We start from the raw sequence: 420,449 nt of genomic DNA, 5'->3' as shown, positions 1-420,449 counted from the left end.
GTTCTGGATATGAAACTTCATAGATAAATCAAACTCTGGTGAGATGTAGTAGCTAAAGTCACAAGCTACATGGCATTGTGAGAACTGAACTGCCAATAGTATGGTTGGGAGAAGTTGACTCGTTTAAGCAGAAGCAAAGATTCCTTGTCATGATGGTTAAGAATACAAAGTTTTTGGAAAGCAAGGGGATCAAAGGTGTACTTGCAGCAGATGTTACCAGCGTGGGCAGTGGAGTAATGTGATGATATGCTAGCTGACAAGAGTTTTGCTGGCCACTGATATTTGATGAGCGTGGTACGTTGACTCCTGCTGTCACTGAAAGTGAACAAAGTAAATTACCACAACTCAAATCCCTAGTCAGTACCTCAATATCCTCTATTACCTGACTGAGGGTAGCACTATCTTTTACAGTACTTATGATCTGATACCTCAATCATAGTTTTTCTTACTGCTGTTCACCTAAATCCCACTCATGGCAGCTACTTTATGGCATGACCTCCCTTTTTCTACACAGCTCAGCTTGTGACACATCTCTTAAATTCTTATTAAATGTCTACTGTGCCATACTTCAATGTACAGCTGAATGTGGCTTCTCCTCTTCAACAAGTTAGAAGCTAGATCTGTTCTGGAGCTCCCATTTCACCTTATACTGTTACCTTTCCCCACATCCCTCCCTCCTCCCCCCCTTCCCCAACAATTTAACAATTTCTGTAATTCAGTTTAAATGTACTCAGTTTATGGCTGAAGGACACAAAACTTAATTTTCTGTTCTTTAATCTTCATATCTTTTAAATATACTATGCATATTGATGAGGGAGCCTCAGTTAGAATCCTGTTTTCTGTTCCACTCAAGTTAAACTGCAGTTCACAATCTGTGCACATCAGTGTCAACCTATTAACTAACCTTCTGCAACATGCACATTTGTCGCACATGCTCATACTGTTACATAAGGGGCAATTGAAAAGTTTGTATTCGCAATTGTTGCTGTAGCATACATGCAACCCAGCATGACTCTGATGCTGGTATGTAAGAACTGATATGTAGGCAAGGGCTAAGTGTGGCCTTAGAATGGAAACTTCCTGATCACCCGTTATAAATAATTACAAATCTCTATGCATTTCCAGATATTAGTGGCCTGTTACACTTAAGTTTATACAACAGGTAAGCATAAATAAATCAGGTCCACCAACTTCATAAACTGAATGTCCACACATAAGCTTAATCAAAATCAAACCTGGAGTAACTCCTGTGGGTTAACACAAAATTCTTGACAACTTAGCCTTTTAAATGAAATACAAATGCAAACAAATAAAGCCACATGGAGTTTATCCTGTTTCATCATAAGCAAATTTAAATCTGGGTGTATGACTTTCTTTCTTAAAAACTTTTCACTTGCAATAATTAATATGATTGGAAAAGTGAAACTTTCATTATTTGAACTAGAATATGCACTAATACACTTATTTACTATGTAATACAGAACAAAGCAACTAATAATAATTAACTAATAACTTAACATTATGGTAGCAAATAACAGGGTCTCATATGGCAGAGGCATTAACATATACAATATGTCCTGGGTGGAATGGTCAGTTTCACAAATGCAGTCATTTAAAGCAAACAAGTTTCAAAAGGACATGTGCCCTATTTCAAATGGTTTCTAAGATAGAACACATTTACTGTCATTGTGTCAACATATTGTAATAATGTAGAAGAAGTCAGGATGAACAATTTGATATATTACCACTTGTGGTCTATCAAGTTGAGAAACTACCTAAGCTATAGCATATGTATGTCATATATTTTCAGTATTTTCTTGTTCTCTTCATGCAGACGATTAGTCCTAGAGAAAAGATGAATAGGACCTTTTGTGCTGGAAATTTAATGTAGCTCAATTTCATACTGAGATACATTTTTGCTACAGGTCACAGTTTTTGATTTACGCAAGAAAAGCATGCCAAAGTAACATAAAATGTGTTACATCTCGGAAACCATTTGTATTAGAGTATATGTCCATAAGTAGTCTTTTGTTACAAATGAGTGTTCTTGTCATATTGATCATTTCTCCTGGGTCACCCTGTGTAGAAAGATATCTTTCCCTTTCTTTCCAGTGTATGTGAAGCATGGCTCTGAGCACTATGCGACTTAACTTCTGAGATCATCAGTCATGTGAAGCATGTTACAAATTTCTTTGCCATCACTGATGCAGCTTAGCCATTTAAGAATATTTTCTGACATGTACGACTTTTGCTTTCTATTGTCAACAGAGACAGGGCCCTGTTCAGGTGACAGTGGAGGTGGTCTCTTCCTTCCCTCTGATGGAGAAAGTGGAAGACAGTGGTTTCTGCGTGGAATTGTAAGCCTCTCTCTGCGTGATCCTGAAACGGGAAGCTGTGACTTGAGGCAATACATTGTCTTCACAGATGTTGCACAGTTTCGGGACTGGATTTTGAAAATAATGCAGAAACAGGTATACTGACAGTAACGGAAGTGTGATTTACTTCTTATGTTCAGGTGATTCTGAAAACAAAGAGACAATAGTGACTGTTGATCAAAACTTCAATGCACTTACAATATTATGAAGAAGACAAAAACCATGATAGTGGTTACATGCTGTGCTGTGACGTGACAACTGATAAAATATATTAGTAACTGTGGGTGATGTGTTTAGTACTGTCTATGTTGCAGGAAGAATCTGATGGCAGTTGCAGTTTCAAAGAAAGTACATGTGCCATACAAAGTACAAAAGTTGATGGAACCTATGGATAGTGCTTTACCATACATGTTAATAAACTGAAACCACCCATAATTCTATAATAATTACTTAGTGTGCACATCTGCATTTGATTTACTATAGAAAAAAACCTTATTTTGTGGTCATCTAGTTACTAAACCTTACTAAACCTTACTACAGAATATAAAGACGTTGCAGAAGATTGAATTCAGGATGTATTCTGCAAATTTTTAAAACATTAAAACCTCATAATAATTACATTACTTAAATTTTACTGTTGGCTGGCTGCAGGTCATAATTTTAATGGACAAAAATTTGACAATTTTACTACAAGCAAATATATTTTTGTAAACTATTTTTTACTGAGATTCATTTTCTACTTGCTACCAGAAATCAAATAAAAATACTGATATTTGTGCGCAGAGATGCAGAAAATAGAATGAAAAGACTGTAGTGAATCCAGTCATGATATCATAAAGCAGAACATTTTTCATATGTCATAGCATAACTGCTAAACCTGATTAATTTTGTTTTAGAATCTATAATTAGTTACAAATATGACAACACAAACTGTAATTAAGTGGTTTTCCAAAAAAACTTGATATTAAGGAAACCAACCACTTTAAAGGGTAGGTGTTCAGCACAGAGGATGGGTGCCAAACAAGAGGTTGGCGATTCTACCTAAGCTCAAGTATGTCAGATGTGGTGGACAGATGGATATAAAATTGGTGAGTGCTAAACAGTGTGGTCTTCAGTCCTCTGTTTCAAGATTGTGGTACTGTTATGAGTAGCCATTCTTGTTTAAACAGAAAACAAAGGTCATGTAGCTACAGTAAAATAATAAAAAAATTCACTACATTCTCCAATACATCCATTCATACCACTGTCCTGTTAATAGTATTAAAAAGACAGTTGATAGAAGAAAAATGGTTGGTTGATCACAATACTAATGGGGTGCACCAGCCACCCAAAAAACACATTAAAATCTTTGTCAAGTGGAATTGGGCCTTGCTACCACACAAACTGTCATCAGTTTTCTTTCTATGTGGACATGGGAGTGGCCAGGATATGGAGAAATAAAGCATAGGAACACAAACTGAATGAGAGACAACAACATGTAGGAAACAAGTGCAAAGAGGGCTTGGAATTGGAGAAAAGCAATAATAGTGATAGGCATGGGACAAAAGGTAGATACAGATGAAAGAATGATGCATGTGAAGACTGAAGCTCAAAAAGCTGTGGAGCAGACAGATATGTTTGAGAGCCTATGCCAGGTTATATAATTCTGAGAGGTGCAGAGGTAGTGATCCACACAGCACTAGCTACAAAGTCAACATTAAAAATGGATACTTTGTGCTTAACAATAGTATCCTCAGCAATTGGGTATAAGCAGATTCACCTTTGGCCACATCTTGACAGTAACAGTTGGCATGGGCAGATGGTCAGTTCATGTACAGAGGTGTGAAAATTATTAGATTCAAGGTTGTTTTTTTTTTTTTTTTTTTTTTTTAAAAAAAGTACATATTTTAGAGTTCAGAAGCATTTATTCACCAAATGGGAATGCATTAGTGTTTGTGTGTATGCCTTTATTCTTAATGAGCAATTTAACATGTCTTGGCATTGTTTCTATGGGTTTTGAGCATGAATTTCTGACATCTTCATAATGAAGTCATATTTTGATCAGCTTCTCAATGAGTTGCAACCTTGTTGTAATGTTGATCTTCCTCAACTTCTGCTTAACAGTTGCCCACAAATTCTGTATAGGGCTCATGTCTGGACTATTTCCAGGACAAGGCAAAGTTTTTACAATGTTTTCAGCTAAGAATTGTGCAATTGACTTAGCTTTCTAACAAGGCTTAACATCGTGCATGAACACAGTCACCATCGGGAAACCATTCCTTTCCCTGATGTAAAAGCCTGTTTTCCAGAACTTTCCTATACTGATTTCGATTCATAGTGCCTTCCACAATGTAGAGGCAGCCAGTACCCTTTGCTGACATAGCCTTCCACACTATTAACAATCATGAGATATTTCACGGTCTGTTTTGTACAAAACTCAGAAAAAACTTCAACTGTTCTTCAGAAATACTGGCTACTTTCTTCAGATAGGAGAATATAGACTCCTCAGGAAAGCAGACAAAAAAGCAGTTTAATCATAAAAAAATCTATGAATTCATATGTTATATTCTCATATGAACAGAAGAAAAAAATTCTCCATGTCTCTTTCAATATTTTGCTGAAAACAAATATTCATCTTACAAAGGAATTTTTCACATAGAGATTCTCAGCCGGTTTATATAAAGTTTATTACCTTGCTCCGGTCCTCTCCAAACTGATTTCTAGCTTCATGAGCCCCTTTAAGTCCCTTTGCACTCATTGCAGGGGTAAGTTTTGCTTTTTAGCATGTTCATCAAGTTAGAAGCCTTGCACTAATAAGTTTTTTGCGGACTGTGAAGGTACAAACATTGACTCCAAAGTTCTCCATGGCCTTCTTCAAATCTTGGCTGGTAGCTTTTCTGTCATTTTCGCTGTCTAGACAAGTTTGCACTGAGTTCTAGGGGACAGTTTGCACTTGCATCTACAGTTACCTTGACGTGCAGGACTGAAATTATGGCCATCTTTAGTTGCCTGTCAAATGCGGCTTGCAGATTTTTGTGAAATTTGTAACCTGTTTACTGTTTCTCACTGTGAATACTGGGTTTCTTTGAGTAACAGTTTTATAGAAGCAACTTTTCTTGGTGACAGATGATTTTCCAACCCATAAACAACAAATATTTGACAAACATAAGAATTGTTGATAATAATGAAAATGCAAGTAGAAACACTCATAAATTATTGTTTGATGGTACATTAAATGTAAAACATACCTTAGGTATGAGCCAGCCGAATTAAACTGCAACCACCATAGCTGCAACCATGCCATCTCTGCCCCAACAACAACAATTGACAGCTTAGGAAGTGCTGCCAACATTGTTACTGGCACAGTTCTGCCAATAGCAAAGGTAAATATCACCACGCAGATGTAATTGAGTCAATTCCAGTATCACATGACTGAATAATTCCAGAATGAGAGAAACTAGAAAATATCAAACTTCTCATTTTGAGTCTAAATTTTCACACCTCTGTATACAGAGAAAGCTGTACATGGCCTACACAAAACTGAATATTGTTGTAACGGCGACCGGAACAGTCGCAAGGTTGAAGTAGCGGAAAAACGCGGCGGGACCCGCAGAGCGGCCCGCGAACAACAACACAACGGAGAGGACGGACACGACCAACGAAGGACCTTACGACAACAACAAGAAAGAGACAACAGAGTCAAGAAAACCTAACTAGACAACTATGTCCACTCATAAACAAAACACGAAAGTAAGTACACTGTCTAAAGCGAGGCGATATGTCAAGAGACGTACGCAATGTTAGACTGACTGGCTGAGCGAGAGGCAGGCACTTCAGTACTCTGTCAGGGATGCCGCTATTGGCCGCTGCAACCAAGTGTTCCACTGTGGCGCCCTCACGCTAAATGTGGGCCAGGAGGCACACGTCACCACAGCTTATGGCGCGATGGTGCAGAGACCTCTAGGGGTCTTTGACAACCATGACATCTGGCGGGTATTCAAATTCCACAGCACGCGGTACCAGAAATATATTACCCGACTGCTTTCACAAGTATGGCTACATTTAAAGGAGATGATGTTATGACTGAAACAATTAGTGGATTCCTAGAACAAGGTTTCAGAAATGGTTTTAGACAAGTGTGTGATGTGTGGCAATGGACTGTGAATGATGACAGTATAATGATGAACAAGAATATTTAATAATTTGGATGGTTGCTGAAATAGCATCATTGAAAAAGTAGATATTTAGTCAGAGACTTTCACAGTTACTATCCCTTCACAACCAGAATTCTGCTAGGCACAGTGTGTGTGACCTTCTTACACACTCACACTAACAATCCCTGCCCCCAACGAGGGCTTCTGTCATTAAACACTACCTCCCCCAGCATCGAGCTAAATAAAACCTGCTACCTCCTCTTATATAAAATTAACCATTTGTCTAGGACCACAAGTTGTGGGTTGCTCAGTACTAAAAGTTTTCTGTTTCTATAAATTTTGCACAAACTTCATTGACCACTCCTGGGATTGACAAAAGAATGTGGAAAGTATCTGATCTCTGTTTAACTGCCTGGTTTGTGAGGTGTATGAATGATATAAATTGTTATGGAAAAGTATTTGAAGGATTCATAAAGACCCAACAAACAATTACTGACCAGAGGCCAGCATGCAATAATAAGCCTAGTATAACAAACATTTGGTACAGTGATCAACTGCTCTGGCTCGACATCCATCCACCTCATCAGTGCACAGCATACTTGTGGATGACAGAGTAAGGAGGCACTGAATTTTCACTCAGGAATGCAGTTCAGATCCCTGATCTGCAATACAAACTTAAGTTTTACATAGTTTCCATGACTATTTCTCCCAGATGTGACTCAAGACTCCTGTAATATTTGTGGCTATCCTGCTAATACAGGGCTTCCGTTTGGTTGTTTAAAGCTGGTTGGGAGCTTAAAGTAACCTTCTTCTATATGCTGGACTTTTTTGGAGCATGTAGTACCAAATACAACAATTAAAGAGCAGTTTGAAAAACTTTGTGCAGTCTGCAAGTGCTTCTACAAGGCGGTGACAATTTGTTATTTTTCAAGGTGTTTTACAACAGACAATGTGAACAACAGTAATATTTCAAAGTTTTAAACTGCTTCCTGCAGCTTACTCATACGTTGTATGGCTTCTTTTACTGTGGGTGTACACCTTTTTTTTTCACAATAACTACCAATTCTCAATTGATCTGCTTACAATTAATTTGTTCTTCCATATCAGACAATGTTTGGCATTTCTAACTACTGAATGCAGAAGTCAAAGCAGTTCTTGTACAAAATTTTGGATGTATTAACACAACTGAAAAATTAAGCTTGTACAGCATATGAGTTGCTATAACTGATACGAGACTGAGGACAGCATGGTCTCTGCCACATCATTTAAATGCAATCACAATAATGCCTTTACATATCATGCCATTATTACAAAAATGTTTTTACTGAAATTACAGTTAAAACTTCAAAGGTTTACAGAAACTCACTTTGGCACAAACAATGCCATGTCATGAAGTATGTATTCTAATAAGTATGTTACAAAATATACTAACAATATTATATGAAATTACTTCAAACAAAAACTGTTACCAATTTTTTATTTGATTTTTAAATTATGGTAAACTGCATGATGCTAATATAATTTTTAAATTGTTACATAACAGCAGTTTTCCACAATCAGCTGCTTTGCAGTGGAAATCTGTTTTGCTTCAATACTGGAAATAGTTACATGTTGACAATACTAGGCTTATTTTGTAATCAGATATTTATATAAATACACTAACTGTAATATTATAAACTATTTAAATCTGAGATCTGAAACAAAATTGAAATAAATTTAATTAGTGTTCACAAAATATAAGTGCTACATGTGATATTGGTATTGTAATCTGCATTAGATGTTGTATGTGACCTTTGTATCAAGATCTACAATTGATGAGTTATTGCATAGTTCTGTTTGTGTTATATCCCACTCTGATTACGTACACCCATTCACCCCCTCCCCCTTCCTTCTCCAGAGAATTGTGCATAAAATTTATGCATTAGACTCTGTCAGGACATGCCTGGAGCAGAATAGGAAGTGTATTACAAAGCTGTAAATAGCCATTTGTTTGTTATTATTTACCTGAAAATATTTAACAACATATAAATTTCTGTATGAACATTATTGATAAAGTGACTTAAATTCATAAACTACACTTGACAATATAAAAATTTTGTTACATACTGGGCAGAAAAAATTAAACTGTGTATATATGTTTATGATTGCAAGTTAACTTTAGTTTCTTCAAACTACATTTAACAAGTTAAGTCTTGATGTCATAAATACAAATTTGTTTTCATTCTGTGTATAAGTTATCCTGTATTGCTTTTTTTAATTGCTTCTTGGAAGTCATTTTTCTCACATTCCCAAAATTTTGATCACAGTACAGATAAAAAAGTGTCATCTCAGTGTGTCACACGTCCTATAGCCTAGTTCAGGTTAATTTTGCGTCACAGCGTCAGAATATACCCAAAATGACACACATGTCACATTACAAGATTGTGCAGTCAGAGCTCATACACAACTGCCGGACATTTATGGAGCAGCTGATGCACAGGTGCAAAAATGTCAATTATCATTAGCCAAACACAGGGTTAATCTAAATTCCTCAACACTAGTTGTGTTTGTCTTGTGCGATATACTGATGTTTAATATTCATATATTCTTTCTCACTATTGTGATCCTTCTGTTCACACATTAGTGCAGTTGAATATTTAACTAGTTTATAACAATGCAAATAATCAGTTTTCAACAATTTAATGTAATTGGAAAGATAAAAAATCCACTTACCAAGTGGTAGTAGGGATAACACAGATATAAACAAGGTTTTACATATGCAAGCTTGCAGAACCAGTGGTTCCTTCTTCTGGCAGAAGGGTTGTGAAGGGGAAGGAAGAGGAGTGAAGGAAAAGACTGAAGAGATTTAGGGGAAGGGGTGGAGTTTGGAAAAGCCAACCAGAATCCCGGATCAGGGGAGACGACTTGCTGGACAGTCAGTCTCCCCTGACCCAGGGCTCTGGGTGACTTTCCTGAACTCTGGCCATTTTCCTAAACTTCTCCAGGCCTTTTACTTCACCCATCTTCTTCCCCTTCAACCCTTTTGCCAGAAGGAGCCACTGGCTCCAAAAGCTTGCACATATAAAACTTTTTTTTATATCTGTGTTCTCCTGCTGCCACTCAGTGAGTAGAATTTTTATCTAACCAATTACATTATATTTACCAAGTTTATATGAGTTGTCCAGGTAACACAAGATATATGTGACAAGTTAATGAAAAATAGAAAACTAGTGTTTTTTAAGATAATTACAATATACACAAGGCTTTGAAACATCATTGATTGATACAGTGAAACTTACATAAAAGTCCGCCCGCATCTCGTGGTCGTGCGGTAGCATTCTCGCTTCCCACGCCCGGGTCCCCGGGTTCGATTCCCGGCGGGGTCAGGGATTTTCTCTGCCTCGTGATGGCTGGGTGTTGTGTGCTGTCCTTAGGTTAGTTAGGTTTAAGTAGTTCTAAGTTCTAGGGACTGATGACCGTAGATGTTAAGTCCCATAGTGCTCAGAGCCACATAAAAGTCCACCGAGCGAGGTGGTGCAGTGGTTAGACACTGGACTCGCATTCGGGAGGACGACGGTTCAATCCCGCGTCCGGCCATCCAGATTTAGGTTTTCCGTGATTTCCCTAAATCACTCCAGGCAAATGCCGGGATGGTTCCTCTGAAAGGGCACGGCCGACTTCCTTCCCCGTCCTTCCCGAATCCGATGAGACCGATGACCACGCTGTCTGGTCTCCTTCCCCTAACCAACCAACCAACCAACCAACCACATAAAAGTCCAAATAATCTTCTGTTCTGAATGTAATAACTGACTGCTACTATTAATTCAGCCCAAACATCCATGGCAGCAGAAAACTGCTATAGTTATTGAATGTGGCTATTGCATGCTTGATAATTATGCACTTGTCTAACAGGGTGCACTAAAAAGGCAATCTGGCAATAATTTAAGAAAAAACCAATAACATTCATTAAGAGAGTGTTACAAATAGTACTTAACTTTGGTACAGTTTGATGCATAGCACTTGATATCCTAAACCTAATATGATGACATCTAATAACTTTGATGTCTCTTTGTAGTCTATGAGATGATAAATATCAATGAAAGTAGACACTCTTCATAGATCAATTACTCTGTAAACAGCAACAGCTCCATCTGAAGATAGGCTTCAGAGTACTGTAGTAAGTGGGCTGCAGGCATTGATTGTACTGTGTAACTGCTAGTCTGTAATTGTCCAAATTCTGGTGCAGAACTATCAAAGCATTGGCAGCATGTTGTGTTTTGGTGCAATTTGTCACGAGGCTTTTCCTGTCCCTCAGTATGAGATGGAAGCAAAATAGTCCATGGTTGGCAGCATTTCCTATTGGCTGCTGTTCATCTGTCAGCAAATGAGTAAGATGTGCTGGCGCAAGTGGCAGGGAAGCAGGAAGAGGTCTGAGTTTTGTGAGGGCCATCTGGAGGGAACAAAACAGGGAGAGAACAGGTGAGTGGTTCTGCTTGTGTGATCTCTTGTGTATCTCTTGCTCGATATGTGACATCCCTGGTGGGCAGAGAGGGAATCTGATTGATCCAGATGGCTTCCTAAGCATCCTGCTTCCCTGCTCGCTAGCATACATATTTGTGGGTGCATGTATGTTGCTTCCCCTGGCATTTGCCTGTGGCATCATGGAAGACCCAAGCAAAACCTGTGGTGTCACCGCCAGACCCCACACTTGCTAGGTGGTAGCCTTTAAATCGGCCGCGGTCCACTAGTATACGTCGGACCCGCGTATCGCCACTGTCAGTGATTGCAGACCGAGCGCCGCCACACGGCAGGTCTAGAGAGACTTCCTAGCACTCGCCCCAGTTGTACAGCCGACTTTGCTAGGAAGGGTTCACTGACAAATACGCTCTCATTTGCCGAGACGATAGTTAGCATAGCCTTCAGCTATGTCATTTGCTACAACCTAGCAAGGCACCATTACCAGTTTATATTGAGATTATCATTCATGTATCAACAAGAGCCATGTTCTCCAAGTATGGATTAAAGTTAAGTATTACATCAACTGCGTACTTTATTTGCTACTATTAATTCCCTTAACTGTTCCAGACCTCACGCCAGTTTGCGTGAGCTTAAACGCGTGCCTTTCGGCTACCCGTCACTGTGGATTGGCTGTCTTGCCAGTCCACAACAAAACCATGGTGAGAGGGTGGCCAGCCAAGTCAACTATTCACTATTTTGTTGTTTGTAGGCTGGTTTGAAGTGGGAGACATAAGTCCACTTCTCTCAGTTCATCACAGGCTTGATACAGTGAGGGACCACTGCTGGAGTTGATGGAAATGGCTGTCGACTGCATCAGGAGGTCCCTTAGACAGCTGGCTGCATACAGGTCTTCACATTTTGTAAAATAAAACACCTTAGGCATTCTGTCTACAAGGTGCGTTCCATAAGTAATGCAACCAAATTCGTAAAAAATCATTTATTGAATATATTTGTACAAATAATCAAAAATTTTCAAAATAGCACCCTCTTGCATCGATACACTTCTGGAGGTGGTGTTTCCATGCCTGGAAGGCATCCTGGAATGCCTTTTCCAGAATGCCCTTTACAGCTGATGTAACATGCGCCTGGATGTTTTCAATCATGTCCCAATGTTTTCCTTTCATGACTTCTTTTAACCGAGGAAACAAAAAAAAGAAAAAAAAATTGTAGGAGCCAGGTCAGGACTCTAGGGAGGTTGGGGAACCAATGGGGTCTTGGTCCTGGCCAGGAAGTCGTTGACAATGAAGGCTCTGTGACTCAGCGTGTTGTCGTGGTGAACTTTCCACGTGTCCTTGATGTCGCTTCATCAGCACGACACCCTCCTTTTCAGTCTTTTGAGCACCTCCAAGTAGAAAGCTGAGTTCACTGTAGTCCCGGTAAGTATGAATTCCTGGTGGACAATGCCTCTGACGTCAAAGAAGACAATGACCATGGGTTTGATCCTGGACTTGCTCATGCGTGCCTTCTTGGGACGGGGCAACGATGGGGTGTGCCACTCTGAACTCTGCCTTTTCGTCTCAGGGTCATACTCAGAAATCCACGACTGAGTTATTTTCACACATTTCCAACATTTCTCGGCATCGAAGCACTCGCATGTGTTTGTGTTCGTCAGTCAACACTTTTGGGACGAGTTTGGTGCACACCCTTCTCATGTTCAAATCTTTGGTCACAATGTGGAAAACGGTTCTTTTTGATATGTTTAGAGTTTGTGCTATCAATTGAAGGCTCAGCCATCTGTCAGAGTTCAAACAATTGTGCACACACGTCACATTTTCGTCGACTCGTGCAGTTGATGGCCGTCCACTGCGAGGTTCGACGGTGATGTCCTCTCAGCCCTCCATGAATGACTTGTGCCATTGGAAAACTTGTAATTTGGACAAGCAATCAGTCCCAAAGGCATGTGGAAGTAATGGAAACATTTCGGTGGTGGACTTCCCAAGTTTAACGCAAAATTTGATAGCGTACCATTGCTACAGAATGATCCATTGTGCTGTGTTACATAAACTCAAAACGGGGTTGACGGAAACGCACGTCCTGACTCTCCGGCAGCTCACAGCCGAATGAGACAAAGAGCATTTTGAAGCTAACACCCCCTCTTCACTTAGCCCAGCCGGTTACAACACAATGTGGTGTACTGTTGTGTCAGAAAAACATTGGTCGCATTACTTATGGAACACACTCTGTATATGAATGTGAGTGCAGTGTAGCCTGATGTGAGTTTTTTGGCACATTGTGATTTCATGCCAATCTTCGTAATAGCATTGCTGAGCTGCTCTGACTAGACCTGCTACATGTGTCTTTTTACCATACTGGTACATTGAAGAAATTTTAAAAAAAATTTGTTTCAATTGTTGTCAAGGCTCTGCATGTGGACACATGCAGAAATTGACATTAATGTTTCATGCATTCATCTATGTAGGTTTACTGCTGGAGATTATACAATGTATGGAGTGGTTCTGTATGGAGATAGGAAGATCAGTAAAGCATTGCCTGTATTGTACTGTTGAAACTGTTGCGTCACATGTGACTAGAAAGTTTTGTAACGTCTCCGCTCGGGCGTACGTTAACTCTTTAAAGCCTGTACTATGATAAGTTGATGGGCTTCACCTTATAAGAAAGGATTTTAGTAAATATGTTGACCGTGTGTACCTGAATGGAGGCAAAATCAGACTTACGCCCACTCATTAACAACAATGATACATCAAGCAAGTCTAAAGTGCAACTACACGTTAGGACGGGCAAGAAACATACACAGCAGATGCTACCAATTGTTAATAATACGGTCGCCAGCCTAATTAGGCATTAAGTGAGTTTTTTCCTTGTACAAGTGGATGTACGTACAAACATAACAACACGTAGTAATATTGCATTATATGGTAAATTTTAGAACCAGAAAAATCTACTGAACTAATATTTTCCCTTTCTGTACTAATTTGGACAAGCTATAAATACACAACATTACACTATAATGTTTACTACAAACTGCTTTTTGTCTATTGATCTGACTGAAATCGGGCATAGGTTACCCTAGAAATAGCACTTTTGAAACACACAAACAATGTCAATTTTAATAAGGGTAAAACACTCATAAATTTAGGTTTTATATTGACTTTAACTTTGCAAGTCAAATCAGTTCAGTACACTCCAGAATTTAAATGAATAGAAAAGAAAAGAGTGGAGGAGGGGGGGGGGGGGGTGGGACCCTGAAACTGTTATGATCACTGTGTTGCAACTATTAACTATTGGAAACATTAATCACTCAAGATTTACAAAATATGAGTTACTACTCTTTTTGTCTTATTACTTCCTCATTTAACTACCATTATTTTTGTTTCAAATTAATTAAGCTTCATTACTAAACCAGTTCCAAAATTAACTTCCAACTCTGTCAGACCTTTGTTCTTTGCTTATATTTTCATTAACAATAAAGCTCCTTAAAATTCATTCTAGCATAAAAAGGTCTGCAGGAAATTCTTATTAACATAAACTTTAAATCTTCATTTCAGGGCACTCGGATTGCACAACAAGTGGAAAGGACCCTGTCTAGGTTAGTGATAAGGATAATTAATTGATAAGACAATTCTGGTAAAAGTTAAGTTGTTATTGAGCAGTCAGGAACAAAATTAACACTGGTCCACACGAATACAATTCTAAAGATTCAACCTGTTCGTGTCGATGCGGCGGTTGGCGGGCAGCGAGATGGCGAGGCGCACAGCACACATACAATCACAGCTATGGCTTCTTCTTAGCGTTGCAATCCTTTTCAATTCAGTGCCTATAGAATATAGCCATGCTGAATAGTCGTCAGAAACGGCACATCCGAGGCTCAATGAAGCCACTTTTTCCAGGATAGCCTCCTCGATCCGGAACGTGTTTATCAGACCGATGCCCAACTCCGACTGTTACTGCTGAGCCTGTTATGCCGTGCCCGTGTGCATTTTCCCGCGCTCGCCTGCCATCCACCTTTTACCTCTCCCCTACAGACAGGGTATTCACCAAAGGTTTTACATTCCACATATCCTAATACATTGCCTACGTATGGACCAGGTGCACAATTACAATTTTAAACATGTTACAATAAATTCAACATGGGTTACACTTCAGTTTTGTTATAGCATTGCTTGAGATTTGACAAATATTAGTATTCACATAAAAAGTTGCTTACAGTCTCTTTAACATAATGACACGAAAAGAAAAAGGAATGAAATCAAAACATTGCTTATCCTAATTTATCGAAAATCAGAAGAAAAAATTATTATATGTACAGTTGTTGTTGTTACAGTTTGTACAAATCTTTCTGTGAGTGTATTGGCATCAGAATCTAACAGTGCAATCCTGAAGTGTGAAATGCCATTTGCTTCACTGATTTTTTAAAAAAAAAAAAACTCTGAGAGGAAAATTCTATACCATTGCCAGCGACAATAGTGTTAGGTGATCCTTCAATAGAGAGGACCTTTGACAAAGCCTGAATAGTCTTTGTCAAAGATATCGGTGATGTCTGTGTCACAAATGGAAATTGCAGAAATTCTCAATGAGGACGAGACAGTAGGTTCTGCGAAACACTCCTGCAAAATAAAAATGCAGACACCAGCAGTGCTCTGCTGCCTGTGGCCACAGAAAATATTGTCAAGGAGGAGTTTCAATACAAGTGGTATTTAGCCAACATCATTTCAGTGTATTTGTCAATATTTTTCCAATATCGATGCTTTCTGGCTGTGTGTATGGTACAAACTATGCCCCAGTGGCAATGATGTAGCATATGTAGTGCTCTAGATCTAAGCACCTAAGTGATTATCACTTGTGTTGTGTCTGATTCTGAATGTACCAGAATGACACCTTTGCACATTGTAAAAGAATGCATCGTATCCCAACAAGGTTTAAATTCTGGTTGGTTAAGTAACTTCTCATTATTAGGCCACTCTGTTCGAATATCCTTAGCCACAAGGTCGGCAATTAAATTCAAGTTTACTGGGAAATTTTCCACAGTGTCTTGACTACTGACATCAGCTTGTAAGTCAAAATAGGTTTTGTCCCATTTGCTGACATAAAACTAAATCTTTGTTCACTTGTGCTGTGGACTCGAATATAATTTCATAGTTGTAAAATTCAAGAGAAAATGCACCCAATGCTGCAAACGTTGAGTTCTCTGTGTACAAATAGTACAGTTTGGGCCAAATATAGCCACTAAAGGTATGTGGTCAGTGAAGAGGATTAATTTACCTCCTTAAATATAATCATGAAATTTGTTGAGTGCAAATAATTGTGAGAGCCTCCTTCTTGATCTGACTATAATTTCTCTGTACCACTGTTAAAGTCTTTGAAGTAAACACAACTGGTCACTGAAAACTATGATGCTGATGTGACAGAATGTTACCGAAACCATTATCTGAAGCAACTGCGAGCATTTTACTTAGATTATATGTTGTAAGATATTTGGCATTCTAAAACTTCTATTCCGAAAAAAGCTGTTACAAAATTGTTGATAATGTATTTGCTTTCTTAATCAGAACAAACAGCCATGTGAGTCGACATAAAAGTTTTCTGGGTTTAGTGCCGTGTTTTTCTCCAGCAGCAGTAGTTTTTACATTATGACATGGTACCAAACCCAGAAAACTTTTATGTTGACTGACTCTGGCCGTGGAAGCCTACGCAATTATATTAGACGTGTGAGTGTTGTTGAATAGAATGGGAAACAGCAGTACAGAAAATCAGTTGTAAAATTGTTGTCACAATGAGTAGAATGATTATAATAGAGGGAAACATTCCACGTGGGAAAAATATATCTAAAAAGAAAGATGATGAAACTTACCAAACAAAAGCGCTGGCAGGTCGATAGACACACAAACAAACACAAACATACACACAAAATTCTAGCTTTCGCAACCAATGGTTGCCTCGTCAGGAAAGAGGGAAGGAGAAGGAAAGACAAAAGGATATGGGTTTTAAGGGAGAGGGTAAGGAGTCATTCCAATCCCGGGAGCGGAAAGACTTACCTTAGGGGGAAAAAAGGACAGGTATACACTCGCACACACACACATATCCATCCACACATACACAGACACAAGCAGACATGTCTGCTTGTGTCTGTGTATGTGTGGATGGATATGTGTGTGTGTGCGAGTGTATACCTGTCCTTTTTTCCCCCTAAGGTAAGTCTTTCCGCTCCCGGGATTGGAATGACTCCTTACCCTCTCCCTTAAAACCCATATCCTTTTGTCTTTCCTTCTCCTTCCCTCTTTCCTGACGAGGCAACCATTGGTTGCGAAAGCTAGAATTTTGTGTGTATGTTTGTGTTTGTTTGTGTGTCTATCGACCTGCCAGCGCTTTTGTTTGGTAAGTTTCATCATCTTTCTTTTTAGATATATGAGTAGAATGATTATTTGATACTCATCTTGTTTTGTCACTATAACTGCAACTCTGGTCATTGTCCCAATAATGTCTAGGATATGATTTTCAGGTCCTGTGCTTTGAAAGTTAGTAAAGATACTTATTCATGGTTTTAAGACATTTTGGTACAGCTCCAGTACACACATGACAAACAATCAATTTCATGTTTCAGTGATTTGCTCTTTGCTAAAGAGTCTTGCACATGGACAGGTTATAAAAAATTTCAGATATGTATTCAATTAAAAGCAACAGTTTTAAATTTTTAAAAATGTATGAGGCACACATTTAATTAACAGTACCAAGACTAAACATGCTAGTCAACTCTAAAAACATTAACTGTTCTGCCCCAGTTCCCAACAAATACTATCTCACTCCAGTTTGAAACTGGACTGTCTAACTCTTTTGGCAAAGTGCTAACAATGTATTTTATAGCCTCAAATTTCAGCTGTCTCTAGAACCAACAATTAAGCAAATTAAATCCTGTCCATGTTTTTCCTGCATGCTTGAGTTAACATTTACCAAGAAGACATGGCTCTAAGTATAAACAAAACTTACAGAAATCAAATAATTATATATTATTAAACATAATTTTGAATTGGAATGCCTGTGAAGTTTATGGAGCATCTCACATTGCTAAAATAACAAATACCTTATACTTTCTTGTACAGAGTTTCAGGGACAGTATAAGGAACAATTGACAGGAATGGGGGAAAGAAATACAGTAGAAGACGAATGGGTAGCTCTGAGGGGTGAAGTAGTGAAGGCAGTAGAGGATCAAGTAGGTAAAAAGATGAGGGCTTGTAGAAATCCTTGGGTAACAGAAGAAATATTGAATTTAATTGATGAAAGGAGAAAATATAAAAATGCAGTAAATGAAGCAGGCAAAAAGGAATACAAATGTCTCAAAAATGAGATCGACAGGAAGTGCAAAATGGCTAAGCAGGCATGGCTAGAGAACAAATGTAAGGATGTAGGGGCTTATCTCACTAGGGATAAGATAGATACTGCCTACATGAAAATTAAAGAGACCTTTGGAGAAAAGAGAGCCACTTGTATGAAAATCAGGAGCTCAGATGGAAACCCAGTTCTAAGCAAAGAGGGGAAAGCAGAAAGGTGGAAGGAGTATATAGAGGGTCTATACAAGGGCGATGTACTTGAGGACAATATTATGGAAATGGAAGAGGATGCAGATGAAGATGAAATGGGAGATATAATACTGCGTGAAGAGTTTGACAGAGCACTGAAAGACCTGAGTCGAAACAAGGCCCCGGGAGTAGACAACATTCCATTAGAACTACTGACGGCCTTGGGAGAGCCAGTCCTGACGAAACTCTACCATCTGGTGAGCAAGATGTACGAGACAGGCAAAATACCCTCAGACTTCATGAAGAATATAATTCCAATCCCAAAGAAAGCAAGTGTTGACAGATGTGAAAATTACTGAACTATCAGTTTAATAAGTCACAGCTGCAAAATACTAACGCGAATTATTTACAGACGAATGGAAAAGCTGGTAGAAGCCGACCTCGGTGAAGATCAGTTTGGATTCCGTAGAAATGTTGGAACACGTGAGGCAAAACTGACCTTACGACTTATCTTAGAAAAAAGATTAAGGAAAGGCAAACCTACATTTCTAGCATTTGTAGACTTAGAGAAAGCTTTTGACAACATTGACTGGAATAATCTATTTCAAATTCTAAAGGTGGCAGGGGTAAAATACAGGGAGCAAAAGGCTATTTACAATTTGTACAGAAACCAGATAGCAGTTATAAGAGTCAAGGGACATGAAAGGGAAGCAGTGGTTGGGAAGGGAGTGAGACAGGGTTGTAGCCTCTCCTCGATGTTATTCAATCTGTATATTGAGCAAGAAGTAAAGTAAACAAAAGAAAAATTCGGAGTAGGTATTAAAATCCAGGGAGAAGAAATAAAAACTTTGAGGTTCGCCGATGACATTGTAATTCTGTCACACACAGCAAAGGACTTGGAAGAGCAGTTGAATGGAATGGATAGTGTCTTGAAAGTAGGGTATAAGATGAATATCAACAAAAGCAAAACGAGGATACTGGAATGTAGTCGAATTAAGTCAGCTGATGCTGAGGGAATTAGATTAGGAAATGAGGCACTTAAAGTAGTAAAGGAGTTTTGCTATTTGTGGAGCAAAATAACTGATGATGGTCGAAGTAGAGAGGATATAAAATGTAGACTGGCAATGGCAAGGAAAGTGTTTCTGAAGAAGAGAAACTTGTTAACGTCGAGTATAGATTTAAGTGTCGGGAAGTCTTTTCTGAAAGTATTTGTATGGAGTGTAGCCATGTATGGATGTGAAACATCGGCAATAAATAGTTTGGACAAGAAGAGAATAGAAGCTTTTGAAATGTGGTGCTACAGAAGAATGTTGAAGATTGGGTGGGTAGATCACGTAACTAATTAGAAGGTATTGAATAGGATTGGGGAGAAGTTAATACACAACTTGACTAGAAGAAGGAATCGGTTGGTAGGACATGTCCTGAGGCATCAAGAGATCACAAATTTAGCATTGGAGGGCAGTGTGGAGGGTAAAAATCATAGAGGGAGACCAAGAGATGAATACACTAAGCAGATTCAGAAGGATGTGGGTTGCAGTAGGTACTGGGAGATGAAGGAGCTTGCACAGGATAGATTAGCATGGAGAGCTGCATCAGATCAGTCTCAGGACTGAAGACCACAACAACAACAACAACAACCTACTTTCTTGAGACTCCTTCTTATGGAAAATTATAACAGTTCTTTATTTAATGGATAGTGGAGTGTTATGAGGGATTTTCATAATTAAATATTTCAAAATATGAAATCTGTGGCAATTGTGGTCAAATGCAACAAATGGAAGTCATAGGACAATTAATTTCTAGAAATTCAGAGAGAAAAGTGGAATTTCAAAATATTACAGAAAACACAAAACAAAAGAAATTTTCCCATATCATACATCAATCCCACAGGCTCCCTTTCGGAATGTCGGAGTACCAATTTTAGTTAAAACATTGCTCAAAAAAGAATGGAATCATAAATTTCATCAATCAGTATAGGTATTATAATCTACTATTGAACAAACATCCCTGTAAAACAGATCTGCTATAATAATCCCTCCCCTCCCTTCCCTCCCACTACACATGTACACACATGCATGTGAGCACATGCACTCTATCGCAAATTTAAGATGCATTGGATTGTGTGTCCATATGGAACCTATGGTATTTATCAGAAAATTAACTGTCCCATATATTTAAATTTTTGCTATTGTCAAATTTCTGAATTTTAATTGCACTTTTGCTTAATATTTAATTGCTTTAATTCCAAAACATTTTGAACAAACAACACTGAGCTCCCATGTATTTTTAACAGTGTAATGTTTAGCATAATTTTCTCACAGTTCTGAGAGTAACATAATGAGGTAAATATCAGAGCAGAATTTTTGGCAATGGTGGCTGTAATGTATGTTGACTACTTTTAGAATGAACAAAAACTTAGTTATATTCAAAAGATGTAACTTGTGGATTGACAGAAAACCTAATTAAGACTCTCTTTAGGTCAAATAAAAGATAACGAACATTCTAGAAACCATTATCATATTTACACCAATTTTGATGTAACTGTTACACAATTGCTTTCATACGAGAAAATACAGAAAGAATAAGTAATTACAAAATTTAAAATAAGTCTGTTTCTCCTCCACCCCCCTCCTTCCCCCCAACCCCTCCTGCAGCCAGGCGATTAGCACGAGTTTTGGTGTTCTCGTAAAGATAAGTCATTTTAGATTATAAATCATATAGATTAGTACTGATTACATGGTAAATAGGTGTATTAGTGTGCCTTTTAAGTCTACCATTAAAGGTTTCATTTTTCTTTATGTAATATAGCAGAAAACATGAAAAGACCGTACAGTCGTATTTTCTGTATACGTTACGCTGCAGCAAATCTATAGAATTTCGTTTAGTTGTTCCTTGCTCTCTCCAGCAATTGAACTTAGCGTACCTCTTCATTATTTAACTAGCATTTCCGGAAAAAAGCGTAAAGTTTAAGTTGTTTCAGAAACTTTGCACTTTTGTTTTTGTTTGCACACAGTTGCATATAGGCCAAATTTGTGTAACCATATTTTCGTGTTTATCAGTACTTTAACTGACTTATTCTTAATAAACTATTACGTTTATCATGCGTGAAAAGTGCTTGACTTGCCGTAGAATTGTTAGGTCGGGGTTTTTGTGTGATGGGTGCTGTAGTTTTTTCCATGTGGGTGGCTGTAGTGGCGTGGGAATAGGGGAAGTAAATGAGACTCATCAGTGGTTTTGTAGGATTTGTAGTAGAGATAGGAAGATAGTAGAACAGGAGGGGACAATTGCCACCCTTCAGGCTGAGTTAGACAAGGCCAGGGGAGATCTTGACAGGTTAAGGAGGGAGAAGGGTAAAGAGAGGTGGGAAGTGGCAACAGGGAACAGGAGGAACAGGCCTAGAACTTTGTCTGACAGCTTCATGGTGAATGTGGAAAATAGATTTGACCTGTTGCTTCAGTTAGAAGCTGGTGAGCCTCAAGCAGTTGCAGGTGTAGACAGGGCACAATAAACTTTCAGCAGCAAATTGAAAAGTAAGAATGTAGGGAAATCAGTAAAGAGAAAGAAAGTGTTGTTGTTAGGTAGTTCCCATGGAAGAGGTGTTGGCCAACTTTTGCAGGATGAACTAGGGTCAGAATACCGGATCACCAATTTTTTTAAACCTAGTGCTGATCTGGAGCAGGTGACAGAGGATTTAGGATCACTTTGCAAAGATTTCACTAAGGAAGACACCGTGGTTATAGTGGGTGGGGCAGGTAACAGTATTGACAGAGATCCCGGGTACAGTATAGAGTGTGACCTGGCGAAGATTGCATCAGCATCGAAGCATACTAGTGTTGAGTTTGTATCTGTTCTTGGGCGCCATGACTGACCTCATTTGAACTCTTCTGTCAAGAGAGTTAATTTGGAGCTGGAACGGCTGCTCATGTCGGGTGCGGGGTCACACATTGGTGTGGTTCCTGTTGATTCTCTCAGTAGGTGGGACTATACTAGGCATGGCCTTCACCTCAACAGGAAGGGGAAGGGTAAATTGGCTGGGGAAATAGCAGGAAAGTTAAAGGGGGGAGGCACTGCCATGAGTGGTAAAATACCAGTGGTTATAGGGTTCAGAAAAGACCCTTTTTAGGGTAGGGGGGACAAAAAGAAAGCAAATTTTAAGAGAGGTTAGATCTGAGACAAATCTTCAGTTTGAGAAAGAAATCAAAAAACATCATTCCAGCTTATTACATCAGCATAAACAGCCATTGGTTAAGAACTTTCAACAGTCAGCAGATATTTTAACTCTACCCAATTTTAACTCAGTCAATGTGAAATGTCAGCTATCTTTATTGCATCAAAATATTCGAGGACTGAGAAATAAAAGTAATGAATTAACTATCTGCATAGATGAATTAGTCTTCAAACCCAGCTGACATAATCTGCCTCTCTGAACATCATGTGACCACTGGTATAGAAATTTTAAGTGTTACAGGGTTTAGGTCAGCATCTCACTTTTGTAGATCATAAATTTAAGAACATAGACATTCATAAATTTTGCTGAGAACAGCATATGGAAGCATGTGCAACAGAATTAGAATTTCACAAAAAATCTTTCATAATATTAAGTGTATATCGAGCACCTGCAAGTAACTTTAATCTGTTTGTAAACCACATTGAAGCTGTACTGGCCCATTTAACAACCAAAAACAAAGAAATAGTGGTTGCTGGTGATTTCAATGTAGATTTCCTTAAAGACTCTCCCAATAAGAACTTATTTGAGTTAGTAACACTATCATTCAACTTAATTCCCACTGTAAAGTTCCCCACTAGGATAATGCAGTTCCTTCTGTTAAATGTTAATACTGAACAGGATATAAAATCTGTTAAATCTGAGCTCAAGAGGGTAAGCAGTAAGCCAAAAATTGATTATTTTAGGACACTCCTCAGAGACATTCACTGGACTGATGTTTACAGTGCTCGTGGCATGAATGAAAAATATAACATTTTTGCTAACAAAGTGCTTACCTTATTTGAACACTGCTTTCCCCCAAAACTTACCAAGGTTAAAGCAAAGTCTACAAAGAAGCCATGGATTACTCGAGGAATAGGGGTATCTTGTAAAACAAAAAGAAAACTGTATCTGTCAATCCGAAATATTTCCAATGTTGATGCTATAGCACATTATAAGAAATACTGCAAAATATTAGACTGTAATACGGATGTCAAAGCAAATATATCACAAGGAAAAGATAGTCATATCAGATAACAAAATAAAGACAATATGGGATATAGTGAAGGAGGAGACCAGTAGAACCAGACATGAAGAGCATTAAGAGTAAATGATACATTGGTGACAGATGTGTATAGTGTTGCAGAACTTTTAACAAACATTTTATAACTGTTACTGAAAAGATGGGGTTGTCAGGTTCAGTAGATGCTGCTATGGAATACCTCAGACCAGACATTTCAAGTAACTTCCATAATATGAATTCGACCCTCACTACCCCAACAGAAATAATGTCCATCATAAAATCTTTAAAATCAAAAACATCTAGTGGGTATGATGAAATATCAACAAAATTAATTAAAGAATGTGATTCTGAGCTAAGTAACATACACTCCTGGAAATTGAAATAAGAACACCGTGAATTCATTGTCCCAGGAAGGGGAAACTTTATTGACACATTCCTGGGGTCAGATACATCACATGATCACCCTGACAGAACCACAGGCACATAGACACAGGCAACAGAGCATGCACAATGTCGGCACTAGTACAGTGTATATCCACCTTTTGCAGCAATGCAGGCTGCTATTCTCCCATGGAGACGATCGTAGAGATGCTGGATGTAGTCCTGTGGAACGGCTTGCCATGCCATTTCCACCTGGCGCCTCAGTTGGACCAGCGTTCGTGCCGGACGTGCAGACCGCATGAGACGACGCTTCATCCAGTCCCAAACATGCTCAATGGGGGACAGATCCGGAGATCTTGCTGGCCAGGGTAGTTGACTTACACCTTCTAGAGCACGTTGGGTGGCACAGGATACATGCGGACGTGCATTGTCCTGTTGGAACAGCAAGTTCCCTTGCCGGTCTAGGAATGGTAGAACGATGGGTTCGATGACGGTTTGGATGTACCGCGCACTATTCAGTGTCCCCTCGACGATCACCAGTGGTGTACGGCCAGTGTAGGAGATCGCTCCTCACACCATGATGCCGGGTGTTGGCCCTGTGTGCCTCGGTCGTATGCAGTCCTGATTGTGGCGCTCACCTGCACGGCGCCAAACACGCATACGACTATCATTGGCACCAAGGCAGAAGCGACTCTCATCGCTGAAGACGACACGTCTCCATTCGTCCCTCCATTCACGCCTGTCGCGACACCACTGGAGGCGGGCTGCACGATGTTGGGGCGTGAGCGGAAGATGGCCTAACGGTGTGCGGGACCGTAGCCCAGCTTCATGGAGACGGTTGCGAATGGTCCTCGCCAATACCCCAGGAGCAACAGTGTCCCTAATTTGCTGGGAAGTGGCAGTGCGGTCCCCTACGGCACTGCGTAGGATCCTACGGTCTTGGCGTGCATCCGTGCATCGCTGCGGTCTGGTCCCAGGTCGACGGGCACGTGCACCTTCCGCCGACCACTGGCGACAACATCGATGTACTGTGGAGACCTCACGCCCCACGTGTTGAGCAATTCGGCGGTACGTCCACCCGGCCTCCCGCATGCCCACTATACGCCCCCGCTCAAAGTCCATCAACTGCACAAACGGTTCACGTCCACGCTGTCGCGGCATGCTACCAGTGTTAAAGACTGCGATGGAGCTCCGTATGCCACGGCAAACTGGCTGACACTGACGGCGGCGGTGCACAAATGCTGCGCAGCTAGCGCCATTCGACGCCCAACACCGCGGTTCCTGGTATGTCCGCTGTGCCGTGCGTGTGATCATTGCTTGTACAGCCCTCTCGCAGTGTCCGGAGCAAGTATGGTGGGTCTGACACACCGGTGTCAATGTGTTCTTTTTTCCATTTCCAGGAGTGTATTAAGCTATCTGTGTAACCAGTCGTTTATCAGTGGCATATATCCTGAATGGCTGAAATATGCTGAAGTTAAGCCATTGTTTAAGAAGGGAGATAAAGAAATAGCATCAAATTTCTGTCCAATTTCACTGTTGCCAGCATTCTCAAAAATTTTCGAAAAAGTAATGTACAGTCGGCTTTATAACCATCTTATCTCAAATAACATACTGTCAAAGTCACAGTTTGGATTTCTAAAAGGTTCTGATATTGAGAAGGCTATCTACACTTACAGTGAAAATATGCTTAATCCATTAGACAAAAAATTGCAGGCAACTGGTACATTTAGTGATCTGTCAAAGGAATTTGACTGTGTAAATCACAATATCCTTTTAAGTAAATTAGAATATTATAGTGTAACAGGAAATGCTGCAGAATGGTTCAAATCTTATATCTCTGGCAGGAAACAAAGGGTGTAATTAGGAAAGAGACATGTATCAAGCTATCAGGCATCATCCAACTGGGAACTAATTACATGTGGGGTCCCACAAGGTTCCATTTTAGGGCCCTTACTTTTCCTTGTGTATATCAATGACCTTTCATCAGTAACATTACCAGATGCCAAATTCATTTTGTTTGCCGATGATACAAACATTGCAATAAATAGCAAATCAAGTGTAGTCTTAGAAAGATCAGCCAATAGAATATTTGTGGACATTAATCACTGGTTCCTAGCCAATTCTTTGTCACTAAACTTTGAAAAAACACACTACATGCAGTTCAGAACTTGTAAAGAGTGTCCCACGAGTATATGTCTAACATATGATGACAAGAAGATAGAAGAAGTGGACAGTGTTAAATTCTTGGGATTACAGCTTGATAATAAATTCAACTGCGAGGAGCACACCACAGAACTGCTGAAGCATCTTAACAAATCTCTGTTTGCAATATGAATTTTGTCAGACATAAGGGATATAAAAATGAAAAAGCTGGTGTACTATGCTTACTTTCATTCCATAATGTCATATGGGATTATTTTTTGGGGTAATTCATCAAGCCAAGCTAAAGTTTTTCAGGCACAAAAACATGCAGTAAGAGTTATATGTGGTGTGAACTCAAGAACATCTTGCAGAAGCCTGTTTAGGGAACTAGCAATACTAACTACTGCTTCCCAATATATTTATTCCTTAATGAAATTTGTCATTAAAAATATATCACTTTTTCAAACCCACAGCTCAATTCATGGAATCAATACTAGAAATAAGAATAATCTTCACAAGGATTTAAAGTCACTTAGTCTTGTACAAAAAGGTGTGCATTATTCAAGAACACACATTTTCAATAACTTGCCAGCAGCCATAAAAAGTTTAACAACCAATGAAATTCAGTTTAAGAGAAGCCTAAAGGATTTATCGGTGGCCAACTCCTACTCCGTTGATGAATTTCTCAGTAAAACCAACTGATTTGTATATAAGTACAATATAACCCATTTCAGTGCAGTAATGTGTTCATTGTAAATAAGTATTATAGTAGTTGTATTACATGTTTATTACCTTATAAATAAATAAAAAACTTTTTTTAATTTAAATTCAGTGCATTAGTATTTGTAAAAAGACTCTTTCATATAGTGTTCATTAAAAAATGACAATAATTCCACTTGGAACCTGTGAAATGGTACATTAGCTTATTTGTTTTAGTTGTAAATATTTGTCATGTATTGTTGTTCTTCTGAGATGTTCCACATCCTGGAGGACCTCCTCACTACGGATCAATTGGAATGAAAGTAAATCTAATCTAATCTAATCTAACCCCTTCTTCCCTTTATCATCCTTCCACAAGCAAACAATATTTTAAATTTTGTACAATTCACAAATATCTACAAAAATGTTTAAGTTTTTACCCAAATCCAATCACTTTAGTCATGTCCATTTCTTTGCCCTTTTTTTTTCAAGAATGTGGAGGACTGTCCTTCAATAAGACACAAGAACACTGCTCAAAAAAATACAAGGAAACAAAAACAGTAGGAACCTTAAAGATCCTCCTGTGGAATACAGAATGTCTAAAGTGTGCAGTGAACATAGCTCCAAGGAATTTCTACAGAGGTACGACATAGCAATTCTAGCAGAAACACATTTAACCAAAAACTGGCAACACTCAGAATTTTACTGCATTTGTCTTCAAGCAGGACAAAGTGATAGAGGAAGACCCATGAGGGGGGAATAACTACATGCATAAAACCCAGATTAACACTAATAATCACAACATTCAAACAGGAACATACACTCCTGACAGAAAACACATTACAGTAGTACCACCATATTTCCAACCAAACAAAACAGCTTTTGATATAGTAGATAAAATAGGCCACATGATCACTCAGAGTAAACATGATAAATCAGCATGTGATAACCGTGGTAGGAAAGGCGAATTGTCGACTTCGGTTTATTAGGAGAATTTTAGGAAGGAGTGGTTCACCTGTAAAGGAGACTGCATGTAGGACTCTGGTGCAACGTATTCTTGAGTACTGCTCGAGTGTGTGGGATCCATACCAGGTCAGATTGAAGGATGACATTGAAGCAATTCACAGGCGGGCTGCTAGATTTGTTACCAGTAGGTTCAAACAACACCCAAGTGTTACGGAGAAGCTTTGGGAGCTAAAATGGGAATCCCTGGAGGGAAGGTGATGTTCTTTTCGAGAAACACTGTTGAGAAAATTTAAAGAAGTGACATTTGAGGCTGACTGTCGAATGATTCTACTGGTGCCAACATACAATGCGCGTAATGACCACGAAGATAAGATACAAGAAATTAGTGCCCATGGAGGCATATGAAAGTAATTTTTCCCTTGTTCTATTTGTGAGTGGAACAGGAAGGGAAATGACAAGTAGCACCATACGGTGGCTTGCAGATTACTAATGTAGATGTAGAACCACTAATTACTGCGGGAGACTTAAAATGCAGAATGAATATACAAAACTACAGAGTGAAAATAATAGTGCAAAAGTTGCAGGAAAAAGGTTTTATGCTACTAAACTATTGGAACATACCTATATATATCTCCCACAATGGCAAAAGCACAATAGACATTGCATTCATTAGGGGACTAATATACCTCTACCCTGGACTACAAATTACACACAAATTCAGAAACATATCCCTCCAAAAACAAGCATCCAAAGAGAATGGGTGAAAAGAAGAAGAAGAAGAGGAGGAGGAGGAACAAGCACTCTTGAGAAAAATAGACATTGGGAAGGTGGAAGCAAAATCAGATGAAACAAATCAAAATGCTAATAGATAATGTGAGAGTAGAAGAAGCAACAGAAGCTGTAAGAGAATCCTAAAACAAGCCGTCAATCCCAGGACAAAAGAAGAGCGAGAAAATTGTTCAACATGTAGTGTAACACGCTAAGAAAAGACGTAACTAAAATGGTGCACACTAAACACTAAACTCCTCAGGACTTATACCAAGGAAATAAACTAGTGGAAGAAGCCACAAGAGTCCCATTGATTGTGCTCAACCTCAAAAAATGATCAAAATACGTTACATCAATAGGAAAGAATGGGAGATGCACTTCGACAATGTATTGAAAAAGAAAGGACTAAAGGGCAGACCATAGGGCAAACAGGAGAGATTGCCATGAACAACTAACTATGGAATGGGTCCCAATCGCTGTAGAGGAGGACAAAGATGCCATTAACAGCACCAAGAACAAAACAGATGCAGGCCCTGACAGACTGTATAATGAATAATTTAAGTCACAGTCTAAATACTAATGCCAATGTGGACAAAACTCTACAATAAGTGCATGGAAACAGCTTCCACTCCAGAACAGTGGACACAATCAATAATATAAGTTATATAAAGAGAAAGAAGGCCCCAAGCACCCTAGCAAATACAGGGACATAGCAATAGAAAACTAGCCTTTCAAAATATTCACGAAAATAATAGCAGAAAGAATAAATCAAACAACTGACGAACATCTCCCCAAAAGTCAAATGACTTTTAAGAAAGAAAGATAACTCGGACTGCAACAGAAATACAGCTAAAGAACATATGGGAAGACCATGAAGAGAACAAAAAATTATGTAAAATTTACAGACTTCACACAACTCTCTGACTATATAAATTGAAAGCTAGTGACAAAAAACTAGAGGAAGCCCTAAGTGAAAACAAATACAGAGACAAATCATAAGCGCAATACTGTGATGGAACAAAATAAGGGTCTCTGACAACCTTTCCCTATCAGGGCCAGTGCTCCAATCAAACAGAGTACTTCCACATAAAACTCTGTACCAGAAGGACATGATCAATAAGTGACTACGCAAACCACAATATGCAAAATTTCAAATTTTATGTATTATTATAATTGTACATTAAACTTAAATGGCTGTTTGGCTGTAATAAAAGTATTATTATTTTGCACTTTTTATATTTGGAAATCCTTACCAATGAAATTAAATATAAATTTTTACACATAGCATAGGTCATTCAATATTTAAATGCAACACTTTTTTCTGAAAGCAGTTTGGTTTTATTCAATATTCCTATACATAATATTATTTCCCACTCTTTTGGTTACATAACCATATTTTTCAATGTAATGTCCATTCAGTGGGATGAACTTATGCGACCTTAATGGAAAAGCCTGTTTGCCCACATAGTACCACTACATATATCAGAGCCAATGTCTTACTGCATCAGCAACCTCCCCATCATCCACATGCTGCTTCCCGTGGAGTGCATCCTTTCTTTGGGCCAAACAGATGGAATTCAGAAGGTATGAGATATGGGCTGTATAGTGGATGAGGAAGAACCATATTATGAAGTTCTGTGAGCTCCTCCCATGGCCACAGACCTGTGTGAGGCCTTGCCGTGTCATGGAGAAGGAAAAGTTTGTCTGCATTTTTCTGGCAACAAAAACATCGAAGTTGCTTCTTCAATTTCCTGAGGGTAGCACAACATACTTCAGAGATGATTGTTGCACCATGAGAGAGGACATCAAACAGAATAACCCATTCAGAGTTCCAGAAGCCCGTCACCATGACTTTGCGAGCTGAGGGCACAGCTTGGAACTTTTTCTTCGGGGGAGAGGTGGTGTGGTGCTACTCCAAGGATTGCAGTTTTTTTTTTTTTTTCAGTTCAAAGTTATGAACTCATTTTTCATTACCTATGATGATGATGATAGACAAAAAATTATCATGATCAGCCTCTTAATGTGCAAACAATTTTGCACAGATTGTCCTTCATTGCTCTTTATGGTCTCCTTACCCAGTGAGGAATCCAGCAGCCACACGCATTTGAGTATCTCAACTGGTGGATGGGTGTGTCAAAGCTGTCAGTTAACCAGTGAGGTGTTTGATTGCGATCCATCGATCACCTTAAATTAGTGTGATCATGCATTTGAATATTGAAAGAGTCACAGCTGTGTGCAGTCAACCAGCATATGGGAGACTGGACAGGTTTTGTGCGACCTTTTTGTGATGATCACAGACGCCTTGCCCAATGGCTCACCACACTTTGCTCACTACCAGGTCACCGTAGACATTATACAAGTGCCTATGAATATCTGTGATATGCTGGTTTTCCGTCAAAAGAAACTCGATGTCAGGTTTCTGCTTGGAATGGGCCTCCATTACAGATGCCATTTTGAATGCTACATATAGCATGACCACTTATCAGAATTTGATGAAACAATGGGGGCTGAACAAGGAATATTCCACCATTTCCCACAACAGATTCCAAATTTTTCACCCAAAATTGGCTGAGAAAATAATGTGTTGCATTACTTATTGAATGCCCCTCATATTTAATTTTCCTATGATAAAAATTTGTACCGAGTCTGAGACAAGTAACATAATTGATAAAAGTTAATTTGTTTCAACTAAACAAAATCATCAAATCAGCATCTCTTTCTCAGAATCAAAACAGTTTATTATTAGGTATACATCTCTCACTTACTTCTTTCTTCATTTTCTCCCATCAATTCGGGTATGTAGTGATAGTGATTACCGTCTGTTGCATCTGTGTTGTGTTGTGTGTTTGTCTTTACTGTAGCTGTTAAAGTGTTAATTCACCAGCCACGAGAGGCAATACTTTTCAGCTTTGGCAATTCCATTTATTCTCTGACTTGATTCTACTACATTCACTGACATCAATGACTCACTTAGCTATGGATTCATTACTCTTCAAACCAGATGGCTGGACTTGCATGCAAAACTTCTCTCAACTGTGTTCTCCTATTGAGATATTTTCCATCTGTGCCATTCTGAATACAGATATTTTCCATAGTGTGTGGAAATTTTATTTCATGTAGCAGCTGGGCCAAACATTACGACACATGTATCATAACAATGTTTGGATGGCCCTTAAATTAGCCTTTGCAAAACTTGTGACCATGACATGATTATCCTGCATAAACAGCACAGAAAATGCAAGAACTTCCATAAAATCAGTTTGAAAATGACAGACAATTCAACTGTGACCAGTTTCTTTAGTGTCCAGACTTGCTGTCTTTCTGATTGCACAAACCCAACTTATAGTTTGCACAAGCTGAGGCAAGTTTCCATTGTGCTGGAATATCTGCAGATTCCAATATGTTTGCTGTGGTGGTCAGCTAATTGGATCATTATTTTGCTGCAGATGTTAAGGGCCCTCCTGCAACTAACTCCTATGAAAAATTCAAGGCTGAATTGATCCATAGAGCCTGTGCCTGACAGGGACAATGCATATGCCAAGTTTGGATACAGTACAACATCAGCGACCAGAAACCATTGCAGTGCCTCCATACTTGAGACTTTTGAGAAGACAGTTGACAGCGGCACTGTACCAGACAGCCTACTAAACACCTTATGGAGTAGCCACCTACCACCGGAAATCAAAAGTATTATAGTGTTGCAGGCTGAGACTCCTTTAGATGCAATCACAGACCTGGCTGACAAATTACAAGATGCCATAACAGCCATTTGTATTGGTAAACTGACAGCAATGTGTAACAGTATCAGCAGTTACAAGTCAGGACTACGATTCTCTTGCAGACAAGGTCGACATGTTAATGTTGTGACTCGCCGATCTTTCAAAGTGCCGCCGCACAGTTACATGCGGCGCTGTCTGCCAGCCATGCAGCAGCCGCGCCACATAAGCGGCCAGCCAGCCAGCGGGCGCTAGACTTGGACTCAGTGCTGATTTGACTGTTACAGTGTACACACATCTTACTTTGTTTACTTGATCTGTGACTTACATGTCCTTGAAATATATTTGTTAAACTTGACGTTATAACAATTGGCGACAAGGTAGTGAATTTTTCTTTTTCATCGTTGACCCACAGGTTTCCATGGCTACTTTAGAGAAACTATTGCAACGTCTCATTGAACAGCAAACACTTCTCACATCTGCAATTCATGATTTCGTCGTGGCATCCAGTGTCTCTCGTCATTGTCTCTCCCTCCTTTTCCTCCTTACGACGAGATGGCGGAAGAATGATCTGATTACGAAAAACATCTTCGACAGCACTTCTTGGCATTTCATGTCGCGGATGACCAAACATGTAAATCTCTGTTCCTTTCATGGATTTCACCTCAAATGTATTGGTTGTTGTCACAATTGGCTCCTTTGAGAGATCCTGCATCTTTGTCCTTTGCTTAAATTTGCTCACTTCTGTCCATACATTTTCAAAAGCATACACATGTGGTAGCTTCTCGTGTTGCCTTTTATCATTGTCAAAAACAACCACATCAATCCTGTCATGCTTGGGCTGCTGAACTTCATGGCCTCAGTCGAAAGTGTCAATTTGTTACTGACGTTCACAAAGAATTCTATGCCGATTCCATGGTACGGGATGCTATTATCCGGTCGGCGCCCGACAAAGAAGTTAGGCAACATGCCCTTCAGCTGGCAAATCTGACTCTAGATGAAGTCCTATCCATCGCTCAGTCTTTTGAAATTTCTGGCGCCACTGGAGCGCAAATAGAGGCAGGGGGTGACAACGGGGACGTACAACCTGTGTGCGCAGTTAACGAAGCGTGCAGTGTGTGCCCGCCGGCCGACGTGGCCGCAGTACGCTCCCAAGCACAGCCTCAGCCTAACCATAAACAAACCTCTAAGAAACTGCAGCAAAACCCAAGACAACTTCCTTCATGTCCGCGGTGTTTTACGAAACATTCACGGGAGGATTGTCCCCAACGTTGGGCCGTGTGTTGCAAATGCAAAAAGAAGGGTCATGTGTCATCCATTTGCAAATCTGACCGCATACCTGAAGTTCATGAACGTGATGCAGATTCTGCTGCTGTGTTGTCTGTCAATGGTACTTCTTCCCTTTCAGGGAAGTTATTCCTCACTGTCCAAATCTTTGGTCAGGATGTTTGCATGCGGGTGGATACTGGTTCTGCTGCCACTATCGTCAATTCTCAGACGTAGCTTCAGTTGGGTTCTCCAACCCTATCACCTGTCACTAGGCAATTACGGACATACAATAAATAGAAGATATCTCTCTTGGGACAATTTAATGCTGAGGTATCTTACAAATCTGTCGTTCGCACTGTTCCCATATTTGTGGTTGACCATAGTAACACAGAGAATCTTTTTGGTTTCGATGCCTTTCACGTTTTTGGGTTCTCCATAGATGACTCTGTCAATATCGTCTCTGATGCTATTCCTTATGCTCAATTGGATTCCTTGCTGACAACATTTTCGTCCCTTTTTTTCCTGGTTTAGGCAGTGCAAACGACTTTGAAGCTCATATTATGCTCAAACCCACTGCTCGGCCTAAGTTTTTTCAGGCTCGGCCCATTCTTGTGGCCCTTCATGATTGGATCAAACGGGAGCTGGATCGTCTCACTGCTTCAGGGGTCTTGCTTCCTGTCACTTCCAGTGAGAGGTCATCTCCTGTCGTTGTCATAGCTAAGCCCAATGGTGATGGCGATTTCAAAGCCACTGTAAATGCTCAATGCCTCATCGACACTTACCCTATGCCCTGACCTGAAGAATTGTTCACTAAACTTGCTGGAGGCCAGTATTTTTCTAAACTTGACCTGTCAGAAGCTTATCATCAACTTCCTCTCAACAGTGCTTCCCAGTAGTTCCTGGTCCTTAACACACCTTTTGGTCTCTATCAATACCAACGTTTGCCATTCAGGGTTGCCAGTGCCCCTGCTCTCTTTCAGCGATTCTTGGAACAATTATTGCTCCCTGTCCTTGGGTGTATAAATTACATGGACGACATTGTTGTCACTGGCTCCACCACTGAAGAACATCTTCAGAATCTCTGCACACTTTTTCGTGTCTTACAAACTGCCAGTCTTAAGTGTAATCTTCAGAAATCAAAATTCTTTCAGGCATCTATCACGTACTTGGTGTTCCAAGTCTCTCGGGATGGTATTCGTCCACTTCAGCAAACTGTCGCTGTGATCGATGCCCTTCCTCGCCCTACATCTGTTAAGGAACTGCAGGCCTTCTTGGGGAAAATAGCATACTATCACAGGTCTTTACTGTCTGCGGCTTCGGTGGCTCAGCCGTTGCATCGCCTGTTGCATAAAAACGTGCCCTTTCACTGGTCCACATCATGCGATGTGGCTTTCCAGAAATTGAAGACTGTGCTGAAACAGACCCCGTGCCTGGCTACTTATCAACCTGGCCAAAATCTTGTTCTTGCCATGGACGCCTCTCAGTATGGGGTTGGTGCAGTCCTTGCGCACCGTTTTTCTGACGGCTCTGAACAACTCATTGTTTATGCCTCCAAAACGCTCACGGATGCCCAACTAAAATATTCTCAAATTGAAAAATAAGTTTTGGCCATTACTTATGCTCTTCATAAGTTTGGTGTTTTTCTCTATGGATCCAAATTTCATCTTGTTACTTATCACAAACCACTTGTTTCCTTGTTTCATCCTTCAACGTCACTTCCCGACAAGGCGGCACACCGCCTCCAGCGTTGGGCTCTTTACTTGTCTCTTTTCAATTGTTGTTGTTGTTGTTGTTGTCTTCAGCCCTGAGACTGGTTTGATGCAGCTCTCCATGCTACTCTATCCTGTGCAAGTTTCTTCATCTCCCAGTACTTACTGCAACCTACATCCTTCTGAATCTGCTTAGTGTATTCATCTCTTGGTCTCCCTCTACAATTTTTACCCTCCACGCTGCCCTCCAGGGCTAAATTTGTGATCCCTTGATGCCTCGGAACATGTCCTACCAACCGATCCCTTCTTCTTGTCGAGTTTAGCCACAAACTCCTCTTCTCCCCAATTCTATTCAATACCTCCTCATTAGTTATATGATCTACTCATCTAATCTTCAGCATTCTTCTGTAGCACCACATTTTGAAAGCTTCCATTCTCTTCTTGTCCAAACTATTTATTGTCCATGTTTCACTTCCATACATGGCTACACTCCATACAAATACTTTCAGAAACGACTTCCTGACACTTAAATCTATACTCGATGTTAACAAATTTCTCTTCTTCAGAAACGCTTTCCTTGCCATTGCCAGTCTACATTTTATATCCTCTCTACTTTGACCATCATCAGTTATTTTGATCCCCAAATAGCAAAACTCCTTTACTACTTTAAGTGTCTCATATCCTAATCTAATTGCCTCAGCATCACCCGACTTAATTTGACTACATTCCATTATCCTCGTTTTGCTTTTGTTGATGTTCATCTTACATCCTCCTTTCAAGACACTGTCCATTCCGTTCAACTGCTCTTCCAAATCCTTTGCTGTCTCTGACAGAATTACAATGTCATCGGCGAACCTCAAAGTTTTTATTTCTTCTCCATGGATTTTAATACCTACTCCAAATTTTTCTTTTGTTTCCATTACTGCTTGCTCAATATACAGATTGAATAACATCATGCTACAACCCTGTCTCACTCCCTTCCCAACCACTGCTTCCTTTTCATGCCCCTCGACTCTTAAAACTGCTATCTGGTTTCTGTACAAATTGTAAATAGCCTTTTGCTCCCTGTATTTTACCCCTGCCACCTTTAGAATTTGAAAGAGAGTATTCCAGTCAACATTGTCAAAAGATTTCTCTAAGTCTACAAACGCTAGAAATGTAGGTTTGCCTTTTCTTAATCTATTTTCTAAGATAAGTGGAGGAGGAGGATATTGGTGTTTAACGTCCCGTCGACAACGAGGTCATTAGAGATGGAGCACAAGCTCGGATTAGGGAAGGATGGGGAAGGAAGTCAGCCGTGCCCTTTCAAAGGAACCATCCCGGCATTTGCCTGGAGTGACCTAGGGAAATCACGGAAAACCTAAATCAGGATGGCCGGACGCGGGATTGAACCGTCGTCCTCTCGAATGCGAGTCCAGTGTCCTACCACTGCGCCACCTCGCTCGGTTCTAAGATAAGTCGTAGGGTCAGTATTGCCTCACTTGTTCCAACATTTCTATGGAATCCAAACTGATCTTTGCCGAGGTCGACTTATACCAGTTTTTCCATTCGTCTGTAAAGAATTCGTGTTAGTATTTTGCAGCTGTGACTTATTAAACTGATAGTTCAGAATTTTCACATCTGTCAACACCTGTTTTCTTTGGGATTGGAATTATTATATTCTTCATGAAGTCTGAAGGTATTTCGCCTGTCTCGTACATATTGCTCACCAGATGGTAGAGTTTTGTCAGTACTGGCTCTCCCAAGGCCGTCAGTAGTTCCAATGGAATGTTGTCTACTCCCGGGGCCTTTTTTTGACTCATGTCTTTCAGTGCTCTGTCAAACTCTTCACGCAGTATCGTATCTCCCATTTCATATTCATCTACATCCTCTTCCATTTCCATAATATTGTCCTCAAGTACATCGCCCTTGTATAGACCCTCTATATACTCCTTCCACCTTTCTGCTTTCCCTTCTTTGCTTAGAACTGGGTTTCCACCTAAGCTCTTGACATTCAGACAAGTGGCTCTTTTTTCTCCAAAGGTCTCTTTAATTTTCCTGTAGGCAGTATCTATCTTACCCCTAGTGAGATAAGCCTCTACATCCTTACATTTGTCCTCTAGCCATCCCTGCTTAGCCATTTTGCACTTCCTGTCGATCTCATTTTTGAGACATTTGTATTCCCTATTCCCTGCTTCATTTACTGTATTTTTATATTTTCTCCTTTCATCAATTAAATTCAATATTTCTTCTGTTACTCAAGGATTTCTACTAGCCCTCGTCTTTCTACCTACTTCATCCTCTGCTGCCTTCACTATTTCATTCCTCAAAGCTACCCATTCTTCTTCTACTGTATTTCTTTCCCCCATTCCTGTCAATTGTTCCCTTATGCTCTCCCTGAAACTCTGTACAACCTCTGGTTTAGTCAGTTTATCCAGGTCCCATCTCCTTAAATTCCCACCTTTTTGTAGTTTCTTCAGTTTTAATCTACAGCTCATAACCAATAGATTTTGGTCAGAGTCCACATCTGCCCCTGGAAATGTCTTACAATTTAAAACCTGGTTCCTAAATCTCTGTCTTACCATTATATGATCTATCTGATACCTTCTAGTATCTCCAGGATTCTTCCATGTATACAACCTTCTTTCATGATTCTTGAACCAAGTGTTAGCTATGATTAAGTTATGCTCTGTGCAAAATTCTACCAGATGGCTTCCTCTTTCATTTCTCTCCCCCAATCCATATTCACCCACTATGTTTCCTTCTCTCCCTTTTCCTACTCTCGAATTCCAGTCATCCATGACTATTAAATTTTCGTCTCCCTTCATTTTCTGAATAATTTCTTTTATCTCATCATACATTTCATCAATTTCTTCATTATCTGCAGAGCTAGTTGGCATATAAACTTGTGCTACTGTAGTAGGCATGGGCTTCATGTCTATCTTGACCACAATAATGTGTTCACTATGCTGTTGGTAGTAGCTTACCCTCACTCCTATTTTTATATTCATTATTAAACCTACTCCTGCACTACCCCTATTTGATTTTGTATTTATAATCCTGTATTCACCTGACCAAAAGTCTTGTTCCTTCTGCCACCGAACTTCACTAATTCCCACTATATCTAACTTCAACCTATCCATTTCCCTTTTTAAATTTTCTAACCTACCTGCCCGATTAAGGGATCTGACATTCCATGCTCCGATCCGTAGAATGTCAGTTTTCTTTCTCCTGATAACGACATCCTCTTGAGTAGTCCCCGCCCAGAGATCCGAATGGGGGACTATTTTACTTCCGGAATATTTTACCCAAGAGAACGCCATCCTCATTTAACCATACAGTAAAGCTGCATGCCCTCGGGAAAAAATACGGCTGTAGTTTCCCCTTGCTTTCAGCCATTCGCAGTACCAGCACAGCAATGCCATTTTGGTTAGTGTTGCAAGGCCAGATCAGTCAATCATCCAGACTGTTGCCCCTGCAACTACTGAAAAGGCTGCTGCCCCTCTTAAGGAACCACACGTTTGTCTGGTCTCTCAACAGATACCCCTCCGTTGTGGTTGCACCTACGGTATGGGCATCTGTATCGCTGAGGCACTCAAGCCTCCCCACTAACGGCAAGGTCCATGGTTCATAGTGGTAGTCAATTATGAGATTCATTTCCGGCCAACAGCTCAACATGCGAATGCCGATGCATTGTCTCGCCTTCCCATGGGTCCTAATATGGCATTCGATAGGGATGAACTTTTGTGTTTCCACCTGGATGTTGCCGAGCAGCGGGTTATGGATGGACTCCCCATCACCAGGGACCACCTGGCGGCTGCTACGGGTTCTGATCCTACCTTCTCCCGGGTTTTACACTGTATTCAGAAGTGTTGGCCAGATTGTCTGTCCACTAAGACTTCTGATCCGTTGCAGAACTACTAAGCTTTGCGTTACTGCCTCACGGCTAGGGATGGCGTTATCCTCCTTTCCACCGGCAATGCTTCGCCGCATGTTGTGGTACCTGTGTCTTTGCATAGTTCGTTCTTGCGCCGCCTTCACCAAGGGCACTGGGGTGTCTCTCGCACAAAATCTCTGGCGCGTCATATGTACTGGCCCGACATTGACTCTGAAATCGCACACGTGGACGCTGCCTGCGGCCCTTGTGCGTCACTAGCTGCCGCCCCAAAGTCATCTTTGTCATCGTGGCCTTTGCCTGAGAAGCCCTGGGAGCATATTGAGCTGACTTGGTGGGACCTTTTTAGGTACTTATTGGCTTCTCGTTATTGACACCTACTCTAACTTCCCTTTCATTGTCCGTTGCACGTCGCCTACCACCGTGGCGGCCACAAATGCTCTAGCTCGCATTTTCTCTTTGGAAGGCCTTCCCTCTACTCTTGTTACTGATAATGGTCTGCAATTTGCCTCTTCCGATTTTGCGGATTTTTGTGCCTGTCACAGCGTCATGCACGTCACGGCCCCTCTGTTCCATCCACAGTCAAGCGGTGAGGCTGAACGACTGATCCCCACATTTAAGGCTCAGATGAGGAAACTCCTGGCTTCTTCTGCTGCTGATGATGCACTTCTCCCATTTCTGGCTCCTTACCATTTCACCCCCATGTGCGACCACAGCCCGGCTGAGCTCTTACATGGCCGACAGCCCCGCATGCTTCTTCATCTTCTGCGGCCTTCCGCCTCATGGGTACGGGGATATGGCAGGCGGCCAAAATGGAGTCCTGGCCACATCTTACAACACCGTGGCCGATGCCTGTATGAAATCCAGATGGACACGGGTGTTGCAGTGCGTCATTCAGACCAGCTTCGGCCTCGTGTGGCGGCATCGCCTGTTCAGAATGCCGCTACACCACCTTCGGCTCCACATGACACTCAGGATCTTGGAATCTCTCATTACTCACAGTGCAGTCCTCTCACCATCATCTCGGTGCCAGCACAAGAACTGATGCCACCAGGAGACGTGCCCATGCAGGAACCAGATGACCATCATCTGTCAGAGCAACTCTACTCGCCTCCTTCTCCTACGGACGCCGACACATCGCCCATATCTCCTTTTATAACAACTGGACTTGCCGCAATGGGCAGATTGGGGCACGGGGCCCCAGCAGGTTCGACACCCACGTCTCCTGTCATCTCAACCCATTATCATCAGGGACACTTCTGTCCATACGGGAAGCCTCCCTCTCGAGACTTTACGGCCAGTCAAACAACACCTATGGACGTAAGCAATCTACAGGCCACCTCCATCAAGACCAGTGCAAAAAATTCAAAAGGGGGGAAAAGTGTTGTGACTCGCTGATCTTTCAAACTGCCACCGTGCAGTTACGCGCGTCCTCTACATGTGGTGCTGTCTGCCAGCCATGCAGCAGCCACGCCACCTGAGTGGCCAGCCAGCCAGGGCCACTAGACTTGGACTCAGTGCTGATTTGACTGTTACAGTGTACACACGTCTTACTTTGTTTACTTGATCTGTGACTTACATGTATTGTGTCGTCCTTGAAATATATTTGTTAAACTTGACCTTATAACAGTTAATGAAACAAATCAGCAGATTCTCAGTTCATCATGACCCTACCAATGACAGGGGACACTACTGCAAGAGGTGATGTAGCTGGTCCTCAACAAACTCTTAGACTCTCGGTGCAGAACAGCAGTCCATTTGTTGGTATCACAGATGATGTGGGATGTGGGAACCACGCGCACAAGTGCACCATGCCTTGCATGTGGCCATTGCATGTAATTGCACCCACAATAGATTGCCAAGCATAATCACAGCATCCATTCATCAGTGATTGAAGATCAGGTCAGGTATTCTTGGTGGACACTGGATAAAGCTCATATATATTTTCGTGTACCTTGTTATATGGCACTCCACCACTGACTTTTTTTCTGCTTATATATGGCAAATAATTCATTAATATAATTGTATAGTATGCATTAGTTGGTTGGTTTAAAAGGGGGGAAAGGGGCCAAACTGTGAGGTCATTGGTCCCTTGCCCCCCAGTAGAACAAGTTACCCAAAGGAAAGAAGAAAACAAAGAAGATGTACGGCACAATAGCAGGAAAAAGGAAGAACCAGTAGAATGACAAAAGGACAATAAACACTACAATGGACAAAACACAACAAGAAAACCACAGAGGGACTCAAGAAACAGGGAGAGGGGATTAAAAACAAGAAAGCAGATTACCATGGCTGGCTGAAAAAGAGAATAAAAAAGGAGAAGCCAGCCATTCTGCAACACATTAAAACCTCCACCCTAAAAGACCTAGGGTGGAGGACACAGAGAGACAAAGGACATGCACTAAAACTCAGATCAAATGATAAAACCCACCCTCACAAATAAAACGTAAAACTAAATCTGCTGCTGGGGCATTGTCTCCCAACACTGGAGGTAGGGTGCTGGGAAAGTTAAAAGTCCGCCACAGAGTGGCTAAAAGCGGACAGTCCAGCAAGAGGTGGACGATTGTCACTTGGGAGCCACAGTGACACTGGAGTGGGTCCTCACGATGGAGGAGGTAACCATGTGTGAGCCATTTATGGCCAATGCAGAGTCAACAAAGGAAAGTCATTTACAGTATCCTTAATGACATGCAGTTTGTTGTGCATACTGATATTCCACTCTGTCTTCCAAAGCCAAAAAACCTTGCGGCGTAAGACAGAATGCAGGTCAGTTTCAAAGATGCCATAATCTGATTTCATAATGTTCATTACACACTTTAGCCACAGTTTTCAGATTTATGGCTTACGATCGTGGTGTGGCACTGTTTACATTATGCCTGTCTGAATTATGAATGTAAATAAAGTCAATTTTACTGTAAACCATTAGTCCATGGTTTAAACTGAACAATAAATGCCAAATGCAACTGTCTACACAATCACTCCAATCACGCAGTGATCAACACACACAGTTAAAGTTCTTCATATCAGTGTATGACATGAAACTGTGCTACAATATTTTCTGTTTCATTCCACAGTCCATGGTATGCACTAAACAGTTTATGCTGTCTACAATTGAAAACAGCATGTACACAGCTTACCAGTCTTTCTGTTTCATTCCACAGTCCATGGTATGCACTAAACAGTTTATGCTGTCTACAATTGAAAACAGCATGTACACAGCTTACCAGTCTGCAAATCAAAATTTTATGCTAAGTGAATGAAAATGTAGTTCCATCAAATGAGCAATGTGACAAGTGAAGTCACTAGTTCTTTAATAGTGGTACACACGTAGATCATAAATGTAGCTCTGTTCAAACATTGACACGCATGGCACGACAATCGCCTCTCCACTCTCTCCTTCCCATTCCCGATTATTTGTTAATGCCTTCTCTATTGACCTCTTGATATGATTCTACATTGCTCAGACACCTTGCTTCAAATAACAATTTCAAAGATTCTGATTACATCAATTTACAGTTTTATACATATTCACAATTTCATATTACTCAGTTCATACAAAATGAATTCAAATGACTTGTTGACAAATAAGAAAGTACACAATATTATAATAATTGAAAATAGCAGACATTCATAACAAATACATTATATAAACAGAAACATAATTATATGAAGAATTAAATTTACAGAACTCATTCTGAAATAACCCTTTCCATGTATGATGAAAATAAAGCAGGAAAGAAGTAAAAAAGAAAAAAAATTAGTAGTGTTATCTTCACAGGGCAGAGTGGGTGCCACCCACCATGGTGGATGCAGCAACTGAAGCAAGGTGCAGTGGTGCCATCCATATCATATAACAACTCCACCAGCGATGTTCCATCGCATGACTGGGAGTGGTAGGGAGGCAACAATAGCGACAGAGCTTGGTCGCCTGTGTGGAAGGCATGGGCATTTAAGAACAGATGGACAAATGTTCAGCTTCACCATTGGATTGTGGATGGAACGGTGCACTCATTACGTGTTTGATGCTGGAGGTGGTACAAAACTGTTCAAAGTCAGTGGCAAAAAATTGAGGTCCACTGTCTGTCACAATCAGTTCGGTCAATCCTTAGAGGTAAAATATCGACACAAGGCCTGTATTGTGGAACAAGCCATAGTAGAATGTGTAGGAACCATGTAGGGAAATTTGTTGAAAGCATCAATGACGAAGAGCCAATATGTATTCCAATAAGGATCTGCAAAATTCAAATGGAAATGTTACCAAGGTGCTTGGGGGTTTGGGCCATGCCAAGGACTGCTGAGGCTGAGCTGACTGATGTTCAGTGCAGTCCTGGCACTGACAGGTCAACTATTCAGTTTATGCATTCAGACTATGCCAAATACATTGACGTCGCACCAACTGCTTGGTCCGAACAATGCCCTAGCGACCTTGATGTAACAAACAAAGCACTGTAGGCTGGAGAGCCTGGGGAACACAACGTATGAGTGGTCAGTATCAGTGCAAAGCAGAATGCAAGCTTGGTGAACTGCATAAACCTACAAATCTGTGTGGCTGAATGCAGGCAACCAGTGCAGATGTAGTCTACAGAATCTGCAAATCAGAATCTGCTGCTGTGGCTGGGGCAATTTTCCTATAATTAAGCAGGCATCTGCGTCATGTGCATTACTGTAGCAACAAGAAATAGAAAACTCATTGAATGTTAAATCTGTGCCGCCAGTGAGGTGAAAAGAGCTTCTGCCGTGGCATGCTTAAAAGTAGGTCGATACACAATCTCATATTGGTAAATTACAAAAGAAGAGCTCATCATTGTTGCTTCTGTGCTTTTGAGACAGAATGAGAAGGTCTAAACAAATATTGTAGAGTTTTATGGTCAGTCACTCACAAAAATTTTCTGCCAAAAAGATACTGGTGAAACTTAGTGACACCACAGACAATGGTGAGAGACTCCTTTTCAATTTTCAAATAATTACATTGAGCTTTGTTCGACAACGTCAAAGCAAAGGCAATTGGTCTGGCAACAGCACCAATTTTATGCAACAAAACTGCACTGATGATATAAGAAGAATCACTCACAGTCAAGATTGCAGGTTTGGCTGGATCAAAATGAACAAGGCATCGCTCACTAAGCAAAACATCTTTTAGCTTCTGGAAAGCAGACCAACAGACTGACACTCTTTGTGACCAAACAAAAGGAACATTCTTCCTGTGCAAGTGGTGCAGGGGAGCTGTGATTTGAGTGACATTAGGAACACATTGGATTTAATATGTGAGCTTCCCTAACACAGATTGCGGTTTCCACGCACTGCATGGTGGTGAAAGGTAATGGATAGCAAGCAAGTGTGATTGCAATGGATGAACACCCTGGCTATTAATGATATGTCCTAAGTGCTCAAGTTCAGTCTGAAAAGACACATTTGTCTCAGGTCAAACTGAGATGAGCTACAGACAGCAGTTGAAGATAGTTAATGTGCTCTTCAGGAGTGCGACCTGACCTTATCTAAATAAATTGAGCGAAAAGGAACTTTACAAACTGCTCCAGAAAGCCCTGAAATATGGTGGGTGTGGAAGCACTGCCAAATAGCAATCTCAGAAATTTGAAGAGACCCAAATCAGTGTTAATGACAAAGACTTGTTGCAACTGCTTATCCAAAAATATTTGCAAGTAAATGTCATGTAAATCAGTTTTGGAAAAGTAATGACCAGCACCCAATTTATCCATTAATTTTTCTGAATAGAACAATTGGATGGTGTGATGAATGGCAGTTTTCTCTAAATGGAGAAAGATGTAAGTTACTGCAGATGAGAAGAAAAACAATCCTGTAGTGCCTGAATACAGCATTAGTAGTGTGCTGTTTGAAACAGTCACAGTGATTAAATACCTAGGCATAACATTGTAAGTGGCATGAAATGGAATGAGCGTTATCACGTTGATAGTAGGGAAGGCAGATGCTTGATTCTGTTTCATAGGGAGAATTTTAGGCGCATCTACAAAGGAGTCACCATATAAAACACTAGTGTGGTCCACTCTCAAATACTGCTAGAGTATTTGGAATTCCCCCCCAGGACAGATTAAAGGAAGACATCAAAATAGTTCAAAAGCATGCTGCTAGATTTGTTACATGTAAGTTTGATCAGCATGTAAGTATTGTAGAGATACTTCATGAACTCAAATGGGACTCCCTGTAAGAAAGGGAATGCTCTTTTCGCGAGGCATTACTGCAGAAATTTAGAAAATCACCGTTTGGGGCCAACTGCAGATCAATTCTACTGCCGCCAAAGTACATTTTGCGTAAGGACTACAAACACAAGATGAGAGAAATTAGAGTTCATACTGAGGCTTACAGATGGTCGTTTTTTCTCTCGCTCTGTATGCGAGTGGAACACAAAAAGAAATGACTAGCAGTGGTATATGGCACCCTTCGCCATGCACCAAGTGGTGGCTTGCAGAGTATGTAGATATATGTAGAGCCATTTTCAGGTAAGATCAGTATGGGTTCGGGTGAAAAATAGAAACATGTAAGGCAATACTGACCCAGCACATCATCTTCGAACACAGAGTAAAAAAGGTGCAAATCTATGTTTATAGCATCTATAGATTCCGAGAAAGCTTTTGGCAATGTTCACTGGAATACACTCTTAGCAATTTTGAAGTTACCAGGGGTAAAATATAAAGAGCAAATTCTTGTATGGAAACTAAATTGCAGCTATAAGCATTGAAGGACCTGAAAGAGAAGAAGTATTTCAGAAGGGAGTGAAACAGGATTGTAGCCTATCCCTGATGTTATTCAGTGTGACCATTGAGCAAACAGTAAAGGAAAAATTTGGAAACAAAATCGAGATACACAAAGAAAAAAACAAGCTTCGAGCTTTGCCAGCGGCATTGAGAACCTATCACAGTCGGAAAAGATTTGGAAGAGCAAATGAACGGAATTGATAGTGTCTTGAAAAAAGCTTGTTGTTGTTGTTGTGATCTTCAGTCCTGAGACTGGTTTGATGCAGCTCTCCATGCTACTCTAGAAAAGCTTATAACATGAATATCAATAAAACAGGAGTAATGGAATGTATTCAAATTAAATCACGCAATGCCATAGCAATTACATAAGGAAATGAAACACTAATAGTAGTACATAATTTTTGCTATTGGGGCAGCAAAATAACTAATGGTGGTTGAAGTGGAGAGATTGCAAAACGCAGTATAGCAATAGGAAGAAAAGTGTTTCTTAAAAAGAGAAACTTGCTACCATCGAATATCAATCTAAGAGTCCTGAGTATTTGATGAAGGTATGTATCTTTGCAGTGTAGCCTTGGATGGAGGTGAAATGTCTGTAAACAGTTCACACAACAAGAGCACAGATGCTTTTGAAGTGTGGTGTAACCGAAGAATGTTGATAATTAGAAAGGTGAATCCACTACTGATGAGGTTCTAAATCAAAGTGAGAAGAGGAATTTATGGTACAACAAGACCATGACTTGTCTACAGTAATCAGGTTCAAATTTATATACAGGGTGACAATTATTGAACAGTATGAAATAAAATCATCTTAACTCCTGAATGGTTTGCATCAGTTGGTTGCGGGCCATTATGGGAATTAGTATGTGCATTGTTGGTTGGTTTATTGATGAAGCCCACTTTCATTTGGATGGGTTCGTCAATAACCAAAATTGGTGCATTTGGGGGACTGAGAATCCGCATTTAGTAATCAAGGTGTCCCTGCACCCTCAATGAGTGACTCTATGGTGTGCAATGTCCAGTGACGGAATAATCGGTGCAATATTCCTTGACGGCGCGGTGGCTACCGAATGATACGTGCAGGTTTTGGAAGATGATATAATTCCCATTATTCCAAGTAACCCTGATTTCCACAAGATGTGGTTCATGCAAGATGGAGCTCGATCCCATCAAAGCAGGAGAGTGTTTGATATCCTGGAGGAGCGCTTTGGGGACCACTTCCTGGCATGGGCCTCGATTGATCGCCATATTCTCCATATCAGAACACAAGCGACTCCTTTTTATGGGGCTGTATTAAAGACAAGGTCTACATCAATAACCCAAAAACTATTGCTGAGTGCTGAGCTGAAAACAGCCATTCAGAAGGTCATTGACAACATAGGTGTTCCGACACTTCAGTGGATCAGGCAGAATTTCGCTACTTATCTGTGCCACATTCTAACTAATTTATGTTTTTTTTCATCTAGTTCAATAATTGTCATCTTGTTGGTTGCAGTAGCTGAGCAGGGATGAAGAGAGTTGCATTGCATCAAACCATTCTTCGGACTGAAGACTACAACAACAATAACAGTTAATTTTTTTTTTAAATTTTATTTGGTATGCATATTCCATGGATCCGTACATGCGAGAGATTCACCTGGATGTGGAACATGTCAATACAATTGTACAAATATAGTTACTGCTACAGAATAGTAATATAATACAATGATATAAATATTAATAAGTATCACTTTTTCTCATTTACAAGCTGTCATTTAACTAGCATAGAAATTCACACTATAACATTATAATGATAACATTAACATAATATTGTACTGTCCATCTAATAACTAAGAGACTAAATACATCTATTATTAGGGGACTGCATTATTTCTGGAAAAGAATTGATCTAAGGAGTACGGTGGATGGTCAAGCAGGTATTTTTTTAACGTACCTTTGAACAGCGTTTCATTTTCTCTTGTACATTTAATATAATCAGGGAATGCATTAAAAGTCTTTCTCCCGGCGGGGTCAGGGATTTTCTCTGCCTCGTGATGACTGGGTGTTGTGTGATGTCCTTAGGTTAGTTAGGTTTAAGTAGTTCTACGTTCTAGGGGACTGATGACCATAGATGTTAAGTCCCATAGTGCTCAGAGCCATTGGAACCATTAGAAAAAGTCTTTCTGTACAAGTGATAATTTTTTTAGTCCGACATGTAGATCATCTTTACCTCTAGTATTGTAGTTATGGTATGAACAATTTGTTTCATACTGAGCATAGTCTTTATTAACTACATTCATCAGAGAGTATATGTACTGACATGCTGTGGTCAGTATACCTAAGTGTGTGAAAAGTTTTCTACATGAGATTCGTGGGGGAAACCCACACATGATTCTGACTGCTCTCTTCTGAGCAGTTAAGGTTTTTTGAGGCTGGTGAATTACCCCAGAAGATTATTCCGTAACTCATTAATGAGTGAAAGTATCCATTGTAAGCTGATCTTAAAATGTTGATGTCCCCAAAATGAGTAATGATTCTTAGAGCAAAAGCTGCTGATGAAAGCCTTTTTAGAGTACCTTTCCCATTCTTTTCTCAGCACGTATTTCACTGCCCATGCAGAGGGACGTGAAAGCAGCTGTGTGGCCATTCTCATATTTTGGCGCGCGTCTGAAATTTGGCACGCAACGGAAATATCTCCCTTCTGGTGGGTTCAGTAGATCCTGTACCATCTTCTTTGCCGCATAAGAAATACTGCAAAATATTAAAGACTGTAATACGGATGTCAAAGCAAATATATTACAAGGAAAAGATAGTCATATCAGATAACAAAATAAAGACAATATGGGATATAGTGAAGGAGGAGACCGGTAGAACCAGACATGAAGAGGAACAAATAGCATTAAGAGTAAATGATGCATTGGTGACAGATGTGTATAGTGTTGCAGAACTTTTTAACAAACATTTTATAACTGTTACTGAAAAGATGGGGTTGTCAGGTTCGGTAGATGCTGCTATGGATTACCTTAGACCAGACATTTCAAGTAACTTCCATAATATGAATTTGACCCTCACTACCCCAACAGAAATAACGTCCATCATAAAATCTTTAAAATCAAAAACATCTAGTGGGTATGATGAAATATCAACAAAGTTAATTAAAGAATGTGATTCTGAGCTAAGTAACATATTAAGCTATCTGTGTAACCAGTCGTTTATCAGTGGAATATTTCCCGAATGGCTGAAATATGCTGAAGTTAAGCCACTGTTTAAGAAGGGAGATAAAGAAATAGCATCAAATTTCCGTCCAATTTCACTGTTGCCAGCATTCTCAAAAATTTTCGAAAAAGTAATGTACAGTCGTCTTTATAACCATCTTATCTCAAATAACATACTGTCAAAGTCACAGTTTGGATTTCTAAAAGGTTCTGATATTGAGAAGGCTATCTACACTTACAGTGAAAATGTACTTAATTCATTAGACAAAAAATTGCAGGCAACTGGTATATTTTGTGATCTGTCAAAGGCATTTGACTGTGTAAATCACAATATCCTTTTAAGTAAACTAGAATATTATAGTGTAACAGGAAATGCTGCAAAATGGTTCAAATCTTATATCTCTGGCAGGAAACAAAGGGTGTTATTAGGAAAGAGACATGTATCAAGCTATCAGGCATCATCCAACTGGGAACTAATTACATGTGGGGTCCCACAAGGTTCCATTTTGGGGCACTTACTTTTTCTTGTGTATATCAATGACCTTTCATCAGTAACATTACCAGATGCCAAGTTTGTTTTGTTTGCTGATGATACAAACATTGCAATAAATAGCAAATCAAGTGAAGTCTTAGAAAGATCAGCCAATAAAATATTTGTGGACATTAATCACTGGTTCCTAGCCAATTCTTTGTCACTAAACTTTGAAAAAACACACTACATGCAGTTCAGAACTTGTAAGGGGTGTCCCAAGAGTATATGTCTAACATATGATGACAAGAAGATAGAAGAAGTGGACGGTGTTAAATTCTTGGGATTACAGCTTGATAATAAATTCAACTGGGAGGAGCACACCACAGAACTGCTGAAGCGTCTTAACAAATCTCTGTTTGCAATGCGAATTTTGTCAGACATAGGGGATATAAAAATGAAAAAGCTGGCATACTATGCTTACTTTCATTCCATAATGTCATATGGGATTATTTTCTGGGGTAATTCATCAAGCCAAGCTAAAGTTTTCCGGGCACAAAAACGTGCAGTAAGAATTATATGTGGTGTGAACTCAAGAACATCCTGCAGAAGCCTGTTTAGGGAACTAGGGATACTAACTACAGCTTCCCAATATATTTATTCCTTAATGAAATTTGTCATTAAAAATATATCACTTTTTCAAACCAACAGCTCAATTCATGGAATCAATACTAGAAATAAGAATAATCTTCACAAGGATTTAAAGTCACTTAGTCTTGTACAAAAAGGTGTGCATTATTCAGGAACACACATTTTCAATAACTTGCCAGCAGCCATAAAAAGCTTAACAACCAATGAAATTCAGTTTAAGAGAAGCCTAAAGGATTTATTGGTGGCCAACTCCTTCTACTCCATTGATGAATTTCTTAGGAAAACCAACTGATTTGTATATAAGTACAACATAACTTCTGCACAATTTCAGTGCAGTAATGTGTTCACTGAAAATTTGTGTGTGTGTGTGTGTGTGTGTGTGTGTGTGTGTGTGTGTGTGTGTGTAAGTATAATCTAACTTCTGCACCATTTCAGTGCAGTAATGTGTTCATTGTAAATAAGTATTACAGTAGTTGTATTACATGTTTCTTACCTTATAAATAAATAAAAAACTTTTTTATTTTAAATTCAGTGCAATAGTTTTTGTAAAATGACTCTTAGTGTTCATTAAAAAATGACGATCATTCCACTTGGGACCTGTGGAATGGTACATTAGCTTATTTGTTTTAGTTGTAAATATTTGTCATGTATTGTTGTTTTTCTGACATGTTCCACATCCTGGAGGACCTCCTCACTACGGATCAATTGGAATGAAAGTAAATCTAATCTAATCTAATCTAGTCATTCCATCAGACAAAATGACTGGTTGTCCTGCAAGTGGTTTCTTAGGAGTTTCAGCAAGTATTGTACAGTGTCACTGAATCAACACGCTATCTTATCGCCACCTGCAATCTTTGGTAAAAGAAGTTTCGTTTGTACTGTACTATATCGTCAGGAATATATCGTGCACCCGGCGCGCCATAGATAACATGGTTCATGAATTATTCCAGACAGTGCATTGTGCTCAGCATTCCTTGCTTGACTTTCCTTACTCTCTGATTGTTAAGGAACGAACAGATTATTCTTGATTTTGTGATCGGAGAGAAAAGCGGAGCGCTATTAACTCGAATATAGAATCTATAACAGTTTCAGTACTGGACAACAACATCTTGTCATACGTATTTGCTTGCTAGATAATTAAAGCATCTCGAGTGGCCTGGATAATTTCATCGCGTTAAAGAGGATGGATAACTGACAGGGAGGACAAAGTGTTGGAACGTGGTCGAACGACTAAGGACCTGCATCCAGATCTGATTTTTCTTACAATACCTACGGTGTAGCAGTTGCCAACTATTAGCCAATAACGAAGTACATTGCAGTGTGTACGACCTTTTCGATCCGTGATTATTGAGTCTATGCCTTCAATTGTTATGAAAACATTCCGAAGATCGAACGAATTTATTTCAGATACAGAGGACCTCTCTACTACAGCAAAGTTTTCGCAAAGCAGAGATACTCTTATTAACTGTATTTCTCCAAAGCTAATTAATCTTTATGTTACTCACATATAACGGATATTGCATTGTTAGTATAGGATGTTCATATTTGAAGTTTCTGTTTCAAAGCGCTGTAGAAAGAGAACCACTGTTCAGAATGACGTCAAATTTGAACAGCATAATATTAACGCAGGACGAAAATTTCACCAATAGATGTCGCTGTAAGCGTCGGTATATGCACACGAACAGGAGCGAGGCACGCGGCTGTTGCTCAGTTTGCCTCGGAGGTACCTAACATGACTGTCTCTATGAAGGATCGCGCACTGCTGGCAAAGCTCTTTTACAAGAACGGTGACTGGGCCAGTAGCCCTGCAGAAGTTCCGAACATTCATGGGTATGCAAAAAGGCATTGGTACGATTTCTGCTAAAGGTATGGAGAGAAAGATTACAAAATTCGAAAAGACGAGGCACTGCGTGGTGATGTGCAAACATGCAGTGCATCGAGAATTGCCCGAACGCTGGACATGCCTGCGTGCACGGTGCCTAAAATCACCCATTTCAGGAGTTGCTTCCTGCTGACCTGCCAACAAGACAAACGTTCCTCTGGAATTTCTTGCTATTGTGGAACTAGACAATGAATGGCCATGGAATAGTCTGTGGACGGATGAAGCCTGTTTCCATCTCCAAGGACATACACGTCGGTACGCAGAATTGTAGAACATGTGGAACGGAAAATCCGCACGCACATCAACCAGTACCACTTCACTCTGCAAAAGTGACTGTATGACGCAGGCTGACGCCATCTTTTATCGTAGGGCCAAATTTTTTCGAGAAGATGAGTCTTGCGGGTCCTGTTACCTGTTTTGCGCACCGACGTCATTCCATCCCTTCAACAGCATGTATGTATAGGATCATCATTATGCAAGATGGCGCTGCCCTGCACATTGCGCAGTCAGTGAAGCGGCTGCTGCGGAAGTATTTTGGAAATGCTGGAGTTGTCATCCGTCATGTCCCTACAATCTTAATCCGTGTGACTTCTGGCTGTGGGCTTCAGATGTGTTCAGTGCTAATGTTACGAACTTAGCTTAACTGAAGGCACGCACTGCGCAATGAATTCAGAAAGTGTTCCACGAGACTCTCCATTCTGTTGTGGAATATGCTGTTTCTCGATTTCAACTTGTGGCAGGAAACGGTGAACACCGTATTAAATATGTCTTGTGCTAGTCTCACGACAATTATAAGCCGATGTCATTTTGCTTTTTATGCGGATCTTGGCCCCAGGACAACTAAAGATCGATTTTTGACGTGCGATGTGGCACGACCATGCTGTGATTATGGACATACCTGTATCAGTTCCGGCTGCAGTAGTAGTAGTAGTAGTAGTAGTAGTAGCTTTATTCATTCATAGATCCCTTTTTACAAGGATGTAGGACATGTCAATGCCGAATTTAGCAGCCATGCACACTGAACACGACATAAGGTGTAATATACAACACATACCATAGATGTTGTACTGTGATTATGTAATTATCTGTAATTTGTAGCCGACCTCATATACGTTAGGACTCTTACAGCGCCATATATTGTTTTTTTTTTTCCACGACGTTCCTCCTGCTTCAATACTGAGCCGTTCAAATCTGATGTCATTCTGGAGCAACTGATCTCTTTCTGCAGCGTTTAGAAACCGGAACTTTAATTACGGACATCTTGCACTTTATTGTATTTTAATTCTTGTAATTTTTTGTTTCATGTGAGTATTTATGGTGAATGGCTGCCACCTTCGTGCAGAACTCCGCCCCTCACATAAAAAGTTCTCACAGCAGCAGAAACGCAAGTACGCACACTCACTCCAGTCAAGAATTTACTTGTGCATTGATTACCAGTGGCGCTACTTAGCAACAAATTTCTGATAATGATGTATATACGCAGACTGATTGGATTGTTTGAGGGAAGAGACCAAACTGCGAGGTCATCGGTCTCATCGGATTAGGGAAGGAAGTCGGACGTGCCCTTTCAAAGGAACCATCCCGGCATTTGCCTGGAGCGATTTAGGGAAATCACGGATAACCAAAATCAGGATGGCCGGATGTGGGATTGAAACGTCGTCCTCCCGAATGCGAGTCCAGTGTGCTAGCCACTGCGCCACCTCGCTCGGTACGCAGACTGAAGTTTGATTAAACTTAAACTTCAGATACTTACATGAATACACACTACAGTTTTTAGTGTAGTATAATAGTAGCGTGTTGCATAGCTGTAACACGAGTGGAATATAATTGTTTATTCTTCACGAGCTTAAACATTTATTTGCGCGATTGTGTTTGTGTGTTAGAATTTGAAGTGTCTGTGCAATTGACAGAGGATTAAGGTTTTCATCCGACTGTAATACAGTTCTATGGTAAAGACTCGATGACAATATGAAACCGAACAACAAAATGTACAGATTGTTCGAACAGTTGAGTAGATAGTAGCACGCACTGTGTTCTAATGGCACAGGTTGTGTCAGCTTCACTGGGCCGTTTGCTGAGATCCTATGGCAAATAGAAAAGAGAGGTAATGATATAATAAGGGAGATTTCTGAGCTGAGTATGCCTCACGAGATGATCCCTGCGGCTATTTAAACTCTTACAAAGTGAATCAGGAAGCATTAAACGAGACTTTATCAAAACTGGCGGGACGTGTCACAAATTTATCTTTAGTGCAGGACCAAAACATAAAAGAGCAGTTTTCTGTGCAGGAAGAGAAGTTCTCTGTCAAGTTAGATGTTTGGACTAATGCAACATCTGAAGAGATTGAACAGTGCACAACCGAACATGTGCAACTGTGGTTAGTAACTCGATTAGAGAACCACACCCAAATACGAATGCCCTTAAACAGAAACTTTCCATTGAAGGAAAGGTTCGAACTGGTTAACCAAGAGTTGACTGATGTGCAGAGGGCAGTGAAGAACACTCAAAATGAATTCGTGTTTCTGCGAGGATATTTATATCTAGTCACGTTTCGGAATGGCAACAGCAGGAAGCATGATAGCCGGAAAAGAGGTTGTCGCAGTTTGCACGTGGCACGCTGCCAACTGTCTGTGCAGCAATGCTTATTTCATCCGGCAGTATTCATAAGAGGTTCTACATCTACATGGATACTCCGCAAATCACATTTAAGTGCCTGGCAGAGGGTTCATCGCACAACCTTCACAATTCTCTATTATTCCAATCCCGTATAGCGCGCGGAAAGAATGAACACCTATATCTTTCCGTGCGAAAAACGCCTTTCTTTTAATGATTTCCAGCCCAAATCCTGTATCATTTCTGTGACACTCTCTCTCATATTTCTCGATAATACAAAACGTGCTACTCTTCTTTGAACTTTTTCGATGTACTCCGTCAGTCCTCTCTGGTAAGGATCCCACACCACGCAGCAGTATTCTAAAAGAGGACGGACAAGTGTAGGGTAGGCAGTATCCTTAGTAGGTCTGTTACATTTTCTAAGTGTCCTGCCAATAAAACACAGTCTTTGGTTAGCCTTCCCCACAACATTTTCAATGTGTTCCTTCCAACTTAAATTGTTCGTAATTGTAATACCTAGGTATTTAGTTGAATTTACGGCTTTTAGATTAGATTGGTTTATCGTGTAACCGAAGTTTAACGAGTTCCTTTTAGCAATCATGTGGATGATCTCACACTTCCCGTTGTTTAGGGTCAACTGCCACTTTTCGGACTATTCCGATATTTTTTCTAAATCGTTTTGCAATTTGCTTTGATCTTCTGATGCCTTTATTAGTCGATAAACGACAGCGTCATCTGCAAACAACCAAAGACGGCTGCTCAGATTGTCTCCCAAATCGTTTATATAGATAAGGAACAGCAAAGGGCCTATAACACTACCTTGGGGAACACTAGAAATCACTTCTGTTTTACTCGATGGCTCTCCGTCAATTACTACGAACTGTGACCTCTTTGACAGGACGTCACAAATCCAGTCACATGACTGAGACGATATTCTATAAGCACGCAATTTCACTATAAGCCGCTTGTGTGGTACAGTGTCAAAAGCCTTCTGGAAATCCAGAAATACGGAATCGATCTGAAATCCCTTGTCTATAGCACTCAACACTTCATGCGAATAAAGAGCTAGTTGTGTTTCACAGGAACGATGTTTTCTACACACATGTTGACTGCGTGGCAATAGACCGTTATCTTCGAGGTAATCGATCACAATATATGTTCCATAATCCTGCTGCATATCGCCGTTAATGATATGGGCCGGTAATTAAGTGAATTACTCCTACTACCTTTCTTGAATATTGATGTGACCTGTGAAACTTTGCCGGGCCGTGGGGGACGAGCAGTTCTAGGCGCTTCAGTCCGGAACCGCGCGACTGCTACGGTCGCAGGTTCGTATCCTGCCTCGGGCATGGATGTGTGTGATGTCCTTAGGTTAGTTAGGTTTAAGTAGTTCTAGGTTCTAGGGGACTGATGACCTCAGATGTTAAGTCCCATAGTGCTCATAACCACTTGTGAAACTTTCCAGTCTTTGGGTACGGATCTTTCGCCGAGCGAATCAATGTGGTAATTTATTTTTAAATTCATAATTCTGATGTGAATGACATTTTCTGATTAAGTCTGGATTTTGATTTAGAATTTTTTCCGATGCTCACATGGTATTGATCAGCGAAAATACTCGTCCGGTATGTGCGTTCGTCCCTGGTAAACAGAGTAGGTACTGCACGATGGTCAAACAGTTTTTACGTGGTATTTGCGTTTATAAAGCTTTACGAACACCTCGAACCACCGTTGCTCCGTAGTGCTCTGAACCTCTTGGTCAACATAATTTGAGACGCAACTTACTTCGTCGAATAAGTTACCTTTGGCTATTTTCTTTGCCGTCGTAAGTGTCTGCAGCATTAACTGTTGGTAACCAGAATGAGATTTTCACTCTGCAGCGAAGAGTGCGCTGATATGAAACTTCCCAACGGGTTAAAACTGTGTGCCAGACCGAGACTTGAACTCGGGACCTTTGCCTTTCGTGGGAAAGTGCTCTACCAACTGAGCTACGCAAGCACGACTCAGGCCCCGTCCTCACAGCTTTACTTCCGCCAGTACCTCGTCTCCAGCTTTCCAAACTTCACAGAAGCTCTCCTGCGAACCTTGCAGAACTAGCACTCCTGGAAGAAAGAATATAGCGGAGACATGGCTTAGCCACAGCCTGGGGGATGTTTCCAGAATTCATTCTGGAAAACGGTTTTTAAATCGTTCTCTGTCACAGTTGGTCATGGTTTTGGTATGGTGGTTTCAAAAAATGGTTCAAATGGCTCTGAGCACTATGGGACTTAACTTCTGAGGTCATTAGTCCCCTAGAACTTAGAACTAGTTAAACCTAACCAACCTTAGGACATCACACACATCCATGCCCGAGGCAGGATTCGAACCTGCGACCGTAGCGGTCTCGCGGTTCCAGACCGCAGCGCCTAGAACCGAACGGCCACCGCGGCCGGCTGTATGGTGGTTTCCATTTCCACATAAGACAATCGCTAAACAGTAAAGGGATGAATTATTATGTTACTTGAGGCGCTGAAATGTTGAATAGTGACAAAAAAATACGTTGCAATCATGTGTAAACAGAACACGTGTGAATTTTAATAACCGTGTTTTATGCAAGATCTTACAGCTATGAATTCTGGCCATTGTCGTTGTTATCTCTGTTTAATGTAATAAATGTGTGTAAACCATGGTTGGCTGGTTTCTCTCGGAGTTTCCATGTTTTCACCGTGAGGCTTGCCCGAATGGGAAAGCTTAAAGTAACCTACATAAAATCCTCAACAGCCCTAGTAGCGTAAGTAAAAGACAAAGCACTAGTTGCAGTTTCCAGCCAATCTTCGTGCAATCAAGGTAGAAAGTCAGAATCAGCTTACAATAGTCGGATTTGCAGTATTAACCAGCTGCAATTACGAGTATAATGTTGAGCAGCAATTATTAAGGGATGAGCCCGAAACTTTTAAATTTATTCGACGGGTCAGTATTGTTAGTAATTTTGTTCAACGTCGCATATATCTAACTAGTTTCAGACACACAATGCTTTATGAAGATTTCTGCACAGAATACAAGGAAATAACACCATTTTTTAGCTCACAAGACAAACAATTAGCTTGTTATAGTAAATTTTAATGCAAAGTGGGTTGATACGTTTTCCCCATTTGTAACTCTGAAAAACCTAAGAGTCATTGAATAGGAACATAAGCAAAATAATTAATGTTTTTTATGATTTCCGCCTCCATTGAGGGCATTGTACTATATCGTTAAGGAAATATCGTGCGCACATTACGCCAGAATTAATACGCATAACCAATTATTCCGGAGAGAGCATTGTACTAAGCGTTTCTTGCTTGCCATTCCCTATTCAGTGACTCTTAAGGGAGAAAGGAACAGATTCTTCTATGATTTTGTGATCGCAAAGAAAATTTGGAGAACTATTGACTCGCAATACTGGACTCACCACAGTTTCTCTTTCCGTCAACAACATTTTCATCTTGTCATAGATATTTACTTGCAAGATCAAGCATGTAATGTATGAATTAACGAGTGATTTTCCTAAATGGTTTCATGGAATTAAAGAGGATGGATAACTCACTAGGAGGACAAGTTGCTGGGAAGCAAACGAGTGCCTAAGAACCTGCACCCAAGTCCGATTTTTCTTACTTTACAGTAGTTACCAGCCATTAGCCAATAAGAAATACACTGAACTCTGTACGACGATTATCGAGTCTATGCATTCATTTATTGCGGAAACAGTCTAAGGATCGAAGGAGTTTATTTCAGGTGCGAAGGACCACCAGACCTCCACTGCAGAGAAGTTTTCGCAAAAGTTAATATATATATATATAAACTTACGCTTTACAGGGGAAGGTATAATTATGGCTTGTTCTGCTTCCATATTTTCAAATTTTTAGTTCTCGTGTCACAAATAACAGCTACAGTGCACAGCCCAGCTCCTTCCATTTCTCTTATTATTCCTACGACTAATCACTGTGTCCGTCGATGTCATAATACGCTAGCAGCTTCCATGTCGTAGACAATGAAGGCCTTAATCCGAAAATTTTCGTGCGGCCCGGGTATCACATCAGCATATGCACAGTAAGTTATTCAACTTATTTAATTATCAGTCGTTATTTCATAGAAGGTATGACCAGATGCCTTGGCGACGGTTTTAGGCTATTTTCCTATGTCTAAAATATGGTCCGGATTGTTGTTATTCTGACTGATTATAACACTTAAGTAGCATTTATGGTAAATGTACAAAATATTTGTTATTTTCATCTGATTAATGCTTAAAAATCATTAAACAGCAAGATCTGGTCACGTGATCGAAAACAGTTACTGGCTGATGCTCTGGTGACGTCACATCTAGGCTTAAGACGAAGCTATATGTGTGTTATAGCAACGTTAGCGGAAGTTACGACGTCTTTACGTACTTTTTCTGCAAACACTTTGGCTATTTAATGATGCAAAATGCAATTACAACTTTTAAGTAACAAGAGAAAGGAATTTTGTGAACGCTGATAGTGGCATCCTTGCGAAAGTTGATGTGTTTGTGCTCCACCCCTTCAGAGTGGCGACTGTGCAATGACGGACATTCTTTACCCTGCTCTCTGCAACATTAAACTCGCCCAGAACTAATGAATTGTAGAACTTTCGCAAATGGTCCGTATATTATAACTAGACTATGAACTATCACAATCATGAGCTACGATCCAAAACACAAGAAAATCATTCTTGGCAATACTTAATTTCCTCTGTAGAAGACACTCAACAGAGCCACTATTTCTAGGGCGTTCTGTGGCGCAACAGATAACATATCTGACTGCAGATAAAGAAATCACATGCTAGATTCAAAGAAGGGTCCTATATTTTGCAAGTTTCACTTTAAATACGAAAATAGCATTAGGAAGAATTTATTGTTTCGATTGTGGGATGTATTATATATAGCTTCACGTTAGTCTTAGTCTGAGAAATGGACAACAGAGGATAAACACATTTACTTTGCAAACAAGCAATTCACTTTTTTTGAAAGCATTGCTAGTAGTGAAGATATTACCACACGCCCACAGGGTAACGAGGTGTAAGACGATGAGGTTATGCGTAGAGATATAAACCGTGTGCAATAAGCAGGTGACACAAATGTAAGGCCTGTGATGTTTGTGAGTGTAAACTAACGTTGGCGTCTGAAGCAGACTTACTTGATCTTTATGTAAGATTACGAAACTTCAAAAGGTTAAACAATAATGATCCTAGCTAGACAGTAAGAAGATAAAAAAATTGTTTCTAATAAAGTAAAAAGCGTGTGGTCACATTAATTAGAAAATACCTTTTTTAACGTAAAGTGTGTGAATAGCGATTGCAAATGCAAGCGCATGTAAACAGCAAGGAAAACACAATAATATTCTATTTCTGATCAATGTGGTGAAGTATTGTGATTTGGTTTTCATATGAGAGGACTTTCGAGTCGTTTTACAAATAAGTTAAAATGTTCTTTCGTGTTAGATTCGAACCATCAACTCGCAGAATTCGGCGGTTTACCGCTCTAACAACGGAGCTATCGAACAGTTGAGGAGTTTAATTCGGTTGAATGACGCAATCGTTCTTTGTATCAATTGTTCAACGTACTTCGAAGGTAAGTTAATGTTAACTTTACAGTGTAAAAAATGGTTCAAATGGCTCTGAGCACTATAGGACTTAACTTCTGAGGTCATCAGTCCCATAGAACTTAGAACTACTTAAACCTAACTAACCTAAGGACATCACACACATCTATGCCCGAGGCAGGATTCGAACCTGCGACCGAAGCGGTCGCGCGGTTCCAGACTGTAGCGCCTAGAACCGCTCGGCCACCCCGGCCGGCTTTACAGTGTAACACAATTTTAATGAAGTTAGTGAACTTGTGCGTCGACGTGGTGGCAGTTTGCTGGTACTGTGCAACCTCATTCTCTGGAATACTCAAGAAACCACTTTTCAGGAGTTTTATAGATGTATTTGTACAGTATGGTAGTACACACAATTTGTAACCCACTTTCCGAAACGTAAATTCAAAAACAAGACATCACTGTGAATTAGCACTATGTCAGTAGGAGCAGCGAGCTAGCCAGTGACGTCACAGGCATCACATGACCCGAATGGAGCGTTTTAGTGGGCTTTTAAATTATTTGGATTTCAATTCCGTTTTTACAGAAAAATACTAAAATTCAAGAAGGAAAAACGCATGTTGGGAGCATAAAATGACATAATCAATCATTTAATACAATTTCCAGAAAACAGTCAGATACCATGTTCGTCCCTAGCGCTAATTAAGTTTGTTCATCATCACAAGTCGTACTCACTGCGGAGCGTCGTGACCCTATGAACCAAGTACCTCCGTCCTAGACGGTTACCAACTCTTCTTTCTTTCTCTCTCTCTCTTATGTGTCATTAGTCTTCTGACTGGTTTGATGCAGCCAGCCACGAGTTTCTCTCCTGTGCCAACCTTTTTATCTCAAAGTAGCACTTGCAGCCTTCGTCCTCAGTTATTTGCTGTATTTTTCCAATATCTGTCTTCGTGTACAGTTTTTATCCTCTAAATCTCCCTCTAGTACACGTAAATTATTCCCTGATGTCTTAAAACGCGTCCCATCATCCATATTCTTCTTGTTGTCAGTGTCTTCTGTATGTTCCTTTACCTGCCAATTCTGCGAAGAACCGTCTCGTTCCTTACCTTACAAGTCCACATCATTTACAACATTCCTAGATAACACCACATCTCAAATGTTACTATTCTCTTTTGTTCTGGTTTTCCCACAGTCCATGTTTCACTACTATAAGATGCTGTGCTCCAAACGTACATTGTCAGAGCTTTCTTCCTCAAATTAAAGCCTATGTTTGATACCAGTTGCCTTCGCTTGGCTAGGAATGCCTTTGTGGTCTCCGACCATCTTTTTTTTTTTTTTTTTGCTTCGATCGTCATGGGTTATTTTAGTTCCAGTGGAGTAGAATTTCTTAAATTCATCCATTTTGCGATCACCAGTTTCTATGTTAAATTCGTCGCTATTCTCATTCCTGCTATTTCTCATTACTTTCGTCTTTCTTCGGGTTACTCTCAATCCACAGTCTGTACTCATTCCACTACTCATTCAACAGATCCTTTAATTCTTCTTCCCTTTCACTGAGGATAGCAATGTCATCAACTAACCTTATCACTGATATTCTTTCGCCTAAATTTTAATCTCACTCTTGAACCTTTCTTTTATTGTCGTCATTGCTTCTTCGATGTATGGATCGAACAGTAAGGGCGAAAGACTGCACCCCCTTCTGACACCATTTTTAATGCGAGCACTTCGTTTTGGTCTTCCAGTCTGGTTGTTCCTTCTTGGTTCCTGTACATACAGTATACAGCCCGTCTTTCGCTATAGCTTACTCCTATTTTTTCCATAATTTCGAACATCTTGCACCATTTTCCAGGTCGACGAATCGTACGAGTGTGCTTTGATTTTTCTTGTCTTGCTTCCGTTGTCAATCACGATGCCAAAAAAAAATGGTTCAAATGGCTCTGAGCACTATGGGACTTAACATCGATGGTCATCAGTCCCCCAGAACTTAGAACTACTTAAACCTAACTAACCTAAGGACAGCACACAACACCCAGCCATCACGAGGCAGAGAAAATCCCTGACCCCGCCGGGAATCGAACCCGGGCGTGGGAAGCGAGAACGCTACCGCACGACCACGAGATGCGGGCTCACGATGCCAGTTCTGTCTCCTACAGCCAAACGTATCGCCACCCGACGGATCGTCAATTTTCTTTTCTATTCTCCTGTATACAGATGATAAATCTCTCGGGGTTGTAGATGGGATTTAGTAGACGACGTTTTGATAAGGAACTCATGTCCGGAAATGTACTTCTCCTCGGGTTCTCTTCTATGTGACGGACGCCGTCTTCAAAGTCGAGAATGCAGCACTTTCTTGGGGCACCGCAGCCAACCCTCCTAGTTTCGAACGTACCAGTTTCTAGATGTTGTCGTAGACGGACAAAGGTGCTACGTGATGCCTTAATTACAACAGTAACTGACGGCGGTGCCCTCTTCTCAGCTTGTGTGCGTACCGTGAAGTAGGCGATCTGAAAGTGATCCGATCTTAAAACCTATATCCAAACGGTACATTTCCGCACGTGGATTCCCTACCAAAACGCTCCCTACTAAATCTCTTGTCAGTAACTTGGACCCATGAGCTGCCAAATTGATTGTGTGATAGTTCTCGTGTTTACCGGCTCTTTCTATCTTCGGAATTGTGTAGACGATATTTTTCCGAAAGTCTGATGGTATGTTACCAGTCTCATAGATTTTACACACCAGTTTGAACAGTCGTTTAGTCGCCACTTCCTCCGTTGATTTTAGAAATTCCGATGGCATGTTAACTATCCCTCCTGCCTGATGCCAGGTCTTCCAAAGCTCTTTCAAATTCTGACTCCAATAGCGGATCCCATACCTCTTCCATGTAGACTCGAATTTCTTCCTCTGTCACTTCATCAGACAAATACTACCGTCTGATAAGGGGCCTTCAATGCACCCTTTCCACCCATCTGCTACCTTCTCTTCGTTTAACAGTGGAATTCCCTATGCATTCTCTATGTTTCCACCCTTGCTTTGAACTTCACCGAATGTTGTTTTGACTTTTCTACATGTTGAGACAGTCTCTCGATTTTCTCACATTTTTCTTGCAGCCATTTCGCCTTGGCTTCTTTATACTTCCCTTTTATTTCGTTCCTGAGTGTGATTGCTCTTTTTAGTGATGTCCATTGCTCTTCGACTGAACTGCCTTATTCCTTATCGCAGTATGCACATCCTTAGCGAAATTCAAACGCCTCTTGTCATTCCTCAGTACTATCCCACTTCCTACCATATTGATTTTTCCACGCGGTTCTCTTAAACTTCGGTCTACTCTTTATCGTTATGTAATATCCACGACTATATTTTATTCAGAACAGTATTCACGACAGCATTGTGTGTGGAAATTGAGCGAACATTTTCGTCATATTAATAAAAAAGGACTTAATTGATACTAAAATAATAATAAATAATTATTGTCAGTGACAATTTAATTTCCTGTGAAAATAACACCTCAGACAATAGTCATGGAAAAAGATAATGGAAATCTTCATCTTTTGTTATCTGCGATTCTTCTAGAATAATCCTTCTTCTTGTTGGAACTGTTGTAGTGATCGGACGTGACTGATGTCTCGCAACACAGAGATCTGTAAAAAATTGTATTATGTTGTTAATTAATATTTGAAAAATAGAGTTTCTGTGTCACTGAAATGAATTTTCTTTGTTTAAAGTTTTATTTTATTGTAATTCTCCTCCTACATAAATGTTAAGTTTTCTTCTCAGCTACAAAAGGAGCGCAGCCATTAGCGCTATTGATCTACAGCATGGTTTATATATAATTTGTTATTAGTAAAACAGGGCCTCAAGCAGGATCGATAAGTGAGTGTCTTATGTTAGCCGACATCTTAGTGAAATAATGCAGCGGCAGTTTTAAATTGATTTTCTATGCGGACATAAATGTTGTTGGTCATAATGGCGATGGTAATGAGCGTACGGCATTGTGGGCCCGGAGTCCCCCATTCGGGAAAGTTCGGCCGCCGAGGGCAAGTACTTATTGCATTCGACGCCACATTGGGCGGCTTGCGCGTCGGAGAGGGGATGAAATGATGACGAGGACAACACCCAGTCTCTTAGCGGAGAAAATCTCTTGCCCCAGTCGGGAATCGAACCCGGGCCCCTTGGAGTGGCAATCCGCCGCGCTGACCACTCAGCTAACGGGGGCGGACATAATTGCGATAATAATAGTGTATTGGTGGCCAAGAACACACTTTGACGAAATAAATTCGACGTAGATTGTGAACAATCTTTAAATATAGTGCAAATAGCGTCTTACGTGATATAAATTCTTATCTGCTGATGTATGAAGCCTGGTTATTTCGTAACAACTTTTATGAAATACACTCCTGGAAATGGAAAAAAGAACACATTGTCACCGGTGTGTCAGACCCACCATACTTGCTCCGGACACTGCGAGAGGGCTGTACAAGCAATGATCACACGCACGGCACAGCGGACACACCAGGAACCGCGGTGTTGGCCGTCGAATGGCGCTAGCTGCGCACCATTTGTGCACCGCCGCCGTCAGTGTCAGCCAGTTTGCCGTGGCATACGGAGCTCCATCGCAGTCTGTAACACTGGTAGCATGCCGCGACAGCGTGGACGTGAACCGTATGTGCAGTTGACGGACTTTGAGCGAGGGCGTATAGTGGGCATGCGGGAGGCCGGGTGGACGTACCGCCGAATTGCTCAACACGTGGGGCGTGAGGTCTCCACAGTACATCGATGTTGTCGCCAGTGGTCGGCGGAAGGTGCACGTGCCCGGCGACCTGGGACCGGACCGCAGCGACGCACGGATGCACGCCAAGACCGTAGGATCCTACGCAGTGCCGTAGGGGACCGCACCGCCACTTCCCAGCAAATTAGGGACACTGTTGCTCCTGGGGTATCGGCGAGGACCATTCGCAACCGTCTCCATGAAGCTGGGCTACGGTCCCGCACACCGTTAGGCCGTCTTCCGCTCACGCCCCAACATCGTAAAGCCCGCCTCCAGTGGTGTCGCGACAGGCGTGAATGGAGGGACGAATGGAGACGTGTCGTCTTCAGCGATGAGAGTCGCTTCTGCCTTGGTGCCAATGATGGTCGTATGCGTGTTTGGCGCCGTGCAGGTGAGCGCCACAATCAGGACTGCATACGACCGAGGCACACAGGGCCAACACCCGGCATCATGGTGTGGGGAGCGATCTCCTACACTGGCCGTACACCACTGGTGATCGTCGAGGGGACACTGAATAGTGCACGGTACATCCAAACCGTCATCGAACCCATCGTTCTACCATTCCTAGACCGGCAAGGGAACTTGCTGTTCCAACAGGACAATGCACGTCCGCATGTATCCCGTGCCACCCAACGTGCTCTAGAAGGTGTAAGTCAACTACCCTGGCCAGCAAGATCTCCGGATCTGTCCCCCATTGAGCATGTTTGGGACTGGATGAAGCGTCGTCTCACGCGGTCTGCACGTCCAGCACGAACGCTGGTCCAACTGAGGCGCCAGGTGGAAATGGCATGGCAAGCCGTTCCACAGGACTACATCCAGCATCTCTACGATCGTCTCCATGGGAGAATAGCAGCCTGCATTGCTGCGAAAGGTGGATATACACTGTACTAGTGCCGACATTGTGCATGCTCTGTTGCCTGTGTCTATGTGCCTGTGGTTCTGTCAGTGTGATCATGTGATGTATCTGACCCCAGGAATGTGTCAATAAAGTTTCCCCTTCCTGGGACAATGAATTCACGGTGTTCTTATTTCAATTTCCAGGAGTGTATTTTGACAGGAGAAATACATTAGTGTTGTGCGCGTGTAGTATTGTGTGACAAAACTGTTCGTTTTGCTTAAAGAAAAGTGCTGCCACCTCGAATAACAGTAGCGTTAAATTCGATAAAAGATCTGCGACTAAGTGCCATTTACACTGCTTGACAGACAACATTGCTACACGTTCCTACGTGGAGATTTCTTTAACAAAATAACGATCATTAACCGGGAAAAGCAATGCTTAAATAAAACATCATGTTACATTGATAACAAGTAACTAGTTTTATTGTAACCCTGCCGAAATTGTACAAGACTCAATCAAACCACAATACTCGCACGCCACAGTTACTAAATTGTATTTGCGTCTATATCTGCTCCTGTGTCCGTCTTAGATTCCGACATCTGGTTTCGGAACTCCTGTAAGACCATGTTGTAACCCAGCTGTAATCTACCTGTGTCACTGGACATTTTCCACTTACACCTCCTCCTCTTGTGATTTTTGAACAGAATATTCGCTATTGCGAGCTGAGGCTTATTGCACAATTCAATTAGCCTTTCTCCTCTGTCATTCCTACTACCAAGCCCATATTCTCCCGTAAACCTCATTTCTCTCCTTCCCCTACAACTCCATCCCAGTCCCCCGTGATTGAGATTTTTTCCATCTCTCTTTACGATCTGAATTACCCGCTCAATATCCTCGTATACTTTCTCTATCCCCTCATCTTCTGCTTGCAGACCTGGACTGTTGTTCTCGGTGTTGATTTGCTGTCGATTCCGATGAAAACAAATCTATCACTGGACTGTTCACAGTAACACTCTCTGACCTACCTTCTTATTCATAAAGAACCCTACTCCAGTTATATCATTTTCTGCTGCTGTTGATATTAACCTGTAATCATCTGACCAGAAAACGTTGTCTTCTCTCCGGTTCACTTCACTGATCCCAAGTGTATCTAGACTGAACCTTGGCACTTTCCTTTTAAGATTTTCTAACTTCCCTCCAACGTTCAAACTTCTGACATCCCAAGCTCCGACCTGTAGAATATTATCATTTGCAGCTCCTCCTGGAGATCCGAAGGGGAACTATTCGAGAACCTTTTGGCGCTAGAAAAGTCATCAAGACACTTTTTCCTTAGAGGCTGCTGAAGGGGTAGGATAGAAATGTTCTTGATTTGATCCAGCCACTTGCTCGCGGCTTACCTGAGCGGCTCATGCCCTCAATCTTTCCTTCCATGATAATTTTCTTTAGATATTCTCCCTTTCTGCTCGCAATATGGCTAAAGAACAGGAGAATTTTTTGATTGACATGATTAGAAATGCACCTGGATATACTGACTTGCTTAATAATACACTACTGGCCATTAAAATTGCTACACCACCAAGACGACGTGCTACAGACGCGAAATTTAACCTATAGGAAGAAGATGCTGTGATATGCAAATGATTAGCTTTTCAGAGCATTCACACAAGGTTGGCGCCGGTGACGACACCTACAACGTGCTGATACGTTTAGATATCATTCTTAGCGCACTGCCCTGTGAACTGTAGCTTCTGTTTCAAACGATTTAGATTCCGAAGAAACTGGTCACTTCCAACATTATTACTATCATAGCACTCTGTCTGCAGGCCACGAGTGGCCTGCCGGGACATCCGACCACCGTGTCATCCTCAAGGTCACCACACCGCTCTCCCGGTCCTTATGATGGAATTCTTGACCGAAGCCGCTACTATTCGGTCGAGTAGCTCCTCAATTGGCATCACGAGGCTGAGTGCACCCCGAAAAATGGCAACAGCGCATGGCAGCTGGATGGTCATCCATCCAAGTGCCGGCCACGCCCAACAGCGCTTAACTTCGGTGATCTCACGGGAACCGGTGTATCCACTGCGGCAAGGCCGTTGCCTTTTATTACCATCATATAACATGAAAACATCGTCAACATATATATTCCATAAAATTAATCTTCTAGCACGTTGAGGAAATTTTGTAATAAATCCTTGCTCAAAGTTGGTCATAAAAGTATTTGCTATGCAATCGGCAAGTGGAGAGCCCATGGCTAAGCCTTCTTATTTTGAACAAAAATCATTTCCGAATTTGAACTAATTAAAAGATATAACAATTTTTAGTAAAGCCAGCATTTCTTCCTCTCCTTAGATGGTGTCTCCAGGAAGGTACTCGGATTCTCCGCGATAATACTTTACGCCTGAACAATAGACATTTAGCATAAACTTTATTGACGTCACATGTTATCATACGTGTGGCTGACGGTATGATTATATCCTGCAAAATTGTTTATAAGTTGTTCCCTATTTTTATACTGGAATTAGTAGAATGTCGGAAATGTTTCTTCACATACTCTGCGAGCAGCTTCTCTACATCATAACCTGCGCCCCCTATCATTCACAATCAGTCGTAACGGTTTACCTGTTTTGTGAAACTTTACATTACCACGTAATTTTGGTGCAGCTGGGTGCATTCGTAAGACTTCAGGGACATCTTAAATAACCCGTGATCTGCAGTAACAGCGCACCAATACAATGAGCTCTTCAAAAAATTTAAAAATACCTCACAAAAAATAAGAAAAGCCATATTTTGAATACATTATAGGAAGTGGAAATTTTTAGACATAAAAAAGAATAACCAATTCGAGTTAAATTAAATAGCATTCTGGCTAATTTTGATTGTTTGTAGGATTAGATGTTAGTATGTGATAAAATTCTGTAGTATTCTTGCTTGTAAACATAGCGATCCAGAGCTCCTATCTTAACCGAGGCCTACGAGAAGTATAGGCCGCTGCGCGCACGTCACTCTTTCTTGTGAGCATCGGTCATAAGTATATGACGTCACACTATCCGCCGGCCGCGGTGGCCGAGCGGTTCTAGGCGGTTCAGTCCGGAATCACGTGGCTGCTACGGTCGCAGGTTCGAATCCTGCCTCGGGCATGGATGTGTGTCATGTCCTTATGTTAGTTAGGTTTAAGTAGTTCTAAGTCTAGGGGACTGATGACCTCAGGTGTTAAGTCCCATAGTGCTCAGAGCCATATGAACCACACTATCCATGGATAGCTTCCGTTCCGCTAGACAGCTAGCTGGTCTCTCTTTGTCAATCGTGCGGACCGCTTTTGCCTTGCGCTGCACTGAGCTGCCCTGTTGCCACACTGGTTCGACACTGCCACCTGATTCTTAAAAATTGTGTCCGCTCACTATAAATTTTTTTCTTTTTTCTTTTTAGATGCAGACGAAGTTTAACTAATGGGCCACGTCTTCTCTACCTTTCGCTCGCCATAGTATTGACGATATTCTCTGAATAGTCAAAGCTTTCGAAATGTGGTGCTACAGAAGAATGCTGAAGAGAAGGTGGGTAGATCACGTAACTAATGAGGAGGTATTGAATAGGATTGGGGAGAAGAGAAGTTTGTGGCACAACTTGACTAGAAGAAGGGATCGGTTGGTAGGACATGTTTTGAGGCATCAAGGGATCACAAATTTAGCATTGGAGGGCAGCGTGGAGGGTAAAAATCGTAGAGGGAGACCAAGAGATGAATACACTAAGCAGATTCAGAAGGATGTAGGTTGCAGTAGGTACTGGGAGATGATGAAGCTTGTACAGGATAGAGTAGCATGGAGAGCTGCATCAAACCAGTCTCAGGACTGAAGACCACAACAACAACAACAGTCAATTTTGAATAGGAGCGATGGGTATACCTGTGATCTTTTGACGCTGTGAGTATATTTTAGACATTCCTCTACTAATTTTAATATCCACAAAATGTGGTGACACTGTACTTTGCTTTTTACCACGTAGGTTCACTTGATGGTGCGGCTTAAGGTCGCGAAACCGGTCGTGTTTTATTAAACAACTATTTTGCCTGCTGTAAGCGGAGTTATTACCAATATCAGAATGAAAATGTTATAAATCAGAGGATGACCGTTTACCAGTATTCGTAACTCATTAACTGAATACTGAAGTCCGCATCTCGTGGTCGTGCGGTAGCGTTCTCGCTTCCCACGCCCGGGTTCCCGGGTTCGATTCCCGGCGGGGTCAGGGAGTTTCTCTGCCTCGTGATGGCTGGGTGTTGTGTGATGTCCTTAGGTTAGTTAGGTTTAAGTAGTTCTAAGTTCTAGGAGACTGATGACCATAGCTGTTAAGTCCCATAGTGCTCAGAGCCTGAATACTGAAACTGCGTTTTGCCTTCTTTTACCACAAGGCTGAGGTTCATGCATAATTTTTAAAATGACTTCGTTTCGCACATATACAACTGTGATGTGACTTCGGTAAATATCACCGAATTTGTCAATAAATACATCGAAATTGGCAAAGAACAATAGCGAAATTGGCAAAAAACACCAAATTTGGCAAAAATTTACACCCAATATAGCAGAGAAGAAAGACCGCATCTCAGAAAGTTTATTTTCGTTGTTGGCTAAAATCGTGGTTGTTAATAGTTCTACAGCCAGTCGAGGTGCCTTTAGTGCAACCATCAAAAGCTTTTCTAATTACACGTTCGGCGTAGACGATGTACAGCCGCCGGGGGGCGGGGTGAGGGGGGGGGGGGGGGATAGGATAGGACACAACCCGATCTGAAACCTATTACGCATTGTAAAAAATCAGACGCGCCAGCACCTCTCTTCACAGCTGCCAGTTATTACTGTATAAGACTTTTGATCAATGATATGTGGTGGCACGCCGAACTCTGCGTATACCTGCTACAACTTTTCCCAAACAACGCAAACTTTTCCTACAACCAAGGAAGCAGATGGAAATAGAAATACATAAATCCCACGATTTCTCAAGTTTTTTTTTTTTTTTTTTTTTTTTTTTTTTTTGAGGATCTGTTCACGAGTTCTGTAATTGGAGCAGTTCGTGATACACCTTTTCTTGTGCGATGAAGAGTTGTTTGACAAGTCTTCTGACCACTCCCCACTTTACCGTTTCTTAAGTTTATCATCACTTTCAAAACCCTCCATTTCAGGAGTGTTGAACGTGAGGGCTAAAGATATTTCTGTCTCCTCAAGTAACTATGCTTTCGGATATAGCGCTTTTTCCACGTAGCACGCTTTCCCTTCCATATCACCTATAGTATCTGCCCTCGTGCAAAACACTATGAAAAATTATCTCCACTCATTATTGGTAGTCTTATGTTTCATTTTGTGATGTGCTTATGGATTCTTAATAATACAGTACAATAACAATGCTAAAACCTCAGATTTAAGAGGAAGTACATAGGCGTAAACACAAAAATGATTTACCTTAGAAAATTATTTGTTAGATCTTGTTTAACATAGGAAATTAACTGTACAACATCTCTGTATCACAGCTACAGCATTCGGAGTTTTACATCCGTGCCAGTTCGATAGTTTCTGCGACGAAAGAGCATCCGGTTTCAGTCTCTTATTTACACACCGACCTAACTGCTCATTTCTCCAGAAAATCGTGAGACTTAACGTCCTGAGTTGCCTAGGCAATTCTAATAGTCATACACAATGTTCTCTGTAAGTCTGACCGAGCAGGTAGCACAATCGTTAGTACATTGGGCTCGCATTCTGGAGGATAACGGTTCAAACCTGCATCCAGCCATCCTGATTCACGTTTTCCGTGATTTCACTGATTCACTTAAGCCAAACAACGGTGAAACGCCTGGTTAAATCCGCAGGACAGAACAGGTAGTTGGAATTGTGGAAAGGGGCCAAAAATGAGCGGCTGTCAGTTACACTCGAACACATATAACTTTATTTAGTTGCCCAAACATTACAGCGCAAATTTCCGAGCTTAACTATCGACTGAATATGTCACACAATCTTATGGCTTAAGGGCACAACCTCTTTAATTTTTAAAACGGCTGAAGGCCCATGATTTAAAACACAACTACAATAAATTTTCAAAAGGCAGGAAGCACAAGATTTTATCCTTAAATAACATTTCAAATGAGGCTGAAGGCCCAAACAGTCCAAGACTTGACAAGTAAGGAACTTTCAATTTTAAAGTGGCTGAAGGCCCACGATTCAAATCCAACTAAAAGAACACAATTTCAAACCATCGGCTATGAGCCATTAAAATACACAATCAAACACCAATAAGAAAAGGCAGTACAGCCAGCGGCGCTCAGGAGTTTCCGGGGGTGTGTCTGCACTTGAAATATTACCGTTCGCTTAGGGGAGACAGGTAGTCGGCCCAACTGTATCCGATCCGCCGGCAACCCAACGAAGAGACAGTCAACGGACCCACCGACAAGATGACTTGCTTTCCACCCAACCAGTACACAAGGAACTCAAAAGCCAAAACATAAAAGGCGTAGCCACCCACAACCAAGTATGCATAAGCTGTCAAAACTACACACACGTTCTCTGCCTCGTGATGACTGGGTGTTGTGTGATGTCCTTAGGTTAGTTAGGTTTAAGTAGTTCTAATTTCTAGGGGACTGATGACCATAGATGTTAAGTCCCATAGTGCCCAGAGCCATTTGAACCACTACACACACGTGTTGGACTGCGACAACACGGTGAGGAAAGGACACTGCCTGAATTTTACGTCAACAGCCAGGACAGGTAACCGGAACGCTGAAGGCCACAAGGCAAAAAATTTCGCTGGTGCACTTGGTCTTCAAATAACCAAAATGCAGTTAAACTCCCCCGGATGGTGGCCAAACTTTCGCCAACTCGAACACTCGCTCACAGGAATACCCACCCAACAGCCAACCAATGGCACAACATGAACAGACTGGCTTCGGTAAATAAATCACCACTCAACTTTGATGTCCTGGGTCGATGAGCCACGAACCTCGTAGCAACCGGAACAACTCCCACACACTCTGACACTGCGTAGAGACCGCCAGTAGGCCCGGACCACTGTGCCGCGCGGAGATTTCCTGGCTGATCCACACCAACGGACCGACTGCCGCAAACCGGTTAGCAGGAAACTGAGCACCAGAACAAAGATAGTACAAGGTTCGAATATCGATACACACTGCTGCTGCCACAGGTAGAAAGTGGAAGAACCACGGCTTAATCGCAATAACGGCGGGAAACCAAACGCAGAGTAAGTCAAGGTTTAAACCAACACATAAGCCGGGGCCAGCACGGCTCAATCGGGAGCGTTCCTTCGAAAGGGCACAGACACTTCCTTCATACTTCCCTAATCCGAGCTTGTGCGCCGTCTCTAATGACCTCGTTGTCGACGGGACGTAAAACATTAATCTCCTCCTCCTCCTCCTCGAAAGCCCGTGGTTGTGTCAATAATAATATAAACAGTAAAACGCTTCATCATTTACGTTTTTTCGTGCATAACATGTTGTGTTTCAGGAATTTATTGATGTCTGCTTGCTTGTTATTCCGCTTCTCTTGCCCTGTAGTCGTCTTTTATGCGATTTCAAGGAGCCGCTTCCATCATTACGAAGCTATTCAAACAGAGGCAAATCATGACACATTGTTTACGTAAATGATGGTTTGCGCGTGTTTGAATTCCTGCATAGTGTTGGAGACAGAATATCTTCATACAACGTAGAAGACAATCCGAGGGGAAGAGAAACAGAACAACTTGCAGGAGGATCTGCAGCGAATAGGCACTTGGTGCAGGGAGTGGCAACTGACCCTTAACATAGACAAATGTAATGTATTGCGAATACATAGAAAGAAGGATCCTTTATTGTTAGATTATATGGTATCAGAACAAGCACTGGTAGCAGTTACTTCTGTAAAATATCTAGGAGAGTGCGTGCAGAATGATTTGAAGTGGAATGATCATATAAAATTAATTATTGGTAAGGCGGGTACCAGGTTGAGATTCATTGGGAGAGTCCTTAGAAAATGTAGTCCATCAACAAAGGAGGTGGCTTACAAAACACTTGTTCGACCTATACTTGAGTATTGCTCTTCAATGTGGGATCCGTACCAGGTCGGGTTGACGGAGGAGATAGAGAAGATCCAAAGAAGAGCGGCTCGTTTCGTCACAGGGTTATTTGGTAAGCGTGATAGCGTTACGGAGATGTTTAGCAAACTCAAGTGGCAGACTCTGCAAGAGAGGCGCTCTGCATCGTGGTGTAGCTTGCTGTCCAGGTTTCGACAGGGTGCGTTTCTGGATGAGGTATCGAATATATTGCTTCCCCCTACTTATACCTCCCGAGGAGATCACGAATGTAAAATTAGAGAGATTCGAGCGCGCACGGAGGCTTTCCGGCAGTCGTTCTTCCCGCGAACCATACTGGACTGGAACAGGAAAGGGAGGTAATGAGAGTGGCACGTAAAGTGCCCTCCGCCACACACCGCTGGGTGGCTTGCGGAGTATAAATGTAGATGTAGAACATACAGAGATCACATACAACGCTGGTGTGAATAGTACCACTTGAAAATGGGAATAAATTCCTGAACCGCGTCGCGCTGCGCATTAAAAAACGGAACTGGTACGGTGATTTATTGTTAAAATCATTTGTTGGCAACGAATAACGGCATACTTATGCCTGCTCTTATTCATTTTACCGGTAATGAGATACTTATCTTCACTAGATGAGTGGCAAACACAACGTAGACAACAGCAGTTACTTTGGCAGCACGTTAACTGGCAATATCCGATCTGTCGCAGTGTCTCCCCAGTGACGTCACAGCAGATAGCACGAATGTGCGATTTTAACGCCAGAAGCCAGAATATACCCCCTTCCTGCTCGTCCCCTTCCTGACTGCATGAATCAGGTGGGGACCGGAATGTAGCCTACAGTGGCGGGGAATCTTCGCGGTAGCCGCAAAACAAAATTAGTTTCCGGTAAAGCCGCAGCGCGGCTCTGTGTAGCGGCTGGAGTGCAGGTAGCATCACCAGCAGGTGTTAGCAGCTCAGAAGCTCAGTAGGGCAGCCGACGCGCGGAAGGGAGCACGTGCCTCTTCCCGCCACAAGCAACATGCGGTTCACGGACGACGCGTTCTGGTAAGTCTCGCTCATGTCAATAAGTAAACACCGTGACCTATGTTCGTCTCTACCAACGGTAGAAAAGCAATAGGCTCATATAAATTCACTTGCTATTTCTTCGCACCTTCCAATTTCGAGATTTGGCTGTGTCTTGCGATATGGCTTAGTTTTTCGAATTATAGTGACGCCTCCTCAAATTTCCCGTTCTAAGCCTCTAATTGCAACATCGATTTATGATTCTTAACGCGTACGATCAATGTACTTGTTTTGTTTCGTCGGTTTCTCAAACATTTCTGCGCCTCACTTTAAACATTACATGTAAACTCTGCAATTTCAACCGTTATTAGCGACAGTAATTTTTGTTAAGACACTATCATTTGCCTGCTCACGCAGTTGCATGTTATCGGCTGTATACCTTAGACAATCGAAGCATTATCTATAAAGAAATACGGTAGGATTGTTGTCGTTAAGCATATCGCGCTGTTAGAGATGTTAGTTTACACATCAACAGGATTAGCATTTCCTTAAGAAATACTACTAAACTTGTATCAAATGATGGCATAACCGGAGAGAGAGTATTTTATCTTAAACCTAGAAAGCCAAAAGAAGAAAATGCAAAATTTCAAGACTGGCAAAATACACAGCAAACTTAGAACTTAGTCTGCGGAAGTTGGAAGTGGACGAATATAACTGTAAGCAGTATGTTTATCCTCTAAGTTGTCTTGAAAGCGTAAATACTGTAATTATATCAGCGTATTCAGTTTTGGCACACATGGAAATTATGCCCAGTGCAACTGCTGGAGATAGTTAAGGTCACGTTTCGGTCACTGACAATAGGTAAATGATTAAGAACACGCCTGTGATTTATTCATATCCAGTACGGACACTGTAAGAACATCCTGTGTCAGGTCTTTCTTAAAGTACGAACACAAGTTAGACCATACTGACAAACATTGCACTTATCGAAAAATGACCTACCTCGTAGTACAGGAAAGTAAATGAACACTAATGGCTCCACCTACCGCAGATTTTCGTTCTGTTTCCATTGGTCACGAGGCTTTTGCCTTTGCAAATATTTTTCTGGGCACACGGTGATTGGAACCACTGTTTTTACCCATTAATCCTCACCACCAAATACTGCACATCTCAAAACAGTTACACGGCAGCGAATATGGAGTTCAAATAATTAAACCTTTTTAATATTTTTATCGTGTGTGTGTGTGTGTGTGTGTGTGTGTGTGTGTGTGTGTGTGTGTACGTACGTACTAAATGATAGTTCAAATACGGTAACGAGATAATTTGCAAGGCTCTTAACAAAAAAAAAAAAAAAAAAAAAAAACACTGAAACGAACGGAAGTGTCAAGTAAAGGGTTAAAATTCCGTTCTAGGTTACTGTATGGTTCGTCGTACATCGGAGAGGGATGTCTCACTACTGATGTTGGTGCGAGAAGCCTATAGGTTAATCAGGAGCTATACAAAGCCACAATGTGGCATTGTATGGTTCATTCTACCACGAAGTACTGCAAAGAAATCAAATGATGCATGTTTTGGAACACTTAATCGATTTTAGTGTTGCTCACTGACCTGGCAGGTAGCGTTGATTGTGCAGTCAGACAATTTATATTGTCTCAAAAGTTAAAATCAAAGGACTCCAGACTAAGTATTTTGAGATGAGACACCATTGTTCGTTAATTCCATTTGTTTATTATTATTTTGAATTTACAGAAAGCAGTATGATACATATTGTTCATAGATGAGGCATGACGCTATGATAGTGTTCGTAACTGCCAAAATAACCGTATGTGCAGTATTTTATTTATCGTGTCAGAAGCAAACTAAAAACAATATTAGATACATTACTACATACATACATTATGGTTTATAAATTAAACTAGTCAAGAATGAAATAAATGATTAGACACAGATTGTGTTGTCAAACATAAGGTAATTTTAATCTATACAGTGGATGCCCAAAAATTTGTAACGTCCAGTGCACTTTGTGTAGCGTTTACGAGGTCCTCCATGGTGCATACAGTTGGAGGTAATGTGCATTGTAGTAGATGTGTTGTCTGCACGGCAGCTCCGCAGTCACACTGGAGAGAGTCCACCTGGAAGCCCCACCTCTTCAGATTACTCTTGGATCTTGTGACAGAAGAACGCAGGCGGTTGAGTGATTTCCATGTGGACCATTTCTCTGTGTGCCCTGGGGGAAGAACTTCTTGCGGGATAAGCCACTCCTCCAGATGCTGGCATCTGACCTGCCATCTCTTCTCCCAGTGTTGATGTGGAGTGTCAGCGAGTGGTTCTGTACTGTGAAGGAAGCTCTTTCTAGACACAAGTCTTCGCTGTGCCGGTTGGTGGCCATGTAGTGGGTGGGCTTCGGATGTTAGTGCCTTCTTCATTTCACTCCGTGCTGCTGTATCTCTTCGGATGTCCGGGGGGGGGGGGGGGGGGCTATGCCGGATAAGCAGTACAGTTTTTCCACAGGTGTGGCTCTTAGACAACCCGTAGTGATACGACATGTCTCATTCAGAGCAACATCAACTTTCTTTGTATGTGTAGATCTGCACCATACTGGACAAGCGTACTCAGCTGCAGAGTAGCAGAGGGCTAATGCGGATGTGCGCACTGTGTCTGTGCAGTGATGGATATAGATTCGTCACTTAACGTGTGGGGTCGCTAGCCACGTTTCTCATGAACTTGGCCGACATTGTGGAAAGAACACCTAATAGGACCTTATCTCACGTCGTTCATTATAGATTGGTTACCACACTGTTATACACTGAAGCTGTTATCCGCGAGAGGTGTGGTCTTAGATGAGACAGCACATTCCAGTGTAAATGTCTGTGATCTTGACGAGATACCTTAATCGTTTGTTGGGAAGCAGAGGCCCTGCACCATTGTGCGCGAGATTGTTCGCTATGTACTGGTTTTTTCTTTCCCCCTACGGGATTACAGGAAGACGGTAGTGTCACATGAGTATCTGTGTGCAACAGATTTCAAGGACATGCGTCCGTGTGTCAATTTGAGGACGAGCGGTCGTCACTTTTCAAGTGTTTCCTGTCATTCCGTAGCTCAAAATAGGCTACCTGCTGTTCAGACTAGTGTACAACCTACCAAGTTGGTTGCTGTGACACTATTCCGCAGCAAGTATATAAATGCTCTTGACATTGTCTCCACAGCTGAGTTATGTAAACATCGATACAAATCACTAAAGCTATATTCCAGATTCGTTCGGTACGTCACAATCAGTATGGTTCTCAAGGAACTTAAAGTGATATCGTGAGCTCGCCAACAGTCCTCGTAATTACTTCTCACAAAATGTCAGAAATGTGGCGATTAGGTATTCAATCATGACATCGGCACATTTCTGCCCCTTTGTGAGTAGTAGTTACGAAGACTGTTGGCAAAACTTTGGTGTCACCTGAAGATTTCATTTCGAACGAAACCGGCTCTGCGTAATAAAAGTACCTTAAATACAGCTGCTGTCAGTTTTATTAATAATTATATAAATATTTGTTTTATGAACTGAAACGCCTTATAGTTGCTGCAATTTATATTTGTTCATGATGCGTTTTACCTTTTATGAGACATGTGCGGTGGATTTAACCCTAGAAAACTAAAGGAAAAAATGTTACAGGGCTACTAACAAATCGCCAATTGTAGTACTCCATATTTATTCGAAGGAAGTCATAATTTATAGGTTTTCTGTCGTTTGTCCAACAGAAAACTGCGTTTCCTCTCATCTGGTCATGTTTGAAGTCGCAGTGTCATTTCACTTATAAAACATACATGTTTTGACATCGCGATGTGCTTGTTTTCGTATCTCGTCATATAACCGCTGCGGAATGTCACTACTGGTAGGGCAACTACTACAGATTGTTCTTGCAAGAAAGGTTCGGTGTTCCGACGGAAATCGCTTGAGATTCTCGTCAGAAAAATCTGCAATTCTTGCCACATACCTACTGGTGTTCCACAGCAGCTAGCCACGAATACCAACAAAACAAAGAAAGCGTGACGTGACAATGTGTCGCCGTTTTATAGGTGAAGTGACAGTGAGACCTCTCACCTACAACCAATTGAGAGGGAACACAATTCGATCGGACAAACATAATGACTTAAAGTAATTTATGTAAAAATCATAGCGTTGTTTCTTAATCGCTTATAAAACTACTGTTCGTGATTGAAGCCACTTTAGGTCTCAATGTAAAAGATGCAACGCCTCTGAAACAAAAATATAGATAGTAGCGCAAAAAGAGTAAAGGAGTTATAGTTTAAAAGACTAACATCTGCACACCTGTGATATTAAGTTATTAGATATTTGTGTATTTAAACCGCAATCGTCAGCCACTGCAGCATAAAAGCTCTGCAGCTTTCCTCATGAATCACGGTTTTCAGCTATACACGTCCATGGATACGCATCTCCGCTTATCCATAGATACTCGGCCGTTTTTGAGAAAATAACGGTAAAAGTTTTAGAGATATTTAAAGTGCATTTTAACGAGTAAGTTGTTTAACCGAAGCGGCAGCTCAAATGCTAGCGTCGTAGTGTCACCCTTGCGCACCCGTGTTCCAAACCCCATTATTATTTTTTGTTTCCACTTACCTAACCATGTTAGTAGAGGGTTACTGCACGAATGTTGAAATAACGCTGCCCTTGTCGGTTTACTAATCGTAAGTCTGCTGAAGGAATTTCGGTGAAATTCCTGTATTATATGTTAATTCACAATCAATTCCGAGCACCAATTTACGGTAAAGTGATTAATCATGGGTGGTTAGCCGCGAAGGTATCACCAACTTTTGGAATCTGCATCAATATGAACGACGTTTCTTTGGTTGGGTGATTGATGTGGGAGAGGGGGTCAAAATGCAAGGTCATCTGTTACCCCGGATGAAGGAAGGGACGATCCCGGCATTTGCCTAAAGCGACTTAGGGAAATCATGAGAAACGTAAATCTGGATGCGGGTTCGAACCGTCGCGCTCCCAAATGAGAGTCCAGTGTGCTAACCGCTGCGCCACTTCGCTCGGTGACATTGCTTTCCAGAGTGAGATTCATACGAAGAAATGTCACTGGGGCAAACCTGTCCTCGCGCAATGCTGGCAGGGTTCGGAATTTCCATGTTTCTGCGATGGTATCAAGGGCGTGCGGCAAATCTTCCTGAAGAATAAACACAACAAAAAATAAAAAGAAAACAGAAAAAAATGATATAAGAATGAAATAAAAAGGTATGAGAATGTAAAAAGATTGTAACCCTGAAAGATTCTGAAATCCAGTGGTAGTTTCTCAACGAATGTAACGCCCGTAGCCTCCTTAATAAGAAACATTCGTGTAACAACCTTCTACGGACTTAGATAACTGAAAAATAAAATAAAGACGATAATCGGGTTTTGAACGCCAGGTGCATTAGCGACAGGCCGCGACGCTAGCCACTGTGCCATTGTTTCGTCTGAGGTACTGCGTTGAAAACTTTGACTGCCGTTTTTCAGAAACGATAGAGTATCTACAGATTATATATGTAATAAACATGGCTCGTTTCCACGAGGTGCTTTACGTTTTTAAATTTTTTAGTTATGACAAACATTTTATGTGCTTTTCTTCATCCACATGACAACTTGGCGTGAGGTCCAACTTAAAATGAACAAGATTCAGAACAAATAGATTTTGTAAGTCCTGAAGATGACAGCAAAGTCTGTCGAAACCGGTTGTTTCAAATAAATATTTATGCGATCTTGGGTGCTGAATGTTTTTAGAAAATCTGCAGATGAACTGGGACATGGATTCGCTTATTTTGATTCCTCTTCCGCTGAGCGAAGTTTCTGGGGAAATCGGATTATGGCACTTTGCGTGTTCTCATCAGCCTCGTGATTCCAGTTAAGAAGCTACTTGACAGTATTAACGGATCCAGGTCACGACAGCTGACAACGGTGTGCTGAGACGCCACTCTCCTCCATAATGCATCCAACGACGCCACTGACGGAGGACAACGTGGCGATCGGTCGGTACCGATGGAGCGCGAGGGCCTGTTGACGGAGTTTATCTTTACGTCCGTGCTGCTCTAACGTATTTTGTAATGGCATCTGACCCATTAGTTCCCGCTTCCATCTTTCTGTATCTCTTCCAACCCAACCAACCAACTTCCACCTACAAACCTACAGCAAAATTTCCCGTGCACCTTCATTTCCTTCACGATACAACCATAACTAAGTTTCGTACTGATATCTGTTCTACGACATCTTGCCCTCCTACCAATGTCCGTCATACATAGCATTTCTCCGTTGCTCACAGGACAACGTTCCATTTTTGGATGCACATCTCTATAGTTCGTTTGACTGCCATAAATCAAAACTGGTAAAACGTACTGATTGAAAACTTTTTAGTTTCAGATATGGCATAAGCTTAGTTTTGAAAACTTTGGATTATTGAAACCGTAGTAATTAAGATAATCAGGTGCACGGAATCATTTTTGAGCAGTGTTACGCCCGCCGTTGTTGAGTCTTTGTCGGCTGCAATATAGAGAATCATTCGTCACCTCCGGCAGGCGCCGGTGGTGTGTTTCAACCTGTGACAAAATGTGTTTTTCAAGCATAACAATGAAATGTTAATATGTACTCTTGGGCGATAGTAATGAATAAACTTCAATTTATTATGTATTTCTAAGTCTACCATAAGTTATGGGGTCCTACATATTTACGCCCGTGAATTAGGTGCAAAAAAACTTAGATAAAATTAGTTATATGTAAGTTACACAAACGAGGGACTTTTATCTGAAAATAGGTTTCAGTTATTCGCGATTTCAGTACACCGTATTATTCCCCTTCTTTTGACTAAAATACCCTGTACACGGTGTAACGATCTTATGCCATCTTACTGGGAGGGCTGGTATGCCCACGTGGTACCACTCCTCGGATAGACGTCGGAGCTAGTGTTTTGATGCATCAGCGACTCCGCCATCCACGTACGGCTTCCCGCGGAATGCTTCCTTCATTGCGCCAAACAGATGTAAGTCGGAAGTTGCGAGCTCCGACTGCGGAGTGGATGAGAAAAAGCAGTCCGATGTTGTTACCTAAACTGCTCTCGGGTGCGCACATTTAGGTGAGGTCTTGCATTGTCCTTGAGAAGTTTGTGTGCATTCCTGTAGCGACGAACAGGCTCAAGTCGTTCCTTCAGTTTCCTGCCGTTAGCATAGTATATTTCGGAGTTTAACGTTGCACACCGCGGAAAGACATCAAGCAGAATAAATCCTTCAGTCCAGAAGACCGTCGCCATGAGTTCATCGGATGAGCGTGCGGCTTTGAACTTCCTGGAGAGGTGGTGTGGCAACACTCCATGGATGGCCGTTTTGTTTCCGGTTCGAAGTCACGAACTCATGTTTCATAGCTTGTGACGATACTCGACAATAATTGTCACGACCAGCCTCGCCTAACGCGCTAGCAAATACATCTGCATGGCTACTCTGCAAATCACATTTAAGTGCCTGGCAGAGGGTTCATCGAACCTCCTACACAATTCTCTATTATTCCTATCTCGTATAGCGCGCGGAAATAGACAGTCTCCTTAGAAGGTCTGTTACATTTTCTAAGTGTCTTGCCAATAAAACGCAGTCTTTGGGTAGCCTTCCACACAACATTTTCTCTGTGTTCCTTCCAGCTCAAGTTGTTCGTAGTTGTAATACCTAGGTATTTAGCTGAATTTACGGCTTTTAGATTAAACTGAGTTATCGTGTAACCGAAGTTTAACGGATTAATTTTAGCACTCATGTGGATGAACTCACACTTTTCGTTATTTACGGTCAACTGCCACTTTTCGCACCATTCAGATATCTTTCCTAAATCATTTTGCAGTTTGTTTTGGTCTTCTGGTGACTTTATTAGTCGATAAAGGACAGCGTCATCTGCAAACAACTGAAGACGGTTGCTCATATTGTCTCCAAAATCGTTAATATAGATAACGAACAGCAAAGGGCATATAACACTACACTGGGGAACGCCAGAAATCACTTCTGTTTTACTCTAAGACTTTCCGTCAATTATTACAAACTGTGACATCTCTGACAGGAAATCACAAATCCAGTCACATAACTGAGACGGTATTCCATAAGCACGCAATTTCACTAAGAGCCGCTTGTGTGGTACAGTGTCAAAAGCCTTCCGAAAACCCAGAAATACGGAATCGATCTGAAATCCCTTGTCAATAGCACTCACCACTTCATGTGAATAAAGAGATATTTGTTTCACAGGAACTGTGTTTTTTAAACCCATGTTGACTGTGTGTCAATAGACCGTTAGAATGTTCGAACACAATATATGTTGTAGAATCATGCTGCATATCGATGTTAACGATATGGGCCTGTAATTTAGTGGATTACTCCTACGCGCATACGGTCCTTCGTTGCTCTGTATACAGGGAGAAAAGTATTTAAACCGACAAGCTCTGGGAAGTTGTAGGGGACATCAAAACAAATACTTTTCCCTAGTGTCATTTTTTCCTTTGAGGATTATTTAAACCATTGGAGGCCGTATTACGCTCTTCAGTTGTAAGCAACTTCTCTTGTAGTGCATTGTCTCTGTTTACTAATGGAGCGATACACCTTGAACGAGTACACTGATATGGATGATGCGTGCTACGTAATGCACCACAACGGACGAGCTGCACAGCGGGTTTATCAACAATAATATCCTAATCGCCCTATCCCGCATCATGCGACCTTTGCTGCTGTGTACCAACCAACGTCTGCGTGAAACCGGGTCATTTAGCAGATTACCTGGACAGGGACGCCGTCGCACGGTAAGAACGCTGCAATTCGAGGAAGTTGTCTTGCAGCATGTGGAGCGGGATCCTTCAATCAGCACTCGTGCAACTGCACGTAACATGGGGACGAATCAGACGAATGTAAGAACAGTTCTTAGAGAGCAATTGTTACGTCCATTTCACTTACGTTGTGTCCACAACCTGGAACCAGTTGATTATCCACCCAGAGCACAGTTTCGCAGTGGTACCTGGAACAGTGTGAAATGCATCCTACATTTCCATCCTCTGTGTTTACCGATGAAGCAAGGTGATGGAGTCTTCAACATGCACAATTCGCATGTTTGGAGTGAGGATAACCCACATGCCACAGTTACTAGCGCCCATAAAGTGCGTTTCTTCGTTAATGTGTGGGTCGGTGTTGTTGGGTACGGTTTAATTGAGCCGTATCTACTACCTAGGCCATTAAATGGCAGGCACTATTAAAATTTTCTCGCCAGAGCAATGCCAGAATTGCTGGAAGACGTCCCGCTCCCTACAAGACAACGCATGTGGTTCCAACATGACGGGGCGTCGGCACATTTCAGTCGTCGTGTGCGTCGATTCCTGGACCGACGTTTCCCAGAAACGTGGATCGGCAGAGGTGGTCCTGTACCATGGCCTGCTCGAAACCCAGATACGTCCCCTCTGGACTTTTTTTGTTTGGAGAGACGCGCAACCTTGTTTACGAAACTCCTGTTGCATCAGAAGAGGATCTGGTTGCCCGGATAATAGCAGCAGTAGGATAAATTCAGGATGCTCCTGGTATTTTTGCCCGTGGCAGACGGAACATGATCCGACGGTGTAACCTTTGTTTACGTGTCAATGGAGGCATTTTTGAAAATCTACTGTAATTGAAATGGGGTTGTGTTATTGTGTTGTCTCTTTGTCGTAAAAAATGGAAAAGTGTTTGTTGGTTTAATTTGCAGCCAGAGAAATCTTCCTCTACCGGTTTAAATAAACCTCATAGGAAAAAATGACATTAGGGAAAAATATTTGTTTTTACGAAGTTTCTCCGGAAAATACGTATAAAAGTTGAATAATAACTTTATTTTACAATTATTCAGGTATTACAATATGATATCCTTCAAAGTACTCGCTCTGAGACGCGATACACTTCTGCCAACGCCGTTTCCACTGTTGGTAACATTGCTGAAAGTCTTCAGTTGTGATGTTCAGTTGTCGTGTAGTTTCCGCCTAGATGGCTTCCACATGTCCCAAGTGCCGCCCCCGAAGCACCATTTTGCATTTCGGGAACATGAAGTCACACAGGGCTAAATAGGGTGAAAATTCGAGTGGTCTGTCACGGTGACTGAGCTTCGGGCCAAAAACTCGCGCACAACGGGCGACGTGTGAGCGGGCGCATTGTCGTGATGAAGGCTCCACCTGCCCCCTTTTGCCAACTCCGGTCGAACTCTGGCCACACGAGCTGTGAGACGTGTCAGAACTTCAACGTAAAAATTTCCGTTCACTCTCTGGCCGGGAGGGACAAATTACTTGTGAACAACGCCCCTAGAATCAAAGAAAACAATCAACATTGTCTTCACATTGGACCTTGATTTTCGCGACTTTTTTGTTCTCGGTTCTCCTGCTAGTTTCCATTCCTTGCTTTGAGACTTTAGCTCCACATCGAATTCGTAAAACCAGGACTCGTCTCCAGTGATGATTCGGTTGAGAAAGTCCCCTCGTTCCTCTGCTTCCAACCAATCCTCACAGCATTCAACCCTCTTTGCTCTCTGTTCTGGCGTCAAGAGCTTCGGTACGATTTTCGCACACAATTTCTTCATTTCAAGTTTTTGTCTCAGGATTTCGTGAACGATTCTTTTGGGGATTGACAGCTCGTCAGCAATCATTCTGTCAATCTACGGTCTTCAAGAACACAAGCCCTAATTCGTTCAACATTGCATCGAAACTCGATGTCGACGGGCGTCCTGGGCGAGGGTCATCGTTCACTTCTTCTCGGCCATCCCGGAACCTTTTTAACTTGTTCACGGTTGGTTCCTTCAGAGAATTGTCTCCGTAAACCTGTTTCAAACACTCAGAAATCTTACGGCCATTCTTGCCTAGCTTTGCAAGAAACTTGATGCTGACGCGCTGTTCCTCAATCAGAGAGAGCTCCATGCCGACGGCAGGTGAAAAAGGGTAACTGTCAACAAGCTGCCGCACACTCCCACCTTCACGCACAGTGCTCTGACTTGAACTGAGCGTTGATGGGATTGATTACGGCAGTAGTCCCACCTGGTAGTGACTGCAACCTGTAACGTAAAGACATTATTCAACTTTTATACGTAGTTTCCGGACAAACCTCGTATGTCCCCTACAACCTCCTCGAGTCTGTCGGTTTAAATAATTTTCATCCTCTAGTCTTTGTTAGGCGGCGAGATGCACATGGGGGGGGGGGGGGGGGCACAGCTATGAGTACCCCTACTGATAGACGTGTCAGTACTACCAACAGAGACGTCTAGTTGAGCCGCGAGGTGTTGGTGATCCCTTGACCACCTCGATTGTCCGCACGTTGCAACAGTGCAAGAGTCCCAGCTTTGTGCGGCCGGCCGGCACGCGGAATATCGGAAAGGTTTGTGCGGCCTTGTTGCGATGATGAACGACGCCTCGTCCACACATCTTTTTTTATTTTTTTACGACGTTTCACAACAAATTCCGCGTTTTTTTACCCGAAATTCGCCGAGAAACTAAATTCGCTGCGTTAATTACTGAACGCCCCTCATAATAACCTATTTGCTGTGGACACGTCTGGATGTAGCTGCCTTTGGAGACAAGTAGTGCTAGAGGTCGGCACGTATAATGAGCGGACGCTACCTGCTGTTAACACCAGCCAACAAGTCCATTAGACGTGACAACGGTCAGACCCTACATCCGTTTGGCAACACAGCTCTTTCTCGAAGCTCGGCGGGAAGAAAACATGTAGCACTAAATGTTTTCGGCCATCCACCCAGAAAAGACCTCAGCGGTTTCCACAACCGCTCTTAAAGCTAGATACTGCTCGTGTGTGCTTACCGAAATATTTCACATTTAAAGTTGCAGTAATGATTTAAAAACCGTCGAAGGTAAGTAATGGTAGCGTCTGTTCAGGTCGAGGACACTACGAGAATAATTTGACGTCGGCGGGACAGTGATGTACGTGGCAGTATGCTCCAGCACAAGCTGTTATTCTGACAAGATCTGATCTCAATGTTCGCGCCAGTGGCAAGTTGATGTCTAAAAATAAGACTTCACGCGCGATGTGAATCGACCTTAAAGCAGGAAACCTCCCTTAACAGTAAGAGATGCAAAGGTATTCACTAATTTTTCTCTCCTAGCGTAACCTGGAAATCCTATCACCCTGCATCTAGCGACATTGTCGTGGCCAGCTGCTCTTCGTGTCGTCGCATCACTGAATGGATGAAAAGTCTAAACTCTTGGAATAACTATAAAATGCATTTCAGAGAGAATTTTTGCGTCGTATACTAAGGTTTTCTTTTCTGTACCAGTCGCATCGTGGCAAGGACCGTTGCTTACTACATTTGCATTGTAACTTAGCTAGGGGACTGTTCGGAGCAAATATAAGGAATTCTACATAATCCGCATTTCAACTCGACAGTAAACAAAGCTGCTTGTCGCCACTGGAAGTTTTAGTGGCACGTATGCCGACATTATAAGAGCGGTCACCTGGCGATAAGATCTGATGGTAGGGTTAAAGTGGCGCGTATCCCACGGGTCACGGACCAAAGTTGTCAAAAGGATCGATTTCAAATTTGACTAACTGGAAACAATGTAAAGAATTGGAAAGGTAATGTTCACAGGCTCATTTGCTGTCAAGAGTAGCAAATATTGACATACACTGCTCCATGGCTGTGGGCTGTTTTATGCATGGAATGGACTGGGTCCACTGAAGCGATCAATGTCTTGGAAATGGTTGTGTTAGGCTACTTGGAGACCAGTTGCAGCAAACAACGATGGAATTTTTGTGGATGATGCTCCATGTCACTGGGCCACAATTGTTCACGATTGGTTTGTAGAATATTCCAGACAGTTTGAGAGAATTGCTTCGCCACTAGACCGCCCGACATAATCCCATCAAACATTTCTAGTACATAATGGAGAGGTCAGTTCGTGCACAAAATCCTGCACCAGTAACACTTAAGCAATTTTGGTCGGCTACAGAGGCAGCATTAACACTATTTCTGCAGGGTACTTCCAACGAGTTCAGTCTGTGCCACCAGTTGCTGCACTACGCCGGGCAAAAGGTTTGATACGATATTAAGAGGTGTCCCATGAATTTCGTCATCGCAATGTATGTTAATATTTGTTACTCTTCGGACAGCAAATGAGCCTGTGAACATTAGCTCTCCAATTCTTTACACTGTTTCCAGTTAGTCAAATTTGAAATTGATCCCATACCCTCGATCATTATTCCATTATAGCCATTCACGTGTTCCTTTATAGGAAAACTGCACTTTCTCGTAACTTCACCAATAAATCGAAGTCAGTCGTTTTCTGTGCTATACAACTGAGAATGTGTGGTCGTCCCAGTTCAAACTTCTATTCTTAGTTATTTGTACAACCTGAGTCCAGTTGACTTAACGAAGCAGTCAAAGCCCTCAGTTTCGTGAACTACATAACGTTACACTTTTGTATTAGTACGTTTACGTATGTTTATAAATTCAATTTTTCGTAAATTGATTTTCCAATACCGCTTCTAATTCTTTATTGAAATTGTTGTGGTCTTCAGTCAAGAGACTGGTTTGATGCAGCTCTCCATTCTACTCTATCCTGTGCAAGCTTCTTAATCTCCCAGTACCTACTGCAACCTACATCCTTCTGAATCTGCTTAGTGTATTCATCTCTTGGTCTACCTCAACGATTTTTCACCCTCCACGCTGCCTTTCAATACTAAATTGGTGATTCCTTCATGCCTCAGAACATCTGCTACCAATCGATCCCTTCTTCTAGTCAGGTTGTGCCGCAAATTTCATTTCTCTCCAATTCTATTCAGTACCACCTCATTTATGTGATCTATCCATCTAAAATGGTGGAAATGTTGGTTTGAGTCTCGGATTTCAGCTCTTGCAATTCTTCACTCCCCTTTATTGATCTTCCACATTTAGTTGTAATTGGATTGTCAGATAGCTTGTAACCTCCCAACAGTTAAAATATGTATAGCATTCATATTCAGTGTAACCTCCCAACTGTTTATTACTCCGTAACCTCGCAATAATAACGTGACTAACCTCCCAATAAAAAATGTGACTCACATGTAACCTTTCAATAATTACCTGACTGTGAATCTAAACTGGTAAATTTGGGCGTCAGATCATTCTGAAAGATCATTCTGAATAAATTGAAAATTCTTCCTTCAGTGAAGTCGCCGGATAACGCATATATACCTGCTCCTATAAGAAAATTTTCTGGCACAGCCCAGTGCAAAGCTGGCCACTAGATTTTTCATGTATAAAAAGAAACAACTGATTTTTCTTTACGATAATCGGGATGGCCATGGACTCGAGAAATTAGTAAATTCGTAATTCAGATGAATGATTGTCAAAAGTTAATTTTTATAAGAAAGATTAAGATTTTTAAAAACATTTACATGGGACTTGATATAACAATAGTACAAATTTAGTTGTAACCAACTACATATGCGCGAGGCTGCTTTTACCTTATGCTACATCGCTCAGGCACCGCCATCGCTCCCCACGACCGGCCCAGCCAACTCCATACACACGACTGCTAGCCACTACTTACTCCTACTCACACTGCTCTCTGGTCTGAGATTCTCTTATAGCTTACATATCGGAGGCAGCGCGTGAGGAGTCCATCGAAATTACATTTGCTCGAGTGCGCTGGCAATAAATTCTTTAGTCATGGACCTCTTACAAGCTACTAGGTTTTTAAATGTGGGCGGAATGATACTGTGTGGAACTGGACCAGGAAATTAATAAATATCTTTATTCCATTAAAAAGAAGGAAATTTAATATTAGACAAAAAGAGAGAAATTATGGAAATTTTCTGAGTTAGGAACTTACAGCTGCTGATTAACAGCACTTTATGCTGCAAAGCTAGGTAATTCCTAAACTGCTATACGTGTTACGTATTTAAACCGTGATGGTTATCGTGCATAATCAATGGGTGGTGACAAAACATTCGCTATTTCTGTGTACAGGAACAGAAAAGTATCTTCCCATTTGTTGGACGGTGTTGCTTTGTAACATTTTTCAAGTGTGGTCGGGTGGGCAGTGATGCTTGCAAGCAACATTTAAGCTCTCTGATTCAGTGATTTTTCTGTTCTCTCGGGTGCAAAGTTTCTGAAAAGTGCGCATCTCTCGCAGACGCCGTGCAAGGTTATGAGAGCCGATGTAGCAGTTTATTTCCCTTTTGTAACGCCGTTTTCTCATATGCAAGGAAAACTGCTTATCAAAGTAAAGACAATGTCTTAAAGGTTAATTATACAACTGTCAGCGAATTATTACATGAAGCACTGAAAACGGAGCTTTGCAAATGGACCAATCTTTTCTGGGAACTGCAAACCCGGCAGATCATTAGACGGACAATCAGTCAAGAAGAAGAAGAAGAAGAAGAAGAAGAAGAAGAAGAATTTAAGACTATTTCACACGAAATAGTGCAAAAAGCAAGCTTTCCTTTTAATCACACAAGGGACACTATAGTATTCATATTCTAGCATTGAAGCGCCTTACACAGGCAATGATGCTTGCAGGCAACATACTGGTAAAAAAAAAAAAAAAAAAAAAAAAAAAATTGCACCTAATACTGTTCGCACGACCGTAAACATCTCATTTTGGTAACTTAGTATTTTTTCTTAACGGTATTTCGATGTGCGCCCAGCGTTAAATGAAAGATAAGTAGTTTCAGAAATTTTGCTGAATTACGAACATAAAACTGCCTGTGTAAGAGTCGTATATCCTGCACAGCTAGATTATTTTCAAGCTGCTATACCCAATTTGTTGTAAGGCTCTTGTACAGTATCAGTGCTTGGTGACAAAACATTGCCAATTCTGTGCACAGAAATAGGAATGTTTCTTCATTCATTAAGAAGTTTTCTAGGCATTCTATGTCTCCTATACGTAGGCGTTGCAATGGTGTATGTACCTAGTGATCACTTTGCACTTTTTTCAATCATGCTTCTCATCTAGGGGAGTTCAATAAAAAAATTTCACGAACATTAATTGGCATAGATTTCAAAAATATTTCCTTGCGCAATCTTCTCCTTACCCTACTTAACCCGTAACAAAACCTAAGAAGATAGTTACTACCTGAATCGTGCTGACGACATCTAAACAGATTTACAGGCGCCAGTCATATAAGAAAACTGACTGCCACAGAACCAATATCTGATTGTGAAACAAAAGATTCAGGCCTAAAATGTAAACACGACAGCAAAAATCGTAATTCCGAAATTCGATTCACATCTTTCGCCCGTTGCGGCACATGTTAACGTGGCTTAGACTAACAATGACTAGATGCCAGTCTTATCACCAAGCTGATATACTGTCCAGATCAGAATGGATATAACGCAATCACCGGCAACACTGCAGTCTGCCAAAACTGATACTTATCATTTGTATACAGGGTGTCCGAGCTAGAGATAGACTAAAACATTTGTTTATATCTCACTAGAGGAATGCCTCAGACACGGCCAACCGATTCGGCTCAAATTTGGCAGGTCGCTTGTGTACAACCTAAAACGAAGGACTCTAAGATATTTTGGGTAAACACCCCTGCGATTTTGTGAAAATCACCCCTAAAGATTATGACGAGCAATCGGCTCAAAATTGGAGGGATCGATAGATAATTGTAACTAGAGCAATTTTCATCATCAGGTATGGGGTCCGAAAAACGCAAACTTTTGCAGAAATCGAGAAAAGAAACTTTTACAACTGGCGCTTCTGTACCTACATGGTAAACGCTTTTCGCCGACAGCGCCGGTAGCGCAACGGCCAAGGCGGGCTGGGAATCAGAAAACCAGGATTCGAATCTCGAAGGAACCTAGCGGGTGTTATTCTTTTCGTTTCAATTTTTCCATATCTCAATAGAAGGATTAATAAGGTAAGTAAATCAATAAGGAATGATAATAAGGTATGCAAACTAATTTCCCAAACGCCGTGAGTTAGTAAAGTATTAAACTTTGAAGCCTTGTCACATGAAAAAACTCTTGAGTATGAGTGCTGCGAATTCCTTACGAGGGATCAGATAGCCAACCGCGCAACGCTTGTCTACAGCGAGGCACGGGACAGAATGCACGCGGGGAGAGTTACTTTGTCTCGGTTGCCTCTTCGTCACATCATAGTTGTGAGCCTGTAAGAGCGGAGGTGTCCAGCACGAGCCTTATAGAAGTCAATCGGAAGGAGTTGTTTTCCGTCATTAGGCTACCGCGAACCTCGCGGATACATGTAGTGATTTTTCCAGCGTTAATGCGCCGAATGAAATACGTTTTGTGAATTAATACAGTGTTTTTCCGAAAGTAACATATGACGAGTACTGTATGTAGTTTGTAGTAATTATCTCGTCTGTTTATGCCGTAGTAACTAGTTATTGTTTGTTGTCATATCTTTCAGGTGCATAATCTGAATAATGGAGCATGTACACCCTTCGACTAGAACCCTAATATATAGCTGGGAGCCTGTCAGACGATGGCAAGCGGAAAGTTACCGACGCTGTGTTTTGGTTTGTAAAAGTGTTGCAAGGCAGATGCATTATCAATGCACTACCGGAAGCAGGCAGTTCTGTTTCTCGGCGTTCCAGGAGCGGCTATCGTCGAGCTGTTTTTGGAGCTGACGAACAAAATGACTTTCGTTGATACTGAAATACTGTACCATGAAGACGAAGCAGAAGGTGATTCAGTGGAAGATATCCTGACTAGTGAATCCCAAAATGGTCATAACACTTTGAAAATCTCCACGTCACTGGGAATATGTGCTTCATCTGTTCCCGATGAGTATTACGAGCCGGTTGCTAAAAGATTGAACTACGGCGCTATACCTTTTGTAGTAAACGTAAAGGCGGTAGCGTTAGCCAGGAATCATCCAAATTGGAACTTAAAAACACTGCAAAAGAATGGAGCTGAAAAGGAAGGACGACTCGAAATTGTGGGAAAGTGATATCGTTAAATGAGGGAAAGGATACGACAAATACCAGACGATAAATAAGTGGACATACGACCGATTTGACGAATCTCGTTGTCGTAACGAGAATGTAACAACGAGAATACTTCAGGAGTGGGCTGCAGGTGCAGCGCTTCAACATACGGCCAACAAGGATTTTAAGTTTGCTGCATCATAATCTTTGGCAAGAAATTTCAAATCGGAGTATAAAATTCGTCAACGGCACGTCACTAAATACGTCTCTCATAAGGAGGTACAAAATATAAAAGATATACAGAAAGTGGCGGCTCTTTTCAGCACGCAGACGGCGTCACTATGACCGGTTTTAACAGTGATTATGTGATCAGCACCGATCAAACAGGAAGCGAGTATCGGGTGAACATTCGTCGCACGTTATCGCATAAGGGAGAAAAACGAACCCTTGTCTCAGTTGGTAGTAAAAGCAAACTAACACATTCGTACACGGGGCAATATGCCATCACAGCCCCTGGAAAAGTGTTGCCTAAGGTTTTCCTGTGTTTACAAGAAACGAATGTTACATTTGGTCCTCGGGTTACAGAAGGGGTCAATCGTTCAACCGAATCTTTGAAAAATGTTTGCATTACCTGCTCCAAATCCGGGAAACTGACGAATGCAATTTACAGAACATTTCTTGAGAATGTTTTAAAACCATAGGTTTCTAATAAGTTTTGACTAGTACTGGATTCCTGGAGTGGACAAATTAATACTACAATATGACAAAATGTTTATAGATGGCGACGGTCAGCCGACGTGCACAGTAAAAGTAATACCGCCAAACTGCACACCTGTGTGCCAGCCGTGTGATGTTTATTTCTGTCGCCAGGTTAAAAACTTTATTTCCAGGCTTAAGAATTGCAGTGTGCTTCTGGAAACCCAGCGGGAATTGCACCAGCGCACGTATGCAATAACTATTCACTGCATAATTCATAACCAACTTTCAGCACCGGTTTTTCAGGCAATGATACGTATGCGTGGTACCCATCAAAATTAATTCCCGAAAAAGACATTTTTAAATATAAACCAAGTTTGTTTTCCACTGACTCTTCTGAAGGAACAGTGTAGCTGTCGAAAGATTGCATTCATTAGATGTTCTTGGTACCGTGAGTATATTTGTTTCGAATATTTGTATGACAAGTACCATCCATCTAATTGTTCGAAGAAAAGTGAGGACACGTAACAGTGACTGGAAGAGCCATTGTAAAGTGACCTGGAGAACATTTCAGTTTTTACTATCCCAAGAGGTATGAGAAATTTACTTGCCTACGTTATCATTCCTTATCGATTTACCTACCTTATTAACCCTCCTATCCCTATCAATTGAGACATGGAAAAATACAAACGAAAACAACATTCGCAAGGTTTCTTAGATATTCGAACCCGAGTTCTCCGATTCCCAGTCAGTTAACTTGGCCGTTGCGCCATTTTATATATATATATATAATCTCCGGTGCTGTCAGCGAAAAGCGTTAACCATGTGAGTACAGAAGCGGCAGTTGTAAAAGTTTCTTACCTCGATTTGATGATGAAAAATGTTCCTATTTACGATTATCTATAGATTCCGCCAATTTTGAGTCGATTGCTCGTTATAACCTTGAGGGGTGATTTTCTCAAAAAAGCAGTGGTGTTGACCCAACATATATTAGTTTCCTTCGTTTTAGGTTTACACAAGCGACGTGCCAAATTTGAGCCTATTCGGTTGGCCGTGTCTGAGGCCTTCCCCTTGTCAGTAGCTGTTAAGATTTATAACTCTGTCAAGCACTGTAAACAAGAACTCTCATGTTTATGCATGTTGGTAAAATTCAATATGGGCACCGTTTGTAGTTAGACAGATTTCCAAACGGTATTAAATTTCTCCCCACATGTTCATAAGCATGACAGGCGTTATGCACTCTATTGCAGCGTAGATCCGTTGTCTATCTATCACATCTCGAACACGTATTCTATAAACAGTGTCCTTGATAAAACCTCACCCACTGAAATCCAGCGGACTCGGGTCAGACGACCAAGGTGGACAGACAACGGGGTCCTCCTTCCCGGTCCAACGTTTAGAAATGTTGCAATCCAAATAATAATAATAATAATAATAATAATCACAGTGACTGCATAGATGCGATGGAAAAACAGATTCCTATAAATATCTAGGATACAGGCAAAAAATAGGAATAGGTAATACAAATATTAAAGAAGAACTAAAAGAAAAATATAGACAGACTAACAAAAATACTGAAAACAGAATTGACAGCAAGAAACAAGACAAAAGCTATAAATACTTATGCTATACCAATATTGACCTACTCATTTGGAGTAGTGAAATGGAGTAACACAGACCTAGAAGCACTCAATACACTTACACGATCACAATGCCACAAATATAGAATACATCACATACATTCAGCAACAGAAAGATTCACATTAAGCAGAAAGGAAGGAGGAAGGGGATTTATCGACATAAAAAACCTACATTATGGACAGGTAGACAATTTAAGAAAATTCTTTCTAGAACGAGCAGAAACTAGCAAAATACACAAAGCGATCACTCATATAAATACATCGGCTACACCACTGCAATTTCATAACCACTTCTACAACCCTTTAGATCACATAACATCAACAGATACGAAGAAAGTAAATTGGAAAAAGAAAACACTTCATGGCAAGCACCCGTATCACCTAACACAGCCACACATCGATCAAGACGCATCCCACACATGGCTAAGAAAAGGCAATATATACAGTGAGCCAGAAGGATTCATGATTGCAATACAGGATCAAACAATAAACACCAGGTATTACAGCAAGCATATTATTAAAGATCCCAATACCACAACGGATAAATGCAGACTTTGTAAACAACAAATAGAAACAGTAGATCACATCACAAGCGGATGTACAATACTAGCAAATACAGAATACCCCAGAAGACATGACAATGTAGCAAAAAAAATACATTAACAACTTGCCTTACAACACAAACTCATAAAACAACACGTTCCCACATACAAGTATGCACCACAAAATGTACTGGAGAATGATGAATACAAATTATACTGGAACAGAACCATTATGACAGTTAAAACAACACCACATAACAAACCTGGCATCATACTCACCAATAAAAAGAAGAAATTAACACAACTAATCGAAATACCCATACAACAAATATACAGAAGAAAACGGGAGAAAAAATTGAAAAATACATCCAACTGGCTGAGGAAGTCAAGGACATGTGGCATCAGGATAAAGTTGACATTATATCAATTATACTATCAACTACAGGAGTCATACTACACAATATCCACCAGTACGTCAACGCAATACAGCTACATCCAAACATATATAACAACTACAGAAATCCGTAATTATTGATACATGTTCAATTACCCGAAAGTTCCTAAATGCAATGTAACATATACCGTACAGTTAAAAGGAAGTCACGCTTGATCAAGGTCCGCGTCACTTTCGATTTTTAACCAGACATAACGTCTGAGAAAGGAAAGAAAGATGATAATGATAGTAGGATCAATCTACTGGAAAATGACACCGGGAGACATCTATGAAACTGCATAGGTCTCCAACATGTAGTTATTCCCTGTCACTGGCGCGCATGCGCCCTGAGACAGCAGTGTTCATGAAATGAGGACGAGGATCACATTTTGCAGTGTGTCTCAGTCGATTGCATTTTACCCAACGACATAAAATGTCGATTTCTTTGGTTATAAGGATTTATTTACGCATACCTATGGCCCCGACACCTTACACAAATTTGACGGCACTTTCCACATTTCCCTTTAGCACAATCGAAATAGTGTGAATCATTCGGCTGTGAACAATTTCTTTGTGGCTTCATGTTTTAGTTCTAACGCAGAAGCGGGACACCAACCAGACATTCGGCTTACGAATTATTTCCGAAAGAATCAACCTATTTCACAAGACTATATCGTCTACATAATGAAGAAAAAGCTAATTTAGATCTTAATTTAGACACAAGACCACAAAATTTTTGTTTAAAAAGATAAGATTTTGCAAGGGTATATCTTGTTTCATAACTAACTTCTCCATGGTCAAGAACGACTACGTGGGATCATTTTGATCACTGCTTTTCTTTTTTAAAGCTGATTTTCTACTGCTACACAACTTTCTGATCCATTTCATTTGGAGTGTCGAAATCCTCAGTGTATTGTAACTGCTCCACGTCGGTGATAGGTTATTTAATACAGTGTGTATTGCGTTGATGATTAGGGAGGACGAGAACCACGCAGCTGACGGATCACCAGTTGTCTCGTGCCTTCGCTCTGTAACATTCTAGGGACGTATTCTCAGTCATAACTCTTGACCAGCGCCAGACTGCACATCCAAAGGACTCCTCGCGTTTGATAACAGGTCAATAACGAAATTTTATCTATGACTTATCACTTCTTTCACATCTGTTAATGGTTCTTAATGTCAAAAGTGCCGAGCTTCACCGCGATTCTGGATCTACGTTAAACTGTAGGTCGTAAAGTAGTACTCAAACCTACCTTGGGGTTGCTAAAAGCTTGACCTTTTTGATTTTATACAATGACGTGTCAATCACTTAATGATGAAACTGAATAATCTTAACAAGTTCATCATAGCTAGCAACCACCTGTTTGCAAATGAAAACTACTACTCCTCACTAAAGAATTAGACCAGATAGTCCGTTGCGACATCTTGATCCACCCATCTTCTCTTTGGTCTCCTAATGCTCCTTCTTCCTTTGTACCGTAGCAGTTGTTTTGAAATCCGTTCAACGCCCAGCCTTCTACATGTTCTTTTCCACTCTTTTTTTTTATTCATTTATCTTTTAATTTATATTGTATGTTCCTAAATTCTTTCAAATGGTCTGGTTTTTTAGCCTCGCTCTTCTTGTTACTCCATGAACTGTTGTCAAAAATCTCATTTCGGCTGCTTGGAATTACTGTCTTATAGAGTTCGTAGTCAAGTTTTCACTTTCGTTCTTTCGCTAGTGCCATACTTTATATTGAACACCTCAGCTTCTTTTTTTACAGCTTTATATGTCCACAGACAGTGTCTGAAGGTGTTTACTTGTTCAAAAGTTCAGTTTTCTAACCTTTTCGATGCCAGTGGTTTCTTCTTGGAACTACCATTTTGTTATTTTTTTCAAGTACCTATGCTTTTCGCATGAATCACCGATACATTGCAAAATAGACATTTAGTGTTACCCTGAGGCACTTCTATGAACGTAATGCATTGGAGCCAAGGCGTTCAGAGCAACAGTCGGCATGGAGATTGAACTACGTGGTTGTGGGAGGTTGTGACAAGTCTTTTTTTCATGCGATTCTTTACGTTTTCTCGGCGTACTGAATATTCGGTGAGGTTTCTGGATTGCAGCCGGATTATGTTGCTTCTTGCCACAATATTTCGGCTGGCAACCGTCCAGCCATCTTCAGGTGCATGGCGGACACTCGCCTGAAAATGGCTGGACGGTTGCCAGCCGAAATATTTTGGCAATAAGTAAATATAATCCGGCTGCAATCCAGAAACGTCATCGAATAAGTCCTTCTTTAATAGTGGTCATATTGAGATCACAAGACAGTAAAAGTAATGGTATCTAAAGTTATAGTAACGTAAACTTGTGTTTTTACTACTCCTTTTATCGTTGGTTTAGAAATGGCTCCAATTGGGCAGTATTTACTTCTGAATTACATCTACATGATTACTCTGCAATTCCCAATTAAGTACCTGGCAGAGGGTTCGTCGAAACTCCTGAAACCTATTTCCCCACCATTCCACTCTCGAACGGCGCGCGAGCTTTTATTTCTCTTTTTTTATCATTGCCGACAATACAAGATTTTCGCAATCGGAGGAGGAAGTTCGCGACAGAAATTTCACGAGGAGATCCCTTAGTATTTAGCTGAACTGATAGCCTTTAGATTTGAGTGATTTATCGTGTAACTGAGATTTAACGGATTCCTTTTAGTAATCATGTGGATCACTTCACACTTCTCTTTATTTAAACTGCCACTTCAGCTCCATTAAGACAGCTTGTCTAAATCGTCTGATGACTTTGCTGGAAATCTAAAAGTATGGAATAAATCTGACGTCCATGTCGATAGCATTCATTACTTCGTGAGAATAAAGAGATAGCTGTGTTTCAAAAGAACGGTATTCTCTAATTTAAATAAACCATTTTCTTACAGAAAATTCATCATGTTAGAACACAGCATAGGTTCTGAAACCCTACTGCGAATCGACGTTAGTGATACGGGTCTGTAATTCAGCGGATTACTCATTTCTTTCTTGGGTATTGGTGGGGCTTGGGGAGCTTTCCAGTCTTTCGGTACGGAACTTTCGATGCGAGCGGTTGCATACGATTAAGCATAGATCTATTGTATCAGCACACTCTGAAAGGAATCTAACTGGTGTACGCTGGAGGCCTTGCCTTTATTAAGCGATTTAAGCTGTTTCGATATACCGGGGGGGGGGGGGGATCTCTATTGCTAAGTTGCACATGTTGGCAGTTCTAAATTCGAATTCTGGAATATTTATTGTGAAGGAATTTCGGGAAACTGTGTTCAGTAACTTTGCATTAGTGGTGCTGTCGTATCACTACTTCTGTAGCACAATGAAGGTATTGACTGCGTCCTGCCACTGGTGTAGTTCACGTACGACCAGAATCTGAGTTTTCTGCCAGATTTGGAGACAGAATTTTGTTGTGGAAATCATGAAAAGCATCTCAAATTGAAGTGCGCGCTAAATTTCCAGCTTCTGTATAACTTTGGATTTTCCGTTATTTGACTTCGGCGTGCTTTTTTCGTTACTTCTGCAACCATGTTCTGACTCATTTTACAAACTCTTATTAATTTATTTGGTGTTCTCTGAATTTAAACCGCAGATGGCCTACACTTTCGTAGTGAGATTGGGAGGAGTGGAGACTGTCTCTTAGAAAGGAGTCAAGCGAGCTTTGTTTTATTAAATAGACGTACATGCGTTTATTTTTCGTGAATTAAAATCTTCTGGTTTAACATGAAAGACAGCGGTCACGAAAGCCTGCAGGTTTTACGTATATTTGTGGGTTTGGATGTTACACAGTTAGTAAATTTGACTACTTTCGCTTGTTGTTTAGGGCTATAATTTGTTTCAGTTCATGGAAGTTTCGCGATGCGGGAATGTGTTTCGGAAAAATGCGAAATTGTTTTCAAGTATAGCTCATGAAATGAGTACTTAAAAATTGTATGTCCCAGTGGTTCCAACACGAAACTATCCCCTTAAAACTATTCACTGTGACCTTTTTGCCTATTTCTACTGATATTCGTTATTTGCCATTATGATAAAGTTTAGTTTTGTGAAAAATTTTAAAATTGTTTTATATTATTGGGACTGAACGGGTTAAAGGTTGTGACTTGGAATGTCACGGACTTGATTTCATTTGTCAACATGCTTAAAGTTTCTCTGTTTTATGTATTATAGTGAATGCAGCCCCCTCTGAGTTATCTTTGTTACCCGCGAGTAGACTGGTCATCAGCCGCCATGAGAGTTTATCAGAACTTCATTCATTTGAAGCTAGCCACTACATTAAATATCACAACACGCTGTTTCCATTCGTTCACAATGTTGTCTGAATATAAACACTATCGGGGAAGTAATCACTCTTGTCTGACCGCTTTACTAATATTTACTTGTGTGATATTTCCTGATTCTCACAACTTAAATTTGATTTCAGCACTTTCCGCCGAATTAGGCCTTACACGAACATTTACACACAACAGTTATACCTAACGGCAACATCAAGTCTTACAGAAAATTTCTGCAAGTGCGTTGCTTGTACTTGCTGTCCTCTGCCAACAGTCTGAAATGACGAGCCTTCGTTCGTTTTGGCGAGTTCTGTGCGTAGAAAAGTTTGCACGCCTCTCCGTCTTGTCGGTAGCTGCCGCTAATGCAATGGGCGGGCGGTGTTTACTGCGTGTGTACACAGAAGTAGACTCCGCGAGGCTCCCCGTGTCGTTCGCTTGCCCTCCGCAAGCGCAAAGAAAACTGGCAGCACGGTATCTGGAAAATGACTAATTACTTCTCGTAACTCCTACCACTCTGCCGCTCACTGTATTTAATTAACACTCAACTATTCAGCAAAGCATATCTATGCTATCAAAAGTATACGGACATTTCCGAGTAACGCTCAGTTGCTCGTTAGAGGTCAAGAGAGACACGCGCGAGCATAAAAGAGGGCGTGCAGTATTATATTAAGCTGCCAAAGTCGACTGCTGGTGGCATCATTATGCAATGGAACCACGATTAAACCAAGACAAGGCAGATCTCGTGTAGCGACCGGACCGACAAGGACCGTTAAACATTGCGGAGGGTGGTTGTAAAAAATCACACGGACGCTGCGGAAGGAATCATTCGTGAGTTCTAAAGTGCTACCAGCAAAACTAGCACCATGACTGTGCGCAAGTAGTGCAAGATAACGGGCTAAAACGGTCGAGCAGCTGCTCATAAGCCACACATTTCTGTAATAAATGTGGAGCTATACTGGAGGAGTTATTGGAAACGAGTGATTTGAAGCAATGGATCACGCTATTATCCTGTAGTGCATCGTCATATTGATATAAACAGTTAATTTCTCTGAACACTGCCTCTGTCGGCAATACACGATGCTGTAAAATATGTTCATATCCTTCTGCATTTGTCTTCTAAACCTAATAAGACGACACACTAACCACAAAAGACACCCATCTCTGAATTTCACTGCTGGCAAGAAACACGACGACGCGTAACATTTTACAGGCATTCGGAAAACCCAAACCCATATGATTTACGACAGGATGCAGCGTCATCCATCTCTCCAAATCAGTAATTTCCGGTCATCGTGCAGTCATTTTGCTAGCTGGATTGATGGTAGCATTTAACAGCTAAAGGGCGATAGCATGTGATTCTTTAACAGTTCCTGCAATGTTAGACTGTCCCTGTCAATTAGTACACAAGGTCTGCCAGATCATGGCTCTGTCGTGGGTTTTCCATTCGCGTTTCTACTGCGCAATCACAACAGCAACAATCGACTCGGGCAGATATGTAATGTCCGTGTTTGGTTTCTTCATCAAGCGACATCCGATGACTAGACAACGTTCCAAGGCAGCGAGCTTTCCTGACATCCATTCTGCTGTTGCTGCTTCTGTACTAACAACGGGCCCGCGTCTTGTGATATCTAGTGGTCAATGCCGCATTACTTCGGGATGACCGGAAAATTTTGTTCAGAAAAAGACAAGTGGATTTAAAGTATAATGGTACCCTCAGCTTAAGTATATGAAATGTATTTGCATTTGCGAATATGGACAACCATCAACTGTATAGTGGAATGACGACAGTTAAATTTTGCGCCAGACCGGGACTCGAACCCGGATTTCCCCCTTATTGCGAGCGATCGCTTTATCATTGGGCTATCAGAGCACAATTCTCTGCCACACCCAAACTTCCCTATGTCGTCAGCCATATGTCTACAATCTGCACTCGTAATTCATTATGTATATTCTCGTACAGGGGAGATGTTTTGAGTCTCTCATCGGCATGTATGTCCTAAGAAACTTTACATCGTACTTGCGATGATGATGATGATGATGATGATGAGTGTTTTAGGGCGCACAACAACGAGGTTATCAGCGCCCGTCGTACTTCCGAACAACACTGACACAACAATAGCGTATTTATCCGCAGACACCGGGCAAGCAACTTTAAATTAAAACGTCTCCCCGTATGGTAGTGTATATTATTAATGTAAGAGTGCACGTTGTAGACAAATGGTTGAAGACATATGGTAGTTGGCGCTGGACTTGAGTCGTGGTCGGATAGCCCAGCGGTAAGGCGACTGCTCACATAAGCGTTTATTAGAGTTCGAATCCCGGTTCAGCAAAAATTTGGTCTTTCCATTATACAGCTGACGGTTGTCTGTATTCAAAAATGCAAATACATTTCATATATAACGGCTGTAGTCGCTGCAGGGCCAGTTCGGACAATCATACTCGTATCTCTGGACGTCACAGGCATTGGAATATCTCAGTTTAAAAGCTGTTGCGAGTACACTGGTCTCAGTTAACCGCATCCACTGATCATCTCTAGCACATAGACCGGGTTCTGGCCACAAACTCTGTTGGAGGAGGAAAATAAGGGAAGGGCATGCGGCGATAGAGAAACGAGTTGCACAAGTCCGGGACGGTTGTGACTGACCTGAAGACTGACGGAGGGCTGACCTACTTTCCGCGTCTTTGCGCACCCTGGTTTTCGTCGACCGTGGATGACTGTCAGACACACACAAAGGTGTTTGTGCGGCGTCCTTGTCATCCAGGTAGCCGGCCGGCAGATAACATCAGCAGCGACGGGCACCATTAGCTCGACCGGAAACACACTGTCCTGCTCACACCATTGAACAGGGGATTATGAGCATAGGAGAGCCGCCGTGTTGACACGCAGAAATGCAGCTAGCCCCTAGTCTCTGGTAGCTTGTACTTAACGTCAGGATCGAGGAGGAGACGGAACCGTGATTCGCTTCGACAATATGCGTCATAATTACTAGCGAAATTGACATGGACACGAGATAAAGTATAAGATTATAGCTACTATACATGTCTGAATGTTCAAAGTTTAGTGTAGCGTCCGCATAAATTTTTACCATTGCTGCTAGTGCCTGAATTTCATGATAAAATTCAGCAAGACGAGCGTCATATCTAAAACCTCGCATAATCATGCGCGCATGTACGGAGAGGCTATCGCGATAGATAAACACCGTAATAACTTTAATAACAAGAAAGATGACGGTGTTACTGGATAAAACTTTGTCAGCGTTGCACCGGAAGCGTGACGTTAGATTACTTTCAAGCGAGAATATTGGCGTGATGGACAGTGGCGCCCTCTGTACTGTCTATATAATCAGTACTTCCTCGTTCTTTTTGCGGTTCGCCGCTTTACCTCGGAGGATGTCTCCCCCAGTCGGAGACGAAACGTTAGGGGAGTTATATACATAAACCTCGGCCTATCAGCCCGGAAGTTTTAAGTGGAGACATCCAGATTTAGGTTTTCTGTGATGTACTTAAATTATTTAGTGTGATCGCCGGGATTTTCATGAGAGCACGACAGATTTCCTTCCCCAGTTCGAGCTTGTGTTTTAGTAATCTTCCTTCCAATACGACCATATCTTATTAGGCTCTTTTGCGCCTTCGGTTTAGGGACATGTTCATCGTTTACTGTGCAACGGTGATCGTAGCGTCCTTTAGGTTAGCCTCACAAATTTCACTGTTTCATAATATAATGTTATGTTATTTAATTGCATTCTGATACTTAACATACCGGTAGAGTTGACCACCCACCTCAGTGCCCCGTCTGAGTTTCACTGTGTCATGTTCCGCTATGCGGTCGTATGTTTGTCATTGAGGTACGCGTGCGTCCGAGTGTGTGCGCAACAAACCAAGCTGAAAAACAGAACATGTTCCGTGCAAACTAGACACATGGAAACGTAAAACAAAACGTGCTCAAGTCTTGTAGAAGTTCACTAGAGTAAAGCTCGTAGAAAAACGTAATGCAGCACAGATGTGGTGAGGTAGAAAAAAGAAAAGAAAAATTAACATCCAGAATGAGATTTTCACTTTGCAGCGGAGTGTGCGCTGATAAGAAACTTCCTGGCAGATTAAAACTGTGAGCCGGACCGAGACTCGAACTCGGAACCTATGCCTTTCGCGGGCAAGTGCTCTACCAACTGAGCTACCCGTAAGGACGGGGCGTGAGTCGTGCTTGGGTAGCTCAGTTGGTAGAGCACTTGCCCGCGAAAGTCAAAGGTCCCGAGTTCGAGTCTCGGTCCGGCTCACAGTTTTAATCTGCCACGAAGTTTCATGAAATTAACATGATTAAAAGCGTGTCACTTTTAATTTCGTCCTGTTTTTATAGCAGTGTTTAGTTCGTAATCTTAGAGAACATTACTTCACTTTCACTCATTTGTTTCCAGCTCATGTACATAACGTTTCACTCCTCCAATGGCTCACGGTCCTTCCGTCCTTAGCAACTAGATACTTCGTCTGAAGTTCCTTAGATCTACAATAGTTGCAACAGAGAAGATAAAATTAGGAACAGCTGCAAAAGGGGAGAATAAGGTACGAGATCCATACAGAAAACTTGCTCAGAACAAAAATTAATGGAAGGAATATATGCTGTGAGCTTTATACTATAGACCGTTCAGTGGGAAGACAAACCTAAAACTGAAATCCGAAGACGAACAAACTACTACTACTACTACTACTACTACGTCTTTCGATATTATGTTCATATAACACGTACTATTGTACACACAGCATACTGTTGCTGCGCAGAATTCACCATGTGCCGCGTTTGTCGTAAATTAGGTCTAAGCTCAAATTGCAGTTCTTACGTATCTAGAACAACTACTCCAGGAATCGGGTGCGTTATTGCACTTAATATTGACGACTTGTAAAGTCAAGTCCCTCTGGATGAAGAAAATTGCGCTACCCAAAAGCCATTACTCCACTAATTAGTAAACGTCTGCCCTTAAAGAAAGTCACTCTTGTCATCAGTCTTCTGACTGGTTTGTTGGGTCCCGCCACGAATTCCTCTCCTGTGCCAACCTCTTCATCTCAGATCAGCACTTGCAACCTACATCCTCAATTATTTGCTGGATGTATTCGAATCTCTGATTCCCTTCACAGGCTTTTATTCTCTACAGTTCCTTCTAGTACCATGAAAGTTATTCCCTGATGCCTTAACAGATATCCTGACATCTTGTACCTTCTCCCTGTCTGTGTTTTCTGTTCGACATATCCTATGAACGTGTCTTGAGTTTTCTTTAATCCTCTTTCCATTGTCACCCGCATCGTCAGAACGGCTTCTGTGACTCCTTTAGCTTTCTTAAAGCCGAACTCGTCATCTAACACCACGTCAATTTTCTTTTCCATTCTTTTGTACATTATTTTTGTCAGTAAATTGAATGCATGTACAGTTAAGCTGATGGTTCGATTATTTTCGCACTTGTCAACTGAAGACTTTCAAACTGTAAGGATGACCATTTCCCGAAGGTCAGGCGGTCTACCGCTAGATACGCACATCCTGCATATCAACGTTAATAGTTGTTTCATTGCCACTTCCTCCAGCGATTTCAGAAATTCTGAATTCATTTCAGAATGTTACCTACTCCGTCTGCATTACTCGATTGTAAGCCTTTCAGAGCTCTTTCAGATTCTGATTCTAATACTGGATCTCCTATCTCTTCTATATCGACTCCTGTTTTTTCTCCTAACGCATCAGACAAATCTTGCGTCTCATAGAGGGCTTCAGTTTACTCTTTCCACCTACACTATATGATCAAAAGTATCCGGACACCTGGCTGAAAATGACGTAAAAGTACGTGGCGCCTTCCATCGGTAATGCTGGAATTCGATATGGTGTTGGCCCATCCTTAGCCTTCATGACAGCTCCCACTCGAGCAGGCGTACGTTCAATCAGGTGTTGGAAGGTTTCTTTCGGAATGGCAGCCCATTCTCAAGAGTGCTGCACTTAGGAGAGGTATCGATGTTGGTCGGTGAGGTCCAGCGTTCGAAAAGATTCCAAAGGTGTTCGATAGTATTCAGGACTCTGTGCAGGCCAGTCCATTACAGGGATGTTATTGTCGTGTAACTACTCCGCCACAGGTCGTGCATTGGGAACAATTGCTCTATCGTGTTGAAAGATGCAGTCACCTCCCCGAATTGCTAAAGCAAGAAGATGCTTAAAACATCAATGTAGGCCTGTGCTGTGATAGTGCACGCAAAACAAGGGGGTGCAAGACCCCTCCATGAAAACACGACGGCGCCGTAACACCACCGCCTCCGAATTTTGTTGGCACTACACACGCTGGCAGATGACGTTCACTGGGCATTCAGCATACCCACACCCTGCCATCGGATCGCCATTGTGTACTGTGATTCGTCACTCAACACAACGTTTTTCCACTGTTCAACCGTCCAATGTTTACACTTTTTACAACAAGCGAGGCGTAGTTTGGCATTTACCGCCAGCCGCTCGACCATGAAATCAGTTTTCTTACCTCCCGCCTAACTGTCCTAGTACTTGCAGTGGGTCCTGATGCAGTTTGGAGTACCTGTGATGGTCTGCATACATGCCTGCCTATTACACATTTCGATCCTCTTCCACTGCCGGCGGTCTGTCAGTCAACAGACGAGGTCAGCCTGTACGCTTTTGTGCTGTACGTGTCCCTTCACGTTTCCACTTCACTATCAAATCGTAATCAGTGGACCTAGGGATGTTTGAGTATGGAAATCTCACGTGCAACCGTATGACACAAGTGAGGCCCAATCACCTGACCACATTCGAAGTCCGTGAGTTCCGCGGAGTGCCCCATTGTGCTCTCACAAGACGTCTAGTGACTACTGAGGTCGCTGATATGGAGTACCTGGCAGCAGGTGGCAGCACAATGCACCTGATATAAAAAAGTATGTTTTTGGGGTGTCCGGATACTTTCGATCACATTGTGTATCTGCTCTCCTCTTAATTTGAACGGATTTCCCATTGCAAGCTTAATTTTACGACCCTTGCTTTTAGTTTCACTGAATTTTGTTTTGACTTTGCTGTTATGTTGTCAGTCCTTACGAAAATCATTTATTTCTATTTCTTTACGTTTTTCGTGCAGCTTCCCTCCACTTTCTATTTATTTCATTCCTAAATGAGTTTTATTTCTGTGTTATTGAATTTCGCTGACCTTTTTTAAATCTTCTTTCATAGATCAACTAAAGCATTTCCTGTTTTACCCATAGCTTCTTCGCTATTACCTTCTTTCTACATTTGTTTTTCTTTCCAACTTTTGTGATTGCTCTCTTTAGATAGGTCCATTCCTCTAAAATAGAACTACCCACTGAGCCATTTCTTCCCGCAGTATCTATAGTTTGAGAGAACTTAAAGCGGATCTCCACATTCCTTCATGCTTCCGTATGCCTCTTCTTTGTGCATGGATTTTTCCTTAGTAGTCTTCTAAACTTCAGCCTGCTATTCATGACTACTAAATTCTGATCTGAGTCCATATTTGCTCCTGGATATGCCTTACAACACCGTATCTGATTTCGGAATGACTGACCACGATGTAATCTAACTGGAATTTTCCTCTGCCTTTTCTAAGTATACCTACTCCTCTTGTTGTTCAACAATCGCATTCCAATCCCTCATGTCTTTGATTTTCATCTATCTTTACGTACTGAATTACCCCGTCAATATCCTCATATGCTTTCTCTCATCTTAAACTTGCGACGTCGACATGGATATCTGAACTATTATTGTCGGTGTCGATTTGCTGTCTATACTGATAACAACCCTATCACTGTGAACGGTTCAGTAAATCACTCTCTGCCTTACCTTCCAATTCATAACGAATCCTATTCCCGTTATACCATTTGTTACTGCTGTTCAGATTACCCTATACTCGTCTGAACAGAAATCCTAGTCTTCTTTCCATTTCACTTCACTGATCCCCACTATATCTAGACTGAGCCTTGGCATTTCCATTTTCAGATTTTCTAGCTCCCTACCATGTTCATACTTCTAACGTTCCACGCTCCGAAGCATAGAATGTTATCATGTTGCTAGTTATTTCATTTTTTTCTCGTGTTCGCACCCCCTCCTCTTTTCGCAATGCCCCTCCCCCAAAAATCCGAATAGGGACTAACAGAATCTTTTCCCAATTGAGAGATCATGTCACTTTTTCAGTTACAGGCCACATGACCGAGCGAGGTGGCGCAGTGGTTAGCACACTGGACTCGCATTCGGCAGGACGGCGGTTGAATCCCGCGTCCGGCCATCCTGATTTAGGTTTTCCATGATTCCCTAAATCCCTCCAGGCAAATGCCGAGATGGTTCCTTTGAAAGGGCACGGCCGGCTTCTTCCCTGTCCTTCCCTAATCCGATGAGACCCATGACTTCGCTCTTTGGTCTACTCCCCCAAACAATCCAAGAACAATCCAACAACAGGCCACATGTCCTACGGATACACATTGTGTGTGTCTTTAATGCTGTGGCTCCAATGTCTCCTGCATCTCCATTCCATTGGTCATTGCTGTTACTTCCACCTTTATGGACAGTTTCCCACCCCAAGGGCAAATGTGTGCCCTGAACCTCTGTCCGTTCCTGTGCCCTCTTTATGGCAAGGATTTTGGCAGAATGAGGGTGATTCCTTGTCCTGGAAGTCTTCGGCCGGGTTCGGACCCGGGACTGAGTTTTTGAGTAATAACCATAGACGCTTACAACAACTTTGAACGAATGTTGTCAATGTTAAATCAGATACAGCTCCCAAAAGCAGTATCCCAACGTACGGTTCGAGAAAATTGTAATTTATATTTAGGTCTAATTTCCGACGCAGACAAACGTATAAACCGGTCACATGGTGAATACTTCCTGTAACAATATACCAGCATGCACAAGTGACATGTACACAGACATTGCCTACAGGGGCGCAGAGGCCGTTGTAGTTAATATACATGTAATCCGTCAGAGGTAGCATGTTAACCGATTCACTTTCGGGCGTCCCTTCACGGCAATAAGCTTAGGCTTATTAAGCCTCTGCCAGCGCCTTGGACGACCTCCTCTTCGGCCCTCCCGCTGGGAGGAGATTAACTCGGCTGTGTATTGGGCACTGCCTTTTTAGCCTCGTCATTTGCTAAGTGGCGCTACCCCACCACTTTGTACACATTGCGCCCAAATTTTAACTGTCCGCCACTTCCTCCCGGACTTCTTTCTTAACAATTACGTTCCAGCTTGGGTTTGCCGTCTGCTTTATCAGCCGTTTTAGCGAATGACGCGTGGGCTGTCGACTGCGTTTTGCTTTTTATCCGCCAAAGCAATATGGCGAAGGCCATTTAATTTTTAGTTTTGGACCTCCATTTCTGTATGGTGTTTTTAGCCCGTTTCCAGGTGCCTGTTTTTAGCTGTCTCCTGTTCTGTCCATAGGGGCTGACGGGTAGTCGTTTAACTCCTCTGTTTTCGTGTTCTATAGTTTTGACTTCGGCGCGTATGACCGCAGTTGTTTTTACGCCCTAAAACAAAACACTTTCGGGCGTGATAGTCTAGTTGTGAAGTACTGTCTGGAAACAGTGTCGGGGATAGACTCCCGGCTGGACCACAAATTTTCAGTCTGCCATTAACCTAGCCCTCACCTCTCAACGCTGTGAGAAGCCACCAAGAAAGATACGCGATTTCGGGATAAACTGTCTTTCCGTTGAGTAGCTGGTGTAGATTAGGGATACGAAATCTTCGAAGTGGCGGCCAATTGGAAGACTTGCACAAGACCACTGAATCACACGAAATTACTCTGACTTACCTGACTAGTTTCGGTCAACGTACCAAGTACCTTCAGATGCTCCTGCTGGTAACACTTCAGAGGTTTACACAGAGGTGGCAAGTCACTGGACATACTCATACAGATGGCAGTGGTGGCGCGTTAACAAGGTACAATAGGGTAGTACACTGATGACGCTGTCTTCTGTTCTCAGGTGATTCATGTGAAAAGGTTTGCGGCGTGATTGACCGTATGAGCCGGCCGGAGTGGCTGGGCGCTACAGTCTGGAGCCGAGCGACCGCTACGGTCGCAGGTTCGAATCCTGCCTCGGGCATGGATGTGTGTGATGTCCCTATGTTAGTTAGGTTTAATTAGTTGTAAGTTCTAGGCGACTGATGACCTCAGAAGTGAAGTCGCATAGTGCTCAGAGCCATTTGAGCCATTTGACCGTATGACGGGAATTAAATTACTTTGAACGCGGAATAGCAGCTGGAGCTAGACGCGCCGGACATTCCATTTCGGAAATCATTAGGGAACTCAATCCACAGTGTAACGAGTGCGCCGAGAATGCCAAATCTCAGGCATTCTCTCTCACCACAGACAACGCAGTGGGCTACGGTCTTCACTTAACGATAGAGAGCAGCTGCATTTGCGTAGAGGTGTTAGTGCTGACAGACAAGCAATGCTGCGTGAAATAAGCGCAGAAATCAATGTGGAACGTACGACGAACGTATCCGTTCGGACAGTCCGGCGAAATTTTGGGTTAATCGGCTATAGCAGATGACCGCGCTAGAGGCTCTGCTAACAGCGCATCATCGCTGGTAGCGTCTCGCCTGTGACAATATAATTGACCCTAGACTGGAAAACAGGCCGTGGTCAGATGAGTCCCGATATCTGTTGGTAAGAGCTGATGTTGTGATTAGTGTGTGGCGCAGACACCACGAAACCGTGGATTCAAGTTGTCACCAAGATGCTGTGCAAGCTGGTGGTGGCTCATTGATAGTGTGGGCCGTATTTACATGGAATGGACTTGTTCAGCTCCTTGAAGTCCATGAATGGCAGTAAATGGTCTCCATGTCTCCAAACAACAATGGAATTTGTGTGGATGACAATGCATGATGTCACCAGGCCACATTTGCTCGCAGCTGATTTGAAGAACACTCTGGACAATTAGTGAACGATTTAGCCACCTAGGCAGCCAGACATGAATCTCATCCATTATTTATGGGATACAATCGAGAGGTCTGTTCTTGCCCAAAATCCTGCACGGGTAAAACTTTCGCAATTGTAGGTGGTTGTAAACGAATCAAGGCTCTGTATTTCTGCAGGGGACTTCCAATGACTTAAATACATGCCACGTCGAGTTGCTGCAGTACTGCTCGACACCATCATCAACACAAAACACAGGTGGCTGCAGCATTCAGTATGCATAACATAAATGTAATTACCTTATTAACAAAGGAAACAAATTTCGTGAATGAATCTGCGCTCATTGTGGATATTTTATGAATCAAACCGCCTGGAGCCGGCCGTTGTGGCCGTGCGACTCTAGGCGCTACAGTTTGGAACCGCGTGATCGCTACGGTCGCAGGTTCGAATCCTGCCTCGGGCATGGATGTATGTGATGTCCTTAGGTTAGTTAGGTTTAAGTAGTTCTAAGTTCTAGGGGACTGATGACCACAGCAGTTAAGTCCCATAGTGCTCAAAGCCATTTGAATCGAACCGTCTAGATAGCTCGGTGTACAGGGTGGTTATAAAGAAATACCATGTATTCTTGCAGCAGTTGGTCAAAACCAGGATAAAAGTGCCTATAACTATGTCTGGAAACCAATATCTATTGCTGTCTGGGCCAATCTGCGCTTGACGTAGAAGACACTGTAGGCAGAGCTGCATATGGTTACGACACATCCTGAACATCTTTCAGCCCTTCATTGCAATACTCTTTCAGGTAGACTCAGCTCTATTTGGATTGTGTTACATGCATTGGTCAAACACTCCTGTCACCTCTGTGCATTGCCGATGGGCGGGGCATACACCAGTGCCTCTGGATGTACCCATAGCCAGAAATCCAACGGATTCAGGTCCTGTGAACAGAAAAGCCCTCTTACCGGACCACCTCGGCCAGTCCATTGCCAAAAAACTTTACAGTGAGTTCCTATCGCACGATACATAGGCGACAATCGTTGTCTTCCTGCAATGATACGGCTGTCCATTAATGCTGGTAATCCATCGTGCAGAAATCGCTGATAAAGTGTATAGTCCTGTGATTCTGTCACGAACAGTTCTTGCCCGTACACTGATACTGAAACTATACTCCTGATCATCTTCATATTTGCTCTAAGATTTGTAACTGCCCACATATGCGCATTGTGTTAGCTTACAAGGCCATGTTTTACCGATCGTACCTAATCCGTAAGTAAAATTTAGGATGTGAACTGTGGATTTTAACGGCCTGTATCTCAAGAGGTATTCGTTTCTGGTCACATAATTATAGGAACTTTCCTCCTAGTTTCGACCAGTACTACTCCTTGCAGGAATACGTGAATTTTTAAATGCCCTGTGTTGCTGTACTTACAACGCCGTTTCGGCTGCTGCTACCAACAAGTCAAAACTTCGAACTTGTAAAGAAAAAAAGTTAGTTGTCGATCAATATTATGTTTTACAATTTGTAAGTTTTGATCCGGTGATATATATTAAGCGGTCTAGATTGTTTTATTCAAAAAATGATAGTAAACATATACACAAAGCTTACAAAACTCATGGGATACTTCTTAATATTCCATTGGTGATTTTGCTGGCTGCAGTGCAGCAAATCGACGTGGCATGGACTCAACAAGTCATTGGAAGTCCACGGCAGAAAGACTGAGCCATGCTGGCGCGGTAGCCATCCACAATTAGCAAAGGGTTGCCGGTGCAGGATTTTGTGCGCAAGCTGACCTCTCGATTGTGTCCCATAAATGTTAGATTGTAGGCTTGGAGAAAGATTTTGACAATGTTGACTGGAATACTCTTTCAAATTCTAAAGGTGGCAGGCGTAAAATACAGGGAGTGAAAGGCTATTTACAATTTGTACAGAAACCAGATGGCAGTCGAGGGACATGAAAGGAAAGCAGTGGTTGGGAAGGGAGTGAGACAGGATTGTAGCCTCTCCCCGATGTTATTCAATCTGTATATTGAGCAAGCAGTGAAGGAAACAAAAGAAAAATTTGGATTAGGTATTAAAGTCCATGGAGAAGAAATAAAAACGTCGAGGTTCGCCGATGACATTGTAATTCTGTCAGAGACAGCAAAGGACTGGAAGAGCTGTTGAACGGAATGGACAGTCTCTTGAAAGGAGGGTATAAGATGAACATCAATAAAAGCAAAACGAGGATAATGGAATGTAGTCGAGTTAAGTCGGGTGATGCTGAGGGAATTAGATTAGGAAATGAGACACTTAAAGTAGTAAAGGAGTTTTGCTATTTGGGGAGCAAAATAACTGATGATGTCGAAGTACAGAGGATATAAAATGTAGACTGGCAATGGCAAGGAAAGCGTTTCTGAAGAAGAGAAATTTGTTAACATAGAGTTTAGATTTAAATGTCAGGAAGTAGTTTCTGAAATTATTTGTATGGAGTGTAGCCATGTATGGAACTGAAACATGGACGATAAATAGTTTGGACAAGAGAATAGAAGCTTTCGAAATGTGGTGCTACAGAATAATGCTGAAGATTAGATGGGCAGATCATATAACTAATGAGGAGATATTGAATGGAATTGGGGAGAAGAGGAATTTGCGGCACAACTTGACTAGAAGAAGGGACCGGTTGGTAGGACATGTTCTGAGGCATCAAGGGATCACCAATTCAGCATTGGAGGGCAGCGTGGAGGGTAAAAATCGTAGAGGGAGACAAAGAGATGAATACACTAAGCCGATTCAGAAGGATGTAGGTTGCAGTAGGTACTGGGAGATATAGCAGCTTGCACAGGATAGGGTAACATGGAGAGCTGCATCAAACCAGTCTCAGGACTGAAAACAACAACAACAAATGTTAGATGAGATGGAATTTACGTCGGGAGATAAGGGTGGCCAAATCATTCGCTCGAATTGTCCAGAATGTTCTTCAATCGCGAACAACTGTGGCCGGTGATATGGCGCGTGGTCGTCCACGAAAATTCCGTCGTTGTTTAGGAACATCCATGAATGGCTGCAAATAGTCTCAAAGTAGCCGAACATAACAAAGTTGGACTATAGGATCCAGTCCATTCCATGTAATCACACCCCACACCATTATGGAGTCATCTCAAGCCTGTACAGCACCTTGTTGACAATTTGGGCCCCTGGCTTCCTGGGGTCTGCGCCACACTCGAAACCTATCATCCGCTCTTATCAACTAAAATAGGAACAACTGACCAGGCCACAGTTAGTGTAGGATCCAGTCTAAATCGTCACGAGCCCAGGGGACGCGTTGCAGGCGATGTCGTGCTGTTAGCAAAGATAGACGCGTCGGTCGATTGCTGCCATACAAGGTAACGCCGTAGTTGGCCGCACTGTCCTAACGGACCCGTTAGTCTTCCGTCCTAAACTGATTTCTGCGGTTACTTCACGCAGTGTTGCTTGACCATTGACACTGACAACTCTATGAAAACGCTGCTGCTCTGTCTTCTAACTAAAGGTCGTCGGCCACTACGTTGTCTGTGGTGGAAGGTAATAACTGAAGTGTGGAATTCTCGATACACTCTTGTGACGCAGTGGACGCTGGAATCCTGAATTTCCTAACGATTTCCGAAATTGAATGTCCCATGCGTCTATCTCCACCTACCATTCCGCTTTCAGCGGCCATAATCACGTCTGAAACCTTTCCACTTGTATTACCAGAGTACAAATGACAGCTCCGCCAATACACTACCCTTTCATGACTCGTGTACACGATACTACTGTCATCTGTAGGTGTGCATATTGCTGCCACTTACTTTTGTCGCATGTATTGCATGGGGGCTTAATTAAATATAATGCAAATAATTTTTTTAATTTTTAGTAGCTGACTGTCCCGTTACGAAGTCTCGTAAACGGTTGGCCCTGACTAGTTTTAGTACGCAATCTGACTGCATAGAATAACAACAAAGAATGGAATGAAATTTTCCGTTAACACAATTAATTAAATCCCCAGCAGCTATAAAACCAACGCAACAACAAAACACAAATGTAACTGTTCTGTGTGTGGAAGTGTGATTCAACGTACACATCTGGCACGGTTCTTCTTCAATAAGACAAGAAATTTTAAATATCATTTATACTGAAGTAATTAAAAAAAATATAAATACTATAATTGCGTAAGGAAACCAGAATTACACTTTAATACAAGAACACGAGCCAGATGCTTTGTTGACTGAACCTGTAATGACGCATTATTTAAGACACTGAAATAATGAAAAAACAGGGAATATTTTACCTTCATATATATTGACGAAAAGCACTCTGATCATTACAATATTTCCATTCGAACATCATCTGCTGTCTAGCCCATCAAACAACTGCATAAAACATGGAACAAGCACTCCTTACTACAACATCTCAACACCGACTCACTACCACCTCTCAACAAGCACTCTCCACTACCACTTCTCGACAAGAACTTTTCACTACGCCATCTCAGCAAGCACTCCTACTACGAGTTCTCGACAAGCACTGCCAGTGGAGACGGCGGAATAATACTCTTTGGCGCAATCTCTGGCGCTGTGGCTCAGTGTAGCCACCTTTCAGTATTACACTAATTGGTGATGGGCGGAAGCTCTAAATGTATCTTGGCGTAAATGAAATAAGCGGCACGTCGCTATAATATTTTTTTTTCCCAGTTAGCTTCATTTCGATACAAAATCATGGTGTGATGAGCGATAATCGTAATTGATACTACCTTGTCATGTGAAAAAACTGAATAAATCGTGCAGCAGAGTAGTTAGTTTTCTGTTCATAATGCCTCGCTCACAATCCCAAGAACGCGAGCGCCATTCTGTGGTAGCAATGTTCCGGTCGCGCTCCGCAACTGAAGGAACAGTTGCGTCCGAACATCCGCATCACAATCGCGTCTTGAAATGTCTCTGGAAACGGGCAGCAGGTGGACACTGCTGTTCGTGGTGCTTCGGGGAATCTATCGTTCGACGCGACTGTATCAGGTACCAGTGACGATGGGCTGTACTCCCGAATACCGCTTTGACTAATAAACATTTGAAGTGCAGCTTATGGTGTCCAGATCATGTGCTTCAACAATTATCTTAAAGCTGTCCGCCCCCGGTAGCTGACTGGTCAGCGCGACAGTCAATCCCAAGGGCCCGGGTTCGATTCCCGGCTGGGTCGGAGATTTTCTCCGCTCAGGGACTGAGTGTTGCGTTGTCCTAACCATCATTCATCCCCATCGACGCGCAAGTCGCCGAAGTGGCGTCAAATCGAAAGACTTGCACCAGGCGGGCGGTCTACCCACATAAACAGAACGGCGCCAGGAAGCATCACAGTGGAAGCAATCACCGCCCCAGACTGCAACCCATTTCCACGGCCCAAGCGACTGGCGACTCTCTGGATCCTCGCCATGACGGCACACGCCATCGTAGCGCGGAGGCAGACCGACCAGCTGGCCTTCCTGATGGACCTCGGGGAGGAGAACAAGACGGCCCAGCAGCACAGGCGATACCGCGAGAACTTCAGAAACTTCCTGCAGATTCCACTGCAGACAGCGATCGCCAGTCCTCCCCAGCCTGTGGCCCTCAGCACCGCCACCAGCCACCTCACACACTCATAACGTGTGCAGTGATAGTGAACAAGTGCAACAAAAGATAAAGTGCTTTTTCTTCTCGCATCAAATAGTGAAGTATAGTAGTATAAAGTGAAATCAGTGATACAAAGTGTTTCTCACCAAATATCTGTCATGCTCGCAGCCAAACGGTGTCGAAAGTATGCACAGTAGTACTACCAGTTTTTTAAATTAACGTTTCTTCCATTATTTGTACTATACTGAATAGGAAACAAGCATTACTTGGTGGAAAGTGCCAACTACTCATTATTATTATTATTATTAGATATATTTTTTTAATTTCCTTTACCTTGTGCCTATAAAATTCTATTGATTACTCACACTATCCTTTCTGCTTCTCTTATGTAATATGACAAAATTTTCTCTCTTCTTCAATTTAGGTATATTCTGTAGTATATGTAAAAAAAAAGTTTCTTCCACTTTTGCCCCACCTATCATGGTGACGTTTCCCTCATACTGTCCCACTTAACAGTGTAACTAGAGGAAGAGATCAAACCAGAATACACAGTGTGCCTGTAGCATCAAAAGTGCATCACATACAGAAACATAAACTCAAAATCAATGCATCGATGCCAAATATAAACTGTTATGCCTGTCCTGCAGTGTCTACCCCCTCAAAAAAAGACGAAAAATGGCCATGTAAAAGGGTTTAAGGAACAACAATAAGAGAAAAACGAAAAAGGAAAATATAAAAACGAAAACATACAAAATGACAGTAATATTAACCAACACTAGGAATATAATAAATTAATAGAATAAAATGTTTTTTTAAATGTATCGTTGTTAATATATTTAAATAAATATATATGGTTACAAAAAAAAGACAGGAGGCCCTCGTCAAACGCCATTATTATTATTATTATTATTATTATTATTATTATTATTATTATTATTATTATTATTATTATTATTATTATTATCTAAAAGCTGCAGAGCACCAAGCATTGAACATTTTTATCGCAGGTCGTGTGAATAAGAACGGTGAGAGGGCGGCCGTACAGATTTACAGACCAATAAGGTTGGTGCTAGGCAGGATCTCGGGGTATGTTTAAGCTAGCAGAGCCAACTATGTGAAACGACGCATTGGCCACGTTATGCCTTCAGATGGACGCAAACGTTCAAATACGACTTAACTCACTCTTCCTTACAATCATCAGTGCGCCAGAATTCTGAAGGAAACGAAGCCTCTCTGAATATTAGCACAGATTGAGAACACATTACTCCTCTGAAACAGTGCTCATATTCATTATTTTTCTTCACACACAATTTGCCAATAGTGGAAAAGGATGAGTCACTCGACAGGAAATGGACAATGTTTTTTTAAATATCTAGTTTTTCCCATACCACTTGTAATGGTACTTGAATTACGTAACCATTACGGTACCTCACCTGAACCTATCGATACCAGTAATATTCTACTGTATTTCTGTTAACTAGTTAACATATTTCTCAGACAACATTCGATTTGATTTCACTTTTGATACATCGATATGTTTATGTTGCAATGATATTTTTTTTATTCCGATTTTGGCCGTCTAGGGACCGCGTTAAACAACTATTTTTCAATGTACATTTCTCCTATTGCGCTCCTCCTCTTTTCTCTTCTGCCAATATGTCTTCATCCTCTCTCTGTGCTGCTCCCTTCGGTCTTCTGTCCACACTGTTCCTCCAGTTCTTCTCTTCTTCACTTCAAATCCTTCAAAATGTTGAATTTTGTCTCTCATTAAGTCTGTTGGTTATATCATCTTCTCCTATACCCATCTCCTCTAAGTCTGCTTTGACTTCTTTGAACCAGGTAATTTGTGTTCTGGGGTTCTTGTCAAAAAAAATGAATATTTTCTTTGTTAGCCTTTCATCATTCATTCTTTTCAAATGGGCGTAAAAGCTTACTCTTCTCTTCCTCATAGTATCTCCCACTTCCTCAATTTTGTCATACACTTCTCTATTACTTCTAAGCTTCCAAGTCCCATTCTCAAACCTCGGCCCAAGTACTCTTCTAATGATTGTTCGCTCCTTTTTTGCTATAGCTTCCATTTCCTTGTTAGTGTTCATTGCTAAACATTCAGATGCATACAGACACTCTGGCTTAGTCACAGTGTTGTAGTGCCTTATTTTTGCGTTAATTGATACTGACTTCTTGTTGTACACATTCTTTGTTAGCTGGAATGCCATTTCCGTTGTTCTTGTTTTATTTCCTTCTTTATCTGAAGCATTGGGCTGGATGATTTCCCCTAAATATTTGAAATTAGAAACCTTCTTTATCTGGCCATACTTTGTAATCATATTGTTCGGTGCCTCTTTTACATTGGTTAGGTACTCTATCTTTTCAAAGGAGATTTTCAGTCCTGCTTTTTCTGCTGTTTCATTCAGAATATTGATCTGTTTGACTGCTTCTTCCGAACTTCCTGCTAGAATCGCTAAGTCATCAGCAAAAGCGAGGCAATCTACTTCTAATCCATCCTTTATTCTTCCTAATCTGATTTTTTGTTTTCCTTCTTCAGTCGTTTTCTTCCTCCACGCTCTAATAACTTTTTCTAACACACAGTTGAATAGGGTAGGTGACAACCCATCTCCTTGACTTAATCCTGTTCTGATTTTGAATGGTCTGCATACCTCACCACGGAACTTTACTTTTGCATAGGTATCCGTGTTTCTTTGACGATTGCGACTGTTTTCTTGTCTGCTCCAAACTCACTAAGGATGTTAACCAAGGTTGTTCTGTCAACGGAGTCGTACGCCTTCTTGAAGTCAACAAACGTGATAAGATGTCTTTTCCTCTTAATCGTCTATATTTAATAATTAACTTCAAGTTTAAAATTTGCTCCACACAAGATCTTCCCTTCCTAAAGCCTGCTTGGTATTCACCAATTTCTTGATCAAGTTGTTTCTCCAATCTGTTTTGTAGGGCCTTAGATAGAATTTTATACGTTACCGGAAGTAAAGATATCCCTCTGTAGTTATTTGCATCGGTTTTATCCCCTTTCTTGAAGATGGGGTGGATTAATGCAGTTTTCCATTCTTCCGGTATACGTTCCGTTCTCCAAATCTCATTGATTATTCCCAGTAGTTTTTCTTGAGTTGTATTATCCACACTTTTCCACATTTCTGCAATTATCATGTCTTCCCCTGGTGCTTTATTGTTCTTCAGGTTTTTAATGATTTCTCTGATTTCTATGAGGCATGGGGGTTCAGAATTATTGTTTACTGTGTTTGGGGTGTTGGCTGACAGTTGAGGAGTTGTTCAAAAAAATTTTGCTAATATTTCACAATTTTCTTCATTATTCATTGCCAGTTTTCCACTGGAATCTTTAAAACACAGATTTGGTGCTACATATTTTTTGTAGTTTCTGTCTGAATGTGCTGTAAAAGGATCTGTTATTGTTTCTCTTAAAATCTTTATCCATTAGTGTAAGTTGGTTCTTTTCAAATAGTCTTTTTACTGATCTAATGAGTTTTGCTGTAGAAGATCTTTGCTTTTTGAACTCCAGATAGTCCTTATCACTTTTGGTTGAGTGCCATTTCTTCCATGCCTTCATCGTTTGTTCTATTGCTTCCTCACATCTCATCCCACCATTCGTGTTTCTTTCTCTTTTTCATTTTCGCGACTTCTTGAGCAAATCTTATCATTCCTTCTTTTATATCTTCCCATTTATCCGAACATATAACTATGTTTTGACAGAATTCTTCTCTTTTCTCTTTCAAGATGTTTGCGTCTATCTTTTGAGTTTTCCTGTTTTGTATTTGTTTCTTTCTTTGTGGTATGAAATTTAACTTGATTGTCGATAAGTAGTGGTCAGTTATAATGTTTGCCCCTTTCCGAACTCTCACATTCATTATTTCTTTTTGATTATAGTGTGTGATGGCTATGTGATCTACCTGGAACTCTCCAATACTTGTGTTTGGTGATTTCCATGTTTTCTGTTTCCTAGGAGGTTTTTTGAAATTTGTAGACATTAATTTTAAGTTATGACCCTTGCATAGTTCTATTAATCTTTCTCCATTTCTGTTTGTCCTTTTGTGAGCCGGGTAGTTTCCTACCGTTTTTTTGTATTTTTTTTCTTGGCCTATTTGTGCATTGAAGTCCCCAAACAGTATTTTCACATTTGATGGTGGGATTTTAGAAAGTTCGTGGTCTAGAGATTCCCAATATGTATCTACTTTCTGAGGGGTTTTCTTTTTGTCATTGTTGATGGGTGCGTGGCAATTAATAAGTGTATAGGTTTTATTTAGGGCGCGGAATGTGAGAAAAGACAAGCGTTCATTAGGTGACTGGAAGTCGGTTATTGAGTTTACCCAGTTACATTTCACGATGAAGCCTGTTCCAAGGTGGGGGAGGCCTCTTCCACATGGGTTCCAGCCTTTCTTTCCTTTAAATATCCTGTATCCTTCATAACCAATTAAATCTTCATCTGTAAATCTGGTTTCCTGCAGCGCACATATTTGGATTTTATATACCTTCAAGACTTTGGTGAGCTGCTTCAGTTTCCCCGGCTTCAAGAGCGAGTTAATATTCAGGGTTCCAAAGAAATGTACGTTGTTTTTCTTCAGTTTAGAGGATTTTGAATTTCTTGAACGACATGGTGCTTCAGGCTCTCCAGAATCCTTAGGCCTGATTGCGCTGCTGTTAGCGGCGGAGGATTGGTTACCTCCTGGAGTAGTTCTATCTAGAGAAATTGACATCATGCATAGTTGTTTGAAATTCAGGGGGGAGATGGCTTTTTGGGCCATTCCGAGGTTAAAACTGGGATTGTAAGTTCCAGAGTGTGTGTTCAGCCGCTCCTAACATGGAGAACAGACGCTGTTTGTAGCCGCTCCTCTAGCAGTTCAGACGCTACATTTCGTTAGTTTTTGGTCCGCCCTGGGTATTTGGTTTCCCCAGTACCACCTATATCTAGGAGGCATTCCCCTATCCGCCACCTGGGGAGGCGCCCGATGGGGGTACTAACAACCCCACACGGGTGCAATGATATTATTCTTATGTGTATTCTTTCTTTTTGTCACTATGATCTTTGACGTACTTGTAACTCTGATTTTTGGGCCCTAAGCGATTGTTAATTGTTAACTTGTAAGTGTCGGACCTTGAGAAAGTCAAGTGTTGGAATTAATGTTGGAAAGACGCATAACGTAGTCCGCTTATAAAATGTGAACTTTAACAGTGACTGTGAGAGAGATGTTTTCAAGTATGTTTTGTATTGTGATATTTCGTGTTCACGTGATATTGCAATAAAGGCAATTAAAAGGAAGTGTAAATTTCGGAGTGCTGATTATTTTTTACCTCACCATTGTCCAGCAAAAGTGTACTCTTCAAGAACGGTTTGTGAAGCGCATCTACAAAACTTTTGAATATAGCAGAATAAAACCTAGGCCTCTTTGCATCCGAGCTTGGAATCATAACCACCTAGATTTTCAACGATTGAGCCATGATTTTACGACGAGACCGGCGTGGGAAACACAAAATGAGTGCCTAGTTTTTTGATTATTACATGAAATGACTTTATAGCTGTGCTCTAATGACACCTTCTACATGATGACTGTTGTTGCCCGAAACTGCAGTATTTAGCAGCGTGAGCAACACCACAATCGTTATTAAATTCTGACCTTTGTTGTGGTAGGGTTGTTACACACTGATACTTTTACAGTATGTTGATATATTCGTGATACAAAATGTTATTTTTGTGCACAATCTCCGTCCCTTTCATCTGCATAATTCCACTGTGGAACTAGGGCCTGTATATTTGCGTAATACGTCACAATCAGCTCATTTGAGCAACTTTCTAGCAACCTTCACAAGAAGTCATCAACCTCTTTCACCGAAGAAGTGGTAAACCTCCCAGTGCCATATCAGGGCTGTAGGGTGGGTGATTGTGTTGTCCATCTAAGCTCTGCGCACCCACGCAGTTCTCCCACTCCCACTCGGATTGATAGAACTTTCGCTGTTAACAAGTTTGTCAGCCAAAATCAGATAGTAAACACGCTGCGTGTTGTCAGGAGTCTGTGCAGCGCTCGGTCCGCTGCTGCAGAAAAGGCCCCGAGTATTGGTGTCCTCACTTTCACCAGATAACATGTCCGCCCAACGACTGACAGTGCTGCTGCGATCTGCGAAGCCATCTTCATACCACTTCAATTTCTTGTGAATCTTTGTCAGCGTTCAGTTCTCAACACGCAACTCTATATCAGTACCTTGCTTCAGATGAGCTTAAAGTACAGCAGTCATATTGACAAACTGCTAAGACAGCGTGACGTGCGAAAACTGGTTGAATTTGAATACACGCGGGAAGAATGTTTCTAGGGCCTGCGTGAATAGTAGAGATACAGAAGTTGGATTTAAGAAGAAAAGGAAGTGGATTTCTTTTGGAGTGATCCTCATAGTTCTAATCTTCAGAGATTAGATGCTGTAGTACACTAGCGACTCTGCAATGATATTGGGAACATCTGAGATACGTGACTGATTGAATTTTTTTTTGGTTGATGTATCCCAGTACACTATAGTGGCGGTTAATTTTTGAACATCGTGCTAATTTTATTTAGGACCAGCAGCACATCAGTGTTAGATGACGATGGATTTGTCTTTAGGTAAGTATTGTCACTGGACGTTAGGAAAAAGGGGTATCTTGTGCAACTGTTGTGACACAGCGGGTTATATCTTCAGCTGTAGGAGGGAAGCGGACGAAATTGTTGGGGTGGATAGGGCTTTAGAATGGTAGCATGGGGACAGTGAGTTCATGTTCTGTTGGAGGGTACATTTCCTTACCAGTCCTGTGTACATTGTCTTGTCAAATGAGTCCCGACATCTATTAGCGGACATTAATATGGACTCTCTCTACCCTCAGAGCTCATGACGGCTTGAACTGAACTGTGCTGACAACACTGTCAATCAGCGGACTATCTGAGGTTTGGCAGTCCATTCTTCAAGAGCCGAAACCAGACACAGGACTGATGAATGGACGCTGGGGTCAGGAGTGAATTCGACGTTCTAATTGCATCACAAAGGTGTTTCATTGGGCTCAAGTCAGGACTCTGGGCATACCAGTACATTTAAAGTGTTACTGTCAACACACCAGTGCCTGACAGATCCTGCTTTGACAGAGCGAAATGTAGTGCTGATACAGTCAACGTCTCTGAACTGTTTCTATACCGTACACAATGCTGTAAAATAAGGGCACATCCTTCCGCATTTAGCGTTTTTTTTTTCCTTTTTAAGCGGTGAGGTACCACGAAAAACCATCATACTGCCACCTCCACAAGTCATTGTTGGCACTACACATGGTGCCAGGTAAAATTCCCCAGGCATTCGCCAACAAAACCCTGCCATCTGCTTACCACTGGGTATAATGTGGGTCATCATTCCAAATTGCTTGTTTCCAGTCGTCCACTCTCCAGTGACATTGCTCTTTACCCTACCCTAATATGAGGCTTATCACTCACAAATGTGTGGCTTATGAGGAACTTCTGGAATGAAACTTCCTGGCAGATTAAAACTGTGTGCCCGACCGAGACTCGAACTCGGGACCTTTGCCTTTCGCGGGCAAGTGCTCTACCATCTGAGCTACCGAAGCACGACTCACGCCCGGTACTCACAGCTTTACTTCTGCCAGTTGGAGTCTCGGTCGGGCACACAGTTTTAATCTGCCAGGAAGTTTCATATCAGCGCACATTCCGCTGCAGAGTGAAAATCTCATTCTGGAAACTTCTGGAATATTATACATGATTCCTTTTCATTATCTACGCACAACGCACAGTCAATGTGATAGTTGGACTGTTGGCGGCACTTTCGAACTCGAAAATGATTCCTTCCGCTGATTTCATGCGATTCTTCAAACCACACTCTGCATTGCTTGATGGTTCCCGTCCGACAGTACATGAGGTCTTGGTTTAGCTGTAGTTGTTTGTTCGCGTTCCCATTTCACAACCACAGCAGTCGAGTGGGGCAACCTGAAAAGGGCTGGAATGTCTGTGAAGAACTTGTCAGTCCGGTGATACCCAGTGACTATCCCACGTTCGAAGTCGCTGAACTCTTGACCATCTCATTTTGTTCATTCCTATTACTGCTTCTCTAATAACAGTACACCCGTCCACTTCTGTAGTGGCGGGTCCGCTTCTCATGACGTACAATGATAAATTCTTCATTACGCAGGGTTTTCTGACACTTTCGATCAGATATATATTAGCGACCCATCACTTTGGATGTGAACCAGACTATGTTGTCACTGCCCAACTTTAATTTATGCGACAGTCAAACACACAATTGATTATGTCGTGTAACATCCACACCACATTTCCCAAATAAATTTAGAAAGTTTGATTGGTAAACATTGTAGGAAAACAAACGGGAGCAGTCGCGTTCTGTCACAGTATCGCAGTGAAATAGCAGACACGATAGATTGACTTTCTTCAGTGCCTTGCGTCACTGCCTCAATTTTTGCGTAGTGACCTTGGTGCAAATTCATCTATGTGGATTCTTTCCTCCAGGGAGTGTTTGTCAAGTCATATAATTTTTGCTTCCAAGAAATTCCAGCAAATTAGAAACACAGCGGCAATTAGTATTTCAGGAAGAAGATGAGTGTAGATTTTTCTGTGCAAGCGTTTCCTTATTACCTGTTACCTGGTTATCAATGTCATTTCCTTCATTTAGTTCCAGCGAAATGATTTTTCCAGCATATCTAAAAGTCTTACAGTTGATTTAAAACTACCATTACGATGATTGCCAAGTCCATGAAGAAACGCATTATTATTAGTAATCGGACAATATAACTGGAACAAATTTTTCCATGTGAGTAGAGCTTCAGATACTCTTACTATCTACAGCTACATTAAGGGGTGTTTGAAAAAGAATGAGTAGTGCTTATAGTTCAGAGAAGTTCAACGAAAGGTAACACTACTGAATATCGTACAAAGGAATGCATGCCCTCGTTGCAGGTTACTGCCCAAAAAAGCCCATGTTAGCGTTTTCAAATCAAAAGGATTTTTTGAAAAGCTTTTTGTCGGTAAGAAATGACAAATGTGAAATACAAACTATCAGTCTGAATTGAGTTCGGATACAGGTGAGATTTGCAATAAATTCTCGCGACGGATTATTTCTTCATTGTAGCACATTTGGACTGATGCAACATGAATTGTACTTTTGTTCACATACAATACAAACAAAACTTCCGGGATACATATGCACATACAAGAAAACTGATTAGGTTTGTTCGGTATACATACTGTATGACAGTGGATCACTGTCTCCATCGGTACTAAGAACCTCAAGCAAAAATACACGGTTGCCCATGTGTGTGCTATGAATTTGGCAACTGATGCCAAAAATATATTTAAAAACTGAGGATACAATGCAACTAAAAATAAAAAAGCAATTTGTTTCTTCACCTGTAACAGGGCTTCCATCACTTTCTGAAGCATGCTGTTAAAAAGTAGCTGCACACTTTTAAAATAGTGATGGATTTCAACTACGGACAGAGAAACACGTAGCATTTTAATTCAAATAAATTCCTATTTGGCTAAAGTGTCATTATTTCATTAGTCTTCGCGCAGACACCCCAAAAGAAATTGCTCTATCAAAATATATGTGGCAATATTTCAGCAATTATTCCCTTAAAATTTCTGTTCAGCTAACCAAATAGTTATCATTCTGAAAGCGTATCAAACGATCGTACACGTCTAGCGCCTTGGTTGTACCTGTTCATAATTCTAATGTATTCTCGATTTCCTCATTTTTTAGTTATAAGCCAGTATAACAAATTACCTAATAACCCGTGTACTCCAAAACGAAGCTGTACTCAGGAGTAAAGGGAAGATACTACTGTAATCATTGTCAGCATATCCCTATCAAGCATTGGCAATCTTCGTCTCGTTGTCAGTGGGCTTCCAGCTTCCTTTCACACTTTCTATTTCTCTATCGAGCGAGCCGGCGTAGTCATTTGCACGTTGGAGTAGTATTTCGGAGGACAGATGATCACATTACCACTCGCCAATTTAAATTTCGGTTTTCTCTAATTTTCCAGAATCGCGTGACGGAAATGCCGCGATGGTTTTTCTGAAAATGACACAGCCGATTTCTTTCCTCGGCCTTTATGTTCAGAGCTACTGTTGCGTCTCGAATGAATTATCTACTCGTCGGCGGAACCTTAAACGCCAATTGAAGGCCTCTGCTATAAACAGAGGAAATAGTCGTGGTACAAGGTACCCCGGCAACGTACCATAAGGTGGCTTGCGGAGTATGCATGTAGATGTAAGGGAACGCTGCTCACCTTACCCAAATCCATGTTGACCGTCTCCGGCTATAATGGACATCGACGGTTGTTTCAACCCTAGGTCGTCGTGCCAGTGCCGGTGCGTAATGGCAAGTGATGACATTCTACATCTACATATATACTCCGCTAGACACCAAGCGGTGTATGGAGGAGGGCGGGCACAATTCGCGCCAAATCTTGTCTCCCCCCCCCCCCCCCCCCCGTTTAACTCGCTGCGGATCACACAAGGGAAAAAAGACTGTCTGAACGCCTCAGTACGAGCTCTAATTTCTGTTATCTTTGAATGGTGATCATTATGCGATTTGAAAGTTGGTGGTAATAATATATGCTTTACGTCCTCAGCGAAGATCGGATTTTGGAATTCAGTGAGCAGCCCCTTCCGTTTAGCGCGACGTCTGTCTGCAAGTGTGTCCCACTTCAAACTTTCTATGAGATTTGTAACGCTCTCACGATGGCTAAATGTATGTCACGAATCTTGCCGCTCTTCTTTGGACCTTCCCAATCTCTTGAATGAGACCCAACTGGTAAGGGTCCCACGAGCAACATTGTAAGAGCGGACGAACTGAAGTATTGTAAGCAATTTCATCTGTTGAAGGACTGCATCGCTTCAGGATTCTACCAATAAACCGCAATCTAGAGTTCGCCTTAGCCGTTGCTTGTGTAATCTGATCGTCCCATTTGAGATGATTTCGACTAGTCACACCCAGATGATTGACGGATGTTACAGCTTCCAAAGACGAGTCATTTATTTTGTACTCGTACATTAATGGGGATTTTCGCCTTTTTATATGCAGTAGGTTACACTTATTAATATTGAGAGATAACTGCCAGTCATTACACCACGAATTTATTTTCTGCAAATGCTCATTGATTTGTTCACAACTTTCGTGTGATGCTACTATCCTGTAGACTACAGCATCATCGACAAACAGTGTAATGCCGCTGTCAATACCATCAACCAGGTTGTTTATGTAAATCGTAAAAAGCAGCGGACCTATTTCGCTGCCCTGGGGCGCACCTGAAGTTATTCTTGTCTGTTGAAGTCACCTCATTTAGGACGACATTCTGCTCCGTCAGAAAACTTTTTATCCAACCGCTTATGTCATCGGATAGACCGTAAGCACGCACTTTTTGGAGCAAGCGACAGTGCGGAACTGAGTTGAGCGCCTTTCGAAAGTCGAGAAATGTCATCAACCTGGGAGCCGGTATCTAGAGCCTGTTGTATATCATGCACAAAGAGGGCCAGCTGTGGCTCGCATGACCGCTGTTTCCTAAAACTGTTTCTGTAGATGAGCTTCTCAGTCTAGAAATCATTATGTCTGAACACGAAATATGTTCCATGATTCTACAACAAATAGATGTCGGTGAAATTGGCTGGTAATTATATGCGTCAGATTTTCTACCCTTTTTATAGATTGCTATGATCTGAGCCTTCTTCCAGTCCCGTGGAACTTTCCGCTGTTCCAGTGATGATGGATAAGAGTGGTGCTATATTTGTAGCTACTCTATCCTGTACAAGCTTCATCTCCCAGTACCTACTGCAACTTACATCCTTCTGAATCTGTATAGTATATTCATCTCTTGGTCTCCCTCTACGATTTTTACCCTTCACGCTGCCCTCCAGTACTAAATTGGTGATTCCTTGATGCCTCAGAACATGCCCTACCAACCTATCCCTTCTAATCACGTTGTGCCACCAACTTCTCTCCAATTCTATTAAATACCTCCTCATTAGTTATGTGATTTACCCATCTAATCTTCAACATTCTTCTGTATCACCACATTTCGAAAGCTTCTATTCTCTCCTTGTATAATATATTTATCGTCCACGTTTCACTTCCATACATTGCTACACTCCATACAAATACTTTCAAAACGACGTCCTGACATTTAAATCTATACTCGATGTTAACAAATTTCTCTTCTTCAGAAACGCTTTCCTTGCCATTGTCAGTCTACATTTTATATCCTCTACTTCGACCATCATCATAGCATAGTCAACATATAATCTTACGGGGATACCGTCTGGGCCAGATGCCTTCCTGGCGTCTAAGGATCTTAACTGTTTTACAATCCCAGATACACTAAACACTGTCATTCATCCTTGCGTTTGTTAGATAATTGAAAGGGGGAATGGTGCTGCAGTCCTCTATCTTAGTTTTTATGAGCTAGGTTTAGAATTTCGGCCTTTTGTTTATCATCCCTTACATTACCCGTACTGTCAGCAAGAGAAGGTATTGAATTATTTGTAGCGTTCATAAATTTTACGCACATTAAGACCATTAACAACGCAAATCCTGCAGTGCAGTCTGAACACCGTTACTATAACTTTGGGTACCCACGCGGAAAATAGTTAACCGTCTACATTGGTTCAAGTAGCCAAAGGTTAATTGTAACCGCCCTGTACCTCGTCAGAAACACTGTCTTGTCACATTGTTTCCACATGTCAAAAGCCCGAACAATCACCGTTAGCAGCGCGGATCGCTGCGGGACGTGCAGGAATAGTCAGATTCTGGAAGGCAGGGTCAGGGATGTCGAGCTATGCTGACTCCAGGGCCGTTCTCAGCTGGGCTAGGTTTCTCGGCTGAGGATCCGTGGCGCGAACAGCCCGATCGAGGTGGTCCCACAGATTTTCGACTGGGAGTTCGGTGAACAGAGGAGTATGGTAAACACATCATGTTCCTCTTCGAACCACGCACATACACCGCGAGCTGAGTGACAAACTGCGTGTAGGGGTGGACATGGCCCCCGACGACAGATGCATCCTCTTGTTGATATATTGTGCCTTGCGTTGATCTATGGTCTTCAAGGGTAGAGGCATACTTGCACTGATGTATTGCGCCTTCCACGACATCATCTAGGGAAGGCTATGAAAACGTTCCCCAGATCATAAGGCTGTTGTCTGCTTTGACATTACACGCCGTATACGCAAACCGCCACGTGTCCGGAGGGACACGAAACGTAATTCATCTGAAAAGGTCACCTGTCGCCAGTCAGTGGACGTCCAGCTGCGACACTGGAATTAACATTCCAGGCTTCGGCGCCGATGAAGAGCAGCCAGTATGGGTGCAAGAACCAATCGAAATTTGGTAGAAAATCCGAAGAAATTCTGGTCGTATGCAAAGTACACAAGCGGCAAGACGCAGTCAATACCTTCGCTGCGCAGTGCCGATGGTACTGTTACGAACGACTGTGCCGCTAAAGCGGAGTTATTGAACGAAATTTTCCGAAGTTCCTTCACCAGGGAAGACGAATGGAATATTCCAGAATATGAAACACGAATAGCTGCTAGCATGAGTTTCTTAGTAGATACCTTAGGGGTTGCGAAGCAACTCAAATCGCTTGATAAGGGCAAGTCTTCAGGTCCAGATTTATACCGATTAGGTTCCTTTCAGATTACGCTGATACAATAGGTCCCTACTTAGCAATCTTATACAACCGCTCGCTCACCGATAGATCTGTACCTACAGATTGGAAAATTGCGCAGGTCGCACCAGTGTTTAAGAAGGGTAGTAGGAGTAATCCATCGAACTACAGACCTATATCATTGACGTCGGTTTGCAGTAGGGTTTTGGAGCATATACTGTATTCAAACATTATGAATCACCTAGAAGGGAACGATCTATTGATACGTAATCAGCATGGTTTCAGAAAACATCGTTCTTGTGCAACGCAGCTAGCTCTTTATTCGCACGAAGTAATGGCCGCTATCGACAGGGGATCTCAAGTTGATTCCGTATTTCTAGATTTCCGGAAAGCTTTTTGACACCGTTCCTCACAAGCGACCTCTAATCAAGCTGCGGGCCTATGGGGTATCGTCTCAGTTGTGCGACTGGATTAGTGATTTCCTGTCAGGAAGGTCGCAGTTCATAGTAATAGATGGCAAATCATCGAGTAAAACTGAAGTGATATCAGGTGTTCCCCAGGGAAGCGTCCTGGTACCTCTGCTGTTCCTGATCTATATAAATGGCCTGGGTGACAATCTGAGCAGTTCTCTTAGGTTGTTAGCAGATGATGCTGTAATTTACCGTCTAGTAAGGTCATCCGAAGACCAGTAGCAGATGCAAAGCGATTTAGAAAAGATTGCTGTATGGTGTGGCAGGTGGCAGTTGACGCTAAATAACGAAAAGTGTGAGGTGATCCACATGAGTTGCAAAAGAAATCCGTTGGAATTCGATTACTCGATAAATAGTACAATTCTCAAGGCTGTCAGTTCAACTAAGTACCTGGGTGTTAAAATTACGAACAACTTTAATTGGAAAGACCACATACACTCCTGGAAATGGAAAAAAGAACACATTGACACCGGTGTGTCAGACCCACCATACTTGCTCCGGACACTGCGAGAGGGCTGTACAAGCAATGATCACACGCACGGCACAGCGGACACACCAGGAACCGCGGTGTTGGCCGTCGAATGGCGCTAGCTGCGCAGCATTTGTGCACCGCCGCCGTCAGTGTCAGCCAGTTTGCCGTGGCATACGGAGCTCCATCGCAGTCTTTAACACTGGTAGCATGCCGCGACAGCGTGGACGTGAACCGTATGTGCAGTTGACGGACTTTGAGCGAGGGCGTATAGTGGGCATGCGGGAGGCCGGGTGGACGTACCGCCGAATTGTTCAACACGTGGGGCGTGAGGTCTCCACAGTACATCGATGTTGTCGCCAGTGGTCGGCGGAAGGTGCACGTGCCCGTCGACCTGGGACCGGACCGCAGCGACGCACGGATGCACGCCAAGACCGTAGGATCCTACGCAGTGCCGTAGGGGACCGCACCGCCACTTCCCAGCAAATTAGGGACACTGTTGCTCCTGGGGTATCGGCGAGGACCATTCGCAACCGTCTCCATGAAGCTGGGCTATGGTCCCGCACACCGTTAGGCTGTCTTCCGCTCACGCCCCAACATCGTGCAGCCCGCCTCCAGTGGTGTCGCGACAGGCGTGAATGGAGGGACGAATGGAGACGTGTCGTCTTCAGCGATGAGAGTCGCTTCTGCCTTGGTGCCAATGATGGTCGTATGCGTGTTTGGCGCCGTGCAGGTGAGCGCCACAATCAGGACTGCATACGACCGAGGCACACAGGGCCAACACCCGGCGTCATGGTGTGGGGAGCGATCTCCTACACTGGCCGTACACCACTGGTGATCGTCGAGGGGACACTGAATAGTGCACGGTACATCCAAACCGTCATCGAACCCATCGTTCTACCATTCCTAGACCGGCAAGGGAACTTGCTGTTCCAACAGGACAATGCACGTCCGCATGTATCCCGTGCCACCCAACGTGCTCTAGAAGGTGTAAGTCAACTACCCTGGCCAGCAAGATCTCCGGATCTGTCCCCCATTGAGCATGTTTGGGACTGGATGAAGCGTCGTCTCACGCGGTCTGCACGTCCAGCACGAAAGCTGGTCCAACTGAGGCGCCAGGTGGAAATGGCATGGCAAGCCGTTCCACAGGACTACATCCAGCATCTCTACGATCGTCTCCATGGGAGAATAGCAGCCTGCATTGCTGCGAAAGGTGGATATACACTGTACTAGTGCCGACATTGTGCATGCTCTGTTGCCTGTGTCTATGTGCCTGTGGTTCTGTCAGTGTGATCATGTGATGTATCTGACCCCAGGAATGTGTCAATAAAGTTTCCCCTTCCTGGGACAATGAATTCACGGTGTTCTTATTTCAATTTCCAGGAGTGTAGATAATATTGTGGGGAAGGCGAGCCAAAGGTTGCGTTTCATTGGCAGGACACTTAGAAGATGCAACAAGTCCACTAAAGAGACAGCTTACACTACACTACACTCGTTCGTCCTCTGTTAGAATATTGCTGCGCGGTGTGGGATCCTTACCAGGTGGGATTGACGGAGAACATCGAAAGGGTGCAGAAAAGGCAGCTCGTTTTGTATTATCACAAAATAGGGGAGAGAGTGTGGCAGATATGATACGCGAGTTGGGATGGAAGTCATTAAAGCAAAGACGTTTTTCGTCGCGACGAGATCTATTTACGAAATTTGTCACCAACTTTCTCTTCCGAATGCGAAAATATTTTGTTGATCCCAACCTACATAGGTAGGAATGATCATCAAAATAAAAAGAGAAATCAGAGCTCGAACAGAAAGGTTTAGGTGTTCGTTTTTCCCGCGCGCTGTTCGGGAGTGGAATGGTAGAGAGATAGTATGATTGTGGTTCGACGAACCCTCTGCCAAGCACTTAAATGTGAATTGGAGTAATGATGTAGATGTAGAACCAGACGCCCGCTGCGGAGGCTCGTACGCAGCAACGTTTGATGAAATGTCATTGAGGAGAGACTGTTAGTAGCTCCTTGGTTCATTAGGGCGGTCAGCTGCTCAACACTTGCACGTCTATTCGCCCGAACACATCTCTGCAGCTGTCGTTAACCCCCATTATCTGTGGCCTGTGGTGTGCCACAGTTGCTTGGCGCAGGTCTTGGATAGCGCCATTTTGAATTGCGCGGTGTACTTCAACCATGGCGGCACGCGGTTTACAACCAGTGCCCGAAAGCCAATGATCATACCCTCTCGGACGTCAGATAAACCGTTTCAGTTCCGCACTACTACAACGATTGCATTGTTTCCTGTAACCCCCGACACAAACGATTTATATTCTCTCCAATGCTAGTGCTAACATCTGCCATCTGTTAGTGGTTATTTCACGTTGATATCTACGTAGGCAGTGGTCACATTGATAGGACTAGATCGTCTGTTAGGAAAAGGATAACGGACTGCACAATGATGTGGCTAAGTCTGCTGTTATGTATTGTAGTGAACAGAGAATCGAAGCAGATGAGCTTTCTGAGATCACTTCCTGGATTAAAGTTAACAGTGTGAGGTGCAGATATGACAGCAAAAAAACGTGAAAACAGAGGTGTGAGGATCAGTCACTACGAAGGAAATTGTATGACCACATCACAAGAATGCCGCATAAGCACCTGCCATTGCATGCATTACATTTTAAAGATGGTGGACAACAAGGTGGAGGACCGCCAGTAAAGAGATGGACACAACACTTCTGTTAAACTCCTTCGATTTCAGAACAGGCAGAACTCTCCCCTTGAAATGGAGGATGAGAAAATTTTAATTGGGGCAGTGATTTTATGTTCATATAAATTTGAACCATTTGATGGTAGTATCCTGGGAACGCGATATAAACTGCTACTGAAGCGAACCAGCCTCTACTTCAGTGTTAACCAGCCCTTGGGCCCGGGGTGCTCGTCTTTGTCTGATTGGTTGGTCTTCCCCAAACGAAGTTGTTTGTCGGGGAGATCCACAATACGTGGGAAATGTTGCGGTCTAAGCCAGAGTGGCCCACTTAAGTAACAGGGACGTCAGCGGTCCTCCCAGTAACATTAGGTGACACGCACACTGCGGGCCATTAAAACAGCAGCTCTTTGAAGGCTGCATGCGGCGAACATCGGACTGACGTGAAGTGCACTCCATGCTTCGATATGGAAATCAGCATTTTACCGGAACTGCTACATTCTGATTCTGTATACAAGGTGAATCGCCTAAAACTTGCACTGCAAATATTGTGGAAATGGTAAGAGCTACTGATGAGCAGTTTCCGCAGAACGGATTGGTAGTCTGGGAGCTACTACTGTTAGCCAATCAAAGGATTGTAATAATTATTCCAAAATGTATGTTTTATGCAAACACTTTTTAAATTGAACAGTGTCAATTCATATTAAACTAAAAACAGGGTAAATTAGTGTGTCTGTGACGTTTGTTGCAAGATTCTAGTGAGTCGTTTACGAAATATGGTTGGTTGATTGGTTAGGGACCAAATAGTTCTCTTTGGTCCCATCGGATTAGGGAAAGATGGGGAAGGAAATAGGCCGTGCTCTTTCAAAGGAACCAGCCCGCCTGGAGAGATTTAGGGGAATCACGGAAAATCTAAATCAGGATGGCCGGACGCGGGTTTGAACCGTAGTCCTCCCGAATGAGAGTCCGGTGTGCTAACCAATGTACCACCCCGCTCGGTCGAAATATCGTACTTTAGAAAGTTCCTACACCTCACTTGCACAATACCTGTAGCAGCACACACTAAAAAAAGTGCCTACACTAGTTGCGCGGATTCTGACAAGTGAAGAGACAACTCACTATCACAGTTGTGTTCAAAATGGCTACAGACAGCAGCAATACAAGCTTCCAGTCTGTTATGGAACGACTGCGGCACACGTGTTAGCATTTCAGCGGAGATGTCCGAGCAGGCTACAGTAAGAGGACGTTGCATATCATCGGATGTAATTGGTATGTCCTTGGATCCGGCGTCTTTGTCTTCTCCGCAAAAAGTTTACAGGCGTCAAATCCGGTGAACGGGCCGGCCAAGATACAGATCCTCCGTGTCGAATCCAACGATTTGAAAAAAATTTGTGAAGACATGCTATAGTACTTCGTGCACTATGCGCTGGGGAGCCATCATGTTGGTACCACAGGTTCCTCCTAGTCTGCAGAGTAGTCTTCTAACATCCGTGAGATGGTACGTGTGCGCATGCAGTGTTCAGTCTATGAAAAGTGGGCCTATAGCTGATGCACTATCCCACACCGCACGTTTACCCTCCATGGACGCTTCAATTCGATCTGACGAAGCCAACGGGGACTGTCAACAGACTAATACTGAATGTTCCGGCGGTTTGATCGGTAAATGTGGCTCCATCACTACACAAGATACATGATACGTCTGGAGCATCCTGTCCTGCTCAGAAGTTAACACGATTCTCATAATCGTTTCCATGCAGCTGTTGATGGAGAGACGTGATAGGGATAGAACCTATGTCGATGGAGAATGCACAGGACACTTTCCTGACTCATACCATTCCATCATGTGATTGCTCGGAAGCTAACGTGCAGATAAACTGCAACAAAAATAATTTTGATTTACCCTATTTTGCTATCTGTTTACTTCTGTTGAGGTTTCTAATTGTTACTCTTAACTGATTGAATGGGATGATAATTGCCTAGATGGTTGACACCTATTTGGGTATCTTCCCGCAAACACCGTTAAAGAACGAACTGCATTACTATTATACTCAACATACACCAAGAGTATGTGTTCTTATTCTGTATTCGTAAATCCGATCTTCCGTTCACTGCCTGCTTCTTGGACTCTGACACATTGAGTAGCAAGTCGTAATGCAATCAAGGAACACACAAGCACATTGTAAGCAAAGATAACCACATCGTACCTAGCAGCTACGCAGGATGGACACGAACGAATGTCGGCGTGGAAACTTCTCGAAATACGTTCTAAACTACATGCATTAGAATCTTGAAACAACCATCAGGCATTATAATTTACCCTACTTTTAGTTCGTTCATAAAGATAGGCATCGCTCCATTTAAAAAGCTTATGTTTGCACGAAAAATATTTTCTGAGTATTACTACAATCTGTTTATTGGCTAACATTACGAGCCCCTGACTACCGATCCGTTCCGTATTGTGGTGTTCTCAACTAGGCTGGTTTCCCATTCTTAACTTTCGTGTATGTCTGTACTGTATGTGAACCTGGACAATGCAAGTAGTTCAATTACGTAAACGCTGACAGACTTCATATGTCTGAAATTGTGTAACTGTCCTGTGAAATTCGGTATTGTGCAGTGAACAGTGCTGTAACTCGTGACGTCAGTGCTTGACTTGCAACTCCAACATACAAAACTAACGATTAAATTCTACATATCATCACAAATCGAATTTTGAAAACTTAAATATCCAAAATGGTTTTATAAAAATGCCCTATAAATTTGCGTACCAAACTGATATTCAATGACACAATTGCAAATGTAACAATGCATTGTAAGAATAAGAACGTCTAACAAAGAAATAAAGTTTGGACTAAACTTTAAGTAAACAGAACGTGATATAATTTTTAAATGTAAAGGTCAACTGTAAATGATCTTACGTCCTGACTTATTAAATTGGCCCTAACGGATTTTCATTAGCTACGACATCGGAAACTCGGTACTGCTCGAAAGAACCTTGATAAGTGCAGTGCAAAGGAAAACCAGCTGTTCCAAGTCCATGTTTTTACTTTTGAGCAGCTGCGTTCCGCTTTGTGCAATGTGGTGACACACAATTCGAAAATGAAACTTACGTCAGGAGACGGTGATGGAACTAGAATTGCTCAAGGGCTGAAAGAGGATAGCGTTCAAAAACTGAATTGCGTAATTCAGTTTACTCATCGATTACAACCATCTTTACAAAAATTACCTCTTATTAAAAAATGTTACTCTGCCATGAATTAGTTAATAAAATGGTAAAGGAGTGGTGCATTTAACTTTGTGTGCAATCCATTCGAGCAGATAATTTTAACTGACTTCGTCTCACCAATCAAACACTAACCAATAAAGAGGAAATTGCAAAGTATTTGTCTATCTCAAACTCACAATAAATTAACGCGTGAGCAAGCAGTGCAACGTAATTATTACCTGAAAATTTTCACACTCCTCAAATCAATTTAAAAAAAATTACATTTCCAAAACAAAGCATCCTCTGTATATGTATCTCTGTGGCATTTCCAGACCACTCAGGAACGTAACCAACCAATAACCTCACTTTTCACTGAATGCTATTGAAAACGAGAATGCTGCTGACAACCAAAGATTACATTGTTTGTATTCCGGGTTTCTGTGGTATAGACTATTGGAGACTTCTGTTTGAAAAATATCCAGTGTACAGTTATAAAGTATGGCACATCGAATGAAACCAATTGACATCACTTTGACTAAATGCCAAAAATAAGATGGAGGACACTTTAATTTCTCATTCAGAAGTCGCAGACACATTTACGGTACTTGTTTGTGTGAAGACCTTGTTATGGATTTAAGGAAGAGAAACATCAAAGAGCACGTGTCGAAATTCGACATTGGTAGAATCGCTCCGCGATGTTGTCGCTCGCAATCGACAGAGTTCCACCCCCTCCGCGAATGTGGATTCGATGGGTTCAGAAGAGCCGTCCTCAATACCATCCATCACATCTGCAGCGGACAGCTCGGCGCAGCCCAGTCATACTTATGATGAGCATAAATCACAGCACCGGCAGGGTAATTAAATTTGATTTCACACTTTCGGAATCCACGACGATAGCTTGTCTATTTTGCACTGGTAATGAATGTGTGGACTTCTGAGTTTGTCACTATCTTCCAGTTACTGTTCCGATCAAGAATTACAGGCTTAAATAGTTGTCAGTTGTCGATGTAACCGATAGGAGACTGATAAAGCCCTCCATTTAACCTTCATGCACATTTGGATAGATAGAACTGACATAGGTTTTTGATTATACATTTTACATGTTGATTCTGTAAATTTGTGAATTTAATCACTGTTTCTATTCGTCCCTTTCACTTACTTTGTTGCAGGCTTTTAATATGTCGAAGATTATGATAGCAATCAGCTCAGAATCATAACCAACACGCTACTCCAGTCAAATAGCGGTAGTCAGGGTGGAATTATTTGTCAATTTCACACTTTACGACCTATGCCTGGGGCTAAAATTTTCGCGTTATCCATTAAACTTCGCACGCAAAAAATTTAGAGGATAGTTCTTAAAGAGGATGCCTGCCCGCAGCTACTTCTGGAGTATGAAGGGGAATTCTACAGTGAGGGGTTTTGCAAGATTATCACAAAACTGGATGTGCGGCTCATTTCCAGAAGAGGGCAGGCATCAGGCTGAGGTACAGGAACCGAAGTTTGAGAAACAAAATTTCTTATTATAAAACCATAGAACTGCAAAAACAAGCAGACAGAGTAGACTACAAATATCGTTTGAAAAAACAGTTCATGACAAACATCTGTGATGCTTCTCAAAATATTGCAGTCAACAATACAATACACAAAAGATTCCTTTAAATACCTAGGAGAGTGAACTACACATAATGCAAAAGACGACGGCTATAGAAACTAGAGTGCACAAAACGGAAAGAGTGTTTCACATGACCCAAAACGATAACAACATGAAATTCTCGTTCTGGGACACGAAATTAAGACACTATCAAACAGTGGCCAGACCTGAATCTCTGTAAGCGGCAGAAATAGAAATATTGAAAAATTAGAGAAGGTCGAAAGAAGAATTTTAAGGAAAATACTGGGAGCTAGAAGAAACGATAATGCTGAATACAGGTTAAGACCAGAGAGCTCTACTTCAAAAATGAAAAACTGATGTAATGAGGAAGAGACTACAGTTCTTTTGGACATATATTCAGAATGGATAAGACTAACCAAGCGAATATTCACATTACTCAATACTACAAATGCAAGTCCGCATGGTTCATAGAGACTGAAAAGGACATGGAAAACGCTGGAATTACAATAGACATAATAGAAAACAGAATACATTTCACACAGTTCAAAAGACAGAATTTCAGGAGGGAAAGAAAACAATTGGAAGAAAGTGGACTCAAGAAGAAATGAACAACACTCTATAAGGATGAAGGAAATTTGGAAACTACGGAAATCTAATACAATGAAGAATAGCCAAAGTTGATTAATCGTACCCTCCAACTGGGTTATTCGAAAGAAGAAGAAAACCATAAAGGGAAGGATGGCAGACAACATTATTGATCAATCACAATACGAGGTGCATTCAAGTTCTAAGGCCTCAGATTTTTTTTTCTAATTAACTATTCACCCGAAATCGATGAAACTGGCGTTACTTCTCGACGTAATCGCCCTGCAGACGTACACATTTTTCACAACGCTGACGCCATGATTCCATGGCAGCGGCAAAGGCTTCTTTAGGAGTCTGTTTTGACCACTGGAAAATCGCTGAGGCAATAGCAGCAGCACGGCTGGTGAATGTGCGGCCACGGAGAGTGTCTTTCATTGTTGGAAAAAGCCAAAAATCACTAGGAGCCAGGTCAGGTGAGTAGGGAGCATGAGGAATCACTTCAAAGTTGTTATCACGAAGAAACTGTTGCGTAACGTTAGCTCGATGTGCGGGTGCGTTGTCTTGGTGAACAGCACACGCGCAGCCCTTCCCGGACGTTTTTGTTGCAGTGCAGGAAGGAATTTGTTCTTCAAAACATTTTCGTAGGATGCACCTGTTACCGTGGTGCCCTTTGGAACGCAATGGGTAAGGATTACGCCCTTGCTGTCCCAGAACATGGACACCATTTTTTCAGCACTGGCGGTTACCCGAAATTTTCTTGGTGGCGGTGAATCTGTGTGCTTCCATTGAGCTGACTGGTGCTTTGTTTCTGGATTGAAAAATGGCATCCACGTCTCATCCATTGTCACAACCGATGAAAAGAAAGTCCCATTCATGCCGTCGTTGCGCGTCAACATTGCTTGGCAACATGCCACACGGGCAGCCGTGTGGTCGTCCGTCAGCATTCGTGGCACCCACCTGGATGACACTTTTCGCATTTTCAGGTCGTCATGCAGGATTGCGTGCACAGAACTGCCAACTCTGGAGGCGACCTGTTCAACAGTCATTCGGCGATCCCCCAAAACAATTCTCTCCACTTCCTCGATCATGTCGTCAGACCGGCTTGTGCGAGCCCGAGGTTGTTTCGGTTTGTTGTCACACGATGTTCTGCCTTCATTAAACTGTCACACCCACGAACACACTTTCGACACATCCATAACTCCATCACCACATGTCTCCTTCAACTGTCGATGAATTTCAATTGGTTTTACACCACGCAAATTCAGAAAACGAATGATTGCACACTGTTCAAGTAAGGAAAACGTCGCCATTTTAAGTATTTAAAACAGTTCTCATTCTCGCCGCTGGCGGTAAAATTCCATCTGCCGTACGGTGCTGCCATCTCTGAGACGTATTGACAATGAATGCGGCCTCATTTTAAAGCAATGCGCATGTTTCTCTCTCTCTTCCCAGTCCAGATAAAAAAAATCGCAGGCCTTAGAACTTGAATGCACCTCGTATTATCGTTAGCCATTGGGAATAACACTGAAGACTTGGTCAGAATGAGCCAGATAGCATGTTCCAGCTTTTTCCACACATTGTCTACAGATGACAAATCAGTACGTCAATTTTGCTCTCCCAGACCTTTCATGGCGCGAGTATCGCAACGCTCAGAATTCACACTCCATACAACTGTGAATGTACCATCCCAACAGCAGTCTTGGAAGTCGTAAGGCCCATTTAGTGAGACCTGGCACTTCGTGACTTGTGGGCAGACTCAGTCCAAATAAATATTTCCACAATTTCATGTGTACTCGCATAACAAAAATGGTTTTACTATGAGGAAGGAACTAAAATGGGTGTTACGTGATGTTATTGCTCTTAATAACAACATTGGTAGAGTGGAAGCGGTACAGCATATAAGTAAACTGTAACAGAGACCTTGAGCGGATGGACAAGGTTCGCGTCGATAAAGCACAGTATCCAGCAGTACTAAGTAGGCCACTAAGTAGTCCAGAAAGGAGTGACGTCCATGGGAAAATTAGCAATGATAGGGTAGCGCTTCTGAGTGTGTAAAAATAATACACTGGTGTCCAGAAGTAAAGCAACAAACGGAAATTTTGAAGGGTTTCGTTTTTTATGCCACAAAACAGTATAAACAGGTGATAGCAAAGTAGAAACAACGTAAAGAATACAGAACGTAACCAACTGCTACATACATAACAGTAGAAGAAAATATTCTTCGTTTCTTCAACGTAACATATTCGCACGCACACTGCGACAACTGGTTGATGTGCTCACTGAGGCTATACACTCAGGCAGCAATACAGCCCTGACAACGACGGAGCAGGCTCTGAATAACGTCACCAATGTCATGTTGAGGCAATAACGCCCATTCTTCCTGCGGAGCTGATCGCAAGTCTTGGAGAGTGTTTGGTGATGCAACTAGTCTCCCCAGTGCGTCCCAGACGTGTTCTATGGGATTAATATCGGGAGAGCGATTAGGCCACGCCATGCGTGCAATATCTTCATTTTCCATAAAAGTCAACCGCTCGTACTCTGAAGTCCAGCATTATCCGTCAGTAAGACGACTGGCCGCGCAGCACCTCGCAACGATAATTTTGAACACAGGTAAACACCAAACAGAGCTCTACTTGCAAACTGAAAAACTGATGTAATGAGGAAGAGAATACTACAGTTTTTTGGACATGTATTCAGAATGGGTAACAGACTAACAAAGAGGTCTCAAGACCTCGTCACGATATCTGACAGCAGTTAAAGCTATCAGATTCACCTGAACAGTTTCATAAAGAGGTGTTTGACTGATAAACATAATCCTTGCCCACACCATTAGCGCTCCTCCTAGATTTCGGTCTCTCCATAATGTTCAGCTCTCGAAATAGTGTTCCACGTTCCCTTCAGATGCGATTGCGCCGAGATCCACTCCCCAGACAAAATCAGGATTCACGAGTGAAAAGAACTTTGGCCCACTGCTGGATTGTCCAGGTGACATGTTGACTCCACTCTAGACGTTAGCTTCTGTAAAGACGCAACAGAGGCACCAATGTAGCAGGTCTCCGACAATAACGGCCTCTCTGTCGAAGCCGCCTCTACACCCTTTGCTTCGATACAACACGTCGAATGGATGGCAGTTGTTGCGCAGTACTAAGGTGGCACAGTCGTGTCCTTACAGCCAAATAACGGTCCTCTTTCTGTAGTCATACGTGGTCGGCTCTGTCCTGGTCTTCGTGATAGTCTCCCTAAAATGTCGCCACATCCGAGAAACAGAACGATTTGAGTTATACCATGGAGCGACTGTCCTGCCATTCTTCCTATGGCCTTCCACCGCAATGTGCCTGATAAGCGTCATATCTGTGCCATACTACTGACTGTGACTGTGTACACAGCGGTTGTGGGTGTGGGACTACCTGGAAAACACCTCTCCGTTTGAAAGGTGTCCTGATGTCATCGTTGGCATGGTTTTCCGTTGACCGAAATGCCATCGTCCTTGCAGAATACGATCGTATGGACATCTGACAGTTTGTGTAATTGTCTAGTGAATTACACAGTACGGGGAAGTGGCGGTTTGTTGCTTTAATTTTGGACACCAGTATATATATATATATATATATGTTTTATTTTTTAAGTTAGTCATTCCAAGCCTTAAAAGCTGTTTCTGAAAATATATATTTTCAACTGCATTTTCGCCTAAAACCCAAGAACCTCTTGAGAGTAGAGTATTCACATTTTTGGGGAGCTGCAACATAAATGTAATGTTTTCTGAAATAACATAAATATATAATGTTAAGTACAAATAATTTATTTCTGGGGAAAGTACAAAATTATAAAAAAAATCAACTGTATAGTTAAAAAATTGTGTTTTCCAAACCAGTTGCTTAAAATTAATCCTTTTAGTTCAGTACACTAGTAACATGAGATGTGACGTCTTGTAAAAATTGTCTGTTGCTGTAGTAGTTTGCGAAATACAGGGAAGCCAAGGAATAAAATGTAACATTGTTAATATAGAGTATTGCACCTCCCATTAGGTGGTGACTCGTGTTTTGTACAGTGGCTGTATCATTCGTGTAGTAGTAGTAGTAGTAGTAGTAGTAGTAGTAGAAGTAGAAGTAGAAGTAGAAGAAGAAGAAATTCGTTGTGGCATATCGTGAAATATTCCTGCTTCACCCCCTACAAAAAAAAAGGCTCAAATGGCTGTGGGCCCTATGGGACTTAACATCTGTCATCAGTCCCCTAGAACTTAGAACTACTTAAACCTAACTAACCTAAGGACGTCACACACATCCACGTCCGAGGCAGGATTCGAACCTGCAACCGTAGCAGTTGCGCGGTTCCAGACTGAAGCGCCTAGAACCGCTCGGCCACCGCGGTCGGCTCACCCCCTACAGTTTCATGAAGCTCAGATAAGTGGCGGCGCTATCGTAGCATCCAAATGGCGTCTGTAACGGAGGTTCGTTCCAAGGACAGAGCTGTCACTTTCTTGGCGGAAAAACCAGAAGATCGCAGATATTCATAGGCTCTTGCAGAATGTCTACGGGGACCTGGCAGTGTACAAAAAGCACGGTGAGGCGTCTGTTATCATCGCAACAACGTCGTGCAAACTTGATCTCCCGCGTGCTGGCCGCTCGCAAGCAACCTGATGTGGCTTCTGCAATGTTTGGAACGTGCTGACACTCTCGTTAGAGGTGATGACCGATCAGAAGCACCTCGCTGCGGGACTGGACGTCTCTGTACGTAGTGCTGACAAACTCGCCCACCAGTTGGAACTCTCAAAGGTGTGCCCCACTGGATTCTTCGCCGCCCGACCATAAAAAACATCTTTTCGATCCAATGGAGGCTGCAATAATGTACGGGAAACAGTACGTGAATGATGGGAAGGTTATTGACGCAATAAGACTGGCTCCGATCTCGACCAGTAGAGTGGTACAGGCCCTCCTCATGGGGTGGCGTAAGGCCGTCGCACTGAACAGAAATCATGTTTATGATTCTGTAGCCACGACTGTTGAGTAATGTAGTGTGTAGGAATCCTGAATAAACTAAGCTGCCTTCAGAAAAAAGTGTAGCATTGCTTACTGAAGCGCCCCTCGTATCTTAACGGTGTCTTGAGGGTCAATGCGGAGATGGCGAGCGTTCTCAGAACTAATTTACAATTTCAACAGCGCCAATAACTGATGTGGATATAAAGGCACCTTAACTAATCTGTTCTGCAGTACATCGCATGATTTTTGGACAACATGGTTGTGGAGATGAAGCAGCGATTAGTATGATTAATCAGTTATTAAAAAACAGTCCTAATCGCATTTATTATTATACCGCCAACCGGTCCCAACCCGACGTAGGGGTCATCTTCTGGGTATTTACACCATTGGTCGACTGCTGGTGGTGTCACTCCTGTCTACATAACGGCAGGAAACTATGCGACGGCCTAATGCCAATTTCTTAGGAGGGTCTGTACCAATCTACTGTTAGAGATCGGAGCCAAAGTCTTATTGCGTCAATAACCGTCCCATCATTCACGTACTGCTTCCCGTGTATTGTATCCTTCATTGGGCGTAACATTGCAGAGCGATATGAAGTGGGAAAAGCATGTAATGGCAGTTGTTGGGAAGGCGGATAGTCGTCTTCGGTTCATTGGTAGAATTTTGGGAAGATGTGGTTCATCTGTAAATGAGACCGCTTATAAAGCACTAATACGACCTATTCCTGAGTACTGCTCGAGCGTTTGGGATCCCTATCAGGTCGGATTGAGGGAGGACATAGAAGCAATTCCGAGGCGGGCTGCTAGATTTGTTACTGGTAGGTTTTTATCATCACGCGAGTGTTACGGAAATGCTTCAGGAACTCGGGTGGGAGTCTCTAGAGGAAAGGCGCTCTTTTCGTGAATCGCTACTGAGGAAATTTAGAGAACCAGCATTTGAGGCCGACGGCAGTACAATTTTACTGCCGCCAACTTGTGGGAAGACCACAAAGATAAGAGATTAGGGCTCGTACAGAGGCACATAGGCAGTCATTTTTCCCTCGTTCTGTTTGGGAGTGGAACAGAGAAAGAATATGGTAGTTGTGGTACGAGGTACCCTCCGCCACGCACCGTGTGGTGGATTGCGGAGTATGGATGTAGATGTAGACAGGAGTAACACCACCAGCAGTCGACCAATGGTGTAAACGCCCAGAAGATGACCCCTACGTCGGGTTGAAACCGGTTGGCGGTATAATAATAATAAATGCAATTAAGACTGTTTTTGTATAATTGATCGCATGAATTGACTAGCACACCACGCAACGGCTGGAAACGCCTAGCGTCCGTGAAAGGCCGCGCGAGATGCTTCGCGCGGGGCCACGTCATCACGGACGACAGAAGTAACGCCTCACTTTCAATGACCGCTTAGGTACGACATGAGGACCGAAGAAGAAATAGTGAACATCTACATCTACATCTACATTGATACTCCGCAAGCCACCCAACGGTGTGTGGCGGAGGGCACTTTACGTGCCACTGTCATTACCTCCCTTTCCTGTTCCAGTCGCGTATGGTTCGCGGGAAGAACGACTGTCTGAAAGCCTCCGTGCGCGCTCTAATCTCTCTAATTTTACATTCGTGATCTCCTCGGGAAGTATAAGTAGGGGGAAGCAATATATTCGATACCTCATCCAGAAACGCACCCTCTCGAAACCTGGCGAGCAAGCTACACCGCGATGCAGAGCGCCTCTCTTGCAGAGTCTGCCACTTGAGTTTATTAAACATCTCCGTAACGCTATCACGGTTACCAAATAACCCAGTGACGAAACGCGCCGCTCTTCTTTTGATCTTCTCTATCTCCTCCGTCAACCCGACCTGGTACGGATCCCACACTGATGAGCAATACTCAAGTATAGGTCGAACGAGTGTTTTGTAAGCCACCTCCTTTGTTGATGGACTACATTTTCTAAGCACTCTCCCAATGAATCTCAACCTGGTACCCGCCTTACCAACAATTAATTTTATATGATCATTCCACTTCAAATCGTTCCGCACGCATACTCCCAGATATTTTACAGAAGTAACTGCTACCAGTGTTTGTTCAGCTATCATATAATCATACAATAAAGGATCCTTCTTTCTATGTATTCGCAATACATTACATTTGTCTGTGTTAAGGGTCAGTTGCCACTCCCTGCACCAAGTGCCTATCCGCTGCAGATCTTCCTGTATTTCGCTACAATTTTCTAATGCAGCAACTTCTCTGTATACTACAGCATCATCCGCGAAAAGCCGCATGGAACTTCCGACACTATCTACTAAGTCATTTATATATATTGTGAAAAGCAATGGTCCCATAACACTCCCCTGTGGGACGCCAGAGGTTACTTTAACGTCTGTAGACGTCTCTCCATTGATAACAACATGCTGTGTTCTGTTTGCTAAAAACTCTTCAATCCAGCCACACAGCTGGTCTGATATTCCGTAGGCTCTTACTTTGTTTATCAGGCGACAGTGCGGAACTGTATCGAACGCCTTCCGGAAGTCAAGAAAAATAGCATCTACCTGGGAGCCTGTATCTAATATTTTCTGGGTCTCATGAACAAATAAGGCGAGTTGGGTCTCACACGATCGCTGTTTCCGGAATCCATGTTGATTCCTACATAGTAGATTCTGGGTTTCCAGAAATGACATGATACGCGAGCAAAAAACATGTTCTAAAATTCTACATCACTGGGGTTACGCATTTTCAGCGAGTAGAAACTGGTGTGTCTAATCAACTGACTCCCATCAGCTGATTTACAGGTACGTCATTGCAGGAAGTGTTCATTTGCCGTTATCTTCAACACTCTACATCAGAAAGACGCAGCATTCGAGGTTGTCCTTCTCTACCTAGTCGCACACACTCTCCACTAAAAAACAATGCAGAGGTACCCAGTGTTCGTTGTCTCCGTGAATGGCATGGTCAATTATTTCCGATGACTTAAAAGCCAAGTCAGCACTTCGTGCTACATGCAAATTACGCGGAAAACCCAAGTTCCGTCTCGTCTCGATCCGGATCCGGCTGCGACCTTTGCCACCTATTTTGACTTTTCTTTGAGGATGCTTTGTCAAGGGCACCGTTCTACAGTTTGGAAAGCTTAGGACGCCAGTGCTTTAGCTACAGTTGGTCAGGTATTTTGATGTCGTCGGAATAACCGTGAGGCGCTGCTTTTATATAAGTACTCGTCAAGGACCACGTGTGGGGTAAATTAGTCACTGTGATGTATTTGTGGAGCGAGAAACTTCCCTGTCCAGTCTTTCAAGTAAAACTCGTCGGCCGATCGCTCACAAAGGTGTCTTCCACAGAGCCCATGGGATGGTCTCACACTTCACTTCCTGTGAACTCTAATTTCACCAGCTAAACTAAGGGATAGTCTGCAGTTTGATGTACCATCGTTATGGAAAAGAAAGCGAAGCGAGTATAAAAACCAGGGTAACGTCCCGAAATAAGCGAAGAATCAAAGCTTTGTATTAATTCCTGAGGCTATTTTCGTTTAGGCGTTGCAACTACAAAGAAATGAGTTATCACCAGGCGCGTTTCGCTTTGTTGAGGTAAACCATCGTCGTTGGTCTGTAATTATCTACATTTAGGTTCGCTTTAAGATAGAAAAACAGTTCGTTAACAACAGGTTGATTTTTGCTTACGGTGATTTCCGCTTGACGTCTCTTCTACATCGGGAAATGCCATCTATCACATCGTTGTTTTTTTTTTTTTTTTTCCTTCTTCAGACACTCGTAGTCTAAATTTTAGTTGCTCTGCAGACATACGCATTGTTACAGCACACTTTTTCGCGCACAACCTTATCTTCATTTTAATTTTTTACACTGAAACAAATGTCACATGACTCTGGTCAGGACTGAGGACGCAGAGTTCCTGCTATTACGCATTTTATGGAGGTGACAATTTGTTTTTTCTCATTTATAGCTGATATGAAGCATTGATTTTAACACGAGAACAATTTGCCTTACTGATATTACACATGCAGTAGTGCAATTCGTAATATTAATCCGATGATTATCGTTTTTATGTGTGGTCAGGTGAAACCTGTTCTGACGGTACTGTTTACAAGCAACGAAGTTACAGTTCAGTGAATACTGGTTTTTGTTGCACTGAGGATCTTTTAGTACGCAGTTTTCACAAGTGGAACACGAAATACCAGTTTGGAGGCAACATTACTTTTCTGAAGATTTCTCGTCAAAACTTGTGAAATGTTTATTTACGTTTTTATAACAAATGAAACCCATTTATAACAAAAAGGTCTGGTTTTTAGGCAAAATAAGCGTTTATATTTTGACTTTTGGCGCTTAATAATGCCGGCATGTAAAGCAAGTAAGATTGCCTGTTTACGTTAAAAGAATTTCCTGAGTGAACTAAAGTGGTTCGCTCAACGAGAACACATGTTATAGGTAAACTAAGTCTACATTCATCTTCAGTTGTGTGTGACGCTGTCAGAAGCGTATCTGCACCATGAAGGCCTTCCGAACTGGCATATAAACTCATTCGAGACTTGGTGGAAGTCATTTTTTAATGCTTTGATAAGTCGTGGAGGACCAGACCATTAATCTAGCAGTCTCAAACTGCTTCCAAGAGATTCTTGGTAAACATTCAGATTGGTAAATCTATTATTGCTGATTGCTCTGCCATTTTAATGTCTATGTTTACATATATCTCATAAAATTTCTTACGATTTGTATTAGGCTAAGAAACTGAACAAAGAACTGGAGTGTTACACATCTGGCAAATTTCATGAGGTTCTAAAATTTGCAGTACCGGTATCTTGAACAGAAAAACAGGTGGCTAATCTATTACATGCGAGCAGCAAATTGTGTGAAGTAGATAACCACACATTGTGCAGAATGCTTTTTAAGGCTCTTGGAATTCTTCCCAACGCCTCTACTCTTTAATGGTTTTACTTACTGACATAAAGAAAGTTTCAGCTGAACTGTAATGTACGTAACACAATAAAGAGCAATCAAAATCATTTTCATGTGCACTTTGCATTGTTGCCCAGTGTTCTGAGAGGAGTAATGGATTCTGCTGCAAAAGTATGAAATTCAGCAAGCTCCCATCTAATATAAAGGAAGAAATTGTGAATTTGTACTAATTCAAGAGAAAACTGTACTTAAATTAGCCACTCTTCTTATGTGAAGATCTGGAGTAATGGTTAAAGTTCCTTTGATTGCTTGTTACGTACTAATGTGTGTTGTAAATCTGTATTTTAAATAATGTACAAACAAGAATCAGTTTTTGCAGTTGTAACTAACCATTTTGTTTGAAAAATTAAAGTCTAATTAAAGTGTAATAAAATTAGTATTAAGCTACGAGTGGGAAGCAAACAGTAAGCATCTAGTGTAATTGCGTATGCAGCAGCTTTTTCAAAGTAGCAACGTCTTTTTTTACTTTAATTAGCTACTGTAGGTATGAATATAACTATGCAGTATAGAGATACGAACATTGTTAATGCAGGTAGTGTACAATTTGCTTGTTGTTACTGTAGATCTTGATTAATTGCACATCCCTGAGTGTTCATTACAGCGCAATTTTATTACAGATCAAATTTTGTGCGTTGTATCAGCAACATTATTAATGACCTTTATATGGCCAGAAAAATCTTATTTTGACCCTACACACTTCGCAAACGGATGAAAGTCTCAACTGTGAAAGGGAACTGCTTGAAAATCATTGCGTAGGTACTTCCATGAGTTGTAAGTTAGGATGGATATCGGTCCTTGGCTGTAAAACTTGATAAATGACATAAGATTGTGAGGCGACATGTTAATATCTAGCTCACCACACAAGTAAATCAATATATTACCCTTCGTATCTTGATACCGTTTCGGTATCTCTGCTTATTAAGCGAAAGTCAGAAAAAAGGCGCTTGTTTTTTTAATACCTGACATTATGCACACGAACAAATTTCCTTTCTTATAAAAACACACTAACATGTTTCAAATTCTTGTGGAATGTTTAAAAAATTAATACTGCACGCGAAAGTGTCTTCCACTCCTGTAGAAGCGATGCACTAAAGGAATTCTCAGTGGAAAAAAAGTTCACTACAGAACAGTGATTCAGTAATTTGGTAAAAAGAACGATCAATGCGTTTCAACTTTACCACATGCAAAAAAATAACCACTGCTTTGTCAGGAATTTCGGAGAAACTATATTAAATGCACTACTACATGTGTAACAGTAGTACTTCTAAAATTAGTTGAATTGTTAAAATCAGTTCCTGATTTCAGTCATAAATAAGAAAAACTGTTAATGTCAGCTCTACACAGCGCCAAGTGACAGGAAGTCTTCCTGCCCCGAGTCACGTGACTTAGACGTTGGTTTCAAGTCTTAAAACGGTAGACATGCGCGGTCTACATTATATATGGGCTATGATTCTATGTACGTATTGTGGTTTGTGTTTTGTAGTGTTGACAACATATCCTTCTCACTAGTTTGACGTATACTTTTTTGTGTGTGTAATTTTGTCTGTGTTTTTATAAAATGTGTAAGACTAAAAACAAATATATTGTTAACAAAATCTTTTTCGATCTTAGAGCAAATAAATATGTAAATAACTTACATACCACTGATGATGCTTTTCCTCAATAAAGCAAAACGCGTCTGGTGAAAAAGCACGCATTCATTTGTAGTTGCAACGACAGGGCGAACATATTCTCAAGAACTGTAAAGCAACTACGGACAATATGGCCACACAAATGAAAAATTTATATTTATTATGGCCGCGAACTATATGCTCCTCTCTTCTGTCAGTGCAATTCCTTAAGAATTATTGGACCTAAGAATCTTCCCAGCTTACTGCGTTAATTCATTAGTTTTTATTGTGCCCATCCCCCACATAGTTGTTTGCATAATACTGGTTCTCCGTCTTACGGTTTCTTTCATTTTTTTCATTAGTATCTATGTTGAAGCATTACTTTGTCTACACTCTTGTGTCTTTTTCTCCCTCTGCTTATTTTTCCTTTTAGCATCCCTTACAGAACATAAGTTCTCCTTATCTGCTGCAAAGTCTATTTTCACCTACCCTTTTAGTACTTCCTCCGTCTTAAGCGTTTCTCCACACCCACACCTTGGAAGTATCTAATCTATTTCCATTTTCATTCCTTATTTTCCTAATCTTTGCAGCGTACTCCATACAAAGAGCATGACCAGCCTTTGTCTTACATTAAAGTCTTCGCGAGGTAGCTTTTTCTTCCGGTTAAATAAATATTGGGTATTGCAATACTATTTCTTGAATTCATTTGACGTCCTCGTTGACTTCAGACGCTATCACAATTGTTTAACTTGTCAATTTCGTCTCCTCCCCTGAGTCGATGCGGGAAGGGGGCGAGGGAGAGAAGGGGGAGTAAGTAAAATATTATCGATGAACTATTTACATTACCAACGTATTATCGGAGACAGTAAAACTGGGTGTTTAAAAAAGAAATATATGGATTAAAAACACCATATTTCTTTATAAAAACATAAACATCGGATGGTTTTCAAAATATTGAAAAAGTTTGAGCTATTCTATTATAAATGCTTTGTGTTCACCACTACCACAGCAGCAGCACGATCATCATCTAGACAATAACTAAATTCGTCATAAACTTAACACATCCGTTTTTACAGAAGTGAGGGGACCTGTTGTTCAGTTATTCACATCATCTATGCCACAAGATAAGGGGAGACCAGCAGTCTCCTTCACATATCCCCACCAAAAAATCGCATGTGGGACATATCTGGAGTCTTGGAGCCCAAGAATGCAGGGCAATGTCCCGGTATCCCGTGCGCGCTGTGCAGCGTTGACGCAGAGTATCATTGAGAAACTGCAGAATTGGCTTTTTCCACGACTTCAGGATGATTACAATGAGTTCATTTTCCAACAGGATGCAGCTCCACCACACTGGCACAACAAAATTTCTCAATGACACTGTCCCTACGCTGGATAGGGCGCACTGAACCCCGAGACACTGCCCAGCATTCTTGATTTATAAAAAAAATCTTCAAATGTGTGTGAAATCTTATGGGACTTAACTGCTAAGGTCATCTGTCCCTAAGCTTACACACTATTTAACGTAAATTATCCTAAGGACACACGCGCGCGCGCGCGCGCGCGCGCGCGCACGCGCACGCGCACGCGCACACACACACACACACACACACACACACACACACACACACACACAAGCCCGCGCGGCTCTTTATCTTAAAGATCGTCAAATGTGACCCTACGCGATTTTTTCTAGTGGAGATAAGTGAAGGAAAGTGTGTCCATCTCCCTATTACCCCGTGACATACTGAAGAACAGAATAACAGCCGCCACAACTGCTGTAAAAACAGACATATTGTGTACAGTTTGACTAACAATATAGGGATTAAGAGTCCGCCTTGCAAAACACTTCGTCGTCTACTTACTTATTCCGCAAAATGGTTTCAGCGACGAATATCGCCATCAGTGGGTTCATTGATGATAGCGATATTTGTGGCTGACACTAGTTTGGGGAATAAATAAGTAAAAAAAGTGTTTTGCATCAAGACGGACTCAAAATTCCCATATTGTTGTTGTTTCGCTTCAAACAGGGATAAAAGGGAAGAGTTCAAAGATAGTTATTGTTTGACGAATTTAGCAATCATCTACGCGTTGTTCGTGCTGACAGTGATTTACGCATAGAGCATTGTAACAGCAAAGCTAAAACTTCAAGATTTTGTGAGTATTTTGCAATTCATCTGATGTTGGTAGTATGTTTATCAGTAAAAATTGAGTTTTGAAATCAGGTCATTCTTTTTGCAAACACCCTGTACTATTAGGAAAGTGGGTAAAGAGCAAAATGACATCTTCATTATCGCCTGTGTGACTACTGTATGAGATACCGACTGCAAATTTAAAGTTACTGTTTAACTCACTCTTAGAATAGAGAAAGATACTGGAAGATATTTGTCTGGTAGAATTTCACTCGGCGATATCATCACGCCACTAACGTAAGAGCATCTCAGCTGCTGTACATGACTACGAACATCATTTACAGGTGCGTGAAATGTTTCTCTGATCTGTAATATGTCTTACTTTTAGAGAAATTACTTTACAAAATGCATCATCTTTGTTAACGTTTGTTTGTCATTACCTAATGATGCGTCATGTTTTGTTGACGTAGAGTGGTTGTGAATATTAGTCGGCAGGTAACCTATCACTGAGAAGTGATAGTCGGATGATGTCACATACGCTGACTGGAGGCACTTCTATAATTTCTTCAACAAGAATGTTTCCTCTGGTCATTACACGTGTGAGATGTTTCGTAATTGTACGTAAAAACGGTTGTAATTCTCGGTAATTCTTTCCATTTTTTTCGTCACCATTTGAATTAACTTCATGACCTACATTGCTCTTATGGACACATGTTTCATACTGCTCTAAGCTGTTAAAGTCTGTCAGATGATGACAATGAAAGAAAAAGTTGTATGCAACTTTTAACGGAAGGACTCGTAGGTTCAGGCGCCTAATCTGAAAGGACTTCCGACCTCCGCGCACAATGGCCGCTTTCCAAGGGGATGTACACGTTATGCTTTAACAGTATGTGAGTTGAATGTAGGTGATTAATAGTTGTATGTGTAGTATGGTGCCAGGTTTGTGTCATTAGAGACGGGCACAAGCTCGGATTGTATCAAGGATGTGGATGGAAATTGGCCTTGCCCTTTCTAACGAACCATCCAGGCATTTGCCTGGAGCGATTTAGGGAAAGCGCGGAAAACCTACATCTGGATGGGGCGGACGCCAAGTTTGAACTGTCGTCCCTAACGGCTGCGCCACCTCGCCCGGTGAGAATTCGTTTGCTAAGTTAAATCTGTTTTATTCTGAAAGAACATTTTCACATTTACGTACTGCGTTTCACTCCTGAAAGGTGCTGTAAATTTCATGCAAAGTCACATTCAGGGCCAGCCAGTCTGTGACATCTATCACACGAGTGTATGCAGCGTCTACTCTTCCTTTTTTTGCATGACAGTGAACTTGTATTCATAAGGTCAGCTTGCGATGATGTCATGTTTAATTCACCTCAAGGGCTCTAGGTCTTAACCATTTTCCGGGAAAAAGTCATTTCTGAGAAGCAAGTACCTAATAATGCATTAAGTCTCTACATCATATTCCGCAAGCCACCTAACGGTGTGCGGCGGAGGGTACTTCTGGCACCACCACCACCTCACCCCCCCTTTCCCCTGTCCCACTCACGAATGGTACGTGGGAAGGATTATCAGTAAGTTCCAGTATTAGCTCTCATTTCTCGAATTTTCTCGTCGTGGTCATTACTCGAATTCTATGCGGGAGGAAATATGCTGTCACTTCCCGAAAACTGCTCTTTCGAAATTTGAATAGTAAACCTGTTATGCACAACGTCTTTCTTGCAACGTGTGCCACTGGAATTTTTTCAATACCTCTGTAACGCTCTCGTGTGGACTAAACGACCCCCTTAAGAAATGTGCCGCTCTTGCATTGAGCTGTCTTTCTTCCATCAGTTCTACCTGGTAAGAATCCCAGGTAAGCGAATAACTCAAGAATCAGTCGAACAAGCGCTTTGTATGCCAATTGCTTTGTGAGTTAAATTTCCTTTAAATTCATTCCTATGAATGAGGTTGGCATCTGCTTTTTGCACTATTTGATTTATGTGGTCACTGCACGTAATGTCGGTCCGGATAGTCACTCTTAACAAGGGGAGGCCGCCAATTGTGAAATTCAGATTCGATTCATACTGTGCATAATAAAAGCTCATGGCCAGAGGTGTAATGTGGCAAAGCACCAAGATGCACTTCTCAGCCGTTGTCGAGAAAATCGACAGTTAAAAGAAACCGTTGCGGTGAAACACTCTCGACGATTAATAATTCTCTACAGCGTCGTGGCGCAGCAGTGAGCGCTCGGGTTCGTAATCCGAAGGTCGCCGGATCGAATCTCGCGCCATGATATAAAGTATTAATGAATTGCTTATGCATGTTGGTGAAGGCGGATCGCTCTCCAATTGTACCGCCTCCATTTTTCCGTTTTTTTTTAACAGGGTGTACCAAAGCTCTCCCGTCCGCACTGATTTTCGACAATGTTATAAGTTGCGCTAGGGACCGCATCTACCTTCTTTCGAAGTTAGCAGGCAACTACGCTGTTATGCGGCGGCTCGTTTCGTCCCATTCAACATCTGTCATTAAAGTGTAACGAGCGAGTAACGGAGTCTATATTTCATACCTGCCACAGCAAATTTGTGTTCGTGGGGTCTCTATTCTAATTCGAACGTTTGACTTACGCTATACGTATTCGTCTCGGAATATCGTTTCTACGTCTTCCGTTAACTATACGTGGTTAACATTATGAAGACAATTAATTACATTTGTGAAATACAACTTTGTTTGCGGAAAACAATGATGTTCGAAGTCGCCAGTTTTTCCACGACAAACGACTTTCAACAACTTATTATATGCATAATTGTTGCAACTGATTGCCGGGAATTTTATATATATATATTTGAATTATAAAAAACAAATACTAAAAAACAGAGTTGCATAGCGCGAGATTCGATCCGGCGACCTTCGGATTACGAACCCGAGCGCTTACCGCTGCGCTACGACGCTGTAGAGAACTATTAATGGTAGAGTATTTCACCGCAACGGTTTCTTTTAACTGTCGATTTTCTCGACAACGGCTGAGAAGTGCATCTTGGTGCTTTGCCACATTACACCTCTGGCCATGAGCTTTTGTTATGCGCAGTATGAATCGAATCTGAATTTCACAATTGGCGGCCTCCCCTTGGTAGATATTTTACGCTAGATACGGTTTCCAGCAATTTGTCATCAATATTGTAGTTCTACAGAAGTGGAAATTTTTTCCTACGTATGCGCAATATGTTACATTTATTTACGTTCAGTCAACTGCACCATTCTTCAATCTTCTGCAGGCCATTCCGCAGAGCTATGTCTTCTGGTGTTGTTACTTTGTCGTAGACAATCGCATTATCTGCTAACTGTCTTAAAGAGCTCCCGGCGCTTTCTACTAGATCATAAACAGTAGCATTCCTGTCACATTTCATAGAGGTACTTCGTAAATTACCTTTACGTTTGTCGATTTTGTTCCGTTAAGAGCGACGTGTTGTTCTGTCTGCAAGGAATTCTTGAATCCAGTCGCAAATCTGGTCCGATACTAATTAACTTCTTATTTTTGTTTTTCGTTAAGCGGCAATTCGGGACGGTGTCAAATGCTTTCCACAAGTAAAGGGACACAGCATCGAGCTGAGCGCCGTTGTCCACTGCGCTATGTATTGGTCTCTTGGAGAAACAGAGCGAGCTGAGTTTCGCAAGATTCCTATTTGCGGAATCCGTGTTGCAGAAGAGATTTTTGTTCTCCAAAATCATAACTCTTGAACATAAAACATGTTTCATAATTCTAAAATTTATTGATGTCAACGACGTAGGCGTATAATTATGTGCATCAGTCAAACGACTCTTCATGAAAGCTGGAATGACCTAAGCTTTTTTCCAGTCGCTAGGTACGATACGTTGCTCCAGCGATCTACAACAAATTGCTGCTGGAAGGGAGCCGGTTCTTTCGCATGGTCTTTATAGAATCTTAAAGGTATGTCATGTGGTCCTGGTGCCTTTCTGCTACTAAGCGACTGTGGTTCAAATGGCTCTGAGCACTATGGGACTCAACTGCTGAGGTCATTAGTCCCCTAGAACTTAGAACTAGTTAAACCTAACTAACCTAAGGACATCACAAACATCCATGCCCGAGGCAGGATTCGAACCTGCGACCGTAGCGGTCTTGCGGTTCCAGACTGCAGCGCCTTTAACCGCACGGCCACTTCGGCCGGCAAGCGACTGTAGTTGCTTTCCTATTCCGCGATCGATTCTCAGTACCTACCATTTCGACGTTCGGACGATGATTGAAACAAGGAATCGTGAACTACGCGGTGAAAAAACTTCGAAATACCGAATTCAGTATTTCCCCGCCTGTTATTTTCCGCTTCTGTTCTGTTATGATTCCTGAGTGACTAGATGATATCGCACTGCTTACTGAGTTAAGGCCAAAACCTTTCAGGATTTTTACTCACAAGGGGAGGCCGCCAATTGTGAAATTCAGATTCGATTCATACTGTGCATAATAAAAGCTCATGGCCAGAGGTGTAATGTGGCAAAGCACCAAGATGCACTTCTCAGCCCTTGTCGAGAAAATCGACAGTTAAAAGAAACCGTTGCGGTGAAATACTCTCTAGGATTAATAATTTTAGTTTCCCAACAGATAATTTAAAAAACAATTGTTCTTGTAAAAACGCATCGTTTATCAGATGTGCTCGATGTAGTGCTGTTTTCTGCTTTCCATGTTTCTATGATAACTATCACTCTGGTTCGTGCGATACTCCAGCTACTTCTGGTCACTAATTGTTAATTATGTGCGATTGTATAACGAACTTTTCAGTAAATTGTATCCATTTGAATACTATTTGTGATATTGCGTTTTATTTCAAGTTTTATTTTTCCACGACAAACGACTTTCAACAACTTATTATATGCATAATTGTTGCTACTGATTGCCGGGAATTTATATATATATAATTACAAAAAACAAATAATAAAAAAATTGCGTGGCGCGAGATTCGATCCGGCGACCTTCGGATTACGAACCCGAGCGTTTACCGCTGCGCCACGACGCTGCAGAAAATTGTTAATCGCAGAGAGTATTTCACCGAAACGGTTTCTTTTAACTGTCGATTTTTCTCGACAACGGCTGAGAAGTGCATCTTGGTGCTTTGGCACATTACACCTCTGGCCATGAGCTTTTATTATGCGCAGTATGAATCGAATCTGAATTTCACAATTTGCGGCCTCCCCTTGTCAGATCGGATGAGGAAATTTTACTTTGAGTCATTGGACGCTTCCCTCATTGCTCTCCTTACGTTAAATTTCGTAGCAGGGCTTGTCTTTACAGTTGTCAATAGAAATACAGATTCCTATTTTCCCAAAAGTCTGATCAGGAAAAGTCGTAATTCACTTTGTTTATAAAAGCATAGGTACTGATTTCGAACTCACAAAAATAATTTACATCTACGTATGCATTACGTAAGCCATTGTACAGCGCATTGTCTGGGTACAACATACCAATATTACGAATTTAACTGTTTCAAATACGGGAAAGTGGAGGTGGAAACAGAGGTTGTTACAAAACTGAAGCTGCACTCTAACTTAAGACTGTAATTTATGTTTTTTCTTTGTTCTTAAACGAAACAGCATGTTAGCCGTCTGGAGATGATTTTTGTAAATTCGAAATCTGAACCAATGGCGATCGCCTTAAAAACAGTGAATCCAAACCATATAGTGAATGGTCGCTGCTATATATTACAAATATTCTGTAAGACACATCATTCGGTCCTGAATGTGATCGGAGGATAATTGAGAGAAGGGAGGAGAGGGGGTAAATATCACAGAGGCCGAAATGAATTCACTAATGGCAGTCACCGTTTCCTAGTGTCCACACGTTTAACTTCCAGCTGTGCGCAACTGTCCATGTAGAAGCGCATACTTTTAAGGAAACTATCTTGAGACAACCACACATTTGACTGAGTACCATACTCGACGCAGTCTCAGACTTTATGCAATTCCTCTGACCATGTTTGTCACGATGGCAGGGCGCTGATGCTGTCCGCATTATTAGCAGCGTGTTATGATGAGTTGCGACAGCATGTGGAAGCAACGTGACACGCTCTCTACATAAGATTACAAGCTTGTATTGTAGGTAGACGAGCTCATTCACTATTCTGATATTGAACTCTTACTAGACACATTGCCCATAGATATGTGACGCTGAATCTTGTACAGTGCAGAAACTTTGATTAAAAAAAACCTACTGTCACGTGCGAACATTAGATTCATGGTGTTTATTTTTAGTTCCCCACGGACGTAAATCAACAGGACAAGTCCCGCTACCGCTGTAATCTTTCGCGCTCGGGACAGCGCCAGGCAATTAGACAGCAAGACTGTGGCGTCAGAGATGTAAAAAAAAAACTAGTTAAAAAAAATACGCAGTTGATCAAACACATTACTACATATGTTTACTGTAAAAGTTTTACAGAAAAGTCTTGTAAGAAAGTTATATCGGAGACATGTGGAGATAAAAAAATCGGAGAGTATGAGGACTGTACAAGCTTTTTATTACGTGGATCGAGACAAAAGAGTTAGCCAAATCACAGTAAGACTCCCGTACAATAAAAATACTAGAGCATGACTTGGCCACCAAGCTGTTGTAATAAAAGCACAGAACGAAAGTCTGTGTCCCCTACAGATGTGCTGAATTTAAAATGCTGTATGATCGATACTTCTACTGTAATTAAAGTAACTAGGGTTAATTTCTTCTGTTGAAGCTCCTTCAAATTTGTGTTTTTGCCACCAGGTAGCTTTAAAATGCCCAAGGTGGCAAAATTAGCTCATAACTAAATCCTGAAATAAGGTGATTATTTCATAATAAAAACAGCGTAAGCAGGAAATGACTTCCCCAAGAAATTCACAGCAGCTTTTGACTCGGGTATACTAGACATAGACTACCCCAACGGTGAGGAATGGGAATGGTTCTGCAGCTCTCCCGAAATAGGCAGCTTCTGCCTGCTCGTGGAAAACGAAAACACTCGAATTTGACAATTCAACCCAAAGCACCTACGAACTCTCGCAGCTTCTACTTGCTCGTGGCAGACAAACTGCACAAACTCGGCAAGCTGTTCCAAATCTGAACCGAGAAAGTGCACGGGTTCCGCCACTGTTTACAGTGTTCTTAAAGAATGTGCAAATGCTGGGCCACTGAAGAAAATACAAAAGAAAACTGTACATAAACACGAGGGTTTCATTACAATTTTCAGCTACAAAAATATTTCCTGAAAACAGCAATTCTTTTATGTTCTGCTCACGGTTGCTTTATATGAAACGTGCTTTACACTTTCCAATTTGTAAATTTCACCATTTCTGAGTAAGTCTAATTTACGTTGTAGGAAAGCTTGTCCCTTTTCTGGCTTGAGTCCATTTTGGTGATGCGACAATTTTTTTGTAGTTATTTCTTATGTAGGTATGTTTCAGTGCCTGATTTTTCACAAACCTGGAGACGTTTCGGCGAGAACACTATAAACTCACTCGGGAATGAGAGCTTTAATAAGCGTTAGTTGTTCGCCATAAGGAATCGCAATCTGGTGCCCAGACGTGACCAGGAAATAGCGCATCTTCTTCGTCAATAACTTAATTTTCAGTTAGATAATTGCCAAATTTGGTGTCTCTATACTCATAAGGTCAGCAGAAACATCAGGAGGATTTAAGCAAGCAAACCCAAAGATGCACTGCAGCCAACTTCTCTGTCCTAGTATTTGTAAACCGAATTCGAATCAAGTGTTTATATTTTTTCGCCGCCTGAAATATGTAGAAAAGTGTGGAAATTAGAAAAGCATAATGTGATTTGATAGCGTGAATGATGTAAAGCTTATTTTAGTAATAACGTAGTTTTAGGAGTTCAGTGTTTTCTATAAACTTAAACTCCGCCCGGATTGTTCAAGAAGGCCTAACGGAACCGACCGGTCGCCGTGTCATCCTCATCCAAATGCGTCACTGGATGCGGATACGGGGAGACATGTGGTCAGCACACCGCTCTCCCGAGCGGGTTAGTTTACGGGACCGGAGCCGCTACGTCGCAATCAGTTGCTCATTTCAGTCTGTGACCTCCACAACCCATATTTTGTTAAACGCTTTTTTCCCCATTCTTTATGCACACGCAAACGCTCACGCGCACAAATGAATTTATTAATGAAACATATGAATTAGTAATAACTTGCTTTTTATCTTCTGCATTGTTTTTTATGTTTTATTTCAGCTTGAAAAAATGAGTTTACGACAGGTGTGAGCTGGCACCCTATGACAAAAAACGTAGCCAAACATTGAGACCAGCCACATCTCTGGGCTGCTAAATGTGTGTGTGTGTGTGTGTGTGTGTGTGTGTGTGTGTACCGTAATACTGCACGGTCGCTCGATCTAAAACAAGCAGTTCCTCTCTTGAAAGAAATTTCCACTGTTTGACTGTAGTCTTGACTTCATTTATTTCACCCACTCATGGTTTCTTCTTTATAGGCATTCTCAAGTGCAATTTGAAATCTCAAAAAAATGTCTGACATGCCTAAATGTCTGACATGCCTAAATGTCTGACATGCCTAAATGTCTGACATGCCTAAATGTCTGACATGCCTAAATGTCTGACATGCCTAAATGTCTGACATGCCTAAATGTCTGACATGCCTAAATGGCATGTAATCGTGGAAATGTTTATCTGGTATTACAAAGCAGCTGTCGTATTACGGGATAAGAGTACACATCGAAGACACACAATGTGTCCGGAATTTCGCATAGTAAATAAACATTAACGAACAGCAATGCGTATTTGGCAGCCAAAACCTAGCTGTGACCTGCAAAAATTTTACATGATTTTGTTCCCCCACGAAGGCAAAAATCATTAACAGCAGTACATTTCTGTTTTAGAGCGTATGTGAAGAATTCTGTTTGTCACCGAGTCCACAATTCTACACGTCTTCAAACCGCGCTGTGAGGATGCTCGTCGCTCCATGACACAAGCAGCTTTTACACCTCGTCTGCATACGGCTTAAAATTCGTACAGAGTTGTGCATTCAGAAAAATGAGCACTCATTTGAACACTTCACTTAAACTCCATTAGAACACCAATTTGAGCACAGCGATTTATCTACAGCATGTTGGACCAACCTGTAAAACTGAAACCGATTGATGTACACTGGTTTGTACATCGCTGGTCCGAATACATCAGCTACATGCTACAAAAAAGAACTGTTTCTGAAATTTTAGCTCGCAATTGCAACTATCTGGAACATCCACACTACGTTCATAACTCTTGCGTTCACCTATCGAAATAATCATTCCTTTCCTTCATTTTGCATGTCACGAAGGAAAAAATGCCTTAAAGACCCTGTGAATACCTATTAAAATATTTCGGACTGTCATGACGTGGTTGAATGAAATTCTTATTGAAACCAAGGGTTTCAGTCGCAGCTGCGGAGGAAGTCTTCAAGGGGTGTTACAGCTTATTCGAAGATCAGATACAAACCGTCTCGCAGGAACTCAGTAGCGAGCCAAGGCTTCGAAATATCTAGAACCTCCCTAAGAGATTTCCTCCATATGGAGACGAGAATGTTGGGTTTTAGTAAGAAATTCAGCCGACCACGGCATAAAAGCCCGCAATATTTTAATAACTTTAATTTTCCGCCAGTGACGGTTTACGTTTTACATCATCCTGCACACTACCTGCTGAAAAGTACACGGACATCCATACGAAACGTGCAAATGGCCGCTAGATGTCACGAGACGCAGAGGCGCCAGTATGAAAGTAGGTGGACAGTGTTTTGTCAGTAAGGAAGCACTAACAGAATCGGTCGTTCAGGTGAGCTCAGACTTCGAACTTGGACCAGTAACTGGATGTCATCTGAACAACAAATGAATCAGGGACATTTCAACCCTTCTAAAGCTGCACAAGTGGACTGTTCGTGATGCGGTTGTGAAGTGGAAATGCGAAGGAATGAACACTGCAAAAGAAGACAACGCAAACGTCATGTATTGACGCGCAGCAACTATCGAGCAGTGCTCTTAGGACCGCTGTAACAAAGAAGACACCAAATCAGCGGAAGGACACTCTTGAGTTAGTGCTACCAGCATGCCAAATAGCGTAGGAAATCTAAGAAAACAGAGGGTAGAATGGCCGAGCAGCCCCTCACAAGCCACTTTTTTGTCATCAATACTAAGACATTTGCGGTGGTGTTAAGAGCGACGTTATTACAGTGAATGACTGCAAACGGGAAACTTGCAGAGATGAATGACGCTATACCCTGTGGCAATCTGGGGAAGGGTTTGGGTCGGGCGAATGCATGTGCAATGTCTGCGGTGAAGTACGGGGTAGGTAGTGTTACGGTATGGGGATATTTTACAGCATTGCGCACTGTGGGCAGTATAGGATCAGTTATTCGGAGATGATGATTGAATCAGCGAGACAGTTCACCCTGTCATAATGCAGCTGCGAGGCAATAGTTCGTTGGCAATGACACTCTGAAATGGACTGGCCTGCCGAGAGTTGCGATCTAAATCCGGTGGGGCCCCTAAGGGCAACGTCGAACGTCCACTTTGCTCCAGACCCCACCATCACTACACACTCGGAGCCACCGTAAAGGCAAAGGGTGGACGCACTATATGTCAGCGTCGAGTGACAGGTGTTCGGTGCTTTTCATCAGATAGTGTAGATTTGTCAGCGACGTCGTTCTGATAATTCAGAGACGTAATAACTTCCCATTCAGCATTCCATTCCTGACGACTGACAGCAGCCCAGATTCATTCAGCAGACGAGGTTTTTGGAGGACACTCGCACCACTAGTGAATGGTGCGGACTGTCAAGAAGAGCGCTGCTGACCTTGGTGTGTCAGAGCGGCGGAAGTGGGCCGCGGTGATTCCCCGGCCACAGGCGTCCGCTTTTCTTTCCGGGGTCGCTTCCCTGGCACCTAATGGCCCGTCGTGCCGGCCCCCATACAGTCGTCCGATGCGGGAGGCAGCTTTGTTCCCACTCGGCACGGGCGTCAGGAGTGAATGGACAAGATTAGGACAGCCTGAACGTGACAGACCGCGGAAAGCCAGACTGGCAGGTCAGCTCCCGTCTCAGATTATGGGAAGGGCTGACGGCATTGCATTGTGTTCGGCGCAGCCGTCAGTTCGTATTATTCTCCAACGTACGCACCTACATCGGTGGGCAACGCAGTATTTATCTTCACAAGCTGCAATATGAAGTTGGCAGCGGCATTATCGTCCTCTAACCTTAATGGTAAAGTGACAAAAACCAAAAGTAACCGGAACTACCACGGACTCGAACTCGGCAACTTTTATTTACCACACGAAAGGAGGGAAACTAACTTGCTGATGTTGATACTAAGGAGGCTTGCTCCCTTCCTCCTCCTGCCCGCTGTTCAGTCCCTCTGCGGGCTGTCACTTTTTTGTGACCATGAAGACCATGTGTTGGAGTCTCAGTGGCTGGCAGTGAGGAACAATTAACCTGCGTTCCATCAAGACTTCAGTGCGACCATGGACCACCTCATCCCGCTAGCGACGGTGTAAGGAAGTAGCCCTTATAAATAGTCTTCACGGGTTTGCCGCCGTATCACGTTGTGCAAATTCCACAAAATTTCCTCGAGCAACTGTCAGACATTTTCAGGTGGCTCAACCTTGCTCGTGGCTAGGTACAAGACGATTTGCAACACATCCGCCGGGAAAGCTTGAAGAATCACATCAAGTAGTCCTTACTTGGCTTAGGGTGGGACATTGCCCACCGACACACACGGCTTCCTCTTACGTCGGGAGGAGCCCGCAGTATGTCAGAGATGACACAGCTGTCAGTACGACATATTTTAAGTGTGTGTTCTATATGACGACCTGAGTGTTGAACTGGGTCTCCCACAGGATCTTCCCTCTATTTTAACTGCTAACGAGGCGAGTGTTGATCATGTCTTAAAATTTTGTGCGGTGTCCGTAATTCTTCCCAAACACTTGGTGGGCAATCTTAATGTTTCAGAGTGGCTGGGTCACGTATAATTTCTAAGTCATCCAGTCACGCTTATTTGTCCTTTAAGAGCATCTTTACAGGTATTTTCTCCATGATTTCGTTTAGTTATCCCGCTGTGTTTCGCTGGGGTTTTATTACGGGTTTTTCTGAACTTCACCTTCTTGAGGTTGCTTTACGTTTCCTGTGGTGGGATCAAACGTAGTTTTCCATAGATTATGAAAACCTTCTTCGGTGTAACATTAATGCGAGGGCACTGATGACCTAGCTGTTTAGCGCACTCCGCCATACATCATCGGTACTGTGAATCGAGCAGTTAATCCCACTTTCGAATTTGGCAACTCTGTACGCAGGTAGCAGGACGGCCCGACCCCTGGTCCAGGCCCAGTCCTGTGAACGACAAACACACATCTGCACGGAATCACATGGTGTTTCATCGTGTAGTTAAAGTTAGTCACCAAAGCGAGAAACATGGCAGAAAGTCACGTTTTGTAACCAATTTAGTGATCTTGGTAATATGCATTTAACCTACTGTGGTTATATATACAAACATTACAGAAGAGTTCTAGGAATTTAAGAATGTGAATGGCTATGCTGTAGCAAAAATTCGTGATAGCCTGCTAAATTACTGGCGGTAGACAGCGAAAACTTTCTCGCGTTTGGAAGGCTCTCCTGACCACACACAAGTTCCGGAACACTTGTGAAACAGGAGAATGTTAGCGAATTTGGTTAAAACAAAATGCAGAGCATTAGATGAAAGACTGTAAAAGCTTATACACAAAGCAGATGACAAGCCGACGGCCGTGAACAGATTGAAGAGAAAGGATGTAAGGTATATTCGCAACGATGTTACCCATTCTCGTTTGAAGAGCATGCCGAAACTGCCAAAATCGGATTGCCTTATCGCAGATGGGGTTGACAATTGTAGAAGGCGAAGTTCTTTGTGCTTAATAATGACATGGAAAACTATCATTATTTCATCCGACTCCAGTATACCTTTGTCAGCGGGAAACTATGTTGATGGCCTGTACTTAAAAGTAAGCAGCGAAACACTTCCTCCAGTTACTCTAGAACCACAGTTACTCTGAAATTTCTTAAGAGAGGAGTTTGAAAAGTCCGTGCAAAAATTAAGACTATTTACGTGTTTGGGGTAAAACTTTATTTTTGCGACAGTCTCCTTTTAGACTTACACACTTCGTCCAACGCTGTTCTAATTTGTTGATCCCTTCCGAATAATAGGAATTGTCCAAGTCTGCAAAATAGCCATTAGTTGCTGCAATCACCTCATTTGAATAAAATCTTTGTTCTGTCAGCCATTTCTTCAAATTGGGGAACAAATAGTAGTCAGAGGGAGCCAAGTCTGGAGAATAGGGGGGATGTGAAACGAGTTGGAATCCTATTTCCATTAATTTTGCGACCATAACTGCTGAGGTGTGTGCTGGTGCATTGTGATGGAACAAGACTTTTCTCCGGTCTAATCACCGGCGTTTTTCTTGCACCTCAGTTTTCAAACGATCCAATAATGAGGAATAATATGCACCTGCAATAGTTTTACCCTTCTCCAGATAGTCGATGAGAATTATCCCTTGCGAATACCAAAAGACAGTCGCCATAACCTTTCCGGCGGAAGGAATGGTCTTCGTGCTTTGTGGTGCAGATTCTCCCTTGGTAACCCAGTGTTTAGATTGTTGTTTGGTCTCAGGAGTATATTAATGTATCCAGGTTTCATCCACAGTGACGAAACGACGCTGCGGGTTCTTCCTGAACAGCTGGAAACCATCCTTGCAACACTTCACACGATTCGGTTTCTGGTCAAGCGTGAGCAATGGCGGAACCCATCTTGCGGATAGCTTTGTCATGTCCAAATGTTGATGCAAAATATTATGTACCCTTTCATTCGAGATGCCCACAGCACTAGCAATCTCACGCACCTTAACTCTGTCATCCATCACCATATCATGGATTTTATCAATGATTTCTGGAGTCGTAACCTCCACAGGGCGTCCAGAACGTTCGGCATCACTTGTGCTCATACGGCCACTCCCAAAATTTTGAAAGCACTTACAAACTGTTCTAATCGAAGGTGCAGACTCACCGTAACGTTTATCAAGCTTCTCTTTAGTCTCCTGAGGCGTTTTGCCTTTCGTAAAGTAATGTTTAATCACCACACGAAATTCTTTTTCGTCCAATTTTTGGCAATCACTCGACTTCCTTGACTCTCACGAATGCCAAACACAGAGAGATAGACAAATATGACTGAAACTTGTGTGTGTGTGTTCTTTCCAAAGATGGTACTAACTAAACATGATCTCGATACGCGCCAGTTGTGCCATCTCTCGGACTTTGTACGGACTTCTCAAACGCCCATCGTAAATACTATTAGTGCTCAGAAAGATAAGCAGGAAACATTTCAAAATGATACAGCGTGTTCAGGATGACTGTAGGAAGAGGCAAGTGTCTTCATCCAAAAACGGTAGTAACTGGCTTCGATCGGCCCATCTGAGATTATCAAGGTGCCCTTCGTATCACTCAAGATTACTGGTTGTCAGTTTCACCTGGCTCTAAGTGCAATTGCAATTATCATTTTAAAAAACCCGTTTTACTATTTAACGACAGACGGCTGTGATTAGTATAGAATATTATTTGCGTTTTCTAAAAACAGCCAACGACCTTGCCGCAGTGGTAACACCGGTTCGCCGGCCGGTGTGGCCGTGCGGTTAAAGGCGCTTCAGTCTGGAACCGCGTGACCGCTACGGTCGCAGGTTCGAATCCTGCCTCGGGCATGGATGTGTGTGATGTCCTTAGGTTAGTTAGGTTTAAGTAGTTCTAAGTTCTAGGGGACTGATGACCACAGATGTTAAGTCCCATAGTGGTCAAAGCCATTTGAACATCGGTTCCCGTCAGATCACCGAAGCTAAGTAAGCGCTGTCGGGCTGAGCGGTGTCGGCTGAGCTAGCACTTGCATGATTGACCATCCGGTCTTCCGAGCGCTGTTCGCAAGCTGGGTGCACTTAGCCCTTGTGAGGCAAACTGAGCACCACGAAAATTGTTTCATTCAGTTGTAGTCAGACGGTCCAAAAAGTAAAAATTATCAATATACCGTAATGTTACAGGCAACTGAGGAAGACGAGACTACAAAAGGTGAAGACCATGCAGTATACCTCAGTACCAATGCGTCCTAGCCAGCTTCCAGAAAATGTGTTTTTTAGTTTATTTATTTATTTATTTATTTATTTAACCTGGCAAGATTAGGGCCGTCAGGCCCTCTCTTACATATAACCAGGCATTCTATTTATTTTACATTCATACGTTTTAGTAGGCATGTTAAAGTACAAAAAGTGAAATAAACAATTAGAAAGGTACACCTGGAAAAATACATAAATATAGAGTTTATATTCGTAGATCATAAGTACAGTTATAATTAGACATTATTGAAGAGACAAAGTTTAGATAGGAGTGCTGGCAGGAGGGAGTATGAGGGAGACTCATGGTGAAGGGAGGAGAAGAATAGACATGATGAAACCTAATTAAGGAAATATAAAGGAAAAGAAGATTGCCTGGCTAATAGAGATAGATGAAGGGGAAGGCATCTCAGGAGCAAGATAGGAGACGCTAGCTTTGCTATTTGACAGATAAGAGGATTGGCATGATACATAAATTTTGTGGAGAACTTTATGAGGATGATAGTAGGAAATGCTTCAACTTCTTCTTAAAAGCAGCAGGAGATTGAATTTTGCGCAAGGTAAGGGGCAGTTTGTTCCAGAGGCGGACAGCGGCAACTGAGGAGTTTGCAAAAGTTTATGTACACCATCAAGCGCAGAAGACTTACCTGTTGGTCATACTGCATTCACAGGCGGCCTCTAATGTATGTATTAAGAAACTAAATTGTCGACGATGAAATCTCAATACATCTCAGCTGCCAGAGCGCCTGCGAAAGATTCCTCACCATACATTAACGTATCACTTACCTTCTGATCATTTACTAGACGTATCCACCTAGGATTTTATTGGTACCAGGGATAGTTATTCATCACTATTCAAAAAGAAGGAACAGATTTCAAACATTTATTGCTTCCAAACTACAAAAGATAGAAGCACCATTACAACGTTCCAGGAAAGAGAAAAGTCCAAACTTTAATGCATTCATTGTGGACACCGTGTGTTACACGACGAATATCAAAATGGTGGCTCATTTCCTGCTACATATTAACCAGCTGGTCTCTTTATCAAATTGGCAGTTTCAACAATGCGCTGTCGCAGAATTTAGCAGGAATGGGGGTATAAAAACGCTCTAAGCACGTCCAACGTTACTTGAATTACAGCATTCCAGGACGGTGGATTGGTAGAGGAGGAACAGAAGATGAACTTCATCACCGGTGGCCTCCTAAGTCTCCAAACCGCACACCTTGACTTTCATCTGAAGGGTTACATAAACCACCGCTATTTTATCTTCCCTGTGCCTGACAATCTTGAAAGTCTGAGACACCGCATTGTTGAAGCTGTGAATCCGATAACGAGAGACCAGCTGCTTCGTGTGTGCAGAAAATGACCCACGGTTTTGATACTCATCGTGTAACACATGGTGCTCATAATGGACTCACCTTTCCAGGAACGTTGTAATTGTTCCTAACTTTTGTAGTTTGGAAGCAATAAAAGTTGCAAATCTGTTCTTTCTGTTTGAATAGCCATGTATTATACTTTCCAAGGTGTCAAGAGTGAAATTATTCGTGGAAGTTTCGCAGAGTGTATAAGGAAATACTAAACAGTTTCCTTTCGGGGATTGTGCAGCCCGGAATCGATATTCCAATCAGGAAAAACAGCCGTGGGCTCTGAGGCAATTATTCCAGCGACACCCGTTTAGTATAACACTGTTTCCTGCTGCGTGAAGAAGTCAGTTATTGCCTGTTGAACATCCTCGTCCGACGGGAATCGTCGACCCTTCAAGAACTTCCTTAAGGGACCGAAGGCGTGATAATCGCCTGGGAGAGATTACAAAAGGGCGGGTGCTAGAGTCTCTCCCACTTGAGTTGGCGTAACTTCTGCCTCACGACACTCGGGATATGCGGCGTGCATCTTGAAGTAGCTGCACCCCTTGTCGCGCAGCATACCACAGAGGCGATATCCAGACATCGTCACCCTTACACAGTCTTAATTTTCCATTGTATCCCTACCGGTGCTCATCCTTCGGAAACCATGAAAAAAAAAATAATCGTCTTGGTCCTATTTGGGCGCATTTGGTAATAATGCCGCCGCATTTCTTTCCCATATTTACAGTACGCACGTCAGAAAGACCCGAATGCCACATTAACCCCCTGCATGCATGTCTGTGCATATGTACCTGTATCGGAGTCGCGCTGCGTTACACATACCCTGCAGCAATGCTGTCAACTTATTGATCGCCCCCTTACAACTCCTCGATTGATGCCGTTCCCATGCAGCTCTTGTGTTAGTAACAGACGGTGCAGGTGAAACTTGTGACCGTGTACGATTCTCCACACAGATGTAAGGCTGACGCCTCTGATTCCAGCAACTTCTCGGAAGCTGACCTGAGAATCGTGATTATTGCTCCTGAAACTAACGATTCCGTATACCCCCTCTCGCTGGTCTTCGTCTGTTACCGCAGCATTTCCCAAACTACTTGTTCCTCGTAATCGTTCAGCGCGTAACGTAATGGCTGATAGTGCTCTTTGAGTAGGATACCTCGCGGCATAAGTCGTGGCTACTTCATTGTCATCGTGTCGGTATTCGCCACCCATTACCAACGTGTGAAGTACTCATTGAACGAGTATGCTATGTTTATTCCACGCCCATATCCGTGACAGACGAAGTCTTGTTTCTGTCCACTCCTACCTGCAGTGTAACGATACAAACACCTCATCATGGAAGCTAGTAGCTCTGTGACACCGGCAGCTTTACACCCCGTTTGCCGGTCGTTTAGAAGGCAAATTGACTTGTGCATCAAGGAACATAGGCACTTGTTTGAACACCTCAGTTTCAGCTGCATTCCGCCACTAGCTCACCTGTCTGAACACAGTCTATTATGTACGTTAAGTTGCATCCAAAACTAAACCTTTCATCGTTTCTGGGTCCCTGACTAAAATTTACAATTATTCAATTTAAATTTGTGCTCAGTTTAAATACATTGACTTTATGATAAAAAATTTTCTGTTTAAAAACTGATGATTCGTTCTTGTAACTCCCCAGAGAATAACAAGTTTTTTACTTCTACCTATCTAAATAAATACTCCTTTCATTTCATATGCTGTTATTTTCATAGAGAGCGCTTAATCGGTGTAATATATATGGTTTTCTGTGCTGCCATTTCACTTCAGAGATAATAAATTTGAAAAAATATAAAACAGAAATCGGGCAAGTGTGAGTAGGATTTGCGCTCGGAGAGTTCGCTACAAACTCAGTTATGTTCTGAGGAGGACTATGTTTGCGAGTCTCAAAATACGGGACATTCGAGTCCGTATCTTTTGACTTTATTGAATTAGCTCAAATATGTTAGACGCCAAGGCACCACAGACTTCAGTATCATAGATATTATAAAATGTGTATGTTCATAATATCCTCCTAAACCACTGCATCAGTTTCAGCCAAACTTGGGCCACATACCACTGGAAAGAACCACTGTGGCAATAAGAACCGTAGCCCACGACCCCCAAACAGCAATATATTCATCCACCATTTGGGAACGAGGATACTCCATAACTTGCAACAAACTTTCTTGTCATTTCAAACCTTCACGAGACTTTTTATCGTTTACACTCCCTCCCCTCCCCCCCCCCCCCCCCCCCGGTGTCCCCTATCTTGTCAACAAATGATGAAAAGTTAGTGGCTTACTAAAGTTTCGCTGTTCTTGCGCTAGAGGTGCCGTTAGAGCATGGCCTTTCAGTTTATTACTTCTTTACTAATAACTCCATTCGTAACACGTTTTGCATACAGTATTCACATATATCACTTAATGTACCTGCAAAAATATCACTAAGAAACACAGCTCAGATGTGACGTCATAAATACTGAGCTGCACGAAAACGGAATTGCAGAGCGAAATTCACCAGACACACAGGTGAAATATTGCATACACATACACACAAATGTGTGAAATACACGTGACATGTGCGTATACAGGCAAAGTGGGTGAAGAGCTCCTCGTAAGTCCCTGGATAGATTTCAACCATATCTATGTATACACATTTTTTACCGCCTGTAAAGAAATACTGTGATAAAATAAATACCCTGACAATGCGGGATACTCCGTTAGTTTGACAAACTACTTAAATTTGATCTCTCTACCCGTTCCTGTAACAAAGAGAAGGGCCGTGACGCGCAGATAGGCAAATGGACCACAAAATTATCCTGTAAGTGTACCGTGTACGTATACGTATGAAATACGTGAGTTATCATTATATATGTGTTGAATTTTTCATTTTAATTCGTAAATTAAAGCTAAAGTTTTTATAGAAGACATAGCCAATCGGCAAGGAGGAAATATTTCACGTATGATTGTCAAATAACAGTGGTTTCTGTAAGACGCCTGCAGATCTAGAAACTGATATGTGAAATCCGGCAACCATGAGAGGACCGAATATCATGTAATGTAATTTTTATAGTTGGGGAGAAACTCGCAATAAATCACTCTTAACTTGCCGACTTAATATGAAGTAAATGAAAACGTCTCGGTGAGGTTATCCCCTAATTGGTTAGTCAGAAACAAATAAAAAGCAGTTATTAATATTAAAAGCAAATGAAAGAGAAAATACAGTTACTCCACTGTTGACCAAAATCTTGCACATTTAATCGAGCTCGGAAACGTAAGCATATTTTCTGTGCAGGATACAGGGCACAGTTGATAATCCAGTAGGTGCTCCTTGATGTGGTTCTCCGCAGCCAGAATGGGTGGCATCCACAGGGAAGTATCATTTATGGAGGATACTCCTCGATCTCCCAACTCCAGAATGAAGAAGACTGAGTGAGTTTCACACGATGCAATGATTTCCGTTACAAAGTGGAAGTGTTTCCGAAGGGAGAAGCGAGGAAGAGTTATTCCCAAGTCGATAAAACCACAGTTTCTTGCTGTAGATGCTGCTGTTTGCAAGGCTGAAGTTGTCTTGCGGAAGCTGCTTCTTGACCTCAACCGTAGAGCCACAGAACGTGCCGTGTGACTAACGGGTTTACTGATGAGCATCACCCCATCTCTCTATGTTGGCAGCTAGCTCACGACAAATACGAGCGGCATTCACTAACAAGGGAACCTCCCCATCGCACCCCCCTCAGATTTAGTTATATGTTGGCACAGTGGATAGGCCTTGAAAAACTGAACACAGATCAATCGAGAAAACAGGAAGTTGTGTGGAACTATCAAAAAAATAAGCAAAATATACAAACAAGTAGTTCATGCGCAATATAGGCAACATCAAGGAAAATATGGGCTCAGGAGTGTCGTGGTCCCGTGGTTAGCGTCAGCAGCTGCAGAGCGAGAGGTCCTTGGTTCAAGCCTTCCCTCCAATGAAAAGTTTAACTTTTTTGTTTTCAGTTTATGTGACAAACTCCTATGTTTTCATCACTTTTTTGGGAGTGATTACCACATCCACAAGAAAACCTAAATCGGGCAAGGTAGAAGAATCTTTTTACCCATTCGCCAAGTGTACAAGTTAGGTGGGTCGACAACATATTCCTGTCACGTGACGCACATGCCGTCACCAGTGTCGCATAGAATATATCAGAAGTGTTTTCCTGTAGAGGAAACGGTTGACGTATGACCTTGCGATCAAATGTTTTCGGTTCCCATTGGAGAGGCACGTCCTTTCGTCTACTAATCACACGGCTTTGCGGTGCGGTCGCAAAACACAGACACTAAACTTATTACACTGAACAGTGACGTCAATGAACGAACGGACAGATCATAACTCTGCGAAAATAAAGACAATAAGTTTTTTACTCGAAGGGAGACTTCAACCGAGGACCTCTCGTTCCGCAGTTGCTCACGCTAGCCACCGGACCACGGCGTTCGGGAGTTTACACTATCCTTGATATTGCCTATCTTGCACATGGACTACTCAGTTTGTATTTTTTGCTTATTTTTTCATAGTTCCACACAACTTCATGTTTTCTCGATTGATCTGTGTTCAGTTTTCCGAGGCCTATCCACTGTGCCAACTTATAACTAAATCTGAGGGGGGTGCGATGGGGAGGTTCCCTTGTAAGTGATGCAACTCAATTTTTTCTTCTGAAAGCAGATTGGTTTTATGCAGGATTCCAATACACTTTATTACTCCCCACTCTTTTGATTGCAAAACCTTATTTTTCCACATAATCTCCGGTCAATGCCACTGCCTCACGCCACCTTACTGGGAGGGCCTGTATTCCTGAGTGGTACCATTCCATTGGTAGACATCGGAGCCAACGTCTTGTTGCATCAACCACCTTCGTCATCCACTTACTGCTTCCCGCGGAGTGCACCCTTCGTCGGGCCAAGCAGATCTGTCTTGTCGGGCGGCAGCGAACCCAAGCACACATTTCAGTACCCCAACTGATGGAAGTGTCGGAACTACCAAGAGAAATATCCAGTTGAGCAGTGAAGTGTTTGATTGTGATCCATCGGTTGCCTCGAATGAGTGTTTCCGCACTTTACAACATTGCAGGAATCGTAGCTGTGTGCGGCAGGCCGGCACGCGGAAGATATGGAGGAGGCCCTTCCGGCAGCTATTGAACGCACTGGGTGTGACCGGCTGCAGATAGTAGCACATGTCGGAACGAATGACGCCTGCCGCTTGGGTTCTGAGGCCATCCTTGGTTCCTTCCGGCGGCTGGCTGATTTGGTGAAGACAACCAGCATCGCACGCGGAGTGCAAGCTGAGCTTAATATCTGCAGCATAGTGCCCAGAGTCGATCGCGGTCCTCTGGTTTGGAGCCGTGTGGAGGGTCTAAACCAGAGGCTCAGACGACTCTGCGACTATAATGGTTGCAAATTCATCGACCTCCGTTATTGGGTGGAGAACTGTAGGGCCCCCCTAGACAGGTCAGGCGTGCACTACACACCGGAAGCAGCTACTAGGGTAGCAGAGTACGTGTGGCGTGCACACGGGGGTCTTTTTGGTTAGAGGGACCCCCCCTTGGGCGAAACGATAAAATACCTGACGGCTTACCAGACAGGACATTATCATCGTTGATAAAGAACGTCCGTCCTCAGAGACCAAAAACAGGAAAAGTTAACGTAATATTGGTAAACTGCAGGAGTATCCAGGGCAAGGTTCCTGAATTAGTATCTCTTATTGAAGGAAATAGTGCGCATATGGTATTAGGAACGGAAAGTTGGTTAAAACCGGAAGTGAACAGTAACGAAATCCTAGACACAGAATGGAATATATACCGCAAGGATAGGATAAACGCCAATGGTGGAGGAGTATTTATAGCAGTAAAGAATTCAATAATATCCAGTGAAGTTATTAGCGAATGCGAATGTGAAATAATCTGGGTTAAGTTAAGTATCAAAGGTGGGTCAGATATGATAGTCGGATGCTTCTATAGACCACCTGCATCACCAACAGTAGTAGTTGAGCGCCTCAGAGAGAACCTGCAGAACGTCGTGAAGAAGTTTCGTGATCATACTATTGTAATAGGGGGAGACTTCAATCTACCAGGTATAGAATGGGATAGTCACACAATCAGAACTGGAGCCAGGGACAGAGACTCTTGTGACATTATCCTGACTGCCTTGTCCGAGAATTACTTCGAGCAGATAGTTAGAGAACCAACTCGTGAAGCTAACGTTTTAGACCTCATAGCAACAAATAGACCGGAACTTTTCGACTCCGTGAATGTAGAAGAGGGTATCAGTGATCATAAGTCAGTGGTTGCATCAATGACTAAAAGTGTAATAAGAAATGCCAAGAAAGGAAGGAAAATATATTTGCTTAACAAGAGTGATAGGGCACAAATCGCAGAATATCTGAGTGACCACCATCAAACGTTCATTTCTGAGGAAGAGGATGTGGAACAAAAATGGAAAAAATTCAGAAACATCGTCCAGTACGCCTTAGATAAGTTCGTACCGACTAAGGTCCAAAGCGAGGGGAAAGATCCACCGTGGTATAACAATCATGTACGAAAGGTACTACGGAAACAAAGAAAGCTTCATCATAGGTTTAAGAGTAGTCGAATCATAGCTGATAAGGAAAAGCTGAACGAAGCGAAAAAGAGCGTAAAGAGAGCAATGAGAGAAGCATTCAACGAATTCGAACATAAAACATTGGCAAACAATCTAAACAAAAACCCTAAAAAGTTTTGGTCATATGTAAAATCGGTAAGCGGATCTAAATCCCCTATTCAGTCACTCGTTGACCACGATGGCACCGAAACAGAGGACGACCGAAGAAAGGCAGAAATACTGAATTCAGTGTTCCGAAACTGTTTCACTGCGGAAAATCGTAACACGGTCCCTGACTTCAGCCGTCGCACGGACGCCAAAATGGAAAATATTGAAATAAACGATATCGGAATTGAAAAACAACTGCTATCACTTAGTAGCGGAAAAGCATCCGGACCAGACGAGATACCCTTAAGATTCTACAGTGATTATGCTAAAGAACTTGCCCCCTTTCTATCAGCAATTTATCGTAGGTCGCTGGAAGAACGTAAAGTACCTAGCGACTGGAAGAAAGCGCAGGTCGTTCCCATTTTCAAGAAGGGTCATAAATCAGATGCGAATAATTATAGGCCTATTTCGCTTACGTCAATCTGTTGTAGAATAATGGAACATGTTTTGTGTTCTCGTATTATGACGTTCTTAGATAATACAAATCTCCTTCATCATAACCAACATGGATTCCGCAAACAGAGATCATGTGAAACTCAGCTCGCCCTATTTGCCCAAGAAATTCACAGTGCCGTAGACACTGGCGAGCAGATTGATGCCGTATTCCTGGACTTCAGGAAGGCATTTGATATGGTTCCGCACTTACGTTTAGTGAAAAAAATACGAGCTTACGGAATATCGGACCAGGTTTGTGATTGGATTCAGGATTTCCTAGAAGAAAGAACACAACATGTCATTCTTAACGGTTCAAAATCTGCAGATGTAGAGGTAATTTCGGGAGTACCGCAGGGAAGCGTGATAGGACCTTTATTGTTTACAATATACATAAATGACTTAGTTGACAACATCGGTAGCTCCGTGAGGCTATTTGCAGATGACACGGTTGTCTACAAGAAAGTAGCAACATCAGAAGACTCGTACGTACTCCAGGAGGACCTGCAGAGGATTAATGCATGGTGCGACAGCTGGCAGCTTTCCCTAAACGTAGATAAATGTAATATAATGCGCATACATAGGGGCAGAAATCCATTCCAGTACGATTATGCCATAGGTGGTAAATCATTGGAAGCGGTTCGTCCGATTCTTGAGTATTGCTCATCAGTATGGGGCCCTTACCAGGTTGGATTAATAGAAGAGATAGACATGATCCAGCGAAAAGCAGCGCGATTCGTCATGGGGACATTTAGTCAGCGCGAGAGCGTTACGGAGATGCTGAACAAGCTCCAGTGGCGGACACTTCAAGAAAGGCGTTACGCAATACGGAGAGGTTTATTATCGAAATTACGAGAGAGCACATTCCGGGAAGAGATGGGCAACATATTACTACCGCCCACATATATCTCGCGTAATGATCACAACGAAAAGATCCGAGAAATTAGAGCAAATACGGAGACTTACAAGCAGTCGTTCTTCCCACGCACAATTCGTGAATGGAACAGGGAAGGGGGGATCAGATAGTGGTACAATAAGTACCCTCCGCCACACACCGTAAGGTGGCTCGCGGAGTATAGATGTAGATGTAGATGTAGATGTAGATATCGAACAGGTTTGCGCGATCTTTCGCGACGATGACAGACGTCTCTCCCAGCGACTCACCGTACTTCTGTTCACTACCAGGTCTCCGCAGGCATTCTGCAAGCACCTACGAATGTCTGCGATGCTGTGGTTTTTGTGAAGGCTACATATAGCGCCGCCACAGCTGAAGTGGAAATATTCCACGATGGTTTCACAACAAATTCTGCAATTTTTCAACCGAAATTGGCCGAGAAAAATGTTGCATTACTCATTGAACACACCACGCATCAGGGGGTGCTCTGCCCGCGAACTGGTAGAATTTCACAAGTGGTGTAGGTTCCAAACAATCTGAAAGACTGAAACTTCCTGGCAGATTAAAACTGTGTGCCCGACCGAGACTCGAACTCGGGACCTTTGGCTTTCGCGGTTTGGAAGGTGGGAGACAAGGTACTGGCAGAAGTAAAGCTGTGAGTACCGGGCGTGAGTCGTGCTTAGGTAGCTCAGATGGTAGAGCACTTGCCTGCGAAAGGCAAAGGTCCCGAGTTCGAGTCTCGGTCGGGCACACAGTTTTAATTTGCCAGGAAGTTTCATATCAGCGCACACTCCGCTGCAGAGTGAAAATCTCATTCTGGAATCTGAAAGACTGTAAGATTAGGCTGCCGCGGCCTTTCTCTCAGTCACTAACACTCTTCTGGGTATGTGACAGCATTGTCCTCAAGGTTTTTCTTTAGTTAACAAAAAACACACAGTCTGAAGAGGGCCAATTACAACAGTGACCGAAACGTTGGAGAATTTTACACATTGACAATGCGGTCACATTCCCGGAAGAATTTTATCGACTGAATTTGTAACGGGTCTACACGCTTCATTTGGTGTCTAGTTAGCTATGTTTGCGTGATTAGATTTGTACCAGCCTGGGCACGCGTACTGTGCAGCACTGCAACGCATTACAGTGCCGTCGTTACCAGGGCGTGGGGTCGAAACCCCCACGTGCTACCAGTGATATTGAGGTATACATAATTTGTCCTCCACCGTAATCCTCTCATTCCAGCACTGCTACTTGTACTTCAGAGGACGAACCAGAGTGACTCCTAGACATTTCGGATGGGGCATATTAACTGTCACTTGCCATGTAATAAGTTTGCGACATGCCTACTTGTACATATGACGACCGCACGCATTTGGGTTTTAGCTCGGTTTGGACGAAGTTGTTAGGGTAAAAAGAGTAGATCCTCAATTTTCTTAATGGTTTTGTTTGGCGGGTTTAAACATCTTCAAAACATTTATCTTCGCTCGCTAATCGCAGTTCGTCGGCACAACGCAAACTCGTGTTCTCTGAAAGTGGTTGGTCATTGGTAGAGATATAAAATAACGCGGTTGAAAGAACACATCTGTCTGGTAACCATTTCTTTATCTCCATCGGATTCGCTGACACTGGAAGTTTACATAAAATTTTCTGCTTTGGAGTACTGTATGTAAGTAATATTACACTAAGATCTTGAAAGCTATGTCGTTGTGTATTAGATTCCATTTGTATTGACGGCATCTCGGAGAAACTGCTGGATCATGCAGTGTCACAGCGGGGATCTCGCGTGGCAAGAGCTCCAGGAAGCTGTAACAGTAGTTAGAATTGAGAAACCTCTGACCATACGTCACGCATATTACTTTCGACGAACGGAAGGAAAACTTTAAAAGCAACACGTAAAGGCTAATTTTGTATTGTTCCCCATTTCCATTCTCAGGGGCTCCGGCCTTAAACTATGTACTTTGCCGATTTGATTTATTCATGACAGTCGACCGATTTTCCTGCTACCTGGCTCGGGAACAGTAGATTCAAGATTGAAATGACGTCTTTGGGTCTGTATTTACGTACACACTGCTGGTAATTTACAAGGCAATGAGGACATCGAACTTGTTTCCTGCGAGAAGTCGGTTTCTACCACAGTGGAGATCCTATTGTATTACGAATAACAGTTAACCAGCGAGCTGGTAATCCCGTCGTCGTCCTCATTTGCATGTGTTTTCTGATCTAAATTAAACGTTACAGAAAAACTTACTTGGTACTCTGTGATAAGTAATGCCAGTCTGAAGCTTTCAGTGTACTCGGCAAAATATTGCTCGTGAATGACGAAGTTCCGGATAAGAGTTTCGTATAGCACACAGTTCTAATAGGCAAGAAGTTTCGGCGATACGCTCGTTAAGAGGTCTTGCTAGGGACACTATAGTATTATATTCAGGCCATGACGAGTCAGAACTACTATGGGCAACGATATACTGAAGCGCAGGGCGACAGGCGTGTCCTAACAGTGTAAGAAGTTAGGCTGAAGACCTTAATTCGATTACGGGTTAGAGACGCAATTCGGCGCTTTACAACCATACCAAGAGATGTTAGAAGCAAGTGTCTGTATCGTGTAGACCTAGATATGACTTCGACGTCAGTCACATTGTGACCACCGCCTGTGTTCGACCTCAGTATATAATAACCTCACAGACGGCAGGCGGTGATACTAGCAGTGGAGGTATACAAAGCATGTAGCTGAAAACAGTGCAGTCGTTGTTGCTAGGCAGAAACAGAGTGATTTATCTGAGTTCCAAAACGACGTGATCATTGGCTTTCGGACCAACGGTGGAAGCATTTTCGAAACGCCTAAGTTTGTAAACTGTGTGCTGCTACGGTTAAAGTATACCGTGCATGGCAAAATGGCGCTATCCACAACTGGTACCGAGGCACCATGGGCCATAGATGAAAGGTGAACAACGGTTGCGGAGATGTGTACGGGCGAACAGATGTAAAAGTGTGGAGCAACTGACTGTCCAGATGAACCGAAAGTGTCTGCTCAACCAACTGTTCAGTGAACTTTGCTGCAGGCGCCTGTTTCATGCACTCATGTTGAGAACTATTCATTGGCGACGAAGGCTGGAATTCGCGTACCAATGCCGTAACTGGACGTTCACCGAATGGTGACAGGTGGCCTTTTCAGATGAATCACGTATTATGCCCCGTGGGACAGATGGCCATTGACACGTATGGCGTGAAACAGCTGAAAGGAAACACTCCGCAACAATCGAGGGAGCGCTAAGGTTCGGGGAATATTTTTGTGGTATTCCTTGGGTGATCTCTCCATTCTGGAAGGCGCAAGTATGCATCTATCCTCAGGGACAATGTTCACGCCAATGTGCAGTTCGTTTTTCTTGGGCAAGATGGCATCTACCACCAGGAAATTCATCGTGTCAAACAGCTCGCAGTATAGCAGCGTGGTTCGAAGAGCACCAGTATGATTTTACCGTCCTCCCCTGGCCACCACACCACTCAGATCTAAACCCAATCATGTGGGAAGACCGTGATCGGCAGTTCGCACCATGAATCCTCAACCGAAAACCTATTCCAGCTGCCCGCTGTACTAGTCGGCATGGCTCCACGTCCCTGTCGAGAACGTCGAGAACTTCTAGAACTTCATTGACACTCTTGCTGCACGTCCCAAAAAGTAATGGGTGGTCACATTGACTCGACATTATATATACACTCAGTAAGTTGACTGATGGTGTGTGGCGAAGAGTACTTAGTCACTTCCGTCTTACCTGTTCAAGCAGCCAGTTGTGTGCATAGAGGTTGTTGGCAAGCATATCTGAGGGTTCCAGTCTCTCTATTTTTACCCTCTCCGTCTTTACGCCAGATACGCTTAGGAAGAAGCAATACGTTGGTTGACACTTCTGATTACATTCGCTCTCAAAATTTTAACGGTAACACCATCCCATGAGGCACAACGTCTCTCTTGCCGCATCCACTGCTGGAGTTGAATGACTGGGATTGGGTGGTTGTGTAGTACTCACCATTTCATCATTTGTGACAGTGGCTAGATTGGACTGTGTAAATGTTGGACTGTGTAAATGTTGGACTGTGTAAAAGTTGGACTGTGTAAAAGTTGGACTGTGTAAAAGTTGGACTGTGTAAAAGTTGGACTGTGTAAAAGTTGGACTGTGTAAAAGTTGGACTGTGTAAAAGTTGGACTGTGTAAAAGTTGGACTGTGTAAAAGTTGGACTGTGTAAAAGTTGGACTGTGTAAAAGTTGGACTGTGTAAAAGTTGGACTGTGTAAAAGTTTGACTGTGTAAAAGTTGGTGTGTGTAAAAGTTGGTGTGTGTAAAAGTTGGTGTGTGTAAAAGTTGGTGTGTGTAAAAGTTGGTGTGTGTGTGTGTGTGTGTGTGTGTGTGTGTGTGTGTGTGTGGTGTGTGTGTGTGTGTGTGGTGTGTGTGTGTGTGTGGTGTGTGTGTGTGTGTGGTGTGTGTGTGTGTGTGGTGTGTGTGTGTGTGTGGTGTGTGTGTGTGAACTGCACAGTTGAGCACCCCACAAACCAATCACTGGAGTTGGATGAGCATTTCCACAACACTTCCACCCTTCCTAACGAACCTGCGATGAAACGAGTTGGTCTTCTTTGGATCTCCCACATATACTCCACCAACCCCATCTGCTACTGTTCCCAGAATGACAGGCAATGTTACAAAGAATCTTTCTGGCACCTTTTTCTTCTCACCGAAGAATGACGTGCTACGTTCTATTTGAGAGGAACTTTTTGATTCGAATATAAAGCTTGCCTGCTGTTCCTTAAGCTAATATTCTGTTCGTGAGGTGACTGTGGAACTGTATCGAACATTTTCCATAAGTTTAGGAACATGGCATCAAACTGGGTGCCGCCATCTATCTGGGTGCTGTGTCTTTTGGACGAATGGAGACAGCGTGGATCAGTATTGTATCGTACAGAGATTACTTGCGTGCTCCAAAACTTGAATACGCGAGCACGAACACTTCCAAAATCTTAAAACAGATTGACGTAAACGATATATGCCAGTTGTGCGCGCATGTTCGACGAGCCTTTTTGAAAAAAATGGCAAATCGCTAGGAACGTTTAGGTCCTCCAGTGACCTACGGTAGATTGCTAAAAAAAAAGAAGCAAATTCTTTCTCATATTCAGTGCAAAATCTTACAGCGATTCGATCGGGCGCAGTCTCTTTTCCTCTGCTGGAGGAATGCAGTTTTTCTATATTGCTGTCACTTACTTCCTCATTAAATCGACGTAAACGACGGCAGCAGAGTTTGATGTGTAATGTTGTGTGTGCCTCACTGCTTTTCTTTTTTAACTAATTTGTGCCTGATTTTATCTGAGAAGCTCAGTAATGTATGTAAATACCGTACACGTAAATATGATTCAAAAAGTACTAGAAGTGAAGCGCAGCTGGACAGCAAGAAACTCTTTAGCGCCCAATCCCCGCAACGATAGTAGTTGTGAATCTTTGAGTATGGACTGAAAAAAAAGACAATTGATTCTTTAAAAAAAGAGGACTGTTAATCTGTATCTTGGGGGGGAAAGAGGACGTGTTGTTAAGCTGTCGCTCAGACTGTGTTGTTACATTTAATGAAAGTTGATATTTTAGTGGTAAAACCGTGTAAAGTATGTGTAAGAGTTGCCAAACTGCGAACTGTGAACGAAAGCAAACAAATTCCCTATTTCTCGATTCCCGGAAAGCATTTCATACGGTGCCGCACTGCCAACTTCGAACAAAGGCACAAGCATGTAGGATAGATTCCCAGGCATGTGAGTGGGTCGAAGACTACACGAATAATGGAACCCAGTATGTTGACCTCGACGGCGAGTGTTCATCAGAGACAAGGGTTACAGTCAGCAGTGTCCCAGGACGTGTTATAAGACAGTTTTTATACATTTTCTACATACATAAATGATCTGGCGGACAGGGTGGGCTGCAATCTGCGGTTGTTTGCTAATGATGCTGTGGTGAATGTAAATGTGTCGAAGTTCAATGACTGTAAGAGGATACAGTATGACTTACACAAAATTTCTTATTGCTCTCAAGAGCGGTAGGTAGCCTATTTGTAGAAAAATGTAAGCTAATGCGGATGAGTGGGAAAAACAAACCAGTAGTGTTCGGATACAGCATTAGTAGTGCCCTGCTTGAAACAGTTAAGTCGTTTAAACATCTGGGTGTAACGCTGCAAAGCGATATGAAATGAAAGGAACATGTGAAGATTGTGGTACGGAAGACGAATGGTCGACTTCGGTTTATTGGGAGAATTCTAGGAGAGTGTGGTTCATCCATAAAGGCGATAGCATGTAGGACGCTAATGAAACCTATTCTTGAGTACTGCTAGTGTGTTGGGCATCCGTACCAGAACGGAGTAAAGGAAGACATCGAAGCAGTTCAAAGGCGGGCTGGTAGATTTGTTACCAGTGGATTCGAAGAACACTCAAGTGTTACGGAGATCTTTCATAAACTCATAAAGGAATCCCTTGAGGGAAGGCGAAGTTCTTTTCCAGGAATTCTACTGAGAAGAAAATTTAGTGACACGGTACATGATGCTGACTGCATAAAGATTCTACTACCGGCAACGTACACTACTGACCATTAAAATTGCTACACCACGAAGATGACGTGCTACAGACGCCAAATTTAACCGACAGGAAGAAGATGCTGTGATATGCAAATGATTAGCTTTCAGAGCATTCACACAATCTTGGCGCCGATGGCGACATCTACAACGTGCTGACACCAGGAACGTTTCCAACCGATTTCTCGTACACAAACAGCAGTTGACCGGCGTTACCTGGTGAAACGTTGTGAAGCCTCGTGTAAGGAGGAGAATTGCGTACCATCACGTTTCCGACTTTGATAAAGGTCGGATTGTAGCCTATCGCGATTGCGGTTTATCGTAGCGTGACATTGCTGCTAGCGTTGGTCGAGATCCAATGACTGTTAGCAGAATACGGAATCGGTGGGTTCACAATGACTGTTAGCAGAAAACGGAATCGGTGGGTTCAGGAGGGTAATACGGAACGCCGTGCTGGATCCCAACGGCCTCATATCACTAGCAATCGAGATGACAGGCATCTTATCCGCATGGCTGTAACGGATCGTGGCTGCGATGATGTACTCATCGACGAATCTGGGTTGACGAATGGCAAAACTTCATTTTTTCGGATGAATCCAGGTTCTGTTTACAGCATCATGATGGTCGCATCCGTGTTTGGCGACATCGCAGTGAAAGCACATTGGAAGCGTGTATTCGTCATCGCCATACTGGCGTATCACCAGGCGTGATGGTATGGGGTGCCATTGGTTCATTCGATCCCTGCGAAACCCTACATTTCAGCAGGATAATGCACGACCGCATGTTGCAGGTCCTGTACGGGCTTTTCTGGATACAGAAAATGTTCGACTGCTGCCGTGGCCAGAACATTCTCCAGATCTCTCACCAATTGAAACGTCTGGTCAATGGTGGCCGAGCAACTGGCTCGTCACAATACGCCAGTCTCTACTCTTGATGAACTGTGGTATTGTGTTGAAGCTGCACGGGCAGCTGTGCCTGTACACGCCATCAAAGCTCTTTCACTCAATGCCCAGGCGTATCAAGGCCGTTATTACGGCCAGAGGTGGTTGTTCTGGGTACTGATTGCTCAGGATCTATGCTCCCAAATTGCGTGGAAATGTAATCACATGTCAGTTCTAGTATATTTGTCCAATGAATACCCGCTTATCATCTGCATTTCTTCTTGGTGTAGCCATTTTAATGGCAAGTAGTGTATATTTCGCCTTCTTATCTTCATGGTCCGGACTCGTACGGAGGCGCATACACAGTCGCTTTTTCCTCGCTCTGTTTGCGAGTGTAACAGGAAAGGAAATGACTAGTAGCAGTACATGGTATCCACGACCACGCGCCGTGTTGTGGCTTGCTGATTATGGATGTAGATGTAGCTTTCACTCGTTGCTGAAGATCTTAACGTAACCAGAAACTGCACTTCCTAAATCAGTGTCTTGTTTGAAAATGTGAAGGGCTACTTTCATAATGAAACTTCCTGACAGATTAAAACTGTGTGGCGGACCGAGACTCAAACTCGGGACCTTTGCCTTCCGGGCGAGTGCTCTACCAACTGATCTACCCAAGCACGACTCACGCCCCGTCCTCACAGCTTTACTCCTGCCATTACTTTCATAATGCAAACTGGTGTTTGTTTGTACATTCTCAAATAAGTTTCGTAGCTCTTTATTTCCTCGCGCTATAGCTCACGAAGCAAATTGTAGCGAATACTTCGAGCTTCTCTTGTCGCTATCCTCGGTTACACCGACAGTAGTTTCTCTTTCTTTCCAAGCAATGCGCTCATCGCCAACATTAAGTTCAATACTGCTGCACAGACGAATAACAGTTCAGCCTCCTTTCTCAAACAACTATGACGAAAAATTTGTCAGTTCAGTAGCTCCAATGAATCAGTTCGGTTAAAGAAGTTCGATAAAAGAATATTTGACCAAGACGTTTGATCAGAGAGCTTGGACAGCGTAATACGGGCCTTAGCTGTGCTTGGAAGGCGCGCTGGGCCCCGAGCCGCGTCCTTGAAGCTTGGCGGACGCCACATGCGTCCCAACGCGAACAGCGGGCTGGCCTTCCTCTGCAGCTTCCTGCAACCTCACGCGACGCGGTACTCCCCATAACAGCTCTCTCACCTCCCTTATCACCGGCATGTGCAGCAGTTACTGTCGCGAGCAGATGGTGAATCGGTTGAACCACTTGACTCGCGTTCGGCAGTAGTAGGGTTCGAATCCCCGTTCGCTAATCACGATTAAGTGTTCAAGCGGCTATCCCGAACATCCAGGAATGATTGAACCTCAGGCATGTTGACTCGAGTCGCGATATGGTACACTTCCTGACGGGACATGGCACTTAGCCTACACACCTGGCACCGCTTTGCATTTAACCGTAGCCAAAGTGGAGGCGGGGAACATGGATTCCCGAACACACTCAAACAACAACAATGCGGCATGCTGACACACGTAAGACCGATCACAAAAATCGAAGACAAGGGGCAAGTTTCAAGAGACCCAGATACAAAGAGCATTCAGTACCGCACCAGTGATGGAAATATCGAGAGCGCTACACAAGAATTACAAGCAGCAACGACTATATACCAGATATTTGGAACAGGGTACTTCTGGAATCTCTATTTGTTCCCTCCTTCCCTGTTCCACACGTGAATGGCAGGCGGCAAGAATGTTTGTCGGTTAACCCCCTATAAGCTCTATTTCTCCGATTTCCTCCTTGCGATCATTTCGAGGGATGTATGAGAACGGAAGTAATATGTTGTTCGGCTCTTCTTGGAAATCTGAGTTTCAATAATAGTCCTCTGCATGATGCACAATGCCTCACTTACAGCATCTGACACTATGTTGAAGATCTCTACAACGCTATCGAGCCGTCTAAACGATTCCATATTTCTTTAGAGACATTTATCTTACTTCTCTGATCATCATCATGGCGGTACATCCACACTAGGATGCGTCAGTGAATAAACGGTGAAAAGTGCACACTCGTACAACGCTGCTTTCAATCAAAGAATCTTGTCTTCAGGACCTCACGAGCCGTCATTGATAAACTTGCACTACACTTCAGATGACGATTCTGATATCGAAATTGGTTGACAAGAAACACTTCGCGAATCTCGCTACAGTGTTTTCATCCAGCAAGCCAAATGAGTAACCCAGCAGAGCAACGCAGATGGTGGTCTGCCAAATATTACATGCAATACCGCATCAGTGATGAAATATCAAGAGCGCTACACAAGATTTACAAGCAGCAACGACCAGATACAAGAGTATATTTAAAGTTATCGATTTAATTGTGTGTGTAGAATATGTTAGATGACGATGATAGGATTTAGGAAAGGTAAAGGTGCAATAGAGACAGGTCTCAGATTTTGGTTGATATTATAAACATGACGTAAGAAATAAAAACACAATTTTCGTAGGACTTGGCAAGGTAGGAAAAGCGTTCGACAAGGTAAAATGGTAAAAGATGTTTACAGTTCTAAGCTGTAGGGTAAGCAAGGTAGTATTAAATATCTAAAACAACCAGAAGGAGAAAATATTAACGGAAGGCCAGAAACGAAGCGCTCGAATTAGTAGTAGTATAAACCAGGGATGTACTCTTTGTCCTTCTGTTCAATATATGCATTAAAGAAACAATGAAGGAGATCAAAGAAAGGTTCAGGAGTGGGATTAAACTTATCAAAATTGGGGACCACGGAGTGAAGGATTTCTGCTACCTTGGAACAAAAATTACCCAGGACAGGGATTGCAAGCAGGACCTCAGAACCAGTCTAGCATAGGCAAAGAGGACATTTGGACCAACAGAAGTCTACTGTAGCACTGATTGATCTTTGAGGAAAAAAAAATTGTAAGGATTTCCATTCCGAGCGGAGCATCGTATGGAAGTGAATCATGAACTGTGAAACAACTGGAAACGAAGATAATCGAAGTGTTTTATATTGGGTGCTATGGATGGATGTGGAAAATTAGGTAGACTTATCCAATTAAGAAATTAGCAGGTGACATGTGGGAGAGAATGATAGAAGTTAAATCAGAGAATAACTTTCACGTTACTAACTGGAGCTGTAGAGGATAAAAACTGGATGTCAAGACAATTTGAAATATAACCAACAAATAGGTAAGGACGTTGGGAGCAAATGGTACTCTCGGACGAAGAGGTTGACACAAGATAGAAATTCGTGGCGGGCCACACCAAGCCAGTCAGAAGACAAAAAAAAGCTTCACCAGGTTTCCTACCTACCCATCTAATCGTCAAACTACTTCTGTAGTACCGTATTCCGAAATCAAGGAAGATTCCCTTACACTTTATTTTTGGTGGTAGTTTTCTCTTTTTCGGAAACCATTATTTTGCTATTGTCACTCTGCATCTTATACCCTCTTTGCTTCGGTTGCAGTCAGCTATTTTGCTGTCCAGGTTTTCTACTCAACTAATAGTGTTGTCTTCATCCCCAATCTAATTCCCTCAGCATCGTCTGCTGTAACTTAACGCAATTTATAGATTTGCTTGATCATACACTGTTTAACTGCAGTACGGCCGCCCATTACAGGTTCATTCGGCGTTCTGTGATGTTTTCAGAACCTTTTATGCTTATCAGGCACTGGTCCTAGATGCTGGAATTATTCGCAAAGCCGTTCAATGTTCCAATCATTAAGTCTTATTAGATGGTACTACAAACCACGCTTCTTCTTTTCTGTTAGATATCCACCTATAAGACTAATACAACGCTACACTGTACAATAACTCATCAGCTATCTACACGAAACTGATAAGCATTTCATATACCATGCTGAGGTGAATGTATCGTACAATGCTGGGCCTGGGACAAATGGTTGCACTCGATTATATTTAGTCAGTCTGATTTTAAGTGACTCTTTTGACCACGGGACTCTGTCAGGAAAGAAGCCTTGTATTTGTACGTGGTGTGTGTTGTACAAGGCCTAGCAGCGACGAAAAGCATTCGTACAATATTGCTGCCGTGACGAATAGAAGTTGCCTGTGGCACAACAGTGACATGTCGGTGTGTTGGTCGCGACGGTGGCCGAGAGGGGAGATTATCTCATTGACACCGCGGACGAGTAGAAGGTCGGAGGAAGAGTGGTGTGGCGGCAGAGTATAGGAGTTGTCAGCGTCTCTGTATGACGTCTAGGCAGCAGATTACCACTCGCCTTACGTACACGCGCTAATGCGCCAGCGCCAGCACCTGCATGCAGAGCATATGGGTCGATCGACAGTCTGAGTCCATGTTGCGTACGAGCATGAATAAGTGCAACCACACTGATACAAAGCTTGTCATATTACGCTGGAAGGAAGGAAGGAAGGAAGGAAGGAAGGAAAGAAGGAAGGAAGGAAGATAGAAAGGGCTTAACGTCCCGTCGATATCGAGCTGATCACAGACGGAGCACGATCTCGGAATTTTCAGGGATGGGGAAGGATATCGGCCTTGCCTTTTCAAAGGGATCGTCCCGTCATTTGCCCGAAGCGATCTAGGGAAACGTTGGAAAACCTAAACCAGGATTGGTGGACGCGGATTTAAAGTGTCATTCTCTCGAATGCGCGTCCAGTGTGCTAACCACTGCCCCACCTTGCTCTGTATGTTTTGCCGCATCTTCAAGCCACAAAAGTTACTATCATTTTCCAGGCAATACCCTGTCTCATTGGAAACAGTTCGGCTCATATGCCGATGTCAAAATACAAGGTGTTTATAAATGAACATCGGAGTTTTAACATTTTATAATATTTATTATATTAAACTTACAGCTATAAATTGTATGTCAAATAAAAGAGCAACTCAGTTTTACCAAAACTCTTATAAATGTTCAATGTGAGCACACACCAAGTCTCGTCGGGGCCCAATGACAGGGCTTGCTTTGCATGGCCTCCACGTTCACCCGACCTAACGCCATGCGAATTTTTTCCTTTGGGGTTTCATCAAGGATCGTGCATACGTGCCTCCGCTACCAGCAGACCTCCCTGAATTAAGAAACCGGATTGAAGCAGCTGTTGCTGCAGTCACTGAAGACACAATTATCAACGTTTGGGAAGAACTCGGCTATAGACTTGATGTGTGCCGTGTGACAAATGGTGCTCACATTGAACATGATAAGGTTCTTGGTAAAACTGAGTTGCTCTTTCATTTGACAGATCATTTATAGCTGTAAGTTTAATATAGTAAATATTACAAAGCGTTAAAACCCCGGTATTCATTTATAAACACCTTGTATATGTAGACAGTAGCAGTAAAATATAAGCAGTATTTAGAGAAATGCCACACATTTAATTAAATTAAATGCCCTATAACTCAAAAAGGGGGAAAAACGTTACACTTCCCAATGATATGTTGCATACCAAATTAATATCAAAATGTCATTTTTTATATAGTACTACAATCGCATATTCTATGTGGGTTAATAATCAAAGGTTCATATGCCCCATCACGTTCGATATTTTGACGGAATCTCTACTGTGCAACCACCTCTGTTACACCACAGATGGAGATAGCTCACTGAGCAGCACTCGCAGCAAAACCTCATTGTTGTGACCGTTTGTGTTAATTTTTGGCGACGTAAGGAGTTTCTTCCGCCCTCCTTACATCTAGGTCCTGTCAACCTTCCGTTCTCCGACGTCGCTAAATTCTTGGGTCTTATGTTTGACAGAAAACTGTGCTGGTCCTCCCACGTTTCCTATCTTTCGGCTCGCTGTCTGCGTTCCCTTAACACCCTCCGTGTCCTGAATGGCACCTCTTGGGGAGCGGACCGAGTGGTCCTTCTCCGCCTCTATCGCGCCTTAGTGCGCTCGAAATTGGATTATGGAAGCATAGTCTACTCCTCTGCTCGGCCGTCTATTCTTCGGCGTCTCGACTCTATCCACCACCGTGGATTACGTTTAGTGTCTGGAGCTTTTTACACCAGCCCTGTGGAAAGCGTTTATGCTGAGAGTGCTGAACCTCCGCTATCCAATCGGCGGGCAGTCCTTCTGAGTCGTTATGCTAGCCATTTGTCTTCCATGCCTGCTAATCCAGCCCATGACCTTTTTTTCGACGCCTCCCTTGATGTCGGGTATGCAGGCCGCTCCTCCTCCCTACTACCCCCGGGAGTCCGCTTCCGTCAACTGCTCCATTCTCTTTCCTTCCGCTTTCCTAAAACCTTCTTGACAACTTGGGGTACAGCACCGCCTTGGCTCCGTCCCCGGATCGACTTGCTCAGAGACCTATGTCAATTTCCCAAGGATGGTACCCCTACACTTGTTTACCGTCGGGCATTTGCTGCTCTATGTGCACAAATGACGGAAGCCACATTTATTTACACCGATGGCTCGAAAACATCGTTAGGTGTAGGGAGTGCCTATATTGTTGGCGACACCCCAAATCACTTTCGGCTTCCCGACCAGTGTTCGGTTTATACTGCGGAGCTTTACGCTATTCTCCAGGCTGTCCACTACATCCGCCGCCATCAGCGGATACAGTACGTAATCTGCTCAGATTCTCTCAGCTCTCTCCTAAGTCTCCAAGCTCTTTACCCTGTGCACCCTCTGGTCCACCGGATTCAGGACTGTCTGCGCTTGCTCCGCCTGGGGGGCGTCTCAGTGGCGTTCCTCTGGCTCCCAGGACACGCTGGTATCTGTGGAAATGAGGTGGCCGATATAGCGGCCAAGGCTGCAGTCTCTCTTCCTCGGCCAGCTATTCAGTCTCTTCCGTTTACCGATCTACGGAGCGGTTTATGTCGCCAAGTTGCTCATTTATGGCATGCGCATTGGTCAACACTTCCCCATAATAAATTGCGGGAAGTGAAAGCCCTTCCTTGCGCATGGACCTCTTCCTCCCGATCGCGTCGTCGGGAGGAGGTAATTTTAGCTAGACTCCGGATAGGGCACTGTCTTTTTAGTCATCGACATCTTTTAAGCGGTGATCCTCCCCCACTCTGTCCCCACTGCTCTCAGCCGTGGACGGTCAGACACCTTTTAATTGAATGCCCCTATTTTAATCCGTTACGCTCCCGTCTACAGCTATCGCCTGATCTATCGTCGATTTTAGCAGATGACACGCGCTCAGCTGACCGCGTTCTACAGTTTATTAGTGACAGTGAAATGACGTCAGTCATTTGAAGCCTTTTTTTTGGGGGACAACCAACCCCTTTCTATAGTGGATTTTTAAGCATTCCTTCTGCCTTTAGTTTCTCAAATTTTATGACTTTGTTCCCATTGCTGCTGATTTTAAATTTCGTTTTTTTCCTGTTTTCTACGTCACGGGCTGGGCGCTAATGACCATAGAAGTTTTGCGCCCTAAAACCACAAACAAAAAAAAACCTCATTGTAGACTCATAAATGGCTATGGCTATACAAATTACTGTGTCGTTTTTGTAGTCCTCTTTCTGAAGAGTGGTTTCATGCAGTTCACCACGCCTTTTTATCATGTGAAACTCTTCTTTCACATGTGCATAATTATTACGGTCTACATCCATTCGAAGGTGCATGTTGTACTCAGTATTCGTCTTCCCCTTCAACTTTTAATCCCGTCACCCCCCCCCCCCCCCCCCCCACACACACACACACACACACACACACACACACACACACCTCCATCCCCCCCCCCCCTGCATTACCACATTATGTATTCCCAAATGCTTCAGACGTGTATCAACTTATCCTCCTTTTAGCAAAGTTGACCCACAAAACCTATTGCTCCCCAATTCGTTCTGTAGAATCACATTTCAAAAACCTACATTCTCTTCTTGACCGTTCAGTTCATCGTCCACGTTTTATGTCCCTATAAGCCTACAGTTCAAAAACTTCCGTAAAAACTTCGCAACAAATTTGTATTCAATATGAATTTATTTATCGATTTTCGGAAAGCTAAATATCCTTTTTACTTCAGACGTCTGCAATGATTCTGCTACTGAAAATTTCAGGCTTCATATCAGTCCTGTGTTAAACTATAAACTTGTCTGCAGCGACATTTTTCGTGGAGGTATGCACCGTCTATGCGACTAATTGAAGCCTGTTTGTCATACGCGATTCGTTTCTTCTATTTTGGGACATAAATGTGGCAAACGTGGGTGAAAGAATGCCAAAAATCGATACTAACGAATCCATCTCCAGGACCACACGCTTGAGTTATCAGAACTGGAAGTCGCCACTGATGCTGCTTCCCAAATAAAAAAAACCGAAACGCATATGGCAATAAATTGCCTTCAATTAGTTGCATAGATGATACATACCTCCACGAATTTAAAGCAACTAAGGGAAAGACTCAAAACAGAAAAAATGACGAGACATTGTTGGTAATTCTTTCATTGTGTAGGTAGGTAGGATGTTATGTCCACAGTCCTTAACTCTTATTATTAACAACAGCAACAAACTGCACAAATTACAAATGAATGATACATTCACTGATTAACAGAAATCGCCTATACGAGATAGCTGGAAAGTCTGCATCAGCCCGTGAGCCACATGAGAAAATTGCAGTACAGTGTGTCGTTTTTCTTTCGGCTGAGCCGAGTAAAACAGACTGGTTTGTTATAGACTCAACAAAGTGTGTCAACGCAAAGATCTCACTCTATATTGTAGTTAGATCTGGCTACCTACATGGGAGAGACTATAGAGCTTTGCAAAACTTAACTCAAACCCGTCACATGTTAGCTCTCATATATGCCTGATAGATATATTGTAGCCGGCCAGAGTGGCCGTGCGGTTCTAGGCGCTACAGTCTGGAACCGAGCGACCACTACGGTCGCAGGTTCGAATCCTGCTTCGGGCATGGATGTGTGTGCTGTCCTTGGGTTAGTTAGGTTCAATTAGTTCTAAGTTCTAGGCGACTGATGACCTCAGAAGTTAAGTCGCATAGTGCTCAGAGCCATTTGAACCATTTGATATATTGTACAAGTGTTAGGAAATAAATGAATTTGTCATTTCCTCTCGGGGCTTCCCTGTGCACAATAGCACTGCGGTAAATAAAAATCTGTTCTTCGAAGAGTGCTGCGGCTCGATGAATGGTTGTTTTCTTGTTCGGGAGTAAGGTGAGCTTGTTTTTCAAGCATTAACAATGTGATGCAGCTTTAGGCTAGCTTTGAGGATGTTTTTAATCTCCTTGTCTGATCATAAAACGTGGCGACTACCTGCTGTTAATCTGCTCTGGGAGATACTGCGGGCAATATTGTAACGGAATATGCAACATTCTGGAGTAGACATCTACTTTCCACAATTAAGGGTTCTGTTTTCATGGACTAAATGACAGGATAATTTACTGTTTTCTTTCCAAAATTCGTTAACTTAGGCTTGTATGTTATAAAACCAGCCTACTTCCCTGAACTCGTTTGATTGCTCACGACTTAGAAATTTGCAGTTGTCTTCCACGGAATGTTCGACCACATTTAGTTAAATATTCCATCTTCCTTCTGTCATATAACCATTTAATCTTCGAAATTACGCTATTTGTCCTTTAAATCATATAAAGGAACGCGCTTCGGGTACATTCGGTGTGGATAAAACTTGGTGGACGACCATGGAACTCAGATATATCTTGTGTAGTAGAACATGGTATATGACAGTAGCACAAAGTCCCGCTATCAGATGATGACCAACCAACGTCTTCCCTTCTGTACCATATATCGTAAACACGTCACCCATGTACACTTCATGTGTATGACTATCATGGCAAGTGCACAAAACTTGGTGTTAAGCATTGATACATGCTATGAAGCGATTCCAGAGGGACAACCGTCTGAGGACTGCTCATGTCCGAGCACAAAAAAAAGCAAATATGTTCATATTCATATTTAAGACTCCAACAGAAAAGTTGGGAACCACCTGCCTTAATCCCCATCCCGCCTCTCTCACCAAAAATTCTGGCATACGAAGATATTCGCGTTCTTTTAACACAACTTTCTAAATTCTCTTACCCAGTCTCTCTCTGTAGTGAAACATTCATACTTAGCATATCCCTCTCACTGCCATTGGCACTTTCTTCATCCTTTCTCTCGCTCTTCCTTGCAACTGTCTCACTATCTTTCCCGCTGCCATTGTCTTTGTCCCATCCTTCACTCTCCCATTGTCATTGTCTTTCTCGCTTTCTCTTCAGTCACCATTATCTCCTCTCCAGCCATGTCATTGGAGATGGTTTGCTCTGGGATTTGACGCCTAGACTGGGAAACTTTGACGTGGGTATAGGGAATGGGGGAAAGAGGGCAATGTTTTTAGTGGTAAAGTTTGCCAGACTGGTGTGGGGGTCCAGACCAGCCAAAGCTATTATGGTCACTAATCTCTTTATTTGCGCTGTTTCTTTCCACTTTTATTCCTACTGCTGCTCTTTACCCCTCTCTCTTAATTTTACAGCCGCTGTCTCTCTCTCTCTCTCTCTCTCTCTCTCTCTCTCTCTCTCTCTCTTTGCTATTGCGTTCACCCTTCTCTTTCGTGGCCTCTTTCTACCGCACCAACCACCACATCCTTTTCCCTGTCACAGCAGAGTGCCCTGCTTGTACAGGGTGTTTCATAATCCAGGCTAGACGCTTCTAGAAGTTGTAGAGGGGACTTAACAGATAAAGTTTTATCTAGGAACCCATGTCTGGAAACATCATCCAACGACGCTGTAGAGCATCAAAATTATAGGCGCTGGCGCCTGTAAATGTATTATTTATGTATATGTAGGGTGATTCTGTGATGGCATTAGAAATTTTCAAGGACGGTGAAGGATAAATTTATCAATTTAAGGTAAGGGTCCCTGGTTCGGAAACAAACGAGTCGCAAGTTATAAGCGAAAATCATTCTGATACCTCAGATATGGAATATATGTACCGGTACTGTTATACTAAGAATGTCGGGTATGCAAATTTCTGGCTTGGTAGTATGGACCAAGACAAGAAAAAGTCTACTAAATGTGAATTGTGAAATGCCTACCATGAGCTATGAGCCCCTGTTCGATAGAAGAGATTTCGTAGTAACGAAGATGAAAAAGTGCTCACAGCTCCTCAGGTATGCGTTTTAGAGCCCATGTTCAGCAGACATTTCTTTCTTGTCTTGGTCCTTGCAACCACATTCGAAAGTTGAATACCGCACATCCTTAGTAATAACAGTACTGGTACATGTATTCCACTATTAGAGGTATCAAAATGATTTTCGCTTATAACTTCAGACTCGTTAGTTTCTGAACCAGTGACCCTTACCTCAAATTGATACATCAATCATTCTTGAAAGTTTGTAACATCACTAAATCATCCTGTATATAGAGTGTATTTATGTATTAATACACAGAGCGGTCTAAGGCGCTGGACTGTGCGGCTGGTCCCGGCGGAGGTTAGAGTCCTCCCTCGGGCATGGGTGTGTGTGTGTTTGTCCTTAGGATAATTTAGGTTAAGTAGTGTGTAAGCTTAGGGACTGATGACCTTAGCAGTTAAGTCTCATAAGATTTCACACAAACACACACACACACACATTTGATTGTATTAATACATTTACAGGCGTCGTCGCCTGTAACTCTGACGCCGTGTAGCTTCGCGTCTTGACATTACCGGACGTACGTTTCTAAGTAAAACTTGATCGTCGCCTCTACAACCTCTAGAAGTGCGTAACATGAGTTCTGAAACACACTATATAAAGCGACTTCTGTAGGTCAGTTAAATTTTGACAGTTTATTTATAGACTTCCGCACATTTACATACTGACTCACATAAACGGATAATTACGAATAATGTTAAAACGAAATCGTCTCCCATCCAAAGCAAAGTCACTTTACATAGAAAGGCACGATTTTAGGCTACACCTACAGTATACCAAGAAATGCTATTTTTGGTTTGCAAGTACAAAGAACTTCTTATGTCAAAATAATTCTCTATGAGGTGCTTACGCCGCCAGGCGGCAGCATCTGATAAATTCATGGCAAACACAGGCTGTACAGGCGTAAGTGCCCTCTATATACACACAGCGCATCATAGTTTCATTGGTGGAAAAATAGGGACCAAACAGTTTAATGACCTCAGAAGCTTTGATTTGTCCACAGAACTCTAGCCATGTGTTCACTACGTAAGTTAAAACATTTACGCCTCAGAGTGGATATTAATTGCATATTTTACGTGTCCGTACGGTAACTTTGAATCTCCAGATCTCGGTAACGGATAATGAAACCGAAAAATTTTCAAAGTTCCACGAGATTATCGTAAGAACATACAGTAAAAGTTTCGACGATTTGCCATTATTTTATTTATCGTATGGACATATGCATGCAATCAACTGCGATATTTACACATTACAAAATAAACATTTATACATAACAAAAGGAATGCACAAGAGATATGGTCACTAATTATATCAGAAATTGATATTAAGAGTCTATCCAATCCAGTGCTGTTGGCGAGGCGTTGATTATGTCGTTCCAGCCTCCACTAAAACGTATGTTAGAACATTCTTCTACAATGTGTCCAACAATCTGTTCTGCTGCTCCACAGTCGCACATCAGGGAGTCTGAGAATCCCAATTTGTACGTGAAGGACTTAGTCCTTCGATGTTCACATCGGATTGTGTTACGAACACACCCAATTCTTCAAGGTAATTGGAAGCCTGGTATGCATGTAGCATCTTAAAGACCACGGCGAAGTATGCTGGTGTCGTTTTCCCATGTCTCCTTCCACACGTCTTCAGTCTTGAATGGTTCGGGTTCTAGAGTTGTCCAGAATGGTTTTCTTGATTTGAGACGCGTGTAGGTGGATTGAGCAGTATTTCTTGGGCGGGTAGCCTTTGGGACAGCTTTGCGTTATTAATCTTTTCCGTTCGCGGGTCGCTGCTTCTTGTCTCAAATGTGGTGGGGCGATGCTACTGAGAGCAGACAGCCAAGTTAGTGGGTTGATCTCAGGTTCCACGTTACAATTCTCATGGTGTCATTTAGCTGAATGCCAACCTTAATGGGATGCACACTCCTGTACCAGACAGGTGTGCAATATTCAGCCACAGGATATACGAGTGATAAGGCTGCTGTATGGAGTGTCAGCTTGTGCACCCCAGGAAGTTCCAGCTAGTTTCTGGATAATGTTGTTCTTGGCCTTTAAATTTTCTGCTAGTGATGTGAGTACTGTACGCAAGTGATCGATCCAGTGTGATTCCAAGATACTTAGGATGAGGGTTGTTTTTAAATGACTTTTTACAGAAGGTGACATTTAGTGGCTGGTTTACTAATTGGTTGTTCAGGTGGAAAGCTGTTACTTCAGTATTTGTAGGATTAGGGCACAATCTCAAGTTCGAACTAGATCTCGTATCTCTCACGGCCAACACGATATGCAGCAACGATTTGCCATGAATAGAAATTATAGAAGTGGCCATCCTCACAATTGGTACTTGAAGTACCCAAAAATTATGGTTTTTTGGTTTTTTTTCAGAAACCGTCCATGAACAAAAGGTGTTTTTATAAGTTACCTAAGGCCCACCCTAGACTAAACCTCGTGCAAAAGAACCAACTAATTTGCTCAATTTGCCTTGGCTGGGGGAAGTGTGTATTTTGAACCTGTAGCATAGGATACCTGCAGTACGCACGTTCTTTACATAATTTGTAAATGCTCGGTTTTGCCAAAGGCTACCCAGAACGCTTTCGAATTATCTCTGACCCCCCCCCCCCCCCCCCCCCCCCCCCCGAAACATCTTATTTTCGCATTCGGATTTTTGGAACATGTTGATACCGTGACCAAGCACTGTCAGGCACGGATGATGCTCATGCTCTTTGTTTTGTCCTGACTTACGGTCCACAGGCCCGCTTCATACGGCATTTCAAGCCTCTGGGAGTCGTCAGCGTTTCCTAGTAGACCTCTCGCTTTAATTTTCCCCACAGATAAGACTCGTGACAAGCCATATTGGGTTTACCGACCGGCCGATCAAGCAATCCCCAAATGACCACAATGGTTGTGCACAATGTATGGGACATCCGTCCTTTTAAGACCACAAATGGCTCTGAGCACTATGGGACTTAACATCTGAGGTCATCAGTCCCCTAGAACTTAGAACTACTTAAACCAAACTAACCTAAGGACATCACCCACATCCATGCCCGAGGCAGGATTCGAACCTGCGACCGTAGCAGTCACGCGGTTCCGGACTGAAGCGCCCTAACCGCACGGTCACCGCGGCCGGCTTTTAAGACCACATGGACTGCCTATGTTCAGTGGGATGTTGCCCACTAATTTGGCGGCATATCTGTTGGCAATGTGTCGGTGTCTTTAATTAGGCAGCTATAAATATTAAAAACGTCTTCGGTACGTCAGAAATCCGCTGATTTGTACGCTTCAAATTAGTGTCCTGGTTCTTGAAGTTTGGGTAACAGAATCATCTCTCATCTCTCGTTTAGTCATTAACTGCACTGATTTGTCCTATCTAGAAGAACTATGCCAACTTCGCTCATACGCTATTTATGCAAGGTATAAAAAATTTAAATTTGGATGACGAGCGGGGATTCGAAGCTAAATTCTATTACATGTGAGCCTAGCAACCGAACTGATGCGGTTCCTCTGCAAATTTTTCACATTTTAATAGATGCTTTTCATACTATAGATAAGTTGTCAGTGATCTTTAATCATCTTAATGGTAGAAACAGCGTGGTAATAGCATGTTTAAAAGAGAATTAGATATACATAACGACAGTTATGAACGGCAACACTATGAATATTTATTAGATCATAATAAATAGAACAGAACAGATCAATCACAGGACCTGTCCCTCTTTACTACACCGGCTTCAGCGAAACTTTCTAACTGCAAGGAAGAAAAGGCATCAAATAAAAGTGCTGGATGGACGCACAAAATTTTGTTCAGAGAAACGAAGTGACACTAAATAAACAGCAGAAAAAGTGGATGAAACCTGGATTCATCTAACCTTAAGCAACACGACGATATTTATGCCGCCACCAAATCGTCAGTCGGGTAGAGTCAGCATCTTTTACGTGCTGATAGAGAGTACGGCCAATAAAACCCCACTAAATAAAAAAGTAATTAATTTTAGGTAGGAAGGAAGGTCTGTTAGAATTTGACAGTCTGTCGACGTAGAGGTTATTGGAGATTGCCCAAGTAATTTGTAGTAACAACGTGATAGACATAAATATTTCCAACCCTCCATAGGTTTGGAGACATCAACACATTGTGGACAATAAAAGAAAATACATTACCAGGGTTTCATTTCAAAGTTCTCTCTATTCTTGCTGCAGGACATTCCCAGAAGTGTGTACCACCCATGATTCCACGTTTTAGGATCCTGTTGTTCAACTCATCCCACAGTAGCTCGACTGGAGAGACCAGTCAAAGTTCTTTAAATTTTCTGAACCTCTAAAGATTTGACGTAGCTATGGACACAAGCGAGATGTATGTTACGGGTCGTTGTCCTGCTGCAAGACGACCCTTTCCCAATCAGACGCAAACCAGATGACTTGGCATGTCGCTGGAGAATGGCATGAAAAACATTTTGGTTCATTTTCGATCTACTTTCACCAAATCTCATAGTTTATTCCCCCCAAAAGATCCCAATACGATCATAGAACACCTTCATGCTTCAGTTGGAGTAACGCACGGGGGATTCAAGCATTCGTGGGGAAAACGGCGTACGAATTGAGGGCGTTTATTTCCACATATTTCGAACTTCGGTTTATCAGCGAATAAGAAGGTTTCCCAGTCACCTCCTGTTCTTTTGTCGTAGCCCACTGAAGCCTCTTCTTGTTAACAGGTCGCAACAACGGTTTCCTTGCTGATACATAACCCTGGAGAATGCTTTTGTCAGGCACCATCTCACTGTTGGCCAGGACTGGCCAAATGATGCTCGTGTTCGAACGTGCTCGAGATTTCCCGATAAGCCGCAGCGTTCGATACAGTATCGCGCTGGTTCGAACCATCACGTGACATTTGACTCACGCGGCGTGAGTGCAACGGATACACAAGGAACTACTAACTAGGCACAACAATAAGGTATAGCTTTGCTTAAGATTTAAAATTTGGCAATTTCTTGGCACACTGGAGGAAAGGGCATTAATTCCTATCACTGCACAAACTGCTAGTGTTTGAACAAATTTAAGTGTTTCCATACAGTGCGAGTATGTACGGATATATAAACGTTTATGCTGATTTTGATTTAAAAGTAAGAAAGACGAAAATGTCTTCCAAAAAATATTGCTTGACTGGACACAGTACAATATTTTTACGAGAGAACGTACTAATTTACCAATTACGTTGCAAATAAGGGGCGGTCACGGTGGCCGAGCGGTTCTAGGCGCTTCAGTCCGGAACCGCGCCACTGCTACGGTCGCAGGTTCGAATCCTGCCTCGGGCATGGAGGTGTGTGATGTCCTTAGGTTGGTTAGGTTTAAGTAGTTCTAAGTTCTAGGGGCCTGGTGACCTCAGATGTTAAGTCCCGTAGCCCTCAGAGCCATTTGCAAATAAGCAATTCAGTCCTTGTCCATATACAAGAATAACAAGTAAAGACGTTACCAGATTTGTCAGTAAGAAAACAAATGGCAGCATTTAATTGAATCAATGAAGAAAATTGGTCAAGAATCAAATCCCGAACAAACGAAACATAGCGTAATAAAGTTACAAATATTATCGGGAGACTGAATTAAGGCGGAAATACCCGTTTTGCAAACAGTACCATGAGACGTCACGAGATAGTGGGACGAACGAAAGCTCCAGAATTGGACAGAATCAGGATTGCAATCATTTATTAGCAGCCATTTTACGCATGATCTTAAAAGATCCAGAATGAAATTTTCACTCTGCAGCGGAGTGTGCGCTGATATGAAATTTCCTGGTAGTTTCAAACAGTGTGCCGGACCGAGACTCTAACTCAGGCCTTTTGCCTTTCGCGTTAGAGCACTTGGCCGCGAATGGCAATGATCCCGATTTAGTCTCGATCCGGCACATTGAAGTTTCATCTTAAGGTACTTCAGCCCATGTTTCATTATTATTTTTATTATTAAAATCCACAGCGCATTACGGACACTAAGACTGGTCGTTATGATAATACCAACAAAAATCGCAGGCCAATCAAAAGATCTAATTTCCCGAACTGTAACGCAAGCTCTCCGAACAGTTGGTAGTGTTCAAACACAGCCATACTGTACACATACTCATTGGTGTGTTCCTAGCTGTGTTCAGTTGGCAGTCGATTTTCGGACACTTTTGAATCTGTTGCGTTTATTGGTGACTACCAAATACATTTCCTGACGTTCTGATATTTTACCGGGTCCCTTGATAGAGGACGATCGTCATACGCAATTGTATCTTGATGTCGGGGTGTGGTCCTGACAACCCCTTTGATGGAAATCTTCAATTTATTTAATATTCGTCGGACACTGTTATCTCCTTGGTGCGAAGTTTTTATCCGTGAATCCTAAGGAATGTGACACCTTGGGTCCATTTTCAGTTGCTTTTGCTGGGTGTACTACAATTTCTCGCGGTGTGCCCTACTTCTGCACAAACAGAACAAGTGAACAGAACCGTAAACAATGTAGCTCCACACAGTCGTGCTGACCACTGGCGCCAGCAGACGTATTTAGCAGAACTGCCTGCACAGGTAAAGCCAGTTTATATAAACTGAGCAATACCCAAATGTCCAGTATGTATATATTTGCACAATTATTAACTGTGCAACATTGTATCATTACCAATCGCTATTGAAGCATACTATTCTGTATTCTAAGCATTAACTCTCACAGAATACTCCCGTCTTGTTCTGTTGTAATATGCAGCGTGATGTTTCCAAACTTAGAGAGTGTAGTAAATTCACGGACAGTTTTGAATCTATTATGTTTACTGGGCACTACCAAATACTTTACCTGGTGTTCTGATACTTCCCTGGCTGCTCCTGAGCAGCCAATAAAAGCTATCGTCGAAGTGGTGAGCGCCCTGACGCCAGAAGACGAATTTCTGCGAACCGAGTGGGCAGCCTTGGATCACGTAATATTTCAAGATTCACAATGCGTCTGTCGATCTCCATTAAGAATGCAGCATTGGGAATGGATATACACGCAGCATAATTCTGCATTCTAGCGGGAACAGAGCCTGACATCGGAGAATATCATTTTTTTTAGCGACGCGTCTTGATGGAGAATGGGTTTCGGAATTTCCACGTTGCAGTGCTTCGCAGAATGCACGAACCAATCTCAGTGTGCGGCTGGACAAGACAGGCGAGTCGCAGAGTTTTTATATACTTCGTAGACTTCCCGGGGAGTATAAGGTATGGTGCCCTCCTTCCCTTATTTACCACCTGAAATAGGTGGACAATGGTTAAGACAGTGGTCTCGCATTCCGACGTGAAGTTAAGTCTCCTTCCTACCATCCATATCTAAATTTTCCTTTTTTCCCTTGAATAAGAGCAAACGAATACTGGGATGATTCCTGTGATAAAAAAGATACTTAATTCAGATTGAAATTTTCACTCTGCAGCGGAGTGTGCGCTGATATGAAACTTCCTGGCAGATTAAAACTGTGTGCCGGATCAAGACTCGAACTCCGGACCTTTGCCTTTTGCAGGCAAGTGCTCTACCAACTGAGCTACCCAAGCAAGATTCACGACCCGTCCTCACAGCTTCAGGAACGAGGTACTGGCAGACGTGAAGCTGTGAGGACGGGTCGTGAGTCGTGCTTGGGTAGCTCAGTTGGTAGAGCACTTGCCCGAGAAAGGCAAAGGTCCCGAGTTCGAGTCTCGATCCGGCACACAGTTTTAATCTGCCAGGAAGTTTCAAGGTACTTCATTTTTCTCCTATCGATGCCCAATCTGAACTTCCGCTCCGGCTCTAGAGATCTCTTCGATTGGGATTAACCCTAATCTTACTCTGTACCTAAACTAACATGTAAGGAACATATTAAGCGCACCACTTCAACAGCATTTGAAATGACTCTAAACGTAAAATATTTATATGTTCTCCGTCGATAAAGTCAACAAACGGACTTTAATGGAAATCCTGGATATAAACACCAGTCAGTTCTGAGTTAATTCTTAATGATATCGTACAGTTTCACTAGTCACCCTTTCTAAAGTAATAGCAGCCAGTTATGCTCTCACGGTAAGATGATATGCTTGTTGTAAATTGCGTATGTCCCACTCCCCACACTGCATCCACTTCGTTTTGCCCTCTGCCTGGAGCTCATCGTTACCCATCCCATTTACAGAACCATCAAATGTTTCAGCTGTTGATCTTACGTCTAAGAGGGTGCTGATATAGGACATTGGGTGGCTCACTCGTCGGTCAGTAATTAAATCCTGAAAATTGTGAAAGTTCTGGGGCTCTGTGGCTTGGTGGTAAACTGCCACACTACAGATCTGAAAGACTACGGGTCTATGCATCGTCACTCCCACGGTTTTTATGTCACTTGTCATTTCTTTCCCCTTTGGCAACATCTGTCGTGAAACTACGGCTAAGCATTTCGCCAACCGTTGTGATACTAATAAGATCGGAGCACGGTGACGTATAGAGTTAACAGACCACTTCCCATAAGGCCATATGAAACATTAATACAAGATGGCGCAATTGAATCTATTGAACATCTGAATTTAAACAGGGATGACCCAATTACGCAATAAACTGAAGATCATAGTAACAGCCCATTTGTTACTAAGTCATATGGGTTTTATTAGTCATCGGAGATTGTGGTGTGCGTACTGTAAGACCTTCCGTACACACACCATCAGGTTATTTGACTTGTCGCTCTAACGGAGTCGGAGAATGTCAGCAATATGTCTCGTGGTATTATTGTGGCGTGTTTATCTTCTGCCGTTAGGTCAGGCGATAGAAATGCCACTTGCACGCTTACAGTAGCAGATTGACGGTGACCAACTTTAAACAGAACTTGATTAATTTTCACACACATTTATTAATATAATAAAAAGCATAGAAATTACTTAACTTGATTCTGGATGCTATTTACAATTGACAATCTGAAGTTCCTTTGGTCTTGGTACGTTAATCTTATTCTCACATATCTCTGATACTTGACAAAGTGTCTATACATTTATCTTCATGGCTATGTACAGGAATATGATAATCTTATTAGGTGCAGACTGAAACTTGACTATAGACTGGTACAGACTAATGCCGACTGACTGATCGGAGGTCTGTACACTCGTTACAATACCTCGCGCGTTCAGGTATCACTGCACGAGAGTGATCCGCGAGGAGAAAAGGTTCTACGTTAGCAGCAATCTCATTGGCTGCGTTACATATTAATACGCTGATTGGCGGAAGCAGAATTTGGTCCGTCTCTAAGGCAGCGCCATCTCGTAGTGCGGAGACGGACGAGTGCTGCGACTGCGCTGTTGTGCTTAGCGGGGCGCGCTCTAGTGGGAAAGTTGTGTACGCGCTAACTACGTGGAACTATGTACACAACAGAGATAGTGCTCAATGATGGAAAGGAATTATTAAAGAAACACTATAATGCCTATGCACAGGTGGGTAGATCTGGAGATCAAACAATAGTTATGTCCACGTAAACTGAAAATTACTGCTGAATTAGTAAACACATTAGAGAAAGAATCCAGAAAAGTATGTATAAGCACCAGTCCCTTGCCTAACAGCATGTTTTCAACTAGCTGACTGCACGAATTAATTCAGAAAAGCAAAACTCTAACAATGACTTTGCGTCCCCTTCTCACGTCATATGCAAATGTGGTTCATGCTGACTGTCATTCTAAAACTAAAGTGCAGATGATAGCTGCAGCGATAGATGAATGTTATAACTGTCGGGTCACATTAATCCGAAGAGACGTGAGGTTTTAGAAGGTAACGAAACACGTGGAGCCATGCCGATTCCAGTGGCGTGGCCAATTGCACGATGTTTCTCGGCTGAGGATCCGTGTCACAAACAGCCAGACTGGGGCCGTTCTACAGAGTCTCGATTTGGTTTAAATATGGAGAGTTCGGTGGCCAGGGGAGAACGGTAAACTCGACCCGGAGCTCGTCGAACAACGCACGTGCACTGCGACCTGTGTGACACGTTACATTGTTCTGCTGGTAGATGCCATCGTAACGAAGAATAACAACCTGAATGTAAGGGTCCCCAAGAATAAATGCGTACGTCTTGATCCATTATGCATTTCAAAATGAAGACGTCACACAGGGAATGACACGAAAACATGCCCCTTCCGACGACGGTTGCAGGGTGTTTGCTTTCAGACTTTCGATGCTGCACACGCCAACGGCCATCTGTCCAATGGAGCATAAAACGTAAAGAGGTCACATATCGCCACTCAATGGACGGCCAGTCGCGGTATTGGCTTGCAAAGTCCAACTTCTGTCGCTGATGAAAAGCAATCACCATGGGTGCATTGAATAGGCACCTGCTGTGGAGGCCCATACGTAGCAACGTTCGCTGAAGGGTCGTTGGGGTGACGCTGTTGGTAGTCCCTCGCTTCATCTGAACGTCAGCTGCTCAGCAGTTGCATGTATGTTCACATGTACATATGTCCATGGTCATCATTCACCCCTTTCATCGAGTGCCTGCGGTGCACTGCTTTTTGCCGCGGCGCTGGGTTTCGGCTAGTGCCATTCTGCCGTACATTGTATGCTTCAACCATGGCTGCACGCAAACGTGTTACAAACTTGACACTTTCGGAAAAAATCCGAGCGTTGGCCTGAAAACCAAAGATCATGGTCTTTTGGACGTCAGATAAATTGCGTTCCACCATCATGGCAAATACTACACGGTTTCCCACGTCCACTGCTAGTGGTGCCAACTATTGCCTGTGAGTGGCTATTATACAACGATGCTGAACGTAGGCAGTGGTCACATTACTGTGACTAGCCGGTGTAATTTCGGACCCAGCATCTATTATCAGCTCTCGGATAAAGCCCTCCCTATCAGCATTTCTAAGACGAAGATTCTCTCTCTCGCTTTCTCAGTCAAATACGAAGTGTGTATCTGGTCCTACTCAAAACCTCACTGGTTCTGCCAGACGAATCGAGGTGGCGCAGTGGTTAGCACACTGGAGTGTCATTCGGGAGGACGACGGTCCAAACCCGCGTCTGGCCATTTAGGTTTTCCGTGATTACCCTAAATTGCTTCAGGCAAGTGCCGGAATGGTTTCCTTAAAAGGGCACAGCCAGTTTCCTTCCAAATCCTTCCCTAATCCAATAACATAGACGACCTCGCAGTTCAGTTCCTTCCTCCAAATCAATCAAAATGCCAGAACAGAATTCTCTTCAGCCAGCTGCTGTAGACCTTCTGAGTTGCGACTAATGAAAAGTGTCCCCCTTCTCGTAAAGAATCTTCTGTGATTAATCAATAATACACATTTGACTAGCCTCTCTATATGTTGGCAACGCTATAGACTGTATTAATATCGCTGACAGCGCTCTGCGCCCTTGGTAAAAGGCTCTGTGGTTGGAAGGACTAGCAGTTAGCGAGTGGACGGTTTGGACATCTGTCCTTCATGGAGACTGTGTTTGTAGGACATGCATTGTAAAATAAGGACGGATATAGTTGACAATGTTCGGGTCGCGGAATTATTAACGACTGTATAATTTTTGGAACTGTATGTCACATGAATAAGGTAAAATCTTTCTTTTGCTAACCATATGTCTCGTAGTGGTTGGAGCCCTTTTATTTAGCTGCCTGTAGTTGCTGCGTGCTGTAATTGCTGTAGTTCGTATTATGAAGCTTTCCTGTGAGGCAAGTGACTTATGAAAAAGTATGGGTTATCGTTAGAATTTCTTGCAATTCAGTGCCATGCTTTTGTGTTAATTATTTGAAGCCATATTGACATTGTATAGCAGTCCAATTGCGTTGTGCGTAGTAAATGAATAGGTTAAGTTCCAGTTCTTTTTGTCAGGGAAAATTCTATAGGACAGTGTTGAAAGAATAAAAATAAGTAAACGCTAAGAAATTTCACACATTTCCCTCTTAGGGTTGCGCAGAAAACATTCTCCCCCACTATGAGGGTAGCGGCTGCATGTACGCAGTTGGTTCACCAATCCTCGGCTCCCTTTCAAAATTTTAACATCAATTACTGGTGGCTCGCTTTGTGTCCAACAGCTTCTAGCTGAGTGTATTAATTAATGTTTTCCATACCCTTGCAGATCTCCATCTTTTGCAGATCATTCTTCACACTACTGCTCACAATGTAAGTTCACAGTTTGCTGAATGCCACCTCCTACCCTCCAAGCTTTTATCAGGATATGGTGCATCATCCCCTACAGTACCCGACTGTTCAGTCTGTAGCATACTGGGACCCTGCGTTTCAGCGAGGAACAGTTTTAAAACTCGCAATCGAGTTCGTCTTTGAAGGAAGCACTTGAGCTACGAATTCACGACATCCAGTATTGATTATTTTTGCGAGGTGTATATGGGGCCGGAAGATAACATAATGAATTGTCGAAACTGGTAGCTAAAACAAAATAAAAGTGTCTCAGTTGCATGGCTGTTGGGCGAATTTCATTGTTAAGGGGGGGGGGGGGGGGGTAGGACGTCAAACGGGCCGACTTGGAGCAGGAGAGGCACCACAGGACATTTCAATTTCCACTGTTTATACTTTTACAAATAAATTCATAAAACTTTGTCAGCATGACTAAGAAGGATTCAGAATTCACACGCATAGCAGTGGAAGTTCGAAAACTTAACGAAATAATTTTCTTTACATGTGAAATTTCATCATTTTTTTTCACTTACTAATGGCAGCATTTGTTGCTATAGGTATACTTTTCTTCGCAAGTAAGAGATTCTTCGATGAATTTTGAACAGCTAACAAACCATTCTTAAAGGTGTATGAAACTCTAAAATTTTCCACGTCTATTAAAAACTGTGGTAAAAAATTGACGTAATTAACTATAAAATTTGTTTTTTCTAAACATGATGTTTAAAATATAACTGCTCATTCGTTTTTTCATAAATTAAATAAATTCTAGAGTTTCATACACCTGTAAGTATGGTATGTATGCTGTGCAAAATTCATCTAAGAAGCTCTCTAACTTATGAAGAAAAGTGTACCCATAGCAACAAAGGCAGCCATAAGTGAAAAAATGATGAAATTTCACATGTAAAAAAAATGTATGGGTTATTGTTAGGATTTCTTGAAATTCAGTGCCATTCTTTTGTGTTAATTATTTGAAGCCATGTTGTCACTGTATAGCAGTCACATTGCGTTGTGGGTAGTAAATGAGTGTGAATCCTGAAACCTTCCTGGTGATGCTGACAAAGTCTTACGAATTTATTTGTGAAAGTATAGACACTGGAAATTAAAATCTCCTGCGATGCCTCTCCTGCTCTAAGTCGGCCCGTTTGACGTCCTAACCCCCGTTAAATAGCAAGTGACTGAGGTTATCAAAGGTCTGCATGACAGCTAATGCAACCACTATTCCGAAATCCCGGAATGTTAACACGTGAACTTTACAGAAATTGAATGAAATGTATTTGCAGCCGCGAATACGGACAACCATCAGCTTCATAATGTAACGACGACAGCGAAATTTGTTCCAGGCCGGCTTCGAACACATATTTCCGCTTATCCCAAGCGGCCGCCTTACCAGTAAGACTCTCAGCCAGACCCAAATATTTCTTAAGCCATGTTTCAACGACATGTATTCGTACATTCAGTATGTGTATTCTTATACAGGGAATACGTTTTACATGAAAGTCGCTTCCCCCGTGTCGGCGGGTAAATACTACACTGCAGTGCCTCTGATGATCAGAAATACGACGCAAAAGTTCCAGAACAACGACACTGCAGTATCGTTTATGAGAGCTTAGGTCGCCTCGTGAGAATTTCTTAGTTCGGTCATTACGAAGCGAGATGAATCGTGTGCCTCTGGACTTACCGGTACTACTGCCTCCAGGAAAACGTCAAACGCTGTCGAAATTTCTTGCAGGGCCATGTCATCCTTGTCCTCAGTAGTGGGAGTACTGGACGAGTCTCTTGGATGGAAATCTCCTTGTGCTAAAGTTTGCAACTGAACTGGTAGCCTTTGCAGAGAAACGAGAGGGAAGCGCTCCTGATCGACGAAGATTACGTTCCTAACGGCCCTACTTAATGTAGTTCGTTGTGAAGGCCAACAAGGAAGTGCAGGAAACGCGAGTTTACGACCGAGCTGCCGGAGTATCTCGGACACTAATGAGTTTCTGAGCTGTACACGGGAATAGAACGCGCCCTGTTGTACCATCTTGACGAACACGGAATCTGACGACTCCTTGGTCTACTGCATTGTTTCCTTTAAATTAAACATAGTTTAACCTCTCGTCGATATCCATGTCAGCAAAGGTACAGTAATAGCTCGGCTGGACATACACTCCTGGAAATTGAAATAAGAACACCGTGAATTCATTGTCCCAGGAAGGGGAAACTTTATTGACACATTCCTGGGGTCAGATACATCACATGATCACACTGACAGAACCACAGGCACATAGACACAGGCAACAGAGCATGCACAATGTCGGCACTAGTACAGTGTATATCCACCTTTCGCAGCAATGCAGGCTGCTATTCTCCCATGGAGACGATCGTAGAGATGCTGGATGTAGTCCTGTGGAACGGCTTGCCATGCCATTTCCACCTGGCGCCTCAGTTGGACCAGCGTTCGTGCTGGACGTGCAGACCGCGTGAGACGACGCTTCATCCAGTCCCAAACATGCTCAATGGGGGACAGATCCGGAGATCTTGCTGGCCAGGGTAGTTGACTTACACCTTCTAGAGCACGTTGGGTGGCACGGGATACATGCGCACGTGCATTGTCCTGTTGGAACGGCGAGTTCCCTTGCCGGTCTAGGAATGGTAGAACGATGGGTTCGATGACGGTTTGGATGTACCGTGCACTATTCAGTGTCCCCTCGACGATCACCAGTGGTGTACGGCCAGTGTAGAAGATCGCTCCCCACACCATGATGCCGGGTGTTGGCCCTGTGTGCCTCGGTCGTATGCAGTCCTGATTGTGGCGCTCACCTGCACGGCGCCAAACACGCATACGACCATCATTGGCACCAAGGCAGAAGCGACTCTCATCGCTGAAGATGACACGTCTCCATTCGTCCCTCCAGTCACGCCTGTCGACACCAATGGAGGCGGGCTGCACGATGTTGGGGCGTGAGCGGAAGACGGCCTAACGGTGTGCGGGACCGTAGCCCAGCTTCATGGAGACGGTTGCGAATGGTCCTCGCCGATACCCCAGGAGCAACAGTGTCCCTAATTTGCTGGGAAGTGGCGGTGCGGTCCCCTACGGCACTGCGTAGGATCCTACGGTCTTGGCGTGCATCCGTGCGTCGCTGCGGTCCGGTCCCAGGTCGACGGGCACGTGAACCTTCCGCCGACCACTGGCGACAACATCGATGTACTGTGGAGACCTCACGCCCCACGTGTTGAGCAATTCGGCGGTACGTCCACCCGGCCTCCCGCATGCCCACTATACGCCCTCGCTCAAAGTCCGTCAACTACACATACGGTTCACGTCCACGCTGTCGCGGCATGCTACCAGTGTTAAAGACTGCGATGGAGCTCCGTATGCCACGGCAAACTGGCTGACACTGACGGCGGCGGTGCACAAATGCTGCGCAGCTGGCGCCATTCGACGGCCAACACCGCGGTTCCTGGTGTGTCTGCTGTGCCGTGCATGTGATCATTGCTTGTACAGCCCTCTCGCAGTGTCCGGAGCAAGTATGGTGGGTCTGACACACCGGTGTCAATGTGTTCTTTTTTCCATTTCCTGGAGTGTATATTGGGAAGAGTGTCGCCCATTGTCAATACAAGAGAAACGTTGAAGCAATTGCTAGAAATCTGGATGGTCTAACCGGCGTTTTAGTCTCGCTTCTCTCGAAAGGGGTTTCATTATCTTAACCACTTCGCCGCATCTGTCGAAGTGTTATTGTTAATATGACAAAAGGAAATATTGCGGGCACTTAAGAATAACCTATAAAAATTCAGAGAATTTAAGGAAGGGGTGCGTCAAGAAATGCAAGTTTGTGTTAGTGTTATAGCAGGGTTTCAGGTTATTGCCACCATCAATTGAAAAGCGTTGTAGAAACAAAGAAGGAAGTGGGGGGGGGGGGAGGAAATGAGAACGATAATAAGTGTACAAACTAAATTCGAGGATGAGTCAAATGAAAACCTTAAATATTTTTTAAATATTGTTAATTGTGCAGAAGTGGTACAAAGCTGTATCACTTTTCAATATAATCTCCCCCACGCTCAGTGCAAGTCCTCCAGCACTTACAAAAGTACATAAATTCCTTCAGAAAAAACTTCTTTTGGTAGTCCGCACAGCCACTCGTGCACCGCGTGGCGTACCTCTTCATCAGAACGGAACTTCTTTCCTCCCATTGCATCTTTGAGTGGTCCAAACATACGGAAATCACTTGGGGCAAGTTCTGGTGAGTATGGTGGATGAGGAAGACACTCAAAATGCAGGTATGTGAATGTTGCAACTGTTGTACGGCCAGTGTGGGGCCTTGCATTGTCATGTTGCGAAAGGACACCTGCTGACAGCAATCCACGTCAATTTGATTTGATTGCAGACTGCAGATGATTTTTAAGAGATCTGTGTATGATGCACTGGTGACAGTGGTCCCTCTAGGCAAGTAATGCTCCAGAATGACGCCTTTTTCGCCCCAAAACAATCGGCATAACCTTTCCTGCTGATGGTTCTGTTCGAAACTACTTTGGTTTTGGTGATGAGGAATGGCGCCATTCCTTGCTCGCTCTGTTTCCGGTTGGTGGAAGTGAACCCAGGTTTCGTCCCCAGTAACGATTTTTGCAAGGGCGTCATCACCTCGTTCAAAGCACCGAAGTACTTCTTCACAATCAACTTGTCGTTCTCTCATTTCAGGAGTCAGCTGCCGTGGCACCCATCTTGCAGACACTTTGTGAAACTGGAGAACATTATGCAAAAAGTGGTGTGCTGACCCATGACTAATCTGTAAACTTGCTGCAATGTCATTCAGTGTCGCTCGGCGGTTTTCCTTCACTATGGCTTCAACTGCTGCAATGTTCTGTGGAGTCACAACTCGTTGTGCCTGACCTGGACGAGGAGCACCTTCTGCTGAAGTCACACCATTTACGAACTTCCTATTCCATTCGTAGACTTGCTGCTGTGACAAACATGCATCACCGTACTGAACCTTCATTCGTCGATGAATTTCAATAGGTTTCACACCTTCATTACGCAAAAACCAAATAACAGAACGCTCTTCATCCCTGGTGCAAGTCGCAGGTGGGGCGGCCATCTTTATACTGATACTGCGACGGTATGTGTGCATCTGCACTACGCTGCCACCTACAGGCCATTCTGCACGCTGTTTATAGCACGTTTACCAACTTACAGGATAACGGCGCGAAATTTCGATTTGTTATTACGAATTTAAGGTTTTCATTTGACTCATCCTCGTAGATACAGATTCGCAGACAAGATACCCTTTCGGTAAGAAAATCTGAGGAAGTACTTCCTAAAATAGCACCTGTGGAGCACAGTATTGTATGGAAGCGAAACGGAAGTCTTAAGATTGTCGAGAGAGGTGGAGGGCAGGGGATTAGAATCTCAAAGCATTTAGAGAAAAAAAAATGCTGGATGAGTACGAAGACATACGCTGACACTTCCAGAAACAGCACTGGAGGGAGGAAAATAACAGCACAGAGAGAGTATAATACAGGGTGTTCATTTATCTGATGACTGCATGCCTAGAGCATTGCAGGCAGGCCACCGCAGCTGCTCCTGCCCGTGGAATGGGTCCCGCGGGACGACTTTTCTTACCCTGAAGGCCGCACAGACGTGCGCGCCTTATCGGCCAGTGTCATTCGAGCAGTGAAACAGGCATCACGGGTATAACAGTGACGTCCTGTGAACGCAGCAACGGCAAGAGCGAATTATTCAGTTCCACAGCGAGTGTGTGTCTGGTTCGTTTGCTCGTACAGTGTCAGCTCGTGCTGTTCGGAGATCGTTTGAACAGAAGTTTGCAGATGCTAGAGTTCGAAGTCGCGATGCAGTTCGCAAATTAGTGAATAAATTTCGTGAAACGGGAGGTGTTAACGACAAGAAGCATAAACGACGACGTACAGTCCTGACAAAAGCTGGTCTCGATGACATTGCATACCGCCTGGAAAATTCCCCTACAAGTCTCCCAGACGTCTTCAGTAGCGAACACAAATATCGTGCACCTCTGTGGAAAGAGGTGCTAAGCTGCTTGGGCTATGGCCCTTAGTATTGCTAGTACGAGGACATGGACCTGATAATCCAGCGCACAGGGTTGTGTGAATGGGTTTTAAAAAAAGTGCAGGATAGTGGCATGGATCCCTACCTCATTCTGTTTTGAGACTAGGCTTTGTTCCATTTACATGCTTACGTTAGTTCCCAAAACTGTCGAAATTGGAGCGCATACAGACCTGTTGCGCTTCATGATCAGAAAATAGGGATGTTGTGTGCAATTAGTGGTAACAGAATAATAGGTCCAATTTTTTAATAACAGTTAAAAGTGAAAGATATCTGAAAAACATTTTGCGACCGTTTTTTAATGAGCTGAGTGAAAGATAAGGAAGCTTCGCATTTTTTTCCATACAAGTCAGCAAGGGCTCATATAACCGATGTTTCTTTGCACGCAATTCACGATGTGTTTGACAAAAGTATCCCGCTAGAAGTCCTGATTTATCTCCGTGCGACATTTGTGGCCTGCACTGAAGGACATAGGGCACACAACAAATCCTCGCACAATAGAGGAAGTCAAGGATAATATCTGTGAATCAATTAATTAAATATCTCGGAGAGAATTAAATCGTGTGATTCATAACTTCTTGAACAGATGTCAGAATTGCGTGGAAAGTAATAGCGGGGAGTTCCAGCATCTCCTTGCGTGACACGGGCGAGAACAAAATTTGCTTATATTTTAAATATAGCCATGTTGTACCGCAGCAGTAGACAGGCGACAAGGCTTCTGATCGCCAGGCAACGGAGCGCACGCTGCCAGGCGCCTACTGCACCGTACAGGCGGTCATCAGATAAATGGAACATCCCGTATGTCAAACGTAATGAAGGGTTTTCGGCGTATTAGATATACCGGATGAATCTGTGAGGATATCGCAAAGTTTCGCAGATGCAGGAGGGTAAATGTATAAATCTGAGGTACGGGAGCAAGGTTCTGAAGCGATGAAGTTGAAAGCTATAAACGAAAATCGTTGATACCTCGGAGAGTGGAATAATGTACTGACACTGTTCGGCTAAGATTATACCGTGGACAATATTAGGAGATGATAATATGGACCAACACAGGATGTTGATCACAAATTGATATCCAAATTAAGTTCATGAATTGATACCCCCACCCCCTGGATGACGTGTTTTTTCGTCAGCAAGCACTAGGGTGCCTTCCCCCATCTCCCCCCCCCCTCCCCACCTCCTCTATAGGCGGGAGTTTCTTTGTCCTAGGGCTGTGCTGATGTTCCACGCAACCCCCTCCCCCTCTGTGGGAATCCGCTGGAAAATAAAATGGTGGTGCCCTTTCTGGAACTCAAACTCTGGCCCTTCTGGACAGAAAGACCCAACTGCACCCCACAACATTTGGAAACTGACTAGATGCAGCGAAGGAAGGTTAAGTTAGTGTGCTTTAGTTTGATTGGGAAACTGAAGTAGAAGTCGATCCTAATAAAGTAATTAATCATAAATATCTGTTGTAATTACACAAATACATGCATAGCGTTACACAAGGAATGCCTAAAATTGCAATACAGGTTAACAGTTTACGATACCACAGAATTGGCGCTATCCAGCGAGAAAGAATTTCACAATATGACTTGAAACTAGTGACAGATGAACTCACTCTACCCTTCACCTATAACTGACAGGAAGGAGGCTGTGGTGTAAGGTACTATCATTATTTTCTTTTGGCGGCAAATAGGCTCAACTGACGATGTGCTGGTATGGGGCAGACAGGAGTTTAACAAGTGTATTACTTGTAAGCATACAGCTGAGAACTGTATCTCTTAATAACTTTATCATAATGCGGGGCCACAGTCATAAAATATTTCTTTAAAAGTCAGTACCGCCATTAGACTGTTCTTTATTCGCAGTGTTACATTTACACCTACACAGTCATGCTTTAGGCTTCAAAGTGCCGTTATCAAGTGTTTTAAGTGTTATATGGGATGGCATACTGTCATATTAATATACACTATTACACATTCTCTAGACTCTGTCAATGTATCTAATAGAATTTAGTGTTTATCTTTTTAATACATGCTCGATTATGAGATATCGGTTGATATTAAATAAAATTGTTGCAGTGGAGTGTTTTTTTCATGGTGTGTGTGTGTGTGTGTGTGTGTGTGTGTGTGTGTGTGTGTGTGTGTGTGTGTGTGTGTGTGTGTGTGAGGGGGGGGGGAGGAAAGAGGAAGAGGGGGTGGTCGTCCGAAGAGTGAGGTCGCAGGGTAGAGTTGGTATCTCATAACACAAGCTAAATACAGTCGCTGCCAGACTCAGCCACGAATCAGACGTCGGCGAAGACACGCCGCCGCTGTAGGATGTCTACCTACGTCACAGCACGGCGCCGCTCGCCCCTCTATGATCGCCGATTAAGAGAGCAGCATTAACGTAATTTAGATCTAGTAACGCCAGTGTTTTTTGTTGGTTGTGCCGAGAAATAATTAAGAAAAAAATTAGATACATTGCGCCGTTTCCGAGTCAGTGTCGAAGTTAGCCAATCAGAGGCCCACAAGATACCGTAGATGACAGCGCACGAGAATGCAAAGCATTTGGCTTGGGTTCGTACCTTAATACAGTCCCATGTCCAATTTTTGATTCGCTCTCTCCTTCGGTTTTAGTAAACCAAACGAAGAACATGTTTGGTGACACCGTCTCCGGCGGGCCGCTTGAATTAGCACACACAACTGCCTGATTGGCTAACTTCAATACTAATTAACTGGAAAGTGGCGCAACGTAAAGAATTTTTTCTTAAGTTTCACAGCACAACCTACCGTGTAAAACACTTACAAAGCTTTTAGGACCGTTTCTGACCACCCTGTATGATTACCGACTTCTCAGATAATTTCTCACAGAACAATTTGGTATGAAGAATTGTAAGGTTTTAAAAATATCTATTTAACATACAACGCATAGGTTGTGTGTTCGGAGCAACAAAACAGCCTATGAACGATGCCATAGTCTTTTTTTTAATTTATAGGTAGTATGAGTGACACGAGGGGAAATCCTACGTAGCTATGAAAAACAGCACATTTTTCATAGGTAAAAGGAAAAACAAATATTGGTTGTTTGTTCTAAAGCAGTTTCCACCCAATCATTCATTTAAATTCGCCTTACTCCTGAATATCAGACCTCGGTTACTTCGACATGCAAAAAAATTCCATCAGTAGCAAGAGTGCTGTGCTTGCCAGCGTACACTGAAAGTTAATAAAAAATTATTAATAATTATACTGGCGGAAATGTTCATTAAACTTAAAATTGTTAGCGCTGTTGAGAGAGACCTCGCCTTTTGATTATGCAACACCTTGACATAGTGATTAACACTTCTTCGTGAGATTTCCAGCATCTAAATACACGATCCAGAGATGGCACTATCGGGGCGGTATTGCCAATTTGTTCCGAATACTCTTACCATCTGCAGTTCTCACTCATTGCTCGTCTTGTGGATTATAGTCCACCGAATAAACAGAATGTTTCTAATCGCGTCTCATTTGCTGTCTTCGCCAAAATGGAGTTCTGGGTTTCCATTTTAAGAGGTTCCACTGGCGTTTCTTCATCGCACAGAGGTTGCTAACAGCATAGCTTTAAGCGCTGAGTGTTAAAGTCAACACTGTGTTCAGGTGGCACGCTGAATGTCAAGGGCAACACATGCGGATCTGTTTGTCTGTTGATTCACGATGGAACAAATGCAAAAAGAGTGGTGACTGCAGTCATGGAGAACTATTCAGCGACATTTGTCCACATTTGGCAACGCCATCCCTCCTCCACCCCTCTCTTCTCCCCCCTCCCCCCCCCCCTTCACCTATGACATGTAGTTGGATAGCGTAGTGTGGATAGCAGCCCATTGTTGACAATCAGGAGTGGGGTCCGGATTTCTAACCTGGGAATAATGGTGAGATGATTTAAAGTTCGTACATTTGCTATAGGAGCAAGAGAAAACTCATATTGCATGGAACCATTTTCATATAAAAGGGAACACCGTTCCAGATATAAATAAGCATGCTTAGTCTGGGCATGTATCTTTTTTTCTTTGCGCGCGCGATACGCTCCTGTAAGGCGATGGAAACTACACACCATAATTTCATAAAAATTGGATGACTTATTCAAGAGAGAGTCAATAACGCTTTGGGGCACCTCTAGCCTTTAAACAAGCAGTTATTCGGCTGAGCATTGATAGTGTTGTTCTATGTCGTCCTCACGGATACTGTGCCAAATTTTGTCCAGTTGTCGCGTTAAATGGTCAGAATCCCAAGGTGATTGGAGGGCGTTGCCCATAATGCTCCGAACGTTCTCAATTGGAGAGACGTCTGACGACCTTGCTGGCCAAGGTAGGGTTTGGCAAGCACTAAGAGAGCAGCAGAAATTCTCGCCTTTTGCAGATGGGCATTACCTTGCTGAATTGTAAGCCCAGGATGGCTTTCCATGAAGGAAAATTAAACGGGACACAGAACATCAACGTACCACGGTGCTCATAGGGTACAGCGGATGACAAATGAGGGGTCCTACAGTGGAAAGAAACTGCATCGCAGACCATTGGCGGCCCGTATGGACTCAGTCATCCGCGGCACCCCAACGGTTAGTCGACGATATTCTATAACCAGTTTTGTTACCCTTGATGAGAAGCCATCCTGGGCTTACATTCCAACAAGATAATGTTCGCATGCATACGAAGCGAGTGTCTGCTGTTTATCTTCGTGCTTCCCTAACCCTACCACAGCCAGCATGGTCGCCGGATCTCCCTCCAACTCAGAGCGTTTGGAGAATTAGTGGCAGGGCCCTCCTATTATCACCTCGGGATCTTGACAATCTAACGCGGCAACTGGACAGGATTTGGCATGATATCCCTCAGTACAACTAACAGCCCGCATCTCGTGGTCGTGCGGTAGCGTTCTCGCTTCCCACGCCCGGGTTCCCGGGTTCGATTCCCGGCGGGGTCAGGGATTTTCTCTGCCTCGTGATGGCTGGGTGTTGTGTGCTGTCCTTAGGTTAGTTAGGTTTAAGTAGTTCTAAGTTCTGGGGGACTGATGACCATAGATGTTAAGTCCCATAGTGCTCAGAGCCATTTGAACCATTTTTACAACTAACAAAACGCTCACTCACTGCCAAACTGGATAACTGCTTGCATAAGGGCCAAAGGTAGCTCAACGCATGATTGTCGTGCTCAATTTGTGAAGCTCTTTCTCTTGTATAAATCATTTAGTTACTCTAAAATTGATTTGTCTGGACATGAACATCACATCTACAGATTCCCGTCCCAATCTGATAATTACTTCGTGGTGCGTCGTTTCTCATCCTGTTCTTTTCACTCTGAGTGTATTTAGTAAGTCTAAATAACGTCGTGGTGATCTCGCAGCTGATATTGAATCGAGGAGTCTCTTTGGGAAGGTTTCATTGAATTAACACCGTTCATAGGAAACCAGCGACGAAACGGTGCCTAAAAGTGCAGGTATCTTTAAAGAGCGCCTTTAGAAAACATTCTGTGCTCTCTAAAAAACGAATGTCTTCGCTTAACACTAGATGGTGCGACTTGCCCTATTGGAATGTAGCATAACCAAATGCCATAAAAAGAGGTATTCGGTGGTCCAAGGATAACAAAGTCTACAACTAATAACCGAAAAATTCTCAGAGAAATGCGAAGAAAGTTTACCGTCGAAAACGACCTATGCTAGAAGTACACGGAACGAATCAAATTTCACCGAGGTAATAAAACACCGGGCGTGAAAAATCCGATATGCATTTTAAGAGGAATTTCCGGTACCAAAATCTTTGAAAAGATGCAAAAACAGATTCGGCTTTCAGTAAAAGGTGTTATGTTGTTAGTTTCAAATTAAGAAATTTGTTTTGAGCAGAGCGACCTATAGGAAAAAATACACTAAGAAAATTAGTGACGAAGTGAAAAAATCTCCTGAACGCGCTACAGAACAGTGTCTTCCTTTAGTCGCACATCTAGCAGTATGTCAGAACAGATGACATTCACTCCTCCTTTGAAAGCGACTGCATTTATCAGCTCAATCAGAAAATATTTACACACGGAGAAGGAATATTCCGCCCAAACATAAAAAAGGGAGCATATTTTATTACTGAACAGTAATGTGTGCTTCTTCGTTGCAGTGTTCGCTATGTCAGACTTTTTGGCTGGGGTGTATGTGAATTTAAATTTTACAATACTTTCCAACATGTCTTTCTCATACAACAAAACGTTCCGGTGTCCTTCCTCAGAATTCTCGTCGTCCAGTTTCATCGTCGCCGTTGTCGTGAGTATCCATGTGCTATATGAAACCGATCTTGCCGTCCCTGCCTATCTATTACGAACGAACATAATGGTTGTAGATGAAGATTGCCACTTCAACCACTTCAAAAAAATTAACTCATCTAGGGTCGATTGGGAAAGCTAGCCATAGAACTAGTTATACACACACACACACACACACACACACACACACACATACACACACACACACACACATTCTGGCACCAAATTTTTTTTTCAATGTTTTCTTCTTGAAAGAAACAAATTACACATGATGGTCTTCACCTTTCAATGCCTCACAAACTAGGTTCAGAGACTGAACCCATGTCTTAAGGCAAATAGAGAAAAAGATTCGAAAAATATTCGTAAGATATAGCAAAGGTGATCGGTGTGAATAACACGCGTAGTGATTTAAACTTATTTTTGCGGAAGATGCGAACAGCTTTAAATACTGACCCTACGGATGTGGCGGCATTGGTATACTTGTGTGAAAACCTTAAGGAAGAAAGTAACTTTAGCATCGTGTGTCGGTGCTTAGTAGGACAGCTGGAAATAACTTGGAACATGCGTAGAATGGACTTCAACAGCGCAGTACAGTACAGTAGGTAACTGAAATAAATACACAGTAAGACGACCAGAACTACACTTTCATTCGAGACATTACTTAAACTGAAGTCGACGCGATTGATGGTCATCTGGATAATACCACCGGCGGGGTCTGGTTCTTAATAAGGTGTTACCACCACCGCCGTCAGTGCGCGTTCTGTAACGTGATCTCATGCTTGCCGCAAGGTTGGTAAGAAGTTGATGTAGTAGGACGTTCCATTCCCCCTGCTCGCCAGACTACAGAGTAATCCAAAAGGAGCGGAAAATCGTGGAGTAAAAGACTCTGGACCGGTTGACTTACAAAGAGGCTAAACGTAAATTTGAAAAATTACACCCTGTTCGCTTGATGTCCATATACGCTGCAGCTACACTACCATCGCCATCAGAAGTACCAGTCGTACCACACTCTGTGCCACAAACAGTGGTCCCTCTGGGCCTCCAGAACACATATGGCCCATTGGTGGTAGGGGAAAATCTCCTTAGTTGCTCCCAAAGTACGTACTTTTGGAGCAAGGCCCCCCCAAACGCAGGGGACATCAGTCCCCTCCCCCCAGCCAGAGAAGCAACAGCCTCCTTCGGCTCCTCTCGTGCAGAAGGGTTCCATTGGGACCCTCTCTCCCAAGGTCTCCACTAATGCCAAAGCAGACACTCGCCACTGGCTAAAGGAGCCAAAAGCTGCTGGACAAAGAGCTTCACGGTCTTCCTTCATGCCTGAAGTTCCTTCACAGAACCCTTCCCAGCAAGCCCCTAAAGAGATGCGAGAGAACAAGCAAACTAAGTAGTAGTCAGCTAAGAAACAGGAGCCTCTTGTGGCCTCAACACCACCACTCGCTATCATTTCTGCATCTGAGGATGAGGTGGAGATCTTATTGTCCCCTGCGGACCTCGATCTCGCTGATGCCTCATCCACCATAGAAATGGCTACGTAAACTCATTCAGTGGTTGCAGGCGACCCTGAGGCATAACCTGCCTCCTTGCGCACTTCATGCCTTCCCAGCCTTACGATAACAACATCCTCCAGTAGAATTGCGGCGGAATTTTTCCACCACCTGGTTGAGCTACGGCAATGTTAAGCTTTACACCTGCTTTCTGCATTGCCCTTCACGAAACCTGGTTCCCATAAATGCGGACCCCTGCCGTACACGGCTATAGGGGATATTAAAAGAACTGTAGCGCCTATAATAGTGTCAGGTGGAGTTTGTGTCTATAACCTGAACCCAGTACGCAATGAACCTGTCCCCCCTTCAAAACTCTCTTGGAGCTGTGGCTGTCATGATAAGGACGATGCAGGAAATAACTGTCTGCAACGTATATCTTCCTCCAGTACCCTTGAACGCTTTGGCTGCACTGATTGATAAACTCCCTAAACCTTTCCCACTTTTGGGAGATTTTAACGCTAAATACGCCTTGTGGGGTGGCACTGTGCTTACTGGCCACGTCAGAGATGACGAAAATTTACTGTTACAACTCGACCTCTGCCTCGTACATACAGGTGGCCCCTTGCATTTCAGTGTGGCACATGGCACATATTCGGCCACTGATCTTTCGGTTTGCAATCCCGGGCTTCTCCCATCTAACCACTAGAGAGAACGAACGACCTGTGTGGTAGTGACCACTTCCCCATCTTCCTGTCGCTGCCCTGGCGTTAGGCCCACGGACGCCTGCACAGATGGGCTTCAAGCAAAGCAGACTAGGTAGCCTCCACCTCTGCTGTCACTGTTGAATCTTCCCCAAAAGGTAACATATATGCGGTGGTTCAGCAGGTAACTACAACGATAGTTTCTGCAGAGGAAAAAGCGATCCCTTGTTCTTTAGGGTGCCCCGGCGAAAGGCAGTCGCTTGGTGGTCGCCGGAAGTCGCTGGGGCAATTAGCTTCGGCGAGCTCCACAGCGGCATAAGCGGTACCCTTCCCTGGAGCACCTTACAACCTTTAAACGGCTCCGTGTCAGCGTTCGCCAGCTTATCAAACGACGGAGACTGTTTCGAGAGATACATCTCGATCAGCATAAGCCATACGTCACTTTCCCAAGTCTGGGCAAAGATGAAACGACTTTTTGGATACCAGACCTCAATAGGTATTCCTGGTGTTAACATAAATAGCGTGTTATCTACCGACGCAAACGCGATTGCCGAGCACTTTGCTGAGCACTATGCTCGCGCCTCTGCGTTGGAGAATCACCCCCAGCTTTCGTTCTCTCAAACGGCGGATGGAGGGGAAAGTCCTCTCGTTCACTGAATGTCACATGAACCCTATAATGCTCGATTTACATAGTGGGAGCTCCTCAGTGCCCTTGCACATTACCCTGACACAGTTCCTGGGCCAGATCGGATTCAGTCTTGTCTGACTACAAGCTACATCTCCTAGTGATCGTCAACCGGATCTGGTGCGATGGCGTCTTTCCATCGCACTGGCATGAGAGCCCCATCATTCCGGTGCTCAAACCCGGCAAAACCCCACTTGATGTGGATAGCTGTCGGCGTGTCATCCTCACCGTTCTTTGTAAGATGCTGGAATGTATGGTGTGTCGGCGGTTGGGTTCGGTCGGGCCCTGGAGTCACGTGGCCTACTGGCTGCGTACCAGGGCGGCTTCTACCTGGGTCGGTCTGCCAATGATAATCTTGTGTCCCTAGAGTCTACCATCCGAACAGCCTTTTCCTGACGCCAGCACCTGATTGCCATCTTTTTTGATTTACGAAAAGCGTATGACACAATCTGGTGACATCCTTGCCACATTGTATGAGTGGGGTCTCAGAGGCCCGCTCCCGATTTTTACCCAAAATTTCCTGTCACTTCGTACTTTCCGTATCAAAGTTGGTGCCTACCATGGTCCCCCCCCCCCCCCATGTCTAGGATAATGGGGTCCCACAGAGCTCTGTATTGAGTGTGTGTCTATTTTTAGTGACCATTAACGGTCTAGCAGCAGCTGTAGGGCCGTCCGTCTCACCCTCTCTGTATGCAGACGACTTCTGCATTTCGTACTGCTCCACTAGTACCGGTGTTGGCATCAGCGCCTACAGGGAGCCATCCACAAGACGCAGTCGTGGGTTCTAGCCCACAGCTTCCAGTTTTCGGCCTCAAAGTCAAGTGTTGTGCGCTCCTGTCTGCATCGTACCGTTCATCCGGAACCAGAACCTTACCTTACTGGCGATCCCCTCACTGTAGTGGAGACACATCGATTTTTGGGACTGGTTTTCGACACCCGATTGACTTGGCTTCGTCACCTTCGTCAGCTTAAGCAGAAGTGCTGGCAGCACCTCAGTGCCCTCCGCTGCCTGAGCAACACCAACTGGGGTGCAGATCACTCTGCAGTGCCCTTGTTCAATCCCGCCTTGACCATGGGAGTCTGTTTTAAGGTTCAGCGGCACCCTCAGCATTGCGTTTCCTCGACGCAGTGCACCACTGTGACGTTCGCCTAGGGACGGGAGCTTTTAGGACGTCCGGTGACCAATGTCCTGGTGGAGGCTGGAGTCCCTCCCTTGCAGGTTAGGCGTACACAACTGCTCGCCAGTTACGTTGCACACGTTCGTAGTTCTCCTGCGCATCCGAATTACCGTCTCCTTTTCCCACCCACGGCGGTACATCTCCCGCATCGGCGGCAAAGGTGAGGACTTACATTTTCAGTTCGCGTCTGATCTCTGCTATCTGAACTGGAGTTCTTGCATTTACCACCTATACTCGAGGTCCATTCGCGTAAACCTCCATGGTGTACACCTAGACCACGGCTTCGCCTGGACCTTTAACACAGCCCAAAGGATTCAGTTCAACCCGCGACATTCCGCTGTCACTTCATCTCGATTCTTGACATGTACCGAGGCCATGAAGTGGTTTACACCGACGGCTTGTTGGCTGATGGTCACGTCGGCTTCGCGTATGTCCATGGAGGATAGTGTGTTCACTGCAGAGATGATGGCTGTATCGTGCTCTTGAGTCGTTTCTTCTGTGTACTGACTCCTTGAGCAGCCTACAAGCTATCGACCAGTTCTACCCTCGTCATCCTTCGGTAGCGACCATCCACGAGTCCATCTATGCTCTAGAACGGACCGGTCGTTCAGTGGTGTTTGTGTGGGCCCCAGGACACGTCACAATCCCAGGCAACTAACTTGCTGACAGGCTGGCCAAACAGGCTACACGGAAACCGCATACGGAGATCGGCATTCCAGTAACTGACCTGCGTTCATTTTTACACCATCAGGGTTTTCGGCTATGAGAGACGTAATGGCATAGTCTCAGTACGCAGAACAAACTGCGTGCCATTAAGGAGACCACGAATGCGTTACAGTCCTCCATGCGGGCCTCTCACAGGGACTCTGTGGTTCTCTGCCGGCTCCGCATTGGCCACGCTTGGGCGACCCACGGCTGCCATCTGCGCCTTGAAGACCCGCCTCGGTGTCGGTGCGGCGCTCGGTTGACAGTCGCCCATATTCTGGTGCACTGTCCGGCTTTGACTGCCCTGCGTCGAAATCTTCGGGTACCGGACTCGTTGCCGCTAATTGCATCTGACAACGCCTCATCGGCTGATTTAGTTTTACCTTTTATTCGTGAGGGGTGAGTTTTATCATTTGATCTAAATTTTAGTGCATGTCCTTTGTCCCTCTGTGTCCTCCACTCTAGTGCTTTTAGGGTGGAGGTTTCAATGTGTTGCAGAGTTGCTGGCTTCTCCATTTTATTCTCATGGTCAGCCAGCCATGGTAATGTTTTGTCGTTTTAGTCTCTTCCACCGGTTTCTTGCGTTTCTGTGGTTTTCTTCTGCCGTTTTGCCCGTTTAAGTCTGTGTTGACCTTCCGTCGTTCTTCTGGTTTTCCTTTCTCTCCGTTTTGTGCTGTCAGTGTCGCTTGTCTTATTCCCATCCTTGTGGCATTGTTTTATTCGGAACAAGGGACCGATGACCTAGCAGTTTCGTCCCTCCCCCTCTTTTAAACCAAAGAACCTAGCGAACTACGGGAGACAAAACTTGATGTATTTCCCTACAAATTGACACAACAATCACCTCTGTAGGTACTATGAATCAACTTATGGCTTTTCGAAGTTAAGTCCTTTTCGAAACACCCTGTATAATTTTCACATTCCACTATTTCAGTACCTTAACCAGCTTCCGAAAAGTGTAAAGCGAGCTACATTTTCTTGAGACTGTTTTTAGAACAGTAGTCTAAGATGAGTCTTTCAGTTCATAGTTTTGATATATATAATGTAAATGTCAGAAATTAAAATTTCCATTTTTTTTTTTTCTTGCTATGAAACCATCTTTGTCTTGATCTCAAATACATTTTTAAACACAGATTTTTGTGAGAGTGAACGAGGTTTCTTTAAAAATTCTGTTTGCGCGAGTGTTGAAGCCACATTCCGCTCACGTGTCGCGTGGTTTTGCGACGCAAGTTTTCGTTTTACCACATCTCCGTCAGTTTTAAGACTGCATAAGGGATAAATCGCTTTTGACGTAGAAGCGCCTACTATGAAAATAACAAGAGGGAATTTTCAAGAACAAGGGCCTGGGATACCTACGTTCGTATCTGGTCCTAATGACCATCACTAATAGCTTTGTTGTTGGTAGAGTGCTAAGCTGTAACAAAGAAACTGCTAATGAACAGATTGTAGGGAAACGAAATGTCCGCTTCAGAATGATCACTACCAGTTCCTTGTGTTCTTGGCTGGTCATATTCGGGCGCTCCGTAGAGTTACGGAGATGTGGCAGGAATACTGGTCGAGCGTTTCGTATTTTGTCTCACATCTATTCTGCTTCATTCACTTGCGCCTAAAACGTGTTGAATTGTAGCACGTTTGTAGTTGTCCTAGTGTAGAAAAATGGCTACTATGTCGATTTCTTAAGTTTTTTGTTTAACAGACTGCAGTGGCGTGCGGTTGCGTTGTCGGAGTGCAGCCAGCTACACTTGACATGACTATGCATGTACACAATCTGATCAAAACCATCCGGTCCCTATTAGTGGACAGTGATATGAAACATGTCCATCATTCGCCTTTGTGGCGGCCTGAACTCTGCTGCGGACACTTTCAGTGAGTTGTCTGAAAGTCAGGAATGGATTCCTGCAAATGAGAACCAAAGTACATATTGATATTGAAGGTTGGTGTGTGGAATGAAGTCGACGTTCTAACTCGTGCCAATGAAGTTACACTGGTTTCAGATCGCGACTCTAGGCGTGAAAGTCCGTTTCTGGATTGTTGTTGTCCACAAACCGTTGCTTCACAGATACTGCTTTGACAGCTGATAAATTGAATCATCATCTCGCAACTTTTGCTCTTACTGTGCACAGTAGACAGTGCTGTAAGATGTGTCCATATTCTTCGGCATGTAGGGTTTTCTTATGTGCAGTTAAGTGACCACATCCTAACCTCGAAGACTTCCCCAAACCGCACATCACTGCCACCGTTCTTAAGTGTCGGCAGTACACATAGCGGCAAATGACGTCCTCCAGCTATTCGACAAACTCAACCCTTCTCGCGGATTGCCACAGGATATAACGTGATCACACTGAAAACGCTCGTTTCCCGTCATCCTGAGCTTCGCTGACAACTGACTGTAGAAGTGTAACGTATGAGGAGCTGTTAAACCATTCTTTTTAACTCCCTACGCACATTGTGATAGCTTCGCTGCTTATAGCATTTTGGAAATCTAGTGACTCATTCCGCCGATTTTGTGGAATATTTTTTACAGCCACTTTCAGGAATACTCGACGGTCCCCGTCCGTCAACACATCTGCTCAGTCTTGGTTGAGCTGAGATTGTTCCTTTGCGTTTCCACTTCAGTCACGTCACCAACAATCGACTAGGCAGCTTTAGAAGGGTTTAAACGTCTGTGATGGATCTGTTATCCAGATGATATCCAGTGATTTACCCACGTTCGAGGTCACAGAGCTCTTCTTGAAACGTGACCGGGTAAAGTAGCACTTTCGCTCCATTAAATGATGGCAACATTATCATTCGCGAGAACCTCATAATGCTTCTAACGAACGACTTTAAAGTTACAGAAAAAAATTCCAATTCGAAATATGTAAGTCCAGTCGAAAATCACCGTCTGTACGTTCATACGAAAGTGATACATCTTACTGCAAAGCAGCATGACGACTAGTCTGTGACTCGACTCTTCCATTAGTCACTAACTTCTGACCCAAGACCAATATCCTACGCCTTTAGAGAAACCGAAAAAACCAGGAGGGAGCGAACTGACACATCAAAAAGACTATTTCTTTAGTAGTGTCATACATCTCCTCCAGTCAGAAGACAAACGACGCCTGTTTATTCGTTCTCAAAATTTTCCATCGGTCTAACGCCTAAAATTTGAAGAACGCGTCCCTCGCACGTCGCTGTGGAACAGCCTATTGAGAGGGCGCCCGTTAAGAAAAACCTGCGTGGATAACACTCAAACGCTTCACGTGGGTGGCGTCTCAGTTCAACACTGAAAGTTGAACTCAATTGCCGTTCCCAGTCGTCCGCTGCAAACCAAAACTATGCAAGTCCATCTGATTTCACCCAGTTGCATCCGTTGTCATTTATACCCACATTCATTGAATCCAGCAGTTATCCACGTTCAGTACAGGTATACGGTGTGCGGAATATTAAATGTAATAAAGATTGAAATAAAACACACTCATTCGATTTAGATTCCCAGCGTGATCTCTGGCATGGAAAAAATTAGAAAACCCAGAAGACACTCTGTAGAACTTCATAATACTACCAAACTACATGAAACGTGAATAGACTGCCTCCTTCCCTCCTGAGACACCCACTCAGCTGTTATTGTTGACCTAATGCCAATGCAATACTCGACGCTTCCTTTTATACTGGTGGGTCCGTCTCCCGCGGCACCTAGTGGCCAATTCCGCATTGTACTGGGCTGTCCGGATACTTCAATTAGTGTACCTATAAAACGTGCTACAAAACGAGATCGTGGCGCTCGAGGAAGAGCTAAGATTGATAGCGCCTTGCGCCAACCACATAAACCACAAAGTTATCTTAATCGAAATATATTCTTGAAGAAGTGGAACAATAGACACCCAGCCAAATCTTTCTCTATGCCGGACTGGTCGCGCCTCCTGTTTGGTGCCGTAGCCCGGCTCACAGATGCCACCAGCGTCGCTATTCCTTTTCTGGCCTTCGCCGTGACGTCACGAGAGGCTGCTGGGAATTTGCTTCCGCCTGGCTGTGCGCTATAGTCAAACTGCTAACTGTACTGTACACAGTGGTGAATCCGTACAGCCCGGTGACACTGCGTTCTTAACCAAAGACGTCCTCACTGTGACGCGGACGTGGTTTACAGCACTGTTGGTTACGTTCAGCAACGATCCTGCGCCGACGTTTCTGCCGGCAGCTGTGGACTGATCTGAGGCGCAAACATCACATAGGATTTATCAAAATATCTACGGGTATGCTGCCGGTCTATAGTGTCCAACGGGCACAATATTTCGGCGATCAAACATGTCGCCATCATCAGGTGAACTGACGGACTGAGCTCCTGTGAACGTGCCGGCACGGAGATCCGTACGCTATGGCTGCTCAGAGGGAACTGGGTTCGGTCGCGGCGGCGGCCGATTTAAATACCCTCCGCCCGCGGCGCGCTCCCTCCGCCGTCCGCGCCCAGCGCCACGGTCGTGCGGTGGAACAGATTGCGACGGCGTCTGAGATGACGTCGGTGTGATGGCTCTGTCCGCCGTGGTCGTCACAACTATACGTCTGCTCGATTTACTCTTGATTAACCCGATCGCTGGTTCCCAAGCCTTGCTAAGATTATAGCCACAGTCGCGGTTTATGAGGTCGTCATTGGTGCGAATTTCGATGGCCTCTCTAACAACGCTGTCCCAGTATCTCGACGTCTGTACCAGAATCCTCGTGCGGTCATACTCCATGGCGTGATTTTCCGACAAACAATGTTCAGCGACCGCCGACTTGCTCGGATACATCAGTCGAGTGTGCCTCTGGTGTTCACGGCATCGATCCTCGACGGTACGCATCGTCTGACCAATATACGACTTGCCACATTGACACGGAATCTGGTACACGCCGGCCTTCCTCAAACCGAGGTCATCTTTGGCGCTACCCACCAGTGCACGAGTTTTATTTGGAGGACAAAACACAGTTCCGACCCGGTGTTTCTTCAGAATGCGGGCGATTTTTCCCGAGAGTGCGCCTGTGTATGGAATAAATGCAGTGCCTACCTCCTCCCTCGTGACTTCATCCATCTCAACAGGTTGTGCTGCAGTGGTAGGGCGGAGAGCACGTTGAATCTGCCACTCTGAGTACCCATTTTTTCGAAATACAGTTCTCAGATGTTCCAATTCCTGGGGTAGACTCTCTGCGTCAGAGATAGTGCGCGCCCTATGTACTAGAGTTTTAAGTACCCCATTCCTTTGTGAAGGGTGGTGGCAGCTGTCTGCATGCAAATACAGATCAGTGTGCGTAGCCTTCCGATACACCCCATGACCTAGGGTGCCGTCAGCCCTTCTCTTGACCAAGACGTCAAGGAAAGGTAATTTACCCTCCGTTTCAGTCTCCATAGTGAATTTGATGTTGGGGTGTATGGAGTTTAGATGTGTAAGGAAGTCAAGGAGTTTATCCATACCATGTGGCCAGATGACGAACGTGTCGTCAACGTAACGGAAAAAGCAAGTAGGTTTCCATACGGATGACGACAGGGCTTCCTCCTCGAAGTTCTCCATGTACAAATTCGCTACCACCGGTGAGAGTGGGCTACCCATGGCGACTCCCTCCGTTTGTTCGTAGTATTCTCCATTAAAAAGAAAATACGTGGAAGTCAAGACATGCCTAAAAAGTTCAGTGGTCTTCTCGTCAAACTTCTGACTAATCAATTCTAGTGACTCACCCAGGGGTACCCTCGTAAACAAGGAAACGACGTCAAAACTCACCATGATATCTGACTCATTCAACCTGAAGCTATCAAGGCGTTTAACAAAATCCACGGAATTACGGATGTGATGAGGGCATTTACCCACATAAGGACTTAATATACCCGTCAGGTATTTGGCCAACAAATATGTGGGTGCCCTGATGTTGCTGACAATGGGGCGTAATGGTACCCCCTCTTTGTGAACCTTCGGGAGTCCATATAGTCTAGGCGGTACCGGACCTTGGGGTAACAATTTCTTAGCGTCACCCTCCGGTAAATCTGCGTCCTTGAGAAGCGCCCTCGTCTTGTTCTCCACCTTCTTTGTAGGGTCAACGCTGATCTTCCGGTAGGAATCGTCATTTAGCAGGCGCTGCATCTTATCAGTGTAGCGGCGGAGGGAGCGCGCCGCGGGCGGAGGGTATTTAAATCGGCCGCCGCCGCGACCGAACCCAGTTCCCTCTGAGCAGCCATAGCGTACGGATCTCCGTGCCGGCACGTTCACAGGAGCTCAGTCCGTCAGTTCACCTGATGATGGCGACATGTTTGATCGCCGAAATATTGTGCCCGTTGGACACTATAGACCGGCAGCATACCCGTAGATATTTTGATTATCAAATACGCCGGGAGAAACTCAAGAATCACATCACATAGGATTTGTTTCCGAAAATTGATTCGCGCTTGAAATAGCTTCGTTAATTTTATTAGGGGTTCTCGGATGCGTGTAAGAAATCTGGAAGGGCAATGTGGATTTATCAGCGGGTTCAGATGTGCTTAACATTAATTAGAACCACAACAATAGAAGATATTTGCTTGAACGCAAAATATCTTTGATAAATGTTTGAGGAGAAAAAGTTCCGAACAAACGTGAGGAGCAAAAATGTACAGGGTGTTCAACAATTAATGTTCCACACTTCTAGAGGTTTAGAGGGACTTAAAACAAATTTTACATGGGTAAAAATGTGCGGGAACGTTATCCATCGACACTATAGAGCGTCAAAGTTATAGGCACCGGCGCCTGTAAATGTGTGTGGATGCAGGGTGATTCTGTGATGTTACAAACTTTCTAGGATGATGGAAACGAACGAGTCGAAAGTTAAAAGCGAAACCCATTCTGATACCTCTTACGATGGGATACATCTACTGACACTGTTATTGCTTAGACTGTACGGTAGGCAACTTTCAGAGGCGGTGGGGGGGGGGGGGGGGCGGGTAGTATGGACTAGAACAAGCAAAAATGTCTAGTAAACAACGGCTCTAAAATGCATACCTGAGGAGCTACGAGCAAAATTTAAACGTATGCAGCTCTCTTCCCAAACAGAAATGTCTTTATCAATGTGCCTTTCTGTGACATGAACTAGGGTTTTTAAAGTTCCAACAAAATCCTTACGATATCATGTAATAGGTTTTCCAACTTTAGTTTAAACACTGTTGCCACTAAAGCTCTGCAAAATTTATTGGGAAGTCACTAAATCATATCATCCTTAAATACTGCAGGAACATATTGAGTAATTTTTGTTCTTTGGGGCCCGCATTGCAAATTATTTCTTCTAATGGCATGGTTAATGCAAGACCGCTGGTTGGATGTGCTTTCCTGACACACATCAAAACAAGGGTATTCGATCGTTGTCCAAATGTCACTAAACACATCTGGTCATGGACTGTCGAGAGACTGACACAGCACCACTATCCACTACGATTGATGAACTGGCGTAGATCTGAATCATGGAATGAGTTACCAGTATGTGTCATCCGAGCTCAGTTATATCTCCAGCCGTGATAAAACCATTATTCTTGCCAAATGTGGCTGCTCTGTGTACAAATTTAATATTGTTTCCCCTCTACTGTACCGTATACGCACAGGAAGTAAACTTTCGTTCTTTGGTATCCGTTATGGTGTTGCGATTACGATAACGAGGAGCGCATTTGGGTCACTGCTTCAGCAAACAGCCCACACTGCTTCTACATAGCGCAAAGTCCGTTGACACCAGCGTAGGCGGCGGTGGTTCCCGGAGTCCCACGCGCTGTCTGACATCGTTCCACGTCATCCGAGCGTCGATTTTGTTACAGGAGGAAGTATCTCTGCAGGGGGGCGTGGCATCGGGAATACCGCCAGACTGACGGAACACTCTCGAAGGTGACGTGCTATAGCGGTGTGTACAGACCTAAACAAGCTCCTTGGCGCTGAAATACTGCCCATCTCGACCAGTACCCTGGTTCTAGAGTCTAATACAGTCCTACTGTCAAAGATTCATTCGTTTTCAGAGCTCTACAGTTCGCAAAGTACTACATGTATGCAGATATGGATGAAGAGAAACGTAAACTTATCGAGTTTGCATTTTGCACTCTGACTGTTCTAAGAGTACCCCTCTGGTCACATGACATACGTCCAAGCGGTAGTCACGCTCGTTCCTTACCTTATGTTGCAACATTTCTGCGCTGACTATTCTAGTGTACTTGGGTGTGTGGGTACGTAAACACAGTTTTCATGTATCCCCAATGGAAAATGTCAAAAGGCATTAAGTCAGGCGACCCGGGAGGGGGGTGCGGGGAGGATTCGGCAAGGGAACAGCCACACCACCACCACTATGCCCAATCCAGCGATGTGGAAGTTGATCGTTTAGGTAATGACGAACGCCGATGCTCTAGCGAGGAGATATTGGAAGATGAAATTCTCGCAATATCAAAGTAAGTACTTCCCACAGCAGAAAAACGGCTATACAGCTTCGTCTGTGACACGGCACAGAATCTAGTTCGTGCACCACAATTTCTTCAGGATGTTCAGTGCTCAACACCTTCACACCACTAAACGTTCCAGACAAACTGAAGGCTATGAAACTTCCTGGCAGATTAAAACTGTGTGCCCGACCGAGACTCGAACTCGGGACCTTTGCCTTTCGCGGGCAAGTGCTCTACCATCTGAACTACCGAAGCACGACTCACGCCCGGTACTCACAGCTTTTACTTCTGCCAGTATCTCGTCTCCTACGTTCCAAACTTTACAGAAGCTCTCCTGCGAACCTTGCAGAAGTAGCACTCCTGAAAGAAAGGATACTGCGGAGACATGGTTCAGCCACAGCCTGGGGGATGTTTCCAGAATGAGATTTTCACTCTGCAGCGGAGTGTGCGCTGATATGAAACTTCCTGGCAGATTAAAACTGTGTGCCCGACCGAGACTCGAACTCGGGACCTTTGCCTTTCGCGGGCAAGTGCTCTACCATCTGAGCTACCGAAGCACGACTCACGCCCGGTACTCACAGCTTTTACATCTGCCAGTATCTCGTCTCCTACGTTCCAAACTTTACAGAAGCTCTCCTGCGAACCTTGCAGAACTAGCACTCCTGAAAGAAAGGATACTGCGGAGACATGGCTCAGCCACAGCTTGGGGGATGTTTCCAGAATGAGATTTTCACTCTGCAGCGGAATGTGCGCTGATATGAAGTTTCATATCAGCGCACACTCCGCTGCAGAGTGAAAATCTCATTCTGGAAACTGAAGGCTGTTTCGTCGCTGAACATCAGTCTGGAGGCGAAATGTTTCTCAAGTTTATCCTGACTTGTGATGCGAAATTCCAGGCGCCAGTCATAAGCTTCCGGTTGTAATTTTTGCACGAACTGTAGATGATACGGTCTAATAATTAACTACCGTCGCAAAATCTTCTATGTAGTCCACTGCAGCATTCAAAGTTCGTGACCTACGCTGTCAGTTGGTTTTCTTGGACTACATACGAAACTTTCCCCTCACCCTCTCCACGGTTGCATATGGCACATTTGGTCGACTTTTGCTTTTCTGTTTGCAGAGACAAATCAATGTCGCTAAATTGTCTATACCAACGCTCGGTTTACATGGCGGTTCTTTTTCGTAAGGCCTTCTGAATGCACGCAACTCTGCCCGAACAGATAAACAACTCGCATATTCTAGCACACACCAACACTCGTCTTGCTTAATCACCATTTTGTCAAATCACTGCCTCGTAACAACTGGCGGACGCACAAACTCGGTAAGCTGCTTGTTCTGTTCGTGCATCGATTAGAACTTCGAAAACTAATGTATTATTTATATGTAACCTGTATCTTGACGACCATTTCAGCACACCATACTGTTAAGTACCATCTTGGTAGTTCCCCAAATCCCACGCGCGGAAGTGGCTACCATCCTTCGTCAGCAGAGCGCGTATTTCCTCACACGATGAAGCGCCCCTCCCGGGGGCGTTGCATCGGAAATACCGCCATCCCGGAGCGTGGCGAAACACGCTTGAAGGAGACAAACACGTGCTGTAACTGTTCCGATAGAGCTGGACAAGCTATTTGTGTAAGTAAATAGCGTCACTCCCTGTGGCTGGTTGCTGCTTGATTCTCTGCAAGAATCAACGTGCAAACACTTTTCTCAAGGTCCCCTCCCGTTTGATAGTCCCCTCCCGGAGATACGAATGGGGGACTATTCCGGAATCTTTTGTCAATGGGCAGATCATCATGATACTTCCCCAATTACAGGCCACATGCCCTATTGATACTCGTTGTGTGTCTTTAACGCAGTCAGAATCATGACATGACACAAATTTTTAGTAAAGTATTTTTCCTAATGTGCCCCGTTTTTATATGAATGCCTTATTTCGTGGCAATGTGTACCAATAAAATTCTCTCGGGCTGCCAGCAGCGTGAAGTGGTTTACAATTTACGAGTTTACGTACTATATTACCTTTTCAATATCCTCATATACTTCTTTGTCTTCAGCTTGCGACGTCATTTACACCTGAACTAACGGTGTCGATGTTGGTGTGTTATCGGGTCTGACAAGATTCATAACGAATTTCTGCAGCTATACTCATCTGACTCTTCTTTCCATTTCACTACACTGACCTCTCCTATATCTAGATGGTGCTTTTGCCTATCCCTTTTCGGATTTACTAGTTTCCCGACTCGTGGAACGTTTCCCTTTCGTTGGTTATTCAATCTTTTTCTCAAGGTCCCCTCCCGTTTGATAGTCCCCTCCCGGAGATACGAATGGGGGACTATTCCGGAATCTTTTGTCAGTGGGCAGATCATCATGATACTTCCCCAATTACAGGCCACATGCCCTATTGATACTCGCTGTGTGTCTTTAACGCAGTGGTTTCCATTGCCTTCTGCATCCTCATGCCGTTGATTATTGCTGATTCTTCCGCCTTTAGGGGCAGTTTCCCAGCCCAAGAACAAAGTGCCCTGAACCTCTGTCCGCTCCTCCGCCGTATTTGACAAGGCCGTTGGCCGAATGAGGGGTGCCGGAAGGTTTAGGCCGCTGATGCTGATTATTAATTAAAATTTAAGCGGTGACGTGATTCCAACCCGAGCACGAGGACGATTTTGATTATGAATCAAAGACACTACGCCTAGACCACGGGTGCATCAAGCTACACAGGTACAGAGTGATAAAAGAACAAGAGTAATCGTGTCTATCTTACGCCATATTCTGTATCTAGTAGACCAGAGATGCGTTGCCATGTCTGCTTTTTTAATGTTGCATTGGAGAAGGCCATATGGGAGGCAAACCTGTTGGGCATGAGAACGTCGTCTCGTGAGGTAATGCAGATAGTAGCTTATGCCGGTGATTATACACTGGTCAGACATAACACTATGACCACCGACATACTATCGACATAAACATATCCAAGCGATAGCAGCGTCACCTAGGGAGGAATGACTGCTGCGCGCTCATGCAGTGTCAGCGAGGGTGCTGTCCATGCGCGATCTGAGTTTGACAGAGGGCAAATTGTGATGGCCTGGAGGCTGGGAACGAGCATATTTCTGAAACTGCACGACTTTTCGGGTGTTAGAGGAGTGCTGTGGTAAGTATCTTCAACATACAGCGAAACAAAGGTGAAACTACGTACAGACGTCGTGGGGTTGGGCGGCCACCCCTCGCTACAGATGCCTGACGTCGTAGGCTGGGCGGAATGGTAAAACAGGCGGCGAACTATGGTGGATCTTAAATCAGATTTCAGTGCTGGGCATAGTAAGTGTGTGAACACACAGTACACCGAACACCTAACAATGAGCCTCCGCAGCGGACGATCCATGTATGTGCCAATGTTACCAGGACATCGGACACTGTCTGAAATGGGCACGTGACCATCGGCACTGGACATTGGTGCAGTGGCAGAGCGTTGCGAGGTCTGATGAATCCCAATACCTTCATCGTCATGCTGATACGGCGTGAATCCGTAGTCTTACGGGGAACAGTTCCTTGACATCCTTGCTGTGGTCGGAAAAGCTGTCGGCGGCTCCATTATACGCTGAGGAGCGTTCACGTGGGCATCCGTGGTCCAGTGGAGCTCGTGCAAGGCACCATGACGGACAAGGAGTATCGTACACTCGTGCAGCCCAAGCACACCCCTTCATGACGATCATGTTTCTTGACGACAGTATCGTTTTTCAACTAGGTAAAGCGCGTTATCACAAGTGTGATGGAGTGGCTCCAGGAAGACAATGGCGAGTTGAAGTGCTGGTCCCCCAGCTCACCAGATCTGAACCCGATCGAACACATGTGGGATGTGATTGAAAGTGCCAGAGCTCATCACCCCCTCCCAGGTTTTTAAGGGAATTAGATGACTTGTATGTGTAGATATGGTGCCAAGTCCCTCCAGCGAAAGGCCTCGTTACTTCCGTGCCGCGACGCATCGCCACTGTTACCTGTACCAAATGTGGACATACCGGCTATTAGGTAGGTGGACATAATGTTCTGGCTGATCAGTGAACATATATTCGCAAGAACTAGGAAGGTCTGAAAAAGACATTCATCGCACTTCAGCGACCAGCAAGAATATAGGATTGGATAGCAACTTTCAGAAAACAAAATTTGGCTGCTGGGAAAACGCAAGTAGAACATGTCATCCTCAATAACAATAGGTAATTACACTTTACAAGTAGACAAGCAGTCTAAATATCTGGGATAGACATTCACCGATTCGAATGATACCTCTTACGAAATTAAACAGAGATTAAAAGCAGCCACAAGAGCATGAGAAAGCTATTTTACTCAACGCTGGTAACTCGTATCGCAAAAACAACTGTTTATAAAACACTTCGAAGACCAGTGTTTGATATGCTTCGGAAACTTGGTCATAGATCATCATCATCTTCCTTTCAAGGACTAGATTGATGGCTGTTCCGAACTCTCAAACAAAATCATTCCAATCTTTTTTTTCCCTTTCCTATAGTAGTTCAGGATCTTCTGGGGAATTCTGTGACCTGGCATTCTCACAAGATGTCTCCAATCTTCACGATATGTTGGAATTTTTTCATTCATGTTGAAAATGCTTAAATCTGTTCTAATACCTTCATGTTTAATCATGTCTCTCCACTTCTGCAGCGCCTTGTCTTCCTTAGGAACCTCATCTCTGCTGTTCGATTTCGTTTTGTGGTAACCCCTTATCCACTTCTTAAAATAACACAAGAACCGCCATCACTTCATAGAATTTAATGATGGTCTCTTGTTGTATTTTATTTATATTTCAGTATTCATCCAGCTAAATACTGAAAACACCATTTCCTTTGCGTTTTCCAACTAACTGATCATTAATGTCGTTAGCTATATCGAGTATTCAACGACTGATAGCGTTGCCTGACAAAGACACATTTGCCAGCTCCTTGGCAGCCGACTCACCTCTCAAAACAGATACCGTGTCCAAAGTTGTTAGAAAATGTGATCTGCTAACGTGTGAGGCTTCTTGTCCTTTGGTACACGGTAGGCAACTTTGTGGAATGGAACATGAGCTTTTGTAGGCATCGTAGTTTGTTTACTAAAAGCGCGTTTTGTTCCGTCATGTTCTTTAAATTCTGGGATAAGTGTTCTGATGGTTTGATTACTAAACCATCGTTATTTCACTCCAAATGTCGTTAATTTTTATTAGGAAGCATGTTTTCAGCAGCTGGGTCTTCGTAACTATGGCCGTTCATTTCCAAAAGTAGTACACGTAAAACCGAAATTAAAGAGACTGTCGTCAAACTTCCTATATTTTCTTCTATTCATGTCTTTAGAACTGCTTGATATATTTTTAACATATAATGTACTTAATGTAAAAAATGTCCATGCTGACAGAAGTTCTGTAGACACTTCTTCAGTAGAAGAGATAGGTTTCACGTTGAGAAACACAACTGTATCTAAGATTATTTCAGTACAGAACAACCATCAACACATACCACTGGAGAACACGAACCATTTATTGATATTTTTTTCAGACTCCACACTGAAGTAAGTTTCCTCATCACTGCCTGAGTTTTGGAGCTTTGTAAAACAAGAGTATCCGCAAGCAGGCAACAAGGCTCTGAGAGTTTTGTTACCTTGTGCAACATCCTATTTATATGATGTAGGTTTTTCAGCATTGGCAGTCATCAACCTGAAATAAAGATCGCGAATAAATGTAGATAGAGAGGAGTCGCGATTTCCAGTCTCGTGCAGAGATTTGAAGAAATGATAACAAAGAAGCAAGAATAAGATGTAATAATATTCAAATGTGTTACGTCAGCAGTTTACTGAGATAAATCCGCGTTAATTTTTTTTCTTCGGAGCTTTAGTTTGTTTACCTCATACTTAGTCTGTCACGTGCGAAAAAATCCTGGGTGCCTACGTTCGTATGGAGGGAGCCGTGGACCCAAAAAGTTTCAAAACTACTGGTCTACCCATGTCCAGTAGAGGTACCATTGAACTGGTGGAAAATAAATGAAAACTTCGATTTTAAACGTCAAGAGTATATCACTTATGATGTACCCTTGTAAAAACGGACTTATTTTCAAAAGAACTTTTTATTCATACACTTAAAGTAACATTTATCTCAAGTTTGTCTCCTTTCATATGAAAGGTCTTGTCAAAACTGGTTAATCTTAATTCCTCGTACAGTTAAAAGGTGCTAACGATTACATGTGATGTTAAGCAGTTGTGGCTTCAATATGGTTACAGTGAGCTCTTGCTAAAACTCGCATGATCGTCACATATGTACATTATAAAGTGGGAGGACTAACATTCTGTTGGTGGAAGCGTCCAAAGTTCTTGAAATGTTTCTGGTACAGGATTCAAGTATTACTGCTGTGTGGTAACCATGGATTATATAACATAAGTTACGTGAACAGTCAGCTGATCATTTGTGTTGTACATATTTCTCTTCCATGTTATCTTAGAATATGTGGCTCGTTGTCGTCGAAACAGTTGGTCTCGTTGCATATTTGCTGCCCGTCTCTAGGTTAGCTCCTGTCACTTCGATTTGCGCAATTCAACGCTTAACTCAAATTAGGCGTGTTTAATTTACATTTCGATAAACAAATTGCAAAGAAAAATTGAAAGGTCCATCTAAGAAAGCGGTTCACTTTCCACACAAACTGTACGCTGACACCTCCAGTGTTCTGACCACCGTCAATGTGGCGGCCGCATGGAGCGTAGTAACTAGGCGCCGGTATACCGCTCCCGTTTTGTCGAACTTCGTTCGAAGTTCATTAATATGACCTTCATTTATACAGATGGCTCTAAGACCAATGACGGGGTCGGTTGTTCTTTTATTGCCGGGGCACAAAGTTTCAAATACCGGCTCCATGGCCTTTGTTCGGTCTTCACAGCTGAGCTCTTTGCCCTCTACCAGGCTGTTCTTTACATCTGCCGCCACCGGCATTCTGCTTATGTCATGTGCTCCGATTCCCTGAGCGCCATCCTGAGCCTCAGTGATCCGTATCCGGTTCACCCTTTCGTGCACTGGATCCAACGCTCTCTTCAGCAGCTGGTGGACGACGGTTCTCCGGTTAGCTTTATGTGGGTTCCGGCCATGTCGGTATCCCTGGAAACGAAGCTGCAGATGCCGCGGCCAAGGCTGCGGTCCTCCAGCCTCGGACAGCTTCTTGTTGTGTCCCTTCATCAGATTGTAGCAGGGTCATTTGTCGGCGCATTTTATCGCTGTGGCATGCCGATTGGGCTGCACTTACGGACAAGCAGCTTCGGGCCTTGAAACCTCTTCCCGCGGCTTGGACGTCCTCCTCACGCCCCTCTCGGCGGGAGGAGGTAGTTTTGGCCCGGTTACGAATTGGACACTGCCGGTTCAGCCATCGCCATCTGCTGCCGTTCTGCCCATGTGGGCACTTGCTGACGGTCCGCCACATTTTAACGTCCTGTCCGTATTTTACTACACTGCGTCTTGATCTTGGCCTGCCATGTACTCTCGATGCCATTTTAGCGGATGACCCAGGAGCAGCTGCTCGCGTTCTTCGTTTTATCAAATTGACCAACCTGTCTAAGGACATTTGATTGTGACCGTTGAAGTTGTGCGCCCTAAAGCCACAAAAAAAAAGGAACTAGGCGCGTAAGTTTTCCAAAGACTGTATGAGGTATACAATCTCTTTTGCGTCATGTTCGGAAGTACCGTGGATAAATTAGGTGAAACCTAACTACAAAAGCAGGTAAATACTATAGTGCTTTATCTTTTTGTTGGAATTATTCTTGCTACAGGATGAGCTAAAATACTTCATAATGAAACCTCCGCTTACCGACTTGCATTTGCGAGCTACAATCTCCCAATTCCACCTTAAAACCACCCCCACAGTCCGTGTTGCATCACCGTCGGGGTCTCTCAATTCAATTACGTCACAAAGTGGAAAAGCATCAGTTGCGTGAATTTATATTTGACGGGTCTTGCTATAAAAATTAACGCTTAAACGTAGTGCAGAGCACAGCGAAAGTTGTAACAGTGCCGTAAGAGCTGGAATTAATTGCGATAATAATTACACGCGAATTCGCTGGTATACCAACGTATTACTGATTTCCTACGGGTACTGCCAGATTTGAAACCATTAAGAAATTGGTGAGGAGCAGGTTTCAAATCTGTCGGATTATTTAGATAGTTCTCTTAAATCCTGCGTTATCCTTGGCAATCCGAACTTACACTCAGCCTGTCGAACCTGACATCGACGGGAAGTTAAAACCTAAACTTCCTACTTCGTTCCCTTCATTGTGATCCTTGCTTCAGTGTACTGTTCACTGATGGCTGGGGGAAATAATCTGGTCGTGGCCTTCCCCATCATGGCAAGAGGAAACTTCAGCGAAGGCAGGTAGTTTGTTTCAAATTAGTCGCTGATTACATAGACTTCTTGCACCGAACGAGTTATGTAAGCATTGTGCTGTCTCTTATGATAAGTCCTATTTCATCCCCCAAGAAGGCTCACAGACAATTCAAAGTTTCAAAACTAAGTGCAATTGCAGATTAATTCGGTATAATAATTCGTCACAGTAATGATAGACCATAGTTCCTATAGAAACCAGTCACATCGATCATTCCTGTTTTGCAACTATCGTAAAACAAAAGAAACACGGCCGTTGTCTTAAAAGACGAAACTGGTGTTCAGAAATTAGTATTCCGCCCAATTTACTTATAATTCCTTCAACGTTGTGAAGTTCACTAAGCAAAAAATGTCGTAAGTTGCGCAATGATCAAGGAAGTAGCTACTTGAATGTTCCTTGATTTAATCGTCCAGTTGTGGCATCAGTTTTAACTCCTAGAGCAGATACAGCTCGGAGGTATATAGCAACACTTGCATTCCTGAAATTTGTGGGAGGGCGATCAATAAGTAATGCAACACGTTTTTCCTCGGCCAGTTTCGGTTGAAAATATGCGGAATGTGTTGCGGGAGATGGAATATCACGACTTCAGCCCCTATGGCTTCATGAAGTTCCGACAGGCTGAGCGTGAGAATTTTTTGATGAACATTGTCACAGGCGATGAAACACGTGCCCATCACTTTGTACCAGAAGCAAAACGGCAAATCATGGAGTGACGCCACACCACTTCTATTCCGAACACTAAGTTCAAAGCCACACCCTCAGCCGATAATCATGGCGACGGTCTTAGAAGAGGCTGAACGGCCTATTCTGTTCGATGTTGTTCCGTAGCCCTCTCTCACGGTGCAACAATAAACACTGAAGTGTATTGTGCTACTCTCAGGAAATTTAAGAAACAGCTTCAGCGCGTTCGCAACAAAAATTCAAACTAACTTTTCCTCCTTGACAGCGTAAGGCCTCAGAAGACTGCGCACCCGAGAGGAGCTCTCAAAACTTCATTGGACTGTCATTCCTGATCCGCATCGCATCTGAAGCCTACCACCATGTGTTTTGCCCAATGAAGGCTGCACTGCGCGGGAAGCAGCAGGTGGATGATGGGGAGGTTACTGACGCAGATGATGTTGACTCTGACGTCGATGTGGTGCAAAGTGGGCATACAGGCGCTTACAGTAAGATGGTGTAGTGCCGTCGCACTGAACAGAGATTGTGTTGAAAAATAGGGTATGTAACCAAAAAAGTGTATTGAAATCCTGAAAAAACAAAAACCAAGATGCTGTTAGACAAAACGTGCAGTTGCAAATACTGTTATTCTAAATATACAGTTTACTGACTACATATGAAAACACGTGCTGGACCGGGGCTCGAACCCGGATTTCACGCTTTACGCGAGCGGTCGCCTTACACTCGCAAGTTATCAGAGCGCACTTCCAGGAGCGACCCAAACCTCCATATTACGCTACCGTGTATCTACATGCTACACTCCTACAATCGCTGTAGGTAGATTTTATTTTGGCTTTTGCCTAGCATGTAAATGCCATCTGCAGTGTCTAGGTTTAATAAGCATGCATACTTGTCTGAAGGACTTGGTGTAGTTAAACACATACCCTGCAAATAGTAGCGCCTGTCGCCAAATTACTGGCTATACGAAATGGAGGCGATCCTGTTATGGATACTGTGCATTCAGTGGCAATGCATACCATACTGCATGGTGCTGGGCCCTGTTATGATGGGGAATGCAGTCTGGAACAGTTGTTCTCTTCAGAGCCTCCATGAACTTATACATACACTGCTCTATTGTACGAGAATGGAGATGGTCTGGAAGAACTGCTGTCCAATGTTGTTATAGGGCGCATCCTTTCAGTTCTCTTCACTCCGCTACCACATCAAGAGAAGCTGAAACAATGGTTTAAATGTTGATAGTCCGTGATGCTCCAGAAGGCGTAACACATTTAATTTGGATACTTGCGTTGCTGTAGACTCAAAGTACATGACTTCGATGTAGGATGTTTCAAAACTGACTGAACAACATGTATTGTCTTTTACATGTAGTCTGATATTGGACGTCAATGTAACTTCATACACATCATTTACATACCTGCCAATAGTGTATACAGTATGAGAGCTGCAGTTCTGTGACATGTAGAATGGGCACCAAAGTGAGTTAGTTTTGTTGCTTTTCAGTGTTACCATACCTGGCAGGCTATATAAGGGGGCGTAAAGCTCCAGATTCCTAGAGGTCGCTGTGAAGAACACCCAGATGCCACCTATCATGTCAGACACAGTTATCAGCACCTAACTACTCTTGCAAAGGGGCTTCATTGTGGAGCTCCATAAGGGCGGCTAGTCAAACCATGCAAGACCCAGATTTGTAAGTGTTCAGATGTGCCCGTGGCCCATTGTGGGAGTCCAGGGGTATGCGAGAGCAGTTATACTCATCCTCAGCCGCCGGCTGATCACGGCTGATCACGGCTGATCACGGCTGACCACCACAAGAGGGGATATCCATATTGTGGACCAACCACATCGTAACTCCTTAAACTCCGCACCTGCCATCTGAGAAACAGTAGTGGCCTCATTCCAAGATTGTTACCCCAACCACTGGTGTTACCGGCAGCCTATGTCTGAGACTGCAATTCCCTACTCTGGCTAATGGTAGTCTCCACATCATTGCTAAGAGACTAGCAATAGCTGTAGTACGAAATTGCCGTTACATCCTTAGGTTGCCATCAATATCACAAAACAAAGTCTTCGTTTGAATTCGTGTCATTACCAGGAAGCATGGACTGATAATAAATGGCGTCGTATTGTGTTCAATGATGAATTTCGGTTCATAACTACCCAGGATGACTATTGTCACAAAGTCTGGTGGTGACTTGAGGAGAGGTCATATTCTTCCTATATTTTGGGCAGGCACAGCGGTGTTACACCTGTCGTCACTGTATTGATAGCCATAAGAAGTGATTTTCACGTTATGGCTAGTAGTGATTGAGAGAACGCTGACGGCACAGTCACGTGTTGACCCCCATGTGAGAGTCTCATGGTGTCATTTTTCAACAGGGCACTGTTCGTCTACACAAGGCACGTGTTTGTGAACTGGCTGCGTGATGTAGGGGTATTCCTGCGGCAAGAACCCCAAAAAGCCTCCTAAGCAGATTGTGGTAGGGACCATGTCGGATGTTAGTTCCGTCCCAGTGCTTGGATCCAGCATATCAAAGACAATTAAAACAGCTGCGGAACAGGCTACCTCAGGAGAGGATACGGCTACTTTGCGACATCCTTCTCAACTGAATAAGTGCATGCATCCAAGCGAGAGGGACGCAACGTCAAAATGATTTTGCAAACACAAAAAATCACGTACCCGTGCCGTTCCAAGCAGTGAAGTTTCGTGTTTTTCTTCACCTCACCTTTCGTTTCTGGGTAGTATATGGTCAACAGTAAGGCTTCCATATCACAGTCCATATAAGTTTATGGTCATGTTTGCATTTCCTGTGTTCATTCATATTTTCTATCACAGCTGATGCAATCCATTCAGGCTTTCCTAAAAATGCTGTCGCACCAGGCGGTAGTGCACAGGCCTGTTGACAGGTACTTGATGTTTGGCCCGACACCAGAGCACGGACTCCTGCCAAGGTTTGGCCTACAGCACGTTCCGGCTCGCCGGCTCGGGGAAGCCCGAGCGCGGACGCCTGTGTCCGCCTACACAGTGCCGAGCGTGACTCACTGGGGCGTTGGGTCGCTCAGCCCGTGTCAAGAGGCTCACGTTGTCCGTGCCCGGGTATCCGGCTCGGGGTGAAGGCAAAGGTTAGACTGGAAGAGGTCCCTGTAACATTCAGGGTCGCCACTACCAACGCAGCGCTTTTCAAATTGAGGCAGGCGCGGATAGGAAAAAAAAGGCTGTCACGGGGCCAAACGACATTTTAATAAAAGCGTTTACATTTTTCATGTCAGTTTCCAAAATCTCGGCTAACTTTCCAAGAATACAGTATAGTGAAAACTAAGAGAGAGAAAATGGCAATTCTAAAAAATTGTTTCATTTCATTTAGAACACACCAGTTGCGTTCCTGAGTTTCGATCAGAGAGTTTGAATTTCATGGGGTGGCAAACAAGACTTGAAGCGCTCCTTTCGGCAACCAACGTCAACTTCGACGCCATATTAACCGTGGTCTGAGCATTGAGGGAGCCAGTCTATCGTTTCTCTGGGTGGAAAGTGAACTGATTTGTTTACTGAATAATTTTTCTTGTTTAGGATTCTCCCTTTAGTTCTTAGTAGAGCAATTCCATATTTAAGGTTGAATAATAAGTACTCTGTTTCTGATCTACTAATCTTTGTTTATTTCGAACTTGTTTTCGGCTTCTAACTCACCTTCAGGAAACAACTGACTAGCGTCTGGAAGGGATACTAGTTCTTAGGTAACCAACAATCTGAGGAAGGATACAATCCAGTTGCGTAGAGTACAGTGCATAAAGCTTGTTCCGTGATTTTGAAATTACGCTTTACCCAGTAGACAATATTAAGCACAATAAATAAACTACGCATTATTATAAACTAGCATTATTGCCATTTAAAGCCTGTAAGGTCTTGACATTGGCTGAGAAACCGTAAAACTGAGCACTCTTAGTTTATGTTGTGCAAAAAGGGTTTTTAACATTGTACATTCAACTTTGAGCAATGAACAATGTTATGCACAATAATTAAAACACAGTATCGTAGGATATATACTTATTTGCAATGGATTGTGATGTGGTAACATTGGTTGAGAAATGTTTGAGTACTAATAACTTGTGCTGTGCAGCAGATGTTTCTTCTGCCATTTTACTAGTGCAATATCAATTAAACATGGCTAGTGTGTGTGTTTACCGTTCAGTTTCACGAATCGAAGTGACAGGATTTAACGTACAGGTGGACAACAAATGTGAAACGGAAAAAATTGTTTCGGACTACAACGAGCTAGAGAAATATATCAACAGCATAAATAAGAGCCACCTTTTGTCCAATGTTGCCCCAACTGTCTTTAGTTTTCCAGAACATTTACAAGAAAAGATGAAATCGTACAATCAGGGCCCAGAAAGCGAACTTTCCACAGTTTGGTCAGTCTTCAGTAGCACACAGTAAGTCTGTAATTTAATAATTACACTGATTTTACGTATTATGAGACAAGCAAAACTACCATTTTCGTTAGACAACCACAACGCATTTCGTATAATTTTCAGGCGGTCCCTGCTCATTTTGCATTTGTCTACGTTCAGTTTGCGGGCAACAAGAAGTTTTCATTGGTGGACGAAAATGTTTTCAGTTGTCCTGCCTGCTTTCCTTGTTGCTGCTAATGCATATAGAAATCACCGCTGTTAACTGTTTTACGCGAAGAAACGAAGCTAATATGAGGTATCCAAAGTGTCGGTCAATTTAAAGGGGGTTGGCAAAGCAGACGACCACCTTAATACCCGTTCGCCATTTTATCTGTGGTTAAGTTTACTTCAAACATGGAAGATGTGTCGTCACTACGCAATTTAAACTCGTTGGTTTGGGTACTCATTGATTTGCGACATGAGTGCCTGCAGAAAATATTAAAAGTGTGGAAAACACGCACATTCGGTGGCCGATGAACAACATTGTCCCAAGGTTTTCAGAAATGACTGCAGCTACCTGTGTGTAAACAACCATGCGTTTTCCCACGCTGAAAGTGTGCTCACTCTCGAAAGCTACTTCAAATCGCAATCTTTCTTAAAATGTCGGGAAGACTTTAGGGTAGCCGGCCGCTGTGAAAGAGTGCTTCTAGGCGCTCCAGTCCGGAACCGCGCTGCTGCTACGGTCACAGGTTCGAATCCTGCCTCGGGCATGGATGTGTGTGACGTCCTTAGGTTAGTTAGGTTCAAGTGGGACTGATGACCTCAGATGTTAAGTCCCCTAGTGCTTAGAGCCAGTTGAACTTTAGGGTAGCTTTCCCTGCAAGGATGCCCAACAAATCAACTCGTTTCAGAAAAACTGGTAGTGGGAATGATGAACGTTCTGACCGAACTTGGTGTTAAGTGATGGCTCGTTGGAAAATGTTATGAATGTTGCACATTGTTGTACAGCCAGTCATTTAAATTGTAGAATACTCACTTGGTTTACATGTTATGATGATGGTTCAGGCATATGTAATTATGTGGAATAATAGATCTACGTCTTAATTTAATGTTAGACTATGGTATCGATTTGTACCACCAATGTGTCATATAATATACTTACTTCTCACTAAGAACGTTTACGCTGAGATCTGTAAGTTGTACATATTTATATCTGAACGATAGCGGCTGTAAGGCACCGCACGTAAGACGTTACACCTAGCAAAAGCGTAGCGACCATCCAGAAAGTAGATGAAACGTGTTGAGATGTGTGTTGAGCCACACGGACACTTTCAGCATTTGTGAGGAGATACATATTGAGTATATACATTATAAGTACATTAATAAAATATTGACTACTTTAAATTTAAGTTTGGAAATCGTCGGGCTTACCACGTACTCGTGTAGGCCTAGATATGACACATCGCCACTTCTGAGTAAAACTGAAAGGCATGCAACTTCGTTAAATTCAAAATTGTTTCTTCGCTGATCCTTTTACTAGCCTCAATGTCTCTCTTTCAGAGAATGAATGTTGCCACAGGTTTTTTTTTTTTTTTTTTTTTTCCTTTACCAAGAAAATTTACTACTATACTCGAGGCACAAATTAAGTTCATAATCGGCTAGGTAGCTGATGGGAGTGACTATAAATGAGAGATGATTTTATGGTGGCCCCACCAGCCACCACGGTGAGTGTCAACTCTGTGCGCATAGTACTTCCACTCCATTACGAAATAATGTTCATTTCAACTTGTGTCTATTTTCAGTACAATGTTGCACAGCTATGTCAAAGTATTTCTCTCCATTACAGCTGACGTAGAAGGCACTCCCTCTTTCTTTTACAGAATCTCAAACATGGTTCTTTCTCACAACAACTTAAACATAACTTCCCACATAGCGGGAGGAGGAACAACAGAGATAATATATGGGGTCTCTCTCCTGAGAGCCTCGGGCGCATTTTCTCTGGTGTTTCGGCCAATACCTGCAATTTCGTTTTTGCAGTTTACAGCTGGAGTCAGCCTAAACAAATACTGCTTACAACGTTTTTCATGCGACGACAGTCTACAGAAGGCGTCGATTTGTTTCGCCACACACCAATAATTTTTAAAGCGTAATTTCACGTAACCATTCAATAGTGGTCCCGAACTAGTTCAGGGCATTATTCGTTTTAGCGATATGCATTAAAAGGGAATTTAAAACTCAAAGAATAAACTGTACCGCAGCAGCGACAATACAGCCCTGGCCCGTGATCAGTGCCACTGCCATGCAGAAGCGCTGCTCAGTGGCCGCTGGAGTACTGTGTATTCTTTGTGTCTTACTGTCTTCATTAATAAGTGCCACCACAACTAATTTGGATCCTCTATCGAATGCGCACTAGCAACTCAACTTCAAAAATCATTTTCACATGAAAGATATGATGAGCAATATGTTTGGGCTGACTGCAGCTAAATATTACAGAAACAAAATTCCAAATAGCAGTCAAAACAGCAGAGAAAATGCGCCTGCCGACACTTAGAAGAAACACGGTAAATATAGATCGAACAGTTCGGTCATCTATGTAAATATTCAACAAAAGTATTTAGATAGTTCGGCACTTTGTACTGCAGGAATAGTTTCCAGATGTAAAACAATAATTAACATTTGTCATTTTTTGTTGTTAAAACAAGGGCTGCTCACAACTGACAGAGAAGTTTGTTTACAGAGAGGGTTTACAGTAGTATTGTTGTGAAAAATGAAATTTTCACGTGAATGTCCTGTTGGAAGGTTTTATTTTTTAATACGATTTTCGTAAAGGCTTCGAATAGCATCGTCGAACTTTCTTAATAATCACCTTCAGAAAACACCACACAATTGCTTTGCGAAATTTCTCATGACCGTGTTTCCCTAACCTAAGATTTTCTTGAAACTAAATCCAAAGTCGGATGTTGTCATCTTCCCTTCCCATCCCTTCCCTTCTCTCCTCTCCAAAAGAAAAAAAAAATCAATGCTGAACGGAAGAAATTCAATAGGACTGGCATGGAACTTACGCGTGTTAGAGGCATCATTACGTCTTATCAAAGACCGCAGCACACACTATTATGCATGAGCCTCAGCCGTAGAAAATACCTGTTCCCAATGGGATCCGCGCAATTTGAGGGGAGCTCAAACCAGCCACGTGACAACTGGTGTAACGAAATGATCCTGACATTCGACCCAGGAAACGCAAAATCCGTGTACTACATTACAAGAGATAAAACTTGGGTATATTCGTAAGAGCTGGAAACTAAAGTAACTGTAGACAATTCCGGCGTTTCAAGATGAATTGTCAAAAACAGTGGTCCGCTCGCAAAGCACTTCAGAGAAAACTGTAGCTTATTCCTTTAGTTACAATGTATGTCTGTAAGCTCTTTCTGCGTTACCTAGTTCATTTTGTAGCTATCGGGCTCGATTATTCGAGCTTTACAGAGAGAACACGCTTCGTTACTAAATAAATCTTACCATGTGCCTAATACGGACACATGTCTGTTAGACTTTCAAATATTCTCATTTAACGAATGACAAAATGTCGCTTTCAAATAACGGAACTAATTAATATTACTTAGATTTCTGGCACGTAGCACAGCCCCTAACAGTGCCTATTGTTACCCATTCACGTATTAATCAGTTGATTTCCCGCTCATACTGAAGTAACCACTGCTGTATCACATTGTCCACATTACTGCAATAGGTTATCACTGCTCATGAATGCCTCTTCGTATCTGTTTCAATCACAAAATATTCTGATATCGAAATTGATAACTAGCAACCACAATGCTGATCGTCAAATTACCTTTTGGTAATTAGAATGCTAGGGAAGACCCACGTGCTACCCACCAGGATGTTGAACGCCCAACCTTTAAATGTGTCATTATTTTCCTCGTATATGTACACTACTGGCCATTAAAATTGCTACACCACGAAGATGACGCTCTACAGACGCGAAATTTAACCGACAGGAAGAAGATGCTGTGATATGCAAATGATTAGCTTTTCAGAGCATTCACACAAGGTTGGCCCCAGTGGCGACACCTACAACGTGCTGACATGAGGAAGTTTCCAACCGATTTCTCATACACAAACAGCAGTTGACCGGCGTTGCCTGGTGAAACGTTATCGTCATGTTTCGAGTAAGGAGGAGAAATGCATACCATCACGTTTCCGACTTTGATAAAGGTCGGATTGTAGCCTACCGCGATTGCGGTTTATCGTATCGCGACATTGCTGCTCGCGTTGGTCGAGATCCAATGACTGTTAGCAGAATATGGAATCGGTGGGTTCAGGAGGGTAATACGGAACGCTATGCTGGATCCCGACGGCCTCGTATCACTAGCAGTCGAGATGACGGGCATCTTATCCGCATGGCTGTAACGGATCGTGCAGCCACGTCTCGATCCCTGAGTCATCAGATGGGGACGTTTGCATGGCAACAACCATCTGCACGAACAGTTCGACGACGTTTGCAGCAGAATGGACAATCAGCTCGGAGACCATGGCTGCGGTTACCCTTGACGCTGCATCACAGACAGGAGCGCCTGCGATGGTGTACTCAATGACGAACCTGGGTGCACGAATGGCAAAACGTCATTTTTCCGGAAGAATCCAGGTTCTGTTTGCAGCATCCTGATGGTCGCATCCGTGTTTGGCGACATCACGATGAACGCACATTGGAAGCGTGTATTCGTCATCACCATACTGGCTTATCAACCGGCGTGATGGTATGGGGTGCCATTGGTTACACGTCTAGGTCACCTCTTGTTCGCATTGACGGAACTTTGAACAGTGGACGTTACATTTCAGATGTGTTACGACCCGTGGCTCTACCTTACATTCAATCCCTGCGAAACCTTACATTTCAGCAGGATAATGCACAACCGCATGTTGCAGGTTCTGTACGGGCCTTTCTGGATATAGAAAATGTTGGACTGCTGCCCTGGCCAGAATATTCTTCAGATCTCTCACCAATTGAAAGCGTCTGGTCAATGGTGGCAGAGGAACTGGCTTGTCACAATACGCCGGTCACTACTCTTGATGAACTGTGGTATCGTGTTGAAGCTGCATGGGCAGCTGTACCTGTACACACCATCCAAACTGTTTGACTGAATGCCCAGGCGTATCAAGGCCGTTATTACGGCCAGAGGTGGTTGTTCTGGGTACCTATTTCTCAGGATCTATACACCCAAATTGCGTGGAAATGTAATCACATGTCAGTTCTAGTAGAATATATTTGTCCAATGAATACCCGTTTATCATCTGAATTTCTTCTTGTTGTAGCAATTTTAATGGGCAGTAGTGTATGTCTTCGGATACCGTACATCTACAACGTATGGCTGTAATACCCACACGACATAAAGAAGAAAATTTGTTGCTAATTTAGATACAACGTGGATTGAATTGGGCATACGCCAAATGTGTACCAACGGCGAGTTACAATTTCTTATTGTGTTAACGTTAGAATTTGTATAGCGTATTACCTCTTCGTATCCTGTGCTAAATTTTCATCTTGTTTAATCGTTTCAGTATACTGTGGATGTAAAATGTGTCGGAATAAGTTACGTCCTCTGTGATGCCGATATAACTGCGTACCAACGTACGACTTAAATTAATACATACTAGCTGTCAAAGCAAACAATGTAACATTTCCGGTGGTGAAATGGCTACAAGGGCATGTTTCGAAAGCCCAAAAAAATTTAAAAAAATGGTGTATCATCCTCTAGGTTCATAAATAATTTCGTGCGCCTCTCCTAGAATATACCGAATCATTAATACACTCTCACTCTACAAACTGACGTAATACGACCGACTTACAATCAAGTCTCCGTATGTCCATCTTTTCAGAGACTGTAGGACTCGGCTGTTCAGTGCAGAATGTCAAATAAAACGCCTTTCAGTCGTCTAATTTCCAGACTGATATTTTATTTGGCTACCAGTTTCGGCGATTTATTAAGTCGTCTTCAGGTCCCCTGACTGACGTGTAGGAAGTTACAAACTCGGTTCTAGCGTTCAAAGATTGTAGATTTCCGCTTGATTCTGCAATCACTTCAACAGTCATCTGTCGACAGTTCAGTTGGCGGAAAGGTGTATGATTTGACATTCTGAACTTACAATCATGCTGTCTAGCAAACACTTTACACCATTTATGCGCATTATTGAAGCACAGGACCGCTTCGTAACCAACCCCAACCATGACTCCTGCCCACACACCTGTACGTGACCAGTAGCGCTTGGGTATTGCTGCCGTTAACAAACAAGACAATGCCCGCGCCAGAGAAAGGGAGCGCTCAGCGTCAAAAATATCATAACCCAAAGATAAGTAAGGACTAAGATTTACTTAATCATGACGCCACAAATAGCACCAATCCTTACACATCTTGCGACCACTGCTGTAGAGGATCCAAGACTAACACCAAATGGTATATAACCATTTGCACAAATCATCGATGAAATAAGGAAAAATAGCACTCTGTAGAGGAAAAGTGTTGCTTCCGCTTCTTCCACAGTGTCTCTGTACATCCCATGGATCCAAGTTGCTGATAAGAAAACAAAATTGATGATCTGTCACATGGCGATCAGAGACAAACTTCTGATATTATGCCTGATAATGGAAATAAGACGGGAAAATTGAGGCACGTTTAAAGGATTTATAAAAAGAACAGTTCGAAAATGTGAAATGGCGGTAAATGTTCGAAATTGTCAGAAAAATAAGCAAGCTGCAGGGAAAGACGGATAATATACAAGATACACACTTCCTAATCGCAGCTTGGTATTTCATTTTTAATATCGTTTCTTGTGTAAGACAGATGTAGTCTTTCGCCCATGTTTCTCGATGTATACATCGAAGAAAAAATGGAGAAAGTAAAAGAAATGTTGAGGAATGGGATTAAAATTAAAGGTGTAAGGATATCAATGTTTAGAAACGCTGATAACACCGCTATCCTCATCGAAAGTCAGGAGCAATTGCAGGACTCCTCGAATTGAATGAACATTCAGATGGTCACATGGTATGCAGCAAAAGCAGCAGAAATGATACCAGCGATAAAATTAACATCGAAACTCGAGACTTCTAAGCAGACGAAGTGAAAATTCTGATACCTTGCAAGCAGTATCACACATAATGGACACAACAACAACAACATAAAGTACACTTATCTGTAGGGAGGTCTACTGGTGTGAAACATTTTTAATTTGAGAAAGACTTTTCTGAGAAGTTGCGTTTGGACCACAGCATTGTATGAAAGTGAGGCTGTGGGGAAAACGGGAAAAGAAAATCGGGCTTTCGATGTGATCTACAGGAGGATTTTGAAAATGAGGCGGAATGATAAGAAATGAGGAGGATCGGCGAGGAGAAATGCATATGGAAAATATAAGAGAAATAGGATGATAGGACATACGTTAAGACATCATGGAGTAATTTTAGAAGTTCTACCGAGCGAGGTAGCGCAGTGGTTAGCACATCGGACGCGGATTCGGGAGAACGACTGTTCAAACCAGAGTCCGGCCATCCTGATTTATGTTTACCGTGGTTTCCCTAAATCGCTTCAGGCAAATGCCGGGATGGTTCCTTTGAAAGGGCACAGCCGACTTCCTTCCCTAATCCGATGGGGCCGATGACTTCGCTGTTTCGTACCCTGCCCCAAATAAATAAACAAATCAGCCAATCAGTCATAGAGCGAGGTGCAAAGAGTAAAACTACAGGGAAAGACACAGGTTGCCATATATCCAACAAATAATTGAGAATGTAGGTTTGCGAGTGCTACGCTGGGTTGAATTTGGCGCAGGAGAGGAATTCTACATCTACATGATTACTCTGCAATTCACATTTAAGTGCTTGGCAGAGGGTTCATCGAACCACAGTCATACTATCTCTGTACCATTCCACTCCCGAACAGCGCGCGGGAAAAACGAACACCTAAACCTTTCTGTTCGAGCTCTGATTTCTCTTTATTTATTTTGATGATCATTCCCACCTACGTAGGTTGGGCTCAACAAAATATTTTCGCATTCGAAAGAGAAAGTTGTTGACTGAAATTTCGTAAATAGATCTCGCCGCGACGAAAAACGTCTTTGCTTTAATGACTTCCATCCCAACTCGCGTATCATATCTGCCACTCTCTCTCCCCTATTACGTGATAATACAAAACGAGCTGCCTTTTTTGCACCCTTTCGATGTCCTCCGTCAATTCCACCTGGTAAGGATCCCACACCGCGCAGCAATATTCTAACAGAGGACGAACGAGTGTAGTGTAAGCTGTCTCTTTAGTGGACTTGTTGCATCTTCTAAGTGTCCTGCCAATGAAACGCAACCTTTGGCTCGCCTTCCCCACAATATTATCTATGTGGCCTTTCCAGCTCAAGTTGTTCGTAATTTTAACACCCAGGTACTTAGTTGAATTGACAGCCTTGAGAATTAGTCGGGTCGCATCAAACCAGTCGGAAAACTGATGATCCAAAGAGATCTGAAAAAAAAATCTGCCATTTTGCTTCCGTTGTGACGGAACTATTATTACGAACGGCTATCTTCTACAGAAACTACTTCTGCGGAATCGTGCGTTAAACATAGTGTTAAGGGACGCCACAGAGTTAACAGCACGGAATGAGGAAAGGCACAGCATCAGGATGTAAGTAGTAGAAAGTGGCGCGGCAGGTAGGAACGTGGGGACAACGTCTCCACGAGCATGAGTGAGTGTCTGCATGGAGCAGTACGAGGAAAGTTCACGGCCGTGCGGGCGGGACTCTGAGCATTCAGCACTCCTGACCCGCAGGGCTGCCCGGCCGCCTGAACGTCCCTGCACGGCACTTCTCGGAAAGTGATTACGTTCTTCGTCGTCGTCGTCGTCGTCTTTTTCCTAGCGTTTAATACCACCTGGGATGGGGCCTACTTATTCAGGATTTGGCAAATTTTTCTTTGTTGTTCGACGTTGTCGCCCCCCTTGCTCTCCCTGGTCACAGTCGTCAAGGTAATCTAAACCCATCCTCATTGAGGATATGTTTCTCGTCGCAAAGCACGCCAGACGTGCTATCCGTCGCGGTTGCTGCACGTTCTGAAACGAATTGCTACATCTCACGGAATGTGCTGCTCATAGTGATTTGACAATGCATCGCTCTCCAGCGACAGTTGTCTGCATCCGGCGCATGTATCACACAACCTCTTCACGTAAGTGGACGCACGTACAATAATTGGGTTTAACTCGGTGATCGTCAAAGAGGGGTGGAGAAAATCGTGAAGAAGATTCCAGACTCGTCGATGGCTTGGACAGCGAATTACTGGGTGAGGAACACTATGAATGCTGCACAGAGATCTTAGATTCTAGTAGAGTTTTTTATTTAACTCATTTTAATCTCCATCACATTTTCGGCTTTAAATTGAATATAGTTAAACTTAAGTGCCCCAATGCCACTTACTGCATGCATAATACGCATATTCTTGATGTTGCAGTTACCATCACTCTGAAGTAACGTACTTAATCAGATTGATATCAACATCGAGATTCGTCTCGCAAATTTAATTCCAAAGGAACAGTGGAGTTTCGCCAAGCTACTCACTATCATTCGAAAACATTTTTACTGGCAAGATAACGACATGAGGCAGTCCATGAAATCAAGATAATAGATGTAGATCTTTTAAACAAAGATTAATAACAGCAAAAGCGTAATGTGTAATTTGCTTACCTTCTGATGTAGACTGACAACTGCGTTAAAATTTCTGCCCGCTGGAAAACGTTCCAGACGTTGGTCCATGCAAAAAATTGTAACAAATACATTATTTACAATAAATAACATCGATCACAAACTCAAATTCATCGGAAGAATCTTAAAGAAATGTAACTCACCAACGAAAGAACTGGCTTATAAGGCGCTTGTTCGCCCTGTTCTTGAGTATTGTTAATCTATCTGGGATCCCTATCAAGTAGGACTGATAGGGGTTAGAGGAGATCCAACGAAGAGCCGCGCGTTTCGTCACAGGATCGTTTAGCTGGCGAGAGAGCATTACGGAGAAGCTAAATAAACTCCACTGGCAGACGTTACAAGAGGCGTTGTGCATCACGGAGAGACTTACTACTGAAATATCGGGACAGCACTTTTCAGTAGTAGTCAGACAACATGTTACTCCCCTCACATACATCTCGCGTATTGACCACGAGGAGAAACTTCGAGAAGTTAGAGCCAATACAGAGGCTTACCGACAGTCACTCTTCCCACGCACCATTCGCGAGTGCAACAGGGTTGGAGGGATCATATAGTGGTACCGAAAGTACCCTCCGCCACACACCTTTAGGTGACTTGCGGAGTATGATGTAGATGTACACTTACATGGAATCACTACAAAAAAGTTTCTCCTCAATGCCAAATTGACAAAATAGCACGCCAGTCTAACAAAGGGCCTTGTACACCTCTGAAACAGTAATAAAGGGAAGAACGAAAATCAAGAAGATGGAAGAAACAAGAGAAAAATATTCAGAAAGATCTACGGGCTTGTTGAAGTACAAACAGTATCAGGAAAAGATGGTCAAAGTTCTGTGGACACACAACGTACGATGAACGAAAACAGACTGGCCAAGATGATTTTTGGCGTAGTGACAACTAATACAGAGAAAACCACCTGTGTGAAACCAACCATGGAAGGCCTCAAGAAACTGAATGTCTTCACAGAAGACATAAGAGCGAAAATACAGAGCAAAAGTCAGAAAACAGGAATTTCAGCAGGTGTCCAAAACGACGAAAACGTAAGTGGACAGATCAGTGGAAAAAGAAACAGTGAATATTTGAGAGGTTCGGAAATGCATTCAAAATTGTTTTAGTGCTCTCCTCAAGGAAAAATTAATGACGACGACGACGACGACGACGACGACGACGACGACGACGACGACGATGAAGGTAGAGTATTGGAGATAGTACTATTATTAAATTAATAAGAAAGTCCCACAAACTTCTAAAAAAAAAAAAAAAAAAAAAAAAAAAAAATGAAAAACAATTGCTGGTTGCCACACATGAACTAGCTACTTTTCTCGTCAGTTTCCGACACTACAGATTCCGCTATGGATCGAACGTGATATCAGTGTGTATATAAATACTGCAGATGTCTAAAGGCTCTAGCCACAGATGCCATTATTTGAAGTTTAACTATTGCAGACGGTACCAAAAACGACGCACTTTTGATAATCACGAAGCCATAGCATTGAAACGTCATACTTCCATAGCAGGAAAGTTGGTATTAGATAAGAAGTTATAATAAAGTGACAGGAAACTACATACTGACAGTTAAAAACAAGTAGTACCAAAAACATGGTTTTTCGTGTGATCCTTAGTGTGCCAGTGTTTAGAAATAGTTTATTCAACAGCACGTACGTTACCGTATAAAAACCATGAAATACGGCGTTCAGCTCCAAAAGACTTAATCCGAAAAGGCGTTTTGTAAGTTCTGCTTAAGACGCAAAACCGACGTAACATCTCTCCACGAGGCAAAACTCTGAAATAAGATTCTTCCTTTCACGCTTCTCGTTTCAGAAGAATATGGAATTCCATGATATGACGACAGCTCTACGGACGTTTCAAGCCCAGCGAGACTACGCCTTAGGGGAGGAAAACTGTGTGCGGCATTTGCCTGTGAATCATAAATACCTTGTTCTATGTGTTCTCGTATTTTATTTGTGGTCTCTCTGAGACTAAATTCGAGAACCAGCCTGTAGTGTTACACCTCGCCTGCCGAACGAAGGTGAATACCGTTTGGCGTTGGAAGCGTCTATCTCGATCCTGCTTGCAGGTGTTAATTAAGCAGCTACACTGAACAATGATTAAGCGACACCAATCACGGGGATAAGGATGAGCAGAAAGGACAGTGCCACAGTCACAACAATGAGAAGAGAGCAAATTAGTCCTTACAGTATATTCTGCATTGAAGATTTACAGTCAAAGCAACAGAAAACAAACATTAAACACGGAAATTGGGAGGAAAGAGTGCACTTGTGTTCAAAATAAAGTTCATGTTATTGAACATCAGTTAAAATAGTTAAATATAATCAATGAAGCCACCCTATAAAGCTGAGACGAACGGGAGAGAAATACCGCCAACGGGGAGCAACAGTGGAGCTTGAAGATGCGCCTCCTAGTCTGTAAGCCATATTATCTCGTCGTGTTGTGCTGGCGGCGGCTGTTGTCCACGAGGTGCTCTCCGATGGACACGAAAGCTACGTGATGACTGCTGCAGGACACCGACGGAGGAGGGGCTGAGTGACCCTGCTGGATTCTATTCATAAACACTGCCTGAATAAGAAAACAGCAGACTGTCAAAATGAGCACTATTCTCGTCAACCTAAACGGCAGTTCCTATAAACTGCTGTCTCTGTCTTGGCAGCGTGTAATGTTGCTATTAACTGGCTGGTCGACCCACCAATTGCTCACCTGGAAAGTATCCCTGCAGTCCTGGCCAAGCAGTTTCTCTGACACTACCATCATGGTGACCGCCATTAATTACAGTCTGAAAAGCGTTGCGTTAAAATTGGCCTGGCCCAAAGGACTTCTGTACAGAGAAAATAATGTTAAATAATCTCGGTCTCTCTGCCTCGGGGACACGCACAGAATCAGGAGGCATGTGTATTTTTAGTTTATAGCTTAATCCATTAATAAAATAAATTGTAAGAGGTCCGAGCAGATGTAATTTCGATGTATTGCTCATGCGCTGCCTGCAATAGGCAAGGTATAAGAGAATCTCTGACCAGAGAGCAGTGTTGACTGCAGTAGGAACTGTGTAGCTGTAGCAGTACGTTGTTGCTAGTCTGGAGTACGCTCTGGTCTGGTATGGTGTATCGTGTTGGCTGGCCCGATCGCGGTGCAGCGATGTCGGAGCCTGAGTATTATTGTATAAGGTAAAAAAGCAGCCTCGCGCATATGTAGTAAGTCGCATGCAAATGTTTTAAAACGCTCGTAATAATAATTTTCCTTATAAAAAGTAACTTTTAACGACCATTCATTTCAATTTAAAGGATTTACTGATTTCTCCCATCCATGATCATCCCGATTATTGCAACAGAAAAATCAGTTGCTTCCTTTCATAAATGACAGATAGGTCGGCCAGCATTGCACAGAGCTGTGCCGGAAAATTTTATTGTAAGAGCAGATATATCCGGCGACTTTATTGAGGTAAGAATTTTTCCTTTTTTTATTCAGAATGATCTTTCAGGGCCATGACGCAGCACTGCTGTCGTCCAAAATTTACCAGGTTAAGTTCACAGTGAATTATTGAAAAGTCATAAGTGAGCGACAATTTGAGAGGTTAGTTACATTATTTTATTACTAGGTTACTGAATTTATTTTTTTATTGGGACGTTACACTGAATGTGAAAGACATGATTATAATTTTTACTGTTGAGAGGTTTAGGAATTTTTTTGTTGTGAGGTGTGAATGAATTTTGAGCTTAGATCAAATCAGAAAGAATTTTTGTGGGAGGTCAAATGTGAGAGAATTTTGTGGGGAGGTTACACTAAAATTAGAATCATACTCATATTATTATTTATTTAAATTTTTGTGGGGAGGTTACACAATGTAATATCACAAGCCTTTTATTCGCCCAAACCAGCGTGGGAACCGCCTAAAAACCTCATTAGGCTGTCCAGTTTACCAGCTCTCAAATGTTATTCCGCTTGGCAGTGTTGATTAGGGTCCGACTCGCCTCTCCATCTCGCAAGCTAGCGCGGTTGTGCATTAGGTTCTATGAGAAGGTACTGAGGAACTCCTTGCATTAGGGCTACGAAAGAAGCGACTACATTTTGTGCTGTGTGTGTTCGGTATTGTTGCTGAAACATACCCACTCCAAACTAATCACTGTCGTCGGTGAACGTGGTCCTTAAATATAAATATTGTTTTTGCTAATCGATGAAGTTGCATATACAGCCATGCTCGTGAATGTGCCGTTTGAGAGTGCTATTTCCTGGGCATATTTTTTCCTTGTTCATACTGATGAACAATCACCATGGCTGTACTAGGAGTAATGTTAAGAGCTAAAGTTGCAAAACTCAAACTCTATTCTATGAAAATAATTCCAAATTGTATTACACGCGCGCGCGCGAGTGTGTGTGTGTGTGTGTGTGTGTGTGTGTGTGTGTGTGTTATCTGCAGCCATTACTACCCATTATGTTAACATCAAATTTAAATTCGTGTGTTAGCAAAACTTTTCTGCAAGTGTTGCCTGGAGCGTAACCTTGCATTAATGTTATACATGGCGAGTTCGGTACTCTGTGTCACTAACGACTTGGCCTGTTGAGAATAATAAATTGGAAAAATAGGAATGCTAGTGACTCCGACCAAGTCTGAGACGGACTGCATGCTGGGAAGAAACCATGCGAGTAACGAAACGTTACAGGCCTTAACAAAACGGTACTTAGTCTCATTGCTGCGTCACCAATACATAAGACAAACTTTATCGAGCCATATTTCTGTGATCCCACTGTTAGCCATCTTAAGAAGAACGCTGCTGTAGCTGCTGCTGCTGCTGAGTGCCGCTGAGAACTTTATGGAGGACTCGGGAGCAGGAGCAGCAGCAGCAGCGTTCTCCTGGAGATGGCGAACAATTGGATCACCGAAATAATAAACAGAGTTGATTTTTAGGATCCGGCAGCAAGCTGGAAGAGACTTTCAAATACGCTGGAAAAGCCTACGAAGTCACACACACGATATGGCCTACGACTACCTTACATTGCACAGACGTAGATAGTCGCTCTGACTTGCTGTCCAGCAGTGTGTGGTCTACCTACAAGGGCCGCGTGGTAGCCCTGCGATTGCAAATATAAGCCTCAACAAGACAGTTTTCTTATTGAAGCTATTCTGATACAGAAAACTGCTGAAGAGAGGGAGCGATAATGAACGCAGACACTTTTCAGTGCCAGTTTGTGCGGTACACTGAAAGGATAATGGAAAAGTTCTATCGTTCGCAGCATACTTCGGGATTTGGTGCGGCGGATGGTGTTTCACGGCTTTTAAGTAAATTAGGTGGAACTGAAAGACATTATGCTAAGCCATTGTGTGACAATGAGTTCTCTTTTCAGTTTAAGTGAACGTTGTATCCAGGAAATGATTCTACGTTACTAATATATTTTCGTAATTTTCAGATTAATGCATTTAAGATAGAAATTAATTTGTAAAAGTAAGCCATGGTTGAGATGTAGTGTTTGATTTTACATATAATGGATAAACATTATGCTTGTTTTTGATGATACTGAGAGCAGATAAGTGGAGTAGTTTTTTGCTCCAAAGTCGCTTAGCTCGGAAAAAAGCGCTACGTACTATGTATGACCTATGAACAAAGACTTTTCTTATTTATTTATTTAAAAGTCAATTTCCGTAGGACCAAACTGAGGAGCAAATCTCCAAGGTCATGGAACGTGTCAGTACATGAACTTACTACATAAAAAGTAATAACAGATAAAAATAAATGTTCATGAACCTGAAAGAAAATCAGTCCATAAGTTTAAGCAAACGCTACCAGCAATACAATGAGAATCATCTTAATTTTTCAAGGAACTCCTCGACAGAATAGAAGGAATGGCCCATGAGGAAATTCTTCAGTTTCGATTTGAAAGCGCGTGGATTACTGCTAAGATTTTTGAATTCCAGTGGCAGCTTATTGAAAATGGATGCAGCAGTATACTGCACACCTTTTTGCACAAGAGTTAAGGAAGTCCGATCCAAATAGAGGTTTGATTTCTGCCGAGTATTAACAGAGTGAAAGCTGCTTATTGTTGGAAATAAACTAATATTGGTAACAAGAAACGACAATAAGGAATATACATATTGAGAGGTCAATGTCAAAATACCCAGACCCGTGACAAGAGGTCGACAAGAGGTTCGTGAACTAACACCACTAACTGCCCGAACCGCCCGTTTCTGAGCCAAAAATATCCTTCTAGAATGGGAAGAGTTGCCCCAAAACATAATACCATACGACATAAGTGAATGAAAATAAGCAAAGTAGACTAATTTATGTGTCGAAATATCACTCACTTTCGATACCGTTCGAATAGTAAAAATGCCAATATTAAGTCTCTGAACAAGATCCTGAACGTGGGCTTTCCACGACAGCTTACTATCTGAACACCTATGAATTTGAACTGTTCAGTTTCACTAATCCCATGCCCGTTCTGTGAGATTAAAACGTCAGGTTTTGTTGAATTGTGTGTTAGGAACTGTAAGAACTGAGTCTTACTGTGATTTAACGTTAGTTTATTTTCTATAAGCCATGAACTGAGGTCATGTCCTGCTCTACTTGAAACCGAGTCAATGTTGCACACAACATCCTTTACTGCCAAGCTAGTGTCATCAGCAAACAGAAATAATTTAGAGTTACACATAATACTAGAGGGCATATCATTTATATAAATAAGGAACAGGAGCGGCGCCAACACTGATCCCTGGGGCACCCCCCACTTGACAGTACCCCACTCAGATCCCACATCACAGCCGCTATCAACATTGTGAATAATGACCTTTTGCTGCCTGTTGCTTAAGTAAGAGGTGAACCAATTGTGAGCTACTCCCCTTATTCCATAATGGTCCAACATCTGGAGCAATATTGTGTGATCAACACAGACAAATGCCTTTGTTAAATCAAAAAATACGCCAAGCGTTCGAAACTTTTTGTTTAGCCCATCCAATACCTCACAGAGAAAACTGAATATAGCATTTTCAGTTGTCAAACGACTTCTAAAGCCGAACTGTACATTTGATAGCAAATCGTGTGATATAAAATGATCAATTAACCTTACATACACAGCCTTTTCGATAACTTTTGCAAACACTGATGGCATAGAAATAGGTCTAAAATTGTCTACATTATCCCTTTCTCCATTTTTATAAAATGGCTTTACTACTGAGTACTTTAATCACTCAGGAAACTGACCTAAAGGAAAAATTACAAATATGGCTAAATACAGGGCTAACAAGTGCAGCACAATACTTTAATATTCTACTAGACATTCCATCATAACCATAAGAGTCCTTAGCCTTCAGTGATCTAATTATTGACGCAATCTCCCTCTTGTCTGTATCACGGAGGAGTATTTCAGACGTCAATCTCGGAAAGGCATTTGCTAGGTAATTTTTATGATTTCCTGTAGATACTAAATTTTTATTTAATTCACCAGCAATGCTCAGAAAATGGTTGTTAAATACTGTACATATATCCGATTACTCAGTAACAGAAATATTACTACTGCAAACTGACTTTATATCGTCAACCATGTGCTGCTGACCAGACACTTCCTTCACAACTGACCATATGGCTTTAATTTTATCCTGTGAATTAGCTATTCTATTTGCATACCACAAACTTTTTGCCTTGCTAATAACATTTTTAAACACCTTACAATACTGTTTGTAATGGGCTACTGTAGCTTGATTGTGACTATTTCTAACATTTTGATATAATTCCCGCTTTGTTCTTTATGATGCCCTTATCCCACTAGTCAGCCAACCGGGCTGTCCATTACTGCTAGTACCCCGTTTAGAATGTTCTAATGGAAAGCAACTCTCAAAGAGCATGAGAAATGTGTTATGGAAAGCATTGTATTTATCATCTATATTATCGCCACTATAAACATCTTGCCACTCTTGTTCCTTGACAAGTTTTGAAAACCTCTATTGCTGTTGGATTAACTTTCCTACGTAGTTTGTAATTAAATACGACATTGGTTAGGGTACAAAAACCTTTTAGTGTTAAAATTTGTGCATCATGGTCTGAAAGGCCATTCACCCGTTTACTAACAGACTGCCCATCTAGTAATGAAGAATGAATAAAAATATTGTCTATGACTGGGCTACTGTTCCCCTGCACCCTAGTTGGAAAAAACACAGTTTCCATCAGATCATATGAATTTAGGAGATCTACCAACATCCTTTTTCTTGCACAATCATGTACAAAATTAATATTGAAGTCACCACATAGAACTACTTTCTGGTACCTCCTACAAAGTGAATCAAGAGCCCTCTCTAGCTTAAGCAAAAATGCTCTGAAGTCAGAGTTAGGGGACCTATAAACAACAGCAATAAGAAGTTTAGTTTCACTAAATTCAACTAATGCTGCACAAGTTTCAAATATATGTTCAGTGCAGTGTCGTGATAAGTCTATGGACTCCAATGAAGTACTGTTTTTTTACGTACAGAGCCACTCCCCCACCCCGCAAGGAACTCCTTCAGAAACAGCCAGCTAATCTGCAGCCTGCTAAAGGAAGCCTCTGAATTATCAAATTATTTAAGTGCTGCTCTGATATACCAATAATTTCAGAGTTAACATCTATTAGCAGTTCACTAACTTTGTCTAATACCTCTTATATTTTGATGAAATATGCTAATTCCTTCTCTACTTGGAAACATTACATCCTCTGGAGGTGAGCCCTTAGTTAGAGGCACTTCCTTTAAGCAGGTATACCTATCAGCTGACTTCAGTCTAAAAAAGGTGCAGCTCTAACACCAACTACTATAGGAATTTTTCCATGAGTGATACCACCACCACCACCACCACCACCCACTACACTGTCACCTATAAGCTTAGCCAGCCTCCTCTTCCCATACCTATTGAGGCGCAGGCCATGCCTAGTGAAACCCCATCTACTGATAGACCCAACTGGCACCACTGAGATGTGATCCATGCCCTCCGCCATCAGTGCCCTCCCCAGCCCCACATTAGCGCGCCTAACAGCCGCATTAAGGTGAGGCCGATCATGACGCTGAAACAGTTGCACGAAATGCACATTAGTACCACCAGTTTGAGTAGCTATCTTAACCAAGTCACCACTGACATCATATTCCCCGTCCCTATCGACTGTTCCCTGCTCCACCCACTATCACTACCTGATCCTCTTTCGTAAAATTCCTACATAACTCCCTGATGCTGTCAGTCACTTGAGCCAACCCTGCACTACGCTTCGCAATGCTGGTGACCTGGTACTCACTCCCCAACACTTGCTGCAACTGCTGGCCCATACCTCTACCGTGGGAACTACCTAGCAGCAGAACCTTCTTTCTGCTAGACTTTGCAACTAACCTAGGTCTCCTAATTGCTGAGGACTGCTGCAAGTTACCTACATCTACGGCTACACGAGGCTCCTCTCCTCTCCACTCAACTCTGACAGTTGGTCGTATCTATTGCATGTATGCAAAGTAAAACTGTTTGAGTACCTCCTCTTCCTAGCTACCTTCTTGGCAACTGCCAGTTCCCATTCCCCACCACCCTTCACCCTCCTCAACCTATCTAGTTCCTCCTTTGCGCATTGTAACTGCACCTGAAGAGCACAGATCTTACGCTCCTGCTCCTCTATTAACTTGTTTCTACTACAGATTCTACATTCCCAGGAGAGCCCTAAAATGACCACTGGCTTCCCCACTGCACAATGAAAATACTTTGAACAAATCCCACACCGTAATCCACTACTCGCAAACCTAAGATAGAGCCCACACTTTTCACTCGTGGTAAATTTTACAGTTACTGAAAAAAAAAACTATACGTCTAAGTTACGAAAGTTCAGTTACACCAGTAGAACTATTTAAGAACTAACAATAATGGTCTCGAAATTCTCTGCCTACTAAGAAAGCAGCTACTTGTATTAATACTACTACAACACAGCCGATACCAATACCAGCAAAACTTCACAAAATTATTAGCTACAACCAAAAAATTAAAACTACCACTGTAACACTAAGCGAAGTTAAAACACTATATGAAAATTTTACTGAAATATCTCACTAGAAAGAATAATAAACGTCAGTTGAAAACTAAAGCACGAAAATTACTAACGACTTCAACACAATGAAAACTCTCTAAAACACAGCGAGCGAAAGATTAAAAAAGTTTATTAAGTCGTTATTTCGCCACAAACGGCACGCAACACCGCTGAAATATATTAAATTTAATAACTGTATTACAGAGCACAAATAAGTTTGTCAGTACTTAGCTTATAACCGCTACAGTTGCAGTGCACGCCGCAAAATGTAAACACACTACTGACAAGGGAACCTCCCCATCGCACCCCCCTCAGATTTAGTTATAAGTTGGCACAGTGGATAGGCCTTCAAAAACTGAACACAGATCAATCGAGAAAACAGGAAGAAGTTGTGTGGAACTATGAAAAAAAAAGAAAAATATACAAACTGAGTAGTTCATGCGCAAGATAGGCAACACCAAGGATAATTTTAGTTCAGGAATGCCGTGGTTCCGTGGTTGGCGTGAGCACCTGCGGAACGAGAGGACCTTGGTTCAAGTCTTCCCTCGAGTAAAAATTTTAATTTTTTTATTTTCGCAAAGTTATGATCTGTCCGTTCGTTCATTGACGTCTCTGTTAACTGTAATAAGTTTAGTGTCTGTGTTTTGCGACTGCACCGCAAAACCGTGCGATTAGTAGACGGAAGGACGTGCCTCTCCAATGGGAACCGAAAACATTTGATCGCAAGGTCATAGGTCAACCGATTCCTCCACAGGAAAACACGTCTGATATATTCTATACGACACTGGTGACGGCATGTGCGTCACACGACAGGAGTATGTTGTCGACCCTCCTAACTTGTACATTTGGCGAATGGGTAAAAAGATTCTTCTACCTTGCCCGATTTAGGTTTTCTTGTGGATATGATAATCACTCCCGAATGCAACAGTTTCATAGTCGCACAGTTTTCCCTGTGCTCTGTCAAAAGATATGTTTTTAACGTTTTCAAATTTTTCCTTGTGTAGACCGTCAAATCCTGCATATGTCCAAGCAAATCTGAACATGTCCTGGAATTTTGGAGAGCGAAGTTGATTATGTGTGAGTACCTGAACTTTGATAATTGTCTGAAAACAAAAAATTAAACTTTTCACTCGAGGGTAGACTTGAACCAAGGACCTCTCGTTCCGCAGGTGGTCACGCTAACCACGGGTCCACGGCGCTCCTGAGCTCACACTATCCTTGATGTTGCCTATCGTGCGCATGCTCTTCTCGGTTTGTATATTTTGCTTATTTTTTTCATAGTTCCACACAACTTCTTCCTGTTTTCTCGATTGATATGTGTTCAGTTTTTCAAGGCCTATCCACTGTGGCAACTTACAACTAAATCTGAGGGGGGGTGCGATGGGGAGGTTCCCTTGTGAGGCGCGAGTCTTGGACGAACGACGAAAGCAGACTCACAAATAACAGACCACTCGAGTCAATAACACAGGAAGAAAGACCACTCGAGTCAATAACACAGGAAGAAAGACTAAGATTAATGAAAATCCGCTAATAAGTTACTTTTACGGCAAATATTAAAACAAATAAACTTTAAAATCAGTAAATGAAGACTAAAATTTATAAAATATTAACGAGCTATTTCAACAGCAGCGCAGCACACGTGACGTCATCATTATGTCTCCATTATGTTCACGTAAACGTAAATTTCGTCCAAAGCCCCAGCGGTACGGACCGACCGCCGCGTCATCCTCTTCCAGTGACTTTATTCGATGCGACATGGAGTGGGGTCAGCATCTATCTACCCCCAGATTTTGTCAGTTCTCGTGATCTGCAACCATTACTATCTATTATGTTAACATCAAATTTAAATTCGCATGTTAGCATAACTTTTCTGCAAGTGTTGCCTGGAGCATAGCTTTATATTAATGTGATATGGAAGATAATGAGTTCGGACAGGAAGAGAAGAGAAGCTTTTGTGATGTGATGGTGCAGACGAAAACTGAAGATTAGCTAACTCTAGTAGCTAATGAGGAACTTGCAGAGAGAATACCTAATAGCCCAGCTTAACAAAAAAAAAAGGGGACAGATTGCTTATTACACTCTAGGCGTCACGGAGTAGTTAATTTGGTAATAAAGTCACGTTCCGGAATGAAAACTAAAGAGGGACAAAGATTTCAATACAGCAAGCAGATTCAGATGGGTGTGGAGTGCGGTGGTTATCCGCACATGAAACAACTTAAATAAGATAGTTTGGAGAGCAGCAACAGACTAGTTTTCGCACTGATGGCTATAACAATGTAAGGAAGAAATTGCCAAAGGTAGCATGCTCCCAGTGGTGTGCAACACTATTTTCGATATGCTGTACAGGGGGGATGCCAGTAGACTGCCCTGCTCAGCCTCCTACGATGTGAAACACCACAATCACGGTGTGACGCCCTCGCATACCCCAAAACGCTGCAGCACGACCAGGTTATTTCAACTCTGTCAATCAACTGCGCGAGCGAGTAGGTCAGTCGCGGAGAAAAAGATGCCGCTCTCAAAAAATAAGAACGGTTCCAACAAAAACAACTTGTGTGAAGCACCGTTTTATTCATAAACGATACCTTGCAGTTCCGCAGTGCAGGTAGATTCCTTCTGTCTAGATTTCCGAAGGTGTTGTGCAGTGTCCAACATTATGGACTAATAAAGTGAGGTGACAAGTTATGGGATATATTCTAATATCGTGTCGGACCACTTTTTACCCGGCGTAGTGGAGCAATTCGACGTGGCACGGACACAAGAAGTCGTCTGCAGAGATATTGAGCCATGCTGCCTCTACAGCCGTCCATAATTGCCAGTGTTGCCTGTGCGGAATTTTGTGCATGTACTGACCTCTAAAATTGTTTCATTAATGTTAGATGGGATTCGTGTCGAGCTGTCTGGTGGCCAAATCATTCGCTCAAACTGTCCATAATGATGAAACCAGTTGCGAACAATTTTGGCCTGGTGACACGACATCGTTGTTTGGGAGCAGAAAATCCATGAATGGTCTGAGTAGCCGAACATAACCATTTCCAGTCAACGATCGATCCAGGTGGAAGAGAGGACCCAGACCATTCCATTTAAACAGCCCGCGCCATTATGGGCCACCACCAGATTGTACAGTGCCCCGTTGACAATTTGGGTTCATGGCCTCAAGAGGTTTGCGCCACACTCGAACCCTACTACCCAGGTCACGGTATTCTGTTTACTTGTCTAGGGTCCAGCCGATATGGTCACGAGCCCAGGAAAGGCGCTGCAGACGATGACGACCTATTGGCAAACGCACTCGTGTCGGTCGTCTGCTGCCATACCCGGTAACGCCAAATTTCGCCGCACTGTCCTAACGGATAAGTCCTCCGTACGCCCTACTTTGATTTCTGTGTTTATTTCACGCAGTGTTGTTCGTCTGTTGGCACTGACAACTACACTGAATGACCGAAAGCAGCGGTGTTTGAGTGAAGGCCGTCGGCGACTACGTTGTCCGTGGTGAGAGGTAATGCCAGTGTGTGGTATTTTCGGCACTATTTTGACACTGTGCCTCTCGGAATATTGAATTCCCTAACGATTTCCGAAATTGACTGTCCCTTGTCTCTAGCTCAAACTACCATTTCGCGTTCAAAATATGTTCATTTTCGTCGTGCAGCCATTATTGTGTCGGAAACCTTTCCACATAAATCACCTGACTACAAATGACAGTTCTACCAGTGCGCTGCGCTTTCATACCTTGCGTACCCGATACTAGTCATACGTACATGTGCATATCGCTATCCAATGACTTTTGTTACCTCAGAGCAAGCTAAAAGGTTCAGTTCGAAGGCCGTGCAGTCCAGAATCGGTATGCCAATTGGGCAATATCGCTATGACTACTGATGTAGTGATCGCACCGACGCACTTGGTTGACGACGCCGTTCGGCGAAACACAGTCCTCTACAATAAGTATTCAGTAAATGCCTGCTGCACATCCTTGTCGGACAGGAGTCATCGATCCTTTTTTGAGGGACCGAAGGTGTGATGATCGTATTGGAGAGATCAGAATTACAGGGCGGGTGCCGGAATGTTTCACGTTTGGGTTGACGTAACTTCGACGTTAAGAAATCTGCCATATGGGGACGTACGTTATCATGAAGCAGCAATACTCCTTGACGCACTACAGCACAACAGTGGTTTTCGGACATGCTGTCCCCGTACGCACTCTTGATTCTCAAATGGATGCCTACCGGTGTTTGTCTTCCGACAGCCAAGAAAAGAATAACAGGACGTTGGCCCTCTTCGGACGCCTTTGATAACGTCGCCATGGTTCATTTCCGCATTTACCGCACGCACGTCAGAAAGAAACGCGTGGCACACTAAACCTTTGCCTATATGTCGGTTTTGATACACACGCATCGGAGTAGCGCCAAGTTGGATAAACGCTGCGGCAGCGCCCTCAAAATGAAACTGTCGTTCGCCGCCTTACACACTCTAAGACAAAAAGACTCACTACGAAGAAATTATCCAAATAGGACGGAGATAGTTAAGTTTTAAGTACGTGTAGAGACAAATCTTTTTCAGAAAAATTGGATGGCTTATTCAGGAGAGAACTTCAGAAATTGAGCAATTCAGTAACGTTTTGATTGACTTCTTTTCGCGCTCCACTATTTTTTTCTTTAGACTGGTTTACTTTGGTTAAGTGTATGTTGCGAACAAATGAGATTAATTATTATTATACTGGAGCTGACTTATTAAATGAACAGTTTTGTTACTGTAACTCAATAGAATGCATAACATATCCATCTCTGCTACAGCTATCGTAAAAATGTTCTGAAATTATTTCTGTTATAAAAAATAATGAAGTTACCGTACGCAATGCTTAAAGAACCTCAAACCTTGCAGTGGATTTTTCGTCAACATTAATAATTAATCAGTTCCTCAGCTAACATTAAAGCATGAGAGTATCACTGTTCAGCAGAAAATGATTTTTCTATAACTTTTACCAGTCCATAATTTTTTCATAGCAAGATTTCCTTTTGAAAAATAAGAGGTATTTTAACTTTGACACTGTTAAAGTTTACAATATTAGCAGCCTGCGTCCGCCTGTGAGACACGATGTAAAATCTTCTGCTTTGTACTCCGATCTCGAACTGCTGTAAGAAATAATTTTAAATTCACTTTTTACCCGACTGCTTGTTGCGCTATGATTGCCCTTATCAGATTTGAATCTGCCGTTGCGGCGGCTTGTTCCGCCGTGTCACAGCTCTGTACCACGAACACTACTTAAAAAGCTGAAAATCTCTTCCGTGTCACAGCTCTGTACCACGAACACTACTTAAAAAGCTGAAAATCTCTTAAATAAATGGATAAAATACCAGACAAGCTTTCTAATAATATGGGATTTCTCATTAAACTATATTTAAAACTCGAATAGTCACAAGTTCACATACCTTTCTCATAATGGCGTCCTGCTTACGATCTTGACAAATGAAAGCTACCTAGGCGTTAAACACAGCGCCACAGGTTCCTCCTATCTACGTGCCTCCAAGAAGACGACGACAATATTCTTACACTACTATTTATGCAATGGCTGATTGTCACGAAATCTTTGTTTTTCTTTATTAATCCTTTTCTGTGGCGGTTTCAGAACACGCCGATGCAGATATTATTTCACAAATCCACTACTGAATCCTTCACAATACAAAATGTAACATAGTCTTTATTCTATTATTCAGAGTCCACAGACGTTATCAGTGCATATATATAAACAAAATTGTAATTGAATAGCTACAAAGCATGTTTTACCAGGAAACGCTATACTCTCTCTTATGCTAGCAGTTTTTGGCTTGGCATTGATTGGTAATTGTTTGATGTACTTTCGAGGGATGTTCTGCCACATTCTGCCCAACTGGCGCGTTAGATCGTCCAAATCCCAAGGACTATAACGCTCCAGACGTTCTCAACTGGGGAGACAGCTGGTAACATTGCTGGTGGTCAAGGTAGGGTTTGGCAAACACGGAGACAAGCAGTAGAAACTCTCACCGTGTGCATTATTTGCTGAAATGTAAGCACAGAGTGACCTGCCATAAAAGACAACAAAACAGGGCATGAAATACCGTAGACATATCGCTGTGCTTTAAGGGTGCCGCGGATGACAACGAAATGGGTTCTGCTATGTAATGAAATCGCACCCCAGACGATAAGTTACGGTTATCGGGCCGTACGGTGGGCAACAGTAAGGTTGGTATCTGTTGTGTACATGCTCGTCCGTCTCCGCACTACGAGATGGCGCTGTCTTAGAGAAGGACCAAATTCTGCTTCCGCCGATCCGCCTATTAATATGTAACGCAGCTAATGAGATTGCTGCTAACGTAGAACCTTTTCTCCTCGCGGATCACACTCGCGCAGTGATATCTGAACGCGCGAGGTATTATAACGAGTGTACAGACCTCTGATTCGTCAGTCTACATCAGTCTATAGTCAAGTTTAGGTCTGCGCCTAATAAGATTATCATATTCCTGTACATAGCCATGAAGAGAAATGAATAGACACTCTAAGTATCAGAGATATGTGAGAATAAGATTAACGAACCAAGACCAAAGGAACTTCAGATTGTCAATTGTAAATAGCATCCAGAATCAAGTTAAGTAATGTTTATGCTTGTTATTATTTTAATAAATGTGTGAAAATTAATCAAGTTCTGTTTAAAGTTGGTCACCGTCAATCTGCTACTCTAAGCAAGTGGCATTTCTATCGTTTGACCAAACGGCAGAAGATAAACACGCCACGATAAGACCACGAGACATATTGCTGGCACTCGCCTCCTTCGCTAGAGCGACGAGTCAAATAATCTGATGGTGTGTGTACCGAAGGTCTTACAGTACGCACACCACAGTACCTCAACGCTGTCCACGGCGACTTCGCTGGTCATTGGTACTCAATTCGAAGCTGGGATCATCACTGAAAACAGTTTTACTTCCGTCAATGTGATACTAGCTAGGGACCGTGGGAAGCTTGCGTCATTTAGTTTTAAAGGTCACTATGCTAGCTGACACCGATCAAAAGTTGCCCAGCAGCGTCTGAATGATACGGGTTTCCTGAGATTGTGGTGCCTAGAAAACTCTCCTGACGAACTCTGTTGAATATCTGCACGGTAATGTCAAAAAAGCAACTGTGTTACTTTGCATCTAAAACTGAGCAGAGACAGGAGGCATCTCGAGGAGTTGGTTCATTCAGTGCCGAAAAGAACTGAGTATTTTAAGTCCATAGGAAGTGCACTAAATTTTTTTTTTTTTTTTTTTTTTTTTTTTTTTCAGTAGTCTAAATGTTACAAATTAAGCTATATTCAGTAAATCTCCCATTACTACAGTCCCACACTGCTGATAAAAATGTGGATGGGTATATTTTTTGGACTGCAGGATATTTGTCCATCATACCAAACCAAAATGAGGAATACAGGAGAAATATTTGTTCCTGGCGAAGGAAAAACTATATGTATTTGGATCTTTACTACAGAATCGGAAATCCCACAGTATCACTTAAATTTGAGCCACAGAAAACCTTCCGCGCAGCTCGCACGTGCTGGCGAAACTCCCTGCCCTTTCCCAAATACCAAGAAATAAGAGAATCGCAACTAGTGACATGCAATGTTCATATTTCACAGACCTCAGATTTCTCAGGTTACCTAAGGAATGACAAATGAGGCGTATTCATTTTGTGATAGGTGCATCGTATTGCGAAACATACGCTCGCTTTTATATAAACAATGTAAGAAATCAGTAATTGTAAATAACACTGTTCAAATTCATCGTATTCAAGTGTCGCTGACTGGCTACTTGGCGTGCTGCGGTCACTGTGTGTAAGACAAATGAGCAGATGTGTATAGATTGATGCCTTAGATCGTGGTAGGCCGCTAAACGAAACAATCAAACAGCCAGATACTAGACTTCTGTATTAATTATTCAATTATTCATGTGGATTACGGCTAGTGATGTATCCTGAAGCGCCAAAGAAACTGGTATAGGCATGCGTATTCAAACACCGAGATACGTAAACAGGCAGAATACGGCGCTGTGGTTGGCGAGGCCTGTGTAAGACAGCAAGTGCCTGGCACAGTTATTAGAAGGGGTACTGCTGCTACAATGGCAGGTTATCAAGTTTTGACTTTGAACGTGGTGCTATAGTCGGCGCACGCGTGATGGGACACAGCGTCTCCAAAGTAGCAAAACAGTGGGGATTTTCCCATACTATCATTTCACGCGTGTACCGTGATTATCGGGAATTCGGTAAAACATCAGATCTCAGACATCACTGCGGCCGGAAAAAGATCATGCAAGAACGGAACCAACGACGACTGAAGAGAATCTTTCAACGTGACAGAAATGCAATCCTTCCGCAAATTGCTGCAGATTTCAATGCTGGGGCATCAAAAAGTGTCAGCGTGCGAGCAAATCAAAGAAACTTTCATCGATAAGGGCTTTCGGAGCCGAAGGCACCTCGTGTACCCTTGGTGACCACACGACACTAAGCTATACGCCTCGCTTGGACCAGTCAACACCGATATTGGACTGTTGATGACTAGAAACATGTTGCCGGTCGGACGAGTCTCGTTTCAGTTCTACGGGTAGGAGACAACCTCATGAAACCAAGGACCCTGCATGTCAGAAGGGCCTGTTCAAGCTGGTCGAGGCTGTGTAATATTATTAGGCGTATGCAGTTAGTGATATGGAACCCGTGATACGTCTAGATACGAATCTGACAGGTGACACGTACGTAAGCATTCTGCCTGACCACCTCCATCCATTCATGTCCTTTGTGCATTCCGACGGACTTGGGTAATTCCAGCGTGACAATGCGACATCCCACACGTCCAGAATTGGTACAGCGTGGCTCCAGGAACAAAAACTCCTGAGTTCAAACGCTTCCGCTGGACAGCAAACTCCCCAGATATGAAGATTATTGAGGGACTCTGGGATGCCTTGCAATGGGCTGTTCAGAAGAGATCTCCACCCCCTCATACTCTAGCGTATTTATGGACAGCTCTGCAGGATTCATGGTGTCAGTTCCCTCCAGCACCACTTCAGACACTAGTCGAGTCCATACCACGTCGTCTTGCGGGACTTCTGCGTGCTCGCAGGGGCCCTACACGATATGAGGCAGGTATACCAGTGTCTTCGGCTCTTCAGTGTAGGTCACTTAGCGTTGTTTTCGCGATTCTGTTTTGTGTTTCCTTCCGTAATTTCTCTAGCATGTTTGTCATTTTTCAGTACATTTTTGTGAAGTTTTGACGAATTCTTTAATTCAATCAGATATGATAGTGGACTCATTGTCTACCGCCAAATGTTGCAATGCCAGATTCCTGCTTTCACCACTAAATAGAACTTATAGGCTTTCCCAGCTGGTGTTGCGGACAACAACCCAGAGGAGATTTACCCGTGTCGTACAAGGTAAAGGCCAGCTTTAACAGGGGTCGCACTAATTAGAGAAAATTAACCGTTTAAAATTAGTAACGACATTAATTTTAAACTGGAAATACTGGTTAGTATTATTTACACATGTCGGTGCAGTATTTGTAAGATACTGCAAATAATACGTCGTTCCCTAATTTGAACACATTTGGGATCCTTCAGTTTTAATCACTTTCCATGTGTTATAAATCTGCGCACGAATTTTATGTACATGTTTTGTTCCACACTGGTTTGCTCTGCATTATTACGAACTTAGCCACAGTGTCGTCTATGGCGATTCTCTGATTTAAACTTTTCGCAAAATTCGCCTAAATATAGTTCGTTGGTGTACGCTCGCACCAAGCTAGGTATACCACTAAAATAATCGTCACCAAATTTGATACCTGTTCTTTTGAATTAATCTGAAAGATTATCTAATTAATTTAGTGTTTCTGCGGTAGAGTTTTGTGTTTCTCTAATTCCTGTCTACCGTGTTTCACACACTGTTTTAAAGTGGTCATCCGTGCTTCTGTTGAACCCGTACGCATACTTTACGCCGGTGTGCTCACTCTGCTCAGCGTCACGGTACTAATACACCGGTATACACTACATCAACATGGGGCTCAAAACAGCATTTCGTATAAACAAGACTCCTCAAAATCGCTTCTTGGTGGTACGTAAACCAGTGTTGCTAAGATGCCACTGCAAGTGGATCATACAACCCACCAAAAGAATGTCAGACTGCCATTGAAAATACGATACATTTTTACTTTCCAGTCTCTGCGCAACTACTATATATCGGCCTGCGCTGATAGTATTAATTGGCCTATGTTCAATAGTCACAAACATTAAAACACTTTAACAAAATAAAAATGTCTGTTAAAGCTGTTTGCACTTGTCTGGAGGAATCTATTCGCTGTCTTTTCACAATAGAATCGTCTGACATAGCTGGAAACTTAAGTTAAGCTACATCCTTCGATGGATAAAGATAAGCAATGGCCATTCTTTCAAATCACAGACTTGGTCGGCAGGAATGTAGGCGGCAGTCGCCGAACCATCTGATGCACTGTGATGCCAGAAGAGTTCCATTCATTGTAGAAGAATATAGCTGGTTTCTCACCTTCGTTTTCATTCGGACTATCTTGCTGAAAACAAAAATTAAGAAAGTATATTAATTTTAAAGAATAATATTGAAAATTTTGAAATTGGGGATGTTTAATCTCTGTTCCTCCTTCATTAAATAACGTCGATGATTGACGATTAGGACGGCGACCGTAACAAGCAAACAGCTTACAATCATCTGGCAGTAATGATTTTCATCTTACCAGGACATTCGATTGTGATCCTCTGTGGAATACGGAAGTGATAGTACTGCCAAGTTTGTCCGTTAAAACACACAAATGCACATCATCGGATGAGACTAGTCCAGCTGGAAATATGCACGGCGTACCAAAAAGAATCGTCCGATTTGGCACGTCTATATTTCTGCAACTAATAAACATACAGTGAATTTTGTTTTTTGATGAATGGGAAATTTATTTTTCTTCATGCCTCTTCATAGGTGTTAAACATGTACCGCTTGAGATGCACGGCATATGTCAATGCGGTATTCAAATTTTTTTTACACACTGCAGCGAGCATGTCTCGATTTACAGCTTCCACAGCTGCTGTTATGCGACATCAGTTCATTCATTGTTGTAGTCGTGTGAAGTTAGCACCCCTTTTTCGAGAAATATACATTTTTTTCAGAGTTCTTGATAGATATGGCATAGTTCTAGAGTTCTTTGTACAAAATTTCAATAGTTCTGCAGAATTTAGCGAAGAAAACAACAAAATTCGAAAAAATTTTCGTATCGAAAACATTTTTTGTCAATTTTCGTAAAAATTAAACTTGTACAACAGTTCTGAGGACAGTTCTGAACAGAACCCCAAGAGCTCTATCGAAAATCCCAACAACATTTTTATATGGCGATAATGGTTTGAGATAAATTGATTTAATATGGGACACACTTTCTTTACGGAAAATATAAATGTATTCGTACAACAGTTCTGATGACAGTTCTGGACACCACGTGAAGAGTTCTATCGAAAATCCTAGTGAAATTTTCTTGTGCAGGTAATAGTTTAAGAGGTAATTGCTACTTAATTAAGAATTCCATAAGAGCTCCTACTGTGAAGCTGGCACCCTTTTTTTCAGAAATGTATACTTTTTTCAGATTTCTTGATAGATATGTCATAGTTCTAGAGTTCTTTGTACAAAATTTCAATAGTTCTGCAGAATTTAGCGACGAAAACAATATTCGAAAAAATTTTCGTATCGAAAACATTCTTCATCAATTTTCGCAAATTGTAAATAAGTACAACAGTTCTGAGCACAGTTTTGAACAGAACTCCAAGAGTTCTATCGAAAACCCAAGTGACATTTTTTTGTGCAGCTAATAGTTTACGAGATAATTGCAATTTAAGGAGAAAATCTTTTCACTTACTGTGAAGTTGGCACCCTTTTTTCAGAAATGTATATTTTCAGAGTTCTTGATAGATATGGCATAGTTCTAGAGTTCTTTGTACAAAATTTCAATAGTTTTGCAGAATTTAACGAAGAAAACAACAATACTCGAAAAAAATTTCGTATAGCAAACATTCGTTATTAATTTTCGCAAAAAGTAAATTCGGACAACAGTTCAGAGGGCAGTTCTGAACAGAACCCCAATAGTTCTATAGAATGTCCTAATTACAATTTTTTGTGCAGCTAACACGTTACGATATAATTGCAATTTAATTAGGGAACCTCTTCACTTACTGTGAAGTTGGAATCCTTTTCTTCAGAAATATATATATATTTTCAGAGTTCTTGATAGAAATGCCATAGTTCTAGTTATTTGTACAAAATTTGAATAGTCCTGCATAATTTAGCGAAAAAAACAATACTCGAAAAATTTTTCGTATCGAATATATTCTTTGTCAATTTTCGCAAAAAGTAAATTCGTACAACAGTTCTGAACAGAACACCAAGAGCTCTATCGAAAATCCTAATAACATCTTTTTGTGGCGATGATAGTTTATACGGTAACTGCTTTGATGTTAGACCCACTTTCTCCACAGAAAAAGTAAATTCGTTCAACAGTTTTGATGAACAGTTCTGGTTAACACTTCAAGACTTCTATCTATAATCATAATAACATTTTTTGTGGTTGTAATAGTTGGTATGGTAATTGATTAATTGTGGGGCACTCTTACTAAAAAAAAAAAAAAAAAAAAATATGTCTGTTCGTATGCTCTGATGCCAGCTCTGGATAGCATTGTAAGAGTTCTATCGAAAAAACTAGTAACATATTCTGTGCAGGTAATTGTTTACGTAGTAACTGCCATTATTAAGGAATTCTTATGAGCATTTCCCGTGAAGTTTGAACCCCTTTTACGATAAATATAAATTTTTTCACAGTTCTTGATATATATGCAATAGTTCTAGATTTCCCTGCTCAAAACACGAAAAGTTCTACAGAATTTCGGGAAGAAAACAATAACACGGCAAAATTTTGGTATGGTAAAAAATTATTAGTCAGTTTGGAAAAAATAAATTTGTATAACAGTTCCGGATAGCACCAGAAGAGTTGCATTGAAAATGATAAGAACATTTTTGTGGCGATAATACTTTATACAATAATTGTTTTAATCTGATACTCACTTTATCTAATATAGCAAAATTCGTAGAATAGTTCTTGATGACAGTTCTGAATATCACCCACAGAGTTCTACCAAAAACTATAATAACATTATTTGTGACGATGACATTATATGAGATAATTAATGTGGGACTCACTTTTGTAATGTAAAAGAATTAAATTCGTACAAAAGATCTGACGGCATTTCTTAATACGACCCTAAGAGTTCTACCGACAACTGTAATAACATTTTTTGTGGGGATAACAGTTAATGAGATAATAGCATTTTCGAGAGACCCACTTGGTCTACATTATAATAAATTGGCACAACCCTTTTGCTGCCAGTTCTGGATAGCACCGAAAGAGTTCTTTTAAAAACCCTCATAACATTTTTATGGTGCCAGTAGATTATGAAATAGATTGTGTGTTCACTCTGCAGTGGGTGTGCGCCGATGTGAAACTTACTGGCAGATAAAAACTGTGTGCCGGACCGGGTCTCTAACCCCAGGCTGTGACCAAAGAATATCGTCACAATATCCTTTCGTCCAGGAGTGCTTCTTCTGCAATTTTCGTAGGACAACTTCTACGAAATTGGGAACGCAGGAGATGAAGTACTGCTGGAAGTACAGCTATGAGTACGATCGTAAATTCTCACTTTTATTTTGGAAAACCGAAAATCGAAAACCGGATGTATATTCTACTAAATACAAAAAGTCTAAATGTTCAGCACTATACAAATGCCAGTACACCTTCTTAAGACTGACTGTAGTAACTGTAGGTGGAAGCGTGGGATGTGCACGCTTAGATGATTCAAGGAGAGAAGGCTCGTCAGTGCAAAACAAACAGATGGCTGAGAGAGCAGATACATTCACACGCGCCACTAACCAGATGGTGTCACACCTGTCGAGAATCGCACCAGAGGTACAATGAGCTGTGGTGGAATGCTGTTGGCGTGGTTACTATGCAACTTACTTGATGGGCATCAATACACCGTTATATTAATGTACAATACTTGAGAAACAATGTCATTCACACACTCCGAGTTCCTTATCACTCAGTACTAGGCTAAATTACCGGCCTGGTGATAAGCAGCCTATGTACCTCACCGACTACACATCTTCGTGTTATAAGAAAAAAGAGAAAAATACCAAGGGACACAAAATATGAATCCGGATAAACCGGAAATCCGGATTATTGAGGACCAAATAAACGAGGTTCTTATTTACAAATTTCGAACTTCTTATTAACTTTAATACTGTATCCCCTCAACATTATAACACCTCTATCAGTCATGTATTGAATTAGGATTTAAACATACTACTTAGTTCGTTTGTACGATATATTCAGTAAATATACTTACATTTCTATACATTGTAAAGACTTTTAACTCTCGCTGTAGTGTAACTCATCAAACTTCCACACTTCCTTTCTAACTAGAACAAATGTTTGCAACAATATTAACGACATCAATTTCAAATTTATTCGTTACACACAGCACATGTTTTTATGTATCCTAGCGGCTGGTGATGTTGCAATATAACTTTCATCCATGAGGGTCCTGGGCATATTTTTAGCTGTTAGTGGGTCCTGGATGTCATGAGAGTTCAAAACAATTACTGTTTTACGTGATAAAATTCATCTGGTTCTTCCTGATTCTAAAAATATACACTTCATGTGTGCCTTTCATTGTTGTATGTATGATTCAGTATCGACGCTAATGCTCTCTTGATGAGATATGAGCCGAATGCTCGTTTTTATCCACTGTGCCCTTTCGTATTTCATTTCAGCGATTAGTTTATTTGTTTATCAACGTAGTAAGTAGTACAAAGCTAATCCAGAATGTAAACTGCACTTAAATTCTGTTTCAACTGTTTAATAGTCAGTGTCCGCTGTCTGAACGTAAAATATCAGATTAATACACTGCGCCTGGTTGCGTTATTTTATAGGAATTTTGTTATTTTAAGTGGGAATTACTAGATAATGTTGAAGAAATTCGAAGCATATTGTTCGAAGAGCATAATATTATTCGAAATTTACCTGTACCTACAGGTGCAGCCAAAGCAGCATTTGTGATGCTGTAATTACCTCATAGATAACGATATTTGTCTATTGTAGTTTTGTATTCTAATCAGAATTTTGAGAGCATCAAAGCCTCATTTCAGCGTGAGAGAGGGGTAAAATCAATAGATGATATTGAATTGAAAGCCTTCATCAGTCTCTTGTTTTTAATTGTTGTTAACAAAAGTAACAGATAAAGCCTGGAAGATCTGTGTGGAACTGATGGTGGTGGCATTGAAAAATTTCACCTCGCAAACGAACATAAAACGTTTCAAATGTATTCTGGAGAGCCTTAGATTTTACAGTCGCGCTATTCGTGATGAAAGGAGACAATTAGACAAGCTAACAGCTATTCGGGAAATATTTATACTGTGTTTGTACGCAACTACCACAAATCTTACACCCTTGGAGAAAATGTTACAGTAGGCAAGAAGCTGGAAGGATTCTGTGGAAGGTACAGTTTTCGCCAATATGTATCAATCAAAACAAACGAGTATGGATTCTTAAGTGTGGATTCTTAAGTATTTTACCTGTACAATTTGGAAATATACGCTGTGTTGCAACCAGAAGGATTTACCAACTGAGCAATAAACAATTTGATGTTGTTCTGTGACTGTGTAAACCTATATATCAGTCAGGTCGAAATGTGAAAGCGGACAACTGGTTTACTAGTACTGGAATGATAATAGAGCTATGAAGGGAGAGTTTTTCTTTTGTTGGCATGATGAAGAAAAACAAGTGTGGAGATTTCTCTAGAGTTTGCTATCAGTAAAAGAAGGGCTGCCCACATTTCCTTTTTTGACTTCCACAAGACTGAACTCTAGTTTCCTCCGTACCTAAATGGGGAAGTGAGTGATCCAGGCATCACTTTTGCATGAAGATAGTTCGATAGATGCTGACATTGTAGATAAACGGAAGCCATCCACCGTAAATTTTAAAATAGCGTTAAGTGTAGTATTTTCACAGCGGATAAGCCGAATGCTTTATACAACGCTGCAAGAAATGTGCGCTGCTGGTCAATGGTTGTATTTTTGTAATGATCAGTACAGTTGGAATCTATGCACAAGTGATTTATTGTGGCAACAGGAAGAATTGTATCAAAAGGAAAGGGTTCCCGAATCAGCTTTGTTATACAATGTTGTTTTCTTCGCTAAATTCTGCATAACTATTGAAATTTTGTACCGAGAACTCTATAACTATGACTTATCTATCAAGAACTCTGAAAAAAATATATATTTCTGAAAAAAGGGTGCCATCTTCACAGTAGGAGCTCTTATGGGGTTCTTAATTAAGTTGCGATTACCTCTTAAACTATTACCTGCACTAAAAAATTCTACTAGGAATTTCGATAGAACTCTTCACGTGGTGTCCAGAACTGTCATCAGAACTGTTGTACGAATATATTTATATTTTCTGTAGAGAAAGTGTGTCCCACATTAAATCAATTTATCACAAACTATTATCGCCATAGAAAAATGTTATTAGGATTTTCGATAGAGCTCTTGGGGTTCTGTTCAGAACTGTCCTCAGAACTGTTGTACCAGTTTAATTTTTGCGAAAATTGACAAAAAATGATTTCGATAGAAAAATTTTTTCGAGTATTGTTGTTTTCTTCCCTAAATTCTGCAGAACTATTGAAATTTTGTACAAAGAACTCTAAAACTATGGCATACCTGTCAAGAACTGTGAAAGAAATATACATTTCTGAAGAAAAGGGTGCCAACTTCACAGTAAATGAAAAGATTTTCTCCTTAAATTGCAATTATTTCGTAAACTTTTAGCTGCATAAAAAAATGTTAATTGGGTTTTCGATAGAACTCTTGGAGTTCTGTTCAGAACTGTGCTCAGAACTGTTGTAATTACTTACAATTTGCGAAAATAGACGAAGAATGTTTTCGATACGAAAATTTTTTCGAATATTGTTTTCGTCGCTAAATTTTGCAGAACTATTGAAATTTTGTACAAAGAACTCTAGAACTATGCCATATCTATCAAGAAATCTGAAAAAAGTATACATTTGTGAAAAAAAGGGTGCCAACTTCACAGTAAGTGAAAAGATTTTCTCATTAAAATGCAATTATCTCGTAAACTATTAGCTGCACAAAAAAATGTTACTTGTATTTTCGAAAGAACTCTTGGAGCTCTGTTCAGAACTGTGTTCTGAACTCTTGTACTTATTTACATTTTGCGGAAATTGCCAAAGAACGTTTTCGATACGAAAATTTTTTCGAGTATTGCTGTTTTCGTCGCCAAATTCTGCAGAACTATTGAAATTTTGTACAAAGAACTCTAGAACTATGCCATATCTATCAAGAACTCTGAAAAAATTATATCTTTCTGAAAAAAAGGGTGCCAACTTCACAGTAAGTGAAAAGATTTTCTCATTAAAATGCAATTATCTCGTAAACTATTAGCTGCACAAAAAAACGTTACTTAGATTTTCGAAAGAACTCTTGGAGCTCTGTTCAGAACTGTGCTCAGAACTCTTGTACTTATTTACATTTTGCGGAAATTGCCAAAGAACGTTTTCGATACGAAAATTTTTTCGAATATTGTTGTTTTCTTCGCTAAATTCTGCAGAACTATTGAAATTTTGTACAAAGAACTCGAACTATGCCATATCTATCAAGAACTCTGAAAAAAATGTATATTTCTCGAAAAAGGGGTGCTAACTTCACACGACTCATTGTTGTTGGTAACCCCCACAAGAAATAATCGCATACAGTCAGGTCCGGTGACCTTGGAGGGCAGTAATATAAAGCTGAATCATTTGGTCCAGAGCGACCGATCAATCGTTCAGTAATTTTTTGCACTTTCAGATACCAGTGTGGCGATGCCCCATGTAAAACTAGAGAGCTTGCTCTTTCCTACAGTACGTTGTCCACGCGCAAACATCAACTAACACAATAGCTACTATTTTTTAAATCGGATGATTCTTTTTGATACACCTCTCTCTCTCTCTCGCTCGCTCTCTCTGCAGTCTCCAGAGATTCTTTGTAAACAAACACCTGTTTCATGACGTAGGACAGCGGAAGTCTTCAAAAGATTTTTTTCCTTCTGTTTCTTTAAGTTTAGCACTGCAACTTTTGATGACTGGATTCGGGCGAAATCCACTTTATAAACTGAAAATACTTTCATAAATGGATCACGGAACAAGTTTAGTATCTGAAACTTCCTGGCAGATTAAAACTGTGTGCCCGACCGAGACTCGAACTCGGGACCTTTGCCTTTCGCGGGCAAGTGCTCTACCATCTGAGCTACCGAAGCAAGACTCACGCCCGGTACTCACAGCTTTACTTCTGCTCTCCTGCGAGCTTCTGTAAAGTTTGGAAGGTAGCAGACGAGATATTGGCAGAAGTAAAGCTGTGAGTATCGGGCGTGAGTCGTGCTTCGGTAGCTCAGATGGTAGAGCACTTGCCCGCGAAAGGCAAAGGTCCCGAGTTCGAGTCTCGGTCGGGCACACAGTTTTAATCTGCCAGGAAGTTTCATATCAGCGCACACTCCGCTGCAGAGTGAAAATCTCATTCTGGAAGTTTAGTATCTATTTGGACTTAACCTTACCTCTGCCCGTTGATCAATAAAAAATAAAATTAATGCATTCCGTTTCTCCAGCATTCGTTCGACAACAGAAATAAGTGAACGCAGAGTTTGGGCTGGATTTAGTGTTTTATTTGCTTTAAGCTGCATACACTTTTGAAATTGAGCTTGCTGACACTGCCGTTTGCAGCTTAGTTTTAAGTAAATATATACTGTACATCTGTTGCAAGTTCATCACGACGACTAGAAAGTGCATTGCAACTACTATTACCACACAAGTGCGTTGAAGGACAAATGATTCTGTTAATAAGATTCCACGAAGAAGCACTTGTACTCGATGGCTACTGAATTGTGCTTCCCCACCACAGCATTTGCACCATACGAGCCAAATCTAATGACATTTTCTGATGGAATATTGTTTTACTATGGCTTCATTCAGTTTCTCATAGAAGTTAACTCCGTTTTCCCAATTACAGACGTTGTCATTATGTCAGCCAGATTCAAGACCTCCCATGCAGTGAGATATTGTTGAAGCCTGTGCTGAGATTTCTTACCTCTTAGCATCTTTTTTCTCTTTGACGTAGAAACTCTGCACATTCTCTTCATTGTGAGTTGACATTCCACCTGCTTAATAAATTGCGCGTGCCACGTACCGAGCTAAAATACGAAGAGCAGAGAATTACTATCAAACCGTTCACAGCACAACTGCTGACATAGCCACGTGTAATGAGAAATCTTACAGTATAGAAAGTACTTAGTGGAAATCCATTGTTAATTAAATATGTAACTATTAAACCGAACTGTAATGGACACGCAGCGCTACAGTGAACCGTACTGGATGCGTGTGTATCGGAAGACGTTCTTAGTTCGTACACTGGACTAAAAACCTTAACGTGAGCCTAGTTCACTGTTGTGCACCGCGTAATAATAGCTTGATACCAACCTAATGATGTGTGCAGAGTTGGTTCTCGCTTAGAAGCTAAAAATCCCAAAATTATATTTCGCGTATAATCCTTCACTCAGGATCATACTTGATACAGGATTGGAAATTGTTATGCGTACGATCTTTCTCATACACCTGTCAATCCAGATGTAAACACACACACATCGATTCTGGAAATGCGGTTCTAGCTAGCGAATATCCTAATCCACAATCTATTTGTCGCGCTGCCATGTAAACAGACAACAGTTTTTGAAACGCACTTGGTTTGTCAGATTGACTAATTTTTGAAACATTGTGACCTAATTGGACGATGTGACTTATGTAGTGAAGAATTAGAAATAATATACTGAGCACGAAGTTGTTTACCTCCGGTATTTGAAGAGAGACAGACAGACAGACAGACAGACAGAAATTATGTGGACTGCTGACTCAATCTGAAATTGGAGTACCTAATTTCCGGACGCCATTGGTGTAAAACTACTGACGATCAGAGAACCGATATTTGACCGGTCTAGCAAATGCGTGTAAGTACGGAATTAGAATTATTATAATCTAGAACAACGATTCTCTTTTTCCACTTGTTGAAAACAAGAACTCATCGTGGGGAATCTGCCAATATTGTCTTTAATGAAGTATTTAATTGGTTTGAAAATAATAGGTTACCACTAAATGTTAACAAGACCCAGGTTTATCATTTACAACTACGTAAAAAAAGTGGAGGATCAAGAACGTATTAAATGGAATGGTTGTGAGTTACTACAAGTTGAGTCATAAAAGTTTGTTAATGTATACATTGACAGCAACTTAAAATGGCCTGAACATGTTTTACAACGTCTCAAAAAGCTCATCACAGCAACCTTTGCTATTCGTGTGATTTCCACAGTCTATGACCGAGACACCACAAAAATTGCTTATTTTAGTTACTTCCATGCACTATTCTTGTATGGCATAGTTTTCTGGGATAATCAGGCTTTCCAAAAAAGTATTCATTGCTCAAAACACAGTTGTTAAGATAATGAGCGGAGTCCAGTCTAGATATTCTTGTAGAAACTCTTTTAGAAAATTAGGAATACTGACAAATGGATGTCAGTAAGTCTACACTCTATAGTGTTTCATTGGTAAAAATGAGCAACTATACAAAACCAATGATTCATACAATATCCACAAAACCAGGAGGAAGATGGACCTCCATTATGAATTAAAAGCCTTAGTATTGTATAAAAAGGAGTCCACTACATGAGCTGCAAGGTGTTCAGTGCTCTCTCACCATCGCTGAAACCACGAGTCCACCAAATTTAAACAGCAGCTCACACACTACCAACTGGACAATTCCATTTATTCGCTTGAAGAATGTCAGTTGCGTTAACTGTGAGTTTTTCTTTTAATCAAATCTGATGTACTCCTATGCATTACGGTAGTTGGAAGCATTGTCAACATTACTATGTCTTTTATGTAGCTATTAAAATCTACATTCTCAGTTTTTTAAGCATAATTTTGTCGATACACATCGTGTATTTTGTTTTATACCTACATTTCCTCTTGTAAAGGTTTTTTTTGTATGTATATTATGTATAATTCGTAACAATCTGACACGTTCTACATCCATGCAAATGTCTCGCTGCACAGGATTTATGGGATCTAAATAAATACATGAATGTCACTTGGTCGGTTTGCGCACACACATTCTAAGTAGCCATTGCTCCAGAATATCTTTTGTGATGGAGAGATTTGTTTTGCGTAAAAATCAAAAACGTTGCGGTCACTTCATAAGTGATGGCATCGAAAACTGTGCAGCTTCTCTGCATTTGAGAATATAAATACAATGTTGAAGATTTCCAACATGATTGAAATAACATTAAAAAACGTTTGCTGGACACACGGTTTGTAACTGTATCTCCCACTTTTCGCAAATAGCTGCTTTTGCTAATCGTCTTTATTATTATACGATCCGTGTTAGCTTTCTTGTAATGGTACACGGACCTCCCATCAGCCATAGTATTCATTCGGAGTAATTAAGACATAAAAAAGTGCAACCTTCAGAATTTACTTTCGTTCACGAAACGTGTTCAGACGGCACAGTTGAAGCTAAGCATTCTCGAAAAACGTTCTAGTTGAATTTTGAAGAAATGTAGATGTAGTTTACTGATTCTTCGTCGCTTCTTGATAGAACTTTGTAGTTACAAATGAAAAGCACAAAATTGTAATTTTTCTAAAAATATTATTTTGTTAATTGGTTTAAGACCACCAGACTGTATAGTCATCAAGGATACATTGATTAATGTTCAACACCTGTTCCAACAGTTCACCAATATTGTATTATCTTTGACCACAATAGTCACCTGTTAACGACGTAAATTAATACTGTAGAGCAAAGTTTTGTGCTTTTATACAAAATTGTCTGTCTACTTTAATTGTGCTAAATTCCAAGAGTACCTAAATAGTCGTATTATAAATACATTATTAACTAAATGTTATAAAGTCTGTGGAGCGAAGGAGTAAAAAAAGGGGAACCGCTGACCTAGTATGGAGGAAGCGATGGAAGATGATGTATGGGGAGGAGCAAATTCCTTAGGAAAGGGCTGATACAAAAGATGCTAATTATAGAGACGGAAAACTACCTAACCCTCTTTTCATATATACACATTTTTGCGTGTTTCATCAGAATGGGGTGATTGATTAAATCTACGGAAGGGTGTAATTGTTGAAATCTGTATGTGTGTGTTGTAATGTAGAGATGGTCTTTCTGTCGCTATTTCTATAAAACACAACTGAAGAAACGCATATCCAACATAAAAATGGTTAAGCTGTTACCAAAGCAAGCTTTGAACACCTTCGTTCTTCTCTAGGCATTTGGCGGTGGTGTGCCGTGGCCTCCTTCCGACTTTCTGGCTGACGACTGTGGATACCGGTACCTGCAATGTAGCGAGTATGCCGAATCCCGCTGCACCGTGACATTTTTGGTGTTAAATTTCACTGCTAGGTGTGAAAGAAGCGAAAAATGGCAAAGAAAATCACAGGCTCTTAAAGTCTGTTGTTTGATGCTTCTTACTTGTATGCTGAACCACCATGCCACCAGTGTAAAAAAGTGCCTGAGAAACACAACGAGGTCGACCAGCAGAACAATCTTGGAACTAGGCTACCTATGATCGAATAGAGATCTGAAGGTCTTGACACCCTACAGCATAGCCAAGACATCGTTTTAACAAATTCATAACTGGGGAAGACACAAAACACGGATTGACACTTAACTACGAATCAGAATTGAACTAATAAGTCAATTACCATGGGTTGTTTGTATAATCACTGCTTACTGTGTTGGTAAGATAACAGCCAAAAAACAAAGCGCATAGGATCTGTCGGTACTTATGTTAGTGGGAAAGAAACTTATTATACAGCAAGTTCGTATGTTGGAGGGTAGTGATAAAATTAGTTTCGAGCAATGATTATTGTTGCTGAATTGGAGGCTCGCAGGTGATCATTGTAGAGACCCCGCACGACCTTAAGTAGCCTTGCATACATTCAGATCGGATGTTGAGAGGTAGATGAAGACACTTCAAATGAATAAAATCTTTGTCTTTGTAACATAAATACTAAATATTCACTTCAATCACCTGAAAACTACTTGAACACCTCCGAAAGTCATCTAATCCATTACATAGAAAAAGCCATTGTAACTTTCCATCGAGGTCAGGAGTGGCAGAGTGCAAGTTTAGATTTGGGAACGATCTCTAAGTGGATATTTAAAGTGAATCGTTCGGCAATTTACATTATGCGAGTCAGGGAAGTAATGGAAAAACTAAAATCTTCATAGTTGAACAGGTACTGATATTTAAATTGCCATTCACAAATTTTGTCACTTGAAACTACATAGAGGAGTTCATGCTCATATGGAACATGCACGCAATCACATTTCTTGAGTGCTTTTTTAGTCCTAAAATGCGAATCATTGGAAGTAAAAAAAAAAAAAAAAAAAAAAAAAAAAAAAAAAGGCCTCTAATTGAAAATTCTCCATAGTTTCAGTCTCTTGTTTTGGGGTGAACATTCAGTAGTGCTATCGTTGGATCTCATGTTCATCTGTGCACATGCACACACGTAATATATTCCTGACTAAATTACAGTCTGTAAAAGTTGGCAATGTGAACACATTGCCATAAGCACATCTTTTGTTAATACCGTACCAAATGCACCAATACAAGCTTCATGCCACTGCATTGTTGTGCTGTTTATCATCTAGCGTAGAAACCGAGTCTTTGACTTAAATTTTCCTCTAGTCATCACAGTTTTGTCTGTATATATGTTAGATAAGGCATTGGATAAATGAATTTCAGCACACTATATGGTGACTCCAGGAAGAAACAGTCATAAAACATGTCAAGAAAAATTTTGTGACTTATTTGATCACCTGTTTCATGTCTATTAACTACTAAGCTTCTGACAGTCTAAATCATTTCTTGTTTCTACTTAATGGTTGGTTTCAATTAAACCATCTGCAAACAAAGATGTTCATAGTGATCTGGCACTACTGATCTAGTACCATGTACTAGATACTGGTTGAAAATGTCCACAGAATTTGAGGACTTTGGCATTTGTGATAAGAGGATGTGAGTAATGCAGGAGGCTCCCTCTTGCTGCTCCTGTTAAATCTGTGTTCACAGATTCTTTTGGTCTTCATGGCACCAAAACCTTAGAATTTCTATCTAAAATGTTTCATGGTATTTTTTTTTTAAATCCAATGCATGTAAAAATTTATTCTTTGGAAGGTAATTCCAATATGTAAAATAAAATGTTCTAGCTTCTATCAGTTATGCTGTAAAATAATTGTAAAGTAATTCTGAAATTAGAGGTAACTTGGACAGTGAGAAGCTGCAGATTAAAACTGTTCCAGGCCAGGACTCTATCTTGACTTTGGCCTTTCGTGGGCAAGGGCTCTATCAATTGAAATGTTCATAGCCTGACTTGCAACCTGCTCTTACAGCTTTGCTTCAGAACAGTAGGCATCTCCTACCTCTCAAACTTCACAGTAGGTCTGGATAATTTGAGGGGCTAGAACTCCTGGAGGGAAGGATATAGACAGAAACAGCTTAGTCACAGCAGAGGGCACAGTTTCCAGAAAGAAGGTAGGAGAGAGGCACTGTCTAAAGCAAAGCTGTGAGTGTAATTTGTGTCATTCTTGGATAGCTCAGATGGTACAGAAATTGCCCATGAAAGGCAAAGATCAAAGGTTAGTCTGTCACACAGTTTTAACATGCCAGAAAGTTTCAGTATATTTGCCAAGATAATCTATATGGCCATGGCAATTTCTGTAATGCCTTTCAAAGGAACAATACAGCTATCTCTGGCAGTTGGTTTATAATACTCTGTTGCTCTGCTGTAACGATATGATAATCAAAACATGACTGCATCTGAAATAACATTTCGTAGTACAGCCCGTTCACGACTGGTGCTTGTGTTGTCAGGCTGTGCCTGCTGGGCTTGGTGGTGATGACGGCCACTCTGGAGGTGCCCAACTCTCCGTGTCCAGATGCCTTCCGCTACCTGCAAGGCGCAGATGGCTACTGGTCGGGGCTGGTGCGGGTCCCTGCCCCCAACGGGCTGCCAATGAAGGTCGTCACAGAGCTCTACCTCAAGGCAGCACTGCCCAGTGTACGTACAAATACCACTCTGTTTTCGCAATCCCTTCACAGGATAAGGATCAGCAATGGCTGCATAATAGCATGTGAAAGGCCAACAAGAATATGTAGCCACATGGTAGTGACAGACTATTTTAGGTCACAAATGAATTCAGTTTTTGAGATAGTTTCTATTCTGTAGGCAGTTCTGTAGGATCTGTAAGATACCTATCTGCAGCTCCCATAACTTGTTCACTGGATTCCAAATGTTTTCCAGTCTAAAATTCTTTGTAACTGCGGTAATTAGTGCATACCAAATTTGATAACGATTGATGTTTCACGAATTTATTCTTCAAATTTCTCAGTGCCTTATTTCCAAATAACTTGTAGCCAGGTGCATCAAAAATTTATTTTAAAAACTGATATCACCAGTTGACCAAGGAATCTTAAGTAGTATGCTTACTTTGGAGGTAATAAATAAGAATCCCTTTTTGATTCCACAAAATGGAGTTAGTAATCTTAGCGATAAACGAAATTGATTTCCAACTTTTGGGGCTGTGCCACCGGCTTTCACAGACAGCTTTGATTGCTGCTTGGTTTTTGTCATAAAGTGAAAGACAAATGTGCCAGTGGTATTAAGTTTGACAACAGAAATATCAGTTTTTACAAGATAATGTAATTGGATAAAGTAAGTCTACTCAACAAGTGGCAGCAGGACGACTCTCACATACAAAAACATGTTTTACATATGAAAACTTCTGGAGCCAGTGGCTTGTTCTTCCGGCAGTAGTAGTCACCCATGACCCGGGGTTCGGGGTGACTTTTCCAAACTCTCTCTATTCCTAAACCTCTCCAGTCCTCTTCCTTCCCCTTCAACCCTTCTGCGAGGAGGAGGAGGAATCACTGGCCCCGAAAGCTAGCACACACAAACCCGTGTGTTCTCCTGCACTGGCTTTGCTAGTAGATTCTTTATCTATTCAATTACATTATATGGTATCAAATCGGCACACAAAGGGTGATGGTGTGTTGTTCCTGTGTATTCAACAAAAGATAAATGACTAAATATCACACATAAACAAAACTTCAGAATTTGCTTACATGTGTGTTCTTTCTGTAGAATCCAGATCGTAGACAAATCCTGTGATGTGGGTAGTTAATTTTACAGTTTTGTTGTGGTTATTAAAATAAAATATTTGATTGAATTAAGGAAATAACATGGACCAATTAAATATTTAAATATGTATTTATCTGGAACTGCGCGACCGCTACGGTCGCAGGTTCGAATCCTGCCTCGGACGTGGATGTGTGTGATGTCCTTAGGTTAGTTAGGTTTAAGTAGTTCTAAGTTCTAGGGGACTGATAACCTCAGGTGTTAAGTCCCATAGTGCTCAGAGCCATTTTGTACTTGTTAGGCAGGTTCTCTTACAGCATTTAATTACAAAAGCAGAATTTAAATATAAATGCAGAGGATAAATACGAATGTTAGAAGTGAACAAACAGTATAACATGGTTTAGGAACTTGCTTGTATTGTTGAAGCACCCTTAAAACAGGAAATGTCAGCTTAACATCTTTAACAAGAGCTTATCATCAAGTACTCTTAATTTGCCAAAGGAGAACATAAAAAAATTTTGCATCCACCAAACTAATAACCTTCTATACTAGAATCAGGTTTGTGCCACTGTAAGTTAACTCATGAATTGTTGTGAAAGATGTGTTACTATATGAAATATAATATTTCAATGATATTACACTCCTGGAAATTGAAATAAGAACACTGTGAATTCATTGTCCCAGGAAGGGGAAACTTTATTGACACATTCCTGGGGTCAGATAAATCACATGATCACACTGACAGAACCACAGGCACATAGACACAGGCAACAGAGTATGCACAATGTCGGCACTAGTACAGTGTATATCCCCCTTTCGCAGCAATGCAGGCTGCTATTCTCCCATGGAGACGATCGTAGAGATGCTGGATGTAGTCCTGTGGAACGGCTTGCCATGCCATTTCCACCTGGCGCCTCAGTTGGACCAGCGTTCGTGCTGGACGTGCAGACCGCGTGAGACGACGCTTCATCCAGTCCCAAACATGCTCAATGGGGGACAGATCCGGAGATCTTGCTGGCCAGGGTAGTTGACTTACACCTTCTAGAGCACGTTGGGTGGCACGGGATACATGCGGACGTGCATTGTCCTGTTGGAACAGCAAGCTCCCTTGCCGGTCTAGGAATGGTAGAACGATGGGTTCGATGACGGTTTGGATGTACCGTGCACTATTCAGTGTCCCCTCGACGATCACCAGTGGTGTACGGCCAGTGTAGGAGATCGCTCCCCACACCATGATGCCGGGTGTTGGCCCTGTGTGCCTCGATCGTATGCAGTCCTGATTGTGGCGCTCACCTGCACGGCGCCAAACACGCATACGACCATCATTGGCACCAAGGCAGAAGCGACTCTCATCGCTGAAGACGACACGTCTCCATTCGTCCCTCCATTCATGCCTGTCGCGACACCACTGGAGGCGGGCTGCACGATGTTGGGACGTGAGCGGAAGATGGCCTAACAGTGTGCGGGACCGTAGCCCAGCTTCATGGAGACGGTTGCGAATGGTCCTCACCGATACCCCAGGAGCAACAGTGTCCCTAATTTGCTGGGAAGTGGCGGTGCGGTCCCCTACGGCACTGCGTAGGATCCTACGGTCTTGGCGTGCATCCGTGCGTCGCTGCGGTCCGGTCACAGGTCGACGGGCACGTGCACCTTCCGCCGACCACTGGCGACAACATCGATGTACTGTGGAGACCTCACGCCCCACGTGTTGAGCAATTCGGCGGTACGTCCACCCGGCCTCCCGCATGCCCACTATACGCCCTCGCTCAAAGTCCGTCAACTGCACATACGGTTCACGTCCACGCTGTCGTGGCATGCTACCAGTGTTAAAGACTGCGACGGAGCTCCGTATGCCACGGCTAACTGGCTGACACTGACGGCGGCGGTGCACAAATGCTGCGCAGCTAGCACCATTCGACGGCCAACACCGCGGTTCCTGGTGTGTCCGCTGTGCCGTGCGTGTGATCATTGCTTGTACAGCCCTCTCGCAGTGTCCGGAGCAAGTATGGTGGGTCTGACACACCGGTGTCAATGCGTTCTTTTTTCCATTTCCAGGAGTGTATAACCATCTCTATTAGTTTGGCACACTTTCTGCTTCTGTAAATATACAAATGATTGTTTAATAGAGTGGTAGAAGCTAGTCTACATCTTCCCCAGCCAAATCCTGATAACCCATCCATTCATTTAGCAGCTCTTTTTTCACCTTCGTATACGCCATCTATCCACAGCTGAAGATGTTACCAGTTAACCACAAACATTATGCATTGTCATAAGTCCTCTGACTAGATTGATGCGACCTGCCATATCTTTCTCCCCCCTCATCTCAGAGTAGCATCTGCACCTCAGTTTTTTTCTGGATGTAGTCCAATCTGTTTCCCCCTAAGTTTCTACCCTCTACTGCTCTCATGGAAGCTATTGCCAGATGTATGAACACATGTCCTAGCATTGTCTGTCTCTTCCTTTTGTCATTGTTCCTTTACCTGCCTATTTGTGGAGAATACCCCCTCCCCATTCATTATCTTATCAGTCTGTGGTGCCGATGAAATCGGCACCAACATCAATATGCATTCATCTTTGGACTCTAAACATTATCTTTGGCTGTTCCGCCATGTTCAGTTTAGTTCTTTGTGATTCTTGTGTGTGTTAAGGCTAATAAATGAACTACTGCTAAAGGGGTGTGGTTATTGGTGCAACCAACCCGAACACACCCCTCACTGGTGACCGCAAGTTGTAACATCTTCCTTTTTCGCCGTTTTACTGTGTCCGCGACCTCCGCGTCGGTTATTTTCGCGTGTGGAATAGAAAAGCAACTGGAATCACTCAATAGAGGAAAGTCCACTGGACCTGATGGGATACCAATTCGATTCTACACAGAGTACGCGAAAGAACTTGCCCCCCTTCTAACAGCCATGTACCGCAAGTCTCTAGAGGAACGGAGGGTTCCAAATGATTGGAAAAGAGCACAGATAGTCCCAGTCTTCAAGAAGAGTCGTCGAGCAGATGCGCAAAACTATAGACCTATATCTCTGACGTCGATCTGTTCTAGAATTTTAGAACATGTTTTTTGCTCGCGTATCATGTCATTTCTGGAAACCCAGAATCTACTATGTAGGAATCAACATGGATTCCGGAAACAGCGATCGTGTGAGACCCAACTCGCTTTATTTGTTCATGAAACCCAGAAAATATTAGATACAGGCTCCCAGGTAGATGCTATTTTTCTTGACTTCCGGAAGGCGTTCGATACAGTTCCGCACTGTCACCTGATAAACAAAGTAAGAGCCTACAGAATATCAGACCAGCTGTGTGGCTGGATTGAAGAGTTTTTAGCAAACAGAACACAGCATGTTGTTATCAATGGAGAGACGTCTACAGACGTTAAAGTAACCTCTGGCGTGCCACAGGGGAGTGTTATGGGACCATTGCTTTTCACAATATATATAAATGACCTAGTAGATAGTGTCGGAAGTTCCATGCGTCTTTTCGCGGATGATGCTGTAGTATACAGAGAAGTTGCAGCATTAGAAAATTGTAGCGAAATGCAGGAAGATCTGCAGCGGATAGGCACTTGGTGCAGGGAGTGGCAACTGACCCTTAACATAGACAAATGTAATGTATTGCGAATACATAGAAAGAAGGATCCTTTATTGTATGATTATATGATAGCGGAACAAACACTGGTAGCAGTTACTTCTGTAAAATATCTGGGAGTATGCGTGCGGAACGATTTGAAGTGGAATGATCATATAAAATTAATTGTTGGTAAGGCGGGTACCAGGTTGAGATTCATTGGGAGAGTGCTTAGAAAATGTAGTCCATCAACAAAGGAGGTGGCTTACAAAACACTCGTTCGACCTATACTTGAGTATTGCTCATCAGTGTGGGATCCGTACCAGATCGGTCTGACGGAGGAGATAGAGAAGATCCAAAGAAGAGCGGCTCGTTTCGTCACAGGGTTATTTGGTAAGCGTGATAGCGTTACGGAGATGTTTAGCAAACTCAAGTGGCAGACTCTGCAAGAGAGGCGCTCTGCATCGCGGTGTAGCTTGCTCGCCAGGTTTCGAGAGGGTGCGTTTCTGGATGAGGTATCGAATATATTGCTTCCCCCTACTTATACCTCCCGAGGAGATCACGAATGTAAAATTAGAGAGATTAGAGCGCGCACGGAGGCTTTCAGACAGTCGTTCTTCCCGCGAACCATACGCGACTGGAACAGGAAAGGGAGGTAATGAGAGTGGCACGTAAAGTGCCCTCCGCCACACACCGTTGGGTGGCTTGCGGAGTATCGATGTAGATGTAGATGTAGATGTAGATGTATATGTATTACATTGACACAGCACTCGAACAATGTCTTCGGCCCAGCGCCTAACGCCGGATTTTGTGATAGAGATGCATCGTGTTGTGGGCGATGTACACCCGCTAGGACTGCAACAAAATACCTCTCACTTGATGATTTCGCCAAACGTTTTCGAGCCTGCAACAATAAATGAGGTTAGGAGTGTGCATGACTCTGGCTATCAAACACCTTTGTTCCCGCCACATGTGTCCTCCCTCATCAACTGCACAGTTACCTCTTATGGACCAATGCTGATTTCTGCAACTGCTTCGTCAGACAACCTACTACCGCCAGGACTAGGATTTGCTACAACGAAATCCATGCAGTACCACACGGATACCTGCCACATGGCCAGACGTGCTTCGTTCACAGGTCAACCACCTCAGCATCTGACAAAGTCCGCGCCTGCCTCGGTTCAGCATCGGCACATGGCTTCCTACTTCGATACCTCGGCCTGCAACAGGAACAATAACTTGCTATCTGTGCATGACCCCCACCTCTGTCCCACTGCTACGCCTCAGTGTTTCGTACCACGACATTCACCTTATCCACACACCGTTTTGAGTGGAGTGACTATGAACAGTGAACATTCACACATTCCGTCCCACGTTCGACATCATTTCCCACACTGTGCTTCTGGACAGCCCGCACCTCTGCAGCCTCCCTGCAACACAGGTGGCCCCGGCTCTGATCATATGTCGAGCTTTCTGCAGACTAACACGCATTCTCAAATTTTCAACTTTTTCTCACCTGTCGCCCCACCCTCCCACCCCCCACCCCCCTCCACGCCGGCTCTATTCGAACTTACGCTGCCATTCTTGTCACATCTCGGTGTGTCACCCACATCTGTCTTCCGTGACGCGTCAATCCGCAACGCGTCAATCCGCAACGTGTTGAACACCCGCAACCGCAATTGACACGTTATGGTGTCTCACCCGCATCGGCCTTCCGCATCACAACGGATCATTCTCAACCACAACGTGTCACCTTCACGCTGCCACCCGAACAGCCATTGTTGCCACATCCCCTGGAGGCACACTCTCCTGGGATACTACAGCAACAACAGCTCGTTTCAGGCAGTGCCCCAACGAACTCAACTCAGCCTGTTCTTCTGAACATCTTACAATGCTTACCGACACTGCCACTGTTTAATCCCGACACTGCCACTGTTTAATCCCGACAGAGCTACAACCTGGTTCAAAATTGCGGACAAAGTGTTCGACCATTACAAACTCGATGAGTCAACCAGGTTTGTGCGCCTCATCACCCACCTGCACGACCAGGACGACTTGATTGCTGACCTGGTCGACGCCCCGCACTCACCTACCAAAAAGACAGTTCTATGTCGGCTTGCACACTCAACTGAGGCAGCAATACGGCAAGTGCTCCACGTTGAGCAACTAGGCAATGACAAACCTTCCCAGCTCTGGAGACGGCTACGTGCCCTGGTCAGTGCCGATCTATTCTCTGACACAGCTCTCCTCGCCATCAGGTCAGATAAACTATCTCCTCACATCCGCTTTGCTCTGGCTCAAAGGTCTCCTGAACCTGTTGAGCAAAGAATGACAATTGCTGACAAGCTACACGATGCATCACTGCTCTCTTTCGCCAGCCACAGCCTACCTGACAAGTCTCAGGTTCAGGCTCATCGTCTTGCGGCCGGGGCTGTACTGTGCCGACCATTCCGCTCACTCTGGCAAGCAGTTAACAAGCAACTGGGACGTCACTGGCTCCGCACAGTCACGCTCCCTCCTGCAACCGAACCTGCAGTGGCCACTGAACCTCAGCCACTGTCACTGGCAAAGAACGTTCTGGAGGAAATGCAACCGCACTACCCGTACTGTTACTTCTACACATGGTTTGGTGAGGCGGCACGGAACAGCAGACCACCCTGCTACTCCCCAAACACCAATCGCAGGTAGGTCTGGTTGCCGCCTTCTGTGAACAACATGACAGGCACCCCCCAGTGCTCCTTTCTGTTCGGGAACGACCGGATAATTGCGAACGACTTTACATTAAAGACATTTCGTAGGGATACCTTTTCCTAGTGGACACAAGCGCCAATGTTTCGCTGCTGCCTGTGTCCTTAGTGTCGTCGAACATCCGCCCTCATCATACTTCACTGCAAGCTGGGAATTCAACTAAACTACAATGCTCGGGTTCAATTTCCCACGTCGTCTCACTCTCTGCAAACTGCAAATTCGCGTGGACTTTTTAGTGTGCAAAATTGACAAACCCATACTAGGCATTGACTTCTTGCGACACCACAAACTTTCACTGGACCTAGTGCGGAACACCGTGTTTCATCATCCGTCAAAGACACTCTTCCTCTGTGCTCAGTCGAGCAAACCCCCCGTGACACATTGGTCCGGGCTCATCTCATCCATACACGCTCGTCTCTGTCGTTGACGTAACAAGAAACCACGCACAAGTGGCTTGTCGAGCTTAAACAAGTTGCTCACCTATGCAAGGAAAACCACGAGCTCTCCCTCTGGCTCCACAAAACACAGCTCCAGCTCTCCAATACAGTGAAGGGATTACAGACACTACAGCAAGGACAAAGCTAGGTCAGTAATTGCGCCGAATCTGCTTACAATCCCAGCAATCGAGCCTCCGTGTGTTTACCTTCCGCTACCCCTCGTATCTGTGCTATCAAGCCTGCCATAACATGTACCAACAGTTCCGCAGGGCCACACCCTCCTAACATGGCAGTGTTTGACATTCGGCGGGACACAAAGTGCGCATGCATGACGAGCGTCATGTGTTCCCAAACTGACGGCTCCTACCCTGCCCCTCGCAGACAGCACCTCAAACTATGTAACTTCGGCTCCTGCGCGCCACCGTACGACCGCCACTGACAACGCAAACAGTGCACTCAAGCCAAGCGTTTCGCCCATGACCGTGCTGCCACAGGCTGCGCCCTTGGACAATGGACTCACTAACGGCTCACGAGCTCTACCGAGCTCACCCGACCATGGTGCCACTGCTTCGGGCCGGCGGCCATCTTGTCGCATTGACTGCTGGGACACTTCGCTGCCTCGGCTCCCGTCGGATCTGCCGAGTGGCTTCGAACACTACGACCACGTCTCACCTGCCCCGCCTGCCACACATTGTAAACAAACCGCCTCACGTCCCGCCGGCAACATTTCCGTCATCACCAACGGCATGGTTCACAAGCTTCGCCTCACACCAGGTCCCCCGATCTCCAGTAAACCGAGTCGACTTTGTCCCGAGTGCCTCTCCGACCTTAAAAAGCAGATTTCTGAACTTCTAAGCTCCGGCGTCACTGAATCCTCTGCCACTAGCTGGTCTATGCCTATACATATGACACCCAAGAAAGACGGGTCCTGGAGCATGTGCGGAGACTATCGTCGACTAAATGCATGAACAATTATGGACACCTACCCCATACCCAACATTGCAGACTTCACCAGTTCCCTCGCAGGTGCAACCACGTTCTGTCATTGATTGCAAAGAGGCCTACCACCAGATCCCCATGGCACCTGAAGACATCGAGAAGACAGCAATCACCACCCCGATCGGGTTACTTAAGTTTAGATTCATGCCCTTTGGTCCAAAAACGCAACCCAGACCTGGCAACGCTTCATCAACGAAGCACTATTTGATCTAAAATTCTGCTTTGCATATCTTGATGACATTCTTGTATTCAGCTCCTCCGTCGAGAGCAACATTCGACATGTGCAAAATGTTATGAACACTTCCGTGGCAGCAGGCATCGAGACCAACCAGGACAAATTGCAGCTACATTAACCCGCTGTCACTTTCCTTGGTTTTCGGGTCTCTGCCGACGGCATTTCACTGCCCCCTGAGAAAGTACAAACGATACTAAACCTACCGAGACCTTTGTCATTCAAAGAGCTCTGGCACTTTCTGGGGACAGTTAATTATTATCGTTGATATCTACCTCAGGCTACGGAGATTCAGGCTCCACTGAGAGATGCCTTGGCAGGCACCAACACTTCGGATCCCGGCCTGTTCCATGGACCCCTGCTATGTCCGACTCTTTCACTGCCCTCAAAAATCTTCTTGCCAAGGCCTGCAGCATCGCGCATCCTTATCCCAATGCGCAGCTTTTCATCACCACTGACGGGAGCGATACTGCCATCGGCGCTGTCCTTAGCCAGACAATTGACAGCCAAACTTCGCCTCTGCAGTTCTTCTCGCACAAGCTCACCAATGTACAACGGAAATATTCCGTGTTTGACAGCAAGTTCCTCGTGGTCTACAAAGCGATTAAGCATTTTAAGACTGACATTGAGGGACGCCCTTTCTATGTTTTAATGGGCCACAAACCTCTGGCTGCGGCCATTACAAACCCGCCAGCTGACCTGCCTCCTCACCGCTTCAGATACATGGACTTCATATCTCAGTTCACCACTGATGTCAGACACATAAAGGGTGCTGACAAAATAGTTGCTGATTTCCTTTCATGAGTCGACGCTGTCCATTCACTGTTAGACCTCTCTGAACTGTCTAACCTCCAACCCGCTGACAAGGAAACACAAAACCTGATTTCAGACTCTACCTCTTCACTACACTTCGTCCGCACCACCCTCCCTGGCATATCTGGTGCGACGACAGTATGGGCACGATGCGCCCCCTCGTCCCAACCACGCTCCATCGAGCTGTCTTCAGTGCATTGCGTAATTTAGCCCACCCCAGTGTTCATGCGTCCGCCCGCCTCATAGCGGAGTGCTTTGTGTGGTGAAATGTCAACAAGGACTGCCAGCAATGGGCGCGCTCCTGCGTTGCGTGCCAACGCTGCAAAGTACACAAGCACACTTCACCCCCTACAGCGCCTTTTGATCCCTCCTGGGCATTTCCAGCATATTCATATTGACACTGTCGGCCTCCTCTCCCCCTCTAACGGCTTTCGTTATATTCTCTCATCTATTGACTGAACAACTCGCTGGTTTGAGGCTGCCCCCCCTCCCCAATATTACTGCAGGAACTGTTGCTCGAGCTTTCGTCGAGTCGTGGGTATTCTGTTTCGGACGTCCAGCTATCATCATGACTGACCACAGCAGACAATTTGAGTCGGCCCTGTTAAATGGGATTTGTAAATTGCAGCATCCGACGCATCCATACCACAGCATATCACCCGCAAACTAATGGGCTACTCGAGGGCTGGCACCGCACTTTTAAGGTGGCTCTTCGATGCCACGACACTCTATGGATAGAGGCCCTTCCCCTTGTGCTACTCAGCATTCGTGCGATCTATAAGGAAGACCTCAAAGGCACAATAGCCAAGTTCGTATACAGCCAGAACATTGTTCTCCCTGGCAAACTTGTGAGCCCTTCAGCTTCTCTCCCTGTCTGACTTACCTTCCTTCATGGACCGCGTGAGACTCCCATTTCATCAACCTCCATATCCCTCTGCATGCCAGCCATTCCTGCCCTAAGGTTCACATCCCGAAATCTCTGGACAATTGGCAGTACGTCATGCTCCGAGATGACACTGTCCGTGCTCCCCTCCAACCTCCATATACCACCCTGTACCAAGTTCTCCAGCACTCAGCCAACACCTACGACATCCAGATGAGAGATTCAGCTGTTACAGCCTCTCTCAACAGAGTTAAGCCTGTTCATGTCAAACCTTCTTCTACCCCCTTTCAGGCCACGATCATGCTTGGACTTACACACTTGATCGAGTGACTTCCAGCTCCAATCGTCTAGCTCTCCTCCGACCTCGCCCTCTACGCCGGTCTCATGCACTCCCTTGAGTGACCAGATGCTCCCCTCGTTGAGCTTACCCACGATCACGCCCTCACCGTCGACCCCTTCACCGGTCCCTTTGACCTTTCCACTGTCACCTGCCTCGCCCTGTCAAGGTTTCTCACACACCCAAATCTTGAACTTGCCCTCGCTCGAGGTGTTTGTGCCTGTCGCCCTGGACATAATCTGTGACATCGCAATAATACTGCGTGATTATACACTGTTCGTCGTGTGTTCCTCTTCATCCAGTGCTCATGACACAACCTCCGCCATTCCCTGCCACCTGGTGAAATGTGTTCCCCTCCTGCCCGAAATCGACCTGCCTGGACATGCTTCGTGTGTTCGCCACGCCCATCTGGGGACATCGTAGTTGTCACTCTGTTCCACCTGCAAACCGCCGGCCTACCTGTCGCCGCACGACTAGCATGCCCAGTACGACGCCCGGCGCGCTTCAATGACTTCCAGGTTCGGTGGCCGAACCTTCCTTCACGACATCTACTCACACAGCTCCCTGACGACACTGTCGAGCTGACCATGGTCCGGCTCCGATGGACCACCCCTGCCGACACCAGTCATCCTCCCCCCCCCCCCCCCAGCCTTTCAAGAGTACTCCGTACTGTGGGGAGAGGGGGGGCGCTGATGAAATCGACACCAACATCAATATGCATTCATCTTTGGACTCTAAGCATTATCTTTGGCTGTCCCGCCATGTTCAGTTCAGTTCAGTTCTTTGTGATCCTTGTGTGTGTTACGGTTAATAAATGAACTACTGCTAAATGGGTGTGATTATTGGTGCAACCATCCCGAACACACTCTTAAAGTCTATCTGATGCAAAATGTGTATCTTATCTAACACTCCCCAGGGGTCCCACCTCCTTTGTGAGTATATAGTTGGCCACCATTGAGCCCTAGCTCTTGCAATGCTACTTCCTTTTAGCGTTGTAAGTCTTTCTTTTGTCCATTTTTCTTTTTTCCACTTGATGGTCTTCTTGCTGCCGATTGTGCTTGGATCTGATTTGTGTTTGACAAACATTTTGTTACCTTCTGGCCTTCTACAGCTTCACATTATTAATTAGATGGTCCCACTTGTTGGGTTTGGCTTGCTGCTTCTTCCTTCCAAGTTTTACAGAATTGCAAATCGTGCAGGGCAGGTCACACAGCATGGCATATGCCTTCCTTTGTGGCCTTCCTCTCTTTGCACCCTTCTTTCATGCAATACAGTACTCAATACAGCAGCTATTCCATTGTGGGAGCTGGAGGGTCATGAGCTACCTTCACTGTGGTAGCTCCCTGACAATACAGGAATGGCACTGTAGTTGCCTGAGCTGGAAACTCCCCCTGGAAGCCAAGTAGTATGTGTCAATCATAGTTGGGGCACGGGGCAATTGTTTTCTGGTCAGGTAACTGTGCTGTTGTTGGGTGGCACCTGTGGGGAGAGCTCCCATTTGGAGAGGGTGGTACAGTTGTGGAAGATTCAGGTATGAAGTGAATGAAACTTTCTTCTGCTGGTGGCTGCACGGTCCCCAATACTTGGATTGTTCTAGGATGGGTGGGGTTAATTTTTGGCTACGAAGTCACGGTTCTTCATCGAACACCTGGAGGACAGGTTTGGGGAAGTGCCAGTGATTTCATACGTGGAAAATGGCTCCATTCTACTTAAAATGGCCTCCCCTTCTCACTCAGAGGCACTGCTCGCCTGTGAAAAGCTGGCATTTGTGTCACTATAAACCCCCACCCCCCCCCCCTCTCCTGCCCCCCGACCAATGAGTTATTATAGGGCACAGTGCATGATTTTCCACTGAGATCAATTTTTACATACTGAGTGAGAGTTATGTGCTAATTTGGAGTGACAGGTTGTAACACCAGCCCTGTCACCATCAGTTGCTCACAAATGATCCTTGTGGGTGCTTCCTCCCTCCCCACTGTGTCAACTGCGTGGAGGACCATTCCCCCTGTTCACAATATTTCAACATTTACAAAAGAGAAAAGAAAATCCAGGAATATGAGACCCTTGACTGTCTCGTATATTAAGAGGCCAAGAAGAAATAAGATCACAAACATCCTGCACTTCTGATGACATATGGCACTGCTACAACGTCATCCTCCTTAGTAACTATGCATTTGCCTCTGTGTCTTCTATGTGTGGTCCTCGTGCTTGCTAGACTACACCCACCTCTCTGGTAATTGGGGTCTTCCTCCTACAGCTTCACCCAAAGCTCCTTTGGGAGTATAGATTACCTATTTAGGTGGGGACATCAGTTTTCAACTCCAGTCAGAGAAACAATGTCCTCCTCTGGCACCCCTTACCAGATAGGGGTCCGTCAGGATGCTCATTCCCAGGACTATGCTGATCTGCAATGGGATGCCAGCTGGTGGCTGAACGAGCCACAGATTGCAGTCTGTCCCAGAATAAGGGACAGAAAAGTCCTTGCGGAAGTTTATATAATACAAGGACAAGAAATCGTGTCTCCAAAAAGAGAGATTCTGGTGGCCTCCAAGCTGCCAACCCCTCATGTTCCGTTTCTGTATTAGAGACAGCATTCCTGGTGACCCTCTGTCCTCAGATGCCCTGCTCTCCCTCACGCTTCCTGTTTCGGGACAAATGTGTATTGACGGTGTATCTTCACAGCCAGTGGCAGCAGACAGACCAGAGGTGTGACCTGCCTCTTGGACCCTTCACCACCCCTTCCCCCCCCCTCCCATATGCAGATAGTGTGATCCTTCAGTGGAACTTTAAGTTTCCTCTACCACTTTGCTGAGGGGTGTGTGTGTGTGTGTGTGTGTGTGTGTGTGTGTGTGTGTGTGTGTGTGTGTGTGTGTGTGTCCTGATGCCACTCCAGAGCCAGACTGCATCTACAGCCAAATCTGTAGTGAGGATTGGTTCCTGGGCCAGTGGTGAGAAAGCATGATCGTCCCAATACTGAAACGAGATAAACACCCCAAACACACCCTCCCCCTTGAGATGGACAGCTACTGCCCATTTAGTCTCTCCAATGTTCTCTGCAAGTTACTCCAAAGTATAGCTAGCCAACAGCTGTTTTGGTACCTTGAGTCTTGGAGTTGTTTGGTTCCATCCCAGGGCATTTTTCATTAAGGCCATTGTGTAGCAGACAGTGGGTCTGCCTGGAGTCTACTATTTGATCAGATGTTCCCTGGCATCAGCACCTTATTGCTGTCTTGTTATACTTGCATAGAGCTTAAGACACAGCATGGCATTACCATATCCTTGTTATCCCTATGATTGGGGGGTCTGAGCCAACTCCAGATTTCTACCTGGAACTTCTTGTCTCACCATAGTTTCCATGTACAAATGTGTGTGCTTCCCACAGTACTCTCCATATACAAGAGAACTGGGTCCCACAGGGCTCTGTATTGAATGTGACTGTTCTAGTGGCTACCAATGATCTAGTTTCAGCTGTAAGGTCTACAGGGTCACCCACCTTGCATGCCGATGACCGTTCCAAGCAGTTCACAACCAGTGGCATTCAGCTAGAATGTCTCATCCAATTTAACAACCTTGGAAGACAGTCGAGGACTGCTTTCAGTGACACAGATGGTGGCTGAAGTGTTGTAAAGTCACAGGACTCTTGCCTTAAAAACTTCATTAAAGCATGAGAGGCAAAGTATGTTGCAGGAAGTAAAGGCTGTTTTTCCTATGATGTGAGAACAGAGTTCTACAAGGTGGTTGCTGATAATGACTACTGATACCTTGAAGTTGAACTGGTACTGATTGTTTATGACAAATGTGACAGGAATACTGCACTTCACAGATGGGTTGGAAATAATGTTGTGTTATACACTGAAATGTGCTATACAGTGTGTTGCATGGTACAAATACAATGACCTCTAGCATGGGATCTATCTTTTTGGATATTCAGGTACATTACTTAAACCTTATTTCTTACCTGCCTTGGGATCATCTTCAGGACTTCGGATTTTTGGGAAGTACACTTTTACCTCCAATTCATACCAATTGCGTTACACGTGATACTAAGCTTTACTCCAGCAGCGATGCTGGCTGTGTTAAGTCAGGAAATCTGTTGCCTGAGTTAGTAACTAAAAGGATGTTAACCTTCCTGCAGAAGTATTCTGGCCGCCTGATGTTGCGCCTTGGGAAGGATGAGGTGCTGCGTCAAATGCGGATGGGCGTGCTCCAGGACATAGACTACAAGTTGCTGTTTCCACTGCGCAGCCCATTACCGGAGGTTAAACGCATAACGGCCAACAATGTCATTGTCTGCGAGGGACCACCAGGTACGTGTTGCTCTATGGTGTTGTAGCATAGTTCTTGATAACAAAGCCTACCTGTGTCTTTTCCACAAAAGTAAAATGTACTTCATCACATAAATGGGTTTCTCTGCCGATTTCCATACTTCCTTTCATTTACACACCCTTACAGAACATCCCATGAATGTACAAGAAAGAGGGGATTCAGAGAGAGAGAAGCCATGTGTTCAACAATGTCATAAGGGGGTAAAAGGGGCAGCAGCAATAGTTTTAGGTCAAAGTAGAATTAACGCTATTTCTTTTAGATCGGTGGACTATATTCAATATCTTTCCAGTGGACTCATACCATAAATGAAGCACAAAGGTCTATTAAATATTATTCTACAGCTGTCAAAACTCGCCTCCTTTTTTTCCAGCCAGAAATCTTAGCAGGAACAACTGGAAGTTAACTGATGGAAAATCTGTGGTGAGTAGCGTTCATGTTCAAACAGTTCGTATTTGTTGTTGAAACCTAGTCCAAAACATTTTTCCGGGCCAGTGCACTGCGTCAAAGGGAAATTTTTCCTCTTCTGTAATCCAGGTGTCTCCTCAATATTTTTATGTAACAGATCTGGAAGATTTCAGAGACCCTCCCTCCCTCGGGATTCAACAGGGTTCTGTTTTGACTGTCCCTTTCTTTGCAGTGGCTGTCAAAGATATGGCAGCAGCTGTGGGGCCCACAGTGTCCCACTTTCTGTATGCTGACGGTTTTTGCATCCATTTGTGTTCATCAATGCTGGACACTGCTGAATGTAGACTGTAGGGAGCAATGCACAGAGTACAGTCTTGGGCTGTCACTCATTTCTTCAATTTTTCTGCTACCAAGGTTTGGTTTGTGCATTCTTGTTGTTGCCATACAGTCCACCCCATCCATCTTAATCGCTGGTCTCACCTAGATTATGTGAGTCCCGCATACAGCTCAGCATCACCTTAGTCATTGTAGATCCTTGACCTGACACGCCATTGTGGGGTATGACTGACAACTGGTGCCTTTCAGATGACTCCTATGATTCTCTTCCTGGCAGTGGGGGGGGTTCAACTGTTGCGTGTCCTGCGCCAACTTACACATTAAGCATCTGCTTCTCCCCAGAGCACACAATATGTTCTCTCTTCTTTCCAAATACATAGATCTATCTTCTGACAGCAGCCCAGGTCTGGTGTTAAGATTGCCATGTACATGCATTCCCATTTCTCTGAATTCTAAGTTTTCCCTCTGTCACCTCTTCTCCAGGATGCACCTCTATGGTGTATCCCCCATCCAGAGCTCTGTCTTGCCCTATCAAAAGGTCCAAAACACTTGGCACATCCTGAGGCACTCCACCACCAATTTTTCTCTATTCTCAGGCATTTCTGACTCTATATTGATGGCTCGATGGTTGCCAGTCCCATTGACTTTCCTTACGTTAATGCGGGATGTAATGAACTCTGTTCCTTGCTGGATGGATGCAGTATTTCCTCTTGCTCTTGAACACATCTGTTCCTCTACCAGTGACTCCTTCCTCATCTGTAGCAACTCCTCAAGCAGTTCACAGGTTCTTGACCAGTGTTACCCTTGCCACCCCTTGGTCCTGATTATCCAGGATTTTCTTTGTAATCTTGAACAATGTGAATGCTTGGGGTTTTTGTCTGTGTGCTGGGTCACATTTGGATCACAAGGAATGAACTAGTTGACAGGCTGGCCAAATTAGTTGTTGGCAAGTCATATCTTTGTTGGTATTCCGCAGTCACATACTTACCAGTAGTATGCCTCAAAGTTCTAGGGATTTGGAATATGGAATGGCATACTCTTTGTCGAACACACTATGGGCAATAAAGGAGACGAATTTATGGAGATCTTCCATGTGGGCCTCTCACCAGGTTGGCTGGCTCCATATCAGCCATAGTTGACTGATTCGTGGTCATATTTTCCAAGATGAGAATCTGCCCACTGTTGTGGTGCCCATTTCATTGTGGCTCACATTTTGCTGCATTGCCCTAACCTAGCTGCCATCTCCTGGACTCTTTCATCTTCCTGACTAGCTATCCCTCGTGTTAACAGAAAATGCCTCACTGGCTGACCTAGTTTTATGGTTTATTTGTGAACGGGTTTTTACAGCTCTAAGGAGAGCACCTAAACTTCGTTGGACCATTGAGGGGTTGCCTCATTTGCCCTGAATGGGCAGCGGCTGTCAAGGGTTGGTGGTAGGCCCCAGTTCTTGCCGTACATGCTCCTTTGCTATTCTTCACCCTTACAGCTCTAAGGAGAGCACCTAAACTTCGTTGGACCATTGAGGGGTTGCCTCATTTGCCCTGAATGGGCAGCGGCTGTCAAGGGTTGGTGGTAGGCCCCAGTTCTTGCCGTACATGCTCCTTTGCTATTCTTCACCCTTCTCGTGTCTTACGTTTGACTTGTTCTTCTTTTGCTTTCCTGTGCTTCTCTTGCCCTGCTCGTGTCACTAGCCTTTTATGGATACTCTTTGGTAGGGTGCCTCTGGTAAGTGGTGTGCGAAGTGGGGTGTGAGGTAGGTAGGTGGGTGGGTGTCTGGCATCACACTTCCTGTTTTTGGGGTCCCTGGCTGCTCTTTGGACAGAGCACCTCACCCACATTTCTTTCTTTCTTTCTTTCTTTCCTTCCTCTCTTTCTTTCTTTCTTCCTTTCCTTCCCCTCTTTCTTTCTTTCTTTCTTCCTTTCCTTCCCCTCTTTCTTTCTTTCTTTCTTCCTTTCCTTCCTCTTTCTTTCTTTCTTCCTTTCCTTCCTCTCTTTCTTTCTTTCTTCCTTTCCTTCCTCTCTTTCTTTCTTTCTTTCTTCCTTTCTTTCTTTCCTTTCTCCTTTCTTTCTTTCCTTCCTCCTTTCTTTCCTTTCTTTCTTTCCTTCCTCCTTTCTTTCCTTTCTTTCTTTCCTTCCTCCTTTCTTTCCTTCCTCCTTTCTTTCTTTCTTTCTTTCTTTCCTTCTTTCCTCCTTTCTTGCTCCTTACTCTAGAGTTCAGAGACATTTGATAGACCTCAGGGTTTCCTTTCCTTGGGTTTTATGCATTAAGCTGTTCTTTGTTGACTTGCCTGTTACAGGCAGGAGGGACGGATGACTTTGTAGTTTGCTCCCTCTAATCATTAAACCAACAAAATGTGATACTCCTTGAATTATCCTAATTTGTGCAAAATCTTTGTGGTTTCACCAGTAGGTATAATCAGCTGACTGTACAGGCAGGCAACAGGGCAAACACTTAATTTATGATGCGTACTCATGTATACAAGTATAAAAGGCTCCCAATGGGTCTTCAGAATGGACTAGCAACATTCAACGACTGATGGATACTGCCCTGAGGATTACAACCCACACATTTGGTTTACCATGATCATGTTGTCATCCTCATCAAATACTTGGTCAACTTACTGATAGACTATGAACTTTATTTGGGAGATGGAGCTGGGCAAATCTTTCCCTGTCCATGTGAAAATGTCATGTTGTACCTGAAGTAGAATAGTTAGGACAAAGAATAACTACAGATGGAGTCCATCCTAATTTAAAACTGACAGAAGCTGTAAACCATCCAGAACTGACCAGTATGAAAGAATGGCAGGCATTCCTAGTCCCTGAAAGTTTTTACCAAAGTGTCATTCTGGGATTTACTAACAAAGCATGCTTGGCAACTCAACTACTCAAAAATGTAGCAGGCTTTGACTGTCACTCCCATTCTGGCATATCAAAACTTTACAAAACCATTCATTCCAGCTGCTGATGCTAGTAATTTTGCAGTCAGTGTATTCTCATCACAACAAATGAATGAAACGAGCATCTCTTTTTTTCACTTTCCACCTTATGAACTGAGCTGAATGCGATTACCAGACAATAGAATTTGTAGCACTGACCTGTGGCATAAACTAAAACCAATGTTTCTTAGCCAGCCAAGAATTCATCTGTATCTATGTCTATACTCCAAGAACTACTACAAAATGTGTGGCAGAGGGTACATCCCACTGCACCAGTTATTAGGGCTTTTTCTGTTTTGCATGTTCATGGAATATGGGAAAAAGGATAGTTTAATTGTATCTGTGCATGCTGTAATCTAATCTTGCCCCCATGATCCCTTTGTAAGCAATACATGGTGTGTGGAGGGGGGAGGGAGAGAATGGTGTCTGTGTGGTTTGTAATATATCCCTTTCCTGAAGTTGTCAAAGTAGATTCTTGAAACTGTAAATAGTCTTTCTCAGGTTAGTTAACGTTTATCTTAAAGTGTCTGCCAATTCAGTTCCTTCAAAATCCCAGTGGGACTCTCCCTTGGGTCAAACAAACCTGTGATAATTTGTGCTCCTCGTCCAATATCCCCTGCTAATCCTGTTCGCTATGTGTCCCACACACCTGCGAATATTCTAGGGTGGGTCACACGAGTCATTTGTAAGCAATCTCCTTTGTAGAATGATTGCATTTCCCTAGTGTGCTACCTAGTATTCTACCAATAAATTGAAGCCTGCTACCTGCTTTACCCATCACTGAGCCTATGTGGTTATTCCACTTAACATTCTTAGTAAATGTTGGACTCAAGTATTAGTATGAGTTTACAGATTTAAACAGTGACTCACTAATATTATTCATAGGGTAATATGTTGTTTTCGTGTGAAGTGCACAATTTTAAGTTTTTGAACATTTGAAGCAAGTTGTGAACCATTACACCACTTTGAAAGGAGGTCATTCTGTTCTTGATGTCTCATTATGTTTGAGCTAAGGATTTAAACAACAGATGCATATCAAGGATATTGGACAGTAGTTTGTGATCACTTCTGCTATCTCTGTGGACAGGTGTGACTTAAAAAAATGCTGGGCACAGTTTTTTGTTAGAGATCTATGATAGTTTATAGTTGACAGAAGGGCTGACTCAGCTGTGAATCTGGTATAGAATCTGATAGGGATTCCATCAGGCCTGGAGGTTTCTTCAGTTTCAATGATTTCAGATGTGTCTCAACACCACTGACACTAACAGCTATTTCACTCATCTTTTCAGTGGTGCAAGGGTTAAATTGGGGCAATAGCCCTGGGTTTATCTTTGTAAAGGAACATATGAAAATGGAGTTAAGCATTCCAGCCTTTGCTTTGGTATCCTCAATTTTAGTTCCTGTCTCATCCAACAGTGACTGGACACTAACTTTGGTGCCAGTAACAGCTTTTATGTATGACCAGAATTTCTTTGGCTTTGGTGAGAGATCATTTGAGAATATTTTGCTAAAGTAGTCATTGAAGGCTTCACACGATGTTTTCTTGACTGCCGAATGCATTTCATTCAGCACCTCTCCATCAATAGCCCTACCCTTTGTTTTGCACCTATTGTGTAGTAAGCTCTGTTTCTTTGAAAGTTTATATACAGTGACTATACGGTATAACATGGACGGGCTATCCCGTTGCAAACTCCCCTCCTGGATACATATCTATCCAGTGCATTATCAACTATTCTTTGAAACTTGAGTCAGTCCCTCTACAAGCTCCTGTCCTGAGCTGAAAGTTCAAAGTTCCTCATTGAGGTATGAAACTCGTTGAGGTATGAAACTATTGTTACTCTGTCTAGTTTGCTAAACATACAAATATTTGTTTGTCTTAGTTGTCCTTTGCGTATTTATATTCAGTTTCTGTACCTGTCTCATTGTTGCTATACTTGCGTCACTGCCACCGACACCAGTTTGGATGTGTACTTCCTCAAATAGGTTGGGTCTCTTTGTTGTCATAAGATTCAATGTATTTTCATTGTGAATGGGGTTTTGACCTACAAGTTCTAGGCAGATTTCACTAATAAGATATTACACAACACTGAAGTGGTTGCTAAATCTGAATGATCTCAACAGGACATGACATTAGCCAGATGGGGCTTGGGTCTCATGGTGTGCCAATTGTAGGTAGGTAGGTAGGTAGGTAGGTAGGCTCCCCAGGGGGTCCACAACTCTTTTGTGGATACGTATGTGGTGAGCAAGGGGCCCAGAGTTTGTGCAGCTCTCGTTTCTTTCTGAGCTGCATATCTTGCCTTTCCCCCTTCCCTCTCTCGTTGGTAGTATGTTTTGCGCATACGTCTGGAGATGGATGCTTGTGAATAAATGGTTTCTCTTCTTGTATCTCTACAATGCAAAGTATCCTTGATCCTTCTCATTACCTTTTTTCCACTGCGGCGTTTGAGAATTCTCCTCTTGTTTCCTTTTCTTTATTCCTCCCTGTTCCTCCCTTTTCCCTTCTTTCTTCCCTGTGCATGTCTGAAGGCCGACCCACATGTTACCACGCGTTCCCACACATAGCCGGTGATTAGATAATGCATAATTCCCCACCCAGGTAGACAAGTAGGACACGTGTGTACCCCATGGTAAACATCAGGCCCAAGGAGGGGTGATTATCTGAGCTGGTACCTTCCAAACATGCTGATTGGCCCCTCTGTCCATTTCTCTGGAGGTGTGACCTGAAGTGTGGACACTCACCTAAGACCCTCGGAAAGAGCCCCCACTAGGCAGGAGCACGCCATCAAAGATGCCAGTAATCGTGGGGATATGTTTGCAATGGTTTCTTCTACTTCTACTTCTACTTCTTCTGCCCGTAAGAGAAAGCTATCCGAGTCTCCGCCACAGAAAATTCTTCCATCAGTGCCAAGGTTCCTAGTTGTTTCTTGGTCTGATGAAAGTCAAGACTTCCCAACAATAAATCCTTTCATTATTTAGGAAGTTGTTGACGCAATTGTAGGTCCTGTAAAGTCTTGTTCCAGGTTACAAAATGGCCCCTGTTAGAAATGCAGTGCCCTCCAGGTGCACAAATTGCTTCAAACTACACTGCTACACACCTTCCCTGCCCGGGTGGAAGTGCACCATACTTTACTCACCGTGTGGGGCGGTTTATACAAGATCACTCGACTGATTATTAAATGAGGAGATCAAAAATTACATGTCTGATCAGGGAGCAACAGCCATACGTACAGTACAGAAAAGGGTTGAAGAGGAATTTGTACAGACCCACACTCTCTTCTTGACAGAGTTCCACTTCCATCGAACATTAAAGTGGGATATGAGAATTTCAGTTCACCCATACATCCCCATCCCCAAGTGTTGCTACCAGTGTCATACGTTTAATCAGACCAGTCAGTCGTGTTCCAATCCGGCCAAATGCGTTACCTGTGGCAGGGATGCCCCTGAGGGTGATTTTTCACCCGCACACCCTCATTGCACCAACTGTATGGGTGACCACGCTGCTTCCTCTAGAGATTGCCCTATTTTTAAACATGAACAAATTATTCAGGAACTCTAAGTGAAGGAAAAGGTGTCTACCTTTGCAGCTCGTAAGATAAGAAACAGTTCCTCTCCTTCTCTGCCATGGCATAGAACTGTTTCTACAGCGCCACCCAGTGGTAGCCGCCCTCGGCAGTCTTCTGTGTCACCAAGATGCACTGCTGGTGGCTGATCAACCAGCCAGTCACTGGTGGTAGGCACTGCCCTTGAGCAACCTATGGATCACGATCTTCTGCCTCTGGCTGAATGCCATTCTATGCCGTTGGCCACTAGGTCTCTGTGCGGTCGCTGAGCTGACAGCAACTGCTGTAAGGTGTTCACTTTCTTGTCCACCCTGAGTCAATTATCCATTGGAATATCTGCGGAATTTGCTCCAATTGGGATGAACTGTCAATCGTCTTATGATCCTACTCCCTGGTCATCTTTTGTTTCCAGGAAACAAAGCTACGTCTGCACAATCGCTTTGTTTTTCCCCATTTCCAATCAGTCCGATTTGATCTACCCCCTGTTGCTGCCGTTCCAGCACACAGGGGCCTTAAGATTCTTCTCCCATGATATTATCCATTATTACCCATTCCCCTTACAGCGTTCCTTCCAAGCTGTCACTGTACGTCTTTCCCTTTCTGGATACAACATACATTCCATTGTCCACAACAGTGGCAAGAGCCAATCTCCTTCATATCTTTAGTCAGCTCCCACCCCCTATTTGCTGGTTGGGGACTATAACACCCACCACCCAGTATGAGGATCTACACATCCTTGTCAGAGAGGCTCCTTGCTGATTCATCTCTTCCACCAAGCATATCTTTTATGCCTCAACACTCAGGAACCTACATTTTTGTCTGCCTCTGTGTCAACCTACTCTCATTTGGGCCTTTCAGTCAGTACTGTTTGGGTAGCTCAGCACTTCAAATGGTTCGCTCTTGCTAACACACACACTCGAGTGACCATTTTCCACGTGTCCTTCGATTACAGCCACAACTGCCATCTATCGCCAAAGAGGCTGGAAGTTTTTCTAAGTCAACTGGACACTTCTCTTCTCTCTAGCAAATTTGATGACTGTCAATTTCCTAGCGGTGATGACAGTCACTCATGTTATGGAATTTATTCTTACAGCTACGGAACTTTCAATACCTCATACCTCCCCTTTGCCCCAGCATCCACCAGTTCCTTCTTGGAAGGAGGCATGTCATGATGGAATATGCGAGCGGAGACATGCTGTTCGCTTTTTCTACTATGATCCTACATTGGCCAACTGTATCCACTATAAGCAGTTACGTGTGGGATGCTGTCACATCACACATGATAGCAAGAAGGCAAGCTGGGATTTCTTTACCAGCACACACACCTTCACTCCCTCATCAGTAGTTTAGAGTCAAAATTCGACGGTTATCCAGCATGTCTAGTTTTCTCTGGGTTAACTGTCATGGAAGATACCTTAATGGACCCAGTTGCAATTTCTAACCCGTTGGGTCAACACTTTGCTGACGTTTCAAGCTCTTCTAATTACCCACCAGCCTTTCTCCTGAAGAAACAAGCACCGGAAGTGTGACCTCTTGCTTTCTCCTCTCAAAATCACGGAAGCTATAATACTGTTTTTTCTATGCAGGAACTCCAACACGCATTGTATTTCTCTTGCTCTTCCGCCCAGGACTGGATGGCATCCATGTCCAAATGTTACTCAGTTTATCGTACCCTAGTCAGTGTTATGTCCTTAGCCTTTATAATTGAATTCGGACCAACAGTACCTTACCGAGAAGATGGTGGGAAGTTACTGTCATTCCTGTTCCGAAACATGGAAAGGATGAACATATCTCCTCTAGCTATTGCCCAATCTCTCTGACGAGTAGTGTTTTTAAAGTTTTGGAGTGTATGGTAAATTGCTGTTTAGGCTAATGGCTGGAGTCCCAAAACCTTTTAACTGCCCAATGTGGTTTCCGAAAGCATCAGTCCGCAGTTGACCATCCTGTTGCTGTCTCCACTTACATCATGAACAATTTCTCAGAAAACGCCAAATGGCAGCTATATTTTTTGATCTGGAGAGGGCATATGATACCTGTTGGAGGACAAGCATCCTCCACACATTTTCTCTTGGGGTGTGGACGAATATATATATCTCTGGGCATGTTGGTATACAAGGAAACAAGGCAGCTGGCATAGAGGCAAAGGCTGCTGTCTCTCTTCCTCGGCCCACTGTTAGCATGGTTCCCTTTGCCGATCTACAGAGCATTTTCTGTCATTGTGTTGCTCTTCTATGGTGTGCGCACACACATTGGTCTGCACTTCAGGATAGTAAATTAAGGGACATAAAACCTCTTCTCTGTTCTTGGACCTCTTCCTCTCGGCCATGTTGTTGGGAGAAGGTAATTTTAACTAGTCTCTGGACTGGGCAGCCTTTTTAGCCATTGACATCCTGTAAGTGGTGATCGTTCCCCACTTTGTCCCCACTGCTCTCAGTTGTGGATGGTGAGACACCTTTTACTTCAGTGTCCCTATTTTAATCCGCTACACACCCATTTACAGCTGTCGCCTGATACATCTTCCCTTTTAGCAGATGACACATGTTTCAGCTGATTGCATCCTTGAGTTCATAAGTGTTAGTGAAATGACATCGGTCATTTGAAGCTCTTTTTCAGCCCTCCAATAGCATTTTTCTAATATTTCCTTCCTTTTTTAGTTTCCCTCATCCTTGAGTTTTGCTCCCATAGCTGTTGATTTAAATTCCTGCTTTTACCCTTCACTAAGCCACAGGACATGCGCTTATGACTGTAGCTGTTTTGCACCCTACTACTATCATCCCAAAAAAAAAAAAAAAAAAAAAAGTTGGTAGGGAATAGGAATTCGAGAGCACACAACAGGCTGACATGCAGGGTGAATCCTGTAACAAAGATCCTACATTCAAAATTGTCGATAGAGTACTTTATAAGAGCAGTATTGAACCATACCACCATACTTTAAAGCCTAAGGGAATAACTGTTAAAGGAATTTTATGATATTCATTATGATACAGTGGCAAAAGAGCTACTAAAGTAAGAGTAGCTGAACAAGAAAGTATATGTTTACATTCAATGTAGCGCTTCATGCAGTAAGCAGGATGCAGGGAACAAAACCAAAGCGTCTCTGCAAGAGCTCTCAGAAACAGATGAACCTTTTGAATGAGCGTGTGGGTGGGTGTTGATAGTGTAGGACCTTTACCAAAAATTAGATAGAAATTATTACATCTTGACTATTCTGGACCACTTTAAAATATCTACTGGCACCAGTCCGACCAATGTTCCAAGACCATGGTGTGTATGTTTGACTGAATTTTGAATTATGGCTCAACTTCTTTGATTTTTTTCCCCATTTATTGGCTCTGGGGATGTGCACAGTCAGCCATCTCAATAGTGGATTGTCAATTCTGAAGATACGAACATAAAGATAACGTAAGTGCCAGTCCCCAGGCAGATAAAATCTCAGACTACATGGGAACTGAACCCAGGCTGGTTCACTTGGCAACCTACTGAGCTGACCACACAGCTACAGGGATGGAAACCTCCTATAATTAATGACAATGGTTACAATTTTACTTCTGAATTACTATAGTAAGTATGCAGATGGAAACTGACACCAGCTCATTCGCAGAGGAATGGGTGAGTGGAAAGAATTCATCAAACAATCATGAAAGTGTCACCATGTTGGCAATAAGCACAGTTCATGGAACACACATGTATCATACATGCTCAGTGATTAAAACATGGTCTACATCAACTTGTGGCTCAGCCCTTATAAAATTATCTATGGCTAAGAATGTTTGTCATTTCACTTGGCCATATCAGAAAGAGCAGCAGCAAAGAATATGAGAGACTTAGCGAGCAAACTACACGAGGTATGGAAGCACGTAAAGGTTTGAAACTGTCAGTCCTATCTCTAATGGACTGCTAATTTGCGACTGTGATGCTGTTACACCTAAATATTGTGTTGATATAGTTTATTTGATCAGTGGTCACGCAAGGAGGTTTACATTGCATTTGAAAGGGCTTTATGAAGTCCTTGAATGTGCAAGCCAGCTATTGAAAAACTGACTACTGAGGTAGACCCTGGAAGCAGTTGAGACAACCACAGATTGCACCAGAACATGACCAGCTGGTGAGCCAATAACACAGGAATTTACTGTTAGCCACTGACAAGCTGGACACCACCAGACAAGCCGTGCAGGTGTGAGCAGCACTTGTGCATTATCTGCTACACCGGAGATAGTGCTAGGTGTGTGCATGAGTCATTTACATGTAGTACACAAGTGTTGATTCTTGCTATTGTTTCGATCCCTAGTCTTTGTTTTTGTGACAACCATTCCCCATCAGTCCAATGTTCTTTTTGAGCCACAAACAAGCTTGGTGGTAGCTACTGGTATTGTAAGCCTATTTTGAGGAATAATCTAAGTGAACAACAATATAGGAAAAATAAACACTTCACTGACAGGTCTGGCAGCTCAGACCATTAGTGAGATAGAAGAGCAAATCCTGAGCATACATGAAAGTGTGAAGGTATTCAGTTGATTCCCGTCAATCGTGGACCCAGAAATATCTTGGTACCATAGTTTGATTACAGCTAATGTGAGAGACAAAGTAGCATTTATGGCCTAAAAAAATGGAAATTGAGTGCTTTCTTTATATTTTATTTACTTATTTCACCCAGTGAGTTCCTTCAATTTCAATTAAGTGGGACAGATGAACTGTGATACAGATTTGAATTTAATCTGTGCTTTTTTAACAGTCTTGACTAGTATCAAAAAGCTGTGCAGAGTATTATTACTTTGAAGGTTTTAGAGCTGGATTATCAACAACTTTCCCAATTATTTTATATTTGCTCACTTCCGGTTTCTTAAAGTTGAAAGAGGGAAAAACCCTGTACACCTCCCTAGCTTAAAACTGTTACTGCCAGTGACATTGTGCTTGATTTGTCACCTACAACGAATGAAGCATAACGAGTCAGGGTGTGAGTGCACCTTACTTTCACCACAGTATCAGAATTAGTAGGATAGATGAGCCACTCTGGTGGTTCATTTTCATTGGGGAAGGTGATGTAAGACCTCAGAGGTGGAAGATAGGTGTTCACATCATAGAACTCAGTATGTACATACCCTTGTCACCTAACTCAGTGAAGCTGCTGGCAGTGAATCATATGAAATCAAAACTGTTGGTTCTATGTTGAACTGTTGTAACTGCCAGTGATGCTCATGCCAGGTTTGTCAATATACCACCAGAGCCTTGACTACGTGTGTGTGTGTGTGTGTGTGTGTGTGTGTGTGTGTGTGTGTGTGTGTGTGTCTTTGTCTTTTGGTTTTGGTATAAGAGTGCCATTCATAAGTTGTATGTCTAAAATAATAATGTTGCTAGTGCTGAGTCAGCAAATATAGTTCTTAGCAGATGATTGTTCAAATGGATGGGAGGTGCTGAAGTACCAAACAGTGAATAAAAAAAATTTCTAGGAAATTTGTGGCAAATGCGCACACGAGGATGGACTCAAACCTCCGACAGGGGCAGCCATGCGAACTGTGGCAAACAGTGCAGACTTCGACCAAAAATTCCTCTTGGAGCAAAAGTAGAATGTTCTCATGAATTGTAAGGATGGAAGCTTTTTGTTGTTTCACAGATTCCTTAACCATGGAGTCCCTAATTCATAGAACGGCCGGTGCGATTACCATGTTCAGCCTCTGCAGCTCTGTTGAGCTGTGGAGGTGGGTGTTTTCATACATAGTGCATGTTGGATTTCATGCATAAGCTTCACCTGTGCAACAAGGCAATATTGACCTGAATATTACTTTTGCATTGTATTGTGACTGGGCAAATTACTGTTAATGTTAAAGTTTCTTTTTAATGCTGTTTGGTTTACTATTATAACAGTACACTTAGTTCACCACTACTGATATTACATTCACTTTTGCTACATTGCACAGAAGGAAAATCTATGAAACAGATGTGGAAGTATGCAAAGTAAGCTCATTCTGTAGTCTTCAAATCAACCAATTTAACATTTCTAAACTAAAGGGGTTGCTTATTTTTTGATTACTTTATCTAGACTGACTTTGGATCCAGACTAAACACAATCTGAAGTGGCCATTTAGATTAAAACATGTTTCACTCAGCAGTGTGTTATATCACTGGATTGTTGATATCTACTGTCAGAATTTGGTGGTTCCCATTAATTTTGGGGACAGCTGGTTGATAATCATGCCATGTGAAATTACGTCAGAGCTACTAACTACATTCACAGGTGATCCTGCCTCTGATTGGCTATTCTTGGAGTTTATTTGGGTGTTTTTGTGCCCTTCATTACTAAGATTTTACCACCAACATACATTAGTTCTCAAAGTGTGTGTACAAGTAACCTGCATCAACTTCTATGATGAAACTTCAGCACTATGTGAGTGAGAAGAACTGTTGATCTCCTATATCTGGTTATCAGGGGAAAATTTAAGCACATTTTTAAAGTGGATTCTTTCAGATAGAGGTTGCATTTATAATTTCTTACTTACAAGAGACTGATTTATCTTTGACAATGCTTTGTGTTTAAAATTTAATAAAAGCTACAACATGATTTCACTTACTTGTTACCATCAGATTATTAGGTTAATTGAATCTGAAGGGGACTTCAGCTAAGGTTGAAGCTATATTATCTTTTACCATTTCTTTTGATAATAATTAGTCCAATTTGAATTAAAATCTTCCTAGCCTAATGTCCATAACGTGAAAACCTTTAAGTTACTACAAAAGCTGTTTGCTCCACTGTAGCACCTTTTAAACATTGCTAACTATTGGAACTGTTAAGATGTGCAACGAGGTCTACATACAGTAAGCATTAGGAACGAACAAACAGCAACAGGTAGGCTACATGCTGACAAAATGCTTAATGTTAACTATTAACTGCGTTTTTATTTCAGTCAGAGCAAGCACGCTGACAACCATAAGGTTGGAGCATTCACTCTTCCCAGTGGTGGCACCCCTGTCACCTGGCAAGCACCCAGCAACTGGATCAGGAAGACCACAGCCACAACAGGGAGGAATGAACCCTGAGTACCTAGACACTAATGGACCATTTTCCGCAGTGAAGCCACCATCTGAGGACACAGGAGGTTTTGTGCATTCAAACAACCCATTCTTTTTCACAAAGCCACCTAGAGCAACTACTGTGCCACCCGCAACACCTCCACCGTGGCAAAACAGAGCTCCTGACACAGGTGAGAGTATAACTTAAACTAATTGCATAGAGCAACAGAAACTACTGTGGTAAAAATAAAATTTGAAACACATCAGCAAACCAATGACCAAGGCCTGTAACTATAAAATTTCAATCAGTGATTGTAATATTGCGTGTCTAGTTCATCTGTATAGTTTGTAACTGATAAACCTTGCATTGTTGTCTTGCCTATTGTCCTTAATTTGCCTACAGCTGATGCACCTCCACAAATGCCAATTCTGGGAGATTAAACAATGGAAACTCAAGGTAGGATTACCAACAATGTAGGAAAAAGACGGATTGCTACTTACCATATGGAAGATAAGTTGTAGACAGGCACAATTAAGATGGTCACATACAGCTTTCAGCCAGTGTCTTTGTCAGCAAAAATCACACACACTCCAGTCCCTGCTTAGTCATAGGCCCTTCCCAGAATCTCTCTCCTGAACCCATTTCCCTCCTTGCCCCTGTGACCCCCCTCCCCCCCCCCCCCCCCCCTCCACACACACACACTTACCTTCTACATGCTCCCCAAAATCCACAAACCCAACAATCCTGGCTGCCCCTTTGTGGCTGGTTGTTTCCCCATTGGAAGAATTTCGGCTCTCATTCACCAACACCTCCAAGCAGTTGTGCATAATCTTGCCTCCCACGTGAAAGACACCAACCACTTCCGTCACTGACTCTCTACCATCCCCAGTCCTTAACTCCTGGATCCCTACTTGTCACTGTTGATGCCACCTCCCTATACACCAACATCCCTCTCTTACTGCTATTGTACACTACCTTTCCCAACGTTCTTCAGATTCCAAACCCATTACCTTATTTTTCATACACCTTACTAACTTACATTACTAACCCACAACTACTTTTCATTTGAAGGGAAGGTAGATAAACAAATCTGCAGCACAACCGTGAGCACCCACATGACATCGTCCTACTCCGAACTTTTTATGGGCCATTTAGAGGACGCCTTCATAGCCTCCTAAAGCACCAAATCCCTAGGCTGGTTCATGTTCATTGACGATATCTTCATGATCTGGACTCAGGGCCAAGACACCGTATCTTCATCCCTTCACAACCTCAACACCTTCTGTCCGATCTGCTTCACATGGTCCTCCTCAACCCTGCATGCCACTTTCCTAGATGTTGATTACTTCTTCTTCTTGATGGCTCCATCTGCACTTCTGTCCACATTAAATCACACCAACCACCAACAGTACCTGCATTTTGACAGCTGTCATCCCTTTCACACAAAAAAAAAAAAAAATCCCTCCCATATAGCCTGGCTACCTGGGGATGGTGTATCTGCAATGACAAAAACTCCCTTGCTCAGTATGCGGAGGGTCTCACCTAGGCCATCACAGACAGGCACTATTCCCAAGATGTAGTCTGCAAACAGAAACAGATCTCCCATGCTATTTCCCCTTGCACCCCAATCCTCTCACCACCCCCAAGAACCAGCCACAAAGGAGTGTTCCCATAATCTCATAATACCGCCACGGACTGGAACAACTGAACCACATCCCTGGCCAGAGCTTTGATTACCTATCGCCCCATTGCCCACCCAACCTCTACAAGATCTTGGTCCATCCCTGTGCCATTCCTAATCCCAACCCCTTGCCAGGAGGATCGCATCCCTGTGGAAGACCTCTATGCTTAACCTGCTCAATCTACCCACTCGACCTTTCCTATTCCTGTCTTGTCACATTTTTATCCTACCCACTAGGGGCTGGACCACCTGGGAAAGCAGCCATATCATTTACCAGCTCTGTTGCAATCATTGCATAGCTTTTTATATTTGTACGACTACCAACCAGCTGTCCATTATGATGAATGACCATTGCCAAACTGTGGCCAAGAGCAAAGTGGACAGTTGTGTGGCACAATATGCAGCTGAACATAACACATTTGATTTCAATGGCTGTTTCACTACCACAGCCAGTGGATCCCCCCTCCCCCCAACACCAGCTTCTCTGAACTGTGCAGATGGGAGTTATCCTTAAAACACTTTCTCCACTCCTGTAATAATCCTGGCCTCAACCTATGGTAGTGTACTGTCCCCACCCCTCTGTTGCATCATTTCCTCCCCATTCTTATCTCTCACCGTGCTTGTTTGCAGCCCTCTGCCAATGATTTTGCCCGTCTTTCCCCACTCCTCTCCTGTTTTACTCCTTTTCTTCACCATCTCCCTTCCCCACAACTTCTTGATGCTGCACCTGTCACCAGTCTAGTCCCTGTACACCCCACCAAACAGCATTCATCTCTCTCCCCCATCCATACACTACTATCACCTTCCCCACCACCTCCTGATTGCTGCTTGTATCTCACGTCATGATGATGCATTCTCTGGCCCGAGATGCTGGAATTGGGGTGTGCATCTGTGCTATTAACGAAGGCTGTAGGTGAAAGCTGTATGTGAGTGTCTGTGTATGTCGACAATTCCGAGTGATTGGTGGACAAGAAATGTTTCAGCTAAAAAGAGAATGTGATACTACAGCAGAGTACTAAAAATCACATGTGTAGAGTGGATAGCTAATGGTGTAATGAATTGAACTGGAGACAATAATTTGTGGGACAACGTGACTAAAGAAAGGGATCAGCTGATAAGACACCCTGAGGCATCAGGGAATCATGAATTTGACATTTGAAGGAAATGAGGGGATGAAGGGAGCTGCAAAACTTTACACATTTAAAAATTATAGTTGGAATCAGAGAAAACAAGGAAGTGACTTTTTTATTCAAAATTAGTAATCAGTTCCATGATAACACTTCAGAAGAGATCAGAACTCTGTTCTATTCTGGGAGTGGGACTCTTACCTGAGGAGATGGTTTATAGGCAATGTCATTAATGAGTAACTTAACCTCGTATGGTTTGTTACCTGCCTCACAATGTACATCTGACTTTGCCACTGTGTGGCTTCTGTAAAGTTTGGAAAATATGAAAGGATACTGGCAATGAGAATATTTGAATTACTTCAGGAGTTGACTGATTCACTATCACAGCATTGTCGGCAAAAGGTGACTGTCCATGTTTGAGTCTATCGGGCAGTTCTAATTTGTGAGCAAGCTTCAAGACAGTGTACACTATGCTGCAGGGTAAATGATTGCTTCTAGAGTAGATGGCACTTTCCAATATAAAAGATTCATTGTCCATTACTATACTGTTACTGTGAGCCCTTTTAGGTGATTGTTTTGCTGATAAGTATATGCCTTCAAAGGTGAGTTTGTAATCCCCTCCCATTTTTTTACACTGATACCTAATTTCATTCTTGTACATAACATTGGAAAAAATCACCAGTTAAGTTAATAAAATGCAGGCTTCTGGGGCCAATTATTTTTTGCATGGAGCATAAAATAAAGAATGTTTGTTTATTTCTTTTTATCAAACATAATATTTTTTAACCATATAAAACTTACAATTGCTAAAAGTCTTATTTTCTTTAGGATCAATCAGTTGTGGAAGGCCGATAGTTCCTGTTGAACTTGTCCTGAATGGAAATCGTACTTCAAGAGGAGAATGGCCATGGATTGCAGCTATATTCACAGTCACAAGCATTGGACAAGAATTTGCTTGCAGCGGTAGTCTCTTGAACCGAAGGACTGTCATCACAGGTACACAGTGGAAGCTAAGCTGGATGGAGCGATGGGTGGCCCAAATAGCTTAGGCAATTTGCCTCTGCTATCTGGTTCTACTCCTACCCCTCTTTTCTCTCTTTTTTCCCCCCTCCCTCTATATTTACCCAAGTGGAACTGACATTTTAATGTTACATTATTTATTGTTAAACATAGGATATATTTCAATTATCTGTCTTTGTTTTCACAGTTCTTGAGTGCAGTATGTCCATGCTTCCTTTTCAGAGATACAGTAATTGCCTTAATTTAGTAAATTTGTGGTGTGAGGGAGCAATAAAGTTCTTGTGTATGTAGGGCTTTATTAATCAACCAAATCCATCTTTAAACTCCCTTGCTTCTATGCTTAGTTGTGGTAGGGGACTAAGTCAGTGAACATACACACTGAAGTGCTGCATTTGTGCTTAAATGAAATTACATAATATTTTCTTCTTTCCTTTTCTCACAAACAGTTTGTCAGAAAAATGCTTGCTGTTATGATACTAGTTTGTTATGCACTACAATGTAATAAAATGCTTACTAATCGCATAGCTAAAATACAAATAACTTCCATATGTCTGCTTTCTAATGCTTTGAGTGAGAATAAATATGTGAAGTGTGACCATATTTAAATGAGTAATTTTTCAAGGAACTCTGTGTTTGTAAAGTGTATTTGCAGACAAGTGCTACTATGTTGTTAAATAATATTTTGTTCCAAAGTAATGGATGTCATTTAAAAAGGAAATTCTTTTTATTTATGAATGTTTCTTTTTGTATTCAAAAATTTACATATTGTAAATATTACTTTGTACTAAACTAACAAAGTGACTATTATTGTCATGTTCCATTGTCTAAAAAAAGCAAGCAATGTCACCCAAGGTTATTGTCTTCTGTTAATTTTCTAAACACTACCTATTTGTTGGAATAACTACAGCATTTGTGTTACCTTTTTATGGCAATGGATTGGTTTAGTTATTTGCTTTTTTTTTTCTTTTTATCAGTTGGAGGGAGAGTACAGGGATAATGAAAACTGAATGTGTGTAACACTTCAGCACACGTACCTACTAGATAAGTTCCATTCAGTGGAACTGTTTTCTGTGCACTTCCTATTCATTATGCTGTAGCATAGTTCACATCTGTCTTCAATCTTTTTGACAAGCACCTGAAAACTAATAGGAAATGCAATTAAAATTGGCATGTAATACTGTGATAGTGAGAACCTGGGAGGGAGGGGGGTGAGGGAGGGGGGGGGGGGGAAGAGAGGAGGGGGGTATGTTTGGACTAAATTTTCCCCACAATAAAATGTAAATTGCACAGGTAATCTATATTTAATATAGAATTGAATCAGAACAACAGAATTTTGCTTGTCTATTCAGTCCTGCTTCCTTAATAACCTACAGCTCAACACTTGGTTGCCTTTTATCAACTTACGTTATGAGGTCAGTTCAATTTTATAAAGACCTTTTATTAGCCATGACAAGTGTTTTCTGTTCAGTGTCACACAGTTTGCCATTTATGAATATACATGCAATAAATGTCACGATGTGGGATGTGTCAGTTGAATAAATGCTGGTCATTTGTAGGTCTGTAATTTTTATTTCTGTTAAAGAATTACTCTGCTAGAGTGCTGTTATGAAGGAAAAAACTTCCTTGTATTTGAAAAGACTTCCAGTGTTTGTCGCATTTCTGTGGGCATTAGTTTTATAGTCATGTATCTCGTGCCTTTCTGCACTGTAGTTACGTTCACTAGCAGGAAGAGCAGATTAGTTTTTTCCTCTTTGCGCGCTCTTCGTGAAAACATGATATTCAGACTGCTTAAACAGATGTCAATGTTTTAAATTTTTTGGTATATTAAATCGGTGTGGATCAGGTCTCAAACCTGGGATGTTTACCTTTCATGGGCAACTGCCCTACCACCCAAGCTACTCAAGCAGGACTAGTGACACACACTCACAGCTTTACGTCCACCTCTACCTCATCTTCTACCTTCCACAATTCACTGAAGTCGAAATCAGAGCACACTCCATTAATAGTAAACTCGTTCTGCAAATGATATGCAGGGCTTGCATATGAACCTCATTTGTAACTAATTACTTTCTTTTGTGCAGTCAGTACCTCTTAACTGAGTACTCCAGAACAGTGTTCCTCAGAATATCAGTGAATGAAAACACCTTACTGATTTTTATATACATCAAACTGCCATTTATTCTAGTTGCAGAAGTAGCTGAACCTATATTTTGGAGGGCACATTGTACAGTTTCTTCAGTCATTTATCATTACAAACTTTAAAGAGATTAGAATTTTCTGCACTGTTCATTAATAACAGATGCTGTGGTTTTGATTATATGGAACAGGACGAACTACTTTTCTCAAAGTTTATAGCTAATCAGTTTGTACAAAACAAGTTGCTGACTAAAAATTCATTACCTGTTTTCACCGTGGATGCTTCTTCACTCACAAAGGGAGGCCATGATGGTTGGAATGCAGATTTACTGCAAACTGCGTATACTCATAGTACTTCATGAGGACAACAAAATGAGTAAGCAGTAGCGCGTACCTCTCAATCGTTATTGAGAAAATCGTAAGATAATTTGTCGTCAAATATGTACCTGTGTGTGACCGTTATCACGAAGTGGCAGCAGCCGAGTGGTTAGTGTCCAAGCCCCCATAATCGTAGGTTGTTGGTCGCTGGATTGAGTCCCGTTCGTTACTTCTTTTTTCCAACACAGTCATATTCTTTACTATTTATATTAAAATTGATATAACAGGAAAAATATGTGTAATCAGATGAACTTTTATTAAATTTACAATGTTATTTGGCAGTCTACAAAGTTTTATCATCACAAATAATATAATATTCATAACTACCGACTAGTAAATGACCAAACCCATAGGTGGTGGTGGTGGTGGTGGTGGTGGTGGTGGCATGGTATTCTTCTTTGCGGTAGGTCTTGTCATGAGTTAAGCCTCTTCCACTTTCGTCTATCCATAGCCAGTCTTTTGATTTCTGAATATTTGTCTCCTTTGATATTATCCAGCATTTGATATCTTCTTCTTCCTCTTCCCCTTTTTCCCTCGACCATTCCTTCTATTTCTTCCTTCAATAAACAGTCCCTCCTCAAACAATGTCCAATCCAGTTCTGTTTTTCCTTCCTCTGTGTCCAGGTCTCCGCACCATATAAACCATATAAATGCATAAAGTGATACTGAAAATATTTGCTTGTCTGTGATTTGAGAAATCCCTTATACCTGGAAGGAGCCTGAAACTACTTGTTATCTGCAAGTTTCGACTGTCACAGACAGCTTTCAAAAGATGTACAACTAATCATCGCTTTCAACATTAAGAGTACAAGTTGAAGGATGGTATTTTTCGTAAAAACACGGAGAACATAAACGGCACCAGCTGCATTGAATAAATGCTATGTTTCCACATATGCAAGGTCTTTTGAGGTTTTCCATGGAAAAACAAACCTCGCTAACATTTTTAAAAACCTCTCTTTCGCCCACTAATTTGGAAGCAAACCATGCATAACACAGCATTTCCTTAAATATTGGCACTGATAATTGGTCATGCAGCATCGAGTCTATTTTAATAGCCTCTTCACGAGAACAATTTCTCGTTCTCTTTCGATTAAGCCTGGCCCTCCCCTTGGTTGTTTACTAGTCGGTAGTTACAAATATTACATTATTTGTGATGATAAAACTTTGTAGACTGCCAAATAACATTGTATATTTAATGAAAGTTCATCAGATTACATGTATTTTTGCCGTTATATCAATTGTAATATAAGTAGTAAAGAATATGACTGTGTTGGGGAAAAAAAAGTGACGAATGGGACTCCATCCAGCGACCAATGACCTATGATTATGGGGCTTGGACCTAACCACTCGGCTGCCACAGCTTCATGATAATACGGCAATGCACAGGTACATATTTCAAGACTGAAATTATCTTGTGATTTTCTCAATAGTGCTAGAGACATATGTGCTACTGATTACACATTTTGTTGTCCTCATGGAGAACTAAGAGTGTACAAAATCTGCATTCCAAACGTCATGGCCTCCACCTGTCAGTTGACAATGCTTGTAACACCTGTTCAAAAGGACTAATTCTGCTTGTGATATGAATTAAGTGGTAGACAGATAATGTAAAACATGAACAGTAATGAGCACATGATTGAATCCTGCAGAATGTTCATTGCGATTCCTTCCCATGAAGATGTGGTGTCTAACTTTCAGCATCCCAGTTCCTTAACAAACTAACCAGGCATGTACTGAACCATATATCCCATAAACACCTAGTTTCTCTAATAGAAGATTGTGACATACACAATCAATTGCCCTTGTCGTGGAAGATCGCAACTGATTATGCATAATCATTTAAAATTTGCATCTCAGTAAAGATAAAAACAATTTCCTCAGTAGTGCAGTCCTTTCAGAATCAGTCATTATCTTCCTTATTTCTGATAGGGATGTTCGAAATTTTCATTTACCCATTGTGCCTTTGTACTGTCGCTTCAGGGTATGTTCCTTTAAATTTTGATCTTTTTCAGTCACTTTCTTCACTTACTCTCAAAAACTGATAATTAAAAAGACATACTGTGTATGAAACTGTCTTTTGTAAGGTTTCCATTCTCTTTAATGAACACTGCCATCTCCTAAAGGTCTAAGATTTATTTACTTATTTTTTGAAACATATTCCATATTGATTTTACTGTCTCATCCCTCAACTTGTGACAACGTGCTTGTTCGTGGAAATTCTTACAAACTGTTACAGTAATGTTTTATTTTAAAAGCACTTAAGAGATCCTTAACCCCTTAACTGCTCTGGATGTGTTCATGCGCGCACCTTTGTACCTGTCCCTGTGTGCTCTGAATATGTTTATGCATAGACACGTTCAGAGTACCAGGTAGAAGGACTGCTGGCGCGCGAAAACACATTCAGAGCACACAGGGACAGGTACAAAGGCACGCGTGTTAACACGTCCAGAAAAGTTAAAGGGTTAATTGTTACAGCCACTTTGTGGATATCCATTTTTTTATTCTCAAGACATACTTACATCCGATCTTGAGAATTTTCAGCACCAGTTTCACAAGCAATTTCTCGTATGTTGAATTTGGCTTGGACATTCTTTGTAAATTCCTACCATACAAGCAATGATCAGATCAAATCAGATTACCTAAGTTTTTGATATTTTCATCCATTTTTGATGTTGAGGGAATCTGGGCCACGAGCCACCTTCAGTGGCTTTTCAGCCACCTTCAGTGGACAACTTAAAAACTCACATATTTGATCAGCAGTCTTCACCATATACTACTTTAAAGTTTCATGTGAAAATTCATGACATTTTGTTGCTTTATGATTGCCCTTTTTTTCTGGCAAAACAAGATAACAGCTCTTGCACAAACATAGGCCATGGCTACAATGATTTTTCTGGACACGAGAGATGCAGCATTTGACTGAGAAGGCTTCATGCCTCACAGCTAATGGTAGTTCATCTTTGCCTGATGCATACTTACTGTGACAGCATTGGTCCCATTATTTTATAGCCACACTTCGTAAATTGAAGAAATCTGGTTTTTCGGTGTGCTTTATATCTCGATGTGATTGTGATAGACACCAGTAAACACTCTAGAATTTAAAGTCGGCTACTGTCTAACACTCAGTTATTCAAGGTGTTAGATAAATTGTTTCCGTCAGCTCCTTGTGACACACTTTTACTAAACAATTCACAACATGCTACTACATATACATAAATTGCAAAACTGGCTTAAAAAAAAGTTTAAGCTCCTGGAGGAAAGAAGCTTACTGAAATGGTTTAGCCCATTTTAGAGGACAAACTGTACCTGTTTATTTGATTATAGAAATGCTGATAATTCGAGTACTGAAGGGTTCACTTTTAGTGAGGAGTGGCCTATTAACTTTAAAAAATAAACATATCATTTTTGTGATAGATATGGAAAGTGAGTGGATTGGTGAATTTATCATGGAAAAATTAACTAGGAAGCATAGTGGGTAATAAATCCACATGACATTTTCATTCCTGAGGAAATGAGGCTGTTTTTATTTTCTTTTTTAAAAAAAAGTATATTCCTGATTTAATATGAACTTTCAAAGATGCAAACTGTGGGATGAAAATGTAGCAAAGAATTCTGCAGTGAACATGGATGGATCTCTGTAACTGAAACCTCTTTTGATGCAAAAGCTGCTAAGCCTAAATGTTTCAGGGGTATATCGTACCCTTTCTTCTCTTACCTCTTAGACAAAAAGGCATAGGTGACAACAAAATCACGAAAAAAGTGATTGTTGAGACTCGGTGAAAACATGACTACAGAGAAGCAAAAAGTCCTCCTTTTTCTATACTATTGTTCATTTCATAATAACCCAGTGTCTAATGTGAACAACTATGTGACTTTGATTAAAATTTAAAATTTTGGCTGTTCTGGGTGACCACTGGAGATGTTGTGCATGTACATTCATAAAATGGGCGGAGGCAATAATGTATTTTTCAGCTTTGGTCACAAAAAATGCACTTGATAAAGCATGTTTGAGGTTACTGAACAACAAAAATATCACTAAAGTCTCTACAAAATAAAACTGAAGTTTTCTCATTTATTTTTGGAAATTTGTGTGCATTTTGCTTTAAATGTTAATTACAAATTAATAAAATTGATAAGAAAATTTATTTGGAGTTCTAGTTCTTTTTTATTTGTTTCAGAAATAAATAAACAAATAAATATGAATATTGTAGAAACTATATAACTGTTTCATAACTTTATTTTTGTGGAAGATACCCATATTTCTACACTTTCTTTAGTCCACATTCAGCAATGAAACATTTGTTACTTGAACTTTCTCTGGGATCACTGGAACTTCAAATTAAAAGTCAACTGCAAATTCATTTTGTAAAGACAACTTATGCAGACTCGATGGCTCTGGGTTATCTCGCAAACTTTTTCATGCACACAATAACAAATGCATCCTTGTCAAAGTTAGTGGTGCAACAGGGAGAACAAGAAATGTTTTTCAAGCTAAATCTACACTTAACTGTAAGGTGCATGTATTCATATGAGGAAGAATGTTCCCAGTTATTCCATTTTCAGCAAATTAGTGATCTTAAATTACTGAAATATGGTAAAGGTGGGCATTTATATCAAATGTATAACAGTACAAATCTGCAGATAGCTGTTAAAGTATACTACAGTAACCACTTCATTCACATATACACTTTGAAAAACTGAAAATATTCTTTCAGCAGCAAAAACAAAATTGATTTTTCAGTAGGAATTAAGTCAGATATTGCATGAAATAAGTTACACAGCTTTAATACTTCAGACAAGAAGTATTGGATTTGCGACCATCTGTGGCACTTAATGGTAATACACTTGCCTTGTCACCAGCATAATTTTTTAATATTATTTATTTATTTATTTATTTATTTACTTTTTTATTTTATGATGTTTTGCGATAATGTGATGATCAGATGTATGGTAAGAAACATACCATGTAAGACAAAATCAACCAATGAAAACTACATGTAGAAACATTAACAGTGTAGGAAAGGACAGATTGCTACTTACCATAAAGATGTGGTGTCAGGTGTGCTTGCTTGCATGTATGAATAAATGGTGTTTGTTTCTCTTTCTCTTATGAAGGAAGTGGCTAAAAGTTTGTGTGTAAATTCCTTTTAATTTTACCTGTGTGCAATTAACCGGTCATATTTATGGTAAGTAGCAATCTACCTTTTCCTACAATATAAAGCAAGATATCAAAAGGGGTACATTACAACAATGTAGTGAAGCTGAGAATGTACCTTGTAAAACCACTACACAGTAAATTGTCACTTCCAATTCCACTAAGTCACGTCAGTGCCCAAACTGACATAGACGCTTTAACAGGGTACAAGGTAAATAATACTGCCAGTAGGGGACATTCGTGACAGTACGCCTGCTATGCCAACACTTATTAAAAAGAGTGCATGTGTTTTTTACACTCACAATGTGATCAAAAGTGTTCAGACACCCACAGAAACATGTTTTTTTTTTCATATTAAGTGCATTGTGCTGCCACCTACTGCCAGGTTCTCCATATCAGTGACTTCAGTAGTCATTAAACATTGCGAGAGAGCAGAACTGGGCACTCCGCGGAACTTGTGGGCTTTCAATGTGGTTAGGTGATGGATGTCACTTGTGTCATACGTCTGTACTCAAGATTTCCACACTCCCAAACATCTCTTGGTCCATCGTTTCCGATGTGATAGTGAAGTGGAAATGTGGATGAACACGTACAGCACAAATGTGTACAGGCTGACTTCGTCTGTTGACTGACAGACCGCCGACAGTCGAAGAGGATTGTAATGCGTAATAGGCGGATATCTATGTAGTCAATCTCACAGGGATTCCAAACTGCATCAGGAAGTACTATGAAAATACTGTGACAGTTAGGTGGGAGGTGAGAAAATTTGGATTCCATGGTCGAGCGGTTGCTCAAAAGCCACACATCATGCCCATAAATGCCAAACGATGCCTCATGTGGTGTAAGGAATTTTAACATTGGACAACAGAAACGGTGGAAAAATGTTGGGTGGAGTGACAAATCACTGTATACAATGTTTCAATCAGATGGCAGGGTGTGGGTATGACAAATGCCTGGTGAAAGTCATCTGCCAGCATGTGTAGTACCAACAGTAAAATTCGGAGGCAGTGTGGTCATGTTTTCATGGATGGGTCTTGCACTCCTTGTCGTTTTGCGTGGCACTATCATAGCAAAGGCCTACATTAATGTTTTAAGCACCTTCTTGCTTCCGACTGTTGAAATCGTCATCTCCGAATTGCTCTTCAACTTTAAACACCATAGAGCACCTGTTCATAACACACGGCCTGTGGTGGAATGGTTACACAACAATAACATCCCTGTAGTGGAATGGCCTGCACGGAAGTCCTGACCTGAATCTTATAAAACACCTTCAAGACGTTTTGGAATGCCTACTTTGTGCCAGGCCTCACTGACAGACATTGATACCTCTCCTCAGTGCAGCACTCTGTGAAAAATGGGCTGCCTTTCCCCAAGAAACCTTCCAGCACCTGGCTGAACATATGCCTGCGAGAGTGGAAGCTGTCATCAAGACTAAGGGTGGGCCAACACCATATCGAATTCCAGTATTACCTATGGAGGGCGCCACTAACTTGTAAGTTATTTTCAGCCAGGTGTCCGGATACTTTTGATCACAGAATGTACATATAAAAAGTTAATAAAGGAATCACACTGTAGTACTGAGATAATAGCTGTTGCTTTCAAAAGCTGCTAGATTTTCAACATAGGAAGTGACCCAAATTGTACTGATTTTAACAGGTATGTTTCTCAGCTTCACCGTGTTCTCACAATGTGTGCTTTTTTAATATCCTGCTTTATATTGTATGTTACTTACCACAGACCTGATGGGGTTATCTCATCTCAAAATGCATCACGAGATGATAAATACATAAATATAATATATATTATGGCACCCAAGACAAGTGTGTGACCATTTAGTTAAACGACTCAGTGGTACCAGAATGAGATTTTCACTCTGCAGCGGAGTGTGCGCTGATATGAAACTTCCTGGCAGATTAAAACTGTGTGCCCAACCGAGACTCTAACTCGGGACCTTTGCCTTTCGCAGGCAAGAGCACTTGCCCGCGAAAGGCAAAGGTCCCAAGTTCGAGTCTCAGTTGGGCACACAGTTTTAATCTGCCAGGAAGTTTTGTATCAGCGCACACTCCACTGCAGAGTGAAAATCTCATTCTGGAAACATCCCCCCAGGCTGTGGCTAAGCCATGTCTCCACAGTATCCTTTCTTTCAGGAGTGCTAGTCCTGCAAGTTTCGCAGGAGAGCTTCTGTAAAGTTTGGAAGGTAGGAGATGAGTTACTGGCAAAGTAAAGCTGTGAGTACCGGCCGTGAGTCATGCTTCGATAGCTCAGATGGTAGAGCACTTGCCCGCGAAAGGCAAAGGTCCCGAGTTCGAGTCTCGGTCGGGCACACGGTTTTAATCGACTCAGTGGTAATTGTAATTCATAGGTCCTAACTTCAGCTGCTTTTGTAAGATAAAAGTAACACTCAAAATTGTTTCGGATTGGCAAATAATACAATATAAATAAGGGAAGTAAAAGTTTGATAATGAACTGAGCTCATATCACTAAGTTTCCAAGTTGATTGCAATTATGTTCTAAACCAGTATACATTCTTTGCCACCCCTCACACACTAGTAGTATACCTTGTTGGAGACAATGTCTGTATGTGTGTGTGCAGCTGGGCATTGCATCAAGTACCGTGATAATCCGGCACTCACACCAAAGGATCTTGTTATCTACCTCGGAAAGTACGAGGTGCGGCGCTTCGCAGAGCCTTACAGCCAGGTTAGAGAGGTAAGTGTCAATTTACCTCATATGCATCAAAAACTTTGTCCAGTCTGCCCTTTGTCTGTGGAATAGCTTCTCATGTTAGTTTATATTTTTTAACAGATTACTGAAACTGCATGAAATAAATTTTTCCTTTACCGGTAGTAAAGAAAGATACTTTTTATAACTTTATTCTGAAGTGAAACCTGGTGCGTAGTATACATTGAACAGAATTTGTTTCCTTTGGTGTCTGTAATTGCCATCCCTTTTTTAAACTTTAGGGGTGTGTTTACAAAAGCAGTAAGTAAAATAAGGGGAAGGAAACCACACAGTAGTAGGGGACTGATGTGTGGAGCATAGAAACACAGTAAGTCTTAACAGTAAATTGTATTCACATTAGCTTGTGAGCTCTTGCTCTCTTTAGTAAAAGTACACACATACACACTCAAAACCTCAGACACCTCACAAACATACACTCCCACTAGGAAAATAGCAGAAGCTTGAAAACTAGTGTGATTACTGTTTTTTGTTATGTGTTTCTATGCTCCACATTTCAGTACTCCTTAGTTGAGTGGTAGCCTTTGCCTTATTTCATGTACTGTTCCTTCCAACCAGGCATGTCCATTATTGTTGTTACACAGTTGGATATATGTGTGGAATGGGGGTCTCAGTAAAAAATGTCATCCACTAAAACTTGTGTGCCTGCTGGAGGCTACAACAGAGCCTCATTACCTAATATCGTGGCCTGGCCAGGGAGTGAAATGAAATGTCCATCACTATGTAGACAGCCATCGGTGTGTGAAACATTAAAGGAACCAGACAGTCTGTTCAAGTGTTCTAACCATTGTGGTCATCTTTTTAAACAATGTGCTTGCTTTCAGTTCTTACATATAACACAATGAGCAATATGTGATATTTTTAAAAACCTCACATGTAATATCCTTTGTAATCAGTTCATATTTTATTATCTTGTGGATCTTAATTTTCTTTTATTGCGTGACTGCACTTTGTGTTAACAGCATCCTGTGGTAACATTTCTTGGACAACAGATGTGTGGTTAACTGTTCAGATATTGTTTAACTGGAACACTAGAATACAGTCTGCATTGTTGGATTTCTTTGCAACAATGCCAACAGCTATTGCCTTCTTCAGTAACACATGTATGGCTTCCTATCAATATGCATTTTTTTCTGAGAAACTGAGATCAAATCTATAAAATTATTGACATTAAGTAAATGAGTGCATGATGGACTGAAGAAGTAACTCAGAATTTTGGGGAACAGCTGTAGTGACTGCAGTTTTTGACAGTATAGAGCTTCCCAATATTAAAGTCCACAAATGAACTATCAATATATGACAGTTCCTAACCACCAGTCTTAATCCCTGGAATGTGCTTCACCAACAGACACAAGTGAAGAGCAATTTGATATCTCTAATGGCAGAAAACACAGTGTAATATTTTTGTAGATGATATCCCAAAATGTTGTATTGAAAATATCAAGAATGGAAAGAATTTTTGCTAAAACACAGCTGAGAGTGTTAGTTTGAAAGTGATATGAATAAGTATAGTTGTTTAATATATTGGTTTGTCAGCCCTCCACATTCCTCATGTTGCATTTAGGTATCATTCAGAAACATACCTACAGAAAAGTAGAAAAAAATAAAACAAAATTACTTTTGTGATTTCCTTCTGGTGATAGACACAATGCTTGCTGTCACCATCACTTTCTTAAGTGAGAACTTCATTAATTTCACTTATTCTTCTCTAGTAACTCACTTAAAGTTTCGTTGTGAAGTTTTTCTGCTAGTATTGTTATGAAAACTGTGATTTGGTTACTTGTCCATTCTTTTGCTGTGTAATAATTTTTTTTTTTTTTTTGACTTCATTTTTTTCCTACTTTCTTATTACATAGGTGTCAGAAATATATCTCCATCCAGACTACAACAGTAACAACTTTGATGCTGACATTGCTATGATCATACTGCGGGATCCTGTTGAGTACACCCGTTATGTTCTTCCGATTTGCCTGTGGAATCAACATTCATCATTAAACCATATAATTGGTCAAATTGGAGTGGTAAGTGTTCCTTTACAGATTTATTTTTGCTGCTATCCAGAAACTTTAGCATACATGGTGGGTGGCTGATCCAAAGACATTATTTATAGACAAACATGTTTTCACTCTGTAAGATATACAACTGGAATAATACTGAAATAATACAGCTACAACTGAAATAAAGTAAAAGAAAAGTATCTGCATCTATACTCTGCAAACCACTTTGAAATGCATGGCAGATGGTTCTTCCCATTGTACTGCTTATTAGTTTCTTGCTGTTCTATTTGCATATGGAGCGTGGTAAGAACAGTAATTTAAATGTCTCAGTACATGCTGTTATTAGTCTCTTTTTCATTGTGACCTCTACTGGACCAATACATAGGTGATGGTCATTCATAGGTTCTTCATGTGATACTAGTTCTGGAAACTGTGCAAGTAGGCTTTCATGAGATAGAAGTAAACTTCTTAAAGTGTTTCCCAGTTTGGATTTATCTCGCAGCATTTCTGTGACTCTCTTCAATACCCAAATTTGTGACCACTTGAACTGTCTTCATTTGCTTATCTTTAATATCTGCTGTCAGTCTTATTTGACATGAGTCTAAAACAGATTAGAAATACTCAAAGGTGGACTAAATGAGTGTCTGGTAAGCGATGTCCTTTGTAGACTGACTGAAGTTTTCCAGTAACCTACCACTGATTAGAAGTGTGCCATCTGTGTTACCTATGTGATCATTCCAGTTCGTATTCCTGTGGTAACAATTGTTAAAGCCAGATATTTGTGCAAGTTGTAAAATTCCAGTTCTGACTCACTGGGATAAGTAGCCATATTTCTGTGATTATGCAAGATTTTAAATATCTGGGTGTTTGAAGCTATTACACCACTATGAAATCTTACCAATATCTGACTTAATATTTGTGAAACTTTTTACAGATTGTGCATTATCACAGACAATTGCAACAACTGTAAAATATTGGAGATTATTGTTATTACTATTTGTAAGGTCATTAATATACAGAGAGAAAACTAATGGGCCCAACGTACTTCCCTGGGACACATCTGAAATTACCTCTATATCTGTCAATAATTTTCCATCCTAGACTACATGCTGTGCTCTGTCTAACAATAGATCATGTACCATAAAAAAATCCCCTTTTTGTACCCCATTGTCATTAGTAAGTGGTGGTGTGATAGTCAAATGCTTTACGGAATTCATGATGTACTGAATCTATCTTATTGTTTAGATCAATAGCATTCAAAATATTTTTCTGTGAAAAACACAAATTGTGCTTCACATGACTGATACTTTAAATATCCATCCTGGTTGGCAAGGAGGAGGTCATTCCATTAAAGATATTTCACTATGTTTGTCAGAATATGTTCTAAAATTCTATAACAGGTTGCAGTCACTGAGATAGGATGACAATTTGTGGATCATTTTTCCCTACCCTTCTTGTGTACAGGCATGGTCTGTTGTTTCATCCAACTACTGGGCACAGTTTTCATTTATTTACTATTAAGAGGGGCTAACACAGCTGACAGTTCTGTACAAAATCTCACTAGGATTCCATTGGGCCCTGGAACTTTGTTCAGTTTCAGGATTATGGGTGCTTATCAATGGCAGGGGCACTAAATAAGCACCCCTCGTCTTTGCAGTAGTGAGAGAATGAAACTGGAGCAATACTCTTGGATTTTCCTTTATAAAAGATTGCAGAGCAGAATTCAGTCTTTAAGCTTTAGCTTTGCTATCCTGAGTTTCAGTTCCTGTGTTATCTGTGAGCACTTGAACACTTGACTGTGCCACTGATAGCCTTTACATGTGACCAGAATTTCTTCCTCATTTGTGACAGGTCTTGAGAATTAGTCAGGCTCTTCTGCATTAGTCATTGAAGTTGTGAATGATACAGTTTTATGAGAAAAATATATCTAAAAACAAAGATGATGTAACTATGTAACTTACCAAACGACAGTGTTGGTATGTTGATAGAGACACAAGCACACACACACAAAATTCAAGCTTTCGCAACCCACGGTTGCTTCATCAGGAAAGAGGGAAGGACGAAAGGATGTGGGTTTTAAGGGAGAGGGTAAGGAGTCATTCCAATCCCGGGAGCGGAAAGACTTACCTTAGGGGGGAAAAAGGACAGGTATACACTCGCACGCGCACACATCCATCTGCACATATACTGTGTGTGTGTGTGTGTGTGTGTGTGTGTGTGTCAACATACCAATGCTTTGGTTTGGTAAGTTACATCATCTTTGTTTATATATGTATATAAAGTTGAAAACTATAGTCTGATTAAAATTACTGGATAGTTGACACTTCACACGATGAAACTGGTTTTGTCCAATCAGAGAAACGGCACACCCGAACCATTCGCTGCAGCTAAACTGCCACAACTGGTTGGTTCACTTGCAATTTCTTGTCCGGCATTCTTTCTTGATGTATTTGCATCCCAAATCATGCATGGGTCTGCCAATTTTATTTCGTATTTCATCATACATGATAGTCACCACCACACAGCACCGCACACCACAGCGACACTAATTAAATAACGTGTTTAATACACAGTACTAACTAAACATTACTCGAAACTTTCACACAAGATGTGATTCAGCATCCTATACGTCACAGAGATCAGATTACATTAGATAAGCTTTGCACGGCATTGTGTGAAACCAAGTTTTTGAAGGTGGCAATTTGTCATTGCAACTGGGTGGTAAGTCAAATATATAACAACTTAAGCCACTGTTGTACTTTAGCGCAATGGTTAACATATTAACCTGCTATGTTAAAGGTATAGGTTCAAATCTTGTCAAGTAATAAAATTTTTTTTCTAAGTCTAATCAAAATAGCTTGATTACATTTTTATTTAATTAATCATTTTAAGTGTAATTATTTTATTTCCAATTGTTTGCCACATCATTTTCATCACCGTACAGACTCTTTTTGCTCTTATTTTTCTACCTATTCTTCTTTCATCTGGAACCTCCCTGAGTCACCCATAATCTGCAACCTAGTGCCAATGAGAACTGTCATTGGTTGGTAATGCGGTAGCTTGTATAACCAATGGGAGGACAGTTTCAGTTAATCAGTGAAATTACAGCTTGCTTTTAACGCTGAAACTGAACTTTTTCAGTCTTGAATGTGCTAGCTTCAATAGCTGTGAATAAAGTGATTGTGATTTTAGTTCTGCTGCAGATTGTTGAGAATCGCTATCTCAGATACATCACAAATCGCAAGGTTGTTGTTAGTTTAGGACCCAAGTATAAATTCAGGGCTACAAAAAGTCATCTGCTGCATTTCAGTAATTGGTTACATAATATCAGCTGCCATCATAGCACCTCACATTTCCAACATACCTTGTGACAAACGCTTCAAACATAGCTCCATGTTACGCATTAACAGCATTCGCGAAGTTATTTGCCACCTTCATGTGTTACCTATAACAGAGCGGTATCCAGCAGCCGATGCGGCAGCATAGTAGCGGCAAGGGACAGATATTAACTATTAAGTAATTTTAAATGGACTGTAATAAATTGTAGTGAAATGCTGTAAGACCTCCACGGGATTGGTGCTTGCTCTAATATCTGTCGGATAAAATTCAATGTGAAGAAATGTAATATATTGCACATAAACTGGTTGAAAGACCCAATATTGTAGGATTAAGCAATTGCTCTGCAATCACTTGAAGCAGTGATATCCATCACATGTCTGGGAGTATGCATACAGCACTGTTTAAAGTGGAATGAACACTTAAAACTCTTTGTAGGAGAGGTAGGTTCCGGTTAGAGATCTATTGGAAGAATGCTCAAGAAGTGTCATCACCTATGAAGGTGGCAGTTTACGAAATGTTTGTCCAATATTTGAGTATGACTCGTCTGTCTGAGACATGTACCAGATTGGACTGACAGAAGAAACGGAAAACAATTAAAGAGAAGCAGAGCATTTCATTACATATTAATTTGCTAAGTGCAAAAGCATGAGAGTTCCTCAACCACCTCTAGTGCTATACAATATGAAAGAGGTATTGTGCATCAAGGTGTCATTTATCGTTAAAATTCTGAGATCCCACATTCCGGGGAGATTCGACCAATACATTACTTCCTGCTACGTAGAAATCAGAGCTGACACAGAGGCTTAACAACTGTTATTCTTGATGTGCAACCTTCAGAACTGGATCAGGAAGGAAAAAAAAACACTGGTATACAAAGTACACTCTGCCACACACCATAATGTGGCTTTGAGTATAGATGGCAATTTACCCCCAAAATTGTACTATTAACAATTTGGGGTTTTAGCTAAAATTCTCTATCTGGTATTTCATGAGCTCCGCTGCTTTATAGGATTGCTTCAAACTCTTGGTCTTCATTGTTAATGCTTCACAAGTAGATAATTAGGATTTTATAATAGGGGAGGGGGCATTACTCTAAATGTTACATTAATACTTTGGGTTCCCCTATAGCTTCCATTATTTGGATTGGATGGAGTGTTGTATCTACACTCCACACACAGTTAGCTACCTGGGTAGCAGCCTTCGATGTGTAGTTCATCCCAGAGCCATTTAGGAGAATCTTATAGTTCTCAATGCTATGACACAAGTCTAGGAAGTTGCTGTAAGCTTGTGGCAGAACCTACAGAGTATCTGGTCGAGCCTTAGGTATGATTTTGGAGCCCAGATGACAGGCATCATTTCACTGAATCTCTGGCTGATGGCACCCTGTTCCTTCAATGGCTGCTTCTTCTGTATTTTCAGTGAGGTCCCTCAGGCATACACACAAAATGCACAAGATGATTATTTCCATCCCTTGCTCTCATTTGTCTAAGGAGTACCACTGTTCCCCATATATTCAAACTGTTGACTATTAACAGACCCATACCATTTTAAAACGTGTTTGGATAAAAATCCTTCATTAAGAATACACATTTCCTTTACTGACTATCGGTTTTGGCTCAATGGCAAGCCATCCTCAAATCTTGAACAGTTTTCTACAGTCTTCCTTCACCTGACTGGGAAATTTTATGTTAATTTAAAATAACAGATTACTTATCTCTCCATTGACTATGTTAAAGAGTAACATAGACTGTCAGGCAAAGGGAGATTGTAGAAAACTGTGCAAAATCTGGCTCATCAATGACATCTGGTAATCTATAAAGAAAACTCAAGGTTAGACCAATATTTACAAAAAAGAACAAACCTGGCCCAGAAAGTTTGACATAAGTTATCTAGAGACACTGATTATAAAACGCAGTTGGAAAAAAGAATACCTAAATGTTAGAAACAACTTGAAAGAGAGATTATTGAGACTTCAGAAGAGTGTCCCTCTTAAAAAGAAATGGAAACATGCTTGGTGGAGTCATGATTGTGACGAGTTAATTATAAACAGATAAGAAGCTTGGAATATCTGGAATGCAAATAAAAACGAAAAGGACAGGAAAAATTTTATAGAAGCAAGGATATATGCATCAGAAGGTCTCAAAATGATCGGAGTACAACATATAAAAGATCAACTAACATCAATTGAGACACATTGTAAGCAGAACACCACAAGGAACTTCTACAAAACATTCAAAAATAGTTTAAAGAAGTGTATATCACCAAGTTTACAATTTATAGATACAAAAACATAAAAAATGCATATAACAACACAGAGAACTGCAGAATACTTGCAAACTACTTCAAAGAATTGCACAACTGTGATAAAGAAAAAATGATAATGTAACCCAAGTACAACCAGACTCAAAGCCACCAACAATAGATGAAATGAAAGAAGGTATAAAACAACTTAAAAATAACAAAGGGCCAAGGAAGCACTCTAGTGACAACATATTTTATGTCTAACACACAAATCGTCAATGAAATTTTGACAGCAAACAACTTAACATCAAAATGGACATCGGCATTAATGCATCCAATACATAAAAAAAAGGAAAGAAAACTGATCTCTAACAATTGTAGAGGGATCTCCCTCTTACCAGTGACATATAAGATCTTGTCCATGACACTTTTAAAGAGAGCTGAAGGAATACTCAACCAACAATTACAGTATCAAGCTGCATTTAAGAAGGAAAGGTCTTGTGCAGTGCAAATAGAAAAGAACGTAATAGAAATCAGGAAAACCAGAAACCTTAAATATGTGGTAACTTTTGGAGATTTTAAAAAAAGCACGTGATTCTATTGATAAAAATGCACTGATCCGAATTTTAAAGAACTTTAACAGACACATCAAAAGTAAAATTTATGGAGAACTGTCGAAACCTTTTGAAGCAAGATCAGGAGAAGACAGGGAGATTATCACCCCTACTTCTAACTGCGCGTTAGAGAAGGTAGTGAGAGAGTGGAGAAAATCCATGAATACTAAGTGGGTTTGACTAGGGAGACACAAATAATCACCATAATGTGTCTAGCTTTTTGCAGATGATATGGCATTAATTACTGACTCACTGGATATTGCTGAAGAACAAATCACGGAACTACAGAAGCAATCGGACAAAATAGGACTAAAGATATCATTTGAAAAGAAAAAAAAAAAATAAATAAATAAAAATAAATTCATGACATATATCAGTGATGCTGCTTAAAATTCATAACAATATCTAAAACAAACTGTTTTAAATTCCCCAGTGAACTGATAACAAGCAACACAAGGAAAAGATAGCCATAGAAAATAGTTTATAAAACGGAAAGTGAATTCCAAAAGAAAGTATGTAACACAAACACTTTTCTTAGAACAGAAAGCTAAGCCACTACCAAACAGTAGTAAGGCCTGAAACACTGTGTGCAGCAGAAACACTTAAAACAACAAGGTTTGGGATCTTCAAAAACTGGAAAAAGTTGAAAGAAGAATTCCAAGCAAAATACAGAGAACAGTCATTCGGCGATCCCCCAAAACAATTCTCTCCGCTTTTTCAATCATGTCGTCAGACCGGCTTGTGCGAGCCCGAGGTTGTTTCAGTTTGTTGTCACACGATGTTCTGCCTTCATTAAACTGTCGCACTCACGAACGCACTTTCGACACATCCATAACTCCATCACCACATGTCTCCTTCAACTGTCGATGAATTTGAATTGGTTTCACACCACGCAAATTCAGAAAACGAATTATTGCACGCTGTTCAAGTAAGGAAAACATCGCCATTTTGGAGTATTTAAAACAGTTCTCATTCTCGCCGCTGGCGGTAAAATTCCATCTGCCGTATGGTGCTGCCATCTCTGGGACGCATTGACAATGAATGCGGACTCATTTTAAAACAATGTGCATGTTTCTATCTCTTTCCAGTCCAGAGAAAAAAAATGGAGGCCTTAGAACTTGAATGCACCTCGTAGACAACAGAATACTTTTTAGAGAAGCAACACAAAAAGCAAGTTTTCAAGAAAAAAAGAGGTCTGCAACAGGAAGAAAGTGGACCCAGGGGAAAAAAGGAATGACCCCTCTTAAAGGATGAAGTAAGTCTGGAAGCAACGAAAATTAAATGCAAAGAAGCAAAAGCAAAGTTGATTTATCATACCTTGAAAAAGGATGTTTTGAATAAAGAAAATTTGCAGTCTTTATGTAGGACTTTTATCCACACATTTTAAATCAACAGATAGTGTGTCTCCCCATTGAGAATGTCAAAGAATAGCCATACTCTTTTGTTTTTTCCTCCCTGTAACATGGGGCACAACAGGATTCTAAAAAGGTGAAGTGTGTCTCACTGGCTTAGTTTAAGTTAGTGGGAGACAGATTGTGGACTTACTGGTGAAGTGTAAGTGTGCAATACCCTGAGTTCCTTCTGATTCCTATCTCCCTTCAGTGGATCCTAAGACTTACCACTAATACACCACTCAATCAAATACATGAGTAGTGATAAATCGTGTACTTCCTGTACAGGATAAAATACATGTGAGAGAGGATAGTACTTGATGTACCTTTAGAACCTCCAGTACATGTATCTCAGCAGCCTCCCCAGCACACCATATCAGAGGAGCTTCCAACTACATGATAGCAGTCAGGGTGATTTCCAATTGCTTATGAATGGCAGCTAACTCACACTATGTGCAACATCAGCATTCACAATGAGCTATGTTGTGGCTGATGCTTTCTGGATCTGTTATGCTAAGATAACTAAAGTGATTAACCCTGTACAACAGGGGCAGCTTGCTGCAAAAGAGCCAGAGGGGCCCGGCTTCATGAAAAATTTTTGTGGCATATTTTTTTCCTCAGACAGTTAGAGTATAACATGATTGTGGCATAGTATGACTAACAGGGAATTAAGATAATCAACTCAGTTCTCTCTGTTGCAGACACAAACAAAGCATGTCATTCTGCAGTGATGAACCAGTTTTCCAATCCCCATACTATCATGTAAAGCTTAGGACTAGTGGCAGGTGGTGCCTGTGGCCCCATACCTCCTCCCCACTCCTGACCCGCAGTCAGTGATGCAACCAAGCAGTTTTCCCATCTCCACCTTCCCCTCCCTCCTTGCTAATGCATAGTTGTGGGCCACCGCACATGTACCTCTCCTTCCCTGCATCCCAGCCCTGTCGTGGGGCCAGTGATAGACAGCCCTCACTCCCCCACACCCCCAGCTCCTAAAACTGTAGTCGCTGTGACACGATCAAGCTCTTTCCCTTTATGCGCCTTGCGCCCCCCACAACCCCCCCACCCTAGTGCAGCTTAGGGGCAGCTTCAGGGGTGGACCACCTCAGCTGTACTCCTCTTTTCTAGTACCCCAGCGAACCCTGCTGTCCCTGCCATGCTCCCATTCTCCTCTCCTTGCCCACCTGTCCACAAGTCATTACAGTGTTTGGGGCCAGCCACTTTGGGCTTGTGGAACCTAACTGTCGTTGCTCTCACTTGCCTTGCTGCATTCCTTCCCCGCTACCACCTCCCCCTCCCTCTGCCATCCCCCCCCCCCTCCCTACTGCCATTCATCAATGGAAAATGTGGAAAACAGAAAATGAGGCCATCTCTTGGTAGTGTTCCATACTCTGGAGCTTTGTGATTGAAACTCAAATGTTCATATGGTGATTTTTATATGAGTGAAAGAGGTTATTTGCATAAAATGCTCTTTCATTTATTAAGTATGGAAGACAAGCTGTAAATCAAGCCATTAGGCACTCACCCAAAAGTTTTATTCATCTCTCAACTCAACGGAAGGAAGATAACTTTCTGCAACATATGGTTCTGTTTAGTCTTGGTTAACAGTGAGGGAAGAGAGACAAAAGTTTCTTTTGTATTGTGTATTATATGGTAGTGATGGATTGTGGACAACAGTTGGCTGTAAGGAACTAAAGAATTTAAATGAACGAATTAAGAAACATGAAGAAAGTGGACAACATTTAGAAAATTCCTGTAAATACAAAATGTTTGGCACAATTAACATTCCTGCTCAGACTGATTCAGTCTACGGAATGTCAGTTCAGAAACATAATAAATTAGTTACAAAGACGACACACACACACATTAAACAGAATAGTAGAGTGCTTAATATTTTGTGTAACTTGTGAGTTAGCACTGAAGGCTCACAATGGAAAACAGCAGTCAGCAAACTGGGCAGTTTCTTAGATTTATTATTTGTTCTAGGAAATCTTGACAGCATATTACATGATCTCTCAAGCACTTCCAGTACTCACATATGTAAACATGACACATATGATACAAAGTGAACTTTAATCAGCTGTTCAATGTAAACTTTATACATACAGTCTTAAAGACATTAATGCTGCCACTTTTCTGTGCAGGCAGATGAAAGAAAAGATATTATGTGCAGAAGTCAGTATGTCACTATAATGTGGTAAATTAAGGGGAAGAAACCTGTTGAAAGAGTCCTTTGAAAATGATGATAGGACAGTTTGTGGGTATAGTGAGGTTCTAAAAAAGTCTTGAACCTTCCAGTATTCAAGAAAAACTCATTTCTCAGGCATACGATGGCGCCCCAGTAATGAGCGGCAGTCATGGTGGTGTACTGACTCTGATACAGTGTACTTTTCCAGACGCCAAGTAAGTCCACAGTTATGCGCATCAAATGAATTTACAGTAAAAAAGTAAAGTCTGTTAGGTTGTTGTTTGTAAATATTTATAGATTTACAATGTTTCTTTCTTGATTGTGACACTCTGTAACGAGATAATTCCTTCAGTCTCTTCAACTAGATGGAACTTCCAGACTCATGTAGTAACCAATCCTCAGGAAAACAAATCACACTTATTGGAATGTTTTTATAAGATTGGAAGAAGATTCTTGGAGTGGTACTACAAGAAGAGAAGCATTTGCTTTAAGGAATTTACTTTATAATCCAGACCTTTTGTTGCTTCTAATATTTTTCTATAAGATTATGAAATGCATTGATGCAGAATGAAAATGCCATTACTATACCCAATGCATTATATCATTTAGAGTCGGCTGTTTCGGAAATACAAGAGGACAATGAAATGAAATGACTTTCTGAAGATAAATGTTTTATTCTTCCAACAAAATGTTCAAAATATAGTATTTGACCTTATCAGACAGCAGATGCCAAAGAAGTGTGTGACATTGTGACCAACCAACTGAAAGGAAGATTCCAAAACTCTCATGTATTCAGTAGCTTCAAAATTATTGATCCAAAGAAGTTTGCTTCTTTCAAAGGTGATTTCCCAGCCACTTTATTAAATACTTTTTCATTAAGTTACAGTCCCTTTATTTGCCATGATAAATTGAAAAATGAACTGTCAGCGATTTACTGCAGTTTACATTTAAAGGCATTACATCGGTATGTAAGCTGTTCACTTTTCTTGTGGAACATTCCTTTGATGAATCGTTTACTGAAGTGCACAAGACACTGCAAATTGCATGAATTACACCTGCAGAAGCAAAGCACAGTTTCAGTACTTTAAAAAAATATTAAAACCTCCATCGGGGCCAATATGTGTCGAGACAGACTGCTTGTTCCATTCATAAGGTGGAAATCAGTGGAATTCCAAATTTCAACAACAGAGTACTTGATATGTTTGCCAGCCAGAAGAGTAGGTGTGCACAACTAATGTATAAGTGACCTGCTAGTATAGATACCACATTAGTTAATGTGCTATTTAGGTGAAACAAGCATAAACCACTTCTAGCCAATGTTTTCTCCAGAGTTTTTTTCCATTGTTCATAAGGCAAAAGCAAGGAGGGTACTTATATTTGCACTCTGATGCCTTCCCAATGGGCAAGAAGTTACATGTTTACTCCCACAGTTACACCATGTTTCTTTTTATGTTACAATTGAGACTACAGAAACACAACTAGAATAAGTATGAACATCAGCAGGAGGAGAGCTGGTGCATCATATAAAGAACACTTCAAAACAATGCCTTTATAAAGTTTACTGACTTTTTATGAGCACCCCACCAATGAAAGTGAACATGAACTGAACTGCCAGTGCCATACAAAGTGATTTACGTTACAATAATAGGGAAACAGGGGCTCCCAAGTTCCTGATTTCCTGAACCTTCATCTACCTCTACCTCTCTGTTTTGTTGTCAGTACTGTTCTGTCTAAGAAACTCGTGTGACAAATGCAAAATAATTAGAATTTTATGAAAAATACAGTTGGTACACACTAATGTGTAAAGGGGGAACTAAATGTAACACAACACGACTGTTACAGTATGTGCAAAATACACTGTTAAGTCACAATAATTGACTTCCTAATTGCATTGTTTATAATGAGTAAACAAAATGCCATTGGGCTGAATTTTCTCATTATGACAGTATTGAAGGGCAATCTGTTGTAATTGTTAAAAACCATGAAAGCCAAGATCACACACAATATTTTTTTATTCAAGACAACTGGTTTTAACAGTCTTAGATGTCTTCAGGTCTTAAACATTTTTTTGGTAGTAAAACATGTTCATTTTATGCTGACCTCATGCACAAGATGTCAAGTGGATAAAACTCGGCATGTTATAAATGTTCGCCATCACTAAGATATTTAAAAATCGCACATCAAAAGGCCATGTCCATTCACATATTGCTCAGATACTTGTTACGTGATACAAATATGTACACTGCAGCATATCTGTTTACATATGCTGGACACACACTAAAAAACCACATACTAAACGGTTTACTATTATTTGCATGTCCAGCATATGTAAACAGGTGTGCTATTGTGTAAGTATTTCTACCATGTATCAAGCATCTATGAGCAGTTTGTGTATGGACATGGCATTTTGGACAAGATGCATTGTTTTTTCAAATATTTTAGCAATGACAAATGTGTATAATGTGCTGAGTTTTTATCCATTTGACATGTTGTGAATTAGGTTGGCAAATAAGGAAGATGTTTTACTAAAAAAAATCTTTAAGATCGGAATTGACAGCCAAGACTGTTGAAATTAGTTGTCTTGAATTTTAAAAAAATATCTTGCCCGATTTTGGCTTTTGAAGGGTTTTTAACAAACACCATTTGGATCACAACTTTTTATTGATTGACGACCACTTTGTCTGCACTGCCGATCATCTTGAGGTCTGGCACTACAAAGTTTAGTCAGTCGTGTGTGTGTGTGTGTGTGTGTGTGTGTGTGTGTGTGTGAAGACCTAAAGATGCCCTGCAATGCTCACAGAAACCGTTAGTTGATAAACAAAAATTTGTGATCCAAATGGTGTTAGTTCATTATAACAAAAGGGTCACAGCCCTATGATACCTCATTAATTATGAAGCTATATTTGCATCTGGATCATAAACTTCAAACAACAAATGAATCTGCAAGTGGAAAATAAGTTAAAATATTGCACTACTTAAATACTTACACTGTGGCTTTAGGGAAATTATTTTTCAACCCAGATATTGTTGCTGAAGTTCGTAGCATGTGCCACTGTTAACTCACAGCCATCTATTTACTACAAAATATGTTATTCATGACACTCACAAACTTGGAAAAAAATTCAAAAATATCTATTTCTTCATGTCTGGTTTAGGCTACTACACTAAACTGTCACTATCTGGCATCTCAGTAATCCAGCCCACTTCCAGCCCGTAGTCGCTCAAGCAGAAATGACACACAAAATAATAAATTCTTGCAACGTTATTAGTTAATACAGTGTTATACATGTTTGAAACTGTGGCTTTGTTTATGGGTCAGTATTATGGCTTCTAGAAGGAAACTTGTTATGCTAGATCTCAAGCAGGAACTCAAAATTAGAGAAGAGTTCAGGAGAGCACCAGGGAGGTGTGATAGGACTGCTGCTGTTCTCAGTATGCATAAATGATTTGGTGGACAGGGTGAGCAGCAATCTATTGTTCACTTGTGATGCTGTGGTGTATGGTAAGGTGATGAAGCTGTGTGACTCTGGGGAGATGCACAATGACTTAGACAAAATTTCCAGTTGGTGGGGTGAATGGTAGGTAGCCCTAAATGTGGAAAAATTTAAGTTAATGTGGATGGCCTGTACTGTTCGGATACAGTATTAGTAGTGTCCGCTTTACACAGTTGAGTTGTTAAAATATCTGGGCATAACGTTGCAAAACAATATGATAAGATATATTGAACAAGCATGTGAGAACTGTGTTAGAGAAGGTGAATGGTAGAGTTCGCTTCATTGGGAAAATTTGAGGAAAGAGTGGTTCACCTGTAAAGGATTCCGCTTACTGGATGCTGATACAAGCTATTCTTCAGTACTGCTAGAGTGTTTGGGATCCGTACCATGTCGGATTGCAGGAAGACATTGAAGCAGTTCAGAGGTGGGCTGCCAGGTTTGTTACCAGTAGGTTTGTACAACACGTAAGTGTTACGGAGATGCTTCAGGAACTCAAATGGGAATCCCTGGAGGGAAGGCAATGTACTTTTTGAGAAACACTATTAATAAAATTTAGAGAATAGGCATTTGAGGCTGATTGACAAACGATTCTACTGCCGCCAATGTACGTTGTGCGTAAGGACCACGAAGATAAGAGAAATTAGGGCTCATATGGAGCAAGCATATAGACAGTCATCTTTCCCTCGCTCTATTTGTGAGTGTAACCGGAAAGGAAATGGCGAGTAGTGCTACAGGGTCCCCTCCATCATGCACCATATGATGGCTTGTGGAGTATCTATGTAGACACAGTTGTAGCTAGATGTAGTTGGACTGACATTCTTTGTAGAAAACTGTTGCTGTTGAGTACATTACTGGATGAGCAACTATCTATGACCAAACTTTGACAAAGAGATGATCAAATGCATACAGGAAAGCTATGATGAAAGTGACGAGGAGGACATAAGAGGAGTGAACATGAAGATATCTCTCACTGCTGGTGCTAAAACTGCAATCATCTTCCTGGAGTACCTTATGCAACAATCAAAAACATGCAGTACTGATGTAAAGCTTGTAAAGCCATTGTGTGATAAACCATACTGCCATTGTATATCATCATTGTCATACTACTGTACATGTTTACATTCAAGGACTAAGTTTTGTATGAAACTGAATGTGTCTTTGGATTCAGTAAAGTATAATCCCCATGTGTTTACACTAAATTTAAGATACTCTCAATAATCTGGTACTGATATATACATGGAATTGCTGGATTAGCATGAATCTCATTTGCTTCCATATTTTGCTTAAATCTATTACAGCTGCTGATATAGAACAAAATGATGTTTCTGCTGCACCCAGTGTTCAGGAACACACATTACATCATGACATCTGCACAAGTGTTCATTTACAGAGAATGAAAAAATGAGAGAGAACACAAAAAATGCAATTTAACCCATTAATGCCTGAATAAATATATTCATGGCAGAGAGAGAGAGAGAGAGAGAGAGAGAGAGAGAGAGAGAAAACTACTACTACTACTACTACTACTACTACTTATGTCACACTAGAAGTACCCTAAACAGTCGGAACATGACATCACATGTCAGGGGCTTTGGTAGCTCCGTGTAGAATCTGTACCTCTTGGCAGTAGCACTCAAAAACAGTTAACCTTAGACTTTCTAGAGTCACACTGGTATGCTGCGAATTTGTGACACCTGGCATCAAGGGGTTAATCGTAAATAAAATTTTAGGATCCGTAATTGTGAATATAATGAAGTCCAACTTACCTGCGCTCATTTATAAACAAAGGAAAAACAAAAGTATGTAATAAATAAGACTTTACACATTAGTTAAGGCCAAGATGAGTATATAATGTGTGTTTCCAAAAAAGAGATAGAGATGCTGATGTTCCTTCCACAAGGCTTATGTGAAACGGTCCTAATGGATAAGATAAAAAAAAAAAAAAAATTGAACATTTACATTTATGAGGTAATGTCAAACTTGTTACAGGCATATTTGATATGGGTCCCACTCATATGAATGGTATTTTAAGGATGTGTCACACAAGTGATTTGTAAGCAATCTGGTTTGTAGACGAAATTTCCTTAGTACTGGTTCCATGAAGCGAGTTATTGGTATGAAAGTGACATATATATGAGCTTCTCCTTACCAAAAACTCCTCAATGCAGTCACAAATTTTGCTTCATACCCAATACAATTGTAATTTTTATAATAAGTGCAGATTTGGTACATTTTATGTAACAGGTTGTTTTGTATTAATAATGTAAGGGGCAGACAAATGAAAACAACTTTGTCAAAATGTGTGCAGGCATTATCCTGCAACAGAATGCCGTTCATCAACATTTCTGGGTGTTTGGACTTCAGGGCACATGCTTAAAGTTTTGTGAGGTGTCTATGTAGTGCTCTACACTAGTTGCAGTGCTGCGTTTCAGAAAGCCAATGAGCAGTGGGCCCTTGCAGTCAGAGAAATAAGTGATCATGACTTTTCTATAGCCGGTGTGACAGCTGTTTTGACTGCTCTGTAGAAGTATTGCTGGGAAGCCCCTACACATCCTCTGAGCAGTGCCACTCTCTCCTCATACAATTTTCATATTTTTGCAGCCCCGAAGAAAAGCATTTGTGGCCATTAATTAATTTTCTTCAGATGAAGAGGTGCACATTTGGGTATCGTCATGGTTCTGTAGGTAGCCACAAAGTCTTTCCATAAAGGTGTTGATCACTGTCTGACAATAGGATAAATTGACAGTTATGGTGATTACTTTTGAAGTAATAAAGTTTACTTACTTTCTTTTCGTCTGTCTCATTTTCATTGGACTGCCCCTTATATAGACATTAATTTGTCCTATGCAGAAACTTGTGAATGGATAGGTGCCGGCCACCAATAAATTGTCTAGGTTGCTCCTACAATGAACTTCATAGGTAGCTAAGCTTTTAATGTATGGTGATAAATAAATATTGGAGGATGGCAAGGGCATACCACCACTAATGGCATCATACCTAGTAAATCAATCCAACCTATGGGTTGAGAACATCCATAATTTGTAACTTAATTATTAGGTTTTGGTCTAATGTTTTGTTTTCAGAATTCTGTTTTATTGTTAAAAAAATGTTATCTGTGCAACTGTCTTCTAGCACAACCTTGTAATGTTAAATTAGGTTGTTGGTTGGGGCCGGGATGAACATGGCAACAGAGTGACTGATTTTCCACGCAAGACAAATGTTCCTGTTGTGTCCAGAGAAGACTGCATAAACAGTCGGAAGGATTTTGCCCTCATCACCTCTGAGCGGACATTCTGTGGAGGATTTCGGAATGGTTAGTGTTACTGGTAGACTTAGAAATTGTGGTAAAAATATATAAAAACAGAGTAGTACAAACACTGATACCAGCTAAATTGGCTCATTAATGTATAAGCAAGTAACAAACACAAATGAAGTACTGTGTAATCTTAAGATGGATGAACTGCAGCAGCTGATTGCACCCTTACATCCTAAAACTTGGTAATTGTAATGCTAAATATGATTTTCAGTGCTGTGTGTTGCATCCTCTTTCTGTCCTCTTCTCTTCATAATATATGAATAGCATAAATACCAAATGGCAGCAAGTAAATATATTTTTCTTTATTTCACTATGGATGAAATACATTAACCATTAGATCAAAAATATAAGAGATTGAATGTGTTGCTAGTTAAACTTCTAATCACATACAGGTACGTATCCAGAAATTAAATCACTCACTACACTAATTGAAATTCAGAGTTGTTCGCCATTAAATTCTCACAAACTTTGCTGATCTATTGTCTGACTGCAAACATATGTCCTGATAAACCTATCATACACTGTCACACTTTTCTTGGCTTTCATGTGTAAGAGTACTGCATACTATGGCACTGTCACTGCAACCTCCTTGCCTTGGGAGTGAGATTTTTGTTTTGGATTTTTAATGTGTTTTTGTTTCGTTACTGAATGGGAAATAATATAGTTACGTGTGCACTGTTTAACCTCTTTTCTAATATTTTGACATATCATTCCACAGTACCGTCTCTTATACAATAAGAGAATGGCCGTGTGAACAGTGCACAGTAGTTACAAATAAAAATATAAAAGATGTTTATAAAATCTTGTCCTTGTTGACGTAACATGAAGGTATTTTATAAATGTCATATGTATTTTATTTGTAATTATTCTGCACTGTTAACAGAACTATTCTCTTATTGTATGACAAGAGGTGTATTATTTCTCTAGAAGTTGGGTCCACAATGTGAACAGTCGACAAAATGGATTGGCCCTGTAAAAATTTTTTTTCTATGCAAATGATCTAATGATGGCAATTTAATTTCGCTGAAACTGGTCATCACTGTATTTTTGTGCAGTCTGGGCGAATAAACTTCTGTAAGGAGAACAACCATGTTATTCTGAGATCACCTCCAGTGCAGCTGACAATGTCATGTAATCATCATAACATGTTTTTATTTCTCAGTTTAATTATGAAAACAAAATGGAGCCTGTGAAAGCTTAAAAAAGCATTTTTTTGCAATATAAAATGTTATCAATTTGAATAGTTTATGACAGATCACTTTCCTCAAACACAGCCACAGTGGACAGCAACAAATATTGTATCCTCAATTAAATTTTCTGTAATATTAAAAAGAAAACTAATATCATTACACCTTCAGAAATTCTTCTACACTATAGGAGGAATTGCCTTTCAGTTTGTGTTTGAAGGTAATATTATTGTGTATTAAACCCTAGGAGCATGAATTATGTGCATGTTTAAGGATTTAAAACTAATGATCTGTAAGTTTTTGCTATGTGATGGTAACCTTGTGAGGAGGGACATTGTGTTGCAAAAAATGGGTTACTTTTCTCAGCTTTTCTCAATGTTTATAGACCAGTTACTGCTTCAGTTTGTTGGACGTTCAGTATAGTACCTTGTGATGATTGTTTCGTCATGTTTTAAGTAGTCAATAACTAGGATTCCATCTTTATCCCGAAAGATGGTTGCAAGAAACTTGTCTGCTGATCTTTGTGTCTTAAACTTCTTGGCACATGGAGAACCACTGTGCCTCCATTCTTAGACTGTTTTTGGTCTCTGAATCATAAGTGTATAACCATGTTTGTTCCACGATGGTGAGACAGTCCAAAAATCCCACAGATCCTGGTGAAATTGGACCAACATGGACTATGAAGCAACCACTTGTTCAGGCTTTTGGTCTGCTTTTGACCCATTTTGGAATCTATTTGTCTGAGAGCTTTCTCATATTGAAAGTCTTATGAGCAATATTACCCACATGTTCTTGGGATATGCCTAGAGTCTCTGCTATCTTTTTAGTAGTTTCCCTCTGATCATCCAGGATTGTGGTTTGAACAGCATCCATAGTTTCCAGAACTGTGACTGGAGTTGGCCTTCCAGAACATCTTCATCTTTAGTGCTGAAATGCCCTGTTTTAAATGCAGGAACATAATTTTTGATTGTGGAATAGGGTGGGCAGTTACTACGCAATGTATCAGCATCATAAATTTATTCGGCTGGTTCCCTTCTAAAAAGAAGACAAGTAATCACAGCACAACTCTTTTTAACTGTTAATATCTATTTTCTTGTGCCATGTTCAGATAAAACGTGCACAGGAAAATAAAAACCAACATTACTGCTGTGCAATTACTGTCACACACAATGCAAGGAACAAAGTACAATCAAAACATCAGCATTATTCTATGTCAGTTTTAACTAGGAAAAGCCAAGAACTTATCAGCAGCTCTCCCTTGTACATCATTGCATTGGGGTGGTCAAAAGTTTTTTTGACAGAATACTTAAATGCTTTCTGCGCCACACTAAGGCCGCAAATAGTTAATGTAAGTCACTTCTCCTTGAAGTGTTATATTTATGTGTTACTGTAGTTTTTGAACTACAAGGAAGTAAACGTATGGTAAGGCTGTTGTTATGAGGTTGCCCAAGTGTTTAAAGAACTGTCTACAAGAAATGCTAGAGTAGGTAATTCATCTGAAACTGAGTATAAACCTCTATGCAACAAACACGTTTTTCCTCAGTGACAATTTATTTCACAACATAACTCCATAAGACATTAGTTTGCTGTTGAAGCATGTGTGACTATGGGAAAGATAGATCTAAAGAAATATTTGGAGAAAAGAAAAACAGCTGTATAAATACAAAAAAATTTGGATGATAAGTATTACTTAGAGTGGAAGACTGAAAAGTGGAAGGAATATACAGAAGGGCTATACAAAGGTAACAAACTTGAAGACAGTTTCATGAAAAGGGAAGAGGAAGTAAATATGGATGAGATAGAAGGTATGACACAGCAATATAATTTGACAGTGCACTAAAAGATCAAAGCCGAAATAAGGTCCTTGGAGTAGGCAACATTCCCTCAGAATTATTGACGTCCTCTGAAGAACACCACAACAAAAAAATTCCATGCATTATCCAAGATAACGAGGCTCTTTAAATACCTTCAGACTTCATAAGGAAGGTAATTATTCCAATTCCAAAGGTGCTGTCAATCTAAATATTACACAATGACCATCAGCTTAAGACTCCATGGTTTTAAAATGCTGATGGCAGTTATTGCAGAAGAATGCAGAGACTGGTAGAAGCTGACTCACAGGGAAGTTCACTTTGGGTTCTGGAGAAATGTAGGAAAACACGTGGAAATACTGACACTAAATGTAATTTAAAAGATAGACTGAAGAGAGCCAAACCTAAAGTGTCTTGCATTTGTAGACTTGGAGAATGTTCTTGAAAGGATTATGAGAGATGTTCCCAATGTGTTGAGACATGTTTTATCATCTTGTCCCTTCTTATCATCAGTGTTTTTCACACATCCCTTTCCTCATCGAATCTATGGTTAATCTTCTAATTTCATACTTAATCATCCACCTAATTTTCAAAATCATTCTATAGCATCACATCTTGAATGCTTCATTTCTCTTCTAAACAGTTTTCCCACAGTCCATGATTCACTTTCACACAATACTGTGCTCCAAATGTAAAGTTAGAAATTTCTTACTCCAATTAAGGCAAGTGTTTGACACTGGCATTTTTGTAAAAGTAATGCCATGTTTGCCTTTCATATCTCCTCTTTATGTCATCTTAGCTCTGTCCATGTTTTATTTTCTGCCTAGGTAGCAGAATTCCATTACTTCCTCTACTTTGTAATCCCCAATTCTGATAAGTTTCTTGCTCTTCTCATTTTGGCTACTTCTCATTACTTTCCTCATTATTTGGTTTAATCTCAATCCAAATTGTGTGCTCATTAGACTGTTCATTTTATTAAATGTGCTGTAATGCTTCCTCACTCTCACTGACAATAGCAATGCCTTCAGTGAATCTTAGGTTAATATTCTTTCACCCTGAATTTTAATCCCATTTCTGAGCCTCTCTTTTATCTCTGTCATATTGTCTCTTATGCACAGACTGAACAGTAAGGGAAAACTGAACAGTAAGAGAAAAAGCTGTATCCTTGTCTTACATTCTTATTGTTTCATCTGGTTCAAACATCTTGCGCCTTCTCCTGAACTAGAAGGGGGGAGTGAACACACACACACACACACACACACACACACACACACACACACACACACACACACACACAGCCACTGCCTTTGCCCCCCCCCCCCTCTCTCTCTCTCTCTCTCTCTCTGTGTGTGGCCAGCCAAAAGCTGAAAGTATAGCAGTGTTTCTGTTGTACCTAGCTGCTACTCATTGTCTTCTCTATATGATGGGTAGCAATCTATACTTCTAATAATATTTTTGCTATTCCATCCTGGACATTGTTGTTTGAACATCTTGCACCATTAAACAAGGGCAGAGTAACTACCGATTCTCTGGTGCCTTCACATTTCCTAAAGCCATAGTGTTGGTCACCGAAGGTATCCTCAGTTTTCTTTCCCATTCTTCTACATATTATTCTCGTCAGTAACTTGGATTCCTCCCCCCATGAACCATGGACCTTGCCGTTGGTGGGGAGGCTTGCGTGCCTCAGCGATACAGATGGCCGTACCATAGGTGCAACCACAACGGAGGGGTATCTGTTGAGAGGCCAGACAAACATGTGGTTCCTGAAGAGGGGCAGCAGCCTTTTCAGTAGTTGCAGGGGCAACAGTCTGGATGATTGACTGATCTGGCCTTGTAACATTAACCAAAACGGCCTTGCTGTGCTGGTACTGCGAACGGCTGAAAGCAAGGGGAAACTACAGCCGTAATTTTTCCCGAGGACATGCAGCTTTACTGTATGATTAAATGATGATGGCGTCCTCTTGAGTAAAATATTCCGGAGGTAAAATAGTCCCCCATTCGGACCTCCGGGCGGGGACTACTCAAGAGGACGTCGTTATCAGGAGAAAGAAAACTGGCATTCTACGGATCGGAGTGTGGAATGTCAGATCCCTTAATCGGGCAGGTAGGTTAGAAAATTTAAAAAGGGAAATAAATAGGTTAAAGTTAGATATAGTGGGAATTAGTGAAGTTCGGTGGCAGGAGGAACAAGACTTTTGGTCAGGTGATTACAGGGTTATAAATACAAAATCAAATAGGGGTAATGCAGGAGTAGGTTTAATAATGAATAAAAAAATAGGAGTGTGGGTTAGCTACTACAAACAGCATAGTGAACGCATTATTGTGGCCAAGATAGACACAAAGCCCATGCCTACTACAGTAGTACAAGTTTATATGCCAACTAGCTCTGCAGATGATGATGAAATTGATGAAATGTATGACGAGATAAAAGAAATTATTCAGGTAGTGAAGGGAGACGAAAATTTAATAGTCATGGGTGACTGGAATTCGTCAGTAGGAAAAGGGAGAGAAGGAAACATAGTAGGTGAATATGGATTGGGGGGAAGAAATGAAAGAGGAAGCCGCCTTGTAGAATTTTGCACAGAGCATAACTTAATCATAGCTAACACTTGGTTCAAGAATCATGAAAGAAGGTTGTATACATGGAAGAATCCTGGAGATACTAGAAGGTATCAGATAGATTATATAATGATAAGACAGAGATTTAGGAACCAGGTTTTAAATTGTAAGACATTTCCAGGGGCAGATGTGGATTCTGACCACAATCTATTGGTTATGAACTGCAGATTGAAACTGAAGAAACTGCAAAAAGGTGGGAATCTAAGGAGATGGGACCTGGATAAACTGAAAGAACCAGAGATTGTAGAGAGTTTCAGGGAGAGCATAAGGGAACAATTGACAGGAATGGGGGAAACAAATACAGTAGAAGAAGAATGGGTAGCTCTGAGGGATGAAGTAGTGAAGGCAGCAGAGGATCAAGTAGGTAAAAAGACGAGGGCTAATAGAAATCCTTGGGTAACAGAAGAAATATTGAATTTAATTGATGAAAGGAGAAAATATAAAAATGCAGTAAATGAAGCAGGCAAAAAGGAATACAAACGTCTCAAAAATGAGATCGACAGGAAGTGCAAAATGGCTAAGCAGGGATGGCTAGAGTACAAATGTAAGGATGTAGAGGCTTGTCTCACTAGGGGTAAGATAGATACTGCCTACAGGAAAATTAAAGAGACCTTTGGAGGGAAGAGAACCACTTGTATGAATATCAAGAGCTCAGATGGCAACCCAGTTCTAAGCAAAGAAGGGAAGGCAGAAAGGTGGAAGGAGTATATAGAGGGTCTATACAAGGGCGATGTACTTGAGGACAATATTATGGAAATGGAAGAGGATGTAGATGAAGATGAAATGGGAGATAAGATACTGCGTGAAGAGTTTGACAGAGCACTGAAAGACGTGAGTCGAAACAAGGCCCCGGGAGTAGACAACATTCCATTAGAACTACTGATGGCCTTGGGAGAGCCAGTCATGACAAAACTCTACCATCTGGTGAGCAAGATGTATGAGACAGGCGAAATACCCTCAAACTTCAAGAAGAATATAATAATTCCAATCCCAAAGAAAGCAGGTGTTGACAGATGTGAAAATTACCGAACTATCAGTTTAATAAGTCACAGCTGCAAAATACTAACGCAAATTCTTTACAGACGAATGGAAAAACTGGTAGAAGCGGACCTCGGGGAGGATCAGTTTGGATCCCGTAGAAATGTTGTAACACGTGAGGCAATACTAACCTTACGACTTATCTTAGAAGAAAGATTAAGAAAAGGCAAACCTACGTTTCTAGCATTTGTAGACTTAGAGAAAGCTTTTGACAATGTTAATTGGAATACTCTCTTTCAAATTCTGAAGGTGGTAGGGGTGAAATACAGGGAGCGAAAGGCTATTTACAGTTTGTACAGAAACCAGATGGCAGTTATAAGAGTCGAGGGGCATGAAAGGGAAGCAGTGGTTGGGAAAGGAGTGAGACAGGGTTGTAGCCTCTCCCCGATGTTATTCAATCTGTATATTGAGCAAGCAGTAAAGGAAACAAAAGAAAAATTCGGAGTAGGTATTAAAATTCATGGAGAAGAAGTAAAAACTTTGAGGGCCGCCGATGACATTGTAATTCTGTCAGAGACAGCAAAGGACTTGGAAGAGCAGTTGAACGGAATGGACAGTGTCTTGAAAGGAGGATATAAAATGAACATCAACAAAAGCAAAACGAGGATAATGGAATGTAGTCAAATTAAATCAGGTGATGCTGAGGGGATTAGATTAGGAAATGAGACACTTAAAGTAGTAAAGGAGTTTTGCTATTTGCGGAGCAAAATAACTGATGATGGTCAAAGTAGAGAGGATATAAAATGTAGACTGGCAATGGCAAGGAAATCGTTTCTCAAGAAGAGAAATTTGTTAACATCGAGTATAGATTTAAGTGTCAGGAAGTCGTTTCTCAAAGTATTTGTATGGAGTGTAGCCATGTATGGAAGTGAAACATGGACGATAACCAGTTTGGACAAGAATAGAATAGAAGCTTTCGAAATGTGGTGCTACAGAAGAATGCTGAAGATAAGGTGGGTAGATCACGTAACTAATGAGGAGGTATTGAATAGATTGGGGAGAAGAGAAGTTTGTGGCACAACTTGACTAGAAGAAGGGATCGGTTGGTAGGACATGTTTTGAGGCATCAAGGGATCACAAATTTAGCATTGGAGGGCAGCGTGGAGGGTAAAAATCGTAGAGGGAGACCAAGAGATGAATACACTAAGCAGATTCAGAAGGATGTAGGTTGCAGTAGGTACTGGGAGATGAAGAAGCTTGCACAGGATAGTGTAGCATGGAGAGCTGCATCAAACCAGTCTCAGGACTGAAGACCACAACAACAACTTGGGTTTATGAGTTGTTAGGCCGATCATGCTTTAATGGTTCATTTATTGGTCTTTGCTATCTTCAGAATTGTGTGGATGACATTTTTCAAAAGTCTGATGTAATGTCTCCAGTCTTAATTGATTCTACATATCAGTTTGAATGGCCATTTGATTGCTACTCCCCCAATGATTTTAGAACTTATGAAGAAATTTTATCTCAACCTTCTAGCTTATTCGATGACAAGTCTTTCAGACTCTGACTGTAGTACTGTATTCCCTGTGTTTCTTCTCCTATCATGTCGGAAGACAGTTCCTCTCTTGTAGAGACTTCAATGAAAGATTTCCACTCTCTCCTGCACATTGAACAGCAGAATACCTCCTCCACTCTTACTGTTCACACTCTTGCTCTTAACTTCACCAAACTTTGGTTTGACTTCTCTACATACTGAATCTGTTCCTCCAGTGACTATTTATTTTTTTATTTCTTTGAATTTTTCCTGCAGACATTTCATTCTAGCTTATACTTCTACTGCTGTATTCCTGTTCATTTTTTTCTGGTTATTTTTTTACTGTCTTCTTTTGTCAATCATCTGAAATATTTCTTCTGTTACCCAAGATTTCTTTGCTATCTTCTTTCTTGCACGTACCTATCTTCTTTCTTGTACCTGTATTTATCTGTACCTCTTATGTGATCACTCTTTCTAGTGATAAGTGCTCTTCAACTGAATTGCTTACTGTGGTATTCAGTATTGCACCATATACATCCTCAGAGAATTTCAAAGTGGAAATATTTTTGCTCAGTACTTCAGTATCCCACTTCTTTCCATATTCCTCCTTCCTGACAATTGTCTTAAACTTCAGCATAGTCTTCCACATCACTGAATTGCGGCCTGAGTCTCTCTCTTTCTGCATATACCTTACAATCCATTATCTGACTTTGGAATGTGTCTCATTGTACTGTAATACGACAGGTGTCATCCTGTATCTCCAGGCCTTTTCCAAATATACCTCCTTCTACTATTTTTTGAAATAGTGAATTCACCATTACCAGCTGCAATTTATTGCAGAATTCAATTACTTTCTCTTCTCTCTTTTTTACTAACTAGCCCATATTCTCCTGTAACATCATCTTCAGTTCATTCCTGTGTTATTTTTGTTTTGATTTATTTTTTATTGGCTTTTGGATTTTGCCCATACTGCCCTCTCAAGAGTGGAATATCAGTTATGATGATATGAATGTGGGGACAGCTCTCCACCCAGTTCCCGAGTGGAGAAAATCTCTGACCCGGCCAGGAATCGAACCCAGGCCCATCAGGTTAGCAATCCACCATGCTGACTACACAGCTACCGAGACAGACGCACCATGATTATGAGGTTGTCATCAACGCACCATGATTATTAGGTTGTCGTCAAGCTTTGTATCTGAATTTCCCTTACAGTATCGTCATGCATTTCCTCCCTCTCTTTATCTTTCGCTTGTGACATTGGCATAAGTACCTGAACTATCGTTGGCGATACTGGTTTGCTCTTAATCCTGATGAAATGGACCCTATCACTAAACTGTTCGCAGTAACTCACTCTCTGACCTTCTGTCCTATTCGCAAGTAACTTTACTCCCTTTATACCATTTTCTACTTCTGTTGATATTCCCTACATTCATCTGGCCAGAAATCATTATCTCCTTCCCATTTCACTTTGCTGACTCTCACTATATACAGATTGAGTCTTCATATTTACCTTTTCATATTTTTTATCTTCCCTGATATATTCAGATTTCTGATGTTCTGTACTCTGACACGTGGAATGTTACCTTTTTATTATTGGTTACTGAACCATTGTCTCTTTGTCACTTCCCCCATGGCAATCCCCTGAAGGACAATGGGATAAAATGGAGAGTGAGAAGTTACCTACAAATGTATAGAAACCAGATGGCAGTTGCAAGAGTTGAAAGACATGAGAAGGAAGCAATGGTTGCGCAGGGAGTGAGACAAGATGGTGGCCTATCCCTTATTTTCTTCAGTTTGTATACTGAACAAGCAGTAAAGGAAACTAAGGAAAAAGTTGGAAAGGAATTAAAGTTTGGGGAGAAGAAATAAAAAAAATATTCTTAAGTTTGTCCATGACATCGTAAATAAGTCAGGGATTGCAAAGAACTTGGAAGATCATTTTAGTGGAATGGATACTGTCTGAAAAGAGGCTATAAAATGAACATAAAAAAGTAAAATAAGAATAACAATACAGTAGGATTAAATTAGGTCAATCTGAGGGAATTAGATTAAGAAGTGTGAGACACTGGAAGTAACTAATGAGTTTTACTATTTGAGCAGCAAACTAACTGATACATAGAGAAGATATAAAGTGCAGACTGGAAATAACAAGAAATGCATTCCTGAAAAAGAGAAAATGTGTTTTCTGAGGGTATTTGTCCGGAGTGTAGCTTTGTGCAGAACTGAAATGTGGACAAAAAGCAGTTCAGACAAGAAGGAATAGTCTTCTGATATGTGGTGCTATAGCATAGTTTTGAACATTAGATTGGGTAATTAATGAAGAGGTAATGAATTGAACTGGGGGAAGAAGAAATTTATGCTACACACTGAAAGAATCAGTTGTCAGGGCACATTCTGAAGCATCAGGGAGTAGTCAGTTTGGTTACGGAGGGAAGCGTGATAGGTAAAATTCGTTGAGGAAGAACAAGACCTTATTGGAGTTGAGTTGGTTCAAATGGGTGTCGGATGAAGTAGTTAATCAGAAATGAAGTGGCTTCCAGCAGAAACTCTGCTGAGTGCTGCATCAAGCAAGTCTTGAGACTGAAGACTCCAGCAACAAGAAGGGATTTTGGTGAATTAAAACAACATAAATATGTCCGTCCTCAAAATCTGATACAATTTGTAATGCAATAGTTACAGACCTCAGATTTTTTAAGATGATCTGTAACATGTGACTTTCTATTTTTATCAGTATAAACACCTAAGAATTAAGATTTTCCATTTCTGTTAATATCATGTATTATTTCTAAACATGTGATCATGCCTTATGTAGTACTGAATTGATTGCATTGTTTTTTGTCAGAGTTCAGTGACAGTCCACTTGCAGAATTTGCAAAGAACCAGTTAGTAATTACCAAGAAAGTATTATCTATATTTTGAAGTGTTGAAAGTTTCTCCATCTGCAGCAAGGACAAGAGCAGACCCAGTATTGATCTCTATGATACAACACTAGTGTTTATTCCCCATTCTGAAAATGGTGTTTCATAGTGTAGATTTCCTGAGTTTTTAAATGTTAGAATCTGTATTCTTTTGAAAAGTAGTTACCACCAAGATTCCTAATACCATAACTGAGCCCCTCTAGGAGGATACTGTGAACTACTCAATCGAAGACATTAGATGAGTCACAGAAATGACACATTTGTGAAATCCAAATTGAGCTAGCTAATTGTCTAATTTGAGTGAGGTGTGCTGTTAGTCTTGCATTATGTAATCCTTTAGAACCTTAGAGAAGCCAAAAGTACCACCTATCTTATTAACTTTCTTGTAAAGGAATCTGGCAGTAGCATAGTTCAGTCATCTGAAAATATCTCCGGTGATAATGATGCATTGCATTTATGACTGACTACCTTTCACGTATATGAAGAACAGGATTTTACTTAGTATACTATCAATTCCGTGAGAGATTTTTGATTTTGAGAGAGTTTTTTTACATTCCTGATTTCTTTGGCAGAGTATGAGGTAATTGTGATTTGGCCATATGTATGTGGTTTTGCTCCCTGCATGTATTCTACTGCTTTATCCCTTGAACTGTTTATGGGTGTCATCTGAGGTATTCCCAGGAAGTGAATATTAGATACATTAACTGCCAGACTGCTATAATTTTTTATTTAGCTGTGTTATATAGTAAGTAAGTTCTCACGTTTAACTGGTTTTCTGATTTTTGTTTCCGTTGTTACCCATATTGATTTAATTGTATTATATTACTTACTAATTTCAGACATTATATACAGAATATTCTAAATACTTTCCTTAAGATAGCACAGCATTTCTAGTAATATGAAATGAATCCTACATCTTTGTTTTTCCCACACATCTCAAATAATTTCGTTTTCCATGTACATGATATTTAAATTACTTTTGTAATCAAAGACTTTTTGTGTGTTGTTACTGCCATAGTTAATTGTTTTCATGGAAAAGCAGGGAACAGGCTCTGTTAAAGATTGACAGAAACTATTTATAAGTATATTAAATTTTGTATTAATAAAGTAGGAAAGTTCTGGTTTTTTGAAGGTGCCCCAATTGGTATCTGCATATTATAACTACTACACACAATTTTTCCAGTAGCAGCAATTCAAAATCACAGGTGTCCAATTTTTGTTCTAGGCAGAAACTACAATCTTAAATAGATGTATGTTTGATATTATTTTTAACACACATGTCAATTCCTCCTTTCTCTGTATGTCCCCTGTAGAAATAGGTTGCTAATTTATAGTACTATGCATTTAACATAGTGGTTCAGATTCGGATTCAGATTCTTTATTAGTCATTCAGCATTGTTACATGCAATAGACTTCGTCAGTTCACTTAACCTATTAATTTTACAAAAAAAAAAATTACACATTTAAGTTGATATTAGGCATTTCTAAAAATTCTTCTAATGAATAGAATGGATTGGTTAACAAGAAGTTATGAACATTGTCTTTTAAATAATTTGTCAGGCTTGATTGACCCATTTTTAGACAATTTGTTATATATTTTAATTGCCATATACTTATGACTATTGTTAGTTTTAGCTAATCTATTTTGTGGCAACAGCAGAGAAGTACACGTTCTTGTATAGTAGCCATGTCTTTCATTTGTTACACTTAAATTAGGTAGTTTAGCAAGTATGTAGTTAACACTGTCAAGAATATATAAATTAATTACTGTTAAAATTCTATACTTAGTGAACAATGGTTTACAATGTGTTCTATTACCTACCTTAGCCATTACTCTGATTGCTTTCTTCTGGATCACCATAATTTCATTTATTTTTCTGCTGTTTCCCCAGAGTATTAACCCATACCTTAAAACAGATTGAAAAAAGGCAAAGTACGCTGTCCTTACGTACTCAAATGTCACACAACACACCAGTCTCTTCAACAAATATATAACTCTTGACAACCTAACCACTATGTGATCAACATGAGAGTCCCATGTTAGACTGTTGTCAAGTACAATAACTAAGAACTTTGCCTTTTGTTTTTCTATTTTTGTAGTCTTTGATAGACTGAACCACATATTCTGGGTCTTTTCCTCATTTAATAGCAGACCATTGGCATTAAACCATGATGTTGCATTTTCTTTTGCCAATTTCATATCACTTACAAGGTTATCAAGTACATGGTTTACAGATAGAAAAGTTGTGTCATCTGCATACATATATGTCTTTACATCTATATTTCCTGGTAAGTCATTTATGTGTACAAGGAAAAGAAGTGGCCCCAATTTAGATCCCTGTGGCACTCCATGTTGAACCTCAAGTATGTTTGACAGATGACTTCCTGAACTCACCACCTGGTTCCTTTTATTGAGGTATGATTTGATGAGTTTTAAACTTTCATCACATATTCCATAGTACTCAAGTTTAGAGAGCAGAAGTGAGTGGTCAACACAGTCAAAAGCTTTGCTCAGATCACATAAGGTTACCTGTGCGTGTGGATGGTCCTCAAATGCTGCTAGAATGTCTCTGACTAAGAGCTCTATGGCATGTATAGCTGACCTTCCTTTTCTGTAACCAAACTGTGATGCACTTAACATACCATTTAGTTCTAGGTACTCATACATCTGCTTATATACTATGCCTTCAAAGACTTTTCCTAGTACTGGAATTAGTGAAATTGGTCTGTAGTTTGCAGGATCTGATTTGACACCCTTCTTAAAGACTGGAGTTACCTTGGATAGTTTGAGAGGATCAGGAAAAAACCCTTCTATGAGACACAGGTTTATAGAATATGTTAATGGTGCTGCAATGTAATGTATGATTTCTTTCAATAGATTGTTTGACATATTAAAAATATCTGTACTGTATGAATTTTTCATTTCTTTGACTATTTTAAGAACTTCATCTTGGTATACCTCTCTGAAGTGTTTCAATGATGATCCGGCCCTATTATGATTTAGGTTTGCTCTCTTCAGATAATCTATACATGTTACATTGGGTTTACTGATCAGCTTTTTGATATCATCAGCACAGCTTACAAAATATTTATTGAATGTATCTGCTGGTATTGGGACTGTCTTCTCGAAGTTTCTGACTTCACCTTTAACAGTATTAATTACTGACCAGGCTGTTTTGCATTGGTTTTTACTATTTTTTATGAAATTTGTGTTGTATCTTAGTTTCGCTAATTGCAACTCTTTCTTATACAGTTTCTTAGTGATTTTTTCGAGATCCTTAATTTCATTAGAATTGTTTACTTTGGCAAGGCGCTTCAACAGCAGTAGCTTATTTTTTAGATTCTCCAGTTTTTTGGTGTACCAAAATTTACCTTTTCTTGTTTTATGGTATTTCTTTTGAACAAGATGGGCTTTTAAAATACCTGTTAAGTAATTGTGGAATGTTTCATAAACTGTTTGGGCACTGGAATCACAGTTTTGAAATAATTTGTCCCAGATTGTTATGCTCAACTGGTGTGTTAGTTTTGTGAGATTGTGTTTTGTTAATATTAAGGTATTAGATTTTGTTAACTTTTGTCCAGCCTTGCTCTCATCTCCTTTTATAAAATGTCTTAACTTTACTGTTAACATGGAGTGGTCTGAGAAAACAAACTCCTTTACCTTGGTGGAGTACATATCACGAGCACAGTTGACAAAAGCATTATCCAAGCACGCTTGTAGTTTTGTTGGCTCTGAGTTTACATGATGGAAGTTGTGCTGCCTCAGCATATTCAGTAACTTATTTACACTGGGTTTGTTACATGTTACATCAAAGCTTGAATTAAAGTCTCCCCCAATTACAGTTACATACTGTTTCCATTTCGTTATGTAGCAGAGTACACTGTCTAAATTATCTAAAAAAGTTTTATCATCTGAGTCAGGGGAATGGTAGATACATACTATGATAAGTTTCATTGTATCACATATGATCCCGGTAATTTCAAAGTGCTTCTCTACACATGCCCAACTAAGATCTAGTTCTCTACACTCTATTTCATTTGAAACATAGATAACAGTACCACCATTACGGTACTGAGATCTGCAAAAACTGTTTCCATATTTATAACCTTCTGGTACATAGTATTGTATTTGTTCTGGTTTAAGCCAATGTTCTGATATACATAAGAAAGAATACTTATTCTGTGGCAATGACTCATCCAGAATTTCAACTTTATTTTCAAGACCCTGAATGTTTAAAAATAGGATGTTGTTGTGACTTATCTGTGAGTTAGCAGGCTGGTTTTTCACATTTTTATTTTCTTCTTGGCTTGAAACCATAAAAAATTATCACTGAATGACACAGATGTATTTTTCCTTTGGCTCCTCCTTAAGCATTGCTGTGTTGCTGCTCCAGTCGTTGTTGGTTCTGTTACTGCTGCTGCTTCTGCTGATAATGATGGTGCTGCTGCTGTTTCACTTATTTCTGGTGTTTGTTGTTCCATAACTGCTGTGCCTTTCTGTGAATTATTAACATTTGGAGTGTTCACTTGCATTAATAAAATTTCACATTTGTCTTGGAGAGGTGTAGCTTCACTGATAGCAGATTTCACATTGGATTCTACAGGATACACACACTTCCTGTCCATGAGAGGTACGACTTTTCTATCATCACACTGCACATTTGAGATTTTATTTACAAGTTCTAAAATTTTGGTTCCTATTACGTTTTTTCCCAGTACATTTAGATGGGAACCATGTGTTGTGTGAAATCTTTTCCCTAAATTGCTGATGTTCACAAATGTTACATTTTCAAACTGCTTGCAAATATTTTGCATCTCTTTATTTGCAGTTTCAATTTCTTTATTTACACAGGACCATTCTATCAAGTCGTAACGGTGTGGCACTGAAAAAACAATAACATTTGTTCCTCTCAGCTCATACAGTTTTCTTTTTAGCGAGATTAAGAGATCGTTTTTTTCGTTCCTAGCTATATCATTTGATCCCGCCAGGAAGATGGAAAAGTCCTTTTTGCTCAATGAGGAAATTTTTTCTTGACTCATTGACGTAGCAGCACTGAATTTTGCTCCTGGTTTTATTGTACAGTTAAAACTAAAATTCTGACTACTTGTACGCCGAAATTCAGCGGCTGTATTTCGTCCTTGGCTGTCGGCATACAGTTCAATTTTACCGGTACTTGCTGTTCCGAGATTGCCTGTTTTCTGCCTATCTTTGCAGTAAGCGAAGTCTTGTTTGGCACTATTTATTGTGTCTTTTTTGCTAACACATGTCGATATTGTCTCAGTAGAGCAGCTTAGCGGTGGAAGATTTTTCGTGAGCATTTTCGCATATGATCTTTTACTTAACTGCTTCTGAAATATTCTATGTTTTACCTTATTCACAAAGTCGTTTGATTTTCCACATGGTACACTCGCACTGTTAACTTCACTTTCACAATCCGTAGTCGAAAGAGCTTGAAAGTAATTTTCGTTCACTATATTTATGTTTCTTTCGCCGTTTTCTGTATCTTGTATTATCTGTTTGCGTCTTTTGTACTTCACTTCCGTCCAATTCTCCGACATATTCGTACTTTCATGGCGCGAATTTTTCATGTTCCGTTCACTTTTTTCTTCTTTAAGTTTCTTGATATCCATCTTCAAGGAACTGATAATAAATTGTAAACTAGACACCCGTTCGCTGAGCTTTGTAATTTCATCCTTACAACTGTCACAATTTTTCTTTTTCACGGCAAAATTCACACTTTTTCTCAGACACGCACAACGAATTTTCACACTAGCCGCCATCTTGATATATTGCTGTATTTACATGGTGCTCAGGCAGATATGGTACATAAAAATCCTTTTGACATTTCTAAACAGATAAAAAATTCATTGACTTTTCCATAGTCTTCTAATATTCTGATGCATGACAGTAGGTTTATTTAAATTAGTTTCTTTTCTGTGTGACACTTCAGTTATTTGGACCTCTTTTAAAACAGTATGGTGTTTAGGCTAAAGAAAGCTTACCCCTCAACTGTAATCACAGGAATTCTACCATTAGTGACAGTGGCCACTGTTACATTTTCAGCTATCAGTTCAAATAATCTTATCTTTCCCCCCTCCTGTTAAGGTGTAGATCATGTCTCTAGCCGGGGCAGCACCAATGTGAGCTGTTCCCAGTTAGCAGAAAACCAGTCAGTTCCTGGTTAACTTGTCTGACAGCTTTGTGTATCCAGGATTTATCATGTCACTGCATTACCTCAGTGTTGTCCAGCACCTAGATCACTTGTAAAAATTTATTCTCTATTCTACACCAACTATAGATACCTGGACCTCTGTACTCAAATCCCTAATCAGTGCCTCAATATCCTCTATTACTAGGCCAAAGTTAGAACTAGTTTCTAAAATATTTTTGACCAGATGCATAGACCCTAGTTTTTCTTAGTGCTTTTGGCCTGTGTCCTTCTCATGACAGCTACTTAGCACCAAGACATTTCTTTTTGCACTTAGCTAATTTTCCAACACGTCCTTTAAATTCGTATTAATGGTCTGCTGTGCCACATTTCTGCCCATAGCTGAACATGAGGTGGCTCCTCTTAAAGAGGCTAGATGCTACATATGTTCTTGAGCTTGCTTTCCACCATTTTCCTCTATATATTTTCCCCACATCCGTTCTTCCATTCCTCCACTCCTACCCAAAATTGCTCTAATTCAGTTTTCAATTCATGTGCTTCACCTCTTGATCTGTAGTTCTCTACTATTTGAACATATGCTATATATCCACGGGAAAGCTTAACTGAGAATTCCTTCTTCTGACCTACTGTACTTAGTCCACTTAAACTCAGTTCACAACTTACACACATCAATCCCAATCAGTTAAATAACCTGTGGCACCATGCACATTTGTCAACATGGCCATGCTATTGTAAATAATTGCACAGGTATACGCATTTCTACATATTAGGGGCCTGTTACAGTTCTGTTTATATTCCTAGATAAGTGTAAGCAAATTACACCTAGTGGCCATAACTTTTAACACTGAATAACATGTGTAAACTTAATCAAAATCAAACCTGCATTTTTAATTGTAGATAAATGCAAAGTTCTCCAATACTTAGCCATAAGTGAAGTAAAAATATTTGTTTTGTAAATAAAAAAAAGTCTTCTTGTGCTGCACTGGATTTTATTTCTCCCATACACGTTTCGCTGTTTTTCACTTTGAGGCATATCATCAGTGGGACCTGGAATGATAACAGTCTTGTTTTCATATGTATTATATGTTGATTAGGAAACAGTTCACATCTCGTTTTCATGTAAATAAGTGATTATTGACAGTTCTTAACATTTTTGGTTGGCATCTGTGTCATCTGGTCACATGCTGGAGGTCATACTACAGCTATATTTACGAAATGTAAGCATGTTTTTATATTCCAAAGTTGTTTATTCCCACTTTTCATCTTGTTGCCCGTACAGTTGTGATGTACTATCAGTCTTCTGTCACTTAATTACAGATATTTGACCAAAAACTGTGATTTTGAGATGTAACTACTTTAAGTTTACGATGGGTCACGTCTCGTTTGGTTTTTTTACATAAATGTTGCCAGCCTAAATAGTATATGCTGGAAACTAACATATTTCATGTCTTTTTTGTGTGAGTATGTGTGTGTTTTTTATTTTATTTTTTATTGTTTATTTTTATTTATTTTAATTTTATTTTTTTGTGGGGTATTAGTGGTTATTCAGGGTGAGTTGTTAGAATGCTGAATATGTAACAGCTGGTCAGAGAATGGTTGAAATTTTTGGTGTTCAGCTGATTCGAGTTTTGGTTTAAATGTTTTGTTGAGAGATTCGTGGACAATTGAATGAAAAGAGGGTCGGGTATTATTATTATTATTTCTTTCTTTTCTCAGACGTTGTGTCTGGTCAAAAATGGAAAGTGACACGGACCTTGATCAAGCGTGACTTCCTTTTAACTGTACGGTATATGTTATATTGCATTTAGGAACTTTCGGGTAATTGAACATGTATCAATAATTACAGATATCTGTAGTTGTATATATAAGTTTGGATGTAGCTGTATTGCATTGATGTACTGGTGGATATTGTGTGGTATGACTCCTATAGTTGATAGTATAATTGGTATAATGTCAACTTTATCCTGATGCCACATGTCCTTGACTTCCTCAGCCAGTTGGATGTATTTTTCAATTTTTTCTCCCATTTTCTTTTGTATATTTGTTGTATTGGGTATGGATATTTCGATTAGTTGTGTTAATTTCTTCTTTTTATTGGTGAGTATCATGTCAGGTTTGTTATGTGGTGTTGTTTTATCTGTTACATTGGTTCTGTTCCAGTATAATTTGTATTCATCATTCTCCAGTACATTTTGTGGTGCATACTTATATGTGGAAACGTGTTTTTTATTAGTTTATGTTGTATAGCAAGTTGTTGATGTATTATTTTTGCTACATTGTCATGTCTTCTGGGGTAGTCTGTATTTGCTAGTATTGTACATCCGCTTGTGATGTGATCTACTGTTTCTATTTGTTGTTTGCAAAGTCTGCATTTATCTGTTGTGGTATTGGGATCTTTAATAATATGCTTGCTGTAATATCTGGTGTTTATTGTGTGATCCTGTATTGCAATCATGAATCCTTCCATCTCACTGTATATATTGCCTTTTTTTAGCCATGTGTTGGATGCGTCTTGATCGATGTGTGGCTGTGTTAGATGATACGGGTGCTTGCCATGTAGTGCCTTCCCCTTCCAATTCACTTTCTTTGTATCTGTTGATGTTATGTGATCTAAAGGGTTGTAGAAGTGGTTATGAAATTGCAGTGGTGTAGCCGATGTATTTATATGAGTGATTGCTTTGTGTATTTTGCTAGTTTCTGCTTGTTCTAGAAAGAATATTCTTAAATTGTCTACCTGTCCATAATGTAGGTTTTTTATGTCAGTGAATCCCCATCCTCCTTCCTTTCTGCTTAATGTGAATCTTTCTGTTGCTGAATGTATGTGATGTATTCTATATTTGTGGCATTGTGATCGTGTAAGTGTATTGAGTGCTTCTAGGTCTGTTACTCCATTTCACTACTCCAAATGAGTAGGTCAATATTGGTATAGCATAAGTATTTATAGCTTTTGTCTTGTTTCCTGCTGTCAATTCTATTTTCAGTATTTTTGTTAGTCATTGTCTATATTTTTCTTTTAGTTCTTCTTTAATATTTGTATTATCTATTCCTATTTTTTGTCTGTATCCTAGATATTTATAGGTCTCTGTTTTTTCCATCGCTCCTATGCAGTCGCTGTGTTTATCCAATATGTAATCTTCTTGTCAAGTTGTGCCACAAACTTCTCTTCTCCCCAATCCTATTCAATACTTCCTCATTAGTTATGTGATCTACCCATCTAATCTTCAGCATTCTTCTGTAGCACCACATTTCGAAAGCTTCTATTCTCTTCTTGTCCAAACTATTTATCGTCCATGTTTCACTTCCATACATGGCTACACTCCATACGAATACTTTCAGAAATGAAGTAGAGAGGATATAAAATGTAGGCTGGCAATGGCAAGGAAAGCGTTTCTGAAGAAGAGAAATTTGTTAACATCCAGTATTGATTTAAGTGTCAGGAAGTCATTTCTGAAAGTATTCGTATGGAGTGTAGCCATGTATGGAAGTGAAACATGGACGATAAGTAGTTTGGACAAGAAGAGAATAGAAGCTTTCGAAAAGTGGTGCTACAGAAGAATGCTGAAGATTAGATGGGTAGATCACATAACTAATGAGGAAGTATTGAATAGGATTGGGGAGAAAAGTTTGTGGCACAACTTGACCAGACGAAGGGATCGGTTGGTAGGACATGTTCTGAGGCATCAAGGGATCACAAATTTAGTATTGGAGGGCAGCGTGGAGGGTAAAAATCGTAGAGGGAGACCAAGAGATGAATACCCTAAGCAGATTCAGAAGGATGTAGGTTGCAGTAGGTACTGGGAGATGAAAAAGCTTGCACAGGATAGAGTAGCATGGAGAGCTGCATCAAACCAGTCTCAAGACTGAAGACCACAACAACAACACAATCTTCTTGTTTAGTGTGTTTTCCCTTGACTATGCTATTTTTCTTACATTTGTCTGTTCCAAAAGCCATATTTATGTCATTGCTGAATACTTCTGTTATCTTTAGTAATTGGTTGAGTTGTTGATTTGTTGCTGCCAGTAGTTTTAGATCATCCATGTATAGCAAATGTGTGATTTTGTGTCGGTATGTTCCAGTAATATTGTATCCATAATTTGTATTATTTAGCATGTTGGATAGTGGGTTCAGAGCAAGGCAGAACCAGAAAGGACTTAATGAGTCTCCTTGGTATATTCCACGCTTAATCTGTATTGGCTGTGATGTGATATTATTTGAATTTGTTTGGATATTAAGTGTGGTTTTCCAATTTTTCATTACTATGTCTAGGAACTGTATCAATTTAGGATCTACTTTGTATATTTCCAATATTTGTAGTAACCATGAGTGGTGTACACTATAAAAAGCTTTTTGATAATCAATGTATGCGTAGTGTAGCGACCTTTGTTTAGTTTTAGCTTGATATGTCACCTCTGCATCTATTATCAGTTGCTCTTTACATCCTCGTGCTCCTTTGCAACAGCCTTTTTGTTCTTCATTTATAATTTTGTTCTGTGTTGTATGTGTTATTAATTTCTGTGTAATGACTGAAGTTAATATTTTGTATATTGTTGGTAGGCATGTTATGGGGCGATATTTAGCTGGGTTTGCTGTGTCTGCTTGATCTTTAGGTTTCAGGCAAGTTATTCCATGTGTAAGTGTATCAGGGAATGTGTATGGGTCTGCAATGTAAATGTTAAATAATTTATATCTAAAAACAAAGATGATGTGACTTACCAAATGAAAGTGCTGGCAGGTCGACAGACACACAAACAAACACAAACATACACACAAAATTCAAGCTTTCGCAACAAACTGTTGCCTCATCAGGAAAGAGGGAAGGAGAGGGGAAGACGAAAGGAAGTGGGTTTTAAAGGAGAGGGTAAGGAGTCATTCCAATCCCGGGAGCGGAAAGACTTACCTTAGGGGGAAAAAAGGACAGGTATACACTCGCACACACGCACATATCCATCCACACATACAGACACAAGCAGACATATTGGTCTTTAAATATGTCTGCTTGTGTCTGTATGTGTGGATGGATATGTGCGTGTGTGCGAGTGTATACCTGTCCTTTTTTCCCCCTAAGGTAAGTCTTTCCGCTCCCGGGATTGGAATGACTCCTTACCCTCTCCTTTAAAACCCACTTCCTTTCGTCTTCCCCTCTCCTTCCCTCTTTCCTGATGAGGCAACAGTTTGTTGCGAAAGCTTGAATTTTGTGTGTATGTTTGTGTTTGTTTGTGTGTCTGTCGACCTGCCAGCACTTTCATTTGGTAAGTCACATCATCTTTGTTTTTAGATATATATTTCCTACGTGGAATGTTTCCCTCTATTATAACCATATTGTTAAATAATTTAGTTAGACGTGAATGTGTTGAGGTGAACTTCTTTAGCCAGAAATTTGCTATTTTATCTTTTCCAGGGGCTTTCCAATTGTGAGTAGAATTAATTGCTTGGGTGACTTCATGTTGCAAAATTATCACTTCAGGCATTTGTGGTATCATCTTGTATGTATCTGTTCCTGCTTGTATCCACCGTGCATGCCTGTTACATAACCGGGTTTGACCATATGTTGCTTCAGAAGTGTCCCATGTCTGTTATGTTTGGTGGATTGTCTATTATTTTAATGTGTGTGTTATCTATTGTCTGGTAAAATTTCTTTTGGTTTGTGTTGAATGTTTGGTTTTGTTTCCTTCTATTTTCACTTTTTTTGTATCTTCTAAGTCGTTTGGCCAATGCTTGTAATTTCTCTTCTTTTCATCTAATTGCTCTATCGATTCTTGTTGTGAGATTTTACCTAACCTTTTCTGTTTTTTTTTTTTTTTCCCCTCTGACATTTCGTTTCCTATAAATTGTGTTAGCTGTCCGATGTCTTTTCTCAGTTTTTCTGTTCTGATCTGTAGCCTGTGTTGCCATGCTGGTTTTGTGGGTTTCTTCTGTGTGTTGGTTGGTTCTGTTCTCTGCCTAGTGTGTAAATTTAGTGTAGTGAGTGCTCCTATATAAACCAGTAGTTGTAACTCTTCCATAGTTGTGTTTTCATTTATTTTGTTGTCTATGATTGTGTTGTTAGTTTTTATTGTTGTTTCGACTTGTGGGTTATTTGGCGGTCTATGCAAGAATGGTCTAATGTCTGTATTTGTGTCTTTGTATTCTATATATGTCAGCTGAAATTTTTCTTCTATATCTAACATTTGTGTTACTTCGTGTTCCATTTGGCTTGTTCTGGTGGCTGTCTGAAGATTTCGTTTTCCTCTGATTGTTTAATTGATGCGTGTTGTCCTTTGTTTGTTTGCTTTGGGATGTTTGAGTTCATTAGTGTATTTTCTTCTTTTTCTGATTGCACATTATTTTGTTCCAGTATTTGTTGTACTTGTTGTTTTCTAATTCTGACTGGGGTATCCTGTTATTTTTGATTATTACACGGACCTGATCAGCTAGTCGTTGTTCTGTTAAAAATTTTAATTCTGGGTATCTGGTAATAAATGTTGTGTATACTTGTGATCTGTATCCAGTTGTGTTGGTTCCTAGGTTTGTTGCTTGGTAATAACAGAACATGAGGTGTCGATTAACTTCATCTGACCATCTCATCCTCTGTCTTTGTTTTCCTTCTAGGGTGGTTGCAGGAAGCATATCCTGCAAAACACCTCTATTTGGATTTAAATCATTTTCCAGTTGGCTAGCAGTGTTGTTACCATTGTGGGCGAACATGGGGTTCAAACGTCGTCCCCGACCGTGATGGCGCTTGTCCGAGGCTTCTTTAGTTCTGTCCTGAACCAACTAATCACACTAAAAGGGAGGTTAGCCCTATTAGTGGTTTGTTCTTTTCATCGCCTTTTACGACTGACAGAACATACTGGAGGCCTATTCTTTTCCCGAGCTTCCACGGTTTTATTATTATTATTATTATTATTATTATTATTATTATTATAGCCCTGTGTTGTAGTGTTAAACTATTAATTTATCTATTAGTGTAAGCAGTGAGTTGTTTGGCACGAGTATTTGATCTTTCAACAGGGTTTTCTTTTCCTGCTTTGGTTTTCTGTATGTGGTAATTTTCTTGCAAAACAATGGGTACAATTGTAACATAGTCACACAGTTAAACAACAAAATTAAAAATAAAATAAAGTAGAAAACCATTAATGTCACAACGGAACCAAACACAACCACATTCATTCTGTACCATAACAACTATACAGAATAGTCAGGAAAAAATAACAGCAAATGCAAGATGGTATACCATCACATACAAACACAAACTGGCAAACAGTCACAAACATTTTCAAAAGACAGGGAATAAATATAACATACACAACAGACATTTCTATCCAAAAATACACCCCAAAACTGACAAAAGCCAGCAATATATACTAGATTTCAGGTGTATATCAATTACAGTGTAGCACTTGTGATGGCATATACTGTATTTACTCGAATCTAAGCCGCACTTTTTTTTTCTGGTTTTTGTAATCCGAAAAACCACCTGCGGCTTAGAATCGAGTGCAAAGCAAGCGGAAGTTCAGAAAAATGTTGGTAGGTACCGCCACAACTAACTTCTGCCGTTAAATATATTTAGCGGTACACAGGCATACTTTGTAGGCACAAAGATAAATACTGGCGCCAAAGCCTCTGCGTCAGTAAATAAATTTTTAAAAAAGTGCAAGACGAGTTTTTTTTTTTTCTCCGCCCCGAGTTTCGACCACTGCATTTTACATATCCAACGAAGTAAATACAAATTCCGTATTGTTCATCTTCGAATGTAGCAGAATTTCAATGTACTATGAAAATCCGACTGGCAAGACTGTTAGGGATGTTTGTCAATATGGCCAACTCTACGTTCTGAATTTTTTCCTACCTGTGAGAAGAGATGGTGGCTAATAGGAACCTGATGAAATGTGAATCGCATGCAGTATTCTCTTCACCATAAGAATAATATGAATATAAACATTTTGCAATGTATTCTTTCGTGTTTGCTGCTATCTCATTTAAATCCTGTCTGCCTAGTAAACTACGAAACTAGAGTGAGACAACAGCGAACGCGGAAGAATAATACGTATCGTGCCATGTTTATATTCGTATTATTCTTATGCCTAATAGTGATACAGTCAGAAATGAAGCACGGCAACTGACTAGATTTTTAAATCTAAGATGACTAATTTCTGTGCAGAATTAGATGTACTAAAGAAGCGGCCGCAAAGATTTTCAAACGGAGAAAAATTTTCGCCTAACTCTCGTTCAGAACATGTTCTATCATACGCAGTCTATTATTTGGTTCTTGTTGATCATTATCAAAGAAAGCAGCAGTGTAAGTAACAACAAATAGCAGTCTCCTGCCATTGTTTCGCTAATGAGACGATTCCTCTTTTTTTTTTTTTTTTTTTTTTTAAAGTTGCGGTAACGCGCACAAAAGCAAGCCATGCCCTGAGTGGCGACAGGCCGTAAACACGCACTATCAGAATGCGACAAAAATGCATGCTACAGTGCCGTAATGCATTTCAGCTTAAAGTGACGTAAACACGTATAACAAAGAAAACGGCACTTATCAGATGAAAGCAAAATAAGCAATCGATTCAAACCAGACGAAGCACGTGAAAAAGGAAGGGTACCCGTATAAATATGGACGGAGCGCCTGACTCATAGCAATGGCTACCTGGTAAAGCTTAACTGCTAAGCTTACGACTCGAACCAAACTACTGTAGCTGTATCGTCTTTGATTCTACCTAAATTGTGTCTCATATAACAATGGACCAACTTTGTTTCGATTTGGAGGTGCGGCCTAAAACTTTTCTCTCCCCCTTGAATTTCGAGTCTCAAATTTCAGGTGCGGCTTAGATTCGGGAATTTTTTTTTCCCTTTATTTCGAGTCTCATTTCTCAGGTGCGGCTTAGATTCGAGTAAATACGGTATGTAGGAAAGACAGACAGAGCATTTGTGGTCAGATACAAAGAACATATGATGATCTGGGAGATGGCACAAACCACCCCACATTTTCAGAACACCTAAGAGAACACAATCGCAAACCAACCACTAAAGGAGATGTGGAAATAATTAGAATAAAAAATACAAAACACCTAACCCTGCAAGTAAATTACCATGTACAGGTGATTGTACTGCAGCCCCTTTCCACTCACTTGTCCACACACACACACACACACACACACACACACACACACACACACACACACACACACACACACAAAATCAAAGTTTTCAATCAAGTATGTGTAATTAGTGACAGAAAAATGAAATTGCATCACAAAAATAAAGGCAAACAAGATAAAAAAAGAGGGAAGGAAAAAAGTTCTGAACATAAAAACATGCTTATGTTTCATAAATAGAGCTGTAGTGCAACCACCAGCAGTGAGCAGATGAGAGGAAATGCAGAGGCCAACTGTAAGTAATTGCTTTTTTACATAAAAAAACAAGACATATCTGTAGATTACAAAAAGAGTTCACCGCATATCACAACAAAACTGTTATCATTATAATTCCCACTGATTATGCCTTAAAGTGTAAAAAGGCAAAATGCATCTGGGAGAAATTAAATACAGTGCTGCAAGTGGTGTTTTTTGATGATAAATTATAATTTAATTATAAATTATAATTTGATTATAAATTATTATTTAATTATAAATCTGTGCTTGTTGTAGAGGATGGGCACACAAAAATGCTCCTTAAGTGAAACAGCATTGCAGACAAATGAAGTTTATCCAGTGTTTGTTATAAACAGATTTTAACCTAAGCGCATGATTTCCTATAAGAACATTCTACTGATAATAATAATATGATTCAAGAAGCAAAACTTTTGGTATTTGAACAGGAACAGGCACTAATACATTTACTTACTATGTAATATAGATAAAAGTAACTGATAGAACTGATTAATAGTTTACCTTTATGGCAGTGTGGAAAATCAAGGTCTCATCTGGCAGAGTGATACAAAAGTACAGAAAAGCTATTATCATTTCTTTGCTGTGTATGTGAAGCTTGTTATCAATTTCTTTGCCCTCCGTGATGAAGCTTATATATTAATATTTTGTGACATAATGTCAATAATATTGAATGTAGAACTCTGACTTTCTATTGTCAACAGATACAGGGCCCTGTTCAGGTGACAGTGGAGGTGGTCTCTTCCTTCCCTCTGATCCAGGGCGAGGAAGTGATACACAATGGTTTCTGCGTGGAATTGTAAGCCTCTCACTACTTGATCCCGAAACACAGAGCTGTGACTTGAGGCAATACATTGTGTTCACAGATGTTGCAAAGTTCCAGGACTGGATTTTGCAAATAGCACAGAGACTAGGAGATCAACCATAACATAAATGTGATTGCCTCTTACGTTCAGGTGATCCTGAAAACTAAGAGAATATAGTGACTGTTGTATCTAAACTTAATTGTATTTATTGTATTTTCAAGAAGACAAAAGCCATGACTATGGTTACATGCTGTGCTGTGAAAACTGATGACACACATTAGTGATTATGACTGATGTGTTCAGCACTGTATATGTTCCAGGAAGAATATGATCTCAGTAGCAATTTGAAAGTAAGTGTGTGTGCCGTACAAAGAAGTATGTGTGCCATACAAAGTACAAAAGTTGATGGAAGCTATAGATAGTGCTTTGCCATACATGTTAATAAACTGAAACCAACCTGTAATTCTATTATGGTTACTAAATGTGCATTTGATTTGCTGTCGAAGAAAATCAGTTTTTTTGGGCCTCTAGTTGCTAAACCTTACTATGGCCCCTATGCAAGATTCTCCAGAACATTGAACTCAGGATGTAATTTGTAAATTTTTAAAAATTAAAACCTCATAAAATTACTTTATTTAGATGTGATTTTTGACTGCACATGATAATTTTGATGCATAATGACAGTATTATTATAATTTTATTATAAGCAAATATATTTTTGTAAACTTGTTTCCACTTACTTTCATAAATCAAATAAAAATACCAATAGCTGTCTGACGAGATGCAGAAAATAGAACTATAAGACTGTAGTGAGTTGAGACACAAGACATAAAAAGAAAAATTTTCATTAGTTTTAGGATTACTTCTAAACAGAACAGTGAGAGGAATGTATATTGAGTTATAGATGTAACAACACAGACTTTACTTCAGTAAATTTTCTAAAAGTGAAGAAAATAATCCACCATATATGGTAGGCATTGAACAGTGAAATGATGCAAAAGAAGTGATTTGTTATACCCAAGCTATCAGATGTGTTTTTGGGGCAGAAAGATATGTTTGAAGGACAGCATGAGTTTACATAAATATGACATTTGCAAAGAGGATAATTTATAAAGTAATGGATGTGAAGACAACATTTCAGATGGGCACTTTGTGCTGAACAGTAGTATGCTCACTAATTGGGTTTCAAATTCACCTCTGGCCCCCCTCAGTTTGACAGTGTCACTTCACAAAGGCAGGTGGTAGTCTTGTCAAGAAAGAAATATGTACATGGGGTACATAGAAATTCACAGGTGTCCCTGCATTTAAAGGAAAAGATATGCTGGTGATATGACAGAAATAATTAGTGGATTCCTAAGACAAGTTCTTCAATTGAGGTCTCCAATAAGGACATAACACATGACAATGGATTCTGAGCAATAATGGTATAACAATGGGCAAGAATATTTAATAATTTAGATGGTTACTGAAATAGCATAACTGAAAATGTAAGGACTTTTTCATTTCAGGGCAGAATTGATGATAGCAGAGCCTTTCTGAAGTTACTATCCCTTCTCAACCAGACTTACTGCTATTCACAGTTTGTGACTTGATACACTAATGTACCCCCTCTAACCAAGGGCTTCTGTTATTGAACCCACATCCCCAACATCCAACTGAATCAAAACATGCTACCTCCTTCCTTATAAACTTAACCAAACACCCTGAATCACAAGCTGTGGGTTGCTCAATACTAAAAGTCTTCTGTACTATAAATTTGGCCCTAACTTCATTGATGACTGCTGTGATGTAGTGAATATGATGAAGTCCATTGAATTTATGTTTAACTGCCTGGTTTGTAAGTTGTAAGAATTATTGAAATTTTTTTGGAGAAGATTTGAAGTATTCATGTACTGTAGAGCACACATATAGGTACTGAATGAATATGGTTCTTCCAGTCACAGGCCAACATGCCATAATGAGTGTTACAGAGGGCCGAGCAGACTGACTCCCGCATGAGGTCAGGATGGCTATTGGGGACCTGTGAAGCATCATCAACACTATTAAAACACTATAGTTCAGGTATTTATTTGCAATTTTTGCAAGTCACTCTTCCACACTAGCCTTGGCTGTTCATCATTCATCTGTGTTGGATTCTAGCTGATATATGTCCAGTCAGCTCTACAACTCTCCTCCCTACCAACTGGTAGGTTTCAGCTCCCTGACGTGCCTGAGTGTTGAACAGGCATGTGGACCCCAAAAGGCCATGTTGCTGGCTTCCGCATTGAAGCTCAGTGCTGGCAGCACCCAGTGATGTGGTGGTGGAAGGCAGTCAGTTCCTCCATCAGTTGATAATAGGTGGTAAGCAGTATGAAGTTTATTAGGTGAAGGCCAATGTCTTGAATAAGTCTTTGGCTAGTTCATGGTCTGTGCTGGAGCATGTAGGACATACATTCATTACAGTATTGTAATGATGGAATTGAGTGCTATTAGTGTGTACGCCATTGATTCCAGTGATCAAATCATCATGAGAGCTGGGGTGTTTAAAGGAAGCTAGTTAGAGGCTATGATGTTAAGCTTAGTTTGTAATAACTCCATATGTTCTCCTATTTTCCGCTGTATTTGTGACAATGTCAGTGGGTTTTAATAAATTTTTTCTCTTTTCTATCCCTTACTATTGTGTCTTAACAGTGTAAACACAACAAGATTTTGTACACGCCTCACATGTTGCCAGCTGTTGATTGTTTTGACTGAACAGCCATCCACCACATCAGTGCACAGCACATCTTGTGGATGAGAGTGAGGAAGCACAGTGTTAAGTCACTGAATTCTCATTCATGAATGTGGTTCAGATCACTGCTCTTCAATCCACATTTGGTTTTCCATGGTTTCCTTAACTATTTCTGCTAAATGGGACTCCTGGGTCTGGATATTATTTCAGGCTGTACTACCAGGAGGCTTTAATGCCATTTGGCACCCACCTGTTGCTCCATCTGTATGCTGAATTTTTTTGAACTGTGTAGTACAAATTGCAGCTGATAGAGAGCAGCTTTGTCAACTTAGTGCAGCCTACAAATGTTCCTACTTGCAAGGCATGACTATTTGTTACTTTTCATTATGTTTTACAATAGCTGATGTGAACACCAGTTATATTTTGCGGTCTCTGAAGTTACAGCTATGTTGTTTGTAGTGTAAAAATGTTACCCAATGCACCTGGTTGTGCTGGACCTGAGAGCCCCATCAGGAAGATCCTTCCATCTTTTGTTTTCCTTCGTTGTTGTCACAAAAGTTTAATAGTAGAACTTTCGTTTGATGCAGAAATGCTGTGCGTAATATTGGATGTTGTTATTATGTCCCTTTTATTGTAACCATTGCCAGATAATTATGAGTTGTCATATGTATCAAGCGAAGAAGATGCAATGGACAGCTTGCTGTGTATGATTTGACAGTGTCTTTGCTTCTGATTGAAAGGGTTCTGGTGACTAAAACATAAATTCTTGATATGGACTCTCTTTTACAACTTCTTAAACTATTCTTTAGAATGATTTCCCCAAGCTTCCATCAACATTGAAGTTTTATTATATGCAAGTGTCTGGAGTGAGTTCTTGACTCCAACTAATTGGACATAAACAGTGTTCACATCAGATTTGATTTTCTTCATTCTTGGTTTGTACACTCACGGAATTCCCTTTTGGTGATGTGCTCTGAGGTCCTCCTTGGCATTCCTTGCAATGCCACTAGCTCCATGCAACACCTGCTGTAACATAAGGATGTCTGCTGATGTGTTTCAGCTACCACTTGCTGTTCAATGAGTACCTCAAACAAACAGTACAAAAGGAAATATTTGATGTAAACCGAATATTGCATATATACAGGGTGTTCCAGGAAGAACAATATTCAGGGATATGACAGGAACAATCATTCAAAGCAAGAAAGTCTACCAGAAATGGACTCCTAAATGCTTACTTTAAGAGCTATGAGAACTTGTTCATCTTCACTACTGTGAAGCTCAAAGCATAAGCAATCCTGTCACGGCAAGTGGAGATGCCCAATCACCATTGTGGCTTGGTGAGGTGGTGTATTCACACTTCTCACTCTGATTCTGTACATTCATCAAATCAATGTGCTTCCAGTGGGAGGCTCTCTACATCCTAACTAACTACAATAACATTTTCAGCACTCACAAACACCTTTTGACAGCCTTAGACGATAAGAGTGGAACATGTTATTCTGAAGTATCTCATTTGGACGAAAGATGTTGTATAATTTTATTTACATAACTAATCACAATCATTTTATAACCTTTAACTTTTTTAAAATTACGAGGGCCGTTAAGAAAGTAACCTCCGGTTGATTTAAAAAAATACACTAAGTTAAATAAAAATATTTTAATATATACATCTTACAACTACATCTTTGCACTATTTTTCTACATAGTCTCCATAGCGATTGAGGCACTTATCGTATCTCTTCACAAGCTTTGAAATTCCTTCTGCATAAAAATCACTCGCTTGTGCCTGGAGCCAGCCTGTGACCGCATCTTTGAGCTCTTCGTCGTCATCAAACCGCTGTGACCCGAGCCATTTCTTCAAATGCATGAAGAGGTGATAATCACTTGGCGTCACCGGTCACGATTCTGTTTAACAATGGTTCTCCTTCGTCCTCATAACGTGACAGAAAGTCTAATGCAGAGGCCATTCTTTGAGTTTTGTGGTGGTCGGTAAGAATTTTGGGCACCCATCGTGCACAGAACTTACGGTAACCCAATCTTGCTGTCACTATCTCGTACAAGAGAGTCTTAGAAATCTGTGGAAAACCAGTAGACAACTCCGACATTGAGAAACGTCGATTTTCACGAACTTTTGCATCAACTGTCTGAACGAGTTCGTCAGTCACCAATGATGGTCTACCACTCCTCTCTTCATCATGAACGTTTTCTCGTCCACTTTTAAATAAACGTACTCATTCACGGACAACTCCTTCACTCATAACTCTTGGTCCGTACACGGCACAAAGCTCACGATGAATAGCTGCTGCAGAATATCCTTTGGCTGTAAAAAACCTTATGACAGCACGCACTTCACATTTGGCGGGGTTTTCTATTGCAGCACACATTTCAAACTGCCACAAAAACTAAACTAGCGCAGGTACGACGTTCACTCGACCACGGCTTGATGCCGACTGACCTGTTGAGTGCGTGAATGCACAGATGGCGTCGCTACTCCCCCCACAACCCGCACTGTGACCAATTGGAGGTTACTTTCTGAACCGCCCTCGTATTTTCATTATTAAACTTATGGTCTCACAAGACCAAACATTGTTTCATTCCTTCCACAACACAAAGCGAATATTGGCATATTTCTTAGCTCAATCTTTTAAGTTTATTATTACTTGGTTTACCAAGGATTCACTTCCCTTTTGATCAAGTATTTACAATTATTCAGTTGAAAGCTATAGCGCACTTTTAATCACCTCATTTCTTTCTTAGCATAATTGGTTCCAATTACTAATGAATATCTATGTGACTATTATGTTATTTCTTGTATACTAATCTAGTAAATGACTACCATATTACCCACTTTATTGTGCTATTATTATTCTTCAGCTACTTTGTATGTAAACTATTAGATTTTTGTAGTTAAAGAAAACCCCCATGAGGGATATTTGTCCTCTTTGACCAGTGTCTATCATTCTGTCATTACTTTTACTCAAAGGTTATTTACTGTACACTGTTTTTTAAATTATTATGCGTAACAGTACAAGGTTCTTAAGGCTCTAAGATAAACAAAGTTTAAGTCTTTTTTACTGCAAGGAGTTACATGCTGACATTTTAATCTACAACCACACTCCATAGTTTAAAATCACAGAGCCATGGTAAGTCAAACATGTGCGGAAACAAAAGTTCCAAGAATCATCCTTGTTCAGGTAAGTATATTAATCTTTGACTACTTTCTAGAACACTGCAACAGTGTGACTAACAGTCACTGTACAGCTTCATACCTCTGTAAGAGGTTCACTCACACCTTATACTTATGGGCAAATGCTGTGCAAATACCTTTAGAATCTCTTCAATGCAAATACTACTCTCCTCACCCCTCTACATCAAAGAAATGGTACAGGTCATTCCTTCTATGGATTCACTTGACCTAGGCAAAGGCCCAGACTTTCCACAGGTCCACCCACCCCTAACCCTTTAATACCTTTCCAAAATCAGACCCACCTCGTCTTGCATCTGTAACTGTAGGCACAGCCTCCAACATCTTTCTCTAATGATGTTTCTCTGCAGTATAGTGATTCTATATGATTATCCCCAAATGTGTGTTCCCTAACTCTCTCTTTAATAACTTTGACCTAGTTTCCTTGCAGTGTTATAATTTAAATATATGAAAATATTTAATAAAAAGCCAGCTCTCATTATATTCTTCCTATGTTTTTCATCAATAACATCCCTGCACTTCTCTGCTTTTTTTAAATATTTATTTTTATTTACACATCAAGTTCCATAGGACCAAATTGAGGAGCAAATCTCAAAGGTCATGGAACGTGCCAGTACATGAAATTACAACCTAAAAGTAACAACAGATAAAAATAAATGCTTATGAACCTGAAAAAAGTAAAACCCATAAGTTCAAGTAAACACAATCAACAATACAATAAGAATCAGCTTTATTTTTCAAGGAACTCCTCGACAGAACAGGAGTAGTGATCCATGAGGAAACACTTCAGTTTCAATTTAAAAGCGCATGGATTACTGCAGAGGCTTATTGAAAATGGATGCAGCAGTATACTGCACACCTTTCTGCACAAGAGTTAAGGAAGTCTGAACCAATTGCAGGTACACCAGTTATTGCCCAAACCACCTGTTTCTGAGCCAAAAATATCCTTTCAGAATGGGAAGAGTTACCCCAGAATATAATACCATACGACATAAGTGAATGAAAATAAGTATAGTAGACTAATTTTCGTGTTGAACGATCACTCACTTGTGATACCGTTCGAATAGTAAAAATGCCAGTATTAAGCCTCCGAACAAGATCCTGAACGTGGGCTTTCCACAACAGCTTACTATCTATCTGAACACCTAGAAATTTGAACTGTTCAGTTTCACTAATCATATGCCCATTCTGTGAAATTAAAATGTCAGGTTTTGTTGAATTGTGTGTCAGAAACTGTAAAAACTGAGTCTTACTGTGATTTAGCGTTAGTTTATTTTCTACAAGTCATGAACTTAGGTCATGTACTGCACTATTTGAAAATGAGCATCCTTTACTACCAAGCTAGTGTCATTAGCAAATACAAATATTTTAGAGTTACGTCTAATACTAGAGGGCATATCATTTATATAAATAAGGAACAGGAGTGGCCCCAACACTGATCCCAGGGGCACCCCCCACTTGACAGTACCCCACTCAGACCCCAGACCCCACTTCACAGCCGTTATCAACATTGTGAATAATGACCTTTTGCTGCCTGTTGCTAAAGTAAGAGGTGAACCAATTGTGAACTACTCCCCGTAGTCCGTAATGGTCCAACTTCTGGAGCAATATTTTATGATCAACACAATCAAATGCCTTAGTTAAATAAAAAAAAAAATATGCCAAGCATTTGAAACCTTTTGGTTAGACCATCCAGTACATCACAGAGGAAAGAGAATATAGCATTTTCAGTTGTTAAACAGCTTCTAATGCCGAACTGTACATTTGATAGCAAATCATGTGGTATAAAATGATCAATTATCCTTACATACAGAGCCTTTTCAATAACTTTTGCAAACACTGATGGCACAGAAACAGATCTAAAATTATCTACATTATCCCTTTCTCCCTTTTTATAAAATGGCTTTACTACTGAGTACTCTAATCACTCAGGAAACTGACCTAAAGGAAAAATTACAAATATGGCTAAATACAGGGCTAACAAGTGCAGCACAATACTTTAATATTCTACTAGACATTCCATCATAACCATGAGAGTCCTTAGCCTTCAGTGATCTAATTATTGACGCAATCTCCCTCTTGTATGTATCACAGAGGACCATTTCAGACATCAATCTCAGAAAGGCATTTGCCAAGAAGTTATGATTTCCTGTAGAAACTAAATTTTTATTTAATTCACGAGAAATGCTCAGAAAATGATAGTTAAATACTATACATATATCTGATTTATCAGTAAGAGAAATATTTTTATTGCGCACTGACTTTGTATCGTCGACCTTGTGATGCTGACCAGACACTTCCTTCACAATGACCATATGGTTTTAATTTTATCCTGTGAATTAGCTATTCTATTTGCATACCACATACTCTTTGCCTTCCTAATAACATTTTTAAGCACCTTACAATACTGTTTTTAATGGGCTACTGTAGCTTGATTGTGACTACTTCTAACATTTTGATATAATTCCCATTTTGTTCTACAAGATATCCTTATCCCACTAGTCAGCCACCCGGGCTGCCTATTACTGGTTGTACCCCATTTAGAACGTTCTAATGGAAAGCAACTCTCAAAGAGCAGGAGAAATGTGTTAGGGAAAGCATTATATTTATCATCTATGTTATCGGCACTATAAATATCCTGCCACTCTTGTTCCTTGACAAGGTTTAAAAAAAAAAACACTCTACTGCTGTCCGATTAATTTTCCTACATAGTTTGTAATTAAATATGACATTGGTTTGAGTACAAAAGCCTTTTAGTGTTAAAATTTGTGCATCATGCTTTTACTAACAGAATGCCCATCTAGTAATGATGAATGCATAAAAATATTGTCTAAGACTGTGCTACTGTTCCCCTGCACCCTAGTTGGAAGAAACAGTCTGCATCAGATCATATGAATTTATGAGATCTACAAACATCCTTTGTCTTGCACCATCATAAACAAAATTAATATTGAAGTCACCACATATAACTAATTTCTGGTACTTCCTACAAAGTGAATAAAGAACCCTCTCTAGCTTGAGCAGAAATGCTTTGAAGTTCAGTTTCACTAAATACAACTGCCCCTGCACAACATACAAACATCTGTTCAGTGCTGTGTCGTGATACGTCTATGGACTCAAATGGAATACTGTCTTTTACGTACATAGCCACTCCCTCACCCCGCAAGGAACTCCTTGATAAACAGCCAGTTAATCTGTATCCAGTAAAGGAAGCCTCTGAATTGTAAAATTATTTAAGTGGTGCTCTGATATACCAATAATTTCAGAGTCAACATCTATAAGCAGTTCATTAACTTTATCTCTAATACCTCTTACATTTTGATGAAATATGCTAATGCCTTCCCTACTTGGAAACATTACATCCTCGGAATGTGAGCCCTTAGGTATACCTGCTTAAAGGAAGTCCCTCAAACTATCAGCTGACTTCAGTCTAAAAAAAAAGTACAGCTCTAACACCAATTACTACAGGAATTTTTCCATGAGTGACCCCCCCCCCCCCCCCCTCAATCCCCCCACTACACTGTCAGGTATAAGCTTAGCCAGTCAGCCCTTCCCATACCTATTGAGATGCAGGCCATGCCTAGTGAAACCCGATCTACTGATAGACCCAGCTGGCACCACTGAGATGTGACCCATGCCCTCTGCCATCAGTGCCCTCCCCAGCCCCATGTTTATGCATCTAACAGCCACATTAAGGTGAGGTCGATCATGATGCTGAAACAGTTGCACGAAATGCACATTAGTTCCAACAGTTTGAGTAGCTATCTTTACCAGGTCACCACCTACATCATATTCCTCGTCCCTGTCAAGACTGTTCCCTGCTCCACCCACTGTTACTATCTGATCCTCCTTTGTAAAATTCCTACATAACTCCCCGATGCTGTCAGTCACTTGAGCCAACCCTGCACTAGGCTTCACAATGCTGGTGACGTGGTACTCACCCCCCAACACTTGCTGCAACTTCTGGCCCACGTCTCTACTGTGAGAAGTACCTAGCAGCAGAATCTTCTTTCTGTTAGACTTAGCAATTAACCTAGGCCTCCTAATTGCTGAGGACTGCTGTATGTCCCCTACATCTACATCTACATCCACATCTACAGCTACATGAGGCTCCTTTCCACTCAACTCTGACAGTTGGTCAAGTCTATTGCATGCACACAAAGTAAAACTGTCTGAATACCTCCTCATCCTAGCTGCCTTCTTGCCAACTGGAAGTTCCCATTTCCCATCACCCATCACCCTCCTCAACCTATCTAGTTTCTCCTTTGCGTGTTGTAACTGCCCCTGAAGGGCACAGATCTTAAGCTTCTGCTCCTCTATTGACCTATTTCTATTACAGATTCTGCACTACCAGGAGAGGACCTCACTAAAATGACCACTGGCTTCCCCACTGCATTCCCCCCCCCTCCCCTCCCCGCCCCCCAATGAAAATACTTTTAACAAATCCCACATTGTAACCCAAAACTCACAAACCTATGACATAGCCCCCATTTCTCACTCGTGGTAAAATTTTACAGTTACTGAAAAAAACTATACGTCTGCATTACCAAAGTTCAGTTACACCAGTAGAACTATTTATAGAACTAACAATAATGGTCTAGAAATTCTCTGCCTACTAAGAAAGCAACTATTTGTATTAATACAGCTGCACCACACCTAATACCAACACCAACAAAACTTCACAAAAGTGTTAGGTAAAACCAAAACATTCAAATGGCCACTGAAACACTAAACAAAGTTAAAACACTGAATGAAAATTTTACTTAAATATTTCACAAGAAACAATACGAAACGTCAGTTAAACACTGAAGCACGAAATTTACTCAACGACTTCAACGCACAGAAAACTCTAAAAAACGTAGTTAGTGAATGTTTCCAAAAGTGCTGATTCTGAATTTAATAACTGTATAACAGTGCACAAATAAGTTTGTCAGTACTTAGGTTTATAACTGCTACAGCTGCAGTGCATGCCGCAAAATGTAAACACACTACTCTACAGGTTCCAGACAATTTCTCTCTGGACACTGCTTTACTGCTTCTCCATTCCCATTTGTCCCCTTGTTTCTGTGATGTGACTAACATATGCATTTCTTCCAAATATATTGTCTGTGTCAGCTAACTGTATATGTGTCTTGTCATCGTACTTGTATTACTACCCCATGCTACCCAACATTGGTAGGTTGTATGTGCCACAGTGTGATCTGTGGAAAAGGGTGTCTATGACAGAAATGTATGAATGTGGAAAGAGGGATGAAGGAGTAGGTACTCCAGTTGGAGAAACAAGAAAAAGAAAATTAAGAGTGAATATGTTAGTATCAAAGGAAAGGAAAAGAGAGAAAAAAAAAAGACAGAAGCCTCACAAATTTACTAAGACCACTTCTAATATAGAAATTTTATCTACTTTTTGCAGATAATTCTTTTACTACTTGTCCATATATATTAATATTATTAGCTAACATGTCTTCCTTAATTACTTGCCTTGAGTTTGAAGGGATATAAATTATTTGACAGTCCATTTAATGTTTTAGTTTCTCTAATATTTCACCTAAACTGCTTTCCGTGTTTGCGGTTGGTATGTGGCATGCAGTAGTGACAATATATATAATATACTGAGGAACACTTAACTCCTGTGTTTCTGTTTTAAGGTTAATGCCAAGTTATCAGAACAACATATATCAACAATGCTTCACAAAAAGATCACCAATAAATAAAATTAGCTTGGGGCTGTTTACAGCTCACCTCATTGAGCACACCAACACTGACCCTGTGTCAAGTGTGGATGAAACAATGTTGTGATCAGGTGCTGTACAGATGTAAGTTTACTGACCAGCTGCCACACTGCCAACTGAAGCTGCCCTGCTGCTTCATTGGGCGACTGCTGCAGGGTTTCTCTCAGAGACTGGTGCTGCAAGCAAGCCTCAGAATCAGCACACCTAAATCTTTCGTTTTGTCAACAAAATGTTTCTTGACAAAAGTGTCAGTGGTTATTTCAACATGTAAATATTTTTTGTTGTTGACCTGGTTGCTGTGGTCAGTTAATCTAGATTATCCTTTTTGTTTTGATAATTCTTGGTTATTTGGTGTTTACCAAATCACAATCACAATTACTATTTCTTAAACATTGTAATTAACACTGGGTGACACTGCAGCATGTGTTCACCTATGTCTTCTTCTGTGTTTACTTTGACTCTCTAGGCAATGTTGTATTTTATTTGGTTACTTTTTGGAAATTCTTCTTATTTCCAATAAAACACACTTCTCTTTGCACATCTTACCTGCCTCCTGCACTTGGGGTTCGAAAATGGTGTGTAACAGTGCTGTTCTAAAACAGCACTGAGCCCAGAAGATATGCCAAGTGATCTGTTGCTCTGATGCTATCAATGATGTTTTTTTTACCTTAAGTATTTTCTAGTGTGGTTGCCTATCCAGAATTCTCTTGATGTGGGACTTATTCTCTGTCTGAGGTTTGGAACAGAGCTTTGCAGTACTCAAGCTATGAAATGCTTTTTAAAGAACTCTTCTGCATTTTGTTGCTTTAATGTAAAAATTATAATATTGGGTGAACAGACCTCGTATTAAAAAGGTCATCTCCAAACCGAATCTCAGAAGAAAACACAAGACAATATTTTTCAGCTTCTTTCAACTGTTTCTGGACACTGTCATTAAAGGCAGTGCCTCTTATTATCTGACTTTCAAAACTCCACCAAGCTGCGATGCCAAAGCATAAGTGACCCCTTCACAGGTGGAGACACGAGATTGCCACTGTGCCTTGTTGGTGTTGTGCATTTACGTGTATTGCTCCAATTCTGTTCATTCATTCATCCAACCCCCCCCCCCCCCCCCCCACACACACACACACGAAAAAACAAGAATGACATCATTGTCAGGATGTTGAACTCTAACTTTCTTCCAGCAAAGAAAAGAAAATAGTAAAGGCTGTCAGTTGGCAAAACAGCAGTTTCATGTGGTGATGGCTCTAATGTGGAATTGCAAATCCTATCAAAACAATAAGCAGACATGCCTTCTGTTCTGGTCCCTGATCTAAAGCATCCTTCCACAATAGGTAAAAAAGAGGAAAGGGAACCCTACTGCGTTAATATTTTCCAGTGGAATAAGGATGGATTCAGGGTTCACAGCGAAGAATTAAAAGCTTACTGTACAGGAAAGATGCCTCTAGACACATCTACAGGAATGCATTTCACAAAAAGTATTACTTTTATAATAAGATGCTAAAATTTCTGAAGAAAGGATGCCCTCAGTGTTAACAATATGAAGTGTCGCATGACACTTTGTCAGGGACTGTAGCCATTCCACAACACATTCCTATAATCACTATGCTATAAACAGTTCCAGTTTGTGTCCCTCACATAATTGCAGTGTGCTTTGAGATTTCTTACATCTGTACCATGTATTGATTGAGACATAGGAGGCCTTTCTTATCAGGTATGTTATGTTACAGTATCAGTTTAACTTATGTGGACATATTAAAAATGTGTGGCTGATATTGTAATCATAGAATACATTTCTTTCCATATTGTAAAGGTCATAATTTTACATTTCTGAATGTATAAACAGTTGCCCCTACTTGCACCACTTTGAAGTCTTATCGATATGACTTGAACATTTTTGCAGCTTTCTTTAGATAGTACTTCACTGTAGGCAACTGAATATCAGCAAAAAATCTGAGGTTACTATTATTATTGTCTGCCAGTTCTTGAACAACAATTGTTCTAACCCACTTCCCCGAGGTGTGCCTTAAGCTATTCCTTTTGCGGATAATTTTCCATCTAAGATAACATCGTGTGCCCTCTCTACCAAAAAATCTTCAGCCCAGTCTCAATTTTCATTTGATATCCCACACATGCATAATTTAATAAACGAGCATGGATGTAGTAATGAGTCAAATTCTTTTTGCAAGTCGTTGTTTGCCTCGATCTAGATTTCCAGAATGACATGTGGGAAGACTTTAAATTGCAACAAAACATTGGAATAAAATATTATTTGTGCCTCAGAAGTTACAGACATACACTGCAACTGTACGATGTTAAAATTGTGGAAAGTTTGCACAACCTATGGCTTGCACTAATTCTAGTCTGTTCAGAAAATTGTTTCCATGCCAGTAAACATTCAGTTATGCTCCATGATTCTCTTCTTGTCCTCCCTCAGTCCACCTGAAAGACCGAATCATCTGAAACATGACAGCTTGTTCTTCATATGATTTCAACAACTAATTTAGATTACCTTTCACATAACACTAAAGCTAATTCAGATTTCTTAATAAACTATTACATCATTAGGTAGGACCTATGTAGGTAATTTCACCTTTTGAACAGTGAAATATGATTTTCAATAACCTCATGTCAAAGTATTTACATCCATCTGTTGCTAGGAACATGCTCAATCAGTCTGTTTCATTACAATTAGAACCATTCAGTTATTAACAATCAACTAATGAGACATCAAAAATACTGGTTTTATAATGTTTAAAATCTTTAAGAACTCTGGTTAATGTACTGCCAGGCTACTATGTAATTGCTAATGTATAAAAATACCTAATTACTGAAAATCACAAAATGAAATCTTATTGACGATGTAAACAGAGAGATTGTTTAGGCTACTGTAACACTTATTGAAATTCTGTTCATGCCAAAAAATATGCACATATATTAGTAACCAGGAACACATTAGGAAGACATGGGATTTGCTAGTTTCAGAGCAACCAACAAAAATGTAATCAGTGTCGTTTATTTGAATCATTTCACTTAGTTTTCCAATGACAAATACGTATTTGACCTGGTATGCTGTTTCATTTATTTCAGTTGTAACTACTGAATAACATTTCTGTCATTTTGAACAACTTCTGTAATTTTAATTAACAAAATTATTATATGTAACAATGTTCTGACTGTCAGAAAATATATACACTCCTGGAAATGGAAAAAAGAACACATTGACACCGGTGTGTCACACCCACCATACTTGCTCCGGACACTGCGAGAGGGCTGTACAAGCAATGATCACACGCACGGCACAGCGGACACACCAGGAACCGCGGTGTTGGCTGTCGAATGGCGCTAGCTGCGCAGCATTTGTGCACCGCCGGCGTCAGTGTCAGCCAGTTTGCCGTGGCATACGGAGCTCCATCGCAGTCTTTAACACTGGTAGCATGCCACGACAGCGTGGACGTGAACCGTACGTGCAGTTGACGGACTTTGAGCGAGGGTGTATAGTGGGCATGCGGGAGGCCGGATGGACGTACCGCCGAAATGCTCAACACGTGGGGCGTGAGGTCTCCACAGTACATCGATGTTGTCGCCAGTGGTCGGCGGAAGGTGCACGTGCCCGTCGACCTGGGACCGGACCGCAGCAACGCACGGATGCACGCCAAGACCGTAGGATCCTACGCAGTGCCGTAGGGGACCGCACCGCCACTTCCCAGCAAATTAGGGACACTGTTGCTCCTGGGGTATCGGCGAGGACCATTCGCAACCGTCTCCATGAAGCTGGGCTACGGTCCCGCACACCGTTAGGCCGTCTTCCACTCACGCCCCAACATCGAGCAGCCCGCCTCCAGTGGTGTCGCGACAGGCGTGAATGGAGGGACGAATGGAGACGTGTCGTCTTCAGCGATGAGAGTCGCTTCTGCCTTGGTGCCAATGATGGTCGTATGCGTGTTTGGCGCCGTGCAGGTGAGCGCCACAATCAGGACTGCATACGACCGAGGCACACAGGGCCAACACCCGGCATCATGGTGTGGGGAGCGATCTCCTACACTGGCCGTACACCACTGGTGATCGTCGAGGGGACACTGAATAGTGCACGGTACATCCAAACCGTCATCGAACCCATCGTTCTACCATTCCTAGACCGGCAAGGGAACTTGCTGTTCCAGCAGGACAATGCACGTCCGCATGTATCCCGTGCCACCCAACGTGCTCTAGAAGGTGTAAGTCAACTACCCTGGCCAGCAAGATCTCCGGATCTGTCCCCCATTGAGCATGTTTGGGACTGGATGAAGCGTCGTCTCACGCGGTCTGCACGTCCAGCACGAACGCTGGTCCAACTGAGGCGCCAGGTGGAAATGGCATGGCAAGCCGTTCCACAGGACTACATCCAGCATCTCTACGATCGTCTCCATGGGAGAATAGCAGCCTGCATTGCTGCGAAAGGTGGATAAACACTGTACTAGTGCCGACATTGTGCATGCTCTGTTGCCTGTGTCTATGTGCCTGTGGTTCTGTCAGTGTGATCATGTGATGTATCTGACCCCAGGAATGTGTCAATAAAGTTTCCCCTTCCTGGGACAATGAATTCACGGTGTTCTTATTTCAATTTCCAGGAGTGTATAAGACCTGCAAGATTTTGAGGAGGACTCTGTGGTGTAATAAACAATACATCTGAAACAACTGATTTTATACAATTATTGAGAACCATGCAATTTGCCAGCCCATTTTCACTTAACAATTTTCCAAGAAACAGTTTCTGCAGTCAAGCCTCAAGAACATCCAGAGCAAGATGATGATTATTATTCTGAAGATACAGAGTACACCCAGCAAATTGCAATAACTTTATTTACAGCTACCATTAACATTATGAAAAGACAGTTAACTTTAAGTTGATTTTCTTTTTGGGACAACATTTCAATCCTAACATTACAGTTACACTGCACAGCATCCCCTTCATGATGGATGAGTGGTTGAACTCAGGATAATAAGACATTACTATCGTACACTTAACATCTTGAGCCATGATTTTCTTGTGAAGACAGTAAATTGTGATTATGTACAGAAATGTAATAATGTTGTAGTTATCCTCTTTTGTTATTACTCACTACACTCAGTCGGCTGAGTAATCTTTAATTTTGTAGTACACATTACTTACAAAGAATTTTTAGAAATTGTTTTGACAATATTACGAAAAGGATAGAGCACTACTCACCATATAATGGGTATGTTGAGTTGCAGACAGGCACAAAAAAAGACTACTAAACACACGAGCTTTCGACCAGAAGGCTCGGAGACTGGGGCAGGGAGGGGGAAAGAGAGCAGGGTACGGCTGGGGCACAGTAAAGTGCTGTTTGTGGAAGCATACAGGGATGAGGTGGAGAGAAGATAGGGCAGCTAGACACAATCAGGAGGTTAGATGGAGGGTGAGGCAGGCCGGAGAAGGAGACAAGTAAACAGACTGTGAGTGCTTGTGGAGTGGGAACAGGGAAGGGATAGGTGATTGAAGGACAATGACTATTGAAGGTTGAGGCTAGGAAGGTTACGGGAACATAGGATAGATTGCAGAGAGAGTTCCCACTTGAACAATTCAGAAAATCTGCTGTTGGTAGGAGGGATCCAGATGACACAGGCTGTGAAGCAGTCATTAAAAGGAAGAATGCTGTGATGGCCAACATGCACAGCGACTGGATGGTCCAGCTGTTTCTTGGTGACAGTTTGTCGGTGGCCATGCATGCGGGGAGACAGCTTGTTGGTTGTCATGCCCACATAGAACAAAGCACAATGGTTGCAGCAGGTTTCACAGGTAGCCTTAACTTTGATGGGGCAGGTGAGGCTTGTGAATGGACTGGACTGGAGTAGATGATGGTGGGAGGATGTATGGGACAGGCCTTGCAACTGTCTGTTACAAGGATATGAGCCATGGGGCAAGTGGTTGAGACCAGGGAGAGGTGGGGAGGTAGTAGGTGTGACATTCCTCATTTCAAGGCACGATGAGAGGTAGTTGAAACCCTGGCAGAGAATGTGATTCAGCTGCTCGAATCATGGGTGGTACTGAGTAATGAGGGGTATGCTCTGCTGTGGCCAGATGTTGAGATTTTGGCAGCTGGTGTGTGTCTGGAGGATAAGGTACAGATCTGTTTCTGTACAAGACTGGGAGGGTAATGGTGGTCTGCAAAGACTTTAGCAAAACCCTTGGTATATTTTGAGAGGGACTGCGCATCACTGCAGATGCAACGGCGACATATGGTTAGGCTGTATGGAACGATTTTCTTTGTGTGGAATGGGTGGCAGCTGTCGAACTGGAGGTATTTCTGGTGGTTGTTAGATCTGATATGGATGGAGATACTGATGTGGCCATCTTTAAGATGGAGGTCAACTTCGAGGAAGGTGGCTTGTTGGGTTAAGGAGCACCAGATGATGAAAAGGGGGAGAAGGTGTTCAGGTTCTGTGGAAATGTGGACAGGATGTCCTCACCCTCAATGCAGATCACATAGACATCATCAGTGAATCTGAACGAGCTGAAGGGTTTGGGATTCAGGGTGTGCAGGAAGGATTCCTCTAGATGGCCCACAAATAGGTTGGCAAGGGATGGCACCTTGTGGGTGTCCATTGCTGTACCCTGTATTTGTTAGATGGTGATGCCTTCAAAGGAGATGTAATTGTGGTTGAGGATGTAGTTGGTCATGGTGACCAGAAAGGAGGTTGTAGATTTTTGAATCCATCGGGTGTTGGGAAAGGTAGTATTCAATAGTGACTAGGCCATGGGCATTAGGGATGTTAGTGTGACGGAAGGTGGCATCAGTAATGACGAGCAGGGCACCATGTGGTAAAGGAACAGGAACTGTGGAGAGTCAATGGAGGAAATGGTTGGTATTTTTCATGTAGGAGGATATGCTGCAGCTAATAGGCTGAAGGTGTTGGTCTGTGATAGCAGAGATTTCCTCAGTGGGTGCACAGTAACCAGTCACAATGGGGCATCCTGGCTGGTTGGGTTTATGGAGGCATGTAGAAAGTAGGAGTGAGGGCAGTGGTAGGGGTGAGGAGAGAGATGCACTCGGGGAGGGGGGGGGGGGGGGGGAGGAGGTTCTTGGTTCTTGGATGGACCTACGGATTTGAGGTGAGACTGGAGATCATCCTGGATTTCTGGAATGGGGTATTGTGGCAGGGTTTGAAAGTGGACAAATTTGACAGCGGGTGGAGTCTCTGTCAGCAGGTAGGATAATAAGGTTGCTGTCAGATTTTAGGCAGTGGATTGCAGCTCTTTCTGCAGATGTAAAGTTACCTTGCATGTTGAGGGATTTGGTGAATGACAGGAGGCAAGGTTCAAGATCAAGAAATTGTGTAACCAACTACATCCTCACCCAAAATTACTTTTCCTTTGAAGGCATCACCTACAAACAAACCTGTGGTATGTCAGTAGGTACCCACATGGCACCATCCTATGCTAACCTATTCATAGGCCATCTAGAGGAATTCTTCCTGAACATGCAGAATCCCAAACCCCTCACCTGGTTCAGATTCATTGATGATGTCTTTGTGATCTGGATTGAGGGTGAGGACACCCTGTCCACATTCCTACAGAATCTCAACATCTTTGACCCCATTCCCACATTCCTCAGTGTTGACCTCCACCTCAAAGATGATCACTTCAGTATCTCCATCCATATCAAACATACTTACCACCAGCAATACCTCCACTTTGACAGCTGCCACCTATTCCATACCAAGATGTCCCTTCCATACGGACAGGTAACCCATGGCTGTTGCATCTGTTGTGACAAGCAGTCCTCCTCAAAATATGAGTGGTCTCACTGAAGCCATCACAGACCATAATTACCCTCCCAATCCTGTACAGAAACAGATCTCCAATACCTTTTGTCTCCAGACAACCAACACCTCCCATAGTCCCAGTGTTTGGCCACAAAGAAGCATACCCCTCTTGACTCTGTACCACCCATGACTGGAGCAACTGTATCACATTTTCTGCCAGGGTTTCAACTACCTCTTGTTGTGTCCTGAAGTGAAAAGATGAATGTCTTACCTACTATCCTCCCCACCACTCCCACTGAACCTACACAGTATCCTCGTCCATGTGGCCATCTTTGAGATGGAGGTCAACATCGAGGAAGGTGGCTTGTTGGGTTAAGGAGCACCAGGTGAAGCACATGGGGAGAAGGTGTTCAGATTCTGTAGAAATGTGGACAGGATGGCCTCACCCTCAATGCAGATCACATAGACATCATCAGTGAAACTGAACCAGATGAGGGATTTGGGATTCGGGGTGTGCAGGAAGCATTCCTTTAGATGGCCCACAGATAGGTTGGCAAGGGATGGTGCCATGTAGGTTGTGGCCAAGAAACAGCTGGACCACACAGTTGCTGAACACACTGCCCATCCCAAGATTCTTCATTTTAGTGACTGCCTCGCAGCATTTGCCATCTGGATCCCTCCTGCCAACACCAGCCTTCTGAATTGTGTATGTGGGAACTCTCCCTGCAATTTATCCTATATTCTTGTAACCCTCATGGGCTCAACCTTTGTTAGCCATTATACTTCATCTACCTATCTCTTCCCTGTTCCCATTCCACAGCCTTGTACTCTACAAGCACACCCACAGTCTGTTTACTTTTCTCCTTTGCCACCCCACCCTGCCCTCCATCTAACGTCCTGACTGCACTTAGCTGTCCTATCCTCACTTCACCTGATCCCTGTATGTTCCCACAAAAAGCACTTTACAGTTCCCCAGCTGCACCCTGCTCTCCCTCCCTCTCCCTCTCCCTGCTCCAGCCTCCTCCTTAGACCCACCACCCAGATTGCTTATCCCATGATGCGCAGTTGATCAGTCTGGCTTTGACAGCGAAAGACATGTACATGTACATGTATATGTACATATGTATCTACATACGTCTATTTCAGGACAAGGTCTTCTGATCAAAAGCATAGGCCTACACATTTAGTTGTCTTTTTGTTTTACCTGTCTGCAACTCACCATTTCTGCTACATGGTGAATAGCAGTCTATACTCTTCATAATATTGCCATTATCCATCATGGATTTTCCATTGTTTACTAATTTATTTCATTTCTGTGGACAACTTATTATGCAATTTAATTCTCCAATAGAAAATGCTGTTTCAAGTTTTTTTTGTATTCCTTGGTAAATGCAATCCTAAATTGCATTATTAATTAAATACTTAGTAATGTTTTCCCTGATATGGACCAGAGAGTGGTAGAACTCACTTGGCACAGTAGGGATGCCCACTTTTTAGAATGAGCCTCATTACTGTCTCTAGTTACTATTCTTATGACTCTTTTCTGCAGTTTAAAAACTGTGTGTATGTTTATGGTTGCTTGAACCTCAGAAGTGACTGCCACAGCTAAGAAATGAGTGTACATGTGCATAGTCAGTATCACTCTCTCTCTCTCTCTCTCTCTCTCTCTCTCTCTCTCTGTCTGTCTCTCTGTCTCTCTGTCTCTGTGTGTGTGTGTGTGTGTGTGTGTGTGTGTGTGTGTGTGTGAAGTCTTATGGAACGTAACTGCTAAAGTCATCAGTCCCTAAGTGTACACACTACTTAACCTAAATTATCCTAAGGAGAAACACACACACCCATGCCCGAGGGACGACTCGAACCTCTGCCGGGACCAGCCGCACAGTCCATGACCGCAGCGCCCTAGACCGCTCGGCTAATCCCGCGCGGCATGGGCATAGTATACTCAAAGACAAAAAGATGCACCATGAAGGCATTACCCGAATGGGACAGGAATCAGTAGATGTGATGTATGTTTATAGAGAAAAAAAGTAACAATTTCAGAAAATGGAGGATTTATTCAAGAGGAAGTAGTTCACAAATTGAGCAAGCCAGTAATGCACTGGTCTACCTCTGGGTCTTATGTGAGCAGTTATTCAGCTTTGCATTGATTGATAGAGTTATTGGATGTCCTCATGAGGGATATCATGCCAAATTATGTCCAATTTGTGAATCAGAATGTCAAAATTGTTGGGCAGCACTGCCCATAATGCTCCACACATTTTCAGTAAGTAGAAATTCTTGCTGTGTGCAGCGAGCACTATCTTGCTGAGCTGTTAGGATGACTTTTCATGAAGTGCAACAAAACAGTGCGCAGAATATCATTGACGTATCGCTGCGCTGTAAGGGTGACACAGATGACAACCCAAGATGTCTAGCAATGAAAAGAATGGTGCCTCAGGCCATCACTCCTGTTTGTCAGATAGTATGGTGTGCAACAGGTTGGTATACCATCACTGTATGGGGCATATCCAGACATGTATTCACTGATCATAGGGGCTCAGTTTGGAGCAGGATTTATCACTGAAGACAACTCTACCCTAGCCAATGAGATCGCAGACCAAAGATGTGCCTGGAGAGGCCAGGAACATCAGTGAGATACCAGCCTCATTATCACCCTCCTAAATAAGTGATGATCTGAGGTGCTATCTCTTTTCATAGGAGAACCCCTCTGATAATCCACAGCAACCTTACAGCATTGCGGTACGTCAACCATATTCTATGCCCCATTTTGTTGCTCTTCATGGTAAGCCATCCTGGGCTTTCGCTTCAGCATGATAATGCCCACAAGCACATGCTGAGGTTTTCTATTGGCTGCCTTCATGCTTATGAAACATCATCTTGGTCAGAAAGGTCACCAGATCTCTCCCGAGCTCACAATGTTTGGAGCATTATGAGGAGGGCACATCCATTTTGATGATATAATGTGCAAATTGGACAGAATTTGGCATGATATCCTCAGGAATATGCCCAACAGTTTTTTTCAATCAGTGACAAGCCAAGTAACTGCTTGCATTAAGGTCAGAGGTGGACTAGCACATTATTGACTTGGTCAATTTGTGAAACTAACTCTCTCTCTCTCTCTCTCTCTCTCTCTCTCTCTCTCTCTCTCTCTCTCTCTCTCTCTCTTGAATTTTTCCTGAAATTGTAATCGCTTGTTTGTTCGTCTCCACGTGTGCATCAAATCTACCAATTTCCATCCCATTTGGATAGTTCCTTCATGGTGTGTCTTTTTTAGACTGTGTGTCATTACAAGACATTCACTGTTGTAAACTAATGCTAAAACTCCAAGAACATACCATGCTAATTACATTTTTTTACATGTATCTTTCTGTGTACATTGCACATTAGTTGGCAATCACTATTCACTGCTAAAAACTTCCGTGTTTGCTACAAATCTAAAATTTCTTTTCTTGTCTAATGCGACAGAGTGGTTTCCTTCTTCATGCTGAAGTGCATGCTGTCTGTTTCCTTTATACTCACTGTTGATTTACTACATATCGCTGAATAATAGACATCCTTGAGGGTTTCAGTTGCTATCTCGAATAGGAGTTCTGCTGTTTTATCAGTGACTACAATGTTGCTGTCATCAACAAATGAAGTTATCTCTGTGTCTTATACTGTCTAGGAACTCACTGATTATACTGAACATTAAACACGGAATTGGATGCAATACACATGTTTTGTGTGTTTCTTGTTGGACAGTTGTTTTACTAAAAACTTGTCATTAGCTGATGTGTTAACTATCTATGCCTTCTGCACCATGCCGGCCGCTGTGGCTGAGCAGTTCTAGGCACTTCAGTCTGGAACTGCACCGCTGCTACGGTCACAGGTTCGAATCCTGCCTCAGGCATGGATGTGTGTGATGTCCTTAGGTTAGTTAGGTTTAAGTAGTTCTAAGTCTTTGGGACTGATTACCTCAGATGTTAAGTCCCATAGTGCTTAGAGCCATTTCTGCACCATGTTTTCCAGGTAAGACTGGAACCACTCGTTCACTATTCCTCTTAAACCTAACACTTCTAGCTTGTTCAGAATTATTTTATATTATCATTTCTTGAACTCTGTGATGGTTGATACTGTACTCCTCCAACACTGGAAGTGAAACTGGGCTTCATTAAAAAGGGTGTAGTTGCTTGTGCAACTCATTAGTCTGTATTTCATGACCTACTCAATTATTTTTGAGAATGAAGACAATAATGAAACTGACCTGTAGTTTTTAATAGTTTCTGCATTACTTTTCATTAGTTAAGGCACAACTTGTTCACACTTTATGTACTCTGGAAAAAAAAGTGGACTAAAGGACTTAATTATTATGTTTGTTAATGGGGTTTATATGCAGACTACATTCACCCTCAGAACAAAGACTGGAACCTCATCTCTGTATCTGTTGATGTGGGATTGTTGTATTGTCTTCCTGACTTCATGGCTATTGTGAGAAACAACAACATTGTGCTTGCTGTGTAAATAATTGTGGGTGTTACATGTGTTGTAGAAAGATTTAATTAAAACTTCTCTTTAATACCAGAGACATGGTCATTTACAAAATTTGCTTATTCCCACAGGTTTTAAATTATTCAACCGCCATGTTTGATTTGTATATTGTTATACTTGTACCAGCATTTCCCAGTTTCTTGTTTTGTGATGTCCCACACTACTTTGCTTTTATGTTCTGTGTTACATATTGTTTTGTCACTGAATGATTTGTTTGAACCAAGCAGTACTCTCGTGAACATATTTTTGGTAGTAATCTGTGGATCAATCTAGTGTTTTTGTAAAGAACTGAGAGGAATTTCTAATACCCACAGATATTCGTCTATTTTACTTAGCTGCTGCTGCTGGTGCTGTTGCAGAAGTGGATACTGTCGGAAATGCATTCTTAAAAAATTAATTTAAACAATGAGCAGAAGTTTAAGAACTTAGCATCCACATTGTTTTCCATATAAATTTAATCCTAGGTTTGATTTGCCAATCTCCTAAAAAAAGGTATCTTTTTATGGTCTCAGAAGATACTTTTTTAAATCTGCAGTTTTGAAGGTTTTACCAAGCGTTGCTTTAGCTTTATTATCTGATAGTAATGTTCAGAAAGGTCAAAAGCTCTTACAAATATTTAACAATTTTTCATGTTGGTGTCTGATGCTGAACTTTTTGATACCCAATCAGCAGAAATATCTAAAGTGATTGGAATATGTTTTTGGGGGAGGAATGTATTGCCAGTGTTAATCCTAAAAAAGGATTAGTCCTCCTATCCATAACAAAATATATTTGTCCATGTGTGGCCACACAACCCATCTGCTATACTTTCACTAACTCCACTGACCTCCATTTCCCAGGCCTGTTGAGGTGCAGTACAACCCCATCTACTGATAGACCCCACCAACACCACTGCAATGTACACCCAGTCAGCAGTTTTGTATCCTTCGGTTGTAAATTGCATGCACACAATTAATGAGTGATGATCCAAGCTTGCATTTTATTTTATTATAGCATCACAAGCAAAGTAGAGTTCAACATAAAACAAAATAACAACTGAGAGAGTAACAGAATCAAAGTTTGCAGTGGCATCGGTCCAATGATGACATTAGCACAAGTACATAGTCAACATTTCACAGTAGCACTAATGGCAATGTTTTAGAGAGTTTGGGGAGGCCAGAGTAGGAGAAAGAGGGAGGGTTTGAAGAAGATTGCTGGCTGCTCAGTATGTAGCAACGTCTCTGATCCTTCTGGTGCATTCTAGGCATGGTAGGAAGCTATGACAGTTGGCGCTGTGGGGTGCGGCCAGCCATTGGCCTGGAGCTGAGCAAGGAGCTGTCTGCTGAAGGTTGGGCTGCGACTTACATACACAGCAGGCAGGGGAATATCTGTGGGCACTTGACGGACATGTGACTCACAGGTGAAAGCTAGTTCCCTCGATTGCAGCACCACTGTAGCTGCTACGCATGTTGCCTATGTGTGATGCTGGTGCCCTGGTGGCACATTCTAGCCTTTAACCTGTCAACAGATTGTTTATAATCAGTTGAGTGTCCACAACACACACTGTACTAGTGAGGTGCATAAGCAGTCTCTGAATGTGGAGTGTCTGCAGCCCTGGAGCAGAGTACCGACTGGTTGAGGGCATTGTGCCAGAAACACAAGAGACCGATGAATGACCAGAAATGAGAATCAGTACCACCTCCAGTTCTGCATCTCACCATACAGTATTGCCAAGACAAGGCCAATCATGCCAGCAGAACAGCTCAATCATCTTCATATTGGTGCCAACAGTTAGGGAGGCAGCTTCATCAGGTTACCATCTATGTTGTACAATATATCCCTATCCTAGCTGTTCCAACCTTGGTAAAATCCTTCTACAAAGATCCTAAATGCTCAATCAGTTGTCTCAGTCAGACACTGGGCTTGAAAATGCTGGTGATTTGTTTATTCTCTCTTAATTTCTCCTGTAATTGAGGGACTACACCTTTACAATGACTGCTGCTTCCTAATATTTGCACTTTTTTAATGTTTCCTGCTCACAAGTACAGCCTGCTGCATTTTCTACCTGAGGCTCTTCTCCCCTCAACCCTGGCAACTGGAGCTTGTCGCAGGTAGAAACAAGGAAGCTGTTACACTGTGTCCTCCTCTTCCTCTAGCCTTTAGCTTACGTATCAACAGCCAGTCCCCCTCCTCCCCCCTTTCCATCATCCTCACTAGCTCTCTTCAGTTTGATCCAAATGTGCCTGAGGGGCACTCTCTCCTGAGCCTCTGTTAACCTGTTCCTACTGCATATTTTTCAGTTATAGAAGAGTGCATTAGTGACCTGCTCAGAGTTCTCTCCACTACATTAATTTCACTATATAAATAATGCAACCTCTGATAATGTGGGGAGTTTGTTATTAGTACAAATTCAGTGCCCAGACATGTGAAAATGAAAAGCTAAGCCAAAGTCTCACATAACAGAAATTCAAAAGACACAAGATATTTGCAAAACATAATGCAGGGATGTCAAATCTTTACTTTTTTTGACAAGAAAAAGTATACTATGGCTATTAACAGGAAAGAAAAAATACAAGTAGATGTGGACACTTTGTAACCAGTTTTGGTGTCAGTGTGTAAACAAGTCAGACCTAGACTATCAGAAATTCAGTATACAGGTAAAATTTCAATATACTAACACTTATATATACTGCAAAACACATTCAAAATGTGAAATAGAGAAAAATACATTAAAAATGAGAAAAACCATTGTTCTGACAAGCAATGTAATTACATCCACTGTTCACTGAAACGTGTTTGCACATTTTGGAATAGACACTAGTAGTCACATTACTCTCTGGTTTCTAACAACAATTTGACTGCTCTACACAAGGTTGATGGCAGAGGAGAGTGAGAAGACCAGTCTTGTGTATGGAGTTTCAATGAAGCTCACAGTTTGCACCATTGTCCCCAGAACTGATCATGGCCCTTTACTTTGGAGTCAAGTGGAAGGACTGAACCAGGTACTAAGAAGGTGCTGTGACTTCCTGGACTTGTGCAAGAGGGTTGGGGACTGTAGGGTTCCCATAGATTGGTCAGGTGTGCACTACACATCAAAGGCTGCTACTCAGGTAGCTGACTTTTTGTGGGGTGCACACAAGGTTATATATAAAAAGATTAGGTAACTCTTCATCCAATCCAGGTAATGATAGCTGTAGGAATCCCATAAGCATCAGTGTAACATCGAAAGAAATGCCTCCCACAGGTGAGAGTATTAAAATCTTAATGGTAAACTGCCAATGCATTTGCAACAAAGTACCAGAGTTTGAAGAGCTCATGAAAAGCAGTGAAGCTCACATAATATAAGGTACAAAAAGCTGGTTGAAACCTGAGATTCATAGAAGTGAGATTTTTGGGGTAAATTTAAGTGTACATTTAAAGGATAAGCAAATGGGGAATGGAGGTGGTGTATTTGTCTCAGTAGACAAACTCAAATCCACCAAGGTAAAAATTGAAGCTGCATGTGGAATTGTTTGGGCAAGACTCAGTATCAGGGGTGGGCATAAAACGATTATTGGATCACCCTATCAGCCATCAGACTCATCTCCTGATCTAACTAAAAACTTTAGAGAGAACATCAGTTCGCTTGTATGTAAGTTCCTCAGTCATACTGTAATCATCGGTGTGGACTTAAATCATGCAACAATTAATTGGGAAACTTAGTTTTGTTAGTGATGTGAGAGATAAGACATCCTGTGAAACTTTACTAAATGCCTTCTCTGAAAACTACCTAGAACAGATAGCTAGGAGCCCCGCTGATGACAGAAATATATTGAATCTAATGGCAACAAATGTAGAGGAACTCTGACTCAAGATGAAAAGAAATGTTGACCATGTACTGAATAGATACGTACCCAGTAGAACAGTTCACAATGACAGAGAACCTCAATGGTAAACAGTCACTGTTAAGAAACTTCCATAGAAACAGAGATTAGTGCATAATAGATGTAAAAGAAAGCATAGGGCTTTAGGTAGACACTGAATGAAATGCATTTGCTGTCAAGAGAGCAGTGCATGAAGCCTTAAATGACTCCTGTGGCAGAATTATCAAGTGACCTTTCACAGAACCCAAAGAAATTCTGAATGTATTTACTCCTCGTACCACTGGAAAGACGAATGAAATAAGTATTAGTGTCACTAATGTTGAGAAACAGCTGAAATCATTAAAACTGAACAAGCGCCAGGCCCCTATGGAATGCCTATCAGGTTCTATACTGAATTTGTGGCTGAGTTGGCCCCCTCGTCTAACTACAATCTAGTGTCAGTCCTTCGTACAAAAAAACTATGTGGAGTTCTTGGAAAAAGACACAGGTGATGTCCATCTACAAGAAGAGCAATAGAAGTGACCCACAAAACTACTGTCCAATATCCATCACGCTGATTTTTTGTAGAGTCTTAAAACGTATTCTGACATCAAACTTCATGAGGTATCTTGAACAGAATGACCTTTCAATGTCACCACCATGGATTTCAAAAACATTGATCATGTCACACCCAACTTGCACTTTTCTCACATGACATACTGAAAGCTTTGGATGAACAGTCAGGTAGATGCAGTATTTGTTGATTTCTGAAAAAAAAAGTAAGTTTGAATCAGTACTGCCCCTACACTTATTGTCAAAAGTACGATCGATCATATGAGGTAGCAAGTGAAATTTGTGCCTAAATTGAGACCTTTTGGTAAGGAGGTCACAGCAGATTATCTTGGTTGGAGAGCCATCTTCTAATGTAGAAGTAATTTCAGGTGTGCCCCAGGGAAGTGTGTTGGAACCCTTGCTGTTCATGTTGTATATTAAGGACCTTGCAGATAATATCAATAGTAAAATCAGACTTTTTGCAGATGATGCAGTTATCTGAAAGAAGCTGTATAAATAGTCAGTCAGATCTTGATAAGATTTCAAAGTGTTGCAGAGATTGGCAACTTGTTCTAAATGTTCGGAAATGTAAAATTTTGCACTTCACAAAATGTGACTGTACTATCAATGAGTCACTGTTGGAATTGGCCAACTCGTACAAATACCTGGGTGTAACACTCTGTAGGGATATGAAATGGAATGATCACATAGGTTCAGTTGTGGGTACAGCAGGTGGTAGACTTTGCGCTTCCCCAGTATTCTACCAATAAAACAATCTCTCTACAACTAGGGCGGGGGAGGGGGGGGGGGGGGGGGGGGAAGCGCTCTGTCTTCAGGACACAAGTGGCCCATCGGGACCATCTGACTGCCAAGTCATCCTCAGCTGAGGATGCAGATAGGAGGGGCGTGTGATCAGCACACCGCACTCCCGGTTGGCATGATGGTTTTCTTTGACCAGAGCCACTACTATTCGATAGAGTAGCTCCTCATTTGGCATCACGAGGCTGAGTGCATCCCGAAAAATGGCAACAGCGCATGGCGGACTGGATGGTCACCCATCCAAGTGCCGGCCACGCCCGACAGCACTTAACTTCGGTGATCTGATGGGAACCGGTGTATCCACTGCTGCAAGGCCGTCGGCATCTACAATAGAGATTGTTTACAAATAACTCATGCGACTACTTCAAGAATTTGGTGCAAGTGTGTGGGACATGTACCATATAGGACTAATGGGGGATACTGAATGTACACAAGGGCAAACCAAATGCTCACAGGCTTGTTTAATCCGTGGGAGAGTGTTACAGAGATACCAAAGGAACTGAATTGAAGATAGATGTAAATTATCCTGAAGAACTGGCTTTAAATGATTACTTAGGAATATACTCGCAAGGGGATTGTGAGGAAAGATAAGAATAATTAGTGCATGCACAGAGGCAGTCAAACAATAATTCTTCCCGTCCTCCATATGTGAATGGAACAGGAAGAAACCCTAGTAACCAGTACAATGGGACATATCATGCAACTCACAGTGGTTTGCAGGATATAGATGTAGATGTAGAAGGGCATGTTGTAGAATATGGGGAGATGAGTCACATTTGGAAATGGTCAACTCATACAAATGTCTGGATGTAACACTGCAGTAATATGAAATGGAATGATCACATAGGCTCAGTCGGACGCAACAGAGGTGGTAGACTTGGTTTATTTGTGGAATACTGGAGAAATGCAATCAGTCTACAAAAGAGAGGCTTTATAAATCACTCCAATACTTACTAAGACAGTGCAACTTACATTCAGTCAATAACAAGCCTACAAGAGAACTTGCATGTCTTGACAATATTTTTGTAAATTTTAAAACAGAAGAATCATGTTTTGTGACAGTATATCCATATTCTGATCATGATTCAGTATCTTTAAATTATACAAGTAGGTTCCCTCTTGATAAGAGTAATGTAAATAAGCTTGTCCCAGAAGTTGTGGTCACTAGACCAGTCACAGATGAGAAAACTGACAGGTTTCGTACGTCCCTTTCTAACAGAGATTGGTTTGGCCTGTGTTATGAGGAGACACGTTATACTCTAAGCAATTATCTGCCAGCAAAGATACTATTTGATAGGTTTCTCAAAGCATTTTTGGGACACTTTAATGACTGCATACCAATAAAGAAATGCAAAGTAACTGACAGAGTCCTAAAAGGAAAAGTTCCAAATAGACAAAATACATGGTATACAAAACAGCTGTCTACTATGAAAAATCAAGTTAAGTTGTTGTACAATATTTATAAAAATCTGGAAACCAACCATGCTAAATTAGCCTATGTTAGATCTAGGAATGAGTACAAAAAGCAATTGTGGAAGCCAAACAAGCACACAATCTCAGAAGTATTGAGAAATCCACCAATAAGTGCAATGCAGCATGGACTCTAATAAATAGTGTCGCCAAAGATAAAAGAAGTGACAAAATTAGTATCTCTCCCCAGGAATTTAATGACTTTTTTATTAAATCGGTTGAGGAAGTAGGAAGTGCTATAATTAAACCTGAAATCAGCTTATCACAGTTACTGTCAAAAAATATTGCTAGGTCATCAACAAACACAAGTACCTTCAATTTTTCTGAGGTCTCTCCTGGTTTTGTGTTAAGAATAGTGAAGCAGTTAAAATCATCAGACAGTGTAGACATATATGACCTGTCTTGTAACATGCTGAAGAAAGTAATAGACTGTATAGTGTACCCCCTAACATATTGTATAAACAAGTGTATACTGGAGGGTTTTTTTCCTGATGAGCTTAAACTGTCTAGGGTAGTTCCAGTACATAAAAAAGGAGATAAAAATTCTGTCTCAAGTTACAGGCCAATATCCATAGTCCCAGATTTTTCAAAAGTTCTAGAATGCATAATTTACCAACAATTATCTGTTTACTTTGATAACATAGGATTAATAAGTGGATCACAGTATGGCTTTAGGAAAAACCTGTCAACCATTGATGCCATAGACAATGTTGTTAAATACATCCATCAAGTATTTGAAGATAAATGCTTTGCTCAAGTGACTTTTTGTGACCTAAGCAAAGCCTTTGCCTTGTGTAGAACATACACCACTACTCGAAAAAATGGACTTTTATGGTGTTAAAGGTAACAGCCTTAAGCTATTAAGATCATATTTACAAAACCGTAAGCAAGCCGTCTGTGTTGGGAAAGAAATGTCCAGTATAGAACAAGTTAAGGTAGGTGTTCCACAGGGATCCGTGCTGAGCCATTTCCTTTTCCTAATAATGATAAATGACCTGCCATCATTTATTAAATCCAGAACAGTACTCTATGCTGATGATACAACGTTTCTGAACAGCAGTAATGATCTTAATAGCCTTAAAACATGTGTTACAGAGACAATTGAGCAAGTGTCACTCTGGTTTAAAGCAAATGGGTTCTTGCTTAATGAAAGCAAAACCCAGCAGATGGTATTTAGTTTAAAAGACAAGTTTCCATCAGATGATCCTAGTTGTGTTAAATTTTTGGGGGTATATTTGGATGATAAACTTTCTTGGAATCCACATATTAAGTATATTAGTGGTAAATTGTCTAGGTTAATCTAATTGTTAAGGCGATTAATTCACTGTGTACCTAAAAATTATGTTAGAGTATCTTACTTCTCATTTTTCCAAAGCATCATATCCTATGGCATTACTTTATGAGGAAACTCCACTTGTGTGCCTGATACACTATTGCTGCAAAAGAAAGCTATTAGGATAATTACAGGCTCACCATACAAGGCTCATTGTAAACCTTTGTTTACTCAACAAAAAATCATGACAGTAATAAACCTATATATTTATTATGTTTTAATCTACACAAAAAAGAACTTACCTAAAATAAAATGCAGGGCAAATATACATTGTTACAGCACTAGGACAAACAGCTCTATCTATATGCCCTACCACAGACTGTCAAAATCAGTTAACAGTTATGAACTTATGGGCCACAAATTATTTAATAAACTTCCACAAGCCATACAAAATTTACCAGAGTAACAATACAAACAAACACTTTATGACTGGTTAGTTGTAAACCCATTCTACAATATAAAGGATTTCATGACCTGTGATATTAAACTGTAAAGTTCTTAACAATTCTGTTCTTTTATAGAATGTACTGTACTGTATCGTATTATGTGCATGACTTTGTCTATTGCTGTAATGGCTTAAAGACAATAAAATTATTATTATTATTTTTATTATTATATTATTACTCATGTGACCCATCCTGAAATATTGTTAAAGAGTGTGAGGTTGTAGCATTTCAAGAATCGGCTGTAAAGGATTGTAAAGGATGACTCCAGGAATGTACTACAATCCAAATGTATCGCTCCCATATGGGGACAAGATTAGATTCATTACAGCATGCACAAAAGTATTTAAACAGACATTCTTTCCATATTCCGTACATGAACTTTATGGGAAAAAACCCATAATAACTGGTACGATGAGATGTCCCCTCTACCATGCACTTAACAGCACTTTGCAGAATATACATGCAGGTGAATGATCAAAAAACATTTTCACAGTTTGTGTGTAGCTTAGCTAGAGGTAAGGAGGAGATTTCAAGGACTTATTTGTTTCCTAGTCTACAAATGCTGTGACTGATAGAAGAATGATGGCTGCTTACAGACTTGGAACACCTAAATCCACGGAATTAACATCATGTTAAATCTGAATTTTTATGCAGCTAGTTAATTTTGTTGAAAGAAGGAAATCAAACGATTTTTTAATGGCTCATGATGACCATATGAACATCACATATTGCATACCTGTAACGATCTGAAACTTTGTGGGGAAAAATGCACCACAAGTACCATTCATTTAACCTGAAATTAAGCCCATAATCTAATAACATTAAAATATAGTCACTGACGTAAAAGCAAGACTAAAAACACGGAATATACTATTAATTTCATATATAACAAAGTAAAAAATCATTAATAATAATAATGCACAATGTGCAAGAGATATTTGGATTTTTGTTTGTTAATATTAACAGTTTTACATATAATATACCGTTGTACATAATAACACACATTAATATATCAATTAATGATGAATATGCTATATACAAATGTTCTTCTGAAAGAGACTACATTGGGTAAACACGCCAAAATTTAGTTTTGTAGGTATTCATATACTGTGTAAAAGCAGTGATCAACCAAGTACAACATCAGTTTAGATTTGAAGTGACCAATGTTTTGTATGTGTTTAATGGTATCTGGTAAGGCATTGTATAGTTTGATACTAGGATGGATAAAGCTGTTTTGAAATAACTTTGTGTTGGCACTTTGAACATGTACATCCAATTTTTGTCTTGTATCATAGCTGTGTATAGTGTGATTTTGTGTGATGAGTGGTCTTTTTGTATGTAAGTTTTGCTTTAAATACATTATATCTTCAAGTGTAATATATATATATGCAAGGAAGTGGCAGGATCATTCTTTTTTGAAACAATGGTCTACAAGATTTGAAATTATCTACCCCTTCCATTATTCTTATTATTTTTTTTTGAATTTTGAATGTTTTGATGGCATCTCCAGAATTTCCCCAGAACATAATCCCGTACCGGAGGTGAGAGTGTACAACTGCATAATATACACACTGAAGGGTGTTGGAGCTGGTACAATTTTTTAACGTACGCAGCACAAAACAAGAAGTACTTAATTTTTTGTTCATCTGCTCAATATGTGCTTTCCATTTCAAGTTATCTTGTAGGTCAAGTTCAAGAAATTTGGTGCAGGCTGTTTTGGCAATTGTCTGACTGTATAGCTCTAGATTGGGTGATAGATTTTTTGTTTGTGCTGTGTGTGTATCCATAGCTACAATTTTTTTCAGTGTTTATTATTAAGTCATTGTCATCAAAGTAACATGTTAGCCTGTCAGTGGTTTCTTTTATGTTTTTTACAAGAGTTTCTTCTGAGTTTCTTGTAATTAGAACACTGGTATCATCAGCAAATTGAAATATTTTACTGCTGTCATTGCTTATGTTTAGGTTATTTGCATATTGTAAGAACAGAACAGGACCCATTACTGATCCCTGTGGCACTCCATATTTAACAGTCAGTAGCTTGGAATTATATTTCCTAATGACATTGCCCCTTTCTTGATCGATTTCCACATACTGTTCCCCGTTTTTAAGATAAGAGCTGAGCCAGTTGTTAGCTGTTCCCCTAATGCCAAGATTTTCTAGCTTGTGTAGCAATTTGTCATGATTTATGGCGTCAAATGCCTCTGACAAATCTAAAAATATGCCCATGGTAAGTTTTTTGTTGTCTTATGCTATCAGTGCCTCTAATAGAAAGGAGTGAACTGCAGATTCGGTTGAGTGGTTTGCTCTAAATCCATGCTGAGATTCTGACAGAATGCCATTTACCTCTAAGAAGTCTGTTAGCCTCTTATTGAAAAGTCTTTCTAATATTTTTGAAAAAACAGGAAGAAGTGCCAGTGGTCTGTAGTTGGAAACATCATCTTTGTTTCCTTTCTTGTATAATGGTTTTACTTTTGCTATTTTCAAACATGAAGGAAAAGTTCCTGTAGCAAAAGACAGGTTGCATAAGTGGGTTAAGGGCTCAGTAATCAAGTCCCCACACTTCTTTATAATGAAATCAGGTATATCATCGACACCTGCAGAGTGTTTCATTTTGAGACTTTTTATAGTAACCTGTATTTCTTCTACATTTGTTGGGTACAAAAACATTGATCTGCTTGAGACTTTTTTCCCTGTTTCTGTATGCTGTTTTCTATTAGAAGTCTGTTTTAGTAGTTTGTCTGTTACATTTATAAAATAGTTATTAAACATATTAGCTACTTCCTGTGGGTTATTAATGTTTTCCAAGCCAGCCTTTAATACTATAGTATTAACTCTACTTTTGTAAGATTTGGTTTCTTTTTTTGCAACTTGCCAGATTACTTTGGTTCTGTTTGAAGCATCTTCTATGTATTTGTCATTGTCTTGTTTCTTTGCCTCCTTTATCATTTTATTTAAGATAGATTTATATTTTTTAAAGTAACTATCAAACTCCTGAGGTGTGTAGTAGCTTCTTGCAATATTGTGAAGGTACCGTTTTCTAGCACAAGATTTCCTTATACCACTAGTAATCCACTTGTTAGTTTTAGTGGTTTGCGTTGTTTTGGCTTTCAATGGAAAAGCAAGATCAAAATAATATTTAAAAATATTCATGAATGTCTGAAACTTATCAGAAATATTTTCTGTACTATACACTATCTCCCATGATTCTTGTTGGAGATAGTTCTGGAATGTTTGTACTGCAGTATTACTGAAAGTTCTGCCCATGTGTGGAGTCTTCCTCATATAATTATAGGATGGATTAGTGTTTACGCAAAAGCTTATAGCCTGTGCATGATGGTCTGCCAGTCCAGCTTTTATTACAACTGATTTATATTTTGTTTTGGAGCTTATTATTATTTGGCTTATGGTAGTGCTAGAATGATTCGTTTCACGTGTAGGGGAGTGGATTGTAATCTCCAAATTATTGGCTGTCAATATGTTCATCAGCTCAGATTTTGAATTGCTTCGCTTATTAAAGTCTACATTTAGGTCTCCACATATAAGAACTGTTTTTCGATTTGTTACTAGTTTATTTCATAAAGTATCAAGCTGAGTATTGAATTTTTTTAGGTGGGTATCTGGAGATCTATATAAACACACTACAATTAACTTGAATGCTGGAATTTCTATACCTGATATTTCAAAATCTTTCTCAGTGTTTAAGGATTCAACATCGTCTAAGTTATTGAATTCGTTATCTTTCTTTACGTTTATGCAGTTCCCTCCATGTGTAAACTAATTTCTACAAGTTTGTGCTGCTAACACATAATCCATTATTTTCACTGTCTTTAACTCATTTTCTTTCACCCAGTGTTCAGTTAAGCACAGAATATAAACGTATCTGAGTTCACTTGATGGCAAGATTTCAAGCTCTCTTACTTTATTCCTAAGTGACTGTATATTCTGATGAAGAAGAGTGACCTGGTGAGATTTTAGGGTTGTTCTGATTGTACTTGGTTGACCACTTACCTTTATTCCTGAATTTAAATTGTGTGAGAAATCTTTGTTCTCATCTAGAAGCACAAGTTGGTTTTTTCCATTGGTCATAAGAAAATGTCCTGATGGTAAAAGGGGCAGTTCTCCATCTCTCTGGCCATTTTACTTGTGTGGTCGATGTTGATGTGGTTTCTGTTTTCGCTGCAAGGACTGCTACTGGAGGTGGTGTTGATAGGTGCACTAGTTATGCTAATTTGGTCTTGAGGCTTTTTGGGAATAAAAAATCTTGTAGATGACATGGTCGCCTTACATTTCTTCTCACTGGAATTGCTGAACTTCCTCCTGTTGCTAGGGTGGTAGTAGTTGATTGTTTGTGTTCACTGATACATGTAAAATTAGATGTCCTTGGTGATACTTTTGAGACAGGATCTGCTGATGTCTTTAGTGGGTCTCCTGTAGGTACTGCTTCTGGTTTCCAGTGCCCAGTTCTTCTTGTTGTATCTTGAATATCTTCGGGTGTGGAACTTGGTTCTGCTGCTTTTTTTGGGCTAGATGCTTTTGCGGTATCACAGTTTGGTCTAGTCGATGGTAGTTTTGTTTCACTGTGTCTTCTTTGAGTGATGAAGGTGTAGTACAGTTCTTTTTTGCGCCTGCTTGTTTATCTTTCTAACTATCGAGTTGGATAAGTCTGTTTCTGCTGCTGATGTTTCTTGTGTTTTCATTGTCATATTTGCTGAAAGGTCTTCATATTGTATGTATGTTAGAGCCGGTATTTGCAGATTGGCACTTTCTGCTAGTTGTAAATGTCTACATATTTTCTCTTTGCCTTCAATTCGCAAGTGAAGTCCATGCTTTGTATAATCGCTTCTACTGAGAAATGTATTGACGTCCACTACCATTACATGCTCATAATTTTTTGCTGTCCTCATTGAGAATGCGTTTGCAGAGTAGATTCTGTTGTTCAGTTTTGATACATCGTATCTGTACGGAATTGTGCACACGATAACTTTTGTGTAGATTGTCTTATGAAGAGAATCTGATAAGACACATTTGAAATCCTGAAATTTCTTTAGGATGTCGTTTGTCCCACCTAGAATGATGACACAGTCATTTTTCGTATATTCTTTCGTCTTCCCGTCTATGTTACAAACCACGTCCTTTAACTGTGCGTTTGGTTTTATTACAGAAGAGATGTAGTGTTTTTGATTTTTGAGAACTGTTCATAATTTTTGCACAGTGACGACCATGACTGTCAGAAAGAATTAATACGTTCCGTCTCTAGTTATCACTGTGTATCATTTATTGGGGCACTGGTCGATTGCTTTTTTTACAGTTTTCATTTGTATTAACGCTGTGTAACAGTTCGGTATTTCCATTTCGAAGTTTCGTTAAATCATTCTTTAAAGTGTTAATCGCTGTTTGCATGCTTATGATACACTCTTTTAAATGTTCAATATCTGTTACACATTTGTGACATGGCATATTTTCACTTTTAACGGTTGTATTTCCGCGTGGTAGAACATAGCGCACATCACACTACACTCGTGAGCCATAATAATAATAATAAAACAACAGCAGCATCTACTACCACCACCACTACTAGCATATTGACATTCTTTAATTTTGTAAAACCGATGCAGATTTTGTTTCCATTCTAATTCTTACTTTCATAACCCTGAACTGGAAATGATGTACAATAGTATCCTAATCACTCACTGTTTAAATAGCATTTATCATAACGTAAAATAAAAATATAAATGCACAGCAGTACA

At 41.7% G+C, this 420,449-nt stretch overlaps 2 protein-coding genes and 1 pseudogene across 2 annotated transcripts in view; 2 read left to right on the top strand and 1 right to left on the bottom strand.

Moving 5' to 3' along the window:
- Nucleotides 1-2,795, top strand: part of LOC124711973 (serine protease gd-like) — a 175,581-nt gene extending 172,786 nt beyond the window's left edge. The window contains exon 8 of the mRNA XM_047242256.1: nt 2,269-2,795. Within this exon, the coding sequence (XP_047098212.1) occupies nt 2,269-2,480 (212 nt within the window). The 3' untranslated portion in view covers nt 2,481-2,795. The remainder of the gene's footprint in view (nt 1-2,268) is intronic.
- A 65,125-nt stretch (nt 2,796-67,920) lies between these two features.
- Nucleotides 67,921-68,037, bottom strand: LOC124712875 (annotated as a pseudogene).
- A 6,923-nt stretch (nt 68,038-74,960) lies between these two features.
- On the top strand, nt 74,961-382,666 carry LOC124711890 (serine protease gd-like). The gene is made up of 9 exons (XM_047242134.1): nt 74,961-75,044; nt 292,270-292,456; nt 307,688-307,859; nt 322,018-322,314; nt 325,761-325,928; nt 336,215-336,330; nt 338,217-338,381; nt 354,778-354,934; nt 382,222-382,666. Exons 1-9 carry the CDS (start codon nt 75,019-75,021, stop codon nt 382,443-382,445), a joined length of 1,512 nt encoding a protein of 503 aa, XP_047098090.1. The 5' UTR covers nt 74,961-75,018; the 3' UTR covers nt 382,446-382,666.
- The last annotated feature ends 37,783 nt before the right edge of the window (nt 382,667-420,449 follow it).

The sequence above is a fragment of the Schistocerca piceifrons genome, chromosome 8 (assembly GCF_021461385.2).
Source record: "Schistocerca piceifrons isolate TAMUIC-IGC-003096 chromosome 8, iqSchPice1.1, whole genome shotgun sequence".
In the NCBI taxonomy this organism is placed as follows: domain Eukaryota; kingdom Metazoa; phylum Arthropoda; class Insecta; order Orthoptera; family Acrididae; genus Schistocerca; species Schistocerca piceifrons.
Note: the sequence above shows the minus strand (reverse complement) of the source record. Positions and strands in the feature narration are given on the sequence as shown.

Bases quoted from the DNA above. Each gene is read 5' to 3' on its own strand.
- LOC124711890 (XM_047242134.1), top strand. From the start codon at position 75,019: ATGCGGTTCACGGACGACGCGTTCTG. The intron at 325,929-336,214 runs GTACACAGTGGA...GTGTGTGTGCAG, and splicing joins CCGAAGGACTGTCATCACAG to CTGGGCATTGCATCAAGTAC. The intron at 354,935-382,221 runs GTTAGTGTTACT...TATTGTCAACAG, and splicing joins CTGTGGAGGATTTCGGAATG to ATACAGGGCCCTGTTCAGGT.